Genomic DNA, 574,798 nt, shown 5'->3' with positions numbered 1-574,798 from the left:
AAGGTGACCGGCGCGCACCGGCACGGCAAGCGGTATTCCGTAGCCCCCCCCTCACCCATCGCCTGAACGCAAGCCGCCTTTTGTACTTCCTTCCGCCAGTTCTGACAGTCCCTTCACCTTAATGGCACAGGCTTTGTTACCTCTCCTTAGGGTCCACACCCCCAGCCCAGTAAGCCACTCGAGATGTTATCAACAGGTTACCCGCTGGTCCGTCACTTAAACACTCTGGGACCCCAGAAACCTCCCATCTCATCATGACTCAACAGAATTCAATCCCCCCTGGCCCCGTTCAAGAAACCCTCCACGAATACTTGGATTTACCTGGCTATGCAAACACTTGGCCTGAAGTTCAGTAAGCTCAGGTCCTGTCCAGGGGGTTGTATGGACTGCTTTGTTTTGATGAACACAGTAGTCCTTGCTAAAATTCAACAGAACAGTCTGGGCAAAGAGGATTCTTAGCAATATTCAAAAATACTATAAGTAATACTGTAAGTTGCTATAAGTAAGGAAATAAGTTGCTAAGCAGTTTGCTATAAGTAAATAAGTCTCAAAACAAGTAATCATTTCTCTGTATCACCGCCTCTGGTTGAGAAATCCTGCAAACCCTCAAAAGAGTGCCTGAAGCAAAGGGGCTGAGCACTTCCAAAAGACCCACAGCTAAACTGGAAGCTGGAGCCCATCTGTCCCAGAAAACACACCCGCAGTGTCTGCTGGGCAACAGTGCAATGGAGTTCAGGGAGCATTTTGTTTACATATGTTTCCTGGACAAATTTTTAAAAAATTTTCCATGGGAGGGACAGTTGGGAAATAATCAATTAAAAAAGCTCTTCTTGTAGCTCAACCAGAAACAAAACTATTCATATCTACCCTTCATTAGCAAAAGCCAGTAAGACATCTTCTGACCTTTATTTGACCTAGATGGATGACTGCACATTTTCCTCCCAGTCAGATCAAGACTGTGCTGATCCTGGAAAGCTAGAAAATATCATAAAATACTAATAAAACAAAATATTATCAATCATCTGAGCTCAGTCAGAAAAGACATCCTCTCATATCTTGTTTCACAATCATGCCATTCAGCTAGTATAATCCCTTGTTAGCTTCATGCAGATGTAATGAGCTAACGAGAATGTTTGGCATAAGGTTTTCAACAGACTAAATATTTACCATGCTAACAGCAAGGAAAAAAATTTTCACAGAAAGAGTGGTCAGACAGTGGAATAGGCTGCCCAGGGAGGGGGTGGAGTCACCATCCCTGGATGTGTTTAAGGGTGGTTTAGATGAGATGTTGGGGGATATGGTGTAGGGGAGAACTTTGTAGAGCAGGGCTGATGGTTGGACTCGATGATCCCAAGGGTCTTTTCCAACCTGAATGATTCTGTGATTCTGTGAAGGTTTGTTGGTGTCTAAAGGTTACAATACCATCCTTCTACGTTAGTGATTTTAGCTAATTCATAAATGCCATTAATAGATGCTGGTCAACACTTTGAGCAATCAAAGTGACTTATGGATTTTAATGCATCTGATAAATCAAACCTGGTGGTCACCAAACACTGGTGAGTATTCATGTACTAGTCAATTTTTAATTTCCAGGAGGCTGGGATTTTATCAATTCCTGTCAGAACCAGGCATGGCATGACAATGCTATACACTAGTCTCACTGTTAAAGGGAGGTACACCTCTTTGCTCCAACTGGAAATGGGTGTTTAAACAGTTTGAAAACCAGCAAGAAGTATAAAGCACAATTTAAAATGCAACAAGAGAGTGCAAAAGGAAAGTTGGGCAACATAGCTACAGCAGTTGCAACAAACTTTCTGAACTGTTCATCCAAAAAACAGTTCACCTGAAGGATAAACAACAGTAAGACACATGAAAACAAAAGTCAGATTAAAAGAAGATTACAAAAATACAGATATTCTGGGCAACTCCTGCTTTCAGTTATTCTGTTTTTTTATTACAATAAGAAGAGCAATGTCAAAAGTTTAAAAGGAAAATAATCTCAAGAGAAAAGAAATACTTCTGCCTTGGTTTAGTGGAAAAGTTAATGCTACCTGCTCCAAGGAGCTCTGGGTACCAAGACTGAGAGGGTTGCTAGACCCAGTGCAGTGTGGCGATGGCCTCAGCGCCTGGGTACTTCAGCACGCTCTGAGCCTGCCCAATCACCTTCCCCTCCAAGTAACACACCTTCAGAATCCAATGACTCCAGAAATAGGAAGGACAGGAGCATAGTCTGGCTTCAAAAATCTCCTTGCTGGGAGACTTCCCTGAGCAGCAGAGGCTAGAGTTGCCAGCAGTGAAACCACTCCTGTAGCCAAACAGGCAGCTAGGTGACAATTATGGGAACAACTAGATTGTTGTCCAAATTTTGGGCAGTCAGAGCATGTGGAAGTTATCAATGCCAGCCCACTGTAGCCACTGATGCAGACCCACAGGCTGTCTTTCCCTCTCTGCCATTTAATTGTGCTGTTCTAGCACTCAGTCATCTAGACAACTTCCTATCTCACTCATGTAAAATGGACCTCTAACAGTAGCACTGAAGGCAATTGGTTTAAATCAGAAGAGTGAGGACTCTTCATACAAGTAAGCCTTGTCCTAAGGCTTCACAGGACATTAGAGTCCTAGTCTAGAAGCGTGAATCCTACTCTTCATATGAATAAGACCAGCATTGTCCTAAAGGTAATGTACAATTTTAACTTAAAATAAAAATTAAGCCCATCATACTGAAATTCACCATCTTCTTGAGGTATAAAGCTTCATAAACATACAACTGGAGTATATTACTGGGCATTTTTTTTGAGTTTGAGAAAGTTTTTTTTTTTTTTGAGTGAGGATTAAGATATGATATGATTAAGCCTTTCTAGCATTGTCCCACATGCATCACAAAATTCGGATGTAAACCAGAGATTAAGTCCACCACACTGAAATTCTGAGACATCAACTTTTTGATCTGTAAAGGTTCATAAACACCAAACTGGAGTATATTACTGGTTTGGGTTTTGGTTTTTTGCTTTTTGTTTTTTTTTTTTTTTTTTTAGTTTGGGAAAGCATACAAGTAATGTTTTACATTCAGCTCTGGAAGGATCCAGTTTACAACACTGAGAGTAATTTATTTTTCTACATTTTAGTTTTCAGCATTGCAAAGCACCTTGAAAAGATGGCACTACATAAAGCAAGAATATAGCTTCATAGTAAAATACACTATAATGAATGTTGAAACATTACTTAAAAATGCATCAAATGCCCACGAAGATTATTTCAGACCACAATAAGGAACTGCTGCTACATAGTAATCCTTCTCCCTTAGTCTTCAGAGATAGTAGTGCAGAAGTTCCTGTGAAGTGACATTCACCTCCAAGGCTCTAACGTGTTCTAGACATTCCCAAGCACAGGAACCATTCCACCCACCTTCTCTGCAGATCTCTACTGAACAAGAGGTATCTCATCTTGGTTAAGACTAGAAAGAAGTAGGATCCGTGTCATAATCTACACTTCTTCTTCACAGATCTTGCTGTCAACATTTACCTGTGAGAATTGCCAGAACTTTTTAATGTACAGAAAATAATGTGCGGATTTTGGGACAGATTTGGTGAGTAATTACATGCAGTGCTGAATTCATTACTTTTCAAATACGCAGAAAAATAGGAATATTTAAAGTCAGCTCTAAGATTATATCTTAAGCATTCATATGCTGGGACCAGTGCTCTAGTGGGATTATAATCATCAGCCTACATGCTGGTTTTTATTTGCATTTGTTTTATTTAGTGGTGTTTACAAAACCAGATATTTTTTCTGAGTTTTGCAAAAAAAAATGCAACGCTATGCACTCTTTCATCAAATACTGAAGGAACATTTCTACAACTAACAAGACTGGAGTTGAAGTTCCCTTGTAAGCACAATTAGTTATCAGAATAGATATTTTTTTATATTGTTTCCATCCACTTGTTGCTTATTTCCATCCACTTGTTAATTCATGGCATAGTGCACAACTGCTTTGGCATTTGGTATGATTTGGAAAAGTGAAAATTTCCAGATCTGGATGTGGAAACAACAGCTGGGAGCACACATGAACTTTCTCAAATAGATTTGCCACTCATAAAGAAATTGACTTTCCATCTGCAACTGATACCTTGTTGGGAGGCACTGGTCATCTTTCTTTCTTAACCACATATTCATGTCTCCACATGACCTCTTTATCCTAAGCTTCCAGTCCTCCAGTTGTGCCACACATGACATCCCTCCATCGGAAATTAGTCTTTGTATGAAGAAAATGAAAGCAGACATGTGCTGAAGATAAGGATAGTTTCCACCCTTTAAAGGAACCGTAAGACAAAAGCATGATCATTTTTCAAAACCAAAGTCACTGACCTGTGAATGTTCATCAGGCATGAAGTGTGCCCTAGATCTCTGCCTGCACTGCTGCTGCCCAGCAAAGCCTGACGAAGCCATTGTCTGGGGCCAGGGCTAGAGCAGGTGCCACTTGGCTTGGATCAAAGGTAGAAGCCATCTGTGTTTTACCAACACACTGTAAGCCAACACAAATACAATTAATTTCAAACAATGTGCAAAAAACATAGGTGTTTAGCAGAACAGAGGCAAACAAATGTAAGAAAGACTCTCTGCCCATGTGCACATGTGCAAGGAAAGGTTGGAAGCCGAGTGCTTGCACACCCTCCTTGTGGGAAGGTCCACCAGACCCACTCCTGAGTGCACCCTTTTACACGAGTCTTGAATTTTCCGGTTTTGCTTTGGTGTTTACCACAGGAAGTGACTCTTGGGTGCCAGCCCAGGGCGGTGACACCGGCACCCCAGGGAGCAGAGCCCAGAGGGCTGGGGAGCAGCATGTGTCCCCTGCCCACACCTCTAGCACTCCAAAACATCCCTTACTTGCATCAGGAGTGGAGGGTGCCCAGGTCACTGCCCTCCGCCAGCAGTAGGACCTGCAGGTAGGGAGGCTGGGGCAGAGGCTTGGTACATGTCAGGCTGCTGTCACCAGTTTGGTAGCTGCCACAGGAAGCGCCTCCGGTGGCTCCCCAGGGGTCGTTGGCACCTGTGGGCTCAGATCCTCCCAGAAACAAGGAGCAGCTGCTGCTGCCAGCACTGCCTGCATCAGAGGTGCTGGGGTCTCCTTGCTCCCAGGCGATGCTGTGGGAATGGCACGGGGTACCGGTTCATTTCCTTCTCTGAACAACGGACCTACTGGTATACAGTCAGGACATCTCTTTCTTACCCTATGGTCTGTCTTGCATGAGAAAATATATTGGGGTTCAGGTCATAAGAACATTCACGGCTATGCTTATAAACATTGGTTTTAATACAGTAACAATACTTTGTTTGAACAAGCAAATTTATTTTTTAAGACAGGCTACATAGAAGGTGTATTTAAGGCATTGTTTCCATTTGGAATGTCTGTGTCCTTCTTTTCTTGAAAAGTAACCATCTGCCATATCAGCATCTTCCCATCTTGAAAATTTGGACATCCTTTTTATTTTCACTGCAAGGAGAAGAAAAATATTTTAGAAGAGAAGCACTACACTTGGAATTTAACAGACATTTTATAAAGTGGACTGTCCCATGTGTTTCTATGTGTTCAGTTAAATGCAGCGATGCATAATGGGGGGTAACAGTGCTCATTAAGTACTGAGTTTGTATGGTTTTATTTTAAAAAAGGATTAAATTATTAAAGAATAAAATACCCTCTCTCAAGTATTAGGAAGTCTTTTTATTGATTTTTAAAGAATCTGAATGGCAAAATAGTATTTTCTCCTAACATCTGGCATCCTTACTCTTCTCTGTGAGAGGAAGTATAGGAGATTGGATCTTGAATGTAAACATTCTGTAGTAAAATCTGTATTTTAGGTGGGATATTTCATGTTTTGTGATGGAGAGTGTGGAAGAGTCTGGTATTACATTTAATGGTAATGTGGCATTGTGTGAACGTGACAGGCAACCCCTCTCTGAGATGCTCCTTCTTAAGAATTACAAAAGTGAACATTCACTACTCCCAGCTAACTGAATCCAATCCAAGCCGTTCACAGGTGTCATGGTAAAAGCTGTTGCAAGGGATTGATGGTTGAGAAGACACTGCTAAAGCTGCAGTTTAACAGAGTGTGAACGATCCAAAGCCAATAATCTATCAGTCGATTGGGATGTGAGAGTGAATATTTTGCTTGCCTATAGGGAAGGGAAGGTTAGGATGTCAATTAAGTGACTACCTGTTTGAAAGGCAGAGCACACACTCGTTTGAGTAGGTCTCTCCATCAGTCCCACAAACTGGATTGTAGTCCCTTGGACATCCAGGCACACCATACTCGGAGCAGGCGGGCTAGGGAAGATGTGTAAGAAGTGTAAGAACATAAGAAGTGTAAGACACACCATTTGAAACAAGTCTCTTGAGCCCTTTCAGATCAGCAGCTTCTGATCTGAGCGCTTCTGAGGAATACTGGCACGCTCCGGCACAGAAAGGAGCACTCAACAGGAGCTGGCACAGCAGTTATCAAGTGCCACATTATCTTTCATGCTCTTAGGGGAATTTATCGCCTGAGGGTTGGCTTCTACAGCCTGGCACGGCGTGAGCTGTGCTGTCAGGACACACGCGTGCTATGAAACGCAGCTCCTTCCGACGTCTTAACGTCAGCGGGACACACGGATGTCGAGTCCCTGTAAAGGGCAATCACGGATTGAGGTGGTAAGAGATGGCGATCACCAGGGCATGTGTGCCGCTGCCCTGCGCAGGCGGCTGCCAGGCTCCCGGGGTCCCTGAGCCGTGGGGAGAGACCGCCTGGGGCATCTCCCGGGGCTGAGCGGGGCTACCGGCGGGGTGACCTGGCTCCTCCGGAGGTTTCACCCGCCGTTACCCGCCTGCCCCTCGAGGAGCCGGGCCAGCCCTCCGGTACCCCTGCTCAGCCCCGGGACTCCGGAGCCAGGGCCAGGCGCACTCCCCCACCGCGCGTCAGGCCCGGGGCCCTGGGGAAGGGGCGGCCCGGCTGGCGACACGGAGGGCGGGTGGGATCCTCCCTCCCGGGGACGACGGGGCTGGCGGCACTCACCGGGATGCTGGCAACGGCGCCGGGACACGAGAGGAGCCCTGTGGAGAGCAACGGGCGTTAGCGGCGCCTGGTCCCGCCCGGATCCCACCCCGACCTCCCGCGGGACCAGCCGGTGTCCGTTACCAGTCCCGTCCCCGACCAGCCGGTGCCCGGCACCGTCCTGTGTCGGTTCTCCCCCCTGCCCCCGGATGGTCAATGCCCGCTACCGGCTTAGATTCTTCCGCCGCCCCCCTAAAGCCGGCCGGTGCCCGGTACCGGTTCAGGTTTCCCCTTCCCTGGGACGGGTCCGGCCGGGGCACGGGACGGGCCCGGTTCCCGCTTCCCCGGGACTGGCTCGCCCCCCTGGACCGCCACTGGCCCGGCGCCGTGCTCTGTACCGGCGAGGAGGGCGGGCAGCAGCACCAGAACCGGCACCGGCACGGCCATGTCGGCGAACGGACGGGGGCGAGTCGGGGCCGTTGGGGCGCAACGGCCGCAGGGGAGCGCGAGGGGCGGCGCGGGCGGAGCGCCGGCGCTGGGAGGGGCTGGGCGGCGCTTGGATGCCACGGGGAGGGTGGGACGTGGGGGTTGAGGAGCCGTGGGGCACTCACAGGAGGGGGATGGCCCCGGGACATACCGGAGAACCATGGAGTAAGGACCCGCCGCGGGGAGCGGCTGCAGCCGTGGGGCTGGGGGCGTGGGGAGAGGCGGGGTGGGATGTGCTGTCGTCTCGCCTGTGGGCGTGGGGAGGGGGGCAGGCACCTCCAGAGGCACCTCCGGGGGTGGAGAAGGGATAGGGACCCTCCCTCGGGGTGCTGGGGGAATGTGGGGTTCAGGTGCCCGAATGCTGTCCTTGGCCAGCAAGCCTGTGCCTACCCTACCAGTAGGTCCCCGTGGGGTCGCTTATCCCTGCTATTTCCACGGGGAACCCCCAAAATATCCAGTGGTCAGCAACTAACCATGCTCTGCTTCTTCCATGCACAGAGCAGTGCAGACACCTTACTAGGACCACACTCACAGGATGAAAAGCTTTAACGTCGGGGCTCTGCAGGGGGGCAGCAGCATTAGTGGTGGGTGCCCAGCTATAATTTCAGCATTTCCTGGGCTTCCCTGCTTGACTTTGCCTTGTCAGCATTGTGATTGGATTGCAGAGTGGCTTGGGCAACAGGGGGAAGTTGGAAATATATGTGCAGTGCCATGTGGGTGTTAAGGTCATAGCCCCTGTCTCGTCATAAACTGAGATGAGATTGCTTGTGCTGAGCTATGAGTGTGTTCCTGGCAAGAGAAAGAGAAAATTAATACAGTCCCAGCAATAAAGCCAACCTACCTGCATCCGAAGTCGTGGGAATCCAGGCCAGTGGGGCCTGGAAAGGTCTGGCACACTGTCCTGCCAGCACAACTGGGTGTCTTGGCAGCACTGCTCTCTAAAGAGAATCTCATCTGCTAGTCGCTGATAAGAGTGGTTAGCTTTGCGGAGCCAGAGTCTTTACACAGAGTCTGGCTCTGGAATTGTTTTTATGCAGTTTGCTAAAATCTAGGGTATGGGCTTCTTTTAAAATGGCCTATGCTTGTGTATATGTGCTGGGGTTTAGACCTGTCAAGTGTTTTGGTATGTCCCATATAGGTACATATGCAGGCATCACACACATCCCTCTTGTCTTTGTGTAAGCCTCCAAGTCCTTCCAAGCATGACTTTTCTTCCCCTGTGTTCTTCTGACATGGTATCATAGGGAGGTTATTTTCACAGAATCACAGAATCGTCTAGGTTGGAAAGGACCTTGAAGATCATCCAGTCCAACCATTAACCTAACACTGACAGTTCCCAACTACACCAGATCCCTCAGCACTATGTCGACCCGACTCTTAAACACCTCCGGGGATGGGGACTCCACCACCTCCCTGGGCAGCCCATTCCAACACCTAACAACCGGTTCTGTAAAGAAATGCTTCCTAATATCCAGTCTAAACCTTCCCTGGTGCAACTTGAGGCCATTACCTCTTGTCCTATCGCTTGTTATTTGGTTAAAGAGACTCATCCCCAGCTCTCTGCAACCTCCTTTCAGGTAGTTGTAGAGGGCGATGAGGTCTCCCCTCAGCCTCCTCTTCTCCAGACTAAACAACCCCAGTTCCCTCAGCCGCTCCTCGTACGACATGTGCTCCAGACCCTTCACCAGCTTCGTTGCCCTTCTCTGGACACGCTCGAGTAATTCAAGGTCCTTTTTGTAGTGAGGGGCCCAAAACTGAACACAGTCATCGAGGTGTGGCCTCACCAGTGCCGAGTACAGGGGTAAGATCCCTTCCCTGTCCCTGCTGGCCACGCTATTTCTGATGCAAGCCAGGATGCCATTTGCCTTCTTGGCCACCTGGGCACACTGCTGGCTCATGTTCAGCCAGCTGTCAATCAACACCCCCAGGTCCCTCTCTGACTGGCAGCTCTCCAGCCACTCCTCCCCAAGCCTGTAGCGCTGCTGGGGGTTGTTGTGGCCCAAGTGCAGCACCCGGCATTTGGCCTTATTGAACCTCATACAGTTGGCCTTAGCCCATCGCTCCAGCCTGTCCAGATCTCTCTGCAGAGCCTCCCTACCCTCGAGCAGATCAACACTCCCACCCAACTTGGTGTCATCTGCAAACTTACTGAGGGCGCACTTGATCCCTTCATCTAGATCATCAATAAAGATGTTAAACAGGAGTGGCCCCAAAACCGAGCCCTGGGGGACACCACTCGTGACCAGCCGCCAACTGGATTTAACTCCATTCACCACAACTCTTTGGGCCCGGCCATCCAGCCACTTTTTTACCCAGCAAAGCGTGTGCCCATCCAAGCCACGAGCAGCCAGTTTTGCCAGGAGAATGCTGTGGGAAATGGTGTCAAAGGCCTTACTAAAGTCAAGGTAGACAACATCCACAGCCTTTCCCTCATCCAATAAGCAGGTGGCCCTGTGGTAGAAGGAGATCAGGTTTGTCAAGCAGGACCTGCCTTTCATAAACCCATGCTGCCTGGGCCTGATAATCTGGTTGTCCTGCATGTGTTGTATGATGGTACTCAGGATGAGCTGCTCCATCAGCTTCCCGGTCACCGAAGTCAAGCTGACAGGCCTGTAATTTCCCATATCATCCTTCCAACCCTTCTTATATATGGGTGTCACATTGGCCAATTTCCAATCTGTCGGGACCTCCCCGGTCAGCCAGGACTGCTGGTAAATGATGGAAAGCGGCTTGGCGAGCACCCCAGCCAGCTCCTTCAGCACCCTCGGGTGTATCCCATCCGGTCCCATAGACTTGTGTGTGTCTATGTGATGCAGTAGTTCACTGACTATCTCCTCCTGGATTGTGGGGGGGTCATTCTCCCAGTCTCTGTCTTCTGGCTGAGGAGGCTGGATTCCCTCAGTACAACTAGTCTTGTTATTAAAGACTGAGGCAAAGAAGGCATTAAGCCCCTCAGCCTTTTCCTCATCACTTGTTACCATGTTTCCTCCTGTGTCTAGCAGGGGATGGAAGCTCTCCCTGGTCTTTCTTTTGCTACTGACATACTTATAGAAATGTTTCTTGTTGTCCTTGATTGCTGAAGCCAGATTAATTTCCAGCTGGGCTTTAGACCTCCTGATTTCCGCCCTCCATAGCCTCACAGCCTCTTTGTAATCACTGTGAGTGGCTAGCCCCTTCTTCCAAAGGCTGTAAACTCTCCTTTTCTCCCTGAGTTGCAGCCAAAGCTCCCTGTTTAGCCAGGGTGGTCTTCTCTGTCACCAGCTTCTCTTACAGCACCTGGGGACCGCCTGCTCCTGAGCCATTAACACTTCCTTCTTAAAGAGTGCCCAGCCTTCCTGGACCCCTATACCCTTCAGGACCGTCTCCCAAGGGATCCTGTCAAGCAGGTGCCCAAACAAGACAAAGTCAGCCCTTTGGAAGTCCAGGATGTCAGTTCTGCTTAGCCCTCTCCTGGCCTCTCTAAGAATAGAGAACTCTATTATTTCATGATCGTTGTGCCCTAGTTGTCCTCCAACCGCCACATCATCCATCAGTCCTTCTCTGCTCACAAAGAGGAGATCCAGCAGGGCACCTTCTCTGGTTGGTTCTCTCACCAGCTGCGTCAGGAAGTTGTCTCCCACACATTCCAGGAATCTCCAGGACTGGTCCCTCTCTGCTGTGTTTTATTATCTGCTGAATATGTTCTTCTTCCTCCAGGGGTAACTTCTGCAAATTGATTGCAGTGTTAGATGTCCATTCAGAGCACACCTTTGATATTAGTACCTATTACAAGGGATGTTTCATGCAAAAGCCACTGGCTTGGATATTTTAAGCAAGCTGCCTCATCAGAACGTTTTGTGGCTGGTGAAGCATGTAGAGGGGTATTTCTCTCTGCTTGATCTCCTTCCCTAGCTTTGCCCAAGTTTTTGCCCCAGCTTTGCCTGCTAAGCTATTTGAGAAGAGGGCATCTTTCTGTTACCTTGTTATTAGTGGGGTGCTTGCTGGCTTTGCCATCCTTGGGTTCCTTTATGTCCCAGAGAGATTTCCTTGGGAGAAGGAGCATCAGGGGTTAAATACTGGTGAGTTAGCCTGCGGTGGGTTTCCTTGCTTCTTGAAGGTGTGATTTTTCAAAGGAAAAGGTGCCAGCTGAAGGTGAAGATAACAAAACCAAGGGGAAAGTGAAGAAAGCAAAACCAAGGGCAGGAGTCTTAAGTTGTTTATTTCTTAAGTTCATGTCACTAAACAGTTAAGTGCAGAGCTCTTGGACAGAGCTGTGTTTGCACAGGACAAAACCCAAACACAACAAACCAAGTAAGAGCTCAATGCCCCAGCTGTTGGCAGCCCAGACCAGCTTTCTCCTGAACAACTCCAGCACAGCAAGCACAAGATGGATGTGTACTGTCATCACGTCACCTAAGAGAATAGCTGCCCCCCAGGAAAACATTCTCCACACTAATGTATTTTCTAATGAGTTAATTATGTGCTTATCAATTTGTTGCACTTGATCCCAGAATAAATGGGGGAATGGGACCGTTGTGGTTTAACACTGCTTCTATTGTCTCTCTGTGACAGTAACAGGAACTCAGTCACAGCCATGTGTTCTGTCCTGGATGCTTTCCCTTAATGTTGCAGAGAAAATATGGAAAAGTAATCTGCAAGTGCTTTATTAATTCTCAGCGTGACACTCATTTTTTAACTTGGTGCCAGTTCAGCCTCCTCAGTGCTGAAAGCATTTCGTTTCACTTGTTTAAATTTCTTTCCACTGAGAGTATTTAACTTTTCCTTATTTGAATAAAATTTTAGACAGGTCTTTAAAGAAGGGAAAATTAAAGAAATTAGATTTTAAACAGAAGAAAAGATAACTTACACAACTTTTCTTCTGGCAAGGTGGAGTATCTATTAGAAAATACCCATTTTCTTCCATAAATTAAGAACCGGAGGCAAGGAAGAGGATAATTATGCAGAGGGCTTCTTAATAGCCTTTGTATCCTGTTAACACATTTCTGATATGAATGCTGAGTCACTGGAAAAGAAAATTGCAGAATTATTTGCATATCTCCTAGAAGTTATCTTCTTGTTAACATCAGGTATCTCATTAATAAACGTGGATGATAATAATGATCCTAGCATATAGGCTGCATGAAGCAACACATAATTAGAAGTTACATCCCTACAGAGAAGGTCTGTTTCTGCTTTATGCTTAGTGGAATAACCCTCTGTGCTTGGAAGCTAGAATTTATTTGAACTTCAGTCACTTTTCTAAGTAAATGTATATGACTCCCTGAAAGGAAGAGGTTCCTTTAGTGAGTTTATATAAACTTCATATTATTCTACTGCCCAGTGGTTAGGTACTAGCAAAGTTGTGACCCAAGACATAGAGATTTTGTCACTGAAAGATGTTAAGAGCAGCAAAATTGACTAAGGGCAGGTTTCACACCACAAGTGGGTGCCTGTGTTCTTCTCTTGGAGTAAAGAAGTGTTACATGTGAGAGTCTATGGCCTGGAGAACAAAGGGCATAATTCAGAGCCTCAGATTCACCTAAGAAGAAAGTGGCTGTAGAGGAAGGAGTGACTGAGTGTTTACCACTGCTTCCAGCAGGGCTGGCCTGTAGTCTGGCTGTGTCTTGGAAGAAACAAAAAAACCAAGCTGTTGAGCAAAAACCTTTGGAGTTGAAACCCTTCTGGCTCTCCTTGGTCATGCTGCTGCTTGAGTGAGTGCTAGCCAGGTGCTTCTGAGATGTACTACTGCAAAGATTGGCCATTGTCTGTGACCAACCTAGTGTTGGTGACAGGAAGGTCCTTTTATGGCTCCACCTGTATAGTTTATCCTCAGCCACTCATGACTGCCCTGCTTGCTGGAGGTGCTCAACTGCTTGGGTCTGCCTGTGGGAGTGTTTCCTCTCTTAAATCTGTGCAAATCAGCTAGGTGAGCAAAGACCTACTGCTAAAAATCCCCAAGTACCCCAGCCACATTGGACTGAAGTGGCAACCTCAAGCACAAGGTCATGGTGTGGGTGGCCCCAGCTTATTCCAGGATGAGAAAGTTTGTTCTCTGTCTCCCCAAACCTGGCTAAGCAAAACAGGAATAGTTTTTATAGACAGTCAGTAATGAGTAGGTCTTAAAAGAAATAGCCAGTGATTAAGGTGGATATCAACAAACTGCAGCAAAAATAATTTGGTTGAATGTGGAATGGATTCAACATCGAGAAAAGCTTTTAGACAGAGAATGTTAAATGCCATTATAGAGTCATAGAATGGTCTGGGTTGGAAGAGACCTTTAAAGATCATCTAGTCCAATCCTCCTGCAATGAACAGGGACATCTTCAACTAGATCAGGTTACTCAGAGCCCTGTCCAACCTGACCTTGACTCTTTCCAGGGATAGGACATCTACCACCTCTCTGGGCAACCTGTGCCAGTGTTTCACCACCCTCATCGTAAACAATTTCTTCCTTATATCTAGTCTGAATCTACCCTCTTTCAGTTTTGAACCATTACCCCTCGTCCTATTGCAAGACGCCCTACTAAAAAGTTTGTCCCATCTTTCTTATAAGCCCTCTTTATGTATTTAAACGCCGCAATAAGGTCTCCCCAGAGCCTTCTCTTCTCCAGGCTGAAGAATCCCAATTCTCTCAGCCTATCCTCATAGGAGAGGTGCTCCAGCCTTATGATCATTTTTGTGGCCCTCCTCTGGACTCACTCCAGCAGATCCATGTCTTTCCTGTGCTGAGGACTCCAGAGCTGGACACAGCACTCCAAGGTGGGGTCTCATGGCAGCAGAGTAGAGGGTGAGAATCACCTCCCTTGACCTACTGGCCGTGCTTCTTTTGATGTAGCCCAGGATACTGTTGGCTTTCTGGGCTCTGAGCGCATACTGCTGGCTCATGTCCAGCTTTTCATGCACCAGTACCCCCAAGCCCTTCTCTGCAGGGTTGCTCTCAATCTTCATCCATATCTGATGTTCCTTTTTAAGTGATTGAGTCCCCTTGTGAAAAACTGAACTTGCCCCACTCCTGGTGTTCCTCAGAAAAAAAAAAAATGTGTTGAAGACTTGTGGACTCTGACATCTTCATCCTCGGGGATTTCCAAGACTCAGGTAGACAAGGTTACAACTTCACTGATGTACTGTTGGCAGTAGTCCTGTTCCGAGTGGGAGGGTGTGCTAGAGACCCAGAGGTCCCTTCCAGCCATCACTGCCATGACTGTGACCCTGTCCCTGAAATCCATTCAGAGATTTCATCCGCCAATTCACACTGCATTTACTTACATCATCTATCCTCCTGAAATCAGTGGGCGTCAGACACTGGAAGGATGGAGACTTCCAGTGAGAGACAGCCCAAAACTCATGCCTGTGCTAGGAACTTTACTAGTATCATTTTGCAACATTTCAATACCAACAAAATGCTGGATATGCAGCTCAACACAGGTATCGAAAATGTATTTGGTGGTGCCATTTATTCCTGTGACTTGAAAAGGTATCACCTTTGTTGGGAAAGAAGGACTGGCTGTTCATACCTGTGCTAGGATGGGTGTGTCAAAGCTACAGGGATATCAGGTCCTCAGGAACATATCAGTGAGACACAGGCAATTTCTGGGAGCGCAGAAGCACCTGCATTTCACTAGAAAGGGCTTTAATATGTTCCTTACTCTTCTACCACCTGGAAAAACTGGGTGGGGATATGGATTACAAACCTTAGCAGCATTCTCTGTTATTCTCTGATTCATGGAAAGCATTTGAATTAGTGGATTAACATCTACTTTGGGCCTCTTCCAGTGCCTCAGAGAGTAAGGCCACTGAGCCTAATAAAAAGCTATGTTATTTCACAAAGATGGGACAAATGGAGAGCACCATTTAGTGAAATGGAGTCTCTTTGCAAACAGGGAGTCAGGCTGCTTATAGCTTTGCTCAAGCACAAGAGCAGTATGGGCTTAGGTGACAGGGCAAGTTGGGAACAAGCTAGAAGACACCAGTTCTCAGTATAAAATTAGCTCACAATCTCAAAAGAAAGTTGATCTATCACCTCTTCTACTTTAAACAGATGTAGGGAGAGGTCCAGATGCCAGGAGGATTGGGACTAAGGCACTGGATTTCCTGCTACCTTACACTGGAGGATTCAGGAGTGTGGCATGGAATATCCTCTTTGCCACAGTTTGTGGTGGATGCTAACAGTTTAAAAATGGAAGTAAAAAATTGAGTTGCAGAGCAAGAAACCATAGGTGGCCTTAATAGCATGAAAATTCCCACTTGAACAGGTTCCTGGAGACTGCTGCATGCAGGAAGGTAACACAGGAAAAGTCTGGCTATGCATTTGCTCCAGTTTTCTCTTCTCTTGGCCATCATTAATGGCCTTTCTTGGAGACTGGAAGCTGGTGAGAAGAATGCTACAGTCACACATAACCTGCAGTAATATCCTGTTGCAGCCCCCAGTCATATGGAGAAGGATGTTTACATGCACTGAAGCAGCAGGACGGTGCAGCTGGCTTGCCTGTGCTGCTTCAGGCAGGCTGGCAGGGCACAGTGCTTGGGCACATCCCAGCTGTACTTGTGCCATGCATGTGAGTCTCCTGCCCTAAGTATGGGAGCTTGTCTTTCCACCTGAGTAATTACTGGCGTAAAAGCAAGCAACACCCTTGAAGGAACATAGGACAGGACAATGAAAAATGCTTCTGAGCTGCTTTTCAGCACATCAGCCTGGGGTGGCACTGCTGAAAACCTCTTTCCTAAGGTACTGGACGGCCCCTGCTTCTGGTGAGACTGGGAATGCCCTAGAAATGGTTTGGCACTTGCTAATTGGCCATTCCTGCCAACTTGAACCTGGCACAGCAGCAGGGCAGAGAAGGACAGAGGGGAAAGCTGATTCTCCTAACATTTTAGTCTCCTTGACAATGATTCCTGTAGGGAAGAAGTCAGCAGCACTGAGCAGACTAATAAGCCTTTGGTGTAAGTCTGGGTTTATTGTGCAGGGGGGATTGGTTCCAGTTGACAAGCTGCCTCCCTGGCCAGGTCCTGAGTGCTGAGCTGTGGCATCACCTCTAATTTTTGGTAGACTCATCCAGGCTGTTTTCATAAAGGCTGGGTTCAAAGGTTCACAGAAAGATGTGGAGAAAGCTCCTCATCTCATCACATTCCCTCACCATTCTGTCAGTGGCATTCCCACCCCCACACCAGTAAAAGATCACTCTGGGGGTCCTGTCTATCACACACAGCCCATGAATCATTCACTTCAGCTGTACTCCTACATTTGCAATCCCACATAGCCCAAAAGACAGGATCCAGGCCTCAGGGATTCAATTATGTACATGCCGCTCAGTTTCTCCTTCCTTGATCCCTCCGTGCCCATTCATTTTGCTCCATCCTGCAAAGTTCTCTGCTGTATCAGTCACAGATGGGCAACTTATCCTCTCCCGTTTCCCACACAAACCCCATCTATCCCCTGCCTGTCTTTGAAATTAATTTACTGGCTGGCCAACTGCTCACTTTGCATCCCTGGCTCCCTCCCATCTGTGTGTAATATGGGGGGTGCTCCCTGGAGGCGGGGTGAGCATCTCCTGGTGGCTGTGTGTGCTGCAGCGTACTATGGCCCTAAGGAGTGTTGCTGACCTGTGGTTAATGCTGCTGGACGGCACTGCTGCATGTGCTGTGGGACGGTGGGGAAAGGGCTGCTGTGAGTTACCCACATGCTCCTGGAGGATCTGCTTATGCTGTCAGTCACCATCACAGCACAAAGCAGCACCCTTCTGCCTGGCAGAAAAAAGTGTGTGGATTACTGTGATACTGTCTTAAATGAGGGCATTAGTAGTCCCTGGAGCCTCCACGAAGCTCCTGAAGGGGTGTCCTGATGGGCAGTAATCAACATAGTTTTCCTTTTCTTCTCCTCCATAACTTTTTTTCTGCTGTTGTTTTCAACTCGACTAAGCACATCTATCTACTTGATCTGTCATGGACAGATTTACAGGTGCTGGCTTTGACTTCTGCTGTCTGTCTGTGTGCTAGTTTAAATGATGCATGGCAGACCAGGGCCACACATCCTGCTACAAGGAAAACGCACTTCATCTCAGTGATTTGCCCTGGGATCATAACCACTTTGGAGGAAGGTAGCTGGTCCCAGTGGCATTTCTTATGTCAAAAGTTTTCTCAAAGAGCAGAAACTTTGAAGACAGGCTCTAAAATCATATTCTAACTGCTGAAGCTGTTAAAAGAGACGGTTAAGGGAACCTGCCTGGAAGGCTGCTCACCTTTTTCTGGGTGCTAAGGTTAAACCCCATAGATGACCTGCAGCTGTAGAGCAACAGCCAGACTGGTGGATCAGTAGAAACTGTTTTCAGCTGTGAAAGGGCAGAGATTGTTCATGGGGATGGGAGCAAAGCTGCTACTGAATCAGCACAGTGCTTGAAAGTGAATTGATCCAGCAACACTTGTCTTATTTCCATGTGGGAAAGCACTTTGCAAAGTCGAAGGCATTTTCTTTAAGGGACACATATTTCTCACCAAGTGAGTGGTTTCAGCCAGGGCAGTATCCATCCAAAGCTGCTTTCAGAGACAGCCTCACATCCTCTTCTCTTTCTTCACCCTGCAGGAAGAGGCACTGTGAATGGAGTGGTCACCTGAGAAATGCCTAATCCAGGCAAAGCCTGTGTTTGCCATCTCTCTCTCAGCAGAGCTTCTATGCAGTGTCCTTGGGCTGGGTTTGTGGGACAAGGGCACTGGATCTGATCAGTGCCAGAGGGAAAGGGTTGCTGGTGGCTATGACCATGGCAGAGGGAGGGCAGGTGGAAGGGACGACAGGCAGTAGGGTCAGCATCTCCATATTCCCTGTGCCCTGTTTATGCAATGCTGTGCCCTGAGTGTGTTTCATGGCAATGTGTGCTGCAGCGCTCTCTGACCCCATAAACAAAGGTATTCTTATCCTGGGAAAAGCCTCCCAACATACTTTATGGTCTCCAGGAGTGAGGATGAACTACAGATAAGAATTTCAGAATTGGTGAGTATATCACAGTCAGGGTCAGTCAGGCTTTGACGCCTGTCTGCCTAATGGATAGTCTGGTAAAACAGAGGATAAAAAGACCTTTATTCACCAAGAAAGTTAAGTGATGGCTTGGAGATGGAGATGAATTGGCTGCAAAGGTGCTAGATGCCATCCCCATGAAGGCTCAATGTTGCTTAAGGCTGTGCCTTCCCTGTGAAGGCAAGTGCCAGAGGTATCACTTCATGATGGATGTGTGTGCATCTTACTGCCTTGCAACACTGCCAGCCACAGCTGTGGGGTCTGTATTTTCATTAGAAACCTGCCATCAGTCAAGGGAGGGAATCAGCAAAAGGAGGAGGAGGAGGTGATAAAGCGTCGGGCTTGTTGGAGGCACCATTTCTGCGTGGCACTGCTGTATAGAAGACCTACAAAAGGCAGGAGTCCCCGAAACCCTGCCTGGGCTTGAGGATGATGGAGGAAGGTAAATCTCAGCTTTGTTTCCCCCTCACACTTTTATGACCTGACCTGGCCTGTACTACTCTGTCACAAAGCTGTAGTTTTTCTTGCTCTTCTTGCTTCTACATTTGGGGCAGTATCTGGCATCTGGTGTGTGTATTGGTAGGCCTGCATTCTAGAGGAAGCTTTTTTAAAATAGTGTTTGAGATGTTTTTTATCCATATGGTGTTTTTTCCAACAATAAAGGCAATTTTCATCTGTAATGAAAAAATCTGTTTTCCTCTAGATTCTGAACTCATCTCTCCCCTCAGATTTTTGGGGAGTATTTTGAGGGGGCTGAAAGGGAGGAAGAAAAAATATTTTCCATCTTTTGCAGATGATTCTGTTATCGCAGAGCAGAATCACACTTACCGGAACTGCTCTGTAGTTCAACATTAGAAGCCCAGCCATTACTGGAAGTATCATGACTTTGGATTAATTTCATGCCCACAAGCAATGCTAGTTTAGGAACTGCAAGACCTTGGTGTATTTTTGTCTATCAGTGCCCTCAGGCTCCGCTGAGCCCAGACTTTTCTGATCTTTGGGGCACTCTTGAACTGGTTCACTTGATTGAAATCTTCCCTAGTGAGAACAGCCAGATCTCATCTGCGTCTCAGCAATCCCTGTTTTGCAAGCCTCCCGTGCTTTCTTTTAATGACTTGGAGTAGAGGGAAGGGTGTAAGAACAACAGTTCCTGACCAAATTAATTGATCAGGCTGAGACATCAGGATTTGGCCATAGCTGGTTAGTGAGGCCAGGGCTCGTTGGAGGTGTGAGGGTGGTTTTTCCCACTCCTGCTCTGGCTGAGGGAGCCTGCAGGTCTGTCCTTGTACCATGTGGTGGCAGCCTTGCTCACAGTATGTGCTCTGTGTTGCGTGCTTGCATGACTGATTCTGTTTGCAACGTTTTGTTAGGCTGAAGAGATCAATGGACCGTATATGCTGTCACTGGATAATACTGTACTGTAACGTAGTGTGCTCATCCCCGCAGTATCAGCAATGCACAACCGCTTCCTTTCCTTGCCGTGCTGGAGACATCTGTAATTCGGTATGAAAGAGCCCGTTCTGCTGGGCTAGGTGCACCGACATACGTTGTCAGGGCAGCACGAGTGAGAGGGCTTGCAGTGGTGAGGATGTTTGGGGGCATGTGAGACCTCACCCAGCCTTTCAGAGCCCTGCCTGGCAGTCCCAGAGGCGCCCAGGAGCTGTGAGCAAGGGCTGGTAGCAGGTAGCAAGCACCATTCCTAGCTGAGCCCCTTCCCCTTTCCCTGGTAATTCATGCAGGATTTGTCTGCTCCGTACTGTGTCTCACTCTTGTTGTTCCAAAATCTGGGTTCTTTTACCCGGTGTGCAACGAGCCGAAAAACACAGTCGAGATACCTGTTTAATTCTTATCTGGGCAGGGGTAGGTGGTAATTCCACAAAGCTAGCACACCTTAGTTAACACACAGTAAGCATTTATACACCCCGAGCGACAGTTATCAGTGCTTTTCACTGATAAATTTGGCCATCCTCGTTCTCATTGGTCCTTGCGAGGTCTTGTCTCCATTTAAAGCCACAGTACCCTCTTTAACTGTTCACGTTCAGTGAGGAAGGGGCTTTTCGTGGTAAGGGGCTTTTCCCTGCTCGATGGTGGGTTTTTACTATGTTAATGAGGAAAGCTTACTCATAGTTGTAGTTCTCTGCTTGGATCAATTAGCAGCTTTTGTTCCTGGGTATTTATCTTGGTATTTCCCTGCTTGATGATTTTATGGGGTCATCCCTTGTGCTCATCGGTGTTTCCTTGTTTTAACTACAGTGTTGTTTCTTCAGGGTTCTGTCAGCTTTACCAGTTCCTTTATCAATTCCTCGCATTCTTTCACAACCCTCCTTTGGTTGTTTTATCGATTAAGATGTAACACTCTGAGCCCCATTTTGGAGGGCTGGGGTCTCTTCAGCTCCCAGGTTTGCCTGTGTTGGTGCTGAGGGGAAGGAGACACGTGGTATTTATTTTGATTGAGCTGCAGTGTTGTGTTCGGTGGGGCTTTCCAGCAGCAATGGCTTAGCAGGTTGTGGGTATACTTGGGAGTGAGTCACCGAGCAGAAGAAACAGTAGGAAGAGTTGAAGAGAAATGCTTCAAGAATTGCTTAGCTTTTCCTGATGGGAACGAGACACAGGGGCAAGGTTTACTTGGAGTGGCAGAAAGCATCTAAACTGAAAGGTCACCTGAGGTGATCTGGGGACATGGCTCAGCTGTGGTCTCCATCTTGAATCCTCATGTGTCCCTGTCACCAGCTGATGTGGAGACTTCCTGACAGATGCATATGATGTTGACAAGAGAACTTTCTACCTGTCAGGTCCTCTAGCTACCAAGAATCTCATATCAGCCTGATGTGGCTGTCCTAAGGCACGTCTACTTCAGTGCAAGCTGGCTTTATGAGAAATTATCCAAACACCTCATATTTAATCAGAGAAGCACTTATGCTGTAATAAAAGCACCTTCATGGAGATTACAGTGTGCTGCAACTGGTTTACACTTCACTGGGTCCCAGCAGAAAGGTTGTGTGCGGACCTGTGATGAAGCTGAAGTTGCAGGGAGCTCCTGGCAGACTAACTGGAATTGCAATGTACATACCATCCTGGATGCTGGCAGAGGTCAGCAATCCTGGGGATTGTCGTTGCAAACCAAATGTTAGAGAAGGCCATCTTGGTGTAACAGGCAGCTTTTCAATTGCAGGTCTGCCCACCTTGGGGAGCATGAAGAGAGTCAGGGTTCGTATCAAAGTACTTTCTGCCCAGGGAAAGAGTGATGTGAGTCAACTGTGTTTGTTCCTTGGTTATGTTATCCTGTCAGAAAAATGAGTGAGCAAAGCAGGTACATTTGCAGCAGTGGAGGAAAGGGATTCTGCATGGACTTAGAAAGGACATGGTCTGGAAGACCAAGCAGCAGATAATTTGTCTAAGGGACAAAGAGAATGAAGCGGGTTACTCACTTTTTCTTTTTTACACTCACCACAGGCTAATTAAGGAATCAGTGCAATGCTGGAAACCTCTGAATGCTTAATAGAAAAGCAGCTAATTAATTAACATTACAAATCATAATCATTAAGGAATTAATCTTTCATGAACTTAATTAGGAATGGTGAGTGAATAGGTACATGGGAGGATGACTTTTGGAATATGAATTATGGTTGTTTCTTTCCAAATCACTGCGAGTTAATGAAGACACAGAGCAATATTACTGAGCAAACAATGCAGAAGGGAGCAAGACTGTGTAATGATGCCAGCTAGGAGTGGTAATTGATTCGTTTGTTGGAAAGGCTCACAAATTGGAAATGGTATTTGGCATGATCATTCTGCTGCTAGAGATGACCATTTGCTTGTGGTAATAAAGGGCTAAATTGTCCTTCACTGTCTGCCTGAAGGCAAAACTCCTGACTGTGGTGGGGTCTTTGTGTCCAGTTCCCAGGGCTGGTTGTGATCACTGCCCAGGAACCTCAGGAGTTCTCTTATCACAAGGTAATATGATGTAGATGAGAAACGCAGTTTTCAAAAGAGCTAAAATGGCCATAGCACTTTGTGAGGGCTGTACAGAAAGAGATTGGAAGGCCTGAGAGGACTGCAGTGGTCTGGACCATGAGACTTCCCTATGTGACATTTCACTAAGGAACATACACAGGCTCAATCTTGATTTAAAAACTCCAAGTGATGGTTACCAGGGTGTGTGGATCCACTTGTGGATTTCCAGACTGTTACAAATGTGTCTCTCATTTTGTGCCTGCATTAGGTATCAGCTTCCCACTGTCTGACCCACTTCCACTCCCTTCTGCTAAGCAGAGGTCCTTTCTGCACCAGGGTGGCGTGAATGTGTCACGGTGGCTCCCAGTGGTGCCAGGCAGAGCTCTAAGCGAGCAGAAAACCCTGGCTGTGGTTTGCAGAGCTTTCTGGTTAGTTACTCAACTTTGTTTCCTGTTCAGTGCTTGTTTGGGGATCATTCTGCTAATAATTGTTCTTTAACTTGGCAGTCAGACAAACAGAAAATTGAGTGAGGCTAAGGACTCATTTGGGGTGGGGGAAGAGGCAGATCTTACTGAGATTTACTCTGGGGAGCACACAACAGTGGAGTTACACCAACAGAAAAAGGAGGGACCATTCGCCCTCTGTTTTTATTTCTGGCATGGGTGTCTAACATAAGGCTCCTCCAGGGACTAGAAAACTACAGATTGGAACAAAAGCTAATGAACACCCTTCCTTCTTGAAATACGACTTAAACTACATGGTTAGATAGACATTGCTGTGATAACACAGCTCTTCTGGCAGCAATTGATAGATTTTCATTAAAGAAGCTCCTTAAGAACCCTATTCTACCCTCTTTTTTTTTTTTTTTTTTTTTTTTATTTAATGGATTTAGTTATGTTGGTTGTTCTGGACACAGAAAGCAACCTATGTCAGAGGCTAATACAGCCAAAGAATAAAGGATACTTACAGATGCCACTCTTCACTGAACATTTATTTCTGATGCTGTGCACCTGGAGTTAGGCTGCATGTCTGCACAGACATCTGTTTGCATTCTCCTCTTCCTGCAGAGTAGGAAGTGTGTTTTTCAGGTGGAAGTGGTAGGACATACAGGATATTTTCAGGGCTTTGCTGTTTCAGGCTCTCTTTGAAAGTCCCAGTCCCTTCGGTGAGTAGACAATGGTCCCAGCCAGTCCCCAGCCTTTGGCATGCAGAGTTGGTATGTAGTACTTGTGCAACGCAGTATGGAAGACATCTGGAAAGAGGTAGTGGAACCAACCTTTTGAGTGATGGGTGGTGAAGTGGAAAGAAGATAAGCTAGTTATGGACCTTGTTTGTTTTCATTGGTGCAGAAAGTCCAACATAGACAAAAGAATGAGCTCTTATAGTTTGGGGATTAGAGACCTTTCAGACTGAGATTTTCTCTGATAATGAGCCCATCTGTAAAGTTCAGACTTGCTTCTGGTATAAGTGCTTGGACTGTTTCCCCACAGAAGAGAGTAGCATGTGATTGTGGAGAGCGTGCAATAGTCCTTGGCATTACTTGTGTGTGATGGCCTGTATGATGACTGGGAACTAGCCAGATGCCAACACAACTAACCTATAAGCAGGAGCCCTGTGCAGAATGAAACAGCACTATTTTTTATGCTGGGCTCACTGGACTCTCAGCAAGAGAAGGCTTCCTACTTTTGCAGGGAAGGTGGCAAAAGGTATTGATTAATTTAAGTAAATAAATAAAGAAATGAAAACGGATTCTATTAACGTGGATTTTAGACTTCTAAATGCCTTTGTGAATTTAGGCTTTAGATATTGGACAGAATCAAATGTTCATGGCTCATGTCAAAACTTGAAGGGGTAGACCAGCCCCATGTACTCTTTATGGATTTTAGTAAAAGAAAAAAGTGAGCAAATGTGTGCTTATCAAGCACATTATTAGGCTAATTTACTGCAGTTTCATGAAACTAATTAAAGAGGAACAAGGCAAGGATGGAAATAAGGTCCCAATTAAGACTGAATCAATAAATCACTGGATTCAGCAATTTAATACAGCAAGTAATTGAACTGAATTATGAGTTTGGCATCAGAAAGAATTACTTTTTGTGTAAATCCTGCTCAGGGGAAGATAAAGGAGACTGCACTGTATCTGAAGTGTACAAGTAATTTCCTAGTGTGTTAGTGCATTGACTTTGCTTGGAAGAACTTGAGAACTTGATCCATCATGGGCAGAAGTGTCTGTAGGATCTAGGCACCAGGTCCTATCTCAGCCCCTCACCCCGTGGTGTTGCTCAGTGCAGACTGCTTTCTGCCCAATAAGCCTCCCACAAGGAAGGAAGCAACATGACTGTCCAGAGCAGCTCCATCTTAACATGCTGTCCTTGAATATCTCTGTGCTTACATGGGTTTATCTTGGTCCTTATTTCCCTCTTCCAAGTTTATGCAAATATGAAAGGACCTTTTCACAACCTTCATACAAAAGCAATCATCAAATCAAGTTGAACAGCAGTTTTAAGCAATGGTCTTTTTAAATCACCTATATTTACTGACAAACTGGGAGACGCACATACTCAAGAATAAGAAATTGGACATGCCACGGTCTTTTTGTTAAAGAAAAGGTGAAGATATATTGAGGGCTTCCTTGGTGGCTTCAAGTGGTATTGCGGAAACCAAGAAATCGTTTTGGATGTGAAGCTTTTTCTGGAAGACTATTAGGAAATGTTGCTTGCTTCACAATTAGAAGCAGACTTTTAAAGAAACCTGTATACTCTATGATGAAATTAACTGTATTGAATGCATATAAATTTAACATTTCTTTAAATACTCAACAGTATATATCAAAATTGTCAAACTGACCAGCTGACTGATGCAAACAATTCCTCCATAAATAAATTAGCAACTGTTACAAAAGAATTGTCTATTGAACACCCTTCTATGCTGAATTCCAGAAGTTTAGGAAATTCCAGGAGAAGAGTGGAATTCACCAGAATGGCCTGATCCTGAACTCAGAGATTTCCAGATTTTTTTCACTTTATCATATGATCCACTGTTACATCTACTGAAAATGAACAAATCTTCCAGAACTGATATCTAATCTCACAATATCTTCTACTGGGCTGTTTTGAAATGTTAACTCTCAAAGTAAGGGACATTGCCTATGAGATTTCAACTATTTTAAAAATAGGTTAAATTTATCTTTAGCTGTTTGATTCTATTGTAGCATTGACTTCTATCGGTTGTCCCTGTCCAGGACAAGTCTGGGGTGATTGGTTGGGGCTTGCTGCCCCTTCTGACATTTCTGGGCTTGCTGCTGCTTGTGCAGCTCTCTCTTCTCATTGCATTAATTAAACTTTATGTGGGAAAGATAATATGTTAACAGTAATAAAGTCCTGATGAACTGGCCAATTCCTCTAGTAGCCAAGTATTAATTTCAAATGTTTCTCTTCATTAAGAGGTCTTCAAGAATTGCGATGCGGTAGATTATTGTTCCAGAACACTTGAGATTATGCCCTTACAGCAAATTTCATGCTGAAATGAGTGACAATGGAGTACTTATATGAACTGGCAACTTTTAATAGTTATGTCCTACTCCTAGGGACTACCTACTGCTCTTGCTTCACCGTTCCCAGACTGACGCTATAGTGGAAGCTTGTCATTGCCCTGGCTGTTGGCAATAGTACTGAGAGGTTAGGAGGGTGCCTTTGTGATGCTGGCAGCTGTGAAGTATGGGAAGAGTATAAAAACAAACCAGGTTTGAACGGTAGCTGTACCAAAGAGAACTGGAAACAACAGTTTTGTTTCTAGGCCAGCATTCCTCAGCAATGGGGCCTGTTTGCAGCTGACTCACCTTAAAATGTGATTTTTGTCCCAACAGAAAACCAGCTATTTCCTGATTTTTTTCAGCTGAGATATCTAAATGCTATCATGGAAGCAGCCCAGACATCCTCCAGTGTTGTTTCTGCCTTCAGCTTGTGGCATCAGTTCAACTGAGGCTTGCAGTACCATCCCCATTTGAGACCATCCCTACAGCTTGCTGGGAGGCTGGGTTTGCCTTGTCCTGTTTCATTCCTCTGGCTTCTACCCCCAGAATATTGATCAGTCATTGCTGGTGATCACCCACGTGTTACTACAACTCCCCTAATGAACAGGCAGCAACATATTGTTCAGGGCAGCTCTTGCCATCCCTGAATACCCCTTGCCCTCTTGTGGAGGAGGAGCCCTTTATTTCTAGTCTCCAGAGTATCTTCCCAGACATGAAGGAAGTGAATATATGCAGCGAGACTCTGACAGAGCAGGGGTTCAGCAAGGTCTTTTCAAGGTCATGCTGCTATAGCAGGAAAGACACCATTTGAATGAAACAAGCTACAAGAAATTAATGAGCTTTAACCCCACATGTCCCCTTTTGTCAGTGTAGTAAGATAACTGACACTAATGCTTCAAACTGGTGCCAGTGCGTGTTTTTTAATGGAGCCCTGACCTCTCTCAGACAGAAGGAATTTAAAATAAATTCATTTACAAGGCCGAATCTGGGGGGAGATAAAGAGTGACTTTGGGTTTTTTGCACCCAATGTATTGAAAAAGAAATTTGAAACATGATCATCAGCCTTGTTAAATTACTGGGCTGTCCAATGTATCTGATACTGATGCCACTGCTTCTAAAACTCTTGCTCTCAAGGGGTCAGCAGTGGTGACTTACCAGCTTGCAGCAACTCAGAGAATTAGTCTGGCATTGCTAAATTCCAAACCCAAGTACACCTTCAGAGGTGTGAAATCACCTGGGAAAATGTGAAATTATCTAAAATTTATCTAATTTGCTGTTTATTATCTCTTACTGTTGGAATGTCTCATACTTCTTTCTAACTCAATGGGATTGAAATGCAAAAAAAAAAAAAAAAAGGAAAAAGAAAAACAAAAGAACAAATTAAGGCTCCAAGATCTGGTGCTTTAAGAGAAATGGTACTCATAGGTGAAATTGCAAGTGTCTGCAAAACTGTCAAGGAGTGGTGGAATCCGTAACTGGTATCACATTAGGTGGATGTTGATCTCAGCACCAGCCCTTAAACTGTAAGTAGCTCCTTTGATTTCAGCAGTTACTGAAGATTATTCTAGTTATAAATGAGATCATAGGCACAGAGGAGCTGTAATGTTTGTCACTTCTGTATCTTATTAGTATGAGGCAGATGTTTGAAATAACATGACCCAGAAGAAGGAATATCCAAACAACTGTTTGTTCCCATTTATTCTTCTTCTGCAGACATGTATTAATAAGATAGAAATAAATGTAGTGGATGAACTACAGGTAAATACCATGTTAATGCATCAGAACAGAGTACTTGCTCTTATGTCTAGGTTTTCAGAGAACAAAAATAGCTGCAAACTAATCCATCAGTTGAACTAACTTTAATTAGGTTCTGTGTGCAGTCGGGGGTCTTTTAAGCAGAAAGATGACAGTCCCTTGCTTTTATAAATCATGCTTCTCAGGAGGTCATGAAGGAGGATGGCATCATGGTGCTGTTTTACAAATGGGGGTGTGGAGGCAGAGGGAGAAGTGAAGGGATTTAGCCAGCTACAGATACCGATGTAGTGTAAAGGTGCGTGTGACTTTATTCCAGTGGTCCTCTTGATCAACAGACTGCAAAAGTGCTTGTAGCCTTTTGCCCATTTGTTCAGCCTACCCACATGGGCTCAGCTGTTACCTGTTACAGGAGCCTAGGCATTGCTCTAGGTTAAAAAGGAGAATAAAACACTGTGTTTAAGAGAAACATGGGGAAAATGTGAATTTTTCAGAAGGCTCTCACAAGTTGCAGATGGTCTTAAAGCTCCAGTTCCTGGAGTCCTGTGATTATGCCAGGCTCCCTGCTTGCAATGAAAGGAAAAGGGTGTGTTTGGTTTTTGAAATTGCATAAGAAAAGCTAAACACAGAGAGGTGTAAGAAATCTTCTTTCAGGATGTTAATAAACACAGTTTGTATGTTGTTTGGTGGGAAATTCTTAGCAAAACTAAGAAGTAAGTGACAAAGAGCATAAAATCAGGAATATTGTTAGAGAATTCCCAAATAGGCGTGCTTTTTAAAATTTTGTGATTCTTGCAGTGGGTAAGAGCTGGCATGATTTTTTAACAATTCCTCTTGCTCTGCTGGCCACTCATCTAATGTAGGCCAGGACGTGGTTTGCTCTATTTTCAAGGGAAGTGTTCTGCCAGCTTCTTCAGCTTTGTGTCCAGCATCACCCTCAGGGCCTTTCCACCCAGGACTGCCTGTGGTCTGAGGGCTCACAGCTTCTGAGTGGTGTGAAAGCTATTTCTCCCCTCTTATCCCTCTGCTGGGCACAGCTGCCTCTGTCTTGCAGCCAACAGTTATCCAAGGAGCCCTCTGCTCATTGGCGTGGGTCTCAGCTTGCCAGCTTATCAGCAGTAAGTACCATCCATGGTCAAACCCTGCCCTGTGGGAATTGCTTCGGAAGTCAGAGAGATGAGGGAGAGTGCACCAACAAAGCTTCCTGTGAGGAAACAAAGCTTTGTGCTTGATGTGCAAGCAAGGTGCTGGGACTCATCTGATATATATGTGTGCTGACAGATGGTCTGACTTGAAATACTCTCTCCAAATTCCATTAAGCCCTAGGAAGGGAGCGGGCAGCTAGCAGCCGTGAGGAAGTAAGTGGTTTCTTATTAACCAGCCCCCACGCTTCCCAACCCCTGCTAACAGCAGCTGGTGGACTGTCTTTTCCGGATGTCAGTTATCTGTCCATCTGGCAGGTACTTTCATGCCTGCCAAGATGTGTATAAATAGAACGGATTTTAGGGAAAAAACGGCAGACCTCTGTTGCCGACCCTGTATGTGCTGAATTATGAGGGGTCCTCGTGGCTCTTGCTTCACAGCAGTGCTTTGCCATGGATATTTTAGTACTGGCACGGATGAGAAAGTTCCCTTTTTCTAAAAAAAATTTACTTTTCCTAAGAGAAAATTTTGAGGTTGCTGTCTTATCTTATGTTTAAACGCTGTAAAGAATGAGCCTGGAAGCTAGGCAAAAGGTTTCTCGTGGGTTTTTTTTTTTTTTTTTTTTTTTTTTTTGCCACAGAAATACAGACTGATTCAGTGGTGACAGATTTGGATCAGGGTGACTGAATTGTTTGCATTTAGAGCCCCGCAATGAAGTTTAAAGGAAACTGAATTTAGATTTTATGAGATTTGAGCAATGTTGCAACCAGCTCTTGTATAAACACCATCAGTGTGCAATATTAATAGGAAAGAGGCACCCTGGTAGAGACACTTTTAGCACTCTGCTCACATCTTTCAGGACATTGTCTAGAAGACCACCTTGTTTTCAGGTGTGGATCTGGTCTCAAATGCTCAGACAATGCTCAGATTTGGCAGTAGTGGGCCAGTCAGACTGAGTGTTTGCAGGTGAGTTAAATATCAGTGGAGTGAGAAGGATACTGGCTAGAGATGTTGGGGGCTAAGTGTGGATTTAGGCATTTCATTTCCACCTGAGCATTGCAATGCATGCCTAAATCTATAGCTCAGTGTAACTGGTATAACAAATAATCTTTTTTATGATTAACCTGTCCAGATTGAGATATACCACCATCTATCCCTGTGCTAGTGGTCTGAATTTCCTCCTACTGAGTGTGGAGAGATGAGCACTTTGTCTCATTCTAAGATGGGCACCTAAGGTCAGGTGAAATGACTCCCCTCTCATATCCAGTCCCTAGCTCACAGGGGAGCCATGAGTTACTAAATATGTTACAGTAATGGAGGCTTAGGTCCTGATGGTGGAAAGACAGCAAGAACTTCCCTGTGAGCACTGGTGTTTCTAGGTAGTTTATAAAGTGGATATTCCCTATACTAACGCAAACTGGGAGCTAACTAGTACCGATTTACATGGCTGACAAAGTGCTGAGAAACAGCCAAGTTTTGCCCCTTGGGCAAATGAGTATGTTGTTTTTTCCTGGTTCAAGTGGGCATATACTGATGTGAAAAGGTGGAAAAATCATGAGGAAAAGCAGTGGGGGGTTGGAAGATGGCAGATCAGCAAGATGAAGGCCTAGCCCACTCCAGGGAGCAGTAAAAACTAATCCTTTTCCATCTGACTGAGTCTACTGTCTAGGCAGTCAGCACTGGGTCCCCTTAGTTGGTGTGCATGTTAGTCCCAACCATTTTGTGTGAGTGTATTAGCCAACAGATAATTGCTGTGTACTCATAAATTGTATATAATCTGTCTTTCAAACTTCTGTTCATTTTTAAATATGACCATCTAAAAGTGACCCTAACAGCTGAGGGTTACTGCAAGTGTGATGTTGGCATGGCACTGCTTCTGATCCTGCCCCAGTTGGCCTGACCAAGGAAATTAAAAGTAATTGCTCAGAGAAGAGTTCTTGTGTTCCTTTTAACAGTCTTCAGAGGTGCCTTGATGAGGCTAACTTTCTCACTGTTTGATCTGGAGCCCAAAGTGGAAGACATCACATCCCACTAGCCAGCAGAGGAAGGCAGCTGTGTGCTGCTGAGATCAGGGATGCTGCATGTTCCCTTGCCCTGTCAGCACCAGCTTATCCAAAATACAGTGTCAGACCCTGTTTATGACACTGCTGAAAACTGAAGCCTCAAAACCAAACTCTTTGGCAAGTGTTTGATGGTGTCAGAAAATAGAAATGATATTCCTCAGCAGCTGGTGCAAGACATACCAAAGGACCCTGGGACTCAGGTTTATGTGGTGACTTTTAGCTTGGTTCTGAATATATTGTGTTGATCTGAATGGTAACTCTCTATAGTATGGAAAATAATCTGTGTCCATCTATCCAGCTAGTATATGTGCTTCCTCCCTAGCGCTTTGGGAAAAGAGAGGTGCTGGAAGATGGCTTTTACCCCATGATCTGGATCTTAGGCTATGATGTAAATGTGTGTTCTCAGAATACATACAGGATGTGATACCCCAGAAGGCAGTCATGATCCAGACTACTCTTTTTCTCTCCTGTTGTGATCCTGAAGTACCAGACAATTAAAGATTAGCCAACTCAGCCTGGATGATGCCTTGGTATTTCACATGAGCACATAAACTGTTTCCTGCCAGGCATACTTAACCATGCTCCTATATTTAACCATTGGCTCAGGCCAACTTAGTGCTTGTGTGGAGAATAGGAATGAGGAAGCTCTATCAGAACAGGTCCCTCCAGGTACAGAGGTCCATCATATTTCCATCCAAACTCACTGATTTGATAGATGCTGTGTCCTTAAGGAGGAAATTATCCTTGGATAGACATCTGAAACTAGTAACAAGAGGTGCTTATTTCTCCCTGTCAATTATAAAGGGAGTCTGGATGATCAGTTCAGATGTAGGTGTGCTTGTTTAAAGGCTAGGAAAATAAATCCCACCACTTCTGGCCCTGATCTCCAATCTCCAGGATAATCAGTATGCTGTACAGTGAATTCTTTACGATGTATGGTTATTCTTACTGTGGTGGCAGTTCCAGGGTGCAAAGCTAATCCCATGGGCTGAGATTTAGGTGAATGAGATGCGTATCTTTGTGATTTCTCTCAGTTGCTGTGAAAACATTTGGAAGACTAGTTTGTTTTCTAAAGCAGGCAAAGTGGGCTTGTCTATAGCGAGTGCTAAAAAAGGGTATGTCCTGCAGCACATGAGTTTGTACGCTTCCATCTCTTTCAATCAAATGGGACTGTAAGATGTCCTATCCTTGTGATTTGGTGTAAATAATGTGCATGTCTCACAAAGCTTGAGGATCTTTGTGGAGCAGGTAACACTTCCGGGTAGTGGTGTGATGTGTTTTCAGCACTTGCAGTATCATGGAGCATCTTCTTGTCTCATGAGAATAGGTAAATTAGCTGACCTGATGCTCACCTTTAGTAGTATTTTTTACTTTACGTCTTGTCTATGGTGTTTTTATTTATCCACCTTCTGTATGGAATAGCCCTCATCTCCTTAGAGTTCCTAGTACATATGCACCTCTGGAGACCTCACTGTGTTTATCAGGAGCTCTTTTCCCACTTGGGATGCCCATGCAGCTGTTATGCTGCTGTCTGCTGAGTGAAAAGAGAAATCCTCCAGCCAGAGAAGGCAAACCACCAGCTCATTTGCTTATTTTCTGTATCGTCTTCTGGAGGTTGAAGGCATAGCAGGGAGGAGGAGAGCTGGCTCTGCAGACTGCTTGTGAATGCTGCCTGTGCCGGTGGCACGAGGCCAGCTGGGTTGCCCTTTGGCAGTGTGGGGATGGAAGATGGATTGGACGGCATGTGGTCTCTGCTTGAGTGCCCGGGGAGCTGGCTCGGAGGAGTAATGGAGCACGCTCCCAGGCACGCGCTCCCCTTCCATTGATTCAGCAAGCTGTTCTCTCCCGTCTGTCAGAGCTTGCAGGCTTCTCCAGGCTGCCCGCGCAGCCCCCGCCAGGACAGGATGAATGAAACTCTGGTAATTACTACAGCATGACTTCACTAGAGCCATATTGGTAGGGTTCATCAGCAGCTCATTAATTAAATAGTTGCCATGGTGACGGTTGCCCTGGTAGCATGAAATCCTTTCTCCTCCTTTCCCCCTCCTCCTCTCCACTTCGCAGGGTTTCTCATTCATATTCTTGTGTTTTACATGAATGAAAGTAGAGGGAATCACTGGGCTAGGTGAAGAGGAGGTATTTGAGGAAAGACAATGCCAGTTTTCCCACCATGCCTGTCCCCTTATGGGCCTGAATGATCACTCAGCCCTGTCCCTATGTTTTGTTTTCCTTGGGTACACGAAGTCTGCCTCATATCCATCTTATTTGTTTTCATTGGTTTCTTACAGCGCAAATCCTGAATATCCTGAACATCTGTGTTATTCTGGGGTCCTGGGACCAGCTCCTCTGATTGCCAGTGATGCACGTGAAGGACTGGGCACTTCATTTGCAGCCCAACTGCAGAGACTTGGCAGTCTTCCAGAGATGAGCCTTTGCCCATGTGGGTTTTCCGTGCTTGATTAAATCACAATATTTCCTCTGGCTCTGAAGCCAGAAAAGACCATTAACTCTAACTAGGCTGGCCACCTGCATAGTACAGATCAGCGACTCCCACCCAATGCCTTGTGTTTCACGCCAGAAAGCTTCTGGCTGAGCTGTGATTTCCTTGTCAGAAGATGTCTCATCTTTGTATAAATATTGATAGTGATGGAGAACATTGTGCCCTGTGGCAATCTGTCCAGGTGTTTAAGCACCCCTCGCTACTAAGAATCTGCCTCCCCAGCATGCATGGTGAGTCTTGTTTGGCATTACTTCTCCCTTTCATGGTCTTTGATTGCCTGTGGGTGCTTTCTCACAGCGTCTAGCAGCTCCCTTCTTCACACAGAATCAGGATCCTTTCTAGTCCCCATGGATGCAAAGGGATGGTTAATGATTTACCTTGAGCTCGCCATTCTGCCCATGTCTCGCTGTAGATATTTAGAGAAGAAATACGTCCTCAGTGAATAGCAAGACATGCCTGTATTCATTTTGTAAGAATGTTTTTCTAGTTTAAAGTATTCAAAGTAATGACAGGGATGTGTTTCAGAATCCAGGAACAATGTTTTCATAGCACAAAATTGGAAGCATGTGGTATGCAGGACTGTGAGGAAGTACAGCCTGCTGGGACAGTGTTAGAGGAACATACAGGGTGATGGAGCTCAAACTGACCTTGACCGTATAGCTCTTGGCAGTGGTCACTGGTGTGTGCTGTCCTTTGAGCCATGTCCTGGGGAAAGATTCAGTTGGTACATGACCAAATCATACCTATAGTGTATGAATGCTTAGGTAGTTTGGACGATCAGGTTTCTGGAGTTCATCTTTCTCTCCGACTCTGTATTATTTAACAGTCTAAACGTTGCATTAGAAGTGGGGATAAAATTTAGCCCATGGGATGGATTATCCCTTGTCTGCCTCCTACGAGGCTTTACCCAACTTTGTCCCAAGTGTCTGGCAATGGCAATGCTTTGAAGGAGGTCACTGGAGCAGGTGGAGCTAGGGTCTGAGCAAAATTGAAAATTCACACATTCCTGACTTGGTCCTACCCAGAAATGTGAAAAATGGCCAGGTCTATAAGATCAGCTCCTTTTTCTCTAGCCATGATACATTATGGTTGACTGCCTGCCCTTTTGGAGGCACATAAAACTCTTGTGAAAGTGCCATGACAACTGGGACATGGGGCAGAGGACAGGACTTGCCTCCCTGGTAGCTCACAGCTGCCACGTGGGACTCTGTCAGTGTTGCTGTAGAGCTTATTGAGCATAGATACAAGGACAATCACACCCAGACCAAATCCCCATCATATTCTGTTGCCAAAATACTTTCAACCTGTCTGAGGGTAGAGAAGGAGCCCAGTTGTCTCGCTGCCTCTAAGTTACTGGGTGAGTGACTAGGAAATGCTTGGGTCTGTGTGGAAAATCTTCCTGTACTAGAGATGGGAAACCAAACAGTTTTGGCCTGCCCGTTTGTGGGTTGTTACTTGGTTTCTCACTGTGGTTTTCCTTCCCCTTGAGTTTTCTGCACTAATTTTGTAATAACAGTTAGCACTGGGTTTCATAACACAGACATACAACATGCAATTAGAAATTGCTTTGTGTGAAATAAAGTAGCTGTGAGTCATATCCAGACAAGTGAATTATCTGTGATTATTCAGCCAAGAAGGGAGACAGTGGTAACCAGAGGAATGTGAATCATTATTAGCATTTCCATACTATTTGAAAGCATAAGGAGGAAGGCAAAGCCATATACCACGGCAGGGTTGGGCTTACTGGGATGTGTGTGTATAAACATCCATGTGATCAAGTTCTCATGGGGAGGAATGGGAGATCTTCCTCTGGTCCTAAGATTTGTGCATCTGAAGGATGGGGCAGTAACCTCACTAGGTCTCTCTATGTTTCTAAAAAAAAAAAGGGGGATATATGGCAGATACAAGTATCTTTTAGAGTCCTAAAGTTATGTGAAGCGAATCCTGTATATGGGGACTTAGCCTAAAGAGGGACTAAGGCTTCTTCAAAGGGAAGATAGGAAGAAAAAAATAGATTTCCAGCACTTCCCTTGTTCGATGTGCCTAGTGAATCTGCTTCTTTTAGTCCTCTGGGAATGAAAGGTCACATTAGGAAGGGGCCCTTGGCAGTGCAGAACCAGCTAGGAAACCTTTGGGGCTGAAAAGTTGCCAGCTCTGTGAAACAAGGTGGCTTCTGCAATGGCCTCCCAGTGCATTTGTTATTTATTGCCAGATAGGTAACTTAAAGGCTGTGACTGCAGTCAGGGGAGCAGGGACTGGAGGGCCATTTGCATTTCCTGAGTGGCAGTTAATCAGCCAGCAAGAGAGACAAGAGAGATGAGACGGTGGTGACAGCGTAGGGATAATGTGGGCAGGGAGCATGCTGGCTGCCTGCTTCGCACAGTTGCACACTTGTCATGGCAAGGGTGGGTTTTTTTGAAGGCGTATGGTGAAACTAGAGGTCCTTCTGCAAGGCAAGAGTTATGTACAGGGAGTGGGCTGACAGCACTTGCTGAAGAGCATCTTCACAGTCCTCAGTGTGTCGCTTCAACTGCCCAGAGAAGTTTGTTTTCCATCCATTGCGGAGAATCAGTTGACCCTTCCTCAGCCAGTCACAAATGCCTCCATCTGTAAAATGACAGTGAGAAATGCTTAATCTTCCAAGATGAATCTAACAGATGCTTCTCCCAGGAAATGAACTGAAGGTTGCAGCTTTGCTTGAGCGATTGTGAGTCAGGTATGAGTCATTTCTCCCTTGAAGGGCATCTGGATGTGCTTTGCTGATAAACACACAAAGAGCACAAAGCCTGGGTTGAAAGGTTATCATGGGAAGGAGAAACTAAAAAAAACCCAACCCACAAAAAACCTCTGAGATATACTGGTGTACTCTGAACCCTCTTCTGTGGCCTGCAGGATGCATTAGCTGGGGGTTTTAAAGACATTGTCTCGATTTCTGTTGTATACTAACTTGTAAAAAGCAGACAGAAGCCTTGTGTTTTAACAGAATTCGGACATTTCTATCGTATGTATTGTTTCTGTTCCTTCTGATTGCTGCAGGTGCTTTGAGCCCAGGGAACTGGGAGTTGTGGATAAAGTACAACTTCAGCTGTTTTTCCACACTAAAGCAAAGTGGCTTGAGCATAGATTAAAGTTAGAGCCACCAAGTGTGATAGCACAGGGTATTTGACATCTCAGTTATTGATCTGTGTGAAAAAATAGTCATTTGCAAGGAATGGTATTGTGGAGGGAATGGTACTGGATAACTTTCCAAAGTGATCGTAAAGAATGAAGTCAGTGCAGAAGTTGCTGGACAAAATTACCTGGCCTTGTGCTATACAGATCAGAATAAGGGATCACAGCAATTCTCCTTGGCTTTAAAAAAAAATCACAAAAAGAGGCACTGGACTATAAAGAATTGGGTGTAAAACTTGTTTCCAGGAGTAGACCACAACTGGATTTAAACGATCCTGCTAGCTCAATGGTAATCCTTGCTCCCATAGGACGTCAGAGGTAGGAAAGCTGGCTGCAGCAGCAACAAATTAGCATTAATTTTGCTTCATCTGATGGAGCTAATCCTAGCCAAGTGCAGCCAGACACAGATTTTCATATATTGCTGTTCTGGCCATTTTACTATCAAGCTGTTTCTTAGTGACGTACATTTATTCATGGCAAAGGGCCTGCAAAAAGCAGCCTAGCATCCTGCCTTAGGAAGCCGGTGGAGTGTGGTCTGTAGGAAGAGCTCGTATCTTTTACCAGGCTGACAGATACATCAGAGAGGGGGCAGACATGTTTGCCAGCACACAAGTCCATTACCAGGTTGGGAATGGAAGCTGCTTCTTCCAAGCAGAGGCAGGTCAGGAGCAATTACTCTGGGTTCAACTTAATTATGCTAATCAATCAAGCAATTAGAGGGATAAGGGTGCCTGACTTGCAGGGATGAAGAAGTAGTCAGCCTTTTTAGGAAAAGAGAGAGTCTAGTAATTAGTTTGCGCTGGGAGAAGAAGAGGCGGTGGGGAAGATTCAAATAAAAGTCTTTGGTTGTGTCTATGGCTTTAGATGTCTGGGGGGGGTTATGATTTTTAGATTTTGGGCTCATCAAGAGCTTACACTTTGCCATGTGGTAGGATATACCGTGGAGATGCTGTTTCTCCTAGCTTCTGCCTGCCCCAAGCTGATGCTGGCAGATGCATGGAGTATCAGTGTTCCTTGTTTCTATGCATTTATATTGCAGGAGACCCTCTCCCTGTCCTCATGCTGAGAGAGAAGATGCTAGCTCATTCTCTGGGACCAGTCAAGCTATGGGGTTTTTTTGCATGGGTGTGTAAAACAGAGCTCTATTTTTCACATTTGTCATCATGACAACCAGGGGAATGTCAAGTTTGGACCATCTCATAGCCAAATTATTGTGCGTAACCCTGGCCTGTGCAAAGACAATACCTCCTGCCCCAGATATTCACAAACTGCCTTTCACCCATGGCTTTGTGCCTGGCACAGTCACAGGTTCAAAACTGTCCAGAGGATGATGGTCAGGCCAGAATGGGACAAAGGTTAGGAGATTAGCCCTTGTAGCCCTGTGCCATGGTCGATATGAGAGATGCCAGCCCTTTGGGGGTGTAAAATTTGCATAGCCAGGGTAGAGGAATAGCACAGAGAAGAGTCTGTTCTGGCTCAAGTATCTCTTCCAAAAACGTTCTTAACTTGAATGAGTCTTAACTTGAAGAGCTGAAGCATTTACTGTGTCCCTTTAAAGTAATTTTAAGTACATCAGTTACCTTGACTGGAAAAACTCAGGGCAAGAGAGAGCATATCCTTCTTAAAGCAACAGCTATCACTGGCTAAAGGGCATGTTTTTGATCCTTCCTCAGGTCTGAAATAGAAGCAGCAGACCCAAAGGTAAATCCAGGCTGCTCAGTATTGAATTAGGTGTGTACCAGTGAAGTCACCTCTGAAAGAAAAGGTATTTGGATACCTGTGAAATAGAGGAGGAAAGAGGGAAGTGGAAGGGGGTATCTCTGAAGGGAGAGAGATTTCAGTGTGTCCTTCTGATGAAGAGGACTGTAGTGACTGCAGCTTTCCCTGCCTGGAAGGGAAAAGCATCTATAGGCCAGGCCTGCAGGAATAATGTTTTGGCCTGCTCTGTTTTCTTCTGCAGACCTTGCTGTCACAGGCTGGCTTTGACAACACAGCAGCAAGACAGGTTGGAAAACTTCCTCAGAAATAGAAAAGTCAAGAAGTATTCTACTCAAAAAACGGCTTCCCAAGGCTGTTGACGTACTTCAAGATGGTGAATAATAGACCTCAACAGCAGAAGGGAAAAAACCAACAAAACTATCTGCTCTTCCCTCTGGCAGGCTCCGGTGCCTTGGGAGACGGCTGGCTCTGCTGACTCATTCAGAAAGCAGTTTTCAAAACATGACTCCTTCGCTTGGATCTAGACAGCTCCTTTCCCTGGGAATGGCAGCCCACCTCCCCCGATCAGCAAAGGCAGGGTGGGAAACCTGCCCTCCTCCTGCTGCATGGCTCTTGCCTGGCTGCCAGCTCTAGTCTCTTGGCACAGGCACCCCCCACTCCTTAGTCTATGCTTAACTCTCGAAAGCCCAATTGCAAAAAAAGCTGGGGTCTGATTTTTGGTAGTTGCTCGAATGTGATGTTCATCTCCTGTGCCTTACAATAGCAAGCCGTGTAAAACAGTAAATAAATAGATATCAAAATACCAGAAACATGAAACAGAAGAGATTGCTAGTTCAGTTCTTTCCTGTTAAATGGTTGGTTTCCAACAGAAGAAAATTGGAGCATGGTGCTATGTAAATACAACTCCTTGTTTTAAACATACAAATTGTGTCTCAGGATGGCCCCAAGGTACTTGGCAAGATGTGGTTGCTCTGTGCTTGTCCCATTGCAGGCTCTGTATACACAGATGCACTCCTGGCTGCTGTGGGAGGCAGGGTGCTGGCAGCATGGCACATTGGAGGGAAAATTTTGTGCAAGTGAATTAGGAATCCTTTATCTAGTTCCTAGCCAGAGGACATCACTGTGTCTGTCTTGCAGGTGCTAAGGAGTTTTTTACTTGGGTACAGATCAGGGAAAACTAATGGGGTCATCAGAGTAGCCAAGAGGGCTGTGTTGGAGGACTGCCCAAACAGGGACACATTTCCTCCGAGACCTCACTTTGGTACCAGGACTCTTTCCACAGGGGACTTTTAGGGCTGGCATCATTGCAACCTTTCCCCCAGCTGTGGTCGTGGTCATGGGGAAACACCTGGGTGAGAAAAGGATAACTTTATTCACATATAGATCTTGGCAGGGCTGACTCTGCCTGGAAGCAGAGATCTGTGCTGGAGAGGGGATCTAACTCTTCAGATTTTCCCCCAAAATTGCCATTCCTTTGGCATGGCTGGAGTCAAACTAGCATCAGTAGCATCCTTCTCTGAGCAACTTCATGGCAGTGGTGAAACCGAGAAGAAACAGGAGACCTCCCTGTGGGAGCTGCTGGGTGATAACTCGGGTGGAAGGGGAGACATGGTGGTTGTTGCTCATCTGATCTGTAGTGGCACAAGCAGGCTCTTGGATGTCAGCTCTCAGTGTGAGTGAATGTGTGAAGCATTTTATTCCTTGTCTGCTTCCCAGGAAGTCAGTTGTTCTTCCTCCCTTTGCAGGGGAAAAGTAGCACATACAGTTTCTGCAGACAAACAAAGGGCTGGGGAGCAAAGAGGACCTGGGGCCTGGGCATCTGTTTCGCAGGAGATTGGGTCAGATCTGCAAGGCTGGGACTGGCTCATCTGCCTTCCTGGCTGATGGCAGCTGACAGCTGTGACAGACAGAGGGAGAGGGGGAGACAGGCTTGATGTGAAAAGAAAGGGAGCTGGGATTGCAAAAACACACTGATGATGGTTTTGCTAGTAGAATTCCAATTCCAAATCTACATGTGATGAATTAAAACCTGAAATGGTGTTTAGCAAGCGCCGCTTGCCAGGCCAAATTAGCAGTCTCATTTGTTGCTAGTGGCAGCTCTTTAAAACTCTTAAAGATGGGCTCCTTTTAAAATATGTCATAAATAGGATGTTTTCTCAACAGTAGCATTTCCTCGCTTGAGCGTCGCAGTAATTTTTGTACCCTTTGGTCTCCCACATCTGGTATACCGAAAGAAAATGACAGCGTAAAATCCAGCCAAGATCCTTGGAAATGTAAATAGACCGGAACCACTGGTGTCCTCTTAACGCAGCATCAATCACTGCTGGGTGCTGGAAGTGGCAACACGTTTGTTACGGTCCAGGCAAACATCGCAGGCAGCAGATGGAGAAGGTTTAAGACCTAGTAGCACTGTTTTGAAGGTATGCATGTTTCTCTGCAGAAAATGGAGCACAGATGGGGTCTGCTTTGACCTGCTCACTCAGTAACTGCAAAATCCTTGTGTTTTCAGACCAGCTCTGTATTTATCACTAGGCCCTGTGGTATGGTTTGGAAACCCGGTGCACGCTCCCTACTCATGCTTGTCTCTGTTGGCTGTTAGCTGAGCTTCCTGTGGATTTACAGTGAAGTAGTAGACAGTAAACCAAAGCAGGTCCTTGGCTTCTTGTGGGCTCTTCTCAAGAAAAATTAACCCATTTACTTTCTCCAAGCAGACTGTGTTTCCAAAAGTCGTAGTCTCTGGAGACAGTTGCTGCAGGTGAACTGTTGCAGGTGGTGCTCAGTGTCTCATCCATCAGCCACAAGACCAGAATCAGATCCATATTGGAGGATCTGCATGCCACAGAGACTTTTCCCAGAAGACAGGTGAACATCAGAAAGCATGGGGGGCTGTGCTGGGCTCTCTGTTGGAATGGTGGTGGCATGAGATGCTTTGACCTGGTGTAGGGCAGCTTTTAGCCATAAGTGTGTTCTGACCAATAAATACTGGCTTTACCAACCAAACAGATGAAGACTGCTGCTGATTTCGAGGCAAAGGGAGCAATTCTTCTAAGGATTAAGGAATATAGTAAATACTGTTTTGTGCTCTGGTTTGCCTTGCAGGATGGCTTTCATTAGGAAATAAGGGCAGATGTGATTTCTTGGGTGTGCCGTCTTTGTGGAGAACAAGCAACAGTCACTCTCTGGTGGGTGGACCTACACCTGACCTGTTTCAGATTTCTCTTGGCCAGGTCTACATGACACGTACCTGACTGCATTGCTTTGTTGATCAGTGGGTAGGTAATACGTGAGCCTGATGAACGCAGGCGACCAGAAGACGGCTGTTTTGAAGGTTATATTGCAGCTGTAGTTATACCAGCAACACTGTTTTCAGAGCTTGTTTTATCTGCGTAGCTCTAGGGATGAACTTTGGGCTGTGCTCAGAAGGATAACACATTGTTACATTATCCTGAACACCTCATGTAGGAGCATGCCAATTCTTGGATGTCCTTGTGGGATGTTTGTTTCTCAGCCAATTTCTGTTTCAAAGCTTGCTTTTTCCAAGAACACCAGTGGTTATGCGAGTCACTGCTTTTCAGGTTATTGTGTCTCTCTCACGCCATGGAGCAGCAAGGGGTATGTGATGCAGCTGCCCAGAGGAACTGCTAAGGATTTGTAGTCACTGAAGGCTAGTACGTACTAAAGGTGATTAATAACCATGCTGGTGGTAATGCAACTGAAGGATCAATCCAGCCTGTGTGGAACCACAGCTTAGAGCAGTGAAAGATTTCTTGCCAGTGTAGGAATATATTTGCACCACCTCTGCCTTTTAAGATGCTTATCATATGTTGCCTTCAGGGAGGGTGGTTGGGAACCAAAGCCCAGTTTGGGAGCTGTTATACATCTTTTCTCCTCCTTTAACTACAGGTGGAGCTGAGGGGCCACTTTCTAACGTAGGGAATAGTTTGACAAGTCTTGCCAGTCTTGTTACCTGAAGTGTCATAGATTTCCTTTTCCCCTGAGTATGTCCTCCTGCTTCTCTCAGTCTCCCTGAACCAAACCATTGTCTGGGGAGCTGACTCCCCTTAAAACAAAGCGTTTTTTTCTCTCTAGAACTTCCTGGAGCTGCCAGAAGATGACATTTCTACTGAAGTTGGCCGAGGTGCACTGAGGTAAACAAAAAGCACAATGATGACTGGGAGAGCATGTCTCGGGTCCAAAGAGCTGTAAGGTGCTGTTGATACCCAACCTGAGCTGCTCTTGCACATCTGTGACATGAGAGCACTTTGCTGTTGAGCAAACCCCACTGGTCTTTGCTGATTGTGCAGAAAACCTCAGTCCTTGGTGTGTCACCCAGAGCTATGTCAGATTTCCCTGCCAGAGGGGCTAATCCATTTTTCTGCATGGCTACCTGATGCCGTTCAGGGATTAACAACCTATGGCAGACCCTGAGCTGGATCTGACACAGATGCACTCTCGGTCCCTGTCGTCCTCAATATTTCTATGCCAAACAAGGGTGGCTGCTGCAGCTGGGCAGCTGCTGGCCCACAGGGCTGATGCCCTCCTCAGAGCTCCTCTCTTGGAGACCAGTACAGCCCTCCCAGATGCAGGGTGGGAGCCAGGCAAAAGGCAGAGCTTGGATGTAGCTACAATTGGTTGTAAAGGACGTAAAACAAGCAGCACTGTTTATTTTCTGCCCAGTGTGGACAATAGACCCTCTAACCTTCACCTTCACACGCAGTGCCACAGTCAGGGCTATTGTATTTATTATTATTATTATTTTCTTCCCAGTTGTTAGAAGACACGATGTCATTGTTGTTATTTTTAATCTGCTAGCTCCGGAGCTTTAGAATGGTACCTGCCGACCCTCTGTTTCAATTCAAATCATACATTTTTCCTGGTATCATTTGTATCACAGCGACAAGCCTGCTCCTGAAAACAACAATGGTGCATTATGCAGACTTTGACTTCTCAGCTGATGGGAGATAAAATTATAAAGAAGGGTAGGTGAATCATCTGCTCTGAAGCACTGATGAATACACACGAGGCTTTCAGATCGCAGCTCTGTGTGGTACAACGAGTGAGTGGAGAAAGGGGAACAATAAGAGAGTCAGACAAATCCAGGAAAGCAAAATGACCGTACGTGCTGGTAGGAGGGTGTCTTTTTCCACTCTTGCGCTGGACTCTCCTGGCAGAACTGGAGCATTACAATAGTGCTTTCACCATCTCTTTTTTTATCCTGTCATGTGGTGGATTCAGTGAGAAAAGGGGGTTGAAGTGGCATGAAGATGGGAACCCTTGTCTCACCGGGTGGTCGCTGTCATTCAGGCCATGCTCACTGCACCACAGAGTGGGTGAATGCATGGAGAGTCAAGGGTGACTCAAGAGAGTACTTTGAGAAGGAGTTCCTGAGTGCATCAAAGCATGTACAGCTTGGGGGAGGGATCAAAATATCAGAGCTTCATGTTAATTTTTTAAAAACCCATAAAATTTTCCTTCCTTAAATGTTAAAGAGATAGGAAAGATTCTCTTTTCCTCTACCAACTCTTTCCTTTGCTTTTCTTGCCTCAAAAACCAGGGAAATGTGTTTGCTTGGAGATCTTTTCTTATGTCTGAAAAACTGAGAGGATGGAAAGCTCTCTTGTTCTTTATTTTGCTTCACTTGGAAGACCTGGAAAAGACAAAAGAAAGTGTTGCTTAGAATGTTTGGTTTTGTTCTGTTACTGTCCTTCAAGAGACGTCCTTCAAGCCTGTGAGCAAGCTTTTTGAATTTTTATGGAGGAAACAGAGCATTCAGAAAACAAATCCACACTTTTCTGAGTGCCAGATAATATCTCTGAGGAAAGAATCCTGGATAATATCAGGAACTTCTTTAGCACTAAAACAGTGCCAAATCTGCCCAATTAAGTAAGAAGTGCAGGAGGTCACCTGAACATGGTGTCTCCATGTGTTGTCAGAGATAAGACACCATATGCCAGAAGGCTCTTTCAGTTGGTAGGGTCAGGTCCAATAAAAAAATAGACATTGAGAAATACCTATGGCAAATAATTTTGCATAGTATTTAACAGGGTGGGTGGTGAACCACTGGCATGAGAAGAGAGGGAGATATCTTTCTGGTCTAAATCAGCTCACCTAAGTGTCCCCAAATTTCTTTTACATGGTATGAAGCAGGTTATTTTTAGGGAGAGAAGGAGCAACCATGGACTTTGTGCTGACATCAGATTTCACTGCATTGTTGTTGAAACACTTCCTGTGGAAGAAAGGTCTGCAAAGCAATGTGGAGACTAACTGCTTGTTCATATGTGTATAAATAAAACATTGTGAAGGAACTGGATGCACAAAAGTTTTTCTGTCATTTGCAGCAATGTAAAGACCATGGACATAAGCGGTCTTCCTCCAGATGTAAAAGATGCATAAGAAGGCATGAAGGTTTTCCACTCTCCATTGAAATCAGCTCTGGGGCAACTGATGTAGTTTCCTTTGCAGTGGTTGTCCTCTTCCTGCACTGTATGGAGACCTGTATTTCTGCTGGGTCACAGAGGCTCGCAGTACCCTTCTCTGTAGCACTGGCTCTGTATAGTAATTTAATAACTCACATTTATTGCAAAACTGTTATTCATATCCCATTAGATTTTGGGGGAGTGGGGTGGTGAGCAGCAGCAAGCAATGTACATTGTCATGGTTCACAAAGCTCTTGTGACACTTGACAAGCTAGAGGAAATTGCATTTTTCCCTGCTGTAAAGCAGCTACAGAGATGAAAGGTATGAAATTAGTCAGTCTTAGCATGTATTAATCAAGGAAAGGAACTTGAAGATGCCCTTGGAGAAAGACAGACTGAGAGGTTGGGCCTAGAGACTTTTTTTTTGCTGGTTGCACATGCTAGAGAGACAGCTCTTGTCAATGGCAGCAGAGGACCTGGGTATGAGTGGTGGACAAGAAACAGTTAAGTAGCCAGTCTGGAGAGACTATGCTATCATAAGAGCAGCTAAGACCAAGAGGCTGGTGAGGATTTCAGCACTGGGAACAGGAGGAAGGAGAAATTTTGAAACAGCAGGTCTAAGGGAGGCTTTATTGAGCCACCTGGGATTTCAGAATCTTTGAGTTTTTCCCCATGGGAGAGGTACCATGCGAAGCCTGGAAGGGATACAACAGGCATTGCATCTTTTCTGCTCTGACACTGTCCCTGCAGGTGGACATGTGTGGGCATGCCCTGCACGACATGTTTGTCCCCTGGCAGTGTGGATCTGCAGGTGCCAGACTGCTGACAAATCTCCTTTGCACAAGACGATGCTGCTTCCTCCTCCCTTGCAAGCACTGTTGTGCTTTCTCCCAGGGTAGCTGTGGCACTGAGACATGGAGACACTCTGCATATGTCGCTGGGCTGGAGGAAGGAGAAACAGGAGAGAGAAGCTTGTGTCTGCTTCCTCTGGGAAACTGGCTGGAAAATCCCAGGCTGGCCTGAGGTTTAGAGCCTCTGGAGTGCTAGTAATTGTGTTGGAAACACAGGAAGATAAGGCAATCACAAGCCGGCACATAGACAGCCATAAGCACCGTCCTCTGTGCACGGTCAGAAAGCTGCTCTTCCCTGTAACTCTGCCTGCAGAATCGCTGTGAGCTAGCAAAAAAGCCAGCTTTATCCTTGCAGCTTTTTTAATTCATTGTGTTATTCACCCCCCACCCAGCTTATAGTTGTGCTTGTTTTCTCTTGTGTTCAAAGGTTGTGTGTTTGAGAGCCCTGGGTGGAAGATGATTGGTTTTGGTCCTAAATACAGCCTTTGGGGGTTGATGCAAGACTGATTCTATTCATGAAACTTGAGGTGACTTCTTAGCTCTAGCAATATGAAATGGGAGTACAGCTCACCTTGCAGATGGTTGACTAAAATATTAAACAGTGATTCACCATTACTCACTGTCTCATCAGCTCATAAATTTAAAACAACTCCCTTTTCTATCTTTTTTTATTTAAGGAAAAATAAAAGAAGTAAAGCTGTATTATGCATAACCATGCTAAATTGATCCTCTGGAGAGGTCTGCTAATAAACTTTTTACTGGCTTCTGCCTCTTTAGTTTAGTTGAGAACTGAAGCAATGGGAGGGGGAAGAAATCTTGCATTTCTATGTTTATAGAAAAAATAGGAATGGTGACATCTCTGGTAAAATAAGGGAGTAGAAATGTGAATGCAATTGTCCATTATACTACTTAGGAGGATGAAAGTAACAACCAGACACTGATTACAAGCAAGAGAAAATAAGAAGGTGCTGTCATGTTGTTTCTGGGGTCCCTATTAGCTATCATTAGCCATTGCCCAGGAAGCAATTTCTATCCACTGAAATCCTCATTAAAAAATTCTTGTGGCTTTTTGCCTGTAAACCAAGCAGGTTCTTCTTTGCTACAGCAAGCCTCTATCCCCTAGGCTGGGCACCCACTGCCTCTCTGGGCATTAGGGGAGCTTCAGTCCATATGCACCAGCCCCACTTGTTTTCTTGTTTTCTTTCCTTGTGGAGTGTCAGTGCAGTACTCTGCTTGCTAACTCCTGTTTCCATTGTGGGGGAAGCTGGGCTGTAAATGGGAAAGCAGAGGTGACACAGGATACACAGTCTCTGGGGCTGATAGGACAGTGATGCGCTGGTCCCTTCTTCTTTTATTGATATAAGTAGCTCTGAAGGCTTGTTCTCCTCAGGGAAATGGTGAATTTAATCCAAAAGCTCTGGAGAGACAAAGCCAAAGACTTGGGTTTTCCTATTTGTTTTTAGTCTACAGTGAGTTCTGGTGGCTCAGTGTTCAGCGTTCTAGGGGTTGTAAATATGCAGAGTGGGAAGCAGTCCCTGCCCAAAGGTTGTGTGACCAGAGAAAGAACTGGGAGAAGAGACCAAGACTACCAAGATGAGTGGCAAAGACAGAAATTTAAACTCCTTGTTCCCAAGCCTGGACTTCCTCTGCATAGACCAGGCTGCTTTATTTAACTTCCCTTGGAAGGGGAATAAGACCCTCCCCAGTGATTTTAGCTGCTCGAGGATCCAGCCTAGAGCGTGGAGTACCAAAAGCTACTGAGAACTGTATAGTTGAATTTGCCCCAGATATGAGCCACATCCCAACTACAGCCATGGCAGGTCAGAAAGCACGTCACTGATCAGTGTTTATGCCTGCTGGGACCCATACAGTGGTCTTCCATGGTTGGGCCAGTGCATGCAATACTTTGTGTGTTTGCTGGGGAAAGAAAACTTGCTGAGGGTCATTTGCAGCATCTCTGCTGGCTAATACCAAGTGATTTTGCTGTCTTGTGTCATCTCTCATCAGCCTCCAGTGGCTGTAGTACTTGTTTTTTAACATCAAGTAGAATTCAAGTCTCACTTTTAAGGATTATTTGGCTGCTGTGAGTGAAAGCTGGTGGGACCATAAGCATCTCTGGGCTGCCAGAGATGTTGTTTGCTCTCTCCTTCAGCCAAATAAAAGCAGAGAAAGTCAACCTAAGAAAGCAGCATATCATGAGCCCTTTCAGTGATCAGCAAACACTACTGAAAAAGAATGATGGCAGAAAAGCACTGGCACTAGTAGCTTTGAATAGAGGCAGTGAGATGAACAATCTGAAATCAAAGCTCCTCCCTTTTGTGCTAAAGGAGAGAGATACCCTAGCTTGCACCCACTCTAGGGTCCTCCTGACGCTGGTTCCTGCCTCATGCAGGAGTGAAGCCAGAGTGCATCCAGAAAAGATACTCTAGTCCATCAGGCTTCTCACAAGTTATGAAATTTGCCATGAGGCACATTATGTCTCAATTGCTGTCTTGTAATGAGTCTCGCCCATAAACCAAGTCTTATGATAGAGTCCCAGTGTTGGCCGTTATCATGTCAGTAAGCTCTGAGCTCATTCTTCAGCCTGGGGTAGACATGCCTGGTGCCTTTGCAAAGAATGGATGGGACTGGTCCCCTGGCAGCCCTGGGAGGCAGGATTTGACTCACACTGCAGAGTCCTCTTTGTGCAGGACTGGGCTTTGCAGTAAGCATGATGTGTGGGCATTGGAGAGGGAGAAAACCACCACAGGCCTGAGGCTCAGGCTCTTCAAGGCCTCTTTCCTAGCTCTGCAGCTGAAGATGGCCTTTAATATCACTGTTGTCTCTGCCCTAATCTCTTCTTTTAGAAGCTATTGATGTGCTGGCCCTGGGGCTTGTTTGCATGAGGCAGCATTGCCATAGGCTTCCAGAGAGGTTGCCATGCTTTTGTGCTCACATTAGCTGCATCTCTCCTGGTGGTGCCGCTGGTCACCTGCAAGCTGCCCAGGAGCATCATGACCAGGCAGCCAGGGAGTTTAGGTGCTGAAGAGCAGGGGTAGAAGAGGCCAGGCAGTAGTGGTACAAGGTTGCCCACTTCTGCCTTGCACCAAGGTTCATGCTACCCATATGATGTCATGGGCAGGAGTTTGAGAACCGTTGTAGACATTGCCCGAGGGAAAACTGCCCGGAGGGTGGCTTGTTTGCCACTGGGATGCTGAATATGACAGGAAAAACACATGGTCCTTCCTCTCCTTGTGCTCTCACCTCTGCCCTCAGACACTGAGGCAGCCTGGGAACAGCCTGGCTGTATTTTGGTGTCTTAGCCTCTGTTGTCCTGATGAAAGGTGGGTCCTGTTCAACCTTGCTGTCCCTTCAGGGTTCCTGTGAAGATTTCCTGGTTTCTCCCATAAAGGAGGCCAAAAAAGCTTAAGGAAATGGCAGTTTCCTGGGCAACCACACTCAACAATTTCATCAATTAATCAGGAGGAAACTAAGGAAGAGAATGGGAAGCAGATGCTCTGAACAGGACAAGGCTATGAATGATTGATGCCATCTAAGAGACAGGGAGAATTTATGCCAGGAGACACCCCAGCCTGGGGCTGAGGCGACTTCCTATGCAAGAGCTCGTTACTGCAAAATTATGGCAGGGAGCCAGGAATGCCTTCCAAGGCAAATGTCCAGTCCAGCATTTAGAAAATTATGAGACACACTGCAAAAATATAGCCAGGTTGGCTCAGAAAGGCACAGAAAGACTCAAGGAGAGATGGAACAGGAGTTATGTGCTAGTTTTCCTTACTACATGTGACAGTTCTCCCACTGAGCCTAATAAAAATGGATTTTTGATGCTCCTCAGCCAAAGTTATGGGTAGGTGTGATCTCTTAAAGATGTTAATTTCCTGCCGCATTTGTGGTCATGATGTGTTAGCTAAACTGTCTGTATGTTGTAGTCCATGCAGGCACATCTAACAACCAGCATTGCCTTAAAGTACTGCCTGCATATGCAAGGCAGCTGAGAGAGAGACTGGATTTCTTCTGGGGCTCCATGGTCAGATTAAAGACATAAAGAAAGAGGTCTTAACAAAATGTATCCATACTCTTGTTCAAGCCTTGCTGAGAATGGCAATGGCAAGGGGAGGAAATCAGGCAAATGTTCTCCAGGTTTTGGTGTTTTCTTGCAACTTGAGCAGAATGAAAATGAAAAGTCTTGCAGAATCTCCTGAGACAACAAAGTGAAAAATGTCTTGACGTGATAGAAGTTTGTTACAGTAACTTTGAATCCATTCTTTTTTTCTCTGCTTTTAAAACATTTTTTATACTTTATTTTTTTCTCCATGGCATTTTCTTCATAAGATTTTATTCCTTCCATTTCCCTCCACATTTAACAATCCAGCTTTTGTTTTTGGTGGAAGCAACTAACTGGACTGAATGATGAAGACAGCATTGTGAGCATCCCTTCTTCTACGATACACTGCACAGCTTTTCTCTATATGGATTCATATGACAATGTATTCTTCCCTTAACACTTTAATTTAAGTGAGTGCCGGAACAGAGTTTTTGCATAAATCAGCAAGAAAAAACAAACCATCTCTTGCTGTAACTATTTGTTCCTTTTACCTCAGTAATAAATCCTTCCTGGGAATGATGAGCTGATGTAATTTATCAATTGATCGTTGTAAGGCACATTGTGGTACTGTATTTCACGTGTCTGGAGTGCATCTTTTGATTACAGCAGACTTTGCCTTTCTGTTTGTAAAAGCAAATGAAAAGATGCTCTTGATGGCAATGTTGAAATGAGTATTAATTGCATTAAAAAATCAGTAAGTAAAAGAGCAATGTTCAGACAATCAAAGTGTTCATAAGGAGAAAAGCTAATCAGAAATGTTAGAATCAGATTAAATCCATTGTCTTTACTAGGATGGATTTGCTGCCTTTAATGATATCAGCCTTATAGCTTTTCCTTTTCTGATACATTCAAAACCCATTAAATACACCTTCCAGCTTGCATTATGGATACCTGGGCTATAAGACATTTCAGCCTTTGATTTCTTTAGATAATTCATTTTAGGTCTTTCCTTTGTTAAGGAGTGGGAACTGTTATTTCACACCAGACAAACTGGATTAACAAGATTTTCCAAAGCAAGTAAGACCTTTTGGTCCTTCCAGGTGCAATTTTCTGTCAGGTGTCTGGAATGAGCAAGGACATGCAACTTTCTGCATGTATCAGGTTGGGATGGTGGTCCATGATGGTTCAACATTGTATGTATATCAAATCCCATGTCAGGAAGAAAGACAGAATGTCAGGACCTCAGCCAGGACAATTTTCAAGAGCAATGCCAGCTGGCAGACTTATAATCCCCAGGTACTTCCTAGTGCCACAGTCTCTCTCCTGCCCCAGGATGTCTTTTCCAGGTGATGGTTCAAGCTTCAGGGGCTTCAGCCAGAAAGGGATGGTGTGAGGAGCAAATAAATATGTCTCAGGGATGTTCCTCAGACGTGAGACACTGGGAGGTTGCTTTCCTGAGTTATGAGCCCCTGTTACTGTGGGACCTCAGCACTTCAATTTCCTTCCCCTGCCTCTCCTTATAGTGTCTCCCACCAGGTAAGGGAGTAAAGAGGGAAATTAGGACACAGGGAATGTGATTGCCCTGGGCACCAAAAAATGCCATCAGGCAGATCTTCAACCATCCTGCTCAGCTGCTGTCTAAACCTTGGGAAACACATAATTAGCTAAGGGGTCAGTTCCTTCCCTAGCCAATATGTTGCCCTGGAGTCTGTTCCCTTGTCTTTGGGGTCAGGCTTGAGCAATGGCCAGTTCCAAGGATGACTGAGGAAGACGTGCTTAAAATGACCATCGTGAAGTAAGTCCTACACCAGAATGTGAGAGACAACTACAGAGGGTCTTCAACCCTCCCTCCCATGCTGTGTTGGTTGACAGCCCTTGCTGTTGTGTCTCCTGGATACCTAGAAAAAAGGTCTTTATTTCTTTCCACCTCACTCTCTCTTTCTAGCATCTTGCTAAGGTGCTAAATGCATCTCCTCTGTGTTGATCTGCTGAAATCTGAAATGGCATGGGATAAGTGGAATTTAACCTCAAACTGAGTGAAGGAAGAGCAGTTGGTTGGATGGTCTTCTCTGTTCTTTGCTCTCTTGACAGGCCAAAATGTGAGTGGAATAGTAGGAAGGTAGGAAGGACACAGATCTGCACTGAGAAGGGAGAAAGTACTCATTGAAGGGCACAATTTGTCCATCCCAAAGCAAATGCAAGCCATGCTCCCCCAGGGATGAGAGAGAGGCCAAACACCTTCCCAGCGTGCTGCCAGAGGGCTGCTGAACATTGTGCTGCGTGGAGCAGAGTGCCAGCTGCAACTGCAGCTCCGACCAAGAAATTCCCAGGGGTAACCTGCCAGACTACGACACAAGTTTACATGAAACATGTTTGCTCCTGCTCATAAATAACTTCCGGAAGCGTGATTGCTATCTGACACTGCTTTATTGGTTGGGCTGTGCTAATTATAAGCCACCCTAGTGGGAGAGTAAGGGGAAGGAGCGATGTGCTCTCTCCAGCACTGAGAGCCTTGTGACTGGCTTAGTTTCTGTTTAGCACAAATCTTTGTGACACAGTTTCAGACCCCAGAAGCTGAAGTTCCTTTGTGCACAGGGAAAAATGTTAAGGGTCAGCTGTGGTTAACCCACAGTTGGCAATAACAAAAGCAATTATAGATCCATCTCAGCGAACTGCAGAGTCAATTATACATTCATGATGGGGGCTCGGCTCATGCCGAAAGCTGGGGTGTCACGAGAAGGAGTGACAGATGAACACTGCAGAAAGTTGATGTGCTTGGTTTTGCACTGTGCTGCTTACGTGACAGTAAGGTTCTCAGAGGAAACTCTTGTAATCTCAGCATAAGTTTGAAGCACCTCCTGGACAGCAGTGGGCTGACTTGGATTAACCCTGGTGTAATCAAGGTCAGAAACAGATCAGAGGCATGCACTTGTGCACACACATACCTACCACCTGTATGACCAGGAATACTGCCAGAAGACTCCAAAATTGCTGAATTAAATAAACTTCAAGATTCTCTCTGATTTCCTGAGAAAAGTGATGTGTCTCTATTTCAAGGTTGGGGTTTTTTTTGCTGTTACTCAGTGGGACCTTAAGAATAAGGACCCATTTGTTGTGATCAGATACTAAATGTCTCTTTAAATTAAAGAACAGTGGTACTTGTCAGGTTTTTTTAAAATCAGAGGACTTGGCCCTTGAGATACATTAGATGCTGCTCGCTTCTGAAAAGCCAGGAAAAGTGAGCACGAGAGAGCAGTTACAGTGGCTGCACATTGCCTGCATGGATGTGGACTGCCAGCTGGGAAAGCCTTTTGCTGTGGTTTTACACAGTGCTAATGAGCTGGGCAGCAGTTTAGCTTCCTTCCCTCAAAGAGCTGCTCTGGTCCAGGTGCAGAAAGGTGCATAGAGATTTCCTCGATGTTTTCATTTAAAAGATGGGGTTGATCTCTAGGCAAAATGTTATTCACTCAAGCAACAATGTCCTTGGTGCCTGCCTGGCCCAGGCTTGACCTTTTTTGGAAAGTTGCAGCTCAGGTGAGTTGTCTGTTTCCCAGAAAGAGGTGAGGCAAAATGATGCATTAAAAAATTTCTGACATCTTCAGGAGTCTTCCTGTTCTGAAGCAGAATGTGATATTTAGTAGAAGGAAGACAACTCAGGGTCAGGCTTTCCCAGCTCTAGCTAGAGGTTGCATTGATCAAAACTACGATTTTTTGGAGTCAAAAGCTCCTGCTGTAAAAAAATCAAGCACTGGGATAGAGTCAGAAAGCAGGTAACTCCTCTGCTCAGACCAGGTCACAGATGTCCTTGTGTTTTGGGGAACGCAAAGAGCAGCTTGATTTTGAATGTTTCAGGCAGAGCAATTCCAAAGTTGAAGGGGCTGAAGGACTGTAGGTGGTCACGGACACAAAACCAGTTTCAGAACTGCTCTAACTAGTTCAAAGGAGAAATTTTCTCCTGACTTCTGCTGAAGGGAAATGATGGCTGGGGCAGGTACTTCCTCAGTCATGGTCTCCAAGTTGCAAAAAGAAGGACATTTAAATAGATGAGATGAGTATCCAGGAGCCACAGGACTGCTCAGCTACTTCAGTGCCACCCCTCGGCTGATCTCTGCTGATCTTTCACAACCAGCCAGAGGAACTAACACTCCTGTGGACTAGGCTTCAGATGGTGAGGAAAGCATGGGAAGCCAAATGTGTTCCTGTAAGAGGTGAGGATGTGGTTGCATTCTCTGTGGACCTGCTTTCCCTGCAGCACTGAGTCCCTGCTGATTTGTTGAGCAGACTGCGAAGGGATCCCACTGCTCCTGGTGATGTGGAGGGGATGAGGGATAGGGCCATTCTCTGGGATTGTCCTTCTCTATGTTTTGCTGTAATTTACCCTATTTTATCCAGTCACCCAACACAGGCTTCTAGACCCAGAGAGTCCATGTGTTATTATTATCTGAGCTATATTGTTGGACAAAGGATAAAATGCACAGAACATGAAAAAAACAGGAAGAGAGAAAAGGGAAAGCATTTAGCTGCTGGTAACGAACGTCTGCTCTCTCCTTCTAGGGAAATGTGTCTGTTTATCCTTTTGCAAATTATCTCCTCTTTCCCATGGAAAAGCCTCCCATTCAGCTGTGCCGTAGAGTGATGTTGTCTGTGGACAAGATGCTTGTTAGCTGGGCAGTTGGTGCTAACAAGAGTTGGACCAACTTAGGAAAGCACTTAAACATGAGTGCTCTTTATCTTGGCTTTCCTAGTTAGATCTGTGTTGTGAGACCATCCACATCTCTGTTGTGGGTCTGACCGTCCCATATTGCAGCAGTGCCTGGCCATGGTTCAGGTGAAACAAAAGGACAGGGAGCACTCCCAGTATGTATAGATAGAGAAGAGAGTTTAGCTGTACAAATGTGAGCTTTGCTGTGCTGCTTGCCCTCTAGGCCAGACAGTCTTGGCCCATGTTATTTACCAGCCTGGATAAAGCTACTGGGACTTCAGCCCATGGTCCAGACCTACTGGAGAAGTGATGCCTTTGAGTCACACTGCAGAGTCAGCACAGCATCAGCTCCTCTACCAAGAGAGCAACACCAACATTTCCAGAATGCTGCAGGTTTTGGGGAGGGAACTTTGGCAGTTGAGACATGGAGAGCTGCGAGCTGCAGAGTCCCATGTGCCATCCTCTGGAGGCCCACCTCAGTATTTGAGTCAGTATGACTCTTCTCCTCTTCTTTCCCTTTCTGAGTCACTGCCATAGTCTATTTCTGGCTTGTGCTTTAGGAAGAGTGGGTTGACAAGAATGTGTTAAAGAGGTCATAGCTGGTACCAAGGGGTGCATAGTGAGATGTTTTCCATAACTAGATTAGTTCAGTTGGGCTTTACGTGGTGACACTTTTGTATTCACTGCTGGGATGTAGGTTGAGGCAAAAGTCCAACACTGCCTGGGTTCACTGAGTCCAAAGAGTGGGGATTGGGTTGAGACTGCCAGCAGTGGTGGAGTTTTTTCAGGTCCCCTGGTGCCCTGTCTGTGAACAGATGACTGACATAGTCCCAGAGGCTAGCCTTAGCCTGGAGAAAGCCTGATGGAACCCAAGAGAAGTTCATCCATTGCCCTCTTGCCAGAAGATGACTCTGAAAAGGGGGGAATGACTACTGTTAGGTCACTCCCAGAGGGGATGGAGTCTGCACCTTAGAGCAGGACCATGCAGACACACTCTTTAGTCCAAATACTTCATCTCTAGATGGGTTCCATTCTTCTCTCCTGGATATCAGGTAGGGGGCAAGAGTCCCCACCTGGAGATGCCTGGCTCTGTCCAGGAACTTCACAATACTGAGCTTGAAGAAGATGGCTGAAATGAGATGAGAAAACTCTCAGCCACCCTGGCTTATGAGGTGGCAGCTGTGAGACTCAACATTTCAGTCCATCTGCACCAAAGATCCTGGACAAGGGGAGGAGAGTTTCTGGGAACTAGCCTTTTGGGGAGCAGGATACAAACTCCTTAAGGTCTCTGGTACTGAGGCAACACAGGGCCAGTCAGGAGGAACTGTCAGAGCTCTCAAGGCTTGTCTCAGGTGTTCCACTTGCGTGCTATTGGATGCAGAAGCTGGTAGTATTGGCTGCTTTCCAAGCAGCTGCTTTGTGAGAGCTGAGAAGATAAAGCTACAACAAGTGAGGAAGATGATGGCTATGGGTTGCAAGAAGCATGATAGGACCAAGGTTGTTGAGAGATCTAATTGTGGTGATATGAGGCCTGGTGATATGAAGTGGCACTTACAGTGTTTGAACTCAGGCTGATGGATGTCATACCCTGGCTGAGCACAGACTGCGCTAAAAATGTAATTGAGAATAAATTCCAGGCAGTGGAAGTTCTCTACCCACTAGGGGAATGAGAGATCACTCCTGATAAAAATATACCTTAATGCAGTGGCCAACGCAACCTTTAAAGTGGCGATCATTGTGGCTTCCACTCTGCTCCTTTTGGAGTTCAAAAGTGAGAAGCACTGAAGTGATCCATCATTTTAAAATTAAGTGGTTTCTCCTCAGTTCAGAGGGGAGCTTGGAAAGTAATCTACCATCAATAAAAAGAACAGAAACCAGCCCTGAGGGAGGCAAACCTCTGAATGGTCTCTGCTAATGCTCTCCAGCAGTGTATGCCATGGCCTCAGAGTTCTGTGTCAGCAGAGTCCTCCCAATGTGTTGCTACCTCATATTCACTCCAGAGCAACCATTTTCTCTCTGCATATTCATTTACACAAGCCAGATCAGGTAGCTGTGTACATGAGCTGCCTCCTCAAGAAAGAGGACTGAAATTGTTGTTAATTAGGCTTCAACAATAATGAAAGAAGGTGGCTGAAGGACTGAAAGACAGAGAAGGCAGAGCTGGAAAATGTCAGGGAAGGCACAGGGTGAGATGACTGATATGCAACGGCTAAATTGAAGCCAAAACACCTCCTAACCCACACAAGGGAAGGTCCTGCAAAAGACACCCTTAATTTATTATTCTATCGGAAATGATTCTTTCTAATTTTAGCTCAGCATTGCTGCTTGCCCGTGATGAATGTTCCTGCATGGCAGCACACTGAAACGCAGGGAAGCAGATGCTTGCTGGAAGGGTAGCTTTCAGGTGGCAGCTGTGACCCCACAAGGTGGGGGTGTTCCTGGGCTTCCCATCAGGGCTCCACACCTCAGCGGGCTTTGCTGTGCCCCTGTCTCTTTGTCCTCAAGTGGGCTCCAGGAACAGTGTGGGCTAAAAATGTCCTTCCTGTCAAGAAAGAAATGGACAAGCGGGGCTGAGGGTCTCAGAATTACTCCCCCACCACGTTAAGGGAGTACAATGGGACTTTTGCTCTCACAGGACCACTCAGGCACTGGTTTTATTGGAACAAGAATTGATGTTAGGAAGAAGGAAAAACATTTATGTTCAGTGTCACAAGCATGCAATAGAAACACAGCATGCCAAGGCAAGAGCCCTGTCCCCAGTGCAACATACATCACCTCTTAATTAAATCTCCTGCAGCCTGCAAGCTTCATACAGTCCCAGCAGTTAGCTGCAGATGATGTATGAGATGAGCCATACCAACCCACCCACTCTACACATTTCTGCTTGCTCTGTGCTGGTGGGCTGCTCAAGATAATAGCAAAGCCAGATGCAGGGAGAAAGACAGAAGGAATTGGTCCCTCCACTGGTAAATAAATTCTTTACAAGATTTTTTTTTTTTAGATCTGTTCCCTCCCTGCCACTTTGTGTTTGGTAAACATGGGAAGGATTTCTTGGTCCACCCAGGTCTTTCTCTCTTGGGAGTATTGAACGTGAAGATTTTTAACCCATCAAGAGGTTTGGGAATGGCTCCCACTGGGTCTGTACCATTTTTGGATTCACTTTCCTTATCCTGACCCAAGTCTTCACCATCCAGATCCTTGGGGGAGATGTGTGTTTTAGAACTGATTCTAAGAAAGAAGAGCCAGCTTATGTGCTATGGGTCAGGAAAGGGTCTTTGAGCCAGCCAGCCACCTTCCTGGAGCTTCCCATACATCAGAGAGACCAAAGTCTTCACCTGCCATTTTGGAGCACCAAGTGCATACCACAGCACATGCAAGGCCAGCTAATCTGCCCTGACTTTTCAAAGCAGCATTGTAGTTTAGAAATCATGCCTTTCATTTTGATGAGGAGCAATGTTGTTTTCTGGAGGAAAAGCCTGGAAAGAGCTGAAACCTTTTTTTGCCAGTACTCTACCCAAGAAACTCAATTTCTTTTTTCATGGGTCAAGTAATCCATGGCTCTGGCTCTGGTTCCTCTCTGTCTTCTCTGGCTGCTTATGCAGTTTCTCCTGCCTCCTTTACACACACAAAACCTTTGCAATAAACCCTGTGAAGCCCTCTGTGCCATGCTGGTCATGTTTTCCAATGAGCTCACATGTATACAGGTTTTGCATGAAGACTTCAATCTGTGGTTCAGTTTGCACCATGTTGTCTCTGGTCCTTGTGTCCTTGCTGGAACACATATGAATGAAGTCCAGGAACACTTTCCAGTGTCAGACAGTCTAACTCTACCTGCAATAATAATAATAATGATAATTAGACTCTTTTCATCATCCCAATTTGCTGCCATTCTTAGGATCAAAGCTCCTGTAAGCACCTGAAAGATGTGTTGCTCTGAAATTCTGACTGTGTGAGCAGATGTATTTTGCAGGCTGGTTTCAATAGGAATAGGCTAAAGATCTTATGCTTGCTGAAGTCTGTGGGTGGGTCCCTGCAGATTTTCATTCATCTTCTTTACTCCGTTCCTAATGGAAGTCTGCTTCTCACAGGATGTAAACAGCATGCCAGATGTTTCTGCAAAGTTAAGCAATTAATTGAACCAACTGCTCCTGCTGCCCAAGCAATTTAAGGTAGTTCTTTGCTTTTGTAAGTACCTAGTATTTCCTTGGTCAAGCAAAAGGATCATTGTTCTCTGTGGGAATAAAGAAAAAGAGATTGCCACTCAGAGAAAGGTTTGGGGAAAGAAGATGAAAAAAAAAAATTTTTGAAAAGCTACTCTGGTCTTCCTTTTTGGGTCACTCCACTGGAACTTAACCCTTTCCTGTCAGTGGGGATTTTTTCCCATCTACAACAGCATTAAAATTTTCATTTGTTCATCCACTTTTTGAGTGGCAGAAGGAAGGCAGTATAGCACACCTACATCTCTCTGCTCTTAGATGCTCAGTTCCAAGTTTGACGAGATTTGTTGCAATGAGACATTACTGGTTTTGTACTTGCTTCTTTTAAGCAGGTGCTGATAAACAACAAAGCACCATTTCTGAAGCTTATGATAGGACTGTAAAGACTCTAAAGACTAATACCTGCAGAGAATGAATCATCCGCTCAGTTTATACACCCACCCTGGGATGAGATGAAGCCCATCTGGAAATAGCTACACCAGCTCACTCAGTTTGGATGCCTGTATGTCAGATGATCCATCAGACACAAGGGAAAGGGTTCATAAGCATATCTAATGTTACAGACTTATAATTGTCACACTGGCATAGCAGTCTAGGCTTTGGTTTTCCTGTTTTCTTTTTGTATTTGAAGACTCCACCAGCTGTAAATGTGGATTTCACTGGTGGGGGAAGAATGAAGGAAGCTCTCAGCCCAAGCAGAAATTTGCCAGTACTGGGAGCCTTCACCTGAAAGCACAAGTAACAAAAATCCGCCACCTCTTCACAGAGGAAATGGATTGCCTGTTGAGCTGAAAGCTGAAGCAGTACTAGAACCAGGTTTGTGATCTTGATTTTTTTTTATGATCCTTTTTCTTATCAGAAAGCCACACATTTGGTGCACATTCACAAACCCAAAAGAGCTGCTTGTGTATCTTCAAACCACAGATAAAGACAGACAGTGAAATCAAAGTCTCACTTTGGCCTGTGCTCACCTTGTGTGTCCCCATGAAAGACTTCTCAGCTCCTAACAGGCTCCTGGCACTAAGTGCTCAGCTCACAATGCCCAGCCTGACTCTGATGCTCCTGATTCTCCCCTCTACTGATGGAACAAGATGTGACAAGCCCATTTTCTGCACTATGTGAAAAACAGCTAAGTCTAGGACAAATCCTGAACAAGAATCTAACCTAATGTTAAACTGAAGACAGCCACACAAGGGAGCACAGCCACATATCTGGCTGGCTTCTCTGGTGACTCGGACTTGGCTTGGGCTGCAGTCCCCATCCATCATTAATTGCTGCACTGAAAAGCCCCAGAGCTAAAGCAAGCCCAAGGTGATCAAGGACCCTGATAGCAGAGTTGGTATCCAGGAGCAGTGAGGGCTAGCGTTAGGTCCTCCCTAAAGGACAGGAGCCAAGCATGGTGACACAGCCAGCAAGGCTTTACAAACCAGGGCCCCAATTCACAGTACCCAGGCCTAGATGACAGCCAGGTTCAGCCAAGAATGAAGAACATCAGGCAAATTCATGGTGACAAGACATGTCCTAAGGCAACTCGGGAAGCCAACCTGCAGATGAGAGCCCAGACCAATAGGGTCCATGGTTAGGCACAGGCATAGCTGTGGCTGAGTAAAACCGCAGCCCAGCTCAAACCAGAATTGAAGGCCCAGGGCTGGACTTAAATGGAGCCATTGTGTATATGTTTATGTGCACTCAGGGCCCTGACAAGTCAGGAGACCTGTCTCACAGCCTTCTTCTTGGGCAACTGGACCATACTGTTGAGTCAATAAACCAGACAGCTTGAAATTCAAGTGCACTGACTTCCCATATTTATTGACTTGCAATATTCAAGTTTCATAGGTCCCCATGGATCCCTGTGCAGCTGGATGGCTGCAAAGCCTGTTGAGTCATTCCAGCGTAAACTGGTCCTTCTGTAAGTTCAGTGGAAAGACAAGAAAAACTTTTAGTGATTTTTTGCTTATTCAGTAATTGCAAAAAATAGAGGACAATGAAAGGGTGCTAATGAGCAGTACTGGAAGGGTTGTTGCATATGCATGTTTCTTTGGAGAGGAGACTACACTTCCTGAGAGGCCTGTGCTGGCTGTTAGAGGCTAAAAAGACCTGTGCCAAAAGAGGAGACCTGCAAAAATTAAAAGTATTGTGCTTTTCCCTCATATGCCTTTTAGCAGGAATTATCATAGCATCATAAAGAGATTTAGATGGAAAAGAACCTCTGGAGAGTTGTCTCCAAACCCTGCACCAAGCAGGGCCACCCTAACTGTTAGACCAGGTTTTTCAGGACAATTTGAAGTAGAGAAACTCATCTGTTCCATCCTCTGGACTTATGGAATGGCTCTGCAAGTCAGAGCTCAGAAAGGAGCTGGGTCCAAAATGCTAACAGGAATAGGCCTGCTTTCAGCATGCTTTTGGTTTATTTTTCTGAAGAGCCAATTCAATTGCTGGACCTTATTCACAATGCAGCTTAACACACAAGTCTGGCTCAGTCTCATTTGTGACGGATGTTGTTCTCAGGAAAACCTTTTTTCCTTCCTTTTCTTTTCCTGATTCTGCATTACATGAAATAAGGGATGCAACCTCCTCTTGCATGTCTGCCATATGCCCTAGAAGGGCTCTGCAGCCAGCTCTGGACTGCAGAGAGCGTGAGAAAGGTTTTTGGACCATACGTGCCTTGCTGCACCTGTGTGGGACATGAGTTCATGCCTGCTCATGCTGTGGTCTGTGAATTCCTTCACTGCCCTCCTGTGATCTAAGTCACTGTGCCCTCTCTTAGGTGTAGAGTAATAGCAAAACCAGTGGTGAATAATGAGAGTTAACAGTAATGCTTGCCTAAGGTACTTGGTGCACTTTGCTCCCAAATAACTGTTGAATGAAAACACCCTGTCTGCGAGGGACATGTAGTGGCTGTGCAGTGTTGTGAGATTTAACGACATCTGACAACAGCCAGCCCCCCTGGCAAGCTGTGGATTTCACCCAGCCATTGCTGAGCCCCTTTTTTCCATGAAAGTGCTGAAAGTCAGCTAAGTAATGCTCTACCAGCGAATGAATTCCCCCAGCGGCATGCAGATCAGAGTGGATTCATTCCCTGGATGCTCACCCAGGAAGTCATTAGCAGCTTGCAGGCAGAGGTCGATCCCATTACCATGGTTTTGTAATGCTTTGTTGGAAAAAATAAGCTGGTGCCGTAGGACTGGAGCTGACCTTGAATGAACAAGGTGGAAAAGCCATCCTGTCTGGAGCTTGTCTTTTTGCAGGCTGAAATGCACTTCTGTTGGAATGCTAATTATGGGGAAAGCAATTTAGGGGAAGAAGTGGAGGTGGGAGCAGTGTTTTGGAGGTGGAACAATTGTTTCATCAATGTATTCACTATCCCTAAAGAAGAGCATTGCTGTGACTCCTTGTATCCTCTGCAGTGTGACTGAAAGACATCTGGAAAAGGACCTGACTAAGGCCTCATTCATTGGTGCAATGACCTCTGTGCAGATGTTCTGGCTGTGAGCAGGTAGCAGTCAGTTGCACACATGGACAGCCTCCATTTCTCTGCTGGCAGATAGCTGTCATTTTCGTGCCTTTCCTTTAAGTCTAGGTTGAGTCCTTTCTATGAATGGAAGGTAGATTATTTCCACCAGCAGATCCTGGGCAGATGACAAGTACCCAGACAAAAACAGTGGATCCAAAAGAATTCAGGTAGGGTATCCATCTACATGAGTTGCACATTAATCCATGCTCCTTCTCAGTTGGATTTTTCTGCTCTCTGCAATTTTAGTTTTCAGAGTACAAGTGCTGGGCACTCGAGGTGGTTGTGGAGAGGGGGAAGGCTAAGACATCTCTTGCTGTGGGCCCATTTTCCCTTTTCTGTGGTTTGGGTGAATCAAGAGGAGCTCCTGCCCAGACAGCTACATGATGTGCAAGGAGATTTGAAGAAAGAAACATGCTCTGGTTGATACTCACACAGCTTTAGAGATGGCTCCTGGTGTCATTAGATGCTTTCTCATCCAGATCCGGACTTCCTCTGTTCTGCCTAGCAGGCTCTTCTCTGTGATGTCCTCTATTAGATGAGTCAAAGCATACCATTCACTTTGATGCAATAATACAAGTATAAGCTGCTTCCTGCTTAATGTGGGTTCATTTGCTTCCATTTATGATGAATTAATATTTTCTTCTGTGCTGTGAAGGGTAGCACTAGGCATACAGCAGGTAGCTGCTAATTTTGTCCACAAAGCTGGTTAGGGAAGGAGATAAGAGGGGAAATAATGAATCATTGAAGGGAATAGCTGGCTCGGGCACTGCCATGTTTTCATCACGACTGCACAGCAGTGTCTGTGCCCACTCACCTGCCTGGCAGGAGGTCCATTTGGACCTGCAAAGACACACTGTGATGAGAAACTGTCTTTCCTTTAAGCTTCTCAGCAAGCTCTGGGCTCAAATGAGCTGGCAAAGAGGTAGCTCAGTCACGATCCCCAACCACTGGGAACTCTCAGAGCATTCCTGACAACGAAGCCTTGCTTGATCCAGTAGACAGAGGCAAAAGTAATGGCTGGAACCATATGTGAAGCAGATTAAGAGAAGACAGGAGGTACCTAGCTTTATTACCTGGGTAGGAAATAAAATCCTGGGACAGCTCATTTAATAGATTCTCCATGCACTGACAACAGGTATCACTTTCTACATGATCCCATCAGATGAGATTTTTCTGAAGGGGCATACTGTTATGGGTGAGGGGAGAACAGGGTTTGAGCAGCTGACAAAAATGGGAAGAAAATTAAATACTATTTGGTAGTTCTGGATCGCCAAAGACCTCTCTAATATAAAGGTGAATAAGTTGTAGTATAGTCCTTACCATCTGAACTTAGCATTTCCTAGTGCTGCTACTGTTGAGTCCTCCTGGCTTCTCAGATTGCTGTATTAGACATTGCAGGATTCATAGTGGTGTCCACACATTGCCATGGCTTTGACTGTGTAAAATTGTCTTTGACAGAAAGAAAAGGCTTTGTTCCAGGACAAACAAACTGTTCAGCTCAATCAGAACCGCTTAGCGATAACTGCACAACTTTGCTCTTGGGTACAACAGCAGATACCATGTGATACTGATCCAGGTCCAAGTCCAACACCTCCAAGCACATCTGCAAAACACCTTGAATTGCTGCAGAAGTGCAAAGAGTTGTTTGTTTTTGATTAAATAGCAGAGAAATTCTCCCTCTTCTTCATTTTTCTTCCCCCTTCCCATTCACACGTAAAAAAATCAAGGCGGATAAAAAGAGCATCCTAAGGGGGAGAGTTACCACATGCTGCTCTCAGTGTTAGGAAAACAGTATTGAGTCACACAAATAATTTTAGATGCTTCTAAATACACTGTGCTCTCAGCAGGCAGCCTTTCCAGCTGTAATCTTGCCTGCTGCCCCTAATTCTGAGCACATGGTATACTCCGCTTCCTTTGTTGTTGCAAATGAGTCAGAATTTCTCTCTGTCACTCACCTGAGCCAGAAGGAGTTCACCAACTCGGCACTTGAACACTAATACACAGTTAGAGGATGTATTCCCTCTCCCTGAAAAGAAACCCCTCACAACCCCAAATGAAACATGCAAGGTACAATTGTGATTCCCTACTGAAATGCAATATCTGGGGAACAGTTCTGGCTCTGTTGGTGTGGTAGGATGGGAGAACTGGCTGGGCAACCTGCTTAAATTTTGCTTGCTAGTTGAGGACACCGTCAGCTCTCAATGGAGGCTATGGGATGGGAAACATGGTCATCAGAGCCCTGCAGAGACTCAAGGCACATAGCTCTCTCTAGCACATAAAAAAGCCAGGAGCCGGCCTCTGAAGAAAAGAAAGTGGAAGAAGGAGAGGCTCAGTCTGGGATCCAGGACAAGTTTAGGAATCTCAGGAGACTGGTTCATGTTTGTATACTGCTGTCTGAATGATAGCAGAGCTGGCAGAGTAAGAGGCGATGTGTCCTTCATATTTTGTAGCCAGGGCTTCTCTGCAAGAGGTAGCGGAGCAGAGCAGAGACGACCCCAGTTTCAGGAGACCCTCAAGTGACAATGCATTTACTTCACAGACTGCCTGCTAGAAAAGACAGGACTGTAGAAATAACCTGCAGGCCCTAAGTACAGCACCCACACTTCAGCAGAAGCCATAGCACATACCATGGCTAGACCACAACTTACGTCTTGAGTATATGAAGCACAGAAGAGCCACAGGCTATCAAACACCACTTTAGAGCCCCTTGGATCATCAGGGAAAGCTGTTTCCTGCAATGCCACTGATATGACTTCCTTGATGCATTAAATCAGCACACTTGGGCAATGGGAGCCCAACAGCCCTTGGGCAAACAAAGCAACAGCATCCAAGGGATGTTTTTTACATCCATCAATCTAAACATTTTTGAGTCTGTTGTGACTGCTTGCTTCAAAGCACTGAAACGTCAAGCAGACCACAAACCATGTCCTGGTACCGAGAACAAACTGTCTGGGAGAGAAGGAATGACAGCAGAGAACCATGGTGGATAAGGCTCTGCACTCTGGAAATACCTGTCTAGGTAGAGTTCCTCACTGCTCTGAGAAGGACTGCTGACAAAAGAAGAAAGAATAAAAGGAGACAGGACATAGAAGGAGAAGACATTTCTCTTTGATGTCACCCAAAGAAACCATGGAAGCTGAGGAGAGAGCTCAGAAATGCTTCCTGTGAATAATCAGTTGAGCTCCTCCATAGGCTTCCTTTTGGTACTTCCCTCAACATTTTAAATTTTTTTCTCTAGTAACCAATAATGCAGTCTGGAAGTTTCAGAGGAAAATGTTGGTTTAGGAGATGAAGTGAGACTGCTGCTGTAAAACAAATTCCAGCATTGCCAACTCCAGCAGTATTAGTCTGAGCCTTGTGCTTGAAGTCTTTCTTCAAGCTTCAGCTTTTGCAGGCATGTGAAGGAGGAAATATCAGCTGTCTTCTTTTAAAAAAAAAGTTTAAAGGAAATTTGAAAAATTCTCTTAATCCCAACATGGAAGAGACAGAGGCAAAATTCAGTCTTAGATGAATTGATACATTTGCCCAATTCTGTATTTTTATCAGATTAGAAGAACTTTGCTTTATTTTTGTCTGTGGAAGTTGGCTAAGTGAAAGCACTCCCAGATTTTGCTTTCATTTTCTGTTCTTTTCTGTGCATCACCTTAAATAATCTTGTCCACCTCTTCCAATTATTTAACCTAGATTAAATAACCTATTAATCCTAGATGAATCTTTGGGTTTATCCGTATTTGTCCCTTTCTGTGTTCGGTATACACAAATCCTTTTTATTCTCTCAAAGGAAACCATTAAAAAGTTAATTAGAAAAAAAAATCTTATCTGAAAAGCCGTTGTAGGTTTTATTACCTTTGTTTTTCAAGAGCAAAAAAAAGGGGAGTGCCAGAAGTAAAGATGTGAAGTGAAAATCAAGAAATGAAATAGAGAACACATACAAAAAAGAATGCAAACGAGAAGATAGTAATGCTAAGATGCTAAGGGGGAAAGTAATCTTGGGTAGTAGTAAGCACTCTCCAGAAGAGTAATAGGATCATGACTCAGGGGTTATTCTGTCATCAAATGTGGACCGATGAAATGGCAAGAGGGCAGGTGAACACTAAGCCATGGTAATGCACAGAAGGAGCAAGAGGTCACCAAAGGAGATGGAAGTGCCTCCAAGGGATATCAAGAGCAATTTATTATCAAAAGATGTTGAACTTACTTAAAAAAACAACACTAAATGAAACAGTGTCCAAGTGTTCTCAGGGGAATGAGAAGGACAGATGGCAAACAGACCCAATAGCTCCCCCAGGAAGGCTGGAAATTTCTGATGGAAATGGCAATGATGAAAGAGCAGGTGATGAAAAAGTAGTGCATCTGAAGACAGACTGAGCTCCATGGGCAGATGGGACATTGGGTACCTGCTGGCAGAGGCTGAAGACACACTTTTATCATCTGTTTCCCAAGTAAAGTGGATCAGATCTCTCCCACATTGTGTGCAGAGTAAACAGGCAACATCCCTACACTTTCTGTGGTCTTGTGAGGATAGCAGTGGCTGCCATGAACTCCAAACACAGTGTGGGGGGTCATGAGGCCAACCTCGGTTGGACTGCCTTTTAAATTCCTTCTCACTAAATTGCTGCTTTGGAAAAAGTAAGAACAAATGACTGGAAAAATACTGTATAACTTTTCAAAGAAAAAAGATACCAAGAGACCCCAAAAGATTTTTTTGCTAAAATATGAAAGACAAAAAACTTCTAAATGGTGACAAGAGCTGAAACCCTCTGATCACCTCAAGTGCATGACAAGGTTATGGAAGGCATAGGTATGAGCTGGATACTTCATATAAACTGCGGCTTATATGGGGAAGTGTTCAATGCCAACCCCACTCTTCTGCCATTGTGATGACTCAGTTTTCCCATTGCCATAGGAACCCTGACATCAGGATAAAGGACATTTTAGGGAGCAGCACCAGAGACCCTTTCAGCATCTCCCACCACACAGGGCTCACTCTGAATGCAGATTGCCCCACAAGAACAGGTCTTCCTCCAGGTCATGTAGCCCTCTGTAGCCAGGGCACAATCAGTCACTGTCTCTGTGACTTGGCCTCTGTGTAAAACCCACTCTAATCTGCTCATGAACATTTTTGTGTCCACAAACCGCTTCCTCGGTGATCTCTGCTTAAGATCTCCTCATCCCTCCTAGTTGCCTGTGAAAGCAGAAATTTTCCCAATAAGAGCTGTGTCAGCACACAGAGGAAGTGAGGCATTAGTGGATAAGTTGAAAAGATGCCAGCTAGTCCAACAGGTGCTTAGCTTTCTGACACATGTATGTTTAGAATACATTGTGAAGGATGAAGGAGTTATTTTAGCTCCAACACAACTAAATAGGTATTTTTGGAAGTCCTTTTGTTTAAAAAGAAATTCCAATGACTAAACCCCAGTCTGGGTTGTTGCCTAAAAGTTTCTGTGCATTGGGCTTCTGGCTGAGGCTGAGTTTCACCAAACCCAGCCCAACGTTACTCCAAATAGAAACGACTCAGGAGAGAGGCATGAGACTCTGCTGGGAAGCTGGAGGCTCCTACTCAAGGCCATGTCCCATATCAGGCATGCAAGGAATTTGAGTCAGAGCATCAGGCAGGTGCTTTAGAGACTAGTTGAAGGCCACAGAGGTGGAACAGACCTCCTTCTTTCACAGTGAGATGTTGTTTGGAGAAGAGCTACTACACCCTCGTGGAGAGACAAGACCAAGACTGCTTTCAGAGCACAGTAAATCCTTCCTGTCTCCATTTTGTGTGTTGTGGTTCCTCTCCAGTTCAGATGGTGCACAACCCTATACTGATTTCTTTTGTTTAGATGCTAAAAGTTGCTCCAGTTAGATGTGGGCTTTTATTCTGATTTACCAGTGAGCTGACAAAATAATGGCCCAGCAATCACTCTGGAAGAGCAAACTATATGGGAACTGATTGTATTACAGAGGTATTATAGGCTGCACTGTTTGCAGTGCCTCTTGTTATGATTGCCTGATGCTTCTTGTAAAAACCTATTTTACTTGCGTCTAACAGTCAAAATGTCAGAAGTGAAATTCTCAGTGTCACCCTCTGCCTTGGGCTGAATTTTTTTCAGTTAAAACAAGTTTGGCTGTTTCTGAAATTGAGGCTGGGGAAAAAGTCTGTCTTTTGTCCCAGCTAAAAAACAAATCAAAAACTTCCAAGGTTTGTGCTTCAATTTGCAGTTTCTCTGGAAGGTGATGAAAAAACTATCCAAAACTTGGTGGATGTATAAACTGCTGGGAGTTTATTTTTAGGGTTGGCTGGCAAACCTTCCCCTGTCTTCAGCAACATCATGAGCTGAGGCAGATGCATATTACATGGTACATGAAAGTATAACCTTGTGGGCAGCTGAAATTTTCAGAAGAGAGTCTAGAGTGTTATAACACAGGCCAATGGCTTGATTTGTCCTTGGCTTTGTTCTTGCAAACAGCTGAGCCAGTTGTCATGAAGATTTCAAAATAGGTGGGTGTCTGGCAGGAAAAATGGCAACCCAACGTCTGGGAAAGCTCTAAGCAGCAGAAGACGAGGGTAGTGTTCAGGGAGCTCCCTGTGCATCATGTCTTCTTCCTTCTCTTTGAGACTTGGGCATCAGATTGAATCAAGTTGGAATTACTTTCTTTTTAGTTATCTGCATGCTAACAGCTTCCCAAACCTCTGTGAATCTAGCAGAGAATGGAAAAAGCTAGTTCACAGAACAGGACTAGAAACCACTTCCCCCCGTGCTTTAATTAATACTGTAAAAATGGAACACACTTTTAAATTTTCTTTTCCAAGAAGTGCGTCTCAGTACAATTGATGCCTCTGTCTTGGAGTGGTTTTGTGCATTATCGGGGCAGTATCACTCACGGATGGAAACATAGGAATTATTTCCATTTGTAATGGGAAAGAGAAGTCTTTTTGCCTTTAAATAGTGCAGCATAAGAAAATATCCAAGCTCATGTTTTTTCTCAGGCGTTTTTTTTTTTTTTTTGGTGGGTTTTAATGTCAGGTTAGAGAATGTTGTGATGGGAAGCACTGTGCTCATTGCTGGCCTGTAGTGGCCACAGATGTTGTAAAGGAGAGCTGCACACTTCGCTGTAGGGACATCCTTGTTGGTGGCCTTTGGTATGGGGACCAAGAAGGAGTGGACATCATGTGGGTAACCAAAATGCATAATCTGTTTTTCTCTGGCTCTGTCCTACCATTTAATGTGCCTATAAACTGGACATGGTCAAAATCAAAACCTGTGCTTCCACCAAAGCCCTTACTGAAAGGCAGCCTGATTATCAAGAACCATCAACAACGAATGTTGCATGAAACCAAAATTCCATGGAAACACTTCAGTGCTGCCAATACATTTATGGCTGATGTGGGAGATCATATCAAGTTAACCTAACTTTCTCCTGTGGTAGGTCAGCTGGCCTTGAAATCAGGGCAGGTCATAAGTGTGATATGCCTTGACAGAAGATGTTTCAAGGTTGACCCAGGTGACAGTCTCAGGATCAAGTCAGGAATTATAGTACAGGTTAGACTCTTGTTAAAAATTAGCATAGAATAGAACAGAACAGAAAAGTTGAGTTTGAAGGGACCTACAATGATCATCTAAGTCCAACTGCCTGACCACTTCAGGGCTGATCAAAAGTTAAAGCATGTTATTAAGGGCATTGTCCAAATGCCTCTTAAACACTGACAGGCTTAGGGCATCGATCACCTCTCAAGAAAGCCTGTTCCAGTGTTTGACCACTCTCTCGATAAAGAAATGCTTCCTAATGTCCAGTCTAAACCTCTCATGGCACAGCTTTGAACCATTCTCTATCTTAACGTGAACCATTCCCACACGTCCTGTCACTGGATACCAGAGAGAAGAGCTCAGCACCTTCCTCTCCAGTTCCCCTCCTCAGGAAGCTCAGAGAGCAATGAGGTCACCCTTCAGCTTCCTTTTCTTCAAACTAGACAAACCCAAAGTACTCAGCCACTTCTTATCGGACATGCCTTCCATATGCACCCTTATTAAAAGAAGAAGAAAAAGAGTAGTTATCAGCAGTTTCCTGACTTACAGATTCACCTGCAAGGGATGCATCACCCATCACATTTCAAATTTCTGTTAATAATTTGGGCAAAGGACCAAGGGGCATGCTGTTTAATTTGTGGGGCCAGATCACAAGAACTTTGACAGCAAGGATTAGAAGTTCAGCATGATCTGTCAAACTGGAGATCAAGTCTGCAATCAATGAGGTAAAATTTGATAAAAGACAGGTGTAGCACTTTGCACTTCAGAAGAAGTTAAATTCTCAATACCGTGCTAGCTGGATGGAATTAAAGACCTTGTGAGTGTGTGAGCTATATTTTCATGCATGGAAAATAATTGTTTGAGCAGTACTTCAGAAGTAACATCTGGGGGTTGTAAAGAAGCATGGACCAAATGTGAGCTGTCAGTGTGATCCTGCTGTAAAAATCAAGGCAGGGCTCAGAGATGCACTAACAGCATTGTTGTCTGTGTTCTAGCTATTGTTCCTGAAAAGGCAAAAGAAAAAGAAAAAGAAATTGTGATTCAGGAGGAAGAATGTAATATGCTGCCTGGAAAATTTGTCCTCTTGTCTCCATTAAATATAAAATTTCCCTCCTCCCAAGATCAGATGATGATTGGATTTCTTTGGCTAACAGAGGTTGGACTAAGTAAACTAAGGATGTCATCACATCTCTCCAATCCTGTGAAATAAAATCACAAGAAATCCTATGAAGTAAATAGTTTGGACAATACAAATCAATGCAAACTTGCATCTTTACCAGCACAGATATTTAATTAGTCACAGGAACAACACACTGATACAGTTTGAAGGACACTGTCCTGTGGACTTCTTGGGTCAAGACCAAACAGTCCTTATCTTCACCTTCAGCTGAAGATTCTGGTCTTCCTGCAGGAATTTCTATCCTGTGCAGAACTTCATGCCAACTGAACAAAATGATCTCTTCTCTCTTCAGAACCAAGAGCAAGGATAACAGCTTGTGCTGTGTGCACCTTTCCTGGCAGATCAAACTGTTCTGTGTAGGAAAAAGGCAGGTTTGTGGTGCTTCAGCTGTAAGGGTAATTTTTGGTCACATATATTTTTTTTCTGGATCACTGTGCTAAAGAAGATGTTTTTCTTGGTTGGCATTGTGTAGATTATATCAATGAGATGGAGCAGGAATTGCCGTAATACTCTGACATTTTGTATTTTGGGCAAAAGTTGCGTTGCAAGACTACTACCTTCTGGTTTATTTGCCTCTTTTGACAGCAGTAATAAACCTTAAAAAACGCCACAACCTCCTTTGTATAAGTTGCAGAAGAGCAAGATGCAGACCTGTGTTTTGGAGTGGGGGGAGATCTATGAATTGACACCTTCCTTGAGAATCAGACCTGAGAGGCTTTTAGGCGTGGTGTAGAGCAGTAGGATGCTATCAGTGACATCACCTGTCCTGCTGTTCAATATTACTCTGGTACCAGCTCCAGGAGCCATACGATGTGAGCATCTTGGGTCTGTTTTCTACCTGAGATATGGTCTACCATGTCTCAGGTAGGCTCTGGGTGAAAATCTGGGGTGAAGTTTAGTTTAATCTCTGACTGAAATAAACTTTGAGTCCTGGTTGGCTGTGGTGACATATAGGTCAACCTAGAAATGCACCCAATCCAGATTTAGCGGATGAGGCATTTCTGTTAAAATTTATGAGCCTCTTTAAACTCCCAACCCATTCAAAATTACTGCATTACTTCCCCTTTTCTCATGTGAAGCCATGAAAAGACATTGGCAGCAACTTCTTCCCTGGCAAACTGAGAGGACAGCAACAAATATTCAGAACTGAAGACTGGTTTGGGTCTTGCATCAGCCAATCTGTGGTGTAAACATCTCTGCTCCAGCCAAGCAGAGATGTGTCTGCTGAGGGCAGCTCTGAGTTCGGTCCGTGGTGTGCCGTAGCCAGATGGCAAAACCCATCCAAGGCACCTCCCAAAATCCTCTCGTCTTTCAGAGAGGCAAGGGCCTTTACTTGGCTCTTCCTCATTGCCACAAGAGGGCTCTGGGAGAGCAGCCCAACAGCCCTCATCAAGCAAATGTGCCCTCAGTTTTGACCTTTAAAATGAGCTACACCATTGCAAAAGCCTGTAGAAAGGCAGCTGAGACTAGTTTGGCAAGGAGCAGTATGTTGGCAAGTGTCTGGAATAGTCTACCAATTTTAAACCTGCTATGTGTCTGCACAGTTGTTGTTTGTCAGGACAGTAGAAGAATCAGAGTGGCTTGAGTCAGACAAGGGAGTCAGAGGTGTTACTGCCTGCAAGTAGGGGTTTTGCACAGGAAACCTAGAAGAAACCATCCAGAGTGAAGACCCTGCCTTCTTAGGCCTGATGCTATTTGTTCTGCAGCAGGTTGGCTGCAGATCTCCACTTCCACACCTGAGCCAAGGCTTGAAAATTTTATGCTCACAGCATGGACACCAAGGCCACTGCTAGGCTTTGACTGTTCTAATGCCTTTTGTACTAGAGGCTGATTTCACAAAGCAGCCAATGCACAGAGCGATATCTGGCTAAACTGGACTTCCTCATCATGGCAGGACAATATGCTGAATCATGACTTACCCATGGAGAAGCAGCTTACACTGAGGTGACAGTAGGATGGACTAGGGCAGGAGGAAAAATACACCAGGTGCCATTTTAGCAGTATGCGTTTGGGAGGGAAAAATGTATCTTTTGTCTCCCAACCTTCCCACTCCAAAATTAGCAGAAGGTTTGATTAGATAAGTGGTTTAAAGCATACACATGTACCTCTTCTTCCTGCTTCTTTAAGACATCAGAAGATGTAATGAGGTAGTAAATTTGGTACTTAGGTATTGAAATCAAAGGCAACAAGGCCATTTTCTCCCTTCTCCTCATTGTAATTTAGTTAAATTCACTTATTCTACAGTAATTTAAGTAAATGGCTGGGAAATTATGAGCTCTTTGCTGCACACCATGTTGTGATGATGAATTCATTCAGCTTTTCTTAAATGTCACAGATGGTTACAAATGCAAGCCCAGAATGAGGTGGACTCATTTACTAGAGACGTAGGCTGGAGGGGAGAGGAGGAATTCCCCTCATAGTAGAAGTTCCTCTTCACTCAGCAGATTTAAATTATTCTCAAACGCTTTAAGCAGATGTATTTGGGGGAAATACCAACGAAATAGGATGATGTGACCAAAGTACTGTGGATTCAGAGTTGTATAAGAAAAGGTCTCCTGCCATGTCCCAAACTAGTATTATAAATAAAACTATGGGATGGAGGAAGGGAGAAGAAGGAGGGAGTCTTGCACACAAGACATACTATTGTCTAGATCTGGATCCTAAGACATCAGAAGGTGTTTGGGGCAGCAGAGGGATAGACCATGTCTCAGGAGTAGCATCTCAGGAAGATCAGCAACAGAATGAGGCCTCTTTCAATTGCCATGGAAATTGATGGGAAGCTTTCCATCAAGTAATACTGCTTGGTTTTGCCATCTGCTGAATAAAACCTACAAGGTGGAAGGAAGCCAGACTCATGACTCGGAAAACTAACCCCAAAATCATCTGTCCTGGAGCTGGGACCTTCCCCTTCAGAGGGATGGCCTCTGGGATGCCTTGTTAAGGGGCAGGTTGGTGAGAAGGGACAGGTTTAACTCTTCAGCATTTCAGCATCCTGTGTCATTCTGAGAGCTCTGTTAAATTACTCCCTTCTCTCTCCTCTGAGGTTTTCCTGTGGCTCATTAATTACAGAGAGAATTCAGAGGCCTTTGTGGGTAGTTTGTCAACTTTGTGCTATGAGTCAAGAGGAGTGCACCTCAACAAGGCCTGGAACGTGGGCTGGGCTCCATGAGGCATTCCCAAATTTGGTAGTTTATCTGGATTTGTCTGGGACAGTTTGCATCCTCTCTGTATGGCCAGTCCATCTTGCTTTCTAGGCAGCACATGGCATGGAGCATAGAACAAGCAAAGAGAGTGGTGGCAGCCACCAGAGTTCCAGGGACCTTAAGTTGTTTCCATATTCACCAAATAAATGCAATATTGCAATGTCTTTCGTCTGGATTGCCCTTGATGTGGTAAAGAGCAGCAATGCACAGAGAAAATCAGGATGTGATTCTTCCTTTCCTATTTTATATATAATAACGATGGTGACAAGAATATGAAAATCCAGACCTGACATAAATATTCCTCTTCCTATTAAGCAAGAGACTGAAGGGACAGTTAAGCATAGACATCCCTTTGATCTACAGACTTCACTGTTAAGCCCAAATCTATACAAAATATTAGCCCAGGAAAAGCCGTGTCTTTTCAAACAACTGGGGCATTTTTTGGCATGACATGGGTTCATCTCCTTACCATCTGTTCAGAAGCCACTTCTCCAGGAAGGATTTCCTCCTGATTCTATATATTCTTGTGGCTCAGGCTCATGGCACTGCTGCTGTGGAAATTCAAAATACTTGATGTTCAGCTTGCAGAGGTTTGATCATAACTTGCCAAGTATCCCCTGGGGAGAGGCTGTCTTATTTGAAGAACCTCAGGTCTGTGGGCAAGTTCAGGTTGTTTCAGCAGGAACTGGTCTTATTTGTGGTTTATTATTATGCAGTGAGCTGGAAGAAATGATGGGTGATTTCAGTGACCAGTCATACAGCCTAAATAACAAATGCAGTGGCACTCAGATGAAGTTGAGTGTCCACTGGCTGATAAGCATCTAGCAGATATTGGGCTGGAGAAAAAATAGGTTTGTAGGTAATTCACAAACAGTAAATTGGTGAAATTATGCCAGAAAGAATTCAACAAGCCCCATTCCTTGTCTCCCCGATTATTTGCATGGTACAGTCTATGTTACATGTATTTGCCTTCTGCCCTGCTTATATCACTGCATAAATCCAACTATGTGAAACAGTCTTTAAAAACGAAGGGAAAAGGTTAATAAGAAATGCAGATGAAATAGCCCATGTGTGAAGGAAAGAAGGGTGTTTAAGAATCAGTATTAGGGCCTGAGGAGTAAGTGTCATTCAGTGGCTTCTGTATTTTGTTGCCGTATATTGCAATCTTTTATCTGAGCTTTTTGGATGTGTTCCCATGTCACAATTATTAGTCTTAGACCTCAAAATCACAAACAGGAAAAAGAGGTGATAATGTGAGTATCTTAGTAACCACAGGCGTAAAACAAGAAAGAAATTTGGCTTGTTTGTAGCAGCTGTCAGCTTCCAGGCTATCAGAGTCACATGGATTCAGCCAAACCCTGACCAGATCTCTGAGCAGACTTCAGTCACAACTGATTTGAGCTAGTTGTGGCTGTACTACTAGCACACAGCAGGGCTCAAGTAAAATTCCAGTTCTCTGTAGCCTCTTGGCTGCCCTTTTGCCGTGACTGAGCCTTCTCACAGGAAGGCAGAACTTTTCCATCTTTTCCAGACTTGACTCATGGTGGGATCCTGGAATTTGCGAGACAGATCCTTGGGACTTCTTGCGTGAGAGTGCAAGTGTGACAGTTACCAGGGAAACAGAAGCACAAGACATGGGCTAAAACACCGCAAAAGCTGGTGACACTGGTGTGTATGGAATGGTGGCTGTTATTTGAATGTACAAGTACAGAAGCTCATGTCTGAACCTTGAACCTACCAGTTTCTTTTCAAGGATGAATTTCAAAAACCTTTGAATTGAATGGCATTGTCAGACTACCATTTCAACAATGTGGCCACATATTTTTAAGACGCTTTTCCTAAGCTGCCAAGAATATGGGATGGGAACTTGAATGTGTAAACAGCCCATATGTTAGGGGAAGGTTGTGAACATGTGTTGGGCTTACTTTCCTGGGGCGTAATTATTGCAGATACTTAAGAAGCAGAGTGGTTGCACAATACCTTAATTACTGTGTTTAGATGAAGCCTGTTCATTGTAGGAGTCATACTCCATGGCTCTACTTTCTCTTCAAGGTGTAATTTGAACAGTCGTTGCTGAGATGCATGGGTGGCCAGCATGCACTAAAGTTTTCTGTATAGTTCATGCAGTTCATAAATGGGTATTCTTCACCCTACCTTTCAAGGTACAGCACTTTGTGAGCTCGGGGCCTGTTGTGTAGAAGCTGCCAATCCTTCAAAGTAGAAAGAAGGCAGATTAAGATACATATGCAATGGGGACGTGATGATTCCTCTTACAGGCACCTTTTGGTTGTTTCCTATTTGTATCTGAAACATAAGTGCATCTGCACATACTTGTACTACTGAATCCGATTGGTATCCAAATTGTTAGGGGAGCAGAAGAAAATTTTCAGATGAATCTGAGCAAGATTCTGGGATGGTGCACTACAAATACATTTGGTACCTGGTAGTAAACCTGAGTCCACTGTTTGTTTTTCCTTTGAAAGCCTGAATGAAATTAAAATGGAACAAAAAAGAGAAAGAAAAGAGATGACTTCAGTTTCACATAAACCCCATGATGCAGATCCAGGAGAGGGGGTCATTCTGCCTGGCTTCAAGGGTCTGCAATCTAAGGTTGCTGCTTGGTGCAACCATAACTAGCGATGAGAAGAGGGCATTGTAGGAAACAATGTCTGTAAAATTATTCCCTCTGTTCAAGGACTTGTCTCACCCCAACAGCAAAATTGTTAGTAGGGGAGGAATTTACAGTCCTTATCCTTTCTCATCACAGTCTTCATTAAAATCAAATGTATAAATCAAGGAACCTCATCCCCATTTCAATCCCCTAACTCAGCACTAGGGGTGCAGAAACATCTGAGGATGTTGGAAGAGGATAGCTGAAAATGGAAGCTTGTCAGGTGGTTTCTCACTTCTCAACCTTGGAGAACAACTGGCCAGAGCCAGCTGTGTCATAGGAGATAAGGAATTTGGGCAGTGGAATCAGTAGACAAGAAAGAATGCAAATGAGCTGTGGCCAACAATTCCTAATAGAGGGACTCATGACTGGAGTACCTGTGTTAGATCTCAAGGATTTATTCCAGCTTCTCTTGGTCACGCCAATGCTGTCAGCCACAAGTAGACTCACTCAGCTATCTCTTAGGCTCATTTAGAGGAGACAGTTTTGTTGTTTTTCTTGGAACCAGTCCATGCTCAGTATCCCAAAATGTGCCATTTCTTGGACCACAGATAGGTTAGTTAGGAGTGCTTCCCTTTGGGGCCCCTCACTGGGAACATGTCTTCTGGATCCCACTGCATGGCATAGGCCTAAACAAAATATTAGTGTCTCACCTCATTTCATGCTGTTTGCTCAGCTGGCTCTTCCCCCACCTATTTTTTTCTAGCTGAACGAATAAACAAAGCCACCCAGTTTAAATGCCTGTGTTAGTTTTTATCTGAGCAAGAGAACATTTCCCAGTAGCTATAGCCACGTGCACAAGAGTAAGGACTTGTGGCAATTAGCAAGTGTGGGGAGAGAATATTGGGTCATGTTGAGGCAGCTTTTTCAGTAATTGTATAGGGGCAACAATTAGAAGAGGCAGGAGACTCATTAGATACGCTAATCCCCCAGAGTAGGCAGTGGATTGCAGAACAGCCATCAAGTCCAAATGATTGCTCATAGCTCATGGTGTGCCTGAAGTACAGTGAAAAAACCTCACCCTCTTCTGAGAGGCAACTCGTACGGGTGCACAACAGTGATGGGGCTGGGGAAAGCAGTGTGAGTTCTCTGCCTCTTCTAGTCATAGACCTCAGCTTCTGCAAAACAAAGGGATCCTGGTGCAAAGACTGTCATAAGTACTTCATCGATGACTTCATTTGTTCCTCTTCCCCTAGCCCCCAGCTCTTTGCCCTGTGGTGACATTCACAAACTGCAGTGCTGGCAGCTCTCACAACCAAGTGAGGTGCAGTCAGCTGGAATATGAGGAGAAGCACATGATGTACAAAGAGATGATGAGGGAACTGGGTATGCTCAGTCTGGAGAAGAGAAAGATGTGTATGTAGGGTGGGGGGGGGTGGGGGCGGAATCTAGCTGCTATCTGCCTTTGCCAAATGGGGGATTACAGGGAAGCTAGAGTCAGACTCTTGTCCATGCTGAACAAGGACAAACCCTTCAGCTTCTCTCCTCATATAACATGTGCTCCAGGTCCTGACCATGTTGGTGGCCTCTGCCAAACTTGCTCCAGTTTATCGATACCTCTCTTGCACTGAAGGGACTCGAAACTGGACACAGCCCTTCAGATGCAGCCTCATGAGTGTGAAGCAGAGGGGAATAATAATTTCCCTCAATCTGCTGGCTGTGCTTTTGTTAATGTTAACTGAGATGCAGTTGGGCTTCATTATTGTGAAGGCACACTGCTGGCTCGTGTTCACCTTCTTGTCCACCAGGACTCTCGGGCCCTTTTCTGCAGAGTTCCTTCCCAGTCAGTCAGCCCCCAGCCTGTCCTGGTGTCAGGGGTCACTTCATCCCAGGTGCAGGAGGCTGCCTTTGCCTTGGTTAAACTTCATAAGATTCCTCTTGGCACTGTACTGCAGTCCACTGCACTCCCCCTGAATTACAGCCCTGCCTGCCAGCATATCAGCTGCTCCCCCCAATTTTGTGTCATCCTTGAAATTGGAGAGAGTATGCTCAGTCTTATAAATCCAGCTGATGAACAAGATGGTTTATGTATTGCCAGCCCCTAAAAACACATGAGATCTAAAAGAGGTAATAAATGCCTTTAGAACAAACGCAAGTTTTCCCATAAAGTGGGAAAGAAATCTCTATCTTCTGGAGATATTTTAAATAAAATGCTGAGATTTTCTCAGAGCCACAGGATCCTGGGGCCTCAGGGTTTCAGAGGTTGCAGGAAATACCATAAGACCTCATGACATGTTAACACTTAAGATTATGGTTTAGCTACATGCCTTTTGGTGTTCTGTAGTTTTATAGTCACCTGTTCTTTGTGGGATTACTATATATCCATAATATGCTGCACATGGGCTACAGTGATGTGCAGTAGGGTCACAGGAAGGTGAAAGTTGTTTACTATGCCTCTGTCCTGCCCAGAACTGGTTCCTGTGATTTTCACAGTACGGGCTGTTTTTTGTTCCCATGGAAGAGCTCTCTGGGAAGAGAGTAGCCAGCTGTCTTGCTAACAGTGCTGCTGCTTTGAAGCTCCAGTTCTCTGGGATCTTTGGTCTCTTTTTGTCCTGAAAGAGGCTAATATCACCAATGGGCTTGATCGTATCCCTCTGCAAGAGCAAGATGTTGGGTCATCATGAAGCCAATGAGGGGTATGCTACCAAGGACACTGCAAAAGGAATTGTCTTTTCATGTCTTGAGATAGACTTTGTCAATGCCTGAGGCAGTGGCCACAATTAGGACTGCCACATGAAAAAGGCAAGCAGAACTCGTGCTTGAAGGAAAGATGTGAAACACCCCTTGCTTGAACATTGGAGATTGACCACAGCTAAGTATGGAGGATTCTGTTGCATTTGTGGATGCTAGTGAGCTTTCCAAGTCCCTGCCTGGTGTATCTTGCCCAGAGTTAAACACACCATCAAATCTGGAGTTGGGAAGGAATTTCAAGTCAAATTGGCTAGCAAAAGCAAGGTTGGGTTAGTTGTTGTTTTGCCTTCTGTTACAGGGATGTGATCTATTTACTAGGCACACATGGGAATTTCACTTACCAAATTCCTCTCCCTTGCAGACACCAAGGACATTGGCAATAACCTTGAGCTCTCTTGCTGTCTTCCTAGAGTAGGAATTTTTGTTGCTTTCGGGGTAGGTTTTTTTGGGTAGAGAATCTTAAGCTTGCTTAAGAGCATTAGAGTTGCTCTATAGCTCATGGACTGCAACCCTTTGTCCCTGTCAGGACTGAATGACTACTCAGTGGTTGCCTCTGACTGCAGGAGGCTGGATTAGACAGCGTGAGAGCTCCTGCTCTATGTTCTACATCAAGGCAAGCAGAGCATGTCACACTCTTGTATAATGGACAAGTGCTGCATTTCTGAACCAAGTTCTATCAGGAGAAATTGTCTCTTAGGGGGTCCTCAAGACCAAGCTACCAAGATCCACTGAAGAACCCTTGCTGAATTGCTGCAACAGGAACAAGAAGTACTGTTTGCTCTCTCTTTACAAGCATAACCTGTTAGCAAAGTTTTGTCCTAGGCTATAGACCACTTCCCACCTATCTGCTGCCCTGATTGGAATGAAAATTTTAATGGTTTCTAGAACAGATCTTCTCACAGATTTGGTCCAGATGGAGTAAAAAATATGCTGGAGCATGTGTAAGCCCCCGTGTATCAGAAGAGAAACAGGTATGCCACCAAGTTGCCAGACTGACTGTTCACAGGCTGTCTACACATCCTCATTGCCACAGAAAAAGCCCAGATGCTTCTTTGAAAGGCAAGCAGGTATATGGCAGACTCCATCTTGTGTAATACCTAATAGAAAGTCTGAGCCACCTCCCAAAAGATGAGTGTCATGTCTCCCCACCTTTGATAAAACATTGTTGACAAATAGCAGGTTTGCCATAATTAGAAGCATAATAACTAGGAAGTGCAGCTCAGAACCAATTCAGGCATCTAACTCTCTCCAGCTGCTATTAAAGCTGATGTCTCAGGCAATCAGCTGCAAATGGGTATTATTTTCTAATTGAATCCACAGCTCCCTACATGTGAGATGTGAATGAATGAGGTAAACACACGTGCAGCCAGCAAAACTCACAGCTGGCTGCCATCCCTTCAGTGCCACTAACATGGCCCTCATTCATCCCAGAAGCTGTGGGGACCTCGCTACAGTTTTCCAGAGGCCTCAGGGTCCAACACAGTTAGCTAGAGAAATTGCATCTGCTTTGCTTCTGATGTTTTGGTTAAGGGCCTGCTTAAAACCACGTAGATATTCTGCAGGCACAGGGGACTTTCAAACACACACCCAGGGTGAATATCTGCAAGCCATGCAAAAGGGCTGAGCTGAGAAATACGAAATAGCTATTCCAGCATGATAAATCACTCCACCTGCTTTATCTCGTCTTGGCTTCAGTCTTCATTCTAGTGGAGGCTGTCCTGTCTTGGCAAAACTCTGTCAGAAAGGAACTTGCAAGAGACATCACAGTGTTAGAGTCCCAGATTGAGCACTGTGGGGAGACTAGCAGCACCAGACTGGCCTTTCCTGGTTGGAGTGCCCCAGACATACCCCACGGACAGTCTGCCAGTGCATTCTGTACATGTGAATGGATAGAGGTGTTTTTCTTCTTCACTCCTGGTAGAGTTGTAATTCCTCCTTGGAGCGGGGGCTATAGGGTTAGTGTCCCCTGACTCTTGCAAGTGCCTCATGTCTTCTGGGAGTGATTCAGAGCAAAAGTACCATGTCTCTGGTAGCCATAAGCATAATAGAGTAATGTTTGACCAGAACACAAGGAAGGATGAAGATTTCATTAGAAGCATGTGGCAGGGCTGCTTCTGAGAAGATTTCATATATAGTGTGCTTTTCTCCCTTCCATGACAAGTACTTGCTTGAAATGTTAAATGATGGAGGGGTGTCCATTCTCCCCAGGTACTCCACTACCTTGTTTAGAAAATGTTTGGCTTTGCTTCCAGTCTGCATTCATCTGGTAACCATGTCCAAACTCTAGATTCTGTTTTGTGTTTGCTATAAATTAGAAACCTCAACTGTCAGAAACCTTCCTTCCATAAGGATGCATGTAGAGGTATGAGGTCTATTTGTAGGCTAAACAGATGAGCCTCATCCACCTCCCATTGGGAGAGAGGCTATCCAGCCTGCATCCTACCATTCTTGCCACTTTTCACCTGAATGCTTTCTGTGAGTCAGCAAGCACTATGTGACTCAAGGACAGTACACATAGGGCAAAACAGGCACGAACTAAATTCAGTGCTTGCTAAAGAACGTGCAGGTGTTATTCTGGGGATCAACAAACCTTCTAATGATGATACTGGATGGATTCTGGCCAGAAAGGTGTGCTGTGCTGAAGGAAGGTGGGAGGAGGGCCTGGGAGCAATGCAGCATTCGGAAAGAAGAGTTGGCTCCACAGAGGGACAACTTCACAGGATTCATAGCAGAGCAACAAGAAGGGCTACTAGAGGAGGACTGAGTCTGCAGGTAACCCTAATTGGGATAGCTGCATGTTGTGGAGGCACCAAACAGTACAGTAACTTGCCCCTTGGAGTTGTCCTCTCCAGTTCAGCTGTGAGGTGCTACCATTGCTCTGAAACAGTCAGAGATACCTAGAGGCAGACCAGCTCCCGTGGTACCATAGGGTCTGGCAAGCTTGTTGAAGTCAGAGCACAAGGTGCCCCACAAGCAGGGAGCAAGACTTGAGAAATCCACAGGAAAACCCTACTCATTTTAAGAGAAGCAGGTCAAAGTAGAGAAAGGCATACTGAAATGGCTGGGATGGTGAGATACTGATGCAAAGGACCTGATGCAATCACCTCAGCACAGTTCCTGTTCCTCCTGGCTTGTGTGAGTGTTTCCTCAATGCATGAGACATACATTCAGAGGGCGACACCACTCCTTTCTCTACCCTTCCCATGCCCAGGAGCACTTCTGACCGTGAGAAAGTTCTGACATGCAAAGAAGACTGCTGTAACAACGCCTTGCTTTCTGTCAGCTGAAAGCAAGTGACACCCTCTATAATGACTAGTTTCAGAAAGAAAGCAAATACACAAGGATGCACTCACCTGTCCCAGGTGATCACTGCTGTCTCCCACGGGTGGGATTGGTGGGGCTTTTCAGCACATGTGTTGCTAGCTCTATCACCAAGGTGAGGACACATCCTAGCTGGGGGATCAGAGGGGCCTTAGGGACCTTCATCCTGGCAGATGCTGCTCTGAATATTGTGCATCTGAACACTGCTTGTGTAGTGCAGGGGTATTTCCCAGAGACTTCCCGTTTCTTTGCTATATAGTTGCAAAATCCCTTTAAGATCATCCACCAGTGGGGAATGGAGCAAAAAGTAGCTCCAAAGATTTCTTTCTCCATATTTTTGGAGGTTGCTGCCCCATAGACTGGAGAAAATGCACGTATTGAAGACCCTAAAGCTACCTTTGCTTCCCGATCCCTCCTGTACTTGGCAAATTGCCCCATGGGAGCCTCTGGCTGGCAGAAGGTGAGAGCCACGTTGTACATGTGAGGGTGGTTTGGGAGCCTGGCTCACAGCGTCCAGAGGGAGTGTCTGTCACCATCGACAGCATTTCCAAAGAAAGGAGCCAAATCCACCCACATGGGTCACGGAGACTGTGTCTTTCTGCCACACGCCTTCCCTCTCGCCCAGCCCTGGCAGGGCCCCATCGTTCCTCACGTGTTGCCCTGTGTACTGAGGAGACCCACCAATGGCTGTCAGGCTCCGTGGCTCATGGATCTGGCTTCAGATCCAAAACATCTGTCCAATCCAGTCATTTTGGGGGAAGGACTGGAATTTAGGATTTGATTTAGTTTGACAGGAGGAGTGGGAATTTTAAGGTCAGTCAGAAATCTGCAGATTCCCATAATGTGATTGAGAGGATATATTAAAGAAAATAATAATATGTAGTCTTGTGCTTCATGGAAAACACTAAATAGAAGGGGGGCTTTCTGGTCCAATTCTGTGACTTTTTTTCCATTCTCCAGACTTCCCATGTTTGTTTTCCCCATGGCCACAGCTTTTTGATTCTCTGCAGAAGTAAAATTGTCATTACTTCAGCATCCCCTCCAGATGCGCCAGCCTTTGCTCCAGCCTCAGAGGCTGGTAGGCACTTATAAGACACAGAGAGACCTCAGAGTGAATCCCAAGCATCTGGCTTCCAATGTTTATTCATCTTCTCAAAAACTGAGGCTTTTAAAGAGATCTTCCTTCAGCTCCATTCAGGCACAATTGCTCTTCCAGAGATCCTCATGTGGCTTCTCTTGCTTTGGGTGTGAACTCGAAACTCTTCCTGCATGTATGTGCTTTTGAAGCTAAACTAATAATTACCTTAAAGGTTTAAAGGTGCCCGTCTTCTTTCTGCAGGGGGGGCCACACATGCGTACAGAGGCAGTCAGGAGTGTTGGCAGGAACAGAGACCACAGAAGTGGCCAGGAGAAGCAGTGGGATTGCTCACAACAGCAATCTCTCCTTCAGAAATTTAGATCCAGATCCAGCAACGTCCTTAACTATGAGTTTACATTTAAGCATCTGGGTCAATTAAAGACAAGCCCATGCCCTAATGAGCTGCAAAATATGGCCGGGCAAGAAAATCCTCAGCATCAGAGTACAAGACTGTGTAATATCTCAGCTGTTCCATTTTTTGGCTTAATTTGGCTGAGGAAATATCAGTAAAGAGGTGAGGAACTGTTGGACATGACATCCAGGGCCTTTGCCTGTCTAGTGCTTCCCCCATCTTTGGTGTGTCTGCTATCATGGCCACTGGGTGCAGTTCCTCAAGACTGGAAGAAAGCAAGTGCCACTCCTGTCTTCAGGAAGATGAGAAAGGAAGATATGGGGAACTCAGACCAGCCAGCCTCACCTCAACTAATCCTGGAAATCATTTCCAGACCCATGAAGGACAAGAAGGTGATGAGGAGTAGTTAGCGCAGACTTATGAAGGGGAAATTGTGCTTAACTGACCCGATAACCTTCTGCAATGAAGCATGGACCAGAGTGAGGTGCCATACCAGCTGTGAGACACCACTTGTTTGCATGATTTGTGCATCCTTCTGTGGCAGAGGATGCAGTGCTGGGAGCAGCTAATGGTGGGGCCCCAGAGAATGAAATCCGAGAAGCTGGGATTCTGGGGAACTGCTCTCAAAGGGATGGGCCTTCCTGCTCTCCTGGGAGACTGTCAAATCCTGCACTGTGCATGAAATGTTCAGAGGAAATTTCATCTTTGCTTTGTCTCCCTGACACCTTCTTCCTGGGGCTGAGGCACGGCCACTGCTCTGCCATGTGCTCTGGCAGATGGCAGCAGGTCATCACAGGAAGAGGGACAGTGTTTGAGGGTGCTTTCAGCTAGCTGGAGGTCAGGAGACCAGCCTCGTAAGTACCTTCTTAGAGGACTTCCAAGATGTCTAACAAACTCATCAGTCAGCTCTCGATGGCTGTTTGTCTGCATGTCATATATGAAAAACTAGTCAGCTGCCTTATCTCAGCGGTTTTGGTGCTTCTATTACAATCTTTTCTTCCTTTTCCTTCAAACTTTTCCTTCTCTGTCCAGTGGCTTTCTTGAAAAGATGACAGGTTTTCCACCACCAGTTTAGGGTAGAGAAAGAACAAGAGACTGAACCCGGGTTCCCTCTGCCAGGCCCATACCAGGCTGTGTGGGGAACCTGAAACATGCACACAGCGCAGTCTCTGATGCCAGCTTGTCCTCTTCTGCTTGGTGAGAAGGAAGTGAAATAACACACCAGACTGGGGTTTAGCCTTCTTGCTGGGCACAGAAGAACTGCTCCCGCAGGTGAAGGAGTGATTTTCCTCTCTGTCCATTTGCATCACTCAAAAAGTAGAAGAGTTCCTGTTATCCCACACTAAGCAATCATCTCCTGGTTTTGTTTGGGAAGGTCATTTCTTCTCAGGTACCCTGTCCTTTCAAGGCCATTATCTGGGCATCCTTCACTTCTGCTGATTTACTAGACAACGTTTTGGAGCTGAATTACTGGCTCTGTGCTGCCCTGCCAGCAGCATGGTGGCACTGAGCAGTGCTTGCCTGCAGATCCAAGGAACATGGATGGCACTTTGTTATTTTAATATTTCTGGCTTTCTGTTGCCTGAATGTAGTCAGAACAAGGATGCTCTTACTTGTCCTGAATGCTGTGCTGGCAGAGCAAGCTGGCTGCACAGACCTGGTACCTCTCTGCTTCCTCTAGGGAATGTGATCTGGCAGTGGTGGTGCTTAAAAAGCATCAGCCAGAGAAAAGACAGTCTGAGAGACAGCTTTTGTAAAACAGCCTGTGACCCACATTGCAGCCTGCTACAGAAATGGAAGGTGTCCAGCACCACCACGGTTAGGATGACGTTTCTGTCTTTTCTTTCACAGACACACTAATGCACACACAGAAACTTGTTATACAGGAAACAATGTTCCTGGCATTTTCAGACCTTCCCCCATCACCAAATGACAACACATATGACCCCCACACACAATCCCATGAGTGCAATTCCAAAAAAACCCTGAACATTTTCAGTAGGAAGGAAATGGTGATGCTTCAGCTGAAATACCAGAGATATTTCAGACAGAAAAGGGGGCATTTCAGAGCTGGGTAGAATTATCCCATGGAAAAGTCACCAATTTTGACAAAAAAACCCCTCACCTTGTTTTGACAGAAAAAAGACAATGAAGGCCATGTTGAACAATGCAGTCAGCTGGTACCACATTTCTCAGCAGGCATCGTTATTTCCAGTCCTGGACTTTGTTTTGAAGAACTCAACCAGGTGAGAGCATGCTCCAACTGACATCTCTGGATAAAATAAAGAGGTGGCTGTACCCCACCGTAGACAGCCACTCCAGAGATTAGTCATCTGAAAAAAGGCAGCGGAAAGAAAGAAGCACTTCTAATGCTATGTGGTGGATACTCTACAAGGAGGTTAGTCTAGCTCAAAGGTGGGCCTAGAGATAAAAATCCATTGATGCATCCGAAGACAGTGCTCGACATGGAAAAGATCTTCAAATAAATTGGCCCTGACTTCTTTTAATTTGCTTGTACATGGAATGGGGACAGTCACTGCAGGCATAATCTCCTAGGATCCATGAGGTGCAAATCTTTCCATGACTAATTTTTCAGCTGCACTCAGCCAAGCAAAACCAAAGACATGGAGCTCACCCAGGAGCCCTTTAAAAATACCTTGTCCCCCTTCAGTTAAAAACACATTCTCCCTGGCTGTTGCACACTGCTGAGCATTCACCCATCTCCCTGCTCCAGCACTGATTTGATCTACATTGACCAAATTCTGTGCAAAATTTTGAGTCAAATTTGTCTTTTGTTTCTCAGCTCCTCCCACCCACTGACTGCTTTTGAGTTGAACCCTGGTTTTGAGCACCTGTGATCTGTAAGACAACCCAGCTGTTGTCCAGGTGCCTCGATGAACCAAAATGTCTTAAACAAAATGAAAAATAACTTATTCATTAAGAAGACATGCCATATTTTAGTTAAGACTTTCATGTAGTACCAAGATTTAGTGCTGGAAATCATCAGCCTGCTCTATCCATCTTCTTTGTTTCATTTTGCATGTCAGGATCTTGAATCTTATCAGGAGAGCAATTTGTGACAAAAATCTCAAGAGAAGGGTGACAGAGCATTTCACTGGAGTGTTACTGAAAAAAACCATCAAGGCTTCATATTCAGGGGAAACATCATTTTTCTGACAGTTAATGTTGGCATGGATCAGAGCAAACCATTTTATTTAAAAAAAAAAGATCTTCTGATTATTCCTTTAACTGTCCCTTGCCTTCCTTGCAGGATTTTTTTCTGTGCACATCTCCCCCAAAGGCAGGGGTCTGGCAGTGACTGCCAAGGATTGCAATCATGTGCTAACCCAGTTTTGGATTTGGTGAAACTTTTGTGAACCAAAAACATTTCCGTTTTCTCAGTGAATATGCATTTTTCAAAGTATCTGAGTAGCCCTCTACATATACCTGAGGTGTCATCACCACACACAAACACACCCATGCACACCAATAATGCATGGGTACTCATACAGTACTCATTAGAGAGCACTATTTTCAGATGCACAGAGGTTTATTATGAACAGTGGAAAATAAAATAAACAACTATTAAGAGCAACCCAGTAGAACTCTATTAACTCTGCAGGAAATATTTGTCCTTTCTGACAGAATGATAGGTTTATACTAATGCTCAAGCCAGTCTGCTAATACAGTCATTTTGTTTCCACAGCTCATTCCCATGACAATTTTATGGCCAAAGTTTTGTTGCTTAGATTTTCTGGTGCATTCAACCCCATCCTTTGGGGTAGATTTGGGCAGCTCACAGGTTTGTAAAATTACAGGAAGTTTTAGGTGGGAAGGGAGGTCTGGGGGTCCCTGTGCGTCTCCTCTCCACCACACCCTCGCAGCCAGGTCAGGTCTGATGGTGGATGGTCCCCAAGGATGGAGGTGCCACCAAGGCTCTGGGCCCTGATCCAGGGCTGCCGTGCTCTTCTGGGACAGATTTATTTCCTCCTACCCATCAGTATTTGCCTTACTTCGCGTCTTTGCCCTGATCTCAGCTGGCCTCTTGAGCATGGGGTGTTTCCTCCTCTTCTAGATCAAACAGCTCTAGCTGGGCTGTCTTTCACCTCCTTTCTCTTAACTTTGGGGAGAGGAACTATGTCCTAGCACAAGGTAGATTGCAGTTCACATTTATTGGGAAAAAGAGAAGCAAGGAATGGCAGAGACATCACCACTGAAATCTCGTCAGTAGTGTGAAGATATGATGCCTTATATCTTCCATGTGTAGCTGGGCATGCTATATTTTCCCATTTGAACAGCTCTGTATATAGCCTGATTTTTCTAATATGTGAATCATCTAGGTACGCTCGTTAAAAATGAGGTCATTTAATTGAAATGCTAAATATGGCCTAGGATTCAATTTCTATTTTTACCACATCTGTGTTTAGGACAAATAACATTTTTCCCTCCCTTGATGGTGAGCAGAAGGCTGCTCAGGACATATTGCACAGGAGTTTTTCTATCACTCAACAGAGTGAGCACTGATAGAAAATTTACCACTCTGGTTTTGTGCAAGCTCTCCACTACCATGCTGTTTTTTTCAACACTTCATCCCAGTTTCACTTTTGGCTGTAAAAGAAACCAAATTGTATTTTAAAAAAAGCAGATGAGCACCTCGAACCGCATACAGTTGTGTACACTCAGACCTGCCTGCTTGACTGGACCAACCGTACCTGGTAAATAGTAACCGAGGAGTCTGTGAAACCCGTGTTGGGAAAGGAAGTTGAGTGACTACTTTTATATGACTCCTTTCTTGCTCACTCTAAAAACACAATGTCCTCTTGATGCAGAAAAGCTGCCTTGTCGTCACAAACGCGTGTGAGTTGCTCATGTTGTACGGATGGGCTCTGTGCCCAGGGAGGGGTGGATATCAGCTAGGCCAATGTCAGACATGCTTTTTGGCTGGCTGGGACAAGCGCCTTGTTGATTCTCAAGACAGAACAAACAAGAGATCAATAAAAGCGACAGACATCTAACCTAGTGCATGAGACACATGGGGAGAGAAGGATACCATCAAACTGAACATTTCCAGCCCAGATCCTCAGCACTTTACTGAGACCTTTGGGATCTCTCTAGATCACTGGCAAGACCAAGACTCTTCCATAGCAGCTATCAAGCAGGAATTAACAAAATTACCCTCCAGAAGGAGATGGTCAACAGGGTCTTGATGTCCTCAGATACAGACAGATTTTTGCATTCAACAGCAGGAGAGTCTTAAATTCAATGAAGGCCAAACCCAGACAGCTCACCTGGACAATGGTATTGGAGGAATCACAGGCCAAATGTTGAAAAAGGGCTTGCAAAAAACTTAGTGTCTGGAGCATGTACAACTGGCTCCTGCAGCTGAATATTCTGAAATTAAACCAAGTCCTGTTACTCAGGTAAAACCTGAGCATCTCATCTACTTGCTTCTGTGTGTTAGAGTGCAGATGGACAATGGAGGGGAGATGAGACTTCTCTCCTGTCTAGGTCCGCAGGGTTGCTTCCCTTTAACCAGGCTAGTTCCCTCTGCTCCACTCAACAGGGATCTCTAAGATAAAGGTAATTAAGAGAAGATGCTAAGTGAAGAAACCACTTGAATGGGTAGAAAGACCAAAACACCAAAGTGTTGGAGATGTCTTCCCAGGTTCTAGACATATGGACACTCATCATGACAAACTTGATCTCTTGTGCAGGAGCCATGATGAGCCCTCTTTCTTGGAAAGAAGAGTCACTAAGACTTTGGATCATGATGCATTTCTTCTCATTCTCTTCTGCTCTGTGCATATTTAACCCTTATCTATACACCCTGCATATAGCGCCTGCTGCTGTGATCACAGGCATCTGCAAATGTGCAGATGCAGATGAAGAGCAAATCCAGCCCTGCTGCAGGTAACAGGAATTTCCACCCCAGCAACAGCAACTTTATTAATTCGCTGAATCACATTGGCTCAGGATTAATTACGCAAACCATGATAGTGCACATGGGCTCTACGAGCTTGTTAATGATTCATGTGCATTTTAGCCTCTGGGAAGAAAAAATCAACAGGAGGCCGGGATGGTGCCTTCAAATCAGAGGGGCAGTTCAGGCAAAACAGTAGCTTTCTTCTCTGCCTCTTCACATTAACAATAGATCTTGCTCCTGGGGACTTTTCTATGGGGTTTACAGATATGGTCCAAGATAAAAAGAAAAGGGTTTTTTTCTTGGCAGTTTTGTTTGTAGTCTTATGGCTTTGCTACTTGGAGTCGGAGGGAATTTTCTTCACGGGCAGAAAGTCCTGTGTAGGTCTGTGGTATTCCCAGGTCAACATCCCATGGCTACACATTGACGTGAGGCCAGCACTACTCAGCCCATCTATCCTCTCTCTATTAAGGGACAAGAAAAAAATGCCTAACAAGAAGTAAAAGCATGGGGCTAGCATGTTCTGATACTATCCTAGGGTACTGTCCTGGCCTCTGGGTGTGTGGGACTGAGGGAATTCCTGAAGCAGAGACTCTGTCTTTGCAATTAATAGACCTTGATGGATTTTTCTGTCATGAATTTGTCTAATTGCTCTTTGAAGTTGTGTGAGCTTTTAGTATGCACAATATCCTGTGGTTCAGTGTGCCCATGCTTTAACTATGCACTGTGCAAAGATGTCCCTTCTCTGGAAAGTGTCACCTAGTGTCATTTGCTTCTCCCAGCCCCTGTATCATCCTGGCTCATCAACATGTGAGCCAAGCAGCACAGGCCCGGGTGTGCTTCCCTCTGACTCTCCTTCTGCCTACTCTCCTTTAAGAAATTAGCCACAAGCACACACAAAAGACAGTCTGCTGGATCCAAGCTTAATTTTACATGGCAGGGAAAGTCAATGTATTTCTAAGACAATTTATCAGTTTTGCCAGCTTGGAGCCGGACATCACTGTGTGTGTGATTCAGCCAAGTGCTAAGAGTGTGCATAGCTCTAAGTCTAAAATTTTTCCTTTTGTGGTCCTACTGTCTAAGTCAGCTTTTGCAACAGCAATCAGCTTGTGGAATGAGCATGTCCATGATAGGATCACCAGAATATTTATAGATAATAGAGGAGACAACCTTTGAGCCACAAAGGAAATTGAATAGTGATGAAACATTTTATTAAGAACAATCTCTTCTGAAGGAAGCCCAACTCCTGGACCACATGTTTGGGTCCATACATAGAGTCTTGGTAGGTCACTGCACTTACAACCTCCATAACTGTAGCTATAACATCAGAGTCCTCACATCCATGGTTTTTTGATGGAAGCTTGAAGAGGTACATGGTAGGTGATTTGAAATAACTGATAATGATTGTGGCTTAATCCTGCTTTTGCAGACTAAACCTCACATCTTGTTGCTGCCATCAGTTACAAGCAACCCCCGGACACAAGCTGAAATGCACTGTGTGGTAGTAACATGCACAGTGCAAAGCTGAATTGCTGCAGTACTCTGTCCTGTCCTCACCAGGTTAAGAGTAGGATCAGTCAAAGAGAAAGACCTACCTTAGAAGGAGGTTTGTCAACAAGCCTAAATATCCATCCTCTTTGGAAAGGTGATTTTCTGGTGTAGTTAAAATTATCAGTCTGGCTGAAGATTGTTTTTTTTTCTGTTTCACAGGTTGCTTTCATTAAATACATTGATGTCCTCCATGTCCCTGGCTTCCTCTCCACCCAGTTTCTCTGTCCTTTCATTATCTTATAAGTTGTTGCATGGTTTTGCAGAAAACTTGTTGTAAGTCCTAATCCATTTGCACAATTCAAGAGGCTTTACCATGTTGCTGAAGGTGATTCATCCATCAAATGAGCTTTTGGGGCTTTTTTGGGGACACCTTCAAGGATCATGCCCTGTTGACCTGCATTTTTTTATTTCTCTTAGTCATAGAGGAAAGAATGGACCATTACTGTTGAATGTGTCTATAGTAGCTCCCAAGATTAATGTCTTGAAGTGGCAAGAAAATTCTGTGATATTTTCTGACTTTCTGCATTATGTAACAGGTGCTCTGCATTTTCTCCACATCCTGCATGATTGAACTGACCTGCCTGTTAAATCTGATGCACTCAGAGTCCTTCACCGGAGTCTGAGAGAGCTGTGCAAGGATAACTGCCTTTTGTAGGCTTGGGTTTTAGGGGGTTTAGGTTCTGTTTTTAATGATTTGGTTGTTTTTCCAATAGGTTTGTGAATGCTGTGCTGACTAAACTGTGTCATGGGTGGGATGAGCTATGTCAGTGAGAACAGGAGATTGGGAATTCCTCTTCCTGTCCCCTGGCCAAGCTGGTGTGCCCACCTCATCCTGAGCGCCTGCCTAACTCCCACAGAAGTTTTAAAACAGGGTTTTGAAAAGTGTTCTCACTAAGGATGGGTCAAAGGACAATCCTCATGTGAGAACAAACCTCAGCCTCTGTGCATTTCTGAAGTTGGAGCAGTTACCCTTATTGGACAGATGGGGAAAATCAGGTAAAGAGTCTTACCTGAAATCACCCAACAAGCCAGAGTGCTGTCCTCAAACAAGCCAGGACTTCTAATTTCAGCCAGCTCTGGTTATTTATATTGGTGTCTGACCCAAAGCAACATCTGCCAGTGGTAGAGATATCCCAGCTGTAGTCAGAGAAGTCAGTTCAACTGCATTAATAATAAACCTTCAAACAAGACTTGCATGAAAAGCGAAGTGTTGGTGAGTTGAGTGAGTTATCTGCTGATATGAAGAATGCTAAATTAGCCATCTCTTCCTGGCTTTCTTCCCTAGCAGGTCAATGTGGCTTGTAACTTGAGTAACATCTCCAGCCTGGGTCCCATCCACAATGCAAGCCTCTTTGACTGAAGTGTGGTGGTGCTTAACTGTGATACACTAAATGCTAGCCTCCAGCTAAGCTGTTCTAACATCACAAACCCACTGTCCCGGTCCAGGGCTCAACACCCTTACACTGGTGTGAAGGCCTGGGTGGAAGGTCAAGTCCCAGTAGCTCCTCAGATGCTTAGTAAATCTAGACTTGATCTTGCTAAAGGTCTCACATGAGATGGGTAATACCAAACAGACAATGTCTCAAAGCAGGACAGACAAACTCCTGTTGTGGCTGAAGCAGAGGAGGAGATACCTGCATCAGATGATTCATTTGAACTGTCTTAGGAAGGATGAATCACCGGCTGGCAGTGGCTGGGTCTCTCCCTTACCTATGGCATGTGAGATAGCAACTGCAGCCTGGGCCTTCAATGTCCCCCATGTCAACAGATGGACATTCACTGGTCTCCTGAGACACAGGCTGAATTACCTGTGCTTTGCTGTCCTGGGAGACAGCAGCAGCCTACAGGTCCCAGCCATGATTTATTTCTGGGTACTGCCTTGAGGAGATCTCTGCCCATGCTGGGTTTTCCATCCTAGGGTACAGAGGAATAGCACGCAGGGTTTGAAGGGAAGAAACGATAAAATCAGAGAGGAACTGACCCCTGGACCACCTTATAGGATGGAGTGGGGTGTCTATCTTGCAGAGCCTTTACCAGAGCCTGCACATCTCTAGACATGGCTAGCAGTCTCACCATCACATGTGAAGGACTTCTCTGCCTCACTGGGGGAACAGGAGGTGTCTTGAGTGATCTGAACAGAGGATGTCCTTCCTAAAGTACTGATTATTTGCCAGTGATGCATATTGTCTAGCTACATTTGACATTTAATATCAAGGCTGAGCCTTTGCCTGTCTGGGAAGCATGGAGCTGAGCTCCTGCCAGGTTGTGCTGGTTCTTTCAATTTTATTTTCTTTAATTAAGTGAGCAATAAGTCTCCAGTGTCTTTTTCCTGATGTCTGAATTAATTACCTGCATGTGTGTAGAAAATGTCCTGCCTGAATTTGATGAGTGACTGGATGCAAGGGAGTATTGGTAGGAGCCCTGTCCCTTCATTCATTCAGCTTTTAGTCAGTGCCGTGGCAGGGACTGACTCTGCCTGTGCATGACCCTAAGCTGAACCAGCTGATTTTATTTTTCTTCATCACCTCTTCTTTCTTTTCTCTTTTTTCATCTTTCTTCTTAGCTTCACAGCTCCTCTGTGAGGAACCATGTGTCGTTGTGTGGCTTCATGCTGCATAAGGAGCTGGCAGATGCAATCCTGGTTCATTTGGCCCATTAGCTTGTTACAAGTTTCTTTTACAGTGCTCATGTCATCTAGCCTACAGAGAAGCACTCCCATCATCTCAATGAGACAATATTCCAGTGACTGGCATACCAGTGATGTCTGTCATTACTCTTCAATTATTTTCCCTTGGGCAGAAACCGCTGTGGCAATGAAGACCTCTGAAAGCTCGGTTTTCTCCCTGGGCACACACTTCTGTGCAGGTCTCAGCCATACGGGCACACCAGAGCCTAGTCTTCTGCATACGGGCCTGAAGTTGGTATGTTCAAGGAAGTTGTGAAGGCATGCCAGCAGTCAACAACTCTGGTGGCTTAGACAACTTGTGCTGCGAGGTCTCAGTATTTGTTGAAGACCAGGATGAGGCAAAGTCAAAGGAAAATTAAACTTTGATATCATCCAGAGGAGCAGGGAGATGGAGCACATGGAAAAAGAGGGTGTCGTAAGGCACCTAGGACTGCAGCCCAGAGAGGTGACAGAAAGCAGGCTAAATACAATGGCACCTGGAAAACAGTGTTTATTTCATATTTGAAGTGACTCTTGAATAACATTACCAACACTTCAGTGCAAAGGAAACTAGAACCCACAGCCAAGGACTGGTGATATGTTTGTACTGTCTCGTGACAGCAGTGCAGAGCGGAGAGCTACAGCACTCTGTAAATCCAGGTTCCCTCCAACTTTCTCTCAGTTCACCTCCATCTTTCTGCTCCGGTGCCTTGAGGCGGGTTGTTTTGAAGGACAATTTATCTCGCAGTATTTTTCTGCATTCAAAAAGCACATTTGTCTTCTTGTGTCAGAACAGACTCTTGCATGTTGATGGTCAAGGTGTCAAGGTTACAAAGACATCTTGCGTGTCAAGACAAGACAGGGAAGGATGTCTCCGTCTGACTTCAAAATGGGGTTTACTGTTAAAGGGAAGTGGTGACATGGGACACTTCATCCTTTGAAGGGTGCAGTACACAAGAACACAGCATAGTGCAGGAGCATGAGCACCATTTAGCTCCTCTCAATTCTCCCCTCTTCCCAGAACCTTTGAATCGGTTGCGCATACCAATTAAGTACAGCTCACACACCCTATGAGGCAACTAAGTGCTATTTTACTTATTTTATTACAGATGAGGAAACAAACGTGTAGAAAGGCCTACTGACACGTGGCTTCAAAGCCTCTGGCAGAACACAGAATTTGTCCATCTTTGCTGCATCCCCTGGTTCGTCCTCCTCCCCTGTTGCTCCTCTGGGTGGGATGGGCTCCCTGCAGCACCTTCCCACTGCAAACATGCCCATCGCTGGACAGTGCTCTAGGTCCTTCTTACATGGCCCTGGCTGAGCTAAGGGTGAGCCCTGTGGGGTCTCAGTCACCCACACAGAGTCTGCTTTTCTTGGCAGAAAAGCAGCACTCACTGGCCAGGCAGCCTGGGTTAAGGTCTGTGCCTGACCATGACGGGTCCCAGGGAGCACTGGTGTTATTGCTAGGGGCAGAATATTTAGTTGTACTGATTAATTCTGGGCCTAGTGGGGGTCACATATTAATGATAAACTGAAAATGCCAACTAGGCTGTATTCATGCTTGATTGATGCGGCATGATTTAATTAACCCAGGCTTACATTTGAGCATTGTCCATTAGCATCTGGTATTAAAAACTCTCTGAACTGTCTGAGCTTAGCAGCTATCTTAAGGAAGTCATTTGACATCTATTCAGGAGATTTAATTGTGCCATTATGTGCCTGTGTATGGTACTGAGTGCTGTTTAACCATTGCCCTTGCTAGCTGATTAATTACTAGGCCTGAGTGAATAAGTGTGGGAGCTTGCTACATGGTTCTCCATGGCTGAAGCAGGCACAATACTGTGTTCAAGACGAACACCAACCTGGTGGTGGCATGCAATGGATAAGTTGGGATCTGCAGGCAAAACCTGTTTGTTTTACTGGAGAGGCAGAAAGTATTAGGAACTGGCATGAGCAGTGCATGAGGTAACCCAAGAAGCTTTCCAGCTCCAGGGCTTTTTGGAGAAAGAGGCCAGCACTTAAAATAGCTAATGCAAATGAATTTCAACACCAACAGACTATCCCCAGGGAGGGGGAACATTTTAAATGACATATTATGGACGCCTGTAAGCCTAGACTGCCAGGATATCTCTTCCCCCTTGGCTTTCTAGTCCTGGGCTCCCAGGGCGAATGAGATGGGTTCATTCAGTGGCCACTGCTGGGACTGAGGATGCTGTTATGGAGACCCCACCTGGGGAGTCAGGCAGACACTCAGAGAGCACAGGTACGGCAGAGGGGCCCTCCGGCCCGTGAGCCGGGTGCTTTCTTGCCGAGGCTGTTATTTCTGCGGGCAGTCCCACTCTGTGTTTCACCCTTAAGCAATGCACCTGTAGGAGTCTGTCGAGGCGGCGGCCTCAGCAGGTCTCCTGGCGTTACCAGCTGACGCCCACCGCCGGGCAGAAGCGTCCCTACCAAACGTGAGCGGGCCTGCCCCGGGCACGTGGAGGAGCCCAGGAGGCTGCACGGGCTGTGGGCGACGGGTGGGAGTGGGTGCAGCGCCCCAGGGCTGGGGCCAGCCGTGGAGGTGCTGGATAGTGCTGACAGCCTCATGCTTTGGGGATCTGACCCAGCACCTAGTGAAGAAGCACAGGCTGGAGTTGACGTGTATATGAGAGAGGGTTGAAATTTAGCAAGCTCCTGCAAAAGCAAGTACACACACACGCACATCTAGTGGGTTGGACACCTTCTGCCCATGTGCATTCAACTTTCCTCCTCAGAAAACATTACCCCTCTTTTAATTTTGCTGGAAGGAAGCAGATAGCAATTTGGCAGGTCACAAGAGAGCCCAGCATCTCTCTGAGCCTTCAGCAGCCCGTTTCCGGCTGTGGTTTGATCAGGTTTCTATATTCATCATTGCGTTTCCTGTGGGGGCCTTTCTGATAAGCTTTGCACTTCGCATCCTGTGCCCCCCCCCCCCCTTGCTTCTGGTGCTCACAGGATGTTTGCTGCACTATGAGCAACTTGGGGCTGCTAAATTGCTTGCCAAAAATGAGTAATTGCTGGGTGTTGCGGGCATTGTCCCAAGGATGGGGTGACTGGAGTGAGCTGAGACACTGGCAGGCAGGGTGGGCTCCGGGGGCTAGAGGCAGCGCCAAGGAAGTGCTGGGCATTTAACAGCTATGCCCTAGCGACTGAGGAGAGCTCTAGGAGATGGTGACTTCAACCCAAATTTTGCTCAGTCCCTCTTGGGGGTCCCTTTGGCTTGTCTCTGTGGAGGCACCCCACTCCTGCTGCAATCGAGGACATGCTGAGCTGAGTGTTTCAGCCTGGACGACTAATGTACAAAGGGAGAGGCAGAGAAGTGCAGGAAGTGGGGAAATAATGCAAGGAGAAGAATTATGGCCATATTTTCAGATGAACCCCATTCTCTCCTGGCAGGTCCATATATCAGTGAATACCACTGATTTCCTCTCATTGCAATTCCAGCAGTGATATTTAACAGCGGAGCTAAAAGTCATCTCCAAAGGGAGATTTAGGGAATTGATGTAATTCCCAAATTGAAGACCGGGGAAAAGCGTACTACTTGCTCACTTAATTGACTTTCAGTACAAATGTTTATTCCTCACCAGTGAAAAACCATCATCTTCCTTTGACATCTATTACATTTACGTGGGATTTCCTTGACTTCTCTCTATTTTAATCAAAGCCTGAATTTCGTTCTGTTGTGCTGGTGTAAATCCAGGCCAGCTTCATTAATGCTCCCAGACTTGGCTGAGTGCAGTGTCTTGAATGCCAGTGACTCCAGGCACGTCTGCACCCTCCTGCAAATACTGTGCTAGGTACTTTCAGGGTTTGACATGAGGAGTGGGTTTTATCTTTGTGAGTCACCTGCAAAGAAGTTTCCCAGATGGGAACCTCAGCAATGGGGCACAGTGTTAGGCTGTGACTGGGAAAGAAACCCAGTCAGCAGTTCAGGTGCCCTGCTCTGGAGTGAAAAGGAGCTTAACAGGATGGATGCGACAGGACTCTGCCACAAGCTGCTCTCAGGGACAGAGGAAAGGGCATGAAAAGGATCTGGCACCTTTTGTTTTATGAGGCTACAAGTAGCTGCAGTTCATCGTAGGTACTATGGTTATGGGCTCATATGAGAAAAGTCATGTCAGAAGTTGTAGTTCCCATTAAAAAAGTAAGAAAAGCCTCATTAAATAGCTTCTCATTTGTCAGAGAAGATCATGGGAAGAGTCAAATAAACAACTCCCGATTTCCAAACAAATGCAGTCTCCCACTTTTCCAGGGTGTAACGAATAGCTGTCACACCACCCAAAATCTTGGCGCAGAGAGCCAGGGACTTAGCAAGTGCCAAATATTGTAAGCATTTGTGGAGGAGTGCACCTTGGCCAAGGGAGCCACTTGTTCGGATGGGACTCAGGGTGTGGCCGACTCCGGCATGGCTGCGGCTGGGAGGGCTTAGCCACAGCCCTGCCTTGATCTGCACGTTTCCAGCCCAGGCAAACCCCTTGCACCCCAAACCTGCCCAAAATCTGGGAGACGGGGCCTGGCATGACCCTCAGGCTGGCTCTGGGTGGGTTTCTGCTGGGCAGCGTGGCCCTGGTTCGGGGGATGGTGGACATGACCAGGCACAGGCAGAGGCTGGGTGCCTCACACACATGGGGCACGGGCACTTCACCATCCTGCCAGACCCTGCCAGTGCTCCAGGCTGGGTCCCACACGCCAGGCAGGTGTGCCCAACCTCGCCTTCTGGCTTGCCCGCAGAGCATGGATTACTGCACAGACACCAGTAATTAGGGCCATGTGTGCTGAAAACATAAACAGGCCATTTCATCAGCACTCAGCCCCCAGCCCTCGCTGTGGTCAGATGCCCGGGAATCCACTCGCTGAGATGATGGCCTCCTTCTCCCACGTTTTACAGCCTGTGGGCAGGAACCGCATTATTTGTTTGCTGGCTCAATTGTTTGCAGGCTTTGCCAGGCACTGCAGAGAGCTGAAAGGGGGTGCCACTTTACAGCTGCCCTGCCACAGGGGGCTGTGGGCATCTTTGGGGTACACACAGGCAGTGCATGGACATGGACCTTGTACCTGCCTGCTGGCAGCTGGCTAAGGGAGGTTTTTAAGGCTAACACTAAATGTCCTCCATTCAACACGATTGGACCTGGAGCTGGGGCTGGGATAACCTGGACGTTGTCCTGTGTGGGACAGGTACTGAGCCAAAGTGGGCTTTTGCTACCCTAAATAGTCCTTGTACCTTTAGCAGCCAAATAAGGGCAACCTGCCCCTTCGCTGCCTCTCTTCAGTGAGTTTCTTCTGAGAGTCCCACTGTGCCCTGTGGGCAGGCTTGGGCTTTTTTGCTGCCCTGCACCCGAGCCATGAGGGCCATAGCCATTGACTTGAGGTGTTGAGACACTTACCTGAATTTGGGATCCTAAGCGAGAGACTGCAACAAAGCATGGTGAGAGGCAAGCAAGCCCGGGAGTGGCTGCAGGTGACGGAGGCCAGGCAGGGGCTCTTTCAGGCGGTCATGGACATACTGCACAAGGAGCCAGAGAGAGAGAGACAGGCATGCAATTACAGCTGGGGACAGAGGAACAAGCCCTGCCTTACTGGCCAGCAAAGGGAGGTGAAAGCAAGGCATGATCTGGTTGCAACGCAAGTCCCTGCAACACCCTTCAAGATATGATGGCTGAGCAAATAGGAAGTACAAGGAGCTGGACATGGAAAATACGATTGGGATGGACATTTCACCCCTGGGAATTTCCCTTGGGCGGTGGGAAAAAAAAAAACCATGACACCACCATGCATAAAGTGGAGCAAGCGCATGTCTATTTATATTGCTGCCCAGGGCTGTTCCTGTGCCTGAGATGCCATTTCTGCTTTCTGCCACTAATCTGTGTTTCTCAGATAACCATTTCAACTGTGGTTCAAAACAGTGCTGTTCCTGGTTTTGGAAAAGGAGAGGTCCATGCTGGACACAGCACTGTGGAAGCGAACAGGCACCTGGTGGGCACAGGCATCTGAGCGTCTCTGAGAGATGCTCTTCCTTTGGGCTGCATGAGCATCCTGACTCATGACAGTACCTTTCCACAGACAGGAGCGATGCAAATTAGGAGCAGCCTGCTGAAACCCATTAGCAGGCGAGCAGAATGAGCTGTCCCATCTGCTGTTTACTCCTTTCAGCTTCCCCAGGGGGAAACCTAACCACAGGATAACGGCTTCACAGCCCTGGACCCCCGGGCTCAGCTTGGAGCTGCTGGGGGTCAAACCTCCCTGCAGCAGCTGCACAGAGTTCAGGCAAGGCCCCCAGGACCTTCTCACTGGAGCCTGGATGATGGTGGCCTGGGATGGGCATCATTTTATGCCTTCAAGGGAAGCCCAGGGATGAAAAGCTTCCCTGCTTCCAGGTTATTTCACACAGGAGAAGCCCAAAGCATCGCAGCTCCATGGCTGTGCATATGTGCATCCTAGAAAAAAAAGCTCTGCAGTCAGCCCCAACAAGCCAAAAGTGGGTCAGGTGGAAATGCGGGAGACCAGTGACTCATCTTGTGGTTGACTGGGCAATTTGGGAAGAGGAACAAGCAGCCGCCTCTAGGAAACGGAGCACGTTTCCAACCCTTTCTTTCCTCTGCCCCTAATCCTAACATCTTTTCCACCAACAAAATGATAATGCTAGAGTCAGCCAAAGAGCACTGGCCCTCAGTGGGAGCATCTAAGGGCCCAAATATGCCAGCAAGGCTGAATATCTGTTTGAGTTGAGGGGTCTGGACCCTCTTGCCCCACACTGGAGTGAGATGGGCATTAAATTGGTCTGGGTGGGTGGCTATCTGGGCTTAAGCATATGTATCCCTACACCATCACATGCTGGGGGGATTTGAGAAGCCATACGGTAGGTATAATAGCTGCTCTGGCCCAGAGGTTGCAGGGCCAAGGGAAGCGGGGAACGGCCATGCTGGCTGGTGCAGCTCTGGAGAGCATCTCTTGCTGGTCCCAGGTTGCAAGCACACAGGGTGTCAAGGAGGGAGACGCCTGCCCTGACACCCTGACATTGCCTCTGTGTGTGGAAAGGGGGAGGACACAAAGCCAGGAGATTACAGCTGCTTGTTAACAATATTTGCTCATTACATTCAGCAAGTAGCGGTCATTCGTGAGCCTGGCCAGCCTTCCCTGCTGGGACTTTGTGTCTCATGGCCAGCGGCCACAGCAGCTACCCAACCTCCCTGCCGGCACCTGCAGTCATGCCAGAAAACTTCCTGCTGAGCGATGGACAATGTGGAATGGCATAGCTTCTAGGGAAAAGAGGAACAAAGAGGACATCTTGCCTGCCAGGGATTTCAAACTAAGGAAGGGATGCTGTGGGAAGGCAGGTCTTCAGCCAGCATTGCTGGGCGGCAGTGAGGAGCTGTCTGTGCTGCTGTGACGGTTAGATGAGGATGAAAAGGGTGTGTTGCAGATAGGGCTGACCCTTGGCTGTGTGATGGCAGGTTAAAAGCTGAGTCTGACATGTCTTGAGCGGATGCCGTGGTGAAGTGGGGCCCCTCTGCTCCCTCCCCTCCAGCTCTGAGGCCCCCTTCACTGGGACAGCCTTCAGAGAGAGGGATGTGGCCACCACCCACTTCTTCCTTTCCAAGCGGGTAGGAAACAATGCTAATGTACGACAAATTTCTCCTCTGTCAGGGAAAAGGAAATGGACTAATACAAAACCAGTCCATGCTGGCTAAGCGTGCTCTTGCTCCCCGTGCAATGGGTACTGGCAATGCTTAGGCATGTGTGTGCCCCAAAATACTCAGCACTGAATTGGTAAGACTGTGGCAAAAATTCATGTGTACAATTGAAACCACTGGTTCATCCCAGTCCCTTTCCCGTTGAGACCTTGACACCACGGGCACGTGCACATGAGTGCTTGCCGTATGCCCTGGTTGCACTTTCCTGGGGAGGAAGGATGCTCTGCCTTCATGGTTTTCATGTTTACAGGCTCTTTACAGTCCTTAGTGCTTTGGCATAGCTATCTTTTTCCAAACGGCTCAATCAAGGAAGTTCAGAAAAAAGTAAGCGTGGTAGAAGAAATGGACTCTTTCCTCATCGCCCTTTCCTGATGGACAGGACAGGGTAGGACAAGGTGGGACATCTCAGTGATGCAGGGTGAGTTTCCTTAGCTGTGCAGCACCAGAGCTGACAGGGGCATGTGTAACACAGGGAGGGAAAGGTGAAAATTATCTCAGAAAATTTGATGAGAATTAGAAAGTTCATCTTTGTCCTGTGACCTTTGCAGTTTTTCCCAAGCACACAGAAAGAGGGAGGCCAGCCCTCATGTAAGGAAGCAAAAGCACATCCCTGCCAATTTGCTCTCCAAATACAGGGAGGGAAAGTCAGGCAGGTTGGCCCAGGAGGTCTACAGGAGAGATACCATTGTGGCCTTCAAACTTTTTCTGCAAAGAAGTTGTGTGGCCACATTTACAGAAATTTTCCTTGCAGGTGAAGTAAGCTTTTATAAGGCCAGATAAACACAACGGACAGCTCTGAAAAAAACCTTCTCTTGGAAATTTTCCTTTCCTCTTCTGTCTTATACCACACACTTAAGCCTAGGAGGAGTTTTGGGTGGAACTGAAACCAGTGCATGGTGCAAGGGGGGTGCAGGGACTGCCATGGGTTGCAATTGCACCTCTGGCTTTGACCTCGGCGGGAGATCCCAGGTGCTAATCCTGATTCATGAGGGTCCCTTAATGTGGTGGTAACACTGTTGAGGTCCTTGCTTCTGGGTAAATTTTCTCTGTTTCTCTTCTTCAAACAAAGCCTCCTGGTGGCATCACTGATGCTGGCAGATGGGCCTATCCCTCCCTCCCAAAATTTTGTGTGAGTCCCTATTTCTATTGGGATAGTCTCAAGGCTACTTCTGTTAAAAAGTGTCTGGTCATCTTTTTAAGGCAACATTGGACATTATAGTTCAGATGAACTTCTCTGAGCAATGCATTCAGACCTGGGTCAGGTCCACCAGATGGGTATTCCTCTATTCAGGAGAGCCCAAGGATGCTGAGAAGTTGCAGGATGCTTCAAAGGCAGTGGCTGGAGCTGGCTTTCCCAGAAGGGGTGCCAGGTCCCTTCTCTACATGAGGAAGCCTAGCAAATATTGGGTAGGAGGTGGCCATCCCCAGGGGACCCCTGTGATTACAGACAATCCCTCTCCCCTTGGAGCAAGGTGTGTGGAATCAGCACCAGGCAGATGGGTTTCAGGACTGTGGTACTAGCAAGGGCAGTGCCTCCCAAAAAGGCTCCCAGAGGTGGCACAGAAGGGCTGGAGCAGGCAGTTGTGAGGCCCCAGTGCCCAGCTGGCCATGCATTGCTGGATAATGTGCTCTGGGGATTGGGTCTTGCACACCTTCCCCAGGGGACACCCAGTGGAGGGCTGGCAGTTCCCCATTTTTTTCTTTTGCTTCCTCTTTTGTGCACTTTGTCACCGTTGCTCTGCCCTTTGGAGAGCCTGTGGGGCCTCACTGTCTGCGCCCCTTCCTCCTCCTCGCTGCATTTTCCTATGTCAGTCTTTCCTCACGCCCAGCACCATTACTCACCATGCTCTCCCTCAGCCACTGAGTAATTGTCACACCGAGGATACTGAAAGAGAGAGAGAGGAAAATCCTTAATTTTTCAAAAGAAAATGAAAAAAAAAAACCAGGGAAGGTCCACCCAGGGAGAACAGCCCTACTGTAGCTTCTCCCTGTAAAACGCAGGGGTGAAAAGAGATGTTGCTGGGGACCTCCCCTGTCCAGGGACCTTGTTGCCTTGCAGCAGAAGAGAGCTGTGGTGTGAGTCTGGGAGAGCCCGGTGCCGTGGTGCCCACACGTCCCGTGCCTCTGACTGGGGCAGCAGGTGGCTTTCATCTGGCACAGCTGAAATTGCTTTTCTTAGCAAGTCTGGCAGAACGCTGGCTCTGAAGGAGGCAGACTATTCATGCTGGCCTCTGCTAGCTGCCAGCTGTCATGGCAAAACAGATGGCCTTGTCACTGGAGCTGTGTATTGGGGACTCAAGGCAGTGATGCTGAAAACAGACGAGAACAACCCCCAGACCTGACATACCTATTTGTGTGTGTACATGACTTGTCCCACCCATACCTTTTACCTCCTGTGCAAAGCTTGCTAGAGACTATCTATTCATTCCTTTTTGCCTTCAGAGGTGATAATTTGACTACTTCTCCCTTTATTGTCAGCCACTGGCGAGCGTGTGCTGGCAGCACAGACCAGCACAAATGCGCATGGGCTCCCACATCATGCCAAACTCTGCAAAAACAACTTCCTCTCTGCAAATCATGTTACACCCCATGAGCTCACTGAGCTGGAGCTTAGAGCCCAGAATGATAGGGCTTGAATGACCAGCAACCTGGGGAGCCCTCGCCTCGTAGAAAGACTTTCATAAATCTTTTCCATCCCCTGAGAAGAACATGGTGCTATATGGTGTCATTCTCAGAAGATGATGTCCTGACAAAATTATTTAGCGAGTCTTGACAGTGAAGTGCAGTCTACAAATGCTGAGTAGAAACAAGCCTGTGCATCCTTCATGTCACAAAGTAAACAAGATGCAAAAGGGGCAATATTTTCCTGAATTAGTTGTGCAGAATTACACTTTGTTTTTATTAGTTAGTTCAGGGCAACACTGTTAGGTCCCCAAATAAAGCAGCAAGTAAGATGCCATTTCTTCTGCTCCCACAGCTGGAGGGAAATGGGTTTGAAACGACTGTCTCTTCCAGGACAGAAATGGAGAGGAGGAGTGAAACAAGGAGGTGGCAGGTTCAAAGCAAGCCCAAGGAAGTGGCTCTGGCATAATGCAGCAGTGGAACTCTTTGCTGCAGGATGCTGTGGATGCTCAAACATTTGCATGGGTTCAAAAAGTACCTGAGCCTATTCATGGAGGAAATATCTATTAGGGGTTATTAGGGGCACAGATCCCAGCACTGGCTCGGGGATTCCCCCAGGCACATTGCACAAGATGGGAAGAGTCGCCTGGGAAGCACTGGCTCGCTCACCTGGGTTCAGGCTGTTTCTGAGGTGCCTGAAGCAGGTTAGCTGCACTTACAGCCAGGTCATTGATCCAGCTGGACTTTTTACATCTCTATATTATGGCTGGAGTATAAACAACCTTTCAGTGCTCCCAGTGTTTTTGGACTGGCCAGGACATCTACCAAATACATCTGCACATAGTTTTACTGTTTCTGCTGTTTCTGCTGTTCTACAGCTTACTGTTTTGACTTCTTTTTTTCCTGATTTCTGCTGAGCCAGCACTGCTGGTATTCAACACCATTCCTGGCTTAAGTCACCTGGTTTGGGGGCGACTGTTCAGAGTCACTAGGTCAGTTATGGGCTCTGGCTGGCCTGGACATCAAGGGGTCTGTCAGAGTGTTTCCTATTCTGTTAAGGGTTTTCTTTTCCCTTTAACGAATTCCTTGGGCAAAGCAGAGTGCAGAAGGAGCAAGCTCCTGGGAGAGATTTTTAAGAGCGTAAACTCTTGCCAGCCAGGCTGTGGCATGTGCCTATCCCTCTGCATGCCAGCTGCTGCAGAAGTTGACTGCAGCCACAAGAGCATCTGTTTAGCAGCAGCCTGAAAGCTTAAGGTCTCTGCTGCTTCCCTCTGTCCCTGCTGGAGCTACAAAGGGCTTTGTCATGACTGCAAAGGCAGCAGGACCAGGCCTTTCTCAGATCAGGTGTTTTTTTTTTTTTTTTGCGAGAGACACCTCACACTGGCACAGGAAAACACGGAGAAGCAAATTGCAGGAGGCTGGGAGAGTTGTCCAGCCCAGTTTCATGCTCCTGCGGAGGCCCAGATCATCGCCAGCAAAGGTCTCCCATCTGCTTCCCCTTCCAAAAGAAGGTCCAGCTTCAAAGTTCAGTGGGGACGCTTGAAACAAAGTCCATGAAGCCCTTCATGGATACAACCATCTGACGCATTTTGGGTGTGAGTCAACGCCTGATGCACCAAGACAGGAGGTGAATCAGTCACAGGGCTCTGCTGGGGGTGTCTAGGAAAATACCACGGCAGCTGTGATCACTTCTGACCCCCTTGGCCATCCACACTTGACCCTGTGGCTGCTTCATCTCCGGTGGGGGACAGCAAGGCATGACAAGCCAGGGCCATGCGTCCCCGATGGATTTGTGTGTTCGGGCCGCAGCAGGAGCTGAGCTCATCTGTGAAGCAGGGAAGGAAGATTAGCTGGAGGCACAAAGGAGCCCCACAGGGATTTCAGACTTTCTCCTCTTGTCACAGCCTCCTGCAGACGGCTGTGATGCTCAGGTCTCCGGGGCCCACAGCTGCTGGCACAGGGGCCACGAGAGGGACCCGGGCAGAAGCAGTGATGTGCAATTGTTTGCCATGCTGAGAGAGTGCTCGAGGCAGAACCCAGGCTGAGAGGTGGTGGAGAAGAAAAAAGCCTGGCTTTAAACTCAAACCTGATTTGGGGTTTTGTCTCGTCGCAATTACGATGACTGCTTCTCTGTGTCTCAGGAGTCATTTCTGGGTTTGAATCTTCCTCTGATTTTTTAGGTACAATTGCCATTATCTTGATCCCAGGCAGGCATCAGGCCATGTCAACCAAGTTGACAACCAAGTCAACCACACAGCTAAGGCTGCATTAGCCTAAGTGTGGCCATTTTGGTTCAAATCACTCTGCTCAGCTTACACTGAGCAGCGTCAATATTAGGGACAGATATACAGAAGCAGGACAAGTGTATGCCATAAGGACTCCAGATATACCTCTAGCCTCTGAACATTTCTGACTCAGCAATCTCCCTGTGTTTAATAACCCCCGATGAAGTTTGCTTCCAGGAATTCATCCTTTTGGTTTTGAAACCCTATAACCTCTGAGCATCCACAGGGCACTGCAGCAAGGTGTTCCCCTGGTTAACACTGCATGTGAGCTGGTGTTCCTTAGGTTGGTTTGACCTTGATAGCTGACAATTTTGGTTCCCGTGCCCTGACACCTGGATGAACACCCAGTATCTCCAAGCCTCATAACAGGCACAGTCCTGTTGGAAGAGCCTCTGAGGACCCCAGATCCTGCCTGGCCCACTGTTTGATGGACAAGAGCCTGGGTCCTAGGAAAGGTGGCAGGTTTCCATTCCCCTGGTGCCTGCTATTTGGGCCTTGGGATCAGGAATGTGTGCAAAGGAGCTGCCTGAAGCCACCTGCACCCACTGTGCCTGTATAAGAAGTGCCAGACACAAGTCACCCCGCCTCAGTATAATTTGGAGGGGAGCCCCAGTTACTGCTGACAGAACAACATGCATTTCCACTGCTGTTTCAAAACTCAGATAGATGCCACTCTTATATTCACAGTTATTAGTGGCAGATTTGTCATTCATAGCCTGATTGTATGAGTCTGACACTATGTATAAATAGGTTATAGTCACACTTACATAAGGCTGCCTTATTTATGATCTTAAGCCCAGGGGAGAAATGTTTCTTCCCCAGCCCTTTCTTCCTAGCAAAAAAGTCATTCAAAGCTCAGCTTCAATCCTATCACAGAGGCCGGATGCTTAACTGAACACTGCGAAATTCAAGTGGGACATTTCTCTTTCAACTTGCAAACAGCGATGTCCCCAAAGAAGGCAGCTGCTAGGATCTGCATGCCTGTCATTAAATACTACACTGGTGCTGGAGAGCTTTCAGGAGTGATCTCTGGCTTCATAACCACGTGGGATCCAATGTGTGTTAAAGCCAAAATGTCACAGGTTATGTTAAAGGTTAAAATGCCACATCCCTTACTGGCTTCAACGTAGTTTCCAAAGCAGATCCCTTATATCGAATCTGTCTTACAGCAAACTAAGAGGAGTGGATCAGCTTGCTTTCACAGATTCACTTCTCTGGCTCTGCTGCATCCCCAAATCCTGCAGCCAAAGATATTAGTCTAATCCCCATGGCACTTGAGATTTTGGGATTAAGGGACCCATGTGCTTGTTTTATCCACCTCACTTATACCTCTGATTTATAATCCATGGTTGTAATAACATGATCATAGACCATGTGTGTCCTGACACCTGGAATGGGGAAAGATTCAGGGCTTTTGGAGAAGGTGGGAGACCAAAGGGGATGGGCACAGGGTACTGATGGGGTCTGACAGCCAGCACAGCACCACAGTTTTATCAAAAATGACAAAACTTCAAGGACAGTTCATGCAGATTCTTATGTCAGGAAGCAGCTTACCAGTGTGGCTTGCCCTTGTCCGCAAAGGCTGTAGAAAGGTTCAGCGATGACCCTGCATCCAACCGGCCACCACTCAAATTGAACCTCGTGCTGGAAGATGCTCTGCCCAGGGGACAGCCAGATTGGCTCTGCACCTCCTGGGCCCCGTATCAGGGCCGGTCTCTGGCTTCTCCTGATATTGAGGGGCAAGTCTGCCATGCCTGTGGGACCACCGGGCTCCTAAATCCTTCAGAGCCAGAGTGACGCATCACATCCACAGGCCCTTACCCACCACCCAGTCCTCGGGAATGCCACCAGCAGCTGACCTCCAAACCCTGCAGTTTGGGTCCCCTCACACTTCCCCACAAAACCAGACAGGACAAAAAGAAACAGCATAGGGATTTTGCAGAGGTAGCCTCCCTGTTTTCACAGGCGGCATTTGGGCCTGTTGAGGAACTCCCCTCCCCACTGCCTGAGCTAACTGTCTACCAGAAGCCATAGATCTTCTTAAAATCCTGCTCCTGTTCACTGCCCGTCCTGGATCAGACCTCACGTTTTTCACCCAGCGTGGTTGGAGCCGCACTGACTTTTACAGGCAGAGATGAGGCAGTGGTAAAAGGCAGTGGGGTGAGCAGTGGGGTGAGAGAGAGAGAGGAAACCAAACCTGCAGCAGAAAATGGCCTGGGCCACTTTGCATCCTGCTGATTTGAGTGGGTCCTGCCCTGATCACATTTGCATGGGCACAAACCAGCTGCAGCTATTGGGGAACATGGAGCGCCCCATTGCTATTCTGAAGAAGAGCTGCTTTGCTTTCAAGAATAAAGGCTGCTTTTTCCACCTCCTAACCTAGATCAGATCAGGGGCCCAGTAATTAGTCTCCTATCTAGTGATATCTATCTCATTTCCCCATGACTATAAACCCTCACTCTATCTGCTGTTGCAGGCCAAAAGCAACAGATTATTTGTCCTTCCTGAGATAAAATCTGCAGGGCAGTTCACTGGAGTGGGGATTATAAACTGAGGCCTCGGCAGAGAGCAGAGAAAGCAGACCTGGCAAAGCTCCTGTCATTTTTCATGGGCTTTTGGGCTGGTGTGTGGGGCTTTGAGGCAACAAAGATTGAGGCAGGGTTCAAGACTGTGCTGCAGCTACTTGCAGCCTAGTGCGAAGGAGCAAGGATGGCAAAGGGAGGCGCTTCAGCCCCTTCCCTGGCTGCATTGTCCCCTGCACCAAGCGCAGCCCTGCTGAAAAGCCCAGAGAGATTCTCTGCTGCAAACAAGTGGATGACCTGCTTTGCTGACAGCCCACCGAGAGCTGCATGTTATCTGGATGCCTTGGAGGACAGGGTGACAATTTGGGTCACGCCTGCTGAAATCTGCTGTTGTGGCTCTGGGTTTAAAATAATGTCTGGGGCAATGTGAAGCTTAGCCGTGAGAAGCCAGCACAGGAGGGATGCAGGTGGGTCTGAATAGCCACCTGCACTCAGGTACTTCCTTCACTTCCAGGGTGTCCCACGCTTGGCGAGGCGCTGCCCTGGAGCTCAGGTTGCTCACATGCTTTTGCAGATGAGGGGCTGGAAATGAACATCTTCCCCTCCTCCACCTTCTCAGCCAACCTTGCATAATTTTCCCTTTAGCCTCCCTAGACAGGTTCGTTACAATTCCCCTCCATTAATATGCAAATATGCCCTAGAGGAAAAGAGAGCCTGAATTTATTAACATGAATCTGTTAACTCTTTCACTGCTGCACTGCCCTTTGCAGGCAGGAGGATGCTTTCCCCAGCCTGGAAAGCTGTGAGAAAGGCAGATGCCATGAAAGGAGAACCGTTCCTTTCATGGAGGTGCTGCATGAGGACAGAAGGGACCCATGACCCTGTGACACTCCGAGAAGGCCAGGTTTTGTGGGTAAGCGCAGACTTGCAAGTTGTTAAGACCTTGATTCTGCCTTTCATTTCTGCCAAAGGCTTCCTGCGCATGCCAGGGCAAATCACTCAACCCTTCGGCTAGCCTGCTGGGAGCTGCTGGGGGAAGGTGGCAGCATCCTTACGTTGCGCCCTCTGCCACGTGCCCAGAGCAGCGGGGATACAGCTCTGGCCTTTGTCCATCCGCAGCCATCTGACCAGGAGGATGGAGGGAATCAAGCTCTTGGGAAAACTCCAGCATAACAAAATCCTGGCCTGTGTTCCAGCCCAGGCGGTAGAGAGGTAGCATGACGCAGCACGCCAGGACCCTACGTGTGTGCACTGGGGCCAGGAGCCGTGGGGAGCAGAGCCAGGAAAGTCTGGAGGAGCCCAGAGGGCTCACTGAGCTCAGCAGCTTACAAGCTGCCCACAGCAGCCATTGCCCACCCAGGGGGACTTATGCTTCAGCATTTCTCTGGGCAGGAAACGACTTTAGATAGCCAAACAAATTGGTATCTCAATAGATGGCAAATTTACAGCCTGGCTCTAATTTGGTTTTCGCTGCCACAGTGGGATGAGGTGTAAATTCCTCTTCCTTAATTCAAGGTACATATTGACATTTAATCATCCAAATATGCGCCTCCTTTGACAATTCATTTCCCTCCAGCCTCCTTCAACAATTACCTCTTCTGGCCAGGGCCCTATAAAAGAGGATTTTTTGACTCCGTTGTGAAGGAAATGAATGTCTCTTGCTCTCTCTCTCTTTTCTTTTTGTTTTCCAGCAGGATATATTTCAGTTTGCACCATACGGATGCCATTTGACAGGAATATTAGCTTTCACGCTTCTCCAGGTTTGCAAAGTCAGGACATGAAGCCATGTGGCCTTCTCCCACCCACATCCCTCCCCTTTCCCCAGTCCTTTCTGTGTCCCCTGCCCCTCCACCCCAGGTAATTGTGCTGCTTCTTTTGCCCTGTGGCTTCTGCTTTGCAAGCATTTCTGGTGGCTCTTGGTTGTCCCATCATAACACCCCCACAGACCAAGTTAATTAGATTTCCTTTTGAGCTAACTGCAGTGAGGGAGATCCCTCTTTTCCTCCAGTGGTGGATCCTGGCTGGGTGGCACCAGTTTGGTCCGGTTTGGGCACTCTCACCTTTGGGCTCAATTTCTCCGCTGCCAGCTGCCTGTGATCTGACATCCCCACCACAGCGTCAGCTCCAGACGTGACCAGCCAGGAGCACAGCCATGAGAATGGCTGGTGTGGGTGCACAATGTTGTTTCCAGCAGCCTGGCTGTGTGCAGTTTATTTTCCAGGAAGAAAGAGCCAAGAACCTGCCACCTCCACACAGACAGCAGAAAGGGATGCACGACAGGGAGAGGAGGGTTCAGGCAAGTAAAACCACTTGGAAATCTCCATCAGATGCACATGGACACGCACACACATCCATCCATGGTCCATCCTGAAATAATGTCCTCCATCAATGCTCATGCAAGCATCCAGGGACAGCAGCCCAAATCCCCCTCCTCTACCCGTGACAGTGTTGCCTTCCTCTCCCATCTCAGACCAATTTGGCCCAGTCGCACGCTGGACAAGAAAGCGAAAAAATAGGATGTCACTCTCTGCCTCCGAGGACATATGCCCTGTGCCCTTGATCATACAATTTTAGTGTAAAAGCTGGAGTGAATAGTGCAGAAGGCATTGAAGACAGCAGGCTAGCACATCATGTGGTAGCAGCCAACATCTCCTGCCCAAGAGGAGCAACGAAGACAGTATATTCTGGCATCAGCTCTTGAGTAAAACTTCATGAGACATTTCTGATGGTCCAACTTGAGTTCAAATCATGTCGTTATGAGACCATATTTTTTAATTAGTTTGAAATCACATTCTCAGTTTGAGTTTTTTGGTCTCTGACAGCATTCTCTAAAGGAAGAAAGCATGTCCCTGGCGTGTTGCTGGCCAGTCAGAGTCTGCTTTACTTCAGTAGGGATAGGTTGCTTCTCTCCTTGCATCTCATGCAGGTTGCAACGGGAGAAAATTAGTCTTCCACCCCTGTTGTATGAGGCAACAGGCTCAAATATATTCATGGAGTGGGGTGTATTACACAAGGGGCAGCTACGTTTCCCCCATAGGTAATCTGATTTGGCTTGGATGGCGAGGGGTTGGCGCAGCATGCGAAAGCTGGGGTACAAAGATCAGGCTGATGCAGATGGAGGGGAGAATCCGGCAGCGGTCAGAGAGCAGAGCATAAGGGAGAGGCAGCAGTGGGACGCAGGAGTGTCACCAGCTGTAGGCCTCGAACCATGCGTGGTGGGCTGGGTTCTTCCCAGGTAGGCACACACAGCAAGGTGTTAGCTGGCCTTGCCCAAATAACCTGCTACTGGGAATGCAGGGGAGGGGCATCAGAGCTCCTGCCCAAGCACTGCCCTCTGCGGAAAGTAGCGACTGGGGGAGATGGGCCTGGGTATCTGCTGCATCCTTAACCTTACATCACAGCCAGGTCTGCATCAGGGGAGCTGAGCGCCTTCAGGTTTCTGAAGCAGCCTCACCCGGGGCTGGCCAATGCCCTGTGCACAGTTGCTGGTGTTGGGGCTTGCAGCATTGCTTTAGTCTGACAGCAGCCCGAGAGAGGACTTCTGGCCGAACTGCCCTGCCTGGTGTTTAGGTGGTGGCTATGGGGAGACCCTCTCGGGGTCCCTTCAGGGATGCAACTTTTCTTGTTTGGCTTTTAGCCGAAAGCAGTGAGTGTTCCTCCCTGTGAGGAATCAAATTGGAGAGCCGTCCACGGGGCTGCTTCCCAGGCAGGGTGCTGGGGTGGTTTGAAGGCGCTGCAGCTGCCGAGCTGTCATTCTCCCACGGGGAAAACGTGGCAGGTCCGCGGTCAGAGCGACCCCGCAGAGGTTTCAGAGGAGGGACCCCGCAGAGGTTCCGGCGGGCCCTGCTCAGTGCCCCCTCCCGCGGCAGCCGGTCCGGCCCCCACGGGAGCCGGGGGACAAAGGCGCAGAGAGGCGCGTGTGCCCGCGCGTGTGCCCGGCCGTGTGCGTGTGCCTGCGTGTGGACGGGTGTGTGCCCAGCGGTGCGTGCCCACGGCGCGTGGGGCCCGGCGGGGGGCCCGGCGGGGCTGACACCGCGCACGGGCCGGGCGCCCCAGGGCTGCCCCGCGGTGACAAAGGCTCCCCCCGCCCCCCACCCCCGCCGCGCCGCTCTCTCCCATTCACAAACCCCATTCACAAACCGAGGGGGAGAACATGGCCGGCTGGCGGAGAAGCCGGGTATTTTTTTATTTTTTTGTGAATGGAGGCGGTGACGTCGCCCGCGCCCGCCCGCCGCCTTCCGTCCATTCATGCGGCCGCGGCGCGGTATGAAGGGGCGGGGCTGGGGGGGGAGCGCGGCGGCTGCCGGCGGCGGGTAGTAAAGGCTCCGCCGCGCGCGCGGGGCTGCGCGAGCGGCACCGGCAGCAGCGCACCCCCCCCCCCCCCGCCTCCCGTCCCGTCCCGTCCCGTCCCGTCCCGTCCCGTCCCGTCCCCCCGCCATGGTGGCTACCGAGGGGCTGCGGGAGATGGAGGGCAGCGCCCTGCGGCGCCTGGTGTGCCGCGACGAGGCCGGCGGCGGCGGCCGGTGCCTGGTGCTGGACTGCCGGCCCTTCCTGGCGCACAGCGCCGGCCACATCCGCGGGGCGCTCAACGTGCGCTGCAACACGATCGTGCGGCGGCGGGCCAAGGGCTCCGTCAGCCTGGAGCAGATCCTGCCGGCCGAGGGGGAGGTGCGGGCGCGGCTGCGGGCCGGGCTCTACGCCGCCGTCGTGGTCTACGACGAGCGCAGCCCGCGCGCCGAGGCCCTGCGCGAGGACAGCACCGTGGCGCTGGTGGTGCGCGCGCTCCGCCGCGACACGGCGCGCGCCGACATCCGCCTCCTGGCAGGTACCGGCGGGACGGGGGGGGCTGTGTGGGGGGGCTGTGTGGGGGTGTGTGGGGCTGTGTGTGTGTGTGTGTGCGCGGTGGGGGTGTGTGTGTGTGGGGGGGCTGGTGGGACCTCCCGCCCGCCGCGGCCCCTTCCCGCGCTCCCGGCTGCCCTGCCAGAAGTTGGGATCCGAAGCGGGGGAGTGTGTGGCGGTGCCGCGTTTGGGGTGCGGCCCCCCCGCCTCGCCGGAGCAGGGGTGCCGGGACGGCCGGCAGCGCGAGCAGCCCCCCCACGCGCGGGCTGAGCGGTGCGGGTGGGGTGGGCGGTCAGGCAGACCCCGGGGGGCGAGGTGCAAACCCGGTGGCAGAAGCCGCTCCATGTGGGAGCGGGGGAGGGGGCGGGTGCGGGGGCCATCCCCGCTTTTTGTCTGGGTTCACCCCCAGTCCCGCGGCGCAGAGTTGGTGCTTGTGCAGGACCAGACACCCGGTGTCACGCCGATGTCCCCTCGCAGGGGGCAGAAGCCCCCGCGCTGGCTCTGTGCCCCCTCTGCGACTCCAGTCGCGGTCGGGGCTTTCCCCCCGCCATGCCCCCAGCGTCGGCTCGGATCGAACGAGATGCCGCGAACAGTTGGAACTGCTGGTGCTGAGAATCCCCGTGAGATGATTTAGGGGAGGAGGATGCTCAGCCAGGGTTCCTGGATGAGCTCTGCGGGGTTTTTTCTTTTTTGTTTACAGCCTGAGAGTTAATTTATTCCTTGGTTTACTTACAGCAGGGGTGAGGATACGTATGCAGAGTAGCAAATCCATTAAGAGGCTTGATAGATGGAGGAGTTGGCGCTTCTGTTGTACTAGATACAGTAAAAACAGCAGGAGCTCTTTCAAGATGCGATACGATGTGCTGCTGCAGGAGTGCCTGCACATGCTTTCGGGTCCTTCACCATCGTGGTGCTGGGAGTCACGCATGTGGCAGGAAGCGCTGCTGACCTTCAAGGGTGGCCTTTGTCAGCTGAGGGCTTCTGTGGGTTCTCATGGGAGGTTGTTTGGGGTTTCCAGTCCTTTACTTGTAACGAATGGGCTCCTAGAGACTCGGTCTTGGCACTAGAGACTTCTTCCTCACTTACCACAGAGCTACTAAAATGACTGAGCTCACTCTGATATCACAAGACCCCCGCTAACCCAGCACTGCGCCTGCCCAAATGCAAATTTATGGGGTGCAGGTCACGATGCAGACCTGAATCTGTTTTGTGCAGGTCAGGCTGCTGCCAGGTTCCCTGTGAAACAGCCCTGGTGGGTGTTGCTGGGCGATGGGCACCTGCACAGCGTGGCTCCTGTGCCGGGCTGGGCCTGCACGCCCAGCCGGGAGCTGCACGCTGCTGGATGAGCTGCTGGATGTGCTGCTTGGCTGAACGGGCATTCGATCTGATGAGATATGTGGAAGAGAAATGCCTTTGACTCTTTGAAAGGGTTGCTTTGCCTTTCTGAGGAGGGAGCCCACTTCCACACATTACCCTGGGCAGCTTCTCCCTTGCGGCATTGGTGTGATGGCCACCAGGAGTGTGATGTGGTCAGGGATTTTCAGAGCAGACCTCCTGAAGATGGCTAACAGGGGCACTTGTCTTTGGGTGCTCCTCCAAATCGAACCAGTAGGACTGCAAAGGGATGTCAGGCCCTGGAAACACAGCCTCTGCAAACTGTCCTGCTCATGTGGGAGGGACAATGCAAATTCAGTGATGCATATGCAGGTCTCTGCTTTAAGGTACTGGAGCCCATCCTTGCAAAGGGGGAGAAAACCATAAAGGACCCTGGGGTGCTGGCAATATTGGTCTCTAGCTGCCTAGGGATTCCTGGGCTGCTTTGCTGGAGATGTTGGCATCCACTGGTCCTCCAAACACCCAGCCTTATACAGGCCAAAAGCTGGATGAAGGAATACCTGTCTTGCTGTGTGGGCTCTGGCAAGCCCAAATCTGCGGGCAAAGGTCCTGTAGTTAGGCTGAGTCTTCAGGAGCTGTCCTGGGAATCGGGGCTTGGTCTAGCTAGATTCCTGTGGTGATAGTAAAATACCCGATTTCCGCTGGTTTTAACGCTCAGGGTCAGACTCTACAAGGATGTCAGGGTTGTCAATTTGATTTGAATGAGAGAAGGAAAACTCACCAGAAGCGTTTCTCTGCAGCCAACGCTGCAGTGTCCCTGTCCTGGGAAGTTGATGGGGTTGGCTCTTGTTTTGCCTGCCATTCGGAAGATCTGACGTCACCTTTGCTTATCCCCCTGGCAGCAGGTCAGAAGAGCAAGCTGCTCTTTGACAGGATGTGCACCTCCATGTTCAGCTTGCACCCATGTCCTCGAGAGGCAGCGGACACCTCCTGGAGAGCAGCTTTGCTGTGGGGTAGCTTCACTGGACCTGGCCAGGGCCAGGGCTTCCCTGGCCTGTTGTTTGGGGACCTCTGGGCTGGAGGGTCAGGCTGGGGAGACCTCCCTGTGCTTTGTGGCAGGATGATGTGTCTGGGAACTGAACAGGCTTTGGCCTGGGAGAAGCTTTTCCCATCAGAGAACGCTGGCAACAAATCCTCTCTCCATCACCTTAGAGAGCGCCTTGGCCTTGGCCTGGGGTGTTGGCTGGCAGCATGTAGGGGACTAAACCCTGGACCAGAGACTTTGGGCAGCCCCGAGCATTGCAGAGCTCTTGGAGCTCTAGCTCCTAGGGAGTGGTGGGGCCTCAAGGATTCCCCCCTTGCTGCCAGGAGCCTGGTTGCTCATCCTGGGGCAGGAGACGACTCTCCATCGCTGCAGCATCATCTAGTGGCGAAGGGCACGGCCAAATGCGTCAGCTCTGGCTATGCTGTTTTGCAGTGCTGCAAATGTAGCCTGGGATAACACTTCGTGCCTCTCTTCTTGCAGGGGGTTATGAGCGTTTCTCCTCGGAATACCCCGAATTCTGTGCAAAAACCAAGTCCCTGAGCAATGTGTCACCCCCTACCAGTGCTGAGCCCCTGGATTTTGGTTGCAGCTCCTGTGGGACCCCTCTTCATGACCAGGTATGTCTAGAAGCCCAGCGCTCAGCTATTTTTGACTGCTCCTTCCAGCATTGCAACCTGGTCTTGCTGGAGCATCCCTGCTGTCCCTCAGCTTAGGCCTGCAGAGCTGGAGCCCTGCTCCCTCTCCTCTCATGGGAGAGCATGGCAGTCCTGATCCCAATTGTGCTCCCCAGGGAGTGGACAAGCCCAAATTCCTGAATGGGATGAAGAGGAGCAGGGCTGAAATAGGTTTAACAGCTCAGAAAGGCAGCCTCTGCTCCCTCTTTTGAGGTGCCAAGTTACTGCACTGCTCAGGGCCTCCAAGCCATCTGGATGTGTGTCCTGCCTGCTGCTGTCCCCTTGTCACCCCCATCTCTCTTGTTTTTCTCTGTAACAGGGTGGTCCTGTGGAAATCCTTCCCTTCCTCTACCTTGGCAGCGCCTACCACGCTGCCCGGCGGGACATGCTTGATGCACTGGGCATCACAGCCCTGCTGAATGTCTCCTCAGACTGCCCCAACCACTTTGAAGGGCACTACCAGTACAAGTGTATCCCCGTGGAGGATAACCATAAAGCTGACATCAGCTCCTGGTTCATGGAGGCGATCGAGTACATTGGTGAGTGCCTGTGTGTGTTTCACCAGGGGGAGATTCTTGCCTCAAAGGCCTGGAGCCTTTGGCTCAGAGGGACTGGGGTTCAGCAGGGTCCTGGCCCTTTGTTGCACTAGTGGGAGGGAGGTCAGCCACCACCTGCAGGTTTGGCAAGGGGTTTGGCTTTGTTGGAAGGGTGTTGATCTCGCGTCTCCTCCCGTTGCCCTCCAGACTCAGTGAAGGAGTGTTGCGGCCGGGTCCTGGTCCACTGCCAGGCTGGTATCTCCCGCTCAGCCACCATCTGCTTGGCTTACCTGATGATGAAGAAGCGTGTCAAGCTGGAGGAGGCCTTCGAGTTCGTCAAGCAGCGCCGGAGCATCATCTCCCCTAACTTCAGCTTCATGGGGCAGCTGCTGCAGTTTGAGTCGCAGGTGTTGGCCACCTCATGTGCAGTGGAAGCTGTCAGCCCCTCGGGGACACTGCGGGAGCGGGGCAAGGCCACCTCCACTCCCACCTCCCAGTTTGTCTTCAGCTTCCCAGTCTCTGTCGGTGTCCATGCCACCCCCAGCAGCCTCCCATACCTGCACAGCCCCATCACCACGTCACCCAGCTGTTAGCTCAGGGGCCGAGGCAGGCCAGGCAGACAGGGCCAGGCGTGGAGGGGGCAGGTGGGCATGGAGCCCCGTGAAGTTAAGCAATAGCGCTGGACACTGCCGTTCACCCTGGACTCAAGGTCTTTTTCGTAGAGAAATTTCTTACCTCATCTTGGTTTTTTTGCTTTTTCATTTTATGTTTTGAAAGCACGAAAGTTGTAAAAGCCACAAACCCTGACATTGTCCAGGCTTTTCTGGGGAGGGGAAAAATAGTATACTGGGTTTCCTCAAGTGCCTGGTCTTCATCTCTGTCCATCCCTATTCTGCTGTCTTGTTTTTTTTTTTTAAAAAAAAGATAGACCTCCCCTTCTCCCTGTATTTCTGCCCCTAGCTCATCTGGGTTGAAAAGGGAGCATACCCTCTTTTTATTGTGCGGCAGTCTTCCCCCTTGCACAGACCGACACGGGTGTGTGTGGTGGGTGCTGCTTACCTGAGCCAGTTACATGGGGTGACAAGCAGAGCTGCAGGCAGGGCCTTGGGTTAAGCAGGAAGGGTGGGGGCACAGGGCTGCCTGCACCCCTGCCACTGCCTGGGGAGGTGATGCTGCAGCTTTTGGTCCAAGCCTAGAAAATGCCTCGTCTTCAACCCACCTGGAGCCTTATTTCCTACCCTGCCTCTCTCCTTCTCCCCAGTCCAGTCCAACACACAAGATGCCTGTGTGGCTGATGTACATATGTATGGTTTTGTTCCTTTTTTTTTTTTTTTTTAGAAATTAACTTTTTATTTATTGCCTGAGGGAGGGAGAAAACAAATTGTTTGGAGAAAATAAAAATAAAACCGTTTTCAACAGTTGTGGCTGGCACAGGTTTGTCCTAAGACCAAGACAGAATGGCACTTTGTGCAAACACTTGGCTTCCACAGAGTACCTGTTAAAAATGTATTTATTGAATTTTAAACTATTACAAGTATTGCAGATCAGACATTTAGCCAAGCACATTTATAGATCAAACTCGGTTGTTACAGAGATGTTACCTAAAGTCCACCATGTAGGTAGGCTGAGAACCTGCCCATCGTCGTCTTTGAAAAAGAGGGTAAAGGAGGAAATAAATAAAAGATATCCCAGCTCCAGGTAGTTGGCATCCAAGAGAGGAAACATACAGGGATAGTTATGAAAACAAGATACAAAAAAAGGTTTAAAAACTCAACCCCCAGGTACACTGCCATTTGGGTTGGCAGAGAAAGCAATTAGGAATGAAGATACACAAGCTTACAAGACTGTTGCACAGAAAAATCCCAATTTAAATTTCCAAAGCTGAAGCAACTTCTGCAGATGTTAAGAAAGAAAATTGACTTGTAATACAGAGACTCTAATCAAAATACATTAGTAATGAATGGAACCAACAGGTTCAGAAAGACAGAAATAGATACCTCGAACCCAGTCTGACAGTATGACCTGACAGGCATATGTGGTAGTGTAATGGGAAATGCCTCTGTTTCTTGACTTCCCTACCAGTTCATGGGCTCATTCACCTTGCTTCCGAAGTTTTAACATGCATATGCTGTCCCCTGATCCTCTGAGGTTTCACACCTACTACGTGTTCAGAGAGGTGGGAACATTCCCACTCCATCGCTCCCTGTGAAGGGGCAGGAGTGCGTGCTCTGGCCTGGGCCAAAGCATCATCAGTGGATTCAAGTCTGTGGATGTTCACAAGCCACTTGCTACCTGTGGCGAGAATTCAATCTGTACTTTCCCATGTCTTCCCCAGCGGGGCTGCAGCATGGCTTAAAATGACCGAAGCATGCATTAGATGCATCTCCTTTTAGATTTCTGAGCTAGATTTTTCTGTGGCAAAGCAGCATGAAAAGGGAGAAATCCCCTTAAAAATAAATTCACACATTTCCTGACCTTCAGCTGCTGAGAATGATTAGCAATGTTCAAACTAATCTGTTTTGTGGTCAGACCCTTCCTTTTACCCATCTTCTGAAAAAATCTGGGTAATTTCCATTAACAGTCCCATGTGGAAATTCTAGGTAACACATGTACTGTGCAGGAGCTCTGACTTCACTGCAGGGATGCAGGAGTCTTTTTTGAAAAGATTTGCCACTAAGTAGTTCCCATAGGCCACACAGTGGCCTACTAACCTTATACGTTAGTATCCCTCAGCATTTCACACCTTCCCAGGGTGGTCTCCTCTAACCTACAACAAACAGTAGGATCACATGGTTTTCAGAGCCAAGGAAGCGACCTTCTCTAGAAGCTACTCATTCTCACATACCACGTGCTTTTTCTGTGTCTGCTGCCCACCAAAGCCAGCAGTGCAGAACATTTTGGGGGGCTTCCTTTTTGCTTCAGTGTAGAATTTTGTTCTGGGGTATTCCTGTTATCAACAAGTAAAGAATAAAAATTTGCAGGCAAGAGAAATTCATTTCAGCTGCATAATGCAGCGGGCTTCAATCACATCACACGCAAACATTCAAAACAGAGGTTAGAAAAACAAATTGCTCATTCCTTGGACTACAGACCAATAGTGACTGCGAAACAGTGGAACTAGTACAAGAGGTTTGTAACAGTCTCCGTGGAGCTGGGATCAAAACAGATTGGCAGATAAAAATAAAGATGAGAAAAATAAGATACACCTTATTAAGGTACTGTACTCTCTGCTTTTAATCCTAACAGAAGTTTTGTTGACAGCATTCAGACTGCAATGTCACTCTGCAGCAGGTACCTAATTCATCTGTCTCATGGAAACAATTTCAGCAATGGAGAGCAGAACCATCCCTTCTTTGCTACATTCTTGTTTTGCCTATTAAGGCCCTGTTGAAAACTGCACAGATGTTTCAAAATGCTGCCGCTAAGGGACACGAAAAAAAAGAAAAACCATCAACAGGCCTGAAAGACAACTGTCCCTTTCCCCAGCAGATGCCACATTCTGTCCCAGTGGGAATAGCTCTTTCTGGAGCCAGTGAGAGGTGCCCAGGCTCCCAAGCCTATGAGAGATGGCTTAGCCCAGCGTGTTCTTGCATCCTCAGCTCCTACTGTGCCTCCATTGGTGACCCAAAGCTGCAAATGAGCAGCCCATTGTCAGGGGACTGCCCTTCGAAGGAAGTCAAAAAGCTTCATTTCTCAGGAGGCAGCAGCTGCCTGGGGGTGTGCTGTTTTTAAGGTCCCATTCTCTAGAATTAGAAGGCATCAAATTAACTCCCTCAGCTAAAGCAGCATCATCTGTAGTGTAACAACCTGCCAAATACAGCTCTGCCACCAAAACCATGACCAGATTTTTCATGGGTAACTTCCATATTGATGGGCAACTCCTTACTTAGTTTTAAATTATAAGAGGAGCTACAACAACATACGCCAGGAGAGGCAGACACTACTCCTGCACAGGTTTCTACAACACAGACGCATCTTCAGGCCTCGGTATTCCTCTGTGTCTGGCCACAAACGGATATGAGATCACGCCATTACAAGACAAAAACCACTGCAAAATGACTTCCTCACACAGCACCTTTACTCTGCACAGAACATCAGATACGTTAACACTGGCAGTTCAAAGATACTGGACAGTATTTTTATCCTCTAGAAGTTCAAGGCTGCAGAAGAAATCCAGACTAGCCGTTAGTTCAATCAGCACACAGGAAACAACAAGCAAGAACAGGATCTGGTGCGAGCTTGGTGGGGTTTTTGTTTCCAGGTTTGTCCTTGGTTTTGAAAGATGTAAAGCTTTTAACTTCCACAATCACATTAACTGTTTTGCTCACCCAAGCAGCACAACTGTTTTAACCATTTAAAACTATGTCTAACTGGGGATGGTGAGCAACACTCACTCTCAACACTATTTGAAACCCTAGTGTAGATAGGCGCATCCCCCCACTCCATTATTAACTAAGTTAAAAACAAACCCCAAACTTAAATGATGAATACAAAGCTTCAAAGCCTACTGGTGATCTTTGCAATCCTAACACTATTAAACAAGTAGCCAAAATACAAGCACCCAATTTTATCAATGAAATTTGATTAAAAGGCCAAGTATATGGCTTGAGCCTGGCTTGGACTTCAAAGCTACATATTTAATCTGGTCACAAAATGAAGCGAGAACCATATATCCACTGCCAGCTCAAGGAAAATAAAACCCAAAGTTCAAGATCTGTTGGAGTATTGCTATTTCTAAGGTTTTCTTTAGAGATATTACAAACAGATGATGTGCAGGTAGCCAGATGGCATCAAATGACTGACTTTGCAGTGGGTGAAATTCCTCTGTGAGGATAAGTTGCTTCAACATTAATGTCTTAATGTTAAATATGAAAATTTTGTGTCTTAATGCTGGAAGTGAAAAGCTTTTCAGGTTTAAGTTTGTTTTATCCAAACATGTCAGCAAAATCCCACTTGTGGGGAGCATAAATGTTTTTATAAACTAAAAGCCCACTATTCTGTCATTTCCTTGCTTTAAGGGGGATAAAACCTGAATGCGTGAACTGGATCATCAGATACTAAATAGTGCTGGTCAACAGGGAAACGTACATCTTGTTGTGTTCAAAGGAACATTTTTTCCTCTAGTCGTTACATGCTTAATGCTGAAGCATGTCTCCTGGTATTGGTGGTTAAGAAAAAAATTAATACTGCTCAATTTTCAACCTTCTCTGAAGCTGTAAAAACAACACAAACAAAGAAATCAGTTTCTACTTTTGCTAAATGCATATCCTCCATGAGAGGGACTTTCGAAATTGTTTGATGCTGTGCTATGCAATGCTTACAAATAACTTTCTCCGGCCTAGTGAAATAAACCTGGGAACTTGCAGGGATGGGGATTAGAGTGAATAAATCCTAGCTTTGTTCTCTGGTAGACCTGCAAACAAATCCACTTACCAACTGATGTTTTAAAACTTTGTTCTCATCAAAATGTAAAATCGGTATTTAAAAAAATTATTTTTGTAAACCCCTTAAGCTCTTCAACTGTGATGTCACACACAAAGATATGACACAAAACTGCTATAATATACTCTCCCTCACCAGTCTGAAACCCTTTTACTGGGTCTTGTATTACAGAGGAACATGAACCAGATATGCCCTCGTGTATGCAATCTTCTGACTTTTCACCTATCTTCCAGCAAAACCACATGCCACTGTAACTGGAGAACATTTCACAAACGGCATGTACTTAATAGAAGCCTTATAAAATGTTCTCTTAGAGATGCCAGCAGAGGGCATTGACCTGCTTTATGAAGTTTTTCCAAGCACAAGAGCTGGTTTTACCCTTGCAAACACTTCCTGGGGCTTTCCCCAGAAAACTCAGACAAAGCAACGAATTGACACAATCTGTTTCCAGTCTGAAGTTACACTCACTCATTGTTTCTCAGAGGTGTGCAAAAAAACCCCTATATCGAAGAACTGGACTGGACCTAGCCCCTTCTCAGATGAAATTCATATTGCATTGTTAGCGATTTTAGTCAAACTGACTTTGTGCAAAATATCTTTAAGAGGGTTCCGGCTCAACTTCAGAATACAAAAGGAAAATAAATAGTTGACTAGGATCTCTTGAAAACATAAAATGAATGGTGTATGCTGAAAAGAAAATTACGGGCTTAATGCAATTTATCTGCAAATAAAATAACTAGAATAGTAGTGTCTGAAATTTTAACATGCGAGATGGCACTGATAAAAGATTTCCGTTTGCACAATAATGTTCCCAAAGTCTAGATCAAAACAACATTATTTTACACATGGTAACTGCAGAGACTAGGAGCCTGAGATATGTTATTAAAAGGCAGTCCCTTGTAAACTTTCCTCAGAAGGAACAGTAGCAGTTGAGTATGCAAGAGTTACTCATATCGTATTCATCAAGACAGCAATGCTTTGTAAAAGACATACAGCTTATTTCCAGGTTGTTAAGGATTTTATATGATACTGATTTTCTGAAACATGTATCCTTCCAGTCCAAGATTGAATTCTCATCCTTCTTCACTGCTCAGTAGTTACTAGGTCTTTTGCTCTGCTGCTGTTGCTGTCTGTGAGGGAGCTTCTGGTTTCACAATCTGGTATGTAATGAGATACTCTGGGTATGCCTGAAAGTCAAGAAAAAACAAAAAACATTGCTTCATGCAACGGTATACTCAGCAAGTTCACATTTTAGATTTTACTAAACAGTGATCAGGAAGGACAGTGCAAGAATCATCTCTATGTTCACAGAGCGCAAAAGGAAAAGCAGATTTCAAACCTAGTCAACACTAAGTGGGAACTGCTCGATGTAGTTAATACCTTTGTTAATACACTAGTAGAAAGAAAGATGTTTCTTCTATGCAGGCACCATCAGAAAACATGTGTGCAACAGGAATTCTGGTTACTCTCAGTTACTCTCCCTGTTAGCTAATCCTACAGAGCAGTCAGTGCTTGTAAGTTATTAAAAAAATCTCAGATAACCAATGTAGTCTGACCCTAAAATGCTCACTGACTTGCCACGTGACCTGCAAATGCCTTGACTGGCAGTAAAATACTTGGCACACCCAAAGCATGTAACCCAGGCATCTGTTCAGCGTTTTCTCAAAACAGCTGGTAGAAGGTTCAGTCCCAGAACAAAGCTAAAGTTGCTGGAAGGCACGGCCCCATTCACAGGAACCTAGACAGATGAGAGGAGACCAGGCCAACAGAAGCCTCACAAAATCCAGCATGGGCAAATGCACCTGGGATGAACTAATTCCTTGTAACATTGCAGGATGGGAGGCAGCTCTGCTGAAAGGTGCTGGGGGCCCTTTGGTGACAGCAAGCTAAAGGAGAATCAACAGTGTATCCTGGCAGCAATAAAGGCTACCAGCATCTTGCGGTACATCAACAGCAGTGTAGCCAGTCACCTGAGTGTATAAGATAGTCAGGGGGAGAGAGAGCACAGGATAAAACAGAAGAGGCTGAGGGAGATGAGCTTCTTCAGTGTAGAAGAGGGAAGGCTTTGTGGGACCTCACAGCAATCTTCCATCAAGTATGGAAGGCTACTGAGAAAACAGAGTCAGATTCTTTTCTGAGCTACGCAGCAGGAGAATGAGATTAATAAAACAGGGGAGGATCCTATTGGATACAAAGAACATACTTTTTGTTCTGAGGATAATTAAACAAAGGAACAAGCTGCAGAGAGAGGCTGTGAAACACCATTCTCTGAGGCCTTCGAGACCTGCCTGGTCAAAGAGAGCCCTCAGCAATCTGGTCTGAATTCACATGAACAAGAGGTTGGCCTAGGTGACCTCCCCAAGTTTCCTTCCAACCTGAACTTACTATATAATCTTTGAGCCATCCAGAGTAGTAAGCAAACCACCTTCTAGAGTAATGGTGTAGCTGAGTTATTCAGATTAAAAATCAACGCCTGAAGATTGTTGTGCTACTTCAGCTGTCGTTTTAAGGGTAGTCTCTGGCAGACAGGGAAGTAGCACTGCTGGGAATCCACAGGTAGAAGGCCCAGAATCCATATTACCTACAAGAGCCCCAGAAATGCACGTGTTCTTGTTACTTCAGTAATGCCAGTAAAATGCAATGGGGGAACCAGTGCCTCCTGAGAGAAACTACAACTCTTAACAGACTACCAGTGCTGCAGAGGGGGAAGTTAGGCAATTCTGTATGGTGTAAATCAGAGCAGCTCAGTGGAAAGGAATAGCATTTGCTCACTTGATACATTTAAATGAAAAAAAAAAATCTAATCAACCAGGTTATCACAGCACACTTGGTACGGAAACCAGTCACATCCCTTCTCCAGCTCCAAGCTCTGCCCTTCCATAAGCCCAGTCCTTGTTAACCTACATACCTGTTCTCCTCTATAGATAACATATTCAGCATATGCAAGTCCATTCACGCTTGGCCGGCCAATAACAGAATGGTGCCCTGGAGGGGCATGAGCCATTTTCATTGTGCTGAACTGAAGAAAGGACTTTCCAAGGGTCACTCTACAGAAGAGCATTTGTCTAAAAGGAAAAAAGAAAATGTAATTTTAAAATATCTTATTCAGAGCTGTATGCTTCCAGAATGATTTCAGACTCTTGAGTCTGTTACAATTAATTTCTCAAGGTTTTTTTGAGAAACAGTTTTAGAAACCCATTTTAAGGCTGTATAAAACCTGTCACAAAAGGTCTTTGTTGACATGCAGAAGGGAAAACACACACTTTGTTTAGCCCTCACATGGAGGCCTGTTCTAATTCATTTTATATAAAGCTGTTGAAAGAAGCTGAAACTCTGTGTTCCAACCAGCAGGGTATGGACAGGTGTCAAAGTGCGAAAAGCACATTGATCTACTCCAGTACAAAACAAAGGTGTGATTAAGTCCTGTTCACCACCTCCAAAATTATCTGATCCATAGTACAACATTATACTGCTGACCACCACTTTGCACTGCAGTTTTATTCTGAGAGTGCCTGGAGTTTAATTGCTATTTTCCCCTGACTCTTCATTTTCAAACTTGCTGTCTCAAGCCTCTTTCCTGAGCCACAATTCACTTTGATTTATACTCACTGTATGCTTAGATGTAATTTTTGACCTTTCTGTGGGCCTCGCTGCATTTATATCCTTTTTTGTTCAGCCTTGACAAGCGGTAAAACTGCATTTTTCCTGCCATGACCAAGCTCAAGTGGCTATTCTTTCCCTGCAATTCATCCTGTGCCAGGATTGTAAAAACCAGGACAGACAGAATTATGTATAGGGACAGGCTGGGCTCATACCTGTGGCAGATATAACAGGACCTGTCTTTGTGTGTGGGACAGCCTGTTCCACCCCCTATCCCATACACATATTGGTTGCTTTTTGAAGAGTTCTCGGCAAAGTAAATTCCAGCTCCAAACATTCCTCCAATGTATGCATGCCTTTCATCAAATCCCTTGTGAATGATAGCATTAATAAAAGGAGACCCTAGAACAGAATGACACGAAACGATGTGTTATCATACATACTTGTTAAGCTCTATAGTAATACAGCACACTATGTCAAGAGGAGCTTGTCTGCCTCAAATAGACCATTAAATACCAGAAAGGGTGCTCAGTCAGCTGGAAGGGGGCGATACCCAGGCAGGATGCAGTGATGTGTGGGATTTATCGTTATATACCAAGATCCCACGCATGACTCATTTCTTACTCATTTCACAGATCTCACTAAACGGCTTTCCCCCCACTCACATTTCAGTGCAATTTATCTTGTCAATGCACACCTTCTCCAGAAGTCAGTACTGGTTAAGATGGGACAAGATATCAAGACAACCATACCCCAAACCATTTTCCTATGCAGAATCATAGAAGGATCTAGGGCAGGAGGACCCTCAGGCAACTGTCATTTGTAGGCACTTCTGGATGCTTCTAGAGAACAACTTGCTGAAACTCATGGTTGGTTTTGATTCCTTTCCCTGATGGTGGCCTGAAGTGCCAGGGTAAAATGCTTTTACTGTGTGCTGCTCCCCTTGTTTAGAAGATACTCTTTCTCACAGCAGTGTAATATCCTCCCAGCAACTTTACTGGAAATGACTAAGATATGGCTTAGCAAAATACATTTTCTTTCTTGTTTTTTTGTTTTTTTTTTTTTTTTAAAAAAAGTATTTTTTTATCTAGTGTAGATTTTCAGATTGCAGTAACCACATAGACTAGCTCCACCACCCCTTCCCCCCCGCATTTCTAGGGTAGAAATACAATTACTGTACAGTATGGTGACACAGTGACATTAACATTGCCGGTGGGTCCTTGTAAGATTTTATTTTTTTTCTAAATACCAGTTCATACAAATAGAGATCACTTCCTTACCATGAAACAACATGCGTTCATTGTGATGATTATGATTCTCCTCCGAGACCTCCTTCTGTCTGTGGCAGAATCTCTCCCGCAGCTTCTTGTTCACGACCTTTTGAATCTGCAGTGGTACAACAGGTCCAACCATACTTGAATTGGAATGAAAATGTAGCATAGTTTCACAGAATTTGCATAAATTCGACAGGGAAACTCAGAGTAAAACACATGAATGGTATAAAGAAACCCCATGGCTATTCTACATGTGAGGCTACAGTCTTTCAAACAAGTCGGTAGCACATGCTTACAGATGGTTAAAACTGTTGTGAAATTGGAGCGTAAGTTCCCAGGTTTAAGGAAGACTTTGAGGCTTCTTCTCTCAAAGTCTGTAATACCACCAAGTCATACAAACTGTCTGAAACTCCTTCCCCCTCTGCTTTGACCTCTGTTGAACAATCTGGGCCAGCTTTTTGAAGCTTGCTGTCTGGTTTAGGTTGAATTTTAATTAAAAGAAACAACTTCTGAAGAAAGAAATAAGGAGATGTGCTGTTTAATCTACCTTGAGATATTGTTCCAGCCACATGCTCTAATACCATGGTGGTTTCTGTAAAGGACTACATTTGGTTGGGAGTAGGATGGAAGCAGAGTTTGCTTCAGGACATATGATCTACCGCACCAAGTTGCAAAGCCTCTGCAAAGGCTCACTTTTCAAACAGATATACAGCAGGGGTTTGCTGGAGCTCAGGAACTGAGTTCTGTTCTGATTTTCTCTATTTCCTCCTCTCCAAAAAAAGGAACCAGAAAGTGTACTTTCCCTCAGAAAGACAACACTCCAGTTTCTGATAGGCCAGGGCTTGTAAAAGGTATTTTTCTAGTTGGCAGGGGCAAAGAAGAAGGTGTCAAGATCCAAAGTAGCATAGGGAGATAGAAACTTTTAAGAAAGTCATGCTCATCCTTTCCCCCTCCCCAAAAATCTCCTTTAAAAAAGCAAGAAAAAAAATCTGTGCTGCAAAGTCAAATACAGAAGTTATAGATCTCTGAAATTAGATCAGGCTGTGAAACGTTAAGTCAGGCTCTTCACCACTTCTGTCTTCAATATCAGTTCCTCAGACTCCCTTAAGAGCACAAGTGGATACTTCTCTCTCATTTCATGTGCAGAGCACAGGATCAGTCTAACTTTAGCATTCAGCAGTTGCTCTAACTCTGCTCCTGAATATTATTTCAGCAAAGAACTTAAAATGTAAAAGGGTGCTCCATTAAACCAATTCTGCCTGCTTGCATAACTACCAACTTACTTTACCACAAAGAATTAAGAGGTTTTGAAACTTACCCTGATGACATTGTACCTGTTGAAGATTCCGCCAGCATTTCCACCATCCCGATGCTCCCGGATTGTACTTTGCATCTGCATAAATGAACACAACTGATTGTTCAGCACACAAAGCTTGCTAGTAAGGCAAAGTATTCATGCAATATCTCAATATATCACTGGGAACAACAATCTTGATTGAAAATTAATTAAGAGGTGTCAAAAAAAACCCCAACTCAATTTTAAAGTGAGGTACACCCTTATTTTTCAGGCACCCAACGCACGATGGTGTTCCACAATAGAGAAGCTGGATGATGAAATCTTCCAATCTTGTAACAGAAATCTACATAGGAAAGAGAATAGTGGCACTTGCTATCAAAATTATACACAGCTAAAAAACCTGCTTTAGATTAGAAAAAAACACAATCTTTGGAAAAGAATATACAAAAAGATCATTTTGAAGTAACAACAAATGTGTTTCTAATGAGTATAGTTTGTATTTCTTAGTGATAGGAAAATGCTTGCACTGTAAATTTTCCTATGTCATTAGCAGCCTCTGAGAATTTCAGCAGTTTCATCATGTCTTTTCCAGAGGTATTTATAGCTACAGCAACAACATTTAGTAACAGCTCAACTAAATATCCCAATTTACTGTAGCAGACAAGTGACCCTTTCTGTCAGAAAAGTTTATTCAGAAGATCTGCACAAACTCCCATTTACAGAGTTGCTAATCAAAAATATTCCAGGCTAAGCTGGCAGCAATCCTGAGTATCTAGACTTTTAAAAAGACTCCAAACACTTCTGTGCTACAGTGCAGAAACACTACAGAAATAGCAAATGCGCAGTAAAATGGAGTTTCTTCCAAACACAATTCTTCAGAAAGTCTTTTTTCTGTTACGATTTTTCTTTCAAAATGGTATCTGCTTGTAGTTTACTTAAATAAAAGAGCATGTGTGTGTGGGAGGCAAAATTACAGTCAACTCTCAATTATCCAAGAGCTGTTTATCTGGGTTACAGATTAACTAAGCCACTGAGACAAGAGAAAACAAGCTGGTTCACATGCAGAAACAGCCTGAGCACAGAGAATGCCTACAGACTTGCAAGGCCTTGATCTCTTGGCCTTCACTCACAGCCTTTGATTTTCACAGGTCCACCTATCTCCGGAAAGCTGTGGAAATCCTTGCTATGGACATGACATCCAAAACGCAACAGCAAAAAGGCAAAACTGGGATAACACTAAGGGAGCAAACAGACCACTTACTAAAAAAATTGGCAGGACACAGCAAAATAATTTCCATCATTGCTCTATATAAAAAGAAAAATGAAGAGCCCTAAACTTCATGTCAGATCTATGCAATTCATACACCAAAGCATATTTTATCATTTTCAACATGCATTGCATGCTTTAGTTCTGAGGGGTTATAAGTGAAAAGAGAAATACACTGTCACTAGAGCATTAATAAAGGTACTTGCAATACCTCTTCTTCTACAGACTGATACTCCTTATCGTCAGGAGCAAGGTCAAGGAGAATGGTCCCCTGACTCACGCAGTGGAAAGTCAAATAAGGATTGGTGCCTGCGAAGAGAAGGAATTAAAGGAATACAAATCAACAGGAGAAAACAATACCAGCTTTACTTGTATCCATCATCATCATTATTTTTCTTAAATAACTCCAGTACAACAGGAAATGCAAAACAAACACAAGGCAGAAGCACAAGCTTGAAAAGATAAAGTACTTTCATTAGCAGCAGAGGTTTAAAAGACAAAAGGAAAATGCATGGGGAACATAATTGCATTTTATTGTTTCTGCTTTCAAGAGAAGCAAAAAACTCCATCAGGTCCACCTTTCAGGATACAGCTGGCCTGTGGGTAGGTATGTAGAGCCAATCAATCCAAAAGCTCCTGCCTGGGTGAAACACAGTCCCTGGAAATGGGCACAGCTTCCACAGCTGCCTCAGGGGTGTCCATCCTCTGGAAAGGCAAGTGATCACTTGGTCCTGTATCTCCTAAACATATTCTTTACCTGTCACAACCCACCCAGCCACCAGATCTGTCAGCAAGTACATTTTCCTGACATTCGGATTCTTTCAAGTCCTGGTGACAATGCCGACGTTTACAAAAGGTGACTTCTGGGAGCCTGCTGTATGCTACACTTAGACTAAGCAGTAAAGTGTCATATTTACCTTGCTGCCCTCCTAGAAGTCTCTCCACACCTTTTATTAATTTGTGGCGATGTCCATACGCATTGATCCCAATTTCTTTAAGCTCCTCATGCCCCATGTCTGCCAACACATCCAGGGTTATCTGGAAAGGTGAAAGACCATAAAAATCACTTGCTAAACCTGGCCCAATTCCCAAGGCTGAAGACCAATCAGTTCAGAAAATGGAATGTATTAATGACGCAACCAAGAGAGTACATATATTTCATGTTTTGCTGCATTTCTAATTGCTGCCACCTTCTGGCAAGTCTCTCCCTATCAGAGGACCATACCCAGCTGCTACAGCCTGAAGCTGTGCAAACTTTTACTTCTCTTACAGCAATTAACAAGAGCTGGTTCTCACAGGAAGTTCTCAAAAACATTTTTACTTACGTAGAAGGAGGATGCATGGAAATGATGGGGTAAATCTGGGAATATTTTTGAAGCATTCAAAGTTTCACATTGTTGTGCAATTCACTATTTTCACTACACAAACAAATTAATATTCTATAAGCTTACTAATAAATGTTAAGTGTGTTTCACATCATTATTATTATGGTGTATGCTATTACTGTGTGTATACATCCATGCGTGCACTTGCATATGTATCAAACCAGTGGGTCAGCTATGCTAAATCATGCTCAACTACTCCACTATTTTTGGAAATAATTAACATTGTGAGGACACATACAACTATTCATTTGGTTGCAATATATATATACATCTACAACCACTTGACAAGGTTTTAAATTTCAAGGTCACAGAGATTATTGGTGGAAGCAGAAAGGCAATTAAAACATGATGTCAAATAAACTTTTCTTTTAAAGAACAGGAGATAAAGGCTAAATAAAGTACACATTTTTATTACTATAAAGCAATTATGCACTGAGGTAATTCTGTGAAAAACAAAAAGATTTTATCTGGAGGAGATAATTATATAAAACCTAATTCCAGTTTTACACATTAAACTAGAATGGGAAGCTCAGCAAATAATGGGAAACCATACAACTTGACTCAAAATAAACTGGATTGTTAGCACAACTAGACTTGCAGGTATGAACTCTGTCCACTGCAAATTGACTATTATTAATTCAAAAGAAAACAACTCAAGCAAGGAATTAATAGCTACACTGAACATCTGTCCAACTGAGCAGAAAACATCCCTACTGGGATTGCCATGGAAAAGCCACTGAGGACATTCATCACATGCAGCGGAACCTTAAAAAACCACAGAAGAAACCCAGGTATCAGAAAGCATCAGCACAGATCCAGTATGAATAGGAGGCTAGAGCCAAGGTGAAAAAGTGCACGAGGGTACTGCAGTGCTCGGAAAAACCAGGTAAAACAATAAGCTTAAGGAAGATGAGCGTGTTTTCTCTAGAAAGAAACTTACAAGAGAAGCTAAACAGTCTAAAAATGATGAATGAATATAGTGAATCTGATTTGCATTATTAAATTTTACTAGCAGGGGAAGATCTTAAAAACAGGTTAGGAGTTAAGGAAGCAGAAGTAGAACAAAACAAGCATGGTAACAGCATGGTGCGAAAAATAATAAGAAAGAAAGAGATGTAAGTAGAATACAGGTTGGTTTGAGGTTGGTGTGCTGCTTAATAGAAGCAGTTCCAAATTAAAGGAAAGAGTTTATGCTTCATATATAAGAAGGGAAAAATGATTATACGGCATTTTATGGAAGCCATTGGAACTTTTGCTGTATGCAAACAATTACATTTCAAATGTTTGTTTCCTGGCCCCTCATAAAAGATTAGCAGCAGAGGCACGGGAAAAAAAAATAACCATCAAATCCAGCCTCTTGCACTTGTACCTTTCACTTCCACCGCTGTGTCCGACTTGTTCATGCAAACAAATAATCTACTTAACCATAACATGTTAAATTTAAGAAATGGTACATAAAAAGAGTCTACAAAGACTGCTCTAAAAAGTAATGTAAGCTTGAGAAGATGTTACATTAGTTACATTATTTTCATATATTATGAATTATTGATAAATCCACAGGATTTTCGTCTCCCATCTCTCAACTCAATTTGAAACTTGTTAGCCCTGCAAAACCCAATTAATGTTATAGTCCTAACCTATTAGGAAATGTAGTTTCTGCATTCTCTAGTGTGACTATGCCCTGGTGAACTAGATTTATTTCTGCTTATAGTCAAACTGGAGAGTTTCCTAGATCTAACCAAAGTGTCACATGCAGGACTACAGGTGGCAAAAGGCTTCTTTGGATATCAAGCCTGCTGAAGCACAAGTGCAGGTGACATTCCAACCTAACTTTGTTACAGCCGTCAAGTTCAAAGTTCAGAAGGTCCAGTGTAACTCTCAGAATACAAGCCAAACTGGCAGTCAACCTGTATGTATAAGAGAGTGAAAGACACCTGCTATCTAAATCAAACAACAAAAGAGATTTTCACAGGTTGCTCAGCTTCACCATAAAGCATCTGACAACTCATTTGCAGTTTTCTTGGACATACTTGTTCTGCAAATGTAAAGTTGTTTTTTTTGTTTCCCTTTTTCAATTAAGGAATGAAAATGTCACACAAATTTATTGGATTAGTCTATCTTTTGAATGTATAAACAGAGATGATGCTTGCCACTTACTTGTTCTGTCTCAAAGATGTCCCGAAGGTGTTCAAGACCCAGGCTTTTTAGAAACTGGGTAATGTTCATGTCAAGACCAGAAACTATAAGAGAAGAAACAAGTCATTATATCCTATGCATCTGAATTAAAACCAAAAAAACCCACAAAACAACCACCAAAAAACCCACCTTAAAAAAAAATAATCAAGCAATACCACAGATTCTTTCAAAATTCAAAACTCTGATTGTTTTTTACAATCAGTCTGTCTATGTCTATAATAAACAATCCACTCCGACTGTGTGAAAGCTCAGTGCAAAGCTTATCACTGTTCCCTCCTCAGAATCAACTATTAAAAAGCACAAACGATCTGTGGCAAATACGGGCTCATATTGCAAACAGAAGGAAATGAAGGGTGTGTGTATTTTTGCTAAGTAATCACCTAGATGCTGACACAAAGCATGCATTCCGGATACTAATCAAAGGGTTTAAAAAGCCTTAGCAAAATCCCCCACCCATCACAATCATAATTCATTCATCAAAATAATTCTCATTGGATTTTCTGTATAAAATCAACCACGGACGTCTGGGCACCTAATCAGATCTGCCTTTGTAGTCAGGCCTAATCACTGATAGCAAACACAGATGAAGAGCCAACAATGCTCCTGGCAGAGCGCATGAAAACAGAGCAAGCATCAGACACTTTAAAATGCAGGTAACGGTTCAAGCTGTACAACATTTTCTGGCTAGTCAGAAATGCTTTTCAGATAAAGCAAGGCCTACTGTGATACTAAGCTACTGTACTTCTGGCAACGTAAACCTGTCCAACAGCAAATGCACCTTCTCCTTCCTTCCTTTCAGTTCCTGCTGCTCCATCACCAGCATTTGATGCCCCTCCTACGGCTAGTTCTGCCAGCGGCCCAGTGAGGTTATCTATACTGCTGGCAGCGGAGAGGCAGGACGGTGTAGATGCTGGTGAGATCAGGGAGGCACTAACAACAGTAGCTTGAGGCTTAAAGCATGTAGGCAAAGCTTCTGGGGGCATCGCATCTATCAGCAAAGCTCGGATATCATCAGCCTGAAAAAGAGAAAGAACATTCAACATGAGGTTCTATATTATCACAAGTCACTGATCTCTGGAAAGATTTTTTCTTTTAAATTGTTTTAATTGATTGTTCTATTCCCCCATTAAAAAGAAAACTGCCAACTTTTGTAACACAGAAATTCATGGTTGCAAGAACTTGCTGATTCACTGCTCAGACATATGTGAATCAAGTTGTTCCCATTTCTAAAGGTATGTAAGAAGGTACATTTAATCTCCTTTTTGGCAGAATGACTTTATAGGTGTTAAAGACAGGAACAGCAATGCAGCAGCTTCATCTGAAATCACACCCTAGGCCAGGCAATGCCTTCTCATAATTTCTCTGTCAGGCTTCTGGTGAAGCATTTTGCACTAGACCAAGGTCTCAATGGAAAAACTCTACCACTGCCTTTGCTATAATCACATTTTATAGTGTTATAATAGAAAAAAAGGACAGGAGCTACAGGAGAAGTATGAACTTAACTAAAAATTTGGTTTAGCCTTTGTTGACTAAATTTATCAGGACTCTCATCTTCAACAGTTTCCTCCTTGCATGTTCTTGAGAACATGATTAAGACATCCTTATTTTCCTCCAGAGAAATCAAATAGTATTTGTATCCCTCATCACAAAGCAAGTTTTCTAGAGCTCAGATTATTCTGAAGGATATTTCTTAAACTCTCCACAAATCAATCAATCAATGGCCTTAAAAGATACTCGCGCTATAAGCAGACAGAGCATCCAATTTTGTTGCATTATCTATTCCATCAAGACTGGTTGACCCAGGACAGAGATGTTCATGTAATGTTATTAGGCTTTTTAACCAGCTGTCACTACCACCACTAACAAGAAAGTTTCCAGATGCGCATTTTAGAAAAAGTTTGATAGCCACCTGCAAATTTTAGAATGTTGTTTTGGAGTTAGACAAAAAAGAACTGAGGTAATATGCAGGCACTGAGCATAATCATCCTCTAAATGATCCCTTCCTCTACACTCCCATCTGATTTTCCTCCTAGGTTCACAGAAATAATCACCAACAGTACACAGATTGACCATCACTGGGGACATTTCAGATAGGTTATTTCTGGCAATAAGAAGATTGATCCCAGGAATGACTCCTTAAGCAGAAGCAAACCTGAAATCACAAGCCACATTAAGATCTCAGCCAAAGAAAAAAGCCTGGACCTACAAGTAAAAAAGTCACAAACAGGCGACCTAGAGATACTCATCTCCCTCTGCCTCAGCACAGCAAAAGGTGAGGACCACTGATGCCATGGAGCCATAGAAAGCCATTTAATATGCAGAGCGAATCCCCCAGAGCAGTCTGTGGCTGGCACGCTAACATGAACTTACTGTTGCCAGGTCTAGTGGTGTCTGACCCTCTTGATTCTTCATGGTTGGATCTGCTCCATGAGCTAACAGCAGAGCACAGAGCTGTGTCCTTCCTTTTTGTGCAGCTTCATGCAATGGTGTGAACGCCCATTTATCTGTTGCATTTACACATGTATTGTATTTGATCAACAGTGCTGCTATATCCACATGCTGGAAAACACAAGAATATCTTAATCAACAGGACACTGGTAAAACACGTATTTCCTTTTTCATGCTGGAGATAATGGTGCTTAGAGACCCCTGTAATTTCTCCTTCCTTTAACTCACTTCTCTGCCTCCTGTGTCTACGTAGCAGCACACCTCTTCAGGTACCACTTTATACTGCAGCTCCATGGTCATCCGTATCTGTGCACTACCAGATCATCCACCAGCACATGTATAATTGGGATCAGGCACTGAATTATATTTCTGCCAAATCACCCCAAGTACATAGCATGAAGTTTGCGTCAGCTGCAGAAGCAGACGTGATACTTGATCCAGCATAAAACCAATAGAGCTAACTGTCAAAATATATGTAGATAAATTTGAACTGGCAACACAAATTTACAGGGCTGCAACATTTGTGATATGATACTAGAAGCTCTAAAGATCAATGTGTTGTACTGCTGAGCCACCACTTGAATGTCTGTAGGCAGAAGTCTTTATTGTACTTTTTTTTTTTTGCAATTTATTGCAAGACTTTGAACACACCCATGGCAGCACAAATTTGTCCTTTCTTCAGTCATATTTTATGAGAGAACTGTAACTATTAAAACGCATTATGAGTATCATAAGGGACAACTGTTTTACATGGGCTATAAAAGTAATGATCTTATAACCCCACGCTCTGATCAATATCCCATCCTTGAAGTTCCCCAAGTTAAAATAGGAGACAGAAAACCGGCAAATAAAATATTTGGCTGCCTCCGACCAGTAAAATTACTTGTGCAATACAGCTAAGAAATAAAAGAGCAGCTAGTCAAAATGAGTAGGTAGGAACGTGAAACATTGAAATTGTAAGAAGTGCAAAGACTTGCCTATGGATTACATTTTTTCCTCTCAATGGCAATTAAGTGACTCAGCAGCTCTTGTAAAAGGTCTTGCTCTCTGAAAAACTGTGGTTTGAAAAGACTGCCAACCTTATTTTTCCTCTCTGCCAAACTTTTAAAGCAATTGCTGTTCCTGTGACTTTTCTGCCACATGAAACCCTACTGAGGGACATGCAGCATGAAGTGCTGGGTGGGAGAACTGAAGACACTTTGTGAGGAAAAAGTTGAACCTGTGAAAGCTGCCAGCTATGAACTTATGAAACTGGTACTCATCTCCTCTCTACCTCCCACCACAGAGATCTGAATGGGCTGATGACAGCTCAAAGAGAAGCGTGGGCCACCACAGGAAAGGTATACAGCAACTCTTAACTAAATAAGCTGATGGAAAAGCACCAAAACACTGCCTCATTAACTTTTCCTAGAGAAAGTAAGGCAACCAGATTAGACTGGCATTAAGATTTTTAGATATGATAATCAGCTTGAACCAATTTCTAACATTTCCCTGTGCCAGTAAGGTATGTTTTGCCTTTGCATAAAATGTGTGATTTGGTTTCTCATGCTTGAAAAGAAAGAACACAATCTTTGCAACAGAATTTATCTCTAAATCTAAGCAATGTCCTGGGAATTTAATGCTTATGGCAGATGCTGACGAACAATATAGTTTGGTATTAGGACCCAGTATCACAGAAGAATTCTGTGTTGCATTTCTAAACCTTCAGCAGGATTTGGAGCTTTTTGCTCTTCAGGACACTGGGATTCCAGGCTGATGTAGAGAACCAATGCAAACAATGCAGGCTGAGTTTCATTGATACGCTCTCCTTAAAAGCAAGGTGAACACTGTACTTTTTATTTGGCTCTCAAACGAAAGCAATCATAGTTCTGTTAAGATCATCTCTCCCAGATTTTGCTGCTCTTGTGCAAGGTAGTAACAGACAAAGCATATCATGAGACCATCAAAAATACTACTTGAGCTTCACGTCATCTGCCTGACCATAAGTACCCTGCTGGGAGCTTCTCAAGCAGTGTCTGTACAATTATTTGTAAGAGATTTCTTTCCCACCTCATCCACAATTAACAGCTGGTTATAAGCAATCTATCAGGCATCTGTGCAACTGGTATGCACACAGATGCTCTCTCATATATGAAGGAGTGCCTGCTTCATCCAAAATGGTTTGAATCAGCCACTGCAATCCCACTGCAGTAGACAGCTTACCCAGAAGGACACCCATACTACAAACTCAGTAGTCCTTCAACACTTTAGCTTTAGCAATAGCTCCCCACCAGAGACCAGCTGTAACAGATCTTCACTTCCCTGTCATCATGTACACATAATCCCCTGGTATTGTTCTCTTCCTTCCATCCAAATCTTTCAGTGACAACTTGAAGTCTTTTCTGTTTCAACAGTCACCCCAAATTTAACACTGATCAATGCCATGCCTCTGCTTGCCTGCATAAAAGCTATGTTCTAGTGATCTTTCCAAACCTCAGCCTTTAACTGCTGGAGTACACCCAAATCTGTGTCTTAGATCTGTAGGACTGCAAACAGGACTCACAACAGCAACTTAGTCCAGCAAGTATTTCATGCCATCAAAACCTGAACTATGTTCACAGCAAGACAGCTGCAAAATAACTGGCTTTGGATATGACTTTAAGGAGTTCCTTGCTGGTCTACTCCATGGCAAGAATGCCTGCACCTACCCCATAGGATGCTGCATTGTGTAGGGGGATTAATCCTCCTTTGTCCTGGGCATTAACATCAGCACCATGTTCAAGAAGGTATTCAGCTACTTCCAAATTGTTGTAACCAGCTGTAGAAAAGGCACAGGAAAAGAAATCAGGTATTAGGAGAGCTAAACCAAAGAAAAACTATTAGACAGAAAAGCTAAAGCAATTTTTTGACTGCAAAAGCTCCTCTTTCCTAGTAACTTTATTATCTCCTGAAATACAGCTGCCATAGCTAACAACTCTTTGTAAAGGACAATCCTCTGTGAAACTCTTACTGTAGCAACCCTGGTTTTGGTGATTAACTTCTGTAGCCCTATCATAAATATACAAGCCTTCAAAACTGGGTGAGTCACCCACCTGCAAGATGTAGTGGTGTTGAATTTCTTCCCTGTGTGTCTCTGCAATTGATATTTTCTTGAGTACATAGCTTCTGCACTCGTGCCAGGCACCCCTTCTTGGCAGCATCTAGCAAGGCAGCGTCTCCTCTTAGTAAGTCCTGGATATCTGTGTCTCCCTCTTTCACCAAATCTAGAGGAGTGTTCCCATCTCGATTCTTTTTTGTCGGATCAGCTCCATGCTGCAAAGAGCAAAGTGGAATACTGCTGTCACAACCATGAGCAGAGCAGTACAAAATAGTGTGTCACTATTTTGTGGCACAAGATAGGAGATGGGAGATTTTGCCGACCTGCCATCATGCAGTAACAACTGTATAAATTAGTAGGCACGTGAGAATAAATCCAGGAGGCTGAGGCCTAAAGCACTAGTCTGCAACACAGCTGTGTGAATCTCAACTCTACAGGCAAGAATGGCAGCCCTCTGTGAGAGCTGCCACTGCTCTACTTGCAATTGCAGTAGGTTCAGGAGCATAACCTGCATTTAGCTATATCCTACGGTCACAGCAGGTGTTAAAGAAAAGCCAACTGCAAATACCTCGCCCGCCAATCCTTCCCTTCTGCAAACTGGCTGGCAGGGGTGTTTCCTTAGAACACCTTTCTGAACTAGTGAAGCCAGGCCCCAGGTTTCAATAAATATCACCCTGCTATTGAAAGGCACTTGTTTCAGAACGGAACTAGAAAAATTCTAATTTCTACACTTTCAATAGATAACAGCACCCTCTTAAGCAGTTTATAGGTCCTAGAAAGGAGTGAAGAAAACATTTTGGCGGGAAAGTGGAGAAAGTGGATTTGGATGACTGCTGGAGTATATCTGTGCTGGTAAAGCATGCAGATCAGCCAGTGATAAGAACACAGTGCTGGAGCACGGGACAAGAAGGGGAACATACATCTATATACAGCATATGGTGTGAGTCATGTTCACGTACAGTTTTGTGGGAGGACAGCTCCTTCCCTGATCACTCTCAGCAGCAGTGGGGAAAAACAAAGACAGATAAGGCAGAGGCAGCTGCTGGCACTATAGTTCTCTGGCTGGCTCCTCCAGAATAATCAAACACAGTGGTTCAACCCCTGCCAGCAAGTCTACATTGCCATTTCTTACTGGCGCTGCTGGCAGAGCTGCATTAGGGTGAGCCATGGGGAATGAGCTGGGGATGGGGAGAGCGGAAGGAATTAACTGCCTTGTATTTGAAAGCACTACAGCAATGCTCAGGGTGTAAAGGGTAAACAGCAAGGGACACAGTACTGGTTACACAAAACCAGTTCCACAACTGTGCTTTTGGGAAGAGAGCATTCTTTGCACAAAGCCTTTTAAACTGCTGTGATTTTTCCAAGATATGACCTTAGATCCCTTTATTTAAAACTCATCAAAACTGGAACTATTCAAATACTCTTCACAATAAATATCTAAATGAAGAGGAAGTGTCTTCTGAGATCCCTTCAAGGGCATAGAAACAAATGAAGGTGGTAATTTTAAAGAAAGGTGATGAAAAAAGAAAGTCTCTCCAAAATGCCTGTACATTTTTGTTTCCTTCTTCAAGCAGAACAGGACAGAAATAGTGCAAGTCAGGAGGAGTCAAGCTTAACATCCACATCTCAGCAGAACTGACAGCACTGCCAGCCAGCATAAGAGACACAGCAGGAGAAGCCCTGCGCAAACTGCACTGTGAACACATATCCACGGACACCCAAAGGCTTTACAGAACTGTCACCTCAAGTGCAGATTTAGGTCTTGTGCAAGAGTGATTTCAAAAAGAAAGATTTCAGCACTTTTCTATTTCCTGTCGTACATCCCTTCAGGATTCTTTGAATGCAAAAAATGACTACATTCCCAGTGGAATGATCAGAAAACTCCAGAGACCTCCAATGTCTATAAAGTAATGCTGTGCTAATGTCTGTATTCAGGCGTTACTACCAGGGCCATCATCGTGCCTACTCCACAGACATCTCTGAATATCTTCTGGTTTCTACTGCAGATGTGTTTCAAACTGATGTGCCATGCCCTCTGAATGCTTTTTTTTTGGTATCAACTGAAATAGTTAATGAGATAGGAGGGAAACAGTGGGTCTTTGCAGAAGCAAATGAAAAGAGAAGTGGATGGGAAGAGCTTCATCATTTTAAGCCTATCCATATTCTGACTTACTCCTATTTTAAACGCTGTGCTTCAGAGGGACATGAAGTAGGCAAGGCTAAAACAAGACTGGTAAGGAATTCTACTCTAGCACCCTCTTTTACCCTCCCACGGCAGGATATGACCTTATGTTAAGAAGTCTCTCAAACTCATGTTTCTCACTGGAAACATGCTGGCATTACCTCATGCTTTTTAACAGGTTCTTCCACTAATTATAATGAATATTTATTCCACAGTATATTAATATGCATTTCCTCCAGGAGCTTGATAAATTATACATTAACTTTATAGTTTTAAATTCTCACATGCCAGACACCATTTAGGATCCACCTTCAGTTATTGCTCTGTAACACACTCTTGCATAAGTATTTACAAAGGTTTACTTAACTGCAGGAACTGTTCCAGAAAGGGATGAACAGGATAAGGTGGGGATTTCGTATTTTTACACAAATTCAGCTGCTTTTTCCCGTTTGAGAGTCTTGTCCTATTTGGCTAATAGTATTAATACACATACTGCAAAAAGTAATTGTACTGATGATTCTTTGTAAATGAACTGACATTACACGAGAAACCATCTGACAGTTGTAAGATGAAAATAGATTCAAAGACACCATAAAGAACTCACTGAATGCAATTAACTGCATTAATTAATCTTGAGCAAAAATAAATATATACACATTTAAAGACACATCTGAGAACACCAGATCACATACTTTTAAAAGCAGCTTGCAGATTTCGTATTTTCCTTTTGCTGCTGCTTCATGCAGAGGAGTGAATTTCCATAGGTCTGCCACGTTGACAGAAGCACCGTGCCTCACTAAGAGTTCAGCCACTTCATAGTGTCCATAAGAACAGGCATTGTGCAGGGGTACTAAGCCACTAATCAAAGAGAAAGTATTAACAGCTACAAAAAATAAAATCCAACATGCAAACATACAGAGTTCCAGTAGATAAAACTCCCACTTCCACCAGACATTATTGGTGTCTTTCAATCTTTCCAATTCTCACGGCTTTATTTCCTTGCTATTAAAACATCAATTAAAACTTCATTATCCTCCTTCAGTTCTCATCCACAAGACTTTTAAATACTTAGCAAGTACCAATGTTACTACTTCCACAAGCAAGTAACTTCAATGCTGTTAACAGCCAAAAACTAAATTGCAAGAATTGCTGCATGTTCTGACTTTGGATATTTGAGTGCAAATTTGAGAAAATGTATATAACACTATAGAATGGGTTTCAAGTACAGTTATTAGTAAGCACTGCACACCTGATAGATACAGAAAGCTACTCAAACATTTCTTTCAGGAAGAGCCCGATGATTCATTATCAGAAATGTTTTAGCATTGGAAATGAATTATCCCTGTCCCTGAACCAATATATTGGAGTGAAAGGTAAAACATAATGCTATTCTACATGATCACTTTGCATATAATGCAAAAAACTGTAAACTGTTCATATCATTTAACTGAATATTAACTGATTAACTAACTTAATAATTAAGCTAACTAACAGAATTAGAAAAATGACCAGAGATAACCTGGTGTTTTACCCCATGCAATTCAAAACTAATTTTAGATCACCTGAAATAACTTAAAAGCTGCTTTTAAGCACAACAAAATCTTCAAAAACCGCAAAAGAGGGAAGAAAAGGACCATGTATTACAGTGCCAGATAGGTACTTGACAACGGCTTTGCCAGAAAGCAAAGTATGCCTTAATGGTCTATAAATCTCCCTACAGTGATGTCCAGAACAACGCAGAACAAGAAAGAAAGAGAAGAGAAAAATTTTCAAGAGGAAAACATGTTGGTTACTGAAATCCAAAGCAAAATGAATAGAGGGGGGTAGAAGTCTCACACTAATAGAAAACAGCGGAGCATATCATGGAATGAGACGTACCCTTTATCTTTGGCATGCACATCTGCCCCATGGTGCAACAGATACTCCACCACTGATACACGGTTATATCCTGCAGCAAAGTGCAGTGGTGTTGAATGACGGCCTTCCAAATCTCTACAGTTCACATTCTGAGGGCTGCAAAGTTGCTGCAAAGACAAAAGAAGAACCCAAAATCTAGTACAGATTAAAACAAAAACCCCCACAAAACAGACAAAAAACAGTCAAACAAACAAAAACCCAAAAGAAAAACCCCAAACTATCATCCCCAAACACTCCAACACAAAATTTGATCCATTTATTATTATATACATATTTTTAGAAGTTAGGTTTCCGGAAATTTCTTTCCATTTCGGCAAAGTTAAAAAAATAGCTGCTCTAAATTTATGGCTGAAAGTACTGCTATAACAAACAAGGCTTAAATGACAGAAGCAGTATGGAAACATTCCTAATGTATTAGAAAGGGTGAGCCTCTAAGTCATCAAGCACCAGGTTCAAGGCCATGTAACTTTCTCCAGATACGTTACCATTTCCAGCTTATGTTGTCTTCGGAAATCTAGAGATACAGAGCTTGGCAGTTAAAGGAGCTGCTAGTGCACAAAACTGCTGCTGTTTAATACGTATCATGTTGAAGTTTAAGGTGAGAATGCATACAGAACAGTCTATCTGTAGGCTATTTTGTCCACAGACCAAGTATGAAAGACAAGATCAAACCTTCCTGTGATGTTGGGGTTCCATGGCCTGACACCTCACCTTCAGATTAAGGATGGCTTAAAATTTGAAGTCTGCTACCCGTTAACACTTTTATCTGCTTGTCTTCTGATTGAATCATGCACCTGAGGCTTGTTGCTACTAAACTGTGATTCTGAGGATCACAGCATCCACTTAAAAGAATTATGGCTGCATCTGCAACATTGCATCTGAGTCCATTGAAGACATGTCTGTGTGAAGGGCTGAGAGAATGAACAACCAAAAAACTCAGGAGAAACACGTCAGCACATCTTAATGCACTACCTTCTAGAAAAAAAATCAAGAGGTTTGCCTTCCCATTTTTTATTATTTACCATCCACTGGACACTACTTACACAACTCTTGTAGCAGAGGCTTCCACAAGCCTTGCACAGCAATACAAAGTGGAAAATTAACACAAATTGCTCAAACCTACCTTCACGGTTTCCAAGTCTCCAGCTTTGGATGCTTCTAACAACCGATAATCCACATCAGATGTGCGCACAGGTGTACTTTCTACATAGGGAAAAAGATGGTTTAGGATTACTTAGGATCATTAAGTTATATTAACTTATGCTCTACATATTTTCCAAACTGGGGCGGGGTGGGGGAGTCTGTTGTCACTTGTAAAAATGTAGCTGGAATTGTGATGTTCAAGTTCATATTGCCTAAATGACTGAATAAGGAGCCTTCGTTTCAGTGTAAACCAGACAGATTTAGACTCCAGAGCTGACATTATTCTGCCAAATGGCATTTCAATGCTTTACTAATCTTATGCACAGTAAAAACGACCATTTCTGCATTTAAGAAATCTACATGCTTACTGGGACAGATTCAAAGTTTTGCTGAAGTTCAAAAGCACCTTTTCTTAACAATTTCAGCAAACTGCATGAGGCACCAGTGCACAGCCATGGTTAAATGTTCTCTGTTCAGCAGCTGAATTACAGCCTCTGCACTCTGCATTCATGATATGTTTCATACTATGAAGCAATGACAAGGAGATGAGATTTCTAAGATGGCTCTGGCCACATGGTGACTGCTCACTTTATGATGCTCCAGTTCCATACTGTACTTCATAGCAATGAGATCTGTCCCTTGTTATAAACATGGAGTGGTTAAAAACAGAATCAGAAGAATGACATAGTGATTAAAAGGAGACCTTTAGAGAGGTACCTTTTTTCCTTTTTAAATTACTGTAAGACAATGACGGGTTTTGGCCTCAAGACTCTTTTTTACCATACTTCTTACTAGAAATATGGCTGTGATAAAGCAAGCATGCACTGAGGGAAGAGGAAGAAGTGGCTGGAAAGGAGCAGTGGATTAGCTGTCCCTAGAGCTCTTCAGTGTTGCTCAAAAAGGAGGTGAAAAGACAACCTTGATCACTTCATTTTTAATAGAAACTGCTTTCTATTGTAGAAGCCACTCCTCTCAAGCTCAAGGATTAATGGAATAGAAGTTTTGGCAGCATGTTGCCTGATCAGCAACAGAAGTGACTGCCTAGCGCAAAACATATGGGGCAAGGTGAACTTGGGGTTGCAATATTCTGTAAGAATGCTGTAAGAAAGACAGAGTGTTGTTAACAGTCTAAACTCATTCTAGATGGGCATGTGACTCCATCAAAAATGCTTAAAAGACTTCTTTAAATGTAGAGAACTGGTACTATGTCCCAAGAGTAAACTGCAGAGACCTTGTGAGAAGGTACTTCTTACAGACCAACAGTGTCTGCAGAATCCAGTCAATTCCTGACTTGCAATGGAACCTGTGACTAGATCACAGGAGTGGAAAAGGGGTAGAAAGAGATATTCTTAATTAGCCATCCTTACATAAGAACATCAATTTATCAATTCATGTTGAGGTAGTATTTCCTATTGCAGCCCTATTTTCTCTTCTTGATCAGTGTTTCGTGGCCTTTTGCTATCTCCTTGCCTGCTGTACTGGGTCTGGCTGAGCCGGAATTGGTTTTCCCCTGTAGCAGCCCTCATGGTGCTGTGTTTTATGTTGGGAGCTGGCAGGGTGTTGATAGCACACTGGTGTTGTGGCTACTGCTGAGTAGTGCTTACACAGCACCAAGGCTCTTTCTGACATTTCCCCCCCCACAGTGGGATGGGGTGGGCAAGATCTTGGGAGGGGACACAACCAGGACAGCTGACCCGAACTGACCAAAGGGATATTCCATACCATATGACGTCTGCTCAGTATAAAGCTGGGAGAAAGGAGGAAGGGGGTGGGGTCACCCTTGGTCCTCCGAGATTACCACTACGCGTGTTGGAGCCCTGCTTCCTGAGAAGGTCCGACATCGCCTGTTATTGGGAAGTAGAGAATAAATCTGTTTTCTTTTTTTTGCTTCCGCATGCGGACCTTTGCTTTCTCTGCTTATATTAAAACTGCTTTTGCTTTACCCACAAGGGTTGGGTTTTTTTTCCTATCTTATTTTCTTTCCCCTCTTTGTCCTGTTGAGAAAAAAAGAGGAAGGGGAGGGAAGTGATAGAGCGACTTGGTGGGTACCTGGCATTTAGCCAAGGTCAAACCACCAGAGTCTTTTTTGGCGCCCAATGTGGGGCAAGACAACAGCAGTTTTATATTAAGTGTGCTATAGCTATAGCAGTTATTAAGCGACAAGCTCTTGTGCTGGTCACAGGTTTGTTTATTGCTCTGCTTATCTTTATTTTGCTAAGCTCGGGAACATGCTGGAAGAAATTGGGAACATCATGAGTGGTTTTATTCTGCAGGCTCACGAGGTACTTATTCATCCTTATGTTAGCTCTTTGATACTGTTCATTAATGCTGTTCGCCTATTGTGGGCTGTATGGAGCTCGGTAGGTTTTTGGTGTAAGAGAAGGCAAATTTTGGGTGAGTCAATACCAAAATGTGCCCTGAGGCGGCCTGTCCCTGGGTGGCAGGGGGAGTGGAAGGATTTGGGCAGATTCCTAGGATGGTTATCACCTCCTGTAGCCTGGGATCTTACCCCTGAACAGGCAAGCAACCCCACAAAATTGACACAACACCTGATAGAAGGGTGCCTTGTCTATCCCGATGAAAATCAGCAACTCCTAGCGCTGTACTGGGGCCTGGCCTATGCTTATCGAGCTGCAGTTCAGTACTGTCAAAGGACTGTGGTTGAGATGGGAACTCAAACAACAACAACAGCAGCAGAGATTGCCCCAGTAGTAAAAAAGAAACAGTGGACAAGGAGAACAACAGGCCCATACCCTCGATTAATAAGGGAGGAGAAAGAAGAGGAAGAAGCTGGTCCTTCAGCAAAGGAATTGGAAGAGGGAATAACAGAACTCAAACAGAGGGAGGAAAGGGATGATCGGGTGTATTGGACAGTGTGGATTCGATGGCCTGGCACATCAAATCAACAGAAGTACCAGGCTTTAATCGACACTGGGGCACAGTGTACATTAATGCCATCAAGTTATAGAGGGGCAGAACCTATCTGGATCTCAGGAGTGACAGGCGGATGTCAAGAACTGTCAGTACTGGAGGCCGAGGTTAGCTTGACCGGGGACAAGTGGGAAAAACATCCCACTGTAACTGGCCCAGAAGCCCCTTGTATCTTGGGCACTGACTACCTCAAGAGGGGGTACTTCAGAGACCCAAAAGGATACCAATGGGCTTTTGGTGTGGCCAGTGTGAACACAGAGAAAGTCAAACAGTTGTCTAATCTGCCTGGCCTCTCAGAAGATCCTTTTGTTGTAGGACTGTTGCGAGTTGAAGAACAACAGGTGCCAAATGCTACAAGGACCGTGCAGCGACGGCAGTATTGCACGAACTGAGACTCTCTGGCTCCCATCCAAGAACTGATTCGTCAACTGGAGAGCCAAGGTGTCATCAGTAAGACACATTCGCCTTTTAATAGCCCAATATGGCTGGTGCGAAAGTCTGACGGAGGGTGGAGGTTAACAGTAGACTATCGTGGCCTGAACGAAGTGACGCCACCACTGAGTGCTGCTGTACCAGATATGTTAGAGCTCCAGTATGAACTGAAGTCAAAGGCAGCCAAGTGGTACGCCACAATCGACATTGCCAATGCATTCTTTTCAATTCCTTTGGCAGAAGAGTGCAGGCCACAGTTTGCTTTCACGTGGAGGGGTGTCCAATATACCTGGAATCGACTACCCCAGGGGTGGAAGCACAGCCCCACTATTTGTCATGGACTAATTCAAACTGCACTGGAAAAGGGTGATGCCCCTGAACATCTACAGTACATCGATGACATCATTGTGTGGGGCAACGAGGCAGAAGAAGTGTTCAAGAAAGGACAAAGAGTAATTGAGATTCTTCTGAGAGTTAGGTTTGCCATAAAGAAAAGCAAGGTCAAGGGACCAGCACAGGAGATTCAGTTCTTGGGAATAAAATAGTAAGATGGATGCCATCATGTGCCTATGGATGTTGTCAACAAGATAGCAACTATGTCTCCATCGACCAACAAGAAGGAAACACAAGCTTTCTTAGGACTTGTGGGATTTTGGAGAATGCATATTCCAGGTTACAGTCAGCTTGTGAGACCTCTCTATCAGGTAGCCCGAAAGAAGAACCATTTTGAGTGGGGTCTTGCGCAACAACAAGCCTTTGTGCACATCAAACAGGAGATAGCTCAGGCGGTAGCTCTCGGGCCTGTTCGGACCGGACCAGCTGTACAAAATGTACTTTACACAGCAACTGGGGAGCATGGCCTCAAATGGAGCCTCTGGCAGAAGATACCAGGTGAAACTCGAGGTCGACCATTAGGATTTTGGAGCCAGGGATATTGAGGATCAGAAGCCCACTACGCTCCGACTGAAAAGGAGATACTGGCAGCATATGAGGGGATTCGAGCCGCTTCCGAAGTTGTTGGTACAGAAGCACAGCTCCTCTTGGCACCGCGATTGCCTGTACTACATTGGATGTTCAGAGGAAACATCCCTTCTACACACCATGCAAGTGCTACCTGGAGTAAATGGGTAGCGTTAATCATGCAACGAGCTCGACTGGGAAAACCCAACCGTCCAGGAATCCTGGAACTGGCCAGAAGGTAGAGATTTTGGAGCATGGCCTGAGGAGCTGGCTCGTGCCCAAGAGGCACCACCATAGAATGAGTTACCAGAAGATGAAAGGCGGTATGCTCTGTTTACTGATGGATCCTGTCGTGTGGTAGGAAACCACTGGAAGTGGAAAGCTGCTGTGTGGAGTCCCACAAGACAAGTTATTGAGACCACTGAAGGAGAGGGTGAGTCAAGTCAGTTTACAGAAGTAAAAGCAATCCAACTAGCCCTAAAGATTGCTGAATGAGAAAAGTGGCCAGTATTGTATCTCTACACTGACTCCTGGATGGTGGCTAATGCCCTGTGGGGGTGGCTACAGGAGTGGAAGAAGACCAATTGGCAGCGCAGAGGTAAACCCATCTGGGCTGCTGCATTGTGGCAGGACATCGCTGCCCGAGTGGAAAACATGGCTCTAAAGGTACGTCATGTAGATGCTCACGTGCCCAAAAGCCATACCACGGAAGAACATCAAACCAATGAGCAAGTAGACAAGGCTGCCAAAATTGAAGTAGCTTGGCTGGACCTGGGCTGGGAACGCAAGGGTGAGCTATTTGTAGCTCAGTGGGCCCATGAAACATCCGGGCATCTCGGGAGAGATGCAACGTACAGATGGGCTCGTGATCAAGGGGTGGACCAGACCATGGAGGCCATCTCACAGGTCACTCATGAATGTGAAACATGTGCTGCAATCAAGTGAGCCACACGAGTAAAGTCTCCCTGGAACAGAGGGCGATGGCTGAGTTTTTGATATGGTGAGGCCTGGCAAATTGACTATATTGGACCACTGCCACAAACACGCCAAGGCAAGCGATACATACTCACCATGGTGGAAGCAACTACTGGTTGGCTCGAAATGTACCCTGTAAATCATGCCACTGCCCGAAATACCATCTTAGGTCTTGAAAGGCAAATTTTATGGCGACATGGTACTCCTGAAAGAATCGAATCAGACAATGGGACCCATTTTCGAAATAATCTCATAAACTCCTGGGCAAAGAAACACGGCATTGAGTGGGTGTATCACATCCCTTATTACCCACAAGCATCTGGAAAGATTGAAAGATACAATGGACTGTTGAAGACTATGTTGAGAGCATTGGACAATGGGGGATGGAAGCACTGGGATATAAATTTAGCAGAAGTCACTTGGCTAATTAACACCAGAGGATCTGTTAACCGTCCTGGTCCTGCCCAAACAAAACCCCTTCATACTGTGGGAGGAGATAAGGTCCCTGTAGTACACACAGGGAAATGGCTGGGGAAGGCAGTGTGGATTGCTCCTCTCTTGGGAAAAGGCAAGCCCACTCGTGGGATTGTTTTTGCTCAGGGACCTGGATGTACTTGGAGGGTAATGCGGGAGGATGGGGCTACTCAGTGTGTGCCTCAAGGAGATTTAACCTTGGGGGAAAAATAATCTGTGGGCTGAGTTGTATGTTGCAAAAAGTGATGGAGGAAGTAGGAATGACGAAGAGTGAACCAGATATGTGCAATGATGACCCAAACCTAGCCGGTGCTGGAGTCCGACAGTCAAACATACTGCTCCTGTCCTGAACACAGATGGGAGCCAAGTCACTGAACATCTAGAGGAGTGAAGAAAGATTACGGAATGGATAAATGAGTGTTATGTGGGACCTGGGCATGACGTAAATGGTATGGAATAAGGTGGGAAGACTGTACTGGGTCTGGCTGAGCCGGAATTGGTTTTCCCCTATAGCAGCCCTCATGGTGCTGTGTTTTATGTTGGGAGCTGGCAGGGTGTTGATAGCACACTGGTGTTGTGGCTACTGCTGAGTAGTGCTTACACAGCACCAAGGCTCTTTCCAACATTTTCCCCCCCAGTGGGACGGGGTGGGCAAGATCTTGGGGGGGACAACACCAAGACAGTTGACCCGAACTGACCAAAGGGATATTCCATACCATATGACGTCTGCTCAGTATAAAGCTGGGAGAAAGGAGGAAGGGGGTGGGGTCACCCTTGGTCCTCCAAGGCAACCACTACGCGTATCGGAGCCCTGCTTCCTGAGAAGGCCCGACATCGCCTGTTAATGGGAAGTAGAGAATAAATCAGTTTTCTTTTTTTTGCTTCCATGCGTGGACTTTTGCTTCTCTTTGCTTATATTAAAACTGCTTTTGTTTTACCCACAAGGGCTGGGGTTTTTTTTAACCTATCTTATTTTCTTTCCCCTCTTTGTCCTGTTGAGAAAAAAAGAGGAAGGGGAGGGAAGTGATAGAGTGACTTGGTGGGTACCTGGCATTTAGCCAAGGTCAAACCACCACACCTGTATACTCACTGCAAGAAGAAGAGTAAGAGAAAGGAGTGAGAAGCAACTCCTACAGGCTCAACTGTTAGGTGAAGAAATGTTCTCAGTTGAAGGAAAGGCTGAGAAAGCTCAGAGAAGAGGGATAGTGGCACCTTCAATACAGTTAAAGCTGCCCGCTCCTTTCCTCAAGTTTATCTCGATCCTCTGAAGCAGTTCCACTAGAAAGCAGTCAGACTCAATGATCTTAAAGGTCTTTTCCAACCTTAACGATTCTATGATTCTGTGTGATTCAAACACATGCTGTGAAAGAAGGATGGCAGCGGGGGTTTGGCACAAATGTTAGTGACTGTGGGCACAGTATTAGCATGCATCAAACTCCTGTTGTTGGAACAGGTTAAGATTTCAGCTCACACCTTCTTCATATTAAGTTATTTGCCTTCTCTTGCTCTCCCCAACAGCACCACCACCACCTCAGCATCCTGAGGTACAAAGAGTATAGATGCGGCTAAGTGCTACACTGGATCCAAAGCTGGATCCTTAGCATTATTTATCTCTTCTCTGGACTCCTGTCTTTGTCTTCACAAGATAGCCAAGACCCTGACTTTGATCAGGGTAAAAAAGAAAATCAATCAGAAACACAGTCTAATTATTACAGGGAAGAGTAATTTCAATTCCACTAGATTAGAATTTGAGCACCAGAAGGCTTCAAGAAAAGCAAAACAAGCAGCATTTTCCAATAAGCATTTGAAAAAATTAACAAGCTCACTTGATGACCTTTCTTACATTATATGGCCATACTCTTATCATTTGCAACCAAAATCACAAGCAGATAGAGTAAAGTTGTATCCACTGACTACTATGCCATCGGAAAGCTGCTTTCATGGTTGTTACTTCACAGTTGGGAAGTAGCTCAGCATTCCAACCCAATGTGAGAAAAAAAAATGATGCTATACAGAAAATATTTTAAGCTGTGAACTCATGAGTCAGGTAACAATATCAAAATAACTCCACCATTAAAAAAAATATTTCTTTAACCCAATCTACAAAAATGAACACACAGTAATATTTTGTAAATAATTTCAGCATTTACTTGCTTTGAAACACAGAGAACTTAACAACCCTACACTATATGCATTTTTTCAGCTTTTGAATCTCAGTTTTGAACACCTTCATGGATGTAAGAGAAAGGCTGCTACCTCTCCAATGAAAAGCAGTAGTGTGACATCTGAAAATAGTTTTCCTAGAAAAAATAGATCAGTGGAAATGAATTTTTAAATCAAAATCCAATGTTTTCAGAATACTTGTAAGTTTACTATTTTTTAAAATCAAACTCCTATCCTCTTTAATGGCAGGGAATATGTTTACTTTCTTCTGATTCATAGCTAACATTCTTCTCTCTCAATACACATAGATACAGCCATGTGCATACTTTAAAACAGATAATGCTACCCATGAATCCAGCTATATGTAACCAGCTATGTCTCAGGACTGGGTACACTTCAAAACAGTCCTTCCTTGCACTGCTGTAAAATGTCTCTTATTTTGCCTGCTTTAAGGCAATGTTGTTGAGAACATGGAAGGAAATGAAGTTTCTAGCTACCATAAGTTTTTCTCATCTATCTGGATATGTGCCTTTTTTTGACTACATGCATATCCCACTGTAAGGTAAATTACTTGCTCTGCAGTAGCTACCGATGCAATTATTCTTCTCCCTACTCTCAAAAATTCAAAAGTGACATGGGTAAGAGGATGCAAACTCTCAAGCACTTACATGAAAAATAGCGTCACCTTCTTCAAACATCTATTTACCTTTTTAATGCAAGATATAAACACATTGTTATCTAAACAGTATCCAGAGTACTTTCACAGTAAAATCCTTTTCTGCAGGACAAGCAAGAGATTTGAAGTATAAGTTCAAATGGTTTAGCAACTACCAGTACTTTTCTGCCAGTAACACTCTGCTTGTGACTGCTGAAGTATGGAGTACCTAACAGGGTGGCTGATGAGAGGAAAAAGTTTTCTCACATGATTAGCAATATTCCAGTTGCCCTGGAACTTGTCACCAAAAAAATTCCAAACTCCCTACATCAGCCCTTCTACAATCTCCCTGTACAGCAGCATGCTCTAAATCCACAAGATGTTTATTTTCTTCCTGATATGCACAAAATCACCGAATTGAGTGGGGCTTTTTTAGTTTTGTTGTGGTTTTCTTCTGAAAAGTATTACACAGTACATACTGTAGATCTGTGCACATGATGGCAGAAGGGAGGGATGAGAAAACTACTGCAAGTCTCTTGCATTGAAAAAGAAATAAGACCCACACCTGTAAAGGAAAGGGAGAAGCTGAAGTTCAGATACACAAGCCTTTATTTTTTACCCACCACTTAGAATCTGTTGCACTGCTTCATTTCCCATCTGTGCTGCTGTGAAGCCTTGTAAAGAGATGATGGAGGGATCAGAGCCGTAATTCAGCAAGAGCCGGCAGGTTTGCAAGTGACCTGCTAACGCAGCCCTGTGCAATGCTGTTTGACCCAGTGTGTCCAGTGCATTCATCTGAAAAATCAGCAGCAATATAAAATAAAATATTGATATAATTAAAAGCCTGCACCTGTCCCTGCCCTTAATAAGAGCAATAACAAGAGTTTTCCAGCATACAAATTTATCTGTCAATCCCTCTGCATTACAACTAAACAAAACCAAATAACAAAATAGGTAAATGTAATTTATATTTCCAATGTAAAGATAATTAACTGCAGATGCTTTCCTGTATTCTAACAATGCAGGTTATTTGTTTGCGTGGCTAACAGACAACACAGGATCCTCAAAACTATACTTAAAACAGCGATCAAGCTTTTGACAAATTCATTGAAGATCAACCCTATGCAAGCAAGGCAGAATTCACAGAAGAGGAGAAAGAGGTAAATAATTAACCAAACAATTCAAAGATCTTTCAGCTTCAAGGAAATTACCATCTGTCATCCTCAAAAGGGGAATTAAGATTACTCACCACCAAGAATTAAAGCAAAATAAAGATGTCAGATTAGGCATTCTATGAAGGAGAGGAAAAGAAAAAAAGGAGGTTGGATACAAACAGTCCATTTCCTCCTCACTTTTTGTACTTTTACAGAAATGTTAAGTTTAACTGGATATAATTCCACCCAATACAAGACAGTATAAACAGGCAAAATGGAGTACTGCTTTCAAAGAGTATGATACAATGGCAACCTGTCTGTCAAGATCTAACAGAGCATCTAAATAACTGGAAGCATCTCCAGATAGCACTATCAGAGAAAGGAAGAGAATAATAGCTTTAAAAAGCAGGAAAAAAAATGTTCATGAAAATAACCTTTCAAGAAGATACTTTGTACCTAGCAGCGATTCATGACAAATTTAAATGCAAATGTCCAACAGCTTTTTTACCAGTTTATGAAATACAGAACTACTCTATATTCTCTGCAAGCAACTCACAACCTGTTATCTGTTTCCAAGCCTACGGACTGCAGGCTGTGAACCGCATGCATAATAGACTCTGTTACTGTACAAAACCACCTTTTTACCTTCTCAAAATGTGAACAAAGGTTTTGCTTGTTTTTTCTCCTTAAAACGCAGCCTGCAAATCCTACTACCTTTCCATGAAAACTAGCGAAAAAACATTTTGAGTAAGATTCATATTTTGTAGCTAAATGAAACTCAATTAGGGGGATAACTATGTAGAAAATATCTACTACCAGATAGGGTAAAAAAATAAAGTAAAATACCTGCAATGCAACAAGGCACGGGAAAGAACAAAGAAGTACCACATAAATAAAGCAGAGTGTGATTTGATATTGTCTGAAATTCTTCTAGATCCCTGAACAATTCTACAGGCTGGTAAAAAGCAGGAATTTCTCAGATCACAAACCTCTCTTGTAGGAAGATGTACAGGAGAAGAGTTCTGCCTTCTTGTAACCGTGCTCAGCTCATGCTGCTCTAATGGGATTTCCCTAAAAGTTTTGTTTTAAATAAAAACTTACTGCTATCATAAATATTAACCAGACACTGAATGTCCCAAATCCATCATTTTGTTCACATGATGATCCTCATCTGTTTCAGGACACCGGATACCTTTCATCACTGATAAGGGCACAGAGTAAAGCAGAAGTCTGGGGCTGTACAGGTTTAGTGATGGTAAAGGCAGCATGAAATGAGACTTGTAGATTCTGGAAGTAGCTGACACATTACGTTCACCCAAGAAAGATAATCATGATTATTGTCTTCTGTAACACTGAATTCCTGTGTTAAACATTTCTATACTGAACAAATTATTGAAAAACAGCAATTCACACTGAAAAAGGCATTCACACTGCACAACTCATTACTGACTGTGTACCTGGAAAAAATGTTAATATTCATTTGAAAAGAACACTGGTACAGTCATCAGATCCATCATCTCACATGTCGTATGCAGGTCTCCTTTCACCTCCAAATAATTATCTTTGCCGACAATCGATTCTTGTGGCAGAAGAACGCCAGCCATTTGGAGAAATGCCTGCTTAGTTCTGGGACAAAGAGGGCTGCAGCTGACAGAGGGACATACACACCACATGAAGCTGTTCTTTCCCTCAGGAGCAGAATGAGGCTTTGCAGAGCAATTTCATGGGGAATATGTTCACTTTGAGGCAGATCTGCTCTCGCCAATTACACAGCACTTGTCTAAAATCAACCCAAGAATGTACCGCACTAAGGCTGAAGGCAATGGGATTTATTTCCAAATGAAAATCAATTTGAGCATTACAAATTGAAATACAAACTGAGATTAAACTCTCATAAAAATCAAACCTGGTAAGACATATGCCTGCCCAATACTATGTCTAAAAACATATGCACTTTCAAATTCAAAGCTAAAGCTTAAATTCTATTTGACAAAATGTAACATATCCAAGGTGTACGGCCTTATTTGTGTGCTGAGAAGACAGATTGTTCCAGCTGCATTAATAAAAAAAAATGAGAAATATTCAACTGGTCCCCTTTATAAGCAGTCTGAAATTAGAAGGCTACAGCTCTGAATTACTTTACGGATGAGTTTTCTGCAAGGAGTTAAAAATGACAGATTTGACAGCTTTTATTCCACAGCACACTAGCTCTGGATCTGGTTTCTTCCCCTTTTAGCATGAAAACAGTCACTCCACTGCTCAAACCGCAATATAAAAGCGTAATGAAGTTATCAAATGAAAAGTGTTTTTAAGTAAGGCTTTCCATGGAAGGATACCATCCTATACAGTATTTCCCACTACAGAATCCCTTCTGTCCTTTCCTTTTATCCCTTTCATTTCCTCTTCCCCATCCTGGATATATGCAGTAGAGAAATCAAAATGGTTGTGTCTCATCACTCACTGAAGATATTTTCCCCCCCCTGCACTGCTGCTGCCTCAGAGCAGTATACACAGCTACAGCAATACTCCCTTGGCTGCCAGGCACTTGTGGCAGCTCAACAGCTGGGACCCGCTCAGGAAACTTTTTTTTGCAAGACATCATAAGCATATCAGCTTTCTGTTGGTATCAAATGCCCTAAATATCCTACTACTCCTTGACGCTACAGCAGCACAAAACGCAACAGCCTCCAAGCACTGCCATTTTCTCTGGGAGATCTTTCTAAAAGACGTACATTCTAAAAACTATATGTGAAACTTGTGCTCTGCCAGCCGTTTCAGTACCAGGGTATGCTTCCCTGCACAATGCAAGCATTCTAACTGCTCTCCTGATGCATTTGTTCTGAAGACAACATGCAGTACGTCTTTTATCTTTGTGCACCACTAACAATAAACAAAATAGAAGTGAAGAGAGGCTGGTGGCAATTTCAAGCTCTGTCAAAAGAAAAAAAAAAAAAGGAAAAAAGGTCTAGTTTCACTCTGAAAGCTCCTAAACGATCCAGCCATATGTTCCACAGTTGTCCCTTTGCATAAAAGCTTAAGCTTAATGTCACTAAGTTTGGATGTCTAAGCAGTGAGAAAAGTTGAACCACACAATCGCAACAGATCACACAGCTCTTCATGATGTTAACCATCATAGTCCAGAACCTGCTGCATTTCTGAAAGGAAATTTAATTTTTCAGTGCTTATTCTTTCCTGAGAAGATCATACCTCTACTGAAATGTTGGAAGCAAATGTATTATGCAACAAGGTTATTAAAAACCATTTAAGTCTGTTGTGAGGATCTAGACAGATGATGACAGTTGTCAAATCCATGATCATGAAAGGCTGGCAACATGCTACTCCAACACACAGAAATAACAGTATTATGCAAAGATCTAGCAGAGCAGAATGAAGCCATTTCTGCTACCATCATGAACAGGGACACTATCTGTCTAACATGACCTTAGAAAAGCTCCTTTTCTCTTGCAGAAGAATAGTTTCAACATTATCCTTTAGCAACATAACACAGTTAAACAAATAGCATTCATAACATCTCCACACTTGCCCAAGGTACCAGCGAACTTGCATGCTTGCAGGTCTTTCTTTCCAACAATCATTCCAGTTCACAAAAGACTTTAATCCTTTTCTTCTGCACTGCTAGAAAGCCGACTGTCTTTCTGAACATATTAAATTTCCCATGTATCTGTAAATTCAGACAAGGAGCTAGTTATAAGAGGTATCCAACTATCTAGCAATACAACAAAACAGGATGAAAGCCACTTTTTCATTAGTTCACCACCTTCAAATGATTTTCTTTTTAAACAAAGGATTTCGACCATCTTCAAAGATACAATTGTGGCACTTGAAGATTTGCTCGTGGGTCTAATAAAAAATAGTTTATTTTTGAGGATTCTTTAAAGACTCTGCTTTTATTTTTCATAAGGTACTTTGAGGACATTCAACATCAAATAAGCAATGGTGTGAAACACTGTTTCACACTGCAGTTCAGGCAAACAAGTTAAAACTGGGTATGGCATTAAAACCACAGACTTTTATGATCAACGTTCCTGAAGAACATTCTAAGAAACCCCAAGGTTTCTCACCTGTGCTTTAGATGTACAGTTGGCAGTCAATTTCTGCAAACTGAAGTAGCAAGTTAATGAAAGTATCTTCACTGACCATGGAATGGGCATTGATTAGACATACCATGCTGATGTGCAAGTGATGTGCACTGAGGACTTCTTCACAGTTCGAATTACAAATCTAGTCTGTGTCCTCAGTAAGGGCCAGCAAGACACACCAAAATAAGCAATTAGTGGGTATACGCTGACTCTTGGCAATACTAGTGTTCTTAGAAATATTTCTGTAAAATAAGTTGTATTGGGTTTGCATGGCAAGGTTTAGGTCGTGGGGGGGCCTACAGGGGTGGCTTCTGTGAGAAGCTGCCAGAAGCTTCCCCTATGTCCAACAGAGCCAATGCCAGCTGGCTCCAAGACAAACCCACCACTGTCCAAGGCCGAGTCCATCGGCGATGGTGTTAGCACCTCTGTGATAACATATTTAAGAAGGCGGAAAAGTTACTGTGCAGGAGCAATTGCAGCAGGAGAGAGAGGAGTGAGAATACGTGAGAGAAACAACTCTGCAGACACCAAGGTTGGTGAAGAAGGAGGGGGAGGAGGTGCTCCAGGCACCGGAGCAGAGATTCCCCTGCAGCCCCTGGAGGTTAACGGTGGAGCAGACCTCCACCTACAGCCCATGGAGGATACCATGCCAGAGCAGGTGTATGTGCCCGAAGGAGGTTGTGACCCCGTGGGAAGCCCGTGTTGGAGCAGGCTCCTGGCAGGACCCGTGCACTGACTGAAAGAGGAGCCCATGCTAGAGCAGGTTTGCTGGCAGGACTTCTGACCCCACGGAAGGGACCCACACTGGAGCAGTTTGTGAAGAACTGCAGCCTGTGGGAAGGACTCGGGTGTGAGAAGTTCATGGAGGACTGTGTCCCATGGGAAGGACCCCACACTGGAGCAGAGGAAGAGTGTGAGGAGTGCTCCTGTTGAGGAGGAAGGAGCAGCAGAGACAACATGTGATGAACTGATCACAACCCCTATTCCTCATTCCCCTACACCACTGAAGGGAGGAGGTAGAGAAATCGGGAGTAAAGTTAAGTCCAGGAAGAAGGGAGGGGTGGGGGGAAGGTCTTTTTAAGATTTAGTTTTATTTCTCATTATCCTACTCTGGTTTGATTGGTAATAAATGAAACAAATTTCCCCAAGTTGTCTGTTTTGCCCATGAAGGTAATTGGCGAATGATCTTTCCCTGTCCTTCTCTTGACACACAAGCCTTTTGTTATATTCTCTCTCCCCTGTCCAGCTGAGGAGGGGAGTGATAGAGCAGCTTTGGTGGGCACCTGGTGTCCAAGCCAGGGTCAACCTACCAAATAAGTCTAGATCAAGCACATGTTATTCAAGCAGTCCTTCACTTTTTATTATAGTCTGACATACTTCAACAGGAAATTTACACAGTGATAACATTAAGGATAATTAAATCCAGTTCTAAGACCACAAATCGTATCTCATTTATCCCAAACAAATTCCCTAAAGCAGTCTTGACCATGCTTCAGCCCATTTCCCAAACATACATACTTCACATATTATATCACTTTAGCTGTCTGACAGATCACAGCTGCTCCTCATGAAAACTACAGGTTTTTTTATATTGCTAAAACAATCACAAATGATTTTCAATCTACAAAACTTTACATGACTGTCTCCCAAATCCATTAGTAGATGGTTTTTTTTGTGGATCAGCTGTCTGCTTTTTGGTACTGTATTTCAGAAGAAAAAAGTTCCACTTTCTTTGAAGCCCCAGTTACTCATCTTTTTCAAATTGTTACTCTCTCTATAATCAGTAGTGGTTTCCAGAAGGTAGATTAAAGCTGATTTACACAGTACCTTTCCTTTGATGGAAGAAATGGTTGCAGAGTAAAGAAAATATGGTAGGTCTCATCCATCCACACTTCAGTAAGCATTTGATATGGGATCACATGGGAACTGAATATATTGAAAGAGGGAGGGCTGCTCAGTGACTGGTTGTAAGATAATTTTGTTTTAATATTTTCATTAATGATCTTGGCACAGGAGAATGCTGAAGGGCACGAATATGAAAAATTAGTAAAAAAAAAATTGAGCTTCTCTGTGTACTACAAGACCACAGGATGGGTCTGAGTACTACTGTGTCATGTCTATTAAAAAGGCAAACATGATCCCAGTATGCATTAGTCCAGCATTTACATTAGAGATATGGAAGTGCCATCATGCAAGGCAGTGGGGGAATGAATTCCATTCTCATTGCCTGAGCTCCAAGAATTCCTCTGGTGCTACTAAAGAGAAGGGTTATAAGCATGATTAGGAAGTGGCAATGTTCCCTTATGAGGGAAGGGAAGACTAAGTGTTTGAGGCTTTTAGCCTACCCAAACAAAGGCTAAGAAGAATCAGTTTGTTCACTGCAAATACCTCAGCAAAGGAAGCATCAAAATGGAAAAGAGGTATTTAAACTGCAGGAGAGTGCTGCTCGAAGAACAAATGGATATTCACCGTGAGGCTGCTCTTGCAGGGTGATTAGATTCAACAGCTCGTGAGAAACCTCTCTTGTAAAAAGTACAACTAGACAGGATCAAAGAGCTTAGTACATCTGACTACCTCTTATGAAGTAATAAATTCAAGGCACAAAAGAGTAAACAGGAAGAAAAAGCTTCCAGAAACACAACAAATGGAAAAAAAAAATCCAAAACCTGTATCATGCTTCAGGTATTAAAGCTGCCATGTCCCAACAATGAGAAACAAAGAAATATCAATGTTAAGTGTCTGATTAACTGAGTGCCTACAGTCAAAGCATGAGCATGAGGTTGAATTATAATATACAAGCAAGACAAACATTTTAGAATGATGAAATATGTCCAGTTAACTAATTAATACTCTAGAGCATATTCCATCTGGGAACTTTGAAGTGCTTCATAAGCCTTAATGACCTATCTCTGATGAAAAACCGTGATCGCATTATGTACCATTTTACAGCTAAGGAACTTTGGCCACCAATAAAGAGGGACCTGATCCATTGCAGTATGGAAATATATGCTTAATTTTAACTATGAGTGGTCTCCTGCCACACACTTTTAAGTGCTTTGCTAGATCGTAAATGTGAATGGCTATCCTCAGAGTAACACAGCAAGCATATACCAGGATGTGAATGAAGAGTTTTAATGACCACCATGACCTCTATTTGCATACTGTCAACTGAAAAAACAATGGAACACATGACTCAGAATGGTTCTGTAGATAACTGTGGGCCACTTGCCACCATCACTCAGTCTACAAGTGGATCATGATTTAGGAACCCCTGCTTCAGGACGGAAAAAGATTACAAGCCATTGTCAGAATGTGCTACTGACACAAACAATAGAAGTGGGCCATTCCTGTAAGGATGATGTCTTCGAGCTTACTCCTAACCTGGCTACACAAAACTAGATTTTCAAGGGAGTGCTAATTTAAATATCTACAGTATAGTAGCAGGCTTTCCAGAAACCTTCAGCACATAGAAACTCCTTGTATTTCAAAGCAGATAGTACTTGGGTATCAGCACGCTTGAAATTCCAGCATGTCCAGTTCAGTGCCTACCCAAGTATCATCAGTACTGAATTCATGTGCAAAATCAGATCCATAAAGCCATGAGGTATCTACTCCTACGGCAAAATGAAGTTTTTTCATTTTCAGTGCATAGGAATGCTACTAAGAGTGAATCTGGGAAAATGATAACGAATAGTTTTAACTACTATGTCCTGGTTTAGCTAGGATAGGGTTAAGTTTCCCCAGCAGTGGGGGGGAAGCTCTAGCCGGGTTATTCAATACCATGCTGACGTCACATCCTGGCGCCCAAGCGCAGGAGCTCGGTAGAATCGGGAAATGCGTGCGTTTATGCGATCTCTCTGCTCTCACTGCTGTATCGGTAGATATCTTGCTCTGTTCATTGTTATTACTGTTATTGTTATTGTTGTTGTTTGTTGTGTTGCTGTTGCACTGTTGTATTAAACCTCTCCTTATTTCAGTCTTGGGGCTTTGTATTTCACTCCCTTTGTGGGGGAGGGGCAGCGGCCGCGTGGTCTCAGACCCCAGCAGGGACTAAACCACCACACTACTATAACTGAGACCTCTGGCCCTGCTTTCCTGCCTCGGATAATCTTGGTATGTCACCACTGCATATGGATTCTCAAATGTGATAAACTCTGTCATGGTATTGTTATCAAGCTATTTTATGATGCCATTAAAGTACTATGGAAGTGAATCAGCTACTGAAATCTGGCAATGAGCTCTCATACAGGCTTATAAATTACAATTTATTGTTTCAAAATAAAAAGACTTAGTAATAACTACGCATACAATTACATTGCTCGCACCTCCTAGCATGTCGTGACACATTAGATTGTTATTACAGGTATATTTTTTCATTTCTAGCTACCTGAATGAAGATGAAGACTCAAAGAGTAATGTGAACCCCTTTAAAAGCAAAAATAAGGAGATCATTTATATTTTAAACAATGCAAAGAAAGTATCCATCAAGAAGAGTTTCTGAGAAAATTAAGTAGCTAAGTACATCACTACCATGAATGTCAAGTTTGCTACTAAAACTCAGAGAAAGATCGTGCTGAAATACTTAGGAAAGATGCTTAAAAGACATCCTAAATAAAGTTATACTTTCCTCTACCTTTAGCTAATAACTTGCTGAACCATGTGTTTCTAAGCAAGCTTCATCACAGGGTCACAAATTACTTTGCTTGGTACCTACTGTGGCTAAAAGGCATGGGAAAACAATCTACCAAGAATAAGAAACAAGCAAGGGCTAAGGGATGCCCAGCATTAGACTACTAAATTTAGTAGTCTAATGTTGCTAATAAAGCAACAGGAGGCACCTAGATGACTACATTTATTAGAAATGAGTAGCAACATTCATTAAAAACGAGCAAGCTAGACTCCTAAAGCCTGTATTCAGTTACTTAGAAGACCCAATTTTCAAATGGGATTTGTGAACATTCTGTACTGATTTAAGATAAACACACCTCAAGGTTAATGCGAGAAGCACAAGGCATACAGAAGAAAAAGCAACAACAATCACAAAAACTAACACTGTATTTAACCAATATAACCCTTCTTGCCTTTTGCCTTAAATAATATATATTCAAGTATATTTACCTTTGCTCCATGTTTATGCAGAACTTCCATGACATCATTATGAGCTTTTTCAGCTGCAACATGCAAAGGTGTCATGAAACTAGGAAAAAAAAAAGGGGCGGGGGAGATATTAGTTTTACATTCCTTCTACAACAGAGTCCTTTGGAAAACCAAAAAATTTCAGAAACCTACTCTTTGTTTTTCTCATTAACATTTGCTCCTTTCCTGAGCAATAGTTCTGTAACTTGCTTCCGCTTGGGATGCACAGCGGCCACAGCACAGTGCTGCAAAAAAGTAAATATAAATTATATTTCAACTACAAAGATGACAAAGAGCTTTAAGATCCATGACTTCACCTCTTAATTATTCTGCTGAACATCAGACTACAAAATTTACAAACAAAATCCATCATATTTCTGCTGAAACTTATAACATACTGACCAAAATACAAGCTAGAGATCAATGCTAAATTATTGTACTCAGAAAAACAATTTTTGTTTTAAAGCTATTTGTCACAAGAAAAGCAGTATGTTCCCAACTACATTAACAAGGTATCAGGACAAAACCAGCACATAATGCACAAAGGAGGTAAAGACAAAGAGCTTGAAACAGCCTAACTTTCTACAAAGGGACTCCAAAGGGGTCCAATAAGATTCTGCTGCTGTTGTCAGATTAACATGACTTTTGAATGTTGCTTTGTTTCTTCTTCTATTTCAGTGTGTACTGAACTTGTTAACCTAATGGCAACTCTGTTATGCACCCTGTTACAAATTATGTAATAAACAAATGGGCAATAAAGTTCTCTTTATCTCTGCTAAGAGGTATCTTTCACACAGTGCGTTTCAATCCTCAAGCCAGCCCTTGTGGAAACACCATACAGACCTTTGCTAAGTGTAACTGTTCTCTTGCATGTGGCTGGGGTCTGCTTGCTGGTTTGTCTGTGCATTCAGCACCCAGAAGTGAGTGCTTTGTTCTCCCCTTTTTACTTTGATCCTCTGCAGAGATTAGACTCAGTCTGCCCTGACATTTTCAACAGCAGCCCTACTAATGCATTCCTGAGGCCTGAAATCACAAGCATGGTTCCAGATAAGCTGAACATCATGCTTAAAAATCAGTCCAGACATGCTTGTCTCAAGTTGGATGTCTCAAGATAGCAGACTATGAGAAATAGGAGATACTTTCGAATATTTTTGTTCATATGTTTACCCATGTTTTAAACCAGTAACCCATAAAAAGCAGATAGTCTCCTGGAATGGGAGTTCTCAAACTTTCCAATAGCAAAACAATAGCCTCTACAATGAGATAGACCCCAAACAGAATGCTAATAAGTAGCAATAGTACTGATAACCATCTTTTGCCCAGTTTCAGCCTTCACTATGAAGTAAATGCCACTTAAGCTTCCACACTGCTGTTAGTCAGCAGAGCATGTCCAAGTTTTGGAAAAGCAAGCTTTGTAAAAAACATTAAGATCAACTTTTTCTCTGAAGAATGGTAGTATTTTTGAGGTTTTGCAGATAACAACCTATCTGTATTTTCTGCCAATATGATACACCAGCACTAAAAGCAACACAAATGCTGAAATATTGCCAAACCTCAGAGCAACACTGAAACATAAACCAGGTGCTTGCTTTGGTCTTTGTGGAGGAATAGGGCACAGACCCCAGTGCCCATGGTAAAAGATACCATGCTTAGGACAGGAATAGCTCAATTAGATTGTACATAATCTCATCTGATCCTGGATGCTAAATCCTGCCACTTGGATGGGAGACCACTTGGAAATCTCAAGTATGGGAGGCAAAAATTGAGAAATCACAGTCAAACACTTACTGAACAGTGAAACCAGACATCAGCAGAGCTAAACATCCCATTTTGCTTAGCTGTCTCTGCAGAATGAGCAGGTGGAGAATAGCAAAGAAGACCACATGACTACAAAGTGATCATTGCCTAGCTAAAGAGATGCCACATATCAGCAGCTGATATACTCAGGAAGAAAAGCATAACACCATCCCAAATTTCCTACCGTCTTTATGTTCAGCCTCTAAATATCTCTACTCTGTCTTGCTTCTAAGTTCAGGCTAGGATACTAGGTCCTCCATGGAGAGAACAGAGCATATGGACACTCAGTACTCAACATACAAAGTTCTGATTACAATCACAATGTTTATAACGCTAAATACCTAGTTGTATGCCTGCAGCTGAGATCTACTACTGTGAAGAAAGCGTTCCACTGGAATAAAGTATCATAACTATAATAGTTTTAATAATACCATCAGTCCCTCTCAACTTCAGTATCTTCACTGCATCTGGGATACTGGCTGTGCTCTTTGCCTCCACTGCTTCCTCAAACAATGAAGTAAGAGCAGGATACTGCCAGGACAGTCTCAAAGACCTCTGTTTCCATAGCTAATGTGGTATTGTCAGTAATATTCCAATCCTGTAAGACCCTGTGATAGACACCTAGCATCTATTTTCACCACAATTTTACATACCCTATGAAGAAAATTTGTAATCCAAGTTTGTCCACATAAAACGTTAAGGAAATACTGGGCCACTGGAATAGAATTTAACCCCAGAAAAAACACTGCAACTGACCAATAAAAAAAGAGGGTGATGGGAAAAAAGCAAGAGAGTGAAAAGTAAACAGGTGAGGAGTGGCTGGCGGGCTTCTGTAATCTACCAGGAAGGAGAAAAAAGTGATAAAAAATTATATAGTGTTTTTTCTATAACAGCGATTGAATTTTTATATATAAAGTGATGGCAAATCCTCAATCTCAGATGATGAATATATTTTCATAGTGTAGAAATAGAACTCCTCAACTAGCACTACCACCACATTTATCATAAAACAAATGGCTTGACTGTATAATCTCACCAGTGCAGTCTCATGTGACTGTGGCTGCTTAAAATTAATGATCTCCAAAGCAAGTGTCTTTTTCACTTTGGCTAGGTCTGCCTCTCTGGCTGCTTGCAGTAAAGAGTGTCCTTTGAATTCATCTGTTAGAGGGACAAAAAGATGTATTTAATGTTCAGCAACGTCACATCTATGTTGTTATTGGAGAAAGGTAGTTATACTCAAGAGGAAATAAGAGTATTTCTGTACATCTTCAGGTATTAGCTGACCTGGGACACAGCACATGAAACATGGTTTATGGAAACCAAACGGACATTCGAAAGTGAGAGGGGAAGTGATTTCTTGAGTAAAATCCTTATAGCTTTTCTCCCTCTTATCCTCTACCCACTTGATATTAAATGCATATGTGACCTCTGAATAACCTATACATGCGTTCAAGTAGGCACAATGCTATTACGTGCTTTTCAGAAAAAAGCATTACAGCTGCTTTTCAAATACCTTATGGTATTTACAACTACAAATAATTCAAGGAAAAGCCTGAATAAATACATAAAAATTATTTATAATTATATATATATAAAATATTAATAATTGAAATATAAAACATTAAGCTATTGGTCTTAAAGAAAGCTAACCAGCTAATAATTTGAAGCCAGTCTGCTACAAAGATGAAACAGGTTTTGATAGCAGCTGCATCTTTGCAAGTATGTAGAGGTAATTTTGTTATTTTCAGTGTCACATCTTGTTCAGTTCAGAAACTAGTTGTTTTTAGTTTTAAATAATTTTGAATTTGAAAAAGTCTAAAAGTGTTTCTCTTAAAATGTACAAATGAAAAGTAAGTTAGAAAGAATGACATCTGAACCTGGGAACTAGAAAAAAACCAAAGCTCAATGATCTCAGCAAAAATAGAAAAATTATTAAAAAATATTTTTCTTTCATAAGCAAGCTTGAAATGCTAAGCTTGTTAAGAGGGGCTTTCTTCTCCCACCCTTGTTTTAACATCTGGTGCATTTATGGATTTAGGAATAAAAATAAATGTAACTTCTAAGTTTTCATTTCAAATAAATTCAAATTTCTTTGTAAACAAAGCATTACTCAAAGCACAAGTACAAATACATCTTGAAATAACAAATAAATGTAATATTATTCCTAAAATATAAAACCAAAGAACTCGAGAATACACTAAACACGTTGTTCTGGGTATGCAAATACCGGATGTCCCATCAAGATAATGTCAAGTTTGGCATAACACTCACAATTGTGTACACATTTCAGTGGATATTAATGGACATGAACCTTTCCCCACTCCTCTCCAGGAACTATAAATACAGAATCTCATCACCTTCACATGCAAAGAATAGTGACAGACAACAACCTGACTAGGTGTGATTGTGAATAGTGCAGGATCACATTCTTAGTGTGTTCGGGGCTTCTGCTATACTGGAAAGGTGACAGACAAAATGAAAAGTGTATTTATAATTGATTTCAGAATCTACTGCTCAAGAAGGAGTTTTCTGCAACTTCATAATGCTTTGTTTCCATACCTGTCTCATTTAATTATCTTTTAGCGTTTATAATGATGAGAAAAAACATCCCCAAAAGAGGTCAAAGCAAGGCAGACAAATTCAAATTAGAGTTGAAACATTGTTTTGTAAACAGCAAAAGAATTGCAAAGACTACAAGAGAAGGTGCTGGAACTTCCATCTCCAAGTTTGCACACCGAAGCTACCTACCTTCTGAAAGTTACGCTTTACGTGTGATACACAGCCTCGACATAGAGCCTCTTATAGGACTTAACTGGACTTTAAGCATAAAACACCCCCAGAGTCAATGATTCAGCAGTGCCTTAAACCATTTTAAACCTAAGAAAACCAGGCAATATCATGAAAGGTTTATTAGAGGTATCTGCATACTTGGAAGTGAGAGGCACAGCTGCAGTTACTCTGCTGCTTTGCACCTACTTGTGAAGTACAAGGAAGATGGCTTGAAAGGAAAACACCCCTTTACACCCACTGACAACTGTTTCCAGTCTGAAGACACTTACAGGTCAGTCTCTCCCGTAGCTCAGGTGTTGGAGCCATATCAACTGCACTCTTGCCGTGGCAGTTGACCAACGTGGGATCCGCACCATGACTCAGCAGGAGGGAGCAGACCTCCACACGGTTCTTGGAAGCAGCCTCGTGCAAGGGGGTAAATTGCCAGAGGTCCATAGCATTCACACAGGCACCATGCTAGCGGAGCAAAGAAAGCCTTACATTAAGAAATCATCTTCAACAACTAAAAGCTTACAGATTTTCATTTCTTTATTAAAACTGGCTCCATTGTTTCATATGAACACACAGACAAAAAATGAATTATAAAAATATCTGTATATACAAAAATACTGTTGAATCCTCAAAAAAATCGGAAGAAAAATTCAAACAAATGAAACTCTACTATCTGTCCAAAGAAATTAGGTGGGGGAAAAAAAACATGTATACTGTACCATAGAAAGACCTAAAGCTGCAGGCTTCTGAAATGACATACAGGATGTTTGAAACCTGTTACTATAGGACAAAAAAAAAAACCCACCTTCCTTTTCAACTGTGGTATAAACAGTTCATACCTCACCTAACACATCTAAATCTACAGTAATTATTTTCTATCCTTCTGCTTACCTTAAGCAGCAGCTCTGTAACCTCATAGTGTCCATATGAACATGCATTATGAAGAGGCACAAGACCACTGTATGGAAGAAGGCAAATGACAAATTTACTTAAGCAGCATTTTTAAAGAAGGAGGAACAATTCACTGAGAGATGAAAAGAAATCAAATTAAACCTAAAATATTTAAATATTCAAAAATTTAAAAATTAAGATTCACAAACTAATGGAAAAATCTAACCTTCCCAAACTACATGTTACTTAAGATCAGCAATAAAATGTTGTGTGTTTTGGGGGCTTTTTTGGGGGGTTTTTTGGGTTTTTTTTGTCCTAACAGGTCACAGATGTTTAATCTATCACTAAGATTAGCATTAACTGGCTTTGAAATTATGTTTCTTAAAGCTATTAAGGGGGGAAAAAGTCCCATTCCACATTCAATTTGCTCAAGAGAAGTCAGTGCTCTGTTTCTGTCTAAATATGAACTCCTGTTTATTTAAAATGCTATGTGAAAGGCAAAACTCCCCAGATAACGCTAACGTAACTCCTAGCTATGTTATGAAGATGTACAAAAATCCATAGAAAGAAGACTGAAATCGCTGTTCCAGACTGTGGAATGACTTGATTTTACTCCATTTATTTTTTTTTCACAGTACAACCAATTTAACTGTGCAAGATACTTCTAAGAGAGTTGCTGTAATTTTTGTACAGCTATATTACTGGAGGCCATACCTAAAAATGACACTAGCAAAGTAAATAACAGGGATCTAGTCATAAGGGCAAGATGTAATAAAAAAGTCATGCATTGAAAGGGAGATGCAAAGAGGACAGTTATTACAAGAGGACAAAATGAGTTTAATTCAACCCAAGCAAGACAGGCTAGTTATGGCTCAACAAATCAGGATGCATAATACACCGAAAACAATAACTAACCCTTCAACATTTATGGAAAATACAGGGGATGATTCCCAGAATTGCAAAATCAACTCAAAGAGCATTAGGACAGAAAGTACGAGACAACAGGGTAAACTTAATTTTAGGGTAGGTGCTCTCAGCAGCAGCATTGCACTTGTCACAGGAGAGGGAATTTACTTTGGGGAAATTTTTCAAACTTATTTTCCATTGTTACTTTTCTTAATTACAATTTACAAGTGTACGTATGAGACACAGGGAGAGTATCCAGTCATTAGAACACTCAAAAAACCTGTCCTCTTCCAAAATGATGGTCATCTAAGAGGACTGCAGCCTTCAAGGTCCCATCAGCAAAGACAGTCACCGCAACAATGCACCTGGCCACTTCTGCAGCATACACCCTCCCCTTTTCTTTTCCAGCACATTCTGACTTTGTACACAATAGCAGTAAGGCAACAAAAGGACCACTGGAAAAAGAGCTGTTTCCTTGGCTATGGTCCTCTTTGGGAGTAACCAGAAGTGATGACCATTTTGAAGATGCAGCACAGTTCCTCAGGACTCTCTCTGAAGTGAACCCATTGAAGAGAATCTAACAGGTCTATAAAATCAATGTAACCTAATTTAGCTCCATAAATGATAAATGGCATTTATTTGTAACCTGTTTACTTATAAATTATGTATAAATAAGAAACAGTAAGGAAAAACAAAACACCACACTGATTGTAAATGTGTGATGCTGCTAAAAAAAGTGGGAGCTTACAGGATGTCAGACATTCTAAGTATGTTTGGATGGTTTTTAAGTTTAATACAAAGTAAATGTATCATTTTTCCTTTCTTTCCTTCCCCATCCCCTGCTCAAGTTCAACTGAATTACTTTTCATACTTTCCAAGTAGATCATTCAAGCTTCATTAAAGCATCTAAGCTGGAATTTTCTACCAGGTAATGCTGAAATTTCAGAAAGGTGTGAAATACCTAAAACTTGCTTAACAATACTGGATCTACCTGAATAGGTATTACATGCAGCTTTATTGTGGGGTTTTTTGACTTACATAATGTGTCATCATGCATGGCACAACAATTCTGATCAAAAAAGCCATTGGGATGAATGTACAGACAAGAGTGCTACAATTAGTCAGTCTTCAAGAGTTTAAGTACACTTGAGACTGGCTTTGGAAAAGAAAGAAAAAAAAGTTAAGATCTTAATTTAAAATGTCTTTTAACACTAAGCTGGACTCAGCAGAAAATGAAGATCTAGGAAGTGCCTCAAGTTTGCTGATGGAGACAGAACACACACTTGTTCATATCTTACCTCTATGGACTCTGAATACAAAATGCATGCCTTTAACCAGGGGCCCAAAGTCTACAATGTTAGGACTAATCCTTCCTATCAGACCATCAAGAGAATCGTCACCTTAGAGTTCAGAAATGTATGTCTGAGAACAATGTACAACACATCGTTACAGATTTCTGACTGCTGTGCACTTTTTGTTGGTATCTTACATAACTACCATCCTTGCTGCAAAAATAGAATAGTTGAGCTTCTACTGTATCTTGATTTTTGCTGGCAACATCAATCAAGATAGACCTCCAAGGACCACTAGTTGTGACCCCATGAGCATATTGATATTACTTGGAATTACATTCATATATACGCGACAAGATACTGAGACTATAGATAAATTTTTCAATGCACGTTTTTTCACTAAGCCTCTCCATTGCCTTCCCTAAAATAATGCTATTAGTCAATGATTTCACAGGGTCGTCTGTGCATGGAAGTAAAGAATAAGGTTTGGAAAAAAATTTAAAAGTGTAATAAAAGACTTAAACCAAGCGCAAATCACAGCTAACCTGTTATTTGGGCTCTAACAAAAGTTTATTAATGATGAACCACATTCAGATTTTGGAAGCAAATGTTGCATTCTAAGCCAAATATTTGAGATTATTCTGCAACATGAAACAGAAATAATTCTTTATTGTAATTAACACAAAACCACTGCTGCAAACAGATAATAAATGAATTCATTTTACATACCCTTTGTCCTTTGCATGCACATCTGCACCATGCTGAAGCAGAAGTTGGACTATTCGAACTCTGTTGTAGCCTGCTGCTAGGTGTAAAGGAGTAGACTGCAAAATAAAACAAAAGAAGATGAAAAATGAGAGACACATGAAGTCCTGCATTTCCTGCCATTTAAGTACTCTTCATTTCTCTTACACATTGGATCAAGTTAAGTTACCACTCCCTTCTGTGATTAGCCAAATAAACAAATACACAGCACATGCATGTCCTTCCTGTTGTCAAACCAAATAAAATCCAGGTATCTCCTAAGGCAATAACAAGTTCATCATTTAAAGTTAATTTAAATAATGGCCCAGCTTTGTTCTGTTTGGGCTTTCTTTTTGTTTGTTTGGTTTTAGGTTTTTTGGGGTTTTTTTTAAATGTTAGAATTAGTTTTTAAAATGCTAGGTTGTTGGTTGTTTTTTTTAAATTCATGAGCAAATTTATGCAGTTCAGGCTGCATACTCACAGGTTACAAACCTGCTTGTATGTACACTCATTGGAACAAGTGCACAGGAGGCAGACTGCAGAACAAGAAATAATGCATTTATTCCATAGCAGGAATGTTTGTCTTCAGCTCTGCACCAAACAAGTGGCCAGATGTGTTCTGTACTGTGCTGTGGTAAGTTATGCAGAGCAAACTGTATGCAGTTTGCAGATTACTGCAAAATACACATCTTTGACAGTAATGCACCTTGCTGCATAGTAATAGAGTAATAACAACACCTTTCTCCATAGCTAATTCATAAGAATTTTAACTGAAAGCTTTTGAAGTTAACAACAGTAATTCCTCTTGAAGTTTATTTTAAAAGCTTTTTATTATGCAACAGATTTTGTGTGCTGTCTCAGTACAAAGGAACTGATTTCTTACATGAATGGGTGATGCTGTTTCCTCCTTCCCAAGGCTGAGAAGCAGAAGATTGTAAAAGCATCTTTGTTGCAATTTATTTTGTGGTGCACAACGAAACAACACAATTTTATTATAGTAAAACCCCATACACAAACCAGCTTGAACACATGGGAAGACTTAGATACCTCACAGTACTAAGTCAAGTACAGATTTACTGTCAGCATTAAAACATCATTATACTGTATTACAGGTGAAATCAGATTTCACTATTATCAAGATTTAAAAAAAACAAAAATCAAGACAAATGGTCTCATCTGTGGTAAACAGCATCAGGTGCTATATATCCATAAATAGTATTGATTTCCAGGAATTAATACATATTTAGTATGACCATAACTTGGAGTAGTCTGTATTATATTCTACTGTAGTGTCCACACTCTGCTGCTTTTCTCCAGAAAGAGTAACAACCTTTGGCACCTACCAAGTGCCCTGTGTACCATAGTGAGGACATAGCTTGTACTGTCAGAAATGACACCACAGGGCATCTCCAAGAAAAACATTTGGGTAACTCAGTTTATTTAGGGAAGCAGTTATGCAACTTTCCATAAGATCCATCTTTGGAATTATCTATACTCAAAATAAGGACATCTAGCATCCCTAACCTGAAGATCCCTGAAGTGCCTCCAAAGTACAAAATGCTGCCCCACCACCAAAACGCAGCAAATCTTTTAAGTGTTTGGCCATTCAAATCATTAGGATCCATTTCAGAAATTGTTAGGATTCCATTTCAGAAAGGCTTCTACTACTGAATTAACAATTTGGACTGATCCAGAAGGTATTATATTCTTTTCATATCTGTCCCTATTATAAAGTAGCTAGCTTCTGCATATCATAAACACTAATGAAAATGTGGATAAAGATCATGCCACTATTGACATTAGCAGAATACTTCAGTACTGTATATTCTGACAATTGCCTTGGCTAAGTTACTAAATCAAATTTTATCAACTGAATTAATAGCTCAGAATACCTGAAAGGAATTTGAGATAGACTGTGGAAAAGTCAGTCTATTGAAAGGTCTAAATTCCAGAAGAAATTGGAGCAAACGCTAATTCTCTGGACCCCTGCAGGATCCTTTAACCTTACCACAATTAAACTACATCCATTCTTGTCTGCATGCTACTTCTAAAACAACGATGGCAGACTTCCAAGATGATGCTTTACTCATATTAAGCCTTATTAATAGGGATGTTCTTGATAAAGATACATCACCCTGGAGTCTTGTTCACTGCTTAAAATTAAAACTGTTATAACTCAAGCTGGGACTGTGCATTTTGTATTTCTAGGGCTATTAGTCCTGCATTTGCCAAATAACTTCATTAGAGAAAAAAACCAAAACATTTCAGGCTTATAGTTGCAAGACAAATGACCTAAATGAAGCAAAACAGTGACATCCCAAATCTTCAGACAACTTATATCGCTGCCTTTCAGAAAGGTGAGCTACTTCTTTCCCCTCGAGCAAGGCCATGCAGACACCACAGTCCCATGAATGAACACAGAATACCACGTCTTGTCTAACACACCAGGAATTCGTTATTTAGCTGCGGCCAGGTGCCTGATGTTTGGTGTGCTTGCCTTCTGCTCCACAGCAGCTTCAGCGAAGCTTTGTGCTGTGGTTTGGCTGCCTCTCCTAATCCAACTGATGCTCCCTGCACCCACCCCTGGAGACAGGGCTGAGATCTTTGCCAGTCTGCATGCTTCAACTCTTACAACCTGGAGGACCACGCAGCGCTGGAGACATGGGCGGTTAGAAGGCCAGAGAGACCACTTGACTGAGGAGCAACCATGACTGAACACGCACACAGGGTGTGTGGAAGCAGCGATCCTGGAGGGCTGCTCTCTCTGTATCCAGCCCTAGCGTATCAGAACACACATGCAGCATGGCCAGCTACTCTTTAGGCTGGCTAAAGGTCTCTTGGAAATGCTGTGCTTACATAGGCTTCAGGAAGGAGCAAGCAGGAACGCCCTGCCTCAAGTGATTTTTTAAAGGATTTATTTTCCTTTCTCGTGAGAAAGAACATTCATTAATGTTACAGATTTAATAGTTAAAAATACTAATCTGGCATTACAAGCTTGTATGCTAAGTACAGAAACTAAGTACCTAAAAGATAATGCTATGCTACATGAATTACTCATTATATTGGATTATTAGCCCTCAAGAAAAAAAAAAGTCAAGTGAATGATGGTATTAAAGAGACTGGTGTTTAAAATTAACATGCTCTTTATATAGCACTAGAAAAGTAGAAACTAGCTATCACAAACAGCAGTATTGTATACTGCACCTGCAAAGTATATCACACTAATCACTTTAATATTAAAGAGATTTAATTGAGCTATCAATTAACCCCTCCTCCCATGTCTTGCAATACCTGGCAAGAGACCTACTAACAGGAATCCCTAGAGGCACTTACCTTCCAAGACTCACATTCACAGTTACCAAGCCAATCATGCTGTCTTAACTTGCTAGTGTAATTAAAAAGAGTACAACTGCACTTTTATTAAGTAAAGTAGACCCTCATGTGAGATGCTTACATTAAAGTTTTATGGCAGCTGTAATTGAGACAAAGCAGGTACTGCGCATTTCTAGGAAGATCACTGTACACAAGATGGCAATCACTGTCAACCTGTATACCTACAATTTATACTAAAGCAGGTATTTTTGCCTGCGGTCTTTTTGAAAATGCATTGCCTGGGAATACAAGAAATGCATTTTTTAGATTAAAAGAACGTACATACAGCTATTTTCATTGAGCCTTTGGTATTTTCACACTGCTTTGTTACCAACAGCTGATTGATGATCCCTGTTCAAGGTCAGCTGCCTTGGACTTGCTGTCCCCTGTTCACCTGCATCAAACAAAAGGGCCCCCAAGGAATTGCCAGAGCTGCAGGCTGCTGAGCTGCTTCCACTGAAATCAGAAAATTGGTTTCAACAGATTGTCCACAGGCAACACAGGAGTGGCTGGCTTCAAGCACCATCATTTCCCTTCCTATCTTGCTAAAGAGTCTTCAGCAACTCTTAGATGGTAATGCTGTCACAGCCTCAGACCCCATTTTATAGGAAACTTTAAACTGAGTCATGTTATGGAAGGATCTTATATCATCTCATATCTACATGATCAATAACAGCTGCAGGAACTACTAAAAAACCTAGAAATGCCCATTCTTGCTTTCTACTATCAAAATCTCTATATAATGGTGATCACAATCTTAATCTATGTGTTTCTCTCATTCTCAAATTGTCATCCTGAAGGCTATTAAAATCAACAGACAACAATCTTCTTATCACATATATGATGCTTCATCTACATCTAATTTACAACACTATACAGTGATTTAGAATTATCATAATTTAATTTCATCTTCCACAGGAAGGGCATTCTCACAATAGAGAGGTAACACCCTGATTTTCAGAGCCAGCTCTGGCCTTGATATATTATGGCTACTCTCACATTGAGAAGGTCCCCACATGGATATGCACCAGTAAGGGTGGCTCTTACACAGACAGACAAACAAATATAACTTGGCAAAAAATACCCAAGGACGCTTGTATGTTTGCTGTTAACTCTTCTGCAACACTACTGACAGGATGTCAAAAAAAAAGGAGGGGGAAGAAAGGATTTTAAAATGTTTCATGTAGACTTTAATATATGGGACTTTATCTGGTCTATAATTATCTTCAGTTTTGGTAGATTTGGAAATTGCATGTATGCAGTAAACTCCCATCTAACTTTAGTCAAACAAAACCTTTATTCTAATCAGACCGTACTGCCTGTCTCCACAGTAGCAATAAAAACAGTATCTTAAAACTTTTCTAGTTTGTCTTACAAGATCCCTTCAAAACAGTGTTTCACCTCCTCTGAAGTAAGGGAAGAGCAGAGTGGTTTCTGATCACAGAAGGGACCTCTGTTCCATGGTTTTGCATAAAACTTTTGAAAGATGTCCTGACTCCTGGCAAGATACTTGAATTTGGCATACTAAGGAAAAACCTCTGAGCAGGCAAACAACTCTCTCTTCACTGGGTTAGAATTTATGATAGACTCTTTCTTTCCAATTGGCATAGTCTGTGTCTGCTTGATGCTGCTCTCTTACAGACCTCTCTAAAATGAACTGCATCAGTCATGAGTGTACATCAGGAATCATTCCAGATGCAAGTGGAATACCTCCTGTCACCACTTTATCATTCTGATTAATGGGGTAAGAAAACAAGTTGCAACAACATCACAATCTTGAAGACACATTCCTGAACTTTTCCACTGGGGAAATGATCAGGCTTTTCCTTTGCTCCTCAGATACCAACTTGCATTCAGTGCCCATCTTACACCTTCATTTTTAGACTCAGTTGTAGGCTTTCTTGGGAAAAATCTCTCATTGACATCTGTTTGTATGATGCCAAGACTGGATGTATCATCATATAAAAAAAAATTTTCTTCTAGAAACACATAGTTGAATAACTCAAAATAATTCTTTTATATTCATGCTACAGTTCTCTTGTACACTAGGTACTACAGAAATAAAAGTCCCTAACCTCAGCTAGAGAATGATGCCCTTAATGAGCAGGAAACGGACTGTACTTCTGTTCATCAGCTATATGGCTTATCAGCTTCTGCCACCCAAACTGTGCAACTTCCTTGGTCACTTTACAGCAGTACTAAGTTATTTAATTTCATGGTTGACAATTATGCTTTAGGGACAAACTTAGAGATGCAGCTCCAAGAAAACAAGTTATGTCAGACTGCTGACTGTAGATGAGCTAACTGCAGCAAGATTAAATTCTAGAGATAATAAGCACAGGGATGAAGAGCTTAAACTACTTTTCTTATGTAAAAAAAGCAAAAAAAAACACCCTAAAAAATCCAAACCACAAAAAACCATTCATAAGGACAAGGATTACAAAATGCATATGGAAGGCATTTCTCACTGCACTGTGTTTCCAGTTGTCATTTAACTGCTTCACCTTCAGAATGCAGCCAGTAGTACTTAATTGGATTGTTGAATAGGACAGACTTAGTATCGTAAAATTCAGAAAAATATCACATTACAAATTTCACATAGTGCTTTCTAACAGCTAACGACAGGGAAAATGAACTGAACAGCTCACCAATTCAGAATCTGCAAGTCACGCAGTATCTTAATTTAGAGCTCTGGCGTATCAGATGATCTCTTTGAGGAAAAAAAAATAAAATTCACTGTTTTGAGCTGTAAACCAGTGAAGACAAAACCAGCTTGATTTCACATACTCATTAGTGCTAGGGCAGAGCATCACTGGGCAAGAATGAGGATTACATGAAGAGTAAGAGAGAAAAAATGCTTGCATTCCTTCTCATTCTCTCACTTGGCAGAAGGAGAACAAAGAAGTAGTCTGCATTAAAAAGACATTCTTCCTTGCAACTGAATACCTTTCAGAAATGTGTTCAGGTATTGTACCACCTGGGTTATGGTATAAAGCCCAGAGCAAGTCAGGGATGAGGAATGGCATACCTCCTAGAAGTATTTAGAAATGTGTACCAGCTACAAAGCATCGCTTCGTGGATCACAGATTGAAAGAACATTCCTCTCTGTATTCAACTACACAGAAACCACAGCTGGAATGTTATTTTCAAATTAGTGCTGGACACCACTAGGCAGATGTTCATAAACTGGAGAAAAAGATAAGAATGTATAACAGAGGTGAAATGGAAAGAATTAATAAAATGGCTGGAGAGTTAAAAAGCACAGGACAAGTAGAATAAAAATACTGCAAATACAGAATAAGCCCTCATTAGGAAGAGGTCTACTTGAGTGACAGACCAGGACTCTTCTAATCTCCAGTGAGTATTCAAATATGGCTCCTTCTCAGAGGCCTGTAATGTCCAAACTACTAACTACTAAATGTTTCTTTAGTAGATCTGACCTTTAAGAGACAATACAAATTTCTGACGTACCTCTGAACTTAAGGACTGTGTGACAAGGCTTGGTATCAGTTCTACACATTAACACAGTGACCCTGTTGTACTGCAAGTTGGGCTAAGTGTTGACAAATAAGGGGCAGGAGATATATGAGAGAAGAGCTTTTTCACTCACAGAGATGACTGGGGTAGGGAAGGACAGAAAAGATGACAAACATCATCTTGCACAGGGGTAGACAAAGAAATAACCAGAGTGTCTCTGTCTCTTAGAGATTAAAAGAAGGAAGAATAGGAAATGAGTGCTTTCACTTTTCTGCTCAGGAACTCCTCCTGCTAGCATAGAAACAGTGCCACCACAGAGAAGGTAGGTATGTAGAGGCAAACACGGTATGCCCAAAAGCAGAAGAGGGTAAAGGGCAAAGATATCTTTCCTGACAGGAGAGAAAACATGCAAGCACTGCAGGACCACACAACAAAAGGAAGTTTCATCAGTAGAGGCAGGCTTAAGATGGATGTTTGAAGATGACCATATAAAAGCCTTATTAAATACCAGAAGAAAAACCCAGTCTCCCTGCCCAGCACGTTTCTCCAGACAACGACACTTGACTTTCAAAATTGTGGAGATTATTGTCTTTGACACTAGGAAGGCAGATCCTTAATCCATGTAGATAGCTCTGAAAATTATTCTCTTAACAGTAGCTATATAAAAAAGAAAGTAACTCAAACTGATTACTTCAGAGAAAAGGAAATAAAGTCAAACCCGAAGAAGCATCATTACCTGGCAGAAAAAGAGGTAAAAGAAAGGCCAGAAGAAAAAGAGACACTGTGAGACAGAAGGCAACCACCATCTTTGGAATGAACTTTAAAAGCAAAGATCAGTATGATCCACAGGAAAAAGCAGGTATGGCAAAGGGATAAAAGGGATCTCAGCCCCCCAAATATTAATTAGGAAGCTCAGTTCCCTAACAGCTCCGTACTAAGTTGCTGCCATTACTTTCAGACACTGACTTAGAAGCAGAGACTAAAAGGGATTTCCTTTTGGTAAAGGGCTGGGAGAGACACTTAAATCTTTAAATGGGAACACAACCTTTACCTCTGATCTTAGGATTTCACAAGAAGCAGGTCCTATAAATGGGACACTAGTGATCCTCGACCTCTTCCTAAAGCAGAATTAAAACGCAACATCTCCCCCTGCCTCTAAAACTCTTCTGTACTTGCATGTACCTTAACCTACTACCCATTTGGTAAAACAGTTCCACAGAGAATGTGCCAGAAAAGCAGAGCAACATCCCTCACAAACCCATGGTATTCTCAGAAAACTGTTCCTTACAAGAATGTCTTCCATTTTTACATGTAAATGATGAAGGTCTGGGTGTAATATGATAAAGAAATTCTGGAGCTTCTACCATGAAGCAGCATTTGCAGTTTTCCCAGATTCAGAAGCACAGAATAGATCTCTGGCAGTGCTCAATGACATGGGGAGATGGACTCTGAGGTGGATTATCAGAGAAGCAGAGGAGTATACAGTTTCTTTGGTGATAGATGCTGGCAGCTGAGGGAGCAGTGGCTTGCTGAGCTACATAAAGATGAAATGACAGTAAAGACCCACTCTCTTCTCTTAAGGGAATCCTGCTAATGTTATTTAACACTGAAAGGAGATGTATACTGCCTTGAAAGACATGGCAGAACACTACATCAGGAATACTTACAGTATCATCGTGTCCAGGATGGCCATTTTTGTTGTTTCTTTTCCTCACCTGGAACCTGTCAGAAATGCAAGTCAAAAATGGACAAGTCTGAGGTGAGGCACTGAGGCATGACTGGCTCTTGCTGAGGCAAAGGCAAGAAGAAGAAACTGCCACTGCAATGTTATTAACTGAAGACATCAGAGGGTATTCAAACCTCTAGTACTCCAAGGAGCAGGTGGCAACGCCTGCCACCTAGAGAACAAACCCATCTGGGCTGGTGGACTGAGCACGCGGGCATGCAGGATTTTGTTGTGTCAACAGCTGGAACTTTTATTTGGTAAATCACACGCTAGGAGCTGTAATTCAGGTTTAGTGCATGGGGAAGAACAGATGCTACTGCTGCTGATCTGAGCAGTGGGGCACAAATAGCCAAGTTTCTGCAGATTTTTTGAAAGCATCTTAGTGCCAGCCAGCACAATCTGCAACCCAAGTCTCAACCTGTCAATCTTGTCAAATTGCAAGCTGCAAATGCTTATCACTCCAGGAAAGTAGGATGAGACAACTTTCTGTCCTCTTTCAGCACAAATACATACATTTTTATCTGTCCTGTCAGACAGTGTCAGAAGCTACGGAAACCTGTTATTTAATTATTTGCTCAGGCTGCTGTTCCCTCTTTTTAATGAAATATTTTGGTGTTGCTCTGGCAGCACAAACAAGTGTTAACAAGAGGCTCCTCTCCAAACAGCCATGCCAGATGACTGGGGAAGGCCTGCACACAACACTAAAACAATATGAAGAGGACGCACACTGGAACATCAGAGAACCAAAACTACTGTTTTTTGCTGTTTCAGTCTCTTCTCTTTTTCCACTTGCTATCAAAATATTTTTCCTACTACAGTCAACTAAGAATCTTTTATTCCCTTTTCTTTTTATATCTCTCATTATTTTTACCACTTCTCCCACTCTGTCTTTATACATTTACTTTGCTTCTCCTCCTTCCCCTTCCAACTAGGAACTTTCCAGGCTCCAGTTCGTAAGCTTTTCACATTATTAAGAAAAAAGAGAAGCTTCTCAGAATATATTAATTTGACTGTTCCCTCTGATAACATAACACTCAAACTCATTTTATTAAAAGTGGGGTCAGAATGAACTCTGTTAAGAACAATGCCTGCAAACTGACTTCATTTCAACTCCAGTGCTCAGTGTTAAATAAATATTTATGCCTTATATTTTAGAATGAAATTAAAGCATAAAATATAAAATAATTCACAAAATTAAATATACAAAATGCTCTTTTTGCATTACAGTGATAATTTGCAAATTTTAGAATTTAATGCCTTTATAATGCAGTCAAGTAGAATTCACTGTTCCTTTGAAGAAGAGCCTTGCAAAATACAGGAAAAAAGGCAGATAATTTATCCTTTTAGTATGTTTCAAAATTGAAAAGTTACGGTTATTACAATATGAATATTCTAAAGAATTTAATCTGTAAGAAATAAGGCTCTTTTGTAAGTAGAAGTATATTACATTACTTAGAAAAGACTAATAAAATAACCTCAATTTTCTTGTTCATCAATGGCACATCCATCATCAATTACAATGTTCTATTTTGGCATTTTCCTTCCCTTTTATTGTTCATCTGCTGCCTGCTCAGTCAACTCACTCAACAGTTTTAGAAACGGTTATGTAAATACACCTCTCCTTGCACATAAAAATTCGTAGTTCTTTTCCTTTAGAACTAAACTGATCACTCTAAATTATCCATACAACCTATGAAGTCAACGACGTGGCTGTATTAGCAAGTCTACCTGATGTGCTGAGAGAAATCAGAGAGGCAGCAAGGGCAGAAAACAGAAGGGCTTTGGGTGGCTTAACAGGTGAAATGTCTGGATGCTATCGGCGATTGTCCTACAGCAAAGTCGGCTAGGGAGGCTGCAAGAGTAAAATGCAAGTACTTGAGCTGGTACAAGTGACACCTGGTGCAAAACCATGCAGTAGAAGTTGCTCTTTAACAGCTTATTTAACAGGGGAAATGTGTGCTAAAATAATCCAGCATTACTGCACTAACCTTCAGAAGGTGGAGCTATAAAAAAATTGTGAAGATTTTTAAACAATAAGCTAAAAGTGGTAGCTAAGAAAATTAAGTCCTTACAGACAGCATAAAGACTGCTAACGGAGACAATACTGGAAACACCATGCTAACACACACCTATTAGGAAGGGCTTGATAAAGTGAAAGAAGCCAGCGTGACTAACAGCAAACTAAAAGAAATCACTAGAATTAGAATACATCATTCAAAAAGCTGAATTTACAAGCTGAAGAAAATCACAAGGACCATAAACTCCAGCAGATTAAAGGTAAAAATACAATTAGACAGCCAAAAGCACTTTAAGCAGTGACTAGTGAAAGGAATTCAGACCAGCCATAAATCCTTCTTCCAACCCATCAGGAGCACAAAATCCACCAGACAGTCCAGTGGGGCAAGGTGATGCTAGGGCAAGAAGACGTTGTGCAACCAAAAGAACTCTTTGCATGGTATACGTCTTAGAAGAAACACGTAATTCTCATACCAGAACCCTGGCAAGTTAGTGTGCATGTATTTGGGAACACGGTGAAGTTTGGCAAAGGATCTGTTTGAAGCTAAATTAAGCATAAAAGAGGTAATGATAACCATAATCAAAATGAACACCAACAAATTGCCAGGACAGGACCACATTCATCCAAGAGAGCACTGGAGAATGAAACAGGTGAATTACTAGTGGTATGTGATCTTCACTTAAGATTATCTTGGTACATGAAGACACAAAAGTTGCAAACCAATCATTAAAACTTGTTTTGGGGAACTACAGGCCTGTAATCTTGATGTCTGTACCAGGAAAAACACAATACAGTAACAGCCAGAGTTAGTGGATACCTGGATAAACATCATCTGCTTGGAAAGAATCAAAATAGTGTTCAGGGAAGTTCCACCTTTAAAACTCTTGGAGTTTTCCAAAGCAGTCAACAAGCATGTGTATAAGGGTCATCACTGGATACCATCTACATAGGTACTCAACAGGTTTTTAACTGAATCCTCACCAGTGGTTTTTAAGGAAGATGATGTTAGGTCCCGAGACAGATGCATGATGGCATGCAGAGATAGGAAACAGAGTGTATAACTAAATGATAGGTCTAACATAGGGAGGCCACACAGTACTCTAATATCACAGTAAAAGTGAAAAGCAACAAGAAAGCAGAATGGTTTACTTCTCAGTATCTCTCATGCTCACATGCAGGGATTTTGAGAGGGAAATTACACCTAGGACAGAAATGGCATACAGTATTCACTACAGTCAACCATATACAGAAATCAAACACATATGGTCCATGGATTGAACTGCCACATTTCAACTCAAACATAACCTCAGCAAGCTCTGTGAAGGAAATGACTCCACTCTCAAGATCACAGTAGAAGAAACATCACCATTACTCACCTTCTGGATGCTCTGTGAGCTGACAGAGCCAAATCCAGACCACTGCATTTAGTTAATGTGCATAAAATATTAAAAGGCAGCTCTGCTCAAATCTGCCAGTTTGACTTGTTTTCTCTTGATAGTAGATGCATAATAGTGTAATGCAAGAAATCATCCCCTGTGTGAAGCTAATCATCAAGGGGAAACAGTTCAAGTATAAAAAAACCCCACATCTTTAATACATTTGAAGGTTTCCTGAAGAGCACATTGATTAAGACTTAACACATGAGATTTCCTGATTTTTAGCGAACAATACAGAGAGAGTAACTACAGAGTAAACAATTTCTTTCCAGCCCTTTAAGTGCACTATTTCTATGTAAGGACATGACAGACTACACTTCAAATAATTTCTGGAGAAAATGAAAACAGGTGAAAGGATACTCACTGAAACTTTTTGGGGAAAATATATAAGAACTCATAAAAACAGCTTAGAGCAGGTAGATCAGTTCTATGTTTTATTCAAAAGGTATCACCTTTGGCTATAGAAGGTCTTAAATGACACCAGGGATAGAAATTAAGCCAAATCATCTGTACAAAGCCAGGGGAGGGATTCTCGTGTTATCCACTTTGACCATGCTTGGCTGTTGAAATAAAATGGGATCACAGCATAAGAAAGAGCATAACTAATCACTATTTGTGACATTCATGAATCCTGGGAACATCTTTTTAAACAAACTAAATGGTGTTTTAAAGGCAAAATCCAGATGCGGCCATTTTTAAATGTTCTTTTTACATGTGTACTGCATTGGGCACTTCTGCCCCAGGCATTATGGCAGTTGCTTTGTAACCTTTCTGTAATGTTGAAAATGTCACCTTTTGCACAGTGCTCCATTACCCTAATCCAGGAAGGACCCTTAATTTTGGGTACAGACTTTGATTTAAAATATTTAACTCAATTACAGAGAAGTATAGCTATAACTGAAAAGAGTACAAAAATGTCTGCATCTGATCTACAGTATTTTTTTTCCACCACTGAGGCTCATGTTCACTATGGGAGAGATGCTTAGAAGGACTTCAGTCCATCTTCTTCCCTCCATCAGCTCTCTTAATTACAGCATACACAGGGATAGGTTCTAAGGTTGTGAAGCTCTTCATCTAAATCAAAGTTGGGAGTATGGACCATACAAGTATATTACTGTGGGGCACCAAGGTATCACAGAATAACTGAGGTTGGAAGCGAGCTCTGGAGTCCAACCCCCAGCTGCCCTTTTCCTCTCAGCTAACTCAGGTACTGTGAATGACTTCATATCTGAGGTGGGATAATAGCATATATATGTCAGTTGCCATGGAGCAGATGGCATCTGAGGACAAGTTCTCCCATGACTGTGTGCATGCCCATACCCAATATGGGTCACTGGTAAGGCTGCAGAAGAAGCACAACCAATTGTAGCATTGCAGAACACATTGCAGTCACCAGACACAGCGAACAAGGATCTTAAATCCCAAATTTTTAAAACAATAAGCTCTCAGAATATTATTTTTGTTTTCCACAGAAATAGATGTGTTCTCCATCCTCACTCAATCCCCAGAAAATCAGCTTGCAGAAATAGGGGAGGGCTGGCTCATATCCTCCCCTAGGCAAGCACATTACCTAGCTGTATCTTTGACATATACAAGTACACACAGCTAGATATGTAAGTGTATATGAATATACACATGGATATACATAGGCATATACTATATACTTTTAATTTTTTTAATATATATATATATCTATCAATATACACATTCACACTCCTAGATACACCTTTGATACATATGGTTTTCATGAAACTCATCCAAGATTAGTATCAACAAAGACTACAGTGTTTAGAAGCCATCAGTCAGAGTCAACTTTATGCATGAAAACTTTTGCTAACAGAGTGCAATGTTATTGCTTATTTAGATAACTGCAGTTCCAAAAAGCTGTAATCACGCATCATGAAACTTCTGGCTAATCTTTTCAGGACCACAAATGAATAGCCCAAAATCTGCACATCTCCCACCCACAAAAGTGGTTTTATAGTACTTCATCAAAACCAGACTGACATTTTATGCTAGTCAGCAGCAAGTGAGCAGATTTGGCAAGGGCCTGTCTACCCAGTTACTCTATTTCGGATTTACTGCATGTCTTTTTTTTCCAAAATAAACTGACATTTTCTATTTAAACAATTTTTTATGTATTTAATTTTTATTTTATTAGACTATCAAGGAGAATGCAGTTGTTCTGAACCAAGAATACACTCAGTCAATTGCTAATCTGGTTTCAATGTACGATTCCTTTGTTCCTTTCCTCTGCACAAGTTATTTTTTGTTGTAGATAAGCCTTGAGACTAGAGACTTTTAATATATCTACAAATAACACAAACAATGTATACCAGCAGAAAAAGCTCATAAAATTTGGGGGAAGATAAAATGTAAATTGTGACACTAAATAATATATTACATGTGACAAAAACCCCCAAACATGTAGAGTAGGTGACAAAAAAACCAAACATGTAGAGATTCAAACATACCCTTGGGTATGACAAAAAAGCCTTGCATCAGGTATCTGCTCACAAGTCTTTTGCTCAAATATGCAGCTTTTAACTATAGAAAAAGGTGTATTTCCACAATATTTAAACAACACTTTTTATTATATGTGAAATAATTTCTTCTAAAAGATGTTCTATATTAATCTGAATATAATCTGTATGTCATAAATTTATAGAACAAACAGTCCTATAGGTTTGTGGTATTAGTTTTCATTTTTATTACTGTAGCACAAGAAAAATGCTCACAACTGTAAAGGTTTATAGTGTCACTAGCACACATTTTGTTCACAAGTCTTGCAATACACGGCATTTTTCTTCAACCCCCAGCTCCTACAGCCAAGATGATTATAAGAGAATCTAAACCTCTGCTCAAGTGTGTAGATTTAATAACTGTAAAGAAAAAGCTTGTGAAAACATGGATTGATTGTTCCATACAGACTCAGAAATTGGAAGGCATACCAGTTTTCTTTTGAACTGCAGGATTTTTCATTAAAATGGTGGAGAACAACCAGAATTCTGCACAGGGGCTGGCAAATCCACTTACCAGCAGCAAATTGGAGACTCCCTGGTAATAGGAGACATAACTCACCTGATCTTGTTAGAATTCAATTTCTATTTATCAGCCCTTTGTTTACGGGCTAATCAAGGCTGATCTGTCAATGGAGAGAAAGAAGCAGAGGAAGAGAAGGAATCTGCAACCCCAGCTCTGATACCCATTACTTGGTATCAGAGATGTCCCATAGCAGGAGCTGAGGGGCACTCCGTCCCCTCCACAAAACTCACACATACAAAATCTTGTGCAGTGGTTGCTTCAGGCCAAGGACGCTGGTACTCAGCACCGCAATGCAGACCTTCTCAGAGTTGGATTTCTTACATCTGTACCCTGCATCCATGAACCTGGATGATTACGTGTGCAAGAAAAATGAATGTCTGTATGGCAGGAAGGAATGGGCTGAAGAAACAACCTCAACAAAACCCAAGAGTCAAGTATGTCTCCTATGACTCACAAAGTTTAATGCAAAGGCCTGCTACTGGTATTCTGGATCCAGGGTTATTTACATCTGGTTTGGAAAGGCATAACAACAAAGGCATTGGAGAGGCATAATACCAAGTATTAAGGACTGGTACTGGGAGCTGTTAAGCACTGAAAACTCAGAATAAACAAAGAAAGGGGCACTAGGAGCCAGAAGGCTATAGTGAAATAAAATGAAGTAGGATCACGTGCATGCTAGAAATGGCCTTTTAGTAAATAATTGTCTATTATTTCTTCCCATGAGATCACTGCCTCATCCACAGTGCCAGGGAGGAACGGAGGTGCGTTGTTTGCAGGCTCCCTGGTTCCCTTGTTGCAGAAATCTCTGTTTCTAGTTTCTAAGCAGAGAGGCAGAGAGGCAGAGAGGGAAGGTGCAGGAAGAAAACCAAGGCAGCTGTGGAGGAATTGCACCCCGTGCTGCCTTCTGGTAGCAATTCCTGCCTCACGCTGAACAAATACCCAAGACCAAGCTGTTCACAGGTAATGCTGTGGTATTCTCTGCTTTTCATATGGTTCATACAAAATGTAAAATACAAAACACAGATGCAACAGATCAATGGAAACTATACTTTCAAACTGTGAAGCATGCATTTTATTTTACAGAAAAATAATTGTCTTGTGCTCCAAAGAGCTTAAAATCTCAGTTATTTCTCTACTTCAAATGAAATGAACCTTGAGAAAAAGGAGCAAAACAAACTGGTACTCCTGACCAGAGGAGTTGGGTTCCCTTGCACAAAAAGAAGGTTTTATTTAACTGACACCTGAGTATTTTAGTGCCAGCATGATCTGAGCATGCGTAATGTAGTACAGGAGCAGGACATTATATACCACCAAAAATCCAACTTCAAAACAAAAATCCAACCTCCCATTGCTAATAGCTACCAGGTCAGCTGGATGCAGTTCACTTTGGACAGCTGTCAAGTGATGTGGGAAGTCTGCCTTGTAGAGAAGAGTTCTCATCTGAATTGCTAAAACCAATGCTTCCCCATTAGCTCAGATACTTTTGTATTTTAAAAATGGAGGCAACATCAATTTCTTCCTGAAACACCTTTCAAGTGTCCGCAACAGCCTTCCAAAGGAAATGAGAGGGCTAAGAGATGGCTTCAACTCAACCTGCAACCATGATACATTCTATTTTGACCCTCTCTCTTGCCACTAAATGCTGGATTAGGTAAACCATGACTGTTGCTACAAGTCAGAAATCCAGCTCTCATGACAAAATAATATAGCTTTAGCTTCCAGAAGCAGATAGGAATCCTGTTAAAAAAACCCAAAAAAACCAAAAAACAAAGCAAGACTAAATGGCATGAAAAAATGACTATTATATTTCACTTCAGGCATTGCTTTTTAAGAAGCAAATAGGACAGTTTCAAGAAAAAAAACCCACACCACAGTTCTTCTGAAGTTTTACCCTTGCACAACACTCATTTGAAAACACTGTACCGTATAGCTCTGCACATGTGCACTATTATTTGTGACCTCATATATGTTCAACAGGCACATAAAGCCAATACTTACTCAAAAATGTACCATTACCTAGCTCAATGAAATAGTCGTTTCTCTGAGATATTACTGTTGATTTTCCTTCGTCACCAAAACAAAACCCCATAAATTACCTAGATCGTCGGTATGCAGGAATGCTTTAGCTGGTGTATAAAATTGCTCTTTCTTTTGCACATAATCCTTCATTTTTCACTCCAGAAAAGAACTGCAAGAGTAGTAACAGAGAATGAATTCCCTCTTCAGGCAACAGCTGAAGAGCTTCAGTAATGTGAACATTTCTACAATGGTCATAATCTATCTAAACAGTGACTTGGAGGGTAAGAATCAAGTTCAGTTTTCACTCCTATTCAGTGTTTGACCTCTATGCTAAATAAACTGATGGAGCGATGGTTATCAGCACCAGCTGTAACTGTTTTAGCAGCATGGTCTCCTGTCCAGTAGGAATCAGACTCTGGCTATCAATACTTTTCAAAAAGGCTGCAAGCAGCCCACAGAATGCAGTAAGTCTTAGCTATTTCCAACCTGAGCTGGTTTCAAACCAGTGAGCTACTGTTGGCGCTTTCCACCCCTTTTATCTGTTCTATGAAGCACAACCTCTACGAAGCAGATGTGGTGTTTGGGAAATCCAGGAACTCTAGGTGTTAGCATGCATGGGACACAGAAGAGATCCCCAGGAAAAAAAAAAAAACCAAACCAAAACCAACACCAAAACAACCAACAAACCACAACAAAAAAAAACCCTCTATACAGCAGCGAAATAAGCAATATTGTCGTTAACAATATTCTGACTATTCTGTCATTCAGTTCTGGTGCACTGGGTGTTAAGATGACAACTTCTGGAAAGTCACACCCAGTAACATGAAAAAAACACTACCACCACCTGCTATACAGAAAAAATAATCACCTTTCAGTACTGGGACTCAAATTCCTCACCTACAAAGCTAAATGTTTCCCTTATCAGAGTAGTGCTGGACATCTCAGAAATGTACAAAGCCGAGGAATGCACAAACCGGAGAAACGTGCACATGAGAGTTTGTGGGTATGTCTGTACTGCAGAGTAAGCATGATGCTGAGAATCTCAGGCCACTCTGCAGAGCCTGCGCTTCGTGGTCCTGACAGCTGCATTAAGCCTGTGGCCTTACACTGTGATAAGTTTGAGGCTTGAAAACTCATGGGATCTGCAAAAAATAACTACAAAAAGCAGCATGGAATGCAAAAAAACAACTTACAAAATGGACAAATTCTCAGCTAGTGTAAATCAGCATAGGTCAACTGGAGGCAGCTACACCATTGGAGACTTTCATTTACAAGAATGCTGTGCTGTAGGCTGAAAAGTTCATTTAATTTGCAGCAGAGCTTAAAACGTTTAAACCCCAAGTGATCTTGCACTAGTACAGGATCTGAAAGCTTTGCCTTACAAACAAAATGCTTAACAGTTATATAGCACACTTGCTACAGAGAATTACTTCACCTTAAACAGTCTGTACACATATGGTGGGGAAAAAAATATATCTGGTAGACATCATTAAAATAAAAGCTAATTAATATCAATGGCAATTCATCTTAAAAGGATTTTTAATACCAGTGCGTTTACCAGCAACCAAAACACACAAACAAATTATCAAAGTGTCCATACCGATTAGCTTTAACCGCAGTGTGCTTTCTGAGCTTTGGACATAAATTTTCTAACTAATTCAGAGGCTGCAATAATACCTAAATATTTTCTGCTAGCTTAACATGAATTTTAAAAGCTTCTTTTATTTCTGAGTGATAGATATTCTAGATAACACATCCGCAAGGATTTACTCCTCTCCATTTTGACAGAAATCAAAATTCTGCCTTTGGCTTTAAATCAATAGTGATAGGGACTCAACTATTCAGTATATCACTGCTGTATATCACCATGCTTAATTATAACAACACAGTGCACTATTAATACCTAAATACAATCTCACTTGAATGGTAAAGTCTTAGAAAAAGAAAATGGAAATGAAGAAATATGAGCAATGTGTTTAACCTTAAAATATCGGGAGTATTTCATCAGTTCTGACACAGCTGAACAAAATAAAGCCCTTGTTCATTTGCCTGTCCTCAGATCATAAAATTAATTGTTTTTAAAACCTGGAAGATTCATAAACTTTCAATCAGTGATAAATGTAAACAAGCAAAAAAAGGGCTAGGTTTTCTTTCACATAGTAGGTATTGTAGGCATTATAACTGAGAAAACATTTTAAAATATGTATTAAAAATAGGAATGTTTTCACAATGGAGCTACATTTTTTATAATCAGCAACATGTCTTTTAATGAAAAGGCAGCATAGACTGGCCTATCTTCATTGATTTCAGCAGAACTGGGCCATTCCACAACAGCTCCAGAATGGGCAGAGGTTTATACTATGCTTCAACACACTCCACCAAAAATAAAGAAAACTATAAAGGGAAACACTCCCATGCTTTTCTCTCCACGAGTGAAATGTACTGTTACACGTGAGAGACATTTTTAAGAGATGCAGATTAAGAACATTCTGGTACACAGTAAAAAAACAAAACAAAACAAAACAAAACACCCAACATTTGTAAATCCAACAGTCTAGACAGACCATCATCTTGATGTCTAAAACATCAAAAATCACAGGATCTACTTCTCACTCCTTATGTTCTTCCCTCCTCCAGTTTCAGCCTAATCCTTAATTTAACTCATTCAAACATCCCTGCCAGAGAAAGTCACAACAGTAATGTCAAATTTAAGAAAATGCAGAAGGTGTTAAGCATATCAATACAGTGCCAGTGTACGTGGCAGGGCATTAGGAGCTAAGCCGAATATCAACCACCTCACCCAGACAATGTTCAAATACAAATAACAACTTTCCTCTCTTAGTTATTTTATTCATCTGCAACAGTACATTTTGTTTTTCTTTTAAAAGGTCTTAAGGTTTCACTCTACATGTACGCCACGGTCTGACATTTAAAAGACAAGACACACACAAAATCTTTGTCCGCTGACTGTTGATCTGTCACAACTGCCAGTATCAAGTACAGCATCATTTAATTTTATGGTGGAAAGACATCACAGGTTTTTCCCCCCCCATACACTCTCTTGGTTTACACATCTACGCTTCCCAGTATGGTGAAATTGGCCTTTTTTTGAATAACAGAAATATAAAGCCGGTATTACCTTACGTCCATCACTTGCATGGCAGTTCACATTTAAAGGAGTCAATAAAGCCATCAGTTTTTCTTCATTACCACTCCTGTAAATGGAGAGGAGGGGATTATGGAAAGGGGGGGAAAAAAAGACAGCTCTTTGCAAAACATTTGCTAAGGAGCTGGATATCAAAGTATAGTCTATTGAAATTTGTACTCTGCCAGGGAGAATGTCAGATAGCTAAAGGATCTTCTGAACATTTCAAAACCAAGGGTAAATACAGAAAAGACAATTAAATTTGCAGTTAACTGTATTACAAAAGATCATGCAAAACCACCTCAATTTCTCTCAACCTTATCTTATATTTCCTTTATCTAATTTTACAGATCCTCTGAAAGCCATTTGCTGAATTAAACATTCTGAATTAAATACATTTTCATAGCATATGGCCCATAACATCTGAAGCAACTACATACCAATATCCAGAAATTTTTTAGAAGCGTTAACAGTCTATATAAAATGATCTTGCACTGTCAAAAGGATGAAAGCATCTTTGGAATACATTACTGAACTTTACACCTTTTGTATAGGCTTCCTTATGCTCTGTTCTGATAAAGCCTATTTTGAAATTATATCCTAAGGTAGCAGTAAAAACCAAAAGAAAAACGCCAATATTTAAATTGCCCCTAAAAAGAACAGTCACAAAACGATAAAGAGGATTTAAGCAGCTTAAAGCAAAAACTCAATATTAACCTTATAACCACCATAGTGGGGGATTTCAATTACATAAACAGGCTTTTCCATTTGTACCAGACTGTAAAGTCTGAAGAGATTCATGCTAATGAAGCGGTTTGTTTGCATCATTTCATGGAGAGGCAAATGACAAAACATTACTGTTTTAAAAATCCCTTTTCCTCTCCTGCTTCCACCCCCAAAATATGCTTTATATTCTAAGCGGCACTCACCTAGCAGCTTCCAGGAGTTCGTCCTTCTTGTATTCACCTAAATGATTGCAAAATATCATGCTGTTAGCATTTGGCAGAAGACAGATTAAGAAATGCAGTAGGAAGCAAATACAGAATTAAAACAGAGAAGAGGAGAAAAAAGCCCACACCCCGCTGGGTGATGGAGCTGTGACGTTAGCCAGCTTGTGGAGGCAGCATCACCAGTACCTTGGAGACGGGCAGCAAATTGACGCATCTTCTTGTCCAATCCTCAGATGGAAAGGCTTTCTTCAGACGACCAATGACTGTGAAATCTTGTGTCCAGAAACACAGTCCCGCTGATAACAGCATGTCAGCTGAAGACAATGTCCCCACCCCCTGCCCTATTCAGTATGTCACATTATACTTGGGAAGCATAATAAATTCCGAGACAAAAGCGAGGCAGGGCGGCTTTTTAAAAGGTACAAATTAGCAATCTCCAAAGCTCTCACCTGCCTATTTGAACAGTAATATTAGTCTTCACCAAGTTCTTCAGAAGAGCAGTGCTTATTTTAAAAATTCCAAATATTATATTATCAGTCACTTTCCAAGAAAATGTCTTTGAAATAAAAAGCACAGGCAAAAGAGTATGAACTCTCCAAGACATTTTGTTACAAAACTCTGAGATTAGAGATAACCATGAGTAATGTTAGAGTGGTATTTATATTTGAAATTCTGAGTTACAACAGACAACTCAGGAAGGTTGTTGCATCACAGGATTAAAATTGCATGTGGCTATCTTAAAAAGAGCACAGAACAAGATGACCTGTGGAAGTAAGACAGTGTTCTACAAAACTGAATCATGATGATATTGTATAATACAAATGTAAGGGAATTTCAGTTCAGAAATTAGAAAAATAGCTTTCAGCAGCTTTATAAAGTCACAGAGCAGAGGGTATCCTAAAAGCTGAAAGATGCAGGGCTTGAAAAACATACCATATACCACTTGCCAGAGAATTAAAGCCTCTAACCACAACGCTGTAGGAAAACGAGGAAGATGAAGCTGTCCCACAAGACAGAAAAAACCTTTGTGCTGCCTCCTACATGTATTTGTAATAAGCCTCCAGTGAAACTCTCATTACAGTTGAGGAAAGCCACCTGGCCGTGGGAAAGGCCAGATCAGACTGCAGGTAAACTGGAGGGTTCCTCGGGAAACAATATCCCTCAACAAAGAAGTTCTCTAGGCTGCGGGAGGAGGGTTAGAGTCCTCATCCACCACAAACAGCTTGATACTTCGCCCATCAGAGCTCCTCCAGTTATCAGCAGAGGGGGACAAGAACCACAACACCGCCAGCCCTCTCCAGGGCCTTAAGGAGCCCTGTTTAGTTCAGCACCCTGCCTTCACCGAAGGGTAAGGAGGAAGAGGGCGAGTATACACAACCATGCACCTCCCACCCCACCCCCCTGGCTGCAGTTGAGGAATTCTTACACAAAGGCAGTATCTGCATCTCCTCATACTGGCGAATCTTCCTTTCACAAGTGTGTTTAATTGTTTTCTGAAACATATTGAGCTTTGGGAATTCACAACAACCTGCAGCAAGGAGTTCCACCATGCGTCTGCCTCTCACATGACTGGTCTCTTAACAGAGTGGTTCTATGTTGCTGAACCCCAGCGACAGAGCACATGAATTCAATGCAAAGTTGAAGAACTGAAACTGGCATTTCAAATATAGGCCATGAAAGTTACTTGAGCTTTTGGAAGAATTGATATGTCTGTCTTAATAAAAACTTGATCATGGAACAAGTAAAATGACACAAAAATATGATTGCCTTTGTCTTGCCGCTACTCTCCAACTTCATCAGAGGGGGTTCCTGCCCACCACAGGCAATTGCCTTTTCAAGCCATGGTACATGTTCCTCCTTTTTTATTTTAATGAAGATAAAATACCACGCACAGTTGTGAGTGTTTCAAATCAATGGTGAGTGAAAAGCTCTGGCCAGCATGTGAGGAGGGAAAAGACAGACACTTTATTACTACTGCATTACTCGTGCAACAATCTCAAACAGCTGGATTTCCTGCAGGAGAGTTATTGGCCTGTATTGTATCAACACTTTAGGGACCTAATCAGATTAAAAGACCTGTTTGCACATTCTGGTTTGGCAGTGCATCTAGCAGTCCTAACCAGGCTTTTGAACACTATTAGGTTAGACAAGTATAATAACATTTTTCCTTCATGCTCAGTAAGTTGGTACTTTAAAAACACAAAGCCCTGTCCTCAAGTACCTTGATTTCCAAAAGCATTACTGACCAGCAGAAACAGAAGGCTGTGGCTCTTCATTTTGAAATGTCCCACGGTATATCTAAGTAAATCAGTTACTTTTACTAAGTGGTACTTTTAAAAAAAGGTATTTACAGATACTGTTGAAATTCATACAAGCAATTCTTGAAATTTGTCACAACTCCCTCACACTGATATGGATTAAGAAAATATTACCTTGTCATTGGCTAACTCCATTACTCTCAAAGAGCCATCATATTTTGTAAAGCAACACCTAAAATTATCAGGCCCTTACAGCACACCATCAGGTTTAGTAAAAAATGCTCCACAGGGCTCTGCTCTCCCAGCTGGGAACAGGACGGAAGAGGAACTCCTTGGCTACTCAAGCCAACAGCTGGTGGGATGCCCCTGAACCGAGAGAGGGCTGGCTGACGGCATTTGGGAGAAGTAGGTGGCACTGCCCACAGGACCGTCTGCTGCTGGCACAGGCTGCATTCCCACCAGAGGGCTCTGCCAACACAGCTAAAGCCGCTTGGCTACAAAGCGTATCCAAGGCCGTCCTGCAGCATTTGGCCACAGCTACCTAATAAAATATTCATTTACAAAGCATCTGAAAACAAACCATGCGTGCTTGTGGCAGAGACCAATTTCAAGTTCTGAGCTAAGTACAGGAATACAGACCATCAACCTCACATAATACTTCTGTTCGAAGAATGTCAAACTGTTTGACTTGAACCAAGCTAATAACGTCACTTAAAAAGCTCCTTTGGGCAGGTTAGGATTTATAGTTTTGCAAAAGGGCATCTGCAGAACAAAGTGCAGGTAACAGCCTGAATTACTCTTCCAAATCTCTTTGCAGTTGCCAGCTTTGAGAGAAAAACATCCTTCCAATCACAGTGTCAATACAGAGGACTTTTGGCAGCAATATTTTGAATAGCACAAAGCTTGTCTGCCAGAGGTGTGAAAGTAAATATTGTTAGGGCTTGCCACAGAAAACCAAAACTGAAATACAAGGCTGCAAACAACTTTCATCTATTTGCTATCTGACCCTTCCACCATATCTCAGTTCAACCTGTCCTCTGTGTTTCATGGCAAGCCCAAACAACACACGGCCACACTGCCAGACACATCCTGCCACACTAGGTGAGAACTTGCCTGGTGTGCCTCTCTTCTCTGTACAAGACAGCCCAGAGCAACAGTCCAGAAAGGCTGCTGCTTCTTGGCCCAGCAGCCCACAAGGACAGCATTAGATTTGCTCACCTCCACATGCTGGGAAGCCCAGACAGTCAGCCTGGGAATTTCTGAAGGCAAGGACAGAAAGGGTGTGAAATGGGGAGCAGTGAGTGTTACACTAAACCAGTGCCCCTTCCTATCTTGTCAGACAAAAGCTGGTAGATAAGCAGAAACTGCTTAGTGTCTGGGGTTCACTGCATCCGATCAAGTTCATTGCTTACAGCTCTCTCAGCATCCTTTAAATCATCTAGTTCTCTACTTGCTTCCAGCTCCCGATCACACCACTACTGCTCCATTTATGCTGGAACTAGGTGGGCACCACTGGTAACCACAGATAATCAGTGTTTCAAAACACAGCTACCATCAGACAGCTAACTAGTCCTATCTGTCCCCTCCCAGGAGAAAACCAATTACCTCTGATCAGCTGCTGAGAACTATGGTGACCATGGCTCCACATGCTATGCAGCCACTGCTGTACCTGGCCCTAGCTGTATTCTGTGGCAGCTGATTAGCAGCAAACGCTTATTAACTATCAGACATCAGCAGCCACTTGCACCCAGCGGTTAAGCAGGTAAGTAGCTGGAAGCCCAGTTGAGATCTCAGTCGAAGACAGGAGACCTTGCTTTGCACTGAGACAACATGCTGATCAGCAGTCACTTTGAATCCAACTGCAGCAGATGAAAGTACAGGAAAGAAGAGTGGAGTACTGCACTACAGACATACACAGACACATGCAGGAATATTGTATTTGGGAGAATAAAAGACAGACTTGCACCAACAGTGACAGGCTGAGGTCTTTATGGGCTCCTAATGCATCCCTTTCATTTGTGCTTTCTAGCTGAATGATAAAAGCTGCGGCCAGAAAAGCACAACCAGCCTGTTGCAGCTAGTCTCCACGAGCCCTCCTTTATCATCAACCTATTTCTTCCTGCTTCCCATCTTCAGGGTGCTATTTTCCTATTTTTGTGGTTATTAGTGCCACATCATTATGTGGTGTTACACTGGCTCATGCTGCAAATCTAAGTGCAGCATAAAACAATTCCATTATTAAAGAGTTACAAGGAATAATCAGTCAATCCACTTCTAGCTTTAACTCACTAGCAACCTTTGAATTTTAAACTTACTAGATGAGTCTGTGAAACATGACCATCATATACGCATGTGTTCAAGACAAAAGAAAAATCCCAAATTCTGGAAAAAAAATAATACAATGAATCAATCCTACAGTGTGCTTTATAGACAAATAACCGTATTTCACTCTCTCCCGTAAGTGTTGAAATTTCATCTGAATAGTGCAAGCTGAAAAAACGATCTGAATGCATGGCATAAACCAACAGTGCTTTCTCAATGCATCTACACTAAGAAACAAGGTGAATTGCAGGCTCCCTCTCTCAATCTCTTCCATCCCCCTGGTAGCTAATATAAAAACTAGCCAGGGCCAAAATGTCAACCTGGACAAAGCAGTTCTTGTGTTATCATACTATCATGCGTCAGTTTTCTACAGTAAGAACAACTCCCTAAAAACTGATGTGACACATATTAAACCAAGCCATTATTATCCAACATAATGACAGAAAATAATGGGGAAAAAATGGATGAAAATATTTGACCGAACTGAAAAACCAAAGAGGATGAACAAGTTGCACATCATATAGAATCACAGTTACAAATTTAAATCCCCAGACTACCAATAAACAGTGAAAAATTTTACAGTACCCAACAGTACCCTGCTCCTGAGATACATGACAAAAGGATGTGGGCCTGATGAATGCGCAACTGTGGCTACAGGCTGGGGAGAGAAGATTCATGAATATCACAGAAAGGTTGAGGTTGAAAGGGCCACTGGAGGTCCTCTCATCCAACCCTTCTACTCAAGAAGGGCCACATAGAGCAGCCTGCCCAGGACTGCATCAAGGAGGCTTTTGAATTTCTCCAAGGATCAAGACTCCACAATCTCTGGGCAACCTGTGCCTGTGCTTGGTCCCACTGAGCTCGACTCATCAACTTTCCAGGTGGTGATTTCTTCAGGACCTCCTGTTTCTTTCTTGGCAGCTGCAGGCCTAGCAGCCCTGGAAATCAGGAGTGAAACCTTGCTCCATTAGAAAACACAGCAGCTCTACATTTGACTTCAACCATGTGCAGACTACAGCTTGTTACTGGCTGCCTACCCTGAAAACCTGAACTACCACTTTTGAAAGTACATCTCCCACACGAAGATTGACAAGGCATTTGTGAACAGCCCAGATGATTTTTTTTCAAATAAGTATTTGATTATTATCCAAATAAGTATTCACAATTATCCAGCAGCACAGTGGACATGGGCTCTCCAGCACAGCAGTAGAGACAGCAGGTACCTGAACATCTTTTTCCTCATTTAAGTGTTCCTGGTGCCTTTCCAACCGGGTACTCTACTAGCACAGGAATGCATGAAGCTGATAGGAAAACAGCATCAGAGTCCTGATGCAGCTGGGGGGCCGAGAACTTTTTTTCAATAAAAATTTTTTACTTCACCCAGCTCAGACCATGGCTACCCAAATGGGTCCCTCAGAACTAACAGCCTGGACAAAATGGTGCAGAGAGGGGAGGGGAAATGGAGTCTCTGCATTTGAGTTGGCATTGCTACAAAGGAAGTAATCTATGGACCAGAATCCAAACAGATTTTAGCAAAGTAGTAAACACAGTAGAAATAAACTAAAATATACCTTGTCTCTGAACTTCCAGGACTTCATAGATCTATGAGTAAGCAATGAGCACACATCCACATATGCCATCCTTCTTAAATCCACTGCAATCTTTGGCGTAATATTTAAGTATTTAAACAAATATTCAAGTTATAGTCAGAGCAGGAGGCTTTTAGTGCTTGTGACAGACTACTAGAGTTTTTTTTGGAGGGGGGGGTGTTTTGGTTTTGTGGTTTGTTTGGGTTTTTTTAAAAAAACACCATTTTTCTAGCAAACTCAAATTTTATTTTCAATGTGGATGCTTTTGGAAGGGTCCAATCATGCCATTAAAATACTCATCAAGTCATTCTTCCCCATTTAACTTTTCTTATAAGTAAAGCACCAGGTGAGACTAAAATACAGAGTTAAATCAAAGTAAGGTATTTTTACCATCCAAAAAGCACAAGGCTGTGGGAATAACTGCCTGACACAGCCAAAAAAAAAATTAAAAAAAAAAAAGGTATGTTGAAATAGTATCCTTCGGGAAAAGGCATTTATAACTAAGAAGTACAAGAAACACATGAGAAGGGATAGAAACAAAAGTAATAATTTCAGATTTTATTACTATACTACCTTATTTGTACTACCTCACTTGTTTAGGGTTAATTTCTTTATACTTCTTGCACTTCTTCACTCAGCTGTTTCTCTCAAGTAAATGGGTTGATTTTATAAGCTAATAGGCTTGACCAGGAACACAGCAAGACTTTAATTTTAAGCTCTCGTCACAGATGAAAAACACCAAAGCAACTTTACTATATGCAAGAGTGACAGAAAAGCAACTCAGGAGATAATGTCTTCAAGAACAAATTGCAGACAAGGGGGAATGTTACCAAGGAGGAAAGGTTTGGTACCTTGACTGTGCCTCTTCTGTTGAAGGTGAGTCAGGAACTGTGCACGTGGATTCAAATTAGCCATTTGTAATAGAAATTTTAAAATTGAAAATGGCTCAGCTAATAATGAAGTGCCTTTAGGGACATGTTTTAAAGGGGGGTGGGAACTAAAGAAATAAGCAAACATCACTTGGTCTTGGCCACAACTCTACCAAACCACTGAGCTAGCAGCACCCTACCTTGAATAACTTTCAGTTAGGTGGACAGAGCTCGAATCCAGAGCATTCCTGATTAGTCTTCTCGAACAGAAAGCTGGATCTCTAAGGCCTGGCAGGAAGCACATTGGGAAATCTGTAGCTTTGCAAAGTGCAGACTGGCAAAAATTCTGCTAGGGTCTTAAGTGATGGAAGAGGTTCTTTTCTATTGAACCATCAATTCAAAGCACATCTACTACATAAGCATACATAAGATACAGTGATTATTAAATGCCATCTTAATATCCAAGTATAAATTGCATGTATCTTATAGGTTTTGGTCACTAAAAAGGATTAAGGTGGCATATCAAAATGGGTCTTCAGTGCATGTGCAATTATAGCACCATTAGGTTTACACTTGGTACATAACATATTTCTGTTTCTCAGAGGAGCTCTTTTCAGTGGTGCTGACCTATTTGCTAAAAAATGCTGTCAGATTTCCTTCACCATACAGTGGCAGGAAGATGAAAAAGCCCTTTTGTCAGAGAGTTTCAAATTTCTTACCTCTTAAATCATAAGATACAAAGATGAAGCTAAGTCAATCACAGCAGTCAAACAGGAATCATCCTGAATGCGCAGAGAAAGGACATAACACACTGCACTGCAAGACCATAATAATAAAGTAAATTTTAAAAAACCCAACAACCCAACAAGGCAACAAAAAACCCTAAAGCCACATAATCATCTTACCTTCAACAATGCTACCATACCCTACAGTATAATTTCTTCTGAAATAATAAATCTGACAAATGTTCTAAAACTCATTCTCTTTAGCGTACCTGTACAAGTAGTTTCAATTTCTTCATACTGGTGCATGCTACTCATATAAAAAATTGACGTGTGCATCATGTTTATTCAAAGGGTGAAAAACTGTATTATTTTCAATACAATTATGCTATTTCAGAATGCTGTACTTTTCTTGAAAACACACTACCACTCGTATGTGTCATGTCTTCAGACTGAGATTGAAAGAGGAAAGAAAACTGCAGAATTTCAAGAGAGTGGGCAGAAAATCCAAACCTGCAATTCAAAACACATTGGTAAGAGGGGAAAAACTGAAGGGGTTGAGGCTCACCTTTTCATCAAAGTTCAATGCTCATGAGATCTCGTGAAATACACATGGCAAAGGGAATTTGACTGTTTTTATCCAAAGCTGTTGAGCCTTCCCCATCACTCACCCCTTCATGCCTAATGCAAGGGCAACACTCCCATGGCTCTCCCTCTTCCCTTTACTTATTGTATTAATTCCAGTTATCAGCAAAAAGAAACCTCCACTGTAATTCCCACTATTCCAGCCACGCTCCGTATTAGTAAGTATTAAACTGTGCTACTCCATTTTTCCAGTAACTATCTCTTACTCATTTCTGTAACATGTCTGCATATGTATTTTCTCTCTGGGATTTCTAGGAAATCTTTCTAGAGGAAGACAAAGAACTAAGAAACTCTTTTTGTCAAAGACTTGGGTACAGTAGAGGTAGATAGCTAGCCAAGCAGTATATCCAGAACTGAGCAGGAGAAATAAGCTGCTTTCATACTAGTGCATCCTTTTCAAAAGCCAGCTCCTTCCTCTGTCCTTCCAAACAACCTCCTCAAACAGGGAAATTATTTTACCCTGCAGAATATTCTCTAATGAGAAACCACAGAAATGCCTGCTTATAATTGACACAAAGCATGGAAGAAAACCAGAAAGAAAAAGGTATACACAACCCTCAGGAAAGCCATAACATATAAAAGCAAGCTCCAAAACTATGCTCCATCATCTAATCTTTCTCTGAGAACTTTGCAGTGAACATGAGCTGATGGAATTTTGCAGTCTCTCCGATTTTCCCACTGTAGATAAAACATGCTAGCAAGCTGGGGACACTGTGTCTGAAAATCTATAGCTGGATTAAAAACTGAAGCATTTACTTTAACCAAAAAATCTATACTCTCTTAGATACAGCAAACATGACTGATTTTGTACTAACAATTTGTACAGGTTTAAAGCAGTGGTTTTTTGAATGTTTGGTAGGAAATGAATTAGACAGAAAATGTACATATGTGCCAAAGTATTTTTTTTACCAACTTCAAAGGTTTTTTAACTGAACAGTAAAATCCTTTCTCTGTACATCTGAAACTGGCCCATGTATCTAAACTTACTCTACAAGCTTGAGAAAGCAGAGACTGCCACCTCATAAAAATACACGTGTTGCCACGCTTGCCCTGCAGCACATAACCTGGAAGGAACTCAAATCCAGTTAAATCATTTCTCTAACTTCTAGACAAAACACATAAAACATTTCCCATGCCTACTGGGCCACAGAGTAGTGAGAAGGAAGGAACTCCTTTGTAACTGGAGGAAACATGGGGCAAACCCGTCAAACACACAGCAATGAAACTACATACCTGTATTTTGGAAGTTAAAGAAAACAATGTCACAATATTATCTTTATTACCAAGAGCAAAGATACCATAAAAAGGAAAAAAAAAAGGTCAACTTATTTTTATGTAACACTTAAGCAAAGTACAGCAAGTAAATCCTTACCAAAAGAATGTCAAAAAAGAGGTAATAGATTTTGTTATAATGAACAATTTTGTCATGCCAGACAGGAAACTAATCTGTCAACAGTTCAGTTTAAATGTTTTGAAAAACACGCATTTGCCCATAACAAAAAGAAGATAACAAAATAATCCAACAACTTTTCCACTTATATTAAAGCCATATAACTCAATTTTATCTCGCTGCTGTGGGCAAACTTTCCCTCCCTGTGGGTTTTTATTTGCCAGTTAAGAGTCAGAAGACAGTTGGAAAATAAGGAAAAACTTCGTAGAATTTGGGCGAGAGACGAGACAGTTAACATGACTGAAAACAGGATATGTGGATTGATACCAAAGACTTGTGCTAGTACCCCAGACAGAGTAAAAAGCAGCTGTGTTTGACTTGGAACACCCTTCCCCTCTCTTATCCTTCCCATCAGATCTTATGATATAGGGAATATATACTTAAAAGTGACAATTCCCTTTTTTTGTCTCATTTTTAAAAATTATTTTTAATGCCTTTTCCGAACACACATTTGCACTAGCAGTGATCAGAGTAACTCAGATCAAGCTTTCCTGATCTGAGCAGTGGTGTGGTCTCTGGGTACTCACTCACACAGCTGCTCTGTGACCTACACATGACATGGGGTATGTTCTAAGAGAAAAGAAAGTTTGGCTTTACGGAAGATGTTCTGAATCTAAATCTGCAAACTGCTGTCTTCACTAAAAAATATCTAGTAAAACACCAGCTGGGGGGAAAATAAATTTGTTATTTACATTCAGGCACTTTTTGCTACTCCTGTTGGAATAGCATACCGTAAGATGGAAATACATCAATAATAATATCTAATGCCAATATACAGGAGGCCTAGCTGTGAAGGTTACATTATTAACCAACAATGAAAGAATAATGAAATACTACATACAACTCAAGTTTTGTAAACATTTTTAGTCCCTTATATCAACCTCATTGTTTTAGATGCTCTGCTAGTTAAATGCCTGATAGAATAGAATAGTTCAGTTGGAAGGGACCCACAATGATCATCAAAGTCCAACTGCCTGACCACTTCAGGGCTGAACCAGAAGTTAAAGCACGTTATTAAGAACACTGTCCAAATGCCTCTTAAACACTGACATCTAACATCTCTCAAGGAATACTGTTCCAGTGTTTCACCACTCTCTCAATAAAAAAATGCTTCCTAACATCAAGTCTAAACCTCCCCTGGCACAGCTTTGAACCATTCCCACACATCCTGTCACTGGATACCAAGGAGAAGAGCTCAGCACCTTCCTCTCTGCTTGCTCTCCTCAGGAAGCTGCAGAGAGCAATGAGGATGCCCTCAGCCTCCTTTTCTCCAAACTAGACAAACCCAAAGTCCTCAGCTGCTCCTCAGAGGTAATAGGATTACACAAAATGATTTCTTAGAAAAAGTAACTCGTTGCCCTAAATGACAATATGGTTCACTGCGAAGACTAGAAACAGAATAGCACCACAGGAAAAAAGACAGCTCACAGAAGGAAAAAGATACTAACTCATTAATTAAAGACAAGAACTTCAGTTCACTGGACTGCCGTCATTATGTTTCACCTCCAAAGGAGAGCATTTGTTCTTCAATTTTTCATTTCTGCTCAGAAAGTTTCAGCTGATGCCACACAGGGCTGCCTGTTCAAGAGATACCCTACACATGACTATGGAAACTGGTCACTGGTTATGTCCAGCTTGACACTGTTGATACACCAGGTGCACTTTATTTCTATTGCACTGGAGAACTAAGTACCAGGACTTCGCTATCACAGGTATATCCATAAATAAAACACCTTGCAAACCAGGTGTTCCCTCCTCATTGCGGGCCAGAAAGGAAATACATAAACTGCATGTACCCTCAGCACGAGAGCTCTGCAGGTTTCTGTGCAGACCTGCAGTGAAAGGTAGTTTAATTACATTCTGCATGAAGTAGGAAAAAATACTGCTTTCCATTCTCAGCTACTTCCAGTAATTCTCACTAGATTTAAAGACTCTGCTTACCTCAAATAACTCAAAATATAATTGGCAAAAAAGTATTCCTACATTCCTCATTTATCACAACCATTAAAGATCTTAAATATCCCCAAGAAAATACATTTAAATGATCCTCTTATTAAGTAATAGGATTACCAGCAGCTCTTAAACCAGCTTATTTTGCCAATAGCTCTAATTCAAAGCTATTCTAAGGTACACTTCATTTTTAACTTCCAAAAAAGTGGTATTTTAAACCTCCATTTGACCTAAAATGAAAGAGGACCATGCAAGAGTTAACACTGGTTTTCTCTACCTTGTCCTAGGTGTCTTAGTTCAGCGTGAGCTAACTCAGTATTACCACTCCATCCAGAGAGCACATACCATCAAGGAGGAATAATACTGTACCTTCCCCACCACCATCTTAGGATTCCTGCTTATCCATTTCTGTTAGAGTCCAGTTACTGACGCAGAAGATGGTGAGATCTATTACTGAGAGATCTTGCTTCCTGACGCTGACTCTCCTTTTTGCCATCCTCTGAGAATACCTCAGCAGAGCAGAGCAAAGGCAGGTTATAAGAGAACTGGGTCTGTCTTCAGAGAGCTGGACAATGAAAACCACAGGGAGGAAGAACAAACTCCCAGAGAAAGGATAGCTCTCGCTGGATCACGCTGTGCCATTACAACAGTTCTAGCATATACGTCTAGTGTAACCGACTTTACAACTATCAAAAGGGTTTTGGATTTGGATGAAGGACAAGGCTGAACAGGAAGAGGCAAGGAAATATTCAAAGGGAGGGAGTACGAAAAGTTTTTGTTTTCCCTTTTCCTGTTCAACAGTTACACCAGCAGTCCTGACCCCTGACTGTGGGCTACATAGGAGTCATCGAACAGTCTAAGACATCAGTCTATCACTGATTTTTGTCAAGACTGTTTTTATATTTACCATTTTGGCCCAAATAGAAGACTATGCTTAGATATGGAAGCCCTCATCATTCTTGGACATACAGATGGTGCTTCACAAGAAAATTCCCCTCTAAGAACCAGTGGTGGCCTCTGGCAACTTGAACCATACTTGGAAGTATGGTACTTTCAGCTTTTAGGGAAGAATTCACAGCGAGCAGCTAAGCGGCAGGGACTCAGCAAACAGTCACACTCCTCTTTTCCTTTCCCCTTTTCTCACCTTCTCCAAGATGCTGCTCCTAACCTTTGCAAAGAGAGATTATCCTATATGGGAAGGTACAGCCACATATGGCAAGAGCCACAATGCACATAAGTCATAAATTATCTTCCTTCCGACTTCCAGAAGGAAAACACTCGTCTACTAGCTTGCAGTAGTGCAGACAGACAAAAGTGGGCAGACTCTTGAGATGGAGCTACATTTTCTCTTCCAGTGATAAGGAACAGGTTTCCCTGTATAGCTCAACACGATTTCAAGAGAAAAAAAGTTTCATGAAAGGCAAGATTTACTGGGTAGTTAGACAAACAATGTCTAGAACACTGATGAGAGTTCTTATCTAGCTCCCTGAGGATACTGCATCATTTGAAAAGGAATAATTTAAAATACCTACCTTTTAGATTTGTGGGAAAAGACCAGCATGAATTGCAATGCAAACATGGAAATGTTATTCTCTCCATTTTCAGGCAAGTATATATGAAAAAAAAAAAAATCAGTACATTCATGTCTTACTTTGCTCTTTCCATCCCTCTAGTTTTATCATCAAGCATATGGGGCTTTTATTTTTTGTTATATAAGAAAAAAAAGATTGCCTTTTATCTACTGGAAGCTGGAAAAATTGTTCACAAAATATTTTTTTGCTGTGATTGCTAAAAGTTAAATAGAATCTGCATACCTCCCTTCAAAGAAAAGGTTATTTTTCTGTGCTCTGTCAGAAAAAAAGAAATCTTTCACTTCCAGGGCAATGGACAACAAGAGACTAACCAGCAAAACCACATATGAAATAGCATATCACTGAGAAGATAACGTCTCTTCACTCAGGTCTGCTTTGCCCCGTATTTCCAGAATGCATAACAAGAACAAAAATCTAAGTTTCTCCACAACTGCAAAATGGACAGCCAGGTTTTTGGATGGTTCTGCTAGCTGGCAGCAGTCTCTCGGCACCAGATTATCTGTTCAATTTCAGCACAGAATTGCCTTTCCTGAAAAAGCCTGGCCACAGCAGGAGGAGTAACCTACCCAAAGAAAGTTAATTCAGGCTGACCACACACTAAAGCAAGACTGCTCTTGACTGGGCTGTTTAACAGTGGCTGTAAATGAAGATGCCAATGCAGCCTACACCCTGCCTCACACTTGGGTACTAGAGACCCTACCATTCCAGTAAAGTTGGCAGACGGAGTTCAGGGAGAAGCAGAACACACACCAACCTGCTTACAACTTTGGGCATATCACTGACTGCACAAGAAAGTAATACTTAGCCACAGCAGTGATGGTGCTTAATCCTCTAAACAGAATATATTAGAGTTGTTGTTATTATTATTATTACTATTACTATAATAAAGTAGCAAGAGTAATATGACTATCAAAAAATAGCTTTTATAGAAACATTAGTAAAGGCTGGAATTTATTAAAAAACCCCAATAGATTCAAATATAGTAAGTTCTTCACAGGGGAGGTTCTCAAGGCTCTGCCTTCCTTCTCCACTGCTGGTAGGAACAGAGCTGCTGAAGCAAAGTGCATATTTTACCAAGTCCAGCTCTCTGCACTAACCTATTCAAAAGCTCTTCAGAAATGAACAGCCCAATTTCCCTGGATTTGATGCCATCCCATGTTTGGTTTTTGTTACTTCTGCCCTATCCCACGTTACCTTCCCACAAGCAAAAAAGGGATGCTCGCCAAGCCGCTTTCCATCATCTACCAGCAGTCCTGGCTGAGCGGGGAGGTCCCGACAGATTGGAAATTGGCCAATGTGACACCCATCTATAAGAAGGGTCGGAAGGATGATCCAGGAAATTACAGGCCTGTCAGCTTGACTTCAGTACCCGGGAAGCTGATGGAGCAGCTCATCCTGAGTACCATCACACAACACATGCAGGACACCCAGATGATCAGGCCCAGGCAGCATGGGTTTATGGAAGGCAGGTCCTGCTTGACAAACCTGATCTCCTTCTACCACAGGGCCACCTGCTTATTGGATGAGGGAAAGGCTGTAGATGTTGTTTACCTTGACTTCAGTAAGGCCTTTGACACCATTTCCCACAACATTCTCCTGGCAAAACTGGCTGCTCGTGGCTTGGATGGGCACACCCTTCACTGGGTAAAAAACTGGCTGGATGGCCGGTCCCAAAGAGTTGTGGTGAACGGAGTTAAATCCAGTTGGCGGCCGGTCACGACTGGTGTCCCCCAGGGCTTGGTTTTGGGGCCACTCCTGTTTAACATCTTTATTGATGATCTAGACGAGGGGATCAAGTGCACCCTCAGTAAGTTTGCAGATGACACCAAGTTGGGTGGGAGTGTTGATCTGCTCAAGGGTGGGGAGACTCTGCAGAGAGATCTGGACAGGCTGGAGCGATGGGCTAAGGCCACCTGTATGAGTTTCAATAAGGCCAAATGCCGGGTGCTGCACTTGGGCCACAACAACCCCCAGCAGCGCTACAGGCTTGGGGAGGAGTGGCTGGAGAGCTGCCAGTCAGAGAGGGACCTAGGGGTGTTGACAGCTGACTGAACATGAGCCAGCAGTGTGCCCAGGTGGCCAAGAAGGCCAATGGCATCCTGGCTTGCATCAGAAATAGCGTGGCCAGCAGGGACAGGGAAGTGATCTTACCCCTGGACTCGGCACTGGTGAGGCCGCACCTCAATGACTGTGTTCAGTTTTGGGCCCCTCACTACAAAAAGGACATTGAATTACTCGAGCGTGTCCAGAGAAGGGCAACGAAGCTGGTGAAGGGTCTGGAGCACATGTCGTACGAGGAGCGGCTGAGGGAACTGGGGTTGTTTAGTCTGGAGAAGAGGAGGCTGAGGGGAGACCTCATTGCCCTCTACAACTACCTGAGAGGAGGTTGCAGAGAACTGGGGATGAGTCTCTTCAACCAAGTAACAAGCGACAGGACAAGAGGTGATGGCCTCAAGTTGTGCCAGGGAAGGTTTGGACTGGATATTAGGAAGCATTTCTTTACAGAACGGGTTGTTAGGCATCAGAATGGGCTGCCCAGGGAAGTGGTGGAGTGTCCATCCCTGGAGGTGTTTAAAAGTCGGGCTGACATAGCGCTGAGGGATCTGGTGTAGTTGGGAACTGTGTTAGGTTAATGGTTGGACTAGATAACCTTCAAGGTCTTTTCCAACCTAGATGATTCTGTGAAACGTACACTGTGTACAGAAACTTGTGGGATTCTTCACAGAATCAGGCATTTGCCATGGGAAGCTGCTGTTTTAGGCTGAAAGTGGTAGATGTGAGGATCCAAGAGGTATTCAAAAGGACCGATACACATCACATTTTTTTTTTTCTGCTGTCTTCACAACAGTCATAATGACAAGCTCGTCTACCTACAGTCATACTAGGTTTATTCCCCAGAACAGCTGGCAGCCTCATCAGCTACTTACATCATCTAGCTTGGCTTACATCAGATGCATAAGCATAGCAAGAGGTGATGATTTTGTTGAAGATGGCAGTCAGATGAAAGTTGCTAGTAATGCTGCAGCTCTGCTACTTGTGAAAGGATAGATCTACCTCCCTGCCCAAACTGAAAGAATAAACTGAACTCTGAATCTATGCCAAAATATTCTTGCCATTACACAAAATAAAGCTCAGACAAGAACACTGTATTCTTAAAAGGCAAGCAAAAACAAATTTGCAGAGCACAGAGGGAGGTAGACCATGATGCTTTATGGTCAATAAATAATCAAATTAAGTTACGTGCTGAAAATGCTACTGAAACAGCAGAAAATACAGAAGGTTTCATTTCAAAACAGAAGGGAATGCCCTGAAAAGACTGAAGTGCTCACTTTTTAGGTGAGATATAGGACTATAGAAAGGAAACATGCCATTCAAAAATCTGCACCCTGCAGAACAGGCAACTATTTCAAAATATGTTCTGATGACATTTCAAAATATATGCTTGAAAAAACTATTGCATCAGTCCTCTTATCTCAATGCAGTGTGCAGTGCAGTACTGGACTGTACATAGCTTCTATTCAAAGAATAGATACCTGGCAAAAAGAAACAGTATCTATTAATAACAGTTTCCTGGAGATATCTTTTGAGTACGTTTTTGGTTTGTAAATTATTTTAAATGGTCCTTATGCATTGTGACATTTATATTACCAGCCCCCTTCCCTGCATCCTCCAAAAAGCCTCAAATCATTGCTTTTAGTCCTTGCAGAGTAAAATTCCATGCTTGTCTTTCCCCAACACCTGAAAAATTATGCTGTTCTCTCTGGAATATAACACTTTGCTCTTCTGCCAACAAGGAAGCCATCAACCACCAGTCAGTTTTTCAGCTTCCCTTGGCTCATTCACCAACTCCACACTGGTACTTCGCCATCTTAATTTCACTCTTGAAAGATGCTTCATCTGTGAAGTACTACAGGCATTTCATTGCTACAGACAACTAGCTGCAATTTATGGATAGAAAAGACAAGCTCCTTCATGAAGAAATAATGTGTTTTCAATGTTTTACTCATTCTTGTCTTGAACGCTAGCTGAAGACAGAACGTCCTTCTTCTCTACTTGGCAGCACTGGTTTTCTTCACACCAGCTTTGCCTCAGTTTTTAATCAAAATGGCAATATAGAACATGGAGACAAAAAAAAAAGCAATAAGCATGTAGAAATGGAAACCGCACAACATCACAAAAGGAACACAGAGTTGAATGTGCTCCTATCTGTGCACCATCCAGGAACACTGAAGCAACCAGCACATCATTTTTATTGAAGTCCTGGTATTGTCATAAATTTACCAAGATGGGTGGCACTGCTAGTTCAGTGCCTCCTTATATGGGAAGATCGATTCAAGCAACTTCATGTCGACATGCTTGACCTCAACAGCAAGTACAGGTCAAAAAGAATTCTCAAGGAGAGATGACAGACACAGTATGTGACAGTATCAGAAAGGTAGTTACCCCCAAAAAATTTTTGATGTAATTACTGATGGCTAAAAGGATAACACGGGATAACTTATCCATGCAGATACATAGGGAATCATTAGTTCAGATGGGGATCGATACAGGTATTGCAGCAATGTTAAAGATCATAAAGGGAAGACAAATCAGGTTATCCTTGAAAGGCAAACCACTAGGCTGAAAGTAGGGGGACAGCCTACTCTGTGACTTGACTTATTTATTCCCAATACCATAGGAATTGACTTATTTATTCCTAATTCCATGGGAATACCTGCAGTTCATGCAGTGGTCTGGCAGGGTTGATCACTATATTAGCCACAGCAGCGTCAAGGCTGCCATTAGACTGAATTACAACAGCAAGGTAAAAAACCCCACTCATTATGAACCCAACCAAACCCCACAAAACTGTGATATGACAAAGAAAAGAAGTAATCCAGAATGATTAACATCCACGTTGTCTGTCCCCATGGGAAGAACTGAATCAGGGCAGACAAGGTTAGGGGATTCTGCTCCAGGGGTCACTACTGTAACATTCATTTTTCTTCCAATAGCACAGCCTGCCAGGAAGCCTTTCACATATTACAATTCACTATTCATCCTCACATCTTTTGCATATTTATACTGAAAAGCCACATTCTTTTTCCTTACTGGACTTTAATCATTAACTGTTCAACTCACTGCAATAGCACTGTGCCATTAACTCTGTGACTATTATTTGCACATACTTTTTAAAAAAAAAAAACCAACCAAGCACCATTCAGAATATGCTTTTACAAATTTTGCTGAACATTCAAGCTCAGATCATGAGGTGAGGCATTTTATATGCTCCGCTACTTTGACTCAAGGCCACTTACCTGTCTTTACTTCACAGCCACATTTAAGCCTCCCTCTAAATTGATGGAGGGGGGGAAACATGACTGGAAGATCTCTGTATGCTAAGTATCATTGCTGGCACTGGAACTAATAAATGTAAAATGGCCATGAATACCTTTAGGCTGGAAATTATTAGATTCATAGCTAGCACAGGAATGATTTCTGAACTGGGCTCTCAGTAGATGTTTTGTCCTCAGTAATCTTAACACTTTCATGCTAGAGCACAGTCAATTTATTAAGCAGATTATATGTCATGATCATCCGTAACAACACAGGTCTCAGACTTGATGATACAGAAAGTTCCATGGGGTTCAACCTCCTCTGCTTCAATTTTAAAAATTGTCCTCTGTTTCCCTGGTTTTCATAGATCTGATCCTCAAACATACAAAGGCTCATTTACTCTGCTCTGGCAGTGTAAAAGAATCCTGAAGGTCAGATTTGATGATCCTTTAGGCCACCAAAGTAGTAAGAAGACAACTTTAAACAAATGAAAAATCACTATTTACTCACACCTTTTATCTTCAGTCTTTCAAACTTAATTCAGCTCTTTTCAGATGAACTTTTCAAATTTTATTTATATTTTTCCACTACTGAGAAGTTGTGGATTACAAAACGCCTATTCTGAGTCCCCAGAACAGCATGGTTAGAACAGACTAAAGTATGACTAACTTTAAGCATGCGTGTGAGCAGCCCTACTGACCTTGATGTTCTCATGTCTAATGTGTTTTGTTGAACTGCAGCTGCAAAGAAGGGCTGTAACATTTCTTTACCACAAAAAGTCCCTTGCTCTTCAGCAAGAACCTGCCTGGAATGAATTCTGGCCTGCTGCCCTGCACTGTGCTGCCATGCTCCACTGCAGACATATACCTATTTCAACAAATGTCAGATTATCATTGCTCTCAAGGAAGACAGTACTACCTGCCTATAATATCTCTAAGTCCTCTTTTTGCATTACTCTGTCGCCTTTTTCAGAATGCAGAAACCAAGTCTGCACACTACTTCATTAATCTGTTGTTCAACTCATGTCATTTTGCCTTTTCAGCAAGGCTGAGCAGCACAAACCCCAAGCATGAGACACCTCTGAAGCCACATAATCAACTGCTCTACCTGGTGCCATTATCACAGCCAACCTTCCTTCCTAAAACGGTTCATACACGCATTGTATAATGGTGGGGCAGCGTAATAATAATAATAATTAAAAAAAAATAGAGTTATCAGGCAGCAACCGTGAGTACTGAATTATGAAAATCTGGACTCTTTCTGCATTGCATGGAGTGCCAGATCTTCTTCAGGTCAGACAAGCTAGGCCAAGCACTTCTTTCAACTTCCACATGATGCAGACTCAATTCTGTCAGGCAGTTTCACTCCAAACCTCTGTAATCTCTCCTTGTTTGCCAAGCAGAGAGAGGTGTACTTCAATCCTCCGGAGACCACTGGAGGAGGAGGAAAGTGGGGAAAAAAAAAAAAGGACTTGTTTTAGACATAACTTTCTTAAAGTACGTAGGTATCCAGAAACATAAAAGCCGTTCTAGAGAGAAGTATGACAGGCAGGGAAAAGAAACAAGACAGGACAGAGACAGAGCTGGTCCAGGACAAGAGAAAGAAAGGGTTACAGACAGGAATTATTTTAATATTGAGAAAGACATTAAGAACCCTCCAGGTGAATTAAGGTGTACAAATATTTCCTTGGCGCGTAGCAAACCTCACTGAATACCGTCAACATATACACAGACAAAATAAAATATTTAAAATGGTGACTTTGCATCCAAATCCATTCCAAACACCTAAGACACCCTGGACTATGCTCGTAAAACACTGGCCACTAATGAGTGCATTGTTACAAGTAAAGTTCTTCTATCTGCCATCACCAATAGTAAGATTGTGCTCAAGGCAGTCTGTCTCTCACAAGACTGTACTTGAGAAGCAGGACTGTTAAACCATATGGATCTGACAGCTATGATACATGCAAGCATACACTCATTTGGCAATGACAACATCATAAGGTGAACATATTCAGGATCTGGTAACATTCCTCAAAAACTTCACCCCTCTAAACAATAGCAAAATTCATTGCACTTGCATGGCTGCTTCTTAGCAAACACCTGCAAAGACTGGGGGAATAAGAGCAATAGCAGTATTGCAAACTGCAGCATACACCTGTGTTTATGCAATACACAAATGCCAGTAAATTCATACTGATGCCATTCCTCAATTTGTTAAAAAAGCTTTGATTGCTTCAATCACATAGAATAGCACTAAAAATAGCATGGCAGGATCAAAAGAATTAGGGACAATAAATCAGGCATTAATAGAATGAAAAGGAACGTGACTGAAAAAAGCTAATCCTATAAGAAGAAAGTGCCTTTGGCCACGCGTAGAAACACCTCTCCTTGTTTCTGCCAAATGCAATGCCAATCCATAAAACTACTTGTAAAAGTCTGGCTTAGCTCAATGACGTGGAAGAGTTTAACCAGAGGGCTGTAACCAGAGGGGCTGACAAAGGTGCCTGTGATACTTCTGAACTCTTGTGTATTTACATAAACATTTTATTCTACATCTGGAGAGGGCTTTCAAAGTAATCTTCCTCATCCTGACTTCCTGCAGTTTTGTGCATGCACTGTTAGCAGTCCTGGAGTGCACCACATGGATGTCCTTCAGAAAATCCACAAAAGGATGCACTCCAGACCCTTACTGCAATCCAACTGCTAGTGGGTGCTGAGCTCACAGGACTGGACCAGACTAGAGTTAACCTGGACTAAAAACTCAAACAAACCAACCCGAAACAACTTAAAAAAGAAAAAAAAAAATAGAGTTGTTGACAGGAAAGTCAGCAAAGGCTTCTAAGGCTTTGTATTTCCAAAGCAGGGAATTGAACCTGACTGTTGATAAGTCTATTTGACAATATACAAATTATTATACTAAAAATGTAACTTGAAAAAAAGGATATATAACAGAGGAGGAAGTGGAAAGAAGATGAAGGGTGAAGGAACATGAATTAGGGAAAAAGTACAGAAAATAGATTCCAGTCATGTTAATATTAGAAAAAATGACCATCTCTACACAAAGGAAGAGCTGTCATTTGATACTTTCAGGAAAGCAGCAACAAAAGACAGAAAGAGCTCTTCAGTATTTTATATAATCTCACCCTGTAATGGAAATGGAAAGTACAAAAATAGCCGCTTTATTAGGAGAGAAAGAAGAAACTAAATTTCACCAGTATATAGAAAGGAGGGGTGCTATTGTCTACTCAAGGCCAGCTCTTCTGACAGGCCCAAGAGGGCCAACAGCAAAAGTATGCTAAGGGACTGTTTCAAAGCTGTCTCCCAGTACTAAGAAACTTAACCTTTATCCTGAGTTGTTCCATGGTATACCTTCATGGTAGAGTAAGAAATCTGACAGTATTCAGCTGCCTTTCCCTGTCCGTTCGGATACGGTTCCACATGCTTCCTGGAGCAATGATTGAGAAGAAAGTTATGCTTCTGATATAGAAACACTGAGAAATTAAGCACATGATTAATAAGATGACTAACTATTAGGTTTAAGAATTGTCTGTTCAAGCTAGGAAATGTTAAGCTCTGGGAACAAAGACGCAGGCCTACGAAAACAGAGACAGAGGCCAAAGGCCAGAGGAGGTCAAACCATGGCAACAGAAGGTAACGGGCATTTTATGACCCAAATGACTAAGTTGAGGCCGAAGGATGTGCAACATTTCTTAGATAAGGGGGCTAACAAGCAGGACAGCCAGAAGAAACTGGTTTTGAGGCTTGGCAATGTTGAAACTGGGGAAAAGGTGATGAGGAAGACTGCCAGCCTTCCTCCTGAAGACCCCCGAAGATGACCACCAGGAGGCAATATGCAGGCGCAAAGATGACGTAAACATTCCAGAACTGCTGACACAAGCCTTTTGAACTAAACCCCACCTCAGTTATGTATGTTTGCATTGTGCAACCCTATGAATATGTATAAGGTACCTGCATTTAGGACGTAACCCAAGGGGCTTGGGTGTGCATGATAGGTGGAGCGATCCCCCATGCACCCAGTGCTGCAATAAAGAATGCCTGCTTTCTAATACTCTGATTCTGAGTCTTAGAGAGTTTTTCCTCAACCGGCTTTTCGGTATCACTTCCAAATGTTGAAATCAGCATTTGGAAATGAAATGACTGGGAAAAAGGCAGGAGCTTTGGCATTGCAATAGCGTTTGTCAATACCATATTTATAAAGCCTGGTTACTTAAAAATAGAGTTGATGCTTCCCACCCTACCTCTTATTCCTGTTGTGTCTTAAGTCAAAGTGCAAATCCTACAACTTACCATTCATCGACTGACTTCTACTCTAGACCTGATTCTTTCTACCCCAACTAAAATCTGGAGTTATCAGCATATTAGGAGCCCCAGTTACTGACTAAGACAGAAAAACAGAGACCTGGGCCCAGGTTCCCATGCAACTTCAATTCTGACATTTCTGAGCATGTTCATGCCTGACTTTCAGCCTTCAGATATTTCTGCAATTTTCCTGCCCACCACGCCTATATGCCCTTCCCCTAAGACTGAGTTTGGTTTAATTAAAAGCAAAGCTACCAGCAAATAGACAAATTTTTATTCATGTACTTTCCCACTAGCAGTTCACACGTTTTCCAGAACAGAGGTACAAAAAGAAGTAGTCTTGGATAAGTGCTACTAAATGCTGTGATTGACCCAATATCAAGGAAAACCACCAAATGTTGCAAATGACAAGTGGAGAAATCAAGAAAAGGCAAAAATATGTCAACTTAACTTTTTCAAGAGAGAAGTTGCTGGCTGATGTCAGGAAAGAAATGCAAAGCAAATGCAACTAAAACCCTATTTGAGTCTATACAGCACACAAACCAGTAACTTCAAGTTAATTGCTTCCTTCAACTCAGACAACAGTAATTTTTAAAAAAATCATCCTTGTTAACTGTGTTATCGCTCGAAGCACTTCACTAACAATTACTTAAGTCTATACACCCTATTTACATTGAATGACTGCATATTTTGAATAGATCTTTAGTAACTCATGGTCAAGCTGAAGCATTCCAGTATCATTTGCTTTCAAAACTTTGGTAAATACTATTTAGACTGAAACCCTGTTGGTGTGTACTTTAAGGTTTCCTCAATCCCCCACCATTTCCACACCTGGTAGCATATTCTGGTGTATAACTGGTACCTTAAAGCAGTAAACTGGAACAAGTACTTCCTATGGCAATGAAGTATCCAACTTTCAGCTGTAACCCAGTGAGTTCTTTGGAGGTATTGCAAATGAAAATTTTCAGAAACTTACAGTTTAGTCAAACGTCCATAATGGCAGCTGAAGGCACACCTCTGAACCCAGCATGAACACCTGTCAAATTTGATGTTTCTGCTCCAACCATGAATATATTGAAACAATTCAACAGAAATACTTCATTTCAGACACTGAGATAACTACTTGTTCTTGGAGCTTTTCAAAACCTGACTGGACAGGTCCTGGTCCTGGCCAGTCTGCTCCAGCTGACCCTGCTTTGAGCAGGTAGGTTGGACTAGACTATCTTCAGAGGTCCCTTTCAACCTGAGAGTTTCTGTGCTTCTGTGACACCAAACCACTTTTTAGATCTCAGGTCTCCAAATGAAAAGTACGAAAAAGACATAAATCCATTAACTTTTTACGGCAGGCTTAAACGAAATGTCCATAAATGAATCTCAGACATTTCTGGTTCTCAGGCAGTTTAACTTCTCCATTAAACACAAAGGCAAGTGACAACTAAGGAATAAAGGAGATCAAGCAGAATTGTTGAACTAAATCATTTCAGTGCTTCTATTTCAAGCAAATTTGTCTGAACAGACCCATAGCAAATCCTGATTTAAACAGCATGGCCTGACAACACTTCTTTGCTTTAGCCATCAAGTATGGAAAACCAGGACAATCATTTATGGGGTCAACAATCAGAAAACACAATAAGAACACTGCAGCAACAAGAGAGACAGGCTCAAACAGAGAAGACATTTTTCAGAAGCCTTCAAAAATATATCTTTGTAGATCACACAGCATGCTGGCATCAATCTGATATAGCAGCCTCATGCTAAAATAATGTCTTTCACATGCCCATGATGTTCTCAGAAGAACCACCTTGGACAAGAGTTAGCTCACCTAAGTCTGATTAAAACACTGACTCCAATTGTCTTGTAGAAAGTATTCAAATTGACTGGTTTGTGCACCTGGCCTGCAGCAAGACTAAAATATCTACACCAAGGGGAGACAAAAAACCTACCCTGTACAAGTCTTCCTGGACGTAACACTTCTGAATGTATTTGAAGCAAGTTTACAAGACTGAATACATGATGCACAGAATAGTATTAAGACAAAGAGGAGTGACATCCTGGTAAAAGTATGCCACCCTGCAGAAAGAAGCACAAAATACAGTGGCACAAAAGAAAAACACAAGTGGTAGCACCACCCTGAGCCCTGGGAGCTGGACCCAGAAAAGAATTCTCTTTTCAGCAGTCTTGATGGTACCTGAGGTACTTCAGAGGACAACTTCCTTCTGAGGTCAGGATGGTTTTTGGCAGACTGGTAACTATATATTAACTGGTCTCCCACCTCCACTGCAAATACACTGGTCTGTCTCCCACAATCAGGTTCTCTTCTTGCCCCAGAAAAGCCACAGGCGGTTCCCTCTGTGCTTTTTGCATCATAGCATATACCCACTATGAACAGCTCTATAGAACCATTTCAAGATCCCTCTCCTACTAATCCTATACAACAGAATGGACATGGAAAAGTCACAATAATAGATAGGAAACTATGTGCTTCCTAGGGATCTCCTATGGAGAAAGATAGAGTACAGAGACATTTTAGAAACATATACATGAACTTCTAAATTATCACTCTGGCTGTGATGCCAAAATCCAAAAATTATTAGCTAAAGTACCACCTCTGAAGCCTCTGGAAAATGTTAAGATGCTCACTGGGGCAGGAAATAAAATTTCTGGTAAGTAGTTGCACGTCATGACATTTTCCTTATCCATTAATATTCCCAGTTTTATTTATATTTGCTTTATATGACAGAGTAGATGCTTTCTTTAAAGTAGAAAGTGTTATCTTAATTAGCATAAAATCTTGGTTTTAACCTTATGGAGGGGTTTTTTTTAGATAAATATTAACCACCATCACTGCTGCAATGCCAAATGAAATCTAGGTACATTTTTTAAATGCTTACTTGACTTGTAGCTGGTGCTGTAAAGCAAAATGAAATAGAAATTACTGAAATTCACAGCAGTCAACTATACCAAAAATGTTAGCTGCTCTTCATGCACACTAAAAAAATACTATTACATTCTGTATTTATGTACTCTTTGAGCAGCTGAAAGATCCCTAAGAATAGAGGCCAAGAAAGGGGGAAGCAGAACTGTCATCCTGGACTTCCAAAGGGCTGACTTTGTCTTGTTTGGGCACCTGCTTGACAGGATCCCTTGGGAGACGGTCCTGAAGGGTATAGGGGTCCAGGAAGGCTGGACACTCTTTAAGAAGAAAGTGTTAATGGCTCAGGAGCAGGCTGTGCCCAGGTGCTGTAAAAGAAGCTGGTGACAGAGAAGACCACCCTGGCTGAACAGGTAGCTTTGGCTGCAACTCAGGGAGAAAAGGAGAGTTTACAGCCTTTGGAAGAAGGGGCTAGTCACTCACAGTGATTACAAAGAGGCTGTGAGGCTATGCAGGGCAGAAATTAGGAGGTCTAAAGCCCAGCTGGAAATTAATCTGGCTTCAGCAATCAAGGACAACAAGAAACATTTCTATAAGTATGTCAGTAGCAAAAGAAAGACCAGGGAGAGCCTCCATCCCCTGCTAGACACAGGAGGAAACATGGTAACAAGTGATGAGGAAAAGGCTGAGGGGCTTAATGCCTTCTTTGCCTCAGTCTTTAATAACAAGACCAGTTGTACTGAGGGAATCCAGCCTCCTCAGCCAGAGGACAGAGACTGGGAGAACGACCCCCCCACAATCCAGGAGGAGATAGTCAGTGACCTACTGCATCACACAGACATACTCAAGTCTACGGGACTGGATGGGATACACCCGAGGGTGCTGAAGGAGCTGGCTGGGGTGCTCGCCAAGCCGCTTTCCATCATTTACCAGCAGTCCTGGCTGAGCGGGGAGGTCCTGACAGATTGGAAATTGGCCAATGTGACACCCATCTATAAGAAGGGTCGGAAGGATGATCCAGGAAATTACAGGCCTGTCAGCTTGACTTCAGTACCCGGGAAGCTGATGGAGCAGCTCATCCTGAGTACCATCACACAACACATGCAGGACAACCAGATGATCAGGCCCAGGCAGCATGGGTTTATGGAAGGCAGGTCCTGCTTGTCAAACCTGATCTCCTTCTACCACAGGGCCACCTGCTTATTGGATGAGGGAAAGGCTGTGGACTTTGTCTACCTTGACTTCAGTAAGGCCTTCGACACCATTTCCCACAACGTTCTCCTGGCAAAACTGGCTGCTCGTGGCTTGGATGGGCACACGCTTTGCTGGGTAAAAAACTGGCTGGATGGCCGGTCCCAAAGAGTTGTGGTGAACAGAGTTAAATCCAGTTGGTGGCCGGTCACGAGTGGTGTCCCCCAGGGCTTGGTTTTGGGGCCACTCCTGTTTAACATCTTTATTGATGATCTAGATGAAGGGATCGAGTGCACCCTCAGTAAGTTTGCAGATGACACCAAGTTGGGTGGGAGTGTTGATCTGCTCGAGGGTAGGGAGGGTCTGCAGAGAGATCTGGACAGGCCGGAGCGATGGGCTAAGGCCAACTGTATGAGGTTCAATAAGGCCAAATGCCGGGTGCTGCACTTGGGCCACAACAACCCCCAGCAGCGCTACAGGCTTGGGGAGGAGTGGCTGGAGAGCTGCCAGTCAGAGAGAGACCTGGTGGTGTTGATTGACAGCCAACAGGGGAGACCTCATCGGCCTCTACAACTACCTGAAAGGAGGTTGCAGAGAACTAGGGATGATTCTCTTGAACCAAGTAACAAGCGATAGGACAAGAGGTAATGGCCTCAAGTTGTGCCAGGGAAGGCTTAGACTAGATATTAGGAAGCATTTCTTTACAGGACGGGTTGTTAGGTGTTGAAATGGGCTGCCCAGGGAGGTGGTGGAGTCCCCATCCCTGGAGGTGTTTAAGAGTCGGGTCGACATAGCGCTGAGGGACATGGTGTAGTTGGGAACTGTCAGTGTTAGGTTAATGGTTGGACTGGATGATCTTCAAGGTCTTTTCCAACCTAGACAATTCTGTGATTCTGTGATCATGCTACTTACAATGGTACAGACTGTCTCTAATTACAGCTAAAACTCTCAAGAAAATCTTATGAATTACTGCAGAAGTGAGATACTTAATTTTTTTTAGAGTAGTGTATATTTCTTCCAAGAATAGATATGGGTTGAGAAAACTGTATCATTACTCACAGTTAGGAGTAATTCTTTTGAGGACTCAAATCACAAATATATATAATCTTGCATGTCTAACTTCTGGAAGGGCAAAATATTTTCCAGGACAGATAACAATGTAAAATAGAAAATGCAACATCCCTGTTTCAAAAATATTTCCAAAAAACTACATGTAAAATGTGAAAAGGTAAGTTGCACAGTTTAGAGCCAGAGGTGATACATCCATTTTTACACTGTCTCCAATTATACTTTTTAACACAAAGATAGCCACCTTGCATATTCAGGCTGTTTTACAGTGAGAAAGAAGAGATGAAAACTTTTCTTCACATAAACATGATTTTTTTTTTTTTTTTTTTAAAAAAAAAGATGACAAATATATTGCAGACAAAATTATGTGCTGGATAGAAGCAGAATGACTGATACATTCACACCATGGACCCAAGGGGCTTTCTGGTTTGGGCAAAGTTAAATAACTGAGGTTATTTAACGGCTGTATTTTGAACTAGCCTGATGGCACTGTGTATATATTACATGGTACACAGCAGACATCAATCATTACAGCAGAGGCTCATTTTGTGAGCTGAAGTTAACACTCCTTTTAACAAACCTGAGTCTCAATGTGGCCAAAAGGAGACTTCATCTATCTATCTTTCAAGTTGTACTGGGTGCAGGTGTCAAGGTTTTGGTAGCCAGGGCACTGCTGGGGTGGCCTCTCTGAGAAAGGGCCAGGGGTTGCCCTGTGCTGAACACAGCCACGTACAGCTGGTGCAAACAGACCAGCCGCTGGCTAAAGCTGAGCTTGTGGTGCCTCTGTGATAACATATTTAAGAAAGGGTAAAAAACACTGCACAGCAGCTGTGAGAGATGAGTGAGAAAATATGAAAGGAACAGCCCTGCAGACACCCAGATCAGAGAAGGAGAGGGTAGAGGTGCTCCAGGTACTGGAACAGATTCCCCTGCAGCCTGTGGAGGAGACCATAGTGGCACAGGTCATCCCCATGCAGCCCGCAGAGGAGGACCATGCCAGAGCAGATATTCACACTGCAGCCCATGAAGAACCCCATGCTGCAGCAAGTGGATGTGTCCTTGGCAGCTGTGGCCCATGGGGGACCCATGCTGGAGCAGTCTGTTCCTGAAGGACTGTAACCTGTGGGAAGAACCCAGGCTGGAGCAGCTCTTGAAGAACTGCAGCCCATGGAAATGATCCATGTTGGAGAAGTTCATGAAGGACTGTAACCTGTGGGGAGGGAACCCACGATAAAGCAGTAAACAAGTTACTAAGGGGATGATTAACAGGTTTTGGTCAATCTTTCAGATGTCCAGGAAACCCTGAAACAAAGAACATCGGCCCATGGCTTATATGTAAAGTAAGCTGAGGGGACTGGCCCAATTTAAGAATTCTTCTTAAAAAGGAGCATGCCCAGTTCTTTCAGCCTCCTTTTAGCTTCAGTATTAATAAACATCTCAACAGCTCAATACCTATTAATCAACTCCATGATTAAACAAACGTGAGACTCCTTTGTCAAACAACTGGCAAGACAAAAAAATCTACACATCCATTAGTGCTGCGCAGGTTTTCCTCAGGTCTAGAAATTCGCAATATTTGCATCTGTTTATTCCCAAAAAGACTCCTGGTTCACCATTTTGACAAACACAGAATATATTAATTCCTGTACTGGTTAATACCATTATTCAAGGCAATACACTTTTTTGGATTGGTCAAAAGAACACCAGTTTCCTATGCTCAATGGCTCCTTTCTCTGTTTTCAGGAGCATAGAGAACAGTGTTTCTTTCTACCAGAAATAAAGAATAAAGTTACCAGCTTTGTCTAAAATGAAATTTTAGAAAAATACTAAGATAACAACACTGTCTAGCGATTCTAATTACACCCACCGCTACTTTGCTGTAAATAGTATGCTCATCACAACATGTACTTTGTAAATCTTAGGCAAACCCTGTATCTTTGTCTTCTGGCTTGTCAGGTCTGTCTGCCTTTTCCATGTGTCAGCAAGTAAAATGGGCTGTGGAAGGCAAAAGAGACACCTAATTTTTAGAGGCACCTCATCTGGAAACAAGGTGTATTAAATAAAAATGCGGAAAGAGAGTAAGGAGAAGGAATGCAGGGAATAGCCTCAGGGTCCTCCTGCCATTTCTAACAAAGTGAAGTCTGTGAAAACAACAGAGGCACTGCAGGGGGGGGTGGGGGGGTGGCATGAGGGGGAGACCTGGTAACATGAACTTTGCTGTCAGTTTGCTGCCTGCATGGAGCCAACTACCCATGTCTTCCAATGTCGGGACTTTGCTATTATGATCAAATGGTTGCAAGTTTAATTACTAGGGGTGGAACTTTTCAGTAACTACTGACAAGGAGAGCTTTGTAGCAACTTGCTTGAAATAACTGTATAAATGATAAATTGACCTGAGATTTTAATAATGGAAGTTTCAGTTGATTTGTCGAGGTAGACTATTACATCTATGGGTCAATTAAGTACCAATGCCATTTTATTTCTACTTCTAAAGACTTCGTCTGGACTTAACACAGACGTCATTGCCCTATGTTCTGTAGAGCCTAGGATGTCCCTCCCACACACCCAAGCTGTCCTAACTCCCTCAGCCACAGCTACATAAATTGCCATTTCCAAAGGAATAATCTTGAGGATATGAAAAAAATTTCCCAATTAAGTGCTAAAAGGATACAGTTAAAAACAGCTTGCTCATCAACACAGTCCTCTTCAACCAGCAATACATCCACACATGCACAGAAGCAAGGAAAATCAGAAGAGGGAAGAATTAACTCACAGGTTCTCTTCCACACCCTCAAAAAGAGAAAGTATTTTGCGCTCCTTTTATCTACTTGATAAATGTGAAGGGGTTTATTTGTTTTTATTTTATAAAACAGTTCTTGTCCACTGAGACAGCTTGTGTTTCTTATTGCTAATCTAGGCCCTAACTCTGCGACTTACTACTTGTGATCAGTCCTCAAAGACCAAACTTAGCTGACCTAATCACAGAATTTCTGCTGCCACAAGTCGTCTCCCAAGTTGTTTAAAAGGACTAATACATGCAACAGTGAAAAAAAATACATGAGTCATATATGGCCTAATAAATTCTTAGAATTACGGAAACACTGTTATCACGCAAAGCAGCAGGATCTGTGAAGTCTGGAAGAAAGTAGCAGAGAAATAAACTTATAATCCATAAAGGGGGAAGCCTAGTCTTAAAACATTTCAGACTAATAAAGTATCAGGACACAGATGCTTTTGTTATAAAAAGGAAATTTTTAAGACTATGGTAATCACAACAGAGGAGAAATCCTCTTCTGTCCAAGTTTTGGGCCAGAACGCAGTTCCAAGGAAAAGTAAAATGACACCAATGTTATCATACCTGTAACATAACTATAACAAGTCTCAGCTACACGGTCACTAGATTACCACTGAAAACTATTATTCTACTTTGAACAAAAATGTAGCTACCTTTGAAACAGGAGTAGAAGCAGCATTATGGAAAACAGAGGTTTCTGATACTTATTATTTATGGAAGATAATCAATAGCATAGGACACACACAGTCATATTTTATGGTCTACTGTTTTTTAATTCAGGTTCTCCAAGTGTTGCAACATAATTGAGTATGATTTACCAATGCATTTCCAAAGCACAAAAGACTTTTGCTTAATTTATGTTATACCTTGCCAGATGCATGAAAATTTTCCATTAATAATGTGGTACCAATACAAAATTTTGTGTCTTGGTGCAAGACAACAGATTAACGGTTATGTTAAAATTAGAAACCATTCAACACCACCAGCCAGAAAGCACTTAATCATGTAGTTGTTCTAAGCATGCGAACAGTCCTGTTGCATTACAGGGGAAGTTACAAGACATATGATTAGATGCAACTAAATTAGGTACAAATCACAAAGAAAAATGTAATTTCAAAAATCTCTAAAGCATACTGGAAACAAACAGGCTTGTGAGACATGGAAGGCTGAATCTTTGTTGCCAGAGTTTCTTTCATGTATGGAAGAAGTAATGATAAAGACGGACCACAGCTGATGCATTTTCAAAGGCATAGATGACTTCTTACCTCCCAATGAGTCCATACTTTTTAAAATCACCTCCAAAATGATTACATAGAGGTTTAGGATAAGTCTTAATATAAAGTTAATTTTTGCTGTATTATAAATTAAACTTTGAACCTTCATAACAGTCTGATGAACATCCATGTACAAATGACAAATTCAATCTCATCTCAAAGAAACTCCTATAGCCCTGAGTCTCCACACAGTACATACACAAGGGGCTGACAATAGCCCCGATACACAGTAAAATTTCTTTCCCTACCCTCAGAAAAGCAGTACAAACCAAAACACAAACAAAAAAGCAGCAGTTAAGCCTTATCAGGTGGGCTTTGGATGAACAGTAAGTATGGGAAGAAAGAGTCCACCACCTAGAAAAACCAGCTCTTGTCATGAAATCACCAGAAAAAAGAATTGTTAAATTCCAAGAAGAAAAAGCAGCAATGGTATAAAAAGGGGACCAAAGACAGATGCAGACAGTTAGAAAAAAGGATATTGTTCTGTGCCTCCCTTGTGCTGCGTGCAGTAAAGCGAAACCAACACAGGAAGATTTCCAAAGGCTTGTTGTATGCCCTTGAATTATCAGAGGTTCCTGCCAGTGCCACCGTGAAGAACCACACCCCTGAAGTAGAAGACTGCACTGCAGTGACTGCAGGAGGCTGTGGGAGAAAGCTGAAAAGGACAGAGTGGTAATCCCAGGACTAAACGTGTTTGCACTTTGAGGCCCCCATTTCTATGGAGAGCACCAAGAGCATCTTGTATACGGAGAGCATCCTGTACCAGGAAGTATGTTTGACAGACACACAGAAAGGGCTGACTCATACAGACACAGGAGGTTTGAAGGACAAGTCCTGGCTTTTCATACCCAAACACAACAGTTCCATAAACAGCCATCAGGGATAGCGCTCACAAAGTTATAAAAGCCATCACGTTAAAGACACGCTCTCTACAGCTCAGAAATTTTAACTTAAATTTTTCAAGAGAAAAACCCCACCTGTGTTCCTTCGCCCATGATCAATAAAAAATGCAAAATAATGTGTCCACCTGCTTATTACTCTTACGGGAAATACTGCTTTGACCTGCATTATTCCTTTATACCCATATATTATGCTTCTCCTAAAATAACTGCATGCAGAAAAAAATATTTTAAACAAAAAACTTGCTTTATTTTATAAAATTTGGAACAGGGCTTTATTTGTCTACTCACAAGATGCAGACTACAGCCACTGCCCTCAAGTCACCCATAGTACCCCAGAGCAGAATAGCACCCAGTGGAATGGCCTCCATATTCAGTCCAGGGAGGGTGAAGATGATGGCCTCGCTTCAGCAGGCAACATTTAAATGCCTGAATAAACCCCAACTTAATCCTAGATCTTTCCTGGATCACAACTAGAGTGGCTCAGCACCTGGCAGGATTAAGGCCTAAGGACATACACAAGAAGAAATTAACAATTTCAATTTAAATGCTAATACTTACTCTTCCCACTGAAAACTGAAGTATAACAAGGGATCTCTTGTCACACAGAAATAGCCTTGATTGTTATTTAATGATCACAACAAATAGTTAGCATGAAATAAAGCTAATAAATCTGCTGTTGAGCCTGAAATTTTCAATAAATAGAAGTACTCGAAGTTTTCAAAACCAGTTCAGTCTGATTTTCTTCATAAACTAAACTTTGCATGTTCTTCAGCCACAGATCCACATACTGGCACCACACAATGAAATAAAAAAACTGAAATGCCCAGGTACTTGAATGATTTTTTTCATAATTTTTTACTGCCATGCAAACAATCTAAAATACATCATATTCTATGAAATTCAAGTTCGTGCATCAGCATTATTCACCACAGGATCAGTCTGCCTTCCAGTGATAACTTAAGAAATAAGACAAACACTGTGGAAGTAGTTTTTCTCCTTTCTTACTCCAGCCTCCTGGGAGAACATACAGTTTGGTTTGTTTGGGTTTTACCATACCTAAGCTATGCTCTGTTTTAAGTGAAGGTAAGTTTAGGGTGATTTTTGTTTGACCATTTTAAAAGAAATTATTTAATTGTTTAATTACTTAATTGTTAAAATTATTTAATTGTCATCAAGGCTGCTTTTTTGTTCCCCTGGAAAAGGTAAAGATGAAGCAAACACAAGTGCACGAGACTCCAAACCCTGGCACTTCTGAATCTTAGCAGTCAATGCTTAACTAGTAGAAACTTACTAGTTTATTTAGAAACTTATAACAGTAAAATATCCGTTCACTGAGAAGCATCCATTCTAGAAGCCTCTTCATGCACCAGTGGAAAACAACACTTTCTGACAGTAACTTTAATTACATAAAAACAATACTGTCATTACCTAACACGTGAGAACTGCCTCATTTTTCTTGATAATATAAACAGACATGTGCATGTGAATGTATGTATAAGAATTAAAATGCTCCCCACACACTACACCCCCAGTATAAAACAACATAAACTTTCTCCAGAATTAAAAAGAAAGTATAAAATACAACAGAAGCAATGAAGTTCTATTTCAATCTTATATGCAGTATACACTTTAAGTAGAGCTATATGCATCAAGCCTCCACATTGTGACTCCAAATGGTGCTATAGTCAACTGTAGATTGACATCTGGAATATTTCTAGAAAGAAAACCGAGTCTCTTGCAGGCTCAAACTATTCTTTGCAAGCTGTCCAATAAAGAAGAGGTTACAGGTATTTGGTTTAGGTTACCTTCCTCCTCTCCTCAATTTACTGCCCCTTCAACATAACAATTCAAGTGGTTGACCTCAGTGTTTGGACATCAGGCTCATGTCAAGGCACGGAAGATGCGTCACATCAGACCTGTGGCACTTGGCCTGTCATACAGGCCGGTCAAAGCGATAGTATAAGTTACCTGATACTAAGCATAAGCTTCTTATATCTCCTCATTCATCTCTGGGAAGTTTTGTACAGCACAACAAAGAACTAACCTGTGGCCACATGAAATGTAAACTGCATCTGAGACTGCTGGATCAGATCACCTCATCAAGTAAGTCAGGTCAATTCCATTGCCATTACATATTTCTGAAATTATAAAAAGTCCCCTATGCCCTGAAATTCATTGTGAAAGACTCCAAGGTAGGTGGTCTAAGCTCAGAGGCACATGAAAGCAAAACAAGCTGCATCCAAGAAATATGACTCTTCAATATACTAATTGTAGACAGAGCTGGTAGCAATTCTGATAGCTGCCAGGAAACTAAAGGTTTCTTTACAAATATGATTTAAAGACTAGTTTCCATTGTAATTCTGCCAACTTTGAATCCTTCAGGCTGAAATTCTGCTTGCCTATCTCAACCTGGTTTTTAAAATTATTCTAAAAAAATTGCAACACATCTGCAAGGCAAAGAGTATTCATGTGTCCACAAAACTCATATAAATGTTTTGTGTATTTGAACAAAATACAGAACTTCTAATGTCTTTGAGAAGAAACTTTAACATCTAGACATTTCAATGTAAAGACCTGAAATGTGACAGAACTCTTGGGTCATCCAAAGTTAGAAGAAATGTCTAGTATAGCCAGTCTGAAATTCCAAGCCCATCTGTCTAAACTGTAGGTTGCTGAAGACTGTATCTTGGATTAGACAGGTCAGGGGAAAAGTGAGACAGCACCTAGGCAAATGAGGGACAGAAGTAAAGGGGAATGCTGGGCAAAGTCTGAAAAAGGTGATGCTACCGGGGTCTATCTATATTAAGACACATTCCCTGCCATTATCTGTTTGACTTCCCGTGCACACTAAACTCAACTTGCATGTTATGTGCATTCTACTTGATCACACCACACTTTCTCCCTCACAGGATCCATGACTCACTCCCTGCATTCAGTATATGAATAAGGATGACATGACAAACTAAATCTTATCTGCAGGACACCCGCTTTATTTACTGCATAAATGGGAAAGCACATAGGGACTGTTGGAAGCAGCAAAGGCAGCAGCAAAGTCCAGTGCACATCCCTGCTCAGTTTATGATCGAGCATCCTAGGTTGCAATGGGATATCTGAGACAAACACATGTGCTGCGCTTCAAACCCTGCTATGAGAATGGCAGCATCAGCAAAGGGGCAAGACAAAACCTGGGGCATGAAAGTTTCAAAGAGCTGCAAATAAACCTACAGGACTGTCACAACCTTAAGTATAAGTTGTCTGATCTAAGAAAGATTTTTCAAACATACTGTTAAAAATGGATTTCCTACACGAGAGCAATCACAATCTTAAATCCTAGGTTAATGAAGCCACAGGGACTTGAGAATTATCACAATGGTTTTCAAAGAAATAAAAGTTACATAAGCAATAGGTGAAGACATTTGTACAAAAATTCCTTTAAACATTTAATGCCTCATAAGGAAACAACGGAAGCAAAAAGCAATTTTATTTCTCCTTTCTGAACATTGCCCTAAGAACACTTGATCGCTTACATTAACAAAATGTAACTCAGGAATACAAGTCCCTTAAATTTCAGGAGTATTACCTACTTTTTAAAGTCTTATCCTTGAACTTAAATCACATCTAGCACAAGCGTAGTAAAATTAAACAGGGAAAAAACCTTCTGACCCAACCAGGTGCCCTGCGCTGTAGAAGAACTTGGTGTGTGCTCATCACTCAGCAAAGCGGGAGCACTTCTCAGCTGGCAAGAACAAGCCTGCTCTCACCAGAACAAAACTGGTGCAGCAGCTCTGCACCGAAAGTGCCCACCACAGCCAAGGTGCTCAGTAGCACTGTGACTGAACCAAGAGCTTTTGGAAAGACTTACTTTCAGCTTTTTTTCATTTTGGAAGAATTGGAGGAAACCTTCCCCTAGGCTGACATATTCCCACCAATCAGAACAATTTATGGACTTACTTTTAGCAATATTATTAAATTCAGTATACAGCATAATAAATCTTCCTTAAATGCATACTTTCACTTTTGACAAAGCTTCTTACTAGAAGACCTTAGCTGAGTAAGGGCTTGCAAGTAGCACATCAGAACCATGCCTCCTACTGAGATAATTCTATTATGACCTTTCAAGGCACATGCACCTGGTTGGGTTAGTTACTTTAAAAGAAACAAATCCTTTAAAATAATGTAATTCCAAAAACTGCATTATCCTTCAAACTCAAAAACAGCTCCTGTGGAAATGAAGGAAAAATAAAAAGTGACTGGCATAAAAGAAGGAGGTTGGAAAACTACAACAATTAGCAATCTGAAACATAACACAATCTCTACAGGTATTGAAATTCTTTTAAAATCTGGGCATTTATTTAACACTCTCAAAGGATTTATTTTGCTAGCTCAAGAAAAGAAGAATAGAAGTCATACCAGAAACTATCTGGGAATATGTAGGTGAGGGAAAGGAGAATGGGATGCAGAGTCAGGAAGTTAGCCAGACAGAAAAGCTGAAGTGATCATGGATTCTGGATGAAGAATGTAGAAAAGAACCAGGATTAGGAGCCAGGTTAAAAAAAACAACCCAAACCAAACCTACAGGCCTATTAGGAGACAGTTTAGAGGATGGAGATCTCAAGTAAAGAGTGCACATATGCACACATGTGAGTGTCTTGGCAGGAAGTGGGGACCAAGATAAGAAGCTTAAGAAGGAGAAGCCCAGGTTCTGCAACTGGGACCAGAAGCTGGATAGCATTGGACAGAGTAGATAAGACTACTGCAAGAACCAGCTGTGCAAGCTGCTATCACCAAGTTTAGAAAGAATTGGGGAAACAGCCTATTACTTCTACCACATACTACCTTTTATAACAGTGCTTCCTTGACTGAGAGGTAGTGAGCCACTTCAAACCTACTGCCTTATAGCAGGATGCAATAAATCTTTACTCAGTTGCTAAGAGAGGTGAACCAGAACAGCAAAAAACCACTGTTCTTCAGCATGTTAGAATGACACTCCAGACCACGTGGAAATACTGGTCAGAATCAAGAAGAAAATCCCATTTCCAAAGGAAATACTTAGCTGCCTTAACCACACATACAAGCTTTTTTTCCTGTCTTGCACCATTCACTCTTGCTTTCAACTTCTGCAGCAAATGAAGCAGGAGCCATACAGACATCGTACTTCACTTGATTCCTCCCCAGCATACAGACATCTGTCCTAGTAATGAGGCAGTGGGGAACAGTAAGCATCCTCACAAGCAGAGTCTGCGTCCTAATACGTGCATAAAAGGGTAAAATTAAGATTGTCTGCCTCTCCCACTTCCTAGTCAGTATATTTTCCTTACTCAACATTAACATTCTTTCAGATTCATCTGTTCAGTCTGGAAAAAATAGTCTTAAATGTTTTGTCCACACATTCAGAGACTCCACAGATTTCAGAGTTGTGAGTGGCTCATCGCTTTCAAAATTTAAACATGGCTTCACTTTCAGAAGAAAACAGTCCAAGTATGAAAGACTGCTCTTGAAGTTACAGTACAAGAGGTAACAGCAACAGGAGCTTCTGTTTGCAGAAATTCTCCAGCTAGCTACATATATTTTTCAAGAGTTCCGTGCTTTCTTACAGACTAGATTACATACTAGAATCAAAGATAATACACAAAAACTACATTAAAATAGTTACAACTGCAGCATGATTATCCTACTTGCAAACAGAACCAAACAAGAAATTACATCATATAACATTCTCCATCCACTCATTTCTTACCATTGCACCCTGGTTTACTACTGCATGCAGTAGACAGTGTGAAAAGGCTGGTTTGGTACAACAATCCAGAAAATTTATCCATGGATGATGGAAAAAGGTAGTAGAGATCAAAGTAGTATTTGGTGTCAGGACTGGCAGAAATTGCTATTAATAATCAGAAATTAACAACGTAGACTATGCAAAAAAACCCCAACAAACAAATCCTAAACTCAACAACAAACAAAATTATTTAATCAACAGTTAGAGAAGAAAAAATTTCAGCAAAGTGTAAGATTGGTCAGTGCTTAAGGCAAAGAAACAAAAAGATGATGAGTGCTCTGATGCACTGTGGAAATATAAATGCTTCTTACACATTTCTGCAATTACTCTTCCTAAGGCAGCACAGAAAATACATGTTGGACTCTTTACTTACAAGGTTTAGAGATGTTATTTGTTATTCTCTCCATGTGGATAACAACAAATTTTAGGAAGAAAAGCTTCTTTTGAGTTTGATGTTGTTAAATTTCAGTGTGTAGTATAGGGTAAATAAAGTTGTGTACATCAGGTTTCTGAAAGCTTTCAAAGCATCCAAAATTCTATACAACTGCAAAGTTGAGAAACAGAGAACTGAAAGACTGCACTTGGGTGCTTCATGAAAGCTCTGGAAGGTTAATTTGTTCCTTTGACAAGTTAAGAGTTTGATTCCATTCAAAGACCTCTTACTAAATATTCCTAAATGTTTATCACAGCAAAAGGGTGCGCTGAAAGAGTGAAAAACCTAGCAAAGGGGATGGTGTAAACCAAAACCATGCTTTTCATAAAAGCACCAATCCCAAATCCCATAGTCCCCCTTCTTTTTTGACTACCTACATATCAGACTACAGACTTTTAACTCCTTGCCTAGAGGATACAAACAAGAAGGAAAAGTCAGCTCATCTAGCCAGACAGCCACATTCCAAAGAAGCCATTTCAAGACACACAACTAAGTTCAAACAAAAGATGAGGATGATAGTGCTTGTTTCTAAAATGGGGAGCATGGGGAAAGAATGGAGAAGCTCTCATGATCCTAAAACTAAACCCTATTAAACAAAAGCATCCAGAGCTCTACACTAAGAAGACATCCAAGCACATTAAGGCATGGAAATGGAAAATTTAGGCAGCAAAGCATACATACCAGCTCACATCAATCCTTGCACAAGTCCTTCAGTAAGAGATTAAAGAAATTACATAGTCATGGAATCAGAACCAAAGTACTTCCAAGGATCAGACACTTAAAAGCAGGAGTAACTTGTTTCCTTTATAACAAAACACACTGGAACTTGTGTTAAATAATCTACCACATTGAAGGAAACATTTAAATTATTCAATTACCAAAGAAAAATGAAGAAATTAGAAGGACCTAAGACAAAATGAGGGAATGGGCAATAAAATGGGTAGACCAAAGGAGTACTGACAAATTAAAACAATAAACACTAGATGCATAATATAAATCATGTGGAATTATACTGAAGTCTAAGCCATGAACTTAAGAATTCAGAATTCCTTTAGAGGCTCCCATAAAACATTTAGATCTTCTGCAATCACAGAGGTAATAAAAAATAAACTTAGCCTGAATAAAAAAAATGTCATGAAAACTATTAAATCATCACTACAGAAGTCAACCGGATGTTATAGCGGAGCACAGTGCTCAAATCAAGATATGCTATCTTGAAATAATAATGCAGTGCTGGAAAGTGGAAAAAGAATCAGTGATACTGGCAGTGCCACCAAGTGCAACTTAATTTTCACTGTAGTGAAACTTTGTATGCAGACAGTGGAAAGAAAAGGACTGCTCTTCTTGAAGAGGAAACACAGTAGTAGTGCACTAGAAGTGCACACAAAGTACGGCATGGCATCTAGAACAAGAAGAGGACTGTTTCTTCCTATTTCCTCTCAGTGTGAAAACAAGGAAATGTGAAATGAAACTGAAATGTGAACATGCCAGAACTGAGAAAGGAAGGCATTTCACTCCTGGCCTGCCAAGTAGCCTGTGCACTTCCTTCAAAGCAGAAAGTGGGAACTAGACCACATACTGAATGAGATATTTTTGAAATTACATATTTACAAATATAACAAGACAGTCACAATTAAAATATTCTCTAAAAACAGAATACAAGATCTATATATCCATATAGTTAGAGCTTCTAGATGAGGGCCACCTAAGTGGTAGACTTCATATTAGATTTGTGCCACAAGTACATTTTGGCCACATCTTTTCAAAAACTGGACAAGCAATGCCCCAGCATTCCCAAACAAAAGCTGATATTCCTCATAATTCTCCAGAAAGTAGATGTAAAGTATCACCACAGACTCCAAACGTAAAAGCATCACATGACACCCAAACCAGTGAACTGGAGCAGATGGCTTGTTCCCTTCTGAGGCGGCCTTGGTAAAAATGAGGAGAGTAGAGCTACCTGCATGCTGAACAAACAACAAACCCCAAAACATACATTCAAAGCACAAGCAAGTGCTGGAAAAGGCCCTTCAGACCTCCTGCTTCAAGATGTATGCCAACGGACTATATGAAATAGGGCAAAAGTTTTCTGCAGGGCAAGGATATTCCTCAACTACTGTGTTTCTTGCACTTTTCTCTAAGGCAGCAGACCCTGGTGTCACTGTCAGAAGGGAAAATGACCCAGAGAAACGGAAGGCCCATTCCAGGAGCATCTGCCGTCCTTACTGTTAGAATGCTTCTCCTTTTGCACTGATGCTTATTGTACTGCTTCTTTAAGACAGAAGCTACACCTTGTCCAAATGATCTCCTGTCAGAGTACACTATATAAGAATTATATCAACAAAAGGAAAGGGGGAGGAGGTGGCATCTCCCAAAATGAAGTGCTGGTGTCTATCCAGAATGCCTTCAAAATCCTAAGAGTACCTGGAAAGGAAATATGACCAACCCAGAAGGAAAGAGTTTGGGATTTGAGACTGTCACGCTGAAAAGGTGACACAGGAAAAATAAAACTAACTAAAATAATTTCTTCTCTTCCTGCTAATTTTAAAATGGATGAGTTGTACCTAGGATCCATTTTCCATTCTCTAATGTTCAGTAAACTTTTTGTAGTGAAATATCAGACTTTTCTTTCTTGCAGGCAAATTATGCATGGATGGCAGTTTGCTTTAAAAAAAACGTGTGCAAATATATTTCAGCAAATGGACTATGCTCCCCACTTTAATTTAAAAGTTGACATGACAAATACATGAAATATGAATCCTCATTAACACCTCTGGTAACCTTAGCCCAGCTGTACTTTCACTCATCAAGCTGTCCTGCACATCCAGAAAACAGAAGTGAGAAATGCTCAATAGGACCTAAGGACTTGGTCTGTAAAAGACATTATTTCCATAGTAAGCAGGAAGATCAGAGTCTTGTTTAACTTTGAAAATGGATTCTATTAACAAACAAGACATTATTTCATACCCAGTAAATCTTCCTTTAATCTGGAGATGCAGCAGTTTCCAAACTTTTTTCATTTTGACCTGTTTCATGGGAGTAATCCTTGAAACCAACCAAAACCAACCTTGCAAAACAGTGGCATGAAGCAGTCAAGAACATATTTTCCAACCCAAGTGCCTTCAGCTCCTGCTAACAGCTTTGGAAACCACTCAAGTACAAAGAACAACCATTCACGTAGAGAAAGCATTTCCAAATAGCAGATAATACGGGGAAGTGGCAAAAAAGCATCACTGTGTGAAAAATCAAAATAAATCATTCACATAAATCATTAACAATATTGTTGGCTCTTCATATACTGTAGAGGAAAGATATAAAAGGATATTAATGTTTAAAGAGGCAATAAGCAGGGTAAGAGAATAATGAAGACTAATATGACTTGTAGTGCAAAAGCTCCCAAAGGCCCTGTTCTGGATGGGAGTCCCACAGTGCTATGTACAGCAACAAACATGAGTCCCCATCTCAGAAACCACACACCCCACAGGCAATTAAAGTAAAATAAAATTAACTATGATATTAATCTGAAGTGCTCTGGTTTTTAGATGTGACATGTTTTTGGAGTCTGTACTACCACTTTAGTCTCGAGAAAAAGAAGATTACAATCGTTTTCTGACAACCTGATTCAGGAACAGTAAGGAATGCTAAGAAAGAAGAAATGAAAATATTCACCCTCTCAATAGTGAAGCGTTTGGCTCACACAAATGCTGCTTATCCTGCAGAAGGGGAAAAAAAGACTGCTCTCCTGTTTTAAGATGTAAAAACCAGATTCCCTAATTATATAACTTTTTTTTTTTTTTTTAAAAGAAGCTGGAACTAGGTGTTTAATTTCTATAAAATTCACTTTAATCTACAAAGAAATTTTCAAAGTCCATTTCCATCAAAATATTAGTCTTTCATTTGCATTATGCATCCTTTATGAAACGCACATTTTGAGAGAACATTGCAAGAAAATGCCTGGAAGTCATCCCAGAAACTACTGCCTTATATATCCTTTCTGTAATTTAGGAGAAGAAGATACTATACATTATTCTAGACTAGGAAACAGAAAAGAACAAATCATTGTGGATTCAGCATTTGCTGCCAGAACACCAGAAACGCTTTTTATGCAGGACTGTCCCTTTTAAAACACATACAGAACTCTTTGTCAAATTGAAAAGATTTAATCAATTACTAACAAGTTTTCTGTTCACTTTTGCTAAGCTGGAGGTCAAAGAGAGACTATAATCACAGTTCATTCGCAAAGCAATTAACATCAATGCATGAACTTATGCAAATACTTGGTCAAAAAACTAGTAAGAGGAACCTTGTTCTCCAACAATCAATACAGCAGCAATGTGGAAAAGTCTATTATGGTCATAGACACTGATAGAAAAAGGAACCCAAAATAACATCATGAGAACAGCCTTGACATGCATGTCATTTAAAGATGCAAATACAGTAACAATTACAGATTGTGCTTTCAAGATCACTCCAGTTTTAAAAGCTCTAAATATGAGCACTTCTAAAATCCCACCATTCAACATTAAATACTGAAAATTAAGTTAATACATCCTACTCATCCTTAATCCAGTAATACCTTTTAAGTTCTCATGCACCTAATTGCAAAGCATTGCTGTAGCTAAAGATTATCCCAAGCCAGATAGATCCTAAGAAATCTCTTAAGCCCCCTTCTTCCAGAAGGATGAAGCAAGACCTGAAGGTAACAACACATGGAAAGTGCATGCAAAAGTAGCAGCCTAACAGAGATACTAAGAAGTAAGGCAGCATCCAGAAAAATCAAGCTCTTAACAGAAAGCTTCCATTTAAATGGCATCCAGTGTCAGCTTCTTCAGTTATTGTGCATCACGTAGCAGCTACAGCCCGATTGCCCGATTCAAATCCTGTTTACACAGCTTGGAGCTCAGGTGCACAGCAGAGAGAGCGCCCGGTGTAGCCAAGAGCCACCTTGAGGACAAAGCTGATAAAATCGAAAGCTTACTTACTTGCTAGGAAGAATAAGCACATACAAAAATGACATCTTTTTATGAGCAATAAAACACCCAAATAGCAGCGGAAGTGGCTGTGTGCACGTGTGTTTATATGCACCACCTGGTAACATCCGCTGGTTGCAGAAGCTTGCAGTCACTGAATCCTTGAGAGGCATTAGGGGTGAGGCCAGGGACACTGGGTGCTTGCTGCATGCAACAGAACATTCTCAGAGGGCTGCTTCTAATCCATCTCCACTTGTTTGCTACGATGTTGGCCTCGCCATTGCCTAAAGCACAAGGTGGTGATCTAGTGCCCAGAGAACTCAGTGCAGCAGAGAGGAAGATCTGCAATGGTGACTTCATAAGTCTTCTACTATCCTCTGAAGTTTATCTTTGAGCATAACCGGAAGAGCAGCTTGGAGCCTGGAACCCCCAAACTGTACAAATGTCAAGCTCCCCACAACTAAATGCCCAATATCTACTAACACCTTTGAGATACCTTGACTCCCTGGTGCCCTTTCCACCCTCAGCATCTATACAACTATACCCATTAACAGCCAAAAGTCAGATTAACCTGCTTAGCACAGCTAACATTAGTGTTAACACTTCAGGAACATGTTTAAATTTGACACTGAGTAATTAAACTAAATCATATATATTTAAAGTGCACTGTTCCAAAGGCACTCTCAAATCACTGCAGAGCTGTAGATAATTATGTATAGCAGTCAGCGCACTGGAAAAAGATGAGGAAATGTTCCTGACAAACTGAAGAGAGCTGGTGTGCTCTGAACATAATCTGAAGAAAGAATATGGGTGTTGCATAGCACATAACCTATAAATTAAGCTGTCAATAAAAAGAGAGAGAGAATAGGGGAAATAAAGGAAAAAGAAGAAAAATAGATATTTCTTCAAATGAAGCTCAGCTGCTGAATCCCTTTCTATAAATCTAATTGTATATTTTAAAATCCAAGATTACTTTGTTCTAAACATTATTTCCTAGACGTCAAAATCAGCACAGAGGACCATGTATTTCTTGATACAGATTTGACAGGCTACTATATTATACTTTTAATGCTTACTGGTATGTTACAACAGCTAATTTATTAAAAAAAGCTGGGTAAAAACAAAGTTGTAGCTGTAGGATATTTTCATGAAACATAGTTTGGCAGCTAATAGCCTCTAAAATGGAAAAAAAAAATGGTGCGTGAGAAAGAGTTCTACCTGAGATGACTAATGAGGAAGAGGAAGGAAAAGGTAGCATGTGAATCTGCAGCAAAATATAATGTAACTATTGATCTCTGCAATCAGTAGCAGGTTGTCTTTCAGATCACAGGTACTTTTATAGTTATACAAACGTCCTTGCTTGCTCGACAGTGAAGGTCTTAAAACAATTGACCTGATTTTTTTTTTTTTTTTTTTCCAGGGGTTGGGGGCTCTTATTCAATCTGTATATTGGGAAGCAATTAAAAAGAAAAAAAAAAATTCACAGAAACACAGTGAATAATGAATGATGTTATAACAGAAAATTACAGCATTAGCATAAGTAGAATAAGCAAACCTATAGCAGCATAGCAGATTAACAACAGTTACATCAACATGAAATCTGGTAAAAGACAGTTTTAAAATGCTCTTACACAACAGAAAATCCGAAAAGACAGAAGGCTTTTACGATGCTGAACTTATACACACAAAATGAACTACAGGTAACACTGTCGAGAGATGTATGCATCTTACCCGTGAGTACAGCTTTTGCTGAAGGGTCTGCTAGATCCAGTGCAGATTTCCCATCGGTGTTCCGAATGTTTGGATCAGCTCCGTGCTGCAGCAGCACTGTGCAGGGAAAGCAGAAACAGTATCTCACCTCAGGTATACACAGATTATTTTCTGTTAAGTGTCTTCTCGGCATGATGTACGCATAAACACACATTGCACAATTTTCTTTCTTTTTCCTTCTGGTTTGTGTTTTTTTTTTTTCCTTCTTCTCTCTCGCCTTTTTTTTTTTTTTTTGGTTAAGCACTGCAGCAAAGGATCTTCTCCAGAGTAAGGCTAAGTTGGCAAGTTAAGATATAGTATGATCACATGACTTCGCATGATAAACATGAACCCTGAATCTCTTGCAATAGTCAGTTTTGGGTTCCTCCTGACAGCTAGCTGGGAAGCTGTGCATTCACTGACTCACACTGGGAAATCTGCTGTGGAACCTGCTCCTGCCTTTACTACCACTACTGCTGCTTGTTACCACCCCTGTTCCTTTTCCTGCCGAATATCCCAAGTCACCCCGCCTCTGTAAATCAGTAATACTCCAGCCTTTCAGGGGCTTGTCACTTGTGCACAAAATCTTAACTGTCTCACCTTCAAGTAATGTAACAAATAGGGTAAGATGTGTAACCTGGTAGCCTGCAATCTGGATGTTCAGAGGCTATTATTCTCACTGGTATTTCTTTTCCCTACTAAGCATATTAACACATAAAAATTCAAGTACATAAAAACACTTAGAATGCAGTACGCAACCATATGGCTAGGAAGGCATTGATACACTAAATTATCATCTAGAAAAGCTCATCAAAAAAAGGAAAACACTATTTCACCTGTAAACTCTTTTGATCAGAAACAGCACAATAACAATGCAATTCAGACAACCCCCTCTCAAGATCAAGGCACTTTCTACAGAATTAGAAAACAAAGCCCACAGCAACATTAGAGGTCTGACAATAAGGGCCCCAATTCTCCACTTCCCCAGATGTTGTGCAAAATAAGCATAACACATTACAAATTCAGAGCAACAGTTACACACTGTTTTGCACAAGTGTGAATAACAGGACAGTGTACAGAGGTGCAGAGACTCAATGCCAAGGAGATAAATAATAAAAAATGGCAGATGTTATTATGTAAATGTATCTGTTGAGATACAGCTGAACTGAAGTAATCAAGACAAAGAAATACTTGCAAACACTTTTTGTAACTAAGGATGCAAAAGCACTTCATAGACAGGATTCTCCAGGGAAAAACATAACCCAATCCAGAACAAAAGTAATTACCAATATTATATTACATATATCACTTTAACCAGCAAAAGGCTTTCCAGAAATAAACTTTTTATAATTTAAAATTTTAACTGGTATTGTTTTCATTCAAATGTCTTTTCTTATACAATTCTGACTTTAAATGCTTTTAACATTGCCAAATTTCATATATTTCAGTTTACAGGATGCTATGCTTCATGCTTGCCCTCAGCTGAATTTTTGCAGAAGTCTGGGGCTTTAATGAAGCAAATTGACTTATTTTATGCTTTGCCAAGAAGGTGCAATTGTCCCATGTTTTTGAAAGAAGATTCAAGTAGGCAGATTGGGCTTTCCTTAGGAGGTTTTTTGTTTGGTGGTGGTGTTTGGGTTTTTTTTTCCCCTATGTCAAGATGAAGACACCAAAATGGAAAAAAAACCAAATCAGCTAGCACGTGCTCACAGAAGCTTGTTAAGATACGACACCTACATTTCTGAAGATGCCATCTGTGCCATACATGCTACCACCCCCTTAGAGATCTTACTCAGGCACAGGTTTGACTCTGAGCCAGCCTCACAAGCCAGCCAGTCACACTCCAGCAGGAAGTGGTGAACAGGACTTTTTGCAGATTTTTTTTTTAAACACAGGAGGCAGTACAGAAAGTAAGTATGGAGAGACACACTCAGTATGTTCTGTTTCTATTCTCTTCAGCCCTGCTAGTGAATCTATATGCGGAAAAGAGGGAAACCCCTTGTCCCAAAAGGCATCAGGGGAAGAGTGGGACCCTAAAAGAGGGAACCAGCAACTAAGTGTCTATAAGGAGAAAGCAGGCAGTACAAAATGATGGAACAACACAAACTGGATGAGAAGACAGGGAGGGATTCACATGGCAAAAAAGCCGGGGACAAAGAGCTAGGGGAGAAAACTGAACAAGATGATGTAGCAGGGGAAGAGATGATAGCTCAGATAAAAAGTCCAGGAAGAAAGACTAGGAGAGAGGAATATCTAGGATTTGACCAGAGTTTGGAGGTTTGGACTAGCATGTGAAGCCAAGCCAAGGCAGGTTAGGGTGCAAGAAAGGTGACTGAAAAATGAGAGGTAAAAAGTGTAGGTGTCAAAGGGATCTGTGACTGGCTGAGCCTGGTATTAAAACAGAAGCACAGATTTTCAAGTCTCTTAATGCTGTGCAACCAAGAACACTTCCCTGCTACTTCTGCCGGCACACTGAGAAGATGACAACACATTACTGCTTTCAGCTTCTCTCCTGGCTAAAATGACAAAGGATTATGCAGTGTATCTAACCTGTTCAGTCATGCTAATGAACCATGAAGGGTTTTGGCATGGCTTACAACATACAATTTCTGTGCCAGGCTTTGAGGTTTTTAAAAACCTAGGGAAATACATTAAAAATTTACTAACGGTGCTTAAGCTGGTTCCCTGCAAAACCCCTGAATTAGTGGCTGCCTGTGGAACATGTACTTGGAGTGGCCAAACTAGGTTCACAAAAAGAACCTGTCAGAACTCAACTGCTGTAACCATAAGACTTATCCTTCTTGTGTCGGCAATCACTCATCCCACTCGTCATAACCCTTCCAGCCTGTCCAACAGCCAAGGGTATGGTTCTGCAGGTACATTCCTTACTCAGTCCTAGAGACAGATCTACCTTGTGAAATTAATGCCGGAGCATCCTGGGAGAAGAAACCAATCATATAAATAAACACTGTATTAGAATGCAGATGAATAAAGGAAGGAAATCAGGTCACAAAGGCAGTCTTGTTCTTACATTTCCTCTAGTGACTATTTGATTCTATCCTCTCCACACTTTTTTAGTATATAGTCTCACAAAAAGATATCCAAGTGAGCAATGTTGTCATCAACATGAATTAACAAAAGAAATCCAGCATTTGATGTTTAGCCTACCGGTGTAACACTGCTGTACTTTTCTACTTGGCGAACCACAGGTAGCTTCTAATTGAATGTTCTCCTGCTTGTTCAAACCTTTAACACTTTAGTCCAACACAAAGTCTCTTCGAACCACAGGGTATTTGAGATCTAGACACAGTGTGTCTCTCTGAATTTCCTTTTCAATGCACCAGGGATGTGTAAAAACGTCAAGATAGATCTCCAGTTTGAGAAAAACATTCCCTTTATAATGAAGCAACAGAACAAACCATTCTAGCTACTGTAGCTATTCCAGATTTCAAACGCTGCACACCAGTTTTAGAGAATGATTTCTGAGTAGCCTGAAAAGGAAACGTGGCAATAGTTTCTGTCAAAAGACTACTGTTAACAGGCAAGCTTAAGGATGGTGTGCACAGAAATTCACTCCTAGAACTTTGTTAATTAGCATATTTTGATATGCAGGTTTACTTCGTCTGGACACTGGGGACATTGGGGTGTATTATTTTTCTGTACTGCAGGCAGAGCCCTTAATAATCTAGCAATACCATTACCTGGCTATCCTTCCCTTCCTACAGACCATATTATACAAACAGTGTGAAGAAATTCTCCTTTTAATTGAACCTTCATATCGTATGTGGACATCAAAGTCCTGTAAGCTTGACTATAGAACATGGACTGGTACAGAGTTATATTTTTACCCTCACTGCAACTGCTACAATACATAAGTTTCTGATCTTCACATACCATCTGAAATGCTTTATTTAATTACACTGCTATTATACCAGATCAGTACTAGAGATAAGAAAGGCCACATTCTTCCCACCAAATAAAAAAAAAGTTAAGGTACTGCACAGAGCATGAACCACTAATAACTTCAGATTACTGCCAACCTGCTACAGCAGAATGAATCCTAAAATTAAACACTTGGCCCACAGCCTCCTGGCATAGGTATTTTGAACTGTGAAGCTAACCAATATTACCTCATTTGGCTGTCAAATTACAAACCCACCAAAACCAAACATTCTTACTTTTTGCAGTTTCAACCTTCACATTTTCACCAAAAACATATGGCAAAAACTTCCCTGGTAGCTGTACAGTAACAAGGGAGAAGTAAGTTTTATTAGTGGAAAAAAAAAAAGAAAAAAGGGAGTTCTCTACACATAAACCATCACCCAAGTACTTAGCCTTCCCTCCTTCGTACTGCCTCAGTTAAAAGTGCACCAAAGGAAAATATTTTTGATTGAAAGATAGAAATACAATGGGAATAGAATGGGAATAAAAATCAAGTTGGTTGTTCCAATATTAGGCATGATCAAAGATTGGAATATTTCTGTTATAGTTTGTCTAGGCCCAACATCCACAAGCTTCCCGAGTATACTTACAGGAATGCTGATGGAAAAGTTCACATTTGGTTTCAAATAGGATTCACTTAAGTACAAAAAAAGGACACATCCAAACCTTTGACTGTTGAGTGAAAAATGCAAGAACAGGCAGACTTTCCAGAAGTACTGGACTTGAAGTACCTTTTCAGAATCTGTACTTAAAGCTGCCTACTGCTTTTAAATACATTTCCAGAGTCTTCAGTTCCTCACAGCTGTACTACTGCCTCCTCTCTCCCCAGCAGTTCTTTAATCACCGTGTCCCACTGCCTTGTGCCCATGGTCCCTTCCAGCTACCCCAGCTTTAGTATATATTCTTTCTTACCCCTTTTCAGCTTCATCTTCTGGAGATGATCTCCAAAGGTCCTTTCCAAACCGTATTACTGTAGGTTTATCTACTTACTCCCACAGTATCAAGGTACAGAGAAACAGCCAAGAAAAAGCTCTCCTTTTGACTCACAACATATGCACTATCTTTCATTTCTCTAAAGGATACCGTCAAAGCTGGTCAGTCTCTCACTAACCTTAGGTCCCAGGAACACACACACACTCTCATGCAGGACATGTTTCCAAGTTATACTTCACAAGAAACACTCATGTCTTCATTTACCTCCACATTCTGAAAACACCTGGACAACACACTGGAATCCAAGCTATTAATTTTTTTTCAGCCAATGCTAAATGCATCTTCTCCGCTAACTACTTCTACATGTAAATCAAACCACCAAGGTTTTGAAGCTTTTCTCGTGTTACAAGAACAACAATTTCTTGCCTAGAAATTACGCTTCTATGATTCAGATCTAATAATCCCATTTTGGCAAGTTACCAGATACATAAACCCTTTTTGCTAAATGAACCCTTATAACAAAAATTGTAGCACCCTACTCTTAGCTTCATAAAGTTGAATATATGAGATACAGCTAATAACATTAACCACAATGCTATCACTGATTAACTTGCTCTGTGACCAATCTCAGTCTTAGCTGCATGATGAAGCAAAACCCCACTATATTAATCAGCCATTAGTGAAGACGTGAGAGGCAGTATCACTACAGAGGCTCCACACAGCTCTAAAGGTTTGAGTATCACTACTTGATCTGATGACATCCATGGCCTCAAACACCACTGCCACCTCAGCTAAGAGGAGCTGGAAAAAAGGAGAGGAAGAGGTCCTATGCTCTTGACTGCCCCTCTATAGTGAAAGCCATCAAAGCTGAATGAAGAGAGGCTTATGGAGCAGAGAGGTTAAGCACACCAAAGGATTTTGTTTGGAGTCAGGGTAGGGTAGAGGTGATAACCAAACACATCTGGGAGCACTGTAGGTGGTTTATTGGTAGGAAGAGATGATAAACAGGTGGCAGTTCAGGGACAGGATAGGAATGCATTTGGTAGAAGAGAGACAGACAAACACAAGAGAGCATGCAGAAGCAGCAAAAATAAAGAATAAAGGCAGGGTGAGCAATTATATCCCTAAGGAAATTCAGGGAGAAATACAGTAGAAGTGCCCATGGATGCAAGTAGGACAAGTAAGGAAAAGTTGCAGAAGACTGAATCTCCAGCAACAAAGGTGTCTGCAAACAGTTAACTACTGAAGACTTCAAAGACCTACATTACTGGCTGCTTTGTAGGGTTTTATTGCTCAGATGGCAGACTGGAGTGGACTTTTCTAGGCTGGGAGCTGCTTTTTCTGATGCAAAGGCTAAACTGAAAAATTATGTCCAGCTAGTCTCAACACCTCTAGGATAAACGGGCCCTGAAGAACAGTGCTTAGCTTGAAGGGGAGAAGGGAGGGTCCAAGCACCAAGCTCCAGGGCAATAAAAAGATCTCTAGCAGGATGAGAACAGACACACTTCAAGGCAGAGAGCAGGAGAGAATGCAGCCTTTATTGCCCCTCCCAATTAAAAAAAAAAAAAAAAACCACACCAAAAAACCCCATGAACATTGAAGGACTGCAAAGAATTATAAATTATAAAGCTGTCCCCCTACAAAACAGCACTATCACAGGCTACAGTTTCACCTAGACCAGGCTGTCTGAATCACTGTGCCCAGCCCGTTGCTGGCCACCCTGCTTTGGGTGGCTGCAAATGTTTGGTCAGGCAGCAAGGCAGATTAGAAACGTGATCACTTGCCCAATCCAGTTCATCATGCAACAACATGATGTACTCTGGTTGGCACAAGAAAGGACAGTACAGGGAAATGTGCCAGTGACAGGAGTTGAAAAGGATCATTTTGTTGTTCTAGTTAAGAGTATATCTAACATTACCAGTTAAAGTACTGCTGGGTCAATGTCAGTTCCAAGCACTTCCCATCATTTTGTCTTCCCTACTTCCCTTGTTCGGGGCATCCCAGTTTGCCATTACCCCAGACAACAGTTTTATTCCCAATGAACCAGCATGTTGGTTTTGTTCTTTGTTGGGGCCAGACAGAGCAAGAGACAAATATGCCGACCGCAGTAGTATGAAGCAGATGAACAGAAGCTTATAAAAGCAACACTAGGCCCCACTATGCTGAAATAAAAAATTGTAAAGGTGCTCTCCAACAGCATAGACAGAAATGAGTTTTAACAGCAGGAGAAAGCAGCAGACAAGTAGCAAGGGAAGTAATGGAGTTCTGAGCAGCCAAGAAAAGCCTGGGACTGCTGATGTATTAGGAACCAAACCTGTGAAATGCCTCAAAGGAATTAGGGCATGTTCCTCTAAAAAGGTGACACAGTCCATGACCCAGCTGAAGCACCTCCATTCCAATGCACACAGCATGGGTAGCGAACGAGAGGAGTTGGAAGCTACAATCTAATCACTATCGCTGAAACATGGTGGGAAGGATCACATAACTGGAGTGCTGCAATAGATGGCTAGAAACTGTTCAGAAGGGACAGGGAAGGAAGGAGCAGCAGGCGGTTGCCCTCTACATAAAAAAAAATTGATTGACTCCACAGAGTTGCCTTTGAAAAACAGCAATGAACAAATTGAGAGCCTATGGGTAAAAATTAGGGGCCAAGCCAACAAAGGAAACCTCATGGATGATGTTTACTCCAGGCTGCCCAACCAAGGGGAGATTGTTGATGAAGAGTTCTTACTTCGGCTACAGGAGGCATCACACTCAGGCTCTGATTGTGCTGGGGGACTTCAATTACGCTGACATCTGCTGGAAAAGCAGCACACCGAGCTGTAAGCAGTCCAGGAGATGCTTGGATTGCACTGAGGACTTCTTAATCCAGGTGACAGCACAAACAGAGGAGAAGCATTACTAGACATGTTGCCTACCAACACAGATGAACTAATTAGGGCTGTCAAGATTGGTGGCAGCCTGAGCTGCAGTGATCATGCCCTGGTGGAATTCACAATCTTGAGGGATATGGGCCAGGTGAAGAATAGAGTCAGGGCTCTGAATTTTAGGAGAGCAAACTTTCAGTTGTTTAAGGAATTAATGGATGGGACCCCCTGGGGAAACTGCTCTCAGGGACAAAGGAGCTGAACATAGCTGGCAGCTCTTTAAGGACATTTTTCTTAAGAGTGCAAGAGCTCAACTCCCACATATAAGAAATCAGGCAAGGAAGGCAGGAGACAAACATGGCTAACTAAGGACCTCCTGGTCAAACTAAAGTGTAAGAAGGAAATGCACAGGCAGTGGAACCAAGAATATCTATCCTGGGAAAAAATGTAGGGATGCTGCCCAGATATGTAGGGATGGGATCAGGAAAGCTAAGGAGCTGAATTTAGCAGAGGAGGCAAATAAGAAGGGCTTCTACAGCAATGTTGGCTAGAAAAGGAAGATTAAAGAAAACATACCCCCCCTTGATAAATAAGACAGGAGAATGAGTGACAACCGATACAGATACAGAGAAGGCTGAGGTACTCAACAATTTTTTTTGCCTCAGTTTTCAACGTTAATCTCTTCCCACATCTCTCAAGTCCCTCCTGAACCTCAAGGCAGGGACGAATTTCCTCCCATTGTAAATGAAGATCATGTTCAAAACCACCTGAGCAACCTGAACGTACATAAGTCCATGGGACCCAATGAGATGTATCCCAGGGTCCTGAGGGAATTGGCTGATGTAGCTGCCAAGACATTCTCAATGTTACTCAAAAAGTCATGGCAGTTAGGCAAATCCCCAGTGAAACATCAAGGAAAAAGTGAAACATCATGCCCATTTTTAAAAAGGAGGACCCTGGGAACTACCAACCAGTCAGCCTCACCTCTGTGCCCAGTAAGATCATGGAACAGATCCTCCTGGAAGACATGTCGCCAATTAGAGACATCAAGGGCAAATCATGCCTGACTAACTTGGATGGAGTGATTTCATCACTCAGCAAAGGAAAAGCTACAAATCTCATCTACCTGAACCTCTGTAAGGCTGGAACAGGTTGCCCAGAGAAGTTGTGGATGTTGGAAGTGTTTAAGGTCAGGTTGCACAGGGCTTTGACCAATCTTATCTAGTGAAAGCTATCCCTGCCCATGGCAGGGGCATTGGACTACATGATCTTTAAAGGTCCCTTCCAAACCAAACCATTCTATGATTTGTAATCCTGCAGACCAGTTCCTGGAGATATACACAGTTAAAATTTATACAGGCACATGGTCTTAAATGGTTGTTTCTAAGAGAAAGAAAGCTACCTCTAGTACAGAAATGGTACTTTGGCTCAATGTGATGTAATCTAGCACCTGCTTGCATGTTTCTATTACATTGTCATTAGATAAGCAATAATAGCAACGGCTGGGGGCATCAATATATGCTAGGAGACTATACATGCAGACAGCTTGGAATATGGCTCCTAGCAGAACCACTTCTTTCTTTATGGCTGAAATGACCATTAGGTCCATCAGGGACAGGGGACACCCATATCAAACATCTCACTTTCGTGACACAGATCTGCTCTTTGAAAGGCAGGTTCTCATGCTTCCATATGCTGCAGAAGCTGTACCAGTTCCTGCAGTGACAGGATGCAACTACCAAACTGAGCAGAGTCCCAGTAAAACATGAAATGGAAACAATGCTTAGAGGTCAGACTTCCCTTCAGCTTGGGTCAACAATTCACAGAACCAGGCTTCAAGGCAGTAGTAAGAAATGTTCAAAGAAGCAGCATGAACAAAGTCTCCTAGTAGCAACTTTTTGTTTGTTTGTTTTGAGGGGAGAAGAAGGACCTAGACAAAAATATATTACAAAGCATCACTTTAAAAGGACTTCATCCTATTTTCATGCAAGCTCTAATTTTTCAGAAAGACTCTTTCATCTCAGATTTTTTGCTGTTTGCCCCAGAAATACTTTTAGACTTTGCTTCCTGAAGTTTCAACCTCTTAGCAAGACAGCCTGACTCCTGGTCTATCCATACATACCATAAATCTCACTTCCCAACACACTACAAAACACTTCAATGTATTCTAGAATTAAGTTTGCACTAGATGTTGCAGCGATCAGATTTATCTAATCAAAGTAAGGCAGGGGAAAAGGATCTGAACCAGACAACTGAAACCACAAGCGTCATTGCAAGAGTCAGAGCTTTTCCAGCAGGGCAAGAAGATACCTTTTTAAAAGGCTCCTTCCTCCCTCAGTGACTGCCCACAACTGTTTCCCCATAAGTAGGTGCATCTTAACTATGATTAGTTTTCTATGCGTAGGAAGCACTACAAAATCCGTCCCTGGTACGCCAGTTCTGCCTACCAGTGATTAAATACGCATAGGGAGAGAGAACAAGCAGAAAGTTCCAGAGGCTGTAGGCAGCACAGCAGGCTGATAATAGCCTTCTGCACTCAGAGAAAGAGCCAGAGTTGGTAGATTGCTCACCCTACATGAACAGCAATTCAAAGCCTTGATCTTTCCTGGACTTAATGAAGTAAATACTCCTGTTTCCTTTTTTGGATGCAATACTTTTCAAGTTAAAATTTTCCATTTCAGCTAACAGTGAGAAAACAAAAGTATACGCGGGTTATGCGGAATGCAGTCTTCTAGAGAGCAACCTCAAAACCTTAGTGTCACTGCAGTTTGTTTGTTGGGGTTTTTCTCCACCATGCAAGAGATGGTTCCATCATTCCAGAATGCTCCCCCCTAGCACACAATCCACACCAAAAGCTGTGTCATGTAAAGGAAGCTTTGGGGCTTCCATAATGAACCTGCAAAATGTACAAAGTCTAGAAGCTTAGGTTACCAAAAACCGAAATAAAATCATTTGAGCTAACAAGCAATAAAAGTACATTAAGCATTTATTTAATCCCATTTATTTGCAACCATGCACATGCACTCCATTTTCACAGAATCACAGAATGGCTGAGGTCAAAGGGACCTTTGTAGATCATCTGCTGAAGCAGGGCCACCTATAGCCACTTGTCCAGGACTGTGTCCAGATGGCTTTTCAGTATCTCCAAGGAAGGAGACTCCACAACATCTCTGAGCAACCTATGCTGGTGACTGGTCACCCTGGCAGTAAGAAGTTTTTCCTGGTGTTCAGAGAGAACCTCACATGTTTCAGTTTGTGCCTATTTCACACAGGTGCTTAAGAATCACACCTAAGCATCTCCAAGTAGTCAACTGGAACACATATGTCACTAGTGTGCAAAATGGAATACAAGACACTCTAACCAAAAGAGCTTTAAAATAAAAAACACCAAACCATTTAGCCCATTTGTAGATGGCACAGGTTGAGGCCTCAGGATGCCACAACGAAATCACATTCCTTTTCCTCGCAAGCAACAATTCTGTAGCTACTTAGTTTCTAAGCATTTGTTTTAGTATATTATTTCTTGAACAGCTAGAAATCTTAACTGCTGCCCTACTGTCTGAGCAATTTATGTTTTCATCTATATTCCTAGCTGAAAGCTGCTTTAAGGACAAGTCTTCATTGCTTGGTCCCAATTTCAGTTTTCTCTGAATGAATCCACCTTTCTACTTCAAGTTTTATCCAAATAAATGTCAGCTGTAATCCTGACATCCCACTTGACAGATTAAGAGCCCTGCTTTCAGTGTCCTTGATGGCAAAAGTAGCCATCGAGGCAACTAAGGTCAACAAGTAGCAACCTAAGAGGAAAACGAATTGAGCAGAGTTAAGAGAAACGAAAGACCAATTCTAATCGCCTTAGCATATGCTAACCATTTCTTCCAGGTGAAGTCTGGGGAAAAAAATTTGTGGTGGAAGTCAGGTGATAGATTGCATGTGGAATTAGCTATGTGGCTATCAGAATGCATTATTTGTCAGTACACTAAAATCCAACGCTCAGGAAGCAACATAAACTGAGGAGTCTTAAAAGCTTCTTAGAACCTGTCCTGGATCTACTATTTTTCTGAAACAGAAAGGGTGCACACATAATCAAAACCACTTTCTCTTTTTAGCACCAGAAGAAATACGCATTGGAGAGATTCAAAGCCTAGCAGCAGCTCTCAACCTACCATTCAGTGAGATGAGCACAAGAAGTGAAAGGGGGGAAAAAAACCAAAAAAACCCCAACTGTCACAATCCAAGAGCACAGCCTTTTCCAGGCTTTTCAGAGGTGAACTTCAGTGCCTGCTGGCTGTCAGCAGCACATGACTTGGGGATGGTATCTCAGTCACACACCCTATGGAACACACACTAACATTTTGATGTGATTAAGAGCTGAAACTCCTAAGATTAAAGAAGCTCCAACATGCCAAATAATGTTTGCATATTTCGCATAAAACCTGAACCTTGTGCCAATTTTGTAAACTCATCATTAGTCCACAGCAGAGTTACCAAATATTCGAGAAACACAAGGAAGTACATGAAATCTTAGGAATACCAAGCTGATCTGTTCATGAAATTGTGGCTAAAGCTACAGGTTGGTCAGAAGACATGGGTATTCTCAAAATTTCTGTTTCTGAAGCAAATAACAGGAAACTAATATAGAACTCTACTAACAACTAACTACCTAGCAGTACATGTATCAGTCTTGGAAATTCTGCCCAGCCACTATCTTAGACCATATTATTATGTAAAGCAGTCACATTGCTTTCCATTCTTAAAGGACAGAGCTATATACGTTTGTTCTTCAGTCCCAGAACTGCTCATCGCCATGCCCTCTTGATACAGAGCAGTACAAGTCTTATCCTATTTAGCATTAGGTCCTTGACAAGCAAATACTCTACACTGCAAAAATCTCCCAGTCTGTCAGGTAAGATATCATCACTACTGTGGGTCTCACACTAGGGAAGAGTGTATGTTACATCAGTCTGACTGGGTTCCTCCCCTGGGTCACACCTGTGTCCCCCACCATCCTTGTATCACCCCAAACAAGAAAGTAAAAACAAATTGCTACATGACAAGGGAACCAAGAGGAACTGGCTGCAAGTTCAGTATCCAATAGTATAGCTAGGACAAGTGCACCATGCCCAAAGAAGGAATTACTCAGCACTGCTTGCTTGGACGAGACATCAGCAAAACATGAAGACTACACACACCAGCATGAACAGCAAGATTCACATCAGACACTTCAGCCTTTCCTAGAAAGGAATAGTTTTCTCTAAGAAGCATGGAGCATTTGTATAAAAATGGAAAAACAATTAATTACTGGAGTATGGGAGTCTGTGTTCATCATGAGTCCTAGCTGCATGAAGGACTGAAGTGAAGGCCACACAGAACAAGAGGCAAGCTCTCAGTATTTTCAGTAGGCTTCAATCACCCATAGTTCATTTTGTACACTGGCTTTACATTGCAGAAAGAGCAAATCATTAAAAAAGACACCTTTTGTTCACTATATGACAAATATTTAATTGCCTGCCCATTTTTACAAGCAAGACCTTTATATCCTATGGTAATACTTTAATCAATATTTTCCATTAGACTAAGAAAACATCTGAGAACTCTGATAGAACTGGCCCCACTCATTTATACCTTAACAACTATACATATATCTAGAGATTGTTTTTAAACCACATATGAACTGCTTTAAGACCACACGGTTCCTCTGAGAAGCTAAAAGCAGATACTGCTCCAGTAATCAGAAGCATAGTCCCGTAAGACTTGGCAGGGGGGTTGAAACCAGATGATCTTTAAGGTCCCTTCCAACCCAAACCATTCTATGATTCTATAAGATTAAGTACCTCTGCAAGATATTTACAAAGCTGCTGTAAACCGTTATCAGACATCTGAAAGCAGTTTCAGCATCTGCAAGAGCAGTATCCATTCCATTGCTCTGTTATGGATAATATGCAACTTCCTCTTTCCCTCCCTCTCAATTTGCTAATAGTCAACATTAGTACTTTTGAAGACCTTACTTCCCATAAAGGCCCCACAGCAAGTTTTCTAATAGCATTTTGCATATTATCGTACCACTGCCTTTGCTGCAAGTAACCAGATTCTGATTTAATCAACACTTGTAAAGAAACATCATAAAATAAATTACTCTTCTTGTCCTCCACAGATTCTCCTCTGCCAAGCAGCCAAACAAGGCAAAAAGACTAGTTTTCTTGATACCTGAATTTTAGGAAAGAAGAAATAGAATTGTGAAGAAGTCGAAAAGCCACTGATAGGTTGTAACATATTAACTGTCAATACAGTTCAAACCTAGCAGATAGCTTCCAAAATATACAGAGTGTATGAAACCCCAGACAAAGGCAATCCTTCTCAACCTATCTTCATGAAGTTGAATTTCAATCAACTTTTAGCAATACAAATACCATAATATAAACGATAGCCTTAAGGACTGCAAGAAACACAGTAACATGACAGGTTTTACAAGTCTTCAGCACCACTAGTTCCAAATGTGAAAATAAGAATCAATTTTATTGGCATAACCCTGCAGACAAGTCTTCCTCACCTAAAGTAAGGCTCATTCTCACCCAATTTGTACAAAGCATCATTCTGTCTGCTATCAAATTTACTGTTGATTTTGTTTCTGAAGAGGATCTAACCTCAGGATTAATCCAGCTCAATGCTTGGTCCTCTCACAAAAATGTTGTGGTAGGGCACTTCACCTTGTGTCAATGATCCACTTGTTTCAAGGCTCCTGGCACTCTGAGACCTTTGTCAGGCATACCTGGGTGACTGACACTGCTCACAGAGATTTTCTTCATAAAGCATCTATCACAGCTACATGTGCACAGTTGCAAAATGCCAGCAGAAAGAATTCCCTGGAGTCTTTACAGCAAACAAACCTATCTCTTTCTGGCAGCTTTTGCCATAACAGTAACTCTTGTAGACTGCCCTACATTGACAGACCTGCCTGCACATAGATGTCACATACTGAAGAGGTATCCTCCATGTACCAGAGCCGATCAACTACCCTCCTGTCCTTCTGTCAAAGTCCACCAGGGAGCACTGCAGTTGTATACGCCATAGTACAGTGTCCCAAACCACATTCTGTAGTCACTTTTGACAAAAGGCCTGTTGTCTCACACTCCAGTCCATTGTTACTATGACAACAATATTACAATGCCTCCAATTACCAATGTATGATTTCAATCATGGGTTCCTCCACCCCCACCAGCTCACAGAGAAGGCGGCCTTATTCTTAGGTCCCTTTCAAAAAGGGACTTCTGAACCACAGGCTTATACAGTGGGAAATAGGGTAAGATTCAGCCCAAGCAGCTCTCATTCCTGTGATGAATATTAACAATTAGAAGTTGACATAGCTTAAACAAGTGGTTAGAGGACATAAAAAATTTAAAATCATGAACAAGAACTCCAGTGAGAAAGCAAAAGCATTCTTCCACTCAATCTAAAACATGGAAGTTTTATCCTATGGTTCCTGTCGTGCAAGGTTCATTTGAGAAAGACCCCATGAAGAAACAGCATGAGTAGACTTAAGCATATTAGGTCTTTGAGCCACTGTGCATGCACAGGATTTAAAACCATTTGCTACTCAGAGCAGCAGGGTTTCACACACATGCTATATCACTCATGAGAAGAAACAGACCAAAAGAATTCATAACCTGAATAGTCTGATAAGCCTTCCTCCACAACAAGAGATTTGGCTTTTATCAGTGTCTGAGTAGTAAATATTATTAATAGCAGCCAGGAGTTTTATTTTGTGGACAGATATCAGATAGATGCTGTTAACCAGGACTGACTGGCCTTAAGCATACCAAATCACGAGGTACCTTTCCTCTGTATGTCAATGTTAACTACAACCAACAGACAGGATAGCTCCCCCACTGTAGGGATTAATTCATGTCCTCCTAATGGAACAAAACTCACACTTCTGGTACACAAGAACAGGCTAAAGTTCTTTAGACTGCCCTGCAGCTTAAAAAAGTTCAAATACAAGTCACTGTCTTCCCACTGCACACTATGAGTAGTCAGTAGCAGCAGTGCTACTAATTCTGTAGTTCAAAAGTCAAAGCAGGAATATTAACAATATTCAAGAATCTTCTGACATAAACAGCAGCAATAATTAAACATTTTACACAAAGTATGTGGAAGTACTCACTTGAGAGCATTTTCCAGTCATTTCCAGCCTCTGAACATCAGATTCCTGGGATGCTTCTTTGTATCTAAGTTTCCTTCTAGAACACCAGTTCTCCAAGAAAGTCTTTGGGAATTCAGTACATCTCTCCAACAACGTGCATAACCAGCTCCCAATGTACCTCAACTGCCAATATCCCCCTCTAATACTTAAGAGGCTACTAGTCTTCTTACAGGCTTCTGTCAATCCAGCAGCTAAATCTATAGTCATTGTAATCATTTTTCAGTTAAGATGCTAAAGCTTCTCCCCCTCACCTCACCCCATCACACTCCCCACCTCCAAAAAGAACTGGCTACTGCACAGGTTTGCTCTTTGATAGCACTTCCTGTGATTTATTTTAATTTTTCAGGTAGTAAAATCAGACACAGCTCTAACTTTTAGAGCAATATAGTTCTACTTGGAAGTCAAAATGCTCTGAGCACTCTAAAATCTCAAGGGACGAAAACAGTGTAAATTAAGTAATTCCTGATGGATCCTTAGCACTGCATGGACTAAAAGTAATTTTAAAAAACTCTTACAGTTTTGTACACTGTTGAAGGGAGCTTTTGAGTAGCTAGAATTTTTTTATTTCCCTAAAATTACTAAAGTATACTGTATGTTCAAATCCATAAATCATGGTATCACCATAGAAGATGCTCATGGTTTGCATACTTGTGAAGGATGCCCTTAAAAACTAAGCAGGTGTATGACACCTGAGATCACTTTTAGGCTAGCAGTTCTATAGTTCTCACAACAGGTAACTGGAGAACCACCTGAAGAAAAATAAAAATCTCTGCAGGAACAAATACAGCCTCTGTAGAAACAAACACAGCTGTGGGCAAAGCAAGCCTGGACAGACTGCACAGGCACAGCTTCTATAAGGTTATTTTTAGCCTATTTTTTTTAACAGAAAACCTGTGTGTTGCACAAACACATAGTTTTAAAGGAGCTGTTACCACTCAGGAAATACCTTGGAGCTACTCCCCTTCAGTGCTCAGCAACCAGAAAACCAGAACAGAAAGAACATTAAAATACCCTATAAATCTACTACGCCCAGTTTTGTTGTCTGTATCGTCCATACCAACCCCTCACCTTTAAAATAAAAGGCAAAAATACCATAACATTCAGCAGGATAACAGAACAGAAGACTAAGTTTTTCAGCCTGGAAGAGACACATTTGAGGGAAGAAGAGATAGAGGCGTATAAAATTATAAAGAATATGAAGAATGCAAATAGAAATAACTGTTCACTATTTCTCGTGGAAGTTCTGAATGGCTTGCAATAAAAGTAATCAAGAATAATGTTTTAAAGAAAAGGAAGGGTTTTTTTCTTCCTGCAAGACTATTAAGTTGTAAAATTCTCTTGCCACAGAACACCTTCAAAGCCAAAAGCAGAGCAGCATTTAAGTGATTAGATCTATCTTTCAAGAATTTTGTATACCAATGGCTATGCAGCAGAGTCCAGATGCAGCCTCTGCTTTACCAAGTTCCTAAATTGTGGATTGCCATGAGAAATAAGGATACGCTCATGCCATTCATAGTCTCTGAGCATCTGCTACATGTCATTCTTGGAGAAAAGTGAGCTACATGGATCTCTAGTCTGACCACAGTACAGACATTCAGATGAATAAGTAGATCATCCTTTATCCCCAGCCCAACCTGCAGAACAGTCACTACCCTGATGTTGCAGCATTCCTCCAAACATGTTTTGCAGAGTTCACCATTCATTCATTATTCCATGAGCAAATGCGGCTCTGAGGAACAAAACCACTTTTCATTAGCTCTAGAAGCAGTCCACAGACTCTGAAAATGCATCTTCCTGACAGATAAAGCAATCCTAGAAGCCATAAATACTGGAGAACACTATCTAACAATTGGTTTTGCTGCTTCAATACATTTAGATCAAAAAATGATTACATACAGCAAACAACACTTTCAAATGGATTAAGTTACTTAGCAACTAAACAAATCCGCAGTGAGTAAATATATTGTAAGAGACGGTCAGCAAAGCAGCTGAGCACTGCTTACCATCCTCCAAGATCTACTACACTTCCAGACCGAGGACACAAAAGCAACTGCCACCTAAAAGAGCCACACTCCATATTCCTCCCAAACTTAGCATATTTGCATTATCTCCCTTTAAGTTCATACACTGTCCTACGATTGTAATATGCAACCAGTAAAACAGAAGAACAAGAAATCCTATCCGGTCATTTGCTGTCTTACACCTATGCTATGCATAGCCTGATGAGTTTTCATCAGTTCATGCACACTTATTTCCATGTAAGCTTCCCAGTGGCAGGGCTTGTACTTATTAGTCTAAACTTGGCTGTACAGCTGAGCACTCCTAATACTTTTAGCATAAATATGCACACTCCATTCCAAGCCTAGTGCTAGACACAAGAGCGTTCTATAGTTGTAGTGCAATCACTACCTAGCTTTTCCTGGTCTTCCTACTCTGCTTCAATGCCTTGAGTTTTCCTCCAAAAAAATTATTATTCATTAATGTGCTGCATCTCCACACACTGTTCAATTATCATTTTGTCCCTTTTTGACCTGTAAACAGCCAAAAGCACAACATTCTATGCTAGACATGATAAAGAAAAGATGCAGCCTGGGGTGGCACAGAAGGGAAGAAGGAAGATAAATTGTAAAATTCTCTCCCATTACATCATTTGGAAGAAGATGCCAAGAATAGGTAGCCAAAAATGAGGCTAGATGACTAACTCCTACACAGTCTATTGCTTTTCAGACAGATATCTAAGTTCAGCAATAAATTCTAGGTTATGCCAGGATTTCCAGAGACTGTTCTTCAATTAATGCCTTTTAAAAAGCATGCCTTGATTGTTTAAAAAAGGAACACTCTAAGAATGTGATTTTTTTTTTTAACAGGCCAATTTCTTCCATCATATGTGCTGTAACAGTCTACAGTTAAGGTGTAAATAGCAGTACTATACAATATATTCCAGAAAGCTATTCAAGTATTCCTAGTCAGAATTCATGCCCTAAGCAACCCCTGCTCCATTATCCCTGTGTATAATGTGTTCCTTCAAAAGACTTTGAGAGAAAAGCTGAAGACCTTAATATGAAACTTATACATAAAACCATTTAAAAGAAACAGGAACTTGCCAAAGACAGCAAAACATGCTTGCCCACTAGATATAAATTGCAAACAAACTCACTGCAAACAAGAAAGAATAGACTCCTTTGTCTACACCCATGTCCTAGCAGTTTTATGGGATCAACTAAATCCCAAAGAAGCATCATACTACGGTACATATTAAATCTAGTGACTGGTGACACTGCCTTCAGTAATAACTCTCACATTGACAGATCAATATCTGACAAGTATGACATATGTGGTGGATATCCATACCTAAACTGAGCACAACAACATCATGCTTACTTGTTTAAAAGAAAATAAAATCATTTTTCTAAAAATTCCCAGACTCCAATCTGCCTGCAAGTAGGTTTGTAAGGAGAACTGCATCTGGTCCTGCAGTCCTGCTTGGTGCTTCCAAGGAACAAGACAACTGCAGAGGACAGAAGAGCAGCTTTCAGATTTGATTGGTACCATGTGCTGAATATTTTATATATATGGATCATCACCTCAGTCTAACATCTAACATTTGGAGTTACCAATCTAATCTATGCATGGAACACAGAATGAATTTCTGTGTAATACAAGCCATAAATTTGATTCTGTACTTCCTTTCACCAAGCCCATAACGTCTTGCTGAATTAGAGTACACCTTTAAAGGTATCATAAATTTAGTTAATTATGGAAATTAGATCTAAATAATCTCAAATTACTGCCAGCATTGTACATCAAAAGTGATGTACCACATAATCTGCCACCTTGATCTGACCCGCCCAGTCTCCTCCAAAGAGAGTCTTTAGACAATCCACTCAAAGTGACACTACCCATGCTGCCCCCCCTCAAATCCTAAAATCTTCTGTTGCAACCATCTTTCATCCTATCACCTATGAACACAAAGGTGTGCTGTTGCACCCCGTCCTGCTTTATAACAAGGTTTTAAAAGACTGAGCAACACAAATCTTTTCCAAAGCAAACAAATCCCGTCCTCCTTTACAGGTCACTTTTCTTCTCAGCCTCTTACTGTCAACCTTCCCCCATTTAATTTGTATTTTCAGTCAGCAGTTCCCAAAGTCAGGCAGACTCCAGCACTGAACAGACCAACGTTAAGTACTATCTTTAAGTCACATACAAAACTCCAGTTACTGACTGGTATTAAGCTTACTTTTCCATTCACCATTGTCACAACAGACTGTTATTGGGACCTACTATATCAATGGATCTCCTCCCGCAGTACTGACACATAAATAACTATACTCAGTAACTTCTGTAGAATATTCTCCGTATGTTTTACTTCGCACACAGAGATGAAAGTAATGAAGTCCATCACATCCTTTGTAAAAAGAAGAAATAGACTAAAAAATTGTATTTTGGTGCTTCTTCCAATTTTCTTCCCCTCAATTTTTGGTGTTTTTTTAAGTAATGACATAAGTATTGCAATAAAGCCAATGCAAGAACTTGTCCTATAAGTTCTTCAGCTTTCTCTGCAACGATTTTATGTAGTAAGTCTTTAAGCAAGTAGACATTATCTGAAATTCTGAAAATTGTTATCTGGATAACATACAGAACAAATCTTATGTTCATAATCTTAACTGCAATTCCTAAAAATCAAGCTATCCTTTCCACATTTGATAAAAAACACAATGTTGAGGAGACCATTTATTCAAGTTAGAAGATGTGAGAAGAACCAGAATTGATAAATAAGTCCAAGGAACTAATCCAAGTGTAAAACCTAAAAATAAAAATAGAAGTTCCCATTTAGAGAAAAAGTAATACTAAGTACACTGAGAAAAACCATAAAAGTTAAAGACATCCTGACTGAAAAGCTCTTTATATGCTCTAGACACATTTAAAATGATTAAAGTGTTCCATTTTATTTGAAATTGCTTTGGCTCCAGGCTACAGCACACACACTGAAGATATATAACCACTGTGAACAATGGTGTCCTGTAACTTGTATTGGAAAGCTCCAAAGGACTAATGGGATGTTTCCCCATACTGTATAGAATGAAAGGTTAACCATCTTTCTAACCACTAAGACAACATATAGAGCAGCCCAAAAAGCAAAAACTTTACTTAGTAAAGCTAGTTTTCTTGAGAGCGACCAAGACAAACTTCCATATTCAGGTTTTGAATACTGTCATTTAACAGATAAGGAGACTTTACCCAACCTCACCAGGTTTTTCAGATGCAAGTTCAAAGTTCGTATTATGCACCATGAAAAACCTAGTCTTAAATGACTATCACTATACCTACCTGCTAGTTTAAGAAAAGTTAGCTTTTTAAGGACAAGCAGTATCTTTCATCTCAAGTCCAGCTAACAATTACAACTGCACAAAACATGTATCTGGTAAAGCTTCAATATAAGCAGCGAGACACTTACCAATACACACATCTATCTTCCCCTTGATAGCAGCCTCATGCAAAGGAGTGTAGTTCCAATTGTCTCTAGCATTTGGGTCTGCCCCTTGACACAGTAGCAGACTAACCACTTCAGCATGACCAAAAGAGCAGGCGTTGTGAAGGGGTATCAGCCCTCCATCGTCACGAGCATGAACATTGGCTCCTGTCTGTAGCAAGTGCTCTACAACATCCTTCCTTCCAAAACCTGTAAGAGAACATATTTCTGATCATTTGTCTGTAAAATAACATGATTTAATATTTAAAACTGTTCACTCTTAGTCCAGTGTACAAACATCAAACAATATTATTCATGTCCCTCTTCTACTTTTTGGTTCATTTCACTATAAAGTGAGACTATATTCACCTGCTGAAACAACAGCTGGAAGATTCACTTACACTCATGACAGCTGAACAGTGCTGTATTATAATTAGCCAGGCTGGTTGCCACTATCTCATGAAGTTGTTCTACAATAGGCTTGTGTTTCTTTTTCAAGATTTGGATGGATTTTAAAAATTTAGTATAATCTGTATGTACCTAAATGAGCATCTTACTATCTCTTGATATAGGTCTTCATCTTGGAGAAGACCTCATATTAATAAACACTGAAGGCCACTGTCAGTGCTCAAGCAGAACAACCTTATCTCAACCTTAGCTCATCTACATTCTTGCTCTTTGACAGTCTGACTACCTCCAACTGACAGACTAAGAAGTTACAGATAAGTAGAACCAAGACCTCAGCTGGGAAATAATGCCTCAGGAAGGTCTCAGCCTAGGAATGCAACCTCTGTTGTGGCCAGGGAAAACATCACCATAAAGCCAACACCATTAAACTAATACACTTCAAAGTCCTGCATCAGCATGCCAGGCCCTGACACCTTTAGCTTGTTGTCCATGATAAGCCTGAAAAGGTTCTAATGCCAAAATGCGCTTCCTCTTGCCCCAAATGCCTTAGAACAGCAGTCTCTAAACTCTTTTGATTGCACACTCCTATCAATAAAAAAAATTTGAGCATGCACCCCCAATATATATTTACAAATCATATACATGCACTACTGCACTATTATGTAATTATAAACATACACAAAAATAGAAATTTTAAAAGGCTGAGATAAAGATGAAATAAACACTGTTTTTAAACGTTGATTATATTTATTAACACTACAAAATGTATTTTCTCCCTGAACCCCAATGAAATATTTTGCACGCTCCACTTTGGAGACCACTGCCTTAAGAGGACAGGAACAAATATAAGGCTCAAGAGGGACAGTTTGAACTAAAACACAAGTGTTCATTTTTGTACTAGATTGCATCTCAAAGGTCAGATTGCATTTCTTATAAACTCCAGGGCTAAAAGCAGCATCACTGGAGATTTTAAAACACTGTCACTTTAAGAGTTATTGTGTCTTCTGGTAGTCATGGATTACCAACCAGCTTAAGTATGAAGAATTCCACATATATGAACTAAGTTTATTAAACAACTGAATTAAAAGCTGCAGCAAGTGAATTTTCATCACGGTGCTGCTAACTGGCAGCTTAATAGATTGTATTAACTCCACAGCTCAAAAATATAACTAAAGACATAGTACTTCCCTTCTAGAAGACAAATAAAAAGCTCAAGGGAAGCAACAAAGAAGCTGCCAATTCTCTCTGGGTGACGGTGTAACTCAGCTGCAGCAAAATGCTGCTGAAACAGTGACAGAAATGGTTCTCAAAAGTCAGCACCCTCTGTGGCAGGCCACACCTCATGCATGAAGGCTTCTTAAGTCGGAACGTTTAACCCCAAAGGTGCAGTCCCGGGATGAGGACCTCCATTTCAATGCATTAAGCCCCCTTTTTGCCAGAGTAGTGCACTTGTTATAGCTGTGCAGACTTCTGGTGCAGAATTAACATGCTTTTCCCCCCAGTCCATACAGTGAGATCTCTAAGCCAGATCTAGCAGCTTTGCATCCACACTAGCTTATCCAGTTAAGGCTAATGTTATAACTCGACATGCAGCTTTCAGTCAAGCTGCAGGCTAGCTATTCCGCAGGAATTTAGTGTCATCTTAGTGAAGCCCAGAGTCCTTCAACACCCTTTCTTGAAGGACAGAAGTTTTCTAGAAGCTAACGCTATGGTTAAGGCAGGAAAGGCCAAACCAAAAAGCCCCTTTACGGAGGCTCACCGTGGTTTGACAGTTTTGATGACAGTTTGGCAGTATCTTTATTTCTGCTGAAAGAAGTATTCTACGAGACACAAGTAAGCAGGTGGAAGAACAGTCTGGGGACGACATCATGGATACGCTCACACGGATGCTCACATCTAGTAGAGACTGTACCAGTTCACACCTTGGTTAATCCTGTATGGTAACGTAGCTCAAAGGCTCCAGTTAACAAGTACAGCCTGGTTACTTTTGGATAGCTGTAAGGATTCCCCCATCCCCACAGTACAGGGCCCTCAGCTGCTTGTAGCACAGATGCTGGACTGCTACAAATTACAAGTTTGCAACAGTGAACAGATACCAAAGCGGGTTCTCTCTTTAATACATGGGGCTAAACAGCGGTTCAGCAGCTGCTCCACAAGCTGCTGAGCCGTACCAGCTGCAGGGAGGGGCCCACAACCAGACTGGCACCCCACTCGGCAATCCAATTTTAGTCCATCACTGCAGATGAGTCAAAGATTTCTGGTACATTATATACCGATACTTCACACTAGAAATTACACTACAGAAATGGAAGTGCGTGAATCAAAACTGGTATTATTGAAAGTGATACTTATTTATGACGACAGAACTGCTACCAGAAGACACATTCTTCTTAACTGAACTGGCAGCAAGGCCACTGCTACTGTAAATCACTGCAGCTTCTAGCATGAAAACTGATTTTGTTTTGGTTGTTTTCTGTTATAAAACAGTCAAGGAACATCACCTGTAAGTCTTCAAATAGAAAATGACTGCTTAACTGAGCACAACAGCAAACAAAGGGTATCTGGTCCCATAGCAAAGCTAACAAGCCTGAGGCATAAATACAAATAAGAGAGCCCTCAAGGTTCCCACATTTATATTGTTCATTTGACTGGCAAAGGAAAATTGAGCAAGACAAGAATTAGAAAAGGATACTTTCAACTACACAGTAAATCAACAGATTTTATTAGTCTTTAGTTTTTATACACAGAACTACTAAAAACAACGCTGAAACTGCATGAGTGTTTGCTTTACATGTACTTCTTGTCTCTCTACAAAAACAACCTGATCGTGCCTGAAGAGCCAGATTCCTTTTCAAATTGTTCAGTGTTGTGATTTTTCAGGACTGCACACATAATTCTTCAAGGTATTGCTGGACATGGGGTCATTGATAAAGGTATCTTTAGAAATGCCAGCAATAAACACTTTACAGTTTTTAGTAAATTAGCTCTTCTGTACAGTCCTCAAAAAGCACAGTAAAGGTCACTGTGATTTTATCCCACCAGACCACCAGTCTTCCAGAGAAAAAGTAACTAATTAGGGGAATAGCTTCCCCCACCACCACAGGCAAACCTGTAAAAACTTGAATTGACAAAGTGCCAGAAAGTCTTTAAAATGACGACATGACCCAATCTGACAAAGCAGTTGTAATTACTGAAACTCCTGCAGTGTCAGGGTCACCTTTTGTAGAAAACAACAGACACATGCTAAGCCATTTGAGACAGAGGAAGCACATACAATTTAGTTTAAACTGAAGAAACTGATGTGATGTCACGTAAGATGACTTTAAAAATCCTGCTCTTGTGTATTTTCAGTGCAGCTTTAATTTACAAAGTCTAAAGAAGAGTTCCTGAGAAAGGGCCTGTTATCAAAGATCCCAAAAGACAATCAAATAGAAGGTTCCTACAGAAAACATCCAAACCCAGGGTAGCTATGGAGGAGAGTCACATTTAAAGGCCTAGCACGCAAGCTTGTTTTGATAAGATTCACCTGCCAGCTTCCAAAGCACATTCATGGCAGGGTCTCTTATTAGCTTGGGCTATTTCGCATAGGTAAAACGCACAAGCTTTGCTCTCATTTTAGCTTCTTTACACAATTTACAAGTTTCACGCAAGTCGCAGTACCTCAGAAAACATACTGTCCAGGAGAGAAACGAAGTGGTAATCCCATTATAAAAAGGCAGTAGCAAGAGAACATCTGAAATTTAAGGGTGAAACACTCATGAGTTGAAACCAAAGAAAAGGCAAAAATTCCGTGACTAACAGGCTCTGCATTTCTCCAGACATCTCTCAGAAATAACTGAAGAGTAAGGCTTGGTGAAAGTCAGGAGATGGACATATCTATGATAGCTTTACATAAATAAAGAGACAGGCAGACAATTCAGAGAAAACACCACTTAACTAGTTCTGTACCAATGCTGTATCTTGCCTTTTTCCAATTTATACCTGCCACTTTAGACTGAAAGTGAGAAGAAAAGGCCTTAGGTAGTAAACTGGCAGCTTGAAAATTAAGCTAAATAACTTTTAAATGCCATCAGACAAGACAGCACACAGACACACCACCAAATGCTTACTACTACTGCCAAGACCACCTGTCCTACTCCCCCTTCACATCCTGCTCCCAGTCCATAAGCTTGTCCTGTCCCATCTCTTCTTACATCATTGAACCTAAGGAACAAGAGGCAACACAGTGAGCAGGTTGACTGACTGACGAGAGAAGCAATGCAAGGAAAGCAACAGGAGCATCAGTTGGTATCTCTGTTACATGCTCCAGATAGGGCTTCCATGTTACATCTTCGTTCAGTTAGTCACAAGCTTTCACATGGTAACAGTTTAGATACTTAATTACTAATACTCCCAGAAGCCACAAAATTCACAGCCCAATTTCAAGACTCATTTTCAGAACGTTTGGTGAAAAAACATCCAAATATATGGACTTCCCACTAGAACTGGAAGAATGCTTTCCTCAGTGAGTACATCAAGTAGTCAGTTTGATCAGTTTAAGTACAGCTATACTGTTTCACCCGCTGCCCAATTAATGTCACTTAATCGCAACATAGCATGAGCTCCTCCAAACGCCAATTCCAACCTCTACAAAGCTGCTGTTATGTGCAAGGTTTAACTTATCACATGGAAAACTTCTAACTCTCACTACATCTTTTTCCTTGTCTTTTCACCTGCTTGCTCTTAAGAACACATTGACTCCAAAAGGATTTAAATTTTACAAAAGTGTATAATTACGGGTTAAGCACACCTGCAGGTATTATTGTGATCTTAGGCAAAGCAGGAAATATGCTCTTATTAAATGTAATCCCACTTGTTAGAGCACTAAACATACCTCATATGAGAATACAAGCCCTTGAAGTGGAGAAGCACACATCTTAGAGACATGCAACCCTTTGAGAATGGTCTTAAACTGTAAGCAAAGGCTGGAAGAAGTTCCAGCTAAGTCATTGTACATCTCTGCTTCAGTAGTGCACATTCTGGGACCAGATTTTTCCCCAAGACAGGTCTTCCAAAAGCCACCAGCACTTCTCTCACTTCACTAGGCAGAACACAATTAAACTGAATGATTTCACTAAGTAAACTGAAGAGCCTTCAAGCTGAGAAAAAGGGGCACCTGATTCAGTATCACTGAAGGTCTGAGATTTTGCATTTACATCCTCCTGTAAATTCCTTCAAATGATTTTAAATGGGAAGGAGATACAATACATTGCACAAGGTATTGCAAGACTATTCAGGAGAACAAGTTACCAGTCACAAAGAAGGCAAGCTGAAACTTCCTAGGAAGTAATACACTTGTGACACTAACAGAGTTCATATACTACCAGTGCTACAAAAACATGAAAGAAAGAATTCCAAAGTTAAGGCAAATAATTTATCATCTTTTTACATGAAAATGTCTGCATTTTGCAGGCTCTGAGCCTATAAGGCTGCCAGGATGTTTCCTATTTGACTACACAGTCTGCACTCTTCATTCTATCCATAAGAACCCAGCTGAAAAATGTTATTACCACTGCTTTAAGTTGCACAAGGCAGAATTAATCAGTGACTCAGCTTTACAAACAACTGTTTGAGGGAGGTCAGACATCTCCTCTATGGCAAGGATATATCAGACAACTGCAATAAGATGGGTCAGAGTAGTTTAAGAATGGTATCTCAAGCAAGGCTTTCCAGGGCAATTTAAGATAACTTGTTGTACACTGCACCACAGGTGGAGTGGTCAAGTCAGGCGTCTCTGCACAGAGCGGAGTGTGTAATAAGTTACCAACTACTTCTTCCCATTTCCTGTCTCTCAAGGAACACTCAGTAGCTCGTTATATTAGTTCTGCCTGCTCAGTTGTGTATCTCATATGTTGAAGCAGCTTGGCATTTTTATGATTAACAGCTTGGTAGCTGGAAAATCAACTTGACCAGTTCTCCTAAAATCTGACCACTATTTTCCAACTCAAGTGAGATCCCTTTGCCTTCAGGATTAAAGTTGTGTACTGCAGAAATTTTCCAAATAACAGTTATATATGTTAGCCTTCATAAAAAGATTTGACTTCCCAAACCTAGTTATTACTAGTGATATCAAAAGCATGCTTATAGAAAACTACTTTCCCCAAACAGCTTTTTGCCATTACTATAGACCCAAGCAGAAAGAAAACAAAGAATATCACTGATGCTCTAACAAGTCACCTTAAATCAGGTTTCTCCAAGCCCGAATTTGGGCTGATACCACCAAGAGCACTTCACCTTGTGATCCCAACTCCACACCTCTCACATACACACAGAACCACCAACTCATTTGGTTATGCTGGTTAAAAAGGTATTTTGTCAACTATGTGACATGATCACCACCAAATGCAGGATTATCAAGCCAGTTTAAAAGAACAGACAGCCCAGGTATAACAAAATCCTTCAACTAGTGAGGGGCATATAATACAGTAAAGGTGTTAATAATGTGGTGAAATCAACAATGACAGTTAAGATCTTTCTCAAGGAAAAGAGGTAACACATCTTTAGATTAAAGAAGGAGTGCTGTGGAAAGGCAAGGGAGCGGAATAGTTTATCTCATTCAATGCAGTTTGGAGAACCATTAAGCAGAACACAGGATATTCCCATGAAGGGGGTAGAAAATACAAGGGGAAGCAAGTTATTTCTAATACACATTAACAGTCCAATTATTTAGTGAACTCCTTACCACAGGATGAGCTTCTACTAACATGTAGAAACTGGGTCTTGCTCAAATAGTTGCTGAGCTAGAAACTGCAGGAAGAGTACTCAGACAAGTATCATATGAAGAGGGCAAGTGTGTAACTCTTCCCTAGACATCTGCTTTTGGCCACCAATACAGGTAAGACCTTGAGCTAAACATATCTTTGTTCATGCCTAGCACAGCTGCTTTTGAATTTTTTTTTTTAGTTATAAGCAAGCTAGTTTTCATCAAAAAAACTGAATGCAAAAGCTATGAATACATTAATACCTCCACTTAATTTCTTTTTTGTATTTTAAAGTCTTTAGAATTTGCTTCTTACTCTGATTCTTGGGTACTGCTGGACAATATCTGACAGCTGCACTGGTACCAGAGACCCAAATATCCTGCAATCCACACTGCAGTTGAGACACTACTGAGTTTTCCTCTTTCCAAGCATGTGTACCTCTACAGAAGAATCCCTCAAACCACTTGCAAAGGAAGAGCTGAACACCACACATCCTGAAAGACATTCAGAATTTCCAGAGAGGCTCTACCTAGTAGAACAGTCCAGTCAGAGGATGAAAGGAAAAATGACCCTTTGTTCAACCTCTTCCTCCTTGCAAGAGAGGTCTCTACCACCCCAATATGGACTCAATATTAATTTCTGCGTTACTAGTAGCTAACCAAAGCAGGTCAGATTTATTCACCGTAGTAGCTAACATTTCAACACAGAGTCAAAGAACTAATTCCCCTTCATTCAGATCAATTGACAATTCAGGTATGCCAGAGAAAGAAAATCGGAGTAACACTGTTACTTCAACTTGATGTGCCTGTGCACATTTTATCTGGAAGTGGATAATGGACAGATGACTCCAACTTCTAGAAAGATTTAAATCTGTCCTCAGCTTTTTAAATAATTGATTACAGAGATTTCAGTTCTCACCTTATCTCCAGTTTATGTATGTGCTAAGGATTCTGAATGCTCTCAGAAGTCACCCCTCTTATCTTCCTTCTGCCATGAGAAAGGAAATAAAGCTGATTTTGAAACTATAAACCTCACAAAGCTTCAGGAAACCTGAACTTAGTTCTTTTTACAAGAAACCAGAACTAGGGAAGTTGTCCTTCCCTATTACAGTAAAAGTAACTTAACTGTCTGGCATTGCTGCCAAAAAGGACATCTGAGAAAACCAGACTGAGCTAGGGAGAAGTCCAGTACCAAGGAACAAAAAAAAAAAAAAAAAAAAAAACCAAAACACACAGCTACCCCCGAAATTGGGAAATGAAGAAGAAATTAGAATTACCACAAATCACAAGATCAGAAGTGGAACTCTCTCTTGTTATTTAAGAGTTTAGCTTCAAGAGGTTTGAAAGAAGCAGTTTAAAACATTGTATATTGCACTCTCCAACTCCTGTTCCCCTAGTGAAGGCCATACAATTCACACTTCAGGTAGGGCTCATAAAACACAAGCTGTTACCCATAACACAGCTTCATATACACAGCAGACTCCTATGCTCATAAGCAAACAAGTTTTATTTCTCCTTTTGTCCACAAAGGAGAAGGGAGGTCAAATCAACACACTGCATCACTGTCAGATATGTACTGCCTAAGATCAGTGGTATTCAAACAACATGCTTACAGGACTTTCTAAAATACAGGACTCCAAGATCTCTGTAATAAGAAATCTGCCTAATGCTATTACATGTCAAATCCATTTGGACCAGACATACTGCAGTAATTTGAGATAAAATATGGATGGTAGCTAAGGAGAGTCTTTAAATCTAGAAAAACAGATACAGGAATCTGTTAGGTATGAGAACTTCATCTGCTGTTTTCCTCATGTTGCAAGGAAGCACTTGCCATTGCTTTTAGAGTAACATCTTACTGACACCATCAACTTTCACGGCCTTATCCCCTTAAGTAAGTTTTGTCCATTTTTTCTATAATCAAAGTAGAAGTTACCACTGCAGCTTCAGCACTACAATTTGTACTAGCACTGAAGTTACAACTTGAGATCTCAAAGTTTAAGGGGAAGCAGCAAGGTCTAAAGTCTGAATCCAAAACAATCAGAGCAGACTCAAGATAAGCCTTCCGAAACATTAAAAACGTCATGTGCACACATGCAGTTATACCAGCATTATGTTCCAGGGTTCACTAATATTAAGTCTATCTCCATATCCCAGAAGTTCACTGTGTTTTACATGCCACTTGTATAAGATCATGCCTTACTAGTAGAGCTCAGGGATCAGAGAATGAAAAAGAAACTGCTCGGGACCAAAAGTTCCCTTAGGGGCATCGTGAAATGCCACTTATACTTTGAAACTGAAAACAAATCCATACAATCTCAGAGTCTCATCTGATGCATAAATTGAACACCACTATTCAGAGTTCCAGGCAACACTGTGCCATAAAACGTTCATTTTTATTATCCATTTTAACATAGTGCTTTAGGGCCCTATGCCAGGGTTTAAATACTGACCATTCAATACAGTCTTGTTAACTATCAATTCCTGTGTACTAGTGCACCATTTAAAGTTCAGAAAAGATCTATGCCCCTTACTACATAAGGTCCAGCCCCGTAACACTGTGGCACACATCAGAAAGCCCTCAGCCTGACCACAGACCTAGCAACTGTGCTGATGATTTAAAACATCTTCCTCATTTTACTTGTATCATGAACTTCAAGTGCCCTGTGCCCCCACTGAAGACCATGCCCTGTACAAAATGTTCTCTTTATGGACTACACTAACCTATAGTAGCTACACCTGCTAGAGAGAAATGTTTACTTCCAGTGAACATAAACTCTCGCACCTCACTGTTAACTGCTTTTATGACATTATTTCTGATCACAATGACATCTCTTTTCTGCATTGTAAGGCATATTCTCTCCTGGACGCGTCTGCTACTTCTATCAAGTTCCGTTGTTCCACTTCACCTCTTTCCGCAGCCCACTCAGACCACAAGAGACACAGAGATCAATCAGCAGTTATGCCCACATAAAAGAAAAAAAGTTACAAAGTACAAGGCATCAACTTTGATTCCTCTCAAGTCTACATTGCGTCACAGTGGTCGCTGACTTTCTAGAGCTACTACAACACACATGAAACCCTTAACTTCAAGCCAACTCTGTCCTGAAGTCCAGTTTCTCGCTTCCTAAGCAAACGTGCGCAAGTTTGCAGCAGTCTGTGTGTCAGAGAGAAACGTCCATACTTTTAGAGATCAGTCTCCCTTACACCTCCAGTATCTCCTCTCCCACTTGTTTCATCCATTTTACGAGGAGGAGAAAAAAAAAAAGAAGATTTAACAGCCGTCTCCTCCCCTCGGCTTAGGCTTGAGCTCTCCCGACCCACCGAGAAGCTGGAAGTCCACTCCCCGAAGCCAGGGAGACTACTCCTGGAGAGCCAGGCCGGGAGCTGCACCCTCTCTGGCCCGACGCACTCGCTGTCACTGCCCGCGCCGGCCACGGGAGGCCGGCCCAGCCCCTCCCCGGTCCCGGTACCCACCGGCGGCGAAGTGGAGCGGCGTGGACTTGCGGCCCGCCATGTCCTTGGCGTTCACGTTGCCCGTGTCCACCAGGCGCTTCACGCGCGTCACGTCCCCATTGCGGCAGGCCTCCAGCAGCTCGCGGAAGGCCCCACTCGCCGCGCCCGGGCCCGCCGCCTCGGGACTCTCCGCCGCCGGGCTCGACGCGACCGACGACGATGCAGACGAGGAGGAAGACGAGGAGGAACTGCTGGAGCTGCTGCCCGAGCCCAGCGGCGGGCCCGGGGCGGCGGCGCCCGCACCCTCCGAGCACTCCGGGGCCGGAGGCCGCTCCGCGTCGGGGGGAGCTTCGCCTTCGGGGCCGGCCAGGCTGTGGCGCTGCGCGGCGGGGGCAAGGTCGGCCGGTGCCAGGCTGGGGCTGCGCGGCGGCGAGGTGGCGGCCGGCGGCGAGGCCGGCCCGGGCGGTGGCGGCGGGTGATGGTGATGGTGGTGCTGGGAGCGACGCGGCGGCGGAGCCGCCATCTTCGCCTTCCTCCGCCCCCCCGCCACCCCCCTCTCGGCTCCCGTCACTGCGGCAACGGCGGTAGCCCCCGCCCACACTTCCGCCCGCACCCGGCCAATCCCAACGCGCGGCGCCCGGACGTGACGCCTCCGGCGCGGCGGGGCGGGGCGGGGCGGGGCGGGGCGGGTGGGGGCCGCGGCCTCACCGAGACCCGCCCCACGGCGGGGCGGTGGCTCGCGCCTGCCCCCTGGGGGCCGCCGCGGGACGGGACGGGGCGGGGCCCGGGGCGGGGCCCTGGGCGGGGCCCTGGGCGGGGCCGGCCCTGCCCGGGAACCGAATCCCCGCCGCGGCTACCGGTGCCGGGCCGGCAGGGCCCTGGGTAAGAGCCCCGTTCCCCTCCAGAGCCCGCCGGTGCCGCTGCCTCTGCGGGAGGCGGGGCAGCCCGCCTCGGCCTCGGCGCCCGGCTTGGCAGCAATGGTCGCGCCCGAGGCGGATGAGTTACCGGGCCTGGCGAGCCAGCGCTTGGCCGGACGCTCCCCACCTCCGCCCCCCGGCAAGCGAGCCGAGCAGCTGCGTGGTTTCGTTTCGGTCCAAAGCTAGAAAAGGATAGAGCGAGGCTGGCGGGAGAGCAAGCTGATGCAGGAGCCTAAAGGAAGTCCGGCAGTTCTTTGAAAGTTTATTAGCTAAGGCGAAAGGCCATTTTTCACTCATTTCAGGGAGGAAAGCAGCTTTGACGTTGAGCCTGTTCTCCAGAGCAAGGCAGTCACTCAAAAGCCACCTACAGCAAATGGCAGAGAGAGGCAGGAGGGGAACGGCTCCGTCTGCATCGGAAATAACAAAGTGCGGAGGGATGGAACGGGAAGCTGGGGGCAGCAAGGGCAGCACCGTCGGCTGTCAGTGCTGAGGGTAAGAAAGAGAAATCCGAGGATGTCAGGGACCAAAACGGCCCCGTAAGGCCCTCTGTGGAATGAGCAGATCTGAACTGCACGGGAATAAGCAGAAGCATTTAAGTAAGGATTTTGTTCTGGATTTGCAAAGCAGCAGGAAGATGAGACCAAAGTGCTTCTGGCTTACTGGTACCTAGGGAGGATATAAACACCAATTACGGATAAACCATTTAAGTCATAAAGCCCAAATAAGTGTCACCAAGAGGTCTACAGTTCACTTAACTTTAATCTGTGAGCACAAAGGAGATTCCATCGACAGGAAAAATAACAGCAACATTTTCTGGAGAATTCCCAGTACACCAGGTACTAGGGCTCCCAGCGCTGGTGGGGCAGCAGCCACAGGTCAGAGAACAGGGAGAGCGATAAGGAATTCCCATTAAAGGAAGTGAATATGGTTAATGCCAGCCAGCCTCATCCTGGCAAACAGATCTGCTTTAGTTGTTTGGTAGGGAAAGGGCTTTGGGAAGTGTTTGCATAGCACCATGTGACATGCTGAAGAAGTGCTGACCAGGACTAACGCTGGGAGCACAGAAAATCGGAAAACAGGAATTCAGAAGTTAGGCTCTGGTCTAGTGCTACTAAGTACCTTTCTGCCAGTGATGGGGAGGTAGGCATGAAGTCAGTCCCCATGACTGCTGGAGCAGTAAATGAAGATTCACTTCAATGTACCCAGCTCAGTTCTTGTTCATGAAGCCATGGACCTTGATCCAGCACCAAGGGAGCTTGGCAAGAGTTCCCTGACACCTGAATCTAGATAGCTGCTGCTTTGCAGCCTTCTTTCAATTCAAAACTCCAGAAAGAACTTTGCAAGATAATTATAACATCCCCTTTGTCAGGCCCAAGCTTTGCAAACATTTAAGAGGCCAGAACACCAGTATGCACTTGTTCAGCTCACCATTGGCTTCCTGCAGTCTATATTTCACCAGCCAGTTGCTTTTGTGTCATCAGTAGCAAACAAATCACATTCCTTTACCCCTCTCTGTATTTCGCATAAACCAAGGTTACAGACAGCATCACTTTTATGAAATGTATTGGCACACAAATACTTGTTCTACTTTGTGAAAGATTTTAAAATATACAAATAATATTTTTTAAGATTTGGGATTTGTGGTGGCCTTAAAATTCATTGTTAGTTGTAGGATTGAGTAAGAAATGCTACACTCTAGGTCAGTCTTTCCAGAAAGTCCTGTGGAGAAGGACTTGGTACTGGTGGATGAAAAACTCGACATGAGCCAGCAATGTGCACTCACAGACCAGAAAGCCGGTCCTGTCCTGGGCTGCATAAAATGAAGTGTGGCCAGCAGGTCAAGGGAGAGGATTCTCCCTCTCTACTCTGCTCTCATGAGACCCCACTTGCAGTGCTGTGTCCAGCTCTGGGGTCCTCAGTACAAGATGGACATGGACCTGTTGGAGCAGGTCCAGAGGAGGGCCGCAATAATGATGAGGGGACTGGAACACCTCTCCCATGAAGAAAGGCTGAGAGAACTGAGGTTGTTCAGCCTGGAGAAGAGAAGGCTCCAAGGAAACCTTATTGAGGCCTTTCAATATAAAAAGGGGTCTTATAAGAAAGATGGAGAGAGACTTTTCACCAGGGCCTGTAGTGACAGGACAAGGGACAATGGTTTTATACTGAAAGAGGGTAGGTTTAGATTGAATACAAGGAAGAATTTTTTACAACGTGGGTGGTGAGACACTGGAATATGTTGCCCAGTGAAGTTGTGGATGCCCCATCATCAGAAGTGTTCAAGGTCAGGTTGGATGGGGCTTTGAACAACCTGGTCTCGTTGAAAATGCCCCTGCCCATGGCAGGTGAATGGGACTGGATGATCTTTAAAGGTTCCTTCCAACCCAAACCTTTCTGTGATTCAATGAATGCTGTGCCTGGGAAGGAACAAGTAAAGGGATTAGGATTCACAGTATGAGACCTGTCCATGGGAAAGTGGGACCTGGCCCTGCATTTCACAGGGTACGATGCCAAGCAGTTCCAGGGATGCACCTCCTCTGTAGACCTCCTCCAACAGGTGGGGGTCCCTATCTCATTGCAGCCACCAATTTCCCCAAGCCTCCACCTTTCTGCCCCAAGCCTCCACCTTCCTAGTCCACATGTACAGCAGCACTGCTCCCCTCCAGAGAGATTAGGCAAGCAGCAGTGCTGTCCACCCCCGTCCAAAGCATGTCCAGGATCCCTTCAAGTACTGCCATCATCATTTGTATATGGCTTGGTGTGCCTTGGGGTAGATTCATATAATTCCTGCAGAAACAGTGGGCAAAACAGTGTGGGGAATGCAGTTCTGGGCAGAAATTCCTCATCCTTACAGGATTTCTACTTAAGGTCAAGGAGGAACATGGGGAGGATCTTTGAGAGCATTCAATCAACCCATTGCTTGTTCTGTGGCCAGCCTCTGAGCCCTTGAAAACAGGGCTTCTTCAATTGCTGCCGAAGTGGGAGCCAGGGGTTTTTACCATCTGAGCTGTGTGTCTGGTGGTGTGGAGGGCAAGCACTCCCCCGAGGGGATGCCAGCCTCGCTCGGTGCTGGTGCCAGAGCCCATGAGCTTTGCAGTGGCCCACAGTGCTCCCCTCATCCACTTGCCGCAGCGTCTTGATGCTTCTGTTCAGCTGATTTAGGTTCACATCCTGTCACAAGTGACTGATTACATTTGCACCCCTTGTCCCTCAAAGCCCAGAGTCAGGCTCTAAAATAGCTCAGTATCTTTTACCTGACCCAGGAGAGAGGTGTTTTAGATAGAAATCTTATTAATGATGCAGGTGCAGGGCTTGGTAAAGTGGAGGCACCTCAGACTTCAGCTGAATAATTAAATCCCATCAATAGGACTTTCCAGGGCCACTATTTAAAATTAATAACTCCAAATGCAATTCTGGCATATAATGGAATCTACTAAAATGGGATTTTTTTTTTTTTTTTTAAACCAAAATGCTTTATAGCATTGCTGGCAATTTCACAGCCACCTGCCTTTAAGCCCCAGTTGATGACAGCTAGGAGAGAGACTTGGGGTGGTTTCTGAGTATTTTTAAGCTCCAACACATAGGAAATGGCTCCCAAACCAGCATCCAGCATGCTGGTGGTCATGTTTAATGGACTTCTAGTGTGCTAACATGTAAATCAAGAGGAAGTGAGGAAGTCCTGTTTGGAGAAGCATGTCTCCTCTGCCTGCCTAAGCAGATGGGAAAACAAGGGATCGTCTAGGTTTGTAGCAAAAGCTACATTTTCTGTGAAATTGAATCTTCCCTTTCCCCAGAAAGTATCTCACTCATAACTAGCAGCTTTAACTGTGGTAAATGTGTTGAAGAAGCCAAAAGACACCATCCCTGGCAGTTTGAAGTTACAGATTTGCACACCCGTGCAGGTATAGTAGGATAAAATGTAAGGTTCATGGGAAAGCACCAGAGCTTTCCTCCTTGGACAACCTCGAGCAGCACTGGGGACATCTTTGTGCTGGCATGCTGTTCATCATTTTTTTTTCTGGCTTAGCTTCATGCACCACCTACAGGAGCTCAACAAAGTTTTACTAGAGGTGCATTACTTTTCTCCCCCTCTTCGTTACCTTGGGGAGACATTCAGCTCCTGCTGTTTTGTATATTTTGTGATAGGGGTTTTGACAGTCAAATCCTCCCCTGTTTAGGCCAGCTCCTTCCCAGCTGTCCCTGCATGCTGTCAGAAAGATGTGTTTAATATAGGCCATGACCTCTAGTAGCAGGCAAACAGAGATAAGTGCTTCTCTCCCTGGTATTTTTCAGCTGGCTGAGTCAAGCAGCTGCTTGAAGCATCCCCAGTGGAGGGGTTGGTCCAGTTTTCCCATGGGAAGTGAGAGGATAGTGCAGAGTGGCAGCCTTTCAGGTTACACTTGCTGCAGATCACAGAACAACTGGGAGCCAGCCCTGGCTTCAGGGAGGATCTGCAGTGCCCATGGGTGTCATGGTGTGGGTAGCCCCCAACAACGATGCTGCTTTCTCTGTCTTTATCTGTTCAAGGCACAGGGAGGAAGAAAATTAGCTGCAAATTTGATGCCAGAGTCAATTTTCCCTGGAGAGATCTTTTATTTCTAGAAACGTCATCTTGCTTTAAAAACGTGATTTTGATAGTGACAGGCTGAGTGGCTTTGCATGTAGGGAGTTGGAAATAAAATCATCGACCTGGTATCACAGGCAATTGGGCAAGAGAGTGGGAGAATTACTCTTTTCCCAGGAGGAATTGAATGTGCTACTTCTGAAGTGGGGAAGGAGAGTGCTCCTTTCATCAGGCAGAGAAGGTCTACTTCCCCAGCGATCTTCAGGAAAAGCAAAGACACAAAAACTGGGTTAGCCCAAATAAAACATGTACAGACTCAATGCAGGGATGCTCTGAAAATAAATGAGGGCAAGCCTGGAAACTGCTCTAGATGGGCACAATTTAGCAAGAGGCCATGAAGTATTTCTGTTTCCCATGGTCAGGATCTGATGCCAGTCAAGCAGAAAGGATGGGAAGAGTTTTATCCCCAGGTTTAGTCCCTTGTCAGCAGAGCCTGCCAGATCATGAGTATCACTGCATTTCTGTGTCTCGTGTCATCGCGTCGTTGTCGTCGTCGTCGTGTGTCCCCCCGTCCGTCCCCCCCAACCTCCGAGCCTGAGTGGTGGCCCTGGAGCCAAACCATGGGGCCAGACCCCAGGACTGCCTCTGCTGGCTTTGGGCAGCACCTGAACCCTGCTTGGAGCTGGGTCTTACCTTCACACAGCCATGCTTTCTCCCAGGCCTGCGGGCTTTCCTGCCTCTCCTCTGCATCCTTTGTTTGGCTTTACCAGTCAACACTGCAATTTTTTCTCTGTCCAGGGGTAACCTCATGCTCAGAAAGGCATTTGGCAGAAACCTGGTGAAGCTTTGTTAATACTCAGAGGACCTGAAAAGATGATTTTGCCCCTGCCTGTCCGTTACTGATGGGAAAGACGGGAACTGAACCTGAGCCTTTGAAATCTGTAGTTTTAGTAATTAGTAAATTTAGTAGTTTGGTGCAATGACTATAGCTCTGCCACCGGCTCAGTTCTCTCCAAGCAGGAGTGTGGTTAGATGCGCAGGGCCATCCGAAAGAGAAGGCGTCGCTCTTGTGAGGGCTCTCCACAATGAAGAAGAGAATAAAAGCTTTGAAACTGGTTGCCCCGTGGCCCACTTTTCATTTCAAATTATTTTCTCTTTGTGGCTCCAAAGTAATAGCTTACAGCACGCTTTAATGGTAGCAGTTACAACATGAGGAGGTGGGAGGAAGTGACTGTTCTCAGGCCCCCAAAGCATGTTGGAGTATGCAGTGCGTTACAAAGACAGTGACGTTTTAAAACCTCCAAACCTTTGGCCACAGTGCATCACTGGCACTTGTAAGGGGTAAGGTCATGCAGCTTGGGAGATCCGGGTGTCCACAGCCCCCGGCAGGCTGCCGAGCGGCCCCGCTGGAAAACGGCTCCGCTCCCCCCCTGTAGCAGCGGTGGAAATTTCCAGGCATATTTCTCTGAGCCCTAGGAGCAAAGCTTGGCCGAGGATCCTGAAGAAGGCAGTGTTTAGGATCTGGCCAGATGTCTGCAGCAAAGGAAACAAAGCGCGGCAGGAAGGTGGCAGAGTTGCTCTGACTAAGCAGAGGTGTCACGGGCTTTCGCACCCTCCAAGACGGAAACACACTTACTAATGGGGAGGAAGGTTAATCGCGGTTTACTTGCAGGGCTGGATGAAAAACCAGCCTTTGCCTGGTGCAGGAATGACGCGGAGATCGGCAACACAAGCACTTGTGCTGTTACCCCACGGGGCGAGCTGTGCCCTCTGAGCCGAGCGCCTCACAGACCTCGCCGCCATCCCAGGGGCAGGCGAGACCCCGCGGCGGCGGCTGCCGCCACACAGCGCGGGCGCAGGGAACCGCCGGCACCGCCCCACCGCGCCCGGCGGGCTCGGCTCACCCCACCGGGGGCACCCGAGGGGCCGCTCTCCCGGGTGCAAGGAACAGGCGCCGCCGGCTCAGGCCGGAGGCAGGGACCCTTCCTTCCTCCCCGGGAGGAACGGCCGGTGCCCGGCGGGCGGGGGTTTCCAGGCCGCCCGGCCGGGCGGGGCGTCCCGGTGCCGGCGGCAGGGCCGGCTGCCCCCACGGGCGGCGCGGCGCTGGCGGGGCGGGCCGTGCCCGCGTCCCGCCCCCGGCGGGGCGGTGGCGGCGGCGGCTACGTGCGCGGGGCGGTGCGGTGCGGCGCGGCTGGCAGTGCCGGCGCGGAGCCGCGGGGAGCCCCGAGCCCGCCGTGGCGGTGGTGGCGGCGGCGGCGGCGATGCGCAGCGCGGCCGCGCCCATGGCGAGCAGCAGCGGCGGCAGGTAGGGTCGGGCGGGGCGGGGGCCCGCTCCCCCGGCCATGGCGCAGACGGAGCCCCCGAAGGCGGTGCGGCTGTGGCGCGACGCCGCCCTGCGCGCACGGAAGCTGCGGGGCGGCCCCGGCGAGCCCGAGCCCGAGCCGGAGCCGGACGCGGGGCCGCCGGGGGGGCCGCCGCCGCCCCCTGCCGCCGCCGCGCCTCGCCGCCCTCCCCCGGCGGCGGCGACGGCCCTGGGTGAGCTGGAGGCGCTGAACCTGAGCGGGCGGGGGCTGGAGGAGCTGCCCGAGGAGGTGGGCGCCGCCCTGAGCGGGCTGCGGGTGCTCAGCCTGCGGCGCAACCGGCTGGGCCGCCTGCCCACCGCCGCCCTGCGCCACCTGGGCCGCCTGGCCGAGCTCGACCTCAGCCACAACCGGCTGCGGGGCCTGGGGGACGGCGGGGCGCTGGCGGGGCTGCGGGGCCTGCGCAAGCTCAGTCTCAGCCACAACGAGCTGGGCGCTGAGGGCCCAGGCCTGTCCCCGCGCCTCGCCGAGCTGGGCCGCCTGGAAGAGCTCGACCTCAGCTTCAACCGCCTGCGCCGCCTGCCCGAGGGCCTGGGCCGCCTGCGGCACCTCCGCGCCCTCGACGTCGACCACAACCTGCTGCCCTCCTTCCCCGCCCCGCTGCTGGAGCTGGCCGCCCTGGAGGAGCTCGACTGCTCTGGCAACCGCCACCTTGGGGCCCTGCCCGAGGGCATCGCTGCCCTCCACCGTCTCAAGATCCTCTGGCTGAGCGGCACCGGGCTGGCGGCCCTGCCTGAGGGCCTCTGCCAGCTGAGCGCCCTCGAGAGCCTCATGCTGGACGGCAACCGGCTGCAGGCCCTGCCCGCCGGCTTCGGCAGCCTGCAGCGGCTCAAGATGCTGAACCTCTCCTCCAACCTGCTGGGGGAGTTTCCGGCTGCCATCTTGGCGCTGCCCAGTCTAGAGGAGCTCTACCTGAGCCGCAACCAGCTCACCCTGCTGCCCCCTCGCCTCTGTCAGCTCCGCCAGCTCCGCACCCTCTGGCTAGACAACAACCGCATCCGCTACCTGCCTGACTCCATCGTGCTCCTCCACAGTCTGGAGGAGCTGGTCCTGCAAGGCAACCAGATTGCCATCCTGCCCGAGGGCTTCGGGCAGCTTTCCCGCGTCACCCTGTGGAAGATCAAAGACAACCCCCTCATCCAGCCCCCCTATGAGGTGTGCATGAAAGGCATCCCCTACATTGCTGCCTACCAGCAGGAGCTGGCCCACTCCCAGCCTGCCCTCAAACCCCGCCTCAAGCTGGTCCTCATGGGCCTAAAGGATGCAGGAAAGACCCTGCTGAGACGATGCCTCATGGAGGAGGATGGGCAGAGGAAGGATGTGGGAAGTCTGGAGGCAGGGAGTACCCAGTCCAGAGGGTGCCCTGGGCAGCATCAGGACAGTGGGAGAGTGCCTGTTGGGTGTTGCCCCTTCCCGGAGCCTCAGGACAGTTCCTCAGCATGGGTACCTGCCATGCAGCAGCTGGAACATCTCCCCATTGAGGGGCAGGACATCCCTTCTCACATGCCCTCTAATCGAGTGAAAGGGGAAACACCGTGCCCTGTACCGCCACTGCCACCGAATGCTCCCCAAGCACCATCAGGACTGGGACTGTCGGGAGGCAGCAAGGGCATTGAGGTGATGGACTGGACAGCGGATGCAGAGAGGGGCCTGACATTCATTGTGTATGAGCTGGCTGGGGACCCGAGCTATGATGTGATCCAGTCTTTCTTCCTCTCTCCTGGAGCCCTGTATGTGCTGGTGGTGAATTTGAGTGCCTACGTCCCTCAGCACTTCTACACCTCTGTGGGCTATTTCTTGCACTGGCTTGGTTCCAAGGTGCCCCATGCCGTGGTGTGCATGGTGGGAACCCATGCTGATCTCTGTGCGGAGCGGGAGTTGGAAGAGAAGTGCCTGGACATCCATCACCAGATTGCTCAGCAGGAGAAGAGGGATGCTGAGGGACTCCAGAGTTTGGTCCAGCAGGTGGATGAAGCTCTGGGACAGGACTTTGACCTGCGCTGCTCCAGCCCGCACACTGCCTTTTATGGGGTCTCGGACAAGAACTTGCGGCGAAAGAAAGCCCAGTTTCAGTACCTTCTCAACCACCGCCCACAGATCCTCTCTCCAGTGCTGCCTTTCAGCTGCCGGGACCGTTGCCAAGTGCGTCGCCTGCGGGACAAGCTCCTCTCAGTAGCTGAGCACCGGGATATCTTCCCGAACCTGCACCGGGTGTTGCCCAAATCCTGGCAAGTGCTGGAGGAGCTACACTTCCAGCCACAAGCTCAGCAGCTGTGGCTTAGCTGGTGGGACTCTGCCCGGTTGGGCTTGCAGGCAGGCCTGACGGAGGATCGGCTCCAGAGTGCCCTGTCCTACCTGCACGAGAGTGGGAAGCTGCTCTACTTTGAGGAGCACCTCACCTTGCGGGAGTATGTGTTCCACAACCTGCCGCGGCTCATTGACATCCTCAATGTCTTCTGCCAGCGGGATGCCACTGTGCTGCTCCAGAAACTGCTCAGCGACACCCACATTGACGAACTGAGGGCCACTCAGCTCCATCATTACGTGGAGGGCTTCTTGCTGCACGGCCTCCTCCCTGCCCACGTTATCCGTCTTCTTCTTAAGCCCCACATCCAGAGCCGGGAGGATCTGCAGCTCATCTTGGAGCTGTTGGAGAAGATGGGGCTCTGTTACTGTGTCAACAAACCCAAATGCAAACCCCTAAATGGGGCAGCCGCTTGGTACAAGTTCCCCTGCTACGTGAAAAATGAGGTGCCCCACGCGGAGGCATGGATCAACGGCACCAATCTGAGTGGACAGTCCTTCGTGGTCGAGCAGCTGCAGATTGAATATAGCTTTCCATTCATTTTTCCACCCGGCTTGTTTGCACGCTACAGCGTCCAGATTAACAGCCATGTGGTTCAGCGGTCAGATGGCAAATACCAGATCTATGCCTACCGGGGAAAGGTGCCCGTGGTGGTGAGTTACCGGCCTGCCAGGGGAGCTCTGCAGCCAGATACTTTGTCTATCGCTAGTCATGCGTCCCTACCAAATATCTGGACAGCTTGGCAAGCTATTACCCCTTTAGTGGAAGAACTGAATGTTCTGCTCCAGGAATGGCCGGGCCTGTACTACACTGTGCACGTCCTCTGTTCAAAGTGCCTTAAAAGAGGGTCACCCAACCCACACACTTTTCCAGGTAAGGCACAGACCAGCTTGCCTTTCATCTCTTCTGGAGCTTTGCCCCTTCTTAGATAGGAGTTTTACAGCGTTAGTCTTAGCTCTGTCTCTTTTTTTTTTTTTTTTTTTTTTTTCCCCCTTCTCCTCTGTTCTAACTCCCTTCCCTGGTGACTTGAGTCATGAGAGAAAATATTAGGGTAGCTCCAAGGAGACAGGCTTAAAATAACCTTATTCTGAGATGAGGGGGGTGTGCCATCCCCCTTTGTCCCTGCCTTTTCTCTCTGCTTTTTGGGTTTTGGCCCCGAGCATTGGCGGTGCCATTGTTGAAAAGGCCCTGACCTGTCCTTGTTTTGATTCCTTTGAATGGCACTGCATTTTTTTCCTAATTCTCTTTACCCTGCATCTCCCCCTTCCTTGGGACTATTTGTAAACGCAGATAGAGATGCCTGAAAGACTGCAGGTGTCCTGACCTCCCCACTGTTCACCCTCCACCCCCAAAACCTAGCCTGTGCTGCAGCCTCCCTGAATGCAGGAAAGCTCCTGCTGGTAGACAATGGGTGTGTTGGTCTCCATAGCCCCGTATAGAAAGCGCTTTCTCGTATGGGAGCCCTGTCTCTAGCAGGAAAAATCCCTCCCTGAAGAGAGAGGGATACTCCATCTTCTTTGTTTAAGTGTCTCACCTAGAAGTGATTCCCAGACTGTGTGTTTTGGAGCTATTCCTGAGAGCAATTATTTTCTTTCCTCCCTCTCCCTTCACCTAACAAAAAACCCACAATCTCTCTCGTCTGGAATATGACTAGTTGTGGTGCTTTTAAAAGCTGTTGCCTCTAAACCTCATGGTTTTCATCAGTGGTGTTTTTCAGCAGCATCTGTTTTACTTTGTATGTATGCAGGTATGGCCTCCTAACTGGTGTCCTCCCTCCTCCGCTGGGTTTGTTCTGGGGCTTGTGGGGGCCATGAGAAAGGTGTTTTGGTGTGTAAATCTGTGTGAAATCAAAATGTACTCTGAACTGTAAGCTGCACTCTAGAAATGTGGTTTTCTTACACACGCACCCCCCATGTTGGAAGTATGTCGGAGCATTATTTATTTACTGGCAGCCTGAAATTGTGAGGGAACTGGAGTATGATTTGGGTTAAAGCAAGCAGTAGTGCTGAATTAGTTCACAGACAAATGTGAATAATAAGGTGTGTTTGGGAGGTTTGTTTTGGTTGTTGTTTTTTTTTTTTCTCTGGCTCTGGAAAATAAGGAGATGCTGTTTCTCCTTGGCCTGTGTCCTGGCTCCGTCGATTGCATCTCCCTTTAACTGTGCTAGCTTATGTAAGAGCCACTGGACTGGGGGGGGGTGAACCCATGCTGTGTGAGTTGCTGAGTGGTATCTGCATGCTGGGTCTTGCTGCCGACATGGTGCTTGGAGCAATGTGATCTGCTTTCCAAAAAAACCCCAAAGACTAAAAAAATACAGAACCCCTAAAAAAAAAAAAACAAACAGAAAACTCAAAAAAAACCCCAAACCAAAACCAACCAACAAAAAAAAAAAAAAAAACACCAAAATCAGCCAAGCTGGCAAACTGTATGTGCAGCTGTGATGGGTGGCTATTGAAGGTTTAGCTTGTGAATAATTCAGACCTGCAGTCACATATCTTCTTTTTACTTTTTTCTCTTTTTTTTTTTGTGAATGTTTTGTGGCTTATCTTTTTTTTTTCCCTGGTGAGTAGATGATGCTTTAAAAGTGAAATGTGAAGAGGAGCCGGACTGTCTGCAGACGATTGGCATCTTTGCTGACTGGTGACAGAGCAGGTCTGGAAGCATAAGGGGGGCATTGAAATTGAAGTGCCTTTTCCTTTGGATTTGGCTGTGCCAAAATCTGTTTCCTTAGAGGTAGGAAGGTAATCCTTTCACCTGGGAGCCAGGGTGGGTGTGCTGGGAAGGGGAGATGCAGGTAAGCAGTGCATCGTTGGGCATGGGAGGAGCAGAGGCTGGCGAGCCAGGCCTCTGAACACCACCTGGGTGATGCTGCCTGTGGAAAGGAGGTTGCAGGGTTTCGGAAGCTCTCCAGGGGAGAAGCCAGGCCTTGCTGCCAGGGGCAGAGGACTTAGCATCCCAGGTGGCCCTGCCTTGGGGCAATGAGTAACTATCTTAACACAAATACTATGTGAGTCCAGCTGGGTGAAGAGCATGTTGAGAAGACAAATGTGTTTCAAAGGCAGGGCTGATCTGTGGAAGTGCTGAAGAATGATTAAAGGCTGCAATTGATAGAGAAACCTGCTTGTCTTCCTAACCCAGCTATGACCTGGATTGTATGAAAAACGTGAACCATCATTTGGCTTGGGGAGGCCTGTATATCTGCTTTTAATCTGAAATATTCTTTGCTGTGTATCTGCTCTATGAATAAAAGACTGTTTAGGAGCCTCTAAATGGCAATCGTGAAGTTGAAGACTTTTTTTTTCCTCCTGATTTTGTTGATCAGGAGGCGTGAATGTTTAAAGTCATCCTGTCAAACTTGCTGTTGTGCAAGTGAATCGTGGCCAGTGTCATTTTTAACAGGGTGTAGGAAAGAGATGGGTCTAATGTTATGAAAATATGTAATGAGGGAGATGTTTCTTTCCAGGCCCTTCCAGTGGAAATCCCTGGCAGTTACAACACTGCTAATTCTTAAATAGGGCTGTGGTCTTTTTAGGACTGCACTGACGAACTGCTTTGCAGACTGTTGACCTTAATAAGGGAACTATTTCTGTGGAGCCGCTGCCAAATTTGTGCTCAAAAATGGAAGTGCAGTCTGGCTGTGTGTGGTTGTGCAATTTGTGTCGTCATTCGTGAAACCAATGGTGCATTCTTTGGTCATCCAAAATTTTCCTTGGAATCCCCTTCAAAGAGGCATCTTGGTTGTTCATGAATTGAAGATTAATCCTTGGTTTTCCTCTCCTTCCCTTCTCTCTTGGTCCTGGACGTTCATACTCTCTAACTTCCTTTGATAATACACACAGAAATTCTCTAAGAACAAGCTAGTGTGCATAGTTAATAAAAACTGAGATTCTGGATTCAGTCTTCTGAGGGTTTATTGCAAACAGACAGTGCATAAAAGTGGTATAAAAATGCCTTGATAGGGTCTTTTCAAGGAAGTTTTAGTTTGAAGCAGTTTTGTAGCTGGGTGAAATAGTAACTGAATTGGTATCTGAGCTGGAATCTGTGTGCTTTGAGGCTGCAGTCTTCTGCTCAGCTGATAAGTGGTGCGTTGAATTTTTTTTTTTTTTTACATTTGCACTATATATAAATAAAAGTATCCCTGCCAGGTTAAGGAAGGCATATCCCTGCTTGGAGTAACCAACAAGAGTAGTTCACCACTCCCAAGATGATGAGACCTCAATTGGATTGTCTCGGGCATTGTGAAATGCTGTGATTTTTGTATGTGATGTTCTTTTAGCCCCCGCACTGAAGAGCTTTTAGGTTGTTCAGGTCCCATAAGATATTAAGTGACTTGGGGTTAGGGGGGTGGAGGTGGTTTGACATCTGTCTAATAGTAGACACGCGTGCTTTGTTTGAACAAATATGACTGGATTTTCCAAGCTTACCTGCATGTGCACCTGGTGTCTGCTCTGCTGCTGTCTCCTCTTCCCCTGCACTAGGCTGGGTCTGGGCCATCCCAGGCTCTTCCAGGCTATGGTCTGCACAAGGTGTCCTGATGTCCGATGTGTGATCCTTTTGGTGTGGGAGGGATTGTGTTTGACCAATGGTTTTCCTTTATTCCTGCCTGTGAAGCTATCTCTATGAACACAGATGTAAGAAAGCCGGGGCTTTGTCCATTGTGGAAAATGGGCAAGATGCTGTCACAAGCAAGACAAGATGATCTGGATTTTCACAGATTAAAAATCTGGCAACAGGCAGAAAGCCACGGGCAAAGATACTGTGTGTGAGCCTAGCAGCCCCTCTCCAAAAGGATGCTGCAAAGCTATCGGAGAGCTTTGAGAGATACTGGAGGACTGGCAAGAAGTCTGTGGAGAGGAGGTAAACATCTGCCTGCCGTGCTGTCTTCTTCCTAAGGTTTCAGAACAGGAAGGAAATCATGAGCCTCTACTCTGCCTGTCTCCCACATCAAAGGTGAGCAGAGGCAAGGATTACATGCCAGTTACCTTTGGGATACAGATGGAGGTATCGTACTGTAGTTCCCCTGTGAGACTCTGTGTCATGGCTAGAGCAGGGCTAATGCTAGGCCACCTTATTCAAGTTTCGAAGTGAACCATCCTCACCATCCCTGTGTGGGAGTCAAAAGCAAGCATGAACTCCCTTGGTGGCTGGGATGGAGTCAGGAGATGTAGAGGTGGAAGATCCCATGATGTGTCACGCTGTTGAGTCCTGTGCAAGCTAAGGAGGGAGCAGGCGGGACTGGTTTTGTCAGAAGGGCTCAGAAGTTGCTCCAAAACCTGAGCTGCCTCTCAATGAAAGGCTGATGTCAGGATTCTAATTGTTCTTTGTAATTAAATTGTAAGTGGTGGTTGTTGGTTTGTTTTTTTTTTTATGGACAATTGCAGTAGAGCAACACCTGCTTGTCATAGAACCTGATGCTAGCATTTGGCAGCCTTTTATTTTCACCATTTGAGGGTGGAGTCTTTTTTGCCTGACTTTCAAAGTAGATGCTGCAGCTGTTTTGGGGCTGTTGTCATGCTCTTCTGAAGGTTGTGGCTTCAGCGGAGTACTGTGGCGTAATCCAAGACAGTAAGGCAAGACTTGAGCACGGTGGGAGCAGTGGACGTGGATGACTTTGGGGCAGGAGAAAGCTGAATGAGGCCCTGTGATTCAGGAGGCGAACAGATCACTTGCTTAACTTGAAGCCCTAGCACTGATTATTTAGCTTACCAACAGGTGATTTCTGTGCTGCTGAAGTGACAGCCTTGAGTGGTGTGACTTGCTGTATGCAATGGTGTAGAAACACAATCTATTTACCACCAAGGATTTTTAGAGATTTCCTTCGTGCTAAGTTGTGTGTTGCATGGTGAGCATTTGAGGTCCTCTTGCTTGGTGGCTGTGGTAGGGCATCCTCTAATTTAAACAGGACATTTGGGCAAGAGACAACAAACGTTTCATGATCTTGGACAATGCAGAGAAATTGCCAGAGGAAGAGTGTGGTGTGTGGCGTGGATGGCTGCTGTGGGGCTGTGCCTGGTGGGAGCCAGTCCTTGGGGAGAACTGGAGTAGCCAGTGCAGAGCTGGGCTCGTGCCTGGCGGTCTGGCTTGGGATGACCCAGGAACAGGAGGAACAAACTCAGCTGTGAATGTCAGAAGAGAGGCTGAGGCTTTGAATTGGCTTCTAAAAGCTTCCTTGCTGCCTGCAGCGTCTAGTTACCTTGTATTGTGTGCATTGCTGTGTGTGTGTTTGGGGGCTTTTTTTTAAGACTCCTAATATGGAACTTGCTAAAATTACTTAAAATTAGAATGACAATGTGCATATTTAACACCGTTTGAAGGAATCCTCTTTGTTATGCAAAAAGTTCCCATGCAGTTCTGCTAAAGGAAAGGTTTCCTGGTATGTCAGCTTGGTAGAGGAAAACTCTTCTGGTTTGTTCCTCAACAGCTTGTCTTGCTGTGCCCTATTTCCCATGGGAGTTGTCTCTGGGCTTTGGACCTCTGGACTTCGAGCTGTCATCACTGAACCAGGGAAACACTAGATTTGGTCGAGTGGATCTTTTTGGTTTGGTTAGTGAAGCAAAGCAGAGTTCTTGGCCTTTAATGCATTACTTTTTTGTTTGCTTGTTTTTTATTTTTACAGTTGCTGAAATTTGTCTTTGCAGGAAATGACCTATAGAAGAGATGCTGAGTACCAAATGATTCTTCGGTTCCTTGCATGAGAACTATTTAAAAGCTACTGACTGTGGGGGTGAGATAAAATGTTAGTGTAGGTTTTCCCCTCTCCAAGGCCAGTTGATTACATGAGGACTGATTTGTGCTCTGCTTCAGCACACTGTGGACAAGGGTGTCATGAAACATGCTTTGCTTCCTGCTGTGTGCACACACTTCTGGTGGTGTAGTGCTTCTTTCTGAAAACTTAAGTGTGAAAAATTTTCCTGTCTAAGTTTGGTTGAGACATATCATGTGCATGATCCTCATGCAGATACATTGCAAGGTCCTACTCTTGCATCTCAGGAAAGGACTGTGGGAAATCACCAACAATCTCTGTTGCCTTTGGTGATGTTGTGAACATGTTACTTGACTTGGGGATTAAGCTCTAAAAAAACCCCCAAGTATCAGTTTAAAAGCAAAATATGAGTGTATCGGTTAGGTAATTCTCCTGTATGCTCTGGTGTCTGGTTGCATTTGCAGTATTAAGCAGGTAACTGTGGTAGCCTAGCATGCTCTGCAATTAGTGATTTGCTAATAATAGTGTAGGCTAGTTGTTTGGCTCTTGAAAACAATTTGCCAGGGGAGAAGGGAGAAAATGTATTTAATGAAAAGTTCTGTGTTGGGTTTGAATTCTTGGAAGTCATCAAACTTAATTTTTACCTTTTTTTTTTTTTCCTTCTGTCCTGAGTAGAGAACCTCTGCAGATGAGTAAAGAAAACTGTGGTCTGGGGAGTGAATACAAGATGATCAGTTACTTCCTTTTATCTCCCTCTCCTTGCTTGTGGCACTTGCACTTGTTATACAGATGTGGGCAACTCTGGGAGTTAAGCAGGCTGGCTGGTGCCAAATAAGGTCACTGCTTCTCAGGTGAGCTTGTGGGATGCCAATTTAAGGATGTGCTATTTTTAAGGGACCACCTTGTAGGGACGAGAATTGGGGAGGGAGTCCTTAAAGTACTGTGTCAAATATAACAGCCAGACTCCTGCTGCTGCAAACAGAATGTGTCAGTGCTTTTGGCTAGCTAAGAACGTAGCTGGGTCTGTGAAAGCAATGCAGCTGGGTTGTAGGAGCCCCAGCCTGCCTCCTTGGTCTGCTCTGCGGTGATGTCCTTGTCTACAGCAGGAGAGCTGATAGGATTCTGGTGTCCGCAGTGTGAAGGAGCTGTGTCTCATACAGAAAATGAGGAGGCTTTGGAATTTTTAAATCTGTTGAGTGGATGCAGTTTACAGCCTGTAATGAGAAGACCACCTGTGTGGATGCGGCCTTTGTTTCAGCTGAGCAGCTAGAAGAGATTTGTCCTCTAGCAGTTTGTTTATTGGGACCCAGATGAAAGAACTGGTGTGAGGGGTTCAAGACCTGTGAAACAACTGGCTGGTTGGCTTTGGGAGAAATTTCGTTTGGGGTGTTCAGCTGGACCATCTTTGAGGGCTTATAGTTCTGCCCCCACAGGCTGCTGGAGGCTGAAATCATATTGTACTTGTGGTATTTTCCTAGCTAAAGCCTGGGTCCTGATTGTGCTGGCCAGGTTGCCAACATGGTCAGTGCCAGTGTGGTTTAGGACCGATGCAGGCTCCGTGGTTAGGGTGACTTCCCTGTGGCCAGTGGATGGAGGCTGTGTTTGGAGTGAGCTGTGATTGCTGGACTGCTTGCCTGCTTGAGTTGGTTGTGGTTTAAAGCAAAAACCTTAATTTCAGATTTGTTTTTTTCCCAGTGGTCATTCTCAGGAGCTCTGTGCTTCTCCCAAAGGCATACTGAGTACACCTACTTATGGGTTTTAGCTGTAGGTTGGACACCTGGGGACAGGTGTCAAACTGGCCTAGGACCTACAGACTTTATAAGGTAACATTAGTTTTGAATTGACAGTTCAGCATGGCAAGCTCTGCATGAACCAGATGAGAGCTTTGAGGTGAGCTAGGCACTTCTGTGGGGAAGTCCGTTAGACTTAGTGCTTTGTGAGGATCAGGCTAAACTGAACTGAGGAGGCAAGTAACTTTAAGAGCAAAACAAAGCTGCACCTCAAATCCTGTTGAGACCTGCCCGGTTTTACCACATGGTGACTCGGAGGTGATGCTTGAATACTCCAGGAAGGAGCTGTACTGTTGTTGATCTAGGTTGAGATGACAGGAGACTTCTGCTGGGCTTTTGTTAGCAGGGTTTCACAAGCTTGACTAAGTGATCTTTGTAAGGCCCTTCATGAAAGCGACACCAGGATATCTTTCTTTTTACCTGGTTTTAGGGTGATGCTTGCCAAGTGTCTGCTTTAGATAAGCATTTTTATTTGTGTTTTGTGAGAGGGAACCCAGACTTCCTAGACTGTTCTGAGAGAGGTCCCTCTTTCACATGGTACCCATCACATTCTGTAGAGTTTTCAGAGTCTTCCTGTTATGGTGTAATAAGAAGTAAACAAAGGTGGAACAATGGTAGGACAGGGATTTGTGGACCTCATGCTGTGATTGATGATAAAATTAATATTGTAGGTTTTTGTCCTAACAGAATGCAAGATCGCAGCATACTTCGCTCAAGGTTTGTCTCTTGAATGATCTGTACGTAGTAACTCTCCTATTTCTGTGTGGTGGATTCCTCTTGGAGCACATTCTTTGCATTTTTTAGCAGGTGTTTTCCTCTCCAGCAATAATAGAGTGAGCAGTGGCATACAATAGGGGACAGATCCTGCCCTGTAGCAGGGTAGGGTTGTTGATGAGCTTCCTAAAAAATGAGTTGGTCATGGTTTCCACAGCACCAAAATCTGAAGGGTTTGGCTTGAGGCAGAGGTGCTTGACCTGATTTGCTTCCCCTGTATCTAGCTGCTGTTTCTGCCATGTGAAACAACATAGTGGAAAAATATTGAAGGTGAACACAGTGATTGGGTCTTGCTTGACTTTGAGAGACATGTGTGACGCATTTGGTGCTTTTGCATCTGTGAAAGGCTGGCAGCAGGGTACTGCTGGAGAGGCTGATTTGTCCCAAACCTACCCCCAAAAAGCAAGTATCCTTACAGCTAGTATGGCCCCTTGCTACATGGTCAGCAAGTGGAGGGTGACCTTCCTACAGCAGAAGAAGCATGCATCTCTGTTGTGTGGCCTCTGAAACGTTGTGGTGGACACAGCAGAACTGCAAAATTTTGCTGCAGCACAGACGGTGAGTGCTGCATGGTGCAGCAGCAGCATCCAGCTGCATCTCTAGCTGCTGTTGTGGATCTCTGTTACTGACCATTTGATAATCTTTCTTCACTCACTGTGGCCTCTTAGATGAAGCAGTCAGGTATGGAGGGCAAGCAATTTGTCTCTGAACAGATAATGTTAGAAAGCAAGGACTTAGCAACGTGCAGAGCTGAAATGCACAGGCACAGAATGTACAGTGTGGAGGATGGAGAGGCAGGGACCTCTGTCTGAGACTGGCTGCTTGACATCAGTTCTCTTACTGTAAGTATTCCCATTGCCTGTGTCTGAACAGTTGCATTTTCATTGCTCTCATTAAAATTTTCAGATAAATCGAGATCAATCAAGAATGAAGGACCCAAAAATGGGGTAATGACTGGGTATAGTGATCCATTCTGAAAAGCAGTCATCTCATATTGACCATCGTGGTATTTGCATTTGTATCTTTCCACCCTTCCTCTGTATTTATACTGTGTATAATTTGCTAGTCTGTACACATGTTCTCTACTACATTATGGGGAAAAATAGCATAACTGTCTGTCAAATTGCTAACCATTGCATTTTTCAGAATTATGTCCTCAACAGATAGTGAGATGCAGCTGTATTTATTGCAATGTGTGATAGGGAATGTTTCAAGCTATTTATGCCCAATTCATTTGTTTTTTGCTCAAAAAGTGCTGAGCAGCTGGGGCCTTGTCTAGGGGATTTGGGGCAGCTACAAAAATTAGATGTCTCCTTCGTTTTGTAACTCCTCATCCTCTTCTGTATATGTGAAGTGGGGATTGGCTCACAGGAGTGATGACCTTCCTTAGCAGAGGGATTTAGTCATGATGGGACCCATAGGAGCTGGAGCAGAAGAGATGGTAAGGAGGCAGCTGAGCTGCTCAGCACGTGTTGGGAAATCTGTGGCGTGGAAGGCCTCTTGCAAATTGCAGACTCACCTGGGAGTTGCCCAAGGGCATGGGGAATTGTAAATCCAGAGAAACTGGTGCCAGACTGAACAACAGCTGTGTGGTGCCAAACTTGCACTCAATGATGGAGAGCTGTTCTAGGCCCAAACTGGTGTTAAAGAGCACCTGTAGGTTGATGGTGCAGCTGCTGGCTTGGCCTCCATTGCCTTAATGTGGGCTCTGAGCCAGCCAGTGTCTGTCCCACCATTACCCCTTTTGTGCCACTCCATCTTGCACCACCACATCGCTGGGCAGCCTGACCAAGGGCAAGCACTGAGAGCTGGGATGATCAGTGCTGTAGTCCTTTGGATGGGTTGGCTTTCCTGGGGAGGCCTCATCTGTGCTGTATCTTCAGGAAGCCAGCACGCTGTGTCCAGAGACAAACAAGCACATGGACCTCTCTCCATGCTGCTGGCACATCCCAGGCAGGGAGAGAGACACAGACTTATCCTGTTGATAAGTCTGTGCTGCTGCAAGGAGGGGAGGAGACAGAGGATTTTGTGTGTGTTTCCCCTCCTGGTCTGCATGGTGCTTCTTACCCCCTTGCTGTGTGTGGCTGTATTTTACAGGCAGAACTGCTGGATGGGGTCGAATGTGCTTGGTGGCAGGTTTCCAAACCAGGGAGTCAGCAGCAAGCACCAGGCCTACTTACATGCGTTGCGTAACCAGATGAGTTTTCAGCTCCCTGTGCGTTTCTCTAAATCTTCCTTTTGAACAGGCTCTTTCTTTGTCTGAGGGAGATTTTGATGCTTGTATTTCAGATAACGATGCATGCACTGGATATGGAAAATTCTCATGTCCAAATGACTCTGGTTTATCAAAGCAGCTAAATTTAGGAAATCTATCAAAAAAGAGCTTCCCCCTCCTGTGATCTGACATAACACTTCTTGGTCGTTGTTATTTTTGCTACGGAACAGCTTAAATCTATTTTGGTTGGGCACTAAGTGATGGCTACAGTGCGAAAGAAGACATTTGTTTCTGTGAAGTAAGGCAAGCCATGCTGCAGCTTCCGGGCTCTGAGGGCAGTCTGCTCCTGCTGAGCTTCTGCCAGTGCTGTGTCGGGACCCCCTGGCAGTCCTGCTCAGCTCTCTCAAGCCCTGTCTACTCCGCAGAGGGTCTCTGGCCCTCCCCACTTTGCTCTGGGGCTCAGCGCTCTATTTAACAAGGTAGCAATAAGCCCTTTGCTCTGATCACAGTTAACTTTTTCAGCGACTTGGATGTGTAGTGAGTGGCAGTAGTGATGGATTTTAACACATCCTCACATATCCTCCAAATTCTAGGAGGACAGTGTAGGAAAGATGGTGTTTCACTGGCACCAAAGTAGGGAGGCAACTGCATGCGCAGTGGGAGTTTGTGTGGGAACCAGTCATGCCCCTGGTTTCACAGGTCTCTCTTAATACACGGACTTCCTTTCACTGTATCCTGTTATGGACCAGGACTGAGCCATCCCAGGCTTGAAAGTGCTGGAATTGTGCCTCACTGGAGTACTTTGAGCTCTTGGTGTTAGGAATATATAATTCAAGCTTTCAAACTTTTTCGCTGGTTTTGATTTTTTGTTTTGTTTGTTTGTTTCAAAGTCAGCTTCTTTGTTAAAGCTGTCTCTGTGGAGCTTTGAGCTCATATTTTGATACAGCTGACTGCTCTGCTTCAGCTGCCTTCTGACTTGTTTCCGAACATCCCACGCCTGCTTTCACATTGAGATGGGAGTGAAGACAGACAACTGGGACATTGGGAAGAGATGCCATTGCTTGCTGGCTGCAATATCCCAGACATCTGAGCAAGAATTTATTTCTCTTTTTTTTTGTTTGTTTTAAGCTTCTGGTGGACGGTTGTGCAGAAATGCTCAGTGGGTGAAAATGGAGGTGATGCAAGGCTTGCTCTGGAACTTTGGTCATCTCCAGCTACTTTTGCCAGCTCTTTGATGGTGCCGGAGGGCTACGTAGGGAGTGAAGCTCCTGTGTGCTTTGTCCTCGCTAACAGGTCCAGCCAGATCTGTGTACCTGAACCTGTACTGTCAGAGGTTTTGGGCAGGGAGTCTTGCTCATACTGGTGAAGGAGAAGCCTGTGATCTGGCATTGGTGACATTTTCGTGCCAGCTTTAGTAAGTGAGAAGTTTGTAACTTCTCAGACGAGCATGCATGTGCCCAGAGGGTTTGCTACAGACTCTGAGGTGATCATTACTGGCTTTTTGTCAAGATGTTAACCGATGCTTGCATGGGCAAATAATTCAGCTCAGGAAGTGGCTGCTGTGGTCACCTTGGAGCCTTCCTAGGATGAGATGCTGAAATAAATGATCAAGAATTGAGTCTTGTGTGCATCTCTTCCCAAGCAATGTATTTGTCCCTCAAAGGCTCAGCCAAAGTAAAGACTTTTTTGGATGAGAGAAAAGTTTGGGAACCTTTCTTTGTGATCAGAAAAAAAAAAAGTACCTTTATCTGTCTTCTTTCGTAACAGGAAGCTACCATGAAGCTTTTGAAGCTGCCTGTTATTTTTAACTTGTTTCTTGTCCTTCTTTGAAATAAATCATGTCTTTCTTCTATGTCTAAAGAGAGCCTAGCAGTTATGTACATACACATTTTAAGTGCCTGCAGTGAAGCTAAACACAATGTTAAGAAAATGTTGCCAAACAAGGCAAGCCCATGCTCAAGTTAGTAATTCACAGACGTATCTGATAGCCGGGGAGGGGGGGGAGTAAAAAAACCTGAACAAACAAAAAACCCAAACCATTGGGCTGAAGAGGGTATGATGAGAGGAGATGCTTGATGGGCTGGTTCGGGAAGCGCAGTAGGCTGGTTCTGAATCTGGGACTTGGATTTCTGGCATAGTGCTTTGCAGGTGCTAAAAATGTGCTTCCTGTTAAAAGCTGGCACCTGCAAGCATGGCTGGGTGTCTTTAGCCAGGGGAGGTTGAGCAGCATGGCTGCTGCTCCTGACCCAGGATGGCAGGGTGGATACTGGCAGCATGGCCCTTGTAGGGAGGTTGGGCAGCTTGAGTGCGGTTCTTGCCTGGCCTCTAGTTCATGGCCAATATGGCATGACAAGTTGCCATGTTTTATGGCAGACCCTTGGTCAGGATGCAGGTCAGAGGTCTGTCACTCTTCCTGCATTTCCTGAAGTATTTAATGGCAGTATTCCCCTGAAACAGCATCTCTGGTTGAAAGCCATGTTGCAAACCAGCCTCTGCTCTGCAGCTGCTGCATCATATCAATCTTGCACATGATTTTGCTTCTCTGGGATACACCAAGTGTGCCCAGCCCCATCTGAGCCTTGTAGGTGAGTGCTGGAACTGACAGCTGCCCACAAAGTTGTGGCTCTGCTGGAGATGGCATTTTTGCCACTTGCTTTGTGCTGCTTTATCCCAAGTTGCATAATACAGCGTGATGTGGATAATCCGGTCATCATTACAAAAGGATTTAAAACTCCTTTTTAATCAGAAGTCATTTTTAATAAAGCTTTGCCTTGCTTGGAGGACTGTTCTCTTGGCTTGTGTGTTTAAGAAAAATACAGGAGGCTGAGAGAGGTGGGAGGGAACCAGATCATGGAGGAGGGACGCAGGTGACTCTGGCTCCCAGGCAGCTGCTGGTGAAGTCCAGAGCTGGGGGACACATTTCCGCTAGCACCAAGCATGCAAAATCCTTATGTGTGCAGATAGAAGGACCCAGTAGGTCTGTGCTTTCTTTGAATTTTTCCCTCACAGAGCAAACTTCTGGTATTGGTAGAGGGAAGGAAAGCTTCTTTCTAGTTGAGTCTGGCTCATGGTTCCCCTTTAAACTCTTGATGTCCAAAATGCTGGTGGTCCTCCATGGCCTCCTGCGCTTGGAACAAAATAGGATCCTGAATGAAGTGCAGCAGAGGAGAGGATGCTCTTTGCCTTTCTTGTAATGGTCTTTTGTGTGAGTTTGTGTGTGATTGACCTTATTTCTTTGTTGTTGCTCTGCCATTGTATTGTTTAAAATAACGCATGATCTCTGAGTAGCTCTGAAACATGCTGTCTCCTCCTGTATGCCAGTGTTTTGCCCACTCTTCTGGCAGAAGCCATCTCTTAAGCTGCTACATCTACTTCACCTCCCCTCAGAGCATGCCTGGTTGGGGCCTGAACTCCAGCACTGAATGGCATTTGAGAGCGAGCGTCCTGCCGATTCCTGCTTTTCCAGTCCTGATAATCCTCGTTCTTGGGGTATCTTGACCATATGCTCAAGATCTCCCTGAATCTCTCCTCTTTGATCTATACAAGTAAATGATTGGGAAGTTTCAAGGTTATTTCTTCTCAAGACAGATCCTTCTGAGGGGATCAGTGCTGGGTATCCAGAGGAGAGCCAGCCAGATTGCAGTTCAGGTGGGTTGGTGAAACATCTGAAGGAGAGGGGGGCCAGGGCTGTGTTAGTGACACTGGTGAGAATTACCTCAGGGTTAGCCACCTGGTGGAAAGCTGCCTGGAGAAAACCTGGAAGTAATACAGGTTTGCAGCACAAATAGTTAGGAGGCTAGGAAGGAGCTCAGCTCTGTCCCAGAGTCCTATGGTGGAGCAGGCAGCTCCTGGGAAGGTCCAGGGCCGTAGAGGAGATGGTGGAGGAGTGAAATAGTCTCCTGGCAATGCTGTTGCCTCCCTGGGAGGTTGATGAGTTCTTTATAGCCCCCAGGGCTTCTTCCTGTTTCAGTAGCAAACATGACTGCCATAGAAGCAATTTTTAAACAGCAAAGATGGATGCTGCAGTTTATTTTTGGGCACTGAGAACCCCAGACCAGATGGCATTTAGCAGGCAATGAGCTCTGCAGGAGTTAAGTAGCAAAGCTATTGTTTCTGAATTCACTTGACTTACTGTTGGAAGGCATTTTAGTGGTGGAGTGAAAAGTAGTAAGAATTGATTTCAGTAGAGGTAGTAAAACAATCTATAATGTTAAGTCCATAAATAAGCAATTTCCCTTGAGGAAAATGTGTTTGTAAGCAAAAGCTAGTTGTTGCCTTGATTTACAGCTGTTAGTTGTCACCTGTTTGGATATTAGGGAATGAGAGGGTTCAGAGAATGGTTAAATGGTTGGAAATGCTGAGGAATCACTGCCAAAAAAAAAAAAAAAAAAAAAAAGACTTAAAAGATTAGTTCTCATCCCCTCCGGAAAAGGGGACAAGTAAAAGCTCTTAATAGTAAAAGGACAGACAGAGCTTTGTTCTTGACCACTGAGCAGTGCAAAGCTCACTCAGACTTCAAAGACAGCAATTTTGGTAATAATAAAAATGCTTTAAACCAAACAAATGGAGAAGATTTGAAACAAAAATCAGTTCTCCACCTCTGTTGGCATAGGGAAACTCAGGCTCTGTTTGGGCACTGCCATGTGCACCAGCAATGCTTTTATAGAAGACACCAGCCTTACCTGTGAGACCAAGAGGAGAGTTGGCCACTGGTCTCAGTGCTCTGCTCCTCTCCCCTTTGATGTCAGCTGTATAGCTTCATGCAAATCTGCATCACCCTCTGTCTCACAAGGAAGAAATACTTGACCTAAGGATGTACTCATGAAGCTTCACTGTAAAGGGAAAAAATATATGCAGAGAAGCAAGTTAGGTCTGATACCCTTGTAATTAAGGAAAGTTCTGGGATCCTGCAGGTTCCTACTCAGCTAAAGCCATACCTGTGGTCAGTATGTAGTGTGGTGTTATTAACTAGCAGGAAGTGAGTAGCTTTGTAGAAGAACCAAGGAGGCATTTTGCTCCAGTTAAGCACAAGCCTAGAATAAATTCTGCAATGTATGTGCATAGATCAAATTCCACTGTAAAGTGGCTTCTATAGAAAGTCATGTTAATAGATTAAAACAGGGATGAATTCAAGTTGTTTGAATTAACAGGTAAAAACACTTACTTGGTTTAACATTTGAGCCTGAGAGGGACTTACACAGTGTTTAGACTTTGCTCCTTAGACCAGTAATTGATGAAGGGAGAAAAAAGTAGTTTGTTCCTTTGCTTAAGTGGGCTCTGTGGTTGTCTTGCTCAACAGTGAGGGTTTTAGAGTGACCAAAATAGCTTTACAGCTGGATATTGCACATGCATCTCACCTTAAATGATCTGGAAGAGAATACTTACCACACAGGTTTGAAAATACAGCTCCCTCCAGTTCAGTTTGCGGAACACACTGAACCCTTGGAGTAGCCCTAAGGCAACAGAAACTCATGGAGCCAAGTTACTTTTACCCAGGAAAGAGTTTGTTTAATCTCAGGGAAAACTGTTGGGCAACACATGTACACATATGTCATGCATGTGTGTTTTGGTTTGGTTTTCTTGGCTGGCAAAGGGCAGGTAAATTTAAAAAAAAAAAAAAAAAAAAAAAAAGGGTTGTTGTGGCAGAGTCTTTCATTCCTCACCTGGACTTTGCTGAACTTCCAGAAGAGGGGCTGCATAGCCAGGATCCTACCTTCAGCCATGGTATACGTAGACATCTTGTGGGGAAGGAGCAAGCCAACTGGGAAAAAAACTTGTCCCAAGTGCTCTCCCAGCCTTTGTCTATCTTCACCACAGGGATTTGTCTCTTTAGTAATGCTTAAAGACACTTTGCCAGTTACTTGTTCTGTCTCTGTGAACCTTTGTGAGCTCCTTTAATCTACAGCCTATTGCAGCAGGGAGTTCTGCAGCCTGTGTTGGGTGCTGGATTGCCTCTTTTTTTTTCACGTGTCCCTTGCAGTACCTGCATTGAGGCTTCCTAGTTCTTAGGTTGGAGCAGACAAAAAAACAATGAGTCAGTTCTGGGTGCAATACCGTGGCCAAACTATTGTGAAGAAAAATGTCTTGGAGGCTTGCCTAATTCTCTAAATTTAGCGGAGGGGCAGGCTGAGACTTGGCCCTGCCTCATCAGTTGCATAAGGCTGGAAGTCCATGGGACTGAGCCTTGTAAGCTCCCCTCCAAGGCTTGGCTTTTCACGTGGCCAGCTATTAACTTCTTGTGACCCAAACACAGAGAGCCAGAGCTAGCAGGATGCTGACCAGTCCTGGTAGCTCCCTGCAGAGTTCGGTGAACTCTGCCTGTTAACTTTGTTTATCATAGTAAAGTCTTTGAGAACTCTTTTAAACTCTTTTTTTTTTTTCCTTTAGTGGGACCTGCAGCATGCATCATGGTCTGGATGAAACAAGGCTCAGCATCTCCTCTGTATTGGGAGTGTAATAGCTTTGGAATTACTGTTTGGAAAGGTGGGCTCACGGCTGGTGGGAATGGTTGCTATTTGGCCCAGGTGTAGCTGGTGGTGTCTAGTGTTCAGGTGAATGCTCTGTGTGCAATCGTGCCTTGCTGCTACTGGGTGAGGGCAGACAGGTCGGGACTGGCTGCAGCTTTCTCTCCAGCTCATTTCTTGCCTTGGCAGAATAAGAAAGTGCTTATGGCAGATATGCCTGAAAGGGAGGAATTAAAAATAACCAAAAGGTAGATTCTGGGCTTGGTTACCCAGTGATGGGCCTGTTTCTATTCTAGGATGAGGATAATTCGCACTGAGCTCATTACACCGTGACTCTCCCTTAAAATGCCTTGACAGTCAATTTTTGTTCCAGCTAATAAGGTCCTAAAATGTTAATGAAGCAAATCAATTTTTCATGGCTTTGTATTGCAGTCATCTGAAAGTGCTGTGTTGCAACCTGCCAATTCAAGGATCTTTTTAGATATTAGAAGGGCAGCAAAATGTTCAGTAATTTGGAGGATGCTTTGTTTTCAATTTCAGCTTTTCCTCAGTGCTCCCTCTCATTTTCCTGAGCCTTTATGCTGTGGTGTTTACTTGCCCCCTTTGGTCAGTTACTTTCTCCAGTGCCTGCTCTGATCACTCATGGGCAGAGGTGGCTTGCTTCCACCTTCCCCATTGTACAGGGAGAAGGAGTATGGAGCGCCCAGCAGAACAAGTAGAGACAAAGCTGGACAAGGGAAGCTGCTCATGCTGAAATACTATTTGAAATAGATTTGAGTTTGATGGGACAGAGTGGAGAAATGGCATCGTGTTCACTCCCTGCCTCATCTTTTTCTAGGGGATGGTGGTGTCCAAAGTTACAGCCTTTTCTCCTCATGGCAAGTCTCTTGCTGAGGTGTCAGTGTTACCTGGCGTAAATGCTCTCTGTGCTCACTATTTCATGAGTTGCGGAAAGAGGAGCAAGATGTTGCATGTGTTGTATAGCCACACTGATGGTAGATCAGTTACCTGCACTGGCTTAGGAATTAGGTAGATGTCAACCATCCTTTATTTCTCCGAGCTGCTTATTTCAAACTGTCAGAAGGAGAGAGAATGGCTCAAACCTTCATGACTGGAGTTAAAATAATGTTTTGATTATTTCCTATTGCTCTCTCCCTTCTCGTTTGTGAGTATGGAGATAGGAAGCACCAAATTATGTGGTCTGGGGAATGTGTGGGTTTTTTTGTTTTGTTTTGAATTGAATTCCAGTTCTAACTATAATTAACTTATATATGCCTGAGAAAAGAATAATTAATGTTTTGGGGCAAACATAGAGTTTTCCAAGTTTCGTACTCAGAAACCTTGTACTGCCACACTGGTAAGGGATGATCTCAAGTAACTCGTGTTGGGGAAGTTAGTGGATAGATGTAAATTAGCATCTTGAATAATTACCCTCCTGTAGCTGCTGAGTCGAGCATCCAGAATGCTTTCCACTCCAGTTCTCCACCCAGAGGTACGCTTGGTCCAGTGCCAAAGGCTTCCCCAGAGCTTTTGCAACTGCTGAGGTGTGTCAGTGTCTTCTGCTGTGACAGGGAGGGGTTAAGAGCTAGCTGACCCTGTCATGACTGGGGAAAGGAGGAGGGTGTTTAACCTCCTTAAGCCTTCAAGTCTCTAGCTGGTGTTTGTGTGACCTCTCCTCTTCCCTGAGTGGCTAAAATTAGAGGAGAGATTGCCAGGTACAGCATCTGGCTCCCTGTGTCTCCTGGGCAGGCCTTGCAGAGCACCTTACCCTTTGGCATGGCCCCTGGCTTCTCGCCCGGGTGATTAACCTGGTAGCTCCATGGGTAGGAGATAAAAGTGCAGGGTGATCTCATCTGCAGTGGGGAAAGCTGCTTGGGCGTCAACTGAGCGGAGTGCAGCTTCTGCAGCAGGTCTGGGGTTCCTGGCCTGGGGAACAGCAGCTCTAGGTCCTAAAGCTTGACCTAGACCTGTCAACTCCAACCTGAAAAGCTTTCCTGCCTGTTTCCAGAGATCCACTGAGGAGGTTGCTTTGTGTTTCTGTCATCTGGCATGAATTAAGAGCCTTGGGAAAACATTTTCCTGTGCAGCCAGCTGGGGGAAATATTCAAGGTGAGCAATATACATATCCACAGCCAGAGCTGTGAGGCCTACAGATGAGGTGTTGGCTTGAGAGGCAGCTGGTGCTATGAATGCAAGAGCTGGAAAGCTCTGTAGTGCCTGGGTCAGCCAGCAGCCCCAGGGCAGAGCTTGCCCCTCTGGCAGTTGTGGTGCTCTGGAGTGGAGCTGAGCACCCGCAGGAGACTACTCTGTGTTTGAGGAAGGTGTCACCGCTGACATTTTTGGCCTTGATCCCTTCAAAGGAGAAATGGCAAATTGCCATCAGTTCCTTTTGCATATTTTGGAAAGCTCTAACCCTCTTCCTTGCTCTCCACATCCTTTTCTCTGTGCTCTCAGCTTCTGGCCTTGCATACTCATCTCTGCAGGTTGGTCTTCTACCTTGCAACTGGCCACCTTTCCCACTCCGCATTTCCAGAGCAAGCTCTATTTTTGTTTTCAAGCCTTCCTTTTCTTTTTAACTATATTTAATCTCAAGCTGATTTATTCCTGAGCATGTGCTGTACCTGATGGGTGGCTCTGCTCACCAGCCTGCTGCTGTGATCAGTACTTACTTAACAGAGTTTTCTTCTCTCTTGCTTTTTTCCACTGGGGCACCTTTCCAGGCTCGGATTTTTGTTGGGTTTGTTTGCTAGTTTTAAGCTCCTTTAACTGGGACTGCAATGTGAGGCTCATGAAACTTTCTGTTCATAATGTGGATTTCACCCTGCTCTGCTCCCTTTTGTGATGTCTCTGCTTTCAGCTTCTTTATTTTTGTTGTGTTTGCAGCCAGGACAATAGCCTCCAGTGAGAAGAAAATGAAGTCCTAACTTGGAGGTCTATCCAACCCTCTGCTTCAAGCAGGCCAGGTAGATAAGGTTGCTCAGGACTCCAGAAATCAAGGAAAGGGCAGAGTTCTAACTTTCTGGTGAATATTTTTGTGCGTGACATGCAGACAGAGCTGCAAGGAGCATATTAAAAGTTCATACCAATACAGAGCAGTATTTTCTGTGTGCAGTGCTTGAGAATAAGCTTGTGTATTGTGCACAGCAACATTTGCAGGAAGCAACTCATTCGTTTCATCCAAGCAGAGAGTGGTGAAGACAAGATTTAAATGGTGTGGAGTAGAAGCAGGCGTGGTGTGAGACACCATCTCCTTCCCCCTCCTTCTGCGAAGACTCCTGACAGATTTCTTGTCTACTGTAGAGCTGGCTGCAAAGTCCCAGTGTGTGAGGGCATTGCCTGTGCTTACAGCAGAGAGGGAAATCTGTGCACATGGCTATTCAACTCATCCTGCCTCTGTGACAGGTTTGATCTAATTGTGCAAGTGCTCCAGCTGTTGAACCTCAAACCAACTAAGAGCCAAGCAGAGAAGCTGTAGCTTTTCTAACCCCAATCTCTTCGCAGTTTCATGGATGAAAAGGAGTAGGACTGCATGTGAAGCAGAGAGGTGTCCTGGGACCTGGGGCTCTCTTGTGAGCCCTGCGTTCTGACTGCTATTGGAAACCGAGCATAGGACACATTCTTTTGCTATGCAGACAGTGTTGGTTGAAGTGTTTTATTCTCTACTTTTCTGAAGGCATGACTGCTGGGTGCTATGCTGAGAGATGTCACGAGCAAGGATTAGTCAAAGGAGGCTTGACAGAGAAGCAGTTGAAGCTGAGATGTAAAGTTATCTCCTGCCAACCCCACTTGCTGTGGTTGGTGTCTAAAGGCCTTCAACAAGGAGGAAGAGTGAGAAGGGATTTGGGGTAGGAGAGCAAATGAGCAGTGGGGCTTGAAAAAACAGTGAGTATGTGGTTGGAGCAGCTCTGGGGCATGGGGTGGAGTGAGTGGGACAGTGCTGAGGCAGGGCAGGATGTAGGAACAGCTTGGTTTTGGCTGTCTCATGCTCCTGTCACAAAGCATGGGTGATGTATCTTCAAGGTTCCAAGCAGACTGAAGAGAGAGAAGCAACACCACAGAGCCAGGGCAAGGGTCCTGCTCATCCACTGCTAGCTGTTTGTCCCAATAGAGCCCAGATCCTTTCAGCAGGAATTACAGAATGAAAATGAGAAATACCATCAGGCTGATACTGTGCAAATGTGTTCTCTTAGGAGCTCTGAGAGAAAGAAGATGGCATGGCAGGCTGGAGCAGAATCTCTCACCCCTGTGCCCTTGCTGCAGATTGTTGACATGTGAACAGGGAACCTTGTGCCACTTAGCACGGCTGTGGCAGTGGGAACTGTGTGAAAGCAAATGGTCTGGCTGGGATTTTCCTCCTTGTGTGCAAAATCCTTCTCTCTGTTAGGCAGCCAAGTAGGCTTACAGTGGGCCTTGTCTGGCTGCCAGCGTGGAGTAACCGAACACTCCTGCAAGTAGTTGCTTTTCTTGCTGTCAGCCTCCTTCCTAACTCTCTGATTTGTCATGGGTATCTGGCATTTCACGGGTATTTCCTAAAGGCCAGTGAAGTGTGCTTTGCAGCATGCATGGGTCTGATAGCTGGCATAGGCTCCAAGGGAGGCATCCCTCCCCAAATCACAGTAAATTAAGGACAGAAGGAATAATGGGCCTAACTCTGAACTCGACCAAAATTGTACACGATGCTTTTCTGTGTTCCTGGGCATATATGGCAGTAGAAACGTCTTCCTTGTGCACTGAGTGGCAATACATGGTTGTGCTCTGTCTGGCACATTCAGTTATCCTTGTGGGCTGCAGGTGTTGGCCTGGCCTGGGAGCCCAGCACAAGCAGCTCAAAGTTGGCCATGCCTGTGTCTGTTCTGGGATAAAACAGTGGCAGCAAAGAACATCTTGCTGACATAGAAATACCTGCTTTGGGTGAGCTGGCTAATGCTGAGAGGAAACAGGCCCTTCTGGTAGAGCTTTAGGCATGGCTGAAGGTTTGTTCCTACCTTTGCCTGTGGCCGCCCACGGGTAGCAGGTTTCTTTTAAATGGTGCGGACAGCATGACTCAGCCCATCTGCCTGGGGGAGTTTACAAACCAGCTTGTGCTACAGCCAAAACCAACCATGGTAGTTTCATGACAGGGTCTAGGTTTGTGTCTCAGCCTTAGCTTTGTGTACAGCACATTTTACCCAGTTGTGGAGACCTGTTTCTATACAAAAATGCCATCAGGGTGGCCATGGGACAGATGCAACTCCTCTGCACCATCTGTGCCATTGTAAATGGAGAGGCAGCAAAGGAGCATGTTCTAAAGTATCTGCTGTCTGCAGATGCTTTTAACCAGAGTTGGTGGGTGCCTCTCTGCTATCACCTGAACTAGGACTTGGATCATCTAACAATCAGGCCTTGGTCAGCAAGTACCCAGCATTAAAGTGCCTTTGCAAATAGGGCTCATGCTCCTAAATCAGCTGAATAATCTTAGTGATACAGATTTGTCTCCTGGGAGATGGGATTTTTCTTCAGAAACTCAACTGTGTTAGTCTTTAGCCTTAAGACAAAGTAGTTGGAGTTTTGGTTAAGACCTTAGTGGCTTCTGTGGAAGTTAACGTTAAAACAAAGGTCACGTTGAGATTAGGATAAGCTTTGTGGTTTGTGTGTGTGCTATTGCAGGGCAACCTTTCAGAGGGGGCAGGCAGAACTGAGGTTTCCAGTAAAATTTGTGACATGCTCATGAAGGAATGTGCAATCAAAATACAGACTGGCTAGTCTGTACATAGGGGCAGAACAAGTGCTGCAGACATGGGTTGCTCCAACTACATTTAAACTTAACAGTTAAACCAAGCAAACAGCACCACATGCCAGGCACTTTGCTTTTTCTTTTGTATCAGTGCAATACTTCGTTTGATCTCCTCTTTCACATTTTGCCACAGCCCTGAAGACTTTTATTTCTGATCTCCTGCAGTTTGAATAATATCTGAATAGAAACATGAGTTTTCTGAAACCTCCAAGAGACTGGGCCTGGAAGGTTGCATCCAAGAAGTGTCTCAATGCTAGTTTGTTACAGCTCTGAAGATTGCATATTGCAATGGGATTTGCACTGGCTTTTATTTAGCAGTGATGTGAAGTGTGATTTAAATAGTTATGCCTGGTTTAGTACTGTGGTGAGTTTGTGCAGCAAAGGTGAGCAGTCTGCGAAGACAAGGGGATGGAACACTGTGGTGGGAAGGCAGTGGGACATCCTTTAGTTGGGAGGGCAGGAATAGGAAGGATGCACAGGTGGCCTTCTGACCGCTTGGTGCGTGATGTATCTCACGGAGTAACTGTGAGAAAAGTCTTTCTTTTGGGGAGCAATGTGTATGTCAGCAGGAAATGGGAGTGGGGCTGGAGAGGGTGTGGATGGGGCTGGGGACAGAGTGAGGTGAGCTTTATCCCAGAGGCAACCTAGAGGGAAAGGTGAAGCCATAAAGAAAACAAGGGTTGACTGAGGAAGCTGTGGGAAGGGTTTTGCCTGCTAATCAGGCATTTATTTTACCCTGCAGCAATCTCCTCTGCTTGAGAAATCTCTATCTAAGGATTCCTGAAGTGGGGAGGTGGAAATGGGAATGAAGGCTCAAGCAGACAGACCAGTGTTACTGCACTCCTCTGGTCTAAGATCTAATGGATATTAGCCCTGTCTTTAAAGCACATAATGGTGCACTGATTTTATGACTCATCTTTCAGAGCTGGTGTTTTCAGTACTGTTAGTAATTCTGCAGTTTGGAAGTCAACCTGGGAATCACTGGGACACGGAGTGGAGCCCTGTGGTGTACGTGCTTGATGGGGTGCAATGCTGCTTTCAGTGTGTGACAGCTCACGTAATTGAGGATGCTGCCTTGCAGATTTAACTTTGAATTGCAAATACCATCACGATTCTTCTGTTTTGGGAGACTGTGTGGCTTAAAAGCTGCTCTGCCACTTCAGGTTTGAGTGTGGGTGTGAGATGAGGGCAGATATTCAAGCAGAATGTGAATTCAGATTGCGGACCATGGGGGCAAACTGGAATTACTGGCCCCAGAGGTGGGGTATCCCTCAACAGGAACTGTGTGTGTGTGTGTTCCCTGGCAAGCTCTCCCCTCTGCTTTCGTGATACCAAACGCTGTGTTCTTGCTTTGGAAAAAACAAGGAGTTTTAGATCAGCTTTTCCATGAAAGTGAGAAGAGAAATAGTGTGCGGAGGAGAGGAGGGAAGCGGCATTTGGGGCGCTTCGGGCATGATGGGGCTGACTGTTGTGCCATTGCTGCACAGGCTGGGCAGTACTTCTTCGAAGCGTAATTTCTCTTCTGTTTTTTCGGGGGTGCCTGGCAATCGCAGCTAGACACAGGGAGACATTTTTCTGATGTCCTTTGTTTAACAGCAGAATAATTTATTGCAAATGCATTTCAAAATAGGGGAGTCCAAGGGCTATCCGTCTTGAGTGTTTTAGTGGAAGCAGGGACTGCTCACGATGGCTGCTTGATTGATGGGTGCAGAGTTTTCTGTGGACCTGTGACTGCAGCCCGCTTACAGCTGGCTTGCCTTTGTAAAGGAAGTTGCTGATCTAGCTGGCACAAGCCAGCTGTGGCCTGGTGCCTCTGCCTTGGGTAGGGCTGTTGGGCACCGATGTGGGCACACTCAGCAGAAGAATTGAGTAATTTCTGGGCATGGATGCTGCCATCTCATATTGTCTTTGCCAGACTGGTAGGTCTTCTGTTGCTAGTGGGTGCCTAAGCTGTGGCTGGACCACGCTGAGGAGATGGCATGTCAATGGCTGGGGAATCTGCCCGGCTGGGGCCAGTCATGTGTGGAGTGGAGCCAGGAGGAAACTTGAGTCACTCTGAGCAAGCTGTTGGGGATGTGTTCCTTGGAGCGGGGCACATCTCAGCACCTGGCTTTCCCCTCTCGCTGTGCTGATCTGCGTCTTGCCCTGGACTACATGCTGCAAGGGTGCCAGCAGTGGGGAGCTGCCAACTTGGCGCTTGAACAGCGGAGCTGACACAACTCATTTAGCAGAGGGATACCATGCGGTGTGAGAGCCCCCCGCTGCTACTGACTCAATACGGAGCTGGTATTGCCTCCGTTAGGGAAGAGACGACATCTGGGAGCTGGGATCTGCACGTTCAGTAGAGTATAGTGTGGCCCAGAGCCATGACAGGACGCAGCAGCAGTCCCACCACAGCTGTGGCAAGCGTGCCCAGGGAGAGGGGCGTTAGGGAATCCTCTTGAGTATTTTTCCGTGCTTCTAAATATTATTCTGGCAGCTAAGAGAGGCACCCTGCAGCTGGCCAGCCATCACAGAATAGCAGGGTCTCTCCAGCTCCTAGGTACCTCCAGCTCAGAAATTGCAGTACTGGAGCAATGGCTGGACAGCTGCAATGGGCAGGGTTGCTCAGGGACAGAACAGGAGGTAACGTACAGGTCAGAAAAGGTCAAACCATTTGTCCGTGGCTGGTTTGAGGTCCTCCCTAGAATTTTATAGAGGAGAAATACTGAAGTGATGCAAAAATCATGTCTGTAGCAGTGCTTTCAAACCATCTTCTTTCTGGTTCGTACCAAAGAGGGTGGTCTTGGTAGGGTCCTTGTAGCATAGTTCTGCTTGAACTGAAAGACAGCTGCTTTTTGGGTAGCTTTGTGGGTGTGGATGGCTGTAGTACACAGATGTGAATAATAAGGCTTGTATCTGTAGCTTTATCTGTCTGCCAATTTCCTGCTGATGCTACAGGGCAGTTTCTTCCCTTTCGTGGAGATTGAAGGTAAACTTCTGGATCCCATCTGCCCTCAAAGCCTAATTAAAACACCTACTCCTAAAACCTCCATCTCATTAGGCTCTATCTAGATGCTATGAATCCCTAAGGAGCTCTCAAGTCTGTGTGCAGTGATTCAAAGTAGAGACAGGAAAGATGGCAGATGTTACGTTTGTGTGGAGCAGCATGTCTCCAAGCTGCAATCACCAGGACATTCACCATGGTTACGCAGATGAGACCTGCTTGGTTTGCAGGACCAGTAAGCCCTCTTACAGTGCTCACTTGCATCGGTCCTGGATGTTTACTTGGTGAGGAGAGAAGGGGAAGGGCATGTTAAAAGCAAAAATTGCAAAAACTGCCTTGCTGATGCTTAAATGTTTTCATTGTTTTCCCTTATTCACAGGAGAACTGCTGAGTCAGCCGAGACCAGAGGGACTGACGGAGATCATCTGTCCCAAGAATGGCAGCGAGCGAGTTAATGTTGCCTTGGTTTACCCCCCCACTCCTACTGTGATCAGCCCTTGTTCCAAGTGAGACCTGAAAGCAGACCCCCATTCCCCTCTCAGTAGACACCAGAAAGCCTATGTAAAACATGCCCTACCTAAGTGTTTTTTTCTTTTCTGGAAGGTAGCAGCCCCACAGGCTGGGGACTGTTCTAATTATTTGTGGATGTAGGCAGCCCGCTCAAAGGATAAGAGGTACAGTAAAATGGGTTGAGGTGTTCCCTGAGCTGTGTTGTGGCAGCTGCAAGACACACATAGTGGACAGGACAGATCAGGAGATAATACAATCATGGGCAGGTTTAGGCAGGATGGGACCTCAGGAGGTCTCTGTCCATCCCCTGCTCTAAGCAGGGCCATGCTCACAGTCAGGTCAGGTTGCTTGGGACCTTGTATATGTGAGGGTTGATGACTGCCAAGGATGAAGGTGCCACCACCTCTCTGAACTCTAGAGTTACACTGTTCTCCTGGGGCAGAACTTTTTTCCTTCTCTCCCATCTGAGTCTCCCCTATTACAGCTTGGCTTTCACTGCCACGAAGATGCACTGCTGGCTTGTGTTCAACATATTCTCCACCACATCCCAAGCCAGCCGGACCCCAGGCTGTGCTGGTGGATGGGGTTGTCCTATTCTGGGTATAGGGCTATGCACTTGTCCTGTTGAATTTCACAGCACTGTTGTTGGCCCAGTCCTCCAACTTGGTGAGGTCGCTCTAGACAGAAGCTCTGTCCTCCTATCAATAGCCTATATGTCCTTCACTCCAGAGTGGGGATGTGCTTGGAAAACAGAGCTGTGTTGTGGTGGGAACAAATGTGGAACAACACTCACAAAAACAGCCAGTGCCTTGGCTTTTTGATGCATAGGTTTTCTTGCAGAACAGAAATGCAGCTGTGGTCTGCTCTCCTTGGAGTGGCAAAGGGAATTTGTCAGGGAGCTTAAATGAGCAAGCTGAGTGTTTTGCTCATGGCTGCTGCTGTGCTGCATGTGAATGCCCATTACTTTCACTTCAGTATCTGAAAGTAGCTTTGGATGCTGTTCTCTCTATTCAGTAACCCCCCACCCCAAAATACTCTCATCCTGCTGGAGAATAGCTTTGGTGATGGGTGGCTGTTGAGCTGTGTATGAAGGTGAAGTTGAAGTGCCCACCTGCGGCAGGAAACAAGGTAGCTGCCGTGATACTGAGCCACCAGTCACCACTGTCTATTCATTTGGTCCTCCTGTGTATGTACTTGGCACAGCACATTTCTATCCTGAGGTTGCAATTTTTATTGTAGTGTGCTGTCAGGCTATGCCTGTGCACTTGTCCTGTCCTCCAGCCTGCCTTCCACGATGTCTGACAGCTGTGTCTCAGTTTCACAGTTGCTGTGCTGGCAGGAAACTGTGTTCTCAAAAAGGCCTTTGTTACTTTTAAAGACCTTGCCCTCCCTATTTAGAAGCCTAGAGAAAATAGTGTGTCTTAGGTTATTCATCACAAGCACTACGAACCCTGCTGCTTGTGCTACATTACTTTTTGTTTATCCTTTCCTCTTCCAGATAAATCGTCAGTGCTGGTGCCAAAGGTTTTCCACCGGGCAGAACATGGCTGATGCTCTGCAGTGCTCCCATCTCTCCAGTTGTGGAGTTGCATGCTGATGGGGATCGATGGGACTTTGGACTCTGAAACGCTGTGGGGCAGGGGCAGCTCCCAGGTGGGGGCCTCGTGGCTGGAGTGGATGCAGTCACCTGGAGTTCGGGGACGACAATGAGGCATGAAACAAAACGATTGCTGCAGATGGCAGGGCCACTGGCCAGAGGGAAGGCACTGGGGATAGGATTCTGTGGACCCATTGATCGTGTGTTGAAAACCCATTTGGATCTCATGATGAATGTAAAAATGTTCTTGGTACCATTTAATTCAGACCTGCTTGGAGGAAAGTCTCTTGAAATGAGCTGTAGCGGGATTCCCTGGATTTGTTCCTGGACAAGTGAGTTTTGTGGAAGCTGGCCAAGGCTTTATTGGGGAGGGGTTGATGCTGTGGAGCCTTTAAAATTGATCCACTGCAAAACAGTTGGCTGTGTCCCACACAGCAGGCTTGGGCGGTGGCCGTCAGAGTGGGAGGAGAAGCAGGCTGGGAAGTGCTTCCTGCCTTGTGTGTTCACATACGCCATGCCACGAAGCAGTAGGGATGTGTTGTAATCACGCAGGGACAGAAGAAAGGCAGTCAGTGTGCCCCTGGCCCCTGCCATTTCTTCTTTATGACCCCCCAACAGCTCATGGTCTGCCATGTCTGGATGCTCTGGAGTTGCCATTGCAGTACTTTCCATGCATTGTGGCCACTAGAGCAGTAGAAATCCAGATCTGTGTCCTCCTCCTAGCAAAGCCACCCAGGCATCTTTGTGCAGAGATCTAGTGAAGCAGTGTGTGACTGTGTTGTGCAAACTGGCCCTGATCCCCTTGGGCTGACCCTGGCAGCCATGCTTCATGGACAGCCATTCTTCCTGGGCCACATGTGGGAAAGGGCAGGCTGAGCACTGGCACCACAGTGCTCGTTTGTCTCCTGATTAGGTAGTTTTGAGGACTTCTAAGATGTTGCTGTCAGTTTGTGCCCTGGAGCTGGGCCCTGATAACTGGGAAGTCTAAGTCCTGCTCCATGCAAATACTTGATTTAGTGTAAATCAAACGGGAGGCAGGCATTTCTAGAGCCAGGATCCCTTCATCAGATGCTGGTGGAGGTCTGAGAGGTGAGAGACTTAAAATGCTTGTTGTTAACGTACAGCTCTTAACCCTTTGAGCTGTGATGGCAGACCTAGGATGGGTGATACTGGTTGGCAGGCAGTTCCCACCAGGCTGACCAGGCCTGCAACCAGTGCAAGATGGTGGCATGCATCCTGCTGGGGCCTGCTGCTGTTGCATAGGTGATGTTCCCCTTGCTCCTGGTCCTTCAAATACCAGCCTTCTGTGCAGGGCTGCGAATATCCCTGTTGGCAGGAACTTAACACTGGGAAATGCAGGGCAGAATCAACTCTAGTGGGAGATTGTGGAGACCAGGTGGAAGAAATCAAGTCATTGTGCCTCACTTCAAGGGGGAAAGCTGCTGAATAAAAGCTGGCAGCTCAGTCAGCTTCACATCTCTTCAGGGTATCGTTTCAGCTGGGGTGAGAGCTTGGGCTCAGATTTCATGTGTTGGCCTGCCACCTCTGGCAATGGCCATTTGAACCTTTCTTATGTCAGTAAGAAGCATTAATTGATTGTGCTTCTGGATCACTGTAGATAAATTGGGGACTAGAAATTGCTTATGGCGGCTGGAGGGAGTGGAAGGGAGGTGAGATCTTTGAATGGTGTCAGCAGTAGTGCTGGGAAACCCTTGTCCTGAGTCTTGCTGCCTATGAGACATGAAGGGCCCTGCTATAGTCAGAACTTATGTTAGAGCATTCCCTACTGTCACCTCCCATGCTGGGCAGCCTTCTCCTGCTCTCTTTGCTGCTACTCACCTCTCTCTTTCCGTTCTCCATAGGAAGAAACTATCGATTTGTTGCTGTGACGTTGCGTGGAAACCACATTGTAAAGAAACCACAAACTGGAATCCTTTTCCAGCCGGAGCCCCGTTTCCCAGTGTGCCCATCTGGTCTGGCATGCATGAGCATTGAAGGAGTGAGAGGACAGAGCAGACGTCTTACAGCCTGCTCCTTGGGACCGCAGCCCTCCTGCCAGGCCATGCCACCTCAGTGGAAGCATGGCATTACCTGGCCCTTGCAGGCACTCCGTCTGCTGTGTGCACAGAAGCTGTAATGTCAGGAGTGTGGCAATATGGAGATCGGTCTAGCTGGGTCTATTTAATATGAAATGGTGATCGCTCATCCGCCCACTGTTTAGTAACTGGTGTAACTGTATTTTCATCTGTATTTTTTTAATATGCAAAAGCCATTTAATTTTCTATGCAGTTCAAAAATGTCTCCTCTTTGCAACTGCCAGGTGGGAGATCTTTGCAGGAGAACCAAGCCAAGTGGCTGATAGTCCTTTTGATTTTGCTGTCACTGTCTTTTAAGGATGCATCCTGGAATCCTCTGCACACAGTGTCCCTTTGCTGAGCTCCTGCCTCTTAGATCCCACCTAACATCCCTGAGCCCCAGGGGTGAGGGCCCCATATTTTTGAAGGATCTTTCATTTTTCATGAGTCAAGCCACAAGGAAAGAGGGCTTTAAGGTGGTGCCCTAAGAGCAGAGATACCTGAGTTCAGAGCATGTATTATATTCCTGTTCTTGTCCCCGCTCGGAGAGTTACTGAACTGTTAGAAATGACTAAGGCCTCTTCGGAGCACCCTGCAGCCTTTACTGAAAGTGTGTTATAAAGAGGGCAGGAAGTACTGGGGCATCAGTTGTCTCCCTGTGGAGCTGACAGTGAATTTAACCCCTTTGGAACAGGAGGAGAATCTCCTGGTACTAGATGCCTACTTCACTCAAGAGGACTGCGCTGGTTTTGCCTATTGGTTTGTAGACCCCTTGCTTGTTGACCAGTTGATTTCCTACTGAAACTGGTGCAGATGGGCTTGGAAGCAGATCTGGCAAGTTGCTTTGCACTGCAGGACATTCAGCAGCTGTAATATGTCCTGGAGTACCTTGTGTTATGCTCTGAAGCAAAACCTGGGATTCAAACCTGCATCCGTCCAAGTGAAACTCCCAGGATAGCAGCTTTGCCTTCTGCTGGGTCTGTGTAACATGTGAGAAATTGCATGTCCCTAAGCAGCACACAGATCTGTTGAGGTAGAGTGAGAGGGAGCCCAAATGGTGATGCTGCACATCTAGCTCGTCTTAGAACTTGCAGGGGTACTTAGAGGCCTCTGGCAACAGCAGAGTGTCCTGGGTGATGGGACACCTCTGCTTTAACTGTGCTGAAGGCAAAAACGTCAGAGAAATAAGATTGTTTCCAGCCTTTCCCAAGGCCAGGATGCATTTGACTAGTCTCCTTTCATGGAAAAGCTGTTCTTTCTGCATTCTGTGTCTGCTCTGAGCTTGGGGGATTCAGCTTCAAACAGAAGTAGAGACCAGAATGGAATTTAACCTGCCTTGTGGTCTCTCAAATCAGATGGAAGAGACTGGGGGCTGCAGAAGCACGGGTCATCTCCCTTGCAGCATCCCCCATGCTGCAATGCCACAGTGGCTGTGAAAACTCAATAGTATATTTGGGTGCTGCTTTCCCAGGAACCCAAGATGTGCTTAGCTGTGCTGTAGCACCAGAGCTTGCATGGGGTCCCTGTTCTCTTCCCCTTTGTACCTCTGAGGTAGTTAAAGTTTGTCAAAGCAGTAGGGGCTCTTCACTGTGAGGAGACAGACGTGGTTGTGTTGAAGGGAACTGCAAATGGTATTTAGGAGCTCACTAAGTGAGGTGAAAACCCACCGGCTCACTCCTGCAGAGCCAGATCCTGGAGCTCAGCTCCTCCTGCACCCTTTGGATGGGATCTTGGGCTGGCATCCTTGGAACAGCAGTGCGGGGAGGTGGAGATGCTGCACTGCAGTAAGCACAAGAAGAGGCAAGCAAGTGGGCCTCAGTGTAGCACTCATCACGCGCTTCATGGCTCAGTTCATGGACTGTAATTGCAGGTATTCATATAATCTGCATCACTGGGCAGGACTCTACGCACACACACATGCATGCCCAGACGTACACGCACCACACCCACACTTGCCCACGCATCCTCGCCAAAACAACTGAAAATAAAAGTGATCTCAAGGAGAGGTCTGGCTGTTTGATTTGTTTTTCCTCTTCCAACGCCTCCTTGGGCCCTGCCTCTGGAAGGGTCTGCGCTTAATTGTAGAGCTGTAGAGCTTTCTGAATCCAGGAGTCAGAGCTTTTAGGAGCGCCGTTAGCAAATGACTTGCAAAATCATCAAGATATTTGGCATTGAGTGAATCTGAGCATGGAGCCCCTTGTTTGGATTTTATCTGTGAGCCATTGCCCACTCTGGCAAGGCAGGTGATTTTTTTTCCCTACTGCGTTTAAGGTGTTTTGTGGGTTTGTGAGGCCAGCTCAGTGGTTCTCATTGGTACCATATTTGCTTTCTTGTAAAGCTTTGTTCTCTGTGAACCATGCTCAAGTGCCACATTTTTCAGAGGCGAGAGCAGTAAGACAGAAGGCCTTCTGCTTGACAGCATGGGCATTAGTGGCAGCACCCAGGAGAGTGAATTAAAAGTAAGGAGCAAGTCACCTCCCACACAGCCCTGAACAGCTGTGCGCGACCCCACTTACATCACCACTCTCATCTGGAGGAGAAGACAAGATAGACAACCCCACCGAACACAGCGATGCCACACAGCAGGTCTAGGGAAAGGGATGGCAGCATCTGCAACAAGATGCTGGCGTGCCAGAGTGAGACAGGAGGCAAGACTGAGGGCAGGGGGCCAGGCCCCAGCCACAAGAGGGCTGATAAGATGCCAGGCTATTTAGGGGATGCCAGATGCAGAGGTGTTGGGGTGATTGTATCAGTCAGGTGGGTGCCATATGTGCATCGGCCTCCATCACTGAGGGACAGAATGGAAACCTCTGAGGATGTGCCTGGACCGTGCTCCAGGGCTGTGGGAAGCACCAGCGGAAAATTAACTGACCCATGATGGACAGAGAGGCTGCCTCCTTTTGCCTTTGTCTCCTGGCCAGGAAGACCTGGAAGGCTCACACTTGTCTTGTGCCATCCACCTCACCCCACTTGTTGACTGTGGATTAAGGGATACGGGGAAGGGCACGTGAGGGAGCTTCCCTGGGCAGGGAGAGGATGAGAGCCAGCTGAATAGCTCTGGTGGCCGGGACCTGGCAGCCCACACCCCATCAGCATCCCAGGTGCGTGTTTAGGATGCCCTGCGCAAAGTCAGTCTCAGGAGGAGAGGAACGTGGAAGCATCAGTAAGCTGTCTGTCCGGTGTATTTTGGCCAGAGCTTCCAGAAGGCTGCCGTGACCCCAAACCCGGGAGGCTACTCGGTAGACCCTCAGGAGGGATACGGCAGGAGCGGGAAGGCAGTGGTGCAGCAGAGCGGGGCCGAGGGCTGGCAGGACAGGCACGCGTGGCACATGCCCACGACAATTTTTTATCCCAGAGGGGGAAGGTGGGAGCTGGGGGCCGACCGGCTGTTGGGGTCTCCGGAAGCGCAACGCCCTCGGCGGCCCGGCAAGGCGTGAGGCGGCAGTGGGCGGGGCCGCCCCACCGCCCAGGGGCGGGCCCCGCGCTCTCCCCGCCCCCCGACGGGCTGCCGTCCCCGCCGCCGCCGCCATGCAGGAGCAGAAGGAGAACCGCCCGCAGGCTGGCCCCAACGAGGCGCCCGCGCTGGCGCCGCCCGCCCCGGCCGCCTGCCCGCCGGTGAGTGCGCCGGGGCGGCGGGAGGCGCTGGGCGGCCCCGCCGGGCATGCGCCAGCGCGGTCGGCCCGCTGCTGCCCCCGCGCATGCGTAGAGGCCACCCCGCGGCGCGCCTATGGCGGCCCCGCTGCCTGCCCGCCTCAGGCGTCGCTTCGCCCCGGCCTTTCCCCGGCCCTCGGTGGTTCCCGCGGAGGTTGCCGGTTAGGGCGGCGCGGCGGGGCCCAGTGCGGCCTGCCCGGGCGGGTCGAGCGCCGCCGTCCTGAGGGGGCGCCGCCGGTGCCACGGGCCCTTCCGTCTGCGCCCGAGGCCAGGGAGGCCCCGGCGGCTGTGGGGGCGGTAGCGGCGGCGGACCCGGGGGGCGTCGGCCCCGTGCTGTGCTCGGCCCGCAGAGGCTGCGAATAGCCATTTAGAGTTGAAGTGCCATTAGTTTTTCCTCTTAATTTATTGTGTATTTATTTTCTACATATCGAACATCTGTCCGTGTGTCTCAATCAAGATTCTCGTTAATTAAGGTGCCGAGAGAAATCTCTTGATGGCTGATCAAGGTTTTCCCAGTTCACACCAGAGAACTGACTTTTTGTCTTGAAATTGGGATGCGCGCTCAGGTTTTGTCTCTTGGAACTGCTGTTTGTCATGGCTTCGGGCACTTGTGTTAGTACCCCTTTATTCTGTCTGTTGATCTCCAGGAAGATGGATTTTCTTATTTGTCTACAACACTCAGTTTGATCATGAGTGAAGCTGTGATGCTTTATGCCAAAACGATGTGTAAATTTTAATGCTCAATCTTGTGACCTTCTTCAGTGACCCTGGGATTTTTCTTTCTTTTAGGGTAGGCAGCATTGTAGGATCACTGATCAAGAAACTAATGGGAAAAACTCAACTGCCAGGTCGAATGACTTCAGTGATCCAGTTTATAAAGAGATTGCTATAACCAATGGCTATATCAACAGAATGACCAGAGATGAGCTCAGAAGTAAACTTGCAGAGTTCAAGCTTGAAACCAGGTTAGGCTGATTTGTGAACCTTTTGCTTTATCTTTGAGAGCAGTAGAGCTGTAACGGATGATTATTTTAAAGTTTAAAAATACCACAAAGTGAAAAGCAGACATGCTACCAAACACCAGTTGTTTTATCTGCAGTCTTGGTGCAGCTTTTGTTGTAGGATTAGTGCATGTGATACTGCTTAACGTGTTATTAGAAACGTGCGCTGTCTCAACTGGTAACACAAAGAATATTTACTTCTTGAGGTTACTTCTCAACATGTTTTTGGTTAAGGGGGAAAGATGGGTCTGAAGAACTGCAAGGGTTCTCAGGTGGTGTTGGAGACCTTCAGTGTATAGCAGCTTACTTCAGAACATAGTATCTTTATTTACTGTACCCAGCACAGATTTGGTATTGGCTTGGTGATAGGGCTTAGAATTTAATAGATGCAGAGGAGAGGTACCTTTAGATGGAGAGTTTGCTAATCTGAATAGATGAGATGATAGAATAATGTGAATAGGTAAATGTACTATAAACTGGATGTATGCTCATTGAGGAGGAGGAAAGGTCTAGATACGTAAAAGAGTGGTTCCTGCTCTGTTAGAGATGACCTGCAAGACCCTTTGAAATTGCTGTGGCCAGGCAAATTTGAAATATTGAGAAGGTGGTCAGCGGGGAAAAACAAAGTGTATTGTTTCTGTTGGCAACAGTTATGAGGAAGTAGTGATGGGGGGGGGGGGGCGGGGGTAGCAAAGTGAGAAGCTACTCCTCTGGAGGAAGAGGGAATTTGAAAGGTGAGATGGAGTTTGAAAGGAGAAGTCTAGCTTTCTAGAGAAGAAGGCGGCTGTCGGGGAGAGGAAGTTGAGAGGAAGAAAAAGAGGGAAGGAACAGAGATTTGTTTGAAAAGAATAAAAGGAAAAATAAAAATCGAAAAATTTTGTGTGGGAAGTACAGCCTGCCGCATTCACCCTATCCATCTGCAGATGCTCTGTCTGCATAGTTTCTTTGTTTTTTTTTTAATTTGACTCCTCAGGAGGAAAAATTGTTATCATCACCTGATAAAATTTTTAGTAAAACAGATTAGATTTGTACAACTATTCAGCAGTTATTTGAAAATAAAAGTCAGAATTCAAACAGTAAATTACATGTTTGTGGTTTCCTCCTATGTTACTAATTTTCTATTTGTGTTTTTTATTCAGTTGTAAATGCAGAAAGTTTTAAACTTTTAGCTAAGCTAGACTTGTCAATTTATTCAATTACGTTGGTCAGAATATGTCTTACATGTAAACAAATAGTGCATCACCTCTAATGTAGTGAATTGAGCAGATTGCCACACCATCCTTTCCCTTGGGGTTATTTTGATAGCGGTTTGTCTCCTCTTTCAACTTCTTTTATAGGTTTGATGAAGAAAAAGGTAACTTTCCCCTCCATTAGTTCCCATACTGTTTCAACTTTGAATGAAATAGTCATTGAATTCAACTCGATTAATAAGCCAGAGTGGAAAAAGAGTTATCTGTGTTTGCAGAAGAGGCTGATGTTCTGAAATGCAGGTTTAGCAGTCTGATGCCAGTTTTTCCTTACGGATCAGTGAGCTGCTTTTCTGATAATGCCACTTGCTACAAGTAGCTTTCACGGCTTCTGTGATTTCATTTGCAATGCGTAATTTTAAAAATAATTTCCCTCAAAGAGTAAATTATCCTTGTTTATTCAGCTCTTGTTTGGTACGTGGCAGTTCTGGCACCTGCACTTGCATATTATAATGTATGTATTAAAAAGACACAGTAAGTAACTTCAGTCGTTTGCCACTGTGAATTTGTGTGTTAGCCACAAACCTGAAAAGCAGGATCCTGACCAGGAAGTTTTTCTGACAACTGAAATCTTGAATACTTTAATTGAATTACTCGAGCTCAATTTTAAATTTAAATTGAGGCAAATTTAAAATGTGCATGTTTTAGCTGGATTCTGCATTATCTGTGCCACTGATGCAGAAATACCTTGGGTGTCAGTCGCTTCAGGCATATGTGGATGAAGCAGTACTGCTTCCAGGGCCAGAGAGCATCTAGAAGCAATCTACAAAGACTTGGTCTTTGCAAAGGGTTTGACTACTGAGTCTTGTTGAACTGGAGGTGACTGCAGAGTGTCACTGCACGGTGCTTCCCAGTCTGTCCGCAAATACTGATATTATCTAGGTGTGTTAATTGTCAGGGGTATCGCTGCCTCTGTATTATCCCAGATAATGGAGTGTTAACTGTATGATGAAGTTGAATTCAGACTTCATAAGTGCCGGTGTTCAAAATAAGGTTAATAAATTATGAACTTTCAAATGTTAAATATAGCTTCAGTTCTACAGTGATGAAATAATTAATTAAATGAGAAAGTTATCTTTGCCACTTATCTCTTTAGAGGAGTGAAAGATGTGCTGAAAAAGAGACTGAAAAACTATTATAAGAAACAGAAGCTGATGCAGAAGGAACCCGTTAATGGAGACAGCTACTATGACTACATCTGTGTTGTTGACTTTGAAGCAACTTGTGAAGAAGGAAACCCACCTGAATTCATACATGAAATAATTGAGTTTCCTGTTGTCTTACTAAACACACATACCCTGGAAATAGTAAGTGGTCTAATTACTGTGTTGGTATGCTGTTCTCTGATGTAACTTCTTTGCTTCAGAAAGTCTACATTAGTTTTTAGGTAAATGTTGAACTTCATTAAAAATAGCATTTTTTTCATAAAGACCTATCCCTCTGTGCCTCTTACATGCAAACAAAACTTTCTTTCTCTTCTTAAAGCATCTGGAATAGATCATGCTCCTGCTGTTGACTCCCTCTACCGATATGAGGGACTTCTAGTTTCTCAGTTGTCCTCTCCCCCACCCCTGCTTCTTTCCCTTCTTTAAGATCCACAAAGCTATTTCTAGGACTCAAGGGATTCATCATAAACAAGTATTAGCAAATTCTGTGGTACTTTGTTAGGCAATCTAGAAGAGACTAACGTAGAGGCCTAGAGTGTGGGGTTGAGTGAACTCTGTTTCTTGGTGGGTTAGAGTATTTCCACAGTGTACCCAACAGATTGACAGCTATGTAACCTGATTTTAAACATACTTAGTAGGTGTTTGGCAGCCTGGAGTGCTCTGTTCTAGTACAGCTTTCTTTTAGGAAAAATTACTTGCTGTCTAACTGAAACTGAGTGACTCAGTGAAATGGAGGAAGTGCACACTCCTCTGAATAATGATTCATTTATCAAGAACTTCTAAAAGGAGGAGGGTTTTCAGTAATCACTGTGATGCTACAGTAGAGTGTATGTATGACGAATTGCAGAGAGAGGATTGTACAGATGACTGAGATTGTTTTATTACATTTAGAGTAGTAGGAAACTGGTTTTTTCCTCTGTTTTGTGTAGCAGCAGGGATTCAGGGCTTGCATTTTTCCATGAAACTTTTATATAGTCTTCACTCTTGTACTGCTCAGTTTCCCCAAGTGAGGTCACTGTGTTTATCTCTGGCTGGCATCCAGAGGCCTTAATGCAGCCTTCAAGATGTGCGACTGCTTGCCTTCCTTGATTACAGGTGAGCCTTTAGAGATACCACCTAGAAAACATCAGGCCTTGCTCCTGCCTCTCACTTCTTTTTCCTTACTCGTGGTCTCCTTTTCCCAAATCTCCTCCCGTTTATTGCAGTCTAACCTTCTCCCCTCTTACATGCACATCCTTGCTCTCTGGTGCCTACTGGCTGAGAGGAAGGATGTGTTGCTCTGGTTGGAAAGCCATCTGTCCATGATTCCCATTGGGAATCTTGTGATGGCCAGTCAGGATGGTCACCTTGGCTGGGGAGGTGCACACTCCTTTTTGCCTCAAGCAGGGCAAGTAGCTGCTATTGCCTTTCAGCTATGGGCAAGTCAAAGATATTGCTACATAGTGTGCTACTGCTGAGTGTTTGATTCTCTTATTACAGGAAGATACCTTTCAGCAATACGTGAAGCCAGAAATGAATCCCAAGCTTTCAAACTTCTGCATCAGTCTGACAGGAATCACCCAGGTAATTTGCACTTCTGTTTCTTCAGGAAAAAGCATGAAAGAAAGAGAGGTGGTGTTGATGTTTTCAGACTTGTAGTATTTCACGGTAATTTTTCTGTCAGGTTTGTTCTCTTAATCCTTGTTTTTTCCCCTTCTCGCAATTATCACAGAATTGATTTCACTAAGTTGGTTATTTAGCTGTTTGTAAGGGGCTGTATGGGAAAAGGATTCACTTTGTAATCCATGTGTAGAAATGTAATCTTTAGCAGAGGAAAGCACTTTTGAATGTCATCGGTTCCTCTTCCAAGATTTTTATTCTAAAGGGTTTAGAGTCTTAGGGTGGCAATAGTTTGTGATCAAGTGACTTGAGCAGGAGCCTGGGAAACAAGCTTCAAGGTTTTAATCTAAGTTCAACAGCTGACTAACCTTGTTACCTTTATAGATGCCATTTGGAGGTTGGCTCTTTTAGTGGAGCTTCTTTTTGATTTAGAAAAATCTGTCCAATAGCCTGCTCATTTTGATGTGTATCTGCTTCTAAAGATTTTTGTGAAGCCAATTTAATGAGTAATTTAGTGAGTGCCTATATACCAATATAATTTTCATACTTAATGCTGGTGTTTTTAATCACTTTTGGTTTTTTGTTTCTCTTAGGACATTGTTGATAAAGCTGATACATTTCCTCAAGTTCTGCAGAATGTCATAGAGTGGATGAGACAGCGAGAACTGGGAACAAAGTATAGCTATTCCATGTTGACAGATGGGTATGTCTTTATGCAGCCTTCAGCACGATCTGAAACTGCAAAACAGTGTTTAATCTTTGTGAGACTGTTGTTAAAGGTGGATCAGGACACTGCCATTTTGCCATTTTATTGTAATTTTAGCTTTAGGGAAATTCAGAAAAGCTGAACTAAACAATTTGAAATGAAGCTTAAATCCATTAGATGGCACTGTTTCTTTCCTAGCGTTCTGCATGCAACTAAATGATGTTGAATAGACTTTTTATTCTTTTTTGTTGTTGTAATTCTCTGTTTACATCTAATTTTTGTATAGCACATAATATCTGAGAATAATATTGTGCAATTTCAGCTCTAAGCAACAGCTGTGCTCTCCTCAGCTGGAGGTTTCAGAGATGTGCAGTGGTTGTGTTGTATCCTGTGTGTGTTAGTAGTTAATGTAGTAGTTAGTGCTGTTAATACATCCTGCATATTTCAGCAGAAGGCAAGAATGGATTGTGCTGTTTATCGAACAAGGAGAGATGGCTAGCACAGAAAGCTCTCTGCTTTGACTTAGAGGACTGTGGCTCTGGTGGGTCCCAGCTCTGACAAGCTGTGTGTGAGGGATTGATTAGTCCTTGAACTGCCACCTGAACTTGTTCTCTCACAAGGTCTGCATGGAAAATCAAATCCCCTCATGACTGCAAACTGAACAGATCTTGAGATCTAGATATATCTGTGATGCAACATTTTTCTTGTGATCTTAGCTATGTTATACAATGAAAGATACTGTTTGAACCTTACCTCATATAGCACTGGTCAGGGAATTTTTTTGTAGGTGATGCTTGCTTTTTAGCTGTAAAACGTTACTATTCCGTTAACATGTCTGCTTTTGTCTTTCTCTTGGAATGAGGGACTTAAGTAGCACAGAGTTTTTAATATTATCCGTGTTGAGCTGAATGATGCATTTTCATGTTGCTATGCCTGTTGTTTGCCTGGACTAAGTCTTCCACTGTGCTGGATTAAAAAGGCAGTCCTGTGCCACTCTGTTACAATGACTCTGTTAAACCCTGAAACAAAACTGGAGTGTATGAAAAAAGAGTGTGGAGGAGCTTAGTACAACTTCCTAATACTTCTGTCAAGTAAATCACAGATAAATATTCTAGTCTATAATATGAATGGTTTGAAAAATAACATGTCATAGGAGACGAATGGATACATAACAAAACATTTTTTAACTAATCCAATTTACCAAGTGGGAAAACTTTTTTGGCCATGAGACTTTTCTTCTCAAAGTTACTGAAGATTTGGCCAATGGCTATAAATCACAGGTCTTTTCTGGTGAAGAACATGTAACATTGAAATGTGGCTGTGTCCAGAGGGAACAGTGAAGCCATTTAAAAGCTGTCACACAAGACTTGAGATGTACGGTTTAGATCCGTGTACACCGTAAAAATAAGGAGTTAAAATAATGTCATTCCAACTTTAATTAATTTAAGGAACTGTGGTAAATACTGCTATTTGACTAATTTTTTTACCTATTGTTAGGTTTCTATCTTTGGAAGTAAGAGCAAATTAAAAAAAGAAAATGCTCAAGCAAAACCAGTGCAAGAGTGCTTATATTACTGGGACTAGAATGTGTCTGGAATTCCCCTCTAGGGGAATCCCCTCAGTGAAATTCCTCAAGGAAAATAGGTGCAGTGAAATCTGTCATATAGGTGAGATTGTGTAGACAGCTGCAAGACGGGGGGGGGAAAAAGGCTTAATTTTAGCTTGAAGCTTACAAACTTGTTGGATGGTTCCCTTCAGGAAGACAGGCTAAAAGTACATAGGGTTATAATTTCATCTTCTTTCCATAAAGGTCTGGTTCTCCTAAAACTTAAGTGCAGTCCTATTTCAAAAACCCATGTTGAGAGATGTGTGCATACACAAGTAATCAGGAAAATTTAAGGTGTCTCTTGCTTCCCCAAGGGCTGTATAAGTGTCTCATATATTGGCAGGTTTTGGAGTAAATGTGGTAGGTGGAGAAGTTGGTATGCTATTTTTCCTTTTAACCATCCTGGACCTGAAACCATGCTAGTGAAAATCTTGCCCGTGTCATTATTTGTTTTCCCCATGATTAAAAAATTCTTTACTATGTTTATAGCAAAAGAGGTTTTCTTAAACTGTTTTCCTTCTACTGACCACCAAAGAAAAGACAGCTGTTTGCACTACAGCTGTGCAATAGGTAGAACACAGGGCATCTGAATTATATACTATTAATGTTTTTCTCTTTTCTCTTTTGACTATTTAAGATCTTGGGATATGAGTAAATTTTTGAACATCCAGTGCCGCATTAGCCGTATCAAATACCCTTCTTTTGCCAAAAAGTGGATCAATATTCGCAAATCATATGGGAACTTCTATAAGGTTTGTACAAATCTTTGTTTTTCTTGCAGAAAAACTTGGTTTAAAAGTCTAGAATGTCCTGTTGTGTTTTTCATCTTGTGTAGTGTAAAATTATAGTACTTAAACTGGTTGCCTGGGGCCTGATTTTCAAACATGCTTCATGCCCAGATCTCACTTTGCTAATTGAAGATCATATAATCTACTGCATTTTGATTTTAATCTTGCTTTTAAGAATCAGGAGATGCTCCATGACGGGTTATCTAAAAATGTCATACTGGTGCCCTTAGCAAGTGTATTTTGAAGTAGTTTAGCTGAAAAGACTCTGTATTGATTTTTCAATTATTTTTTCCTGTTTTCATGTAATACACTACAAAACTAATTTGCACCACTACCCTCAGATATCTCCACTTTTGACAGTGTAATGGGGACAGAGAAAGATTAGGGCATGTATATGGTGGAATCAAATTATCAAGAGAAAAGTAATACCAGGTTCAGTGCTGGACCTTATTGCTGCTTTCTTTCACTGTCAGATTACCATAAAATGGGTTATTGGAGATTCTAGTGACTTCCTAGTCAGTCTACGCTAAACCATTTGTTTGAATGTGATTTCAGCCTAGCTGACGATCTTCTCTTGAAGGGCTTGTTCATACTAAATATAACCTCTAGAAAAAAAATGAGGTTAACATTTCATAAGAGAAGAACTTTACTTTGTGCTGGGCAAATATTACAGGGTTACTCCATTTCTCCCTCTCATTATTGTGCCTTCTCTGCATAACTGTTTCTGTTGGAAACACGCTAGAACACAGAACAGTCTTGTTAGTCCTATCAGCTTTAACCTAGACATACCTCTTTTTCCTTCTCTGTTGAGCAGTGAGTGCTTTTTCATTAAAGGCAGTGAAGATCGTAACTTAGAAGGAATCAGTTTCTTTTTGTGGTGTTTTTTTTTTTTAAATAAATGCAGACAGTTGTAGCATTTATAGGTGTTCAGTGCTTCTGTTTAGCTACTCTATGCTACTATTGAATCTGTTGTTAAGTAATAGATAAAATTAATGACGAGGAATTAATTGTAGCTTTGCTGTGGAATATCCCCTAATCTGCAATATGTCTTCCCTACCCAGTTTGTGGGTGTTATTACTGGAGTTGCATGTTACCAAGTTTTGGCAAATGTTGTCACCGTTCTGCCTAGCTATTCAATCCAGTAGTATGGTGCAATATCCTGGAACTTGCAATGTCCGGTGTTCCCCCACCCCAGCCACCACCACCACGAGAGCAAACTAAAGTTTTCCTTTAAAGTTACCATTTTGTTTTTCTTTGACCATTCCAAAGAACCAATTTATATTTAGTAGTTAATCAGGAGATGACCTGGGGCTTTTGTTAGTGTAGCACTTTGCATGGGTAAGTCAGTGAAGCTTCCTTGTCTGTTCGTGCTGTTGGTCATCCATGTAAACATGGGCTGCTACAGGTGTTGCTGGTCTGTTCCTGTGGTGTTTGGAGGCATTCAGAAGCTTGATGTCAGTGAGAGTCAGGTGCCTGGTGCTTCTTTAATGGCTTAGCATTTAAAACGAAAAACAAAATCAGATTCCCTCTGCAATGCCACTTTGGGTGGTAATTCCTTTTTTATAAGGCTTGTTAAACCTAGCTAGGCCATGGCTTCCACCATTGCCAGCTCTGGCACATCTTGAGCTGGTGCTGGTGGTGGTGGTGAGAAGCTCTTGACATTATCCTGAGTCTAGACAAGCTCCTGTTGACTATGTCTCCGCAGTAAAAATGACAGTGTCTGCCTCACCAAGGTACTTTGAAGTTAAATTGTTAGTGATCTGACAAAAGGCAAGATGAAAGTAGTATGTGACTTAAGTAGACTTAAAAATCTGCATATGTTTCTACTGCACTGTGTTAGATTAAAAAGACTTGGTACAGAACATAATTCTTGAATGTGGTTCACTTTCTCCATCAGGTCCCTAGGAAGCAGACCAAACTGACAATCATGCTTGAACAGCTGGGCATGAATTATGATGGGAGACCTCACAGTGGACTTGATGACTCTAAAAACATTGCAAGGATAGCTATAAGGATGCTGCAGGATGGCTGTGAACTGCGGGTGAATGAGAGAATGCATGCTGGACAGCTTATGACAGTCTCTTCCTCAGCCCCCTTAGAGGGAGCCCCTGCTCCACAGATGCCACGATACAGAAACTAGTATTTGGGGGGTTCTGCCTTAGGAACTGCTCTCAGACACCTGCTAAAGACTGTTAAGAGCTTATTAAACAGCCACCTCTGCCAACCTGTCTGCAATGCAGAATCTGAAAGCACCTTAACTAATCGTCTCTCTTGGAATAAAGAGTGTGGAAGCTCTTTGCTCTTTGAAGCCTGTGTGACAGCATTTTTTTTTATACTGATGATTTTTTTTGTTGTTGTTTGCAGCTTTTCTAGCAGTAAGGTTGATATGCAGAATCCAGGCAAAGTGTTAAGCTTTTAAGAACATGTAATTTAAACACATGCAAAGATCAGTTGGGCCTGTGCGCTGCTGTTCCACCCCAGCCTGTGGGTAATATTTATTCACTATGCTGTACTCTAATGATATCTAGCATCTGATTATTCATTGCACACAAATAAGACATTGCTGGAAGAACTGAAACAGCAAACAGCGAGTGGTCGGGCTGGCCTTTCCTGATAAGGCACTCTTCTAAGGGTTCCTGCTAGTAATTTTTTTTTTTTCTACTAAGTCTAGGAGAAATGGGAGCATGTCCATCAGTTCTAAAGCAGTAGAGAAGTACTGTGTTTGGGTTTGTTTTTTTTTTTCTTTAAGGGATATGTTTGCTTCTCCATCAAATAGAAGAGCCATGTATTGAATAAAAATTCCATTAATGCAGTATAATAGTAATTTTTTAACCTGTACTTAAAAAGAGAAGGTTCTTCAGGTTTTCACTTTGAGGATCTCCTATCCCTGATACACTCATAGCTACACTTCATTTAACGTTGCTTTTAGATGCTTTCAGCCATTTGGACTTAAAAATGAATGAAGTAAAAACAAGTTCAAAACATGCCAGATCGTCAAAATTTTGTGCTATGTGGTTATTATGTAAAACAAAAAAAGAAGCTTCTAGTTCATAGTTAAGACATGCTCAACTATTTTTGGTACCTTCCCATACCTCTGCCACCATGAAGCTGTGTCTTTATCTCAAAAATCTAACACTGGAAGATTAATACAATTTTATTAGTAAAGGCCACATCTAATTATTAACAACTTCTGCTTTCTTCCTAGGCCCCAGATAAGATGGTATTCAAAAGAGGCCAAAGTGCTAATTTGCTTTGTCTCCAGGGGCTGTTATGAAGTGCAACGTTAATGTGATCAGCTTTGCGTTAGAATGGCTTGTTCTGAAAAGCAGAATGATGTATTTTGGTTGCTCTTAATTAAAAAAAATGTTAGTTTGGTATCCCTGTATTATAATTAATTCATTCTTTCTACAGTCAGGAAACAAAATAACCAGTTCATAATAAAGCTTTGTTGAGAACATTCACTGTTTGGCTAATCAAACTCCCAGCTCCCCTTGCTCTTCTGACTGTTAAATCGGATCAATGAAAACGTGAAAACTTAAATTCATGTAAGAAAGAGAAGTATTGGTCAATTCTCAATTGTTTCATATGTAGGAAGGAAGCAGTTTTCTTTCCAGAGTCACAGATTTAAACAGCCACAACTGCTTTAGAATTATGTTCATATTTTTTCTGAAAGTAAATACTTGTTCTACTTGCAGAGTTTCGAACTTTACTGTTTCTTTGTGTAGCAGTACTTGATGTATTTTCAGAAGGGTAAAATCCAAATCTCTGATATACTTACTCCAAAAATACCATTTATTTGTCAGCCCATATTTTGTACAAATTGTTAATTAAATATTTACTTTCCACTGTAGCAGCCATAGTGTCCTCTTTTGTGAAGAACCATGGTAATTTACTTTTTTTGTCTCTGAGTTACTGTGGTGCAGGTTTCTATGATCAAATTGAGTCTAGCTCAGCAGACCTCCCCTTGGGATGCTGCCAGTATCATAAACTTTCATTAGCCTTTTACTTACAGGTCTGTAACCAGGCTCACAGTCCAATGAAAAGCTTTATTTGTTACAGATTATACTACAGGTTTCATAAGTGAAGAGCTGTTACAATTTTACATCATTTATTTTAAGTACAGAGTTGTTTATTTTTGTTAAATAACCTCAAAAACATATTTTGAGATAAGGGTTAAATAGTAACTGTTTTCTCTTTACTGCTTGAGTAGTTTTTTAATCAGTGAGTTGCAGAGATGGGTAGACTCATTCTGGATACTATTTTATCTAAATTGGATTAATGTCAAACTGTTACCTGTAACTTTTCACAGAATGTTTGATTCTGTGATTTTTGAGATGAAGTGACTTCTATCAATGTTTGTTGGTTTACTTGCAATGTAAACAAACATTAAAATAAGCTGGTATTTACTAACATGTCAGGTACCGAATTCACTCTGTAAAGCATGAGATGACTTCAGCAGTCTTGAGGGTCTTGGTCTCAGCATGGCCCATTAGTCTTCTCTGGTGGGCTAGCAACATTGCTGTGGCTAGGGGGCTTAAATCTCATGAACGTGACGAGTTCACAACATTCAGTAAAGGGGTAAATTTTCTGGATGCATTCATACTAAAGGGGAAGGAGGCATCTGAGGAAAAGAAATATGTGGTATGGTGATTTTAGTAGTGACGCTTGTGTTCAGCCAAATAGTGTTTTTTCAGGTTGATCGCGTTTGTTTGTCCAGAGAAGCTTGCTGATTTATTAGAGTCATCCCATGCTGGAAAAATTGACAGCTATATAAGAAACAATCTCTTTTTTATGCAGAAAAAAGCACCCATGCAAACATCCTGCTGATGGAGCGAGAGGCCTTGTTTTGTGGTTGTTTTGTTTTGTTTTTTTTTAATTTCACATTTCAGGAGCTGTACTTGAGCAATTCTACCACTACTGCGAACACTAGCGAACTTTAAACAAAGGAGTTGCAGACAAATTTCAACATGAGCACTTTCAAGTAGATTTCTTAATACGTATTTATATGAATGAGAGAGATTCACAGAATCTTGGGGTTGTGTTGGAGAGGAAAAAAGGTTTCTCTGGCAGGTTAAAGAGCAATAACCTCTCTGCCTCAATGAGCAAATGTTGCTAGCTGCATGGGGAAGAAGAGGTCACAACAGTTTGTAGCCTTCCATCAACCTCCTAGTGAGGTGGCTACAGGGGCAAGTCTCAGCAGGTCAGTTGTCCATAGGAACTGCTCCTGTCTAGGCTTGTCTTATAATAAGGTAATTAAAAAATTTAGTTTAACAAGGTAGTTGTTTCCATATTTTTTTGTAAATTAACATTGTAATGAGGAGGGGGCTGTTCCCAGCAGTAGAAATAACTAAAAAAACCTCAGTTCACCTTGAGTTGATGCTCTTATGCCCTTGGAGAGCTCTCGGCACTTTACTGCAGGCCTTCCCTGCTCCCTAGTGACCTTGCAGAAGCAGTGTTTTTTCACCACAGCTTTGCTGAAGGACAACTCATTTCTCTCACCCTATAGTTCCCAAGCCTGTTTTTTAAGTCCTCCCTTTCCCTTTTTCTTCTGTTGGTGAACTTTTGCCTCACCTGGAAAGAAGTTTGTGCTAGGTAAGATCTGATCTTTGTATGTTCTTTTTAATCGGGGGTGGGGGGGTGGGGGAAGGCCCTTTAAAAAGAAACTTGTGGAGGATAGGAGTCAAGAGACCCAGTTACTGAGTGGAGGCTTTCAAAATGGACTAAATGTATAGAACATCATCCTGTTGTAACCAAGACCCTTCTAGCCCCTTCTCAAGGACTTTATATTTGACAACCCCGTGGGTAACAGTGGCAGCATACCACAAGGATTCTGCTAATGGCGATACGTGGGGTAGGAAGGTGGTGGTTGGTCCGTGCTTCGGCTCTACCTTGTATTGAGCTGTGGCCTGGCTGAACAGCCGTAGTAGGGAGCAGGGTAACACTTAATTTTAGAAGACCTTTCTGCTCATCCAGTGGAGAACAGGGTGCTGATCCACAAGTATGGATGCAGACAAGGCTTTGGAGGATGAGAAGTTGATTCTCTCATGGGTTCCTTCTAGTCTGGTCTTTGCGCATTCACAGCCTCCAACACTGACTGGCTTTTGCCCTCTCTAAATGGGAGGACTTTGTGTTGTGGGAGGAAAGCCTGAAGTAGCTTCAGGAATGTGCTCCTTAAATTAAAGGAGCGTAACTGCTTTGCACTAAGTGGCCTTACATGGAGAAAAGGCTTTTTCAAGCAAATGGCAAGAGCCTTGGACACCTCTTTATGGCAGAGGTGACCTCTGGGTGTGTTCTGATTAGGGATGTGATTGCATGGCTCAGGCAGCTGTCCTCTGGCCACTCAGTTCAGGGGTGCCCCATGGGTAGTACCATGCCCTGCTCCTGTGACCTTAACTCATAACTCAGTGTGGTCATGACTGCATATGTTAACTGTAAATCTTGTGATGCTTCTTGCATATATAGTGGGGGGGGTTTTGCCTACTTTCCTGGCCAAGTTATTGCTAATAGTGTTTTTTTGCTGTTTGAAGTGAATGGTAGTAATGATCTTGCATTGGTAAAGAACTTGCAGGTGATTCTGACCTCCTTTGTTTATGTTCCCTGTTTCAGCGATGTTGATTTTTAAAAAGCACACGTAGCCAAATGGACCTCTGTGAGCCAAAGATGTCCCAACAAGCAGGAATTGCTTCATCGTGCTTGTGTTCAGCTTTGGGGTGGTGTGCAGGTCCTGGGCTGCAGGCTGGCTGTGAAGTGTGACACACCTTCCCAGACAGCTCCATGCTCAGCAGAACACCACACTTGGGCATCGCTTACATTTATTTATGACTGCAATCTGATTTGGAGGTCTCTTGTTCCTTTATTTCATAATAATTCATAGTTTGAATTGATAAGTAGTTGAATGCTTATGCTTTGAGCAGCATGACAGTGCTTTGTATGTAATTTAAAGACAGGTATAGCAGCCAGCAGTATGACACTCAAAGTGCCTTCCTTTCTCACTTGAAAACACTTGAATGTTTGTGTTTTCTATTCATGCAGATATGGACTAAGGTGATAGAGACCTAAAAAGAAGGGAGACGTGGCATGTTATTAGCTGATCTTGGCAGGGTGGGCCAGGTGTGTGCTTATACCTATCTGTATAATCTGAGTGTTTAATACAGTTGATGAACTTTGAGAACAGGCTTTTTGGGATGCCTAATGGCATTTACAGAGGGGGTGACTGACTGCTTCTGTGCTAAGATTGGCTGTATTTAAGCACAATCTGGGGGATAGCATCATCATGTATTGCTGTCCTCTACAAAGAGAGGGAAGATGGAGCCAGTCCCCTGACCTCGTGTTAGTGATAGCTCTGCTCCAAATGGGAGGCTGGACAAGAGACCTCCTTTCCAAGCATCACTGCTCTGGTTCTGTGAAAATCAGTTAAGGGGAAAAACAAGCTGCGGATTGTCTGGTAGTCTTAATCTGCTGCTGAGATCACTTAGTTAACTGGGAGTTTTCCATGTGTTTTTGGTCACAGACAGGGCCTTCAGACCAGCTTTACTCTTCAGAGGACTCTTTCTCATTACTGATAGACAGCTGTTCTTTCTTACCAATACAGTCTTGCGATGTATTAGTTTGGAAAGTTAAACCATGTCCTGATGAGAGTAATATCTGTCAAGCAGGTCACCACACTTGGCAGTCTTCAGTAAACAGGCAGCCCTGTAGATAAGGGGCATTTATTTGAATTGAGCAGCCTGGATGGGACATGGCTGAAAAGGAAATTGGGCATCCTTATCCAGCATTGGAGGGGATTGGTGTGGTGCCTGCAAAGCCCATCTGTTGGCATGCTGCAGATCTTTGGGAGCAGGTTCCTTCAGCTGTGCTGGTGCTTCATTTCCCTCTGTTAATCTACAGAGCCACACAGGCATGTTTCTTCTTCAGACCCTTCTCAAACACTTCAAATTTGCTGGTTTTAGGGCTGGCTTCTCTGGAATTTACTGGCTCATTCCTTGTTCTTGCTTGTTTTGCTTACATGAAATAGTCCTTCCCTGACCCTGCTTGTACTGATTTTCTAACAAGCCATGTCTGGAAGCAGCTGTACTCTATGCTGTAATCTTGTCTGTGCTGCTAGCCTAACTGTTAAGATCAGGTCTTACAGAAACCTTATCAGATCAGGGACTGCTGCCTTGTTAGGAGCTTGTATAGTGTGGCGTTGCGGTTCCTGAATGCTGCAGCCATTTAACAGATACTAACAGTACAGAGGACAGTATAAATAAATGGAGAATCTCTCGGCTTCCTTCACAAGTCATGGCAAAAAGTTTGTGACAAATTCTCATAGTTTAATGGTGCTTTCATTCATGCATGCTATCGCATGCACATCTCCTCTGGGGCTGCTGCTACCATGAGAGATTAAAAATCATGGCAAGGACAGGGTCATTTTGAAACTGAATGCCAGTTAAGTCAGATTGTGTGATGGGTATTTGTTTGTGTGATGGTTATTTGTTTCAACACTAGAGCTGCACTGGTAAGCGTAGCATCACGTGGAGGAGGTAGAGTGATGCTTTGCTAGATTCAGCGAGTAAACCCATTCAAAGGCCTTTGATTTTTCTGACAGATTGTCATTAGGCTTCAAGCATGGAAAACTTGTGTTGGCCTTGAAAAAGGAAAGTAATGTTTTTAAACTCACAAACTTTTAGAAGATCTTTATATTTGAGGGATTGGGAAGATGAAGAGATCTACATATGGTTTCAGGAGGACTGGGAAATTTGAAGCACTTTAGAAGAAACACAGTGGTGCTGAGAATATGTTTTTGTTCTGTCAAGTACAGGCGCATGTGACAAAGAATGGATTTTGTTCAGAGCAAGACATTCTTGTGATAGTTGTGTAGCATTTAGCATTGTGCAGCTGTTTAACACTTTGGAGTGTGGCACTGTGAAGCTCTGTAGGACCTTGATCAGCCTTGCTGGCTGTTTTTGTGGAGCAATCCTAGCAGGGGTGCAGCACTTAGCACAGAGCAAGATATTATCAGGCTGAGATGGTGGCAGCTCCATAGAGGAGACCAATTGTATTACAAAAACTACGCCTCAATGTATCGGCTGGAAGTTTTCTTCCGTAGTTTAGTCTGGGAGATGGTGATGTTCTTGTAAGTGTTGGATCGAGGCTTTCAACATGAATGATCCTCAGACAATGCTCTTTCACTATGAAAACAGAATCACTGTAACAGCCTATGATTTAGCTCCCTTTCAGGCAGAAAATAGAAATGCCTTCTTCCTGTCCTCCAGCCAAGAGACCTGCCCACCTTGGTGGACACTGATTGACATTGACATGAGAATTTTTTGGTTGTTTAATGGCATGATTTGGCAGAGAGTGAATGAACTCCTCTGTGCTTGGCTAATTCTGTTTGCGTGTGAAACATTTTCGCAGAGGTTGCAATAGATGGGTCATACTGGATGGAACTCTGTCTTGAACCAAGGCAGTTATGCTCAAGGCTTCTTTCTTGAGCCAATTGACCACAGACCTAATTCGGGTCCCTCCTGGTAGCTGTGGTAGTGAGCGAACTACTCTGTGGTGGAAACATCAGCTTTTGTGTCTGAGGGGTGAAGAACATAGAACTTGGCTGTGTGCCACTGGGTATATAGTAAGCTTGTCCAACTATGTTTACAGTGTATATGAAAGGGCTTCACAGCTTCTGAGCTGGTGGCTGCGGCTACCTGACCATTGCTGCGGGGAGCTTTCCATCTGTTCCTCCTGTTCTTTTCTGTCATATACATAATCTTTGAAAAAAATTGCACAAAAACTTCTCAAGCACGTCCTGCAGCTCAGCCCATTTCTCATGCTCTAAAGCCCTTTGTACATAGTTGTCTCTCTTTTAGAATATAAATGTCTTGAAAGTGCTTTCTGCCCCCCCCTCAATCTTTGAGTTCTGGAGCACATGTAGAATGGACTGAACTGTCTTCACATACTCTGGATGACTTCTGTTTCTTCATCCACACCAACTACCCTTCAACCTGGCAGACAACCACTGCTCTGTTCACTAGTCGTAGAGATAAGGAGACAAAAGACAGCAAATATATCCTAATGATTCACAGGGATAGAACAAGAGGATGCTAATCACAGGTCAGACTCCTACAGGTACAGACAGCACATCCAAAATGTGTATGCTCACCAACTTGAGAGTTCAGGAGGATGGGGGAAGATAGCTGGCGTCTTTTTTTCTTCCATCTCATTGCAAGTAATCCTGGAAAGAGCACGGATGCTCACATTCTGGACTGACCATGTGGAAACACATCATACTACTTGTGATTATATGTGTGTGAGTATGCATGAGTGTAATCAGGTTGGGATTTTTTAGAATAATTCACTTTCTATAGTCTCACCTTTAGCTTTGCTGCAGTGTGGCTGCAAGAAGAGAGATCCACCAGTGCACAGGCAGTGCTAGAATGCAAAGTGTTCATTCTTGGTCCAGTGTCTTTGGGGTGGAGTCATCTTTTCAAGTCACCTTCTCCAGCTGTCCAGACTCTTTCGCTTATGGCTTGATTTTGCTACTTTACAAGCAAGCTCTGACACTTTTTTTTCTGCTCCTTGGTTTCCTGCAACAGACTCTTACTCTTGAGAGCTTGCTGGGAACTGATAGCTGCCAGTGATTTTAGCAGTAGCACTAGAATGTCTCACCAGGATCCTCTCCTGATCCATGTCATTGGATTTATTTTGGCTTCATGTGAGTGTGAAAAGTGGTCTTGGGAGCATATATGCAGGCAAATCCTCAGGTTGCAAAGTGTCTGTGGACCACTTATTGGTGCCTTATCAGTGTGCTAACTTACTGCACTGCTGGGATCCCACACAATGTAAAGGGCAACCTGCCTGTGCTTGGAGCCATCCTTCCAGGATCTACCAACACCAGGACAAACTCAAAGTATGGCAGGGGACTGCAGTGTTCCACCACAAAACAGGTTTGGTTATTCACTCTGAAGGCTACAACCTCAAATGGTGGGCCTTGAAATGGAAAAGGAGTCTGTGAGTCTTTCCAGACATAGTCTACAGAACATCTCAAGGAAGCATGATGAGGTGTGCATTTTTGGCAGAGTTTAATGAGGAAATGGAGACCAACTAGGAGGTTGTTTTCTTAAGGAGACAAGAGGATGTCTGTTGATTAGAAATGATTCCCTCTTGGTGGGTTTACCATAGATTTATAGTTTTCACTCTAGTCCTGTTTCCAATTCCACTTTGTTTCTTCCTGTCTCAGAAGAGCTTGGCACAAACAGCACATAATTCACTCTATCTTAAGCTCTTGAAGAATTAGACCCGTAGGGGCTGCTAGGGGGAAGATTTAGTTACCTAAACATAGCTGTCTGGTGCCCTCTGGTATCTGAGCTGTATGCACAAAGCATACAAAGTCCTCCTGTCTTCTGAAGCAGCAGCTGGAGGCCAGACTGGAGACCTGAGATATCTCCAGTAGTGCTACTGCTCATTACCTGTGTGTGGGCACTGGAATGGTGACCCTGGAGCAAGCCGGTGGCCCAGTCAGCTTAACAGGAAGAGAAGAGTACCTCCAGAGGATGAATTGTACCATGGGTCTTTGCTGCCTCTTAATATGACTTAGCTGGAAGGTAGAAGCTGTGCTGCTGCTGTACAGCATATGAACTTCCACAGACCCTTTGCTAGAGAGATGGGGATTTCAGGCAGCCAGGAGAGGGAATGCAATTGTGAGGCCAAGACATCATCTCCCAAACACTGAAGGCTTTGGAAAATGAGGACATGTTTCTGTTTGATTCACTCATTAGGCTTCCCAAAAAACACAGGAGGAAGACAGCTGGATCTGAATTTAGTTGTTTCTGCACTTCAGTGAAAATGAATAGTGACAGCTGCTATAGGATTGTTAAGGTTGGGATCACCTTTTGCTATAATGCCTGTTTGCACAGGAGTGGTGGAGGAGCTGATCTTAAGGAAATCAGTTACTTGCCGAGGTCCTCAACTGCAGATCGGGGTGCTTAGCCTTTGGCCTTTAGGAAGTCTTGAACTGATTCAAAGTTGGGAAGAGTCTCTGAAGCACTTGCTGAAGTGAGGAAAGAGTGATGCTTATTTTTTGGTAGAGATTTGGTGTGAGTATTTAAGCTTGGAAGAAGGGATTTCAGCTTTTCAGTTTCTTAGAGCCAAACACTGCATTTGGGATGCCTTCTCTTAGTGCTTTCAGGGTTAGGTGTCACTCCCTCTCAGGGCAACTTTTGCCTGCCAAACTATCTCTGTGGCTGTCTGCACAAACCACAGCGCCTGAGACTGTTGTCTCCTTCCTGCTGTTGGAACATGAAAAGGCACTTCCTGCATGAGCAGGACAGAGCTGCTTTCTGTGCAACTGCCTGAGAATAAGTGGAGCAAACTAGAGTGCTAGGCAGTGAACCCAGCCTTGTAAGACAACTGTGACATAGCTGACTATACGTGAAAGGGGTTGACAAGAGAACTGGCCCTCCCCTGCAAAAAGAAGAATGCAAAAAAAAAAAAAAAAGGGAAGGGGGAAAAAAAAAAAATGAGAAAAAGAAAAGTGTTACTCCTGTGCTTTATTTTCCCTTCATAAATTTTGAGCAGCCAGTCTTTCTAGGCTGCCTTCAGCCCCATCCTTCCTCTTCCCAGAAAGGGGTTTTTCTGTGCTAAAGACTGACCCTGGTAACAGAGCTCTGCCTCTGGAAAGGGTAGTGCAAGGCTTCAGAGGGATGTGCCTGCCACACTGATAGCACAGCACTAGCCTGTTCCAGAAGCATGGGAGTGCTTTGTTTTGATTATTTAGCCAAGAGAGTTGGAAATGGCTGTGAGACTGTTGAAGGCAGAAAGGGACAGAGCACTGGCTGCAAACAGAGGGACAGCAGTAAGAGAAGTGCGTCTAACGGTGGAGTCTCAGCACTGTCTCTAGTCTGGTCCCCCAGACAGGCAAAAAACCCCTCTGGAGAAAGAGGATAATCTCCCAGAGGAAAACAAGAGTGAAAAATGGATACAAGCGAACACATGCATAAGCATCTGCAAAAAAAGATGGTGGAATCTACCCACACATTTCACAGGCAGAATCCTCCTCCTCCCTGGGCTGAATCTCTCTTCTGCCCATGGATAGGACTTACAGGTACTGCAGGGAGCAGGGATACTACTTTATCATCTGAGGCACGGTACAACTCATGGGCAGGGAGTTGCAGAAATAAAGGAGTGTCAGACAGCTCCTAGGCTGAAATGTGTTTTGCATGAACAGTTCGTACACTTCTGCGTAACAAACATCTGTAAACAGAAAGGCAGTTTGCCCGCAGTCTGTTAACAGGTAGCAGGGCTAAGGTTTGCCAGAGAGTTTGCTTGCAATGAATAATTCAACCAGTCCTGCTGCCCTTAAATTTAGGTAATAATGCTGCAGTCAAAGGCTTTCTGAGTTTGGCAGCTAATGCTATTGTGGGCTTGTCTCTGTGTTTGGCCTGGCCTGGGGCCCACACTATTTCATAGGCAACTTTGACCTTGTGTGACAGCATCACTACCTGGCAAATCAGGCACAAATTCTTTAACCAGCTTGCCAACACCAAACTTGTAAAGCAGCCAATGTTATTCTAGAGGAGACTGAAAACAGAGCTGTGGGTCGGGGGGGTTGCTGGCTTCAGGTTGCTATCTGAAATGCCTTCCCAGAGTTCAGCCTTATGGCACTTTTTCTTCCCCATCACCATCTTACCATTGGCAGTGGTATTCATTCAGGATCCACTGAGAGCTTAGTTGATACCCACTTCTCAGACTCTGAATCCTCTCAAGGCTTCTGTAGGTAACATCTCCCCTCTCTGCCTTTTCTGATGAGTGTAAGACACCCTCTGTCCACAAAGCGATAGGTTTTGTTCCAGTTCATCTTAACCCCAATACTAGCAGGCTCAATATGAAAAGGAGTCTTCAGTGAGTGCTAAGGGACTCAGAAAACAAGATTGTACAAGATGGAAAAGAAATGGGCTTCTGAATAGATAATATGCAAATGTAATTCCAGCATAAACTTAACACCCAGATGCATCTTTGCCAGTGACTAAACCTTTCCAGCAGTCCATGTTCCCAGGGATTCAGTGTCCACAAGAACACCCTGTCTCCCAGCTGCTGCCCTGACTTCTGCAGAGGTTGTCAGCTTTGAGGTGTAGCAGTCTCTCTTTCAGAATAACCACACTTCTAAGCACAGTTCTAAGTGGTGCTTATCCAGTTTCACTCCAGTTTTTGGATGAGCCAAAAAGTATCCTTGATGTTCTGGAGCTACATGTCTTCTGTCCTCAGGGGTGATCTCTCCTGCCAAGCTTGTACCCAGGTGATGGGAGCAGAGGAGATGATTGGTCTCCCTCTGCTCAGTGTTTGTGGGGTTGTATCAGAAGCACGGTGTCCAGTTTGAGGACCTCCGGAAGAAAGATGTCAATAAACTGGAGTGAGCCAGGCAGTGATTATATATAAACAGGCCCAAAAAAAGAATAAGTTGGCAGAAAACCACACTCCTCACCGGCAAGGTGGGAACAGTCCTTGGACAGGGTGCTTTCTGTTATAAATGGTGTACGTGTGATGGACAGAGACATGCCGTTCTCCTGAGCCATGACTGTAGGGGAGAGGCAGGGTGTGGTGCTCCCATCTTTTACTCAAGGCACTTCTGAGCTCTTGACACATGGGGAAATGTCACGTCAGGCAGGGAGAATCTGAATGCGCTCAGAGAGCATCAGGACTCAGGAGAGGGTCAAGGCAAGACATGGAACTTAACGGTTTTGCTTACTGCCTATATCCAGCCCTTTTTTAGGTGTTCAGGGTGACCCCAAGTACATTTCCAAGGTCACCCAAGAAGGAGTCAGAGGTGAGAAGGACCAATGGCTTCCAAGTCATGGCCAGTGCTAGTAGCCAGTTCTCCAGAAAAAGCAGGAGGGTGTGTGTAGCCGTAAGCATTACATGAGATGCTCAGGCCAATTTTAACTTCTAGCCTTTCACAAGGCTCCTAAAAAAGCACCCAAGTTTGTCCCAAGTTGCTAATGATTTTTTTTCCCAGCCCTAGGTTCTTTTTCTAAAGTTGTCAATGTTTGATACTACAGGCTCTTGATTTGTCTGTGGCCTACTGAAACACAGAATTCTTGCTTTATTAATATACAGAAAGTCTTTTGATCTCTATCAAGGAAAATATAAGAAAGTACAAAAGTAGTGTTTACCCTACACATTATTCCAATTTTCAGGTATTTGCAGTCCCCTGGGATGTATCAGTTTTGCAGAGGCGTTGTGTTCTTATTTACTTTATAAGAATCAGCTGAGGATAAATTTCCACACTGTGCATGCTCCAGATGTCAAACATCTGAAAGTGTCCCTGGGGTGATGAGAGTCTCATCTTGAGAAAGGTCATTGCATTTTCGGATGTCGTTTTTTACAGCTCTAACTGGAGCAAAATGTTGGCCAGGTGAGTTCAGACAATCTTTTGTGGGGAGTCAAGCACAACCAGTGATGAGAGATGAAAAACACATATATCAGGGGGCAGTAACCTCCAGAAAATAGGTCCTACTGGATGCTTGCACCATTGTAGGCATTTTCACAATGGTTGTCCATCGCTTAAGCCAGCTGCAATAGTTTCTACTTGCACTGCTGAAAACACTCTCTGTTTAAGGATTGTGCTTAACAGAAAATAACATCCAGGAAGGAAGCTTTGAGTTTCAGGGTTGTTGAGAAATTCACGGCCAGTCGCTTGCCTGTGTTTGTCCAGTACGAAGTCGTCTCTTCAGAATTTCTTTTCTTGGTGTTGCCACACAGGGCTGTAGGGCTCTAGATATTTTTTGAACACATTTGAGAGCCTTTTTCTGCTTGAGAAGGCCTTCTAGTTGCTGGGTTCTGCTTAACGTGGTCTGCTCAGAGCCAAGCGTCTGACTCAAAGGTGGTCTGTACTCTGCTTGTCTTCAGAGGAACATAGAAAAGGTCTCTGGGTGGGAAACCACAGTGAGGTTACCTTGATCAACTGCTCAGAGTTGAGAGTGAAGAGCACTTATTCTGCCAGAGGCAAGCTGTTGGTCTTACAGTTTGGACACACCATCAGCTGCATGTGTAGCTCCTTCTTGGAGGTCTGACATTGTATGATTCTAGTCCTTTATGGTGGATGGAGGCCTGGCCACAGCAGTCCAGCTGTGTCCCATGCTGGTGTGCTTGAATGTGGTGTTGCTACCCAGTGTTCATCTACAGTCACTGTGGGCCTCTGGCATTAAGTCACATCATCTCAGATTTGGCACTGGGACCCAAAGAACCTGCTTCCTCCCCTGCCCTCTTCCTGGGAATGGGCTGAGATCTGCTGTGATGTACTTGTCTGGTTGCCGAGTGGCATGGAACAACATGAGCATCCTAGATCTCAGTACCTCCAGTCTGGCTTTCTGCTCTCAGGAGCCAGCAGCGACAGGGAACTCTGACTACCAGTGGTCCTGCACCAAGTCACATGGAGCGTGAAGTCATTAGAGAAGGATTCCCACTACTAGTCTGTTCAGCCTTGATTTTTGCTTTGGAGGAAAAGTTGCATGGGTGTTTTCTGTCTGAAAGTAGGCTTTCAGTCTGCTGCAGCAGTTCCCTCCTTCCAGTAGACTTCTGACCTTCCTAGGAACAATGTTTGACCAAGGCAGATCTGACTGACAGAAAGACTGCAGAGAGCTTATTCAACTGTCCTGTTCCTCTCTCACAGCATCACAGGCTGAGAAACTACCCAGACCTGATATCCCTGTGCTGCTGGAGGAAGAATGGAAAGAAAGCTAAGCACAAGTGACCATGCTGCATGCTTTTCTGTTGGTTGGTTGTGTAAGTATAAATTCATGGGAGGCAGTGCTTCTGCAGAAGCAGAGACTGTGTTGTTTTTTTTTTTCCTCATTAATTTTGCAAATGCTGGCCCTGTTCCCATGTTTGCACACTTCACTCTCTCTCCTAAAGTGCACGTAAGCCAAACATACAGGGACCAAATTAAACATGGACTGCTGGCTTTTGTTTTTTTGCACGGCAAAGATGTTTTTTGAAGGAAATGTAGTATGCTCATTTGAAAAAAAACCCCACAAAAAAAAAGAAAACAAAGATGTCAGACTTCAGCTAGCTTGGTACTAGTCTACTTAATGACTTTGGGGGCTGAATAATTAAACAGCATTTGTCTCCTTTGGCAGGCACTGGCTGAGAAAGAAACACGTTTGAATGCAGAGGGAGTAACTTTGCAGCCATTTTTCCTTCTCCTGAGGTCACTGGCTTTCTGCACTCCACTTTTACAGTCTTTTGGTGTACACAACCCAGGCCAACAATGTTTTGGATAGCAACTGTTCCTATGGTTTCCACTAGGGGAGGCTGAACTCAGAGACATCCTATTTTTAAACAGGATTTAGAAATGCAGGGGCCCGGGGGGGCAGGGAGTGACACAAGGTTTGTTTCCCTATATGGAAGATGGTGAGGTTCCGACTCCAGCGCGAGTATATCAGATGACTTCATGAGGAAAATTCCATGTCTGGAAACCTTGCCAAGAGGCTTAAAACCTGGTAATCATCACCAAAATGTCCACCATGGCCTTCATCTCCTGTGAATGCCTTTGCTTTACAGCATTCCTCTGCGGTCACGTTCAGGTCCATCAGCATGGCCTGGGCTGGGAGCTTGTCACACACCTCTCGCTGCAAGAGCAAACCCAGCAAAGTGGTGCTGGCCCTTAGAGCTTTGTAGGACTGATCTTTCCCAGTCAGACTGCTCCTCAGTAGTCTTGGGCAGATATCCAGGCTTCCCTCTTCTCTGTCTCCTGTTTGACCTTCGTTCTGTCTGCATTCAGCCGTTTGTGCAAAAGGCTGCCTGGAGCTGCACTGGTGCTTTCTGCCTGACACCATGATCTGCCTGCTACTTCCTTCATCCTGAAATCCTTTGAGATCCTCCAGGCTGGCTCAAAGGGCAGCCAGTTGGACACCTCTTTTTGAGGGGCTTTTGCTGTCTGTAGGAGCATTGGCTCCTCTGCACCAAGGCCCAGCACTGCGTATCCTTTCATTTCTTTGCAGGCTGCCATCTCAACTTCACAAACTTGCTGAAAAGATACACCATTTCCTCCTCACCTCTTGGAAAACCTCCCCTCCCCTGCCTTTCCAGGCTTCTCCCATCTCCAGGTCTTGGCACTGATTGCTGCCTGATTTGTTTGGATTGGTCCTTGCCGTGGAAGGTCTGTGAATTGGTGTTGGTTACGTCCATACAAGACAGTGGTTTCACTGCTTTAACAGCATCATTGATTTGATATTGCTGGAAGCAGGAGAAAGGTGGAATGGCAGCTGCATGCATCCCATGTCTGTGATGGGCTCTGTTCATGTTATCTCAGAGAAAGGAATAGCTGGCACATGTTCTCGTTAGCCTGTGCCATGGAGGCAGTAATAAGGAGGGCTGTCTTCTCTCCACTTTCTTCTGGGAGAAACTAAAGAAATTCGGGATTCACACCAAGGGGGTAGACAGGTATCCTGTGAGTTCACAGCTGTCTCTGGTGTGAGGGTTAACAGTTGAGGAATGGAAACTTAAAGCAGCTGGAGAAAATATGACTGCTCTCACCAGAAGAAAGGTTTGGAGCCAACAAGCAGCAATAACCCTGCCCAGGGTAAGGAGGAGCAGGCTCAGAGCCCGGCAGAGAACCTTTCCAGACAGCGGGCCTTGAGTCCCACTGGGATTTTAAGGTCTCCAAGGCCTGGGTCCAACTTTGAAGTCCAGCTTGGGATGCTCTGCCAACGCTATGAGTCAAGGAAGCCCCAGACTCCAACGCAGTACCCACAGAGTCATTTTTTCCATGCTAATCCTTCTTTTTGGTTAAAAGCCTCTCTGAAGAGCAAATGCAAGGCCTAAGTTGAGTGCCTGGGTTTCAGTGGGGAGAAAGCCATAGCTGTGCCTTATGCAGGCACTGCTCCCTGTGAGCCTTCAGGCCTTTCTCACAGTTAATTCAAACACCCTTGTAGGGAGGGGTTTGCTTGTGCCAAGAGAACTATAGAGTTTTCACTCTTTCCTCAGCCCAAACCAGGATGGAGGGTCAAAGCAAATGTGAATTAAGGCTCAAGGGATATTTTGGGTTGGGTTTCTCCAAATGTTTCATCACGCAGTTTTAAAACACTTGATGTTTGGCCTTTTAAAAATCTTACGGTTTTCTTCTTAACCAAGCCATTGCTTGGGCCAGACTTTTCTTATGAAAAGCTTGGTCCTAAGCAACTTCGTTATCTCATGGGAAGAATTTTTTGCCTCCAAAGTCTAACTGGCTCCAGCAAAATCCCTGCTGATTCTGCTACCCTGTGCTTAGATGACCATTCATCATCATCTGAAGAAGGCCTTCTTAACCTACCCTGCAAGCAACTTTAAGAAAACTTTATGTCTTTCTTTTGGGGTGTCTCCCATGGGCCTTCTGACTGGAGTTGCTTTACTACATTAATTTCAGAGCAACGGGGTTTGGCTTGGCTAAGCTACAAGGTTATTTTGCAGTTTTATGACAGCTGATGTGACTATAAGCTGCTGGCTGGCTTCTGGTCAGGGTGTGACACACATTCTTCTCCTCCTTTCCTCAGAGGAATCTGCTGTGCAGAGCTGCTTGCTGGGCGGAGGAGAAATGTGCAACTTACCTCACCTTGAGGCATCCTCATCTGTGGTTGCTGCTGTGCCTTGGGCAAAGGAGTGATCTCTCTCTAGTTCCTCACTCTCCTCTACTGTGGAGCACTATGGTGGAGTAGGATGGCCATGGTGAGCCTGGAGAACCCTGCTTTCCTTCCTCAGACCTGTGAGGGCACATGGTGCAAACAGAAAAGGCCTCCCACTGCCATTTCCTTCAGTCTCAAGTCTCCCATCATTCCCATTTGGTGGTGCTGGGACATCTTCACCTGCCTTTCTGGCCTCGAGGTTCTTCTCCAGGTCCCTTCCTCCTCCTTCAGCCCAAAGGCACACCCTCTCACCAACCAACAGCTGTTTTCCTGGTGGTTGTGTATTGGAAGTGGCAGGAGGGGATAGCAAAGCCACTGACGAGGAATGAGGAAGAGGGTGGGGTTTCTCCACCTTTCCTTATCAGCCTTCTCCAGCCTCTCCCAGGCTGCCCTTCTGTCCCTCAGCACAGCTGCCAGTCCCTCCCAGATCACTGGCCTCCTTCCATCTCCTCTTTAAAGGGGGAGTTATTTACCTGTGCCCCGAGGTGTGTACCCTGTGCAGAGCACCTTGTCTCAGCATCTATTCTCAACATGGATGGAGTCACCCCTAAGGCCATCCCCACTCTTGATCTAACACCAGGGTTTGGTTCACACATGTGGCTGGGGTCCTTGCTGGCCTCTGCCCTTGGCTGGAGAGACCTGACAGTCATGGGGAGTGAGTAGTCCTGGAAGCTGGGTCCCATGTGGGCAGTTAGGCTTTCCCTGGGGTCTACCCCATGAAAACTGCATGCCAAACACTTGTTCAAGCAGATGAAATTAGAGCTGCATCTTCCTTTCACTCCTGGTCGTACTGAAAGCTGGGAAGAAGGATATTTTGGCAAATACTGTGAAATAATTTCACTTCCTAGTAACACATTGAAATAGAGATCTTGCTTTCACTGCTGTAAAGCAGGAGCCAGTTGTAGTTTGCAGAAGAGAAAGTACTGCCGGGAGGGAGCAGGACATTGTCTCTGCATGATGCTGGCAGAAAAGGGAGACACTTGGACTCCACGGAGGAATGGTTTGTGCTGGGTATAATATCACCAGAGGTCTGTGAGGTGCTGGATAGCAGACTGGATCCCTCAGAAAGAGGGCTGTGGTCTGTGTGCAAAAGCAAGGGTTGTGTAAAGGGGAGTTGAGACTGCACATCTCAATGACAAGTGAGGGCATTCGCTTGCAATAACTTTCCAGGATTTTGAATGTGGCATGAAATGGCAGCCCTAATTTCCCTGGAAAAATTAGAAAGATGGCCAGGAAACAAGGCAATGAAAATTCTTGAGGTCCTACAAATAAATGCAGTATGATCTGAGGTAAAAGCATCTGAATCTGCAGTCCATGGATGGAGGGACTTCCATGACAGTGAGCAGCTGCAGGGGACAGACAGGCAGGTCGCCAGCCTAAGGCACTGTGTCCACCAGGGCAGAGACCCATGTGTCACAGAGGGAAGCCTGACTTGCTGTCTGCTGGATATGCTGCCTGCTTTGCCCGGCCGCGCAGCCTCTGTGTGGTCCTGTAGCTTCCTGCAGGGTGAGCTCCCAATGGAGCAGTTTGTGGGAGCAACTGCCCATGGTGAGTCAAAGGCTCTTTTAGTCTGTGTCTAGGTATGGCAGCTCAGCTAAGTGAGGATTAGGAAAGATGATACCTGCCCATTGTGGCATCCTCTGCAGTGGTAGGGAATGGGCACAGGATCAAGCAAAGGTCATTCATAGAAGGGAGAAGCACTCCTGGGGGTCCTGAGGTGTTTCCCAAGAACATCACAAAGCACTGGCATATTCAGTGTAAAGGTTGAGTACTGCAGGTCCACAGGGTGAGGGTTACATTTGCCTCTCCACGAAGGCACATTGAGTTGCACATACCACACGATGGCCTCACCATGAGGCCTCGTGACATGTGGCCTGCAGGTTACGTCTTGCTGTTATTAATAGCCCCGTCTTGATGTCTCTCCATGATACTCTTGCAAACAATTTTTTTCTCCTTCTTCTTCAAGCCAATTATCGGGCGAGAAGCCAAGCCCTTGAGCAGCATGGCTGTCACGTTTCTCACGTCACAGCATGGCTGGCTGGTCAGCTTGCATGGGCAGCAGGAGCATCCAAATGCCCAAGTACCACTTAGCTGCAGACATCTCAGGAGAAACCTGGAGCATGGCTCGGTCCCTGATAGAAGTGAGGATGATATGATGGGCTCCTCTATCAGCAGTGGATTTCCAGAGGGAAACAGAGATGGGGACAGGAGACCAGGAGGGGAATGGGACACTTGAAATGTGGGCTTCTATCAGGGAGATTGCCAGGGGAGCGCAGGGCAACGGGAAGACAGGAGCATGATAGACTGGCCTTGAAGAGACAGAGATGACCTGAGTTTCTGTCTGGCCAGGAAAGGATTTGTCTTTACCCCACAAACCTGTCTCTGTCATAGTGTCCTTTAAAAATTCAATTTATTTTTAGGCGTTGTGCAGTTTCAGTGCCAAACTATATCAAAAGAAAACAGTACCACCCTCTCTCTCTCTCTCTTTGCCTCCCCTTCAGCTTGTCCCTGTCCAATAGACAGGTAACAGTGACCTTCACCCCCTTGTTCATCTTTTCATTGAAGGGTGGTAAGCCACACGTCATGTGTATCAATTTAGAAGTGTAAACAAGGCTAAGATAGGGGGGGAATTATAGAATCTAGGTCAGACGAAAGAAATTGAACCTGCTCTTGAAAGTAGGTGATTTTTCCAGCCTCCCACTGATAAAGCATTGGGTGGGACTCTGTTAATAATTCACACTGTAGACATTAAATAGTGGTATCAGGTTACATTAGAAAGTCAGGTGCTGCCGGCTTTTTGTTGCTAAACTAATGGACTTTGGCTCCAGTGCAAACTATGCATTGCCTTGTCAAATACCTTGGGACAGAAATGGTGGTGGCTGTTTCTTCTTCCCGCCGGACTGATTTACTGAGAACCCATGGTTATTTTGGGAGAGAGAGGCTCTGTCTGTAGCCCGTGCTGGTTAGAAACGTTCTTGTTCTACTGCTCCAGCTGTTCTGTGCTGGAAATTATTTGATGGCATTGCCAAAGCCTGGTTTATGACTGGCTGCTCTAGACAACATGTAAGACCTACAGGGGAGATGGGGAGTTAGGTACCAAAAGACCTTTGTGGATCAAAAATCACCTACATGTAAAAGAAAGTCAATGGGGAGACCCGAATCATGCTGCTCGGTTTGGGGAACTTCTTTGTGCCATATCCACAGATAGTGATCTTGATCTTAAATTTTTGGCTGCTAATCAGCGTGAGCTAAGTCAGAGTCTGTGCTGGGCTCTGAAACTCAAGCTTGTAATTTCTTTTTCACCTCTTGCTTATAATCAAGCTTCTCAGCTCCAGCCAGGCCATGTTCTGCCAGTGATGACTTTTTGGCTAGATACTGGTGGTTTGCACGTGCAGAGCTGATAAAGGTAATTAGAAAATCACCCAGAATAAAACACCTGCTCCCTTTGCTGGACTGGTTCTTCCTGGGTTCAGAGGACTAACAAGCAATGTTACCATATGAGAGACACTAACCTCAGCAGGTCTGGCTTAGATCTCAATCAGGGAACAAATTTAATACATAAGCAAATACAGTTTCACAAAGTCATTTCTCAGAGCAGAACTTTAACTTTAAATGGGCAGAAAAGCAATTTAAGATTAGAGAAGGGAAAGGGAAGGGGAGGCTATGGAATAAAGATAAAATTGCTTCCAACAATTCACATAGCTTTGAAGCACAAACAATAGGGTAAAATTCATGTTGACATTGCAGAAAAGAGCATGATTAACTTGCATTGGGTGGGTCAGAGTTTGCATTGCTGTCTGAAGGTATCGGGAAGAGGCAGGCACTCAGTATATCTAGTTCAGATTACACGTCAGTGTAAGATCAGCAAGTCTCCAATGAGAACGTAGGAAGCCAAAAAGTAGCTCATCACCAAAATGTTTTGTCCTGGGTGAATTTCTGTCCTCAAAGAGAGTGCCACTCAGAAAATATGCTTTAATCTCAATCAGTTTGGCTTTGGGTTCAAAACCAGAAGTACAAACATGCTTCCTCAGGTACCCTGCTTCAGTACACGGGTCAGCCAAGCTTTGGTGTGCGTGTTTGCCTCTGGCTCCGTAATGCCAGCTGGGCTGCCAGCACCTCTGCCCTTGCCTCCCGGCTGCTGTGTGGGCGGCGCAGCAGAAGATACAGGAATGGTCTGTGGATGTGGCAAAGAAAGATGAATGTGGTGCAGGCCAGAAGGCCCAAGCCCACTGCAGGGCCTTGTTCAGTGGTTGTCTCCAACACACCAGCATTTTGCAGGGGAAGCCAGAAGCAGGGAGACCCCTGGGTCCCTTTTACCATGTGGAGTGTCGATTCATGAACACTGGGCCTTTGTGCTGTGGGTCTTTCCCTTCATGCTTCCTCCCCTGTTTTCATTGAGTGGATGCTCAGGCTGTTTTCCAGCACTCCAGGGGAAGAGTAATAATTTCCATGTAGGCCACCGTGCCGGGAGTATGTGCTTAGCGTTGGCTTACTGCATCCATCTCTTCTGGGAGTGCTCTAGGCTGGCTGCGCAGAACATGCTAAGAAAGCAATTCCAGGAAACTCAGAGTCATCATCAGAAGAAGATGCTCATGAAACTACATCTTGGCAAGCTAACTGAAGCGGGCAGGGCTGCCTGGCAGGTTAGCCATGCAGTGCTAAGAAGAGAGCTACAGCCTGGCCAACTCTACAGCCCAAGGGACCAGGAGTGGTTAAACAATGGAGCTTTTGCTAACTCTGTGGTGTGGAGCTTGTGGCACCATGTTGGGGAGAGCTCTGTGAGCCACAATGGAGAAAACAGAAACTGTCCCAAATCTGCTGAATAGGGAAATGCCATCCCAACCATTCAAAAAAGAGAAAAAGAATGAGAAAAGAAATTGGAAGTGCTTTCAAAGTAGCACAATGCCAGAGAAAGCCAGTCCAGAAAGGTCCCAGAGATCTAATTATAGCCTGCAATCAATGCTGCTCTTATCCGTGCTGCTAATGAACATACACGAGGCAAGCAGTTTTGCTGCTCCAGGGCTTCTTGCAGTAGAAATAACAGCTTGGTAATAACTAGCTGCCTTGCTTGATTAGGGCTTGCTTTGCTTTCTCTCAGTTTCCCAGCCTTTGGTACGTGCCCTCCAGAAATGTGGGAGCTGTAGCTGAGGCTGTTCAGGACAGGATAACCAGGCCAAAGCGTCAGGGAGGCTCCAACATATGCACATATGAGGCTCCATTACTGGCACACAGAAATCCAAAGGAGCAACAGGCCTCCAAAGAGGTGGAAAATGCCATCTTTCAGGATGTGAAAGATCCCCAAATTCCCAGAAACTAATTGCACTGTGGAAGAACCCCTTTCAGGTGCCAGGTTATGTCCATCAGCTTCCTCATGGAAAGAAAAAGCAACAACTTCCCTGCTTCTTTGAGGAATGAAGCACAGAGGACAGAGGCTAGCACCTCTGTATTATCAGATCAGCTGCTAAAGTGCATACCAAAGAGTTTTCTGGCATGGGCTATGCCAGGCAACAACTTCTCTTTTGCATGCTCAACAGAAAATAGATCCTGCATCTATCTATGGCTCTGGTCCAGACAACACCTGCCAAACGGAAAGAGAGGCAGAAGGAGAGGCTTCATGCACAGATGGGGGAGGCCAGAGGCAGTTCTTCAGCATCTGTTTTTTCTAGCATTCATTTTTTTTCAAACAAATAAAGCACAAGCTCTGTCTTGGCCTTGAAGGACTTTCAGCCTTTCACTAGGTAGTGCAGAAAAGTAGGCACTGGCTGCAGTGGAAATAATGACCAGAGTTGGGAGAGTCCCTGGTACCAGAAGAGGAGGGACTGCTGTGCTGGGGTCTGACCTTGGAACCAGCCTTGACCTCACTCCAGCTTTGTCAAGCACGCTTCTCTCAGAAAGCATCCTAGAAGCATATGGTCTCAATTTTCACATGGTTGGTGGCATTTCTTCCCTGCATCGCCTGGAGAAAGATGTTTGGATGATTATTCATTCCCACAGTTCAATAATTGTACCAGTTTGGAGTCGTCTGGTTCCCTGGGGCTGTATTTACAGCTTGGTCTGATGGGCCGTGGAGCTGCTCCATACCAAAAGGTCAATCCTCTGAGAAGGGATCGCTCTCTCTGATCAATGGAAAAGTTTGAGTTCTGGAGATCTCCCCAGGATTCAGATGTGCCAGTCTTTTATTTTCTCAGAGTCTATACCGCAGCTTGGAACTCCCCTTGGTTACTGCCCACCCATTCCTCTTGCTGGGTCATCACCTTGATAAAATCTGGCTACTGGTTCAGGTTCAGATGAGTTTGAGGCTCCTAGTTGTTCTCAGTGCTCCCTTGGTGCAAGATGCTATAAATTGCATTCGCTCTTTTCCTGTAAGATCGTGTCCAAACCCCTTTCTTCTTCACATCGTTAAGGAAACAAAGGCAATCCACCACTGGAATTTGGAAAGGGATAAGCGGCCAAGCACGAACACAAGCAGCAGAGCTGAAAAGCAACGTTAGAGCTGAAAATACAGCCCCAAGCTAGCTTATGACCTCCTGTGTATTTCAGAAGAAAAGAGCCTTTGCTTCCGTTTGGCTTCAGCTAGAGCTGGGTGGAGCCTTATTTAAAGTAAGTTGTACTGGACTGGCTTATAAGTCTCTCTGCGTGCAGCTGATCCTGGAAGTGTATTCTCTCAAGTAGGAAGATTGAGCGTCAGAAATGCAAATTCCCTGAGGGTGGAGCTGCAGGGTCCTGCCACATGGGCTCTTTTTCCAGACTCTGGCAGATCTCTCATTTTGTTAACTAGAAAGCCAAGCTGAGGCCTTCTTTCTCCCTTGCTCTTCCTACCCGTGATGGGGGGAGATGCCTGTCATCACTGGGGGGCTTTGCTGTAAGGAGCTGACTGATGACAAGAAAAGATGAATAACTGCATGTGCTGCATCAGAATGCTGACCTGTTTCCATTCAGCAAAGGGACCACTGAGACTGACCTGCAGCCCATTCTCAGCCTGATGAAAAGCATGGCTCAAGTTGACAGCTAGCTTAGGGATGTTCAAAAGAGCTGCACCTTCTGCAGTGTGGCTGTGCAAAGCAATGTCTGGGGATCTAAGCAGTGCTTTAATGCTGAGCATGAGCTTAGCTGTATTAAAACAGAGGGAACCTGAGAGCCTGTGTTGGCTCAGCTTGGCACAGTGTGTAGGCATGCTGGCACTTTCATCCCAGACATTCATCTGTGAGGCAGAATTTTCCCAAGCTGACATACTCCAGCTACAGTTTTGATGAACTTAGCCCTTCCAAGCACACAGCAAGCAAGAGGAGTGAGTGTTTCTGATGCCTAGTGGTGTAACTCAGCACGAGGGACTTGTCCCAGGCCCTACAACGTGAAACCACATTCTCCACTCCATGACAGGGGTCAGAGATGGCCTGACCCTGCCACCACTCCAGAACTTGGGCTCCTCTGTCTCCTCAGTAGGAGTGCAGGCCATCCTATAGCCTTATACAGGGTATTTAGCTTCACGGAAATGACCTGGAGCCATGGCTTCCCATATCCCATTGTTTTGCTTGGGAGGGGGGTTGTATGGTTATTTGGAGGTTGGTTAATGTACCCAGAATTTGGCCACCTTCAGCTTGGCACCCACAAGTCAGTCTAGCAAACCGTCTTTATAAGACGGGCTATTTTGCCAGTTCTGGCAGGTGCTGCTGCTGGACCAGAGGGACCATATGAGAATTACAGTTTGTGCTGAAAGGACCCCACTCAATTCATCGTGCTTTCTGAGCCACATCCAACAAGACAGCACCGCAGGCAACAAGACAAGTTACAACAAGCACTCAGAAATAATGCCTGGTCTAGTAGACATCTGCAGGTGAATAATCTAGGCTGCAGGCAAGTGAAGGGTTGGCTCTACCAAACAGCGTGGAGCCAACTTGAGGAACAGCACAAGACCTGCTTTGGAGGATGTGCACAGCATGAAGCACACCAACCTGAGAGTATCTTTAGCACTGCTTTCTGCCTGTCAGTGGTTCTGCCTGGCTATTGGAAGGCAGGTCAATGCTCTGCTCTTGGGATAGGGAACATTCTTGGGGAGGACCAGACAGTGTTGTGCCTGCATTACCTGAGACCTGATCTGGCAGGGAAGGGGACGAGCAGACTTGGAGGACCACTACGCAGCTGCTGGCAGGTAGTATGGTAGCAAGAGATGCAGAGCTCATGCAACCAGTTGGTTGCCCCCACATCCTTAAAAAAGCATGCTGTGTTTTTCATGTAAGCTCACTAACTTGTCATTGGCATGAATTTCTATGCCTTCCCTGTGTGACTTCTTCATGCATAAGCGTGGGCTCTGGTGTCCTCGACAAGGGAGCTGAGAACAAGTGATAAGGAAGTAGGTATGTGCTGTCCCCTGCCAGGCCACCTCTGTGCCCCATGGCCATGTGGGCCAACACGTGCCGAACTGAACACCTGGGTCCTGTCCCCAACCTGAGAAATTGCTCCAGGAAGAGGAGAAGAGAGGCAAGGGGCAGGGGTGGCTGACGTGGCCAGTGTCCTGTTTTCTCATCCAGTCACCTTAAGGCCAACGATGGACTTTTCCCAGCACAGCTGAGTTGCTCCATGTTGTCAGTGTGCCAGAGGAGGATGGCCAAGGCAAGCTCCTGATCCCCTCACCCAGGGCACAGATGCCTCCTACAGGCATTACTGTGGCCAAGACAAGGCCCTTGGAGATCTTTCCTTGCTAGCACATATTTCTCTTATTTCAGAGGGAGATAACTCTGCTTTCCGTTTCAAAGTGATCCTGAGTTGCCAGCTGGAACCATCTCACATGGTGCCCAGCCCTCAAAGACACCCACCCCTTGGGTTCTGAGGGTGCTAAGCAGTCTGAGAATGCCATGGGTTTCCCAGGTCTCAGAGCAGGCCACCAAGGCATGTGTGCAGTGCCCGTATTTGTTGAGGTAAGTGGTTAGACACTAAATCCAGTTTGATGCAGATAAGTAATGACAAAAGCTTTTTGTACTAAACTGTTAATAAATACTCAATTCTTCAATTTTAGACTAAAACAGGATACCTATTAGCAGAAATAACACTCACAACACAGCTTGCCTGAACAAAAGCTGTGTTTCCTTGCAGTAACACCAAAACTAAAAAAAGGAAAAATTACTAAAATGCTCAGTCATCCTGCTATTAACCCTCAGTGAGTGCATCCCTGCTGGCTTTATGGCTCACTGTTTACCCGCACTGGGATGTTATTGCAGGGCATTTAGAAGCACTGAAAGATTTGTGTGTAGATTCATTGGTTTTCTAAGAAATCTTGTTGACCACCAACTTAAAAGTTAGTACGTGTCTGCTATAATTGCTTGCACGGCTATAAAACATTCAAGTGATAATTGTTCTGGTCTCTGAAGTGAAGTTCTCCTGCAGAAGCCACCATGGAGAAGTAGAGGGTTCAATAGATTTATTTATTTTTAGTTTGCCTCCTATTGTGAGTTGATGTGCTTGGAGACAGCTTCTTGGAGACAGTAGAGCTGGGCTGTGACAGTCCTCATCCCAAGAGGGAGACCTGTGCCAACATGTCTTACCCCAGTGACCGTGTGTGCTGTTGAGGGAGGGGTGGAAGGTGCCTCTCATGGTTTTTGTCACCACATCACCTCGAGCTACCCTGAGCCCTGTCTTGCCACACCATCAAGGACACATTTAGCTGACCTTATAGATGAATAAACACTCTGCATTTCTGATGCTCTCCCAGATGCCAATAAATCACAACAAGTATGGAAATGCAGGAGAAGCAACACCTGCCAGGTGTCCAGGGGAATAATGTGTGAAAGGGGAACAGTCGTAAAACCCTGAGTGGGGCTGGGGAGGACTATTATATTTCTTCCTATAAAAGTCTCTGTCTCCATAGTGCTGGAGTGTCACCACACAAACACCAAGGAATTACACTCCTGCTGATAATGCTCCAGTTTTGTCCTGGCAGGGACCATAAAGATGGAAATCAGGCTCAGGAGATCATGAGTTCCCTACTGCTGAATATTGAGTGCTGGGAAGGAAACTGGAGTCTGGTTTGCTCAGACTGACCTTGAGGGATGTCACTGGAAGGTGGGCTGCAGGTTAGTTTAGGTCTTCAGCTTTTGGCAGCAGGGTTTTCCAGCAATTGTATTGGGACTATGGCTCTACCCTTTACTGCAGGATGCCTTGGGGAATGGCAAGTACCTTGCCATATGCAAACAGCAGCCGCTCCCTTGCCCTGAACTACACATGGGTTAGGATGTGCCAGCCCTGAAATATTTTTGTCCTATGGCCATTTACCTTGTCCCCTCACATCCATATGTGCTGAATCTGGCTAGAAGCTGGAACAAACAGGGTGCTCTGGCAAGACTGCAACATTGGTGAGAGTTCCTTTGATTCCTGAGGACCGTGTCTTTTCACCAGGAGAGCAGTGCAACCCTGGGACATGGCACAGAGATGTGGTGGCATCTCCATCATTGAGGTCATCAGCATTCACATGGATGAGGCCTTGAGTGACCTCAACTAGCTGTGAGAGTGGTCCTGCTTGGAGCAGACATTCAGAGATCTCTTTCCACTTGAACCTTATTCATTAAATATAAAGACATCACCATGGTCTCAAGAAGACTCCCACACCAGAAATAGCTGGAAGCTATTAAAGCATTTATGGAGATATCCTGAATGTTTCACCCTCTTTTTTATGCTCTTTTGAGCATGCTTCTCCTGAGTTATGAAGTTTGAGCCTTTCCTCCCCCCAAGACTGCATAGCAACATCGGAGCAGAGAGATCTGTGACTAATGCATTGGCTGGAAGGGCTTGCCCGCATCCCTGTTCCAGAAGCCAGAGTACTTAGCTTGGTGACTGCTCTGACTTATCTGTACCAAAGGAACACGCCAGCTGCAATTATTTTTCAACAAAGACACCCTTTTTCTTTTTTTAAGCCTTGTGTAAATGTCAATAACAAGTCTTTAAAGACAGCTAACTGTCTGGCACAGTACCCCTCCAAGGGGGAGGATAAAGACAGGCTAGGCAGCTTCTCTGGCTGCAGCATGGCAGAACCTTGCTGGGCCAGAGCAGCTGGTTTGAAGCTTAGCTCCATCAAAAAGAGACAAGGACGTAAATACATTTTATTGCAATAGTTTAGAGCCAGCTGAACTGCCCAGTAGAAGCAAGTATGTGGAAATATCAGGGGAGTGTGGGAGCATTGTAACCCAGCTGCTGGCTTTATGGCAAAGCTCTGTGCTGTTCCCTGGAGTGCAGGGTGCTCTCGGTGCTACTGAGAGCTGTGTCCTTAGCGCAGCCTCCTCCCACTGCACACAAGTGACCTTCCTGCCCCCAGACAAGCTTGCGGAAGACATTGTGAAACTAAGTTCATGCTTGAGTTTGGTGATGGTTAGGCTGGCAGTGGTGGAAACAGAGTCACAGTACGTAAGAGAGAAAAGGGCAATGCCCTGATGTAGAACACAAGGGAGACACTACAGAGCAACAGGAAGCCACATCGTACATGTCACAGAGGAAGCACCATTTATCCCTTGCCTTTCAGACAAGAGACATGCCCCCAAAGACCCAGTGTCTTAGTGACACTTGTTTGCTGATGGTTTGTGGAGGGGAAACCAAAGAAGAAATGCTGACTGCTGTTGGGAAATGATGCACTCTGTCTTCCTCCCCTCTTATGCTCCTGCTGCCCTCTGTTAGCAAGGCAAATGCATCTTCCACAGATCACTCTCCACTGTGAGCGCCTGTAAGAGGTACATTTAACACCAAGAAAAATCTGCTCCAGCAGCAAAGTACTATCTGGATACATTTACACTCCCATGGTTTGGCAGAGACAGTTTTCCTACCCTCTGCAACTTACGCTGCTGAGAGCAGTTTTTCACGAGAGGCATCCCCCATGCTGAGTCTGGCCTGGTGAAGATTGTGGGGTGCTGATACAGCATCTGTACAGCGGCACAAACAGATGGCAGGCTAAACTGTCTTCATTGGGTTTGAAAGCAGTCAGCCTCTCTTGGATTTCCTACATTTTTGCTCATCACCTCCCCACGTTCAGGCTCATGTGTCTCAGCTGTAGCTCTGCTTGCACTGTTGTCTGATGCTCAGTTAGCAACAGAGCTTCCCTTTCTGATTAAGCAGGGCCATGAGCTAAACATGTGTTGAAACCTGAACTCAAGGACCTTCTTCAATACATGAGCAGTTTCAGAGTGAACTTCTTCAGTTCATCACCAGCCCTGCTCTGAAAGCTGGACAAGGCTGGGGACAATTCTGGCAGCCCATATTCCCCAGCAAGGACCCTCTTAGCAAGCATGAGAATGGGAAGAGAGCAGCAAACTCTCACCTGTGCTCTTCCTGGGGTGCTTGGATCTACTTTTAACAAACTACTTAAACCATTTTGACCCTGTTCTGCCAGGATGTGGGTGCAGAGAGCGCATATTCTGCCTTTGTCACTGCATCTAGGACTTGCAATCCCACGTGCTCTAGATGAGGCTGCTGTGGTGGCAGGGGTTCAGCAGAGCTGCTCCCCTGAAGGACAGCATCCCTGGGCCGGTGGGAGATTGTGCTTGGCAAAGTGAGTTGGATATGGACCAGAGGAACACCTGCCCCCGATACCCTTTACAGAGCTGTCCATGGAGCACAGACATAGGAAACCTGAAGCTCCAGACACCTCAGCCAAGATAAACATGACATCCCAGCTTAATTATTTCTGCCAAGAGGTGGCACTGAAAACCTTTAGGATACAGATGTTTGGGAACCTCAGAGCAAAGGCTGGGGAAGGTATGCCAGGAGGTACTCTAAGAAACCTTTGTATATGAAACAGCAAGTGCACAATCACACCCGCCACCAAGGGCTTTATGAATGCAGTAATTGCAATGTCTATACACTCTAGCAAGTAACACCTGGGTATTAGGAGAGAAAGGGTCTTGGTCCTTCTAATGCTTGTACATCTCCTCTGCTGCCCCAGATGTCAGCAGGCTTAGCCTGGACTTCCTTATCTCTCAAACAGAAACTGTCATCATATGGGGTTTTCGGCCACAAAACTGTTACAGGAAATGGCTGAGTGCAGTTGTCTTACTCATGAACTTGGACCGGTGTTCAGATGCGAAAGCAGCTCTGGACAAGCCACCCAAATCACCTGAGGATGTGCTGGGGCAGGGGGAGGCAAATAGCTTTTAAAAATATTTATTTTTCCCCCTGCAACCAGAAAAATAATCAGATGGCCTTGTAAAAGAGCTATTTGGTGTGTTTGATTAAAAGAACAGCAGTAAAAAAATATATATTTGAAGCACTTTTAATGGTGCTTAACAGCAGTTTGTTAGATGTGGAGGTGACAAAGAATTTGGGGAGAAAAAGGAGTGGCTTGTTCCCAAGGAAGCCTTTGTTGCCAAGGACCTTTGCCTCACACTATATCTCATGATGTAACTGCTGTCAGGCAGGGGATTACATGCAGGGTTTCTCTCTTACCCACCTGCATGTGAAAAATCACACACACATAACTTTCTGCCCCCCCCTCGCCCCTGTACACCCCTCAGCCTGTGCAGTGCCCTTTTCCAGGACCCAAGCACTCCCACTGCAGAGCAGCTCTGCCACCCCTGGAAAAAACCTCATCATAAAGACAATGCCAGAAGGGCCTCTGGGCACAAACAGCAGTGGGTCACAGCCAACACAGGCTCACCTAAGCCACAGGGGAGAAAAACATCACAGACCAGCAAGAAACACCATGCAATACCCTTTTCCTAGGTACATGCATATCCCATACTCTTTTGTTAAGGGGAGCAGCTTCACAACTTGGTGAAAGACCTTGCACCCCACTGTGTCAGCATGCTTGGTTTTGTGATGCAACGACTGGGGGAAGGAACCTGAGAAACCAAAAGCTTTACCTTACCCAGCTGCTTTGGAAAGCAAAAACACCTGGAAAGAGTTCATCTTATGAAAGCAAGAGACTCCAAAATAACCACAGTCAAAAAGTGCTCAGTTTTATTTCTGTATAGAGCAAAGGCTAAGATTGCTCTCTGCAAGGCTTTGTAGCATGATGGGAAGTACTGCCTGCATAGTCCCTCAAGCCAGACCACACAAGGACTTTTTTTTCACCTCCCCCCAGCTTTCCTTCTTACCACCTTATCTGTAAGTGGCAAAAGCCACCCAACTCAGTACTTGATTGTTTGAAATACAACACCTTCAGAGCATCACCAAGACCTGGTCTTTGTGGCCAAAGCCAGGTCCAATCCTGAAACAAGCCCTGGCTGGCATTTATACCAGAGTTGTTCCCTTTCTGCAAAGGGACATGTTTCCTGCCAGTGCTTTTTATTGCAGTGACAACAGGAACTAGTTTGAGGTGAAGAAGGGTCTAACTTTCACTTTGATTCTGGTATTAGAAGAGAGCCTGACCTTCCTACTGCAACACCTCTCCTAGCATTCATCACAGCCCAGTACCCTGGCAGAGAGAAAGCATTGATCCCAGATCAAGCCAGGTGGTCGAGGGGGCGGGAAGGACTGAGACTGCCCTGAAACAAATGCAGAAAAACCTGAAAAGGCTGTTCCTGGGACTGCAAGCAGGGGAAGAGTGAAGAGTAGCTCAGGAACACAGTGATTCCTGAAGAAATCAGTGCACTGAGACAAGGGCCTGGCTCCTCACCTCCTTCCTGCGGCTGCAGAGGCTCTGGGAGCATTTGTGTTGGCAGGAATAGGCAGCTCTTTCCTGTTGCAGGCAGCAGAGTCCACAGCAGACGTGCGCTCCTCCCTGCCGATGGCCGCTTGCAGGAAGCTGGTCCCGTGGCCAAATCGCCTCCCCAGCCCCGTGGGTGTTTAAATAAGATGACAGCAAGACACAGCCAACATTTTGTTTCACCTTTATTTTAACAATCAGATAAAAACAGAACCATAGTTTTAAGAGTCATTACATGGCAATTATAAAGTGCATTTTCCACTTGAATGTTGTGTACAAAAATATCTTTTAAAAAACAAACATGCAAAACACCCCACAAGGCACTTCCAGGCATAGAGCGAGGAGAGCAACCTCTCACTTCTATGTTCACATTGGCAATGGAAAAAGGGGAAAGGGGAAAGGCCACAAGTATTTTTAACCCACTATAGGTCAAATAGTTCCCATCCTAGCTTTTACTTATGGCACTGCTCTTCTAGCTTATCTTCCATGTTCCTCCCTAAGCACACCCCATCCACAGCCTGAAAACAAACAGGCCCCATAAGGAGATACCACCATCCACAGCACCCCAGACATACATGCCTTGTTTCGGCTCACCAACAGCTCTCCATAGGCATGAGAACATGCCAGGAGAACATGACTTTCCTACAGTCAGTGTGTTACAGCATTTACACCATACACTAAAAGAAATAAATCAGTGTCACTCAGACTCGCTTTAAGTTTAAAACCAGGTTCAAGCCAAGCTAGGCAACAGTCCCTTCAGGAGAGACCAGATGCAGGTTATAAGGGCTGACCTGGGAAGCTGTTTGAACAGAGGAACCAAGCCTGATGAGCTCTGGGCTAGCAAGTAGATTTACCACGTTGACTAAGTGATCAAGCAGTGATGACATGCATTGATGTTGAGTTTTGAAAAAGCAACAGTTGAAGGCTAGCTATTCTTCCTGCAAGCTCTTGCCTCTTTCAGCATCCAACAGTGATCATAGTATCCTTTCTAGGTTAGGGTAAAACAGCTTGTAAGTATTTTATACAGTAGTCTCCAGAATTAAAAGCTAGGTTTTAAAAAGTTAAGTAGTCTAGCCCATCACTTCTCTCCAGCCCATCCATAGGCTATTATAGGCACCCAAAAAATTACATAAAGCTTATACACTAGAAAAAGTAAGATTGTCTTGACCTCTATTTCTACAAACTATTCAGCACTCTCCCTTTGAGCTGAGGGATTAAGTTATTCTGCTCAACTAGCATGCAAGAAGCTTTGTGAGGCTGTTTGATGCTGCACAGGCCAGCCATCTCACCTCAGCGCAGGCCCAGAAGACAAACCACCTCTGTGAAGATAGGGATGGCTCACATCTGTGATTTGTTTCACATCCAGGGGTGGTATAAGGATAACCCCGCATCTCACACTCCTCACAGCTCGTTCTTTGCACGGGTGGGGTGAGCTGCTTCTTATGGACACACAGATGCAAAGTTTGAGCATTTACAGGTTGAAATGGCAGCTACCCCTACAACAGCAAGGGAAGCCCAGCATGTTGATGCTCATGCAGTAGAGACACTCACATGCGAGCAGTGCTATGCCATTAGCTGCCAAACAGTCCATGGCACAGAGTAACAAACTATTAGATAATCTTTTTTAAAAGCAATGTCATTTCCAAAGCCTGTTTATCCCAAAGCATTGCTGGGATTGCACATACCATCCCTTTCTCAGTCAAGGCACTTCCACCACAGCAAGTACACAACAGTCATTTTCTTATAACAGGACACAACATAAAGTAGACATGTGGTCCATTTGCATTTAGCTCCTGTAACACCTGAGCTCAGCCTCCTGCACAGGACTCTGGGCCCCAGCCAGACAAACCCCTGTTTTACAGTCCACAGGAGGAAGATCTGCATTTTCAGGGCCCAGCATGGCCAGCAGCTGATTTCAGATGTCCATCAAGGAGAAAAAGCATCATCAATCACTTGTGATTAAAGAAACTGGAAGGTTTTGAAGGAGGCAGTCAAGGCTGTCAACCCACAGCTGTGTTACAAGCACCACACAGCTACAGCTAATCTCTATTTTTGGTAACACCAAGGGTAAAACAAGAGTTTTTCACGATCATCTGATAAAACAACTGGTGACTAAGCATATCGGATCCTCTCCCACGGGCACATATGTCTCCTAATATGGCAGGCTGTAGGGCCACATTTCCTGTCATCACAGTTGCATTTTCATTTTCAACACACCCCTTCTGCCTCCAGTTGGAAGGACCTCACACTACAAGGACGTCTGCAAGGAGACAACTCTGTTCCCCACAAGCCAACCTCTCTATTACCCAAAGGCACAGTCCAGCTTTGCAAGGAGAACCCTGCAGCTGAAGTACAGCCCACTAAAAATATAATACTAGAACATATTTCGAAAGAGCCTTTTAACACTAGGCAAACAATACAAACCAGCCACCGCTACATAGCTTGGACAGACAATATAAGCACACTGTAGTGTTGCCCTGGAGACTAGCAGCTTTATAGATGAGGAACGAGTAGCAGCACTGGAGACACGAGCAACAGCTCCCGGTCCTTTGAGCATCTGGAGAGCCAGTTATCTGAGTTGGGACAGGGAAGGCAGCTCTTTATGCCAGAGAAGCTTCCCTGACTATAAGTCCACTGCCAGCAGAGCACGGTGCATCTGGTTTTGCTGGGAGGCTTATGCAGAGCCACACAGAGCCATACTTGTTCTACCTTTCCGTACACCTCACATTCAGACCAGCTCCCAGGCCTGCAGATGCACCAGCAACAGTCAGTCAATCAGGACTTTGGCCTTGGGTCAATAGTAAGGCCCTAGCTTCTCGTAGCCCGAATAGCTGGGCCACTCAGGAAAGAGGCCATAGGAGCACCGAGGGCTCCCAAACTGGTCAAAGGCACTGCTGAAGTCAGGACCCCGTGGGGTGCAGATGGCTTCCTGGGCAGACTTCAGTTCTGACCGTGTGATCCTGTAATTTGTGCCCTTGTTGCTGTCCCAGTACACCTTCCCATTGCACTCAAAGGAGATGGCAAACTCTACTCTTTCATGGGATTGAATTCCCTCGGGCAAGCTGATGTCAAAGGAAAACGTGTCCCGATCTGACCCTCCATACGTATCCTTGACATACTGGCATGGGTAATCTACAAAGTTTTTCCAGGTGTCAAATGTCATCCTGATCTTCACAGTCTTTTCAAAAGCGAGGTTCTTCACCTTCACTGTTCCCACAATGGATCGCTCCTTTAGCATACAGTTTTCAAGGCAGACACAGTCTGCCTGGAGACGGTTTCTGAAGTCCAGGTAGTCCACAGAGGGCTGAACAAAATCCAGGACAAAGCTGTCCCTCTCCACTGTTGTCAGACCCACAATGTTGTCTATTAGCTCAGTGATGTTGAAAGGAATATCCAGTGGATCATCAAACTCTGAGAACACCTTCACCATCGTCAGAGCAAAGCCTCTGCTATCTGCAAATGACACCCTCTTCTTCACTTTGTTGTGTGTGAAGGAGTTTGCTGTCTCTTCTGGTCCATTCAGCGCAGTCTTGCTACTCAGCTGGATGCAGGGCCGCAACGGCTTGCTTGGCTTTGGAGCAATTTTGCAAGCACACTTCTCTCTTCGCAATGGTGAAGAGCATAGGTATAGCTGCATTGCCACATCCACAGCCATTGCTTGTTTGTGAGGAAAATAGTCTAATACTCTGGAAGATGAGAAGAAGGGTCAGTTGATGTTAGAAAAGCATTTTAATAGGACTTCTGTCAGACAACTGCTACACCAGTGCCCCCAAACCATCCCAAATAAGCTTGCTTTCATCAACCCCACAAGTCCCTCAAGCTTAATTAAAAGGCAGGTACTTGCATGGTATGATTTACAAACACTCTGAGAAATGTGCTACAGCAGAAGTGGCAGGACCAGAGCCTCTTGTGCCCTTGAACAAGATCTATTCCAATTGCTACAGGGACAGAGTCACCATTTGAAGACACACACAGGCACTGCCCTACCAGGCTAGCAATAGCAGGCTCCAGAGCATTTCTGGCCCAAAGAAAAGCCCATGGCTCAGTCCTGCTGATGTCCACAAAACCCAGAGATTATCAAATTTCAATGCCATGTAAAGCAGTATTCCTGCTGCACTCTCCTCCCTCCAGGAGAGACTCTCCCCAGGGCATCAGATGCTTTTGTAGGAGCAGGAACTCAGTTCGTCACAAGCTGCTGTACACAACTGACCTCAGCTTTCATAAAACTCCAAATTTTCAGAGTCTAAAAAATCACTTGTTTGGTTGAGCTACATACTTTGATCATCACCATCTCCCTGAAATGCTCCATCTAAAATGCCTGCACGTGGTACTGTAAGGATAGCAACAGTCTGATACAGCAGCAGGGTAGAGACTTAGCTGACATTGCTTAGAGGGAGCCTCTTTCTTCCCGCTGCTGCACTTTAAAACAGATGTGAGCTCAGATGGCCCAGCAGGTTTTTACCTCCAGCGCAGAGTTTCCACCTCAAGACTCCACAGTGCTCGCACTGAGCCCCTGGGAAACACCCATACAGCCACAGCACTCTGCCAAAATACAGCTCACCTACTCAAGGTGGACCAAGCCTTTGGAAACAAGTACTTCCTCTGGAAGGCACAGGCTGTACGTCACTTCACCACGGCCTCTCCTCCTCCAGCATCCAGCCTCTTCCTCCAGGGATGCATCACCATCCCTCTGTGCACCCACCCAGCACCTTGCCAGATGTAGCTCTGGAGTTGCCTCTGCAGCCAGGCAGCTCCCAGAACATCATACCCGTTGCTCCTACCCTTACACTGAGGCTAGGCTGGATGCCTTTGGGCAGAATCTTTGGCCTGGCTGTGGATATACCGCTGGACAAATTTATCACACACATCCCCCTTAAGTTAACTGCGTTGCAGCTGACCTTAAACACAGAGCATTCTCTTAATAAAAACCTCCTGTTTGGCTGCAGGCCAGGCTCCAAAGCTGCTCCCACCACGCAGTGCAGGGCGAGCCAGCAGCGGTAGCAGTGGCCACTGGCCATGTGATGCAGCAGAGCTTGGGCTGCCAAAGCCACGCACAGCCAGCTCTAGTACTTGATTGCTGCCCCACTGCCAAGAAAAAGCGAGAGCTACACTCTCCAATTCAGTACTTTAACTTCCCACCCTGCAACACTAACAGAGCAGCTCTGAGCAGGCTTTCACAGCATCCATTCAGCAAGAGCATCTGCTTATTCAGAAAACACGTACGAAGGCTCGCTTCCCAACATACCCACTAGGTAATTCCTTCTGCATTGCCTCCTTCAGCCTCCTTTCAGCTCAAGGGCAGCTGTACAAGACAGACAGCAGATCCACCTGTCGGCTAACACCGTTCTCATCTCTACCTGGTTTTGCCAAGTTTTTATTCACGCACACTTTATATAGGCCATTTCCTCCTTTAAATTAATGCAGACTGCAATGCTTCTCTTACTCGGGCCAGGTTCATCCACATTGCACCTTTTCCTAGGGAAATTTATTCAGCTGAATTCCCCTAATTGCTGAGAAGTCAGGTTTCTTAGTAAGCCTTGGTTATTCACAATTTTTAGAATGAAGAGGCATGAAATAGCCAGCCTCATTTGCATTGCTCAGAGCTTTTTTCCAAGCTAAGAATTACAGTAAGAGCTTTTCATACCTACTGTTAGGCTGAGCTGCATACTTTTACAAACTTTTTCAGCTCATTTGCTACCCCAGATCTATCTTTTTACTCTTGACAGCCTACTGATGCCCAACTCCCAGCCACAGAGGAAGGTTTCCTTTTTGGGGCTAGCGCTGGCTGTCTTGAACTTCAGATGCTTTGAAGGTGGGAGCAGGGAGATAGTTTTGAGAGCTCACACTGGGAAGGGAGCTCTAGGAAGCAAGCAGTGCAAGGCAGCAGCCCTACACAGGTACAGGGGCTGATTCCTTCCCCCCTCCTCTCAAAAGGAAGGCAGACTAGATTCTACCTCTGGACATCTTCTCACAGCTTTACCCTCTCCAGAAGAGGATGTCACCACTCACTGTTCCCTCCTCCGCTTCTAGAAAGGAGAAGCAAGTCAGAGCAAAAGAATTATTGACACATACACTTATCAAAACCCTCTGATTGCCTCCATTCTGCTTCCAGCTCTGCCTGTGAAGAGGTAACCGTCTTGCAGAGGGCTCGATGTGCAGCAGCCATTAAGCCACAAGTTTTCAGACGTGACACACCACTGGATAAAGCAGCACTCAGGTTTCCTGCCCTCTTCTCCTCTCTGACTGAGGAAAGGCCGACCTGTTTCAAGGGCACTGCCCAGCTCTCACAGCCATTTTTCCCCGCGGTCCGGGCGGTACGTTAACCCTGACACAGCCCGTCCCTTGTGCAAACCCCAGCCAAGACGGGTCACCCAGCCGCACCGGGACACCTCGGCGAGAGGCAGCAGGACAGAGCCCCGCAGAGAGGGGACTGCTCCCGGCTCACCAGGAAAGCCGAGCCTAGAGGGTCCAGTCCCGTCCCGCCCCAGCAGCAACACCGCAGCGGGGAGCGCCGGTACCGCTCCCTGCGCCCCCGAGGAGAGCCGCGGCCCCGCACCGGGAGGCACGGCAGGCACCGGGGGAAGGAGGACGCGAGCCCCACGGGACCGTACCTGGCGCAGTGCATGAGGCCGGTCCCAGCACCCCCCACCTCGTCCCCGCCGCCGCCACCGGGGCAGCGCCCGACCCGGCGCCTTAAGACCGCCCCGCCCGCGCCGCCCCAGCCCGCGCCGCAGCCAATGAGCGCGCTCCGAGCGCGGCGGGGGGCCAATAGGCGGCCGGGCGGCCGGCACGCGAGGGCCGGGGGTGGGGGCCCGTGGCGGGGAGCCCGGTCGGGCAGGGAGGGGGGACGGGGAGCAGTGGGCAGGGGGACGCCCGGCTGCTCGTGAGGGGCTGGGGAAGGGGGGGCGTCCTCGCTCTAGCAGCGGTGGCGGTGGCAGCGCTTCCCAGGGCCGGCCGGGCTGGGCGAGGGGCCCTCGGGGTGCTCCGTGGGACGGGTGGCACGGCAGCGGCACGGGGCCCACGAGCAGCGGGGTGAGCGGGGCGGCAGGCCGAGGAGCCCCGCGCTGCCTGTGGCAGGCTGCCTGCCTGCGCTGGCCTGGCTGGGCTCCACCAGCCCGGGGGGCTGGGCCTGGCTGCTTCCAGGCTTGGAGACGCCCTTCAAACCTAAGGGACCCTCTCCTTTGTGGAGGGACCTTGCAAGTGAGCCCCTCTGCCTTCCCCTGAGCAGGGCTGGCTTGTTCTGGCAGAAGGTACAAGCCCTGTGTCAGGCCTTGGACGCCCCCAGTCCCTCTCTGTCCTGAGGCGACACATGGATCCCGTGCCATGGTGCCCATACCTACCTGTCCAGAACGGCAGAGCGGGGCTTTGTGGACGTTGCAAACAAGCAGATAAGGGCTAAACCTACAGAAACATGTTCTTGAGGCAGGAAAGTCTTTTTGGGGCACTGATCTTCTTAGCTGAGCTGGCCCAGGGTGTTCAGGGATGGGTGGGGAGGAGGTTTACTTACATGTCCGCATCGTGTGACTGCAGCTCCGGGCTGCGCGTCTGTGCTGACACTGGGTAGGAATCTCCAGGGGTTACTCCACAATGCTCTTTCCAGACAATATTTACGGTGTGGAGTGGAAAAAATGACTTTCTCGTAGAGGTGACTTACCGGTAGGAAAAAACACCTGCGGGGCCCAGCTGGCACAGAGACCTGCCCCACGGGAGTCCCTGTCTGGCCACATGTGCAGAGCTGGGTAGATGTTTCCAACACCCTGAAAATATCTGCCAGGTGAGTTGATGCTCTGGCATAGACCCTGGGGTCTTTGCAGGGCTGGCTGGGCCAAGGGGTCTTCCCAGATGCCCTCCTGCCACCAGTTCCCATCTCTGCTCCCTGGGGCTGCTCCTGAGTCCGCTTCGGCGCAGAACCCAATGTCCTCAATGATGTGAACAGTGTGCATGGAGCTGGCCACCCTGGCAGGGAAGCGGCTTAGGGAACAAATGCTGCCTCCATGGGCACGCAGCGGAGGCTGTAAAGCCTGCTGCTATGTGGGGATGGTTCAGCTACCTTCTCCCCATGGCAGCAGTGAGGATAACAGTATTTGCCTCTTTTTGTGCCACATCTGGCCTCTAACTGCACAGCTGCAAGCAATGCTGCTCTCTTGCCTCCCTTACAGAGCATAAAAGCAGGATTGAAGTGTCAACATTTGTTTTCAATTAACTTGTGGAAACACACAGCTATTGTTAAAGCCAGAGACTTCCTGCTGGAAGCTGCCATTTCGTAAACTTATTACTCTGCAAGGCAAAAGGGTTTTGTTAAGAGAAAGAAAACACATTGGTTTTTGTTTTATAAACCCTTTTTAGATAGAGGCAGTGATAACGTTTAAAGTTGGGGAGAGAGCTGAAAGATGTACCCACTGCAGGGGTCTTGCAGACTTACAGTAATATTTAGTGTGCTGAGGGTATGGTGGGATTTCTGCATGTGCTCCTTAGTGACAGGGTTTACAGCAGGGAGGAGGGGACGCATGTTCAGATTTGCCCAGGAGCAATAGACAGAGACCTGATAAGGTGGTCACAGCCCATGGGCCCTCTTCACTGCTGCCTCCCCTTCTCCAGGTAGGACCACCGCAGCCTGACTCAGTGTCGCTGCTCTTGGGACACCAGACAGATTTGGGTGGAACTGATGAGTTTAATGGGATGAGCCCAAAAACTGGGAAGCCCCGACCTGGCTTACACTTGTTGCTCTGCTCCACTGCAGTTTCTCCTGTGCATTGCTGGCTGCTCAGCACCACGGAGGTGCTGAGGCAGATGTTGGTTAGCCTCTGAGCTGTGTGGGATTTGGCCCCCCAGCCCCCAGTGCTGGGGAAGGAATGTGTGCAAGGTGGCTTAGGGTGCGTTTCTGCCCCACGAAACAAGCCCTGTTTGCCATGAGCGGGGCAGGGTGTTTCACAACTGCTGCTTGGTGTTTGCTCCCGAAGCAAAGGTAGGTGGAAGTTGGGGCAGGGCATTGTGGCAGGCTGTGGACGCAGGCTGTTATCTTTGGGGAGCTGAGATAGTGGCTATATTTAGCTCTGTCCTAGGCCCTTGCACAGTGGTCTTTGTGATTTCCTCACAGCTTTCCACCCCTCTCACCTTGCTGAGGGATGAGGAAGAGCTTGCTCGCTGGCACAGGGAAGAGGCTCCAGGGGTGTTACTCCCTGGGGGAGTGCTGCAGAAGCAGTCCCATCCATGACAGACAGCTCTGGATGGAGGGTCCCACTCTCCCAAGGACATGGTGGCTCCCGCATCCCTGGGGTGCAGCCTCACTGGCTTGCCGCAGGAGGGGAGGCAGAGCTTCCTCGTCCCTCCTGTGGGGCAGCCCTCCTTCCCCCGCCACAGTGCCTCAAGAGCCACCTCTGCCAGCAGGCTTGAGTATGTCCTTGGGGACTCTTCCTTGTCCTGCCACCTCCTCTGGTGCCCTGCTAGAGGCAGGGGTGGATGGAGCATCTTCTCCTTGTCGGGAATTGGCAGGCTGCTGTGACAACAGCTCAGCCTCCCGGCAGCCCCGGTGGGGAAGAGGAGCAGGGCCAGGGGTGTTGTGTAACGTGTCCACACCACAGCAGGCTGCAGGGCCAAGGCTCAAGGGCGAGTGTTGTAAACTGGTGGAGTGGCTGATGTAACAGCGCTGCCCAGGGAGCCGCGCTGGGGCTGCTGCCATGGCCACTCCATCCCACACCTTTTGCCCTCTCCCAAATCAGCAGCCCCTTCCTGCTACCTTCTTCCCCCTACCACCCCAGCTGCCATCCCCTGTTGCTGTCAGTGGGTATGGGGACTCCAGCCACCTGCACCTCCACACTCGACTACAGCCCCTGCCCAGCCAGGAGCACTGGTCAGCACGGTTGGGGGAAGGTCTCCATCCCTGGCTTCTGGAAGTGCCCGCGGCAGCGGCAAAGGTGACTCCTCCTTGTACTCGCCACAGCAGTCCTCAGAGGCAGATGGTGCCTGCCGTGATGGTGCGGCTGATGCTGTTACAATGTTGGCACTTGCCAGAAATTTGGAATTTGTGGTGCTGAGAAACTGCTGCTGCTGCCTTTGAGCCAGACTGTGATGCTTGCACCAAGCAGAGGAGGGTTTTCGTTAAAGTCCACCTGCCTGTGACAAGGCTGTGAGGGTAACTCTGAAGTAATTTTAATCAGATGTTGCCTCATATCAAAATGCTAAGGGAGAAACTAATTTTGGAGTGATTTTTGTCATTGAGGGCATGTGGTCAGGGAGGAAAGCCTGACTGAAACAGAAGAGACTATTTTGGGCAGCACTGGGGCACAGTGGGAGAGTCAGCTAGGCCAGTGCAAAGCCCCAGGAATGGTGGCAGTTGGCAGCATGACATGCCATCCTCCAGAAATGACATATTCATGGCTGAGCTGGTTGTCTGTCTGGCAGTCCTCCCTCGTCTCTTCTAGATGTACTGGTGGGTATCAGCCACACTTGACGGGGTAGCAGGAAGCTTACAGTTCCCTGTTAAGTTTTGTAAGAATCAACAGATGGTGGAGAGAGACCCAGTGAGCATTCTTGCTGAGCAAAAGCAGAGTGGGTCTTGGCTGCGGTGGCCTGCTGCTAGTCAGTGTCTGCACCAGCTGGCCAGCCAGCACTGATAGTCCCTTGGCTGACTATAGTATGTGTCATGGGGCTGGTCTTGGAGCAGTGGAAAAAACTGGGATAACAAAAGCTGGAGAGAGGGACAACATGACAGAAATCTGTAGGAAACATGGCTTCTCTCACTCTATGGTTCACCATCAGCTTGGTCTTAGCTGCAACTGTGTGCTGAGGCCTGACGTGTTGTTTGGGATCTCCTTGTGGTCCCAGGCCCCTGTCCAGCTCCTGTAGGGTCCCAACAAACACAGCTCCACCAAAGAAAAGACTTGAGAAGTCCTGTCAGGTGATGGGATTCCCCTTTTTTATTTCCGTAGGTCTCAAAGTCCTGTGGCCGTCCCAGGAAATTAAGCAAAGAGCATTCAACGTGCCTCAGTATCAAAGGAAATCCCTCTCTCAGCTAAGGCTCTTGACTGCACTTTGGGGAGCTGTGCTCCAAGGCAGAAGCCCAACTGCTTCTCCTGGCTCTGTCCAGAAATAAGGAGTTACTTCAATACATTGGGTGCAGGCCCGAGGTAGGATATTTACCTTGGCATGACTCCCTTTGGATCTCGTATGCACTCGTGGTCAAGCACCCCAAGGAACATGTACTCTGCCCTGCTGAAGACTATGGCACCTTCCCTTCCAGTCCAGTGTGCACAGAGAAGATAGTGTGGGACCAGATGCAAAGCCTGGCCTGGTACTGTGTGTTGTGGAAAAAGACTGAGTAGTATAAAACTCTTGGTTCTTAATAATAAAAATGCCCAGCAAGAGACACCATGAAAATCCTTGCAAAAAAGGGAGCTTATGGGCAAGGGAATGAATGCAAATATGTTACTACAAATGCCTTAAGGAAAGCTGCTACCCACAGAGAAAAAGGGAATGGACTTCCAATGAAGGAAGAGCCCAAAGGGTAGCACAAGGAGACAAAATGACAGTAGAGTGACCAAATGACAGGCAGGCAGGAATAAAGAGGTAAGTCCCTGGCCAGGCATACAACACACTTGTCAAAAATGTTATAGCGGTGCTAAGGTGAGACACTATATGCAGGGTACCTTGTTAAAGCAACCTCTTCCCCAGAGATTGGGACCCAAGAGTGGGCAAGCCCCTCCAAGAAGAGAAGGGTACCTCCTGCTTTCTGAACATCTATGATGTTCTCTTCAGAGAGCTACTCCAAGACCTTGCTTTCATGCAGTCTACAGATTTCGTTCCCATCAGTGAAGACCTGGAAAAACCATAGCAAAAGAAAGGAGGTTGGTGTCTGCCCCAAGATTGCACAAAGCAGTGCAACAACTCTGTACCCACTCTTACTTTTTTTTTACTTATTTACTTGAGAGCATCCCTTCGCTTAGTGAACATGCATGTGAAGATGTCTAGCTTGACCTCCCAGAAACTTTTCTTTGCTGCGCTTCAGTTGATGCAGAGAAACACAGTGGCTTTCCATCCCTTCTGCTGTTTGCTTGAATCCAGGAGTACCTGGCTGTGCAGATACAATGTGTAAAAAAAAAAAAAAAAAAAAAAAAAAAGTCTGTAAGCAGTACATGCCCTCCTACATGGAGGGAAAAAGGAGCATAAGGACAGAGCCTGGGCTAGAACCTCAAATCCTCCAAATTCCCTGTGTGCTCTTGCAGGAGAAGGACAGCAAGGACTGGACTGGAGTGGCAAGAGTATCAGAAAGAATTGGGGTTATTTCCATCAGTACATCGATGTGATTGTGAAGACAGAGGGATGCTTAGCTCCTCTCAGGCAGGCTGAATCAGTCCAGCTGCATTGACAGTTTGCCTCATTTACACCATACAAGACTGGCTGGACTTGGATCTGCCTTAGATGCACAAGTCATAGTGAAACAATGTATGTTTTAACTTTGGTGCCGTAGAAAGACTGCAAACCTTGTTTGGTGGGGCAGATGTCTTGGGAACTTCCATGTATCCAGGCCTGAGGACTCAGAGGGCTTATCTCTGTGTGAGAGACTGTGCTTTGTCTGAAAGTCATTTGTATGATGATGAAGGCTGAGAGAGAAAAGGCCAGATCAAGGAGTGTATGGAGTTCTTGATGATAAATATAATCCTAAACTCCTTTCAGGGGTTCATGCCATTCAGCTGAGCCTCTGTCAGTATCCAGGCTCTCTCTGCTGCAGCAGAGAATGGTCAGTCCCTCGACGAAGCATTTTGTTTCATCCTAAGATTAGTGTCAATGAAAGATGGGATCTGTTGCTTTCTGGACTTGCCTATCTCTGTGCATTCACTACAGAGGGAATCTGAAAATCAGCAGGAACAAGGTGCCTGACTTTTAGATGGTATCTTGAGCAAGTACCAAAGGCAATGTCAACGGTAAAGGCAAGAGCTGGGTCGAGAGTGCTGGGGAAGGACATCAGCTGGAGCTACTCCCATCATCAGCCTTTACATTCTTTGAAAACATTTTTCAAGTGTAACCTGGCTTTTTTATTTGGAAGCTTTAATCTAATCCCAGGAAAAAAAAAAAAAAAAAAACACAACAAAAAAAACCCCAACCTGGTGATATTCAAGGATTTACCCTATTAGCCAGAAACCTGAAGTTTCCTTCTTGCAGAAACAGACTGCTAGCAAAAATTACTCCTCTCTGGAGGTCTTGTACTTCTGAAGTTGCACATTAAATGCAGCTAAGTAGGTCACTTGGGATCCTAGGTTTGATGCATACAAATATCTCCACTGCAGGTAGCTGGGCATTGCCTCTTCTCCTGACTGCTTAGGATCCTGCAGAGACAGCTCTCTCCCTGCCTCATCATGCAAGATATAGCTAATCTCATCTGCACCTGGCAGGAATCAGTAAATGCACAGCATCTTTGCACCAGAGCAAGGATTTCTAAATTTGGATTGGATGAGGCAGAATTTAGGAAATTTGCCTGCAAACAAGAGATGCACCCAGATCAGGAATAATTCTGACAGGACCTGGAAAGCAGGCTAATTATTCATAGGAAGCCTGCCGATGGTTCTGGTTGGGGAGGAGGAAGTCAGGTCATCGGACAGTACGTTAAGCAGCGTTTCAGTGCTGATGGCTGGGAACAGCGCATGTCCCAACCCCATGGAGCCTGCAAGCATTTTTGTCTGTCTCCTTCTCCTGGGAGTTGGATTTGCTGACTTACCTCTCCCGATAAAGGAGAGCCAAATCTAGAAGAGGTGCAATAGTGCATAGCAGCTGAACATCCCCTGGTGACTGCTGTATTTTGGATGACTGGTTTTTGAGAAAGGAAGTAAATGCAATATTGCTTTTTCATGTCTTGTGCAAGAGGACAGCAACGTGGGCATCCGTGTGACTCTCACATGCACACACAGACATCTACCCACATGGACACAATCCTGCACAAAGATGTGTATGCTAGTGTTAAGAATCTGTCTGTATGAAAAGATGTGAGAGTTCAGTGTTATGCCCTATGCTCAAATAAACTCAAAGAACAGAACATCATCTACTGCTGAGTTTTTCAGTTACAGAGAAAAAAGAAACGGTCCCACAGATTTTGAGCTCTCTTAGGTTTTGATCTTTTTTCACCTCCAGAACTGCAGTGATAACTCAGATGTTATTTCCGAAAACCAAATGGCACTCAGTCTCTATTGATAGGCCATCTTTCCTAATCTTTCAAAAATACCTTGACCCCCACTGCATTAGTCCAATTTTTTGCAGTACCACTCCATCAAAGCTAATAATACAATGCTGAAAAATAACAGGCAATATCGAACTCTCTGCACTAATTATTTCCATACGTGTAAGGGTCCCTTCAGAACACAAGGTTTCCTGTGCTGTTCAGGCTCCCAGTGTGGCAACAGCCTGTAAAAGGCCAAACACTGTGTTTTCTGAAGCTGATTGCTGTAACCTTATCATCTGAGACTCACAGAGCACTTCGGATTTCATCATCAGCACGTCCAAGAGACAGGAAGGTACTGTCACGTCCCGGAGAAGGGCTTGTATATCTAGGCTGGCTGCCCCACGAAGGGCTGCCCCACCTCAAATGCTGCCAACTTTCTCAACTTTCTTTGATTTCATGGTCTTGAAATGACTTCAAGTCCAGTCTTCTAACTTCCCCTCTCCCAAGGTCCTTACAAGGCCTAATACAGTTCAGGTTGTTGCTACCATGAGCTGGGTTTGAGCTGTTTGACAGTTTTGGGACAAACTTGTAGCCCTGGGTCCCACAGCCACTAGAGTTGTGGCTGTGGTGGGGTTTGCTCAGGTAAGGGATTTTCTTAGGTCCTCCAAAAGGCAGGCAGAGTTAGCTCTTAGATCAATCAACTAAAATAATCAAGTACTATTTGATTAACAGCTTAGCTGAAGCTGTTTGTGGCCTCCCTGACAGCCAGGGCCTGATCCAGCCTGTGCAATGACACAATCTGGGCTTTGCACCATTCTCATACAAGAAACCATGTGCTGCATGTGCAGGACAGAGCCACCCTGGCATCCAGACTGCCTCCAAGCTTTTTAAAGCCTCTGCTTAAAAGTGAGCTAAGGCAGTTATAAACAGCAATCAGTGGCCCCTGGTTAACCCAGGGGCTTTGATCATGGAGCCGGCTCTGTGTGTCAGTGCTTGGTTGCTCTCAGCCTCAGCTCTCACATCAGCTGGGAGCCAAGTTCATTGGTACTCCTGGCTCATTGCTGCCATGTAATCTGTGTAATGGGGTAGGGACACACGTAAATATGAAAATACTTATTTATCTATTCTATGGCAATAAATATGCTTGTACATAGCTACAATATACAATTTGTAATAGAAAATATAAAGCATAAATTCCAAATTAAGACTTAAGTGCTAAGCAGACCATAGACATTTCTGAAGTTAAATAATATATTTTAAATAAATCTCTAAGTAAAGGGCTGGAGGCAGCTGCCTCGGGGCAGGGAGGACACTTGAGACCAACATTGCAAAGCAGGTATGGACACTGCAGTGGGCAGTCTGTCATGGGCCTGACCACTGCGTATCATGGCGCTGCTGGCCCCCAGCACTTCTTATCTACATGAGCATGCATCCTATTTATTGAGTGGACTTCCTTTGTTTTGCAGCCCACTCTCCATTATGGGTGTGTTACTGCCTTATGATGGGACGGCACAGTTGTGATATGTCAAAGGCATTATGCCGCACTCCAGCTTTAATTGCCTTTTCCGGGTCATACCAAAGTTTGAGGCTCTTAAATCACTGTCAGGACTGTGTTCCCCACCTCTAGGGACTGCCAAGGCTCCATATACATGGAGCACTGTGCACAGTCTGGGCCCTCAGTGTGACAGAAATTGTGACAAGCTGCAGCCCAGTGGCAGCCACCGAGTTGGTGAGTGTGGAGCTCATGGCGTATAAGGAGAGACTAAGGGAGCTGGGCTAATTTAGCCCGGAGGAGAGATGGCCGATGGGGCCACAGATGCATCTTCCGCTGCCTGAGAGGTAGACAGGGAATGCACAGCCAAACACTTCCCAGAGGTGCCTGGTGAAAGAACAAGAGCCAACAGGCACTTCTGCAACACAGGGACCTCTGATGGGATAGGTGGAAACCACTTTGCTCCAGAAGAATGGGGCAGCAGTACATGGCCCAGAGAGGTGGTGGCATTTCCGTCCTTGGGGACCATCAAGCCTTGCCTGGATGTGGCCCCAAACATCCTGATCTGACTGTGAAGGTGGCCCTCACGCAAGGAGTGGGGAGGGGACAGACACCTCCAGATCTCCCTTCCACATAAAGCTGTCCATGATTGCATGTTTATAATCTATTTCTTCATTTGAAACTGTTGCTCCCTAAAGGCATCAACGGCTACTAATCCCCCTGACGCTGTCTGTGGGTGTTCACAGACCCATCTCAGTGGAGCAAGGCTCTCCCGGGAATAGGCAAAAAAACACAGTGCTTAAAATTAAGAGTATGTGATACAATGAGTAAATACAGAATGATGAGAGGCAGGTTAAGACATGGAGAACTCATATATCAGTGTGGTATGAAATCCAGCACTATGTGTCTAAGAGAGGAAAAAGATAGAAAGAAAACAAGGATGACTCAAAATGGTTTAATAAAGGTCTCAAAGCTTCTGCAGGTAGGAAGTAGTAGATGAGCATGAGCTCACTACACTGTCTCAGAGCAAAGCCCTTCCTTTAATTAATTTATTACTAATATGAAATTGTCCTAATCTGTAGGAAGCAATCAAATATGTGTAAGCCAAATTGTCCTAATCTAAGATAAACACATGAATCTCTTACTAATACAGAGGTATCTTATTCTGCATAAAGCAAATAAGTCTATCTGCGGGCTGTGTGCAAGTGATTTGACTCACAGACCTTTGCCCACAGCGCATGATATGACTCTTGCACCTCTGAAGATTCCTGCTTGCCTTAGCTCCTGCTGCGGACCAGATGGGCTCATGCTGGGTATCGCTGTTCCCCGCGGCATGCTCAGCTGCCATCTGCTCTGTCGTCCTAAGTAAGTTTGACTGGTTTGTTTCACCACTCACTCTGGTCTAAGACTTTCTATGTGAATAAAGATTGTATCAGAGATCCTGTCATCCCATCAGCTGCTAGCATCCGACCACTCATTTTTTTCCATTTGTAAAGGAGGTGTACATAATATGTGCAACTGCCTGTCACAGGACCCTGTGGATGCTAAAAACTGATGTGAGTTCAAAAAGGGACCAGACACATTCACAGAAGAAAAAAATGCCACCGTTGCACACAAAAACACTCCTGCCTTTTCAGGAAATCCTTGATCTGCAAATCAAGCTGGCTGGAAAAGTAATCCAGAAAAGAATCTCTACAGGCTTGTCCAGCTCTTCTCTTCCTCAGGCATCTGCCATAGCTCCCTACCAGACAGGGTGTGGGAGGAGGTGGACCACATTTGAGCTTAAGGACTCACAAAAAAGCTTGCTCAGTGTCACAGTTATATTGGAATTTCTCCCTTCACAGAAGGCAAAATCCTATGGGCAGAGGGACAGCTGCAGAGCAAAGAGCAAGGATGCTCAACTCCTCCTCCCTGTCCAAGAGCTCCTGTGTAGAAATGCTCCTGGCGTTTGCAAATAGCTTGAAATTGCCTGTGGGGACAAGTAGCAACGGCCATCCTGAGATTATGCTTCCCCACCTACATGCTTCAGCTGGAGAACCTGGGCAGCACTGGTAGCTCCTGTACTGGGAGAGTTGAGGCTGGCAGTGAGGGCACTGGTGAGCATCACAGGTGTAAAACTCAAAGGTGCCCATCCTGTGGCAGGTGAAATGAGTCTCTGCTTGATAATAAACAGGGTCATGAGAAGTAGCAGCCTTAGTGTCTGTGATTTCTGTGATCCTCTGAGCAAAAAAAACAGTTTATCATCTAAAAACTGCCCCTATGTCAATGCTGGCACCCCAACTTCTGTGCGGCTGGCTCACCACATGGGCAGGGAAGGGCCCAGATGTGGCCTAGTGGCATTTGAGCTCAAGGGCTCACGTGCCTAGAAAAAGCCTGATAAGAGCCAAGAATTCAAGTGGTCCTGAAATAGTGATAAGGGCAGCTGGGGAATGCCTCATATGGACACATGGATTGGGGCAGTGGGGCTTGGTATGCAAGGAGGTGACACCTGCCCCACACACTCAGTGTCACATTTCATTCCCAAGGAGACTCGCATGGGGCAAGTGACATGTACTGCATCTCACAGGCATGGTGGAAACAGTCCCTTGCCTGCCCTACATGGAGCTGTGAGAGGAGAGAGGTCATTCTCCCGGGCAGTCCCCAGAGCTTGAGCTGGCCTCCATGGAGCCCCTGGGTGATGAGGAGTGGCCTTGCCTGCCGAGCCATGCATGCCAGACTGCTTTGCCTGGTCCAGCCACTTGCCAGCTGTGTTTCTTATTGCTTCCTAGGGTGCCAGGCAGCCCTTCGAAATGTATGGCATGTGCCCTGTGCTTCAGATACAAAAGCATTGCTGTCAGAATGTCATCCAAGAGGTCACCAAGATATCATCTGAGATATCTTGATCTAGGGGCCCCAGCATGAGGTCAAGCATACTCCTCTCTGGGGTAAGCTAGAGACTGCAAGAGACAGGCATGGGCTGGCATCTGGGAGGAGCATGCTAGATAAGCCCAGTGCCAAACAAAGTGGCAGCCAGCTACTGTGTGGCCGTGTGACTATCGGAGACTATGTTTTTAACCTGTAAGTAAACCATTTCCTAACCTTGCTCTCCCTTTCATCTTGTGAAAAAGGATATTCAAGCTCTCCTCAAAGTTTTTCAGTTGTTTAATGCCTTTTGGTCTCAGCCTTGACTCACTTTGGAGGAAAAAGCGAGCAGGTGCTCATGTTGAGCAGTTGTGGCCAACAAAGATGTGTGCTCTTTGGCTATTGTTGCAAAATCCCCTGTGTTGGTGGTGGGTGCTCTTCAGGGTGCACAGGGCTAATGTCTGATTAGTTCAGTCTTAACTCCAGGCTTCAAACAAACATGGTGAGCAAATGCCTTTCAGAAGATTCCTCCAGCAAGCAACACTGTGGCTTCCCTATCATCCCTCTGGGGACTGTGGCATTTCCCTTTCCCTGACTGTCTGGACTCCCTGGGAGGTCACTGCTGATCCACCTCAGGCACAGGCAGTTGCATCTTAAGCAAATGCCTCTGTGCAGCCCTTTCCCTGGGGTCCCTGTTGGCACAGAGTTTAGTCTAACCCAGACTTCTCCTCTAGGCAGGCCTGGAGGATGGCAGCGGAAACCCGTATTTCCCTTCTTTCAAATGCAAGAGGAACATGGGAGTCCCAGCTCTGCAGAGGTGGTTGAAAGGCTGGCAAAGAGACCACTGAGTTAAAGTGCCTGTTTCATATCCACTGGAGATGCAACGTAAACATGCTGAAAATCCTCTCCCCAAACTCATGCAGAGTTATTGGGAAACCAGCTGCAGACAGCTGCCCAGCCTTTTCCTCCTTTCTGCTCCTGGCCCGCTATGTTTCCATTCTCTCTATTTCTCTCTACCCTGTAGTGGTGTTCAAGAGCAAAGTGAAACAAGGGCTGAATGAAGCAGTAGAAAGCTTTGCTATCTCCACAGAAGTGCAGGAAACTGAGCACGGCCAGGGAGTAGGCTCCAAAAGCCAGAAACGGAACATCAAGGAATTTCAGGCTAAATCACTTTAATTCTGCCCGATGCTGAGCTGATGGGAATAGGCCCTCTGCTCTGCCCGACAGCAGGACTGTAATGGTGAAATACGGGATCTGAGGAAGGGTCTTGAAGCTCCCCTGTGGCAGGTGGCACATATATGAGAGGAACCAGTGGGGCCTTTCCCTGCCTGGCTTGGAGCATCCCCTGCCCTCACTGCATGTGGAGCAGGAGGGCAGCTTTGGGGTCTGTGCTGGCCACCAATCACATGGAGGTGGTGTGCTGTGCTGTGAGTTCTGCCAGCTTCAGGGCTGAAGTCCTGGATTTATTCTGAGAAGAGCTGGTGCACGGGGTGGTGAGCTCTGTACGCGTGCCTGTGCAGCCCTGGAGCACAAAGTCAACACAGTCCCCTGCCAGGCCTTGAGCTGCAGCTGGAGAGAGGAGCTGCCAGGCTCCCATGTCCCTCCCAGGTGGCTAGGGTGGTCGGACTCCTCTCTGTGAAGAAGCCTTCCCCTGGCATCCTGTTGGGACGCGGCCAGGCCTCGGCAGGTCCCTGATCGCCTCACAGGTACCCTTGGGACAAAGTGCTTGTGCTCTGCCAGGCTGGCATGGCTCAGCAGTGACTATGTAACACCAGCCACCCCCAGAGGGGCTAAACCCTGGGTGTCTGCACTGAGACTGAGCAACTTACTTCTTCCTCCAGAGGTAGGCAGGGCACTTGAGGAAACATCTGGTGGCTGGTTTTGTGGTAGTCCTGCAAGACCAAAAGCTGCCAGAGTCTCACTCCTGATGTTTTACTTTTTGCTGCCAGACTGGGGCTGTTTAAATAAGCCACAGTTATTTACCATGCCTTCTGGCCCTTGTGCTGTGCTGCGCTCTGCCCTGGAGGCTGCTTGGGCCTGGGGCTCTCACCAAGGCTGGGAGGCACTGGCAGGCTCAGACAGACTGCACTCCTGAGTGTGTAACCCCAGGGTTATCTCTGAAAAACCAACAGCCTGGCAGGTTATATGCATGTGCAACTAATAGAGGAGGAAGTTTCACAGCCCTTGAACCTGTCCCAGTTACTTTTCATCTCCTATAGCCTTTATCATCTCCTCAAAGGTCCTGAGACAGCTTTAATTGGAGATGGGGCCTGTGACGGTGAATGTGTGTTTTCTTCAATCAATAAGGCAATCTGCATCCTAGCATACATTAGATATGTGGACGGCTCACACATGCTGAAGATTTTGGGCTGCCCTGTCTTTACCCTGGTATCTCCACACCACACAGCCTGCCATGTGGGATGCAATGCCAATCACACCCAGCATCTCCTGCATGATGGTATCTCACGCATGATGGTATCTCCCTCCCCATCTCCTCCCAGCCAGCTCAGGCAGCGTTGTCTGCTCATTTTGGTGTCATCTGCCCTTTGGTACTTCCCAAAAAGCCACAAGGCCATGGGGAACACGTTTGGCTGGATCAGCACAGCTCCACTCTTAGAAAGCAAAAGCCCAACAGTCATGGTCCAAAGGCTCACACATATTTGTTTCCCAAAAAAAGTAGCCGGATCATGCATTCGTCCTAGATGCTGCAATCTGTGGCTGCCCAGAGCTCTAGTTTTGAGTAGACATGCTGTTATAGCCAGCCCCAGGGCTTTCCAAAGGGATTGGCAGCATCCACTCACTGAAGGAAAGAGGTCTGCTGAAGGTCACAAGCCTACTCTTCCCTGCAAAGCTCTTTCTTCATGCTGGCAAGAGCATATCCTGAGGGTGCTCAGGGAAGGAGAAAAGCAAGTGGTCTCATGGAGAGCAGAGCCAGCAGCCCACATTGCCATGTTGCTCTGTGCTTTTGGCTGATGGCACTGCAGGGATGAAGAGAGGTCCTGCCAGGAAGTCTCCTGCCTCTATGGGGCTTGATTTTCCTGGAACCAGGATGTATTGGAGACCTTTATGCTTGGGTCTAATGTTGATCCATGGCTTGCTGTTGACCTGTAGGTTTTGAGAAAGGGACCCACAGACTGAATGGCCAGTATCAAAAAACCACTGCTTGTAGGAAATGGGGTTAAACCAGAGTGAGCTAGGAAGAATGAGAGAGGGTGCTACCCTAAAAGAAGAAAATAAGCGCAGTGCTTTATGTCCCGAGATTTAGTGGCACAATCCCTCCAATGGACAACAAAATACTCAGCACCGACGCTCCCACATTGCTCTGAAGGGAAAACACAGAGACCGCCCGCTTCCCGAGAGGCAGCTGTGCTCCGAAGGGTGGATGTCAGCACTTCCCTGTGCATTTGGGCACCTCCTGGGAGACTGCCAGTCTCTGAGAAAGGCCTTGCACACCTTAAAAATCAGGACCTTAGTAGCTTCTGGGCATCCTGCTTGAACAGACAAGCCAAATTACAGGAGATTTAAAAATCTTCCTTTGGGTTTTCCAGGGAGAGCTGTGGGGCATCTTACCAACAGCCACCTGAGACAAGATGAAGTTACAGTGAGCAGCAGTGAACGTGTAGGCAAATCTTTTGCATTTATTCATTTGAAGTTGATTAAAATTCTGGCAGTAAAATGAAAGAAAGACTACATCTTGGAAATGAAAACCCTGCCCTGAGATGGGAGACTAGTCTCCAAAGCAGTCTTGGCAAGCCCATTTGAATACTTCTTATATGAAAATTGAGGCAGTGTCAGAGCTGTGGCTACAGGGCTTTCTCCTCCACTTGTTTCCCAGTCTCATCCCAGTGAGTTTGCCATGGCAGCATTGTCCCAGATGCTGAGCTCCAGAGATGACGTGCTAACTGCAGGGCCTGCTGGAGGTTTAGGATTGTTTTAAATAATCCGGGCTGCTTGATTAGCTGAACCAGCCTCTCTCTGCCAACACACTTGCCATGTATGGCAAACATGCTTCATTTTTGGCTTCAAGCACATTTTCCATGTCATCAGTGCAAAAAATTAAGTGGGCACAATATGTCATAAAGGTAAGAAGATAATTCCAACCCCCTGCCTCCCCAACACAGACAAAAAAATCCCTCATTTATTTAACATCACAGTAAAGAAACCATTTAATCTACCAGCCACAAAGATAATACTAATTTATCTTGGTTGCTGCGAGCACTAGAAACTCAATACAGCAAGCTCCTCTGTGAGAAGGCGATTGTTTCTATTTTTGTGGGGACTGGTATTTGTGGGATTAAGCAAGATGCTCTGGACACAGTCTCAGCTCCCTGGGTGCCTGCTTTTGGGCAGTATGGCAACAGCAGTGTTTTGCATGGGGCTAAAAGCCCAGTCAGTGTAAAGCAGTTTGTGGTGCATTTTGATCCGGCAGAGAGCAAAGCTGCTATGAGTCATGAAATAAAGCCAAAATGCTCATCCCACATGAGACTTCTGCAATCAGTAGTGTTTAGGCAGTGTTATGCCAGGGAGGAGTACCAACCCTGCCTATGTCTCTTGCTCCCGTTGAATCTTCCTGGAGTGCTCCCTGCCTTTGCTTGAGCATTGGGATTTCTCTGCTCCTTCCAGACTCAAGGCAATCAGACACTCAACAGGAAGGACTAAATACAGCACATACCAAAGCCCATCGCAAAATGTGGATCTTACAATAGCAAACAGCTGTAGTTGCCTGGGCTGATAACCTTCTTGCTCCATCTGCCCACCTTCCCGGTATCTGCTAGACAAGAGGAACAGCTGCTGGTGATTGACTTTGGCAGCAGGGGCTGTATGGTGATGCCAAACTGCAAGGGGCTGGCCACATCTTACTGCTTTTCATCTCTTAATCCTATGGTCTGGAGACTCAGCAGGAGAGGGGAAGGTGACAACAGTCCCCAAGCAAAACATGTGCTTGGGAAGTGACGAGACTTGTACCAAGTCCAGCCAGTACGATCACAACAGCTGTATATCCTAGCCTAATATTCTCAAGGTGATCTGCGGACAACCTGATGTCAGCATGCCATTCCTGAAACCCCACACCAAAAGGTGTTTTCTATGCTCTTGCAGTATGAGAAGCAGACAGCAAGCACACTTCCCAGGCAGCTAATATTGTTTCCAGCACTGCCAATCAAGAAAGAAGACGTGAATGGGCTGTGATGAACAAAACCATATGTGCATCTATTTTAAAGCAGTTTGGGTCTCCAGTACTTGCCATTCTCTCCCCTGGAGTGTGCTGTGCCATCTGCTCCAGTAAGTGCGAGTGCTGATGCTGAAGAGCAGTGTCCTGCAGGGCAATGGAAGAGCTTTCATGGTCAGTGCTGGTCTTCTGTGTGTGCCAGGTTGAGGTAACTTGGTCATTTAGCACATCATGCTCTTGGCTGTCACTGAAGAGCTTTTTGGAGGAGAAGAATTAGCCTGGAAATAACGTATGCTAGAGGCAGAGATGCAAGGAGTACTGTACATGAAATCCTACATCTGGGATTTGCACTGGGTTTGTGCTCAAACCCAAGGTGATGGTCCAAGGTGAGAAGCCCTCCTTCTGGCTGAAGAGTGAGGGTTGGCTGCTGCAGCTCTTGGGATGCCAAGGAATGGATTAACCCCTACCATGTCTGAGACAGACCTTAGGAATGGCTAGGAAAGGAACAAAATGGAAACATCACAGCAGTGTATCTACAGCCAGGGTGTGCCCATGTCTCCCCAGTGCCAAAGAGCACCAAGGATTTTTAAAGGTCTGGTTTCTACAGCAAGAACAGGGTAGACTTATTCACCCTTGAGAGGATAGATGAGGTACAGCTGTGAGCAGGCAGGGAGGAACTGTCTCTCACCAGGTGAAGCTCTTGGGCATCCTGTTACAAGGAAGCAAGTGGAGCTGGTTTCTTCCCACAGTGCAGAACTGAGAGGAGGAAGTCCCTGCTGTGGGACATTGAGGTTTGCAAGAGTTTAAAAAGGGATACCTTGAAGAAAAAGCCATCAAGGGTTATTAGATGGAGACACTTTGTCTGGATCAAGAAATGCTGATCACTGGAACCTGGGTGAGGTTTTGGCGAGAACTGCATGTTTTCCCAGTTCTCTCTCTTCTCCTTAAGCATAATTTCTTTTTCTTTGTGGGTTTTTTTTCCTTAACTTTGTTGAAAGCTCCTTGGGGAACAAGAAAGGGAGGTGATGTGTGGAGCACAGGATGTCCCAGGGTTATAATGCTTTACTGCTCACTGGCAATAAGTAAGATCTGCTGTGATAGCCTGAGAGGAGGGCAGACTGGCCTGTTTTATAGCTTCCTTTGTCTCCCTGTAGCTCTCAGTACTGCCTGGAGTCATTAAAGAAGTGGCCCTGGAAGTGTTGGCAGGGGATGAGGTTTGCTGTTGCTTCCTGCATGAGTGCCTTCACAGTGTGCTTCGCATCGCAGTGGGCTGCACTGCCACCCCAGGTCCGGAGCAATCAGAGGTGAGGTTTTAATGAAAACACCAAGAGCAGCCATCAGTGATTCCAGGGCAATATCATGAGTCAAGGAGGACATTCTGGTGCAGGACACCAACCATGCTTCTGGTAGGGAGGACTGAGTGTACCCAGATCCCAACCTGCACCATGATGTTCACAGAGGGAATGTGTATGGATGGGTTGGATGAGAAGCCATGATGCGTATGAACTGGTTCCTGCTCTGGCTGAGCCTAGCAGCAGTGGCCAAGTGTAGATGCAGCCTTCGGTACATGGAGAAGGAGGAAAAATCTGCAGACTGTTGGGAATCAGAAAGCCAAATTCCCTTCTAAAAAAAGAAATCTGGTCAAAGCTGGGTGGGGAGGAACTGTTCTGGGAGCATGCTAAAGCCAGGGTAATCTTCCAAGCAATGATGAATCAGATGTTTTCTTGTGAAGTTACATGCATCTAGAGAAGAGATGATAATGACAATCATTTTTCTTGGAATGCCTTATTAAGCAGCTAAAAACAGTGATGTGATGCTAATGGGTATCTGTGGTGCTGGAGCAATGTTGGGTTCACTGCTTCTGCAAGAGGAGGACCTTTTCTCATGGTTTGGATTTTTATTGTTAGATAATGAGCTCGGCCAAGGGAGACAGTGAGAATGCACCTTTGCTAAGGGTGTTTGCTCTGTGCGTTGAATGCAGAACCAGAGATAGGGTATGGGCAAGGAAGAACTTGGAGCTATTAAGTAGAGGATGGAAAAACAGAATAGAAAGGAAGACCTCTGCTATTTTTTTTTTTTTTTTTTGCGAAGAGTTTTACTTCTGTTCAGGGAAGGACAAGGTGTGGCCAGATGGTTATTCTGGGGTAAGGAGCCTCCAGATTTCCTGGTCCCAATCAGACCTGGCAGGTCCTGTCCTGGTCACAAAAGACAGAAACATGTTAATGTGAGGTGGCAGCTTGGCTGAAGGCAGGACTGGCTGGAGGGGTGAGCAAGAAGTGTGTATGACAGTGTGGCTGCTGTGAAGAGTGGAGACACTGTGCCAGAAAGCATGGTGGGGCACAGAGATGAGGCCAGAGGAGACAGTGAAGAGTCAGCCACTGCCCATGAGAGCTGACAAGACATCAATAATGATTAATTCAATCTGCAGTCATTGAAATCGGCAGTGAACACTGCCCCTTATCTAGCCACAGTGTTGCATAATCTTTGCAGGCAATCTCACCCATTCATGCAAGGGACGCTAGTGGGTGGGTTGCCCATCTTTCCACACTCTTGGTCATAACCTGCAGCAAGGGGGGCAGCAGCACTTCACATTGTTTTAAATATTGTGTTCAGGATAAACTGACCTCATGGACCTGCCTGGCAGGAGTTGCCTCAGTGGAGCAGGGTATCAAAGGTCTGGAAGCAATCCTTCAACATCCATATGGGGGTGTGTGAATCTAGACACATGTATGTATATATGTATGCAGATGAGTATGTGTCACCAAACAGGAAGCCCTTAACATCTTACTAGCACAGTTATCCCCCAGAGAGACCTGCATGCCTGCGACCCTGGGAAGATGCTTCTGTTGGTGTGGACTGATGGCGATTTTCCTTCCTACTCCCCAGGTGGAAGGATCAGAGCCCTAGAGCTACCAGGGCTAGGAGACTTCCTCCCCATCATCTTGTCCTGGGCTAAACCTGGGCTTGGCCTCCTAGCAGAGTTTGTATCACCTTGTCTCACCTCCTCGGCAAGAGTGCAGGGAAGCTTTGAGGAGGGTTTGGTGGCAGCCCGTGAGGCTGTAAGGTGGGATGTACGACAAGAGTGCTGTAAGGCTGAGCGTGGGCTATGGCATCTGCAAGTGCAGGTTCTGATTTCCTTCTCCGTTCTCCCCAAGTCTCACGGATAACTCACGGAGCCTGGGAAGAGCAGGACGACAAGGCAGGACCTTCCTGCAGCCTTCTGCTGCTCCCCAGTGGCGGCGGGGAGAGGCATCACAGGCGCTGATGGGTGAAGCCCTGATGGGAGATGGTGAGGGGCTGTGTCATCTGTAAGTGGAGGTCCTGATTTCCTTCTTCATCTTCCCAGGGTCTCACAGATAACTCTCACGGGGCTGAGGAAGAGCAGGATGACAAGGATGTGGGGGAGATGTAGTCACAAGCCCAGAGTTTTTTGAAAATAAGCAAACTTTTTTAGACCCTTTTGGGCACTAAACTACCTTCTGGGTTTATTTTCCAGAATCGGTGAAAAAGGATGAAACCAGCTAAATTTTCTTGTCCTGATAATTCACATGCCTCTTAAAAAGAGCGTCCTCTCCTGTTCTGTTCTGAAACAAATGGCATGAGGGCAAATGCATCAAGTTTCCAACCACTTCTAGGGTGATGAGAGCAATGTAGCTCTTGTTACTGCTGACAGCAAGAAATTGTTTCCTTAGCGCATTCATAAAATTAGTTCTCCAGATGGCCTGAATGTCACTGCTTTCAAAATGAACCCTTTTAATTAATGGTGAGAATACTATGGTAAAGGATGCTGTTACTTTAAGTTTCTTGCTAGGCTGCATCCCAGCAGGTGCTATTTCCTAGTTCTCCCCAGCAGTGCCTTAGGCTTGTAGACTTATTTTTCCAGGGCTGTTTGGCCTTTGGGAGGATTTGCCCGCAGGTCTCGGTGTTGATGCTCCTCCTGCCTGTGCTGGGACTTTTAGAGGCTGGAGATACCACTTGTGAGATCACTTTGTTGCTCATTAAAGTACGCCCCAAGGCAGATGCTGATGATGCTGCTTGCGTTGGGGCTGGTGCTGGGCACGTGTGCTGGCCCCAAGGGTGTATGTAGGTTGGAGGGACTTTAAGCAAAAGAAAGACAATTCTGCTAGGAGAGCAAGGGAGAAAAATGACAAATGAAGGACAATGTCTCCAGTCATTTCCTATCCCTCTGGCAGAGCATCTGTCACCCACTTTGCAAGACTGTCCCAGGACAGAGTTACTGGGATTACCTGGTAGGTCGGGGAGTCTTCCACACTTGGGAACCGCTCCGCAAGTCTCATGGGAGCATTGCGGTCAGCGTGGCTGGTGCTTTGGGTTGCTGTGGGCCAGACCCTGAAGTAGGAGTTGTAGTTCTCGGGCACAAAATATTCAGCCTGTTTGTTCAGGATTGAAAAAAGGATCTTTGTTACCTGGAAAAAGCTTCAGTTTTTGAAACCAAAATTAAAAAATACCTTTATTACAACAGTTCTGAATGCTCTGAAATTTTATTTTTAGTAACTTAAGCATTGAATAAGATGTTTTCCTAGGAAGAAATGGGTGTTTCATGAAATCCAGTTTTTCTGCTGGAATAAATTTTAGACAACACATTGCAGGCAGTTTCATTTTGAGCATGGACACACAGCACAGAGTCAAGTAGAACTGTACTTTATGGGAACAAGGTTGCAGTAGCTTAATAACTGATGTGAGGCAGGGTGTCTCACTGAAATTTTGGGTTGTTGGTTGGTTTTGTGGTTTTTGGTTTTTTTTTGTTTTTTTTTTTTTTTTTACAAGTATGCCATTCCTCATCGTTAGGAAAGAGTCCTTAAAAATTACTGGAAAGGAACAAGAATTGTTTAAAATTTCTTACAGCAATAATGAGAAGAGAATCTGATCAATCGTACATCAGACAGGATACATGTAACTTTGTGAACAATATAAAATTGATCACACTAATGTGAAACTGCCTTTGGATATTTGAAAAAAAAAAAATGTTTGCTATACTAGGAATAGTTAAAGGTGAAAATGTTATTTTGCACTTCCTGGGACATGGTGCTGGACTTTGGTACAGCATTTTGCATGCTGCTGTTCAAGTGAGTGCAGATTTGCTCCCTCTCATCATTTTGGTGGGAGCCTTCTATCTTCAAGCCCCCCTTAGCTTTTGGAGGCAGAGAAGAGACAATCTAAATCTCAGTGAAAAAAGGAGACTTCCCAGCTGATGGAACTGTAAAGAAAAACCTGAAAATATACAACAAATATCTCCTGAAGTTGAGGTTAAAAAACCAGTACCTCATAGGGAAAGAACCACTATATGTGCATATGAATATAACTGTGTACAGTGGGCCACTGTCTGTGCAGACATATATCTGTATGTTCTTCCAGCTGTACACATACATTTAAAATACTTTGACTTAAAAATCATGCTTTTAAAAAAGATCTCCTGCGTTTTAAGGAGGCCATACCAGGTGTCCTCTCCATCACTGCTGCCCCAGCTCCCCAACCTAATGCTCAAGTGCATGGGGGATTTCTACAGCACCCACTAACTTCTGGACCCTTTTTCACAGTCCCTCTGCTGCCACCTGCCCTTCCCAGCCAGCTGCTGCGAGGAGTTACCGCTTCCGTGGTGTGGTTACACCATGGGGGAAGCCCGATATGAGGGAAAGGCAAAGACCATGCTGGAATTAAACTGAATGCAAGGACAGGTGGGCAAGCAGAGGCTGCTAGTCTCCCAGGAGTGATCCACACTGCCATCCCCAGCCCAGAGGACTATTAGGGGCTTGCACACTCACCTGGGCAGGCTGCCATGGCCCCTTCCCAGCTTGAGGAAAGGACATGGACAGCAGGAAAAAGCCCATACATGCTGGGCACCCCAGGGAGGCATGGGGGTCCCTGCTGGGTCCTGCCCAAAGTGCCGTCCTCCTCCTTCCCATCATAGAGCTATTGCTCTGGGGGGAGTCTCTTTGCCCTCTTCCTTGGGTTGGCTCTCGCAGTGGTACAGGCTTAGTCCTGAGTGGAGGCAGTGCTGGACATCCTGGGGAGAAAAGAGTATGCTGGGGGTGGAGACGTGTCAGATCCTCAGGGATCTATCACAGCTCTTGGCAATGACCTGCAGGCATGAAGGCAGGGGGTCTTTCTGCATGGCCTGGGGGTGCCTGGATAGTGCTCTGTTGTGCATCCATCTGTTCTTTCCACTCCCTTCCCCTGACCACTAAGGTCCCCTTGCTTGGTGCTCCCACCCCGGGGATACTCATCATCCCTGGGACCTGCACCCTTCTATTCCCTGGGGAGTGCCCAGGGAAGCCAATTGCCTGGGACTGCTGGGATGCTGCTGCCCTGGAGAGAGAGGACAGGTGGGTGAATCTGCCCCCTCCCCCGGGCTGCAGCACTGGTAGGGGTGTGTATTAGGGCTGTGCTGTGACACTGTTGGTGCAGGGGGGTATCTAGTGCTCATGGGGAACCACATCCTGGGACAAACTGTCTCTCCAGACATGTCACGGACCTGGGGCACCTTCTTTGTGCCAGTGCTTTGGGCCACCTAACCCAGAGCTGTGCAACACCCTAATCTTTCCATCTACTTCATGGTGCCTCTGCCCTGAGCTCCCAACTGACTTGGCTATGCCGGAGCCCTTCCTGTGCTGGCCCTGGGGCTGGTACCCAGTTTCTTCCACATCATGCAGGGAATTCATCTCAGGGCTTTCCCTTCCTGAGCAAACACCCCTTGTACATGCCTGAACATCTCGGGGACAGAGGTGCCAGTGAGCCTATACCCACAGCAGTAAGTGCCTGGATTCGGCTCACGTGCAGGGAGGTTTCATGGGGAGCTTAGAGAGGAGGAATGCACAGCATCCACGGGCAATGGATGTGCTTGAAGCACAGACGGCTGGGGGGGGGGATAGACACTCATGCCACCACATGCAGCCGGGTGGCAAGCCAAAGGACATGGAGGGGCAGCACCCCTGCAGCTTCCCCAGGGTGTGAAGCGAGGAGGCCGGCCAACCCCCCGTGCCCAACTCCTCGGCTTGGGCGATGCCCCTCTGCTTTGCCTGGTGGGAGGGGGCTCCCTTCCAAGGCAGCGGCAGGTGCCTTATCCTCTTGCTGGACTGTTTTCCTTCCCTCGGCCGCTGCTTTTGCTCTCCTTGTTGTGCTGCAGCCGCTTCTTCACAGCCCTCAAGGTCGAGGAGTGGCGGTGGCGGCGGGCGGCTGCACGCAGCCCCGGGGCCCGTGTTTTCGGAGGGTGTCCCCGCGCTCAAGGCTGCCGCTGCCTTCCCACGCCCGGCGCAGGTGCTGCGGGCCCGGTTCACACGGCCGATTCGGACAACAACCCCCGGCCGATAAGGCGGCTCCCGAGCCCCGCCCCGCCCCGAGCCGTGGCTGAGGGCTCCCCGGGGCGCAGCCCCCGCGGCGGCAGGGCGGGCCGGGGTCTCCGGCGGCGGCGGGCGGTGCCCGCGGTGCCCAATGGCTGCCCGCGACCGGGCATAAAGGCGGCGGCGGAGGCAGCAACGCGCTCCCCTCCGCCGGCCGGGCCCCCCGAAGCGCCCCCACCCCATCCCCTGCCCCCCTCGCCGCCATCATCATGGGCGACCCTCCCCCGCCGCCGCTCCGCCTGCTCCTCGCCCTCCTCAGCATTCTCCTGCCGCTGCTGCTGCTGGCCGGGACCGCCGCCGGCGCCGGAACCCGCCGCGCCCGTGAGCCGGGGCCGGGGGGGGGAGAGGGGGGGTCCCTGCCCCATCCCGAGAGGCTGCGGTGGGCGCTCGCCGCCTCAGGGCTGCTTGCTGCCCCCGCGAGTGGCTGGGGGGGATCCGTGCCACCCAGGGTGTCCCCGTTCTCCCCACCTCACGGTGATGAGCATCCTTCCCACCCTGACAGCATGGGGGGTCCCTGCACCCTGAGGAGCCCTGTCCTGCCGCCTGGGGGGCTTGGGGGGTCCCTGCCTTCCCGGATGGGTGGGGGAACGAGAGGCTGCAGTTCTCCGTCCGGCCCCGCAGGAGGTCCTGGGGTGCCCCTGGCTGGGGAGCCGCACAGAGTGGGTGCCGGTGGGTGCTCGTCACCCAGGCTGACGGCGGGCCGGGGTCCCTCTCTCTCACAGCGCCCACTGACCTCACGTGCGCAGCCTCACGCCAGGCCGCCTGCAGTGCCGGCTGCATCCCTGTTCCCTGGCTCTGTGATGGCGAGCAGCAGTGTCCCGATGGGGCAGATGAGCAGTGCGGTGAGTGGGGAGAAGCTGGCACCCATCCTCTGTCGTGGGGTGGCTGGGGGGGCTGCGCTGCACGAGCATCGAGGGGCCTTGGTGCTCTGGGTGGGCAGTGGTGGTGGGGCAGGGACAGGCCAGAGGCATCTCGTTCCTCGCTGGCTCTGCCAGTGGCATCCTGCAGGGACATCTGTGGCATGGGGACATAGCCTGGATCCCATGCTGAGCGAGGCAGCCTCCCACCTGTCAGAGAGCCCTGCTGGGGGCCAGCCCCTTGGCAGAGCCCCTCAGGCATTGCCAGCACCTGTCCCTTGCAAGGATGGTGAGAGGGGACCCTTGAGGTTGTACCAGAGTGGTAGGTCCCAGCGACTGTGTGCTGTCCCTGCAGATGTTGCCTGCGGTGGAGACCCCCATGTTTGGCAGTGTGACGATGGCCGGTGCATTTCCAGCAGCTGGCTTTGCGATGGTACTGCTGACTGCCTGGATGGCTCTGATGAGCAGGACTGTGGTGCGTAGTCTCTGCTGGGGGGGGTGAGTGGGGGTGGCTGTGGGCACAGGGCAGGGTGTGAGTGCTGCTCTGTTCCCTCAGTGTGTGGGGCAAAGAAGGTGCAGTGTCCCGGCACCCATCACTGCATCCCATACTGGGAGCTGTGTGATCGGCACCAGGACTGCGAGGATGGCTGGGATGAGGAGGGGTGTCCCCAGCAGCCCTGTCTGCCCGGGCAGTGGCAGTGCAGGAACAGGGTGTGCATCATGGCCGAGTGGAAGTGCAATGGGATTGATGACTGTGGCGATTCCTCGGATGAAGATGTCTGTGGTAAGCGAGCGTGCTGGATGCTCCTCAGTGGGGCAAGAGCTGTCGAGGCCATGTGTGCAAGTAGGGGGTACTTTGCCTTCCTGGGCCCTAGCTCCCCTTGGGATGGCGGCAAGCGTGCCAGGAACCTGTTGATGCTTTGCGGGGCCTTCCCATGAATCTGGGACCCATGGCTTCCCCTGTGCCCACCTGGTATATCAGTCTGCCCTCCTGACATGAGCTGTGCGTGCCACAGCTCCCTGCCCACAGGGCATGGTGCGGTGCGACGAGGGGAAGTGTATCCTGGAGTCCCTGATGTGCAATGACGAGGATGACTGCCTGGATGGCACTGACGAGCCCAGCACGTGTGGTGAGTTGCGTGCGGTTGCTGGCCACCGCCCATGTGGCTGGGACTGGGGGTGATCTGCAGAGTGTCCTGCATCATGTCACCCCTCCGCTGTGTCTCCGCAGGTCGGAGCTGCTTTGTACGCAACGGGGGCTGCGCAGAAATGTGCACGGACACGCACTGGGGAGTGCAGTGCTCCTGCGGGGCTGGCTGGGTGCTGCAGGCGGATGGGCAGAGCTGTGCTGGTAAGGAGAGGTCAGGGTGGACACGTGGCCTCAGCTGCCGAGAGCGGGGTCTCCCCAGACCCAGCGCTCACGCAGGAACACCTGCCTCGGTCCCGCTCCTGCCTGCGTGTCACACCTGGCCCCGCAAAAGCTGTGTCTAAGTCTTGTCCCAGTGGTAGCTGGTGCGTTTTGGGGCTGGGACCCAGGTCCTGGTATCTAGGGAGCCTGCCTGTGGTCCCTGGGGAGCAGTGGCGGTGCTGTTGGGGGGTGGCAAGCCAGCTGTGCGCCAGGCTCCTGGCTGTGCCTCTCCCCTCAGATGTGGACGAGTGCTCTCTGGAGTACAGCCCCTGCAGCCAGCTGTGCAGCAACAGCCCAGGCGCTTTCAGCTGCGCCTGCCTCCAGGGCTACACTCTGTGGCACGGCACAGCTTGTGAAGTGGCAGGTAGTGTGAACTGGGGAGCCTGGGCTATGTGAGGGGCTGGGCAGTGCCCCCAACTAGCCGCATCCCCACTCACCGGGTGACATCCCCCTTGCCCTGGCAGACAACGGGACGCAGATTCTGGTGGCTGTGGGGCAGGACCTGGCCCTTCTGGATGTGCGGACCCAAGCCTACCGGCCCCTGCTCTCCACTGAGACTGAACCCCGTGCCCTGGTGTATGACCTGCTCCGAGAAACCTACTACTGGCTGACAGAGGAGGGCGAGCTCCGTGCTCACATCCCAGGGAAGGGCACACAGCCCCTCTATGCAGGTGGGGAGGAGCAAGGGTGCTGGGTGCTGTAGCAGGGCTGAGATGGGTGCTGAGAGCTGGCCTGCTGCCACCCCAGCCCTGCCTTTCCTGCAGAGGAAGGGACAACCTGGGTTTTGCCACCCAGCCTGGAGCAGCTGTCTACCCTAAACCAGCTCTGTCTCTGCAGATGCCGGGGAGGTGAACAGCATCTCTGTGGACTGGTTCACAGGGCAGCTGTACTGGGCCAGCAGCCATCCTGCAGCCATCTGCGCAGGGCTGGGCAATGGCTGGGGCTATGTGACAGTGCTCGGGAAGGATGTGGCACCGGAGCAGCTGACGGTGCATCCGGCTGCAAGGTAAGGAGCGAGTGAGCCAGGGTTGGCCCCGGGGTTCCTGGGTGAGCAATACTGGTGCTGATCCTGTCGTGCCTGCTGTGGGGCCATGGCTGCACTGGTGTTATGCTGTGAAGTGGGTGCTTAGTGCCTGCCTGCAGGTCCCTGTACTGGGTCAACCGTGGGCAGAGGGGACGGACAGTCATTGCTGCAGCTGGCATGGATGGCTCAAACCAGCGGGAGCTCACAGTGGTGTCCATGGAGGAGCCTGTGGGGCTGAGCCTGGACCACGTGGCTGGCAGGCTGTACTGGATCAGCGAGTACAAGGAGGTAGGGACGTGGGGCAGCAGGGCTCTGCCCCACCAGGTTCTGGGGGGTGATGAGGTGGGAGTGGGGAGGGTGGCCCTGGTTCCCCTGAGGCTATGGCCAAGGCATGGAAGGGAGCAGGGAGTGGTGCCCAGGTCTGGCACACATCCCTGGGCTGGGAGGGGAAAGGCACCACTGTGAGTCCTGTGGCTGCGGGACAGTGCCAGGGTGTGGGGGTGCCACATGGTCACCATGCCTTGCCTTGTCCCCAGTCCATCGAGACGCTGCGGGTGGATGGCAGTGGGCGCCACTCCTTTCCCTCTGTCCTGCGGAGCCACACGGAGCCCCTGGGCCTGGCTGTGTTTGAGAGCCGATTCTTCTGGACCGATGGCACAGAGCTGGTGTCGGCCACCCGGGCCTCCCCCCAGGAGCATGCAGTGCTGCTCCGTGCCCCCATCTCGGCTTTCACTGTGCTGCACGCACTGCAGCAGCCTCCCCGTGAGTACCCTGCTGGCTGGGCACCCACACTAGTGCAGGGCTGGCAGCACCCCCACCACTTCCCTGGGTGCCAGAGAGGCTGCGCTGGGTCCTGGAGCTCACTGGGTCCTGCCCGATGGCTCTCCTGCTCCCGCAGCGATGGCTTGTGGGGTTGTGACAGAGGGGACGTATGAATGCACAGGAAAGCTGCCAAGTCCCCTGGCTTCGGGTAGAGCTGAGCCCTCCTACCTCATGTGGTGCTGCTACCCTGCCTGGGGTAGCCAACCCATATCCAGCCGCAGGACAGCCTGTGGTTTTTGGGGATCAGGAGAGGCATGGGGGGTCATGGCTGCCTGAGGTCTTAATGTCCCCTTGCTCCCAGGGGACACTGCTGCATGTGCTCCAGGCCTCTGCAGTCACCTTTGCCTCCTGTCCCCTGTGCACCCCCGGGGCTACAAGTGTGCGTGTCCTGAGGGTCTCTTCCTCCTGCCCTCGGGGAAGTGTGCAGGTGAGCAGGGTCTGCAAGGCGGGCTTGACTGTCTGGGGCGGGATGCATCCCTGTGGGAGTCGCAGGGGGGCTCTAAGGGGCTGTGGCTTTGGTGGGATGAGGTTCCCAGCACACACCAGTGCTGTTAAATTTCTGCCTTAGTTCATGCTGGTGACCCTGTCCAGTGCCCCTGGGGCCACGCTCACACGATGCCCTTGTGCCCTGCAGAGTTGTCCATCGTGTATGCGTCGGGGAGGGCCATCTCCCTGGTGCAGGTGGGCCCTGGAGCACACAGCAAGCGGGTGCAGGAGTGGCAGGAGCCCCTCCACCTGCAAGATGTGGACTGGCAGAGGTCGGTCCTCTATGGGACAGATGACCATGGGACACTGCTGCGTGTTGTGGGGCACCCTGGCAGGAGAGAGGCCATTGCGACTGGGCTGCCAGGTGAGACCCTGTGGGGTGATGGAGTGCACGCTCCCCTTCCTGCTGCTCCCTGAGGCCTGAGGATGTCCTGGATGCAGAGCACAGCAGTTGCATGGTGCCCACGCTGGGGCCATGCTAAGGCACTGGGCAGCTGTGCCCTGGTTTTAGGGACAAGGGGGACCCAGGCAGAAGAGCAGGGTCATGGGACAGCCCTGTAACTGTTTGCCTGCCTACTCTTGCCAAGTCTGCTCTGCCCATGTGGACATCCGCTCGGGGGACCTGTACTGGCTCGCATGTAACCGGAGGGACATCGGGGTGATCCAGGCGTCTGACATGTCCCCGCGCATCCTGCACCGTGCTCACAGCAAAATCCAGCACCTCTTCTTGGACTGGCAGCGGGACGCTCTGTACTGGCTAGCCCGTGGGCAGCCCCTGCAGCAGCTGAGCCTGGCTGGGGGTGCTCCGTCGGATGCCTGGAACGAGACGTGGCCTGGAGACCTGCCTGCGGCCATGGATAGCAAAGCCTTCAGCCTGCTCTGGAGCTCAGGCCTGGGTGAGCCCTGGTGGTATCTGGAGCAGGGAGCAGAGGTGGTTGCTATAGGCAGGAGTGACCAGCCATGCCCTATGTGCAGCAGGTCCCTTGTCCGGGCAGTGGGGTGCTTGTGGGACAGACACTGTCCCATGGCTGAGCCCCTGGCCTGAGCCGTGAGGTCCCTGCCATAGCTGTGGGTTGTGGGGGCATGGGGTGGGCCACGGGGGGTGCCTGCAGGCCCCAGGGTCCTACCATCCCTCTGCCTCACAGGCCTGCGGGCACTGAGTCTGACCAAGCGGCAAGCAGTCACCCTGGCACCCAGCTGGTCCCATGGCCTTGTGGCTGCCTTCGAGCCGTACCTGGTGTCGACAAACGGGACGGCTCTGCTGCTGTGGGACCGGAGGACGCTGGCCCTTGTGCTGTCTCTGCCGGCAGCAGGTGTGCAGGGAGTAGTGGCCTTCGTGGGCTCGGAGCTGCAGGCTGGTAAGAGTGACTGTGGCTCTGTGCCTGGTGCTGGTGCTGTACCTGATGGAGCTGGGTGGCCCATGCTGCTTTGAGCTGGGGCGGGGTGCCTGGCTGCTAGTGGCCACCTGGGGTGCTCTTGGAGGTGCCTGGAGTGTGGGGAGGGCACAGCCCCAAATCCAGGCTCATGCTCCTGTGCTTGTGCCTCTGTCAGTGCCACCAAGCAAGGGGTCTGCCCTGCCACTCCCTCCACCTGTGACCACCCCTATGAGGCCAACCACAAGCGCCACTGCTGCTCGGCCTACCACCTCCACCACGAGACCTACGCCAAGCAAGACCACCACTGTGCTCACCACTACTCCTGTACCAACCAGCAAGGCTACCCCAACTCCAACCACCACCAGCCAGTCCACATCAACCAAGACCACCCCTGCGCCGACCACTGCCTGGACCACACCAGCCAAGACCACCACTGTGCGGCCAGCCACCACCAGCACCACCACCAGCACTACCACCACCACCACTCGGTCCTTGCCAACCAAGACCACTGCCTCACGGCCAACTACTACCACCCATCACCCAACCAGCCCTGCACGGGTAGTGCCACCTACCTCACCCCCTCCGTCCAGCTCTGCACACCCCTTGACCGCAGTCCCCCATCTGGCCTGTCCTCGCACCCATGTGCTCTGCCGTGACGGCACCGAGTGCGTGGCCCAGGAGTACATGTGTGATGGTGAGAAGGACTGTGCAGATGGCTCTGATGAGGACGGGTGTGCCCAGCTCTGCGACACCCCAGGTAGGAGCCATCCTTCAGTCCCCTGTGCAGTTGGGTTGCCCTGCGCCAGGGCTTCTGGCTGCTTCCTGGTGGAGTTGGTGAGATGGGGTCCTGGGGAGGTCTGAGTGTGTCCTGAGCTCTGATGCTTGTGATGTGGCATACTGGTTTCTTCTGAGCTTGGCATTGGGCTGAAGGTGCTGTCAGAAGGGGACAGGGCTGGCCCCACTGCTCGTGGGGACACCTACATGTGGCTGAGCTGAGACTGCCTCAGTCATCTTGCTCAGGACCTAGGCTGCCAGAGATGCAGTGACTAGGAGGGACCAAGCCCTGTTGCTGTAGTGTGGGGCCATTTTACATCACTGGGAGGCTAGCAGAGGGTCTGGGCACCCTGGCTGCCTACTGCAGGGTTATCAAGGCTCCTTGTGTCCCCAGGAGCCTTCCACTGCGTGAGTGGAGCGATGTGTGTTGGGGCTGGAGAGCTCTGCGATGGGGTGCCACAGTGCCCCGATGCCTCAGATGAGATGGACTGTTGGAGCCCCACTCAGGAGTGTGCCCTGCGCTGTGACACTGCCACCCGCTGCATCCCAGAGAGCTGGCTGTGTGACGGCCACGCTGACTGCCTGGACCACACTGATGAGCAGGGCTGTGGTGAGACCATGGGGCTGGGTGGGATGGGGGCTTCTTGGGGTTGCCAGCCCCACAAGTGGGTCCAGGAACAGGCACTGCCCAGGGTAACCTGCCGAGCGGCCAGAGAGGCTGTACCTTGCTCAGTGCCATGCCTGCGCTGGTGGGATGGGGATGGGGACAGTGCCCCTGCTCAGCCCTGGCCCTGCCAACAGCACCAAAGGAGTGTGGCCCAGCCGAGTTTCCCTGCCAGAGTGGGCAGTGCGTGGCCCTGGCCCTGCGCTGTGATGGCGACCACGACTGCTGGGATGGCTCGGATGAGGAGGGCTGCACCGTGCCCCGGCCACTGCAGTGCCGCACAGGCGAGGTGGAGTGTCCCCGCAGCGGGGAGTGTGTGCCGGAGGCCTGGCGCTGTGATGGCACCACTGACTGTGGGGACGGCACAGATGAGCAGGTGGGTGGGGCGGTGGGGACACAGCCTGTCCCCACTCGCTCCCGGGAGGGTTGGTGGCCCTGTTCACTCTCTGCTCTTGCAGGGCTGTCCCTGGGAAGAAGGGCTGTGTGGGGACCGGCAGTGGGGCTGCTCTCATGACCACAAGTGCATCCCTGAAATCTGGCACTGTGACGGAGAGAGTGACTGCACGGATGGCAGCGACGAGGCTGGCTGTGAGCAACACCCTGCTTTTACCTCCTCTGTGTCTTACCCAGGGGTGGTTGGTGGGTGCCCAGCACAGAGGGAGGTAGGGACGTGTCTGTGCTGAGGTGAAAGGATGTTTGCCTCTTCCCAGCATCTGTGGTGGCTCCAGGCCCTGGGTAGCTGTTGTCCCTGTAGGGCTGGTGGCCTTGGGATTAGGATAGCCTGAAGCCAGGCTACAGGCACAGCTCTGGATGCGGCTGTAGTGAGCCCTGGGCACCCTATGGGAGCAGCTGAATCTGACCCAGCTGAGCAAAATGAGCTGGTGGACAAGGTTCAGGGCAGCCTTTCCCTGTCCCTGTAGGCCCACCCACTCCTTGCCAGAGTCACGAGTACCCGTGTGGGCTGGGGGCCTGCCTGAATGCATCCTTGGTGTGCGACGGCCAGCAGGACTGCGTGGATGGCTCGGACGAGGGGGGGAACTGCTCTCTGCCATGCCAGCGGTCCTGCACTCATCTCTGTTACCCCTCACCCCAGGGCCCTGTGAGTGCCAGCAGCCCTGGTCCAGGGTCTTACTCCACCATGTTGCCCTGGTCCAGCTGCAGGAGGGAGCCCCATGTATCCCCAAGGGGGGACCCTGACAGCCTCTTTCCCCACAGCGGTGCTGGTGTGACCCAGGCTATCAACTGGCTGAGGACGGTCTGTCCTGCAGAGACATAAACGAGTGCACGGAGTGGGGTGAGGGAGCCTGCAGCCAGATGTGCCTCAATGCCCCGGGGTCCTACAGCTGTGGCTGTCTTCCCGGCTACCTGCTGGAGCCCGACGGTCATGTCTGCAAACTCACTGGTAAGCCCTGAGATGTCCAAGCAGTGCTGACGGTCCCTGGCACTCTAGGGTACACCAGGAGCTTGTGGGTACCTGTCCCTCTGTGCCTGCTGCCCATGGGGAGCCTTGTAGTCCCATGAATGGCTTCATCCCCACTGCCACGTGGCCTCCCAGGCCCTGCTCAGCTGTGAGCTGCTGCTTGCCAGCCCATGGCCAGTCAGAAAATCCATCTGTAGTAGCTGGGGAACATGCTGTGCAGTAGGACTGAGTTCTAGCAGGCTCCAGTGCCTGAAAGTGCCGTGTTCCCTGCCTGCGTGTGCTGGGGCCGTGGGGCCACCAGCGCTGAGCAGGGTCCGGGCGGCTCTGTGTTGCCTCAGGACCAGAGCCCGTGTTGCTGGTGGCTGTGCAGTCAGAGGTGTTGTCCTATGGCCTGCGGAGTGGGCGTGAGGAGGTGCTGCTGGCCACTGACAAGGATCGCGTTGTCTTCTCGCTTGACTATGACCTGATGGAGAGAAAAGTCTTCTGGATGGACCTGGCCACAGAGAGCATCCGCTGGCAGGACCTCAACTCGGGCAAGAAAGGCACACTGGTGAAAGGTGGGATGTGACAGCATGGGGTTAGCAGGGCTGGTCTCTCCATGGCTGTGCAATCTCCAGGTTGCAGCGGAGTGCCAGGCTGTGTCCCCTTGCGTGGAGAGGTGCTGGTGGGAGCAGGGTTGGGAGGAGCTGGAGCTCCTGGGCTGGAGTGGACCTGGGCTGGGAGCATTGTGCCAGAGGGCCACGCAGCTGTCACCCCACAGGTGCTGACTCTTGGGCACGTTGCAGGTGTGAGATCGGACTGTATAGCAGTGGACTGGCTTGGAAGGAATCTGTACTGGACAGATGGGGCAGCAGGGCAGGTGCTGGCCACTCGCCTGGGGGCTGCCTGGCGAGGGAAACCAGAGTACACTGTGGTGATGGATGGAGACCTGGACCGGCCCCACTCACTGGTGCTCCAGCCTCTGGCAGGGTAAGGCTGGGACAAGCGGACATGGAGACCTCCTTGCCATCCCTGCCCTGTCCCATTTTCCTCCACGGAGGCAGGCAATAGGCTGGGGAAGAGTTGGTATGGCCTCACCTGGGTGCTGCTGGGGCTGCGCGACTGGGGAAGAAGGAGCTCAGGCACCTGCCCCTGCCCTGGGTGGAGCTCTCGGTGCGTCCCTAGTGGGCTGTGAAGCTTTGCGCTGCTTCTCTGGACTGCCCTGGTACTGGGATGATGCTGTGGCAGGTCCGTGGGTCAGCACCTCTCTTCCTACCAGGCTGATGTACTGGTCAGAGGTGGGGAACCACCCACGGCTGATGGAGGCCACCATGGATGGGAGTCGGCGGCATGTGCTGCTGGCCCAGGGGCTGGGCTGGCTCACAGCACTGGCCCTCGACCTCCCCACTTGGAGGATCTTTTGGCTGGATGAGAAGCTGGGCAGCGTCGGTTCTGCACGTCTGGATGGCACCAGTGTGAAGGTGTGTGGTAGGGCTCTGGTGACAGGGCCCTGATGTGGGCTGGGGTGGGCGCTCATGGCCTCTCTGCCAGGTCCTGCAGCTGGGCTGGGTCCAGAGCCCCTTTGCGGCAGCTGTGTGCGAGGGGCAGCTCTACTGGTCGGAGAGGAAGGCATGGTCCGTGCAGCAGGTGGACAAGGCCAGTGGCAAGAACAGGACTGTGCTGCTCAAGAGACATGGGCAGCCCCATGGCCTCCAGGTACCTACCCGGGGGAGCCCCAAACCCTGCTGTGCCAGCTCTGCTGGGGCTCCCACCCTGCGTGGCCCTGAGTGTGGAGCCACTGGGACCTGTGACCCCATCCCGGTGGTCCTTGGGGAGCAGTCCCTGTGGTCACGTGTTTCTGGTTCTCTTGGAGCATCTCTGCCTCACCATCCTGCCCCCAGCTGGGCCATGTCCGGGCCTCGGGAGCGTGGTGTGGTGTCGGTCGTGCTCAGCTCTGCTGCTGGGCGCTGGTGGGGCTGAGAGGCTGAGCCTGCCCTTCCCACAGGTGATGCACCCGGCCCTGCGCCCCGTGGCCCTGAACCCGTGCGTGTCGCGTGGCTGCTCCCACTTGTGCCTGCTGAGCTCCCGGCAAGCTGGGCAGTGCAGGTGCCCCACCGGGCTGACGCTGGCTGCTGATGAGACCACCTGCCTGCCCCTCCACAATTCGGCCTTTGCCCTCCTGGTGTCACCAGCAGCTGTGGCGCAGGTACCATCCTCCGGAGCCGGCCCTGCGGGCTGCTTTCCTCCCTGCTATCCGAGGTGCAGGGTCCCTGTCCTAGTGCTGCCTCCTTCCTCCAGGTCTACCTGAAGGACCTGCCCACAACAGCTGGATCCCAAGGCCTTCCCCCGCACCGGGCCTTGCCCTTGGCCAAGGTGGGCCGCCTGACAGCCATCGACTATGCAGTGAAAGACAAGAGCCTGTACTTTGCAGAGGTGGGGGGCGACTCCATCGGGCTCCTGCGCCTGAAGGACTGGGGCCGACTGTCCTGGAAGCAGGCGGTAGCTGTGGAGGGCACGGTGACATCCCTGGCCTTGGACTGGCTGAGCGGGAACCTGTACTGGATCGGGGGACAGCCGCCCAACATCCGCGTGGCCGCTCCGGGGGGGCGGTGGGTTCTGGTGCTGCTCAGCGAGGGGCTGAGGGGTGCTGCCTGGCTGGCACTGTGCCCTCCTGCCTCCACCATGTGCTTTGTCACAGTGGCCAGCAGCCGTGGGCCCAGCAGCACGGTGGAGTGTGCGGCCATGGATGGCACTGGCCGCAGAGCGGTCTGGAGGAGAGCCCAGGCTCCCACTGGCCTCACCTTCGGGGGTGCTGGCACCCGGCTATACTGGGCAGACCGTGGTGAGTGTGGGCTGAGCCAGAGCACTGCTGGGGATAGCGGTGGTACAGGCACTCGGTCCACAGGACACAGCCTGACATGGCCCCAAGGGGCAGCCCGGAGCCTTCTGTGCCCCCACATCTGATGTCTCTGCATCTGTGCCCTGCAGAGAGAGGCACCATCAGCAGCATCGAGTTGGATGGATCCCGTTTCCGGGTGGTGCGGGAAGGGCTGCACGGCCTCTCGCTTTTCGCGGTCGGAGAAGGCTTTCTGCTCTGGAGCACGACATCAACTAATGGTGAGTCCATTGGCTGTGCTTTGTCTAGCTCCTCCTACTGCATCAGGACACAGGGGTCTCTGCCAGTCCCTGTGGGGTGCAGGCTGCTCCTCTCCGGGGTGAAGGGCAGGCTGGGGGACCCCACCTCCCATCCTGGGCACCTTTGCTGGAGGAGGTGGAGCAGTGCTGACCCCATGTGTCTCCAGGCTCCAGCAAGATCTGGCACAGTCGGCTGGAGCGGGCCGAGAGTTGGTGGTTCCCGATGGAGCAGGAGTTGGTAGCCATGAGGATTTACAGCCAGTTCTCACAGGAAGGTGGGTCTGGGGCTGCCCCAGCCTAGGGCATCTGTGGGGCTGAGCTGTGCCCTGTGGTGGCCATGCTAACCCATGCTGTTTTGGCAGGCACCAACGGCTGTGCGAAGAACAACGGGGGCTGTGCCCAGCTCTGCCTGCCCAACCCTGCAGGGCGGCTGTGCCGCTGCTCCCCTGGCTACCAGCTGGTGCGTGGGGTGGCATGCACAATGGCACTGCCCTGCCTGGCCCCGCTCCAGGCCTGCCCTGACCTCCAGAGCTGCATCTCTGGAGAGCAGGTCTGCGATGGGCGCCCTGACTGCATTGACGGTTCCGATGAATCTGACTGTGAGTGCCTGCCCACAGCCGGGCTGTGTGGGAGTCCTGACTGGGCACAGGGGGGTCCTGCCCAGTGTCCCCCAGTTTGGGAAGCGGGGGGTCTCACCTGGGTCTCTGCTGATCTATGTCCATCCCTCCAGGCCCCTCCGTGGAGTTGGGGACACAGGTCCCCACGGTGGCACCATCAGGAATGTCCCATGTGGAAGAACAGAAACCAGCCTTACCTACAGCAGCAGCACCTGGCCCCCGGGAACATGGACAGCCCTTCCTGGTATCCCCCAGCACCGAGGAGGTGCTGGGGGCCGTGCCGTGCAGCAGTGAGACATGTAACCTGCGTGGGGAATGTGCCATTGAGGCTGGGCGAGTGACGTGCCACTGTGCCCTGGGCTATCGTGGCAACTACTGCGAGGAGTCAGAGGTGCAGCCCGTTGCAGGACCTATTGCCCTGGGGGTGGCCGTGCTCCTGCTGCTCGCTGCTGCTGCTGTGGGGGCCCTGGCCTACATGCGGAGGCGGGACAGGCGGAGGAGGTGAGCTCTGGGACTGGGCTGGGCCAGGTACAACTGGGGATGGAGAGGGACAGGGTCTTCCTGCCCAGGGACACCATGGTGTCCTGGGGCACTCCTGGGCTATGTGGAAAGCTCTAGTCGCCCTGGCAGGCTATTGCTGGGGGTTGTGGCAGGACCTTGGGATCTGCCCCATCCCTAGAGGATGGCCATGACATCCTCAGTGTATTTTTTTCCCTCCTCAGGACCTCAAGCACTGCCTCCACCCGAGTGCTGACCTTGTACCACCGTGAAAGTGACCCTGAGGAAGAAGATGAGGAGGAGGAAGAGCTTCCCCCCAAGAATGATACCTTTGTGAATGAAGCTTACGATGGGAAAGAGGTAAGCAGCAACTGGAGCAGCCCTGGTAGGGACCTCCCTGGGGTTCCCCAAGGCCCCCCTGATACGCAGATTCCTCCCCAGGCCCAGCACTGGCATGCTGCCCACTCTTGAGTCAAGCTCTGTTCTCCTGCTGAGGGGGGAGAGGGGCAAGACCTGGGGGTGCCTGGACTCTGGCTGGTACAGGAGCTGTCCCGCTCTGCCAGTGACTGGATCCCCTGTGCCAAGGTGTGGGGTGGTCCCAGGGAGGCTGGCTCAGGCTCATCCCTGATGCACCCATCTGTGATCTCTGCAGGAGCTGCCAGACTCGCTGAGGAAAGGACCATCTCGCCCTGACACTGTACTTTCATAAAGGAACGTTGTGCAGCATCTCTGGTGCCATTGCAGTTTGTGTGTGGGCCGGGGAAGGGAGATTGGTTTGCTCTTCCTAGATCTCTGAGCTTTAGGGAACTTACAGCCCAGAGCAAAAACCTTTGGGAGGTTTTTTAACGCATTCTCCGAGCCACCTGAATCTGATTCCCCACTACAGGGTGCATCCTATACCATCCCTTAACCACACTTAGGGCATCTTGATCCACTGTCCCTCTGCAGCAAGGCTTAGATTGATGACCAGGGTGCTTCAGGTTCACCTGGGGTAGAAGTCTGGCCGAATAGCTGGCTCGGCTCTTGCCCTTTTAGGCAGGGTGTGAAGCAGGGTTTTATAGTTCGGTTCTGACCTCCTGAGTGTCCTTTACAAACCAGTGAGACCAGTTTTACTGCCTCCCACCAAGCTAATGCTGAAAGGGGAAATATATGCGCTTTTTTCCCTTGTGATATTTTTTTTTTACCTGAAGTGGCTGTGCTCAAGGAAGGATAAACCTCTTCCAGAGCCAGTTTTGCCCAAGGGGGAAAGGTCCTTGAGGAAGGTGCTATAAAAGCTACCTGTCCCCTTCTACAGACCTTTCCTCCCTGTTTCAGGCAAAACATGGGGGGGAGCTGGGTTAGCTGTGCCTACTGGCTCTCAGCCCAGCCTGCCTGGCAGAAAGCCCATAACCATCCCACAAAACAGACCCGTTCCTCTTCATTTATTTTGCTCTTTGCACAGCCCTGAGTTGAGCAGAGACATGTGGGAGGTGCTTCCCTCCCCTATTCCCAGCCCTGAAGGCTACATGGTGCTAACCTGTACCTTGCTCACCGGGGAGAACCGGAGCTGCCTTTGCCCAAGTTGCTGTATGGTGCAGGAGGATGAGCTAAAAGCTGTGTGGAGGGACTGGAGACAGGGCTGGTCCTCAACCCAGCACGGCTTTGGCACAGTTGTGGGAACTGGAGCACAGCAAGCTTTTGAGGAGCTTGCAGAGATTCAAGCCAGGTCCTTGGTCTTGTTTCCATCCTGCTCTGAGGTGCCCTAAGAGAAGGGCATGGCTTGGAGGGGCAGGAGCCAGTGCTGCTCTCGGTGCCAGGCAGGCAGGCTGGCCGGTGCCCACTGCCGTCCCTGTGCTGGGGCTACAAGTCGGAGTCACAAGGCAGCGTGCTCCTCCAGTGCCGTCCATCTCGCTCATCCTCCAGCACGTCCCAGGGATTGCGGTAAGCCCCCGTGGTGGAGCACTGCCCAGCCTCCAGCACAGGGCTGGGGGACAGTTTGGGGGCCCTGCGTTCCTTGCAGCAGTGGTGGAAGCTGAGGGCGAGGGCCAGCCCTCCCAAGATCTCCAGGCAGCTTCCCAAGTAGCTCAGCACCAGGCTGTAGCCTACAACCAGCGTGCTGCCAAACGGTGCGGGCAGTGCCCAAAGCTCTTGGGTATACCAGGAGGCAGGCACGAGGCTCAGCAGCCCTGAGAGGAGCAGCACAAGCCCCGCCACGCCAGCCAGCAAGTGCCGTGGCTCCTTTTGCCAGCAGCGCACCCCCAGGGCAGCCACCACCAAGCCCAGGAGGGCGAGCACCAGTGAGGTGGGCATCATCCCTTGGGCCACCCGCACAGGCACCTGCTCAAAGTAGCCCAGCTCATCAGCCTGCCCGCAGTGGCGGTCATGGCTGCTCTGTCGCTCTCTGCACATGTCCCAGATGCCCTGTTCCAAGATGAGGTCAATGGGCTGGTCAGGTACGAGGCTCACCTGCCTCCAGTTGGGTGCCAGCGTGCCCGTGAGCGTCAGCAGAAGCCCGCAGGGGCACAGCACCAGCCCCACGATCATCGCTGCCGGTGTCCGCATGCTGGGGAGGTGGGTGAAGCGGGCTGCAGTGTGCTCCTGCGTGCCAGCGTCAGAGAGGTCCGGGGGGGTCTCCGAGGCAGCAGGGGCTCACTGGTGCTGCCTGGCAGAAGAGCTGGCACTGGTGGCCCGGGGCTGCTCGGTACAGGCAGGACTACCCCGCAGTAGGGCAGGAGACCCAGGCTCCCTGGTACGGCGGGCAGCCCGCAGAGCCGGCGTGAGCCCCTGTCCTGGCTGTGCCCAGGGCTGTGGGGAGGTGCCAGCGGCAGGAGGAAGTGCAGGCAGGGAGGAGCCCGGCACAGGCAGGGCTGGCTGGCACCCAGCCCCAAGAGCTGCAGGGGCAGCGGCAGTCCAGGGCATGGGAGCCCATCACCCAAGCTCCAGCCCCTGCTTCCCCTGTGCAGGTAGCAGGGCTGGGGTGCCAGGGGCAGTGAGCCGTCCCGTGGCTGCAGATGGCACTGGGACATCTGAGCATCACCCTGGGGCTTGGCAGCAGTTGGTCCCCACTCCTTCCTGCTGGGGAAGTGCAGGACCCTGTTGTGGCTCACTTAATTAAGCTAGCTGTGAACTTATCAACTGAATTTATGAAAATCATTAATTAAGATGAAACACTAGCAGCTCTCACAGTTAGTAAGGACCCTGTGGTCCTCCCCAGGCCCAAAAGACCTTCCCAAACTCTGGTCTTCATCTTCTTACTCTTTATCCCAGCAAGCATCTCCCTGTCCTTCAGGGATGGCTCCTGAGCTTGGCCCTGCTCTTCCTTTCCCAGGCTGTGCTCAGGGGCCACCTGCAGGCATAGCAGCCTGGCTCTCAGCAGGAAAAAGTCCCTGGGATGTCCACTGAGACAGGTAGGGGAAGGCACCACATTTGAGAACCCCTGTGTGGGGTTTTGAGCCCCAAAAAGCACTGGTCTTGGGCCTCTCCAAATTTCCCTGAATTTCTGCCAGTCACACTGAGTCCAAAAGAGGGCAGCATCCTCTGTGGATTAATTTGGGATGAGCAACCCTAGCTCAGTAGGAGGGCTGGCTGTATGTGTGCCCCACAGCATCTTTGCACTGCCGCTTTTGTGGCCTTGGCTAGCTGGAAAGCTGGGTGGGTCTGTGCTGGACCAGCTGCTCCCTGGCTCCCTTGCCCACTCCTCCATCCTACAGCTATTCCCTGAGTGCCCCCAAAGCCCTTCTGCTCTGCAGGTGACAGATCTTTTCGGAGACGGATTGCAGAGCTGTTGATGACTGGATCTCAGCCCAGCTGGAAGGCAGGGCTGGGCTGGACACAGCCAGAGGCTCATGTGCCCTGTTGCATCTGCAGAGCAGCAATGGTGACAGCCAGCAGTGTGTAGCTCCAGACCGGGGACATGTGGCTTTGTCATACAGAGAGAGTAGTTTGCTAAAATTTGGCACTCCTCAGCTGAGAAACTAAGCTAGGGGTTGCTGTTTCTCTTTCTGTCCCATTAAGTTTTTTAACTTTTACCCCCCCTCTAGCTATGGACTCCATGCCAAGCCACCCATTACTGTCCGTGGAGCTGTGGGTCCGGCTAACACACCAAATGCTGCCTGTCTGATGTGTTGCCCGAGGCTGGCTTCTGCCATGGGACCCCCACCCCTGATGGGAGTAGGTGCTGAAAGAGCCTGAAATCTTCCAGTCCTGACTCTTGCAAGAGGCTATATTTTCCTTTCCATTTGGACACGAGATGGAGGTTGGCTGTGAGAAGACGTAGTCTTCCTTGGAGAGAGGAAGGTAGAAGAAAAGAGCTGGTGCAAGCTGGGTGGCATGATGAGCCTGGGTGCCATGAATGAGGGCCTGTCAGTGCCATTTGGCTCCTCCCAAGCTCAGGTGGTTTTTACTAATGTGACAAAACACAGCTTGGTTACAATGCTGACAGGTAAAGCAGTGGTTGTCTGTGGACCAGCCAGGCTGAGTTGTAGCTGTGAGCAGGTGGGAGCAAGCCCCGAGTCCTGTGTGGCTGGTGAGGGCTTTGCTCCCCATCTCAGATGCGCAGGTAGGGCCTGCACCAGCCCTGCTGGAAAGGGAGAAATTCTGCATCTTGTCAGATTTGCCCACATTTTTCCCAGACAGGCCAAGAAACCTAGAGGCCTGCTGCTCAGGATGCATGGGGTGCCACAAGTACCCCCAGTCTCGGCTTTGCAGTTCCTGCCCTAGGGGGTGTCTCCCTGCAGCACTTTTCTTCTCCTCTCATCTGCTCCCCCAGCCATGCTCTGCCCCTCTTGCCCTCACTCCCACAGACTTGGGTTTGAGAGGTGGCCACTGCTTGGATCTGCAGCAGCAAGTAGAAGCTGGGTGCTGGGAGCATTGCAATTAAGCACTGGGGTCAGGTTTAGCAACCTGGGCCTTTCCCATTTATTAATAATGCCCAGAAGGATGCATCTGCCCTTTGGGCTGGTGTCCAGGCTCCTGATTGTGGGGCAACGATAAGCAGATTAGGTATTGTGGCCCTGATGCTGGATGACCTGACCTGAGTAGGCTCAAGGAAGGAAACAGGATTAACAGAGCTGTTTCCCAATGCCACAAAGTTATAGATTGTTCATTTCTTCCCTTTTACTTTCTAATGAGGTGCTACAAAAAGCAATTCAAAGCAGGGCTTGGCCCTTTCCAAGCTCTGGGGAAGCATTTAAATCCATCTGGTTTCAGAGATAAAATGGTCTGGCTGAAACTGCCTTCCTTCCCACATTTCCCTAGCTGCTGGGTGGGGAGAGCCACCTTACTTGGTGTTTCCTACTTCTCCAAGGCTGTGACTTAGTTTTTCCTACCTTGGCAAAGTCATCTCTTTAAGAACATGATGGAAACTTTATCCAGGCCTGGTTGAGTTGGCATGCATTTTATTATTTTTTTTTTTAACCCCCCCTTTGTAAATTGAAGCAGCAGCAGAAGTTGAGCTAACTGGAACAGGAAAAGATCCAGGGCAGGATGGTCAGAGCTTGAGACTGATTCCAAGGAAAAAAAAAAATTTAAAAATCCGTGATGGTCTATTGAGTATCAGGTTGCTGCTTCCTCAGATACCCTGCATCACTGAAGGCTGGGAATGCATTCAGGGCAATATTGCTGTGATCAGCCTGTTCTCTGCCTCCCTAGATGTCTGCTTCCAGCCACTGGTGGTGATGGGACCCAGACTGGACAAGTATTAGTGTCTCTTAGGTGACAGTGGCTCAGTGTAGGATCAGTGTGGATAGGACTAGTGGCTTTTGGGTTACACCATTATCACACCAACTGAGCAGAGTTTGGTGTAATAGCTGGGCCCTGCCTCGTCTGAAGAGGAGTTTGACCTTGACAAGATTCCGGTGTACCCATGAGATAAGGAAGCTTTGCTTAAAGCAAATAACTTTCAAGGAGCTGCAGACTACCCAGCAGGATGAAGCAAGCAGGAAGGAAAACTGATAAAGGTTATCCAATGAGAATGTTACAACCAACTTTTTGACCAATTATGTTGTGACACTCTGGCACCTGACATATATAAAAATGCATGCTTTTAGTAATAAAAAAACCCTAGCCCCTTATTCACCCATGTGAGTGTGTGTGTGTCGCTTTGTCCGTCTCTACAACAACATCTGGTGACCCCGATGCGCGACGATGATGCGCAACAAGGCTGAGATCGTGACTTGACAAGGATGTGTTTTGGGATTCGTGACTTAGCGAAAGTGGGCTGCAGGACGATGTGCAGCGGAGACGGAGCATGGTGAAGCTGAGAGCAGAGGGAATCTGCTTGGTCCGGACCTGAACTTCGACACCTGATAAGGTGAGCCACTGGGAACGGAACTATAGCCATGGGACAGGACTTACGAAAGAAGAGGAAACAATATTGTCCACATGGGAAGCATTACTTAAACGTAAGGGTGTTAAGACTAGTGAATACAGGCTAAGGCGAATGCTCATTTGGAGTAAAATGCAAGGATTTGAAGCAACAGCTGCCACGGTGTTTAGTGTATCAGCGTGGCAGGCAGCAGGGCAAAAATTATGGGACGCAATTTCTAAAGGGTCAAAAGAAGCAGCAGAATTGGCTACTACTTGGCGATTGCTGAGTGACACTCTAAAAGAATGGAAAGCAGAATGGAACAGTAAGGAAAGGGAACTAGAGGCAGCAACTGCTAAGACAAACGAAAAATGCTCTGATAACAAAAAATGCTCTGATCAGGACCATGACATAGAAACTGTAACAGAGAAACTGGGAGCGTTACAACTCCCTGCAGAGCCTGATTTGCCTAATTCTTCAACTAAAGATCTAAATAAGAAACTGAATAAATCCCCTAGTTACCCATCGCCTGCTGATCAGATTAAAGTTGTGAACACCTAGAAGTCCTCAAAAGACTGTTCCTATGGGTTTAATTATAAAACCCCCGCTCAGCAGCTAGAAGAATTTGCTAATAAAGGCAAACCTACTGTACCTGGTGCCACCCCTGTGGGAAAAGAGGAGTTCCAGTTACCTCACTCCTCTTCCGTCACTCATATGCATGTTCCTTCACCAAATGATGAGGACAAATGCTCGATGCAGCCCACTCAAGTTAAAGACTGTTCAGCTCTGTCCTCCGTAGCAGGCAAAAAACCCTGTATGTGGTCTGTCAAACGTCCTTCACGACCACCTCCTTCACCTCCACCTAGTCAATATCAAACCTCTAGTCAGCAGTTACAGATGATGAAACAAAGTTCTAACTTTATAGAACCTACTGCACCCCCCGTGGAGGAAGAGATAGAAACAGAATCAACAGTGAATCCCTCTCAGATCCCTTTGTCTTTCTCAGGGGACAGTACTGATGAGGATAAGGAGGAGGAGGGACGAGCGGGTGCAGTAATAAATGCAACTGCAACGTCACAGATTGCAGACCCTGACCGTGTCACCAAATCCGCCCTCCCGTGGACTTTGCCCCCTGCTACTGTGACTGTTACGCCTCGTCACCCTGCTCGGTTTTGGGCGCAGGTTAGAAAGCAAGCGGCTGAAGTGGGAAACTGGGATCTAGTTGAGAAACTCGACCCCTGTCCTCTGCAAACTTACAATGATACCGGTGCCCCGGGAGCACGTCCTGTTTATAAGGCAGTGGCTGGCACTAACCAACATGATGAACACAGCCCCATCTCGTGGAAGGTGGTGCAAGATTTACAAACAAAATCTGCACAGTTTGGTATTAACTCTCCTGAGGTTATGCAGTTAATTAGAATCATCAGTACTGACTTGTTATGTCCTTATGATATTATTCATCTTGCACAAGTGTTATTTCAGCCTATACAGCTTATGGTCTTTCAGTCTACCTGGAGGCAAATGGCTCAAGCCATTGCAAATGATAATAGGGGACTGCCGCAGGGCGAGCCACAGCTTGGTGTTGGTGAAGATGCTTTATTAGGAGAGGGGCCGTTTAGTAATCCTCAGTTACAGGCGACGTGGCACCCCCTTATTTTAGAACAATCCCAACAATTAGGGATTAATGCCTTAAAAAGAACCATGGAGCTAGCGGCCCCAAAGCGGAAATATGTTGCTATCCGGCAGGGACCCAGACAACCGTTTTTGCAGTTTGTTGAAAAAATTTCTGATGCTTTAGAAAAACAAGTACACGATGATGGACTGCGGCAGATATTGTGTAAGCAATTGGCAAAAGATAACACTAATGAGGACTGCCAAAAAATTATTGAAGCCATGCCTGGAGATCCCTCTGTTCCTGGTATGGTTGCTGCATGTTCTAAAGTTGGCACTGTGGAACACAAGGTTGCCACCCTCGCTACGGCGCTCAAAGATAGACCATGTAAATGTTTTGGATGTAACCACACAGGCCACGTTAAAGACAGTTGCCCTCTTAATAAGCCCTCAAAAAGTGCTATAAGCGATTCTGCTGGAATAACCTGCAACCATTGCGGAAAACCTGGACATTTTGCTAAACAGTGTTGGTCTAAATTTCATGCCAGTGGACAGCCTCTCCAGGGAAACTGGAAGGCGAGCGCCAAGGACTGCGCGACGATACAAAATCCCTCCCACACGTCAGGGGTTCCTCGCCACCTCTCTGTGAGCGGCCCACAGCCGAAACTGCCGGGTGGGCAGGACTGGGTGTATCCACTGCCAACACAGTAACCATTTCAACGAAAGACATCATTAAAGTACCGTTAGATACTAAAGGACGTGTAGGGCTAGGACTGAGTGCTTTATTGATCAGGAGATCTAGCAGTACCTTAAGTGGATTAATTGTGCATTTGGGAATTATCGATGCTGATTATACTGGGCAAATTTGTGCTACGATTTCTACTCGCTATCCGCCTGTAACCATTCCCAAAGGAACTCGAATTGCTCAATTTGTACCATTTTTGAGCTGTGTTCCCAAAACAGAACGTCGGGAGCGACATGACGGAGGATTTGGCTCCACAGGATCCCCGCAGGTCTTCTGGTCACAGACTGTCTCATCACAAAGTCCGCAGATGGCCCGTATACTATCCAGCAGAGGGCACTCGCCGACAGCAGTAAAACTTACGGGTCTTCTGGACACAGGAGCTGACATAACTATTATACCTCAGTACTCACCTGGCCGATTGTAAATACGGGAATGGGAGTGGTAGGACTGGGAGGGTCAACACAAGCAGGGGTAGCAGCTACGCCTATTCTGATCACCAGTCCTGAGGGTCAACAGGCGACCGTCAAGCCCTATGTGTCAACAGCCCCCCTAAACCTATGGGGGAGGGACTGTTTGTCACAATGGGGAGTGAAGATCACTACGGATTTTTGACAGGAGCCACTGTGCTGCAGGGTGTAAAACAACCCACACTTGCATTAACTTGGTTAACAAATAACCCCATGTGGGTAGATCAGTGGCCCTTGCCTACAGAGAAATTAAAGGCCCTGCAGGAGCTGGTGATGGAACAGCTAGCTGCTGGATATATTGAGCCTTCTCACAGCCCATGGAATACTCCAGTGTTTGTAATTAAAAAGAAATCAGGAAAATGGCGATTTTTGCATGACCTACAGCAAATAAATGCTGTTATGACCACAATGGGGGCCCTACAACCGGGCCTACCCTCACCTGCCATGATTCCTATGGATTGGGAAATCATTGTGATAGATTTAAAGGACTGCTTCTTTACTATGCCATTGGCATCCCAAGATAAAGAAAAAATTTGCATTCTCTGTGCCTTCTCTAAATCATGCAGAGCCTTCAAAAAGGTACTATTGGAAAGTTTTGTCACAAGGCATGAAAAATTCGCCAACAATTTGTCAATGGTTTGTAGCCCAGGCTTTGTCACCTGTGAGAGAAAAGTTCCCTGCTAGCTATTGCTACCATTATATGGATGATATCCTGTTAGCATCAAACAGCAAGGAGCAGTTGAACAGCATGGAGCATTTAGCCAGAGAGTCATTGCAGCAATATGGATTGGTTATTGCTCTTGAAAAGGTACAACCTTTTCCATGGTAGAACCATGGAAATAGCTGGGAATGACAGTTACAACCAAGCAGGTTATGCCCCAACCTGTGAAACTCGACCTTGAAATTAAAACTCTCAATGACGTACAGAAACTGAGGGGATCCTTAAATTGGATAAGGCCCTATCTTGGATTTACCAATTCTCAGTTGCAACCATTATTGGAGTTTCTAAAACATTCTAATGATCCAGCAGAACCCAGAATACTAAACAAGGAAGCTTTAAGTGTAATTCATATGGTAGAACAATCTGTACACGGGAAATTTATCTCTGGAATAGATCTGTCTCAGGTAGTACAATTCTTTGTACTAATTGACAAAACTGTACCATTTGGTGCTCTGGTACAATGGAACCCTGAATGGGATGACCCACTGCATATTCTAGAATGGAAGTTTCTGTCATTCTGACCATGAAAAACTGCTCCTGGACTGTTTGATCTTATTGCTGATGTAATCATAAAAGTGAGAAAGCGATGTTTAGAACTAACAGGGCGTGATCCGGCTACGATTGTTTTACCTGTGCAAAATTGGTATTTTGAATGGTGCCTAGTGAATAACTATGAGCTGCAGGCAGCCATGGCAGGTTTTCAAGGACGGTTATCATATCACCTGCCATCACACCCACTGCTGAAATTTGCTTGGGAAGTACCATTTGGTCAGAAAGATTTAAGCCAACCAGAACCCGTGAAAGGCCTCACTGTTTTTACAGATGGCTCAGGAAAAACAGGTAAGGCAGCAGTAGTATGGTATGAAAACCATGACTGGAAAAACAAGATAGTACATCAAAAATGTTCCCCACAGGTACTGGAGCTACTTGCCATGGCTGTTGCCTTCTCTAATTTTACTTCTCCTGTGAATATTGTAACTGTTTCAGCATATGTAGCCAACTTGGTTGCTCGATTGGATAAAGTGGTCCTGACTATGTCAGATAATCAATTATTATTTCATGTGCTTTTGGAACTCTGGAAGAGTATTCAACAGCGAAAAGAACCTTATTTTGTCATGCATGTCTGTAGTCATACTACTTTACCAGGGTTTTATACAGAAGGCAACGCTAGAGTGGATGCTCTTGTTTCAGCTATGGCCCTGGGTCCTGTTCCTAACATGAAGCAACAAGCTGTATTATCACATCAATTTTTTCATCAAGGTTTTCAAGCTTTACGACAGCAGTTCGGTCTATCTCATACCGAAGCTCGCTCTATAGTAGTTGCCTGTCCTGACTGTCAAGGAACTCACACTCCAGTGTATTTTGGTACCAACCCCAGAGGTGTACAGGCTCTACAAATCTGGCAGACTGATATTACTCACATTGATGAATTTGGCCGACAGAAATATGTTCATGTTTCTATTGATACTTATTCTCATGCCTTGGTAGCAACAGCACATAATGGAGAAACAGGAAAAGATGTAGTTCGACATTTGCAGAAAGCCTTTTCTATGCTTGGGGTGCTGTGCCAGATCAAAACAGACAGTGGCCCAGCATATGTTTCAAAGAAAGTTCAAACGTTTTTCAATTTGTGGGGTGTTATTCATATTACAGGTATTCCCCATTCCCCAACAGGGCAAACAATTGTTGAACGAGCACATGGCATATTGAAGCGACAGCTTCAGAAACAAAAAGGGGGAATGACTGGGGAACCACCCCAGGCACATTTAGATAAAGCAGTTTATGTTCTTAACTTTCTCCATTATGGGGATAATTCTTCTCTACCTCCTCTTTTTCAACATTTTTCCTCTCTTTCTTCAAAACAGAATTCGCAAAAGGGCACCAAAGTACATGTTAAAGATTTGGTTACTGGCCAATGGAGTGGACCATGTGAATTATTAACCTGGGGCAGAGGCTATGCTTGTGCCTCTGCAGATGCCGGCCCTCGCTGGGTTCCTGCTCGGTGTGTTCGGCCTGTGTTGGAACCTACATCTGGGTGAAGGATGGGTATTTTCACAGCCCAACCAGAATGTCTGGGTAACTCTGGCAAACACGACACATCAGGAAACTTTGTGTCTCTCTACTGCGAGCCCTGAAAACCCATTCTCCAGGTGCTTGGTGGGATTGCCAGTAGACACATGGCCGAACCCACTGCACATTGTAGATCTCTGCAACTCCAAAAAGCTGTACGGACAATTGGGATTTGGTGTATGCTCACTTACCTCAGGTGATACAGGAACCACAAGAACTGGAACTACTAGGATCAGTAATCATGGACACCCGCGTGTTTTTTAATTATACAAGTAGTACAAAGCATAAAGGACAGAACGTAAATGCCACTTTACCGATTTATCGCAATGCAACGGCTTGGTGTCCCTATACCACTCCGAAGGTATCTCAGCCATTTGGTGTTCCCGTTGCTCTACCCCCTGAAATATTCTTGATATGTGGGGATGGAGCATGGGGAGGACTGCCCTCAAAACTTAACGGCGGCCCATGTAGCCTTGGTCGTCTTACTTTGCTAACACCTAGTATTACAATGATACACAAAAAATTGCGACATAAAAGGAATACACATCAATTTGCTGAGAACTGTGATGACAGACTAACATTTTGGAATCCTGGTCAAATTATTGCATCCTCGCTTTTTGCACCAGGAGTTGCTGCTGCGGCTGCACTAAAGAAATTGACTGATTTGGGGTGTTGGCTGAGTAAGCAGGACAGGGCTACATCACTGGCACTTAGTGGGATACTAACTGATGTAGATAGCATTAGACATGCTACTTTGCAGAATAGAGCTGCCATAGATTTCTTGCTTTTAGCACAAGGACATGGGTGTGAAGATTTTGAAGGAATGTGTTGTATGAATTTATCGGATCATTCTGAGTCAATCCATAAAAGCATACAGCAGCTAAAAGAAGGAGTAAAACATTTACAGGTGGATGATAATCCAGATTGGTTAACAAAAATGTTCAAAGTCTGGGGACTATCTGGATGGTTAATATCTTTGGTCAAGACTGTGAGACTAATTATCTTCATAGTTGTGGTTGTGTTACTGACGTTGCCTTGCTTTGTCAGTTTCTTGCAAAGGGCCCTGCAAAAAACTGTTTATGCAATATTTTTAGCACAAATACAAAAAGGGGGAATTGTTGGGGAAGGCAGCTGGTCTGCCAATAACCTGATTGAAGAGGAATTTGACCTTGACAAGATTCCGGTGTACTCTTGAGATAGGGAAGCTTTGCTTAAAGCAAATAACTTTCAAGGAGCTGCAGACTACCCAGCAGGATGAAGCAAGCAGGAAGGAAAACTGATAAAGGTTATCCAATGAGAATGTTAAAACCAACTTTTTGACCAATTATGTTGTGACACTCTGGCACCTGAAATATATAAAAATTCATGCTTTTAGTAATAAAAAAATCTAAAACCTAGCCCCTTATTCACCCATGTGAGTGTGTGTGTGTGTGTGTGTGTGTGTGTGTCATTTTGTCTGTCTCTACAGCGACACTGCCTGATGCCAGATATGGCCACAACTGAGAAACACGCACACACATGAGCACACACACACCCACACACCCACACACCCCAGTCTCCAAAGCTTCCTCTGTGATACTTAGTCTGATCCAGACTCCCAGGTCTAGCTGAGCTTTCAAAAAGTGGCTCTTGAGAGATCTTCCCTGCGTGAAGGCACTTCTGCCCCTATGCTGTCTGCTGAGCTTATGGCACTGAAATGGGGTGGAACACATATTTGCAAGGGGGTTACTCTGACTCCCTTCCCCTGCAGGACTTGTCCTCAGCAGCATCCTGTTTGCCGTGCGGGGAAGAGCCAGGGCCAGGGCTGTTTAGAAGGAGACTGCAGCTGGTAATTCCTGTTTACATCCCACTGACCCTGGGGCTTCACCTGCATCGTATATGGCAAGATTCCACCCCATACCACCACACTGCCTGCATGTCACACAAGTTTTATTGTACCCGGCTGCTTCTCAGGTTCAGAGTGGCCTGGGCCCATGCTGAACACCGAGCCACGTGGCAGTCAGGTCTGCAGACATGGCAAATGGCAGCACATGTGCTGTGCCTGCCTGGACTGCCCTAGGTCTGGCAGTTGCCCAGCAGGGCCAACACTTGACCCTGGCTGTGTATCCTTCACCCTCTCTTTCACTTTAGGAGAATTTGCTTTGCAGACCCTGGCAGCCCTTTGTGTCCTGCCTGCTGTAGGGCATGAGGACTGACTGGGAACAGCACCTGGGGGCACTTGAGGGCTTACAATTTCCTCTAGTCTAGCCCCTTGGACAAGTCCACTAGCCACCTGTGCTTCTCTCTCAGTTGAAACTCTGAATTTCTTCAGGCTGGGAGCAAAGCAGGATGGCTTCAACAGTCCATGCTGGGTTTTTTAGCATTAGACCTGGTTGTCTAAGCCTCTTCTCAGTCTCCATTCTGCAGGAGAGTCTCATTAGGCAGGTGTCCGGGTGAAGGACTTGGTTCTGACCATTCTATTTTGCTGTTTTTCCTTTTAGAATTTGGAGTGGGGGAGTTTCTAAGAGTACAAAATGAGAGTTCCCCATCGACAGCTCCTCACTTGCAAGCCATGGCCCAGGCAGCATGTGAGTGCAGCCAGGACACACTCTGCATTGTGCAAACAGCTGCAGTTGCAATGGGCTTCTCTCAGCCCAGCTCCCAGCTTCCTCCCTGGACGGACACACTACTGTCTTTGTGCCTGCCAAGGGGCCAAGGATGAGCTCCCAGGCAAGACAGGGTCAGCAGTCCTCCTTGCTAGCTGAATGTGGAACAGACATCTGTGTGTCATCCCCAGAGCACAGGCAGTGGTGGTCAGCACCCAGCATGCAGCTCTGTGCCCCAGCTCTCCAGCCTTCGGGGCATGACTTCTGCAAGCAGATTTATTAGCCTTCCATTGCCCATTGACCTGCCACCCTCCTGACTGGCCATGGTGGTGACGACAGCCCTGAGGATGCACTGTAGGGGGGTTATCGGAGACCAGGGGATGTCGGGTGTGCAAGGTCTTGCAAGCCCCATGCTGGTAGGTCCCACTCCGGGGCTGTGATCCAGCAGTGACTTATCATACTCAGACCTGTGGCCCATAGGAGTCTTGGCTGTTCCCCAAAACCCAGTTTGAGAGAGCTGCATACACCCGTATGATTTGGGGGCAGCATCCTGTAACGCCTGCAGGGAGCAGTAAATCCATCAGTGAGCGCTGAGGTTGTTGCCGCTCTCTTTCTCCAGCCCAGCTGTGACTCTGAACGCTATTCAGACTAGATCCTGGGAACGAGTTGTTGAAAGCCTTATTAGATGCCCCCCAGGTATTCACTCATCCATTAAACTCCCTCACTTCCAAACTGCTGCACTTGGACTTGCCGGATTGCCTAGTGCTGCTTCTGAGTCTTTGCTTTCAGTTTGGCAAATGATACAAAAAGCATTTTTGCAGCTATATCTATTTTTGTCTGACTCAATCCTGAAATGGTTGCGAGTAGTTTGGACATGAAGCTCTTGTGCTGGGTTTTGGAGGTGCAGCCCTTTTCAGATAGGGAGAAGAGAGCAGTTAAAGCTGTGTCTGGCTGTGGAAATTGCATGTTTGTCCAGTTCCTGGGCCACAGAGCTTGGGAGCTAAAGAGCAACACCAGTGCCTGTGGGTGCAGAGCATGTTGCAACCAGCAAGGCAAAAGCAGTGCTTCATGTCGGGGTTCATCTAGTTACTGTAAATGTGACTCATCTGCACGTACTTTGATCTCTCATTGGGCTGAAAGGCCTGAAACCAAAGCACAGATGGCTTATGACTGTGCCTTTACATATTTTCTAGCAGTTCAGTCAGCTCTGTGGGTTGAACCACTGGACATATGGCCAAGGCCACAGGAGAAAAGACCTGCTTAAACCTTTCCTCTTGAGAAAGCCCTGGGTGTAACAGAGCTGTGTCCCATGCGTGTTCTGGGCACTGAGAAACAGTGGGACTTCTAGTCTATGGGAATTTTATTATGATAGTGGACAGGGTGAGAACATGAGTGGGATGACACCTCTGTCTTGACGATAGGAAGTTCCCCCACTGTATCTGTGAACTACGTGGACATTTTGGATGGCAGGATAGTTGTGATTTCTCCCATGTTACTTGCTGGTGAACAGACTGCCCAGTTTTGCTCCACAGTAGGAGCCTGCCCCCTTTGGAGGAAAGCACAGGACTCTTCCAGGTTAGTCAGCGAAATCTTGAAAATTAAAGGAAAATACTTTTCTTCTTGGCAAGGTGAGTCAGATCCATGCAGTACAGCTTGCCTTCAGTGTGCCTGATACCATCAACACATACTTTTGAGGCAGTCAGTACATCAGTGGAGACAAAACTAATTGATTTTGGCATGGAAACAGCAGTGAAATCACCAGCCACAGAGAATGTGAAGCATAGGTACAAGTAGAGCAGGATTAGTCTTGGGTGCTTTGTGCCTTCCCCTTTTATACCAAAGTAGAAAAAAAAACCACCCCAGGACAACAGGCAACCACTGCAATCCCAAAGCAGTGTGTGTTGCCAGGATCTGTCATTTGAATATTCAAACACATATGCTTGGCCAAAAAGCCACTGACCTACAATCTGGGGCAAGGGGAGAGTGTGTGAGGGGGAATATCACCATTGACCATGATTCCTGTCCTCTCATAATAAAAATTCACTGGGTAAACACCATCACTGGTAGCCCTGTCTGGAGGACCTTTTGCTGTTGAATTTCAGAGTCTGTTGCTAAATCATCAGGGTGAGAAAGTTCTTTATGAAATGTCACAGAAGTCCTCTCTTTTCCTAAAATGTCAGGCTGCTTCAAAGCTCTGAGAGACTGCTTGGCTCCCAGAAGGATGCCCAGTGTGCCATAGCCTGTATGAAGTGCTTGACAGGACTTGCTGCTCACATGAGGTACAGGATTGTCTGCTGGTTGGCCCTGGGATGTACTGGGTCCCCTGACTCAGAGACCAGGGGGCTTAATACTGGTGACAGTAGGAAGCTGTCATATGGGTGGATGGGATTTTGGGCACCTGAGAAAGTATGGAGGGCTGCAGGATGGTGGTCTTGCCTCCAGGATGATGTGGCCTGATCATTCTTGCCTTGGGAGATAGGAGAGGTTTCTACTGGTGGTATTAGTCTGTGCCCCACACAGATGAGACTTTCTCACTGATCTGGCTGTGGTGGCCGGGTGTTTGTGACTGGCTACAGGGCTGCCACACTCTGGGGGTGTCCAGGGCAGGCTGCCACTCACTGGCCACAGCACCCTTCAGGAATCAGCTCCCTCTCAAAGCAGACATAAGCTGCCGGCCACATGGAAACTTAATACCCAACACTGTTCCCAGCCTGGTGGAATTTCATTAAGGCTAAACTGTAAGGAGAGCAGCTGGCCCTGACTAGCTGCCTGTCCCCACCACCCTTGCCTCTGCCAGCCAGGAAGAGAAAGAGAGGGCAGGTAGACACATCAGTCATGGGCAGGGTAAAGCCAGGGTGAACTGTCTCCATCCCCTAAGTATGAGTCCCTCTGTGGCACTGATTTGGTCCCTGACACTTATTCAGTGATGGGAATAGAGTTGCAAACATCCTTAAAGCATGTCACATGTCCTCCTCTCCACCACTGGAGGAAGGCTTGCTTCCAGCATGCTCCCCTGCCTGGTTTGTGGCTTGTGTCATCCCACGTCCCATTCTTTCCTTGGGTTAGATTTATCTGATTTCAAAGCATTTCATGCCTGACTTGATTGAATTTCATCTGACTGATGTCAAATCCTGTCTTTGCCAGGTCTTTAAAGTCATCTGATGAATCTATTTTCTGGCATTCCTCTGGTCTCATTTTCTTTAACACTATCCACAATATTTCTAAGGCATTGTAGCATGGCTTCGAGCCCACAATATGGAAGCATCGAATAATACCAAAGCCAGGACCATTTTCATGCTGTTGCTTTCCGTATAATGTCCTTCTAGTCTGACCATAAGCCACAAATAGCTCTTGTCACCAGATCGAGGTGCTATTTTTGCACCAATTTTACATCCATCTTTCATCTAGATGGTATTTCCCTTTCTGACAAAACTCCGAATGGGATAACACTAAGTCCTCTATGGAGGTCAAAATTATCACATCTGCTGCTTCCCCTTTATCTGCCAAATCTTTGAGAGAGAAAATTTAAATGGTTTGGTATAAAATAATTCTTAAGAAATCCCAATTGTCTGCTTCTCAGCCCCTGTATTAGCCCCTCGGTGCCTCTGAATAAATCCTTTGTGCAGGTCGATTTTCCAGGCACTGAATTATGGATCTATAACAACTTCAAGCCTTTTAAACAGAGTGCTATGCTCATTCTGTGCCATTTCCTTGGTTCTGCTCCAGCCCTCCAGCAGTTCTTGGAGAGCATGGCTTGGGAACTGGAGACGGCTCCTCCTCTGATAATGAGTGTTGCTGTAGCTCATACACATTTCACCTAGCTGAAAGTTCGTGAACCTCTTCTTTCACAATCCTGGCTCATTTCCCGACCCCTTTTCTGTTCATCATCATGGCTAAATGCCGGGGCAAGAGTTTGGCTGTAGGTGCCTAAGAGAGAGACTGCAAAGTCTCAGCTAGTAATCTTTTTATCTTGGTGGTTTGTGAAGGGTAATTGATCCCCTCAGTGAGTTATTCACCTCTAAATTCAACTTTTATAGGAAAGCTAAATGCTAGAAAGGCAGCAGAGTCATCAGTTTCTTCCATTTGCTTTCCTCAAACGAATGACAGTGATGGTCTCACCTGCCCCATTGTCCTCCCTTTTCACCCTCCTACAGTTGCTTCTCATGTCCATCACTAGCTTTCCAGCACATAAGCTATCTTCTCACTGGCAAGCAGTTATTGGCAAGGCAAACACTGGGCACAGAGCTTGCTGTTACAGTCTAAAGCCACCTGCAAACATTTGAGCTTTGCTAATTCTCAGATCTTTGCTCTTCTCTTTTCCCCTCCCTTTTATAAAAAGCTGCTTGCAAGGAATCACTCCTGCAGCACTGGGATTTCACCCCGGACATTAGGAAAAAAGTCTGCCCCAAGAGGAGAGGCAGACCTGGGACAGGTCCTCAGAGTGGTGGTGGCTTGTCACTCTTGGGGGTTTCTGAGTGTTGGTTAGACAAAGCTGTCTGGCCTGCATCAGTGTTGGTGATAGTCTTGCTCCAAGAGGGAGGTTGGACCAGAGACTGTGGAGGGCACTTCCAGACAATGCTGCCATGGGTCTGCAAAAGAAAATACTCAATACATACCAAAGCTGGGTTATTCTCCTGCATCAGAAGCATATCTGCATTGCACTTGGACACAACAGTCCTTTCTTTTTCTTCGGCGAGGTGTTAGTGCCCTGTGAAATGGCCTCATATTACTCATGTATGATGGAAACACAGGACAAGCAGAAGAGCTGACCTTGCATTCCTCCCTCAGGCCTGCAACTGGATTTGAAATAGCCTTACTGAAATGTCTGAACTTGCAAGCTTGTTGCTGAGCTTCCTGAGTACCAGAATTTGGGATTTAATAGCTAAACTGGGAATGCTTGCATCCTTTCCCATGGCCAGGACAGCCCTGGGTGCCCTGGGTGCTGGTGCCTGTTCCACTGTTTTGCTGTCTTTGCTGCTACAGCAGTAATTAGGATAAGGTATAATTACCAGGTTTGCCCTGGGACATACGCAAGGCCACTGAGCTGCATTGCAAAGTCCTCTGTGTTTTCTGCTCCTTTTTGTTCTGTGACAAATGCCTGTTTAAAGTGAGAAGCTAGTGGTGATGTAGGTATGAGCTGACACTGAGTTCCTTGCTCTCTCCTTCAAACTTCAGACCTTGCCATTCATCTGGCCTCTCCAAAGTAACCTGTGAGTACTCGAGATGTCAAATACTCTTGGCAGTTGTAGAGGCAAACAAATTATTGTAGCTTAGGTGCACGGTGGAGAAACCAACGTCAAAGAATCTGGAGATGTGTCTGGAGACCAGCAGGAGATGGAAGAAAAGGTGCTCCTACCTTTTGGAGGCACCCAGGATCATCCAGGCAGCACCAGTGAGACCTTATCTCTTGCTGCCTGGCACAGAGGACTCACTAGACATGTGTTTGGAGGGTGGGCAGAAGGTTTCACATACAAGTGGCTCAGTGTAGCTCTTCCAGCCTTTCACACCAGTGGCTGCCTTTGGAGAATGGAGCAATGGGCTTGCTCCTAAGGCACACCCCAAATCTGGCACCAAAGAAGGCCCATTTTTTCCAGGAAGTTCACTGCAGGCCTTGGAAAATAGTGGCAGTTTGCAGCTTGGTCTCTGAATAAACTTGTGCGTGTCTTTGCTAACTACCACCGATCCTCTTCCCTCGGCCCTCTGATTCACCCAGACCTACCTTGTTTTTGCATGCCAGCAATGCCTCAGGAGCTGGGCAGTTATCAGAAGACAATGAATCACTTAAAACATCCGCTAACTCATTCTGTAGGAGCTCATTTTACAGCACAAATTCCAGCTCTCAGCTGCTCTGAAGATTTTCTACCCGCAACATATGCAGCTGCTCCCGGTTGTATTTTGGCCCATCCCAATGAGGGACACAGGCCCACATAGCTAGAAGACAAGGTCAGCAGCTACAAACCTCACACAGGGACCAAGGCTTTCCCTTCCATTCAGGAAGAGACCAGTGTCTATCCCTGATTCTTGTTTTTAGAGAAGGTGGGGTTTTTCTATGGCAGAGGTTCCCTTTTGGTTCTGAGTTTGTCTGACATTACATCAGACAGAGAATTTCACTCAGTGACTGGTGCCTCTAGCCCAACAATGTGCCAGCAGACTTGTCTTTGCAGGGCTGACCATTCAAACCAAAGTTCAACCTGATGTCAGGTACAGCTGCAAAGCCAAACCGGTTCCAGTTATGATCTTGCTTTTTTTTTTCTGCTTTGGCTGGAGTTGCTCCTAGACTGCTCCATATATCATTGCCCAGTGATAAAATACCAAGGGGGACTGGGTTTGTCTGATGCTGCTCTTGAGAGGTCAAATCTTATCTTAGCAGAAACAACCCCTGGAAAAGGCAATAGCACAGAAACATACTATATATCTTCCCACCCCTCCATGTTTTTTTCTGTGCTGCTCCAAGAGCCAGTTTGTACCAACACCAAGGTACTGTGCCTGTTGCACATTACAGCCTGGCACCCTTGGCATTTCATCATTCCTGGTAGTGATCAGATGGGTGTCTCCTGTTCCTGCCCTGTTTCGGTGCTGGCAGGACTCTTACCACACTCTGCCTGAGCCTTCTCCATAGGTGATACCCACCCTGGGACAGATGGTATTGCGCTCTGCTTGTAAACTAGTCTTCTCATCAGCACTATTCTGAAGTACCAGTGCCTTGTCTCATCCCTGCATGCTGTTTGTTGTCAGCTGCTACTTTGTTTAGGCTGTGAATATGCTCCACAGGCAAGCACCAGCAGCCTGGTGTAGTGCCTAGGAGGAAGAAAGAGGAGATGTCTGAGCGACAGTACAAGAAAGGTTGATAAATCCATGTACACTGTGAAGAGGGCGTGAGCATGCAGTGCCTTTCCAACACAAGAACTAGGATCTAGAAAGTGCTGAAAAAAGATAGCAAGTGCTAAGTTCAAAATAAGCAATAAGAGGCAGTTCTTCCCCCAGCCTAGTGCAGAACTGCAGAATTATTTGCTGCAGGACTTTGCAGAGGGGCTCCTGCAATTTCCAGAGGCTTCAGGGAAACTAGAGTTATTCATGGAAGAGTCTGGGAATGGTAAATCCAAAGTCACCAACTTCAGTCCAAGAAGGCCTGCAAGCTTGCTGGAGGCCAGGCGACCTCCTGATGCCTGTGTTTTTTGGCCACTGCTGGAGACATGATTATGGCCTTCACGGACCTTTGGTGTTCTTGGGTGGGAACATTATTGTGAGCCCTGGAAGAGGCAGAACAGTATTATCAAGGGGTTGTGCTCCAAGAAATAGGAAGATTTGCTCATCTTGGGTTTGTAGCACAAATCCTTAGGACTCCTGTGTGGGTTTCAAGGCAGGGATCTGGTCAGTATGGCTGTACCTTCTTGTACCTGTATGTCTTGTTGGACTGTATCCTTATTCATCACACCCTCTGTGCCAGAAAGCCTGTAAGGTGCTGCAGACCTCAGGTCCCAAGTGACTTTTTGGAGGTGCATCGTCCAGCCAGCCCGGACTACAGCATTCATCCCGTTCACTCTGTCACCTCATTTGGGGCACTGTCCCCCCACTTAATGGCTGTCCAGCAGCTCCAACTGGCTCAGTACAACTGACTCATGGCATAAGTGTGCCGTCCTGTGAGGGGTTAGAACAGAATGACAGAATCATATAATTGTCTAGGTTGGAAAAGACCTTGAAGATCATCCAGTCCAACCATTAACCTAACACTGACAGTTCCCAACTACACCATGTCCCTCAGCGCTATGTCGACCCGACTCTTAAACACCTCCAGGGATGGGGACTCCACCACCTCCCTGGGCAGCCCATTCCAACACCTAACAACCCGTTCTGTAAAGAAATGCTTCCTAATATCCAGTCTAAACCTTCCCTGGAGCAACTTGAGGCCATTACCTCTTGTCCTATCGCTTGTTACTTGGTTAAAGAGACTCATCCCCAGCTCTCTGCAACCTCCTTTCAGGTAGTTGTAGAGGGCGATGAGGTCTCCCCTCAGCCTCCTCTTCTCCAGACTAAACAACCCCAGTTCCCTCAGCCGCTCCTCGTACGACATGTGCTCCAGACCCTTCACCAGCTTCGTTGCCCTTCTCTGGACACGCTCGAGTAATTCAATGTCCTTTTTGTAGTGAGGGGCCCAAAACTGAACACAGTCATCGAGGTGCGGCCTCACCAGTGCCGAGTACAGGGGTAAGATCACTTCCCTGTCCCTGCTGGCCACGCTATTTCTGATGCAAGCCAGGATGCCATTGGCCTTCTTGGCCACCTGGGCACACTGCTGGCTCATGTTCAGCTGGCTGTCAATCAACACCCCCAGGTCCCTCTCTGACTGGCAGCTCTCCAGCCACTCCTCCCCAAGCCTGTAGCGCTGCTGGGGGTTGTTGTGGCCCAAGTGCAGCACCCGGCATTTGGCCTTATTGAAACTCATACAGGTGGCCTTAGCCCATCGCTCCAGCCTGTCCAGGTCTCTCTGCAGAGCCTCCCTACCCTCGAGCAGATCAACACTCCCACCCAGCTTGGTGTCATCTGCAAACTTACTGAGGGTGCACTCAATCCCCTCGTCTAGATCATCAATAAAGATGTTAAACAGGAGTGGCCCCAAAACCGAGCCCTGGGGGACACCACTCGTGACCGGCCACCAACTGGATTTAACTCCATTCACCACAACTCTTTGGGCCCGGCCATCCAGCCAGTTTTTTACCCAGCAAAGCGTGTGCCCATCCAAGCCACGAGCAGCCAGTTTTGCCAGGAGAACGCTGTGGGAAATGGTGTCAAAGGCCTTACTAAAGTCAAGGTAGACAAAGTCCACAGCCTTTCCCTCATCCAATAAGCAGGTGGCCCTGTGGTAGAAGGAGATCAGGTTTGTCAAGCAGGACCTGCCTTTCATAAACCCATGCTGCCTGGGCCTGATCATCTGGTTGTCCTGCATGTGTTGTGTGATGGTACTCTGGATGAGCTGCTCCATCAGCTTCCCAGGCACTGAAGTCAAGCTGACAGGCCTGTAATTTCCCGGATCATCCTTCTGACCCTTCTTATATATGGGTGTCACATTGGCCAATTTCCAATCTGTCGGGACCTCCCCGGTCAGCCAGGACTGCTGGTAAATGATGGAAAGCGGCTTGGCGAGCACCCCAGCCAGTTCCTTCAGCACCCTTGGGTGTATCCCATCCCGTCCCATAGACTTGTGTGTGTCTATGTGATGCAGCAGGTCACTGACTATCTCCTCCTGGATTGTGGGGGGGTCGTTCTCCCAGTCTCTGTCTTCTGGCTGAGGAGGCTGGATTCCCTCAGTACAACTGGTCTTGTTATTAAAGACTGAGGCAAAGAAGGCATTAAGCCCCTCAGCCTTTTCCTCATCACTTGTTACCATGTTTCCTCCTGCGTCTAGCAGGGGATGGATGCTCTCCCTGGTCTTTCTTTTGCTACTGACATACTTATAGAAACATTTCTTGTTGTCCTTGATTGCTGAAGCCAGATTAATTTCCAGCTGGGCTTTAGACCTCCTGATTTCCACCCTGCATAGCCTCACAGCCTCTTTGTAATCACTGTGAGTGGCTAGCCCCTTCTTCCAAAGGTTGTAAACTCTCTTTTTCTCCCTGAGTTGCAGCCAAAGCTCCCTGTTTAGCCAGGGTGGTCTTCTCTGTCACCAGCTTCTCTTACAGCACCTGGGGACCACCTGCTCCTGAGCCATTAACACTTTGTTCTTAAAGAGATTCTTCACAGAATCACAGAATGGTTGAGGTTGGAAGGGACCTCTGGAGGTCATCTAGTCCAATTCCCCCAGACAAGCAGGGCCACCTCCAGAAGACTGCCCGGGGCCATGTCCAGTCAGCTTTGGAATACCTCCAAGGATGGAGACTCCCCAGCCTCTCTGGACAACTGTGCCAGTGCTCAGTCACCCTCACAACAAAGCTGCCTTCTGGATGGTCAGCTCCCATCATGTATCAGAGTTTTGCCAAGGATGAAGACTGCACGATTTCTCTGGGCAATCTGTGCCAGTGCTCAGTCACTCTCACATTAAAAAGTGTTTCTGATGTTCAGACGAAACCTTCTGTATTTCAGTTTATGCCCATTGCCCCCTGTCCTGACACTGGGCACCACTGAAAAGACCCTGACTCCACCTTCTTTGTGTCCTCCCATCAGCTGTTTGTACGAATAAGATCCCCTGCAACTGCACACAGATCTCTAGTTCCTCATGTTTATTCCCTGTACTGCATGCACTAGCGTGCAGACATGTTAGAGAGGCTCCCCAGTGTGTTGAGTTCCTGGAGAGGGTTTGGGAGATCTCTCCATAACGGTGCATTGTAGGCAATTCCTTGCTTATGTGCAAGTGCTGACAGTGACCCTGCTGCTTAAGCCCCATTTTGCTGATGTTGCGATCCCTTCCTGTCACACCACCCTTTGCTCAGCCATCCTATCTGTTGCTCCCTCACAGGACTACTGGCTTCTTTTGCTCTCCCCTGTCATTCCAGTTCAGAAAGTGGCTTTGAAATATAAGGGGTGTGAGCACAGAGAAACTCTGACGTTTCCTCGCAGATATGCCTGTGCTCATGGGTGTGTCAGCCGACACTAAGTGCCGATTAGCTAATTGAGTCTTGCTGTTTTCTTAAATTGCCTAGATGTAATTTGCATTCAGTTGTCTCCATTCTCTTGTGAGGTACTGTTGACTGCAGCCTTTTAGGAGTAAGCAGATAGGTCTTGCATCTTCCTGCAACTGAGACAGCACAGACTGGGCATAAGAAGCTTCATCCTCAGCCTGGGGAACCTTGCTGATATGTTTCTAGGGGTGGTACAGTCCTGCTGGAGGCCAAGTGGCTGATGACCGCATTTAAACAGCCTTGCTGCAGATGAGACAGCACCTCTGATCCCTCTCTGGACTAACACCAGGAAAAGGGTGATGCTCATGCCTTTTTCACTTCCCAGTTGACTTGGAGAGTTCTCATTTCAAAAATGTCCTAGGAGGCGTGCGTGTCTGCTGAATCTCTTGCAAATACAGCTCAGCTCCGAAATCCACAAATTTTTCCCAAAATAAGCCCCCCTTTGGGGTTTCTCAGGCTAGGTGCTGCTGAGGGTGGGGTGTTCTCTGCACTTGTTGCTCCCTGACAGCCAGGCCAAATGCTTCAGCTGCTCTTCTCTGAGTAAGTGCAGATGTTCAGGCTGTGTCAGCACAGATGTTAGTTCTGCTAAGTGGAGATGTTTCTGCAGGGAAACCTGGTCGTGAATGTAGCCCTGGGAAGGAGAGCGGTCTCTTCTGGAGTGAGAAGTGACCCCAAGGTTGATCCCTCTCCATAGGTCATTCCAGACTCCAAATGACCTTCAAAAATTGCACCACCTTCATGAAAACCAAGGGGTCAGGTGGTTGTGTTCCCTTCAACCTGGTGTAGCTCTGTGCAATTTGGGGTCCTCTCAGGCTTGTCTCTGCAGGGCAGTAGAGGTCAGACATCCCCCCTGCAGTCATTAAGGCTGCCTTGCTCTGATGTCAGAAGAGTCCTTTCTTCCAAAGTGTGAGGGCTGCTGTCCCTGTCCTCCAAGGCCTCCCCTGCCCATCCACTTCCCAGCCTGTGTAAGCCTGTGTGCCTACAGCTGTGCTGCCCAGACCTTGGGCTTGGCTCTCGCCCTTTTGACCCCCTCACTTGAGTCAGGTCACCCTGTTTTGGGGCCTGATCTTGGACCTTGTTCCCTGTGTGCCCTGTTGCTGGCACTGCCCATGGAGGGGCATGAAGAGGGGGTGGTGTTGTGATTTGCTTTTAATTTTTCAAGAAAGGTGTTTCTGCCTTTCTGAGTCCTCTTTGCAGTGGCCCAGGAGGCAAATTACTTCGGTGCATTGCATAATTTGCAGAGAAAAGCCAAATGCTGCAGTACCCCCAGGGGTTTTACCAACTCAAACCTACTCTACCCTCCTCTCAGTGGCTTCACCGTCCCTTTCTTGATGGCATGGGATATGCAAGGTTGCAGCCTGCACCTTCCCAACATCCTTCCAGCAGCCCCAGGCTGACATATACTACTGGGCCCAGTTTGGCAGGTAAACAGGAACAGATGATCTGGGAAGGAGCTGAGAGCTGCTCAGTACCAACACAGATCCCCTCTACTTGAAACAAGGTGCTTCTTGGTTGATGTTCTGCCCATGGTGTGGGAGCAGAGACAATATAAGATCATCAGGACCTGCCAGCTGCCCTGTAGCAGGATCACTGGAGATGTGGAGCTCAGCTTGTTGCTTTGGCCTTCAATGTTCCCAAGCTGAGTTTGAAGGACTCCAGGGCCAGAGCATTTCCCTGCGTGAGGGCAGTGCTGTGCCACTCAGAGGTCTGGAGAGGCCCAGGGAGCCAAGGAACAGTGCGTGACACTGAAAAGCAGCGAAGTTGAGGGATATTTGCTGGCTGAGCTCATGGAGGTTTCCAAAGCCTCTCTTGGGAAGCACCCTCCTCTGTCTGTGCTGTTTCCTCCTGTTCACTCATCTCCTAGCTCCACTTTCTGGGGCATTGGTTTTGCTTCCCTTTTGTTTACTGACTGTAGAGTACTCCTTGGGTGCTATCAGCATCTCTTTCTGTTTAGGCTAACCCAAGTGTTTTGCCTTATTTTCATAATTTTCCTGTCAACACATGTACCCTGGGGCATGGAGAACTCTCCCCTGATTTCCAGCCCTTGAAACCACAGCTGGGGGCACACCAGGGCTATTAGCATGCAATATAACCAGTGGTCGGGGAAATCTCTTCCCCATGGGAGACTGTGGAGACGGGGACAAGGTCACAGCACTTGGTAGGTATCCTAAAGGTACATGCAGCTCTGGTTCTCCTGGGGTCTCCCATATGGTCCAGCTGGACCAAACCCCAGCAGGGACGCATGGCGAGAGCCGGCATGTTCCTCTGCTAGTGTTCATCCTTTGAGGGAACTGTATTTGGAGTCTCCCTACCTTCTCTGAGTCATGTCAAAATCAGTCCCAAATATTCTCTTTGAAGCTCTTCACACAGCGCTGAAGTGATCTTGCCTTCAAAGCAGCTGCTGGAGACAGAAAGGCTGCTTAAAAGACACTTGAGCGCTCTCACATCATGTTCAGGCTGTATTAAAATTTTACCGTGCTGTTTCGCACCTCAGATGAATCACAGTAGCTCCTGAAAAAATCGGGGGCGGGGGGGGGGGGGGGGGGATGTGTGCAAGGAAAGGGGTTTTGAAAGGGATTATTAATGCACAGAGATGTTTTGGTGTCTGAGAGAGGCCCTGAATGGCAGCTCTGTGCTTTTTTTCTCCGTGCTCATTAACAGTGAAGCATGTAGCTGCTGAAGAGCCGAGCAGAGTGAGGGGAGGATGTGGCTGCTGCTCCAGCGGGGATGAGCCGGGGAGAGGCCCTGAGAACAGAGGGAGGTGGGTGCTGGCTGTCTCCCTGAGAGGCAGTTTCAGGTTACGAGTTCAACGCCTGCCTCCCTTTGGGAGGTTGCAATACGGCAAGTTGTTTCTTGATGTACAAACAATTAAAAAGAGGGTGTGGGGCAGGGGGAAGATGGAGAAAGCAAACACCTCCTCCGGGATCTGTCTGCCTCTCCAGCTGCTCACCTAAGGCATCTCTTGTGGAGGGAGTTTCACACAGGAAAAATTGTGCTGGGGGCATCAGGTTACTTGCAGGATGGAGTTTGGAAGCGTGAGATCTGCCTTAGGCCTCTGGGTATAAAGGGTTTTCCTCCCTCTTTTGTCTGGGCATAGAGTAAGTCTCTTGGGTCATATCAGGGTTTACAGTTGTCCTTTTGCTGGTCTGAAGGGTGTCTCTCTAATACTGGAGAGAGGGCTGTGGGGGGAGGCAGGGGGCAGAGGTGCCTTTTTTCCCCTCCTAGTAGCATCCTTGGGCATAGGGAGCACCTTTCCTGCGGTGTCCACCTGCACCAGGGAGAGGGCAGCTCCCTGAGTGTTCCGTTTTGTCCAGGTTTGTCACTGTCCTGTGAGTTCTGCAGACTCCTGCTGGGTCCTTCAGCCTTGTTTTCTGGAGGAGTGATTTCTGGTCCCCCAGGCAAGGAAGCGCATGACTTTATCTCTTTCTTTTTCTTGAAAGTTCCCTGCCTCCCTGCATTCCCCTAGCCTTGTTGCAAACCGGCCACCCAAAGCCACTTGCCCTCCTGCAGGCTTGGCTAGCAAGGCCTCCTGGATCAGGTGGAGAGGCCAGGAGAGGAGGCAGACATTGGCTGGTGGAGTGGGAAGCCTTCTGCCAGCTCTCTGGAGGCTGAGGTGTCGTCAAAGACTCAGCAGCTGGGCTGGCTCATGTTCCCGTCTGAGTCCCAGGAGCTTTCGGCACGTAGGGCTGATGGCACTCGACGTCTGCGTGTGCCTGGTGCTGGTGCAGTGGCTGCCTTCACTGGACAGATCCAGCACATGCAGCTAGATGAGGTATGGGAGAAACCCTAGTGTTGCTCCTGACAGGGGAGGATGCTTTTGTATTTTTGCTCACTACCTATTCCCTCCAGAGCCAGTAAGCAGGGAGGGAAACCTTATTTTTTTTTTCGTACTAATTTTCCTTTCTTCTTTGCCTGCTCAGTGGCCCAAGCACCAAACTGAGGGCTCTATATATCCTCTGGGAATAAAATGCCCCCCAAGCCCTTATTTCTTTCTGCTGAAGGTGAAGTGTGCTGTTTCCCTTCTCTAAAAGAGGGGGAAGTGCACACAGGCTCCATCTGCCCTGCTACCACTCCCTCTGTCCTGACTGATTTGCCACTGCCATGCCCCTCAGCTTGTATTGATGCCTGCCACTCTGCTGACAGCATGAGAGACAAACACCAGTTTGCCTTGGCCAGAAAACTTGCCTTGCAAAGAAAAAAAGCCAGCTCAGGGCTTTTCACTTGGAGAGAAAGAGAGTGAGAAGAATAGACTTGAAAGCAAATTCCCGTGTTTTTTTGCTTCGGGTGAGAGCTTTTCCCACGCTCCATTGGAAGGAGTGCAAGGAGCAAATGTTTCCCAGCGCCTGTAAACACTGAGCACCGCTGAGGAGCAAGGAGAAAAGCCAGTCTTATTGGAGAGAGGCAGAAATCAGTGGCATGGTCTCCTGCGGTGCCTCATGTCTGTGCATCTGCTCTTTCTCTGGCAATGGCTTTTCCAGACCTAGCTATGTCTTCTGGGTACAGTGGGAGCGTCAGACCCTGGGGTACTCTGGCCTGAGTCTGGGTGGTGTTTGCTGCCCCCAGTGAAGTTGCTCCACAGCGCTGGAGACTACTGCTTTTTCTGTAAGAGTCCCAGCAACTGGACTGGGAAGAGTCTGGTAGGTTTATTTCCCAATCTGGCACCTTGGAAGGTGCTTGATATTTATTTGTGTTCGCCTGGCACAGGTCAAGGACCATTAGCTTGCTCTGCAAGATGTTTGGTTCCCCATCCAAGAAAGGCTGGGAAAGCAAGTCTGGTTAGCTGCATCTTCCATGCCAGTCGCTTTGACTGGCCCAAGCCCCATCTCTTACCACTCTTCCCTGGTCTGATTCCTGACAGCTGTCTTTAAAGAACTTAAAAATCAATGAACATCTTGCGTTTTGGCAAGTCGTCAGCCCTGGCTTCAGAAGCAACATCTTCCAAATTGCCAAATGCCTTGGCCCCCCACCCCCAAACTTTCCAAGTCCATCTGCTTTCCACAGAGAGCTGGCCTTAGCAACCAGTCTCTGACAGGGCTATGCAAAACCCATCAGTGCGTGGGAGAGCTTGCCCATGCAACTCGCACCCCGGGAACCGGTTCACCAGCTCTGCAAGCGGAGGCCTGTCTCTGGCGAGGGAGTCTCTGTGTCTCAGCACATGAGGGGCTATGTGTCTTTAAAACACCCTGAAAAGGCAGATGAGAGTATTTGAGGGCAGCTTTTGGAAATGAGGAACCAACTGAGGCTGGGAATGCTCATCAGACACCCATGAGGGTTTGGTTCAGCTTTTCAGGGAGACTGGTGTGGGGGGAAATTTAGAAGCCGGTGCCCATGGAGCTGTTTAGAGATGGGGGCCCTGCTTCATCTCAAGGTGGCTGGGAGTGCTTGGAAGCCTGTCCTGAAGGATGCCTCAGCAGCCCAGTGAGCCCTCTGTTTTTCCCAGCTGGCCAAGCAAAAAGCATTCGTGACAACAAAAGCCCTGCCCAGGGGTCCCAGTTTTAAACAAAGCACTGGTGTCCCATTGCTGGTGCACCTTAGCATCTTCCCAGCAATGAGAAACCATCTCCTTCATCCCCCCTCCCCTTGCCTTTGGTCTTGCTCATAGAAAGCCGTGCTGACAAGCACTGTAGCCTGCATTCGCCCATATCTGCTCCTGTGATCTCCCTTTGTTTGGCTGCCAGCTTTCTGCACCTGCGTGCACGCCTGCTCTCCCTCCCTGCTGTGGTTAGTCCTTCCCTCTCCCAGCCCATGGGCAGGAAAGTGGGTTTTAGCTGGGTCCAGGGGGTAAGGCAGTGTTTGGTAATGGCAAACATTCCCAATCTAACAGCAGCCAGCCGTGAGTGGGATGGGGGGGTCACAGGCAGCTTGGTTATTTGTGGATGAACCGAAAGTTGCCCTGTGATTAACCCTCTGGAGGGGTCCTGCCCACATCTGTCCTGATGGGAGCTGAAATCTCCATGCTTCCTTTGCTAATTGAGCCTGGATTGTATTAGCTAATCCTATCTCCAAATCCCCCAGCTGTTCAAAGCTTAATAAGAGCAACCACACATGCCGGCTGGGAGACTGCTCGTGTCCTGTTGGGACAGGGATTACAGAAACATAGTGTGTGTGGGTTTTGAGGTGGGGTTTTTCTGCCTTTTTTGGGGGGGTGGAGGGGTTGGGAGGAAGTACATTTTTTGGCAATCTGTAGCCAGCTGCCATCATCACTATCCACAGCGAATATGTATCATAAGAAAAAAGCACTCATCAAGTGATGACAGGTGAAGTAAAGCCAGGGATACACGGAGTTAATATCAGCTAGATACAGTGTGGTCCTGTGGTCCTCCCTCTGCCACGGTGCCCACCCCCAGGCTTGTTCCCTTTCTAGCAGCTCACTGGGACAGGCTGGTTCACCTGCTCAGCCCTCTCCCAGGGGGATGCTCCAGGTTGCCATCAGGTTCCACATCAGCACCACCAAGGTCCTTGGAGTGATGGCAAGAACCAGGTGGGGGCCTTGGCCAGCATGGGCTGCAAGTATTCACCAGCTACACGGGGAAAGGAAACAAACTGGATGGACATGCTCGAGGCCATTCCCTGTCTGGGAGGCACCGCAGCAGCCAGACCACCAGCCCAGAGCAGTCTCTCCTCTCCAGAACCCTTGCCTGAATGGCAGGAGGAGGTGCTCTGCCACAGCTTTGCTTTTTAAAGAGATGCAGGGACTGAATCATTAAAATCTCATCTGTGTCATGCTCATTTGCTTGAACTTTTGTAGCCTCTTCTCCCACCCAAACTACCTCAAGCGGGAGAGGGGGCTGGAGCAGCTGTGGGAGCCTCTGGCCACGGCGTACAAAGCCCACTTGTTATCGGCACTGTCATATGCCTCTCTGCCCCCTCCCCCTTCCCAGTGCCACCACAACTGCTACATCCCGAAAGCACAAGCCGAGCATCCATCAAAAGGGCTATTATCCTATGATTTCTTAACAGCCACTGTTGCTCTTGGGTACAGGGAACCGAGCTCCCCCTTTGACACAGTCCCCCAAGCAAAGGAATAGCAGTGCCTGTTGCTGGTTAGCATACTGATTTGCAGCCCGTCGTGGTGGCCAGGGTGGGACGGGGGGCTGCTGCCTCCACTTGGGGTTGCATTAGCGATTTAGGGCTTCATTCTGGTCCTACAAGGTAAATGGGTCCTACAGAGATCATTCTTTGGGCCTCCAGATATTAGCAGGACAGGTAACTCCCATGGATGTTGGTTAAGAGACCACATTAGGGTTTCATTCTTTATGGCTGATGCTTTTAATCTGCTCTTCCCAGGAAAGAGAGGCTGGATTTTGAGGGTTTTTTTGAATTGTGTCTCATGGTGTTGTTTTGAACAAAAGGGGCACCTATGGCCCCAGGTATATTCTCTTCCTACAGCAAGATGGGGTGTCAGGGTGGTGACAATCTCCTCAGGAACATGGAGGAGTCCCAGGGGCAGGGGCAGGCACTGTGGAGGGCAGCCAGCACATCTGCCCGGGCAGGAAAGGGAGGGCTGGGGGAGAAAAGGAGTAGGAAAAGGGTCTGTAGTGAATGGAGAGGCAGTTTCCAGGGACGTGCACATTGACCAAAGCAGTTCATTGAGTGGCATCAGATATTAACATCCCGAGAGCCTGCTGAAGGACGGCCCTTTGCTCTTTCGCCAGGCAGGCGGTAGGTGCTGGCACTGGTTGCCCCTGGGTCCATCACAGGTGCATTTATTCTTGCTGCGTATGAGCAGGCAAACAAGTCACAGCGCAGATGATGCCACCCTACTTCCACCCGAAAGATCTACCAGCTGTGACACCATGGGCGAAGCTGGAGTCCTGGCAGGGACAGGAAGATGCCCCAGCATGTCGGGGACCAGGGCCAGGAGGAGATCTGTGCACCACAGGTGGAAACTAAGATTTCCTCAGTTACACAGTGTGGTGCATAACTGATAAAAGGCATCACATTTTTTCCTGTTTTTTTTTTTTTTTTTTTTTTTTAAGTCCCCTGGAGTAAAAGGCACTGTTGGCACTAGCAGTCTTGGGAACTGGGCAGCTTTGCTGGCTATGAGCAACACGGAACCCATCTCCAGAGAGCTTTGCTTTTTTTGTCTGCCCACAGAGAAACTCCCTGTTGGTTTACGCCTGTTTGTCTTCCTGTTCTCAGGGGGTCTCTCTTACAGCTGACACACTGAAAACAAGACTCAGTGATGGTCTCACGTCTGCCAGCGAGGGATGGTGCTTGAAGCTCCGGTCAGCCTGAAGTTTCCCTTTGTGCCATCAGGGTTGCTGCAAGCCATGTGCCTTGTTGCTGAGTCAGCGTTTTGGAAAACAATAAGTTGGAAGATATATGGCTGGCTAGGACATGTGGTCACGTCTTAGCGGGCTTTGTGTACTGTTTTCCACTTGAGAGGGCTTTTTTAGTGCAAGTTTTCTTGGCCATTGAGAAAATACCTAAAATGAACAACGATGAATAACTGTACTAGAGAAGCCACAGGAGCTTACAGCCATGCAAAAAGCTGTCATTCTTGGTCCCAGACGTTACAGACAATTGTTTTATGAAAAATTGAGGTTGTTCAACTTTCCACTGAAATCTTTGGACATAAAGAGGATGATTTTACAAGAAAAAAAATGCATTTTCATTATCCCATAATCCCAAGGCCCCTGACATAGGAAAGGTTTTTCTACCTGGAGTGAACACCTCAGGACAGTCATCAGCAGGTCCAGTGCTGTTCCACTGTGAAGGATGAATTTAAAATCTGGTTTTCCTTCCCTAAGGTGTCCCTGACTCTTCACTAAGAAAGCATGCTGAGAAAATTATAGCACCTCAGCTATAAGAAAATTATAGCACTCCTGTTGAAAAAAAGCAGAGGCTCTTTTTAAACTTCCAGGTATGAAATTCAGATGCTGAATTTGGGGAAGTTCACCATCCTCCAAAATAAGCCAGCCATACAGATCTCAGCTACAACTTCAGTTGGCCTGGTTAGAGCTGTGTTCTTTCATCCAAACCTTTTAAAATAGGGAAAATGTTGGAAATTTGGGCCACTCATTTTCCCAGCTAATTTTCCCCTCTCACAGATGAGCTGTGTCTCTGTGCTAGAAGAGAGGTTTCTGTCATGATGAAGGCATTCCTGAGAGCTAATTTGCTTGTTCGACTGGGCCCGCTGGCACTGGGATCCTGCACGCAAAAAAGATGCAGCAGATCGATTGCAAGTGGTTTGCTTGAAAGAAGAAGCGGGAGGTGTGTTAAGCAGATGTCTTCATGGCAATATGGCAAATTAAGTGGAGGAGTTCCCATATTTTCCTGTGTTTCTGCTTCCTGTGGGGTCTCTGGACTATTTTAATAACTGATCAAAAAAGAAGGGAGAGCATGAGCAGCCAGCTGTAACTGCAGAAGACCAGCTAGCTGGTATGTTCGCAAGCAAAAAGGTTTGCAAGCTGCGGTACTGCCAAAATTCCCTGAAGGAGAAGAGTTTGCTGGGATGATTGGTTCCTGAGAGGTAGATTTTTTCTGTGATAACTGCTGTGCATATTTCTAGCTTCTGTTTTTTTATTCGGAGCTTGGATTTCCCATTATGCAAGTCTATTTGCTTTTTATTCCACTATTTTCTCCTGAAACGTATAAGTCTAGGAATGCTTGTGCTAAAGGAGACATGGCTTAAGCAAGGAACTGAGCTAAGGCCCTGACTAGGGTGGGGGGAGACCTGGGGTGCGTTTTTTTTCCTAGTTTCAGACAATTTAGATGCTCAAAAGTAGACATCACAGATCAAGCGCTAGGGTGAGGGAAGACCACTCCTTTTCCAGCCTGCCCTAAAGAGCAGCTCAGACACTACAGGGAGCAAAACCTCATCCCGCTCCCCAACCTCCCAGGCCAACCCAAATTTGGGATTTTTTCCTAAAATGTTGTCTGCATTTTTTCGCACGGTGGGATGAAATCTTGCTTTCAGTCACTGCAAACTTCTCTTTCTTTCACAGCATCCCCTCGGGCTGAACTTCACCGTGTCCTTGTCTGGCGAGGATGAGTGAACAATCTGGCTCCCAGTGTCTTCCAGCTGGGTCCGGGACCGTCCTCAAGCCCGGTGTCGGGAAGTGGGGTGTGGGTGCGCTGGCTGTGTGCCTGCAGTGTAGGGTGCCTGCAGGACCCTATGGGGTCTGTGCGGGGCCGCTGGGATATGTGGGTGCCTGCAGCCCCCCGAGGGGGTTAACACCCACGGGAGATGTCCCTGAGACGGGGCATGTCTGCGTGAGCGCTGCTGGGGCGGGGGGGGGAGCTGGGGGCGTCGCTGAGGGTTGCGTGTGACCCTGCCGCGAGTGGGTGTGCTTTGTGCAAAGGGGAGACACGCGTGTGCGGGGGCAGGGGGGGGGTGCCGCCCTGCCTCCGCCCGGGCTGCTGCCCACGCCGTGCCCCGAGGGGGCGGGCCGGGAGGCGGGGCGGGGCGGGGCGGCCGCTGCCCCCCGGCCCACGCGGGGCCCCGCTTGCCACTCGCCCGGTGGCGGCGGCGGCCGTGGCCGGGCGTAGCGCGGAGGGGAGCGGAGCGGAGCCCCGCGGAGCCGGGAGGCTGGTGAGCGGGGAGCGGCGCCGGGGGCGGGCACCGGGCCTCCGCCTGCCGGGACAAAGCCGGGCGGGGAGGGACACCGCCGCCGCCGCTCGGGGCCGGGGCGGGGCTGCTGGGGGGCCCGGGGCCGTGCCGCTGCCCACCGAGCATGCGGGCGGAGCAGGGCTGAAGTCGGCCTGGGGCGCGCACCGGTCCCGACCGGCACCGCCGCCCGCCCCGGGAGTCCTGCCCGGTAAACTTTTCCCAGTCCCGGTGGACGCCCGGCGCTCCGGAGGGGCCGTCCGGCAGCCGGAGCTGCTCGGTTTGGGGGGTTGGGTTTGGGTTTTTTTTCTCGCCGGAGCATCCTTATGCCGCATCCTAGCATCTCTACCCCAGATAACAGGTCGCCCTTATGCCGGGTCTTTGCCGGTGCCCTGGAGGCGCGGGGGCTCCGGGGGTGCCTCGGACCCAGCTCCTGGCTTTGGGCGAGCCCGGGGGGGTAGATCCCGGCCGCCTTCCCCGCGCGGCGCGGGTGGGTGCAGGCCCGTGGCTGGGCGCGGACACGGGGCCGCCCGTCCCGGAGTCTGGGCAGCGGGAAACAACGGCTGCCTCGGCGGCAGATAGGGAAATCCCGGCCTTTAAAAGGCAGTTGGCAGCGCCGGTTATTAAACCAGAGCGAAGAGTTTTTTCTGGCTCCGGTCCCTGCTTTCCTCCCTTTGATTTTTCTTTTTTCTTTGCTGGCTCTCATCAGGACACAAACTTTGGGTGCTGCCGGACGCTGCTTGCTAGATCTGAAAGGAAACAAAGAATAAAATATTTTTTTAAAGATATTTTCCCTGAAAATAATGTTAACCTCCTTGAAGGTGTTGGGGTATGTCCAAGAGTGATTTGCTGTCCTTCTGTTAATTTGGACTCTGTGAAGTCCATGGAAAACCTGTCTAAAACAGTCTCTTCCCTGAGAAGAGAGACATATACCAATCTGATTTGTGAATTCCATTGATATTCCCCTTTTTTCTGCTCTTTCACAAAACAGACCCTAATTTATCAGCTTGCCAGACAGAACAGGTCTGCAGGTACTAATGTTTTAGCTGATCAAAACCTCCCTTCCCTAAAGTAGCATTTGAATTCAGAAGATGCTTGTGGGTCAGTGGCTCTCCCCCACTTTGCTTTGCTCCCCCCAGGCTCTTATTAGTATTTTCTCACCACGCGGTAAGGTGGCTGGTGGAGAGACTGGCTGGGGCATCTCTGAGCCCAGAGGCTTTACTGAAGCGCAGGCTGATTTAGAGGCCCATGCAGGTGCAAGGGTGTCCATAGCTGTGGCGATGTTGCAGTATGTCCGCATGGAAGGAGCGCTGGTAAATTTTGCTCTTGTGCCATCAGGACTGGGGTGTAAAAGTGCCTGTTCACTCCAGGAGCCTCAAGGAAGGAGCCTCAATTTGCACTGGGGTCAGCTGGCGGGGAGATCATGACCTGAAGTTGGTTAGATGGGGAAGGACCCTGTGGAGCTGTGCGGAGGAATTGTGTGCCCCGACACCCATAGCAGCCGGCTGCAATTTGCCTCATCTAGTTTTCTGATCTTCTCTTCCCTAATCCACTCAGCTTTGTGGGAGTCCTCGTCTGAAGTATCTCCAAAGTTGTTAGCTCCAGGTAGCTACTGGCGGAGAGCAATCAGACCTGGCCATGCAGAGAGGGGGGGCACAGGAATGCAGGAATGTCTTGTTCCTGGGGCATTTCCTCCTGGGGAAGGAAGATGGGAAGGGATCCTTGTCTGTAAGTAATCCAAGAGCAAAACGTTTCTCCCCTTGCAGACAATGAATCATTTCAGCGAGCTGACGCTCTTATTTGTGGCTCCTGGCAAACCAGATAAGAGCTTTCTGCCAGGCACTTGCTCAAATCGGTGCCAGCCCCAGCCTTGCTGATTGCCTTTCTCTGTTGCACTGGGTGGGAGAGAAGCCTTTGTGTACCACAGCGGTAATCACAGTGGTGCTTCTGGCTGAAGGAAGGTTGTTGTTGGTCCCCTTGGTTACAGTCGCCGATTCTGGTCCTTGTATCTCCAGGCCTTTTTATCTTCCAGAGAGAGGATGCCACTCTGGAGAAGGAATTTTTCCTGTCTGGCTCTGCTTGTGGAGCTGTGAACAGCTATTTTCAAGACCTCTTTCCTTTACCCTTGATCTAAACCTTGCACGAGGCTGGTTATACATGCTCATTAAACAAGGAATTAAATCACATAGGAATGCTGCTTGCTTGATGTCTTCTCTGTTACAGAGCTATGCTTAGAAGTTGAAGCTTTTTAAGTGATTGTGTGGGCTTTAACTAAGCTGTGAAAAAAAGCCTTGTAAACAATAAGCCTTTGTGATGAAGGCAAAGTGTAATTATCACCTGTCCTATTAAAAATCTTTGCATTTGGGGGCATACCCAAACTAATCAGACAGTGTTGTGCTTTTCCAGATACCTAGGTGATCTTTAAGAGTGGCTCTGGGGAGCAAATGCAAAATGAGCAGCGGAGGACAGTGCAGAAGACGCAGAGGGCTCTCAGTCTGAGCCACGAGGATTTGAAGATGTCTGCGTGCAGCGACTTTGTGGAACACGTTTGGAAGCCCGGCTCCTGCAAAAACTGCTTCAACCCAAAGACTTCCCATCAGCTGCAAACACCCCCAGACGTGGGAGCTTGTGGTGTGCTCCCGAATGGAGTTAGGACCAAGCCCGAGAGCCTCACGTTGGAAGACGAAGTTGTAAATACTTCCCCTTTCTCAAAGCCAACAATTGCAGTGAAGCCAACTATGATAAACTCAGATGTTTCTGACACGTGGGCGGATGTGAATATGAATGCAGATCTGTCACAGGTAATGATTAATCCAGTCAAAGCATGACTTCCCGTTACTTACCTCTCCTCAGGAGTGCTAGGAATATCTGTGAAAATGGTTTCCTTTCCCTTTGTTTTTCCTTCTGGTCTTCATTTGGGTTTTTAAGCCATATATTGGCTTCTCAAAGTATCTTTGGCTGAAGCTGAATGAGCTGTTGCTCACAAGGCATGTTCCAAAGAGCTTAAAAATAAGTTGTTTGTTTAGGAACTTCTGGATTTTAAATGAGGATGTGGGTTAAAGTTATTTTCCTGGGAAGATATACTGAAAAGAAGTCCTGTCTGGTTGTAGTCTGTCCTAACTGGATCCATGGTCTTTGTGGGTGAGGAAGAAAGTGCCTTACCTTCCTAGCCCAGCTCCTTGGGCTCCCAACCTTTGCCGGAGCAGTAATGCCCTCTGGGTGTAGCACTGCTGCCTGCCTGCAAACTGGCAAGTCCCAGTGGTTTGAGTTGCATCGGGATGGGTGGTTCACTCCTCTCCCTGACCAGTTGGTATCAGCACTGCCCCAGCCACGCAGAGTGAAGCACTGGCTGCTGTCACCCTGCCCCTGGCATAGGTGTGCTCCTCTGTCCCACTCTCAGCCCAGAGGAGAGTCAGGGCTTGCTGGCTCTCTTAGCCTCCCGTTGCTCTCCCTTGCTTCTCTTCCAGGGGTAAAGGGCACAGGAGCGCAGGCTGTGTCTGCATTGTCAGTGGGGTTTGATCTGTGCACACAGATTTGGCCCCAGGCTGAATTTTGCACTATGGGAGCGGGTTCTACCACCCTGGGACAGGGTGTCACTTCGCAGGCACATGTCACCCTCTGCCTCTCCCACTCCTCCCTTGGCAAGCAGGATGGACCTCCTTCAGATGAAAAGATTTTTTCATACATTTCCCCTCCTGCTCCCCAGTCCCTGCTGCTGAGCATAGCCAAGCTGCTATCCCAGGATAACCTGTGGTAGTCTGTGTCTGTGCTCCGCAGTGTGCGACTCCGAGCAGCAGTGTGAAATGAAATGAAAATAAGCAGACAGAGGTGCAAATATTCCTTCCCTCTCTGAATCTTTAATTACACGGTGATTCACAGACAGGATGACAGGTTGGACATGTTTCTGGCAGTGAACCCATAGAAAGAGAAAGGAGAATGCCTTATTTCAGTGCATTGCCATTATTGGCAATACAAGGATTGCAAATGGTCCAGGAAATAAGACAAGTGTAGTTTAAGTACAAAGGGTTTGCGGTAGTTACTGGTGGGGTGAGCACAGAGCAAAACAGATGGTGAATGCAAGTGGACTTTTCTGTTGAGCTGGGCTTTTTTTTCTTTTTTTTTTTTTTTAAATTTCTCTTTCATTTTGCATATGCACATCCTGACAGTGTGCTTGTCTCTTTGGCCCCTTGCAGGTCAGCTGGGGCATGGTTACTGGCAAACAGCTCCTTCTGAAATCAGGAGATGCACAGCGGATCTGCCTCGACAATTTTGGCAACGGTGGTGTGAGAAAGCCCTTCCTTCACAAACCGCCCAGTGACTGCTTGTCTTGCTGTCCTCCTAGTTACTCCATGGTGGGACTGCGCAGCCTGGAGAGCCGAGTGGAGAGAAATGTCTCCATCCACAGCCTGGTGCTTGTGGGTGAGGTGGGCAAGCAGGAGGACAGAGCCAAAGACAAGTTTGCCCTGCCGCATCGGGCCCCCTGCCCTAATCCCTCCACCTTGGAGGACAGAACCGCCAGCAGAAACCCTCCTTCCCAAGCCAGAGAAGGAGCAGCTCTCCCCTTGGAGGGCGACTGCGGTCACCTCTCCTCAGGCTTTGAAAGCGAAGGAGGTGAGTACTGTTCAATCACTGACTGCTGCAGAGAGCACCCCGTCTCGTGGGAGCTGCACTGCGCAGAGGGGAAGGGTGCCTTGTGCAAGAAGGAGAGCCCTGCTCCCAGTGGATGGAGGCAGCGGGATACTCCAGAGATTCCCAGGCCAAGTGGCAGGGCGGTCAAGTTCAGTGAAGAGGAGCGCAGAGCTGTGAACGTGGCCTTCTGCATCACAAAAGACCAGGGTGATCCTCTCCCCTACGCCCTGTGTTCAGAGAGAAAAAAGCTGGCTCTCCACACCGAGGCTGCTGCCCTCCCTGAGAGCACGGGGAGCAGCAGCAAGGTGGCTGCCTTTGGTTTGTCCCCGGAGGACGAGGACTTGCCTGTCCCCGGAGAGCTCTCTGTCACCGGAGGCCCCCGGCCTGAGGGTTCGAGCACCCCTCAGCAGGCTCTGGTGGAGCCGCAGCGCCCTTGCCTTGCTGAGCCAGCCCGCGGTGATCCCATCTACGCCGAGAGCACCAAGAGGAAGAAGGCACAGCTGAAGGCTGTTGGCGGACAGGCAAAAGCGGAGATGCTGTCCCGTGGCACTGGCAAGGAGCAAGCCGATGGCATGTGGAGGGATGGCAGCTGGGCTTTGAGTGGTGAGAAGGAATACCAGGACTCCACTGGCCAGGTGGCTGCAAAGATAACTATAATGACAGCGCACACTGAGGATGATCACAAGACAATATTCCTCAGCAGCCCTGACTCAGCGGTGGGAGTTCAGTGGCCATGTATCAGCCCCACTGCCCACCCCGATTTTGGGACTTCATCACCTGCCATTGAGCCTGGAGAAATTTTTCAAGCATCTGGAAGTGAAAACAGCTCAAGGTTTCATCTGACAGCTCCTTCCAAGACCTCAGTTACTGAGAGTCCAGCCATTCCCCCAAAGATGTCCAAAAACAGCCAGCTGGGCAGCGAGGGGAACCGTGTACCACCAGTAAGCTCCCATGTGGCAAGGTTTGGTGATGACAACAGCCACGATGGAGCTGGTGTTCAGCTGCTGCCGAGGAGCTATAGTGATACAGGTGCCTTTGGGGCGTCCCCTTCTCCATGCACTCATGTCAATGGGGTCTCTGTGGAGGAGTCCAGCAGAGGCTTGGCAGGCTCGTCCTATGACAGGAGGCAGAAATACTACACCCCAGCGTGGACCAAGCAGTGCCGGATAGAGGAAGAGGAGGAGCAGGAGGAGGAGCAGGAGCTCTTAACCCACCCGTGGGCAGTGGGAGCTGAGAATGGAAGAGCTGATGCCAACCTTGTGGATGACAGCCTGATGCTGGAGAGCCAGACTGGGATCAGCAAATCATCGTCCTTCTCCTTTGATTTCCCTAAAGACAAGAGTAATGGTGTGGAGTTTGCACCGCCGCCACCACCGCCAAAAAAGCAGTCCAGGTACAGCCCTGTGAGTGTGTGCATGGTGGTCTATTAACAATTTGCAATGGGGATGTTTGCTGCAGGGATTCATTGACTAAGAGGTGCTTCCCATTCTTTTTTGCTTCCTTTTCTGTTCAAAGGTGGGCTTTCAGGAGTATAGGAGGCGACTGCATGGATGAAAAACCACTTACCTTTTTACTCTGAAAAGCTGTCAGATCTTTGCAAGTCCTGATTCGAATGCCATGTGTACTTGCAAAAGTCCTTCAGGGCTGTAAGGTACGGCCTTGGGTCCCAATATGCAAGTGAGAACAAGGTCCGTGCCTGGGATTGCTTGTGTTTCCCAGCTCAGCTTCATTCTGTCTCGGCACAGTTCCTTGGTGTTGAATAGGATAGAAAATCTGGGGTTGCGAGCTCCTCTTGTAGGTGGAACTGGGCAACTTCTCTTGGTGCTAATAGCAAGGGTCTCTGAAATCCTCATTTTCAGTTTGGGTCTAATGTCTTTTTGCTTTCAAGGTTAACTCTTGAAGCTGCAGTTTCCCAGGGAGGACTCCTTGCCTGCAAGCAGGTAATTGGAGCTTGCCTAACGTGCTCTCATGATGTGCAGTAGCCACCTGGCTTCAGGCAGCCTTCCCCTCACTTCTCTTCTGGAAGTCAGGTTTGCAGGCAGGGCAACAGCAGGCCCTAGAAAACAAATGTGAATAAGGGAGAGCTGTCCATCTGGGAAGGAAGTAGCTCTGCTAAGCAATTAAAAAAACAGGCTTCCGATACTTTGAGTGCATTCAGTATCTGCAGCTGTGTGAATCACAACAAAAAAAAAAAAAAAGGAAAGGAAAAAAAAAGAGAGTAAATGGAGGAAGAAAAATTGATTTTCTTTCCATGTAACTAATGGATTAGGTTGTCTGGGCATACTGGGGAGGGATACTTCCACATTCTGTGGGTGTTCTGTATGTGCTTTATTGCGTGTGTCAGTTTTGTTACGTGTAACTGTGCATTGCACAACAGATTTGACTCCAGCTCCTTGATTTAAAAGTTGAGAGAAGAAGGGATGGGTGTTTGGAAGAGAACTTGCTCTTGGGGTCCATGGCTTGACCCGACTGATGCGTAGGCATCAGTGACCTCCGGGTTGACACTGTGGTTGAGTTGGCCCATCCTCTGTTATGTTCTTACACTGAATTTTCCATGTTTTTAGAGTTGGCTATCCTAGGGAATTGGTGTTTTAAATTGACCAAGTGGGGAACAAATTAAGTTTCTCAAGGAGAGGGAAGAGATGAACAAGAGGCTTTAGTTTTCCTTAAAGCTGGGCTTTCTGCTGTGATATTGCATGCCTGCTGCAGTCAAGAGGAAAGAAAAGGTCCACAAGCAAGTAAGCACACAGATGAGCTTTATTGCCTTTAAAATCAAAGAGAACACTAAGATGTGCTTTAGCTTTGACCCTGTGAACTTTCTTTCATGTGGTGTCTCCTATCAGCCTGTGGCTTGGGGTTGTATTTGCCACATGAGGTGGTGTTGAGGCCCAGCAGAGATGATGTGATGCTGTCGAGCAGTGATTATTTAGGAGATGCCAAGCTGCCTGCTGAAAGTAGTCGAGGTCACTGGGCAGGTCAGAAGGGTGGTGGCACTCAAACTCAGCACTATATGTCTCAGCAGCATGTCCCACTTACAGTGGTAGGACCTCATTCTGCTCATGGAGAAGCAGCCCTGCAGAGCCCTTGGTCTGTACTGGGGGCAAGGATGCTTCCCTGGCAGTGTTCGGAGTCTCCTTTCTGCCTTTATGAGGGCTGGGAGTGGAGGCAGGGGGCTCCTTGATGTGTCAGGGTGTTTCCTTGGCTGGGTGACTTGGACCAGCTGTGCTCCAAGCCAGGAGCATGCCCTGCTGTTGCCCTCCATATGGAGTTACGATGATCCATCCTGAGGGGCGTGGAGCATTTTCTACTCCTTGGAGGGGCTGTTTCATGCTCCTGGTGTGATCAGGCTGTGCCAACTGTAACAGTTGCTTCTGAGTTATGCTGAAAGCATCTGTGTGCTAGAAAGCCAGTGTGAAAGCGGACAGGGAAACTGAGGTCAGGGAACACATGGCATCCATGACCAGGATCTCTGGCGGAGCCATAAACCCTGCCAGGTGGTTGAGGTAGGTGCTGGCATTGCTCTTACACCCTGTGGCTGTAGGCCATGTGTTGTGCTACAGGTATTTGTCTCCTAAACACCTTGATGCCTGCAGCTGAGCCTTGGGGCGTCTTACTCAAAGAGCATAGCCCTCCATCCAGCCACCAAACCCCTGCGCAGCTGGCCTGAGGAGAGATTTGATCAGATAGCAAGATTTGCAAGCCGTGCAAACCCAGCTGGTTGCTTTGTTTGTTTGCTTTGAGGGTGCTCTTGTTTTCGTCTCAAGCGTGGCTTCTCTATGCATGTCTATGCAGGAACCAGGGTGTTGTTACCTGCTCATGGTGGTGGGAGGGATGGCTACGTGCACAGCTGGTTAAAATCACCATAGCGGGATTGTGTTACCCCGGTCAGTCGTTTGCAGCTTTGGGTCATGACATGACTCTGACCTGGTGCTGGAGGAACATCTCCTCTGGTTTTCCTGGGCTGCAGCCAAATGCCTGAAGAAGGGAGGAGGTCTTCTATACTAAGATGAGTCTGAGACATAGCCATACTTTCCTAGGCTCGGGCAGTCTGTGGGCATGTGTTTGTCCATGATGGAAGAACCATCGATACTTCTGTTACGCTTATGTAGTCCCTCGTAGAGTCAGAGCGCCTCAGCCCAAGATGTTCTCTGGTGGCACAGCTGTAAAGGCTCCTTGGATGGATGGATGGATGGATGGATGGATGGATGGATGGATGGATGGAGATGAAGCCAGCGAAGACCTAGTTGTGGCACAGACTTGGGGTTTGGGGCTTAGCAAATCGGAGTTCATGTCAGCTGCAGGAAAGGTGTGTAACCATCCTTTTTCCTTCTAGGTCTCAAGCTGCAGCAAGGTATTTGATTTCATGCTGGAAAATGAAGCCTGCCTGACTTTCCTAATTAAACTTAATTGCTCATTTTAAAGAAAACTTGCATGTGTGTTCAAACTAGTTTCAAAGCAGAGAAAGAAAAAGTGTGTAGATTTTGTTGTGTTCATCTTGGCTCTCACAATTAAAAGGGGAAAAAGTTTTTACAGGGTAGGTTCCTGCCAAACACTGAGGAAACTGGTTTTGCAGTAAGTTGTCTCTTAGGATGGCGTAAGGAGTGATTTTGGAGAGTTTTAAAAGTAGGCACAAAAAAGGAAAATAATGCATTTGTGCCTGTTTCGTCCCATATAAAGCTACTCTGGACCTCTTGCGACTGTTTCTTCATACAATCCTTTTCCTGCTTGTTTGAAAGATTATAGATATTTAAGGTTTGATTGTTTTGAAACAGAATGGAAAATGAGTTTAATTACAAGAGGAAAGAGATTGGAAGGTGGTTGGTCTTATTCCAAAAGCTGGGAAGGTAGTTGGCTAAGGAAAGGGCTCACCAGGGGAACTAGGATCCCCAGGACTTGTATGTGCTATGATAATTTAAAGGTTCTTCAGTGTGAAATGCTCGAGTGTGGCCTTCAGTTTCTTGGCATGAGGAATGAATCTTTGCTGAAATTTATGTCTCTCTTATGCAGAGGTTTGGGCTAAATTATCCTCACAGTTCCTTCTAGCCTGCAAAACCTTGACAGTTAATTTATTTCATGTGCCTCTGAAAGAAAGGAAACAGTGATGCTGTTTTGCATCTTGAGCTGTTGGCTCTTGAGCTGTTTTCATCGTAATTAATGCCACCTTCAAAAGGCAGTACTGTAGATAGCTTCTGAAATTTGCTGAATGTACTTGCTTGGTGTAACAAAGGTGTGTAGCACGGCACATCCTGACACCCGCCATCACTGAAAACAGCCAGGACAAATGAGCTTGAGGTGTGCCAAAATTGCATGTTATGGTGCTGCTGCCACTGCTTGTTGCCAGAGGGAACAGAAAACAAGAGCATTACAAAAAACCCGATGATGTTGGGAATTGAATCACCAGGAAAAGAGCCAGGTTTGTTCCTTGCTGGGGAGGTGGTGCTGGCTGGTGGGACTGTGCTGTGTGTTCCTTGCCAAGAATTGGTCTGTGATGGAGCAGTACTGTACCTGAGACAGAATATTCCCCTTTTCTTACCATTCCTGAGGCACTTGTTTCTCTTTGGAGCTCAGTGTCAGGGTGTACCCGGTGACAAAAGCAAACTGGCTACATGAGCTGCTGTGGCAATTACAAATGCAATTGGAAGTCACACGGGTCTCAGGTTTTGAACTTCTCTGTGACCGTGGATGACAGCAGGGATTTGCTGTTTGGTCTAGGACAATTATTAATAAAATAATAAGGAACTCTGGATGGAGACTATTTAAATACATAATTAATAAGTAAATAAAGCAAAGAAGTGGGGGTATGGCTCAAGCAGGAGAGAGAATCATGCTCCAGGACAGGGAGAGAATACACCTTTTAGATTTCACCTGTGGTTTTTGTCTGAAACTAATCAGGAATTTCTCCTGCTGCTTCTGCCAGTGGATCATTTTTAAAAGGTTGTGAGTTATCAGTCAATCTTTTGGGAGAGTTTGTTTCTTTTAAAATGAAAGTAATTTGCTTTTCTGTGTGTTTCCTATCTTACCACGTAAAAAAGCACAGAGTTGGAAATCTAAATGAGATTTGTTGTCCCCTTCACCACATCGAAGCAAGCAGTGATTTTTTTGACCCATCTACCATCTTAATTCTGCACTCCATCTGAATTTCCCCTTGCATTGCTAGACTCCAGACCCTTGTTTCAACTTGAACTGTGCTTCGTAAAGCCTTTTTGGTACAGGGAGGAGAGGTGTAGTCCTCTGGTCAGAGCCTCTTTCCCTCACCTCGATTTTAGTTTCTCCACGTTTCTCAGCTGGTAGCGGAAGGGTAAGTATAAATCGAAGCCTCAAATGTTGTAAGCTCCTGTATGCTGGTTTTTAACTGCCCTGTGTATCCAGGGGAAGATGCTGGAAGAAACAGTGGTGGAGGGAGGAGGAAGATATAATTATTCACGTTTCATGATAGACAAGCATATGGTACAACGGTGCTTCCTCTTGTGTAATAATTATGCCTAGCCATGTGTTGTGTTTGATGCTGTAATGCAGTCTGGCTTTTCTCTCTGCCATGCATTAGTTCCAGTGTTTTATTTTGGGAGGGGATGTCCTGATGACATTATCACCAGACTTCTGGAGTGCGGTTTAGTTTGTGGTGATGTGTGTGTGTTCTCTGTTCTCCTCTGCTTCCTTCCCCTGTTGCATGATTTATAAAGCTCAGCATCTCTGTTATCTGTTCAAGTCCTGTCTTCTGTGCTGAGAAGGAATGACCCTATCCTGCCAGCACAGCAAAGCTGAGAAACCCCTGTGAAGGGGCTGCAGAGCAGGTGCTCCTTGTGATCAGGTCTCTGCTCAGGGGACAGATGCCTTCCAGCATCCTCCACTGCTGCCAACAGACTGCGCGTGTGATGGCTGCTGGAAAGGAGCAAGTGGGAGCCTGGCAGCTCTTGCGTCTGAATGGCCTTCTCCCCGTCTCAAAACCTCCCTGCTCCCTTGCACTTTAGGAAGGTAACCAGATCTGTGTGTCAAATCTCAGGCAGGTGATTCAAGCCGAAGATGTGCCCGGAGCCCAAGGGATCCCTGGGGCAATATCCCAAGGCATGTGTGTCCGCTGTGCTTAGGGGAGCAGTGCTTTGGTGCCTGTCTCCACTCTCTCTCCGTGAAGTGCAAGGTGCGCAGTCAGTGATGCTGGAGTCCCGCAACAGCAGCAGCTGGAACCCCAGTATGTTAAGAAATATGATATTAAACACGTGGCTACTGTCTGAATGTGAATCATGGGAAAGACGAAGCATGCCCAGGCTGGATATGCAATGTGGGGCATGGCAAATGATCCAGGTCCCTTTGCAATGTTATAGAACTCCAAACTGTTCTGGTTTTGTTTTTTTTTTTTTTTTTTTTCACCAGACCACTGTTTTCAACCTTGACTTGTTTTAGACAGGACTGTGGGAATCAGGTGGAAAGCCAGCTGGATGAAATTGTTTAGGATGGGAGAACTGGGGAAACGTGAATGGGAAGGGTTGCCTGAATAGGCTGGCATGTTGCATGGTGGATGTTTAGTGTATTTAAAGCCACCAGAAAAATTTGGAGAGCTGTCTTTTTAGGTTATTAGATTGGGAGAACTGACTCTTGTGACCTGTTCTTCATGCACTGGCACATGAAGGAGGCTCTGGTGCTGCTCTTGAAGTTGCTGGTTACATTTAAGGTGCTGAGCGTGGATTTTTGAAATTAAGGTAAATTAACTACTGCTACATCCTTCTGAAGCGGAGTGGAGCTCACAGATGTTACCAAGCCAGTGGGGGGGGAAATCCCAATGATTCCTTCAGGTCTAAGATGGGTTGATGCTCTTTATTTCCAGTATCCTTTAGTGAAAAGGGTGAGATGGAGAATAGCTACCTGGGCCCTTGCAGTCACACATGGTGGAAGGAACGCTAGCAAATCAGGGCAAGTTGGGCTTAGCTGTAAATCAGGATCCCACAGGCTGTTACAGCGATGAGTTGTACAGCTCTTGGGGTGGAATTTTACTGAAATGGGAGAATTTGACCCTAGCAAGTGTTTTCAGTAATTCTTTGGTATAGTGTGTGGTATTTTAATCTGTGCAGGCTGCAGTCTGGGCTTCAAGCAGCTCATAGGAAAAGAGGGAGATGTAAAGCGGACATATTTCCAGGCGGTATTAGCTGGCCCGGTTGTAACATCTGAAACAAGAGCAGGATGTCGTTTAAGCGGCAAACAATTTCTATTTCGGTGTCCCTATTCAGGAACTGCATTTTACATAAGTCACGGCGGTACAGAGAGGAAACGGGGCTCTCTGTACATCTGACCTCACCGCAACGCTGAGCTCGGCAAAGGCAGCAGCCAGCATGGTTCTGGCAGACACTGTGTTGCGCCCAGGTTGCTTGGAGGAATAGGTGTGGCTGCGTGCGGTGGACCTTGGACCCCGCCGAGCAAAGTCCCATCTCTCTCTGAGCGCGGGAATGGTAAGGCAGCTCTGTGGATTTGTGTTTAAGTGATGGGAAGGAAACAGAAAGGCACCAACTTTTCTTGGGGGGGGGGCGGGGAGGGGAGGAATGTGTTAGGAAAGCTCTCATCTGTGCAAATCAAGATCTCCTTTCTTGCAAAATCTTCTTCTTTTCTTATGGATTCAAATGCTTCCTTGATTCTTGCCAGGTCAGACAGTGCACCCACATGGGTATGCACCCATGCTTTTTTCCCCCCCAAATTACTAAAAGTTAAATGTCTGAGAAAGTTATAGGATAAAGATATATCTTTATAATAAAAGTTAAAAAAAAAAAAAGGATTTAAGTCCAGTTGGTTGCTTTCAACAGCATTAATTGTAACAGAGCTAAAAACCTCAATGTGTCTCTCTCACTCTCTCTTTTTATTTTTTAACTGTGACTTGTGTGGTGCATTGCAAAGTTTTGTAAATCATCCCCAAGGGGCTTGCCGTGGTAAATTCATCACTGGTGCAAGACCAGTGTCTCTGCTGAGTTATACCTGAGGTGGTTTTTAGAGCTTTATTTTCATCAGCCCCTGAGTATTTTTAGACTGAGTCTGCTCAGGCAAATGAGGAAGTCTGGCAGAAGTTTCTTCCGGGCTTCTCATACACTCTGCTCTCCATGTGGTGGTGTGGACATGAGAGTAAGTGCTTTGTCTGGATGGGGAGCAAAAAATTTCTCAATCTTCAAGTAAAAATCACTCATGGCATCTGCTGTGCTTGGAGGTTTTGGAAAAGGAGGGATCCTGTGCGCATGAACAGGGTGCCACAAGAAAACGGTTGTGCATGTCTTTTGGTCTTTTGTTTGTCTTTCTCAGCAGCCATTCAGCCGACTGATTAGGAAACGCCGGATACCTTCCAGCAAGATAGCTGATGGAAGTCCTTTTTCTTTTTTACAAGTCTGCCACTAACCTTTTTACATTCTTAATCAACAATGCATTGAATTTTATCAGCAGATTGGCAGTTTTACTTAAGAAATGTGGACTGATAACCTTCATTTGCTGGCTGATAGAGAGTCTGAACTGTACCAAAGCTAGGAGTGGTTGTGCTCTGATGTGCTGCCTGATTTCAACAGTTTCTGTTGTTTTCCAAGGAGGAAAAAATGAAGAAAATGCAGGGGAAATTCTCTATCTTGGCGAAAGGTCCTGCTTGCCTACAACTGATCATTTAAACCGTGACCTGGGAGGTTATAAGCCCAGTTTATTGTTTATTTATTTATTTTTTTAGGTGGAAGCTGCATGGAAAACTGTAGGTCTTACATTAGATGCTGCATGGTAGCTCCTGAGTTTGGCAGATACTTGTTTTCTGCAAAGGCGCTTCTTCTTTCCAAAAGTGTCAATTGTTACTGTGATGCACTGAGGAGATAACAGCTGCTAGGGATGGACTCTTCCACTTATGCCTCTGTCATGAAGGAATTGGGTTCTGACACCCAGCCTCAACCTGCCCTTCTGTAAAATGGGAGAAGTGATGCCACTCACTTCCCCTGAGAACTTTACTGAAGGCAAACACTGATGGGTCCCCACTTCCCAATGTCGGTGGCCAAGATGGGATGTGGTCCAGGACCCCATGTGTGCTAGGCAAAGGTGGTGCGGACTGGGGCTGGATGCTATTGGCTCAGTGGTTCTCTGCTCAAGCACATCAGGTTTGTCATGGTGGACTGGCACGGGGTCTGCAAGCCTATAACCTGCTCAGTGTCAGTGGGATGTGATCCCCAGGTGCCGGAGAAGGAAGAAAACTGCCCAGGAATGAGGTGCTGTGGTGTGGTGTGGTAAAAGACTGCACAGTGTCTGTATAGATGGGCAGGAACCAAGCAAAGGCTGCTTTTGGCTTGAGTCTCCATGCAGAAGTGCATGCAGGGTATCTTTTGCCATCTGTCTTCTGACTCTTCTCTTTCACTCTTTCTAGGAATGCTCTGAAAATGAACCCGAATAATGCTGAGTTGGAGAGGGTCAGCCACAGCTCTGCCGAGAGCCTCAGCCCACCTTTCAGGAGCGTCCATGTCAGCTTCACAGCTGGCTCCACTGACAGCCTCGACTCGGACACACAGACCGGCAGTGATGGCAGTAAGTAGCCATTGGGTGTGGGAGAGGTAACATCGGACCTGAGGAAGGAGTTACCTTCATCCTGAGGCCCATTGGTGGGGCAGGATCTTCAGAGCAGGAATCATGAGGGTTCAATCACCTAGTTTCCCCAGCAACACTTCATCTGTCCACTTCTCCTACCCTTCTGCCTCTTGATGCACTTAGGATGAATGTGGCAGAGTCAGGACAACATCATGGACTTTCTCCTCTTTTATTTGGCAAGTGCCAAAATCATTCATCCTGTAGCTCTCCTCTTGTCTGGATAAAACCTCCATCTGAAAGCAGTTGTCCTTATCCTGCTTGTGCTTCATATGTTGCATGAGGTCACAAGTAGCCCTGCCATAGAAAGTCCTCCATAGATTTGAGAATTTCCAGAAGGCCTCTTGTGCTAGAGGTGATCTCTCCCTCTCATTGTGTTCCCAGTTATTTCTTGAAGGGGAAAAAATCTGCCTGCACTCGTTTAACTGAGATTAAAAAATACTTACTATGAAGTCACTTTTTTCATCAGTGCGTAACTTAGACATGCACTAACGTGTTCAGCAGCTCAGAAAGTATTTCCTTCATAAAAGCAACCTTCGTGTAGTGGAAGTTCTGTCTTTCCAAGAGCAACAATGTGCAGCAATAAAATTAAGAGCCAGAGCTCTGGAAACTCCATTTTTTCCACTGCTAACTTGGACTCTGAGAGTGATACCATGCCAGGAAATTGTACAGGGGGAAGAAACACTCACATATGTTGGATCTTTACTTGCTGGGCACAGAAGCAATTTGCTGTCAAAAATGATATGGGACAAGAGGATTTTTCTGCCTCCACTAACAGAAGCAACTGTTTCAACTCATCTCGGGAAAGATGAGTTTTTAAATGAATAACCTAAATGCAATTTTTCTTGCTGATGCAAGCAAGAATCTATGCAGTCAATCACTAAGTGAGGTGGAGTCAAATTAATTGGCTATACTGTCAGATGCTAAAATATGAAGTGGAGGGAGCTTTTAAACCCTTGACATGCAGAAGGCCTCCACTCCAAAGGTGCAGAATACTGTTAGGAAAGTTGTGAAAGGGTTTCATTCGTTACCCTGTGCTTGGGGCAGAGCCCAGCAGCACATAAAAAAAGTTAAGAGCAGTTTGGCATTTTTGGGATAGGCGTGTGGACCGGTTGCCAAAGCTTCCAGTGCTGACATTTGTTCCATAAGTCTCTGTCAACTATATCTTGTCTCTCGAAATGGGGATTCAGCTGCATGTCCTAGCAGAGATGCCTCTGTTGAGTTGCTCTTGGGTTGCATGCTGAAGAATTTCTCTTGCCTATATCCTCTGTCAAAGCCCCTTGGACTGGAAGTAGCAAGAGATGTCATGCTGAACAATCCCTGCCTCTGGGTTTTAGAGGATCTTTCTCATGGACCCGGCAGGGCATGGTGCAGATGTCTGGGTCTTCATTTAAGGTTGGGGCATGCATCTCTGTTGAACTATGGGCTTCACGGTTAACTGTGCAGCTGCAGAGCGGCTGAAACTGGAGAGCAGTCAATTGCTCAGCAACTGGGTGTACAATGCAGGCAGACATCTGGGGCAAGCGCCTAACAGGAGTCAGATAGTTCTGCACCCAGGAACTGGGGCAAAAGAGATGTGTGGTGATTCACAATATTTCCTCCAGAGCTGTTTCTGAGCATGTTGTCAGAAATGGGGTACCAAAACTGCCTTGCATGGGAAGCTCATCTTCTGCAGAAGCCGAAATCAGTGCTGCTCATTCCTGGCATGTCTCTCAATGCTGTTGCTTGGGATGGGATATATTGCAGCAAGAGGATACAGGCAGCCTTGGCAGTGGAGTGGACAAATGCAAATTGATGTCATGCTACCAAACACTCTGGTGGTGAGGGACTGGCATCCACTCTAGTAGCTGAGATCTGAGGGACCTGCCCTCACCTTGTGCGGTCTCAGGTGGTGACCAGCTAACAGGGATTGCTGTCCTGGCACAGCCGGTATGGCTTTGCACCTGCATGTGACATGCCAGGACAGGCTGAGAGCTCAGGGATCCGAGCCCCTGCACTTGGAGGTTGTGCGTGGGAGCTGGTGAGTCACTAGGGTTGTGACGGAGACAAGTGCCTGCTATGGGCTGACATGCAACTGCCCCAGGGCGTTCCTGTGGAGCAAGCAGAAAGCCACTCTGAGGAAGTGCCTGCTGGCAGCCGAACCTTCACCAGCAACCTTGTGAGGAGGAAGGATGGCTTGCTATCACTCCGCAGCTTTGGAAGCTGGGTTCAAAGAAAACAATAGATCCCACTATCTGCTGAGCTTGCTTGGAGCAAAACCCCACCATGCACCTTTCAAAGTCTATACTTGCATGCAAGGTGTTAGCAGAGCTCAGGTTTATCAAGAGTCCCGCCTGTCATTCAAGTGGTGTAGAAAATTCCCTGAAATAATTATGTCTCTTCTTTTAATTTCCCCTGCAGACTCCTCCACTCCTCATTCATTCTGTCTTTGTGACCTGAAATTATTGCTCTTTGTTTCAATGTCAAATCATCTTTTTTTCCTTTTTTTTTTTCTTTTTTTTTTTTTTCCCCCTCCCCTTCTTCCATGACTTGCAACTGTATTACTTGTCTCCAGTCTGGCCAGGGTATGAGAACAGCTGCCACAGCTGCCTGAAATGAGGCAGCCATCCCATGCAGATGGCACATGGAGCTGATTGGGGTTTAGGGTATGTAGTGGGGCCAGGCTGCCCTCGAGCAAAGAGGTCTGGCAATAAGCTAGGCGACAGGCAATGGCGGGGAGGCCAGATTTTTTCAGGAGGATGGAAATTGCCAAAATCCCAGATCTTGCCCAGTGACCCTTACCCAGTGTGAGGCAGAGACAGGTTCAATGTATTTCTTGGGCTGCTCTTGTATGGCCAGAGGGCCAGAGCTGTGTAGTGTGAGTCACTCCTTATCACGCTGTGCTGCTGAAGCACTGGGTGGCAGCTCCCATGTGAAAGAGGCTGTGTTTAAGACATTGTCCTCATATCCCAAGTGCTTCATTCTTACTTCCCTGTGGATGATGTCACAGCTTAAATATTTACCCTCTACTAGCTTTTTACTACTGTGTAAGCAATTCAATGGGGAGTGGTTTCAGATGGGGTGGGGGGGCATTTCTCTAGGTGGCTGGTTGCAGCCTGCTTTGCAAACCTGCTGTGTTAAACTGGATTAAATCCCTTTAGTGAAGCTTTGCAGTTGTAAATAGACGAGGACTGTATGCTGGGTTCAGAGGTAACCTGGCTTGCTGCTTTGTTCCCAGCCAGGACCCTGGGAGAGGTAGCCCGTGGGGGTGGCAGGGACATGGAGAGGGACCTGTGCTCCCAGCCTGCAAGGGCCACTCATGGCATCTTCTTGTGTGTCGCTGTCTCCTAGGGCGCTCGTCTGAGCCGAACCACTCGCCCCCTCCAGCTGAGAGCCAAGTGTTTCCCCCAGTCCCTTTCCTTCCTGCCTCTGGTGAGGATGGTCCTTCCTCTGCCCCCAGCTGCCCACCCCCTCTGCCCCAGAAGAAGACAGTGAGCAGAACAGTGTCCTCCCCAGATGGCTTTTTTGGGGGACAGGCATCTTCAGGCAGAGCAGCCGGTGCTGCCAGCCCCAGACTGAATGTCAGCCACTCTGAGAGCAATGTCTGCCTCCAAGAGGAGCCTCCCTTCATCCACCCGGCGGGCCTGGGGGGCCGCCCTGGCACCTTCTCCTCCTCCGAGTCCCTGGAGAAAGGCTCCAAAGGAAATGGCTACTGGGGCTCAGCCACTGGCAAAAGCACAGGGGCTTGCGTCCCCAGCAGAAACCTCCAGTCCCTCTCCTCCTCTCAGCTCAGTGTGTCCAGCCAGGTGTCATCGGGCTCCACCCTCCAGCTCCACAACCTCCTGAGCAACATTGACAGCAAGGAGGGGGTGTATGCCAAGTTGGGGGCCCTCTATGCCGAGTCCTTGCGCCGCCTGGTTGCCAAATGTGAGGACTGCTTCATGCGGGAGCAGAAGAATGAGCTGCACTTCAGCGAGAACAACTGGTCGCTCTTCAAGCTGGCATGCAACAAGCCCTGTTGTGATTCAGGGGATGCGATATATTACTGTGCCACCTGCTCCAAGGACCCTTCTACCACCTATGCTGTGAAGGTAAGCCCACACCCAGGAGGTATCCAGGCTTATCTCCATCTTCCACTTGGGAGGATGAGGTAAAGAGCTGCAGGGTCGAAGGCTGTGTGGGAGTCCACAGGTGAGCTGGGACTGAACCTTTGAGCTGCTTTTTCCCCCCTTCTGGTGTATGGATTTGAATGAAAGAGGGGGAAGCAGTCTTAGTGGTATGCCTTTGAGAAGCACCATCAGCACACGATGGCCTGTTTTCTCTGCTTGCCTTTCTCACAGGTGAAGTTTGGCAAGCAAAACCCCTTCCAAAATTGCCACTTTCCCCCTACTGCTTGCAAGGGTTAATTTGGAGTAGTTTTTGTTGTAACAAATGCCAGTCAGATGCTTATTGCTGCAGACTAGTAGGGTCTGAAACCCAACCAGTTTCTCTCAAAAAAATCTTTGTGCAAATACTCTGTTGCAAACTCAGAGGCATTTGCCTCTGATGACACAAGCTGATGAAAGGCTGTCCAAAACCCAGCATTTTTGCCTCTGCCTGCCTTTTAAGTGGAAGGTCTGACCCAGAAACCATAAGAGTGCTTATATGATCCTGAAACTACAGGCATTAAGATATTGCAGATCTCAATTAAACAATGTGAGGCTGACCCAGACATGCTGTGTAAGGTCAGCTCTGAAATATTTTCCTGTAACTCCATGGAATCTATGTTTGAAATGGAAACTTGAGGTGCAATAGTTCAGCTCTTTGAAACCTGGATAAGTAAGCTATCCAACCTGTTCCATGGACATCCCATGGATTTTCAGTTCTTGACCCATATTATTACTTGAATACAGAGCCTTTAATTTCTATTCTGACTTAACCCTAGGGGCATATCATTGTTGCTTACTTTTCAGGTTGTTTTCAAAACCTAAAGTAATTTCCAAAAAAGCACTGTCAGAGATGCATTAAGCAGGAAAAAAAACCAAACCACACAAAAAAACCCTCTCTGCTGAGTCGATTCCATGATTATGAACCCCAAGGGGATGTTTTACTTAAGTGATAGCTTTAAAGCCAGTTCATATTCTAAAGGAAGTACAGTCAACCCAACAGGGGGGATGTAAATAAACCGAATGGAGTTAGATGAGATCTTGCACCAGTACCCTAGTCCAGCACTCAGAGCTGCAGCTTCTCTTGTGTCTTATACCAAAATTCATTGCAACTTTCCTCCTGAAACCTGAGAACTGTGTGGTGAACTAACTGGTGTGCTCCTTTTCAATCTGCGGTTCTCTGTGGCACGCATATACCTTTGCTTTTGCCTGCCGTGTTAGGTGGGGTTCAGAGGCTCGGCTCTATGGCTGTAGTGCATGAATTCTTGCCAAGGCAGAAACAGCACATTTCAATCTCTTAATGGGACTGCAGTTGTGCCCCTGCATGTGATGTGGGCTTGCTCTGTGCTCTCGGTATGCTGCAGAGTGCCTTAACAAAGCCAAAACCACTCCCAACAGGGCCATAGTCTGTGCCAGCATAAAATGAAGTTGTGCATGTGTTTACACATGTGCATCTATACACCTTCTGCAATGTTCCTGTGTGCCACCTTCTTTTTGGTAGCCAAACTAGAGAATAATCGTGAAACTTTACAACTGGCTAATTCCTAGCTGCCCCTCCTGGCTTCTGGTACAGATTTTCTGACATGAAAGAGATCACAGACCTGTAGTTAAAATTAGACTTGAAGAGCTCAAAATGGGCAGAGGATCTGACCTCAGCCAAGGAGCCTGCTGAGGAGCAGGAGCCAGTTTGGGCTGTGCACAGGCAGACATGGCTACGTATAAAACAGTTAGGAGCCAGGCTTACATGAAATGGCTTTAGAGGAATTAAGCCAAGGTACGCTCCACACCTTGGCTTCTTTCTTCACTCAAAAGATGCATGACTAAGCCAGCCCCAGGCTCCTACTTGGGGCTTGTTGCATGAAGGATCCCTCTGGTACAGCCAAAGTCATGAAGAATGGCTGGCCAGGGAAGATCTCCCTGTCTTCATTTGGTTGCAGCTATTCTCCCAGAGACTCCTCTCTCACAGGACTTTCTCCTCCTTTTCCTAAGCCTTACACATCTTCCCTGTGTGGGGAGGAACAAGCAGGCTTGTTCAGCAGACGGCTGGAAGGTCTTCTCTGCCTTTGGGGCTGGAAGGGCTCCTCTGCCTGTGTCCTGCTGCATTAATCTGCAGTCTGCCTAGCTCTCCAAAGCTTGTCTTTCCACAAAATAAGCATGCAACCATGGCAGGGTATTTTTGTTTAGAAAAGGGAAGACAATAGGGATTTGAAATGCCCCATCTATACAGTATCGTCTCATCTGAGTGAATTACCTGCAAATGCCTAGATTCAGACCCTTGCTAGAGTAATACAAAAGAAGCCCACTTCTCCAGCTCCTCTCTATTCTTGCATTTATTTTAACTCAGAGGCAAAATTGATTTCTTGTCTAATTTTGCACGCATGCTGTGACTGGCAGTGGCACGCTCCAGGGTTTGAAACCTTTTATGCTGAGTTTCAGCCTGTTGCTGATTCCTGTGGGTGAGCTATAAATAAATCACTAAATAAAATTTTTCTTAAAAGTGTATAATAGAAACGCCAGAAGGCCCCATACATAAGCTAATGGATAGTCTTTTATAATAAACTTGAGTTTGAGTTTATTTAGTCTTTAATGCAGTTATAAAGCTAAAATACAGAAGAAAATGAAGATAAGTCATGTGGGTTTAAGAGAATCCAGATTATAAAATGCTATTTTCCCTTGAGTTTGCTGTACTCTCACTTATTTCTAGGCCTGTTGTTAGCTCCCACTTTCTCTCTGGTGTTTTATTCCCTGTGCTAATAAGTACAGCTTGTTGCTAGTTCCTTGCTTCTTCTAAGCTTGTTGCTTAGCCATTGATCAGGGGTTTCAGAGTAGTTGCTGACACAAGGAGGCGGAGTGGTTGAGGAGGATGTGAAAGTGGCTCCAGGGCTTAGGACCAGAGGAGGGTTAGGTGGGAAGAAAGTGCTGGAGGTCTCTGTCCACCCCTCACCCCAAACAGAGCCACCCTCACAGCCACATCACATAGCATAGGGCCTCATCCAGGCCCTCCATCCAGAGATGGAGATGGCTCATCTTCTGCCACAGGCTTTGCTTTTCCCTCTGCAGAATGTGTCCTGGGTTGCGGGGGGGAATCTTTATGACATCCGTGATGTAAAAGCTATGTCATTTCTGTCAGCAATGAAACAAAATCTCCAGAAGTTACTCATGGGAGGGCTACCTTCCTCCTTTCCAGTAAATACTGGGCATTGCCTGGCAAAGGAAACATGCCCAGAAATGCAACCCAGACATCTGGTTATCAAGGTTGGGGTGTTGCAGGACAAGAAAGATCCTCAAGCCAGGAGATAGTTTAAAAGTACTAAAGGGGCCAGTGCACACCCTGCTTCTACTGATGTCTTCCTTAGCATTTGCAAATCTCAGCTTAGGAACCCATCTCTGAACTTCTGGTCTCTGCCCTGTCTCTATCACTGGCTGATGAGACTTTACTTTTGGTCTCTCCTCACAGATTTGTAAAACACAGGAGTCCAAGGTGGCTGCTTCGTACTGCAGCCCTGCAGTGCCAGTCCATTTCAACATCCAGCAGGACTGTGGGCATTTTGTGGCCTCTGTACCCTCCAGCATGCTGCTGGCCTCAGATGTGGGGAAAAGCATGTCTGGGGATGGCCTCCATCCCTCCCGCACTGCCAGTGAGCATGACTGTGTGGTAGTCATTACCCGGGAGGTGCCGAGCCAGACCACTGCCGACTTTGTGAGGGACTCAGTGGTGTTGCACCAAGCCAAGCCTGAGCTATATGAACGTCGCGTTTGCTTCTTGCTCCTCCAGCTCTGCAATGGCCTGGAGCATCTCAAAGAGCATGGCATCATCCATCGTGACCTGTGCCTGGAGAACCTCCTGCTTGTCCCCTGCAAGCCCCCCATGAGCTGTGTGAAAGCCAAAGATGACAAACACTTACCCCGCCTCATCATCAGCAATTTTTTGAAAGCCAAACAGAAGCCAGGAACTGGAGACTCTAAACTGAAGAAGAGTCAGGCCCGGCTGGCCCCGGAGATTGTGTCAGCTTCTCAGTACAAGAAGTTTGACGAGTTTCAGACTGGTATTCTCATCTATGAGCTGCTGCACCAACCCAACCCTTTTGAGGAGAAGGTGCAGCTCAGGGAGCAGGAGTACAGCCCCGAGGACCTCCCTGCTCTGCCCAGCCTGTCCATCTACTCCCGGGGGCTCCAGCAGCTGGCCCACCTGCTACTGGAGGCAGATCCCATCAAGCGTGTGCGGATCACTGAGGCCAAGCGGATGCTGCAGTGTCTGCTTTGGGGGCCTCGGAAAGACCTCACCGAGCAGCCCCTCAGCCATGAGGAAGCCCTCCGCCGGGTGCTTCAGAACTGGGTGGACATGAAGCGTGCCCTGCTCATGATGAAGTTCGCAGAGAGGGCTGTGGACACAGAGCGGAGCATTGAACTGGAGGACTGGCTGTGCTGCCAGTACTTAGCGTCTGCTGAGCCGGCCTCCCTCTCACACACATTAAAACTGCTGCAGCTGCTCTGACCTTGGATGTGTCTCAGAGGCAGCTGAGGGCTCCTGGTTGCCTTGCGGCTGAAGGTACACAGCCCCTTTCTATGTGAGAAGCTTGAATTTCAGCTGCGAACTCATGTTCAGCTGCCCCACACTCCAATCAGAGTGCACAAGACATGTTTAGTACCCTCAGCACCGCTAGTTTGCAAGCGGGCAAAACTGGGAACCTACCCCTCTTTGGGGTTTTTTTTTTTTGGTGTGGTAAGTCTGTGGACTAATAAACTCCTGCCTGCGTGTGTGCATGTTTCTAATGAACTCAATCTATGTGAGTTGATTTTTTGATTTGTGGGACAGTCCTTTGATCCCCACCTCTCAGAAAGCATCAAAGCCTTTTTGCCTGGGAACACCACCACTCTCCAGAGTGGGTGGCAGGGATGAAGGGTTGGCTGCTTCTCCTGGGGAGCAAGAGCAATTCATGTAATGCTCCTTTGCAAGGGAGAAGCATGAGGGGCTTTTAAATTCACATATTTCATGGGGTTTGGCATCCATTTTTCTTCTCATTTTAAAAACAAAAATTATGGCTTGTTTCTGTGTATCAGCTATATTTTCCACTGTGGGCAATTCAATATCAGCTGCCTATTACCTTCATTAGATACTAATACAGCATGGCTTTCCTGTCTAGTGGTGCAGCTGTGCAGGCTGTTGATTGTGAAAGGGTGAGAGAGAGCCCAGGATGGGTCTGTTCATGAGGATGATGCTGCTGCATGCTGGGAATTACCCCTTGTAAAGTTAATGAAATGGAAAATCCCCAATTCACCTCCAAGGCCTTGGGGGGGAAGTCAGGGCCAGGTTGCTTTGCTTTCCCCCCTTCACCAGGTAATTGACCTGTCCCTTGTGTCTAGCATTTATTTAACCCCTTTATTGAGAGATGAGGTGGCATGTGAAAGAGGCCAGGGCCACTGGCCTGTGGTCTGGGAGGGTCTTATTGCTGCTGGTGTTTGAATTAGAAATGCATAGGGCTGGGTGCATGGGCAAACATGCTCCTCCAATAGATGCGCTGCAAGAGCAGCACGATGGAAGAGGGAGAAGCTGTCCTGGCTCCCTCCAGCCCTTTTCCCTCCATCCAGACATATAGCAGCCACTCGGCTTGGTAGAGAGGCTGTGCTGCTGCTCAGAAAAACTGATTTTCCAAAATGTTGTGGGCTGCTTTTACTCTTCCACTCCAACACAAGGCAGAGATGAGCAACCTTGCTCCTGGCACCAGTTCTGCAGCCTTTGGAGAAGGAGAGAGCCCAGTGTCAGCTTAGCTGAGACAGGATGTCACTAGCTGAGCTATCCCCCTCCCAGCTCAAAACAGGGAGAAATTCATGACCACCTTCCCCCAGTCTTGCTTCACCTCCAAATCCAGCCTGCTCTTCTGGGGGAATTTTAATTCCCCAGGTTTTGTGACGCTTCATATACTTTCTGTGAATCTCTTCCAGGCTTCTTACCTGGTTTTTTTTTTTTTTTTAATCTGTTTGGCTATGGTTGCTGCTGATGGGAGGGGATGGTTCCTTGGCTGGGCACCCATTTGCAATGAATTTCCCCTGATCCCCTTAGGGAGGAGGCTGTGCACGTCCCTGCCTGCTGAAAGAATGTGGGATGGCTCCAACTGTGGCCGCTGGGGATTTTTTTATACACTGGCTTCCTTGCATCTGACTCTTGGGTCCACTTCCCTCCAACATAGGTGGCAGGAACCTTGGCTTGGGAACCACTGTCCCATGGACCATCCTGGATACATCGTCCTGGAAAGTCTGGCCCTGATGCATATGCTTTCACATGAGCCAGCGGAGTGATGAAACAGCTGGAAAACCTGCCTGAAGGAGCCCAGCATGTTTTTCAGAGATAAGATGAAGAGATGACTCAGTTTCTAAGCATGGATATAGGGAACAGTTGGAGGCAGCTCTGCAGGACAGTGCTGAAGGAGTCAGGGCCTGGCCATGACAAATCCAAGCTGTGCTTGGCAACAGGGAGATTATATGTGGGGCAAAATGGCTTGCAAGGCTTGGGCTGATACCCAGTGGGAGTCAAGAAGTAGCCAAACATTCAACCAACGCACAAAAAGCAAGGTTGGATCCATTTTGCATGCTGAGTTTCAGTTTAGTGACAAACACTGATACCAGTATTGTCACAGGGCCTGCACAGTGTGGGATGTTAAGCTGATCAAAATGTTCTCCGTTGAGTCTGGGCACTTAAGACTGCTTCTGATGTTGGTCCTGGTACCCTGCAACAGCATGCCCAGCAGAGCAAAGGCCAACAATAGTATTGTAGCATTTTCAGCTGTATTATTTTGAGATTTGGTGGGTGGCTTATTACTCTTATATAAACAGAAACTCTTAGCTCCAAGCTTTCCTGATACCTTCTCCTATGGTAGCTCATGCTTCTTCTCCAGCCTAAACAGTCCTAGGTCAGTGCATGAACTGGAGAAGTGCATTAGGGTTTCTGCTGTGTATCTTTGTGGGGAAGTGACACCTAAGCCTCGGCTGAGTGCTGCAGCTGAGTCCAAGGACTTTGCTGGTTTACTCCCCCTTGCCTGTGCTGTCTTCAGCACACCATAGGCAGTAAGCCCCTTTTCTTAGCAGGCATTCTTGCCCCCATGCCCAGAATCCTCTACAAGAATGGTGGAGTGAATGGATCATCCCTCTTCTCTGTGTGGCGGGGGACACAGCTGACCCCGCACCCTGGGGGCCAAGCACTTGGTGGAGGGGTGGGTATTGCAGAACGTGTCTAATTGGGAACACAGTCTGGGGTCCACATGCCACAGTGGACAGTGCTGAGGAGCAATTGCTGGAGGAACACCACAGACCCATGCATCTCTGTAGTACTGCTGGGTGGGGAAAGGGGTGTTTCTTGTGCTTCCCCCAGACAGACTGCCAGCCCCTTTCCCTGTGCCCAGGCTCGCAGTGGTCTGTGTGCACAAGAAGGGTGGCAAGGCAGCTATCTGCCAGTGCCTGCTCTCACCATGGAGGACAGATAACCAGAAGCTGCACACAGTTGCTGACTGGTGCATTTGTAGCATGGATGAGTTTGGTGGGGAGGTTGTGTGCTTCCTACGTGAGATGAGGCTGAGACCCAAAGCCCCAAGACAAACACTGGGCAGGCAGTGCTGCTAGAATCCCTCTTGCCCAGTGGTCTGGTGACCTCGCATCTCTGCTTCAGAGCATCTCTTGAAGCTGGGGGTTATCCCAGGAGTGAAAACCAACCTGGTTTTCCATAGATGCTGTTATATGAGATTGCTTGGCCAATAGCACTTCTCACCCTTCATGCTCACATGTGCAGGGACATGCTCCACCGGCTGCACAAGTTAGTCCAGAACAAGCTCAGTTCTGCTTCAGCTTGAGAGGTGGGCCTGTGCAGACCTCATGAAGCTCAACAAGGCCAAGTGTAAGGTCCTACACACAGGTCAGGGCGATCCCAAGCACAAATACAGGCTGGGTGATGGTCAATTGAGAGCAGCCCTGTGGAGAATGACTTGGGGGTATTAGTGGATGGAAAACTGACTATGAGCCAGCAATGTGCACTCACAGCCCAGAAAGTCAGCCATATCCTGGGCTGCATCAAGAGAAGTGTGGCCAGCAGGAAGAGGGAGGGGATTCTGCCCCTCTACTCCATTCTCCTGAGACCCCACCTGCAGTGTTGTGTCCAGCTCTGGAGCCCCCAACATAAGAAGGACATGGGTCTGCTTCAGCGGGTCAGAGGAGGCCACAAAGATGATCAGGGGGCCGGAGTACCTCCCCTGTGAGGACAGGCTGAGAGAGTTGGGGTTGCTCAGCCTGGAGAAGAGAAGGCTCTGGAGAGACCTTATAGTGGCCTTCCAGGGGGCCTACAGGGAAGATGGGGAGGGACCCTTTGTCAGGGAGTGTAGGGATAGGACGAGGGGTAGTGGCTTTAAACTGAAAGATGGTAGATTTAGGTTAGATATAAGGAAGAAATTATTTATTGTAAGGATGGTGAGACACTGGAACAGGTTGCCCAGAGAAGCTGTGGCTGCCCCCTCCCCGGAAGTGTTCAAGGCCAGGTTGGACGGGGCTTTGAGCAACCTGGTCTAGTGGAAGGTGTCCCTGCCCATGGCAGGGGGGTTGGAACTAGATGATCTTTAAGGTCCCTTCCAACCCAAACCATCTTATGATTCTATGATTCTTGGCAAGCAGCAGCAGCAGTGCAAGGCTGTAGGAGAGGGGAAGGACGCTGTTGCAGGAAGTCCAGAGCAGGCAGAGCATGGAGAAGCTCTCAGTCTCCACAGCCACCAGGATGTAGGCGACGATGAGCTGCGTGAAGACCCAGGTTGTGCCACGGTAGAGGAGCTTCACACCCTGGCAGGTGGCCCAGGCGCTGAGGAAGGGATGGATGCGGTAGTCAGCCTCCACCATGACAGCCCAGCACAGGAAACCAAAGACCTGCCCAGGCTGGAGGCCGTGCCACCAGGCAGAGAAGGCAAAGGTGGCTAGGAGTGGCTGGGCTGGGCAGCGCTGGAAGACGAGTCTCCTCAGCCAGCGGGACGTGCTCTTGTTCCAGGTTCGGGTGAAGACAGCCAGGCGGTGAGTGGTCTCCAGCGTCCACAGGTCATGGATGGAAAGGTCTCCCTGGCCCGCCTCTGGCCTGAAGCCTGCTGCCTCGAGGAGGGCCTCATCCAGCACCCAGTGCAAATAGTAGGCCAGTCTGAGGAGCAGGGCCTGCTCCCAGACGCGGGGCAGGCAGCCCAGGCCGGCGCAGCCCTGCCTGCCGGCCAGCCCACCTGCCAGCCCCGCGCGCAGCCCCTGCAGGGCCACCGCACAGAGGCACCGCTGGCCGGCGGCCCTCAGTGGGCAGGGGAGAGCACCGCAGGACTCGATCCGGGCCTGAAACGTGCTGAAGGAGCACAGGGGACCTCCAAGGAGGGCTGGGAAAAAGAGCAGGTAGCTGCAGAGGGGCAGTGTGCGCCGCAAAAATCCCTGGCCCAGCTGGAGTGGCACGAGCCCTTCATGGATGTCCAGGGCCAGAGACGTAGCCTTCTGGGTGAGGAGCATGATGGCAGAAAGGGCGATGGCTGGCCTGGAAGGAGAGGGCACCTGAGAGCTGCTGGAAGTCTTGTGCTAGAGCTTGTGCAGGGGTTGTCTCATGGGGTGACTGGGGTAGTTTAGGGGGGAAGTAGTTTAGTGTAAAATGCTAGCTTTGGGAGGTGGAGATAGAGGTTTAAGTCCTCTTTTTCTGAGGTATTTGGTGGAACTCTAAGAAGGGGGTAGTCTTCATTCTTTAGTTTACAAGACCAATTTTTTTTGTAAACTGTTAGAGTGTCTTAGTAGTTGAGTATTTTATTTTCTAAAGTCCTAATGATGGGAAAGGGGATGAGGAGGGTGGTGAAGTAGCAAGGGAGGCTATTTGGCTGATAATGATGAATGGGTGTTCTACTGGTTGGCTGCCTACTCACGTTAGGATGAGGAGGTTGGCAATTAAGGTTCAGAACAGGAGTTGAGAGAGGAGGCAGAATGTTATTGTACGTTGCTTGCATTTACGGAGGAGGAGGTTTAAGAGTAGGACTAATACAGAGGCAGCTAAGGCTAGTACTCCTCTAGTGCTGAAGGGAGCATTAGAGGCACGGGCACAAGGCCGCACACAGGGGATGTGCTGTCCCACATCCCCGGAGCACTGCTGTGCCTGCAGAGTCGCCACACACAAGGATGCTGCTGGAGCCAGAGGGGAGACCGACGGCTGTGGAACAGTGAGACAGTGCAGCCCAAGGAGGGTCCTCCACCCTCACAAAACGACCAGGAGGGCCCCCAGCCCGCTGAGGAGAGGAGTGGGAAGGAGGCAGAGTGCGGGGGTTACCTGGCATCCTGTGGATCCAGCTCCTGGCTGCTCAGACCCAGGTGGCAGAGTGTCTGCCAGGACATCTGGAGGGCGAAGACCCAGGTGTGGGCATGGGCTGGGCTGACGGAGAGGAGGATGAGCACGGAGCCAGCAACAGGGATGAGGAGCAACACGGCGTAGCTGCCCATGGCTATGCCAGCAAGGAGACATCCTCCGGCGAGGAGGAATATGTACCTAGAAGAGACCAGATGCCCTTTGGCTGCCTTTTGGGGAAAATGGGACTTGAAATTCCTGCCAGTGTGTTGATAGTGGGACTTAGTCTGGGTCCTGCAGCCTCCACAGTCCTCCTGTAGTCTGCTTCTTGTCCTCTCATGGGGCTGAAGGATCACCAGGGCAATCTTGACTGCAAGCAGGAATGGGGAGGGGACTGAGGCAGATATTGCTGGCCCTGCCTGGCCATCATCCTAGTCACACCAGAGACAGTCCCCATTCCCTGCCCTGCTCCTCTTGCCCATGTCCTCATCCAGGTACACCCCTAAACCCACCTCTCACAACATCAGAGTGTCTGGCCTGGCTGTTTTGTCCTTAACGACCTTGATCCTGCCCTACTGCAGAGAGGGGGGACTGAGGACAGCTCTCATCCCAGCCATACAAACATCCCTACCCAAGTCAGCAGGAACTTACTACCATGTGTCCCGCTGTACCTCCGGCCAGGAGAGCCCCCAGAAAGCATCCATAGGCATGACTTGCCCTCAGCGCAGCAGCAGGAGTGATGACCACGTACCGGGCAGTCAGAGAGAGATGCCCCGAAGCACAGAGGTGGTGGAAGAGAGCAGCGAAGGGGAAAGCCACCAGCCGATACGGGGCTGCAGGGAGAAGGACGAGCAGATCTGCCCAGCGCATCGAGCACCTTGCTTCTTCAACTGCCTCTGAGGCCTGGGGAAAGAACTGAGCCAAGGGCTGCTCTGGCTCCTCTTTATACGTGGCAGGACCTCAAAAAAACAGAGCAGAGCCAAGGAAACAGAGGTATCTGCAGGAAGAGGAGCATGCTTTTTGCATTCGTCAGTGCTGACTCCTTCGAGCACCTCTGTCCCGAGGTTTGTGTGTAGGTGGAAAAAGTTGGGGTTGGTTATTTGCTCTGTCAGACGCCTGGGCCATTACCGCATACTCTGAAGACAGAGAGAGTGAGCTGCCAAGATAAGAGCCTCTTTGAGCTGCCACATGTGCCATGCTGGGATGCACCTCAGAGCAAAATCCCCAGGTACTTCTAGAGGCTTGGTCCTTTTTCTTTGCTTCCTCTCAGCTCAGCCCCTCACAGAAAGCTGTGGATTTTTCCCAGAAGACTTGTTATGGGGTAGTGGTGGGGACTTCCCAGTATTTAAACCCCTGGTCACAGAAGGGAGAGGATGAGTTCTGCCACTTCTCAGTGACGAGGGAGGGTGAACCCCTCAGCCCCACCACCTAGACCAAGCTACAGGGCGTTCTCATTTACCAGAGATAAAGGAATAGCTCTACTCTGTCCCAACAATTTTTCTTCAAGTAAATAAAGATATGTAAAGTATAATCAGGTAAAAAATATGGACTCACAGATATACTTGTGATGGTAGAAATGAGTCATTGCACTTAAACTTTTAAACTGTGCATCCATTCAAAAACGTGCCCTATGAGAAAGTGAAAGGTTCTCTTTTCCGCCAGACTTGATAGGTGATTTGAAGAGTCATCTCTAGGGTGACGTGAAGCCAGTTGCTGTTGCTCTCACAATGCCACCAGCAGTATTTCATGCTAAACAGATAAAAAAAACCCGAGAAAATCAATCTACAGGACTCAGCTCTTCTTCGTGAGATACAGCTGAGAAAAAATAGACAAATTCAAATGGAAAGCTCATAGACTTTTTTTAAAACTCAGTTGATACCTGCTTTGTTTTATGCATATGAACAGTGTGAATGCAGAGAGGAATACCCTGGAATTTCCTTCTGGAAGGAAAAAAACATATTGGAGGGGTAGAAGAAGTAAGGTTTTCCCCTTCCTTTGATGAATGCTCCAAAATATCTAGACTAGCCTGTTTTTCAATAAAAAGAGCAAAATTGGTGCCTAAAGTTACAGAAAGAACTATGCTCATTAAAAAAAGTAATTTTGATTTAAAAAATATATATCAAGTCTGACTTTTATGAATGCTACTCTTCACTGAGCTTTTCAAGTTATTGTAATGTTGGAAAGCTTACTGCATTGTTTGGATGACTTATTTGGTTATAAGAAGGCAGGGGACCAAAACCCCATGGAAAAAATTATTAGAGCTAATACTGCAGAGAAACCGTCTGTCTTTTGCTGTATTTGTGCACAGTATATTTTAAGAGCAAGTAGTAGCACCGGAGAGAAGCTTTTTCCATGTCAATTTTGGCATGCATGGCATGCAGCAACAGCCTGGTTGCATAGGACTCATTCTGCCAAATCCATGGAGCCCAGTATTGACTTTGCTGAGTAAATATTTTTGAAGGCCTTTGCAGTGCCCGCTTAAGCAATTCCCTGCTATGGTTCTGCAAAAATGCTGTTGCTTTTCAAGAAGCAGCAACGAATTTCCACAGTAGCATTGGAAATGTTAACACACTGCTCATGCCTCTCATTTTATACCATCAGATGCTGGGTGGTGGAAGTGTGATCTTAGAGCACGCATGTGAGCCATAGTGAAGCATGTGAGAGAGCATTATTTGCTTCATTTGCACGTACTTAATAAGCAACAGCCTGGTTCCTGGCTAAGGAATTAATTGTTTGGTAATACAGCAGGTGAGAAGAGCAGGCTGACCACTGTCAGACCAAACTCTGGGCATGAAATTTGAGCAGGTGTGACTCGGATACTAGCTTTGGGCTAGTATCCAGAAAGCTTATAGCTGCTTTCTTGGTGGAATACAGTGCTATTTGGGGAATGATTTTGGTTGCCTATTGTTTTGCAGCCTATACTGATCTGCTGCAGGACACACTGCAAAGTGAAAGACGTACATTGAAAGCAAAAAAGTTACTTTAAAGAAAAAGTCAGACTGACACAGTTTGTCTTTTCTCCAGAGAAAAGCACATAAATGGGAAGGGAAACCATTAAATAGTGTTCAGGAGGCCTGAAGTCTGTCTCAGACTTGCTCTGTGTCCTTAGGAAAGCTACTTAACTCCCATCCACAAAACCGAGATGATAGTTTCTGTCTTCCTGTGGTGTTATAAGGCAGAATCAACCACAAACCTTGGGACTGTATGTCTGGGTGTGATAGGCAGGATGTGAAAGTACCTAAATGAGAAAGGAATTAAGAATCAAATGCATTGGTTTATTAAGGCACACACATGCAAAAATCCTTCCTTTATTTTCAGGCAATAGTCCCACCCTGGCTTTTTGCTACTTGTTGCCATTTCAGATTTGCTGATCACTGCTTGTGGCAAAGGCCCTTTCATCTCCCTGGGTAAAGGGCCATATCCCAGTAGTTTAAGGATAGTGTGAAAGTCTCTTATTGCAGCCATGATCCTGCTCATGGAGGTCTGAAGTTGTGCCTGGGGAAGGTTCTCATGTAATTTTTTATATCTTCTGTGCTCCTCAATACCCAGATCAGTAATATAAGTGTAGTATGTTAATTGGCAACAAATTAAGTGAAATTTCTGCAAGTCACTTTTTTGCCTGCAATATGGCCTCGGAACTCTTGAACTCAGCCACATCAGCTGAACTTAGTGGTGGGTGAGGGGGCAGCCCTGTGCACTTCCCTGTGCCAGCAGTGGCATAAGAGGTGACTTATTTTCCAGGCAGAATCCTATTAGTAGCTCCTTTTTCTCTTTTGGTGTTGAGACCAAGGCCAGATGGAGATGGATCCTCTAGTACCTCCAAAGGTTTGGGGACATTTAGAACAGGGACTGACATCACTGGAGACCATTCCCCGTGCTGGTTCCTCTCAACCTCACCACAGAGCTCCTCAGACAAGAGGTACGCAGCTCCAAGGACCATGCACAGTAGCCAGTGATGGGGAAAAAAGGCAGCATGCTCTTCCCCTTCCAACCCCCTTCACATGATATGCAAGCCCCACAGAGAGGCAGTTCTTGTCCTGGCACCTCCTTTTGGAAGTGGCAGGAGCAGCTACAGCTTTTCTGATCCCTGTTATGAACCAGCAGCTCAACTGGTGCTTTGCCTCAGAGATAAAGTACCTGGGTATGATCTGCATTGCCACTGGCTGCTGGAAAGAGTGGATGTCCTAACGCCCTCAGGATGATCCTGATTCCTTTGTGGCTGGGTTTTTTTTCCCTTTAGCCTTCACAAAGAACAGACACTACCATATGCTGAAGAAGCAGAATTGCTTCTTCAGGGAAAACACAGCAGAGGGGTGAACCAAGAGCAAAATAATGGGATGGGATATGCCGGAGGGGTGGAGCTGTCCTTCAGGCAAAGGGGAGATGCCAGGAACAACCCAAAATTTCCAGCACACTCAGGTAGCCCCAGCGTGCAGGGCATCCCAGAACTGGCATTGCTGCCCTGGGACTGCTGCTCAGAGCTGTCTCCTCAAGGTGGGTGCCACCTCTCCTGTGCTCTTCAGAGCCTGTGGTGAAAAGCTTGTAGGGTAAATCACAGTGGTGGTATTTTTCACTCTCAGTGTCAGGATGATCTGAGCTGTCAGAGAACAGGTGAAGAGGCTGGAGTCCTCCTCCAAGCCTTGAAGAACCAAGGTAGAAAGAAACAGAGCAGAGATCAAATCCTTGTACTTGCAGAGACCCCAGGCATTCCCTCCTGAGAGGGTCAGCCCACCCAGCTCCTCCCATGGCCAGGAGGGAGCAGGTGGAGAAGTGAATCTGCTGAAAGCTGCCAGGCCAGGAACGCCCCAAATGCCCTTGAAATACCCCAATTCCTCTCTGGTGTACAGGGAGTAGAGCTCTCCTCCCTGGGGCAGGGCTGAGAGCTGGAGCTCACCAGTCCACGGAGGGCCCTGCAAGTGCCTTTCTGCTGAATTCCAAAAAAGGAGCACCCGAGTTACTCAAGGCACAAGAGCAAGAGACATCTTGGACAGGGAGCAATTGAAAAGGATCAGGAAGACCATTTGCTGTGCTTCTTTTTCTCCTCAGCTACAATTTCTGAGTGCATTTGGGCTGCCTTTTTTCAGCAGCACAGCACCTGGATGTCAGCACTTCCACTGGAGTCCTCAGGGCTCCCTCGCCGATAGGACCAGAGAGAAGAGGACCCCCAGCCTGCTGGCCTGCCCTAGGCAGGGTGCTGCCAGCAAGTGGAGGGAGGCGATCCTGCTCCTCTGCTCAGCACTACTGAGACACACTTGGAATGCCAGATCCAGTGGTGGACTCCTCAGTACAAGAGAGACATGGACATACTAGAGAGAGTCCAGCAAAGGGCTGCTGATGGTGAAGGGATTGGAAGAAACAGCTCTGATAAGAGGAAAGACTGAGAGAGCTGGGACTGTTCAGCTCGGAGAAGAGAAGGCTCAGGCAGGGGGAGCTTATCAGTGTACCAGTACGTACTGATGGGGAGGAATGAAGACAAGGGAGCCACACTCTTCTCAGTGCCCAGTGACAGGACAAGAGTTGATGAACACAAGCTGAAACACATGAAATCCCATCCAAACCCAAGAAAGTCCTTGTTTGTGTATGCGTGTGCATGTGGTGTGTGTGGTGTACGTATGTACTTGTGTGTTTTGTGTTTGTGCTGTGTTGTGTGTAGGAGCGTGTGTTGTCAGTGTGGTGTGTGGTTGTGTGTTGTGTGCACAGCGCATGTGTTGTGTGTTGTGTGTGCGTGTTGTGTTTTTGTGTGTGTTCAGTATGTGTGGGGTGGTGGTTCAGGGCTGTGTGTGGCCCCAGCCAGTGCTCAGCTCCATGGGGGTGCCAGGGGAGCCCAAGAGCAGCCTCAGCCCCAGAGATGTCCCAGATGGGGTCAGAGGCATGTGGGAGAGGGGACTATGGGGCACATGAGGGTTTACGGGGCAGGCATGGGGGAAGTTGGGGGTACCCAGGGGGTTATGAGGCACACAGGAGGTTGGGAGACACTGTGGGAGCTATGGGGCATCCAGGAAACCAATGTGATACCCAAAGGGTCAGGGTACTGGGAGACAGAGTTGGGTACACATCCAGGGGAGCAGAGGGACACCAGGGGGGTTATGGGGCACCCATGGGAGTTGTGGAGCACCCAGGAAAGGGGAGTCTATGAGGAACAGGAGAGGTCAGAGGCACCCTAGGGCTTTATGGGACACCCAGGAGGCTGGGAAAACCCAGGGGTTTATGAGTCATATGGTGGGCCACCTTGGACAGGGTTGGGGACACCCAAGGGGGCTCAGGGGCACCCAGAGAGGGGTAGGATCGCAGAGTCCCCCCAGAAGCTGATGCCAGAGCCCAGGCCTGTGGCACTTCCTTTATTGCAGACCCTAACGGTACCCCCAGCAGGAGAGTGAATCCATGTGCCCACCTACAGCCCTGCCATGTCAAGCCTCACTGGGTGGGTGCATAGGTGCCAGCGAGGTGCACGGGCAGCCCGTCAAGGCAGGTGACACGCACATGGTGCTGGAGCTGCCGGGCCCGGTAGGTGCAAGGGGGCCGGGTGTCCCCCCCCCGCAGGCGGCAGGCTGTGAGGCCCATGGGTGTTGGCGTGCTGTGGACCCCCCCCGCGTCAGGCGTCTGGGTGCAGGCAGCCACCAGCTCCTCCGCCGGTGAGTGCACAAAGGTGTTGGAGGGCTTGCAGGGCCTCCCCGGGGCCGTCACCCGCCGGCGTGCCAGCATGGTCTCGCAGTAGCGGTGCGCCGCAAGCACGGGTGTCCGGGGGTGGTCCACGTGCTGCCGCAGGAACTTCTCATAGCGGCTCTCGCCCACTGCCCCTGCCAGGGCTGTCAGCACCAGGGCCATGCATAGGGCCCAGCCTGCCATGAGCACCTGTGGAAAGTGGGGTCAGGGCCATCTGGACTTCTGGCCCCCGATTGGAAACCCCACCCTGAACACTGGATTCCTCTACAAATTCCCCCTCCCAGACACCTGGGTCCCTTACAAATCCCCATGAAATGCACGGGGAGCCCCCCCTGGACACTGGGGCCATCTGTGGATCCTACCTGGATGCCTGGGTCCCCTACAGAACGCCCCATGGACACCTGGGTCCCCTACAGCTCTGCACTCCCCAAAAGCCTGGGTCCCCTATGGAACACCCACCACCACCAGACCTCTTGGTCTCCTATAGATCTATCCCCTGCCCCAACACCTGGCTCCCCTACATATCCTCCCTCCCCCACTGGATGCTTGGGTTCCTCACAGTCCCCTCCCGTAGACACTCTGGTCCCCTACGCGTCCCTCACTCGCACCTGTGTGTGTGCCTCAGTTTCCCTTATGGCCTCAGCGTCTCCGGGATCCCTCCCACTCCTCTGAGCTTCTTTTATACTGGCCCCAGCTGGGCCCAATGGGCAAGGATCCAAGAGGAGGGGCAGGGCAAAGAGCAAGGTCCAGCAGATGCATGAGGGGAGGCAAGCATTCAGGAGGCCCCACTCCCCCCCGCGGCCCCCCCAAGGTCATTAGGCAGTCATTAACGAACCACGTGGCAGGCTGCGCACATTCCAGGTTCCCCCGGGTGGCCCCTGCCCATGTTGCCTTGCACCATGCGTTCTGGCCTGGGCCATGTGCCCCATGTGGGGCAGGACACCTGGGTCCCCTTGGGTGGCAGAGCAAGATACCTAGTTTGCTGCGGGGGGGGGCAGGATATCAGCACCACCTCTGGGGCACCTGACAGACACTCCTGCCCCTCTTGGATGATGTGCTATGTCCACAGCAGCCCCTCACTGCTTCAGGAACTATGTGTCCCTTACCCCGTGCTTCTTGCAGGCAAGTTTGTACCCCTGGGAAGTGCTGGGATGTGTTTTGCCCCACTGCTACCTCACATGCTCCCGACTGCTCTGCTGAGGCAGAGACAAGCAAAGAGCCAGGAGCCAGCCTGAGCCCCTCAAAACCCCACCTCTTTCCCTCAGTCATCAGGTAGAACCTAAGGGAGCCCCAAGGAGAGCATGTTCCCTCCGGAGGGAGAGGCACACAGTGCCCAGGAGAGGCTGTCACCACCAGCTGCAAGCGGTCTCCATCCTCCTCTTCAAAGACATGATAGAGACTGTGATGGGAAGCGGCAAATGGAAGATGCGAAAGAAAGTGTACAGGAGATCTCAGCTGCCCTTTTTCCACATGAGCAATCAAGTTTGACCCCACCAGTGATTCACGGAGCACAATGACACCAGATGCTGACACTTCACGAGTGGGCCTCAGCACTAGGGCCATGGACTGCTGGGAGATGCACCCTTTGAGTGTGTGTCACCATCAGACTTGACCTACTTGTCCCCAAGGAGAGCACAGATCTGCCCCCCCCATCTGTCCCAGTCCCATTGTGTCCTTCAGCCTGGTGTAGGCTTGGTCCTGGGCACCACCTTCCCCAAAAAAGCTAGAAAAGGTCTAAGACTGGACATGATGAAGGCGGAGAGTGCCCTGCCCTGGGCTGTGGTGGCATCTCTATGGCTCTGTGGGTCTCTCAAGAAATCTTCCCCAAAGTTGCACAGCCCCTGCAGTGAGAACAGCTCAGGCACCTGGCCAAAACCTCGCAGACGTGGAAGATCAGCACAGCCCCCTTGCTGACTCTCTGAGGCTGACAAGACCCTGCTCCTGCTGGGCATGGAAGCAGGATGGGGGCTCTCATCACCACCCTCTGGACACACTCTGCCTTCTGCTGTCCTGGTGTGGGTGGGAAGGGGATGGTGTCCCCAGGAGAAGGAACAAGCCTCAACCAAAGCCTCCAGAGGAAAAGCCCCTGTCCAGATTTAACCTGTGAGCCGTGGGCTACTGGCTGCACAGAACCTGCAGGAGGTGACACCTGCCTTTTGGGCTGTTGCTCTGTTTGAGCAGAGCCAGAGCAGCAAACCCCATCCCACGGTGCTCTGCCTGCTGGGGCCCCACATCTGCACAAGTTCGATAGTCAGTGTCATCCCTGGCTGCCTGCAGGACTGCTGACCCATTCAGCCATCTCCCATCCCATCACTGAGTATCTATGTGTTCAACCAAGGGGCCGCAGGGCTGCACTGTGTGTGCTCTGGGGGCCAAGCCCCTTGCTGGTGACCCAGGGGTGCACTGTAAGGCACACGGAGGAGGTTGGGATGCCCCAGAAAGGAGCTCTGAGGGCCACGGGGGATTGTGCGGTGGGGTGAGGCTGAGAGAGAGGTAGTGCAGGGCTTTCTGGATCTCAGCAAGAAAGGCCTGCCGACAAACAGCTTAAGAGGAGAAAAGCTTTAATATGGTAGAAGAAGAATATAGATAGTGAGTAAATCTTAATGTCTCAAGTAAATCACAGATAGCGAGTAAATCTTACTGACGTCATGGGCCTGTGCCTGCCCAGGTTGACTGTGATGTGGCTCCCTAGCTGCTAAAAGTGCAATGGTCTCAATGGTCAGGATCAGCAGGTTTCACCCCTTGATCCCCACGCAGCTTGCTTTTCCCAAAGACAGGATATGTTACAGATCACATTAATAACAGAGCGGCTTCTTCAGTCGGAAGGACAGGGCCCAGTGGAACCGGTGTGTCCTGTTCAGGGTCACTAACTCCTCAAATACAGTGTCTTCCACAAGGCTCCTGGTACACTGAGTGCACCGAGAGGTGCAGGGAGGGTCCTGGAGCACCCTGAAAGGCGCACAGAGGCCACTGGGAGGCCTCAAGAGGTACAGAGAGGCCCCAGGGTCACCCCAAAAACACCAGGAGGGGTCTAGGACGCCACGAAAGGCACAAAGGCCGAAAGTGACGTACTGGAAAGCATGCCAAGGCTGCCTCAGCATGGAGGCCTTGGCGTACTGCAAGATCCCAGAAGTCCAAAGCCAAAAAGTCCTTGGGGAGGGGACAGGGCTGGACTGAATGGCACAGGTGGGCTCCATGGGGCCACAAAAGGCACAGAAAGGGCAACCCGCTGCCAGGTTCTGTCCTCCCAAGGAGGGCCCGGCAGTAGCCACTGCCTGACACCCTCATGGTCAGCGCAGACCCTGGCCCTGCAATCTCAGGGCAAACGCTGCCATTTTTATTGCCGTGCCTCCCCCAGAACGCTCGGCCCCTGGCTTCTGCTCTTACTTTCCACGGCGTCCTTTCCCGCCTTTCGAAGGCGCGGGAGGCCGGCCGGGCCAGGGCGGCTGGTGCCGTGGGTGGGCTGAGCACAGGAAACACAGGGCCCTGACTTTTTGCGCTTTAATATTTTAGGAGGTCTTGTTTCTTTCTTTCCCCCTTGAACCCCGCCGTTGACGCAGCCGAGAGCCCGCGGCGGGGCGGGGCGGGGCGGGGCGGGCAGGGCAGCGCCCCCTCTTGCTCCGCGCCGTTGGCTCCGCCCCGCTGTGGCACGTCCCAAGGGAGCCGCCCGCCCCCTCCCGGCGAGCTGCGGCCCCGTTCTCGCGAGAGCGCCGCCCCGCGTCCCGCGCAGCTCTCGCGCGAGCGTCGCTCTCGTATAATCTCGCGCGATCGGCTGTGTCCGGCCTTTCTGTGGGCAGGGCGGGACCATGGCGGTGGGCAAGAACAAGCGCCTCACCAAGGGCGGCAAGAAAGGCGCCAAGAAGAAAGTGTAAGGGCGGCCGGGAGAGGCGGAGACGGGGCGCCGGGCTGCCGTGGATGCAGGATGCCGTGGATGCGGGGCGGATGGCGGCGGGCAGCGGGCTGCTGCCGTCATGGCGGCGGCCGGGCGCGGGCCTCGCCTGGACGCGGGGCCAGCTGCGGGGCGGCGGGAGGGGCGGCCCGGGCCGGTCCGCGGGGAGAGCCCCGGGCGGACGGCGGTGGGCGCTGCCGCTGCGAGTGCTCGGGTCCCGGCCGGGCTGGGCTGCCTGCGGCCCCGCCATGTGCCCGCGGCCCCGGGAGAGACTGCGCGGCCCTGCGGGAAGGCCCGGCCCGGCCCGGCTGAAGCCCTGCGCGCTGGGGGTGCGGGGGGTTCCCGGGGGGTCCTGGTGCAAGTCCAACACCGCACTTACTTCATTGTGTCTAGTGCCTTTTAGTTGCAGAGGTCAAGAAATGCAGCGGGGTCTTCGTGGGGACGTCAGTTAAAGCGCACAGCTTGTATCGCCACAGTGTAGCTCTGTATGGTTTTTTGTCGTCTTAGCTTTATGATGTTTCCGCAGTTGGTTTTCGTCTTTCTGAATTAAATTGAAATGAATGTCTGCCTCGCTGTGGTGGGTAGTGCTGTCTCTATTCACGTACTTGCCAACCACGTTAAACTTGAAAGCACAAAGTGTTGACGTTTGCATTTCCATTTCGCAAAGCATATGGGGAGGAAGGTCTGTCTTCAGCCTGGTTTAATCTGAGAAAACCAATAAAAAAAAAATCTTTTCTGCTTTAAATTAAGGGTTGATCCTTTCTCCAAAAAGGACTGGTATGATGTCAAAGCACCAGCGATGTTTAATATCCGAAACATCGGGAAGACACTTGTCACCAGGACTCAAGGAACTAGTGAGTAGTGGGGTATTATGCAGTAGAGGGAGATGTGTTTGTCCCATGTGCTAGCTCCAAATGAGATTCGATTAAAGAAGTGCTGACAAATAGTTTTTGCTCATAATATTATGAACCTGTAAGCTTAAAAAGAGAAGTGCCTCTAACTTCATTGCTTGTTTTGAGTGAGTTTTCTTAAGTTGACAGGGTTGTTTAAATAAGTGAGCTTAGTTGCGGGGAAGTTGATACAGTGTGGTCCTTGTTTGTACAAGAGTACCAAACTATAGATATGATACAGAAGGATGTGCCTGAAGTTGTGGTAACCTGATGAGTTTGAGGAAAGTTGAGAATCAAAAAGTCATTCTGATTATCACAGAGGGAGATATGGAGGCAGTGTTACTGGAGACCTTGGTCATAATAGACCACCGTGTTAGAAGAGACCGAAATCTGAAGCTTTTAGTTAAAGGGATCTCTGAGAGCTACAGTTGCTAATGTAATGGGAGCATATGTAGATGTATCGCTGAATGGTAAAGGTTTTTTAGGTCATCTGGCAGAGCTTAGGACATGGAAGCCTCTGTTAGGAATGCAGGGTGATCCAGATAGAGGTAACAGTATTTTTGGAAGGTTGGCTGTGTAAAATGGCTAAATAGCTGCATTATACTGTTCTGGTTGCACTTAAAGTTACGAAGATGATTGTTATTTTGAACTGTATATGTGTGAAACTATTAAAATAAGGGTCACTGTAAACCAAGTATGAGACAGCCAGTCTGAAATGGTTAATTGTTAGAGGTAGAGCTGTGAAATGACTGTACTTTGGTGTTGCTGCTTTATCTCTGCTAGCACATGGGGCTTTTTATGTTTATCTTTTCATTATTGTTCATAATTTCCAAATACTTTGTAACCTCTTCCACTTTAAAAAAAAAAACAGTTACACATGCTGCAATCTGCAGTTCACTGGTATTTACATTCAGCATCTGATACAATTATCTTAAAGATTCCTCACAAAGTTAACAAAATGGGTATTGTGTTCCATGAGTTGGTTTGATCTTGTTCAAGATACCTAAAAACTTGAGAGCTGTGAAGCTAGTGGCATCACCTACTATTAGAAAACATTAAATGGAAATTTAGTATCTGATTTGAGTAATACTTTTCTAATGTTAATAAAAGGTGTTTTATTTTGTTTCATAATACAGAAATTGCCTCTGATGGACTGAAGGGTCGTGTATTTGAAGTGAGTCTGGCTGATCTGCAGAATGATGAGGTTGCCTTCCGTAAATTTAAACTGATAACTGAGGACGTTCAGGGCAAAAATTGTCTGACCAACTTCCATGGAATGGACCTCACCCGGGATAAAATGTGCTCCATGGTCAAAAAATGGCAGGTGTGTAAAGAACAAGGTCTGCGTTGTTGCTGGTGCCTTTAGGAAAGGAGATAACCACTGATGCCACGTAAAGCTGCATTGGAAGTGGCATCAGCAGATATTGATGAGTGTTAGGTGTGTGGTTTTGAGAAACCTGTCACGTTGATAAGTGACTGTTTCTTTTTTAGACGATGATCGAAGCCCATGTAGACGTCAAAACTACCGATGGTTACCTACTGCGCCTCTTCTGCGTGGGTTTTACAAAGAAGCGTAATAACCAAATCCGCAAGACCTCGTATGCCCAGCATCAGCAGGTTCGACAGATTCGCAAGAAGATGATGGAAATCATGACCCGAGAGGTCCAAACCAACGACCTGAAAGAAGTTGTCAATAAGCTGTAAGCTCAGGCTGTGTTTTCTGTTTCCCTACAGTTTAAATAGTTTGTTGGTTAGTCGTTACTGAGTACTTGGGGAATGCTGGTGCTTCACGTACCACTCAGCAGAGACCAGGCAAGGTGCCTCTCGTGTTGAAAAGCTGATGTGCCATTTTCTTCAAATACTCTCTTAGTCTCTGTATCGTATTCGACTTCCATCAACCATCATGTTTGCATAAATGTAAATTCAGGCTCTCCAGAGGTTTTAGATTTGTGTTTTTACAGACTAAAATTGTAATTCTGATCAGTTGGGGCTGTGAATGTTCTGGGTTCTTCTGATCGAAGGAAGTTTTCCGAAGCATGGTGTTTGCTTCCAAAAGTTTAATTGCAGATTTGCTCTCAAAATGAGCAGACTTGCACTATCCCTTCTAACAATGCAAGGAAAATGTCTTGGAATCTAAACATACTTGAAGAAAATTGTCGAGAGAGTGAAGGTGGTATTGATGATGCCGACTTCTGTAGAACATTATGTATTCTTAAGAACTCTTCTAAGCCTGTGTTGCTGGTGAAGAAGTAGGCACAATTTTGTAGCGTTCTGGTCCTGATGTGCTTTCTGATTTCTCAGGATCCCAGACAGCATTGGCAAAGACATAGAGAAGGCCTGTCAGTCCATTTACCCTCTTCACGACGTCTATGTCCGCAAGGTTAAGATGCTGAAGAAGCCCAAATTTGAATGTAAGTCAGTTCCTGCAGACTTTTAGTGTTCATAGAGGAGGATGTGGGAAGCCATTAGTTTAAAATGTATTTGCTTTTGGAAAAAGATGTTAAAGCAACATTGTAAGCTTTAAGTAGCTGTAGTAGTAAAAAGGCTTGTCCTTCTAGTCCAACACTTGGCTCGAAAGGCAAGCAGGGATCATTCAATTTGGAGATTTTTTTTTTGAATTCTTGCCTGAAACTGCTGCTGACTGTTCAAAGGCTTTGGCTTGGGAATGAATGATGACAAAATGTTTCGGTCCCAGATGACATGGAATGATTCTACTTTTCCCCCTTTCTGACATTCCCATATAATGCATTAGTAGGTTATCAACAAGGTTTCATTTGCAATTTCATTATGTAGCACTTATTTCACTGCTTGGTTTTGTCTGTCAGTAATTGTAGCAGCATCTCCTTGCACGAGCTTTCTGGAATGGACTTGAATCATACCTACATTAAATGTTCTGGTGGTTTAATTTGTATATGATGAGCAATTCGGTAATTTAAAACTGTTTAAGTAGGTGCATCTCTCACTATTTATAATACTCCTTCTTTTTAGTGGGCAAGCTGATGGAACTGCATGGTGAAGGTGGTGGTGCTGGAAAACCTTCTGGAGATGAGGCAGGCACTAAAGTAGAGCGAGCTGATGGATATGAGCCGCCCGTGCAAGAATCTGTCTGAAACTAAAATTTGATCGAAAATAAAAGTTTTAATATAGAGAACTAATGTTTGGTTGCCTGTATTGCTACTAGATAGTATTGGTACTTGGTATGTGGATGGGCTTTTAAAAAGGTAAAAAACTGTTGCCTTGGTTTAAAAAAAAAAAAAAAAAAAGAAAAAACCCGCTTGTTTTGGAGATCTGTTTTTTGTGATTGGTGTTGCGCAATGGGTGGAAGAAGGTGGGTTGTCCTTTTTGAAAGGTGGAGAGTACGGTACCAAGGATTCTGTGTTGGGTTTTTCCCAGTAATTTTGGCCCTCACAAAACCAGTCTTGTGGATGTGTGCAGGGGTTGTACTGGTGAAAGGTGCTTCAAAGAGGAGCATTGTACAGGGTATGGGGTGTCACACAGGGAAAGGTAACTGCTTTGGAGTTGTTCATTGCAGGGAAGTCTTTGGGATTGATCCAGGCTACTTACTGGAGAATTACTTAAGTGTATGTTTAAGCTTCTTGGTAGTAATTTGATACGACCTTTCGCGATAGATTGGTCTCTGATAGTCAAAAGGTGTTAAAAGATCTTTAAGTTGTAATTTTGATTATGGAAGCAGTGTTGGTTTTGAGCAGTGTAGAAATAAGCTGAAAAGTAGGGTTGTATGTATTTTAGCCTCTATCAGAACCAAGGGATAACTGTAATCACAGTTGAAAAACCTGTGGAACTTCAGGGGAAGAAGTTCTGCTGTAAAGAGGCAATGGTCTGTTCTGAAAATAAAGCACTCAAGTGATTTGCTGACGAATTCTAAGAGTGCTTTTTGCATTCTCTGATGATAGCATTTTTGCTTGTTGCTCAGCGTATGCCAGTTTAGAAGTTGAAGGGTGTATTTTTCTGGCTAAAACAAGGATGTTTTTGCACTATCAGCCTGTTTTGTTTGGAATCGGGCAGCAAAGCTAAACTTCGTGCTGTTAAATTGTTGGTAAGCTTGTCATTTAAAACCTGAGAACAGAATGATACAGACAGATTTGGGGAGGTCACAGAGATAGTGGTGGCTTTTGCAGTCAACTGTAAAATGGGCAAGAAAGGAGAAGCAATTAAATGTTACTGTTGCAACAAAGTTACTAGGCAAAGAGTAGAGAGACACTACTACCCACCAGGGCTGTACTGGTGTCAGGGATTTTTGCCTTTTTCCGAGTTGCTAATTCTGGTTTGGAGCAACTAATATGCAAAATGAAAATATTTTCTAATTTCAGACTGCAGGTGATGTGATTTCATGTTGTGATTCCAAGTTAAACTATTGGGGGATGATACTTAGAATAGCCTGTGATTTAATAGTCAGGTAACTGTCTTTATTGGATTGTAAATACAGGCCTGCTTGTTGTGCTTTCTCCAGTTTGTGTGGTGGAAGGGTAGTGAGTGCTCAAAACTTTGATGCTGAAACAGGAGAAAGGAGTAGTGCTGCTTTTCATCTTCTGCTTTGCTCTCCATCTGCACTCATTCTCCAGGAGTCCCAGAGAGTCATATTTTTTAAGCCATAAATTGCAATAAATGCCTCTTCTCTAACAAAAGAACTTTTCACTGGACTTAGGAAAAACAAACCATGATTTAGGGTAAGTGTGGGGAGATTGAAAATCCTTGAACTTACTACAGCAAGTTTTAATGCAGGTGTGTACATATATGTGCATATATTCAAGCCCTGCTGCATTACAGTAAGATGTGTCAGAACTTTCTAGTAATGGACAGGTGTTGGCTGTATTTTCTCTGCATCAAATGCATTGTAAGGGACTGTGACTGGCCTGTGCTCTCTGTAGACAAGGAGAGTTAGAAATCCTAAGGTGGTGTTTTGTGCTCATTTCTGAAAACTTGTGTGTCTGTTACCCTGTTTCTTTTTCCTTCAGCTGTATGTCTGAGGTGTATATGTTGCAAAAAGGCCAGTCCAAGAGGATTTGGGGAAAGAACAAGAACTTTTTTCAGGTTTTAAAATTTAATTTTTGGATCAATAGACTGCTGGCATTACCATATAGGGGCTCTGGGTAAATGTACACTTTATAAAATTATTTCAGATGTGAAAGTAAGCAGGAAGGAAACCTTTGTGCCTCCTCTGTATTCTCTGTACAAATATCAGCTGAAAAATGATGGTATATGAATAGCAGCGTCCACTGAAATGATGTGTAGAATTGCTGATCAGCTCAGGTTCAGCCCATGGCTTGGTCACAAGTAATCTTGCCACAGCCAGAGGAGAGCATCCACCATCTTGAGTGATACCCTGCGATAATGGCTGGCTGCTGCAGGTGGCAAGTGTAAAACGTACCCAAGTCTGAAGGCTTGAATAAACCGTGTTAAAGCCATCAGGATTCTGAGGGGTTTGGACTACTTGTAAAGGGATGTGGTATTACTGTAGTAGCTGTTTGGGGGTGGGGCTGGGTTTCTTGCTCTTGTGTTAAATACATAAGCAGAATGAGATGCATAAAATCACTGTGTGAAGTGGAAAGCTCAGCTCTCCACAGCATAAGGCAATGAAAATGCCATCATGACTTAATTATAAAAATTTTATTGGTTAAATACATTCTTAATTTACAGAGGTACCATAACAAACTTACTGGACTTACAAGATTTATTTAGGACACTGTTAAATGTACACAGAACAAAGATGTCTTCCTGAAGATATTTCCAGAGGGTGGGTCAAACAGAAAATGGTTTGAGAAATGAGGCTTTTACTGTCATACTAATGTATGAGAGTCTAGCTGAATTTCAAGGTTACAGCTGAAAGTTGCTACTATATTGCAGTTAGGATTTGCGCTCTGTCTCATTCTCATTTTTTTGCAGATTATGTACTGTACACCTTAGGAATTTTAATTTACAATCTGTATGCAGTTTCATGGTGATGTTAGGCGTCAAGTCTTAAGAAAATCCCTTCCTGTAAAAGCTAAGTGTCTAACTTGTTTTAATAAATACACTCTTATCTGCCTGCAGTAATGCAAGCAGCCTTTAGATGGCACTCCTTGCTCGGAAGATAAGGCTTTGCTGCCCTTCCTGCCCTGCGTAATAGGGAGATGATTAAAATAAAGGAGAGTGGTCTTATCTACCGACAGGCACTGACTAAACATTCAGTGGAAGTTACAAAAACAACCGGTCAATACACAGTTGTAAAAACAGGGAAGAGGAAATTGAAAATATAAAAATTCAGTTCTACTTCTGAGACTTGTATCAAAATATTAGAAAACTACCAGACAAACAGTAAGTAAACATCATACACTTAAGCCTCATCTACCATGACAATGATGTGGTCTGTCTTTGGAGGACCTGGGTATTATGTTTGTTGGTGTGGGCTTTGCTTGGTTCTGCTGTTCTCCCCCTGCTGTGTTTCCTGCAGGTTCAGGAATCGTGCTGGCACAGGTCATGGTGGAAGAAGCCTCTCCTAAAAGGGTGATCCACTGAAAGTTTATGGTTGAAAAGTCTTGAGTGGGCTTGCAGGAGTCAGGAAATCTATCTATCTATCTATCTATCTATCTATCTATCTATGTGTTTCCTTGGATTTCTGTAGCAGGAGATGGCTGTTTTATTGGAAAAAACAACATGAACCTTTGGAATCTCCTGGCAGGAGAGCGTGGAGACTGGGAAGGGTTGTCCTCAAAGGTGGACTTACTAAGTGATTTCACAGGAGTTATGGATAAGCTTGCTTGGGGATGGTAAAACTGAATAATACCTCTATAAATTGTCATGTTTCCATCTTTATAGAATAGGACACACTTTATAATTCTTACAAGGTTAATCCCCTTAATGAAAGTAGAAATCCAGTTCTCATCTCATTAGAAAACTTTGTGTGATCTTCATCCCTCAGTTGTGTGAATGGTATCGGTGCAGTTTAAATACACAACACTTCATGAAGCTTCTAGAGGAAAAAGATTGGAGGGCTAACATCTGTGTCTGTCTGCAAGTACTTGTGGCATAACTGACTGCAGAGCGAAATGGGGCTGGGGGCCTCATGTCTGTGCAGCATGTTTCTTGGGCTCACTTCAGGGGAGCCCCAGTCTGCTACTGAGACTGGCTGCCTGTTCCCTGCGGTGGGGGAGTTCAGTTTTGGCTGTGAGCTTGTTCCTTCCTGCTGTGAGATGGTAACCAAAGTGCAGTGCCCGGGGAGGGGAGGGCTACCCTCGCCAGCTTGCTTAGACACCAATTTAGATGCACGCCAACCTTCTGTAGCGGTAGGTAGTTGTTGCTTTAATACTTGGACCTTGTATTGATAAAGTTGTAGGCAGGCACATGACTTAAGTCAAAACCGTCTCAAGGACAATCATTACTCTAGTTTTCAGTCTCCATCCACCACTCAACTGTTGGCCCTTTTGCAACCTGAACTTCCAGACCCACAAAGAAGAATCTTGTAAGGGTGTTTTGATACCTAGTGACCTGCATCTCTGAAGTAATGACTCATACTAACAGCTCACTAGTTCTTTTTTATTATACAATACAAAAGTGATGGAATACTGGAATACTGTCAGCAATGAAAGAGCCAACAGCAGCATAATTTTTTTCTATTCCAGTCTGATGAAGTTAGCAGTTAATCAAGATGCATTTAACTATTTTGTCAGAAGCCAAATGTTGCAGAAAGCTATTTACTACCAGAAGTTCCTATAATGTGAAGCTACCTCAGTTGTGTCTTAAGCTTGCTGTTCAAGTCACACTGCTGCTTTTTACTAAATGCCTTTGTTAGAGCTTCTTGAAGTAACCAACCTCTTGCCAGGCATGTTTTCCTTAAGGCCTTGACAGACCATTTATAATTATGCTCAGTATAGTTGGTATGTGGTAACAAACTGCAAACTAATCCTGTGTCTGCTGAAAGCTAAAACCAAGGCTGTATAATACCCTTCATGTTAAGGATAGGAATAGTGTTACTGAAGTATGTTCCAGTGCTTGAGTGACAAATGAAATGCAGACTGAGTGAAGACTGGCTTTCTACTTACAGGAAGGGGGTGGAGGGGCAAATAATTGGAATAGTGCAGCTACTACTTGGAGGGGATCTGAGAGAGCTCAATAAACGCTGTCTGTCACAGCTAACTTCAGCTGGGAAAGAAGGGTGAGTGCTCAAAGAGCAGGGGAGTAGAAAAATCAACCTGCACCTGGAAAGGATTTCAGGGGAAGGGAGAAAGGTCTAAGATGATTCATACCAATTTGAACATTACTTGTTAGGAGGCAAAATACTTAAAGAAAAAGAAGTTTTACTTCTGTGATCTTCCTGTATGAGCAGCTTGGGCTAAGAATAGAAAAATACTACACAAGGATTTGCTTCTGAGTTTTCCTTCTTACCAGTATTAGATTTGATATTTTTCTACTATGAAATACCAGTTATCTTCCTTATGCACTAAGTCATAAAACAAGTGGATTCTACTGCTAATGTGGAAGTCAAGCAGTAACAAAACCTGATTATCAAACTTGATCTACATACTGAGTGCTGTAATTATATCTTAAAAACAATTTTTTAAACTTGGATTTTAAAAAGTTTTTTTAAAAAGCCCAAAGAAGCTTACTTTATGCAGACTTTGTGCATGATAAATGTAATACCAGATAGTAAAGATACTACAATGCTATTTAAGTTAAAATGGTGTTGCACCACAGTATTTCCCTAGTTGGAAACTGCTAAAATCCTGCTTGTATTTGCTCTCAGAGCATTCATGAAGCATGACTACATACACTGTCACAAAAGACTAAAATTTTCTTATTTGACTTCAAGATACTAGAATGACTGTCTAGAAAAAGTAGTGCAAAACATTGATAGTCAAAACACATTGATGTCTCTGCTGTGCCTTTAGGATAGAAAACATTCTCTCCCACATGTAGGGAGTATGAAGAGAGGCAATGCTTCATGGTGTTTTTAAAATCTGAACAAAGTTCTTGGGAAATATACCAGACTTCCCTTGTATCTCTCCACTCATCCAGTCTTTGTCTACAGGTTCCACCTCTGTTATTGTATCACCTGCCTGTAAGAGAAGGAGTAATGTGAGCCAGTACAGCTTACCATGCAATGTTAATGCATGCATAGCTGATGTTATTTAGAAGCAATTAATATCAATCAAATAGACATAGGATGCGGCCAGTCTCTTCTGTTGGTTACATCTCTTCGAGATTGTTTGCCAAAACCAGCTGAAGGTTCTCTTAGGGTAAATACTTATCTGCTGAAAAATCACTGCCTTCCAGAAGGAAAAAATAGCACTGCTGGGTAACTTCTTGCATTGCTTAAGCTCTCCAGGTAGGTAGGTATGTTAGAGAGCTGCCTCACAGGCCCCCTGCCCTTACTTGTTATTTGCGGGTGTTTCCCTGCTCTGTTATGAGGGTTTCTTTTCTTAGAACACTTCAAAGCTTGCTTTTCCCAATTTAGTCCCAGTATTTTCCAACACTTAAACTTTCCTTTTTCCTTTGGAAACTTTCCCCAAAAGGAAAGCAATTGTCTTAAGTAGCTCAGGGTGGCTGTTTAAAACAAACTGCGGCTCGTGTGTTTGATCCCTGTTCCGGTTTTCATTGTCCCATGCCACACCCTTCATCTGAAGTACTGTCATGGCCCTGGTCTTTCTTCCTATAACTCCATTCCCCTTTTCTGCTTTAAAGAATCATCTATTCTTTTAGCATTGCAGGCTGCTAATGCTGGAATTCATTATTTTGCTAGTTTTAGAAGAGAAAATAGTGTGTTCCAGCTGATAGACACAATTTTGGGCCTGCTGTGAAAGTCTGCTCTTTCTCAGAAGCTTGCTTTTGAGGACACAGTTACCTAAATCATGACTTTGCATCTACAAGGGCATGCTGGTTCTTGTTCACGCTTCTTAATATTATCTGGACATCCAGCAAGTATTTAATTTCTCCCCTTGCTCCCATGGCAACTGTGTCTTGTGCTTCCAAACTTTTAGATTTTGCTGTATCTAGGTGTCCCTTAGAGGCACAGCTGCTGTAGCACTGGCACTCTTGCTGTTACCCTCCTTCTCATTGCTCTTTCGAGTTAAAAAAGAAAGGCTCCCTTGACCATATCAACTGCAAAATGAGGTTGGTATGTCTTGTCATGTTTACCAGATCAGAGAAATCAAAGGAATTCTGCAATCCTGACTTCTCTTCAATGTCTTCAGTGAAGATTTTGCTAACATGAAACTGAAGTGGTAAGGGAAAAAATTTTTTGAGACACCACTTATCAAATATGTTAATATCTATGCCTATTCTATGTGCTTCATTCTTTCACATTGTGGCTACGAGCCTACTTTCATAGTGGATAAATCATATTTTTAACATTCTTCAGGAGCATAAGACCTTTTGGAAAATTGGGCTAAGAGAGGTACTTACTTTGAAGGAAAGCTCATCTTCATTTTCTCCATGAAAATCATAAAGAGCTTTGGCTTTTCCTTTTTTTCCTCCTACAGACTGTGACAGCTCTACTCTGGCTGCAGAATGTAGACAAGACAAGTTACGTGGATTGGAGTGGAATAAATCTCTTTCTGGAGGAGTTTCCTGTCCTTCCCATGTTTTTCCCCACTAGTGTGCTACAGGGTGTCCAGATGTTATTACTACTGCTACTTAGCAACTTCACTGTCCTACTGGAATAAAAGTCTCTATTGACACCGGTTCATTTTACAGTACTAATGCATTCTCATGGTTCTGCTTCTAGGAGGACTAAATTTAAAGTTAACTTACTTGAACTTTCCAACGGTAATATCTAATAAAAGCTGTCTTTTCCTCTTTGTACTTGGAGATGAAGTGGCACTCGGTGTGTGCTATTTGCCAGTTAAGTGGAACTTATTTCCTGTCAACTTTCACTCAGGGCTTTACTTGCAAAAACTACAGGGGAAAAAAATTGTGGTTTTCTGTGAAGGTTTTGACTGCATTGATTTGGCAGCCAAACTGAAGCTTGAGGAGAGCAAACAGTATTCATTCCTTGCTTCAGCAAGGTGATTACCGTAGTAAATGCCAAGGCACAGCAGTTGTAGTTAGAACTCTACCAGCTCTTAGACTGTGCTGCAGTGTTTCTCTTCAGCTGAGGGAGAACCTACCCCCCCCCCCCCCCATCTTCTGTACCCCTGACTTTCTACTGTGGGCAGCTCAGTGGTCCTGGTTTTGCCTGTGCCCAAACCACACTTTAAACCATCCCATAATCTGTATCACCTCCCAGATTACTTAACTGACTAGAGCATTACATTGCCATTATTAGAGAGGGTAGTTCAACACTTACTTTAGCTTTAGGATATTAAGTACTGGGGTGGTGTGTGGCTTGTTAATGCAATGGACTAGTTGGGTTCTCCCAGAACTCTGTCATGATTGTCACAACCCAAGGAATAATGAATTGCCACCTAGTAGGAGCACTGTACCTGAGCAGGTCTGAACAAAAACTGCTGGGAAAATCCCTTCCTTCTCATTCAGTCTTCCTCTATACCACTCCAAATCTACTTGTTCCAGTATTTGGATGTAGTCTCCCTTTTTAAAGGATAAATCGTCTTTGGTTTCTGCTGTAAAATCATGAAGTGCTTCACACCACTCTACTGAGCGTCTGTTGTTCTAGTCAAGTGAACAGAAGAAATGCATTAATTTTAGAAGCATTAATGGAGCCCATACACTGATGGATACTGGTGAAAACAGCTGTACAGAACACAGGTGTCCTGACCTTCTCTCATACAATAGTGTCACTGCGGATGTAGACTAGAATGGTATTTCAGCAATTAGCACAGAATTTCATCTAGGGTCAGACACATTCCTTTTTATCATTGGTGGCAGGGAACAGGATTAATAAATTCAAAATTAGACCACAGGAGCAATGCTTAAAATAGAGCTAACGAGAATTTGCTTAAGCATAAAAATTTACTTATGTTAATTTGCCAGAAGCTATAAATTCAATCAGTTTAGGCCAACTATTAGAATTCAAGGTGTGACCATGCAGCATTGTGTGCTCTGGGAATTTTGTCACATTCAGGTTTAAAGTTGTACAGCTAATCTGACATAATAGAAAGTCTATGTCAATCTGTGAAACCACTCTGTAAATTCTGGCCCTCACCTATAAAATTTTATTACCTGAGGAGCAGAAGAAGAAACTTCCACCTTGTTCTTCAGTGCTGCTCCTGTACCTACATAAGTAAAGCACAACTTAGGAATGACTACTCAAAACGTTACTAATGAGAGAGATTTTAGATACTCGGTGATTATTAAGAATAGCTTCTTAAGAAGTCCTACTATTCCTTTTGATTTTTTTAATTTCTTCTCTCCCTTTCTGCCTTTTTCCCGCATTCACTGTCCTTCTGCACTTTTCTCCTATATGCTGCCTATATGCATGCAGTACAAAACCATGTTCTTAAAGATTTTTGCAAACATATTCATACCTGTTCCAGGCAGATCTTCAATTACTTCCACAAAGTTCAAGGGGAAAATTCCAGACGTGCCTCTGAGCTCCCCTTTGGCCCACTCTTCATTTACATATTCTTTAAGGATAATAGTTTCACCTTCTGAAAAACTGAGCTCATCTTTCTGATCTCCAATATATTCAAATCGTGCTACACATCTTGGGCCTCTGCACACACAAAAAAGACACTTACTTTATTATTACTGTCCACTTACAAATAAGGCAGCATTGTGCATATGCATTGATATCTTTCACTAAAATGTTGAAAGAATGCACTGAAGATAGAACAGGTGGAAAACTGGGGTCTAGCCCTGGTTCTCATCTCTGCTTTCTGAGGAGGATGCATATGGAGTCTGGAGGAGCTGGATGCAACTTCTGCATCCCAACTCCTGGCTGCTACAATATTTTGCATAAGACCTTATTTCTCTTCCAAACAACAACAACAAAATGTATCACTTTTTTTTCTGAGCTACCTGTCCCATTTTATATTTCTGCTTATATCCAAGTAAGTGTCCTGATACACTTTTGTTAAGGATTTAGATGCAATCAAACATGGGTGGGGGGTAGGTGTGATGTATTTGTCCCAAATCCATGGAGGTTTCATAGGGGGAAGCTAGTTATTATCTACTTTGACAAACTTTATTCTGGAAAATCCATCCCAGGCATGGGGAAATAACTTATCTATCGAAGAAAGAAGCATCAATGCAGCTGATAAATTTTTCATAATTTGGTATAATACTGAAAAAAACAAATTAATTTTATCCTCACTTAAATAGATTTAATAATTTAATAAACTAATACAAAAAATTTAAGAAATTAACTCCTAAGAAAATTTTTGATTTATCAGTAAAACCATGCTGGGAAAAAGTGATAACAGGCTTTAATTCTTTCTATAGCATCATAACATACAACCAATGTAAGAAGCTTGATTCCCACCCCTGTCCCCTACTCATACCTTTGCAAAAGCTTCAGGACAGAGCTAGTACTTTCTGTTTGTTTCTTAGTTGCAGAAACAGCTTTTAAAAATAGATTCGTTTAAGACTGAATGATCCCATTGATACTAGTAGTTCCTGCTGCTCCCTGAATTTGCTTTAATTGCTGCAGTGAATGATTACAAAATCCAATAAATCATCGAGTAAAAATAGCACGAAAAGTTGTTCCTTGCCCACAAATCTTAGTACAAGTTGTTTGTAAATCAGAAATGAAAGTGCTCAAAGTGCATTTGATGATTTGATCTGGGAAACTTTAGATTTACCCGTACATTTATACACTTTAAGGTTAGATAGATTTCTCTACTTAAAGTACAGCTATATTCTGTCACATTTTATCTTGTTCTTTCAAATGAGTAGGAGCCCTACCATGTTATATCTTATGAGGACACTGGAAGAAAGTTACAAGGCCAGGAGCAAAAAGAGGAGACTGCAGTGCTGCTGAAGTTTAATCAGATTGGTTCACAGTTTCTGTAATGAATTTTCATGAAAGTTATGGGAAATGCTCTTCTAATACAGCTTCTAAGAGGAAGGAAAGTGAATGAAGTGGACTACATCTATATAAACATCTATATAAAATCTATATATTTATTATAAAGAGAAAGTGATCTACCAATCTTTTGAAGCCATGAAGTGAGTTTTCAGGCTTTTTTTACCTGAACATGAGTCTTATTAAAACATCATAAACTTTCAATTTTGAGAGTTTAACTTTTAAAATATATGTTGGTGAAGAAGTTCTTAACCATATTAACCTCAGCACAGATAACACCTGCTTCAAAGTTATCTTTCTTTTTACTTCCTAGTAAATCAACATGAGAAAGCAAATAAGATTTATCTGACTCACTTAATACATCGCGATGAACAGGGTATTTTCTTCCTGTTGCCTTCTTCTGGAACATCAATCTATTAAGACAACAAAATTAAGTAAATTCTTCCGTTTCAAGCTCATGGCAACATAACTACAATAAACTTGGAACTGGTTAAAATAATCTGGTTTTTAGCTAAACATCAACTCCAGTTATAACCTCCATGTGACTCTCTGCAGTCGCCGGCATGCTATGATGTATGACCACATGAATGTAGATTTTGGTTTTGTATGTCTCATTTCTCATTTTTCAATCTCATGCAAACAAGAAGCACTATTTAATGTTTTCTGTTGTACTGTTTCTACTTGTGACATGATTGATTGACAGAATATGGGACTGGATGATATTACATGTTGTTGCATTTAGCTCCCAACTTTCAATTGGTAATTGCTCTCTATTATTTACTAGCAAAATATATCACAATAGACAAAAATTATTGTTTACACTTATCCTTTCTGGGCTTTGGTAGCCAGCTGTCCTCCAAACAAAAATACATATCACAAATCTCACTTGAATTGGAGAAATGTAAGTTAGAAAATCAATACACAGATATACCAAACAGACAGCATTCAAGTCCTTTACCGTAAGAGGACTTCAGTTGTATTTTTGCTGTGACACAAAGGTTGATCTGAGAGATGTATAAGACTACAAGCCTAGAGACCCTGGCAAGGAGAGCTTTGGGTTACAGCTCACTATCACATGAGCCAGTTCCCATAAAAATCAGCAAGAATATTTCATTAGCTTATGTGAAGGACTGGAGGAAATCATGCTGCCTTTTAGGACAAATAATCTTTGCAGTGCTCTTGCTAGAGGAGCTGGTATCTGTGGTGCTCTGGAGGTTCTATGGGAAGTAATAACTATGTATTATTGTTATGTGTCCAGACCTAAGCTACTACCCAGCTCAATATTGTAAAACACACTATAGCATATTGTATAGAGACCTTGTATCAAGATCAAATCTGACATGAATGAACGGGAGAATTCACTCAGTAAATTAACCCCATGTATTGCACTCGTTTCCCTTTTTTTTTTAATTTTGCTGAAACAAAAGGTTTTTGCACTCAAAGGGTAGACAGCTTTTACAACTAAAATAGAAATTCAAAACACATCTTCCCTAGCTTTTATGAAGTTGTCTGTCTCTATCAATGCTGAATTTGACCCCAAATACTCACTTCACTGCTTTAACATAAAATCTTTTCTCTGTTAGCCATCAGTAGTAACAAGAGCTTTTAAATTAACTTGTTGGTCTGTGTAGAAGCTGCTAATCAATTTAGCTAGCAAATCTTTCTCATGAAAGCAAATCAAGCATGGTTCCATCATTACTAACCCCGAGTTTAGTTTTCATTCTTCACCACTTCTCAAATCTTATTTTTTTCTCCAGTAACACCATTACAAACTAAACAAACACCCTACATCTCTGATGGTTACCAAATACTTGGTATTGTCCATGTAGCAGCAGTGCTCATCTCTGCCAGCTGTACTGGCTCGAGACAGACACTTACTGCCTTTAATGCCCGGCCATACACCTTCGCTGCATCCTGGTGTCAATTTAGCATATGTCCGTGTCCGTATGGCTGCTGTGGATAGCCTAATGGCCCTTTCTACTGTCACACAATGGACTTCAATCTCAGACTCAGCTTGCAATAGATTTGACCCAGCTTCTGACGCAGTGAACCATACTGTATCTTTTAAAGGTGAGGCATTCAATTAATTGCTATTGGGCTCCAAAACAGCACCTGTCTCTTGCCTGAAGTTTACTGTCAAGTGTCACATGCAGTAACGGGATTGCATTAAGCTGCTCATTTGCAACAACACAATCTCCTTGCACTGTGCCAGCACAGCCATTTGTGCAGCCACTTAGTAAGCCGCTTAGGCGAACTGATCCAGCTGGAAAAAAATATTCTAGGAAGAAAAACCCATTTCGTTGGGCCCACTCCTGTCCTGACCTAGTTCACTACATGGCTATAAAAGTGGTGATTCCAGCATAGTTCAAGGGACAAGAAAATGAGAGAAGCTGGGGGGTGGGGTGGGGCACAAAAAGCAACCATTTTACTGAGTGTTGATTCTTACATGCAGCTGTGAAAAATATTCTGCTCCGTAGACCCTGAGAAACTACCCTGGTTAACAAAGAGAATCTGGTAAGGGCCATGATTTTCTCACTTGGCTTCAAATTTACAGCAAAATAATCCCCATAACACAAGCTGGTTGTGCCAAATCAAGCATCTTTCTAATACCATACAAACAAGTCAATATGTCTTCTGTGCTGCCAGAGGGAAAAGAGATTATCTAAATACAGAATGGAGTTAAACACACAGGAGCTATAGTAAAATAGAACCAGAAAACAAATGCAATAGGACCTTATGTAGCAATGTATACAAAGCCTACATACAACTACTTTAACAAAGCTGGCAGGAAATATCCCTGTGTGATTCCCACATTTTCCTCTGTACCACTCAGTATCAATTTTCTCCAAAAGACAAACGGTGTCTCCAGAATGAAGGTCCAAGTCATCAGCATGCTCTGTAACACAGCATCATTTCAGTTAACAGTAGTTGTCACACTCATTGATTTTCTATAAGTAAAACCTTCTTAATATAAATACCCCAGAAAAAAACAGAATGAATTTTCAAAAAGTCTTGATAAACCTATTAGCTTTAACTAAAAGACTGGCCCAACTATAGCTAAACCCATGGATTTGAACAACTCTACATGCAGACCTTGCAGGCTGAGCTTCATAATTTTTAGGCTCTAATTCCTAAGAAAATTCCCATTTGAAAGTCTTGGAGTAGAACAAGCTTCCAGAATATTCGCATTTACTTACCTGCAGGAAAATCATGCAGGACTACAGCATGAGGCACACTCATGTCAGAAACTTTTGGAGGGTGGTTTGAATCCTGACAACAACAAATAAATCCAAACAGTTTATAAATCATGGAAGATACTAACATATTCTTTGTTAAGTACTCTGAAAGTAATTTTCTGACTTTGGACACAATGTTGTTCTAGTATCAGAGAATCACCTTCGGAGGCAACAGTTAGTATTGGTCACACAGCTACGGGTCTGAGTTCTGTATGCCTTTTGCCAGTGTAAACCAGAATGCATTTCACCAAAATCTACTTCTGAGCCAGTAAAAGGAAGGGAAGGCATGTAACTTTTCCCAGTACAGACAAAGCCTCAGCTATCTCAGTGGGTCAGAAATCTGGAGCATTGATAGCAATTCTCATTGTAAGGGTTGTGGCCAAATCTTGCCTGCTGCTCGGTACTGAGTACAGCCAGTTACTCTTCCTTGCTTGGAGAGAACACCCCAGCCCAACTCTCCTCAGCACACCCAGCAGAGGCAGCACATCTGCCAACTGCCAAGCATTTTAGAGGGCTGAGCAAGCCACTAGGCCTTTGCTTACAAGAAGATAATGCTGAGGGGAAATGGCAATTTTGTTGTGGGATCTTTATAAAGGGAAATTATATTTGAAATGTTGAGTCTTCTTCTCTATCCCACCCACTAGGAATTTTTAGACTGTACTGATGACAGTCACTGTGCATGAATTACATTCAAAATAATTCATTGCCTACAAAATACCCAACCAAAAAAGCCCAACATGGACAAAGATAAGGCCAGAATAATATGAATTACAACAGGTAACACAGAACAGATGCAGATTGCATAGAAATCTATTTCAGCCATGTAGGTTTCTGATAATAATCAAAAAGGCTGCTCATAGCTATAATTTATACTAGCTATTTAATATTAATACAGTCATGCCCTAAAACCAGGTTAGGTTCTGTAGAAGCAGAGAGAGGAAAATACTTTGAAGTCTGTATGTCAAAGCCAATTCACTGATATATCATGTACAGCACTTCATAAAACTACTTGTTTATCTTTGGCCCGCTCTTCAGATACTCAGCCAAGGGAGTGATTATCTTCCTATGAGACAGAGGAACTTTACTAGTTTCCTCTCCCTTCTAGCACTCCAAGTAATTACTGTTGCTCTGCCTCATAAGCAGTATATCCCTGTGCTATAAGGCAAATCACCATTATTGGGTTTTGTTTTGGTGGTTGTTTTGTTTTTATTAAAGAAACACAAGGATTTAATAAACTACTATTACTTTTCTCAGTGTAACCTTTAAAGCACTTGATACAACAGCAGTCTTGCTCATTAAATATTTATCAGCAGAAAAAAATTCCTCACCTTACAGGACAGTTCTCCAGTGTTCCTGGGAAGACAATCTTCCTTGGCAACTCCGTGAGGCACAGGTAGCTTGAACAGAAACAGAGGCAAATGGAAAAGTTTGTTTCACTTCTAAGCACCTGAAATTCTCACTGCAAGTGAAGATGGTCAGACAATGGAACTATTCAAAGCACGTACTACAGGTAACTAATTTAGGAGTCCTGGGGAAGAGGACAAGCTCCTTTGGAAGGCGTTCAGAATGGACTGCTGGTGATATGAGCTGCCACTTCAAGAAACTCAAGTGCTGTCATCCACTTTAAAAGTGTCTTAGCCACCTAACTGGTATCATACCATATGGTACATGATGTTCAGCAACACACTGACATGGAAATGTATTCATTTGTCATGGACGGCACTGGAAAAACAACCTGGGAGGAAAATTTCATTTGACAGTAACACTTGAGGGCAGGGAATTACTAGTGATCTGCTACTGAAAAAAGATCTAATCTACAAAATATGTCACACGCTTCTTATGTAAATAGCTGTGGCTACACCAGAGAGGAAGCAACATGCTTCCCTCATCTCAAAGCTGTTCCTACTATCAACTTGGATACATCTTTCTCTCTCTTTCTTGCTCGTCTGCTCCACCAAGGATCTAAATGCAAGAGTGAAGATCAAAAAGGAGGCAACAGAAAGCTTCCACTTCATGCTGAATGTTGATGATGTTCATGCTATGGTTGTGTGGGTGCTTTTTTTACAACAGCAGTGGTTCAAGCAGTCACCAGCTCTGATCACTGACCAGTTTCAAGTACCCAGGGAAAAGACTCTCTCCTTTTTATCTGTAATGTTGATCCATTTATATTTAATATTCCCTAACAACACATGCAATACCAAAAAGAAACATTTTTATAATAAAAAGGGATGGCATTGATAGGATGAAAATGTAAGATAAGTGACATTACATTCCTCACTCTTTGCAGGCTTGATTAAGCAAGGTAAACTGCTTTTTAAGTTCTAATGCTCCCCCAGTTTTCTTAAGCATTTTGACATATACAGGGAAAAACAATACACAAATGCAATTATTTAGCATCATTTTACATGCTGTAATAGAATTCAGAACTGGTGACTGTACAAAGAACCCCCCAAAACCAAAAGCTATGCATTAAAGATGTATTATAAATTACATATATACACAAAAATACATACACATATATCTATACTTTGCATGTATATTGCTTTCTCCAGATTACCTTACAGTACTTACTACTATTTATCTATTAGTATTTTCTAAGGAAGATTATGCTGATAGATGCACTTCAAAAGCCACATCATAGTAATCCACCTTACTGCCTTTTTCACTACTATTTTAAGCGGCACTGTTTTATAAGCAACAGTCTCGGAATATCTCAACTCTCACCATGTATTTATTGTAGAGAGGATGACCCGGTTTAGGTCTAGGAGGTAATGCTGGATCTGGACTTTTAAAGACTTGACTTTTTGTTCTCTTGGGTCCCAATCTGAACTTGCTGGGTTTTTTATCAGGAGCGATGTCAGAAGTAGATCGTGAAAGAGCATCTTTCTGGGAGGAGATCTTGGCTGCAGAGAGTTTTGGTGGAGGTGGCCTTCCAGGAACACCTTTAGGTGGGGGAGGTCGAGCAGGTATAATTTTTCCATCCGCAGGCCTAAAAATTGGGCAAACCATCAGAGAGATATGCATATTAATAAGCCTGCTTCCTCTTTCTCCACCACAGCCCTAGCTATAGAGTATGCAATAAGTAAACGTGACTCATGATGAGCTGGGCTGTAGAGTGTGTAGTATCTGAAGGTCTCCAGGAATACATGAACTCTTCAGATACTGGGACTGAATGGTCAAGTCCTTAGACAGATCCTTTGACTACGTATTTCCAAGTCTGCTCATCACTTTATCAACAGCCTGCCAGCTTTCTCATGAGCCCACTACATCTAAGCAGGATTTCTTTCAGTAATCCACCTTTAGAAACAGCTTTGTCTGAAGCTGCCTCAGGATGTTCTTCTTCTAGTGGAGAGCTTCAGTGAAAGCCCTGAGAAGCTCTGCTGATCTAGCTAGTTTTCAGGAATCAGCCTAGCTCATTCCCTGGGACGTCACTTACCTGAAGTGACTTTTGGGCCTGTGCTGAAACTCATGACATGTGACACCACTTTGCACAATGGCAGCAATAGCAGAATTTACCATTTTTATGCAACAGATGTCTACTGCAGAAAGAAAACACCAGTGAAAATACTCTAGTTTTCTGGCAATGCTGGAGTACCACACTCTCATTAGCGTACCAGTAGTTTAGAAACCAAAATCAGAGAATAGTAAGTGGCAGTAGTAATTTAAAAAAAAAAATTTTAAACCCAAAAAAATCCCTCTTACTACTAAGCATTGGTAAAAAAACCCTGCCTACACAGTACACAGAAGCCATGATTTTTAGAATCAGAGAGTGTGGCCAAATCAATAATTTTCTAATTAAAAATCACCTCTGTTATAAACCAGCATTACATATATAAAACTTTGGCTTCCTGTTATTAAGAACCCTGGCACTACCACTATTCCAAAAATACAATATTGTTTGATTGTTATTGGGAAATTTTCAGCCAGTTACTGCAAGTTTCTACTACAATTGTCTCTCTTTTTTTCATATAGTGTAATTCAGCATAATTATTTGCTCATGTGAATTCCGCAAGGGTCTGTAAAAATTATCAACCACAACAAATGTACATTAGCAGATCTTTGGGAGTATCCTTCTGACATATTTTCTGAATGTCATCCACCACCTGAGCAAATAGTGCTCCACTAATGCTGCTGGTAAGAGTTCTCTGTTACTATTCGAGTATGGATTATTTTTTAAATTTAAAAAAATATTTCCACTTCTGTTCAACTTCCACCTCTCCCCTTTCTTGACCTCACCCTAAACTAAGCATTTTTAGTATTGACAAAAGGGGACATTCCAAGTTAGACTGCATTAAATCTGGAAACAAACCAACTCATACATTTGTAAGACAACTCAACTAAACAAGAAAACCCTAACAAGCAATTCAGAGAATTATTACTGCTTACTTTAAAAAAAAATAAAAATCCATTTGAACAGAAGAGTGAAAGCACAAAACGTTTACTGCAGTTCCAGAGACCCTCGGGAGAATCAGGAATGCTGTTATGCTAAACAGAATGGGGGAAAGTAACAAGACCATAAGGGGCAATAATGAGGTGTTTCCTTGTGGGTGCAACCACATTCTTTCCTGTTAATGAATACTAATTATGATTATTGGTAGACTAAGTTTAATAACGGAAAGATTCTCTTGTCCTGACACAGAGCAAACTCTTGTGTTTAAACCCACAGACGTAGAGTGCAGATGCTGAGATAGCTGCAGTGCACTAGCTGGCCAATGCCTTATCTCCCTCCAGTTTGGCATTTAGTGGACCTGAATTTTAAGGCTGGTCCAGCTACTTTTGCCTCTGCAGACCTTCTTTCCTTTTGGTTTGAAAGAATAAAAAATAAAATAAATCAAGGTTATCACTGATTCTGCACCTTCATAGGCATTTTAGGTCTGAAGTGAACTGTATAAACTAGCCACTGCTTCTGGGAAGGTCCTGGCCCAGCATCTGCCCTTTTCAAGGCGGCAGCATCTGCCACCTCCATTCCTTCACCACTCAAACCCAGCCACAAGTGCAAGTGCTGATGATCAAAAGGTCAGCAACATGCAGGAGGGGATGTCCTTCGTTCAGCTGTGGGTGAAAAGGTTAAAGATGCAGAAAGGAATGACTGTCAGCAGCCACTGTACGTTAGCTGAAGAGCCAAACAGCTGTCCTCCTATAATCTCCCTGCTCATACCAATAATGTACAAACAAGTATTGATCAGCTAGCAACTTGGTCCTGCCTATTTATTAGTGAGCATACTACCTACCCAAGCCTAGCACTAGAGTTGGTAGTGACTAACTAGGCAAACCAACTCAGAAACACCACTTTTAAGTGAGTCACTGAAGAATTGCACTTACCTTGGGGGTAGTACAGGTTCTAGCTGAGGCATTCCACCCTGTTCTGAATGATCCAAATCCTACAAAGATTCAAAAGAAAAAAGCCATTTAAGCCTAATAAACAAAAATTATCTTGTTTAAATGGTGCATTTCTTACATTAAATTATATTATACAGACAGGAAAATGAGTTTCTAGAGGTCTGGAAATAAAGTAAAAAGTATTATGGTGTGTTCTAGCATTTTAAAGTCTTGTTGGACATAGAGGGAGATGTAAATAACCTGGTTGACTACCTGAATCACAGCTTAGATTGTGCATTAGGTATGATCCAGCCCTCTTTTCCTACTACGTGGGAGTCACAGCTAAGAGCCAAAAGAGAGTCATACAAATGTACAATTTCACTGCCTGTAGGATTCCAACTGCTGCAGTTACATTATTAATTTTGATTTAACTTTAACAGATGAAACAGGCTTTGAACAGGCTTAAAGCAGAAAACATGACATTGATGCAACTCACACAGGACAGCGTCTCTTGCAAATAACATTAGCTCTCCTTAAAGATGGCATCTAAGTATGTTTCCTAGAGATCTAACAGATAAACCCTGGTGAATCTTGCTTTGGCAGATTAAGGCATCATTCCTCCCAGCTGCCCATCCTGACCCTGTAGCAGAGCCAGCAGAGGGTAACATGTGCCGTGTCTGAAGGGCTTGGACCACAGTAATGGATTACCAAGTTACCACCCTTTCTGCCTCCTGCTGTTCACTTTCATCCCAGTGCCAGAAAGTAGTCAGCTCTGCTGAATGAGCACAGCTGCTTGTGGAACAGTGTGGTAAATCAGAGTGCTGAATCTGGGTTCAAAAGTATCCTTTTTGAATCAGTAATTTTAAATAGGTCTGAACAGTCTTGTTTACTTAATTAGGGATACATGTGCTTGAAACTGGTAAACAATTTCTGTGATTTTTCCCACCTAGAAAATACCTTGATGTATTTTGTGACAAAATTTTGACCCTTGATTAAGTCCCCAAATGAATGTTCCTGATTAAATGATCCTAATTAGAAAGAAAACAACCTGCCACTTTCAAATCAAATGGGGATGTTACCCTCATACCAAAAATTTTCCTCTTCTGTGTGAAAAGAAATCTGTGCCAAATGCTGCTTATGGTCACAATTTTTACTGTTGCTGGTTAATCACTTTCATTGACAAACAATACTAATTTTAGAAGCACAGAAGTTCTTACCTTTCCAAAGATAAGATCTAAATGCTTCAGCGAATTTGATGCAGTACTTTTCTTAAAAAAAAAAGGCTTCTGAAGCTTATACATGCCTATCACAATAACCTGGATGACACTGTAAAAGTTTTGGGGTTGCATTGCATAAAATATTATTTAACGTCTTGTACTGGAAATTACTTTTTCAGCATTATCCAGAAAAGATGGGACCTCTACGAATAGCCTCCTCAATCATGACATTTAAAAACCCCTTTATCCTATTAGCAGAAGTAGCCACAAAGACATTTGTTGGCAGCTGTCCATCTAGTGAGGGCTTTTGATTTGATTGGATCTTTTTACTGCCTGTAGTTTCCACAAGATTCTCTGCCATTCCTGTCATCACAGCACTCAATATTTGGAAATTCTACTGTCATTTTCTAGTTTATTTTAATTCCCTTTTGTAAATCTGTGTCAAAGGGCATACAGGATACACAGCTACAATGTCTACCGCTACTATGTGCTCAGGAGCAAGGAGCAGAGCCTTACTTTCCAAAGTAGATGGTTCTAATCAGGCTCTGACAGGACCAGTAGAAAACAACTAGAAGGAAAGAGCTGAAGAAAGCAAACTTCATTCATCTACAGAAAAGTTTCCTCTGCTTGGAAATTAACACAGACACTGAGAGGTACTGTGTGTATGAAGGTAAAAAGTACATTTCTAGAAGACTTTGACAATATGTCATTATGTAAGTCTCACGGGACTTTGAACCATTTTGCAGTGCTTTTGAAACTATAATGTAGAATTATCCTGATTCCAGCTACTAAATACAGAAAATTGAAGATAGATGTGATCAAAGTTTAGTAAAATCAACAAAGTGCTTTTCAGAGCTAACAGCAGTCTAAATTACCTAATGAAATTAGAGAATGCAATTAAAAGAAAAAAGCCTTATATTTTTGAGTAGTCCTTTTCATCCTTTGGTCCTTCAAATAACTTACTTTACAAATTCTTGAGAGTCACAGGAGATCTGTTAACCAAAGCAGACAAAGTTCTAATATAGAAAAACAGTTCTAACTTACCACTCTTTTTACTAGGTCACCACTGTTGGGTTTTCCCACTGTGATATCGGAGGTGTTCCCAATAGGCTTTTCAGCAGGAAGAGGTGGAGGGCTGTGCGGGATTTCATTTAAAGCTGTAAAAACCCAAAAGTTCCCAGATGAAAGTCTAATTAACAGCTTCTTTACATGGACCAACAATAGGTAAGGGAATCCACCTTGGTTTGGGGCATTTTTTTGTGAACGCAACTTCCTTCCTCAAAGCCAGAGCAGCCACTGGACAGGACCACTTAAAGACTAGTGAAGAGAAAAGGGACATGAAGGGAACATTGCAACCCTGAGGTTGACTTCAGGAGTACTTCCCATCCTGCATAACAGATCTTCACTTTACTCTCAGGACACCACAAGTTACTCTAGGGTTTCAGGACTTCAGCTGTAATATTTGTTGATATAATATCAGACGAGTAGAAGAGTTTCTACCCCTGGGAATGTCAGACTTATTACTGGATACCCTGAAACACCATCACCATCTCTCAGCCACATTTCTAAACTGGCTCACTTTTTTCAGCTGTCAGCTCCTGGAATATCCTTCAGGCTGGAAAACAGCTGAGGGTTATTTCAAGTAACCCTGAAAGATCAGGAGACTTGGATGGAAGAATCTCCAGAAAGGTAAAGGCAAGGAAAGAAACTGTTGCCTGCTACAAAATTCAGGGTGACAAAGAAAACAGAGATGGAAGCTCCCTGGTAGTCTTTAAGGAGCTAAGCAAATTTAGGACATGAAAGAGGAAACAGTACAGGTTCTTACTAGGGAAGAGTGATGATGTTTTCTGTCTCAGTAAAGAACACAAAAACCTGCTAATTCTATGATATTTGCTTTCAACATCTCTGCCACTGAAACCTGGGAAGCACTTGGACAGGTTTTGCCAGCATATTTACCAATCATTTTGTTTTTCTTGATTGGAACCTTTACACTGTAAAATAGATGGCTTTATATACCAAGAAAATTCATTTCATACAGAGAACTTCAGACACTTAAGCTCTTCTGACTTCCAACCAGTCTTGGAGTTATGTAAAAACATGTGTAGACAGCCTGGACACCTACAGACTGATGACAAAAAAAGAGGAGAGATTCTATCCAAAAGAAAACTTCCGATTGCTCATTTCATGAAAAGTAGTCTCAACAAAGAAAAAACACATAGGAAGGAGAAGTGTTTGTTTTTAACACCTCAGTTCCATTACTATGATCTAAAACACTGGTGTGATGTTTAAAAATGGATCAGTTCAAGGATAAATCCCTTATTCTTAGGACGAGGTCACAGTTACTGTGTTGGCAGTGACCAAACACGGGAAAAAAAAAGTTAGTGAAGTTCATCACTCTCCTAAGCTTGTATGATGGATGAAAAGTAAAAGCAATACCTGACAGTAATTGCAAGAGAAATCTTCTCTTATCGTACCTTACTGATATTTAAAAAGCACAAGAGATTTATTTATTCACACCACTTCAAATCTTGATATATACACAGATGGCCTAATTTCCACTTTATAAGACCAAAATTAAAGGAAATAAAGGAAGAAAAAAAACCCGCAAGAACGAGAACGCAGGTGTTATTTTCAGTGATTTCTAAGTGTAATAACTGAAGTGGAAGTTTAGCGCTTCCTTTCTGATCACATCTTGACAAAAATGCTAATGCTAAATGAGTGCTTTACTGGAGTTCAAATTCTTAAGCATTCAGCTCTGTCCCCTTTTCGGTAGTGCTGGGTGGGGTTTATTTTTGGTTTATTGGGGTTTTTCTTTTTGGTTTGTGCTGGTTCCTGACAGAATTATTCTCTATTCATACCCATGATAGTGAAAGACCCCTTGTACTGAGATTATGTGGCCCTCTTACAAGGTAAATCCTACTATATACATGTTATACCTTTGCCCAGTTGTACTCTTCTCATTTTTTAACTTTTAACAGCTTACATTTCTGCAGCAGCTCCTATCTGACAAAAGGCTACGTACGCTGCTTTCTTGGAACCTGCTTCTGTTCCTCCACATCTCATTAATCTTCCAGTCACAGTCTCCCATAAAGCAGTCCTTCACACCCCCCTGACAATTGTAGCTAAGTACAGTATGACTAGCAGTCTCCTGTGAAAAGTTCAATTACCACTAGAGAGCAGCAAGGGACCAGTTATCTACAAGTTCAAAAAAGAATCCAGCTCAGGGGGGAGAAAAAAAAAAAAAAAAGAAAAAAACAACTGTCAGGGTTTTGTTTTTGTTTTTAATGGAAATTACAGTTTCCTTTGTAGAGAAGAATTATGTCTTGGGTTCTTTACAGTATTTTGTACACATATTCTTCTAACTGAAAAAAATTATTATTTATAATCAGGTATTCACAGAAAGACTTTTCCTCATAGCTTTATCTTCAGCCTTCTCTGCATTTTTAACCATTTCCACTGTATTTCTCACATATGCAGAGGAAAAGAAAACCTAGTATTTTAGCACTGGGGTGGTGGTGGGGGGAGAAGGGAACTCAGGAAATAATGAGAGAAAATCTTAGGAGAAAAGCCACCTGGACATTTAGTTGCTACAAGCTGGCTCTACAGCTACTCAGTATAGTAAGACATGATTTTGAAATATGAGTTTTAAGAGCTATCTTGTGACATTTCTCCCTAAGCTTTGAGGATAAAACATAAGGCTAAACAGAAGCAAGTATGTACTTCAGCATAGAAACATCAACACAAAGACCTTGTGGCTCTGATAAATTTCCACTCTGAGATACTGTCAATGTCATTTGTAAAGATGTAAAGGATTAGAGGTGGAAGGCATTAGGGATACGATAACTGTCAGAAAAGTATAGTCAAGACCTTGACACAAAATTGAACACATCAGGTTTTTCATTCAAGTTCTCGCATGCCTTTTTTATTCCCTTGACTGCTACCAAAACACTATTGCTTAAATGGCCACAGATTTCAAATCTAACAAGGGTCAAGGGAAGTGTTTGTAGCAAAGTTTAATACACTAATATTGTTCCTTTGACAAGTGGGGGCCCTGCTCCCAGAAAGCTCAAGAGCAGCATTAAAATATCCCCCTTTGCGCAAGGGAGGGAGCCAGGTGAGGTAGATGGGAGGCAGGGAGATGAGAACATGACTCCCAGCTATTTTTCCCTCCCACCACAGCCCTTAGGTTGGCTCCTCTGTCTTGTCAAACTGTACCACGGGATTCCTTTGGCAGCTAATATGGCTAGTAAACAGCAACTCAATTAGTAAATAGTAAGTCCCAGTTAAAATGATTTTCTGACAGAGATTTCTCAAACAATTTGGAAGAAGAACTTACATTTCCCAGGTTTAGCAGGGATTCGGATCACAGTGGGTTTCCGGGCTAAAGCTGGTTGGGCTGTCTGTTCCTTTGCAGGTTCACTTTTGGTGAGGAACTGAAATGGATCTAAAATTTAAAAAACCACAAAATATTTAATATTTATTTGTTGAACACAAATCTCACTGGGTATTGCTTTCATTATTAAGGACATTTATATTTCACACCTAAGAAAGTAAAAAAAAAAAAAAATCAGGCTGATGCAAACAGCATACTCAGCTCTTTGTACAAATGTGTCTTTTCCGTACATCTGCATTCATAGTTGACTTAACACAAACATGCTCCAGATGCCTTCTGGAATTATATAAGACACTGAACAAGAGGAACTACATTGCTTGGTAATAGGGACCTGAAATCAGGATGGCTTTAGGAAAATGTTTTCAAAGCAGTTGGTCTAATATGCAGACATAGCTGTGAACACATTTGTTAGAAAATTTTAATCAATAAAATCTTGCCAAAGCTCAACAATCAGCACTGCAGCAGATAAAATGCCCACAGAAACAAAACAAAACAAAGCATTTCAATACTACTGATTACGAAATGTCTTTGCTGTAGAACAACTAATTCCCCGGAAGATTCTGCATCATTTTGTTGATTATAAACCTGGTGTCATGGGGGAGACTGGTTCAGACCAAGGACTGGAGTTGTGGTGGAGCTCTGCCCCTGCCTGTATTACTCATTCCTCTACAAGCCTGTCCAATCATCCCGTTGGTAAGACAGGAGCAATGTTTTCTATGCTTCATAAACTTAAGCACTGGTCTCTTATTAATAGGCATGGGAACATATGTGCATGTAGAAGGCAGCTGTAAAAATACTTGTACATAAATAAAATCCAAATCAATGGGTTCTTTCTCAAGTACACCTTCGTGTCAAAGAGCAATACTTCATTTATACCTCTTCTCTGTTGTTAATAACTGCTACCTTTTTCTCTGACATTACCAAAAACTGCAGTAAAATGGCAACGCTTAACGGTATCGTAAATGTGTAAAATAGAAATGGGAGAAGAACTCTGGACAATAAATTCTCCATGACACATATTCATAGCCTCAACAACTGAGTTTGATCTCCTCTGGTGGCCTTTTTAGATGTTATTTATGGAGTGTCAGAGTCTCAGAGAAGAAGTATGCTGGGCATCTCTTTAAATTCTTCAGGACTTTTTATAAAAACATACCCTTTCCCAGAACCACTGTGAAACTTTCTGACAAAGTTGAAAGCCCTGTATTTGATAAGATTTTATCTTCAACACTTTTAAAAACAATTTTAAAAATTATGTAATATGAAGTGATGATTTCTTAGAGATAATTTTGGGTAGTATAACACAATGCAGATCATCAAGGCACTAGAAATCTGTGTCTGGGAATATACATAAGATTTAAGAAAATCTAGAAATATGGTATTTATTTATGAACAACCTCATTAAAAAACTTTTAACATTTTAATTAAAAAAGCCTTGGCATTTTGAAAGAGTGGGGAAGACCACCAAGTACATCAAGCTCTGTATTTTTTTTTTTAACCAAAAATAGGCCCAAAGTAGCTTCAGAGAGAGAAAACACTGTGTAATATTGAGCTGCTGAATTACAGTGTAAAGGACTGCCCTCCCATATGCACACGACCTGGTGGTCACAGCTCCCTGGCCTCTGCTGCCGCTCCCCCTTGCCGGGCACTCTGCCTGCAGCCGGCAGCCCCCTCTGCCCATGCCCCCCCCTGCTCTCCCCATGCCCCCCGCTCTCCCCAGCTCCTGCTGCCAGCGCGCAGCTGTACCAACAGCAGGGACAACGTGCCGCAGGGCCCGTGCACGCTCAGCCCTGCTCAGCTGTCCGCCTCCCACTAGCCCCTTGCTTAAGGCTTTCTTCATAAGCATATCCATCACGTACAGGTTTGCCATGGAGGTTTGTGCCATGGTCTCTCTTGTAGTCAAGACATCTACCTGCCTACAGGCTCCCCAGAAATCTGCCTGGGTACCTTCATGTCACATTTTAATCATGAATCAAAGCACATCAATTCCTTTTGTCACACTGCTTGTACAACAGCTTTGAGCATGCACTTCAGGTAGAAAGGATCATGACAGGTCAATGATTTGTCTACAGCTAAAGGTATACAGGCTATAGTTAAAAGTAAGCTCTGTTACCATCTGGACAGAAGATGGCTTCATCACGCTGTGTCCAAAGACACTGGCACATCCAGAAACTAGGCACAGGCAACCCACAATGTTTTAGAAGGTAAAGGTAAAACTAACATCTTGTTTAAATTATGGATTAGCACTAGTCAGTAAAAGGTTTAGGTCACTGCAGTGAAAGCTGCATCAGAGCATGAATTTTTCTAGAGGACTTGAAAACAGAGACCACAAGAAGGGTGCAAGCATTCCATGAGTATGGTCATTACAAGCAACAAAAATCCCACTAAGAGCAATCCTGCAGTTCTAATTTTCTTTTATTCCTTTACACCTATGTCTTGCTAGCTACACTGCTAACGTTTGAATTGCATTAAAAAAAGATTTATCTAATCTTAACTCTTAGGCTGGTCTTCAGAGTGACTTTAGTGCAGCTGAAAAAGAGAAAAAGCAAAAGCAGGCTTTCTTCTCTATTTCAGTTATCTGGCAACTCTGTGACAGATTTAAGGAGTGACCCTGGCGAGGCAGCGGGGCCTCAAAGCTGCACTGGCCTGTTGGGAAGCTGGAGACACAGAGTGAGCAGAGAAAAGGTGAGCAGGGCTAAGTCCTGGGCTCCTTGACACAGCAGGACTGTAGGGCACATGCTGGCACATGGAACACCTCTCAAGGTAAAGTTCTGCAGAGGTTAAGGAAGTTCTGCATAAACAATGAAGAAACAATTTTCCAAAGCCTCCATCTTATAAAAACCTAGACATCGTGAGAACAAGTGGAAATGCTGTAAACACCCAAAATAATCACAGATCTGTATTCTTGTAAGTTTATGGGAGATTTAAAATTGTACAAAATTACTGTTTGCCAGCTGTTAACCATTGCTATGTGTAGAAATGGTTTTCTCGACCAGAGAAGTTGGCAGAGGTCTCTAAATCAATAAATCTGAAAAGTAATTTTTAAGTCTGAGAAAAGTCATTTCTAAAGCTGAGAAAACCATTCCATGAACCTTAGTTTTCCACTCATTATCTTATGTTCAATTACACTGTTGTCACCTCATAATTAGTTCAAAACTCATTACCTTGTTTGTGTTATTCCGTTCCCCAGTGTTGGGTTTGCAGCAGAAATTGGCTGAGTAAACGACAGTGCTGTTTTGTGCAATGGGACTGACAACATATCAAATTTTTATGTTGTTTAACAACAATTGGGCATCGTTTGAGCATAATTCATGGAGGTGTGAAAACAGAATTGTTAATATACTCATTTAAAGCTTCTCAGCTCAAGAAAATTAATCTGCAAGGCATTTTTGATAACACGTATCAACAGACTTTTATCGATTTTTTTTTATTAAACTTTTACAATGATGCTTAAAGCCTGTGTCTTCCTTAATCTCACTTTTCTACAGCTTCTGTTTCAAAGGTTTATCTGCTTGTTTTCAGGAAAGACAAATGAAAGCTGTGTGTTCAAATACACCATCTATCTTTTACCTGTTTAGGAGAGATCTTTTTCTTCCCTCTCACTCTCATTTACCATCCTTATTTAAAATACAAAATTAGGAAGTTACAGAACAAACACTAGGTTTTGCCCACATGAGCAAGGGAGATGGATATCTTTCTGAAATATTTATTGGTAGTCTTTAAGTAAGTGGTAGTAAGATGGTAACAGATACCTCAGCAGCAATAAGGGGAATCTCCAAACAATTCAGATTGGGAAATCTAAAAGCACAGAATAGTAATATCTACTGTAAAGATGCTCAGTCCTGCAAGAAGTACTCTCAGTACATGTAAGAACAATGTAGTATGAAAGGTGTTGATGCTGACATTACAACACTTGACACTACAAGAAGTATGCAACTGTGTCTACTTTCAATGTTAAATTATTCGGGACTATTCAGGAGTAGACTTAGTATGGCTTCAGACTTAAAATTGGAGCAGAGACAGGCAAATCTGCTATCATACCGTTCTAGGACTTCTTTCTCCCCAGCCTACACAGGTTTTTCATGACTAGCCCAGTTATTTTGGTAGAGGCTATGAATGGACTGTATGGTCCTGCTCCATTCAAAGATTTATAGTTCATCAGGCCAAGGAGATCTGCTTTACCTGATATGGCACATTTAGTCAAAGGGGTACTTGAGTGGGCTGGTAAAAATCACTTATACTTAACACCCTTTACATACAGGTAGCTTTTCCAATGTGGTTGCCAAAGCATTAGTTTTATTTGCACACCTGCTTATGCTGCTTTATCAAAAGCACACAACACTGGAGCAACCACACAGCAATTCAGAAAGTTTTATCTTGAGGATTATTTTTCCTCCCAGAAACATTACATCCAGATGCCACAACAGAAATTTCAAATTTCTCACACATTAACAAGCTCTTTTAAAGAGTTGTGCAAAGACTTCAGGACAGGAAGAATTTATCCAGCAACATTTATTGCTACTCAGAGCAGAGAAAACGTAGTGTACTACTTGCATAGGTTTTAGGCATTGTTCCCTGTTTAATGCTGACATCTGATGGATCACCACAAAAAGCAAGGCAACTCAAGGCCAGCAATCACTATTTTTGAGGAACGAGTCCAATCCAAAGAATGAATGATGTTTACAGGATACATGTGGAATTTGCAGAAGGAGCCTAGCCATCAGTATGACAGAAGTGCACAAGTCAAAGAATTATGTAGAGTTTGTTATTCTCTGGAAAGTATAGAAAAAACAAATGCTGAGAGATGCAACAGAAGATCCAACCTAAATGTACTTGTTGACAATACAAGACATCCTTAACTGAGCAATGAAATATCTCATCCACAGTGTTAGAAAGTTGGAGAGCAGATAAAATAAAACCTACTACTAGAATAGCAAAATTTCTTGGGCTATTGTAACACTTAATGGCAATACAAGCATTTATGGCGTGGAAAATGACAGTGCTACATGGTACAGAGACAGATACAAAGAGACCTCTCCTGAGCTTTCAGCACTTCTCTCTCAAACTGTGGGAATGCCCACACTTACTACCTGTGTGTATCTAAAAGCACAACCATTTGGTTCATTGCTAGCTTGTCCATACTAGTAAAGGTGATAGTAATTACCACCGACTTTGGCACAAAAGGACTGCTTATACCAGCATGAGCTATTATGTGAGAGTTTGGAGGCTATTCCTACATCATTTTGCTAGTTGAAGTAAGGCTAGGATAGTTCAGATTTCAAGAGCGTTCAGGAGGTCTCTAATCCAACCTCCTGCCCAGAACAGGTCAGCCATGAGGTCATGTTGTTAGAAATTGGTTGCATAACCTGGTTTAACTTCAAAAATTGAATGCCAGAGGGTATTTGGACATACAGTGGGTGACAAAAAACCCAACAAACTCTCAAGTTACCCTGGAGGTTAGGAAACAGCCTTGTCCATTCTTGCCAGATGAATGAATGTTTGTTCATTGGCAAGAGACTGAAGTGCCCCAAACAGTCAAGCTGAAAATCTCCAAAGCAGAGGATTGGTGATGAAAAGCAATAGGGCATACACAATCTTTTTAATGAAAATGTGAAGGACAAGGGAATTTATGCTGTTTAAAATATCTGTCTACTCTCTTGTAAGAATCTCACAAGCTTTGAGCAAAGTAAAAAAATAGTATTCTTTATAAACACCTCTTAAATAAGCATTTTGTTGTTCTTTGACAATCTTTCTGATCAAAGAATATCTCAATTTTAAATGTTACTGTAAAACAGAATTAATCATCAGAGAAGACAGTTATTATTAAGAACATTATTACTTGTATGTTATCACTTAACAGCATCTATAGACATGGAACTCAAAAGCAAATTCATTAGCATTTGACAACCTAAAGGGCTCCTCATCTATTATGTAGCTATGGTTTAAAAACTTTATTTGTTTCCTGAAACTAGATAGAAGGCTCTCTCCTGTGGCAACAGTGGAGTCACTTTCAAGCTCCTTGAAGGCTCCAATTTATGTTTACTAAGCAAACGCCTGTAGCATCTGAAGAGTTAATAGATGCTTGTTACCACTTCTGATGGAAATTGCCAACCTTGCAGCAAAAACAACAGGACACAGCACAGACCCATACCGCCACTAGTCCACCTCACAGTAGCATGTCTTCAGGTAAATCTGGTTTTGTTGGGGTTTTAAGCCAAATAGCAGATTAAAATGGATGAGACAGCTCACTCTTATGGGGATGATACTTCTGGCAGTAAGTAAAAAGGAGACAGGTAACTTTAAAATAACTACAAGAGTAATTTGAAGTAACACAGCAGAACCCTAAGAAAAGCTGTATTATTTTGAAGATATGTCTGCACTAATCTATCAATTAGAAATATTTCAGTCTTATTTTTTTTCCTTCCTGAGGAAGCAATTAAAAACAAGCAGCTGGGCAATAACCCCACAGCAGACAAATTTGGAGTTACTCAAGCAGCAGTTTTACTGATTTAACTACAATGTCACACAAATTCAACCATTCATACCACAGGAAGTAATAATACATATAAATGGATAGCAGCACTGGTTTGGTTGTGGTATTTTTGCCATACAGGCAGAAATGAACGTTTATACTGCAATGAAGTAGATAGATAGATAGATAGATAGATAGATAGATAGATAGATAGATAGATAGATAGATAGAACAATTAAGAAATGCAGTGGTCATATTACTGTTAGAATTGAAATACACTAATATGATGAAAATATCAAAAGAGCTGTCTCCTGCTGGTAAGCTAAGGCTCTCTCTGAACTACTTTTCAAAGCTTTTGGTTTAAATTGAGTCCTGCTGTATCAGGCATAGAGCAATCAATGAATGATATGCTGTTTTAGAGAGAGAGAAGATGAGAGAGAACAATAACTCTCCATATGCGAAAAGGAATGAAAACATTCTAGCAAGATCATCTCCAGGTTTTAATTTAAATGTGTGTTTTAAATGCACTGTTACCTTATTTTCTTTGACCAAAACATACATCCTCAGAACATTTAGCAAGCAGGCACACTACATGCTTTAACATAGCAACTAATACAAGTTATGGGTAAATTCATGGATCTTCTGAAGCCATGGAATTTACACTCAGTTCAACTTGCACTAGGATTTCATTTCTCTGTAAAAATGGATCAGTGAGAAGAGAGCCCACCTGACAGATTACCAAAAATTTTAACCTTTAACCTTCAGGAACTGCACAAATCCCTGTTATCAGCTATAAGAGAAGTGTAAAAATACCCCAGATGATCCAAAATATCACAACTGTCACCAAAGCATTAGCACCTCAAGATTTAGAGTCCCAAACATATGCCTTCACATTCTAAATGACTGACTCGAACAGGAGTAACTTCATTAAGATACAAATGGCTTTGAACATTATCTCTAGCCTTTGAATCCAAAATTATGGCACTTAAAACTGGCATCAATTTTGGCTGCTGATGAAAGGAGCAGTTCTACAGATTTGTCATTCCTGACTTCTCCTTCCTAGCACTTCCCTTGGGCCAGCATCAGAGACATGAGTTGGATGCAAGGTTCTGCCACAGTTTACCTCTGAATCTCAGAGCTGTTGAGCTTCCAAAGCTCCCACAGACTTCAACTGGCAGAGTGGATGCTGAAAGCTTTGAAAGGGATCTTGGTACCCAAAGTCTCTATTTGCACCAAAACAGTTCCCCCTCTTCATACAGGCTGGACAAACATAAAATCATTAATGTTTGGATAGGGCAAGTTGACTCTACTAACAGCTGTGCTGGTGGAGATGCTGTCAAACACTGATGAAGCCCATGGGATTGCTTGAGGTAAACTTGAAAGAAAATAATTCAGCTAGCTTTGGTAGTTAAACCACCAGTTAAGCACTGACAGTTAAACTGGTGAAACTATAAACTGGTTTGTTGCCAACACTGTTGATCTTAGCACATAAATAATATTCAAATATCACTACTGTGGAGATGGTAGCCTTCTGTTAAGAGGAAGCTGATGTCTTATGTCAGCCAACTAAATTGCTGTGGAGACTCTGAATTTGTTTTGCCTGTTTCACCTTTTCATTCATATGCTCACTTCAACTTCTGTGCCCTCCCCATCATCAACTGAACGCTTCACCTTCTTACTTTTGCATCAGGCATTAGCAGCAGCAGCAGCGATCAATTCATCCATTAGTCTAAGCACCAGACGGGTTTGTGCTGTATCACACAAAAATTAAGTTTTGTGAATGCTGTAATCTGTGATGCAACACTGCTCTTTGACAAACAAGCTGTTGGTGCTTAGTTTCAAACACCACTGCATAAAAGCCTTCTTCCTTTCCTAGGGTTGCCATAACAACAAGCAGAGCACTGTCATTTTGCTAAGTAATGACAATGACAAATATGTAAGAAATGCAAAGGTCTGGGGAACTGGGAGTGAGATTAGAGCTTCTCTTCCTGCCTTTACAAAACATTTTACTATGGATTCATCTTGCAAATCCTAAGCTGTTCCTATGGGAACATGAGAAATAGCTAGAGTTAGTGCTCCGTGTTGCCTCATTTTTCAGAAAGCCAGTGTTCTTCTTGTGGATGCTTTGTCAAGACATAGCACGCATTAGTAATGAAGAGTACGGGATATGATCTTGAGCTCACAAATGCTTGCAAAAATCTGGAATGAATCCTAATTTTACAGGGTAATAAAGTGATAATGCTGTCAGGCCTTTTTCTCTTTAGTAGGTAAGAAGGGTTTGCAGTAAAGATGCCATTTTATTGAATGAATAAAATCACAGACAGGTGACTCAAGAAGCCAGGAAACTATTATCTGAATAATTCTTCTGTTAACCATGAGAATGGAAAGTATTTTCTTCTTAATTAAATCACGAATAACACCTAGGGCACCAACCAGAAAGATGAAGGCTGACATTCTTATAACTTCATCATGAAAGCTATTTTTTCAGGTGATTTTCATTTGGGATCACTCAACCTCTGATTTAACAGAAGAATTAATGGTTTTTAATTTTTCCAGGCGGGGGGAAAGGCAGTCCTTTAATGTACATAGCCAAAACATCATGTTATGCACTTTCAAAATGTAAGTATTCTCTTTTCTTGCCTACTACTTGGAAGAGTTACACTTTCCCTGTTTATTGCACCTATTAATCAAAATAAAATGACTGAAACTACAAGTCTTACCCTAAATGCACAGAAAACAAGAGTCATCCCTTGTGCTTCTAACTTTCTTCTAAAACCATCACATGCACAGTGGCTGTTCCACAACTCCAGTCTCCAGACATGATGATCATGACTCTGTTCCAAGCTAGACACCGTCAGTCATACAATTCCTTGACATAAGTACGAAATGCCTCTCCACACTTCTGCCCCCTTCCAGGCTTGGTATAGCTTCTGTGGAGTTCCTGGAATCTGTCAGTCCAAGAAAAAATGGACTTGTATCCATGTTGAGCTAATCACTTCTCCTGCAGGATCTTCTGTTGCCTTATTTCAGCACTTTCATAAGCTCCCCTGAGATCTATATGTCCATACATACCTATCTTAACAGTTTAGGGCTTTAAGGGACTTTCTACATCTACCTCGGGGTTTTTATGCCAATCCAGAGGAGAAACACTAACAAAATGGAACCTCATTTAACAATATAATCCACAAACTCTGAAGAAACTGCATTTGTTAACAATGATTAATATAGATTTACTGTGACAACTACACAGTATCTATGCTTCTCTTTTCAGAAAGCTGAGATGTTTAATGATAAATGACGATAAAAAAATAATATTAAAAAATCACAGCTAGTTCCTTAAACAAGCATTTTGTATGACACATCATCAACTGTCTGGATGGCCGGGCCCAGAGAGTTGTGGTGAACGGAGTTAAATCCGGTTGGAGGTTGGTCACGAGTGGTGTCCCCCAGGGCTCGGTTTTGGGGCCACTCCTGTTCAACATCTTTATTGATGATCTAGATGAGGGGATCGAATGCACCCTCAGTAAGTTTGCAGATGACACCAAGTTGGGTGGGAGTGTTGATCTGCTCGAGGGTAGGGAGGCTCTGCAGAGAGATCTGGACAGGCTGGAGCGATGGGCCAAGGCCAACTGTATGAAGTTAAATAAGGCCAAATACCGGGTGCTGCACTTGGGCCACAACAACCCCCAGCAGCGCTACAGGCTTGGGGAGGAGTGGCTGGAGAGCTGCCAGTCAGAGAGGGACCTGGGGGTGTTGATTGACAGCCAGCTGAACATGAGCCAGCAGTGTGCCCAGGTGGCCAAGAAGGCCAATGGTATCCTGGCTTGTATCAGAAATAGCGTGGCCAGCAGGGACAGGGAAGTGATCTTACCCCTGGACTCGGCACTGGTGAGGCCGCACCTCGATGACTGTGTTCAGTTTTGGGCCCCTCACTACAAAAAGGACATTGAATTCCTCGAGCGTGTCCAGAGAAGGGCAACGAAGCTGGTGAAGGGTCTGGAGCACATGTCGTATGAGGAGCGGCTGAGGGAACTGGGGTTGTTTAGTCTGGAGAAGAGGAGGCTGAGGGGAGACCTCATCGCCCTCTACAACTACCTGAAAGGAGGTTGCAGAGAGCTGGGGATGAGTCTCTTTAACCAAATAACAAGCGATAGGACAAGAGGGAATGGCCTCAAGTTGCGCCAGGGAAGGTTTAGACTAGATGTCAGGAAGTATTTCTTTACAGAACGGGTTATTAGGCAGTGGAATGGATTGCCCAGGGAGGTGGTGGAGTCCTCATCCCTGGAGGTGTTTAAGAGTCGGGTCGACATAGCGCTGAGAGATATGGTGTAGATGGGAACTGGCAGTGCTAGGTTAATGGTTGGACTAGATGATCTTCAAGGTCCTTTCCAACCTAGTTGATTCTGTGATTCTGTGATCTGTTTTAAAGCAGAACTCTCCCTGGATTTCAATGGGGCTGGTAAGCTAAATCGGGACATACGTGAATATTAAAAGGGAAAAACCTATTGCTGTAAAATTTAATTACAGCCAACACCCACCTGTGTCTTCAACTACCTAAAACAGCATAAAAACAAAACAAAAAAAATCGACCCCAAATGACAATGGAATCAAACAAGGTTTATGAAAGGGATGTAGCTGCGGTAATTAATCTGTCCATGTGAAATAATTATTTTCACTTCCTAGAAAAAAACTGAAGTTGCTCAACAAGAATATAGTCGCATGACAAGACAAAACACAAGGCTAGGAAAGAGAAAATAAGTAGACACTGGTGGGATGAGCAGAGTATCCCACTATGTTTGATCACAAGTTTCCCTAAACGCAACAAACGTTGCTGACTTCTCTAGATGACTAGGTTTCCACTACAGAACTTCAGGCACTCAAATAAATTAGTCAGATTAGATGGCAAGAGAGAAGATGTCCCAAGTTCCCCAGAGAGAAATGTGATACACTCTGGGGGTGACGTCTAGTGTATAACATCAAGTCTTTTATCATAATTTTAGTAATCATGTAATAAATCCAGCAGGCAAGTTCTGAGATTTATATAGCCTTGAAACCTCCTGAGTCTCAAAATCCAAGTAATTTCATAGTGATCTTGACATAATAGAAAACCAAGAATTTCACATACACACATAAATCCCATCAAGACAGGTAGTCATAACTCACACAGGATCATACACCTGTACAAAATAACCACAGTGACAGTTTAAAAAAAATTTCTCCTTACCTGCTGCTGCTTCAGAACTGATGCTATCTTTAACTACACTAGCTGGATTTAGGGTCAAAACATCATCATCAAAACTGATCAGATCTCCTTCTACACTTTTATTTTGCAAAGCAGGTGCTGAGGAGTTGGCTGCAGGTGACAATTCCCCCAGAGACTTGAAAACTTTTTCTTGGGCAGATACAGAAGCCCTTGGGGGAGCAGCAATCGGTTTTAGTGGGGCCAAAGAAAGGGCAGGATTTTCTACGTAATGTGATTTTTTAGGAACGAGAGGCCTTGGAGCAGGAACAGGAAATTTCTTTTGTCCATCGTTGTTCTCTGCAACTGATCCACTCTTTGCATCAAGAAAATCACTACTACTACTTTTAACGAGGCCAGGTTTTGGCTTCTTTGGCAGTTCAGGTTTGGTTACAACATTGCTCCCAACTACTTCAGGTTGAGGCTGCAATTCCTTGGAAGGTGTTGATTTGCTTTCTGTCCATGCATCCCAGTCTCCTGAAATTCTGCTTACTCCTGGCTTTGGAGCAACTACTGGCTTCTTTGCAGTAACAGGTCTTGGGGCAAATGAACGAGGGGCAATTTCTGGCTTTTTTGATAATCCTGAGGTATCAGTAGTTCCTTGCGATTCAAAAACTTTGATCCTTGAAACAATACTATTTTGGCTCTTTTCTGTACTCATGCTGTCCATCACCAAGTGATTGTCTAGTAAGCTATCATCTAAGAGGGGTGACTGCTGAATTGAAGGTTGCTGCCTTTTTGTAGTAGACTGGTTCACTTCTCCATTGTCTATCTTACTTTCAGTACTTTTAATCACAGGTCTGAGATTGCTTCTTGATCTTGGCTTTGGCACAGGACATATCACAGCATTGGGATTTTCTTGGCACCGCTGACCCTCAGAAATTTCAAAGACTATTAAGGGATTCTCATTTTCTGAAGGAGACCTATTCAGGAGAGATGCAGAAGGCCTAGGAGGTTTAAGAGGACTCTGCCCTGCTAACAGAAAAAAAAAAGGCTTTGGTTATCTATTCCGGAACACTTTATTTATGTTATTTTTTTGCCAGCCATCAGGATGGTAAACATGATGGTTTTCAATTCAGAACTTACTGCTGCTTGTGAAACTGCAGTTCTCTTTCTAACAAGATGAATGAAAAAATATACAAACTCTAGGAAGAAGCTGAAGATTGCTGAAATACATGGTATCTACACGCTGTGAGTTCATAACTACTTGTCAGCTCACAGCATGAGGGGCATGCAGGCAACATCTAGACCAAAGAAAAGTAGAACAACTTTCCCAGCTTGGTTGGCACAGTTTTCAGTCTGAACATATAACACTGCTTCTATTCTGACTGGACATCTGAGCTCCTCTGGCCCCAAAGCAATTGCCATTATGGCTGAATCGAGAAAAACTGTTAAGATTTAATTATAGTCTGACCGTGAATGCAATGGTAGTTCTTCAGAAAAGAGGATTTTTCCAGAAATTTACAGCAGTAATCATTCACAGAAATGTAACTGTTATTCATATTAAATGCTGCACAGACCAATAATAAAGAACATCTTCAGGAGACGGAGTAAGGTTTTAATCAGTGAGAAATCCAAAACAGCCTCACCTGGATAGCCTGCAGATTCCCAGTGTGTAGGCACACTAGTTTTAACATTACTTCCTGGCAAATGGCTGATTAGTTCCTCTGGAAAGTCAGTTTGTGTTGCAGAAGTAGTGGTATGTCTAGGAGCAGCAGCATTATTGTTATTTGTTGTATTGACTTGCACTTGATTGATTTCTTTTATCACTTGCTCATATGATGGTGGAAGCTACAAAACAGAGAAATAAATATTAATGTTCATCCAGATGTGATCCTTTAAAAAAGAAAGAAAGAAGCATATAAATTTAAAAATACTGAATTAACATATGCAGAGGAAAAGAACACTGTCATAGTCTTTTATTCAATGTGATGAAAGTCTTAGCAAGCAAAAACTCTGTTCCTCTCTAACTTAACATGCTTTTTACCTTTGTAAATCAAACACACCTCATAAATTCATGCTCACCTCAGCTGGAATATGCTCATTTCTCCTCCACTGAGCATGAGATGAAGCAGAAGGGAATCCTAATCCGTGAGGAGTGACAGGGCTTGCACCTGGAAACCAGGACGACGGCCGGAGGGGTTCAGCAGCAACTATTGTAATTTCAGGACGCCTGGAAATGAAGACAGAGGGGAATAATTACCTAAAACATTTTAGAATAATTCTTTTAAGTATAAAAGACCAAGGTTTTCGCAGCATGGAAAATCAAAATATCTCAGGTCTTTTTGATTTAACCAAAGATGTTTTCCCATGATTTCAAAGTAACTCACCTGACCTTTCTACCAAGCACTTAGGCTTCCATTCAAAGAACCTAATTAAATGCCTAAGCCAAAAAGTAGGTTTATTGGCTTCAGTGAAATAATTTACATGCTTACAGCACTTAAACACAAGTGTAACCCAATTAAATGGAAGAAGTCTTAGTCTTCACGGGATAATGAGAACTAATCAGGTGGTTGCCCTTAGCCTGCTACAATGTGAAAACAGTAGGATAGTTAAAACTGCTTCTGGCTGGCTACCTAAAAGCTTGTCTGTTCTCAGACCTCTAGGGAAACCTCCCACTGTGCTAAAGTGGGGCAGAGCAAGCCTCATGAGGCCTTTGGGACAGGGCCTATTTGCTTACAGCACCTAGTACAATAGGGACTTCTGTGATAGTTAAGGACCCATAGGTACTACCCCTGTTTTACCACTGTAACAACTTCTTTAGAGCATAAGCTGCAGTAACGGCCCACGTTCCCAGACCATGGTCCCCAGAGTACCACTGATCAATCTAGAGTCTCACACAAAATACACTTTGAGAAGTGAGTTTTGTGAGTAGATGAAGCATCTGCTACAGAAGCCTCTGTCTGCTGACAGAGAAAAACTGCAGAAACGTAACTTCTAAAACTATTGTAAGAAGGATTAAAAAAAGGGGGCTACAGTTCCTTCACACCTGAAATAATGGCAGACTCAGTTCACCACCCCTCCAGGTTGATGACCTCCTTTCTCAATACCCTTTGAGAAACTGGAAGGAGGCCTGAAAGTGTGCTTATTTTCATTGTGAAGTGATCCAGTAAATAGATGTCAGGAAAGTAAAACAGTTCTGCAGAGGTTTGATGGTTGGTTGCATTCTTTGTTTGAGGACATATACAAAAGTTGATGAGAAAAATCCTCAAACTCAACCTAGCCTGTGCTTAAGAATCACAGTATTTCCATTTTATTCCAAGTCTAATTTATTTTTAAACACACTAAGGACAGAAAGAAGGAAAAAATAAACCAGAGGAGAAAGCAACAGAAAGTAATACTGTGACACAATCTAACAAGTTTTACAGTAACACCTAACTGCAATATAAATAATAGCATCATACCTTCTATCCCTCTGCTGTTCGCTATGGCTAGAGGTCCGAGAAGCTATTTAAAGAAAAGAAACAAAAGTTTTAAAGAGGTTAAATATACTGTCACAACAATAAGACGAGGATAATAGCAGAGCCATTACCAATCCTCTGTCAATGAAATGGAGAACATATAGCATCTGATCATAAATTCCAGATTTTAAGAGTGGCCAAGTTTAAAAAAAAATAGTATTTGTATTAAATATGAGAAGTTTTTAAAAGGTTTAGGGTGCAGTTTCATAATCAGTTTAAGTCACTCTATGTCCAAGTTACCACCAAGAGAGATGGTCCTGTCCCCTTTCTTCCTCCTCACCACTGTTCCTGCATTCTGCATTGTGGTGACCCTAGAGTTGAAACTTCTTTTTCTTTAGTTAAAACAATCCATGAATAAAACAAAAAGAAGTGTTAACCATGTCTGGCTTTGCTTTTGATGGCTCATTTCTGAGATGTGTTCTTTAATCTTTTCTTAATGCCTCTTTTTGTTTGTTTTAGAGAACGTAAATGTACTAAGACATAAAACCGTAAGAAGCTATTTCACCCTCCTTTATGTAAAAAGAAAAAATTAAATGTTCCCAGCTAGAAATTTCCTAAAGTTTAATCACTTGTGGATTAAAAGTCAGCAACATTTTTCTTTTTTTTTTCCCAAACAATGTGTTTTAAGTTACATAAAAGAAGTGAATCCTGACCTCTTCATTTTTCTATTTTTGACATATTTATATTCAAATAGTTTTTGTCAAGGGCCACATTATATTTTCATTTTGATTTCTTTAGAGAGAAAAGGAAATTATCTGAGGGACAAATTTTTGCATAGCAAATGCAATTTAGGAAGCGTTAGAGTCTTATTGTGCAAAAGCTGACAATTATGCTGTTCCTGTGTCATCACAGAGTCATTAGCTGAAATTGACAAAGCATACTTGATTCAAGAGTCGCATACTATAGTGTCAGACATACCTCTTCCACAGGGCATTTTTGATGTGCGCTATTCATGAGTGCTAGAGGGGAAAAAAGAAGGGGTTACAGAGGAGGAAGAGAAGGTGAAGGAGCACAAACCAAGGCTTCAGAGTGCCAGAAACCATGATCAAATGGGTTAGTCACACAAGGATAGCGCACGTGCCAGTGTTGTAAGAGGACAACTGTAACATCTATTCACAATATAGCATCTTAAAAAACTAAAAAAAGAGCAGATTTTATTTCTGGTCTCATGCTGATTTTAACAATGGCTACTCAGAAGTTTCCCTTGTAATAAATTAACCATGAAGAATATAACTGAATATGGGAATGTTCACTGTATGGCTCAAGAAAGAGCCACTGTAGAAATGGGGAGAGGGAAGTCAAATCTCTTTGAATGCTTTATTTAGTTTAAAATCATGGTTTATTTGGGTCTGCGCTTTTTCCCTTCCAAAAATAATGGGTTACACTGAGGAGTTGATACAGATGCAAAGAAGCTGGGATTCCATAATTTATACTCCCACTACCAAAAAGGTATGGGCAGGCAGGTTGATCCCAATAAGGGGCACACCTCAAAATTTTGGGCATGACTGCACATCTCCTAAGCCAGTTCTGTAAAAATTGTTTGGCTAAAGTAAGTAAACTTCACCTTCACCTTCTTCTTCAGAGACGTTAACACAGCATTGATCTAATACACACATTAAAGAAAAAAACAAACAAACTGACCCAAACCAACCAATTCCAAGATTACTTTTGCACAGAGGATGGAAGAAAGTGTTTGTTTGGTAAATGTACTCAATACAACTGCTTGAAGTATAGCCGAATTACAGTGATAAGGGCATTAGAAATAAAAGCTAATTAATGACGGACATAAAACTCAATTGATAAACCTGTCAAATTCTTTCATTCTTTCTTAATTTCTAGCTAAATTCTATATGCTGCTTTCTCTTGTGAGACTCCAAATATACTTCTATTTATTAAAGTTATTAAAACAAATAAAAAACCCCTAAAAAAATCTGAAAGACCTTCTTCCTTAACACAGGCAAAAAAACTCCAGTGAAGCATCTATGTAATCCATCAGACTCCAAATTTCAAGTAAACTCACTTGAAAACACCACATTTAAAATATTTATATAAAAATAACTGTACTAGTAGATATAAATATGTCTCTTCAAAAGGGCTAATAGCCAAGCCATCATATATGTTTTCAGAATGTACTTCTTCTGTTTGAAAAAAAAAAAAAATCTCCCAGGCATTTATGGAATCAAGCTACTTCCATGTACATAAACATTTAATATAAACATTTATTTTTTAAGCACCTTGACCAAGTTCTTCCCTCCTTCCATCACCTGCTCCCCTCTTTTTGCTGTCATGTTTTTGTTATAACTACACTTCTAGAACATTTTTTGTTTTGGAAGCTCTTAAATCTGCAGTAGGAACAGAGGTGAAAGCTACTGCATCTTCTGCTCTCATGTATTTCTTGGAGTTCCACAAATACTAGAGAAAAGAAAATATAAACTTTCTAAACAATCCTTGCCTCTAGATTTGCAGTTTTTATTCCTTTACCATTTCAAAGAAATGAATTTAAATTCAAAAGTGTATGAAAGAAGACATGAATTTTTAAAATATAGCACACACCTGATTTAAAAACATAAGAAAAAAACCCGCAGCCATTTTTCTGGCCTTGTGGTTGTGCTGTTTTTTTGTGTGTGGCAGGGGTTTTTTGGTAGGGGGGAGGGGGCTAAAGTGGTGGCCCCCTGTGAGAAGCTTCTCAAAGCTCCCCTGGCTACAAGTCAGACCCACCTCTGGCCAAGGCTGAGCCAATTAGCAATGGTGGCTGCACCTCTGTGATAACATATTTAAGAAGGGGAACCTGGGAGGAGGAGTGGGAGTTGGGAGGAGGATACCTATGTGAACACTGAAGTCAGTGGAAGAAAGAAGGAAGAACGGGGGTAGGTTCAGCAGTATAGAGACCCACTCTGCAGCCTGTGTTGAGATGGCAGGCCACCCCCCTGCCACCATGGAGGTCCATGGTGGAGCAGATGCTGATCTGCAGCCCATGGAAGCCCCCACACCAGAGCTGGTGACCAAGCCTGAAGCAGGCTGGGACTCTGAAGGAAGAAGCCCCCGCTGTTGTAGTTCAGTGCTGGGAAGACTGCAACATGCAGGATGGATCCATGCTGGAGCAGCTCAGGAAGGGCTGCAGCCCATGGGAAGGACTCAGGACTCACGTCAGAGAAAGTGCATGGAGGACTGTCTCCCATGAGAGGGACCCCACACTGGAGCAGGGGAAGAATACGAGGATTCCTCCCCCTGAGGAGGAAGAAGTGGTGGGACTGACCACACACCCCCATTCCCTGCCCCCAGAGAAATTAGGAGCAAAGCTGAGCCTAGGAAGAAGAGAGGGGTGGGGGGAAAGTATTTTAAAGATGTGGTACTGCTTTTCACTGTCCTACTCTGTCTGTTAAGTGTTGTTGTTGTTAGTGTTTGAATTGTTCTTTTTCTTCCCCTGATGAGTCTGTCTTTTGCCCATGGCTGTAATGGGTGTATCATTCCTCTCTGTCCTTATCCTCTTGCTTTATTTTTTCCTTCCCATTCCTGAGGGGGAAGGGGTGAGCAAGCAGCTTTGTGGTGCTCAGTTGCCCTCTGGGGTTAAACCACAACAGTGGTCTTTTGAACCTGTAAGTCTATTCCTCATTCCATTTGTGGATTGCCTTGAAAAAGCACACTATTAATTTTTCCCCCAAATTTCAAATTTTGATAGCTTTAAGATTTACAAAACCTTTCTTCCATCAGGGGATTTAATGGAAATGTACTTCAGTGTTGGTTTACATCCTGACAACTTGTTGGCTCCTCAACTTCCACACTAAGAAATGCTCAGGGTGAGAATTGTTGACATTTCCAGAAGCATACACTTAATGGTATTTAAGTAAAGGTAAGCAAAGCAGTTAAAGAAGGGGTGGGAGAGGAAAAACTCACTGCATAAAATCCACACTTTTTCATCTTATTGGTCTCAGGGGAAAGGAAAAAAAAAATGTCAAATCAATTTATAACGTCACTATTTATTTCCAACAGTGTCAATGAGGCATCTAAATGCTTTTAAACCAGTATAGTAGAATTTAAGCAAGTAAAGGATTAATGGTAATACTGTAAATAGAGGACAGATCAGTGATTTACAGATTAATTTTCTGTACATATTTCTTACAAGCACTATTTAGTGAGCTTTATTGAATTATTTTTGATTGTGCAGTGCTAAAGGGTACTCAGTTTGTGCTATATACTTATGTTTCAAATGTTTTTCCTCTACTGTTTCTTCTCTGGGTCCTAGTTTTCAAGTGCACTTAATATGTCATTTGTATTAGGAACACATAGAGATTATGGTATGGGGGGCATTTTAAACTATGAGATTAAAGTGCCAGTTTAAGTACAATCACTATTATACCACAAACCCATAAACTGCAGTGCTGCAGACAAACTGGTGGCAACAGAAGTCTGACATGCTGTTTTGAGTCTTTGGAAGATAGCTGGCCTAGAATCTACAGTCTTTCAGGCAATCTTTTAAGGCAATACTGAGGCAATTACAAAGTTAATATAGGGATCTGCTCAGAGATACCATCCTGATGTGAGCATTGTGCACTTCCACAACATAAAACACTGCATAATAGTATTCCTATGTTTCAATTAGCAAATCTGTATGAAATACTGTACAGTTTTGTCATTGCAGTGTTTTAAAAGCAAGTTTAATTTTGCATTAAAAATTGGAACCATAGCCTCAAATAGCCCAAGCCTTGTGGGAAATCAAGCTCCAAATTTTTCTGATGATTTTTATCTATTGTCCCTTCCAGCAGCTGTGAGTAAACATGATCCTGCCGATTAACTATTTCAGTTAATTCATAGAATCTGTTACTAAAAGGTTTTTAAGTAATAATATTACTTTCTACAACAAGGACATGTGCTAATATTTAAAAACACAGCTTCTTTCAATGCTTTTCTAACACCAAGCTAGACATTTCTACCATCAATCCTATGAAATATGTAGACTATTAGACTGAGAAGTTACTCTTCTCACTATATAGCTGCCTAGGAATAGAGATTATTCATTGTAGTGTCTGAAGGAGAGCCTCAAGAGTGGGAAAACACTCCCTCCTTTACCTACAAAGTAATACACCAGAAGAGCTGACAGAATGGTGCCATGCAAGAGGCCACACTTGTGGTCGTTGCAATACCAAACATGGCTGTGGAGGCCCTTCTTCAGGGACCACTAGAGGATAAGGTAATCCTCAAGCCAAAACCAGAAAAAAAAAAAAAGTCTGATTTCACCCAAGATCTGATTAGACTATTTCTGCAGAAGTGGTGATTCAAACTAATTGGAAATTTTCATGCATCTCTGAAGTAAGAGAATTGAAGCTTTTCTCCTGAACTATTTCTTGGCACAAGGGGGAGGTCTTGCTCCTTTTTTTCAAGTTTTGTTTCCAGGCACCTCAGGGAAATGTTAGGTTGTCTAATATTAGAGCTGGGCTGATTTAATGCTCAAATGTAGCTAAAAGAGATGGTGATGCCCAATTCCCCTTCCAAACATGGACTTTTGTCCCCTCCTGAACAACCTTAGCACTCATATGACTCCACAGTAAGTGAGTTCAGAGTGTGAAATAAAAAATAAGAACTTTCAGTACAGTTTTCACCCGTTTTATCTCCCTGAACCTGCTCACCCTGGGCTCAGACCACCAGCAGCACAGGGGAAGGAATGTGTCAGCCCCAACAGCACTGTCTTGTTTCCTGCCTCTGCTTCCCAGCTCCAGGTCTTCTTTGAGCAACTTCAGTGAGGGAACTGATCAAAAATAACCTAGGGGGGTAATGGGGATTCCTCCTCCCACCCCCAGTGAGGTTAAATACCCTTTTCACAGCTGACCAAACTGCTGGGCAATGTAGAGGCTGACATTGCTGCTGAATAAAATCTGCGTTACTACACACTTAGAACAAGCCTGTAGTTTCACTCAAATTTGACAAAAGTGATTTATGAAGTCACTTCACTCCTTCCTACACCTTTCCTTGGGCTGTATGTTCCTGCCTCTGCACCATTTCCTGCATTATGCCAGCCCAAATGTTTGTGCAGATGGGGAGAGAATGAGGTCACGGAATTGATCTGGTTGGGAAAAAGTGGGAGCCAAAAGAACCTAGGAAGCCCCCAAGCAAAACAAAACGAAAATGAAAAACAAACAAAACCCACAGCCAAAAATGGCTGCAAAACCGCCAAATGGGAAGCCACAGCCTCAGAGTGCATACAAGCTGTTACACATCCTTCATGCAGCCACATATTTGCTTAGGACAGATTGAGAATGGAACAAGCTTGCCGGTTCTTCCAACATTTTAGGGCAGCAGACTGGCTTCTGAGGTCTGCTCCTTAATGCCACGCTATTCTGGAAGAGTGGAGAAGCAAGCAAAAACATCGTTCCCCTTTGTCTCACTACTTCAGCACTTGGCTTGCCTCTTTTTACTTTCTTTGGCATTCTTGTGCATGTTGCTGTGTGGGTGTCAATGGAAATAGTTTCACTGATTTCAGTGGGAGCTGGATTTAGTGGTGTGTCCTGGCCCAAGACAATCATTAAAAATCCAGGGTATCTTCTGAACAGTTGAGATTAAAAAATTACTCCCAAGCACATCACATGTTCACATGCTTGCTTTCCTCAAACGTATTGGGCTCACTTTTCTAAATTCTTCTGAGCTGTCAAACAACTGAAACATAATTACACCATCCTTCTATCCAAGGTAGTCAGGGTGGCTGTAAGAAAAATAAACCCTCTTCCTCTTTGGCCACAAAACAGGGAGAGGCTGCCTGATACAAAGTCATATAAAGCGTTGTCCAAACGTTGGAAAGTTGCAACTCTGCACATACCTGTCATGTTTCTTGAAAATCAGAGATAATTTTAGGAATAAACTATGATGAAGAAATAAAGACAGATTTCTAACTCTGCTAGGGAAATACACTTCTCTAGAAAATACCATACTTCTTCCAGATTACTAGCAAGGGGAGTTAGGAATTACTCAGGGTCCATTTTTAATTTAGGGCCATACACAGGTATGGTTACTGACTGGCATACAAAGAACTATGGTTTCATATACAATGCCTTGATACGTGCCTGGAGATTTTTCTAGCTTATCATCTGAGTAATTCACATGGTACACCTATTTAATCGTAGTTATTTACATATTAATATTATTAAGTATAATGTTAAAACATATGAGCCAGGGCTTCTTGAATAATTTTTTTTTTAATTGATTGTGCCTTAAATCAAAGTATCACTTGCTACTATATTTTCAAAAACATAGATATCAATTGCTTAATGATCTTTTAGATGGTTTCTAAGTTAGATGAGGTACTGGGGCTTAGGCAGTCTCAATCAATTTCTGACTCTACCACAAAAGGCTCTCTGTGATCTGGTGCTCTCTGTTTTCCAGTTTCCTATCTATGGCAGCAACAGCACAAATAAAGTGCTGCATTTTAACTACAGCATCATGCAGACTTGCTCTGAATAAAGCTTTCATGATCCCCTTTGACCACCTCCAACCTAATCCATACTAATGAGCCCCTGATTAATAAGTCTGGGAGAAATAAATCAGTGGTACATACACTAATTTATTTTTCCCCATAGCAGAATTCTGATGCTTATTTCATTAATATGAAATTGAAATCATGGACAGAAAGAAAATAAAAATGAAAAGCAGAAGAAAGAAACAGCACAAAATACTTTGGAAGATGCAGCTAAAGAAATTATGTGCCTGGAAATATCATGAGCAGGGAAAGGCAAAGAGGAGTTAACCGATGAAATCAGGGAAGAAGAGTTTGGACTTTGATTCAAGATTTATAAACAATTTTTTGTTTTCCAAAATGAGCCCAGTGCATGAGTCTAATCCTGTCCCCAGTATAGTCAATGAACAGTTGCTGCAGATTTCTACTAAAATAGAACAATCTTCTGTTTTGTCAAGTGAACTAAAAATTGGGCATGTGTAATGCAAGTTCTTCAGAGATGGATCACATCTGTGCAAAATGCATTAGTGCATAAATAAGAAAATGTCAGTAACTGGCAAGAAGGAACAGCCCGTCAGCAAAGCAAAAAGATGGTCTAATGTGAAGCAAAAAAGAAAAAGGATGAGAAAGAAATTACAGCCCCTCAAAAGCCTGCTAGCTACTTTGTTTTCACATATAAAATTAACCAGTTACTAAAAACGAAGATGTAGCAATCTTACAATATTAAGGTTCTCAAAAAATAGGAAAAGTGGACTTACATCTCTTGATTGCTGCTCTTATGGATGACAAGGGTCCTTGGCTTAATGAAGAAAAAAAATTATTACAATGTGATTAATGTCTCAAAGAGGAAACAACTAAGTAACATCATGCAGAAATTCCCCATATATTGTAAAGGTCTTGCCAAGTGCATTTTTCCCCTAGGTTGTTATCTTACAGAAATTTGTCCAAAACCCCTAGTGTATACGAACCATACCCAACCCCTTCTAATGAAAACCAAGTTATAGCTTAGCTGGAAGACTCTGCAAAGATAGAAAGCCAATTATTAAAACCATTTTTTCTCTCAATTCTGTGTTGAAGTTCACATTCTGTCTCATTTGACGGGAAAACTTGGAGAAGGGCCCACGTGGGTGTGCGTATTCTCAGAATATAAGCATTTAATGACAACATTCTTGTAAATAAATAAAACTTACACAGCCAAGTAAAAACTTACAACCCCTTTGCTAAATATTTTTAAGAATTACTTAACAACTTCTCTTCCCTTTCAGTTAAGACTGCATTTTTCAGTAATAACTTGGTGGGTGGGATTAGACAGGAAGACAATACGACCAAAAATCTGTTGATACACAAGGACAGAAAAATGTTTCCTTTTGCCAACTCATCTGTTTTCTTGGTAAGACCAAGGTTTCTCATGCCCCTCTTCTGAATGTCTTATTTAACAGATACAGCAGTCCTTACTATTTTTGCAGGTAAAAATAGAAACTAATTTGGGATTATCATTTTCAGAAAGTGTTGCTAACTTGAAGAATGTGGTATTAATAACCTGACACTGACACTTGTGCAAAGCAACAGAGGAGATTTAAAAAAAAAAAAAAAAACTCCACACAACTATTTCATAAAAGGACTTTTTTACTCCTTTTTTTTTTTTTTTTTAAAAAAACACATCAAGTAAAGAATACTTGTTGGTAAGAAGCCTCTGGAAGCACTGAATAGTCTTTTTAAAGGCTGAAAATAAGTAAGACTATATCTGGTTCAAATTAATACAGTATCTTAATTACAACAGAAAGGTATACTAATCAAGTCTTTTCTGGAAACCTTCCACCACAGCCTTCATCACCGGTATGACAGCAGGAATGTTAGTACAAGGGACAGCATTAGCATTTTAACACTGCTCTCACTCTGCCTGCAGCAGGCATGCAGCACACCAACTCTGTCAGGGCTCAGTTTAGCTCCACATGCACTTCCACTGCAATTGCTGATGGCTGCAATTACTCCAGTGGGATGAAGAATAGGGGGATTTGGAGGAAAGAAGAAAGTCAAAAAGGACATGGATGAAAAATGTTCTCCCTCTACAGTCATTCTGAAAACTAATTAAGACTAGAAATGAATGTTGCTCTGACTGAACTGTTTTCTGAAATAGTTTGGCTAGTCTAGGATAAACAATGCCTATTTGTCTGGTTTCAGAAACAGTTCAAATGTGGCTTGGCCCCTATCCATACAGCTAGCAAAGCTGCATTAGGAAACATTTCTATCAGTCATATTTCACCATGCATTCTCAGCAGAAAAGGATTCTAATTTTCCTTCAAAATGTCCCATCATAATACAGCCTTATCTTTAAGAAACACTTTTAGTTGTATGTTCCTCCCAGATGTACCCAAGACTCCTTTTTTAATTCCTTGTAACTCAAGTGTCTTTCTTTTGGATGTTCATTTCTGAAGTTTTATTCTTCTGCTTTCATTGCTGTGAATAATTACAATCTTTAGTGTTTTATTTTAATCATATTTAGTATCAGACAGGAAGGAGACTGAAGTCTGGTAACATGAATCTGAAATCTTCTGGAGTAGCACAAACTTTCTATACTCAGAATTCAAGATTTACTTAAGTTTAGTAGCAGGAAATTGGGAAATCTATAAAGTATGTGTATTCAAGTAGCAGTAAGAACCAAAGAGAACAAGTTAAGTTCTTTCTTCTGCTGGCAAGAGCCCTCTGACCCATTGCAATTTGCCTCAGAATGTGATGAGCACTTTCAGATACAAGCAGGTATTTTTGGCTAGATATCATAGGAGTCATCATGTAGGCAAAAGTTCAAGTTTTCCATGCAGTATGAGGACAAAGGGGTATAGAAAATGATTTTTAAATGAAAATGCAAAGAACAAAGAAGCAAAACCTTTCATGAAACCAACCTTGTGAAGTTGAAGTACAGCTATATCAAGAGCAAAGCAGTTCAAGTATGCAACTATCTGTGCAATTTAGAACCGAGGATAACACGGTTCTGTTAGAAAATTTATGAGTTCACAGGCAAAACAAGCTGTTAGCAGATAGTTTTTCTTTTCCACTTTCCATTAACGGGTCACCCATCAACAACCTTTTGGCAAAGCACTACATTTCCTACCCCCAGGAGAGTCTGATTCACATTTAGCTTACAATTATTTAAGCCCTTTAAAAATATGGAAATGGGAGTGGATGTAGAAACTCTCCCTCTCACTCCCCGAAGCCCTGTAAAGAAACTGCAAATTCCATAACTTTGTTATACACTAAACCCCAGTAGTTTAAATACGATGCTGTTCCTGGGGCAGCTGGTAATTTTGCCCATACCTTATGCTGAGCTAACCTCTCCCTGTTCCACAGGCAACAATTTCTGGCCTCTTGTCCCATCTCGCAAAAAGAAGAGTGATAAGGTTACTAATATCCTCCTTTGCTCCACAGTTAATGATACATTTTCTCTCAATCCATCCAAATAATTAATACAACCAAATTAAATTTAATTCTCTTATTTGATGAGGCAGGAGCTGCAGCAATTACTCTACTGTATGGAGTCCCTGTTTCTTTCCCACCTCCTCCTCCTGTCCATAAAGCCCAGCACTGAACCAGAGCACACACAGAATCCCCACCAACACATGTGTCAAGAAAAGAGGGAAGAAGTTTAATCCACGAGGGACCTCTAATCCTGGGCCCAGTGCGAATCCCCCCCCCCCCCCCGCAGTTCATCAGAACACCTGAGGGGACAGTATGACAATAACTAGCCCCTGGGGGTGGCCGACAGCAGCTCCTGTGTCACCCTGCAATGCACATAAGCAAAGTCCAAACTCATACTGCTGGAAGAAAACAGTGCAGAGAGCAGGAAGTTTCAGAGCATTAAAGACTGACAGACATTAGCTCCAACACCACCCCAGCCATACCTAATATGGAATAAGTAAAGATGCAAACTATTCATCCATCCCCCACACGATTTAGCATGCAGGAGTGGACAACCAGAGCCACTCCTCTGCAATCTGTACATTTATCCTAGACCTCACTTGCTGTTAATTTAAAGCACAAACTTTGTTTCATTTCCAGCTAAGGCAGCAGCTTCATTGAGCTTCGCCTGCCAGCCCCTCAAAAGGGGGAACTAACCCACCTCTGGCAGGCTCTCTGCACACCCAAACCCACTCAGTAAGTTCAGAGGGGATCTGTAAGCTGCTGTACCTGCTATGCTGAAAGCATTTGGGTACTTCGAGTCAGCAGTAATATGAAAAAGGGTCCCATGGGTCACCATTTCTAAAAGATAAAGAAACTGGAGTGGTGTGTTTGAAGTTGTTAAACACCTACTCGCTCTTCCTGGCAGGCTTTATTCTGGGTTTCAAGGACAGTTTTTCTAAATAGAAACACTTGAGGAAAACACTTCAAAATCGTAATTTAGGTCTGTATATTGGAGAAATAAAAATGCCACAAACTAGACTGGGCAAAAAGCTGGAACCTGTTCAGTAGAGTTAAGTGCACTTACTGTGTATAAACCATGGTCTCTACCTCATTAAGGGCTCTGCTCCAACGCTTTTACTTGCACTATGTAGTGTCTCTCTACAAACACAACTTCAGCGTAGCTACAGTATTTCTCAAAGGCCTGCTCCTGCAGGGTGACTCCTGACCCACCACAGCGACCTTGCAAGTATCACACACCTAAACAGTCCCCACGCAGCAGAGGAGGGGAGGTGCTGTTCAGGTGGAATAAAGCTCAAATCACACAGGCATCTCCAAGCGAGCAGGCAGGGATTTGTGTGTGCCTGGTGCGGGACAGGATTCAAGTCAGACGTTACCTGAGCAAAGAGGCCAGGTAGGTTCTGGGCTACCTTTTCATCCACACTTCTTTTAGCTGTTTCAGGAGCAGCAGTGGCTCCAGCCCAACCAAGGGCACCTCACAGACATGCTCCCACCAGCCGGCTGATGGTGAGCCAGCTCTGCTGCTGAGCACAAACAGGCAGAGGAGTGCTGGGCTTTATCTGCCTCTGGAGTACACCGGCAGTACTGGCTGCGACTGCTCCCCCCTGCCTGTTAGCATACCCACAGCCATTTAGGGGGGTCTCCCCAGGCTATCTACAGTCATCACCCTCGGGTTGTGGGACTGCTTGGCATACAAAAGACATCCCAAGCTACAGTTCTGTCTCAGCATTCCTCCTTCATCTACTTCCACCAGTATCTTATTGGCTTGCATGGGATTCTCAGCAGGAATTGAGCAATCCTCCAACAACATCTGCTCCCTTTATCAGAACCACGATCTTCGGTTTCTTTATCTAAACTGACATAACAATGAATATTCTAAAGGAAAACTGATTGCACTTCTTTCATACATCACTCTAGACATACACAAAAGCCTGGTGGGGGAAAAAAAAACGAAAAAGAATGATCACTTGTTCTAAAAAATGAATATACTGAAGCATCTGCTGCAAAGTCTCAAAATTTATCCTTCACATCATGTTATACGAAGTTTTTCTTAAAATATCAGTCCTTAGGTTCACATACCTGTGTAAAAGCTTTTTAATACATTTTTAATTGTGGTTATTGACTGTTTTATACACACACACAGAGAAAAAAAAAGTTTAAATGTTGCTATGTTTAATGTCTTGTGACTTCTTGGAACGTGAGCCAAGAATTAAATAGCTGATGTTGAAATTACTGTGAGTCAAAACACTAGCTTAATAAAAGGCATCATATATTTCTTTCAGTTACTTTAGAAATCATGTCATCTTTATAACAGCCAGTATACAACAGTGTAACATTTCAAAAACTTATTAGAAGACATTATTCCAAACACAAAATGTTTAAAATGGCACCTAAATGATTTCACTGCAGACTGAGTCACACAAAGATATCGGTAATTTTATAGTTAAATTAAGGGTGGTGCAAAAGATCAGATTTACCACCACCCTGAGAGCAGGCCAAAGACAGACCTGTTAGTTTGACTAAAGTTAAGACAGAAGAGTCACAGCTATCCCATCTTCATGATGTGGATGCAGTAGACAGAACCGTATTAATCCTGTGGATTAAGTGAATCTACACTGAAAATGTATCCACAGTGACCAGCCTCTTCAGTGCCTCCACTGCAGAGAAGACTCCCAGTTCTCCAACTGATACATGTAAATTAAATTGCATGACACAAGGACTCCAGGTGCAATTTCTCCATTAGCGTAAGAGAAGCGGAGACTGCACAGCCAGTAGTCCCGCTTTCCCCCATGCTCACCATTTCCACCAGCTCTCTTGTGTTGGTGCTGACATGGTCACAAGTCTGCTGGATCAGCCACACAATTTTGCTAACAACAAACAATCCCATCCCAAACATCCCCATTAGTTTTCAGCCAGATAGGCTGACTGCTCCAGCTGGCTGCAGGGCCACAGGAGCACCAGGGTGATGCTGGAGAAACAGTGGAAGCGGACAGCTGGGGAGGCCCGCAGCAGTCCTTTGGGGTAGCAGCTCAGGCTCTACTCACAAAACCAAACCTTAAATCTGTGACTCTGCAGCTAATCTGACAGCAAATCACCAAATGCTGGCTACGTCTTGGGTCAGCTGTTCTTCTCACCCTTCAATATCAGTTGATCCACTTTTTTTTTTTTTTTTTCCTGTTAGTGCTGGTCATCCAGACTGGCTCACTGGGAGGTCAGACAAGCACCAGAAAAAAAGGAGCTGGCAGCAGCCTGGCACCACAGTGGCCTCTCTGTAAAATGACGATGCACTCTCACATTCTCTGCTAAATCATGGGGTACTGTCATGGCCTTACGGGTACAGGAGGTTAATAAATATCCAACCACCCAAGAAATCACAGGCTCAATAGTAAGATCTTGTCATCTAGGAAATCAGACTCACCTTGGTACAACTTTACTTCTCTCTTGGGTCTAGTCCCAAAAGCAAGTAATCCTGAACCAGTAATTAAGTCCGGTGACAATTCAATCCTCATCACTATGCTGAGGATGTCTACTTCTGCATCACTTAATGAATGCTGCAACTGTGACTTCCCACTGTCCGGACAAGTGAGGATGTAGTTAAGAAGCAGCTAAAATCCAGCTGCTCAGCTAATTAAAACAGTTCATGTTGATCAGCATAGGGAAAGCCTTTCAGGAATTGCTCTCTAGCTGTTTCTTCAACCACTCATTACATATTCATGTGCTTGTCACTGTCATACTTAGGGACCACATTTTAGCAACCAAACCTTCAATTTTAAGGCAGAACACAGGCAGGAAATCAAAGCAGATAATGGCAGCAGAAGATAACATTTCACACTCCAACTCTCACAGCAAACTATAAGTCATGAGGTTACGACAGCTTCCACACTTAATAATGTCCAGCTTAAATCTTACAGCTGAAACACCTCCCAAATTGTTTGTGAAACTGAGTCACTCAACTCATGTGCACTCCGAATTAACTCTTTCGTGATCCAAAGCTAGACATGCTAGCCAGATTTCCCCTGACATTTTCTTTCAGACAATAACCTGGGCTGAACTGCACCTCGCTCCTGAAGATGACTGTATGAACATGTCCATTCCAGAAAGGCCTCAGAGCATGATTCAAGTTATTCTTCATTGTACATTGCCTGATTTCAGTTCCCGATAAATGTATGTTACAAGAACAGAGAGCTCTGTTTATTGAAGTTTGGCCCTCCTGTAACAGCTAAGAATATTCTCCTCTATGCCATCTATCAACATATTTTTACTCACTGTTGTGATAAGCCTGCTAGTATGTTTTGATTAAAATTAATAAATGGTATTTATGCTTTAAAGACAATTTAACCTTGGTAGGAAATATTCTAGCAGTAATAGTAATGTAGCACTGTAAATGTAAATGCAAGTATCGCTGAATTGTCATAGTGATAGTGACAGTTTATTTGGGCCCAGCCAGCAATATATTCAGACACAAAAGTAATGGTTAAAAAACTGAAGGGAAGAACCAGCTCCTTCAGATAAAACAACTTGGTTGTAAACTGCAGCTTCTTCTGATGGAAATTCTTTACCATTAAAGGCTATGGAGTTTCTGCATTTGCAAACTCCATATGAAAAGTTTGATGGTGAAAGTTGATGGTGCCCTACTTATACAGTTAAACAATACAAAAAAAAGCTTATTTCTGAAAAATGGTTCTTTGGTTCAATAATTTGCAGTAGCATTTCAGTCAGTAAATCAAAGCCCTCCCTAGCCACGGACAAGGACATTCTGCTTGCTTCATACATCTCTGTACATCAAATACAATCTGCTGGCTGAATGAGCTCCAGAACCTTTGTAATTGACATCACAGATGAATAAAACCTGGTTTAATCATGAAGGATGAGCAGGACAAAGGCATAAAAAAAATCTGTAGATCTGGATCCCCAGGATTCAAGATATCTTTACAGGGCTTTAACTATTATAAAGTATGGATATTCAGGTTTTTTTCAAATAGTCTGTGTACTTCATAGAACATGTAAGTATAGTTTTAAGATTATCTTTAAAGTTTTGTAAAGGGAAAAAGTAGTATGCGAATGTCCTCATATGACCAGAAGCATTAATAATGATTACTAACAAAATAGGTAACACTTTGCTTTACAACAGTATCTTAAATCCCCAAACGAGTTACCTGCAGATCAACAAAGAGAAAAGACTAGGGGATGGGGGGAAAATCACCCAAAGCAAGGAAAAGATGGGTGTATTTCAGCTGACCTTTTGAAAACAGAGGCTGAGAAGTTTAGGAATAGAAACACAACAGAGCGTGGCTCCAGAGAGGAACAAGCAGGAACTATGCATGAGCTGGAGGTAAGGAATCCAGAGAAGAATGCTTGGGTACTTGCAAGCATACAGACTTGAAAGACTTCAGAACAGTAATCGAACCAAGGGAACAAGGTACAGGTGTTTGTTATTTTGCCTAGATCTGTTTGTTTTCTATGTAAAAATAACCTGTAAAATATAGGCCCATTTACTTCAACTATTGTGCATCCTTTGAGGAGGAAACTAGTGTATGTATGAGGAAGGAGTTCCTGGGGAATCTTGAGGCACCTTAAGGCCTCTGGCAGATGGATTGAGTCTCACTTCCAGGAGACAGTACCAAACAGCTAAAATAGTATCTGGATCCTGCCCAGTCAGAGATTAACAGCACACAATTCCAGCTCTGAAATACAAAAGCCAGATGTTTGAGAAACATCCAAAATGTGAAGTTCAACCTAAACCCCAGAAATGGGATTACAAGAAGTGTTCAATGCTGGTGTGACCTCAGTGCCAAAAAATCAGCTGAGCACCTCTGAGAATTTCAAAGTACAACAATGGTCAATGCTGAGCTCTTTGACAAGTCCCATCTGGTAGGATTTCCACGCTCCTTTAGCCTAATTCAACTTCTTCATAGACCCTCTGAGTCAAATGAGTAGCGTGAAATATGCTGGAGTTTAAGCTTTAGCTAAGTTAGGAAACAAAAGGAATTTCCTCATTGTTTTTATCATAAGATGTATGTTCACAGCAAAGACATTTGTGGTGAAGGGACAGTCTATAAGACAGACGTATTATACCCATGCATCAAATATAGTTAAGTCTTACATCAGCACTTAAAAACAAGAAACAAAAACCAAAAACCCTTCTACACTGTAAATGTGAACCAGCAGCCAAAAATGTGTGTAAGAATATTACAAGGTCATCCATATAAAGAGACATACTGGCTTCAAACTGGCCATTTATATCTAAAAGTAAAATAAATCATTTAACAAGCAGCACAAACGCTCATTTTCAACCCTCCCATGTTAAAGTCTCACAAAAGTAAAACTATCTTCATGCATCATCACATCTTGTTCCAATGGACTGCTGACTCACCCAGTTACACCCAGAATACATGAGGTCCATGAACTTGTAACAGTGGCCCTTACAGACTGCACAGTGCACAGATATTGTAAAATAAATCTCATAACCACACCCTTCACCAGACCTGTCTTTCTGGAAAGTGCCCTGCAGGCAGCTCAGTCAGAGAAATGGCATGTTTGCCTATATACTCTTCCCTTGCCCTTCCTCCAAAAACATTGAAACACTTCCTTTTCTTCTAAACCACAGATATTGACAGAGCTTCTGGTTACAAAATGCAGAAAATGATTAACCAGAAACTTGCACTACATAACAACAAATCATACATTCATACAACTGTAGGTCTACAATGTTCACCTCTGAGTTTAAATATCACCTTAAACTGCAGTCCTTTCTATTCATTCACAAAGATGCAGTAACTCTGAGATTAAAGTCAACCATTCCCAAAAGATACGCATCAAAGATTATTTTTGAAGTCTTGTAATTCTGATTCTACAATGATGTAGGTAGGGTATAGTATAGGTAAAGGTAATATCTTTGTTAGCCCAGGTTAGGGAAAAACAGCAAAGTTTTTACATACTCAAATTCTTTTCCAAGTGTGAAACAGAAACATCAACCATAAGAGCAAAACAGATTTTTTAAAATCACACCTACACCCACAAAACCTGCATCTATCCCAAACACACTGCAAAACCCTCATAGATGGGCACAGCACTGAATTTGCTGTAAGAGCACTCAAAATACCTATCTCAACAACCGAGAGAAGGCTTTTAACTGCTGGGGACACTTCTCCAGTGAAACAGATCTCATCTTTGAGCAAGTCACCATGCAAACATACTACGAGACAACAGGAACTTCCTCTACCCTCAATCATATACCCTGACTGTCTTACAACATCATGGACCTCAAATTATATGGCAATTCAGTAAATACTGCAGCCTCTAATGGATGGTTATAGCTTGGAAGAACTAATCACTACCATCACCTTTCGCCACTCAACTAAATTTAGCTTCAGCAACAAGCACCTTGAAGAAAGGATTGAACCGGACCTTTCCGGAACAACAGCCATAAGAAATACCTTGCCAAAACATTTCACGGCCACAGAAATCGATGCCCCTCCCTAGCCTGTAAGAATCTCCCAAATCCAAGGCTCTTTCACATGCTCCTCCATGCACTTCAATCAGTGCACCATATGCCATCAGGTAAATTAGGCAGAGGAAATTAAAGAGCCACAAAGTATCAGGTTCAGCTTACTCAGGCAACTGAAAGAATAGAAAAACCAGGGACCAGCAGGTTTATAACAACCTCTCATACCAACCACTTCACCTCTGACCTCTGACTCTTGATCCCAAATCTTTACAAAGATAGGCTTAGAAAATAAATTTAAGAAAAATACTCTCCAGTGCAGCTTAAAGGCTCTGGATTCAGATAATATAACAGGTAATTTCTCTAACCTCCACTCTCAGTGATGCCCTTAACTCCAAAGGCATTAAATTGTTCCAGTCCTTTTTCTCATGTCAGTCAACAACCTTATCTCCCTCTCCCCTTGCTAACATGCCTCTGGACCTCCAAAAGTAATAGTGACCTTTTTCTTAAGACTGCCTAATTGATTAACATGATCTGTTTAAACCCAGAACAATGGCATTTTAACTTTCTCAAGAAGCAGCAAAGCTATAGGGAATGACAGCTAAGTCTCTTACACTACAGGACGTAGAAAGCATTATATAAAACTAGCAGACACCAAGTTTGGAAGAGTCAAAGATGCTTTTCAGCATGCAACATGAGGTTAAGCTGTGGCACTGCTTGCCACAAAACACTACGGGTGCTAAAAGTGTGTATGAATTCAAAAAAAACTAAAGAAAATCCATTGAGGGCTATTACGTACAAAACATCACCTCTCTGAGGCCTTTGAGTCATACAAACTGGATGCTGACAGAATGCATGGATACTTTCCAATGCACACTTGTTTTTTCCTTATTTTTTTTTCTTTAGGTTTCTACTTCACACATAGGCAAAGACAGAATAAGAATACTGGAATCGGTGGACTTTTGGTCTGCTCCACAAAGGCCATTTTTACACCCCCTTAGTTGTCTTTCAGGATGGAAGTAGCTGCCTGTCTGAAAGCTTCACCATTTTTTCCAATTACTTCAGCTGTTCTAATAATATAAATCTTAAGATAAAAGGACAAATCTTGGGTTGCTTACTTTTTAAAGACATTTGAAAATTCTGATTTTCTTTAACATAAAAATAATCTTGGCAATTTCTATTTTGCACCCTTCAAGAACATTAATGATTTTGTTTGGTATCGCCATTTAAGTACATCTGTATTACACTATGCAAAATACCTGTTTAGCACCTGCAGCAAGACAGTTACCATACTAAGAAGCACATTTTGCCAATTCAAATACTAGTTGACATCATTTAAAAAACCTACAAAAGACAATATGGGAATAATATTTAAAGGAAATACAGGTAACTGTGTCGTCATTTCAGATCTGTCCTAGATGGAAAAAAAAAATGCTGTTATTAACAGAAAGCACTGGTAGTCTGTTCATACTATAAAACGTTCATTTGACACAACACACTTCCTTGTCAACAGCCTCAGAAGGAATACAATAGATTGGGCAGAAAAGCAAATAATCTTCTGTCCTATACACGAGTAAGGTGTGGTGAGAATGTCTCACCTGCAGCTGTCATCACTGTACTTGTCCCATGACACTGTCCTCTTCCTTCCTAGGGGTCCAACATTCACCTGTCAGGAGTGCTACATGCTTTTAGCATGGACCTAGTGTTTTAGAAGGGGCAGGGGAAACAAGGTAATAAAACAACACAATGGTCTTAAAAGCAGTTGCCCAAAAGAAACTCTGTTCTTGGGAGAAGAAGGAAATTTCATGAACTGGTCCAATCATAAAATGGTATCAGGATTGTTTGAACTAATACTGTATTAATACTAGATGCTGGTGTGTGAGTGAATGGGGAAGCAGAAGTCCAGATGACAGGGAACAGAAGAATTACAGTAGTAAAATCAAAGCTATTTCTTTCCACTAAGCATATATTCCAAGCAAAAATATTGCTTAATATAACATGAGATCACTGATGTACTTCTTTTGCTTGAACTAGATATTATACTGTAGATCAAAAGAGAGATTTAACAAAGTAATCATTGTTTGTGGTTGGAACACCATGATTAGATTTGGACCTTCTCTTTAATTAGAAGTCAACATTTGCCTCAAGCATCAGGAGATGGGAATATCCACTATACCCAGCACAGATGACAAACCTCTCATAACAACTCTCCCAAGATTAAGATGTGGCTAGGCACACTTATAAAGACCATACTTACATGAGTATTTTCCACATTTAGGGCTGTGTGGTTTAATTTCAGACCTTTGTATCAAGGGACCTGCCTTGGTTGTAGGCTCCAAGGGAACATGACTTTTTGTACCACTGACTCTTAGTTCTCTCTTCCTGAAGCTGAAGTAGCTGGAAACAGATGCAAAGCAGCTCATTCATATCTACACTAAGGGCTAGTACTAGCTCAGCTGAGCTTGTGGTTTGTCACAGATGGTCAAAACTAGGACAAATCCCGTATGTAAACATGGCTTAAACTCAAATGGTGATACTCGCACTGAGCAAAATACCACTTTTGAAAAGCGAAATTTTGTAGCAAAATCAGAAATGCAATGTTTACAAATGACAGAATCAGAGCCTAAAGTACAGCTGTGCAAACTGCACAGCAAGCATTAGACAGAAGTACAGTAAGAAGGAAAAAAACTATCAATGTGACAGGCCTCACTAGGAATATTTTTTCCCCCATGATGTGGTGAGGATGCAACTGTAACATGCTTTGAAAGAGTACTTGATCAATCATTTCAATGTTCAACCTGCCAAATCAGATGCTACTTAAGGTAACCAATTATCTATACTAGAATGATCTGCAGACACCAAAGAATAATTTACAATGAAAAGACAAAGCAGGTGAGAAGTACAGAAAAAAAGAACAAAAAAAGGAAGAAGTAACAATCTCTTCTCTCTTGTGCACATCAGAGTAAGAGGCCATGGAAACCAACGCAATATATTGCAAACCGAGCTCTCCCACTCATATTCCAGAGATGAAGGAAAATGTAGATACTGACCTGAACCTAGACAGAAATCTACATAAATCCTTAGGGAAATAAACCAAAGCTCAAGTATCAGCTCCAGCACTCTTAAAATATCAACATGAAACTCTTTCAGAGAGAACCAAACTACTACTACTCCTGAGCTGGAAGTTTACAACCTGCTCCTGACATATATCCCATAGGCTTCCCTTAGCAGCTCCTCCTCCTTCTCTGTTTTCTTTGAGACTATTACAAATACCTTTGAAAAGAATTTCCTTCCAGCCCCCCTTCCCATCCACCAGATAAATTTAATGTGCTATTTGTCATTGACGTGACTTGGGGAGAAAAAACCAATAATAATAAAGAAGCAGAATTAAACCCATGACTGATTAATTTGGCCCATCACATGTTACTTATAAACAGAGAATTCTAGTTCTCCCCACATCTTCCATCCATCTTAAAGCAGGGTTAAAAGACAAAGCCATATGGTTGTTTTAAAGAGAATTATTGCCATTTTATAGGGAAAAAGTGAAGGCTTCTCAAAAATGACCTTTAAAAGGAAAGCTCCATGACTAAAAAAAGCTGTGATGTGTAATTGTGTGCTTCCTGAAACCACCTTTTCCAGAACTGAGGTCTATCATGGTTGTTTATGTCCCAGACAATCCTCCTAATGCACAAGGAGGGTGGCCTTGTGTCTGGATGGTCCTCAGTACCTTCTACAGGAGTCTCCTCCAAAAGGTGATGGGACAGTGAAACAAGATGCCCAAAGAAACACTGAAATTCTTTCAGTGAAGAAGGAGGGTGAACCTTTTTCTCTTTATTGCTTCAACAACCATCTCATTCTCAGCATTATTTTCCATTATGAATTAGCCTAAGCACTGGAGAGCAGCCCAGACAACAGAAGGAGTTGTTCAGGGCACCAAAGCAAACAGTCCTTCAAAATTCCCTTTGCAGAAACCAGGAACAGAGCGCTCTTTTATTAAAACAAATCCCTCTTCTCTGTTTAGAAATAAGGAATCTGGAAGGCTAGCTAGGATGCGCCCTTCACAATAAGTCTTTACTGCTATCTGTGAGACGAATAGCCAAAAATCCCCACTGCAACAGTGATGAATTGGCAGCATTAAAACAAACACCCGCAGCAACAGTCTCTAGATACCCACACAATCCCTAATTGCCAACAACTAAGCTGAACCCATCTGCCATTTTTCCCTCCGCTCTACCTGAGATTTTTCTTCTCATTTACAGGTAAGTATAAACTGAGCAGGGAAAATTAACATTGCAAAGAACAAATTAAACATAATGATTTATTGTGGCAAAGAAGCTGCCAAAGAAATATGCTGCACAAAATTGCTCCAGCTTATTCTGCTCCCAGGAGGAACATCTCCGACTTGCACAGCACGTGCTGCTGACCAGAAACACATGATAAACAAAGAAAGATTCCAATCACAAGTTTCATGACTTTAAATCCACACTTAACCAGTGGGATTGCACCATGCTCCAAGTGACTGAGCCCAAAATTTAGCTCTCAGAATGAAAAAAACAGAGCCACATGATCCTACTTTTTAGATACCAACAACAAAAGTCACAACACCGTGGTCCTGCTTCCAGTTCTGCCATTGATTTATTGTCTGACTTGCAAGAAATCACTCTGCCTCCCTCTGCTGAACCTGCTTCATCTGTAAAGTGGAGATGCAGCTATTTTTTTTCCCTGGAGATCAGCCTTCTGATCCAACTAACCACATGAACACTGCTAACAGCCCAAAGGAGGGAATGAGATCCTTACTTCTGGAGTGGCACGGGCTTAGGAGCAGGGCAATTGTGAAACTGCACTCCAAGGGTTTGGGAAGGAGACTAGATACTTTTTATTACATCAACTTCTGACCTACCAGGACTGTACAAAAGCAGGACATTCCTCTTTTCCCAAGCTAAAAGTATGATTAGGCTAAGAGTAGCCTGCTACTCCCTAGCCTTAAAAATTGTAAAAGCTAAATAATAAGAATGTAACAGTAAAACTAGTGTCATGCCCAACATTTCTTCTACACACAACTCTTCCCTTTCAGATGGAGTGTCAGCAAGGTTCAAAGTCTCAAACTTCAGATCTGTATTACAGTCTGCAACACTGGCTGGATGGGCAAAAGCCTGAAATTTTCCTCTGTGGAACAGCTGCATTGACAAGGTAATGCAGACAATTGCCAGTGAACAATACAAGGCTTTTGAACAACAGCAATGAAAAACTGTATTTCAGGATGCTTGTGAATCTGGTCCTTCTGGATATTAAGTAGTCAGTGTCTGAACTAAAGAACTAGATTTAGACTTGTTCTTTTGACACTGTCTCCCACAGCATTATCATCTGGAAACTGAGTTAGTATGAGACAGACAAGCAGCCTATAAGTGGGCTGAAAATAAGGGGGCTCAATCTCTCTCCTGGGAGGTTTTCAAGACTTGGCTAGAAAAAGACATCACTGGCCTGATCTAGTGTTAGCATCTTTCCACTATAAGCAAAATGTTTGACTAAATGACCTGCAGAGGCCCCTTCCCACCAACATTTCCACCATTTTGTGATTTCTCAGACCAGAAGCAGCAGTAGCAAAGCCTCTCCATATTGCCCATTTGACTAAAGCACAACAGAGAAGTAGAGGTCTTTGGTAGGGTTACAAGAGCACCTCTCACTCTCTTCAATGCCCAATTCCAATACAGTACCCTGGATTTTAAATTTATCTAAAACACACAAAAACTGTTAAGTGACCTACAAAATTAGCAGTGAAATTACTCCCGAGAACAAAATGACTCAAGTTGTTAACATGCACAAATGTCAGCAGCAATTTTTGAGAACCTTCAAACTAGAATCCAGGCTTCAGAGGTTAGGAGCTAGCAAGATTTCTGCAGAAGAAGGAAGGAGTCTCATATTCCCCTTCAGATATGCAAAGCTGGAATTATTAAATGACCGACCACCGTAATGGTTACAACACAGAAAATCCTATTACTGTCTGTTTTCTCAAGATCTCAAAACCACATTGATTTGTAAAAGCACACTGATTTAACTATAAAGTGAGGACAGTTCCACTATATTCTCAGGCCTATGCCTTAAGACTCCCTTCATGCTCTGTTAAAGGCTTAAGATCTTAATCAAAAGGTGTCTTTCAGGCTTCACAGATGATCTGGGAAAACATATTCTTAAGATATAGTCAGACTATTACTGCAATACTTATTAAACACAATTTCACAAGATCAACATCATATAGCAGAAGAAATAAAAATGCGGAGAAAGCTTTCACTAATGGAATTCTGCTACATAAAAAAACCTAAAACCAAAGTAAGATACAAAATACCATTCATAAAAATGGTATCTTGATTTACCAGATCCTCACTAAAGGGATCTGTAGCCCCTTTGATCAGCCACTTCAAGTGCCTCTTTATAAAGGAACAAAGGAAGGGTTGTGTCTATTTGTATTGTTGACTTGATGTATTTTAAATAAAAAAGCCCATTTTAGTTCAATCACATGAAGGCAACCAGCTGTAAAAGAACTTTAGCACATTACAGCAGGCAGACTATATGGCAGTAAAACCTAGAATCTATTTCTAGAAATGAACTAATTATTTTCCTCCCCCTCTCCATTTTGAGGGCAAGCTTTCACAGTAGATTCCTAGATTTTAAAAGTAAAAATGACTTGACTTCAAGTGATTGATGCTACTAAGTCTCTCAATAAATTGTTGCAGTGTTTAGATACCTTCGTCCTCTCATCTCCAAGGTCAAGGCAACGACAATGAATTATATCACATCACAAGACTGTGTTTCAGGATTTTTTGATCTATAATCCTTACCCCAAAGGAAAAAAAAAAAAAAAAAGCATAATGAATTTAATTACTCATGTTCAGGGATTAACTGCAAATATATGGATGCCTGAAGTCTTCTATCCTATTACTATCATATAATTTTCAGTTTGAAAACATTTAGATGCATAAGACTAAAGGGTCTATTTCTTTTGACCTAATTGACCTGTGTTACAGCAGTGCATGACCTGAAGCTATCAGAGCCAAGAGTGCGTGACCTGACAGCAAAATCAAGGACTACTGATAATTACAGATCACTGTTACCAGTACAGACATTTTTAATACTGTCTGAAATATAACAATTGAAGGATGGTTAATATTAGGTCATGAAATAAAATGTATCTTGTTAAAAATTTAACATAGCAATATTTACTATTTGGATTCAGGGAACATCTGTTTTGATCTTACTAATGTGCTTATATTTAACAAAAAAAATCATTGTGGAGCAGTACATGAAAAAGATATCCACAGGCCCTGTTCTGCTACTCCTCACTTTAGATAAAGTCACCTGCATTGCAGATGGCTGCTAATTGCCAAAAGAGGCAAAGGATAGTGTATTAATGCACAAAGCATCATCTATTCTTTTAAACCATTACCTATGGTCTTTGGTTCATCCACTCCCCAAATTTCTTCCCAGGGTCATGCTAGATCCCAGTATCACCACTCAGAATACTCCACCTTCCTGTAGCATTTCTCCCATAATAAACATTTGATAGGCTAATAACAAAACTAGAGTATTTGTCAGAGTTTCTGATACCGCTATAAATATGTTTCACCCTGCATTATGTAAATGGCATCATCCTATAATAAAAGGAACTATATTAAATATCATTTATACACTGTTCTATCTAGAACAGTTTTTTTATATGCGTCTCATTGCAAATTAATTGTGTCCTAGCTATGTTTTAAAACTGTTCCTGTTTCACTGTATAGGAGGTCTTCATCCCTAATACTGTGAAGACTAAAGAACAAGCTGATCTAGAAATACACAGAAACATATAAGAACGTGGTATCAGAAAGGACAAGCTTTAGACCCCTGCAATCACAAGAAATATTGTCATGTGATCTTTTAATTAAACTGACTGCGTTCCAGACTAGAACTTAACCTTACAGAGCCTGAGGAGTTGCTGGTGGTGTTTGGGTGTTTTTTGTCTCTTCTTATCCCGGTGTTCCATATTTGTGATTAGACTGGACAGACTTGTGGGCAAGATCTCACCAGGGCTTTGCACAAAATAAACTTCTACTTCTCTGGCTTTCTCGAAAACATCCACACCCACTATTTCATCTTAGGATATCTACCTTTCTTAAGGCTCATTGCATAGGACTTCATCTGGTCAGCTAGCGTCCTCATATCCACCGCCATTCTTTTATAGTAATTCTGTTGCAGAAATTCTTGTTACTAGACCTTCAGTCCAAGTACAAAGACCTGCAGGGTCATTTTTGTTCCACTTTAGATCATGAGAGGGATGATATGTTGTGATTTTAAGAGATGCATCCCACAACATGCAGCTTAAGGAAAAAGTAGACAAGATGCCTTTGAGCTATTGTATTTTCTCTTTCCCTTGTCATGAGCTGCCCCCAGAGAGGAAAGCATCATGGGTATAGTAGCTCATCACAAAAATGGCACAAGCCATAAAATTGTCCACAGTGGAACTCAAACAGGTCTGAAATGCTGCCCGTGTTACAAGAGAAGTATGCTTTGCACTTTAATTAAGTCTTGCATACTTCACTATTTAGTTTTCCCTCTTCTTATAGCAAGGGGCTCTGTTCTTCAAGCGGCTGCAGACCTTTTCCCAGACATGATATGGCCAGACTGGGGATAAGACTCTCACCCATCAATTTTTCACCACAGGTTTATGCTTCCAACTATAATGAGAGATGAAACACAGAGTGTAGCAGTATCAATTAACTGAGTATGTCAAGGCTGCTCCTGCTCTAGCCTAGAAGCAGCAAAGAGACATGCACTAAACCACACTACCCTTTAAACAATGACTTTTGTTCCTCCTAGATCACCCTGGAAAGCAGAACTATCATGACATGAAGGCCAGTGAGATTGAGAAGGGGGGCAGAAGATACATAGATATGGTTAGAAAGCACATCGCTACTAAGAGGAACGAAAGACTATTGAAAGTTGCATTTTTCTCAACATTATGAGTAACCTACTTTATACTGTTAATTTCTCTGTGTTTTTGACATGAGAATTTGGAATCTGTAACCCAGACAATTTAGGGCAGTGCTTTGTTGTCAGGGCTGGTCCACATTTGAAACTCGAATTCCATGGAAAAAATCTGAAGTTTTACTTTGCTTTTGATTCCAAATTAGAACTTCTAAAATACAATCCAGAGCAAAAAGGTACTGGTGAGAAAGACCAGTCAGAAGAACAGGGAACAGACTGAAACTGTTTCAAGCTTAAATGAAACATTTTGATAAAACTAGATTTCCTTTTGATGATTTGGATTTATTTGGCATGATTGTAATACAATATGATCTAATAAAAGTTAAAACACATAGACTGTAACTGCATCATTTTAAGGAAAAAAGTTAAGTATTTTTAATTATAAAAGGAAATACAGTGATTGATGTTTTAAGTAGATATAAGTAATAAAGGACAAAGGCAATACTCCCCTGCAACTTAAACACACTGTTGGAAATAGCCACAGTGCTGTTGCAGATATGGGAGGGAAGGGAAAAGCATCCTCCCTTCCATCACATCACACAGTAGATACAACACATCAACTGTGCTTTAAGAAAAGTCTACAGTTCCCTCTGTTCATGTAGCCATAAAAGCTACCCCACTGTACTGTAAAAATCTAACAAAAAGAAAATCAGACTGTAAAAACCAAATTAAAAGGTCATGTCAAAATGTCATGTCAGAAGGCTGGACACAAGGGGCATCCTTTGGAAAGGCTTTTCACAAAGGAGCAGGAGAGCCAGTGTTAGCTAGTTCTATCACTTTACTTCACTAAAATCCCATTACCCACCACAGGATATGGATGAGATCCTATTCCCTGGTGGAGAATTGAGAGGGAGAGTTTGGAAATAAGGCAAAAGAGAAAGAGAGTTTTTAAAAAAACTAGAGTCTAAGAAGAACAACTAGAGAATATTCTTTAGCTTAAGGGAAAATGTGGCCTTGCAAATCAATAGCTTAGAAGTTCATGGCAACTGCTGATGGAAATTCTAAACACATAATGTTTGTGCCTGTGTGTATTTTGTTTAATACCCGTTCGTTGGCTTCTCTCAGTTTTGAAACCTTAGGTATGATGGGATCAGAGTTAATGGAATAAATAATAACGTATTGCTATTCTTGACTGAAGCAAGAATTACTTTCCTTGCTACAGAAGCAATCCAAAGAAGTAAAAGCCATGAGGGCTTCTGGTCTTAAACCACAGTTTTACCAAACAACCCTGTACATGATACATACAAAAGCCTTTGGATTTTAAGTGCACACAATTACAGTGTAGTAAGCCCTCTTAATTCCTTGGAAAATTTTGCCCATAAGGAATATAAAATAATTACCTTTAACACAAAGTTATTTTGGTATTTCATTACTGTTACCAAAACAGAAATAGAAGAATGGCATTTTTATTTTTCTGGCTAATTTCCTAGTTCATCCCATAAAAGGAAAAATTAAGGAAAAAAGGAAAAGAAGGGAAGAATAAATACAGAAATACGATTCTTACCCTGAAGAGCGGCAGTCTGGTTTATTTCGTTCAGAGCGATCTGTGAGAAAGGAGGCATAATATCAGCACAAAAGTTGGATGTTCTTTAGCAATACTAGTACAGAAGTCTCAAAAGAAATGTGACACTGTATGACTAGCAAAACCAAAAGCTGATTCTGTTATAAAACTTTTTCTGCACTGGACTACTCTGCCTGAGACCAAGTAAAATTACTGCAAGTTTAATGTTTGTTAAAATTCCTCTACTCAAAGCACGGTGTATTTAATATTTTGTATTAATGCTTTGGAAGCTTCCCCTCCCTTTAGCTGAAATGAATAGCACTTTAGTTTAGGGTAAAAATAAGGGAGGGGGAAGAGGAAAAAAGAAAAACCACAGATTACTCAGTGCAAAAAAATCATTCCATGAATCACAGCTGGCAGAGTTCCCTGACAGGATGGGAGAAAAATCAGCAGTTGGTTGCAGCAACATCTGCAAATACACTGAATCCAGTGCAGCCCCATCATTAACTGTTTAACTTCTGTGTGTTCTAGTTACTGAATCTTTCTGCATTTTTAAAAAGGGTTTTGTTTATCCTGTATTTCAAGTAGCTTATTTGCTCTAATGAGATTGACCTGCAAATAAAAATCTACACAGTACAATCATATCAACTCAGATAAGCTTCTTTTGCTGGACAATTTATCTGTTGCTAAAGCCATCTCTAGACAACTTCTAAAAGTTTTTTTTATTTTGAAAGCTCTGATATGCAAAGAAAGTATAAAATACTTCTCCTAATAGTTAAGATTATCATACAAGCATTACTAAATAACTGTGTTACTAGAATTCATAGATTATCAGTTATATTGTAAGCCCAGAATACCTCTCATTGCATGACTTTTGAACTACCTGAAAGAAGCAATTGAGATTTATGTCCTCCTAAAATACATATATTCTAAAATTAGAGAGGATTTTAATGATTTACTACAGAAAGATCCACTATGCAATTAGAAGGATATTCTTACAGCTATATATAATCTCCATTGACCATGGTATTTTTGCTTTTGATTCCATCTGTGTGTATTTTAAACAGAAAGCTATTTTTCCTATGTTAGCAAACACTTTTCAGTAAAGCTTGTGTATACAGAAGAATAAGATCCTAGAAAAATTTCCACAGTCACAGATTACATTTTTAACCTTAAAGCTCTGCATTTGAAATAAAATTTCTCTTAATAGCACACATTTGTTTGTGTAGTTTTATCTCATGTACAAAAGAAATATTTTCCTCTCTGAGTTTTATGTGCTCATTTGGTTATGTTTTCATTAGAGTAGTAAAAAATTACTGCATGTCAACAGTGCTCAAAGAAGTATTAATGCTTTTTTCACCCATAGGTGCTCCTATTGAGCTGTCGTAGTCACACAGTGTGTAATTTACTGTGTTTCTGACTCACAGTGATCTCCATTTCATCACACCATGTGATATTGTTAGAAACAGCATGGTATAGCTCAAACCAGAATTGCAGCAACAGTTGTTCAAACACACACAGAAAGGCTCCTTCCACCCTTATAATTCGTTCATGTAACCTCCTTACCTGCAAGCACTGAAAAAAATAAGGGAGAACTTCCTACTGAAATCTGCTTGCCATCTGTTGCTTGTTATCAGTGTTCCCTGTTATGTATGCAGCCACAGTCTAACAGTATTCAGACAAAACCTTCCCAAGATCACGTGAATAAACCAGTGAGAAGGAAGAAAAGGAGTCAGAGCACATGTAAACAGAGTGTCTGGGAGCTCTGCCCCTCAGCCCACATCCAGTCAGCAGATCCACCACAGCCTGGCCACACCACTGCAACCTGCTCATTCAGGAAATCAATGCAATTCCCTTTCCCCTTTTGTTTTATTGAAATGTTGAAACAGGAAATACTACCTTTGTTTTTACACATTTACTGCTAAACTTAGTGAAAGCACACCATCCATATGCACACTGGGTTTACTAAAAAGAACAAAGGGAAACGTAATCATGAAATGCGATAATGAAAATGTGATCATGAAATAATAGAGTTCTCTATTCTTAGAAAGGCCAGGAGAGGAGGCAGCAAAACTGCCATCCTGGACTTCCAAAGGGCTGACTTTGTCTAGTTTAGGCACCTGCTTGACAGAATCCCCTGGGAGACAGTCCTGAAGGGTATAGGGGTCCAGGAAGGCTGGGCGCTCTTTAAGAAGGAAGTGTTAATGGCTCAGGAGCAGGCAGTCCCCAGGTGCTCTAAGAGGAGCAGGCGGCAGAGAAGACCACCCTGGCTGAACAGGGAGCTTTGGCTGCAACTCAAGGAGAAAAGGAGAGTTTACAGCCTTTGGAAGAAGGGGCTAGCCACTCACAGTGATTACAAAGAGGCTGTGAGGCTATGCAGGGCGGAAATCAGGAGGTCTAAAGCCCAGCTGGAAATTAATCTGGCTTCAGCAATCAGGGACAAGAAGAAATGTTTCTATAAGTATGTCAGTAGCAAAAGAAAGACCAGGGAGAGCCTCCATCCCCTGCTAGACACAGGAGGAAACATGGTAACAAGTGATGAGGAAAAGGCTGAGGGGCTTAATGCCTTCTTTGACTCAGTCTTTAATAACAACACTAGTTGTATTGAGGGAATCCAGCCTCCTCAGCCAGATGATAGAGACTGGGAGAACGACCCCCCCACAATCCAGGAGATAGTCAGTGACCTACTGCATCACACAGACACACACAAGTCTATGGGACCGGATGGGATACACCCGAGGGTGCTGAAGGAGCTGGCTGGGGTGCTCGCCAAGCCGCTTTCCATCATTTACCAGCAGTCCTGGCTGACCGGGGAGGTCCCGACAGATTGGAAATTGGCCAATGTGACACCCATATATAAGAAGGGTCGGAAGGATCTGGGAAATTACAGGCCTGTCAGCTTGACTTTGGTGCCCAGGAAGCTGATGGAGCAGCTCATCCTGAGTACCATCATACAACACATGTGGGACAACCAGATGATCAGGCCCAGGCAGCATGGGTTTATGAAAGGCAGGTCCTGCTTGACAAACCTGATCTCCTCCTACCACAGGGCCACCTGCTTATTGGATGAGGGAAAGGCTGTGGATGTTGTCTACCTTGACTTTAGTAAGGCCTTTGACACCGTTTCCCACAGCATTCTCCTGGCGAAACTGGCTGCTCGCGGCTTGGATGGGCACACGCTTTGCTGGGTAAAAAAGTGGCTGGATGGCCGGGCCCAAAGAGTTGTGGTGAACGGAGTTAAATCCAGTTGGTGGCTGGTCACGAGTGGTGTCCCCCAGGGCTTGGTTTTGGGGCCACTCCTGTTTAACATCTTTATTGATGATCTAGATGAGGGGATCGAGTGCACCCTCAGTAAGTTTGCAGATGACACCAAGTTGGGTGGGAGTGTTGATCTGCTCGAGGGTAGGGAGGCTCTGCAGAGAGATCTGGACAGGCTGGAGCGATGGGCCAAGGCCAACTGTATGAGGTTCAATAAGGCCAAATGCCGGGTGCTGCACTTGGGCCACAACAACTCCCAGCAGCGCTACAGGCTTGGGGAGGAGTGGCTGGAGAGCTGCCAGTCAGAGAGGGACCTGGGGGTGTTGACTGACAGCCAGCTGAACATGAGCCAGCAGTGTGCCCAGGTGGCCAAGAAGGCCAGTGGTATCCTGGCTTGTATCAGAAATAGCGTGGCCAGCAGGGACAGGGAAGGGATCTTACCCCTGGACTCGGCACTGGTGAGGCCGCACCTCGATGACTGTGTTCAGTTTTGGGCCCCTCACTACAAAAAGGACATTGAATTACTCGAGCGTGTCCAGAGAAGGGCAACGAAGCTGGTGAAGGGTCTGGAGCACATGTCGTACGAGGAGCGGCTGAGGGAACTGGGGTTGTTTAGTCTGGAGAAGAGGAGGCTGAGGGGAGACCTCATCGCCCTCTACAACTACCTGAGAGGAGGTTGCAGAGAGCTGGGGATGAGTCTCTTTAACCAAGTAACAAGCGATAGGACAAGAGGGAATGGCCTCAGGTTGCACCAGGGAAGGTTTAGACTGGATATTAGGAAGCATTTCTTTACAGAACGGGTTGTTAGGCGTTGGAATGGGCTGCCCAGGGAGGTGGTGGAGTCCCCATCCCTGGAGGTGTTTAAGAGTCAGGTTGACATAGCGCTTAGGGACATGTAGTTGGGAACTGTCAGTGTTAGGTTAATGGTTGGACTAGATGATCTTCAAGGTCCTTTCCAACCTAGACGATTCTGTGAATCCTACAAGCATGCAGTTAGCATTTTAAGTAGAAATAAAACCTGCATGTATTTAAGGTTATTGTGGAGTTAATCTTTTAAATTTGATTTAGTATCAAGTGTAACAAGAGACTCTTAAATGTCCTTAAATTTTGCAATTCTAGATGCTGTTTTGGCATTGCAAACAAGCACCAAATCAAGTAATGTCACACACCTCTAGAATATGAAAGCCCAGAAGAAACAGGCAATTTTTTTTTTTTTAAATACACACAGACACATATGTACATTACATTTAAACCCGTACACATGCAGATCCCATTCCTGCATTCTGCAGGTAAATCCTTGGCTTGCAAAAGTTGGGTCACAAAGGTGCATGCCCACAGCTAATTCTCTTTTACTCTATACATGTTACCTCAACAACTGAGATCGCTCTTTGTAATATTTTCTAAGAGATTTAAGCAGGAAAACCCTATACACATAAAGATCTGAAAATCAAATCCTGCACTACAGATTTTCCTCTATATCAAAAACATAAATTGCTATAAAACATTACAGAACATGAGGTGTTTCTAGCACAATACTGTATAATCCTTCAATTCTAAACTCTGGAAGCCAAAACAGCATGTCAGATTAGAGCAAACATTGAATGTTTGCTGGACTAGAACGCACGGTGAACAAACAGGGCAGTCTGTGCTCCAGCGTGGGAGATTTACAGGAAAAAATTCCACTTCCAGTGACAGATACTACCTTCCAGACACAAGCTTCTACAGATGAGATACCAGTACTGCTCTCCCTATCATTGCGTTGCTAAAGTAATACAATTCTTTACTGTCTATGTAGCTGTAGCTAAATAGGCTAGGAATTCCTAAGGAGTTAGTACTTAGAAGCTAGAGAACTGGATTGTTTGATTCCAAGTTTATTTTGGTTAATGAACTATTGATGAAAATCAGAATCATCTCCCTAACCTGAGAGAGAACAGCGTGTAGTCTGGGCTTTGTACTAGCGTGGCAGATCTGTTCTCAATTTACTGACAACTACCCTAGAGGTGGTGTAGTGCTATCATCCCTCCAATTTTACTATGGCAGATTTTTCCAGCTAGTTTGTAGCACAGATACACACCACAGAGATGGTTCTTCTGCAGACAGAAAAAAGTTCTTTCTGCCTGTCCTTCAACCCACAACTCACATAGCCAGAGACTTGCAGACTCTCAATACAGAAGAACTGACCATACTTCAACCTCCCAAAGTCCATGCTTAAAGAGATTTTCTCTACTTCATACTAGCATCTACTCTTTACAAAACCTTTGCTGCACTTGGATAAATACAGCCAGTGCAGGAGAAATAGATTATCCTTCTTCAGCAGCAGGATACAGTGCAAGAAGTCAAGGAGCTGGCAGGTGGAGCAGATGAGGTGGAAGAAGTCAGAGACCTGGCTGAGGTTGGGAAAACTGGCGCCAAGTTTTAAGCACTGCAGAAGAATCAAGAAAAACATCAGGACACAAAGATCTGCTACTCATACCACAACTATTGGGCAAATCTAGTGTTTATTTACAAAATCATGCTATGTGTATTTCATCAATAGCATGGACACTTATGCCTTTTTTCAGTATTCAGATTGAGCAGCAGACAGAAATGCCACGTTCCAGTTGCTTTTAGAAAGGGTTGTGTTTCTTTAACTGATGATTCTCTTACCCTTCAAGGATGGGAAATTATCTTCTTTGTTTGTTTGCTTTTAATATGAGGGAACAGTTTTTCTTCTCAAGGAAAATATAAACATAACCATCAGGAGAAAAATAACTGACTCAACATTATTTCTGTTGCTCCACAAACTCAGAATAGCTTACGTTTTTGCCAAAAAGACCACCAAAGCAGAAAACAATAGCTTTTAAGGCATTCACTTTTGTCTCTGAAAGACAAGCAAAGAAAAGGAAAAAGACAACTCACACCAAACAGAGCCATTGTTTTTCCTCTGTTTATTTTGCAAGCTTCTTCAAAGTATCTTGTTGCTAAGAGTGACTTCAACTGAAAAGCGTGCTCTCACTAGAAAAAAATTTAAGTATAAACATGAAATGCTGTTGAAAAATGAATAGAAAGTTAACACACATTCTGCCGCTTTGAACTTGCAAAGCTGCTGGGGAACTTCCAATGCAACTACCTCTCGAGACAGGTAACTTCCTACTCTCAACCGCACCCCAGAGCTTGATCTCTTCTAAAAGCTGAATTGGCTGAAGGTAGCAAAGGGGGGCAGATCCCATTTGCGTATCTGGAAATACTGTATTTTTCATCTTAATTATGGGTCTTGAACTCAGCAGCCACCAGAGGGGGCAGGACATGATAACACTCTTCAGGAAGACCTGTAGTTAGAGCAACCAGCTGTCTCCATCTCTGTTGTTTTTAAGCCCCTGATGGCACAGCAGTAGTTTCATAATAAAAAGTAGCATGAGATGCTTATAACAATACTTCTGTAACAATGGCAAACCTCTAGATAAACCAAGTAATGGGAACAGTGGGCTTTTAAGCAGTGCTGGCAGCACCAAAATACAAAATATACAAAGACGACATATTCTCAGGATGGGCAATTGTTGAAAGAGGCTGTACAACTTGCCCTAATCTGAATGCATCAACCCCCAATGAGCATACTTTTGTAAACTCCCAGGCCTTAACAAACCTGGATGCTAAGATCAATGCAGCACCTTTCCAAGGCATCATGTAGAAATGCAATGGCTCCTACCACTGTTTTAATAACATGTATCTTGACTACTACCCAGCTGATCACAGCTAAATGGTGCAACAGTCCCTGTTAGCCAACCGCATCAGATCAAGAGCTTTAAATTTCCATTTCAAATTGCCAGTGTAGATGGGGCCCTCACTCAAACTAAACTGCACATTTTCTGGGAAGAAGATCTGCATTTGTGTAGGATTTTCAATGCTAGTTGTCTTCCATTCTGTTAAGGCACACTGTGGCTCACAGCGACTCTTCCTTTTTAGCACTTCTCTCAGGTAAAGAGCAAGAAAAATGCAAATGAATTCCACTGTATAGAATCTACAATAAATTTCACTCATTTTTATTAGGAACTGCTATACAACAAACCCCATAAAACCAAACATTTATTTATGTATTTTAGTATCGTAACAGCAGAGTCCCTTATCACTTGTTTAAAACGCAGAAGGCTCAAGGAGATATTAATGAGAGGCTTGGAAGAAACTTTTTTCCTTTAGTTTATGTATAGCTTTCCCTTTACTCCAAAAGGCTACAAAACCAGGACACACTCAAAGTTTATAGTTTTAAAAGCAGACAGTTTTTATATTTGCTTTAAATTCTACAGTATGCTGCTCAATTCTAGAGCAGCACATTGCAGGGAAGAAAAATACATTATAATCACCCCAAATGAAATTACACTAGTCTGTCATTTTTAATACTAAACAGTAGCTGAGTCTTGTAAGCACAAGGCATTCCTGCAGTTTTTTATACTTGAAGTAATATGCTTTTTTCCCCACTCTTAAGCACGACTGATATATGACTGGGGGGTACCCCAACGCATATATATGTAAGAACACACTGAACCTCTGTGGTTGAGTATTTAACCTTGAAAACTACTTACCACCATAAAGCTTATAATTATCCAAAGACCATATTCTTTAACTTGCTGAAGAGATTAACAATAAGCTATAGTCACCTTTAAAGTCTTTTGTGCACCTGTAGAATATATAAGTGAAAAAAAAAAATTATCGGACAACAGAGACCACATTTGCCAGTGCTACATTTGCTGCTAATTTGTTTTTGTGACTCTGAATTTCCACCCCCTCATTCTTGCTCTTATGTTACTCCTGCATTGCAACAGCAGAAGTGTGCATGCATCAGTGTGAACATACACATCAGGTTAAGACTGGGGCTGATGCAGAAACAAGAGAGAAAGTAAAAAGACTGTGTAAACTCTCAGCTCTTCTCAGAAAGGTCCGTGTTACAAGAACCTAGACCAAACTCAGCACTGGGAACCAGTCTTGTTCTCAGGCCGTGAATGATAAGCAAAGTATATAAGTAATCAAATATACACAGCATATGCGTATGTTACCACATTTGTACCTTCTACCACACATTTAAGAAGGAAATTTAGGATACAGTTATTTCTAAAGCTGTTTTTTCAAGAAATGAGCAACTGCTTAAAGTACAAATCCCCACATTTTCGTACAAGACATCCCAGCTGATCAGTGCAATGTAATTCCTAGATTATGTACTTCAGGTACAAGCAGGTATCTGCACACTGCTAGAATCACAGTGGGAGCTACTCAAGACAAGTCCTGCTACTTAATTTTTTTGATGTTTCATGATGAAAATACCAAATGACTCAACTTTTTGATAGACAAAAGATTTATAACCACAAAATACCTTCCTCTCTAGGCATTTCAGAAATGTTAGATCTATGTTTCAGAAAAACTTTTCTCTGATGTTGCTAGCATTGCCTGTAAAAGGAAATAATCTTTCAAGAGCATGCTACTATCTCCTTCTTCCCAAAGCAGAGATTCAGCATGCCTGTAGAGGCTCTGCATATTCCTCAACTAGATGACAGAGCTCAGTCTCACAGTATGGTATGTCTGCCTGCCATAGGGTGCTGATACACAACATGCAATAAACGCAATACAGTTAGACATGTGTAATAAACCCATGGTTCCTACACTGTATTAACAGAGCATCTTATAAACATTCATACACCATATTCAAGATCCAAAAGTATTCAATTATTTTTCTCCTCAGGGATTTGCCCTGCTTGTGTACCAGCACATCCAGCACCAAAAGAACTTCAAGATTTGAACACTTTTGCATGGGTACTTACCTGTCAAAACATACCCCTTGCTACACTAATTTAGGGCACGCTCCATGCCTGGAGACCTAAAATATGCACAGAGAAATAGTGCTGCTGAGTGACTGAGCCAATCATAATAAAAGGCTTTCTAAAAATAATATTAAAAGAACTATTTTCTTTCAGCCTCCTACAGGGCATTTGGCTTGTTTGTTTTGGATGTTTTCCTGTTAAATGACAGTTTCCTAAACTTGTGCATTCTTGGCCACAGGCAGGATAATCTGAGGCTATGACAGCAGGGGATATCAATTCCACCATTTAAGCAATTTCCTTTGACCTAGACAGTACAAAACCATGTGTTGTAGAAACAACCTTTGTTGTATATATTTCAGATAATTATTTACAATTTTTGAGAAATTGTGACCTACCTTATTACTTTCAAAAGATGGAATCTCCATCTATTATGCTATATAGTAAGAATAATTATTCTTGGATGTAAAACATTTTGCAAGTTTCACCCTTCCCACCTTCCCTGCCAACCCAACAAACCTGTCCCATTGGGCAATTAAAAGTTTTCTGAATTTGCTTACCCAAAACAATATGTTTTGATTCTTGAGATGGCAAACCTCAACAACAAATGTCTCCAGTGTAATCTTATGCATTATGCACTTGGAAGTTGTCTCATTTAATGTGAGACATGGATTCACAATAAAGTGCAGAACAGTAATATCAGCAGAAGATATTCCCACTTCTATATCACAGGAAACTAATTCAGCTTTAAAACAAACAAACAAACAAGAAAAAGCCTCTCTCGACTATTTCATCCTGTGAAGCCACTGACAGCAACAGAGATCTCACTGCTTCCAATTTAGGAATTAAGACATCATGGTGAGTGCAAGTAAGGGCACAGGTCTGCACTTTGGGAAGAATTTGGAGACTAGGGGGATGAAATGACACAGAGAGAAAGAGAATTATGTATTAAAAGATTGTAACACACTGAACCATAAAAGAGCAACCACTATAAGAACAAAAGACATGTAGCAGGCAAATAATATTTATTTATCTTAAGATACCACTTAAATACTCAATAGCTTGTACTTAGAATACTTTGTGGTCCCTTGTCACTGTTTATGATGAAAGAATCCCAAAACTGTTTACCCAGTCCACATAAAGACACCTAACAAGAGAACATTCTTTGTTGCAAGTACTGATTTTCTATAGGAGTGCATCTGAAATCAGCCTATTAACAAAATATTTTCCTCCAGTGACATTGGCAATTCTGCCCAACAGCCACACAGAAATACAAAATTCTGGGAAAGTAAATGTAACAATTGCTTCTCACATACATTGTGGATTATTCCCAAAGAAGGTCTCTTGCATTTTATCATAAAACAAAGATGACAAGATCCAGAAACATCATAAAAGGGATTAATGAAAAAGTGTAAAAAATTGATTTAATAATCTTGGTATATACCAATAAATAGTTGGAAACTGAGATAGCCCTCATACATTAGCACTGAGCCCATGCTTAAAAGTTGTGCAACTCTAAACTACAATTCCACAGAACAGGAAGCCCAGCACTTGTCTATTTTTGAAACATGTCATATTTTAATGTATATTCTTTGACAACATGGACATCATCATCTAAAATGAATTTTTTAAGATGTGAGTCTCCTGGCATTGTGAAGATATTTTACTGAGGTGTGAGACGAGTTTATCCACATCCACTCCAAGGTAAGTGTTAAACATATACCAAATCCCCTTTAAGGTACCTCAGACTCCTTCATTACTGGTGTTATGTGTGGATATAAATCTGCACATGTGCCCTTCGGACCATCCTGACCAGAAGACACTGTATACAGCTGGATTCCTTGCACTGTAATTTCACATCATGCAGAAGGCACATCTGTGCAGTAAATGTGATCACTCTGTAGCCACATCTTTTGCATCAGCCTGGTCCATGGGAAAATGAACAGACTCATCTGACCAATACTAAATTAGGGTCTTACTATAACTGGAGATAGGGAGTTGAAAGGGGAGCTCAGTTCAAACAGTGGGAGAGCATTAGAAGTCCTGGCTAATCAGTAACAGCACCGATGAGCAGAGGATTACTGAGGAAGGCCACGGGTCCTTAGTGACTGTGACAAGGACAGAAAGACGCAGTGGCTGGACACCAGTGCCGTTACCTTCTTAACACAGGTCCACTTGCCTAACCCGGTGGGGAATATACATATATTCTCCCAAGCTCCAAAAGAGAAGAAAATAATTATGTTTTATAAAGAGGGAAGACAGGATGAAAAAAGAGGGGGACAACAGGGAAATGGTAAGTTGTGAAACAGAAACACCACATGCTGTGATGAAAAAGACGCAGGCAACCCTTCCAGAGCACAGGGCTTTTATACCACTTTCTAAGAACTTCAAGAATGCTCAGCAAAAATGAGTACGATTCACAGCACACAGCTTAGTGTATTATTTTTTAACTAAAAATTGAAAACATGGTTCAACAGAATTTACAAAACATATACAAATCATAATAAATACACTGTGTCTTTGTGTACAAAAATGAAAGCCCTAAGTCACAATTTTAAGAAACACGTTATAAACAACCACTCATATTAGACGCATACACCTTTCCTTCTTCACATGTGGCCCCAGTACTTTTGTCAAGAGCTGACTGCACTTACCTCTGGGCTCCTGAGAAATTACAGTATTTCACAGAGCCTTCACATCTGTTTTTCCAAATGTTTAGCAATTGTACTTCTTCCCCCTAACAGCCTCTCAAAAAATACACAACAGAAAAAGCAGCTACCATAAAAGTAATTTTTTAGCTGCTTCCAGCCTTAACATCAGGTTAGTGCATCTTGTCATCAGCGTTCTAAACACAAATTCCACCCATTCTGTTGCTACTCACAGTAACACGAAGCAGTTTTCCTACTCTCCAATGATGCTTCGAAAACCATAAGGCAGCTTTAAATGAACAAGCAAAAGGATGGCAAAGCCATAAGCATCCAGAAACCCTCAAAAGAAAGCATCCTGTGTTTACTGCAGATAAACCCACAGTTCCTGGGCACTCTGGTAATGCTGGCAGAGACTGATCCAATTCTTCGGCACCTCGGAGAAATACCTCTCCTCCCACACACCCCCAGACCTCTCCTCTTCACACTCCTGTGTACACACCAAAAAGGCCTACAGATCCTGTCAGAGGCATCTGTAAATACACTAATAAGTACCTCTACATTGCTACGGTGCCCAGAGTAAAATACCATAATGACACGCCTCAATTAAATAGTTCCCGAGAATGGATCCACCAACATCAAGCTAGGGGACAGAAATTAGAGAAAGGAAGGGTGGCTAATGTCATGGCAGCAGCTACCATGCATTTTCCAGAGATTATACTGGTGATGTACAGCAAGCTTTGAAAACCAGCACAGAAAAACAGATTTTGTCACCAGGAAGTTATGCCCATGAGTGCTGGATACATGAGGTCTGCAGCACTACCCCAGCTCATCATTCAGTGATACCTGTCCCACACTAGTAGTGACTCTCTTCCAAGCACTGTCTTAACCTGCTTAAACAACAAATGTAGTAGACTACAGCAGGTTTCCCACCCTCAGGAACTCTATTCTCAGGTGAACTTCATTGTTCCAGCCTGGAGATCACTGGGTGTTTCATCAGACATGCCTGCAAAGGTTGACAAGCTTATGACAAATCACAAAGCTTACAGCATTTGCCATCAGATAAACTGTGGCACCTGACAATGTCATTTTCAAAGTACTAGACAGAAGGAGAAAGATTTTTTCCAAAACTTTACTTTGATTCCAAGTCCCAAATTTCTATTAGTTTCTGCATCCCAGATTTACACTGCAGACAGCTATAAAATGAATACAGCACACTGATGGGTCAATTTATTACGAGAAAGTTACCAAAACACTAAGCTTGTTTCCAGGCATTTATGTCCAATTGCTCCAACAGGATGAGCCAACAGTATTTTAATAATGAATAACATCACAGCACACTGTACACTCAAAAATTCTTGTAAATGATTTAGCACAGATGTGCACAACCTGAATAAATTTTCATATGCAGATCTGTGATACTGACTGTTCAGGTTTTAATGCAAGACAGAGTGCATGATGAATACAAATTTGTCACCTTAAGAAAACAATTGATATTAATTTTAGCTTATCTCTTATAAATAGAAGCAAAATGTTATAGCTGAAGAAAAAAATGAAATGGCTTCTTTTATGCATAAAATATTATGTCTAGAAGGAGAATGGATCAGAAACCCCTTTGTAGGAAACACAGTGCTTGAAAATTTATCTAAGTTTTTAAAAGTAAATCACCATGCTCAAAACCCTATTAGAAAAGCAAAATATTGATAAGAAATTTATCATCACAATTCAAAAACAAGTGAATATCCAGTAAAAATACCAACCAGCATGTGGAAGGTTGTAACTAATTTTATATAATGAATCATTGTGTTCCATACTACCATGTAAGATTTGAAGATCAGAAGTACAAGTGTATTCAAAAAAAAAATTGAATTCATGAAAGATAAAGATAAATCCATTGACAACAATTTAGCAGGACCTTTCACATGCAGTCTCCAAGAAGTTGCTAAGACACTGACTGCAGAGGAGAAGGAATCTCTCTTGGAAGTAAAAATTGAATCCTAGGCGATGCTTCTTGCATACTTTCCTGAAGACTTTTGTAGGCAATTGTAAGAAACAGGTCATCTGAGAAGATGAATCTTTTGTTTGATCTAGTATGACATTCCTAAGGATATGAAAACTGTAAAATTCTTGTTCCGTGGTTTTTTTCAGTTTGCACACTGGGGCAGATATGAGCTGCTATCATGGCTCTGAAAGGCTGAGGCAGCACACCCTATTAGTTATAGGACTGACAGTGTCAATCATTTGAAATCTTCTGCATGTTCTGATCCAACCACATTTTCTCCAAAAGCCTGAACAAGCTGACTGAGGTGGTAACTCACACACAAACCAAATGCAACAGCATAGAATGATAGAATCATTCAGGTTGGAAAAGACGCTTGGGATCATCAAGTCCAACCATCAGCCCTATTATACAAAGTTCTCCCAAGCATCTTAAAAAAACTTAGGGATAAAAGAGGGAGTATGAAAGAAAATCAACAGTAAGATCTGTTGCATTCAGCTTCTACTACGGTGTGAACATTTTCAGCCCTGCTTTCATCCAGCCCTTCAAGCTGGGCCCAAATACAGCTACATACAGCCATAGAAAGCAGGTATAGAATTGGTTTGTAATGTATGCAAGACTTCAAAAACCAATTAAGTTCATCTTTGGAGCATCTTATTTAGAATTCCATTAAATCTTCCAAGATTCTAAATTCTCAAGTCAGAATGTCAAATTGATGTTTTTTAGACTAACACATGCAATCCATACAAATCTCTGCTGATTTACAACACCACCTGAAGCAGTTAGTGTAACACAAGCACTACATCAGATAGTCAATTTTAAAATATCGATATCCATAAAATCCTGTGTCTTTCAAAATTCATACAATGTTGAGGGAAGAAAGGAAGTTTTCCTGCTATGTGCCATCAACCGCTAAATCTGTGCCTTTCTGCAAAGCTTATTTTTGTCCTTCGCTGAAGGGAAGGATGCTTGCCAAGCATAAACCACAGATAAATGCATGATATATTGTCTTCCCAAGTCTGCTGCTGGAATGCTTCAGTAACTTTAGTGCATGCTGTTTTTCAAGAGAAGAGTAAAAATCTTGGCCAGCAATGAAGCCAGTGCTTCCACTCCATTTTTGTACAGCTTGAGAACCTGGATAAGCGACGAAGGACTGTGCAATGAGAAGGTTGAAAGGCTCAGGCTTCTTTAGTGCAGCAAAGAGGCAGCAAAGGAGCTACGTAACAACAGCATGCAGCTACCTGAAGGGTAGCAACAAAGATCCCAAATGCAAACTTCCTGGTGTTGGTGGGCAATATTACAAGGGGCAATGATCACAAGCGTGGCTTGGGAGGTTCAGGTTGAACGTGAGGAAATATTCTTTCACTAGGAGGTAGTGCAGCACTGGAACAGGTTACCCACAGAGGCTGTACATCCCTCTCTTTTCAGGAGACGTTTCAAGTTACAGCTAGACAAAGCCTTGGCTGAATGGATCTAGCCTGGTCCTGGGAGGCTGGACTAGGTGACCCCAGTGTTCCCTTTCAGCCAACACTTCCATGGCCCCAAACTCAAAATCATGAAAGCAAAGAAACTAAACCATGCTAAATGTAAAGCCCTGTAACTATAGGTAATAAGCATCAACAGAAGTTTATGTCAAATGGCTTTAAGTGCTATAAAAATATTTTTTTTTTTCATACTGCATATATTGTTTGAGATACTTACTGAAACACACACAGAACTACATCAACTTTTAATGGAGAGAGTGTCAGCATCAGTTCTGTTGTTTCTAGATTTTAAATCAAGGTTATACTGTCAAAAGTAAATATTGACAAATTTATTTACAAATATTAAAGTTTTTTCCATCTGTAAACAATCACCACTACGGTAAAAGCTTCCTGCAATGAGGTTATGACTCATTCTGTCCTTTGCTGTCTATCCCCATTCTGTATGCAACACCCTGATTTATCACTTGTTACCTTGACAGGAAAAGATTGCTTGCAACACAGTCAACAGCATGATCTTTGGGCAATCATAAAGTGTTATTCTCTGGCTACAAACTCACTGCTCCTTACGCAATGATACATTTGTGCCTTGCTTTGGCTACAACCTAAATGAAGAAGGTCCATTTCATCACTTAATAGTAATGATATTTGTTTGTATATATATAAATAATAATATTATTTGTCCTTCTACAGTTTCCCTGGCTAGGGAATAATGTTGACTATCAGAAGTGATTCAGTTATTTTCATTAGAGCAGCTTTCATTTTTATAAGGGTTGTTTCTTCAGAAGACACAACATCCTTCGTGGTTCAGTCTGCACTCTTGGTCAAAAGAGCAGGTTTTTTTTCTTGACACTGACAGTACACATGAATTTCATGATATGTTGGTGAATTTCCATGTATAGGCTACATTAATTAGCTTCCACAAAAGCTTTAGTTAGTATCTTGTATTTACCTCAAGCAAGCTACATTCAAAGACCATGAAATTCAGTGGAAATGTGTACAGTAACTTCAACTGGCTATGGGAAAGGCCTAATCAGGTAATCTTTTTAATACTTACATGATACAACATATTAGCAGCAGTTAGAGATTATTACAGAAGAATTACATTATTTGTGCTCTGTGAATTTTAAGTGTTTTACTGTGGTGGTGACTCAAGCAATTATTAAAACTGAAGCCCTTGAGCCTGCATTGGGACTGCAAAAACAAAACAGACTGAATCCCAGGAGAAAGAGGAAAGAGATGCCCAGCTGGCAATCAGCTCTAAAGCTTCTTGAACTTGTGAGCCAACTGATTAAATAAATGAAATAGAACAAATACCCGCTCCCACCCCCACACCCTGCAACTCTTCTCTCAGCCCTCTTTTTAAGGGCTTCTTATGTACACGTGGACAGACTAGCAGATCATAGGTAGACCTTATGCATTTATTCAAGACAGCTGATCTGCTCTATTGGGATTATTATTCTTCTTCTTCTGTGAATAAGAGATGATAAATGGTTACTCTAGCTATGGACAAGCAGAACAATTTCCAGATCAGCACTGACGGCCACGGCAGGCAGACAAAGAAGTTTCCAGCTGAACAATGCTGACTTCTGTTCTGTAAGATGCAGATCTTTACGCTTCTTAAATATAAGATTTAGTTAAGATTTTAAGAACACAGCAACTAATTCTTAGAGCCACATTTTTCCTAATCATGCTTTCTCTCTGCTCCAGGGTCACTGGCATCCCTTGGGAAGTACTAAGGTCAAGCTGTTCATGTTATGATCCAGTGAACCCTAAAGGACATCATCACTTAATCAGTCTCATACTTAACAATTTCATGACCATCTTATTCTTTACTTCTTAAGGCTGAACACATATTTTGCATTAACACGGGAATAACTGCTGAGCGTTCTTGTATCAAATTTTTCATTTATGTGTAAAAAGTCCATAATGCCTGCAAATAAATGCTCACCAAATTTCATCAGACACAGTACAAAAATGTACCCCCATAACCTCTCAGCATGTTGAGCAGTGAAATATTCAACCTTAATTTGTTATATTGGACACAGCTCATTGTTTTCAACTTCCAAAACAAGTCAGTGCCAGTTTGATGTGGGAGTTGTAGGAGTGTAAAGAATTGATCCAACTTTGAACTAGATCTTGTTTTGACAAAAAAAAACTCCAAAGCACTCAGTCAACCAACCAACCAAAACCAGATTATTTCACCCGTAATCTAAGATTGCCCACTAGAGTTGAAATAGTTCCAGAAAACATCTGAAATACTATGGAGAAACAAAAATGGGGAGGGGGAGAGGAAAACAAAACCCAAAGATGTATTAGTCAGTATAGCAAAACTTGTGTGCAAAATTTACAGCTGCTGTGTGGGAACAAACCACAGACAAGCATTTGTGATAAGTAAAACAGAGCAATGTTAAATTAAGTCAAAGCCTTTCCTTGTATTATTGACCATCTGTACTTTCAACTACACATTAAAATACAAATCACAATAGCTCTTCATTATGAACTCAAATAAATTTCATTATTGACTTCTATATTTGGCAATTTTATTTTAAAGTAAGGAAATATCTGCCACATACATAATGAGCTATTCTTTCTCAAGTGAAATAATATTGATAGTGAATATGTTAAAAATTTCTTGTGCACTTTAGGTAACATCAGAATACTGAGATAGTCCCTCAGCCCTAATGCAGTGGCAAGGACACATAAATAACCAATGCAGTTCATAACCAAGACTTACTATATTCACTACAAAATTTCCTGCAAGTCCACTTATTTTAGTCAGTAGTCACTGAATAAAAAGCTAGTCAAAATAGGAAAGCACACCAGATTAAGGTCCAAAGTTAGACTGAAGAGAGCCTGTAAATCTATGGGGAAATAGCATTTTAGTTTTGTTTTTTGTTGTTGTATTTTGTTTGGGGTTGTTTCCATTTTATTAAAAACAAACTAAATAAAAATACTAACATTCTAAACAAAAAAATCCAGTAAACATCCAGTGTCCTCTAATATTTTCCAGAGCAACAATGTATGTAACAGAAATATGCAACAAGGGGGGTAGAAATCAATCACACTATTTTACTTACATTGTAGTAAAAAAACCCAAAGGTTTCCAGCAAGATTAGTTTCCTTTCCCACACCAGGTGACCAGGTGATTCAGTTTAATGAAGCTATGCAGCTACTTTTATTCTTCCCGATTTTTAAAGAATGTATCCTAGTTCTCCTCATCACTTTAAAAAATATATATATATATTTTAAAAATCGATCAATTAGCATTTTCTCAAAGGGAAAATCATTTCATTAGAAGCTTCGTAAATTGCTCTATCTTCTCGCAGGTTTTCCAGAACATGCTAATAAAAAAGCTTTCTGGAATTCAGAGAAAACAATTCTATCGTCATGACATGCAGTGGAGTAAAAACAGGCCAGCCAGACAAGTCAGCTGAGCTATCTGCAACTATTCCATGGACAAGGATGGTTCTGCCCATCTCATCTGTTCATGTCTCCAAGTTTTCAACTCCCTGCTTTAACATCAGCTTTGGCACTTGCCTAGTGCTTAAGCAAGCCCCTTCAGCTCATTAAACCATCAAAACAACCCTCAACCCAATCCAGCAAAAAAACCCCAATCAAACAAAAAACCCCACATGACTAGATCTCTAGCAGCTCTCAGGCTGCAGTTTCACAGCAACTGAAGCCAAACTAACTCCTGGCTGGCATAGTCTCTTACCTCCCTCTGGCTGCATGTTCCTCCTCTTTCCCTTGTGCCAGCTTCAACATTCATCACAACTTCTACAAAACCATTTCACCAGGCTCCCATCCACTGAAGAGAACAAGAAAAATAGCTCTCTGCTTGGCCAACACACCAGAACAGGTTGGTGCAGGTTCTAGTGAGCACAAGGGCTCCAAGAGAGGCCTCAGCAGCCACCAAGTAGATCAGCACAGGCTCCCACCAAACCACAACTTCAGTGACTTCACTCACCAACAGGTCGGACAAGCAGCAGAGCTGACACACAAGAGAGAGCAGAAGTGCACATCCACAAAAGAGATCACACCTCTAGCAGCAGCAGCAAGCTGTTAGATTAGTTTAGCTGGCTTCATCCTACAGTATCTGGTGTAGCACAACTGTGACTAGCTTCAAGGGAAAATACTACTTCTTGACTAGCTTCAAACGAAAATACTACTTCTTCATTCCATTGCCTCCTGTGTTCTGGTCCTCCAATAAAACAGTGCTAATTACACGTCTGAGTGCTTAGTAAGTCAGAAGCATTTTGAACTTTCACCTTTCAACTACCACTTTGTATACACGCCTTGTACGTGCAGGACAAAGGTGAGCAACTGCCCTTATGCACTTTCACGCATAAACTGAACATATGAGAAATTTAAGTTGCTCGCATTCACAATTAGTTTAAGAGAAATGCTTAAATTGACAGTCTGCTAAGATGCAACTATAACATTTCTCAAAACCTGCAAAAATATCTAGTGGGCTTATTAAACATCCGTTTACCATTTTGGCAGTGTAACTGCACATTACACATCAAAAAATCCCACTTATTTTCAATAGGCTTGTAAATAAAGATGTAAGACCATTGTCAAGTGAGGGAAGAACAGCGACCTCATCCACCTCAGGTGATACTCGTCACCGACGCCTTAAGAATGCTCTGCTGGGAGTCTTTGTGCCGTTTTCCGCTGCAGAGTCTTGCAAACAGATGGAAAGAAGGCGAGAGCGCCAAAGCAGAATGCTGTTTATTCACACATACTTTACACTAGCGAGGTAAACAGTGCCAGGCCCATTTCAAAGGGGGTTCTCAGGACAAAATAGTAATAAATATTAAAAAAGGATACAGGCCCTTTATTGCTGATTAGTAGCATTGTGCCAAAGCCAAACTCTGAGAACAAGCTTTGTTCCACAAGAAGAAGGGAAAAATTTTATATATATATATATATATATATGTAAACTGTAGAACCAATTATACATTTTCCGCTAATAAAAATCTCCAAAAGAAACACCTTTAAAAAAACAGACATCATAACTAGCAGTGTGAACATTTAGCTATTGAGGAAACCATACAGGAAACAACATTTTTTTCTTTTTGTACCCTACCCTAGGCAAGACAAAACTCTACTCCACATGCCAAGCCACAATGGTTTCAATAGGTTCCTGCTAATTGTTCACCTGCCCAGATACACAGTGACATAACTAGGGTCACTAGGAGTCACAGGGCCTGCTTGTTGCAAGTTTTACACTTGCAAGATCCCTCAAATTGCTGTGCTCATTGATGAGGGGACCCTTGATTTCTTGTTGCTCAAGTGGATGCAAACCCATATGAACTGTAGAAGTTACTGTATCGTCAAGGTTGTGTCATAATTATTAAAAATCAGAATATTTGGAATTGAACTTTAAATATGCAGTGTGGCTGAGGTCTTCCCTGGAAACAGACCTTAGGAAAATGATTCATTCTGGAGGGAATTTTACGTTGACAGAAAAAGAAATGCTGCATTCGCACCTCAGGGAGTCCAGAAAGGTGATAATATGCATTGCCCCTCAATGAACAATGACGGCCGAATTAAACACTTTCAGTTGCTGCCAGGGTCCACTGGATTTCACCATTTCAAACGAAAGCTTGTTGCGACCTCCGAGTCTCACTATGAAGACATATCAATCTGCTTTGCTCTCAAGCTCCCATCTCCATGCCTTCTCGTATACACCAACTCCTGCCTCCCCTTTGTCCCGGCCTGCTGTCCATACCTACATGGAAATGGCTACACGTGGACAACTCCGCTATCTAGGTGCTCCTCTACCTCGGTACTTTCAAGGAAAACCGGTGTTTTGTTTCCTGATACGGCATCTTAAGCGTACAGACGCGTGTCCACGTTAGCCTCAGGCGAGGAGAGCCGGCGGGGAGCACGGACCTCGGGCGAACGGACCGGGCCTCGGGCGAAGCCGAGCGGGCCGGCACACGTCGGGGCGGCGCCGCCACCGCCGCCCAGCCCCTGACAGGAATTCAGACCCGGGTACCGGGCCTGGGCCAGCCCGAAGCAAGCGACGCCACGGCCCGCCGCGCCCCCGCCCCTCACCTGCCGCCGAGCTGAGGGCGACCCTCCGGTGCCTCCTGCCGAGCTCCCGCAGCTCCTCCTCGTCCTCCTCCAGCCTCCGGGCTTCGGCCATCGGCGGCGGGGGGGCGGCTGACAGCATTCAAGAAGCGGGGGCTGCCATGTCCGCCCCGCGGCCGGCGCCCTCCCCTCAGAACGGCCGCCCGGCCCCCGCGTTGCCCGGGCCTGCCCTGCACCTGCACCTGCGCCCGCGCCCTCTCCGCCCCGCTGCTCCCGGCGGGCTCTCAGCCCGGGCCGCGCCGCGCTCCTGCCGGCGGGGCGAGCGGGGGCGAGGCGAGAGCCGGCGGGCGGGAGGAGAGGCGGCGGCGGCCTTTCCTGCCCATCCGCGGCTCTCCGGCGTCAGCAGGAAACCCGGCGGCCGCCTGGCACCGCCACAAAAGGGGGCGGAAGAGGCGGCGGCGGGGGGAGGTACCTGGCGGCCGCCGGCGGGCACCTCGCGGGGCCGGGCCGGGCTCGGCTGTGGCGGGCACTGAGCTGGGGGCTGTGAACCCGAGCAGCCCTGTGCCGAGGGGGAGAAGGGGCTTCCTCACCTCACGGCGGGGGTCGGGAGCTAAAAGGCCGGAGGGCCGGGCGCCCCAGCAGCACCGGGGGTGCTGACGGGGTGGAGCGGCAGCCTGGCCCTGCCGCGCCGAGCATAGCCGAACCGAGCCGGGCCCCGGCAGGCCCACCGGCTTAGGGCTGAGGGAAGGCAGGCGTTCAAACGGCGGCCGGCGCTAATGGGCGGCCAGGAGGATGTATTTCTTGGCGTGGGATTCGGTAGTGTGGTTTAAACCACTTCAGGAGAAGTGATATTACGGACGCACTTGAAACCGGAGAGGTACACGCTCCCAGCACAGAAGTGATACGGAAAATCTGGCCATGTTTCAGGCTGGACACTTAGAAGTCAGGTGTAGTTTCAGCATTACTTACTTTTTTTTTCCACACCTCTGTTGCCCATACCTAAAATTGAAATTATATTGCTTATTCACGTCATGCAGTTACTGTAAAACCAAGCCATAAATGTTTTTACAGATGACTCCATACTAGGCACCACTAAAAAAAAGCATATAAGGAAGTTAAATTCAGCTTCAGAGCAGGTGAATAAGGGACAGTAAATAAATAAAATACGTGACCACAAATTAGATCAGGAAGAAACAATAAAACGTTGAGTAACCCCAATGTTAAGCAATATCTGTGCTGACTCACTAAGCACCGTCTACTTTGTACACTGAATAAAGCAGACTGTGCAGGTTCAAAAAACGTATGGGATCACAAAACTGAAAAATACAATGCATGAATACAAATGATTGCCTATGCATTTCTTACTGTTTCAGTACTTGACTTTACGATCATTGTTCCTTAACAGAAGGTTTTTTTCCCTGGAACATTTAGTGTCCAAGGGGTGTAGTAGTTACACTTTAGAAGAACATAAGGCTTTATACTCTCAAAGGATGTAAGGCCAGGCATAAAACTGGGTGTACAGCAGGACTATGTAACAGACAAATCAAACTTTCCACTACAGGTATGTGTTCTCAAAAGCCTCATGCTCGAGGTGACCTCTGCATGGGTGGATTGCGTGGTAAATCAAAGGATGTCACCTCACCTCAAAAATTGCAATGCAAGATCAGCACACCTTGTACAGGATGACCAGCTGGTTACAAAGTTCCTTAGTGGTACACTGCTGCCACAGGTATGCTATAGGGCTGTGCCACGAAGCCTCGCCTGCAATGAAAAACACAAAAAAAGAAGTTCCAATGCGGAAAGTATGAGGAAGAACAGCAGAGGAGAGGGAAGTCATGGGTATGTGCATGTGTGAGAGATAAAAGAGAACCTCCCTTGTAAAACAAACAGTATGTATTGCTTGTATTCTTGTTCTTTGCTGTGGAGCCAAAAT

The 574,798-nt window shown here is 45.1% G+C and overlaps 14 protein-coding genes and 1 non-coding gene across 26 annotated transcripts; 8 read left to right on the top strand and 7 right to left on the bottom strand.

Annotated features, from left to right (window-relative positions):
- Window positions 1–5,288: 5,288 nt before the first annotated feature.
- SPINK2 (serine peptidase inhibitor Kazal type 2) lies at window positions 5,289–7,524 on the bottom strand. Its single transcript, XM_074821425.1, has 4 exons — window positions 7,424–7,524; window positions 7,047–7,084; window positions 6,213–6,322; window positions 5,289–5,491 (listed from the first exon to the last, which is right to left on the bottom strand). The coding sequence occupies exons 1-4, from the start codon at window positions 7,470–7,472 to the stop codon at window positions 5,446–5,448; spliced, it is 243 nt and encodes an 80-aa protein (XP_074677526.1). The 5' UTR covers window positions 7,473–7,524; the 3' UTR covers window positions 5,289–5,445.
- A 106,300-nt stretch (window positions 7,525–113,824) lies between these two features.
- Window positions 113,825–119,268, top strand: DUSP4 (dual specificity phosphatase 4). Its single transcript, XM_074823047.1, has 4 exons — window positions 113,825–114,246; window positions 117,121–117,257; window positions 117,634–117,853; window positions 118,058–119,268. Exons 1-4 carry the CDS (start codon window positions 113,859–113,861, stop codon window positions 118,441–118,443), a joined length of 1,131 nt encoding a protein of 376 aa, XP_074679148.1. The 5' UTR covers window positions 113,825–113,858; the 3' UTR covers window positions 118,444–119,268.
- Window positions 119,269–119,342: 74 nt separating this feature from the next.
- Window positions 119,343–272,268, bottom strand: TNKS (tankyrase). 2 transcript variants are annotated; one of them, XM_074823046.1, is made up of 27 exons: window positions 271,756–272,268; window positions 261,117–261,341; window positions 239,702–239,797; window positions 193,635–193,671; window positions 192,700–192,775; window positions 172,454–172,548; window positions 169,527–169,593; window positions 168,914–169,100; window positions 166,891–167,012; window positions 164,211–164,302; window positions 164,040–164,118; window positions 154,291–154,462; window positions 145,058–145,137; window positions 143,896–144,041; window positions 142,710–142,875; window positions 139,831–140,050; window positions 139,447–139,556; window positions 136,682–136,870; window positions 135,090–135,327; window positions 134,273–134,355; window positions 131,648–131,768; window positions 130,942–131,039; window positions 129,485–129,559; window positions 128,173–128,278; window positions 127,108–127,294; window positions 126,201–126,357; window positions 119,343–124,479 (listed from the first exon to the last, which is right to left on the bottom strand). In XM_074823046.1, the coding sequence occupies exons 1-27, from the start codon at window positions 272,255–272,257 to the stop codon at window positions 124,393–124,395; spliced, it is 3,813 nt and encodes a 1,270-aa protein (XP_074679147.1). In that variant the 5' UTR covers window positions 272,258–272,268; the 3' UTR covers window positions 119,343–124,392. The 2 variants fall into 2 exon arrangements, 1 of the variants encoding a protein (XP_074679147.1); XR_012623140.1 differs by lacking the exons at window positions 119,343–124,479; window positions 126,201–126,357 and adding an exon at window positions 129,748–129,806 and having other exon boundaries at window positions 127,112–127,294.
- Window positions 272,269–279,405: 7,137 nt separating this feature from the next.
- On the top strand, window positions 279,406–314,769 carry MFHAS1 (multifunctional ROCO family signaling regulator 1). 2 transcript variants are annotated; one of them, XR_012623139.1, is made up of 4 exons: window positions 279,406–282,750; window positions 308,962–309,088; window positions 310,591–311,021; window positions 312,552–314,769. XR_012623139.1 is itself a non-coding variant. In XM_074823044.1 (3 exons), the coding sequence occupies exons 1-3, from the start codon at window positions 279,555–279,557 to the stop codon at window positions 310,592–310,594; spliced, it is 3,327 nt and encodes a 1,108-aa protein (XP_074679145.1). In that variant the 5' UTR covers window positions 279,406–279,554; the 3' UTR covers window positions 310,595–311,022. The 2 variants fall into 2 exon arrangements, 1 of the variants encoding a protein (XP_074679145.1); XM_074823044.1 differs by lacking the exon at window positions 312,552–314,769 and having other exon boundaries at window positions 310,591–311,022.
- Window positions 314,770–316,264: 1,495 nt separating this feature from the next.
- ERI1 (exoribonuclease 1) lies at window positions 316,265–354,795 on the top strand. 6 transcript variants are annotated; one of them, XM_074823042.1, is made up of 8 exons: window positions 316,265–316,379; window positions 317,205–317,380; window positions 319,760–319,970; window positions 321,309–321,392; window positions 322,022–322,131; window positions 324,378–324,492; window positions 341,171–341,283; window positions 354,549–354,795. In XM_074823042.1, the coding sequence occupies exons 1-7, from the start codon at window positions 316,293–316,295 to the stop codon at window positions 341,249–341,251; spliced, it is 864 nt and encodes a 287-aa protein (XP_074679143.1). In that variant the 5' UTR covers window positions 316,265–316,292; the 3' UTR covers window positions 341,252–341,283; window positions 354,549–354,795. The 6 variants fall into 6 exon arrangements, with proteins under 6 accessions (XP_074679143.1, XP_074679140.1, XP_074679142.1 ...); XM_074823039.1 differs by lacking the exon at window positions 354,549–354,795 and adding an exon at window positions 344,031–345,454; XM_074823041.1 differs by lacking the exon at window positions 354,549–354,795 and adding an exon at window positions 341,637–341,849.
- A 4,156-nt stretch (window positions 354,796–358,951) lies between these two features.
- PPP1R3B (protein phosphatase 1 regulatory subunit 3B) lies at window positions 358,952–365,477 on the bottom strand. Its single transcript, XM_074823036.1, has 2 exons — window positions 365,391–365,477; window positions 358,952–362,465 (listed from the first exon to the last, which is right to left on the bottom strand). The coding sequence occupies exons 1-2, from the start codon at window positions 365,402–365,404 to the stop codon at window positions 361,574–361,576; spliced, it is 906 nt and encodes a 301-aa protein (XP_074679137.1). The 5' UTR covers window positions 365,405–365,477; the 3' UTR covers window positions 358,952–361,573.
- Window positions 365,478–393,796: 28,319 nt separating this feature from the next.
- On the top strand, window positions 393,797–401,237 carry LOC141922138 (uncharacterized). Its single transcript, XM_074821272.1, has 17 exons — window positions 393,797–393,837; window positions 394,199–394,324; window positions 394,532–395,279; window positions 395,529–395,741; window positions 395,935–396,516; window positions 396,928–397,143; window positions 397,335–397,573; window positions 397,656–397,785; window positions 398,118–398,296; window positions 398,413–398,599; window positions 398,956–399,174; window positions 399,403–399,586; window positions 399,876–400,077; window positions 400,148–400,312; window positions 400,602–400,802; window positions 400,895–401,183; window positions 401,227–401,237. Exons 3-17 carry the CDS (start codon window positions 394,928–394,930, stop codon window positions 401,235–401,237), a joined length of 3,369 nt encoding a protein of 1,122 aa, XP_074677373.1. The 5' UTR covers window positions 393,797–393,837; window positions 394,199–394,324; window positions 394,532–394,927.
- On the top strand, window positions 401,191–403,572 carry LOC141922290 (uncharacterized). Its single transcript, XM_074821424.1, has 7 exons — window positions 401,191–401,438; window positions 401,585–401,713; window positions 401,899–402,006; window positions 402,094–402,330; window positions 402,462–402,849; window positions 403,071–403,206; window positions 403,499–403,572. The coding sequence occupies exons 1-7, from the start codon at window positions 401,279–401,281 to the stop codon at window positions 403,553–403,555; spliced, it is 1,215 nt and encodes a 404-aa protein (XP_074677525.1). The 5' UTR covers window positions 401,191–401,278; the 3' UTR covers window positions 403,556–403,572.
- A 678-nt stretch (window positions 403,573–404,250) lies between these two features.
- On the bottom strand, window positions 404,251–405,600 carry CLDN23 (claudin 23). The gene has a single exon (XM_074821422.1). It carries the CDS (start codon window positions 405,385–405,387, stop codon window positions 404,686–404,688), a length of 702 nt encoding a protein of 233 aa, XP_074677523.1. The 5' UTR covers window positions 405,388–405,600; the 3' UTR covers window positions 404,251–404,685.
- Window positions 405,601–438,412: 32,812 nt separating this feature from the next.
- Window positions 438,413–464,210, top strand: PRAG1 (PEAK1 related, kinase-activating pseudokinase 1). Of its 2 annotated transcripts, XR_012623138.1 has the most exons (7): window positions 438,413–438,478; window positions 440,900–441,294; window positions 442,687–444,515; window positions 453,483–453,640; window positions 457,028–457,767; window positions 461,279–462,544; window positions 464,010–464,210. XR_012623138.1 is itself a non-coding variant. In XM_074823035.1 (6 exons), exons 2-6 carry the CDS (start codon window positions 440,938–440,940, stop codon window positions 462,314–462,316), a joined length of 4,122 nt encoding a protein of 1,373 aa, XP_074679136.1. In that variant the 5' UTR covers window positions 438,413–438,478; window positions 440,900–440,937; the 3' UTR covers window positions 462,317–462,598. The 2 variants fall into 2 exon arrangements, 1 of the variants encoding a protein (XP_074679136.1); XM_074823035.1 differs by lacking the exon at window positions 464,010–464,210 and having other exon boundaries at window positions 461,279–462,598.
- Window positions 464,211–466,281: 2,071 nt separating this feature from the next.
- Window positions 466,282–469,274, bottom strand: MBOAT4 (membrane bound ghrelin O-acyltransferase MBOAT4). Its single transcript, XM_074821421.1, has 3 exons — window positions 468,894–469,274; window positions 468,128–468,343; window positions 466,282–467,353 (listed from the first exon to the last, which is right to left on the bottom strand). Exons 1-3 carry the CDS (start codon window positions 469,010–469,012, stop codon window positions 466,408–466,410), a joined length of 1,281 nt encoding a protein of 426 aa, XP_074677522.1. The 5' UTR covers window positions 469,013–469,274; the 3' UTR covers window positions 466,282–466,407.
- A 5,191-nt stretch (window positions 469,275–474,465) lies between these two features.
- Window positions 474,466–475,470, bottom strand: LOC141922287 (ribonuclease CL2-like). The gene is made up of 2 exons (XM_074821420.1): window positions 475,414–475,470; window positions 474,466–474,994 (listed from the first exon to the last, which is right to left on the bottom strand). Exon 2 carries the CDS (start codon window positions 474,986–474,988, stop codon window positions 474,557–474,559), a length of 432 nt encoding a protein of 143 aa, XP_074677521.1. The 5' UTR covers window positions 474,989–474,994; window positions 475,414–475,470; the 3' UTR covers window positions 474,466–474,556.
- A 3,049-nt stretch (window positions 475,471–478,519) lies between these two features.
- On the top strand, window positions 478,520–482,735 carry RPS3A (ribosomal protein S3A). Its single transcript, XM_074823034.1, has 6 exons — window positions 478,520–478,673; window positions 479,445–479,548; window positions 480,721–480,908; window positions 481,076–481,284; window positions 481,886–481,995; window positions 482,573–482,735. The coding sequence occupies exons 1-6, from the start codon at window positions 478,612–478,614 to the stop codon at window positions 482,692–482,694; spliced, it is 795 nt and encodes a 264-aa protein (XP_074679135.1). The 5' UTR covers window positions 478,520–478,611; the 3' UTR covers window positions 482,695–482,735.
- LOC141923657 (small nucleolar RNA SNORD73) lies at window positions 482,249–482,319 on the top strand. Its single transcript, XR_012623372.1, has one exon. It is a non-coding gene; the product is annotated as a small nucleolar RNA SNORD73 (small nucleolar RNA).
- A 2,458-nt stretch (window positions 482,736–485,193) lies between the features above and the next one.
- On the bottom strand, window positions 485,194–574,577 carry SH3D19 (SH3 domain containing 19). 4 transcript variants are annotated; one of them, XM_074823030.1, is made up of 21 exons: window positions 574,508–574,577; window positions 551,661–551,700; window positions 531,036–531,076; window positions 523,755–523,795; window positions 522,780–522,822; window positions 521,401–521,548; window positions 520,965–521,166; window positions 519,361–520,350; window positions 507,611–507,718; window positions 504,319–504,431; window positions 502,061–502,119; window positions 499,463–499,727; window positions 498,067–498,135; window positions 496,700–496,772; window positions 496,268–496,398; window positions 493,857–493,915; window positions 492,004–492,191; window positions 491,699–491,751; window positions 491,002–491,188; window positions 489,983–490,080; window positions 485,194–488,637 (listed from the first exon to the last, which is right to left on the bottom strand). In XM_074823030.1, exons 4-21 carry the CDS (start codon window positions 523,768–523,770, stop codon window positions 488,521–488,523), a joined length of 2,919 nt encoding a protein of 972 aa, XP_074679131.1. In that variant the 5' UTR covers window positions 523,771–523,795; window positions 531,036–531,076; window positions 551,661–551,700; window positions 574,508–574,577; the 3' UTR covers window positions 485,194–488,520. The 4 variants fall into 4 exon arrangements, with proteins under 4 accessions (XP_074679131.1, XP_074679130.1, XP_074679128.1 ...); XM_074823029.1 differs by lacking the exon at window positions 574,508–574,577 and adding an exon at window positions 572,890–573,027; XM_074823027.1 differs by lacking the exons at window positions 523,755–523,795; window positions 574,508–574,577 and adding an exon at window positions 572,890–573,027.
- Window positions 574,578–574,798: the final 221 nt, after the last annotated feature.

The sequence above is a fragment of the Strix aluco genome, chromosome 4, assembly GCF_031877795.1.
Source record: "Strix aluco isolate bStrAlu1 chromosome 4, bStrAlu1.hap1, whole genome shotgun sequence".
Classification (NCBI taxonomy): Eukaryota; Metazoa; Chordata; class Aves; order Strigiformes; family Strigidae; genus Strix; species Strix aluco.
This window is presented reverse-complemented; position numbering and strand designations above follow the sequence as displayed.

Excerpts from the sequence above, each read along its gene's own strand:
- PRAG1 (XM_074823035.1), top strand. The coding sequence starts at position 440,938 with ATGCAAAATGAGCAGCGGAGGACAGTGCAGAAGACGCAGAGGGCTCTC. Across the intron at positions 441,295-442,686 it reads TGAATGCAGATCTGTCACAG|GTCAGCTGGGGCATGGTTAC; the intron begins GTAATGATTAAT and ends GGCCCCTTGCAG. Across the intron at positions 457,768-461,278 it reads CTACCACCTATGCTGTGAAG|ATTTGTAAAACACAGGAGTC; the intron begins GTAAGCCCACAC and ends CTCTCCTCACAG.
- MBOAT4 (XM_074821421.1), bottom strand. The coding sequence starts at position 469,012 with ATGCGCTGGGCAGATCTGCTCGTCCTTCTCCCTGCAGCCCCGTATCGG. Across the intron at positions 468,344-468,893 it reads CATCTCTCTCTGACTGCCCG|GTACATATTCCTCCTCGCCG; the intron begins GTACGTGGTCAT and ends GGTCTCTTCTAG. Across the intron at positions 467,354-468,127 it reads CTGGATCCACAGGATGCCAG|GCCAGCCATCGCCCTTTCTG; the intron begins GTAACCCCCGCA and ends CTCTCCTTCCAG.
- DUSP4 (XM_074823047.1), top strand. The coding sequence starts at position 113,859 with ATGGTGGCTACCGAGGGGCTGCGGGAGATGGAGGGCAGCGCCCTGCGG. Across the intron at positions 114,247-117,120 it reads CGACATCCGCCTCCTGGCAG|GGGGTTATGAGCGTTTCTCC; the intron begins GTACCGGCGGGA and ends CTCTTCTTGCAG. Across the intron at positions 117,258-117,633 it reads GGACCCCTCTTCATGACCAG|GGTGGTCCTGTGGAAATCCT; the intron begins GTATGTCTAGAA and ends TCTCTGTAACAG.
- LOC141922287 (XM_074821420.1), bottom strand. The coding sequence starts at position 474,988 with ATGGCAGGCTGGGCCCTATGCATGGCCCTGGTGCTGACAGCCCTGGCA.
- SPINK2 (XM_074821425.1), bottom strand. The coding sequence starts at position 7,472 with ATGGCCGTGCCGGTGCCGGTTCTGGTGCTGCTGCCCGCCCTCCTCGCC. Across the intron at positions 7,085-7,423 it reads GCTGCCCGCCCTCCTCGCCG|GGCTCCTCTCGTGTCCCGGC; the intron begins GTACAGAGCACG and ends TGCTCTCCACAG. Across the intron at positions 5,492-6,212 it reads GTGCTCTGCCTTTCAAACAG|TGAAAATAAAAAGGATGTCC; the intron begins GTAGTCACTTAA and ends TTCTCCTTGCAG.
- LOC141922290 (XM_074821424.1), top strand. The coding sequence starts at position 401,279 with ATGTGCTTTGTCACAGTGGCCAGCAGCCGTGGGCCCAGCAGCACGGTG. Across the intron at positions 401,439-401,584 it reads GCTATACTGGGCAGACCGTG|AGAGAGGCACCATCAGCAGC; the intron begins GTGAGTGTGGGC and ends TGTGCCCTGCAG. Across the intron at positions 403,207-403,498 it reads AAGCTTACGATGGGAAAGAG|GAGCTGCCAGACTCGCTGAG; the intron begins GTAAGCAGCAAC and ends TGATCTCTGCAG.
- SH3D19 (XM_074823027.1), bottom strand. The coding sequence starts at position 573,007 with ATGCTGTCAGCCGCCCCCCCGCCGCCGATGGCCGAAGCCCGGAGGCTG. Across the intron at positions 522,823-531,035 it reads AAGAGCAGCAATCAAGAGAT|CTTCTCGGACCTCTAGCCAT; the intron begins GTAAGTCCACTT and ends TTCTTTAAATAG. Across the intron at positions 507,719-519,360 it reads CAGTTCTGAAGCAGCAGCAG|ATCCATTTCAGTTCCTCACC; the intron begins GTAAGGAGAAAT and ends TTTAAATTTTAG.
- MFHAS1 (XM_074823044.1), top strand. The coding sequence starts at position 279,555 with ATGGCGCAGACGGAGCCCCCGAAGGCGGTGCGGCTGTGGCGCGACGCC. Across the intron at positions 282,751-308,961 it reads CAACCCACACACTTTTCCAG|GAGAACTGCTGAGTCAGCCG; the intron begins GTAAGGCACAGA and ends CCTTATTCACAG.
- LOC141922138 (XM_074821272.1), top strand. The coding sequence starts at position 394,928 with ATGGGACAGCCCTGTAACTGTTTGCCTGCCTACTCTTGCCAAGTCTGC. Across the intron at positions 400,078-400,147 it reads TGGATGGCACCAGTGTGAAG|GTCCTGCAGCTGGGCTGGGT; the intron begins GTGTGTGGTAGG and ends CCTCTCTGCCAG. Across the intron at positions 400,803-400,894 it reads CACCAGCAGCTGTGGCGCAG|GTCTACCTGAAGGACCTGCC; the intron begins GTACCATCCTCC and ends TCCTTCCTCCAG.
- TNKS (XM_074823046.1), bottom strand. The coding sequence starts at position 272,257 with ATGGCGGCTCCGCCGCCGCGTCGCTCCCAGCACCACCATCACCATCAC. Across the intron at positions 169,594-172,453 it reads GTGCATGCAAAGGACAAAGG|TGGTCTTGTGCCTCTTCATA; the intron begins GTATGTAAAATG and ends TCTTCCATACAG. Across the intron at positions 164,303-166,890 it reads AGTCACATGAGACTGCACTG|CACTGTGCTGTGGCCGCTGT; the intron begins GTGAGATTATAC and ends ACTTTTTTGCAG.
- RPS3A (XM_074823034.1), top strand. The coding sequence starts at position 478,612 with ATGGCGGTGGGCAAGAACAAGCGCCTCACCAAGGGCGGCAAGAAAGGC. Across the intron at positions 478,674-479,444 it reads AAAGGCGCCAAGAAGAAAGT|GGTTGATCCTTTCTCCAAAA; the intron begins GTAAGGGCGGCC and ends CTTTAAATTAAG. Across the intron at positions 480,909-481,075 it reads CCATGGTCAAAAAATGGCAG|ACGATGATCGAAGCCCATGT; the intron begins GTGTGTAAAGAA and ends TTTCTTTTTTAG.
- ERI1 (XM_074823037.1), top strand. The coding sequence starts at position 316,293 with ATGCAGGAGCAGAAGGAGAACCGCCCGCAGGCTGGCCCCAACGAGGCG. Across the intron at positions 316,380-317,204 it reads CCCCGGCCGCCTGCCCGCCG|GGTAGGCAGCATTGTAGGAT; the intron begins GTGAGTGCGCCG and ends TCTTTCTTTTAG. Across the intron at positions 319,971-321,308 it reads ACACACATACCCTGGAAATA|GAAGATACCTTTCAGCAATA; the intron begins GTAAGTGGTCTA and ends CTCTTATTACAG.
- CLDN23 (XM_074821422.1), bottom strand. The coding sequence starts at position 405,387 with ATGCGGACACCGGCAGCGATGATCGTGGGGCTGGTGCTGTGCCCCTGC.